Genomic DNA, 525,364 nt, shown 5'->3' with positions numbered 1-525,364 from the left:
CTCCATTTTATGGCTTTATTTTTATGCTAACACATTTGCTCTCTGAAAAGTGTCCACAAAGCCAAGTCTCTGATTAACACCTTTGTAGGAATGGTTTTTCACCTATTACTGATTAAAACTTGCTTCATTGGAAAGGCAGCAAGATGCATCCTCATTACAATGTCCACTGAAATAATACAGGTTGACACCAGGAAACATAAACCTCACTGCATCCTTGCTGCTTTCTCAAGTGGGAATCTGTTTAATGTGAAAACCAGGTGATATCTAATCAGCACACAGGTAAGAAGTTAAGAAAATCTTTCTTTAAGTGTGAAGATGTTTCTCACAAAATCGTTGCCCCAATGCATCATTGAAATTCAAGCTGGAAAGATGATTTTGAAATATCAATTGTACATTTTGCATTGCTCTTCTGGTGACAATGTAGCTTGTTTTTGTCAATTACCATTTCAGTAATAGGGTAAAGAAAATTAAGTGGATTTCTGAAAGAAAACAATGCTGTCAATATACTATTAAAACAAATTAAAATGTTAAAAGTTATTGTACTTTAAGTAAAAATAAAAGAGTCAAAATATCAATTCCAGTTTTGGAAGAATTTAATTAACAAAAAAATAAGTGCACATAGCAAAGGATGGTTTCGATCCACCGACCTCTGGGTTATGGGCCCAGCACGCTTCCGCTGCGCCACTCTGCTGCTCAGTAAGTGTCAGAGATCCTGAAGTACTCACTCATCATGTGAAAGTACCAATGTGTTTCTTCGTTGGTCAATGGAAGAAAAATCTTGCAAAACTCTCCAGATTATTGCCTTTTTAACCTTTTTCTAGGAAACTTTCTAGATGAATGCTTTTTAGCCTTTGTCAGTACATGCTTTTGCAAGCTGTCTCTGTGGCGCAATCGGTTAGCGCATTCGGCTGTTAACCGAAAGGTTGGTGGTTCAATCCCAACCAGGGACGTAATTGACCTTGTGATCAAATTTTGCTGATCTTTAAGTAGACAAGTCAAAATTTCAAACCACCTCTTATAGTGTAGGGTACCTGGCCTTCTCTGATGCAATCAGAGTCATATTTGTTTAAGTCATTTTATAAAAAAACAGGAAGCACAATTTAGCATGGGGTTGCAGAGAAAAAAAATTATGCAGGCAGAGAAATCCAATTGAGTGATTAATCAGCTCTCCATTTTATGGCTTTATTTTTATGCTAACACATTTGCTCTCTGAAAAGTGTCCACAAAGCCAAGTCTCTGATTAACACCTTTGTAGGAGTGGTTTTTCACCTATTACTGATTAAAACTTGCTTCATTGGAAAGGCAGCAAGATGCATCCTCATTACAATGTCCACTGAAATAATACAGGTTGACACCAGGAAACATAAACCTCACTGCATCCTTGCTGCTTTCTCAAGTGGGAATCTGTTTAATGTGAAAACCAGGTGATATCTAATCAGCACACAGGTAAGAAGTTAAGAAAATCTTTCTTTAAGGGTGAAGATGTTTCTCACAAAATCGTTGCCCCAATGCATCATTGAAATTCAAGATGGAAAGATGATTTTGAAATATCAATTGTACATTTTGCATTGCTCATCTGGTGACAATGTAGCTTGTTTTTGTCAATTACCATTTCAGTAATAGGGTAACGAAAATTAAGTGGATTTCTGAAAGAAAACAATGCTGTCAATATACTATTAAAACAAATTAAAATGTTAAAAGTTATTGTACTTTAAGTAAAAATAAAAGAGTCAAAATATCAATTCCAGTTTTGGAAGAATTTAATTAACAAAAAAATAAGTGCACATAGCAGAGGATGGTTTTGATCCACCAAACTCTGGGTTATGGGCCCAGCACGCTTCCGCTGCGCCACTCTGCTGCTCATGTAAGTGTCAGAGATCCTGAAGTACTCACTCATCATGTGAAAGTACCAATGTGTTTCTTCGTTGGTCAATGGAAGAAAAATCTTGCAAAACTCTCCAGATTATTGCCTTTTTAACCTTTTTCTAGGAAACTTTCTAGATGACTGCTTTTTAGCCTTTGTCAGTACATGCTTTTGCAAGTTGTCTCTGTGGTGCAATCGGTTAGCGCATTCGGCGATTAACCGAAAGGCTGGTGGTACAATACCACCCAGGGACGTAATTGACCTTGTGATCAAATTTTGCTGATCTTTAAGTAGACAAGTCAAAATTTCAAACCACCTCTTATAGTGTAGGGTACCTGGCCTTCTCTGATGCAATCAGAGTCAGATTTGATTAAGTCATTTTATAAAAAACAGGAAGCACAATTTAGCATGGGGTTGCAGAGAAAAAAAAATATGCAGGCAGAGAAATCCAATTGAGTGATTAATCAGCTCTCCATTTTATGGTTTTATTTTTATGCTAACACATTTGCTCTCTGAAAAGTGTCCACAAAGCCAAGTCTCTGATTAACACCTTTGTAGGAATGGTTTTTCACCTATTACTGATTAAAACTTGCTTCATTGGAAAGGCAGCAAGATGCATCCTCATTACAATGTCCACTGAAATAATACAGGTTGACACCAGGAAACATAAACCTCACTGCATCCTTGCTGCTTTCTCAAGTGGGAATCTGTTTAATGTGAAAACCAGGTGATATCTAATCAGCACACAGGTAAGAAGTTAAGAAAATCTTTCTTTAAGGGTGAAGATGTTTCTCACAAAATCGTTGCCCCAATGCATCATTGAAATTCAAGCTGGAAAGATGATTTTGAAATATCAATTGTACATTTTGCATTGCTCTTCTGGTGACAATGTAGCTTGTTTTTGTCAATTACCATTTCAGTAATAGGGTAAAGAAAATTAAGTGGATTTCTGAAAGAAAACAGTGCTGTCAATATACTATTAAAACAAATAAAAATGTTAAAAGTTATTGTACTTTAAGTAAAAAGAAAAGAGTCAAAATATCAATTCCAGTTTTGGAAGAATTTAATTAACAAAAAATAAGTGCACATAGCAGAGGATGGTTTCGATCCACCAACCTCGGGGTTATGGGCCCAGCACGCTTCTGCTGCGCCACTCTGCTGCTCATGTAAGTGTCAGAGATCCTGAAGTACTCACTCATCATGTGAAAGTACCAATGTGTTTCTTCGTTGGTCAATGGAAGAAAAATCTTGCAAAACTCTCCAGATTATTGCCTTTTTAACCTTTTTCTAGGAAACTTTCTAGATGAATGCTTTTTAGCCTTTGTCAGCACATGCTTTTGCAAGCTGTCTCTGTGGCGCAATCGGTTAGCGCATTCGGCTGTTAACCGAAAGGTTGGTGGTTCAATCCCACCGAGGGACGTAATTGACCTTGTGATCAAATTTTGGTGATCTTTAAGTAGACAAGTCAAAATTTCAAACCACCTCTTATGGTGTAGGGTACCTGGCCTTCTCTGATGCAATCAGAGTCATATTTGATTAAGTCATTTTATAAAAAAACAGGAAGCACAATTTAGCATGGGGTTGCAGAGAAAAAAAATTATGCAGGCAGAGAAATCCAATTGAGTGATTAATCAGCTCTCCATTTTATGGCTTTAATTTTATGCCAAACACATTTGCTCTCTGAAAAGTGTCCACAAAGCCAAGTCTCTGATTAACACCTTTGTAGGAATGGTTTTTCACCTATTACTGATTAAAACTTGCTTCATTGGAAAGGCAGCAAGATGCATCCTCATTACAATGTCCACTGAAATAATACAGGTTGACACCAGGAAACATAAACCTCACTGCATCCTTGCTGCTTTCTCAAGTGGGAATCTGTTTAATGTGAAAACCAGGTGATATCTAATCAGCACACAGGTAAGAAGTTAAGAAAATCTTTCTTTAAGGGTGAAGATGTTTCTCACAAAATCGTTGCCCCAATGCATCATTGAAATTCAAGATGGAAAGATGATTTTGAAATATCAATTGTACATTTTGCATTGCTCATCTGGTGACAATGTAGCTTGTTTTTGTCAATTACCATTTCAGTAATAGGGTAAAGAAAATTAAGTGGATTTCTGAAAGAAAACAATGCTGTCAATATACTATTAAAACAAATTAAAATGTTAAAAGTTATTGTTCTTTAAGTAAAAATAAAAGAGTCAAAATATCAATTCCAGTTTTGGAAGAATTTAATTAACAAAAAAATAAGTGCACATAGCAGAGAATGGTTTTGATCCACCGACCTCTGGGTTATGGGTCCAGCACGCTTCCGCTGCGCCACTCTGCAGCTTATGGAAGTGTCAGAGATCCTGAAGTACTCACTCATCATGTGAAAGTACCAATGTGTTTCTTCGTTGGTCAATGGAAGAAAAATCTTGCAAAACTCTCCAGATTATTGCCTTTTTAACCTTTTTCTAGGAAACTTTCTAGATGAATGCTTTTTAGCCTTTGTCAGTACATGCTTTTGCAAGCTGTCTCTGTGGCGCAATCGGAAGCGCATTCGGCTGTTAACCGAAAGGTTGGTGGTTCAATCCCACCCAGGGACGTAATTGACCTTGTGATCAAATTTTGGTGATCTTTAAGTAGACAAGTCAAAATTTCAAACCACCTCTTATAGTGTAGGGTACCTGGCCTTCTCTGATGCAATCAGATTTGATTAAGTTTTTTTATAAAAAACAGGAAGCACAATTTAGCATGGGGTTGCAGAGAAAAAAAATTATGCAGGCAGAGAAATCCAATTGAGTGATTAATCAGCTCTCCATTTTATGGCTTTATTTTTATGCTAACACATTTGCTCTCTGAAAAGTGTCCACAAAGCCAAGTCTCTGATTAACACCTTTGTAGGAATGGTTTTTCACCTATTACTGATTAAAACTTGCTTCATTGGAAAGGCAGCAAGATGCATCCTCATTACAATGTCCACTGAAATAATACAGGTTGACACCAGGAAACATAAACCTCACTGCATCCTTGCTGCTTTCTCAAGTGGGAATCTGTTTAATGTGAAAACCAGGTGATATCTAATCAGCACACAGGTAAGAAGTTAAGAAAATCTTTCTTTAAGGGTGAAGATGTTTCTCACAAAATCGTTGCCCCAATGCATCATTGAAATTCAAGATGGAAAGATGATTTTGAAATATCAATTGTACATTTTGCATTGCTCATCTGGTGACAATGTAGCTTGTTTTTGTCAATTACCATTTCAGTAATAGGGTAAAGAAAATTAAGTGGATTTCTGAAAGAAAACAATGCTGTCAATATACTATTAAAACAAATTAAAATGTTAAAAGTTATTGTACTTTAAGTAAAAATAAAAGAGTCAAAATATCAATTCCAGTTTTGGAAGAATTTAATTAACAAAAAAATAAGTGCACATAGCAGAGGATGGTTTTGATCTACCGAACTCTGGGTTATGGGCCCAGCACGCTTCCGCTGCGCCACTCTGCTGCTCATGTAAGTGTCAGAGATCCTGAAGTACTCACTCATCATGTGAAAGTACCAATGTGTTTCTTCGTTGGTCAATGGAAGAAAAATCTTGCAAAACTCTCCAGATTATTGCCTTTTTAACCTTTTTCTAGGAAACTTTCTAGATGAATGCTTTTTAGCCTTTGTCAGTACATGCTTTTGCAAGCTGTCTCTGTGGCGCAATCGGTTAGCGCATTCGGCTGTTAACCGAAAGGTTGGTGGTTCAATCCCACCCAGGGACGTAGTTGACCTTGTGATCAAATTTTGGTGATCTTTAAGTAGACAAGTCAAAATTTCAAACCACCTCTTATAGTGTAGGGTACCTGGCCTTCTCTGATGCAATCAGAGTCAGATTTGATTAAGTCATTTTATAAAAAACAGGAAGCACAATTTAGCATGGGGTTGCAGAGAAAAAAAATATGCAGGCAGAGAAATCCAATTGAGTGATTAATCAGCTCTCCATTTTATGGTTTTATTTTTATGCTAACACATTTGCTCTCTGAAAAGTGTCCACAAAGCCAAGTCTCTGATTAACACCTTTGTAGGAATGGTTTTTCACCTATTACTGATTAAAACTTGCTTCATTGGAAAGGCAGCAAGATGCATCCTCATTACAATGTCCACTGAAATAATACAGGTTGACACCAGGAAACATAAACCTCACTGCATCCTTGCTGCTTTCTCAAGTGGGAATCTGTTTAATGTGAAAACCAGGTGATATCTAATCAGCACACAGGTAAGAAGTTAAGAAAATCTTTCTTTAAGTGTGAAGATGTTTCTCACAAAATCGTTGCCCCAATGCATCATTGAAATTCAAGCTGGAAAGATGATTTTGAAATATCAATTGTACATTTTGCATTGCTCTTCTGGTGACAATGTAGCTTGTTTTTGTCAATTACCATTTCAGTAATAGGGTAAAGAAAATTAAGTGGATTTCTGAAAGAAAACAATGCTGTCAATATACTATTAAAACAAATTAAAATGTTAAAAGTTATTGTACTTTAAGTAAAAATAAAAGAGTCAAAATATCAATTCCAGTTTTGGAAGAATTTAATTAACAAAAAAATAAGTGCACATAGCAGAGGATGGTTTCGATCCACCGACCTCTGGGTTATGGGCCCAGCACGCTTCCGCTGCGCCACTCTGCTGCTCATGTAAGTGTCAGAGATCCTGAAGTACTCACTCATCATGTGAAAGTACCAATGTGTTTCTTCGTTGGTCAATGGAAGAAAAATCTTGCAAAACTCTCCAGATTATTGCCTTTTTAACCTTTTTCTAGGAAACTTTCTAGATGAATGCTTTTTAGCCTTTGTCTGTACATGCTTTTGCAAGCTGTCTCTGTGGCGCAATCGGTTAGCGCATTCGGCTGTTAACCGAAAGGTTGGTGGTTCAATCCCAACCAGGGACGTAATTGACCTTGTGATCAAATTTTGCTGATCTTTAAGTAGACAAGTCAAAATTTCAAACCACCTCTTATGGTGTAGGGTACCTGGCCTTCTCTGATGCAATCAGAGTCATATTTGTTTAAGTCATTTTATAAAAAAACAGGAAGCACAATTTAGCATGGGGTTGCAGAGAAAAAAAATTATGCAGGCAGAGAAATCCAATTGAGTGATTAATCAGCTCTCCATTTTATGGCTTTATTTTTATGCTAACACATTTGCTCTCTGAAAAGTGTCCACAAAGCCAAGTCTCTGATTAACACCTTTGTAGGAATGGTTTTTCACCTATTACTGATTAAAACTTGCTTCATTGGAAAGGCAGCAAGATGCATCCTCATTACAATGTCCACTGAAATAATACAGGTTGACACCAGGAAACATAAACCTCACTGCATCCTTGCTGCTTTCTCAAGTGGGAATCTGTTTAATGTGAAAACCAGGTGATATCTAATCAGCACACAGGTAAGAAGTTAAGAAAATCTTTCTTTAAGGGTGAAGATGTTTCTCACAAAATCGTTGCCCCAATGCATCATTGAAATTCAAGATGGAAAGATGATTTTGAAATATCAATTGTACATTTTGCATTGCTCATCTGGTGACAATGTAGCTTGTTTTTGTCAATTACCATTTCAGTAATAGGGTAAAGAAAATTAAGTGGATTTCTGAAAGAAAACAATGCTGTCAATATACTATTAAAACAAATTAAAATGTTAAAAGTTATTGTACTTTAAGTAAAAATAAAAGAGTCAAAATATCAATTCCAGTTTTGGAAGAATTTAATTAACAAAAAAATAAGTGCACATAGCAGAGGATGGTTTTGATCCACCGAACTCTGGGTTATGGGCCCAGCACGCTTCCGCTGCGCCACTCTGCTGCTCATGTAAGGGTCAGAGATCCTGAAGTACTCACTCATCATGTGAAAGTACCAATGTGTTTCTTCGTTGGTCAATGGAAGAAAAATCTTGCAAAACTCTCCAGATTATTGCCTTTTTAACCTTTTTCTAGGAAACTTTCTAGATGACTGCTTTTTAGCCTTTGTCAGTACATGCTTTTGCAAGTTGTCTCTGTGGTGCAATCGGTTAGCGCATTCGGCTATTAACCGAAAGGCTGGTGGTACAATACCACCCAGGGACGTAATTGACCTTGTGATCAAATTTTGCTGATCTTTAAGTAGACAAGTCAAAATTTCAAACCACCTCTTATAGTGTAGGGTACCTGGCCTTCTCTGATGCAATCAGAGTCAGATTTTATTAAGTCATTTTATAAAAAACAGGAAGCACAATTTAGCATGGGGTTGCAGAGAAAAAAAAATATGCAGGCAGAGAAATCCAATTGAGTGATTAATCAGCTCTCCATTTTATGGTTTTATTTTTATGCTAACACATTTGCTCTCTGAAAAGTGTCCACAAAGCCAAGTCTCTGATTAACACCTTTGTAGGAATGGTTTTTCACCTATTACTGATTAAAACTTGCTTCATTGGAAAGGCAGCAAGATGCATCCTCATTACAATGTCCACTGAAATAATACAGGTTGACACCAGGAAACATAAACCTCACTTCATCCTTGCTGCTTTCTCAAGTGGGAATCTGTTTAATGTGAAAACCAGGTGATATCTAATCAGCACACAGGTAAGAAGTTAAGAAAATCTTTCTTTAAGGGTGAAGATGTTTCTCACAAAATCGTTGCCCCAATGCATCATTGAAATTCAAGCTGGAAAGATGATTTTGAAATATCAATTGTACATTTTGCATTGCTCTTCTGGTGACAATGTAGCTTGTTTTTGTCAATTACCATTTCAGTAATAGGGTAAAGAAAATTAAGTGGATTTCTGAAAGAAAACAGTGCTGTCAATATACTATTAAAACAAATTAAAATGTTAAAAGTTATTGTACTTTAAGTAAAAAGAAAAGAGTCAAAATATCAATTCCAGTTTTGGAAGAATTTAATTAACAAAAAATAAGTGCACATAGCAGAGGATTGTTTCGATCCACCAACCTCGGGGTTATGGGCCCAGCACGCTTCTGCTGCGCCACTCTGCTGCTCATGTAAGTGTCAGAGATCCTGAAGTACTCACTCATCATGTGAACGTACCAATGTGTTTCTTCGTTGGTCAATGGAAGAAAAATCTTGCAAAACTCTCCAGATTATTGCCTTTTTAACCTTTTTCTAGGAAACTTTCTAGATGAATGCTTTTTAGCCTTTGTCAGCACATGCTTTTGCAAGCTGTCTCTGTGGCGCAATCGGTTAGCGCATTCGGCTGTTAACCGAAAGGTTGGTGGTTCAATCCCACCGAGGGACGTAATTGACCTTGTGATCAAATTTTGGTGATCTTTAAGTAGACAAGTCAAAATTTCAAACCACCTCTTATGGTGTAGGGTACCTGGCCTTCTCTGATGCAATCAGAGTCATATTTGATTAAGTCATTTTATAAAAAAACAGGAAGCACAATTTAGCATGGGGTTGCAGAGAAAAAAAATTATGCAGGCAGAGAAATCCAATTGAGTGATTAATCAGCTCTCCATTTTATGGCTTTATTTTTATGCCAAACACATTTGCTCTCTGAAAAGTGTCCACAAAGCCAAGTCTCTGATTAACACCTTTGTAGGAATGGTTTTTCACCTATTACTGATTAAAACTTGCTTCATTGGAAAGGCAGCAAGATGCATCCTCATTACAATGTCCACTGAAATAATACAGGTTGACACCAGGAAACATAAATCTCACTGCATCCTTGCTGCTTTCTCAAGTGGGAATCTGTTTAATGTGAAAACCAGGTGATATCTAATCAGCACACAGGTAAGAAGTTAAGAAAATCTTTCTTTAAGGGTGAAGATGTTTCTCACAAAATCGTTGCCCCAATGCATCATTGAAATTCAAGCTGGAAAGATGATTTTGAAATATCAATTGTACATTTTGCATTGCTCTTCTGGTGACAATGTAGCTTGTTTTTGTCAATTACCATTTCAGTAATAGGGTAAAGAAAATTAAGTGGATTTCTGAAAGAAAACAATGCTGTCAATATACTATTAAAACAAATTAAAATGTTAAAAGTTATTGTACTTTAAGTAAAAATAAAAGAGTCAAAATATCAATTCCAGTTTTGGAAGAATTTAATTAACAAAAAAATAAGTGCACATAGCAGAGGATGGTTTCGATCTACCAACCTCTGGGTTATGGGCCCAGCACGCTTCCGCTGCGCCACTCTGCTACTCACGTAAGTGTCACAGTTCCTGAAGTACTCACTCATCATGTGAAAGTACCAATGTGTTTCTTCGTTGGTCAATGGAAGAAAAATCTTGCAAAACTCTCCAGATTATTGCCTTTTTAACCTTTTTCTAGGAAACTTTCAAGATGAATGCTTTTTAGCCTTTGTCAGTACATGCTTTTGCAAGTTGTCTCTGTGGTGCAATTGGTTAGCGCATTCGGCTGTTAACCGAAAGGCTGGTTGTTCAATACCACCCAGGGACGTAATTGACCTTGTGATCAAATTTTGCTGATCTTTAAGTAGACAAGTCAAAATTTCAAACCACCTCTTATAGTGTAGGGTACCTGGCCTTCTCTGATGCAATCAGAGTCAGATTTGATTAAGTCATTTTATAAAAAACAGGAAGCACAATTTAGCATGGGGTTGCAGAGAAAAAAAATATGCAGGCAGAGAAATCCAATTGAGTGATTAATCAGCTCTCCATTTTATGGCTTTATTTTTATGCTAACACATTTGCTCTCTGAAAAGTGTCCACAAAGCCAAGTCTCTGATTAACACCTTTGTAGGAATGGTTTTTCACCTATTACTGATTAAAACTTGCTTCATTGGAAAGGCAGCAAGATGCATCCTCATTACAATGTCCACTGAAATAATACAGGTTGACACCAGGAAACATAAACCTCACTGCATCCTTGCTGCTTTCTCAAGTGGGAATCTGTTTAATGTGAAAACCAGGTGATATCTAATCAGCACACAGGTAAGAAGTTAAGAAAATCTTTCTTTAAGGGTGAAGATGTTTCTCACAAAATCGTTGCCCCAATGCATCATTGAAATTCAAGCTGGAAAGATGATTTTGAAATATCAATTGTACATTTTGCATTGCTCTTCTGGTGACAATGTAGCTTGTTTTTGTCAATTACCATTTCAGTAATAGGGTAAAGAAAATTAAGTGGATTTCTTAAAGAAAACAATGCTGTCAATATACTATTAAAACAAATTAAAATGTTAAAAGTTATTGTACTTTAAGTAAAAATAAAAGAGTCAAAATATCAATTCCAGTTTTGGAAGAATTTAATTAACAAAAAAATAAGTGCACATAGCAGAGGATGGTTTCGATCCACCGACCTCACGGTTATGGGCCCAGCACGCTTCCGCTGCACAACTCTGCTGCTCATGTCAGTGTCAGAGATCCTGAAGTACTCACTCATCATGTGAAAGTACCAATGTGTTTCTTCGTTGGTCAATGGAAGAAAAATCTTGCAAAACTCTCCAGATTATTGCCTTTTTAACCTTTTTCTAGGAAACTTTCTAGATGAATTCTTTTTAGCCTTTGTCAGCACATGCTTTTGCAAGCTGTCTCTGTGGCGCAATCGGTTAGCGCATTCGGCTGTTAACCGAAAGGTTGGTGGTTCAATCCCACCCAGGGACGTAATTGACCTTGTGATCAAATTTTGGTGATCTTTAAGTAGACAAGTCAAAATTTCAAACCACCTCTTATGGTGTAGGGTACCTGGCCTTCTCTGATGCAATCAGAGTCATATTTGATTAAGTCATTTTATAAAAAACAGGAAGCACAATTTAGCATGGGGTTGCAGAGAAAAAAAATTATGCAGGCAGAGAAATCCAATTGAGTGATTAATCAGCTCTCCATTTTATGGCTTTATTTTTATGCTAACACATTTGCTCTCTGAAAAGTGTCCACAAAGCCAAGTCTCTGATTAACACCTTTGTAGGAATGGTTTTTTACCTATTACTGATTAAAACTTGCTTCATTGGATAGGCAGCAAGATGCATGCTCATTACAATGTCCACTGAAATAATACAGGTTGACACCAGGAAACATAAACCTCACTGCATCCTTGCTGCTTTCTCAAGTGGGAATCTATTTAATGTGAAAACCAGGTGATATCTAATCAGCACACAGGTAAGAAGTTAAGAAAATCTTTCTTTAAGGGTGAAGATATTTCTCACAAAATCGTTGCCCCAATGCATCATTGAAATTCAAGCTGGAAAGATGATTTTGAAATATCAATTGTACATTTTGCATTGCTCTTCTGGTGACAATGTAGCTTGTTTTTGTCAATTACCATTTCAGTAATAGGGTAAAGAAAATTAAGTGGATTTCTGAAAGAAAACAATGCTGTCAATATACTATTAAAACAAATTAAAATGTTAAAAGTTATTGTACTTTAAGTAAAAATAAAAGAGTCAAAATATCAATTCCAGTTTTGGAAGAATTTAATTAACAAAAAAATAAGTGCACATAGCAGAGGATGGTTTCGATCCACCAACTTCTGGGTTATGGGCCCAGCACGCTTCCGCTGCACCACTCTGCTGCTCACGTAAGTGTCAGAGATCCTGAAGTACTCACTCATCATGTGAAAGTACCAATGTGTTTCTTCGTTGGTCAATGGAAGAAAAATCTTGCAAAACTCTCCAGATTATTGCCTTTTTAACCTTTTTCTAGGAAACTTTCTAGATGAATGCTTTTTAGCCTTTGTCAGTACATGCTTTTGCAAGTTGTCTCTGTGGTGCAATCGGTTAGCGCATTCGGTTGTTAACCGAAAGGTTGGTGGTTCAATACCACCCAGGGACGTAATTGACCTTGTGATCAAATTTTGCTGATCTTTAAGTAGACAAGTCACAATTTCAAACCACCTCTTATAGTGTAGGGTACCTGGCCTTCTCTGATGCAATCAGAGTCAGATTTGATTAAGTCATTTTATAAAAAACAGGAAGCACAATTTAGCATGGGGTTGCAGAGAAAAAAAAATATGCAGGCAGAGAAATCCAATTGAGTGATTAATCAGCTCTCCATTTTATGGCTTTATTTTTATGCTAACACATTTGCTCTCTGAAAAGTGTCCACAAAGCCAAGTCTCTGATTAACACCTTTGTAGGAATGGTTTTTCACCTATTACTGATTAAAACTTGCTTCATTGGAAAGGCAGCAAGATGCATCCTCATTACAATGTCCACTGAAATAATACAGGTTGACACCAGGAAACATAAACCTCACTGCATCCTTGCTGCTTTCTCAAGTGGGAATCTGTTTAATGTGAAAACCAGGTGATATCTAATCAGCACACAGGTAAGAAGTTAAGAAAATCTTTCTTTAAGGGTGAAGATGTTTCTCACAAAATTGTTGCCCCAATGCATCATTGAAATTCAAGATGGAAAGATGATTTTGAAATATCAATTGTACATTTTGCATTGCTCTTCTGGTGACAATGTAGCTTGTTTTTGTCAATTACCATTTCAGTAATAGGGTAAAGAAAATTAAGTGGATTTCTGAAAGAAAACAATGCTGTCAATATACTATTAAAACAAATTAAAATGTTAAAAGTTATTGTACTTTAGGTAAAAATAAAAGAGTCAAAATATCAATTCCAGTTTTGGAAGAATTTAATTAACAAAAAAATAAGTGCACATAGCAGAGGATGGTTTTGATCCACCGACCTCGGGTTTATGGGCCCAGCACGCTTCCGCTGCGCCACTCTGCTGCTCATGTAAGTGTCCGAGATCCTGAAGTACTCACTCATCATGTGAAAGTACCAATGTGTTTCTTCGTTGGTCAATGGAAGAAAAATCTTGCAAAACTCTCCAGATTATTGCCTTTTTAACCTTTTTCTAGGAAACTTTCTAGATGAATGCTTTTTAGCCTTTGTCAGCACATGCTTTTGCAAGCTGTCTCTGTGGCGCAATCAGTTAGCGCATTCGGCTGTTAACCGAAAGGTTGGTGGTTCAATCCCACCCAGGGACGTAATTGACCTTGTGATCAAATTTTGCTGATCTTTAAGTAGACAAGTCAAAATTTCAAACCACCTCTTATAGTGTAGGGTACCTGGCCTTCTCTGATGCAATAAGAGTCAGATTTGATTAAGTCATTTTATAAAAAACAGGAAGCACAATTTAGCATGGGGTTGCAGAGAAAAAAAATTATGCAGGCAGAGAAATCCAATTGAGTGATTAATCAGCTCTCCATTTTATGGCTTTATTTTTATGCTAACACATTTGCTCTCTGAAAAGTGTCCACAAAGCCAAGTCTCTGATTAACACCTTTGTAGGAATGGTTTTTCACCTATTACTGATTAAAACTTGCTTCATTGGAAAGGCAGCAAGATGCATCCTCATTACAATGTCCACTGAAATAATACAGGTTGACACCAGGAAACATAAACCTCACTGCATCCTTGCTGCTTTCTCAAGTGGGAATCTGTTTAATGTGAAAACCAGGTGATATCTAATCAGCACACAGGTAAGAAGTTAAGAAAATCTTTCTTTAAGTGTGAAGATGTTTCTCACAAAATCGTTGCCCCAATGCATCATTGAAATTCAAGCTGGAAAGATGATTTTGAAATATCAATTGTACATTTTGCATTGCTCTTCTGGTGACAATGTAGCTTGTTTTTGTCAATTACCATTTCAGTAATAGGGTAAAGAAAAGTAAGTGGATTTCTGAAAGAAAACAATGCTGTCAATATACTATTAAAACAAATTAAAATGTTAAAAGTTATTGTTCTTTAAGTAAAAATAAAAGAGTCAAAATATCAATTCCAGTTTTGGAAGAATTTAATTAACAAAAAAATAAGTGCACATAGCAGAGGATGGTTTTGATCCACCGACCTCTGGGTTATAGATCCAGCACGCTTCCGCTGCGCCACTCTGCAGCTTATGTAAGTGTCAGAGATCCTGAAGTACTCACTCATCATGTGAAAGTACCAATGTGTTTCTTCGTTGGTCAATGGAAGAAAAATCTTGCAAAACTCTCCAGATTATTGCCTTTTTAACCTTTTTCTAGGAAACTTTCAAGATGAATGCTTTTTAGCCTTTGTCAGTACATGCTTTTGCAAGCTGTCTCTGTGGCGCAATCGGTTAGCGCATTCGGCTGTTAACCGAAAGGTTGGTGGTTCAATCCCACCCAGGGACGTAATTGACCTTGTGATCAAATTTTGGTGATCTTTAAGTAGACAAGTCAAAATTTCAAACCACCTCTTATAGTGTAGGGTACCTGGCCTTCTCTGATGCAATCAGATTTGATTAAGTTTTTTTATAAAAAACAGGAAGCACAATTTAGCATGGGGTTGCAGAGAAAAAAAATTATGCAGGCAGAGAAATCCAATTGAGTGATTAATCAGCTCTCCATTTTATGGCTTTATTTTTATGCTAACACATTTGCTCTCTGAAAAGTGTCCACAAAGCCAAGTCTCTGATTAACACCTTTGTAGGAATGGTTTTTTACCTATTACTGATTAAAACTTGCTTCATTGGATAGGCAGCAAGATGCATGCTCATTACAATGTCCACTGAAATAATACAGGTTGACACCAGGAAACATAAACCTCACTGCATCCTTGCTGCTTTCTCAAGTGGGAATCTATTTAATGTGAAAACCAGGTGATATCTAATCAGCACACAGGTAAGAAGTTAAGAAAATCTTTCTTTAAGGGTGAAGATGTTTCTCACAAAATCGTTGCCCCAATGCATCATTGAAATTCAAGCTGGAAAGATGATTTTGAAATATCAATTGTACATTTTGCATTGCTCTTCTGGTGACAATGTAGCTTGTTTTTGTCAATTACCATTTCAGTAATAGGGTAAAGAAAATTAAGTGGATTTCTGAAAGAAAACAATGCTGTCAATATACTATTAAAACAAATTAAAATGTTAAAAGTTATTGTACTTTAAGTAAAAATAAAAGAGTCAAAATATCAATTCCAGTTTTGGAAGAATTTAATTAACAAAAAAATAAGTGCACATAGCAGAGGATGGTTTCGATCCACCAACTTCTGGGTTATGGGCCCAGCACGCTTCCGCTGCGCCACTCTGCTGCTCACGTAAGTGTCAGAGATCCTGAAGTACTCACTCATCATGTGAAAGTACCAATGTGTTTCTTCGTTGGTCAATGGAAGAAAAATCTTGCAAAACTCTCCAGATTATTGCCTTTTTAACCTTTTTCTAGGAAACTTTCTAGATGAATGCTTTTTAGCCTTTGTCAGTACATGCTTTTGCAAGTTGTCTCTGTGGTGCAATCGGTTAGCGCATTCGGTTGTTAACCGAAAGGTTGGTGGTTCAATACCACCCAGGGACGTAATTGACCTTGTGATCAAATTTTGCTGATCTTTAAGTAGACAAGTCACAATTTCAAACCACCTCTTATAGTGTAGGGTACCTGGCCTTCTCTGATGCAATCAGAGTCAGATTTGATTAAGTCATTTTATAAAAAACAGGAAGCACAATTTAGCATGGGGTTGCAGAGAAAAAAAAATATGCAGGCAGAGAAATCCAATTGAGTGATTAATCAGCTCTCCATTTTATGGCTTTATTTTTATGCTAACACATTTGCTCTCTGAAAAGTGTCCACAAAGCCAAGTCTCTGATTAACACCTTTGTAGGAATGGTTTTTCACCTATTACTGATTAAAACTTGCTTCATTGGAAAGGCAGCAAGATGCATCCTCATTACAATGTCCACTGAAATAATACAGGTTGACACCAGGAAACATAAACCTCACTGCATCCTTGCTGCTTTCTCAAGTGGGAATCTGTTTAATGTGAAAACCAGGTGATATCTAATCAGCACACAGGTAAGAAGTTAAGAAAATCTTTCTTTAAGGGTGAAGATGTTTCTCACAAAATTGTTGCCCCAATGCATCATTGAAATTCAAGATGGAAAGATGATTTTGAAATATCAATTGTACATTTTGCATTGCTCTTCTGGTGACAATGTAGCTTGTTTTTGTCAATTACCATTTCAGTAATAGGGTAAAGAAAATTAAGTGGATTTCTGAAAGAAAACAATGCTGTCAATATACTATTAAAACAAATTAAAATGTTAAAAGTTATTGTACTTTAGGTAAAAATAAAAGAGTCAAAATATCAATTCCAGTTTTGGAAGAATTTAATTAACAAAAAAATAAGTGCACATAGCAGAGGATGGTTTTGATCCACCGACCTCGGGTTTATGGGCCCAGCACGCTTCCGCTGCGCCACTCTGCTGCTCATGTAAGTGTCCGAGATCCTGAAGTACTCACTCATCATGTGAAAGTACCAATGTGTTTCTTCGTTGGTCAATGGAAGAAAAATCTTGCAAAACTCTCCAGATTATTGCCTTTTTAACCTTTTTCTAGGAAACTTTCTAGATGAATGCTTTTTAGCCTTTGTCAGCACATGCTTTTGCAAGCTGTCTCTGTGGCGCAATCAGTTAGCGCATTCGGCTGTTAACCGAAAGGTTGGTGGTTCAATCCCACCCAGGGACGTAATTGACCTTGTGATCAAATTTTGCTGATCTTTAAGTAGACAAGTCAAAATTTCAAACCACCTCTTATAGTGTAGGGTACCTGGCCTTCTCTGATGCAATAAGAGTCAGATTTGATTAAGTCATTTTATAAAAAACAGGAAGCACAATTTAGCATGGGGTTGCAGAGAAAAAAAATTATGCAGGCAGAGAAATCCAATTGAGTGATTAATCAGCTCTCCATTTTATGGCTTTATTTTTATGCTAACACATTTGCTCTCTGAAAAGTGTCCACAAAGCCAAGTCTCTGATTAACACCTTTGTAGGAATGGTTTTTCACCTATTACTGATTAAAACTTGCTTCATTGGAAAGGCAGCAAGATGCATCCTCATTACAATGTCCACTGAAATAATACAGGTTGACACCAGGAAACATAAACCTCACTGCATCCTTGCTGCTTTCTCAAGTGGGAATCTGTTTAATGTGAAAACCAGGTGATATCTAATCAGCACACAGGTAAGAAGTTAAGAAAATCTTTCTTTAAGTGTGAAGATGTTTCTCACAAAATCGTTGCCCCAATGCATCATTGAAATTCAAGCTGGAAAGATGATTTTGAAATATCAATTGTACATTTTGCATTGCTCTTCTGGTGACAATGTAGCTTGTTTTTGTCAATTACCATTTCAGTAATAGGGTAAAGAAAAGTAAGTGGATTTCTGAAAGAAAACAATGCTGTCAATATACTATTAAAACAAATTAAAATGTTAAAAGTTATTGTTCTTTAAGTAAAAATAAAAGAGTCAAAATATCAATTCCAGTTTTGGAAGAATTTAATTAACAAAAAAATAAGTGCACATAGCAGAGGATGGTTTTGATCCACCGACCTCTGGGTTATAGATCCAGCACGCTTCCGCTGCGCCACTCTGCAGCTTATGTAAGTGTCAGAGATCCTGAAGTACTCACTCATCATGTGAAAGTACCAATGTGTTTCTTCGTTGGTCAATGGAAGAAAAATCTTGCAAAACTCTCCAGATTATTGCCTTTTTAACCTTTTTCTAGGAAACTTTCTAGATGAATGCTTTTTAGCCTTTGTCAGTACATGCTTTTGCAAGCTGTCTCTGTGGCGCAATCGGTTAGCGCATTCGGCTGTTAACCGAAAGGTTGGTGGTTCAATCCCACCCAGGGACGTAATTGACCTTGTGATCAAATTTTGGTGATCTTTAAGTAGACAAGTCAAAATTTCAAACCACCTCTTATAGTGTAGGGTACCTGGCCTTCTCTGATGCAATCAGATTTGATTAAGTTTTTTTATAAAAAACAGGAAGCACAATTTAGCATGGGGTTGCAGAGAAAAAAAATTATGCAGGCAGAGAAATCCAATTGAGTGATTAATCAGCTCTCCATTTTATGGCTTTATTTTTATGCTAACACATTTGCTCTCTGAAAAGTGTCCACAAAGCCAAGTCTCTGATTAACACCTTTGTAGGAATGGTTTTTCACCTATTACTGATTAAAACTTGCTTCATTGGAAAGGCAGCAAGATGCATCCTCATTACAATGTCCACTGAAATAATACAGGTTGACACCAGGAAACATAAACCTCACTGCATCCTTGCTGCTTTCTCAAGTGGGAATCTGTTTAATGTGAAAACCAGGTGATATCTAATCAGCACACAGGTAAGAAGTTAAGAAAATCTTTCTTTAAGGGTGAAGATGTTTCTCACAAAATCGTTGCCCCAATGCATCATTGAAATTCAAGATGGAAAGATGATTTTGAAATATCAATTGTACATTTTGCATTGCTCTTCTGGTGACAATGTAGCTTGTTTTTGTCAATTACCATTTCAGTAATAGGGTAAAGAAAATTAAGTGGATTTCTGAAAGAAAACAATGCTGTCAATATACTATTAAAACAAATTAAAATGTTAAAAGTTATTGTACTTTAAGTAAAAATAAAAGAGTCAAAATATCAATTCCGGTTTTGGAAGAATTTAATTAACAAAAAAATAAGTGCACATAGCAGAGGATGGTTTCGATCCTATGACCTCTGGGTTATGTGCCCAGCACGCTTCCGCTGTGCCACTCTGCTGCTCATGTAAGTGTCAGAGATCCTGAAGTACTCACTCATCATATGAAAGTACCAATGTGTTTCTTCGTTGGTCAATGGAAGAAAAATCTTGCAAAACTCTCCAGATTATTGCCTTTTTAACCTTTTTCTAGTAAACTTTCTAGATGAATGCTTTTTAGCCTTTGTCAGTACATGCTTTTGCAAGCTGTCTCTGTGGCGCAATCGGTTAGCGCATTCAGCTGTTAACCGAAAGGTTGGTGGTTCAATCCCACCCAGGGACGTAATTGACCTTGTGATCAAATTTTGGTGATCTTTAAGTAGACAAGTCAAAATTTCAAACCACCTCTTATAGTGTAGGGTACCTGGCCTTCTCTGATGCAATCAGAGTCAGCTTTGATTAAGTCATTTTATAAAAAACAGGAAGCACAATTTAGCATGGGGTTGCAGAGAAAAAAAATTATGCAGGCAGAGAAATCCAATTGAGTGATTAATCAGCTCTCCATTTTATGGCTTTATTTTTATGCTAACACATTTGCTCTCTGAAAAGTGTCCACAAAGCCAAGTCTCTGATTAACACCTTTGTAGGAATGGTTTTTCACCTATTACTGATTAAAACTTGCTTCATTGGAAAGGCAGCAAGATGCATCCTCATTACAATGTCCACTGAAATAATACAGGTTGACACCAGGAAACATAAACCTCACTGCATCCTTGCTGCTTTCTCAAGTGGGAATCTGTTTAATGTGAAAACCAGGTGATATCTAATCAGCACACAGGTAAGAAGTTAAGAAAATCTTTCTTTAAGGGTGAAGATGTTTCTCACAAAATCGTTGCCCCAATGCATCATTGAAATTCAAGATGGAAAGATGATTTTGAAATATCAATTGTACATTTTGCATTGCTCATCTGGTGACAATGTAGCTTGTTTTTGTCAATTACCATTTCAGTAATAGGGTAAAGAAAATTAAGTGGATTTCTGAAAGAAAACAATGCTGTCAATATACTATTAAAACAAATTAAAATGTTAAAAGTTATTGTACTTTAAGTAAAAATAAAAGAGTCAAAATATCAATTCCAGTTTTGGAAGAATTTAATTAACAAAAAAATAAGTGCACATAGCAGAGGATGGTTTCGATCCTATGACCTCTGGGTTATGTGCCCAGCACGCTTCCGTTGTGCCACTCTGCTGCTCATGTAAGTGTCAGAGATCCTGAAGTACTCACTCATCATATGAAAGTACCAATGTGTTTCTTCGTTGGTCAATGGAAGAAAAATCTTGCAAAACTCTCCAGATTATTGCCTTTTTAACCTTTTTCTAGGAAACTTTCTAGATGAATGCTTTTTAGCCTTTGTCAGTACATGCTTTTGCAAGTTGTCTCTGTGGTGCAATCGGTTAGCGCATTCGGCTATTAACCGAAAGGCTGGTGGTACAATACCACCCAGGGACGTAATTGACCTTGTGATCAAATTTTGCTGATCTTTAAGTAGACAAGTCAAAATTTCAAACCACCTCTTATAGTGTAGGGTACCTGGCCTTCTCTGATGCAATCAGAGTCAGATTTGATTAAGTCATTTTATAAAAAACAGGAAGCACAATTTAGCATGGGGTTGCAGAGAAAAAAAAATATGCAGGCAGAGAAATCCAATTGAGTGATTAATCAGCTCTCCATTTTATGGTTTTATTTTTATGCTAACACATTTGCTCTCTGAAAAGTGTCTACAAAGCCAAGTCTCTGATTAACACCTTTGTAGGAATGGTTTTTCACCTATTACTGATTAAAACTTGCTTCATTGGAAAGGCAGCAAGATGCATCCTCATTACAATGTCCACTGAAATAATACAGGTTGACACCAGGAAACATAAACCTCACTGCATCCTTGCTGCTTTCTCAAGTGGGAATCTGTTTAATGTGAAAACCAGGTGATATCTAATCAGCACACAGGTAAGAAGTTAAGAAAATCTTTCTTTAAGGGTGAAGATGTTTCTCACAAAATCGTTGCCCCAATGCATCATTGAAATTCAAGCTGGAAAGATGATTTTGAAATATCAATTGTACATTTTGCATTGCTCTTCTGGTGACAATGTAGCTTGTTTTTGTCAATTACCATTTCAGTAATAGGGTAAAGAAAATTAAGTGGATTTCTGAAAGAAAACAGTGCTGTCAATATACTATTAAAACAAATTAAAATGTTAAAAGTTATTGTACTTTAAGTAAAAAGAAAAGAGTCAAAATATCAATTCCAGTTTTGTAAGAATTTAATTAACAAAAAAATAAGTGCACATAGCAGAGGATGGTTTCGATCCACCAACCTCGGGGTTATGGGCCCAGCACGCTTCTGCTGCGCCACTCTGCTGCTCATGTAAGTGTCAGAGATCCTGAAGTACTCACTCATCATGTGAAAGTACCAATGTGTTTCTTCGTTGGTCAATGGAAGAAAAATCTTGCAAAACTCTCCAGATTATTGCCTTTTTAACCTTTTTCTAGGAAACTTTCTAGATGAATGCTTGTTAGCCTTTGTCAGCACATGCTTTTGCAAGCTGTCTCTGTGGCGCAATCGGTTAGCGCATTCGGCTGTTAACCGAAAGGTTGGTGGTTCAATCCCACCGAGGGACGTGATTGACCTTGTGATCAAATTTTGGTGATCTTTAAGTAGACAAGTCAAAATTTCAAACCACCTCTTATGGTGTAGGGTACCTGGCCTTCTCTGATGCAATCAGAGTCATATTTGATTAAGTCATTTTATAAAAAACAGGAAGCACAATTTAGCATGGGGTTGCAGAGAAAAAAAATTATGCAGGCAGAGAAATCCAATTGAGTGATTAATCAGCTCTCCATTTTATGGCTTTATTTTTATGCCAAACACATTTGCTCTCTGAAAAGTGTCCACAAAGCCAAGTCTCTGATTAACACCTTTGTAGGAATGGTTTTTCACCTATTACTGATTAAAACTTGCTTCATTGGAAAGGCAGCAAGATGCATCCTCATTACAATGTCCACTGAAATAATACAGGTTGACACCAGGAAACATAAACCTCACTGCATCCTTGCTGCTTTCTCAAGTGGGAATCTGTTTAATGTGAAAACCAGGTGATATCTAATCAGCACACAGGTAAGAAGTTAAGAAAATCTTTCTTTAAGGGTGAAGATGTTTCTCACAAAATCGTTGCCCCAATGCATCATTGAAATTCAAGCTGGAAAGATGATTTTGAAATATCAATTGTACATTTTGCATTGCTCTTCTGGTGACAATGTAGCTTGTTTTTGTCAATTACCATTTCAGTAATAGGGTAAAGAAAATTAAGTGGATTTCTTAAAGAAAACAATGCTGTCAATATACTATTAAAACAAATTAAAATGTTAAAAGTTATTGTACTTTAAGTAAAAATAAAAGAGTCAAAATATCAATTCCAGTTTTGGAAGAATTTAATTAACAAAAAAATAAGTGCACATAGCAGAGGATGGTTTCGATCCACCGACCTCACGGTTATGGGCCCAGCACGCTTCCGCTGCGCAACTCTGCTGCTCATGTCAGTGTCAGAGATCCTGAAGTACTCACTCATCATGTGAAAGTACCAATGTGTTTCTTCGTTGGTCAATGGAAGAAAAATCTTGCAAAACTCTCCAGATTATTGCCTTTTTAACCTTTTTCTAGGAAACTTTCTAGATGAATTCTTTTTAGCCTTTGTCAGCACATGCTTTTGCAAGCTGTCTCTGTGGCGCAATCGGTTAGCGCATTCGGCTGTTAACCGAAAGGTTGGTGGTTCAATCCCACCCAGGGACGTAATTGACCTTGTGATCAAATTTTGGTGATCTTTAAGTAGACAAGTCAAAATTTCAAACCACCTCTTATGGTGTAGGGTACCTGGCCTTCTCTGATGCAATCAGAGTCATATTTGATTAAGTCATTTTATAAAAAACAGGAAGCACAATTTAGCATGGGGTTGCAGAGAAAAAAAATTATGCAGGCAGAGAAATCCAATTGAGTGATTAATCAGCTCTCCATTTTATGGCTTTATTTTTATGCTAACACATTTGCTCTCTGAAAAGTGTCCACAAAGCCAAGTATCTGATTAACACCTTTGTAGGAATGGTTTTTTACCTATTACTGATTAAAACTTGCTTCATTGGAAAGGCAGCAAGATGCATGCTCATTACAATGTCCACTGAAATAATACAGGTTGACACCAGGAAACATAAACCTCACTGCATCCTTGCTGCTTTCTCAAGTGGGAATCTATTTAATGTGAAAACCAGGTGATATCTAATCAGCACACAGGTAAGAAGTTAAGAAAATCTTTCTTTAAGGGTGAAGATGTTTCTCACAAAATCGTTGCCCCAATGCATCATTGAAATTCAAGCTGGAAAGATGATTTTGAAATATCAATTGTACATTTTGCATTGCTCTTCTGGTGACAATGTAGCTTGTTTTTGTCAATTACCATTTCAGTAATAGGGTAAAGAAAATTAAGTGGATTTCTGAAAGAAAACAATGCTGTCAATATACTATTAAAACAAATTAAAATGTTAAAAGTTATTGTACTTTAAGTAAAAATAAAAGAGTCAAAATATCAATTCCAGTTTTGGAAGAATTTAATTAACAAAAAAATAAGTGCACATAGCAGAGGATGGTTTCGATCCACCAACTTCTGGGTTATGGTCCCAGCACGCTTCCGCTGCGCCACTCTGCTGCTCACGTAAGTGTCAGAGATCCTGAAGTACTCACTCATCATGTGAAAGTACCAATGTGTTTTTTCGTTGGTCAATGGAAGAAAAATCTTGCAAAACTCTCCAGATTATTGCCTTTTTAACCTTTTTCTAGGAAACTTTCTAGATGAATGCTTTTTAGCCTTTGTCAGTACATGCTTTTGCAAGTTGTCTCTGTGGTGCAATCGGTTAGCGCATTCGGCTGTTAATCGAAAGGTTGGTGTTTCAATACCACCCAGGGACGTAATTGACCTTGTGATCAAATTTTGCTGATCTTTAAGTAGACAAGTCAAAATTTCAAACCACCTCTTATAGTGTAGGGTACCTGGCCTTCTCTGATGCAATCAGAGTCAGATTTGATTAAGTCATTTTATAAAAAACAGGAAGCACAATTTAGCATGGGGTTGCAGAGAAAAAAAAATATGCAGGCAGAGAAATCCAATTGAGTGATTAATCAGCTCTCCATTTTATGGCTTTATTTTTATGCTAACACATTTGCTCTCTGAAAAGTGTCCACAAAGCCAAGTCTCTGATTAACACCTTTGTAGGAATGGTTTTTCACCTATTACTGATTAAAACTTGCTTCATTGGAAAGGCAGCAAGATGCATCCTCATTACAATGTCCACTGAAATAATACAGGTTGACACCAGGAAACATAAACCTCACTGCATCCTTGCTGCTTTCTCAAGTGGGAATCTGTTTAATGTGAAAACCAGGTGATATCTAATCAGCACACAGGTAAGAAGTTAAGAAAATCTTTCTTTAAGGGTGAAGATGTTTCTCACAAAATCGTTGCCCCAATGCATCATTGAAATTCAAGATGGAAAGATGATTTTGAAATATCAATTGTACATTTTGCATTGCTCATCTGGTGACAATGTAGCTTGTTTTTGTCAATTACCATTTCAGTAATAGGGTAAAGAAAATTAAGTGGATTTCTGAAAGAAAACAATGCTGTCAATATACTATTAAAACAAATTAAAATGTTAAAAGTTATTGTACTTTAAGTAAAAATAAAAGAGTCAAAATATCAATTCCAGTTTTGGAAGAATTTAATTAACAAAAAAATAAGTGCACATAGCAGAGGATGGTTTCGATCCTATGACCTCTGGGTTATGTGCCCAGCACGCTTCCGTTGTGCCACTCTGCTGCTCATGTAAGTGTCAGAGATCCTGAAGTACTCACTCATCATATGAAAGTACCAATGTGTTTCTTCGTTGGTCAATGGAAGAAAAATCTTGCAAAACTCTCCAGATTATTGCCTTTTTAACCTTTTTCTAGGAAACTTTCTAGATGAATGCTTTTTAGCCTTTGTCAGTACATGCTTTTGCAAGTTGTCTCTGTGGTGCAATCGGTTAGCGCATTCGGCTATTAACCGAAAGGCTGGTGGTACAATACCACCCAGGGACGTAATTGACCTTGTGATCAAATTTTGCTGATCTTTAAGTAGACAAGTCAAAATTTCAAACCACCTCTTATAGTGTAGGGTACCTGGCCTTCTCTGATGCAATCAGAGTCAGATTTGATTAAGTCATTTTATAAAAAACAGGAAGCACAATTTAGCATGGGGTTGCAGAGAAAAAAAAATATGCAGGCAGAGAAATCCAATTGAGTGATTAATCAGCTCTCCATTTTATGGTTTTATTTTTATGCTAACACATTTGCTCTCTGAAAAGTGTCTACAAAGCCAAGTCTCTGATTAACACCTTTGTAGGAATGGTTTTTCACCTATTACTGATTAAAACTTGCTTCATTGGAAAGGCAGCAAGATGCATCCTCATTACAATGTCCACTGAAATAATACAGGTTGACACCAGGAAACATAAACCTCACTGCATCCTTGCTGCTTTCTCAAGTGGGAATCTGTTTAATGTGAAAACCAGGTGATATCTAATCAGCACACAGGTAAGAAGTTAAGAAAATCTTTCTTTAAGGGTGAAGATGTTTCTCACAAAATCGTTGCCCCAATGCATCATTGAAATTCAAGCTGGAAAGATGATTTTGAAATATCAATTGTACATTTTGCATTGCTCTTCTGGTGACAATGTAGCTTGTTTTTGTCAATTACCATTTCAGTAATAGGGTAAAGAAAATTAAGTGGATTTCTGAAAGAAAACAGTGCTGTCAATATACTATTAAAACAAATTAAAATGTTAAAAGTTATTGTACTTTAAGTAAAAAGAAAAGAGTCAAAATATCAATTCCAGTTTTGTAAGAATTTAATTAACAAAAAAATAAGTGCACATAGCAGAGGATGGTTTCGATCCACCAACCTCGGGGTTATGGGCCCAGCACGCTTCTGCTGCGCCACTCTGCTGCTCATGTAAGTGTCAGAGATCCTGAAGTACTCACTCATCATGTGAAAGTACCAATGTGTTTCTTCGTTGGTCAATGGAAGAAAAATCTTGCAAAACTCTCCAGATTATTGCCTTTTTAACCTTTTTCTAGGAAACTTTCTAGATGAATGCTTGTTAGCCTTTGTCAGCACATGCTTTTGCAAGCTGTCTCTGTGGTGCAATCGGCTAGCGCATTCGGCTGTTAACCGAAAGGTTGGTGGTTCAATCCCACCGAGGGACGTAATTGACCTTGTGATCAAATTTTGGTGATCTTTAAGTAGACAAGTCAAAATTTCAAACCACCTCTTATGGTGTAGGGTACCTGGCCTTCTCTGATGCAATCAGAGTCATATTTGATTAAGTCATTTTATAAAAAACAGGAAGCACAATTTAGCATGGGGTTGCAGAGAAAAAAAATTATGCAGGCAGAGAAATCCAATTGAGTGATTAATCAGCTCTCCATTTTATGGCTTTATTTTTATGCCAAACACATTTGCTCTCTGAAAAGTGTCCACAAAGCCAAGTCTCTGATTAACACCTTTGTAGGAATGGTTTTTCACCTATTACTGATTAAAACTTGCTTCATTGGAAAGGCAGCAAGATGCATCCTCATTACAATGTCCACTGAAATAATACAGGTTGACACCAGGAAACATAAACCTCACTGCATCCTTGCTGCTTTCTCAAGTGGGAATCTGTTTAATGTGAAAACCAGGTGATATCTAATCAGCACACAGGTAAGAAGTTAAGAAAATCTTTCTTTAAGGGTGAAGATGTTTCTCACAAAATCGTTGCCCCAATGCATCATTGAAATTCAAGCTGGAAAGATGATTTTGAAATATCAATTGTACATTTTGCATTGCTCTTCTGGTGACAATGTAGCTTGTTTTTGTCAATTACCATTTCAGTAATAGGGTAAAGAAAATTAAGTGGATTTCTTAAAGAAAACAATGCTGTCAATATACTATTAAAACAAATTAAAATGTTAAAAGTTATTGTACTTTAAGTAAAAATAAAAGAGTCAAAATATCAATTCCAGTTTTGGAAGAATTTAATTAACAAAAAAATAAGTGCACATAGCAGAGGATGGTTTCGATCCACCGACCTCACGGTTATGGGCCCAGCACGCTTCCGCTGCGCAACTCTGCTGCTCATGTCAGTGTCAGAGATCCTGAAGTACTCACTCATCATGTGAAAGTACCAATGTGTTTCTTCGTTGGTCAATGGAAGAAAAATCTTGCAAAACTCTCCAGATTATTGCCTTTTTAACCTTTTTCTAGGAAACTTTCTAGATGAATTCTTTTTAGCCTTTGTCAGCACATGCTTTTGCAAGCTGTCTCTGTGGCGCAATCGGTTAGCGCATTCGGCTGTTAACCGAAAGGTTGGTGGTTCAATCCCACCCAGGGACGTAATTGACCTTGTGATCAAATTTTGGTGATCTTTAAGTAGACAAGTCAAAATTTCAAACCACCTCTTATGGTGTAGGGTACCTGGCCTTCTCTGATGCAATCAGAGTCATATTTGATTAAGTCATTTTATAAAAAACAGGAAGCACAATTTAGCATGGGGTTGCAGAGAAAAAAAATTATGCAGGCAGAGAAATCCAATTGAGTGATTAATCAGCTCTCCATTTTATGGCTTTATTTTTATGCTAACACATTTGCTCTCTGAAAAGTGTCCACAAAGCCAAGTATCTGATTAACACCTTTGTAGGAATGGTTTTTTACCTATTACTGATTAAAACTTGCTTCATTGGAAAGGCAGCAAGATGCATGCTCATTACAATGTCCACTGAAATAATACAGGTTGACACCAGGAAACATAAACCTCACTGCATCCTTGCTGCTTTCTCAAGTGGGAATCTATTTAATGTGAAAACCAGGTGATATCTAATCAGCACACAGGTAAGAAGTTAAGAAAATCTTTCTTTAAGGGTGAAGATGTTTCTCACAAAATCGTTGCCCCAATGCATCATTGAAATTCAAGCTGGAAAGATGATTTTGAAATATCAATTGTACATTTTGCATTGCTCTTCTGGTGACAATGTAGCTTGTTTTTGTCAATTACCATTTCAGTAATAGGGTAAAGAAAATTAAGTGGATTTCTGAAAGAAAACAATGCTGTCAATATACTATTAAAACAAATTAAAATGTTAAAAGTTATTGTACTTTAAGTAAAAATAAAAGAGTCAAAATATCAATTCCAGTTTTGGAAGAATTTAATTAACAAAAAAATAAGTGCACATAGCAGAGGATGGTTTCGATCCACCGACCTCGGGGTTATGGGCCCAGCACGCTTCTGCTGCGACACTCTGCTGCTCATGTAAGTGTCAGAGATCCTGAAGTACTCACTCATCATGTGAAAGTACCAATGTGTTTCTTCGTTGGTCAATGGAAGAAAAATCTTGCAAAACTCTCCAGATTATTGCCTTTTTAACCTTTTTCTAGGAAACTTTCTAGATGAATGCTTTTTAGCCTTTGTCAGCACATACTTTTGCAAGCTGTCTCTGTGGCGCAATCGGTTAGCGCATTCTGCTGTTAACCGAAAGGTTGGTGGTTCAATCCCACCGAGGGACGTAATTGACCTTGTGATCAAATTTTGGTGATCTTTAAATAGACAAGTCAAAATTTCAAACCACCTCTTATGGTGTAGGGTACCTGGCCTTCTCTGATGCAATCAGAGTCATATTTGATTAAGTCATTTTATAAAAAACAGGAAGCACAATTTAGCATGGGGTTGCAGAGAAAAAAATTTATGCAGGCAGAGAAATCCAATTGAGTGATTAATCAGCTCTCCATTTTATGGCTTTATTTTTATGCTAACACATTTGCTCTCTGAAAAGTGTCCACAAAGCCAAGTCTCTGATTAACACCTTTGTAGGAATGGTTTTTTACCTATTACTGATTAAAACTTGCTTCATTGGAAAGGCAGCAAGATGCATGCTCATTACAATGTCCACTGAAATAATACAGGTTGACACCAGGAAACATAAACCTCACTGCATCCTTGCTGCTTTCTCAAGTGGGAATCTATTTAATGTGAAAACCAGGTGATATCTAATCAGCACACAGGTAAGAAGTTAAGAAAATCTTTCTTTAAGGGTGAAGATGTTTCTCACAAAATCGTTGCCCCAATGCATCATTGAAATTCAAGCTGGAAAGATGATTTTGAAATATCAATTGTACATTTTGCATTGCTCTTCTGGTGACAATGTAGCTTGTTTTTGTCAATTACCATTTCAGTAATAGGGTAAAGAAAATTAAGTGGATTTCTGAAAGAAAACAATGCTGTCAATATACTATTAAAACAAATTAAAATGTTAAAAGTTATTGTACTTTAAGTAAAAATAAAAGAGTCAAAATATCAATTCCAGTTTTGGAAGAATTTAATTAACAAAAAAATAAGTGCACATAGCAGAGGATGGTTTCGATCCACCAACTTCTGGGTTATGGGCCCAGCACGCTTCCGCTGCGCCACTCTGCTGCTCACGTAAGTGTCAGAGATCCTGAAGTACTCACTCATCATGTGAAAGTACCAATGTGTTTCTTCGTTGGTCAATGGAAGAAAAATCTTGCAAAACTCTCCAGATTATTGCCTTTTTAACCTTTTTCTAGGAAACTTTCTAGATGAATGCTTTTTAGCCTTTGTCAGTACATGCTTTTGCAAGTTGTCTCTGTGGTGCAATCGGTTAGCGCATTCGGCTGTTAACCGAAAGGCTGGTTGTTCAATACCACCCAGGGACGTAATTGACCTTGTGATCAAATTTTGCTGATCTTTAAGTAGACAAGTCAAAATTTCAAACCACCTCTTATAGTGTAGGGTACCTGGCCTTCTCTGATGCAATCAGAGTCAGATTTGATTAAGTCATTTTATAAAAAACAGGAAGCACAATTTAGCATGGGGTTGCAGAGAAAAAAAAATATGCAGGCAGAGAAATCCAATTGAGTGATTAATCAGCTCTCCATTTTATGGCTTTATTTTTATGCTAACACATTTGCTCTCTGAAAAGTGTCCACAAAGCCAAGTCTCTGATTAACACCTTTGTAGGAATGGTTTTTCACCTATTACTGATTAAAACTTGCTTCATTGGAAAGGCAGCAAGATGCATCCTCATTACAATGTCCACTGAAATAATACAGGTTGACACCAGGAAACATAAACCTCACTGCATCCTTGCTGCTTTCTCAAGTGGGAATCTGTTTAATGTGAAAACCAGGTGATATCTAATCAGCACACAGGTAAGAAGTTAAGAAAATCTTTCTTTAAGGGTGAAGATGTTTCTCACAAAATTGTTGCCCCAATGCATCATTGAAATTCAAGATGGAAAGATGATTTTGAAATATCAATTGTACATTTTGCATTGCTCTTCTGGTGACAATGTAGCTTGTTTTTGTCAATTACCATTTCAGTAATAGGGTAAAGAAAATTAAGTGGATTTCTGAAAGAAAACAATGCTGTCAATATACTATTAAAACAAATTAAAATGTTAAAAGTTATTGTACTTTTGGTAAAAATAAAAGAGTCAAAATATCAATTCCAGTTTTGGAAGAATTTAATTAACAAAAAAATAAGTGCACATAGCAGAGGATGGTTTTGATCCACCGACCTCGGGGTTATGGGCCCAGCACGCTTCCGCTGCGCCACTCTGCTGCTCATGTAAGTATCCGAGATCCTGAAGTACTCACTCATCATGTGAAAGTACCAATGTGTTTCTTCGTTGGTCAATGGAAGAAAAATCTTGCAAAACTCTCCAGATTATTGCCTTTTTAACCTTTTTCTAGGAAACTTTCTAGATGAATGCTTTTTAGCCTTTGTCAGCACATGCTTTTGCAAGCTGTCTCTGTGGCGCAATCAGTTAGTGCATTCGGCTGTTAACGGAAAGGTTGGTGGTTCAATCCCACCCAGGGACGTAATTGACCTTGTGATCAAATTTTGCTGATCTTTAAGTAGACAAGTCAAAATTTCAAACCACCTCTTATAGTGTAGGGTACCTGGCCTTCTCTGATGCAATCAGAGTCATATTTGATTAAGTCATTTTATAAAAAAAAAGGAAGCACAATTTAGCATGGGGTTGCAGAGAAAAAAAATTATGCAGGCAGAGAAATCCAATTGAGTGATTAATCAGCTCTCCATTTTATGGCTTTATTTTTATGCTAACACATTTGCTCTCTGAAAAGTGTCCACAAAGCCAAGTCTCTGATTAACACCTTTGTAGGAATGGTTTTTCACCTATTACTGATTAAAACTTGCTTCATTGGAAAGGCAGCAAGATGCATCCTCATTACAATGTCCACTGAAATAATACAGGTTGACACCAGGAAACATAAACCTCACTGCATCCTTGCTGCTTTCTCAAGTGGGAATCTGTTTAATGTGAAAACCAGGTGATATCTAATCAGCACACAGGTAAGAAGTTAAGAAAATCTTTATTTAAGGGTGAAGATGTTTCTCACAAAATCGTTGCCCCAATGCATCATTGAAATTCAAGCTGGAAAGATGATTTTGAAATATCAATTGTACATTTTGCATTGCTCTTCTGGTGACAATGTAGCTTGTTTTTGTCAATTACCATTTCAGTAATAGGGTAAAGAAAATTAAGTGGATTTCTGAAAGAAAACAATGCTGTCAATATACTATTAAAACAAATTAAAATGTTAAAAGTTATTGTACTTTAAGTAAAAATAAAAGAGTGAAAATATCAATTCCAGTTTTGGAAGAATTTAATTAACAAAAAAATAAGTGCACATAGCAGAGGATGGTTTCGATCCACCGACCTCTGGGTTATGGGCTCAGCACGCTTCCGCTGCGCCACTCTGCTGCTCACGTAAGTGTCAGAGATCCTGAAGTACTCACTCATCATCTGAAAGTACCAATGTGTTTCTTCGTTGGTCAATGGAAGAAAAATCTTGCAAAACTCTCCAGATTATTGCCTTTTTAACCTTTTTCTAGGAAACTTTCTAGATGAATGCTTTTTAGCCTTTGTTAGTACATGCTTTTGCAAGTTGTCTCTGTGGTGCAATCGGTTAGCGCATTCGGCTGTTAACCAAAAGGCTGGTGGTTCAATACCACCCAGGGACGTAATTGACCTTGTGATCAAATTTTGCTGATCTTTAAGTAGACAAGTCAAAATTTCAAACCACCTCTTATAGTGTAGGGTACCTGGCCTTCTCTGATGCAATAAGAGTCAGATTTGATTAAGTCATTTTATAAAAAACAGGAAGCACAATTTAGCATGGGGTTGCAGAGAAAAAAAATTATGCAGGCAGAGAAATCCAATTGAGTGATTAATCAGCTCTCCATTTTATGGCTTTATTTTTATGCTAACACATTTGCTCTCTGAAAAGTGTCCACAAAGCCAAGTCTCTGATTAACACCTTTGTAGGAATGGTTTTTCACCTATTACTGATTAAAACTTGCTTCATTGAAAAGGCAGCAAGATGCATCCTCATTACAATGTCCACTGAAATAATACAGGTTGACACCAGGAAACATAAATCTCACTGCATCCTTGCTGCTTTCTCAAGTGGGAATCTGTTTAATGTGAAAACCAGGTGATATCTAATCAGCACACAGGTAAGAAGTTAAGAAAATCTTTCTTTAAGGGTGAAGATGTTTCTCACAAAATCGTTGCCCCAATGCATCATTGAAATTCAAGATGGAAAGATGATTTTGAAATATCAATTGTACATTTTGCATTGCTCTTCTGGTGACAATGTAGCTTGTTTTTGTCAATTACCATTTCAGTAATAGGGTAAAGAAAATTAAGTGGATTTCTGAAAGAAAACAATGCTGTCAATATACTATTAAAACAAATTAAAATGTTAAAAGTTATTGTTCTTTAAGTAAAAATAAAAGAGTCAAAATATCAATTCCAGTTTTGGAAGAATTTAATTAACAAAAAAATAAGTGCACATAGCAGAGGATGGTTTTGATCCACCGACCTCTGGGTTATGGGTCCAGCACGCTTCCGCTGCGCCACTCTGCAGCTTATGTAAGTGTCAGAGATCCTGAAGTACTCACTCATCATGTGAAAGTACCAATGTGTTTCTTCGTTGGTCAATGGAAGAAAAATCTTGCAAAACTCTCCAGATTATTGCCTTTTTAACCTTTTTCTAGGAAACTTTCTAGATGAATGCTTTTTAGCCTTTGTCAGTACATGCTTTTGCAAGCTGTCTCTGTGGCGCAATCGGTTAGCGCATTCGGCTGTTAACCGAAAGGTTGGTGGTTCAATCCCACCCAGGGACGTAATTGACCTTGTGATCAAATTTTGGTGATCTTTAAGTAGACAAGTCAAAATTTCAAACCACCTCTTATAGTGTAGGGTACCTGGCCTTCTCTGATGCAATCAGATTTGATTAAGTTTTTTTATAAAAAACAGGAAGCACAATTTAGCATGGGGTTGCAGAGAAAAAAAATTATGCAGGCAGAGAAATCCAATTGAGTGATTAATCAGCTCTCCATTTTATGGCTTTATTTTTATGCTAACACATTTGCTCTCTGAAAAGTGTCCACAAAGCCAAGTCTCTGATTAACACCTTTGTAGGAATGGTTTTTCACCTATTACTGATTAAAACTTGCTTCATTGGAAAGGCAGCAAGATGCATCCTCATTACAATGTCCACTGAAATAATACAGGTTGACACCAGGAAACATAAACCTCACTGCATCCTTGCTGCTTTCTCAAGTGGGAATCTGTTTAATGTGAAAACCAGGTGATATCTAATCAGCACACAGGTAAGAAGTTAAGAAAATCTTTCTTTAAGGGTGAAGATGTTTCTCACAAAATCGTTGCCCTAATGCATCATTGAAATTCAAGCTGGAAAGATGATTTTGAAATATCAATTGTACATTTTGCATTGCTCTTCTGGTGACAATGTAGCTTGTTTTTGTCAATTACCATTTCAGTAATAGGGTAAAGAAAATTAAGTGGATTTCTGAAAGAAAACAATGCTGTCAATATACTATTAAAACAAATTAAAATGTTAAAAGTTATTGTACTTTAAGTAAAAATAAAAGAGTCAAAATATCAATTCCAGTTTTGGAAGAATGTAATTAACAAAAAAATAAGTGCACATAGCAGAGGATGGTTTCGATCCACCAACCTCTGGGTTATGGGCCCAGCACGCTTCCGCTGCGCCACTCTGCTGCTCACGTAAGTGTCAGAGTTCCTGAAGTACTCACTCATCATGTGAAAGTACCAATGTGTTTCTTCGTTGGTCAATGGAAGAAAAATCTTGCAAAACTCTCCAGATTATTGCCTTTTTAACCTTTTTCTAGGAAACTTTCTAGATGAATGCTTTTTAGCCTTTGTCAGTACATGCTTTTGCAAGTTGTCTCTGTGGTGCAATCGGTTAGCGCATTCGGCTGTTAACCGAAAGGCTGGTTGTTCAATACCACCCAGGGACGTAATTGACCTTGTGATCAAATTTTGCTGATCTTTAAGTAGACAAGTCAAAATTTCAAACCACCTCTTATAGTGTAGGGTACCTGGCCTTCTCTGATGCAATCAGAGTCATATTTGATTAAGTCATTTAAAAAAAAACAGGAAGCACAATTTAGCATGGGGTTGCAGAGAAAAAAAAATATGCAGGCAGAGAAATCCAATTGAGTGATTAATCAGCTCTCCATTTTATGGCTTTATTTTTATGCTAACACATTTGCTCTCTGAAAAGTGTCCACAAAGCCAAGTCTCTGATTAACACCTTTGTAGGAATGGTTTTTCACCTATTACTGATTAAAACTTGCTTCATTGGAAAGGCAGCAAGATGCATCCTCATTACAATGTCCACTGAAATAATACAGGTTGACACCAGGAAACATAAACCTCACTGCATCCTTGCTGCTTTCTCAAGTGGGAATCTGTTTAATGTGAAAACCAGGTGATATCTAATCAGCACACAGGTAAGAAGTTAAGAAAATCTTTCTTTAAGGGTGAAGATGTTTCTCACAAAATCGTTGCCCCAATGCATCATTGAAATTCAAGCTGGAAAGATGATTTTGAAATATCAATTGTACATTTTGCATTGCTCTTCTGGTGACAATGTAGCTTGTTTTTGTCAATTACCATTTCAGTAATAGGGTAAAGAAAATTAAGTGGATTTCTTAAAGAAAACAATGCTGTCAATATACTATTAAAACAAATTAAAATGTTAAAAGTTATTGTACTTTAAGTAAAAATAAAAGAGTCAAAATATCAATTCCAGTTTTGGAAGAATTTAATTAACAAAAAAATAAGTGCACATAGCAGAGGATGGTTTCAATCCACCGACCTCACGGTTATGGGCCCAGCACGCTTCCGCTGCGCCACTCTGCTGCTCATGTCAGTGTCCGAGATCCTGAAGTACTCACTCATCATGTGAAAGTACCAATGTGTTTCTTCGTTGGTCAATGGAAGAAAAATCTTGCAAAACTCTCCAGATTATTGCCTTTTTAACCTTTTTCTAGGAAACTTTCTAGATGAATGCTTTTTAGCCTTTGTCAGTACATGCTTTTGCAAGCTGTCTCTGTGGCGCAATCGGTTAGTGCATTCGGCTGTTAACCGAAAGGCTGGTGGTACAATACCACCCAGGGACGTAATTGACCTTGTGATCAAATTTTGCTGATCTTTAAGTAGACAAGTCAAAATTTCAAACCACCTCTTATAGTGTAGGGTACCTGGCCTTCTCTGATGCAATCAGAGTCAGATTTGATTAAGTCATTTTATAAAAAACAGGAAGCACAATTTAGCATGGGTTGCAGAGAAAAAAAAATATGCAGGCAGAGAAATCCAATTGAGTGATTAATCAGCTCTCCATTTTATGGCTTTATTTTTTATGCTAACACATTTGCTCTCTGAAAAGTGTCCACAAAGCCAAGTCTCTGATTAACAACTTTGTAGGAATGGTTTTTCACCTATTACTGATTAAAACTTGCTTCATTGGAAAGGCAGCAAGATGCATCCTCATTACAATGTCCACTGAAATAATACAGGTTGACACCAGGAAACATAAACCTCACTGCATCCTTGCTGCTTTCTCAAGTGGGAATCTGTTTAATGTGAAAACCAGGTGATATCTAATCAGCACACAGGTAAGAAGTTAAGAAAATCTTTATTTAAGGGTGAAGATGTTTCTCACAAAATCGTTGCCCCAATGCATCATTGAAATTCAAGCTGGAAAGATGATTTTGAAATATCAATTGTACATTTTGCATTGCTCTTCTGGTGACAATGTAGCTTGTTTTTGTCAATTACCATTTCAGTAATAGGGTAAAGAAAATTAAGTGGATTTCTGAAAGAAAACAATGCTGTCAATATACTATTAAAACACATTAAAATGTTAAAAGTTATTGTACTTTAAGTAAAAATAAAAGAGTCAAAATATCAATTCCGGTTTTGGAAGAATTTAATTAACAAAAAAATAAGTGCACATAGCAGAGGATGGTTTCGATCCTATGACCTCTGGGTTATATGCCCAGCACGCTTCCGCTGTGCCACTCTGCTGCTCATGTAAGTGTCAGAGATCCTGAAGTACTCACTCATCATATGAAAGTACCAATGTGTTTCTTCGTTGGTCAATGGAAGAAAAATCTTGCAAAACTCTCCAGATTATTGCCTTTTTAACCTTTTTCTAGGAAACTTTCTAGATGAATGCTTTTTAGCCTTTGTCAGTACATGCTTTTGCAAGTTGTCTCTGTGGTGCAATCGGTTAGCGCATTCGGCTATTAACCGAAAGGCTGGTGGTACAATACCACCCAGGGACGTAATTGACCTTGTGATCAAATTTTGCTGATCTTTAAGTAGACAAGTCAAAATTTCAAACCACCTCTTATAGTGTAGGGTACCTGGCCTTCTCTGATGCAATCAGAGTCAGATTTGATTAAGTCATTTTATAAAAAACAGGAAGCACAATTTAGCATGGGGTTGCAGAGAAAAAAAAATATGCAGGCAGAGAAATCCAATTGAGTGATTAATCAGCTCTCCATTTTATGGCTTTATTTTTATGCTAACACATTTGCTCTCTGAAAAGTGTCCACAAAGCCAAGTCTCTGATTAACACCTTTGTAGGAATGGTTTTTCACCTATTACTGATTAAAACTTGCTTCATTGGAAAGGCAGCAAGATGCATCCTCATTACAATGTCCACTGAAATAATACAGGTTGACACCAGGAAACATAAACCTCACTGCATCCTTGCTGCTTTCTCAAGTGGGAATCTGTTTAATGTGAAAACCAGGTGATATCTAATCAGCACACAGGTAAGAAGTTAAGAAAATCTTTCTTTAAGGGTGAAGATGTTTCTCACAAAATCGTTGCCCCAATGCATCATTGAAATTCAAGCTGGAAAGATGATTTTGAAATATCAATTGTACATTTTGCATTGCTCTTCTGGTGACAATGTAGCTTGTTTTTGTCAATTACCATTTCAGTAATAGGGTAAAGAAAATTAAGTGGATTTCTGAAAGAAAACAATGCTGTCAATATACTATTAAAACAAATTAAAATGTTAAAAGTTATTGTACTTTAAGTAAAAATAAAAGAGTCAAAATATCAATTCCAGTTTTGGAAGAATTTAATTAACAAAAAAATAAGTGCACATAGCAGAGGATGGTTTCGATCCACCGACCTCGGGGTTATGGGCCCAGCACGCTTCTGCTGCGCCACTCTGCTTCTCATGTAAGTGTCAGAGATCCTGAAGTACTCACTCATCATGTGAAAGTACCAATGTGTTTCTTCGTTGGTCAATAGAAGAAAAATCTTGCAAAACTCTCTAGATTATTGCCTTTTTAACCTTTTTCTAGGAAACTTTCTAGATGAATGCTTTTTAGCCTTTGTCAGTACATGCTTTTGCAAGTTGTCTCTGTGGTGCAATCGGTTAGCGCATTCGGCTATTAACCGAAAGGCTGGTGGTACAATACCACCCAGGGACGTAATTGACCTTGTGATCAAATTTTGCTGATCTTTAAGTAGACAAGTCAAAATTTCAAACCACCTCTTATAGTGTAGGGTACCTGGCCTTCTCTGATGCAATCAGAGTCAGATTTGATTAAGTCATTTTATAAAAAACAGGAAGCACAATTTAGCATGGGGTTGCAGAGAAAAAAAAATATGCAGGCAGAGAAATCCAATTGAGTGATTAATCAGCTCTCCATTTTATGGCTTTATTTTTATGCTAACACATTTGCTCTCTGAAAAGTGTCCACAAAGCCAAGTCTCTGATTAACACCTTTGTAGGAATGGTTTTTCACCTATTACTGATTAAAACTTGCTTCATTGGAAAGGCAGCAAGATGCATGCTCATTACAATGTCCACTGAAATAATACAGGTTGACACTAGGAAACATAAACCTCACTGCATCCTTGCTGCTTTCTCAAGTGGGAATCTGTTTAATGTGAAAACCAGGTGATATCTAATCAGCACACAGGTAAGAAGTTAAGAAAATCTTTCTTTAAGGGTGAAGATGTTTCTCACAAAATCGTTGCCCCAATGCATCATTGAAATTCAAGCTGGAAAGATGATTTTGAAATATCAATTGTACATTTTGCATTGCTCTTCTGGTGACAATGTAGCTTGTTTTTGTCAATTACCATTTCAGTAATAGGGTAAAGAAAATTAAGTGGAATTCTGAAAGAAAACAATGCTGTCAATATACTATTAAAACAAATTAAAATGTTAAAAGTTATTGTACTTTAAGTAAAAATAAAAGAGTCAAAATATCAATTCCAGTTTTGGAAGAATTTAATTAACAAAAAAATAAGTGCACATAGCAGAGGATGGTTTCAATCCACCAACCTCTGGGTTATGGGCCCAGCACGCTTCCGCTGCGCCACTCTGCTGCTCACGTAAGTGTCAGAGATCCTGAAGTACTCACTCATCATGTGAAAGTACCAATGTGTTTCTTCGTTGGTCAATGGAAGAAAAATCTTGCAAAACTCTCTAGATTATTGCCTTTTTAACCTTTTTCTAGGAAACTTTAGCCTTTGTCAGTACATGCTTTTGCAAGTTGTCTCTGTGGTGCAATCGGTTAGCGCATTCGGCTGTTAACCGAAAGGCTGGTTGTTCAATACCACCCAGGGACGTAATTGACCTTGTGATCAAATTTTGGTGATCTTTAAGTAGACAAGTCAAAATTTCAAACCACCTCTTATAGTGTAGGGTACCTTGCCTTCTCTGATGCAATCAGAGTCAGATTTGATTAAGTCATTTTATAAAAAACAGGAAGCACAATTTAGCATGGGGTTGCAGAGAAAAAAAAAAATGCAGGCAGAGAAATCCAATTGAGTGATTAATCAGCTCTCCATTTTATGGCTTTATTTTTATGCTAACACATTTGCTCTCTGAAAAGTGTCCACAAAGCCAAGTCTCTGATTAACACCTTTGTAGGAATGGTTTTTCACCTATTACTGATTAAAACTTGCTTCATTGGAAAGGCAGCAAGATGCATCCTCATTACAATGTCCACTGAAATAATACAGGTTGACACCAGGAAACATAAACCTCACTGCATCCTTGCTGCTTTCTCAAGTGGGAATCTGTTTAATGTGAAAACCAGGTGATATCTAATCAGCACACAGGTAAGAAGTTAAGAAAATCTTTCTTTAAGGGTGAAGATGTTTCTCACAAAATCGTTGCCCCAATGCATCATTGAAATTCAAGCTGGAAAGATGATTTTGAAATATCAATTGTACATTTTGCATTGCTCTTCTGGTGACAATGTAGCTTGTTTTTGTCAATTACCATTTCAGTAATAGGGTAAAGAAAATTAAGTGGATTTCTGAAAGAAAACAATGCTGTCAATATACTATTAAAACAAATTAAAATGTTAAAAGTTATTGTACTTTAAGTAAAAATAAAAGAGTCAAAATATCAATTCCAGTTTTGGAAGAATTTAATTAACAAAAAAATAAGTGCACATAGCAGAGGATGGTTTCGATCCACCGACCTCGGGGTTATGGGCCCAGCACGCTTCTGCTGCGCCACTCTGCTGCTCATGTAAGTGTCAGAGATCCTGAAGTACTCACTCATCATGTGAAAGTACCAATGTGTTTCTTTGTTGGTCAATGGAAGAAAAATCTTGCAAAACTCTCCAGATTATTGCCTTTTTAACCTTTTTCTAGGAAACTTTCTAGATGAATGCTTTTTAGCCTTTGTCAGCACATGCTTTTGCAAGCTGTCTCTGTGGCGCAATCGGTTAGCGCATTCGGCTGTTAACCGAAAGGTTGGTGGTTCAATCCCACTGAGGGACGTAATTGACCTTGTGATCATAATTTGGTGATCTTTAAGTAGACAAGTCAAAATTTCAAACCACCTCTTATGGTGTAGGGTACCTGGCCTTCTCTGATGCAATCAGAGTCAGATTTGATTAAGTCATTTTATAAAAAACAGGAAGCACAATTTAGCATGGGGTTGCAGAGAAAAAAATTATGCAGGCAGAGAAATCCAATTGAGTGATTAATCAGCTCTCCATTTTATGGCTTTATTTTTATGCCAAACACATTTGCTCTCTGAAAAGTGTCCACAAAGCCAAGTCTCTGATTAACACCTTTGTAGGAATGGTTTTTCACCTATTACTGATTAAAACTTGCTTCATTGGAAAGGCAGCAAGATGCATCCTCATTACAATGTCCACTGAAATAATACAGGTTGACACCAGGAAACATAAACCTCACTGCATCCTTGCTGCTTTCTCAAGTGGGAATCTGTTTAATGTGAAAACCAGGTGATATCTAATCAGCACACAGGTAAGAAGTTAAGAAAATCTTTCTTTAAGGGTGAAGATGTTTCTCACAAAATCGTTGCCCCAATGCATCATTGAAATTCAAGCTGGAAAGATGATTTTGAAATATCAATTGTACATTTTGCATTGCTCTTCTGGTGACAATGTAGCTTGTTTTTGTCAATTACCATTTCAGTAATAGGGTAAAGAAAATTAAGTGGATTTCTGAAAGAAAACAATGCTGTCAATATACTATTAAAACAAATTAAAATGTTAAAAGTTATTGTACTTTAAGTAAAAATAAAAGAGTCAAAATATCAATTCCAGTTTTGGAAGAATTTAATTAACAAAAAAATAAGTGCACATAGCAGAGGATGGTTTCGATCCACCAACCTCTGGGTTATGGGCCCAGCACGCTTCCGCTGCGCCACTCTGCTGCTCACATAAGTGTCAGAGTTCCTGAAGTACTCACTCATCATGTGAAAGTACCAATGTGTTTCTTCGTTGGTCAATGGAAGAAAAATCTTGCAAAACTCTCCAGATTATTGCCTTTTTAACCTTTTTCTAGGAAACTTTCTAGATGAATGCTTTTTAGCCTTTGTCAGTACATGTTTTTGCAAGTTGTCTCTGTGGTGCAATCGGTTAGCGCATTCGGCTGTTAACCGAAAGGCTGGTTGTTCAATACCACCCAGGGATGTAATTGACCTTGTGATCAAATTTTGCTGATCTTTAAGTAGACAAGTCAAAATTTCAAACCACCTCTTATAGTGTAGGGTACCTGGCCTTCTCTGATGCAATCAGAGTCAGATTTGATTAAGTCATTTTATAAAAAACAGGAAGCACAATTTAGCATGGGGTTGCAGAGAAAAAAAAATACGCAGGCAGAGAAATATAATTGAGTGATTAATCAGCTCTCCATTTTATGGCTTTATTTTTATGCTAACACATTTGCTCTCTGAAAAGTGTCCACAAAGCCAAGTCTCTGATTAACACCTTTGTAGGAATGGTTTTTCACCTATTACTGATTAAAACTTGCTTCATTGGAAAGGCAGCAAGATGCATCCTCATTACAATGTCCACTGAAATAATACAGGTTGACACCAGGAAACATAAACCTCACTGCATCCTTGCTGCTTTCTCAAGTGGGAATCTGTTTAATGTGAAAACCAGGTGATATCTAATCAGCACACAGGTAAGAAGTTAAGAAAATCTTTCTTTAAGGGTGAAGATGTTTCTCACAAAATCGTTGCCCCAATGCATCATTGAAATTCAAGATGGAAAGATGATTTTGAAATATCAATTGTACATTTTGCATTGCTCTTCTGGTGACAATGTAGCTTGTTTTTGTCAATTACCATTTCAGTAATAGGGTAAAGAAAATTAAGTGGATTTCTGAAAGAAAACAATGCTGTCAATATACTATTAAAACAAATTAAAATGTTAAAAGTTATTGTACTTTAAGTAAAAATAAAAGTCAAAATATCAATTCCGGTTTTGGAAGAATTTAATTAACAAAAAAATAAGTGCACATAGCAGAGGATGGTTTCAATCCTATGACCTCTGGGTTATGTGCCCAGCACGCTTCTGATGTGCCACTCTGCTGCTCATGTAAGTGTCAGAGATCCTGAAGTACTCACTCATCATGTGAAAGTACCAATGTGTTTCTTCGTTGGTCAATAGAAGAAAAATCTTGCAAAACTCTCTAGATTATTGCCTTTTTAACCTTTTTCTAGGAAACTTTCTAGATGAATGCTTTTTAGCCTTTGTCAGTACATGCTTTTGCAAGTTGTCTCTGTGGTGCAATCGGTTAGCGCATTCGGCTATTAACCGAAAGGCTGGTGGTACAATACCACCCAGGGACGTAATTGACCTTGTGATCAAATTTTGCTGATCTTTAAGTAGACAAGTCAAAATTTCAAACCACCTCTTATAGTGTAGGGTACCTGGCCTTCTCTGATGCAATCAGAGTCAGATTTGATTAAGTCATTTTATAAAAAACAGGAAGCACAATTTAGCATGGGGTTGCAGAGAAAAAAAAATATGCAGGCAGAGAAATCCAATTGAGTGATTAATCAGCTCTCCATTTTATGGCTTTATTTTTATGCTAACACATTTGCTCTCTGAAAAGTGTCCACAAAGCCAAGTCTCTGATTAACACCTTTGTAGGAATGGTTTTTCACCTATTACTGATTAAAACTTGCTTCATTGGAAAGGCAGCAAGATGCATGCTCATTACAATGTCCACTGAAATAATACAGGTTGACACTAGGAAACATAAACCTCACTGCATCCTTGCTGCTTTCTCAAGTGGGAATCTGTTTAATGTGAAAACCAGGTGATATCTAATCAGCACACAGGTAAGAAGTTAAGAAAATCTTTCTTTAAGGGTGAAGATGTTTCTCACAAAATCGTTGCCCCAATGCATCATTGAAATTCAAGCTGGAAAGATGATTTTGAAATATCAATTGTACATTTTGCATTGCTCTTCTGGTGAGAATGTAGCTTGTTTTTGTCAATTACCATTTCAGTAATAGGGTAAAGAAAATTAAGTGGATTTCTGAAAGAAAACAATGCTGTCAATATACTATTAAAACAAATTAAAATGTTAAAAGTTATTGTACTTTAAGTAAAAATAAAAGAGTCAAAATATCAATTCCAGTTTTGGAAGAATTTAATTAACAAAAAAATAAGTGCACATAGCAGAGGATGGTTTCAATCCATCGACCTCACGGTTATGGGCCCAGCACGCTTCCGCTGCGCCACTCTGCTGCTCATGTAAGTGTCAGAGATCCTGAAGTACTCACTCATCATGTGAAAGTACCAATGTGTTTCTTCGTTGGTCAATGGAAGAAAAATCTTTCAAAACTCTCCAGATTATTGCCTTTTTAACCTTTTTCTAGGAAACTTTCTAGATGAATGCTTTTTAGCCTTTGTCAGAACATGCTTTTGCAAGCTGTCTCTGTGGCGCAATCGGTTAGCGCATTCGGCTGTTAACCGAAAGGTTGGTGGTTCAATCCCACCCAGGGACGTAATTGACCTTGTGATCAAATTTTGGTGATCTTTAAGTAGACAAGTCAAAATTTCAAACCACCTCTTATAGTGTAGGGTACCTGGCCTTCTCTGATGCAATCAGAGTCAGATTTGATTAAGTCATTTTATAAAAAACAGGAAGCACAATTTAGCATGGGGTTGCAGAGAAAAAAAATTATGCAGGCAGAGAAATCCAATTGAGTGATTAATCAGCTCTCCATTTTATGGCTTTATTTTTATGCTAACACATTTGCTCTCTGAAAAGTGTCCACAAAGCCAAGTCTCTGATTAACACCTTTGTAGGAATGGTTTTTCACCTATTACTGATTAAAACTTGCTTCATTGGAAAGGCAGCAAGATGCATCCTCATTACAATGTCCACTGAAATAATACAGGTTGACACCAGGAAACATAAACCTCACTGCATCCTTGCTGCTTTCTCAAGTGGGAATCTGTTTAATGTGAAAACCAGGTGATATCTAATCAGCACACAGGTAAGAAGTTAAGAAAATCTTTACTTAAGGGTGAAGATGTTTCTCACAAAATCGTTGCCCCAATGCATCATTGAAATTCAAGCTGGAAAGATGATTTTGAAATATCAATTTTACATTTTGCATTGCTCTTCTGGTGACAATGTAGCTTGTTTTTGTCAATTACCATTTCAGTAATAGGGTAAAGAAAATTAAGTGGATTTCTGAAAGAAAACAATGCTGTCAATATACTATTAAAACAAATGAAAATGTTAAAAGTTATTGTACTTTAAGTAAAAATAAAAGAGTCAAAATATCAATTCCAGTTTTGGAAGAATTTAATTAACAAAAAAATAAGTGCACATAGCAGAGGATGGTTTTGATCCACCGACCTCTGGGTTATGGGCTCAGCACGCTTCCGCTGCGCCACTCTGCTGCTCACGTAAGTGTCAGAGATCCTGAAGTACTCACTCATCATCTGAAAGTACCAATGTGTTTCTTCGTTGGTCAATGGAAGAAAAATCTTGCAAAACTCTCCAGATTATTGCCTTTTTAACCTTTTTCTAGGAAACTTTCTAGATGAATGCTTTTTAGCCTTTGTTAGTACATGCTTTTGCAAGTTGTCTCTGTGGTGCAATCGGTTAGCGCATTCGGCTGTTAACCGAAAGGCTGGTGGTTCAATACCACCCAGGGACGTAATTGACCTTGTGATCAAATTTTGCTGATCTTTAAGTAGACAAGTCAAAATTTCAAACCACCTCTTATAGTGTAGGGTACCTGGCCTTCTCTGATGCAATAAGAGTCAGATTTGATTAAGTCATTTTATAAAAAACAGGAAGCACAATTTAGCATGGGGTTGCAGAGAAAAAAAATTATGCAGGCAGAGAAATCCAATTGAGTGATTAATCAGCTCTCCATTTTATGGCTTTATTTTTATGCTAACACATTTGCTCTCTGAAAAGTGTCCACAAAGCCAAGTCTCTGATTAACACCTTTGTAGGAATGGTTTTTCACCTATTACTGATTAAAACTTGCTTCATTGGAAAGGCAGCAAGATGCATCCTCATTACAATGTCCACTGAAATAATACAGGTTGACACCAGGAAACATAAACCTCACTGCATCCTTGCTGCTTTCTCAAGTGGGAATCTGTTTAATGTGAGAACCAGGTGATATCTAATCAGCACACAGGTAAGAAGTTAAGAAAATCTTTCTTTAAGGGTGAAGATGTTTCTCACAAAATCGTTGCCCCAATGCATCATTGAAATTCAAGCTGGAAAGATGATTTTGAAATATCAATTGTACATTTTGCATTGCTCTTCTGGTGACAATGTAGCTTGTGTTTGTCAATTACCATTTCAGTAATAGGGTAAAGAAAATTAAGTGGATTTCTGAAAGAAAACAATGCTGTCAATATACTATTAAAACAAATTAAAATGTTAAAAGTTATTGTACTTTAAGTAAAAATAAAAGAGTCAAAATATCAATTCCAGTTTTGGAAGAATTTAATTAACAAAAAAATAAGTGCACATAGCAGAGGATGGTTTCGATCCACCGACCTCTGGGTTATGGGCCCAGCACGCTTCCGCTGCGCCACTCTGCTGCTCATGTAAGTGTCAGAGATCCTGAAGTACTCACTCATCATGTGAAAGTACCAATGTGTTTCTTCGTTGGTCAATGGATGAAAAATCTTGCAAAACTCTCCAGATTATTGCCTTTTTAACCTTTTTCTAGGAAACTTTCTAGATGAATGCTTTTTAGCCTTTGTCAGTACATGCTTTTGCAAGCTGTCTCTGTGGCGCAATCGGTTAGCGCATTCGGCTGTTAACCGAAAGGTTGGTGGTTCAATCCCACCCAGGGACGTAATTGACCTTGTGATCAAATTTTGGTGATCTTTAAGTAGACAAGTCAAAATTTCAAACCACCTCTTATAGTGTAGGGTACCTGGCCTTCTCTGATGCAATCAGATTTGATTAAGTCATTTTATAAAAAACAGGAAGCACAATTTAGCATGGGGTTGCAGAGAAAAAAAAATATGCAGGCAGAGAAATCCAATTGAGTGATTAATCAGCTCTCAATTTTATGGCTTTATTTTTATGCTAACACATTTGCTCTCTGAAAAGTGTCCACAAAGCCAAGTCTCTGATTAACACCTTTGTAGGAATGGTTTTTCACCTATTACTGATTAAAACTTGCTTCATTGGAAAGGCAGCAAGATGCATCCTCATTACAATGTCCACTGAAATAATACAGGTTGACACCAGGAAACATAAACCTCACTGCATCCTTGCTGCTTTCTCAAGTGGGAATCTGTTTAATGTGAAAACCAGGTGATATCTAATCAGCACACAGGTAAGAAGTTAAGAAAATCTTTCTTTAAGGGTGAAGATGTTTCTCACAAAATCGTTGCCCCAATGCATCATTGAAATTCAAGATGGAAAGATGATTTTGAAATATCAATTGTACATTTTGCATTGCTCTTCTGGTGACAATGTAGCTTGTTTTTGTCAATTACCATTTCAGTAATAGGGTAAAGAAAATTAAGTGGATTTCTGAAAGAAAACAATGCTGTCAATATACTATTAAAACAAATTAAAATGTTAAAAGTTATTGTACTTTAAGTAAAAATAAAAGAGTCAAAATATCAATTCCAGTTTTGGAAGAATTTAATTAACAAAAAAATAAGTGCACATAGCAGAGGATGGTTTCAATCCATCGACCTCACGGTTATGGGCCCAGCACGCTTCCGCTGCGCCACTCTGCTGCTCATGTAAGTGTCAGAGATCCTGAAGTACTCACTCATCATGTGAAAGTACCAATGTGTTTCTTCGTTGGTCAATGGAAGAAAAATCTTGCAAAACTCTCCAGATTATTGCCTTTTTAACCTTTTTCTAGGAAACTTTCTAGATGAATGCTTTTTAGCCTTTGTCAGAACATGCTTTTGCAAGCTGTCTCTGTGGCGCAATCGGTTAGCGCATTCGGCTGTTAACCGAAAGGTTGGTGGTTCAATCCCACCCAGGGACGTAATTGACCTTGTGATCAAATTTTGGTGATCTTTAAGTAGACAAGTCAAAATTTCAAACCACCTCTTATAGTGTAGGGTACCTGGCCTTCTCTGATGCAATCAGAGTCAGATTTGATTAAGTCATTTTATAAAAAACAGGAAGCACAATTTAGCATGGGGTTGCAGAGAAAAAAAATTATGCAGGCAGAGAAATCCAATTGAGTGATTAATCAGCTCTCCATTTTATGGCTTTATTTTTATGCTAACACATTTGCTCTCTGAAAAGTGTCCACAAAGCCAAGTCTCTGATTAACACCTTTGTAGGAATGGTTTTTCACCTATTACTGATTAAAACTTGCTTCATTGGAAAGGCAGCAAGATGCATCCTCATTACAATGTCCACTGAAATAATACAGGTTGACACCAGGAAACATAAACCTCACTGCATCCTTGCTGCTTTCTCAAGTGGGAATCTGTTTAATGTGAAAACCAGGTGATATCTAATCAGCACACAGGTAAGAAGTTAAGAAAATCTTTATTTAAGGGTGAAGATGTTTCTCACAAAATCGTTGCCCCAATGCATCATTGAAATTCAAGCTGGAAAGATGATTTTGAAATATCAATTGTACATTTTGCATTGCTCTTCTGGTGACAATGTAGCTTGTTTTTGTCAATTACCATTTCAGTAATAGGGTAAAGAAAATTAAGTGGATTTCTGAAAGAAAACAATGCTGTCAATATACTATTAAAACAAATTAAAATGTTAAAAGTTATTGTACTTTAAGTAAAAATAAAAGAGTCAAAATATCAATTCCAGTTTTGGAAGAATTTAATTAACAAAAAAATAAGTGCACATAGCAGAGGATGGTTTCGATCCACCGACCTCTGGGTTATGGGCCCAGCACGCTTCCGCTGCGCCACTCTGCTGCTCATGTAAGTGTCAGAGATCCTGAAGTACTCACTCATCATGTGAAAGTACCAATGTGTTTCTTCGTTGGTCAATGGATGAAAAATCTTGCAAAACTCTCCAGATTATTGCCTTTTTAACCTTTTTCTAGGAAACTTTCTAGATGAATGCTTTTTAGCCTTTGTCAGTACATGCTTTTGCAAGCTGTCTCTGTGGCGCAATCGGTTAGCGCATTCGGCTGTTAACCGAAAGGTTGGTGGTTCAATCCCACCCAGGGACGTAATTGACCTTGTGATCAAATTTTGGTGATCTTTAAGTAGACAAGTCAAAATTTCAAACCACCTCTTATAGTGTAGGGTACCTGGCCTTCTCTGATGCAATCAGATTTGATTAAGTCATTTTATAAAAAACAGGAAGCACAATTTAGCATGGGGTTGCAGAGAAAAAAAATTATGCAGGCAGAGAAATCCAATTGAGTGATTAATCAGCTCTCCATTTTATGGCTTTATTTTTATGCTAACACATTTGCTCTCTGAAAAAGTGTCCACAAAGCCAAGTCTCTGATTAACACCTTTGTAGGAATGGTTTTTCACCTATTACTGATTAAAACTTGCTTCATTGGAAAGGCAGCAAGATGCATCCTCATTACAATGTCCACTGAAATAATACAGGTTGACACCAGGAAACATAAACCTCACTGCATCCTTGCTGCTTTCTCAAGTGGGAATCTGTTTAATGTGAAAACCAGGTGATATCTAATCAGCACACAGGTAAGAAGTTAAGAAAATCTTTCTTTAAGGGTGAAGATGTTTCTCACAAAATCGTTGCCCCAATGCATCATTGAAATTCAAGCTGGAAAGATGATTTTGAAATATCAATTGTACATTTTGCATTGCTCTTCTGGTGACAATGTAGCTTGTTTTTGTCAATTACCATTTCAGTAATAGGGTAAAGAAAATTAAGTGGATTTCTGAAAGAAAACAATGCTGTCAATATACTATTAAAACAAATTAAAATGTTAAAAGTTATTGTACTTTAAGTAAAAATAAAAGAGTCAAAATATCAATTCCAGTTTTGGAAGAATTTAATTAACAAAAAAATAAGTGCACATAGCAGAGCATGGTTTCGATCCACCGACCTCTGGGTTATGGGCCCAGCACGCTTCCGCTGTGCCACTCTGCTTCTCATGTAAGTGTCAGAGATCCTGAAGTACTCACTCATCATGTGAAAGTACCAATGTGTTTCTTCGTTGGTCAATGGAAGAAAAATCTTGCAAAACTCTCCAGATTATTGCCTTTTTAACCTTTTTCTAGGAAACTTTCTAGATGAATGCTTTTTAGCCTTTGTCAGTACATGCTTTTGCAAGTTGTCTCTGTGGTGCAATCGGTTAGCGCATTCGGCTATTAACCGAAAGGCTGGTGGTACAATACCACCCAGGGACGTAATTGACCTTGTGATCAAATTTTGCTGATCTTTAAGTAGACAAGTCAAAATTTCAAACCACCTCTTATAGTGTAGGGTACCTGGCCTTCTCTGATGCAATCAGAGTCAGATTTGATTAAGTCATTTTATAAAAAACAGGAAGCACAATTTAGCATGGGGTTGCAGAGAAAAAAAATTATGCAGGCAGAGAAATCCAATTGAGTGATTAATCAGCTCTCCATTTTATGGCTTTATTTTTATGCTAACACATTTGCTCTCTGAAAAGTGTCCACAAAGCCAAGTCTCTGATTAACACCTTTGTAGGAATGGTTTTTCACCTATTACTGATTAAAACTTGCTTCATTGGAAAGGCAGCAAGATGCATCCTCATTACAATGTCCACTGAAATAATACAGGTTGACACCAGGAAACATAAACCTCACTGCATCCTTGCTGCTTTCTCAAGTGGGAATCTGTTTAATGTGAAAACCAGGTGATATCTAATCAGCACACAGGTAAGAAGTTAAGAAAATCTTTCTTTAAGGGTGAAGATGTTTCTCACAAAATCGTTGCCCCAATGCATCATTGAAATTCAAGATGGAAAGATGATTTTGAAATATCAATTGTACATTTTGCATTGCTCTTCTGGTGACAATGTAGCTTGTTTTTGTCAATTACCATTTCAGTAATAGGGTAAAGAAAATTAATTGGATTTCTGAAAGAAAACAATGCTGTCAATATACTATTAAAACAAATTAAAATGTTAAAAGTTATTGTACTTTAAGTAAAAATAAAAGAGTCAAAATATCAATTCCAGTTTTGGAAGAATTTAATTAACAAAAAAATAAGTGCACATAGCAGAGGATGGTTTCAATCCACCGACCTCTGGGTTATGGGCCCAGCACGCTTCCGCTGCGCCACTCTGCTGCTCATGTAAGTGTCAGAGATCCTGAAGTACTCACTCATCATGTGAAAGTACCAATGTGTTTCTTCGTTGGTGAATGGAAGAAAAATCTTGCAAAACTCTACAGATTATTGCCTTTTTAACCTTTTTCTAGGAAACTTTCTAGATGAATGCTTTTTAGCCTTTGTCAGTAGATGCTTTTGCAAGCTGTCTCTGTGGCGCAATCGTTTAGCGCATTCGGCTGTTAACCGAAAGGTTGGTGGTTCAATCCCAACCAGGGACGTAATTGACCTTGTGATCAAATTTTGCTGATCTTTAAGTAGACAAGTCAAAATTTCAAACCACCTCTTATGGTGTAGGGTACCTGGCCTTCTCTGATGCAATCAGAGTCATATTTGATTAAGTCATTTTATAAAAAACAGGAAGCACAATTTAGCATGGGGTTGCAGAGAAAAAAAATGATGCAGGCAGAGAAATCCAATTGAGTGATTAATCAGCTCTCCATTTTATGGCTTTATTTTTATGCTAACACATTTGCTCTCTGAAAAGTGTCCACAAAGCCAAGTCTCTGATTAACACCTTTGTAGGAATGGTTTTTCACCTATTACTGATTAAAACTTGCTTCATTGGAAAGGCAGCAAGATGCATCCTCATTACAATGTCCACTGAAATAATACAGGTTGACACCAGGAAACATAAACCTCACTGCATCCTTGCTGCTTTCTCAAGTGGGAATCTGTTTAATGTGAAAACCAGGTGATATCTAATCAGCACACAGGTAAGAAGTTAAGAAAATCTTTCTTTAAGGGTGAAGATGTTTTTCATAAAATTGTTGCCCCAATGCATCATTGAAATTCAAGCTGGAAAGATGATTTTGAAATATTAATTGTACATTTTGCATTGCTCTTCTGGTGACAATGTAGCTTGTTTTTGTCAATTACCATTTCAGTAATAGGGTAAAGAAAATTAAGTGGATTTCTGAAAGAAAACAATGCTGTCAATATACTATTAAAACAAATTAAAATGTTAAAAGTTATTGTACTTTAAGTAAAAATAAAAGAGTCAAAATATCAATTCCAGTTTTGGAAGAATTTAATTAACAAAAAAATAAGTGCACATAGCAGAGGATGGTTTCGATCCACCGACCTCTGGGTTTTGGGCCCAGCACGCTTCCGCTGCACCACTCTGCTGCTCATGTAAGTGTCAGAGATCCTGAAGTACTCACTCATCATGTGAAAGTACCAATGTGTTTCTTCGTTGGTCAATGGAAGAAAAATCTTGCAAAACTCTCCAGATTATTGCCTTTTTAACCTTTTTCTAGGAAACTTTCTAGATGAATGCTTTTTAGCCTTTGTCAGTACATGCTTTTGCAAGCTGTCTCTGTGGCGCAATCGGTTAGCGCATTCGACTGTTAACCGAAAGGTTGGTGGTTCAATCCCACCCAGGGACGTAATTGACCTTGTGATCAAATTTTGGTGATCTTTAAGTAGACAAGTCAAAATTTCAAACCACCTCTTATAGTGTAGGGTACCTGGCCTTCTCTGATGCAATCAGATTTGATTAAGTCATTTAAAAAAAAACAGGAAGCACAATTTAGCATGGGGTTGCAGAGAAAAAAAATTATGCAGGCAGAGAAATCCAATTGAGTGATTAATCAGCTCTCCATTTTATGGCTTTATTTTTATGCTAACACATTTGCTCTCTGAAAAGTGTCCACAAAGCCAAGTCTCTGATTAACACCTTTGTAGGAATGGTTTTTTACCTATTACTGATTAAAACTTGCTTCATTGGAAAGGCAGCAAGATGCATCCTCATTACAATGTCCACTGAAATAATACAGGTTGACACCAGGAAACATAAACCTCACTGCATCCTTGCTGCTTTCTCAAGTGGGAATCTGTTTAATGTGAAAACCAGGTGATATCTAATCAGCACACAGGTAAGAAGTTAAGAAAATCTTTCTTTAAGGGTGAAGATGTTTCTCACAAAATCATTGCCCCAATGCATCATTGAAATTCAAGCTGGAAAGATGATTTTGAAATATCAATTGTACATTTTGCATTGCTCTTCTGGTGACAATGTAGCTTGTTTTTGTCAATTACCATTTCAGTAATAGGGTAAAGAAAATTAAGTGGATTTCTGAAAGAAAACAATGCTGTCAATATACTATTAAAACAAATTAAAATGTTAAAAGTTATTGTACTTTAAGTAAAAATAAAAGAGTCAAAATATCAATTCCAGTTTTGGAAGAATTTAATTAACAAAAAAATAAGTGCAAATAGCAGAGGATGGCTTCGATCCACCGACCTCTGGGTTTTGGGCCCAGCACGCTTCCGCTGCGCCACTCTGCTGCTCATGTAAGTGTCAGAGATCCTGAAGTACTCACTCATCATGTGAAAGTACCAATGTGTTTCTTCGTTGGTCAATGGAAGAAAAATCTTGCAAAACTCTCCAGATTATTGCCTTTTTAACCTTTTTCTAGGAAACTTTCTAGATGAATGCTTTTTAGCCTTTGTCAGTACATGCTTTTGCAAGCTGTCTCTGTGGCGCAATCGGTTAGCGCATTCGGCTGTTAACCGAAAGGTTGGTGGTTCAATCCCAACCAGGGAAGTAATTGACCTTGTGATCACATTTTGCTGATCTTTAAGTAGACAAGTCAAAATTTCAAACCACCTCTTATGGTGTAGGGTACCTGGCCTTCTCTGATGCAATCAGAGTCATATTTGATTAAGTCATTTTATAAAAAAACAGGAAGCACAATTTAGCTTGGGGTTGCAGAGAAAAAAAATTATGCAGGCAGAGAAATCCAATTGAGTGATTAATCAGCTCTCCATTTTATGGCTTTATTTTTATGCTAACACATTTGCTCTCTGAAAAGTGTCCACAAAGCCAAGTCTCTGATTAACACCTTTGTAGGAATGGTTTTTCACCTATTACTGATTAAAACTTGCTTCATTGGAAAGGCAGCAAGATGCATCCTCATTACAATGTCCACTGAAATAATACAGGTTGACACCAGGAAACATAAACCTCACTGCATCCTTGCTGCTTTCTCAAGTGGGAATCTGTTTAATGTGAAAACCAGGTGATATCTAATCAGCACACAGGTAAGAAGTTAAGAAAATCTTTCTTTAAGGGTGAAGATGTTTCTCACAAAATCGTTGCCCCAATTCATCATTGAAATTCAAGATGGAAAGATGATTTTGAAATATCAATTGTACATTTTGTATTGCTCATCTGGTGACAATGTAGCTTGTTTTTGTCAATTACCATTTCAGTAATAGGGTAAAGAAAATTAAGTGGATTTCTGAAAGAAAACAATGCTGTCAATATACTATTAAAACAAATTAAAATGTTAAAAGTTATTGTACTTTAAGTAAAAATAAAAGAGTCAAAATATCAATTCCAGTTTTGGAAGAATTTAATTAACAAAAAAATAAGTGCAAATAGCAGAGGATGGTTTCGATCTACCGACCTCTGGGTTTTGGGCCCAGCACGCTTCCGCTGCGCCACTCTGCTGCTCATGTAAGTGTCAGAGATCCTGAAGTACTCACTCATCATGTGAAAGTACCAATGTGTTTCTTCGTTGGTCAATGGAAGAAAAATCTTGCAAAACTCTCCAGATTATTGCCTTTTTAACCTTTTTCTAGGAAACTTTCTAGATGAATGCTTTTTAGCCTTTGTCAGTACATGCTTTTGCAAGCTGTCTCTGTGGCGCAATCGGTTAGCGCATTCGGCTGTTAACCGAAAGGTTGGTGGTTCAATCCCAACCAGGGAAGTAATTGACCTTGTGATCAAATTTTGCTGATCTTTAAGTAGACAAGTCAAAATTTCAAACCACCTCTTATGGTGTAGGGTACCTGGCCTTCTCTGATGCAATCAGAGTCATATTTGATTAAGTCATTTTATAAAAAAACAGGAAGCACAATTTAGCTTGGGGTTGCAGAGAAAAAAAATTATGCAGGCAGAGAAATCCAATTGAGTGATTAATCAGCTCTCCATTTTATGGCTTTATTTTTATGCTAACACATTTGCTCTCTGAAAAGTGTCCACAAAGCCAAGTCTCTGATTAACACCTTTGTAGGAATGGTTTTTCACCTATTACTGATTAAAACCTGCTTCATTGGAAAGGCAGCAAGATGCATCCTCATTACAATGTCCACTGAAATAATACAGGTTGACACCAGGAAACATAAACCTCACTGCATCCTTGCTGCTTTCTCAAGTGGGAATCTGTTTAATGTGAAAACCAGGTGATATCTAATCAGCACACAGGTAAGAAGTTAAGAAAATCTTTCTTTAAGGGTGAAGATGTTTCTCACAAAATCGTTGCCCCAATGCATCATTGAAATTCAAGATGGAAAGATGATTTTGAAATATCAATTGTACATTTTGCATTGCTCTTCTGGTGACAATGTAGCTTGTTTTTGTCAATTACCATTTCAGTAATAGGGTAAAGAAAATTAAGTGGATTTCTGAAAGAAAACAATGCTGTCAATATACTATTAAAACAAATTAAAATGTTAAAAGTTATTGTACTTTAAGTAAAAATAAAAGAGTCAAAATATCAATTCCAGTTTTGGAAGAATTTAATTAACAAAAAAAATAAGTGCACATAACAGAGGATGGTTTCGATCCACCGACCTCTGGGTTATGGGCCCAGCACGCTTCCGCTGCGCCACTCTGCTGCTCATGTAAGTGTCAGAGATCCTGAAGTACTCACTCATCATGTGAAAGTACCAATGTGTTTCTTCGTTGGTCAATGGAAGAAAAATCTTGCAAAACTCTCCAGATTATTGCCTTTTTATCCTTTTTCTAGGAAACTTTCTAGATGAATGCTTTTTAGCCTTTGTCAGTACATGCTTTTGCAAGCTGTCTCTGTGGCGCAATCGGTTAGCGCATTCGGCTGTTAACCGAAAGGTTGGTGGTTCAATCCCAACCAGGGACGTAATTGACCTTGTGATCAAATTTTGCTGATCTTTAAGTAGACAAGTCAAAATTTCAAACCACCTCTTATGGTGTAGGGTACCTGGCCTTCTCTGATGCAATCAGAGTCATATTTGATTAAGTCATTTTATAAAAAACAGGAAGCACAATTTAGCATGGGGTTGCAGAGAAAAAAAATGATGCAGGCAGAGAAATCCAATTGAGTGATTAATCAGCTCTCCATTTTATGGCTTTATTTTTATGCTAACACATTTGCTCTCTGAAAAGTGTCCACAAAGCCAAGTCTCTGATTAACACCTTTGTAGGAATGGTTTTTCACCTATTACTGATTAAAACTTGCTTCATTGGAAAGGCAGCAAGATGCATCCTCATTACAATGTCCACTGAAATAATACAGGTTGACACCAGGAAACATAAACCTCACTGCATCCTTGCTGCTTTCTCAAGTGGGAATCTGTTTAATGTGAAAACCAGGTGATATCTAATCAGCACACAGGTAAGAAGTTAAGAAAATCTTTCTTTAAGGGTGAAGATGTTTCTCACAAAATCGTTGCCCCAATGCATCATTGAAATTCAAGATGGAAAGATGATTTTGAAATATCAATTGTACATTTTGCATTGCTCTTCTGGTGACAATGTAGCTTGTTTTTGTCAATTACCATTTCAGTAATAGGGTAAAGAAAATTAAGTGGATTTCTGAAAGAAAACAATGCTGTCAATATACTATTAAAACAAATTAAAATGTTAAAAGTTATTGTACTTTAAGTAAAAATAAAAGAGTCAAAATATCAATTCCAGTTTTGGAAGAATTTAATTAAAAAAATAAGTGCACATAGCAGAGGATGGTTTTGATCCACCGACCTCTGGGTTATGGGCCCAGCACGCTTCCGCTGCGCCACTCTGCTGCTCGTGTAAGTGTCAGAGATCCTGAAGTACTCACTCATCATGTGAAAGTACGAATGTGTTTCTTCGTTTGTCAATGGAAGAAAAATCTTGCAAAACTCTCCAGATTATTGCCTTTTTAACTTTTTTCTAGGAAACTTTCTAGATGAATGCTTTTTAGCCTTTGTCAGTACATGCTTTTGCAAGGTGTCTCTGTGGCGCAATCGGTTAGCGCATTCGGCTGTTAACCGAAAGGTTGGTGGTTCAATCCCACCCAGGGACGTAAATGACCTTGTGATCAAATTTTGCTGATCTTTAAGTAGACAAGTCAAAATTTCAAACCACCTCTTATGGTGTAGGGTACCTGGCCTTCTCTGATGCAATCAGAGTCATATTTGATTAAGTCATTTTATAAAAAACAGGAAGCACAATTTAGCATGGGGTTGCAGAGAAAAAAAATGATGCAGGCAGAGAAATCCAATTGAGTGATTAATCAGCTCTCCATTTTATGGCTTTATTTTTATGCTAACACATTTGCTCTCTGAAAAGTGTCCACAAAGCCAAGTCTCTGATTAACACCTTTGTAGGAATGGTTTTTCACCTATTACTGATTAAAACTTGCTTCATTGGAAAGGCAGCAAGATGCATCCTCATTACAATGTCCACTGAAATAATACAGGTTGACACCAGGAAACATAAACCTCACTGCATCCTTGCTGCTTTCTCAAGTGGGAATCTGTTTAATGTGAAAACCAGGTGATATCTAATCAGCACACAGGTAAGAAGTTAAGAAAATCTTTCTTTAAGGGTGAAGATGTTTCTCACAAAATCGTTGCCCCAATGCATCATTGAAATTCAAGATGGAAAGATGATTTTGAAATATCAATTGTACATTTTGCATTGCTCATCTGGTGACAATGTAGCTTGTTTTTGTCAATTACCATTTCAGTAATAGGGTAAAGAAAATTAAGTGGATTTCTGAAAGAAAACAATGCTGTCAATATACTATTAAAACAAATTAAAATGTTAAAAGTTATTGTACTGTAAGTAAAAATAAAAGAGTCAAAATATCAATTCCAGTTTTGGAAGAATTTAATTAACAAAAAAATAAGTGCACATAGCAGAGGATGGTTTTGATCCACCGACCTCTGGGTTATGAGCCCAGCACGCTTCCGCTGCGCCACTCTGCTGCTCATGTAAGTGTCAGAGATCCTGAAGTACTCACTCATCATGTGAAAGTACCAATGTGTTTCTTCGTTGGTCAATGGAAGAAAAATCTTGCAAAACTCTCCAGATTATTGCCTTTTTAACCTTTTTCTAGGAAACTTTCTAGATGAATGCTTTTTAGCCTTTGTCAGTACATGCTTTTGCAAGCTGTCTCTGTGGCGCAATTGGTTAGCGCATTCGGCTGTTAACCGAAAGGTTGGTGGTTCAATCCCACCCAGGGACGTAATTGACCCTGTGATCAAATTTTGGTGATCTTTAAGTAGACAAGTCAAAATTTCAAACCACCTCTTATAGTGTAGGGTACCTGGCCTTCTCTGATGCAATCAGATTTGATTAAGTCACTTTATAAAAAACAGGAAGCACAATTTAGCATGGGGTTGCAGAGAAAAAAAATTATGCAGGCAGAGAAATCCAATTGAGTGATTAATCAGCTCTCCATACTATGGCTTTATTTTTATGCTAACACATTTGCTCTCTGAAAAGTGTCCACAAAGCCAAGTCTCTGATTAACACCTTTGTAGGAATGGTTTTTCACCTATTACTGATTAAAACCTGCTTCATTGGAAAGGCAGCAAGATGCATCCTCATTACAATGTCCACTGAAATAATACAGGTTGACACCAGGAAACATAAACCTCACTGCATCCTTGCTGCTTTCTCAAGTGGGAATCTGTTTAATGTGAAAACCAGGTGATATCTAATCAGCACACAGGTAAGAAGTTAAAAAAATCTTTCTTTAAGGGTGAAGATGTTTCTCACAAAATCGTTGCCCCAATGCATCATTGAAATTCAAGATGGAAAGATGATTTTGAAATATCAATTGTACATTTTGCATTGCTCATCTGGTGACAATGTAGCTTGTTTTTGTCAATTACCATTTCAGTAATAGGGTAAAGAAAATTAAGTGGATTTCTGAAAGAAAACAATGCTGTCAATATACTATTAAAACAAATTAAAATGTTAAAAGTTATTGTACTGTAAGTAAAAATAAAAGAGTCAAAATATCAATTCCAGTTTTGGAAGAATTTAATTAACAAAAAAATAAGTGCACATAGCAGAGGATGGTTTTGATCCACCGACCTCTGGGTTATGGGCCCAGCACGCTTCCGCTGCACCACTCTGCTGCTCATGTAAGTGTCAGAGATCCTGAAGTACTCACTCATCATATGAAAGTACCAATGTGTTTCTTCGTTGGTCAATGGAAGAAAAATCTTGCAAAACTCTCCAGATTATTGCCTTTTTAACCTTTTTCTAGGAAACTTTCTAGATGAATACTTTTTAGCCTTTGTCAGTACATGCTTTTGCAAGCTGTCTCTGTGGCGCAATCGGTTAGCGCATCCGGCTGTTAACCAAAAGGTTGGTGGTTCAATCCCACCCAGGGACGTAATTGACCTTGTGATCAAATTTTGGTGATCTTTAAGTAGACAAGTCAAAATTTCAAACCACCTCTTATAGTGTAGGGTACCTGGCCTTCTCTGATGCAATCAGATTTGATTAAGTCATTTTATAAAAAACAGGAAGCACAATTTAGCATGGGGTTGCAGAGAAAAAAAATTATGCAGGCAGAGAAATCCAATTGAGTGATTAATCAGCTCTCCATACTATGGCTTTATTTTTATGCTAACACATTTGCTCTCTGAAAAGTGTCCACAAAGCCAAGTCTCTGATTAACACCTTTGTAGGAATGGTTTTTCACCTATTACTGATTAAAACTTGCTTCATTGGAAAGGCAGCAAGATGCATCCTCATTACAATGTCCACTGAAATAATACAGGTTGACACCAGGAAACATAAACCTCACTGCATCCTTGCTGCTTTCTCAAGTGGGAATCTGTTTAATGTGAAAACCAGGTGATATCTAATCAGCACACAGGTAAGAAGTTAAGAAAATCTTTCTTTAAGGGTGAAGATGTTTCTCACAAAATCGTTGCCCCAATGCATCATTGAAATTCAAGATGGAAAGATGATTTTGAAATATCAATTGTACATTTTGCATTGCTCTTCTGGTGACAATGTAGCTTGTTTTTGTCAATTACCATTTCAGTAATAGGGTAAAGAAAATTAAGTGGATTTCTGAAAGAAAACAATGCTGTCAATATACTATTAAAACAAATTAAAATGTTAAAAGTTATTGTACTTTAAGTAAAAATAAAAGAGTCAAAATATCAATTCCAGTTTTGGAAGAATTTAATTAACAAAAAAAATAAGTGCACATAGCAGAGGATGGTTTCGATCCACCGACCTCTGGGTTATGGGCCCAGCACGCTTCCGCTGCGCCACTCTGCTGCTCGTGTAAGTGTCAGAGATCCTGAAGTACTCACTCATCATGTGAAAGTACGAATGTGTTTCTTCGTTTGTCAATGGAAGAAAAATCTTGCAAAACTCTCCAGATTATTGCCTTTTTAACTTTTTTCTAGGAAACTTTCTAGATGAATGCTTTTTAGCCTTTGTCAGTACATGCTTTTGCAAGGTGTCTCTGTGGCGCAATCGGTTAGCGCATTCAGCTGTTAACCGAAAGGTTGGTGGTTCAATCCCACCCAGGGACGTAAATGACCTTGTGATCAAATTTTGCTGATCTTTAAGTAGACAAGTCAAAATTTCAAACCACCTCTTATGGTGTAGGGTACCTGGCCTTCTCTGATGCAATCAGAGTCATATTTGATTAAGTCATTTTATAAAAAACAGGAAGCACAATTTAGCATGGGGTTGCAGAGAAAAAAAATTATGCAGGCAGAGAAATCCAATTGAGTGATTAATCAGCTCTCCATTTTATGGCTTTATTTTTATGCTAACACATTTGCTCTCTGAAAAGTGTCCACAAAGCCAAGTCTCTGATTAACACCTTTGTAGGAATGGTTTTTCACCTATTACTGATTAAAACTTGCTTCATTGGAAAGGCAGCAAGATGCATCCTCATTACAATGTCCACTGAAATAATACAGGTTGACACCAGGAAACATAAACCTCACTGCATCCTTGCTGCTTTCTCAAGTGGGAATCTGTTTAATGTGAAAACCAGGTGATATCTAATCAGCACACAGGTAAGAAGTTAAGAAAATCTTTCTTTAAGGGTGAAGATGTTTCTCACAAAATCGTTGCCCCAATGCATCATTGAAATTCAAGATGGAAAGATGATTTTGAAATATCAATTGTACATTTTGCATTGCTCATCTGGTGACAATGTAGCTTGTTTTTGTCAATTACCATTTCAGTAATAGGGTAAAGAAAATTAAGTGGATTTCTGAAAGAAAACAATGCTGTCAATATACTATTAAAACAAATTAAAATGTTAAAAGTTATTGTACTGTAAGTAAAAATAAAAGAGTCAAAATATCAATTCCAGTTTTGGAAGAATTTAATTAACAAAAAAATAAGTGCACATAGCAGAGGATGGTTTTGATCCACCGACCTCTGGGTTATGAGCCCAGCACGCTTCCGCTGCGCCACTCTGCTGCTCATGTAAGTGTCAGAGATCCTGAAGTACTCACTCATCATGTGAAAGTACCAATGTGTTTCTTCGTTGGTCAATGGAAGAAAAATCTTGCAAAACTCTCCAGATTATTGCCTTTTTAACCTTTTTCTAGGAAACTTTCTAGATGAATGCTTTTTAGCCTTTGTCAGTACATGCTTTTGCAAGCTGTCTCTGTGGCGCAATTGGTTAGCGCATTCGGCTGTTAACCGAAAGGTTGGTGGTTCAATCCCACCCAGGGACGTAATTGACCCTGTGATCAAATTTTGGTGATCTTTAAGTAGACAAGTCAAAATTTCAAACCACCTCTTATAGTGTAGGGTACCTGGCCTTCTCTGATGCAATCAGATTTGATTAAGTCATTTTATAAAAAACAGGAAGCACAATTTAGCATGGGGTTGCAGAGAAAAAAAATTATGCAGGCAGAGAAATCCAATTGAGTGATTAATCAGCTCTCCATACTATGGCTTTATTTTTATGCTAACACATTTGCTCTCTGAAAAGTGTCCACAAAGCCAAGTCTCTGATTAACACCTTTGTAGGAATGGTTTTTCACCTATTACTGATTAAAACTTGCTTCATTGGAAAGGCAGCAAGATGCATCCTCATTACAATGTCCACTGAAATAATACAGGTTGACACCAGGAAACATAAACCTCACTGCATCCTTGCTGCTTTCTCAAGTGGGAATCTGTTTAATGTGAAAACCAGGTGATATCTAATCAGCACACAGGTAAGAAGTTAAGAAAATCTTTCTTTAAGGGTGAAGATGTTTCTCACAAAATCGTTGCCCCAATGCATCATTGAAATTCAAGATGGAAAGATGATTTTGAAATATCAATTGTACATTTTGCATTGCTCTTCTGGTGACAATGTAGCTTGTTTTTGTCAATTACCATTTCAGTAATAGGGTAAAGAAAATTAAGTGGATTTCTGAAAGAAAACAATGCTGTCAATATACTATTAAAACAAATTAAAATGTTAAAAGTTATTGTACTTTAAGTAAAAATAAAAGAGTCAAAATATCAATTCCAGTTTTGGAAGAATTTAATTAACAAAAAAATAAGTGCACATAGCAGAGGATGGTTTCGATCCACCGACCTCTGGGTTATGGGCCCAGCACGCTTCCGCTGCGCCACTCTGCTGCTCATGTAAGTGTCAGAGATCCTGAAATACTCACTCATCATGTGAAAGTACCAATGTGTTTCTTCGTTGGTCAATGGAAGAAAAATCTTGCAAAACTCTCCAGATTATTGCCTTTTTAAACTTTTTCTAGGAAACTTTCTAGATGAATGCTTTTTAGCCTTTGTCAGTACATGCTTTTGCAAGCTGTCGCTGTGGCGCAATCGGTTAGCGCACTCGGCTGTTAACCGAAAGGTCTGGTGGTTCAATCCCACCCAGGGACGTAATTGACCTTGTGATCAAATTTTGGTGATCTTTAAGTAGACAAGTCAAAATTTCAAACCACCTCTTATAGTGTAGGGTACCTGGCCTTCTCTGATGCAATCAGATTTGATTAAGTCATTTTATAAAAAACAGGAAGCACAATTTAGCATGGGGTTGCAGAGAAAAAAAATTATGCAGGCAGAGAAATCCAATTGAGTGATTAATCAGCTCTCCATTTTATGGCTTTATTTTTATGCTAACACATTTGCTCTCTGAAAAGTGTCCACAAAGCCAAGTCTCTGATTAACACCTTTGTAGGAATGGTTTTTCACCTATTACTGATTAAAACTTGCTTCATTGGAAAGGCAGCAAGATGCATCCTCATTACAATGTCCACTGAAATAATACAGGTTGACACCAGGAAACATAAACCTCACTGCATCCTTGCTGCTTTCTCAAGTGGGAATCTGTTTAATGTGAAAACCAGGTGATATCTAATCAGCACACAGGTAAGAAGTTAAGAAAATCTTTCTTTAAGGGTGAAGATGTTTCTCACAAAATCGTTGCCCCAATGCATCATTGAAATTCAAGATGGAAAGATGATTTTGAAATATCAATTGTACATTTTGCATTGCTCTTCTGGTGACAATGTAGCTTGTTTTTGTCAATTACCATTTCAGTAATAGGGTAAAGAAAATTAAGTGGATTTCTGAAAGAAAACAATGCTGTCAATATACTATTAAAACAAATTAAAATGTTAAAAGTTATTGTACTTTAAGTAAAAATAAAAGAGTCAAAATATCAATTCCAGTTTTGGAAGAATTTAATTAACAAAAAAATAAGTGCACATAGCAGAGGATGGTTTCAATCCACCGACCTCTGGGTTATGGGCCCAGCACGCTTCTGCTGCCCCACTCTGCTGCTCATGTAAGTGTCAGAGATCCTGAAGTACTCACTCATTATGTGAAAGTACCAATGTGTTTCTTCTTTGGTCAATGGAAGAAAAATCTTGCAAAACTCTCCAGATTATTGCCTTTTTAACCTTTTTCTAGGAAACTTTCTAGATGAATGCTTTTTAGCCTTTGTCAGTACATGCTTTTGCAAGCTGTCTCTGTGGCGCAATCGGTTAGCGCATTCGGCTGTTAACCGAAAGGTTGGTGGTTCAATCGCACCCAGGGATGTAATTGACCTTGTGATCAAATTTTGGTGATCTTTAAGTAGACAAGTCAAAATTTCAAACCACCTCTTATAGTGTAGGGTACCTGGCCTTCTCTGATGCAGTCATATTTGATTAAGTCATTTTATAAAAAACAGGAAGCACAATTTAGCATGGGGTTGCAGAGAAAAAAAATTATGCAGGCAGAGAAATCCAATTGAGTGATTAATCAGCTCTCCATTTTATGGCTTTATTTTTATGCTAACACATTTGCTCTCTGAAAAGTGTCCACAAAGCCAAGACTCTGATTAACACCTTTGTAGGAATGGTTTTTCACCTATTACTGATTAAAACTTGCTTCATTGGAAAGGCAGCAAGATGCATCCTCATTACAATGTCCACTGAAATAATACAGGTTGACACCAGGAAACATAAACCTCACTGCATCCTTGCTGCTTTCTCAAGTGGGAATCTGTTTAATGTGAAAACCAGGTGATATCTAATCAGCACACAGGTAAGAAGTTAAGAAAATCTTTCTTTAAGGGTGAAGATGTTTCTCACAAAATCGTTGCCCCAATGCATCATTGAAATTCAAGATGGAAAGATGATTTTGAAATATCAATTGTACATTTTGCATTGCTCTTCTGGTGACAATGTAGCTTGTTTTTGTCAATTACCATTTCAGTAATAGGGTAAAGAAAATTAAGTGGATTTCTGAAAGAAAACAATGCTGTCAATATACTATTAAAACAAATTAAAATGTTAAAAGTTATTGTACTTTAAGTAAAAATAAAAGAGTCAAAATATCAATTCCAGTTTTGGAAGAATTTAATTAACAAAAAAATAAGTGCACATAGCAGAGGATGGTTTCGATCCACCGACCTCTGGGTTATGGGCCCAGCACGCTTCCGCTGCGCCACTCTGCTGCTCATGTAAGTGTCAGAGATCCTGAAGTACTCACTCATCATGTGAAAGTACCAATGTGTTTCTTCGTTGGTCAATGGAAGAAAAATCTTGCAAAACTCTCCAGATTATTGCCTTTTTAACTTTTTTCTAGGAAACTATCTAGATGAATGCTTTTTAGCCTTTGTCAGTACATGCTTTTGCAAGCTGTCTCTGTGGCGCAATCGGTTAGCGCATTCGGCTGTTAACCGAAAGGTTGGTGGTTCAATCCCACCCAGGGACGTAATTGACCTTGTGATCAAATTTTGCTGATCTTTAAGTAGACAAGTCAAAATTTCAAACCACCTCTTATGGTGTAGGGTACCTGGCCTTCTCTGATGCAATCAGAGTCAGATTTGATTAAGTCATTTTATAAAAAACAGGAAGCACAATTTAGCATGGGGTTGCAGAGAAAAAAAATTATGCAGGCAGAGAAATCCAATTGAGTGATTAATCAGCTCTCCATTTTATGGCTTTATTTTTATGCTAACACATTTGCTCTCTGAAAAGTGTCCACAAAGCCAAGTCTCTGATTAACACCTTTGTAGGAATGGTTTTTCACCTATTACTGATTAAAACTTGCTTCATTGGAAAGGCAGCAAGATGCATCCTCATTACAATGTCCACTGAAATAATACAGGTTGACACCAGGAAACATAAACCTCACTGCATCCTTGCTGCTTTCTCAAGTGGGAATCTGTTTAATGTGAAAACCAGGTGATATCTAATCAGCACACAGGTAAGAAGTTAAGAAAATCTTTCTTTAAGGGTGAAGATGTTTCTCACAAAATCGTTGCCCCAATGCATCATTGAAATTCAAGATGGAAAGATGATTTTGAAATATCAATTGTACATTTTGCATTGCTCTTCTGGTGACAATGTAGCTTGTTTTTGTCAATTAGCATTTCAGTAATAGGGTAAAGAAAATTAAGTGGATTTCTGAAAGAAAACAATGCTGTCAATATACTATTAAAACAAATTAAAATGTTAAAAGTTATTGTACTTTAAGTAAAAATAAAAGAGTCAAAATATCAATTCCAGTTTTGGAAGAATTTAATTAACAAAAAAATAAGTGCACATAGCAGAGGATGGTTTCGATCCACCGACCTCTGGGTTATGGGCCCAGCACGCTTCCGCTGCGCCACTCTGCTGCTCATGTAAGTATCAGAGATCCTGAAGTACTCACTCATCATGTGAAAGTACCAATGTGTTTCTTCGTTGGTCAATGGAAGAAAAATCTTGCAAAACTCTCCAGATTATTGCCTTTTTAACCTTTTTCTAGGAAACTTTCTAGATGAATGCTTTTTAGCCTTTGTCAGTACATGCTTTTGCAAGCTGTCTCTGTGGCGCAATCGGTTAGCGCATTCGGCTGTTAACCGAAAGGTCTGGTGGTTCAATCCCACCCAGGGACGTAATTGACCTTGTGATCAAATTTTGGTGATCTTTAAGTAGACAAGTCAAAATTTCAAACCACCTCTTATAGTGTAGGGTACCTGGCCTTCTCTGATGCAATCAGATTTGATTAAGTCATTTTATAAAAAACAGGAAGCACAATTTAGCATGGGGTTGCAGAGAAAAAAAATTATGCAGGCAGAGAAATCCAATTGAGTGATTAATCAGCTCTCCATACTATGGCTTTATTTTTATGCTAACACATTTGCTCTCTGAAAAGTATCCACAAAGCCAAGTCTCTGATTAACACCTTTGTAGGAATGGTTTTTCACCTATTACTGATTAAAACTTGCTTCATTGGAAAGGCAGCAAGATGCATCCTCATTACAATGTCCACTGAAATAATACAGGTTGACACCAGGAAACATAAACCTCACTGCATCCTTGCTGCTTTCTCAAGTGGGAATCTGTTTAATGTGAAAACCAGGTGATATCTAATCAGCACACAGGTAAGAAGTTAAGAAAATCTTTCTTTAAGGGTGAAGATGTTTCTCACAAAATCGTTGCCCCAATGCATCATTGAAATTCAAGATGGAAAGATGATTTTGAAATATCAATTGTACATTTTGCATTGCTCTTCTGGTGACAATGTAGCTTGTTTTTGTCAATTACCATTTCAGTAATAGGGTAAAGAAAATTAGGTGGATTTCTGAAAGAAAACAATGCTGTCAATATACTATTAAAACAAATTAAAATGTTAAAAGTTATTGTACTTTAAGTAAAAATAAAAGAGTCAAAATATCAATTCCAGTTTTGGAAGAATTTAATTAACAAAAAAATAAGTGCACATAGCAGAGGATGGTTTCGATCCACCGACCTCTGGGTTATGGGCCCAGCACGCTTCCGCTGCGCCACTCTGCTGCTCATGTAAGTGTCAGAGATCCTGAAGTACTCACTCATCATGTGAAAGTACCAATGTGTTTCTTCGTTGGTCAATGGAAGAAAAATCTTGCAAAACTCTCCAGATTATTGCCTTTTTAACTTTTTTCTAGGAAACTATCTAGATGAATGCTTTTTAGCCTTTGTCAGTACATGCTTTTGCAAGCTGTCTTTGTGGCGCAATCGGTTAGCGCATTCGGCTGTTAACCGAAAGGTTGGTGGTTCAATCCCACCCAGGGACGTAATTGACCTTGTGATCAAATTTTGCTGATCTTTAAGTAGACAAGTCAAAATTTCAAACCACCTCTTATGGTGTAGGGTACCTGGCCTTCTCTGATGCAATCAGAGTCATATTTGATTAAGTCATTTTATAAAAAACAGGAAGCACAATTTAGCATGGGGTTGCAGAGAAAAAAAATTATGCAGGCAGAGAAATCCAATTGAGTGATTAATCAGCTCTCCATTTTATGGCTTTATTTTTATGCTAACACATTTGCTCTCTGAAAAGTGTCCACAAAGCCAAGTCTCTGATTAACACCTTTGTAGGAATGGTTTTTCACCTATTACTGATTAAAACTTGCTTCATTGGAAAGGCAGCAAGATGCATCCTCATTACAATGTCCACTGAAATAATACAGGTTGACACCCGGAAACATAAACCTCACTGCATCCTTGCTGCTTTCTCAAGTGGGAATCTGTTTAATGTGAAAACCAGGTGATATCTAATCAGCACACAGGTAAGAAGTTAAGAAAATCTTTCTTTAAGGGTGAAGATGTTTCTCACAAAATCGTTGCCCCAATGCATCATTGAAATTCAAGATGGAAAGATGATTTTGAAATATCAATTGTACATTTTGCATTGCTCTTCTGGTGACAATGTAGCTTGTTTTTGTCATTTACCATTTCAGTAATAGGGTAAAGAAAATTAAGTGGATTTCTGAAAGAAAACAATGCTGTCAATATACTATTAAAACAAATTAAAATGTTAAAAGTTATTGTACTTTAAGTAAAAATAAAAGAGTCAAAATATCAATTCCAGTTTTGGAAGAATTTAATTAACAAAAAAATAAGTGCACATAGCAGAGGATGGTTTCAATCCACCGACCTCTGGGTTATGGGCCCAGCACGCTTCTGCTGCCCCACTCTGCTGCTCATGTATGTGTCAGAGATCCTGAAGTACTCACTCATTATGTGAAAGTACCAATGTGTTTCTTCTTTGGTCAATGGAAGAAAAATCTTGCAAAACTCTCCAGATTATTGCCTTTTTAACCTTTTTCTAGGAAACTTTCTAGATGAATGCTTTTTAGCCTTTGTCAGTACATGCTTTTGCAAGCTGTCTCTGTGGCGCAATCGGTTAGTGCATTCGGCTGTTAACCGAAAGGTTGGTGGTTCAATCGCACCCAGGGATGTAATTGACCTTGTGATCAAATTTTGGTGATCTTTAAGTAGACAAGTCAAAATTTCAAACCACCTCTTATAGTGTAGGGTACCTGGCCTTCTCTGATGCAGTCATATTTGATTAAGTCATTTTATAAAAAACAGGAAGCACAATTTAGCATGGGGTTGCAGAGAAAAAAAATTATGCAGGCAGAGAAATCCAATTGAGTGATTAATCAGCTCTCCATTTTATGGCTTTATTTTTATGCTAACACATTTGCTCTCTGAAAAGTGTCCACAAAGCCAAGACTCTGATTAACACCTTTGTAGGAATGGTTTTTCACCTATTACTGATTAAAACTTGCTTCATTGGAAAGGCAGCAAGATGCATCCTCATTACAATGTCCACTGAAATAATACAGGTTGACACCAGGAAACATAAACCTCACTGCATCCTTGCTGCTTTCTCAAGTGGGAATCTGTTTAATGTGAAAACCAGGTGATATCTAATCAGCACACAGGTAAGAAGTTAAGAAAATCTTTCTTTAAGGGTGAAGATGTTTCTCACAAAATCGTTGCCCCAATGCATCATTGAAATTCAAGATGGAAAGATGATTTTGAAATATCAATTGTACATTTTGCATTGCTCTTCTGGTGACAATGTAGCTTGTTTTTGTCAATTACCATTTCAGTAATAGGGTAAAGAAAATTAAGTGGATTTCTGAAAGAAAACAATGCTGTCAATATACTATTAAAACAAATTAAAATGTTAAAAGTTATTGTACTTTAAGTAAAAATAAAAGAGTCAAAATATCAATTCCAGTTTTGGAAGAATTTAATTAACAAAAAAATAAGTGCACATAGCAGAGGATGGTTTCGATCCACCGACCTCTGGGTTATGGGCCCAGCACGCTTCCGCTGCGCCACTCTGCTGCTCATGTAAGTGTCAGAGATCCTGAAGTACTCACTCATCATGTGAAAGTACCAATGTGTTTCTTCGTTGGTCAATGGAAGAAAAATCTTGCAAAACTCTCCAGATTATTGCCTTTTTAACTTTTTTCTAGGAAACTATCTAGATGAATGCTTTTTAGCCTTTGTCAGTACATGCTTTTGCAAGCTGTCTCTGTGGCGCAATCGGTTAGCGCATTCGGCTGTTAACCGAAAGGTTGGTGGTTCAATCCCACCCAGGGACGTAATTGACCTTGTGATCAAATTTTGCTGATCTTTAAGTAGACAAGTCAAAATTTCAAACCACCTCTTATGGTGTAGGGTACCTGGCCTTCTCTGATGCAATCAGAGTCATATTTGATTAAGTCATTTTATAAAAAACAGGAAGCACAATTTAGCATGGGGTTGCAGAGAAAAAAAATTATGCAGGCAGAGAAATCCAATTGAGTGATTAATCAGCTCTCCATTTTATGGCTTTATTTTTATGCTAACACATTTGCTCTCTGAAAAGTGTCCACAAAGCCAAGTCTCTGATTAACACCTTTGTAGGAATGGTTTTTCACCTATTACTGATTAAAACTTGCTTCATTGGAAAGGCAGCAAGATGCATCCTCATTACAATGTCCACTGAAATAATACAGGTTGACACCAGGAAACATAAACCTCACTGCATCCTTGCTGCTTTCTCAAGTGGGAATCTGTTTAATGTGAAAACCAGGTGATATCTAATCAGCACACAGGTAAGAAGTTAAGAAAATCTTTCTTTAAGGGTGAAGATGTTTCTCACAAAATCGTTGCCCCAATGCATCATTGAAATTCAAGATGGAAAGATGATTTTGAAATATCAATTGTACATTTTGCATTGCTCTTCTGGTGACAATGTAGCTTGTTTTTGTCAATTACCATTTCAGTAATAGGGTAAAGAAAATTAAGTGGATTTCTGAAAGAAAACAATGCTGTCAATATACTATTAAAACAAATTAAAATGTTAAAAGTTATTGTACTTTAAGTAAAAATAAAAGAGTCAAAATATCAATTCCAGTTTTGGAAGTATTTAATTAACAAAAAAATAAGTGCACATAGCAGAGGATGGTTTCAATCCACCGACCTCTGGGTTATGGGCCCAGCACGCTTCTGCTGCCCCACTCTGCTGCTCATGTAAGTGTCAGAGATCCTGAAGTACTCACTCATTATGTGAAAGTACCAATGTGTTTCTTCTTTGGTCAATGGAAGAAAAATCTTGCAAAACTCTCCAGATTATTGCCTTTTTAACCTTTTTCTAGGAAACTTTCTAGATGAATGCTTTTTAGCCTTTGTCAGTACATGCTTTTGCAAGCTGTCTCTGTGGCGCAATCGGTTAGCGCATTCGGCTGTTAACCGAAAGGTTGGTGGTTCAATCGCACCCAGGGATGTAATTGACCTTGTGATCAAATTTTGGTGATCTTTAAGTAGACAAGTCAAAATTTCAAACCACCTCTTATAGTGTAGGGTACCTGGCCTTCTCTGATGCAGTCATATTTGATTAAGTCATTTTATAAAAAACAGGAAGCACAATTTAGCATGGGGTTGCAGAGAAAAAAAATTATGCAGGCAGAGAAATCCAATTGAGTGATTAATCAGCTCTCCATTTTATGGCTTTATTTTTATGCTAACACATTTGCTCTCTGAAAAGTGTCCACAAAGCCAAGACTCTGATTAACACCTTTGTAGGAATGGTTTTTCACCTATTACTGATTAAAACTTGCTTCATTGGAAAGGCAGCAAGATGCATCCTCATTACAATGTCCACTGAAATAATACAGGTTGACACCAGGAAACATAAACCTCACTGCATCCTTGCTGCTTTCTCAAGTGGGAATCTGTTTAATGTGAAAACCAGGTGATATCTAATCAGCACACAGGTAAGAAGTTAAGAAAATCTTTCTTTAAGGGTGAAGATGTTTCTCACAAAATCGTTGCCCCAATGCATCATTGAAATTCAAGATGGAAAGATGATTTTGAAATATCAATTGTACATTTTGCATTGCTCTTCTGGTGACAATGTAGCTTGTTTTTGTCAATTACCATTTCAGTAATAGGGTAAAGAAAATTAAGTGGATTTCTGAAAGAAAACAATGCTGTCAATATACTATTAAAACAAATTAAAATGTTAAAAGTTATTGTACTTTAAGTAAAAATAAAAGAGTCAAAATATCAATTCCAGTTTTGGAAGAATTTAATTAACAAAAAAATAAGTGCACATAGCAGAGGATGGTTTCAATCCACCGACCTCTTGGTTATGGGCCCAGCACGCTTCTGCTGCCCCACTCTGCTGCTCATGTAAGTGTCAGAGATCCTGAAGTACTCACTCATTATGTGAAAGTACCAATGTGTTTCGTCTTTGGTCAATGGAAGAAAAATCTTGCAAAACTCTCCAGATTATTGCCTTTTTAACCTTTTTCTAGGAAACTTTCTAGATGAATGCTTTTTAGCCTTTGTCAGTACATGCTTTTGCAAGCTGTCTCTGTGGCGCAATCGGTTAGCGCATTCGGCTGTTAACCGAAAGGTTGGTGGTTCAATCCCACCCAGGGACGTAATTGACCTTGTGATCAAATTTTGGTGATCTTTAAGTAGACAAGTCAAAATTTCAAACCACCTCTTATAGTGTAGGGTACCTGGCCTTCTCTGATGCAATCAGATTTGATTAAGTCATTTTATAAAAAACAGGAAGCACAATTTAGCATGGGGTTGCAGAGAAAAAAAATTATGCAGGCAGAGAAATCCAATTGAGTGATTAATCAGCTCTCCATTTTATGGCTTTATTTTTATGCTAACACATTTGCTCTCTGAAAAGTGTCCACAAAGCCAAGTCTCTGATTAACACCTTTGTAGGAATGGTTTTTCACCTATTACTGATTAAAACTTGCTTCATTGGAAAGGCAGCAAGATGCATCCTCATTACAATGTCCACTGAAATAATACAGGTTGACACCAGGAAACATAAACCTCACTGCATCCTTGCTGCTTTCTCAAGTGGGAATCTGTTTAATGTGAAAACCAGGTGATATCTAATCAGCACACAGGTAAGAAGTTAAGAAAATCTTTCTTTAAGGGTGAAGATGTTTCTCACAAAATCGTTGCCCCAATGCATCATTGAAATTCAAGATGGAAAGATGATTTTGAAATATCAATTGTACATTTTGCATTGCTCTTCTGGTGACAATGTAGCTTGTTTTTGTCAATTACCATTTCAGTAATAGGGTAAAGAAAATTAAGTGGATTTCTGAAAGAAAACAATGCTGTCAATATACTATTAAAACAAATTAAAATGTTAAAAGTTATTGTACTTTAAGTAAAAATAAAAGAGTCAAAATATCAATTCCAGTTTTGGAAGAATTTAATTAACAAAAAAATAAGTGCACATAGCAGAGGATGGTTTCGATCCACCGACCTCTGGGTTATGGGCCCAGCACGCTTCCGCTGCGCCACTCTGCTGCTCATGTAAGTGTCAGAGATCCCGAAGTACTCACTCATCATGTGAAAGTACCAATGTGTTTCTTCGTTGGTCAATGGAAGAAAAATCTTGCAAAACTCTCCAGATTATTGCCTTTTTAACTTTTTTCTAGGAAACTATCTAGATGAATGCTTTTTAGCCTTTGTCAGTACATGCTTTTGCAAGCTGTCTCTGTGGCGCAATCGGTTAGCGCATTCGGCTGTTAACCGAAAGGTTGGTGGTTCAATCCCACCCAGGGACGTAATTGACCTTGTGATCAAATTTTGCTGATCTTTAAGTAGACAAGTCAAAATTTCAAACCACCTCTTATGGTGTAGGGTACCTGGCCTTCTCTGATGCAATCAGAGTCATATTTGATTAAGTCATTTTATAAAAAACAGGAAGCACAATTTAGCATGGGGTTGCAGAGAAAAAAAATTATGCAGGCAGAGAAATCCAATTGAGTGATTAATCAGCTCTCCATTTTATGGCTTTATTTTTATGCTAACACATTTGCTCTCTGAAAAGTGTCCACAAAGCCAAGACTCTGATTAACACCTTTGTAGGAATGGTTTTTCACCTATTACTGATTAAAACTTGCTTCATTGGAAAGGCAGCAAGATGCATCCTCATTACAATGTCCACTGAAATAATACAGGTTGACACCAGGAAACATAAACCTCACTGCATCCTTGCTGCTTTCTCAAGTGGGAATCTGTTTAATGTGAAAACCAGGTGATATCTAATCAGCACACAGGTAAGAAGTTAAGAAAATCTTTCTTTAAGGGTGAAGATGTTTCTCACAAAATCGTTGCCCCAATGCATCATTGAAATTCAAGATGGAAAGATGATTTTGAAATATCAATTGTACATTTTGCATTGCTCTTCTGGTGACAATGTAGCTTGTTTTTGTCAATTACCATTTCAGTAATAGGGTAAAGAAAATTAAGTGGATTTCTGAAAGAAAACAATGCTGTCAATATACTATTAAAACAAATTAAAATGTTAAAAGTTATTGTACTTTAAGTAAAAATAAAAGAGTCAAAATATCAATTCCAGTTTTGGAAGAATTTAATTAACAAAAAAATAAGTGCACATAGCAGAGGATGGTTTTAATCCACCGACCTCTGGGTTATGGGCCCAGCACGCTTCTGCTGCCCCACTCTGCTGCTCATGTAAGTGTCAGAGATCCTGAAGTACTCACTCATTATGTGAAAGTACCAATGTGTTTCGTCTTTGGTCAATGGAAGAAAAATCTTGCAAAACTCTCCAGATTATTGCCTTTTTAACCTTTTTCTAGGAAACTTTCTAGATGAATGCTTTTTAGCCTTTGTCAGTACATGCTTTTGCAAGCTGTCTCTGTGGCGCAATCGGTTAGCGCATTCGGCTGTTAACCGAAAGGTTGGTGGTTCAATCCCACCCAGGGACGTAATTGACCTTGTGATCAAATTTTGGTGATCTTTAAGTAGACAAGTCAAAATTTCAAACCACCTCTTATAGTGTAGGGTACCTGGCCTTCTCTGATGCAATCAGATTTGATTAAGTCATTTTATAAAAAACAGGAAGCACAATTTAGCATGGGGTTGCAGAGAAAAAAAATTATGCAGGCAGAGAAATCCAATTGAGTGATTAATCAGCTCTCCATTTTATGGCTTTATTTTTATGCTAACACATTTGCTCTCTGAAAAGTGTCCACAAAGCCAAGTCTCTGATTAACACCTTTGTAGGAATGGTTTTTCACCTATTACTGATTAAAACTTGCTTCATTGGAAAGGCAGCAAGATGCATCCTCATTACAATGTCCACTGAAATAATACAGGTTGACACCAGGAAACATAAACCTCACTGCATCCTTGCTGCTTTCTCAAGTGGGAATCTGTTTAATGTGAAAACCAGGTGATATCTAATCAGCACACAGGTAAGAAGTTAAGAAAATCTTTCTTTAAGGGTGAAGATGTTTCTCACAAAATCGTTGCCCCAATGCATCATTGAAATTCAAGATGGAAAGATGATTTTGAAATATCAATTGTACATTTTGCATTGCTCTTCTGGTGACAATGTAGCTTGTTTTTGTCAATTACCATTTCAGTAATAGGGTAAAGAAAATTAAGTGGATTTCTGAAAGAAAACAATGCTGTCAATATACTATTAAAACAAATTAAAATGTTAAAAGTTATTGTACTTTAAGTAAAAATAAAAGAGTCAAAATATCAATTCCAGTTTTGGAAGAATTTAATTAACAAAAAAATAAGTGCACATAGCAGAGGATGGTTTCGATCCACCGACCTCTGGGTTATGGGCCCAGCACGCTTCCGCTGCGCCACTCTGCTGCTCATGTAAGTGTCAGAGATCCTGAAGTACTCACTCATCATGTGAAAGTACCAATGTGTTTCTTCGTTGGTCAATGGAAGAAAAATCTTGCAAAACTCTCCAGATTATTGCCTTTTTAACCTTTTTCTAGGAAACTTTCTAGATGAATGCTTTTTAGCCTTTGTCAGTACATGCTTTTGCAAGCTGTCTCTGTGGCGCAATCGGTTAGCGCATTCGGCTGTTAACCGAAAGGTCTGGTGGTTCAATCCCACCCAGGGACGTAATTGACCTTGTGATCAAATTTTGGTGATCTTTAAGTAGACAAGTCAAAATTTCAAACCACCTCTTATAGTGTAGGGTACCTGGCCTTCTCTGATGCAATCAGATTTGATTAAGTCATTTTATAAAAAACAGGAAGCACAATTTAGCATGGGGTTGCAGAGAAAAAAAATTATGCAGGCAGAGAAATCCAATTGAGTGATTAATCAGCTCTCCATACTATGGCTTTATTTTTATGCTAACACATTTGCTCTCTGAAAAGTATCCACAAAGCCAAGTCTCTGATTAACACCTTTGTAGGAATGGTTTTTCACCTATTACTGATTAAAACTTGCTTCATTGGAAAGGCAGCAAGATGCATCCTCATTACAATGTCCACTGAAATAATACAGGTTGACACCAGGAAACATAAACCTCACTGCATCCTTGCTGCTTTCTCAAGTGGGAATCTGTTTAATGTGAAAACCAGGTGATATCTAATCAGCACACAGGTAAGAAGTTAAGAAAATCTTTCTTTAAGGGTGAAGATGTTTCTCACAAAATCGTTGCCCCAATGCATCATTGAAATTCAAGATGGAAAGATGATTTTGAAATATCAATTGTACATTTTGCATTGCTCTTCTGGTGACAATGTAGCTTGTTTTTGTCAATTACCATTTCAGTAATAGGGTAAAGAAAATTAAGTGGATTTCTGAAAGAAAACAATGCTGTCAATATACTATTAAAACAAATTAAAATGTTAAAAGTTATTGTACTTTAAGTAAAAATAAAAGAGTCAAAATATCAATTCCAGTTTTGGAAGAATTTAATTAACAAAAAAATAAGTGCACATAGCAGAGGATGGTTTCGATCCACCGACCTCTGGGTTATGGGCCCAGCACGCTTCCGCTGCGCCACTCTGCTGCTCATGTAAGTGTCAGAGATCCTGAAGTACTCACTCATCATGTGAAAGTACCAATGTGCTTCTTCGTTGGTCAATGGAAGAAAAATCTTGCAAAACTCTCCAGATTATTGCCTTTTTAACTTTTTTCTAGGAAACTATCTAGATGAATGCTTTTTAGCCTTTGTCAGTACATGCTTTTGCAAGCTGTCTCTGTGGCGCAATCGGTTAGCGCATTCGGCTGTTAACCGAAAGGTTGGTGGTTCAATCCCACCCAGGGACGTAATTGACCTTGTGATCAAATTTTGCTGATCTTTAAGTCGACAAGTCAAAATTTCAAACCACCTCTTATGGTGTAGGGTACCTGGCCTTCTCTGATGCAATCAGAGTCATATTTGATTAAGTCATTTTATAAAAAACAGGAAGCACAATTTAGCATGGGGTTGCAGAGAAAAAAAATTATGCAGGCAGAGAAATCCAATCGAGTGATTAATCAGCTCTCCATTTTATGGCTTTATTTTTATGCTAACACATTTGCTCTCTGAAAAGTGTCCACAAAGCCAAGTTTCTGATTAACACCTTTGTAGGAATGGTTTTTCACCTATTACTGATTAAAACTTGCTTCATTGGAAAGGCAGCAAGATGCATCCTCATTACAATGTCCACTGAAATAATACAGGTTGACACCAGGAAACATAAACCTCACTGCATCCTTGCTGCTTTCTCAAGTGGGAATCTGTTTAATGTGAAAACCAGGTGATATCTAATCAGCACACAGGTAAGAAGTTAAGAAAATCTTTCTTTAAGGGTGAAGATGTTTCTCACAAAATCGTTGCCCCAATGCATCATTGAAATTCAAGATGGAAAGATGATTTTGAAATATCAATTGTACATTTTGCATTGCTCTTCTGGTGACAATGTAGCTTGTTTTTGTCAATTACCATTTCAGTAATAGGGTAAAGAAAATTAAGTGGATTTCTGAAAGAAAACAATGCTGTCAATATACTATTAAAACAAATTAAAATGTTAAAAGTTATTGTACTTTAAGTAAAAATAAAAGAGTCAAAATATCAATTCCAGTTTTGGAAGAATTTAATTAACAAAAAAATAAGTGCACATAGCAGAGGATGGTTTCAATCCACCGACCTCTGGGTTATGGGCCCAGCACGCTTCTGCTGCCCCACTCTGCTGCTCATGTAAGTGTCAGAGATCCTGAAGTACTCACTCATTATGTGAAAGTACCAATGTGTTTCTTCTTTGGTCAATGGAAGAAAAATCTTGCAAAACTCTCCAGATTATTGCCTTTTTAACCTTTTTCTAGGAAACTTTCTAGATGAATGCTTTTTAGCCTTTGTCAGTACATGCTTTTGCAAGCTGTCTCTGTGGCGCAATCGGTTAGCGCATTCGGCTGTTAACCGAAAGGTTGGTGGTTCAATCGCACCCAGGGACGTAATTGACCTTGTGATCAAATTTTGGTGATCTTTAAGTAGACAAGTCAAAATTTCAAACCACCTCTTATAGTGTAGGGTACCTGGCCTTCTCTGATGCAGTCATATTTGATTAAGTCATTTTATAAAAAACAGGAAGCACAATTTAGCATGGGGTTGCAGAGAAAAAAAATTATGCAGGCAGAGAAATCCAATTGAGTGATTAATCAGCTCTCCATTTTATGGCTTTATTTTTATGCTAACACATTTGCTCTCGGAAAAGTGTCCACAAAGCCAAGTCTCTGATTAACACCTTTGTAGGAATGGTTTTTCACCTATTACTGATTAAAACTTGCTTCATTGGAAAGGCAGCAAGATGCATCCTCATTACAATGTCCACTGAAATAATACAGGTTGACACCAGGAAACATAAACCTCACTGCATCCTTGCTGCTTTCTCAAGTGGGAATCTGTTTAATGTGAAAACCAGGTGATATCTAATCAGCACACAGGTAAGAAGTTAAGAAAATCTTTCTTTAAGGGTGAAGATGTTTCTCACAAAATCGTTGCCCCAATGCATCATTGAAATTCAAGATGGAAAGATGATTTTGAAATATCAATTGTACATTTTGCATTGCTCTTCTGGTGACAATGTAGCTTGTTTTTGTCAATTACCATTTCAGTAATAGGGTAAAGAAAATTAAGTAGATTTCTGAAAGAAAACAATGCTGTCAATATACTATTAAAACAAATTAAAATGTTAAAAGTTATTGTACTTTAAGTAAAAATAAAAGAGTCAAAATATCAATTCCAGTTTTGGAAGAATTTAATTAACAAAAAAATAAGTGCACATAGCAGAGGATGGTTTCAATCCACCGACCTCTGGGTTATGGGCCCAGCACGCTTCTGCTGCCCCACTCTGCTGCTCATGTAAGCGTCAGAGATCCTGAAGTACTCACTCATTATGTGAAAGTACCAATGTGTTTCGTCTTTGGTCAATGGAAGAAAAATCTTGCAAAACTCTCCAGATTATTGCCTTTTTAACCTTTTTCTAGGAAACTTTCTAGATGAATGCTTTTTAGCCTTTGTCAGTACATGCTTTTGCAAGCTGTCTCTGTGGCGCAATCGGTTAGCGCATTCGTCTGTTAACCGAAAGGTTGGTGGTTCAATCCCACCCAGGGACGTAATTGACCTTGTGATCAAATTTTGGTGATCTTTAAGTAGACAAGTCAAAATTTCAAACCACCTCTTATGGTGTAGGGTACCTGGCCTTCTCTGATGCAATCAGAGTCATATTTGATTAAGTCATTTTATAAAAAACAGGAAGCACAATTTAGCATGGGGTTGCAGAGAAAAAAAATTATGCAGGCAGAGAAATCCAATTGAGTGATTAATCAGCTCTCCATTTTATGGCTTTATTTTTATGCTAACACATTTGCTCTCTGAAAAGTGTCCACAAAGCCAAGTCTCTGATTAACACCTTTGTAGGAATGGTTTTTCACCTATTACTGATTAAAACTTGCTTTATTGGAAAGGCAGCAAGATGCATCCTCATTACAATGTCCACTGAAATAATACAGGTTGACACCAGGAAACATAAACCTCACTGCATCCTTGCTGCTTTCTCAAGTGGGAATCTGTTTAATGTGAAAACCAGGTGATATCTAATCAGCACACAGGTAAGAAGTTAAGAAAATCTTTCTTTAAGGGTGAAGATGTTTCTCACAAAATCGTTGCCCCAATGCATCATTGAAATTCAAGATGGAAAGATGATTTTGAAATATCAATTGTACATTTTGCATTGCTCATCTGGTGACAATGTAGCTTGTTTTTGTCAATTACCATTTTAGTAATAGGGTAAAGAAAATTAAGTGGATTTCTGAAAGAAAACAATGCTGTCAATATACTATTAAAACAAATTAAAATGTTAAAAGTTATTGTACTTTAAGTAAAAATAAAAGAGTCAAAATATCAATTCCAGTTTTGGAAGAATTTAATTAACAAAAAAATAAGTGCACATAGCAGAGGATGGTTTCGATCCACCGACCTCTGGGTTATGGGCCCAGCACGCTTCCGCTGCGCCACTCTGCTGCTCATGTAAGTGTCAGAGATCCTGAAGTACTCACTCATCATGTGAAAGTACCAATGTGTTTCTTCGTTGGTCAATGGAAGAAAAATCTTGCAAAACTCTCCAGATTATTGCCTTTTTAACCTTTTTCTAGGAAACTTTCTAGATGAATGCTTTTTAGCCTTTGTCAGTACATGCTTTTGCAAGCTGTCTCTGTGGCGCAATCGGTTAGCGCATTTGGCTGTTAACCGAAAGGTTGGTGGTTCAATCCCACCCAGGGACGTAATTGACCTTGTGATCAAATTTTGCTGATCTTTAAGTAGACAAGTCAAAATTTCAAACCACCTCTTATGGTGTAGGGTACCTGGCCTTCTCTGATGCAATCAGAGTCATATTTGATTAAGTCATTTTATAAAAAACAGGAAGCACAATTTAGCATGGGGTTGCAGAGAAAAAAATTATGCAGGCAGAGAAATCCAATTGAGTGATTAATCAGCTCTCCATTTTATGGCTTTATTTTTATGCTAACACATTTGCTCTCTGAAAAGTGTCCACAAAGCCAAGTCTCTGATTAACACCTTTGTAGGAATGGTTTTTCACCTATTACTGATTAAAACTTGCTTCATTGGAAAGGCAGCAAGATGCATCCTCATTACAATGTCCACTGAAATAATACAGGTTGACACCAGGAAACATAAACCTCACTGCATCCTTGCTGCTTTCTCAAGTGGGAATCTGTTTAATGTGAAAACCAGGTGATATCTAATCAGCACACAGGTAAGAAGTTAAGAAAATCTTTCTTTAAGGGTGAAGATGTTTCTCACAAAATCGTTGCCCCAATGCATCATTGAAATTCAAGATGGAAAGATGATTTTGAAATATCAATTGTACATTTTGCATTGCTCATCTGGTGACAATGTAGCTTGTTTTTGTCAATTACCATTTTAGTAATAGGGTAAAGAAAATTAAGTGGATTTCTGAAAGAAAACAATGCTGTCAATATACTATTAAAACAAATTAAAATGTTAAAAGTTATTGTACTTTAAGTAAAAATAAAAGAGTCAAAATATCAATTCCAGTTTTGGAAGAATTTAATTAACAAAAAAATAAGTGCACATAGCAGAGGATGGTTTCGATCCACCGACCTCTGGGTTATGGGCCCAGCACGCTTCCGCTGCGCCACTCTGCTGCTCATGTAAGTGTCAGAGATCCTGAAGTACTCACTCATCATGTGAAAGTACCAATGTGTTTCTTCGTTGGTCAATGGAAGAAAAATCTTGCAAAACTCTCCAGATTATTGCCTTTTTAACCTTTTTCTAGGAAACTTTCTAGATGAATGCTTTTTAGCCTTTGTCAGTACATGCTTTTGCAAGCTGTCTCTGTGGCGCAATCGGTTAGCGCATTCGGCTGTTAACCGAAAGGTTGGTGGTTCAATCCCAACCAGGGACGTAATCGACCTTGTGATCAAATTTTGCTGATCTTTAAGTAGACAAGTCAAAATTTCAAACCACCTCTTATGGTGTAGGGTACCTGGCCTTCTCTGATGCAATCAGAGTCATATTTGATTAAGTCATTTTATAAAAAACAGGAAGCACAATTTAGCATGGGGTTGCAGAGAAAAAAAATGATGCAGGCAGAGAAATCCAATTGAGTGATTAATCAGCTCTCCATTTTATGGCTTTATTTTTATGCTAACACATTTGCTCTCTGAAAAGTGTCCACAAAGCCAAGTCTCTGATTAACACCTTTGTAGGAATGGTTTTTCACCTATTACTGATTAAAACTTGCTTCATTGGAAAGGCAGCAAGATGCATCCTCATTACAATGTCCACTGAAATAATACAGGTTGACACCAGGAAACATAAACCTCACTGCATCCTTGCTGCTTTCTCAAGTGGGAATCTGTTTAATGTGAAAACCAGGTGATATCTAATCAGCACACAGGTAAGAAGTTAAGAAAATCTTTCTTTAAGGGTGAAGATGTTTCTCACAAAATCGTTGCCCCAATGCATCATTGAAATTCAAGATGGAAAGATGATTTTGAAATATCAATTGTACATTTTGCATTGCTCTTCTGGTGACAATGTAGCTTGTTTTTGTCAATTACCATTTCAGTAATAGGGTAAAGAAAATTAAGTGGATTTCTGAAAGAAAACAATGCTGTCAATATACTATTAAAACAAATTAAAATGTTAAAAGTTATTGTACTTTAAGTAAAAATAAAAGAGTCAAAATATCAATTCCAGTTTTGGAAGAATTTAATTAACAAAAAAATAAGTGCACATAGCAGAGGATGGTTTCGATCCACCGACCTCTGGGTTATGGGCCCAGCACGCTTCCGCTGCGCCACTCTGCTGCTCATGTAAGTGTCAGAGATCCTGAAGTACTCACTCATCATGTGAAAGTACCAATGTGTTTCTTCGTTGGTCAATGGAAGAAAAATCTTGCAAAACTCTCCAGATTATTGCCTTTTTAACCTTTTTCTAGGAAACTTTCTAGATGAATGCTTTTTAGCCTTTGTCAGTACATGCTTTTGCAAGCTGTCTCTGTGGCGCAATCGGTTAGCGCATTCGGCTGTTAACCCAAAGGTCTGGTGGTTCAATCCCACCCAGGGACGTAATTGACCTTGTGATCAAATTTTGGTGATCTTTAAGTAGACAAGTCAAAATTTCAAACCACCTCTTATAGTGTAGGGTACCTGGCCTTCTCTGATGCAATCAGATTTGATTAAGTCATTTTATAAAAAACAGGAAGCACAATTTAGCATGGGGTTGCAGAGAAAAAAAATTATGCAGGCAGAGAAATCCAATTGAGTGATTAATCAGCTCTCCATACTATAGCTTTATTTTTATGCTAACACATTTGCTCTCTGAAAAGTATCCACAAAGCCAAGTCTCTGATTAACACCTTTGTAGGAATGGTTTTTCACCTATTACTGATTAAAACTTGCTTCATTGGAAAGGCAGCAAGATGCATCCTCATTACAATGTCCACTGAAATAATACAGGTTGACACCAGGAAACATAAACCTCACTGCATCCTTGCTGCTTTCTCAAGTGGGAATCTGTTTAATGTGAAAACCAGGTGATATCTAATCAGCACACAGGTAAGAAGTTAAGAAAATCTTTCTTTAAGGGTGAAGATGTTTCTCACAAAATCGTTGCCCCAATGCATCATTGAAATTCAAGATGGAAAGATGATTTTGAAATATCAATTGTACATTTTGCATTGCTCATCTGGTGACAATGTAGCTTGTTTTTGTCAATTACCATTTCAGTAATAGGGTAAAGAAAATTAAGTGGATTTCTGAAAGAAAACAATGCTGTCAATATACTATTAAAACAAATTAAAATGTTAAAAGTTATTGTACTTTAAGTAAAAATAAAAGAGTCAAAATATCAATTCCAGTTTTGGAAGAATTTAATTAACAAAAAAATAAGTGCACATAGCAGAGGATGGTTTCGATCCACCGACCTCTGGGTTATGGGCCCAGCACGCTTCCGCTGCGCCACTCTGCTGCTCATGTAAGTGTCAGAGATCCTGAAGTACTCACTCATCATGTGAAAGTACCAATGTGTTTCTTCGTTGGTCAATGGAAGAAAAATCTTGCAAAACTCTCCAGATTATTGCCTTTTTAACCTTTTTCGAGGAAACTTTCTAGATGAATGCTTTTTAGCCTTTGTCAGTACATGCTTTTGCAAGCTGTCTCTGTGGCGCAATCGGTTAGCGCATTCGGCTGTTAACCGAAAGGTTGGTGGTTCAATCCCACCCAGGGACGTAATTGACCTTGTGATCAAATTTTGCTGATCTTTAAGTAGACAAGTCAAAATTTCAAACCACCTCTTATGGTGTAGGGTACCTGGCCTTCTCTGATGCAATCAGAGTCATATTTGATTAAGTCATTTTATAAAAAACAGGAAGCACAATTTAGCATGGGGTTGCAGAGAAAAAAAATTATGCAGGCAGAGAAATCCAATTGAGTGATTAATCAGCTCTCCATTTTATGGCTTTATTTTTATGCTAACACATTTGCTCTCTGAAAAGTGTCCACAAAGCCAAGTCTCTGATTAACACCTTTGTAGGAATGGTTTTTCACCTATTACTGATTAAAACTTGCTTCATTGGAAAGGCAGCAAGATGCATCCTCATTACAATGTCCACTGAAATAATACAGGTTGACACCAGGAAACATAAACCTCACTGCATCCTTGCTGCTTTCTCAAGTGGGAATCTGTTTAATGTGAAAACCAGGTGATATCTAATCAGCACACAGGTAAGAAGTTAAGAAAATCTTTCTTTAAGGGTGAAGATGTTTCTCACAAAATCGTTGCCCCAATGCATCATTGAAATTCAAGATGGAAAGATGATTTTGAAATATCAATTGTACATTTTGCATTGCTCATCTGGTGACAATGTAGCTTGTTTTTGTCAATTACCATTTCAGTAATAGGGTAAAGAAAATTAAGTGGATTTCTGAAAGAAAACAATGCTGTCAATATACTATTAAAACAAATTAAAATGTTAAAAGTTATTGTACTTTAAGTAAAAATAAAAGAGTCAAAATATCAATTCCAGTTTTGGAAGAATTTAATTAACAAAAAAATAAGTGCACATAGCAGAGGATGGTTTCGATCCACCGACCTCTGGGTTATGGGCCCAGCACGCTTCCGCTGCGCCACTCTGCTGCTCATGTAAGTGTCAGAGATCCTGAAGTACTCACTCATCATGTGAAAGTACCAATGTGTTTCTTCGTTGGTCAATGGAAGAAAAATCTTGCAAAACTCTCCAGATTATTGCCTTTTTAACCTTTTTCTAGGAAACTTTCTAGATGAATGCTTTTTAGCCTTTGTCAGTACATGCTTTTGCAAGCTGTCTCTGTGGCGCAATCGGTTAGCGCATTCGGCTGTTAACCGAAAGGTTGGTGGTTCAATCCCAACCAGGGACGTAATTGACCTTGTGATCAAATTTTGCTGATCTTTAAGTAGACAAGTCAAAATTTCAAACCACCTCTTATGGTGTAGGGTACCTGGCCTTCTCTGATGCAATCAGAGTCATATTTGATTAAGTCATTTTATAAAAAACAGGAAGCACAATTTAGCATGGGGTTGCAGAGAAAAAAAATGATGCAGGCAGAGAAATCCAATTGAGTGATTAATCAGCTCTCCATTTTATGGCTTTATTTTTATGCTAACACATTTGCTCTCTGAAAAGTGTCCACAAAGCCAAGTCTCTGATTAACACCTTTGTAGGAATGGTTTTTCACCTATTACTGATTAAAACTTGCTTCATTGGAAAGGCAGCAAGATGCATCCTCATTACAATGTCCACTGAAATAATACAGGTTGACACCAGGAAACATAAACCTCACTGCATCCTTGCTGCTTTCTCAAGTGGGAATCTGTTTAATGTGAAAACCAGGTGATATCTAATCAGCACACAGGTAAGAAGTTACGAAAATCTTTCTTTAAGGGTGAAGATGTTTCTCACAAAATCGTTGCCCCAATGCATCATTGAAATTCAAGATGGAAAGATGATTTTGAAATATCAATTGTACATTTTGCATTGCTCTTCTGGTGACAATGTAGCTTGTTTTTGTCAATTACCATTTCAGTAATAGGGTAAAGAAAATTAAGTGGATTTCTGAAAGAAAACAATGCTGTCAATATACTATTAAAACAAATTAAAATGTTAAAAGTTATTGTACTTTAAGTAAAAATAAAAGAGTCAAAATATCAATTCCAGTTTTGGAAGAATTTAATTAACAAAAAAATAAGTGCACATAGCAGAGGATGGTTTCGATCCACCGACCTCTGGGTTATGGGCCCAGCACGCTTCCGCTGCGCCACTCTGCTGCTCATGTAAGTGTCAGAGATCCTGAAGTACTCACTCATCATGTGAAAGTACCAATGTGTTTCTTCGTTGGTCAATGGAAGAAAAATCTTGCAAAACTCTCCAGATTATTGCCTTTTTAACCTTTTTCTAGGAAACTTTCTAGATGAATGCTTTTTAGCCTTTGTCAGTACATGCTTTTGCAAGCTGTCTCTGTGGCGCAATCGGTTAGCGTATTCGGCTGTTAACCCAAAGGTCTGGTGGTTCAATCCCACCCAGGGACGTAATTGACCTTGTGATCAAATTTTGGTGATCTTTAAGTAGACAAGTCAAAATTTCAAACCACCTCTTATAGTGTAGGGTACCTGGCCTTCTCTGATGCAATCAGATTTGATTAAGTCATTTTATAAAAAACAGGAAGCACAATTTAGCATGGGGTTGCAGAGAAAAAAAATTATGCAGGCAGAGAAATCCAATTGAGTGATTAATCAGCTCTCCATACTATAGCTTTATTTTTATGCTAACACATTTGCTCTCTGAAAAGTATCCACAAAGCCAAGTCTCTGATTAACACCTTTGTAGGAATGGTTTTTCACCTATTACTGATTAAAACTTGCTTCATTGGAAAGGCAGCAAGATGCATCCTCATTACAATGTCCACTGAAATAATACAGGTTGACACCAGGAAACATAAACCTCACTGCATCCTTGCTGCTTTCTCAAGTGGGAATCTGTTTAATGTGAAAACCAGGTGATATCTAATCAGCACACAGGTAAGAAGTTAAGAAAATCTTTCTTTAAGGGTGAAGATGTTTCTCACAAAATCGTTGCCCCAATGCATCATTGAAATTCAAGATGGAAATATGATTTTGAAATATCAATTGTACATTTTGCATTGCTCTTCTGGTGACAATGTAGCTTGTTTTTGTCAATTACCATTTCAGTAATAGGGTAAAGAAAATTAAGTGGATTTCTGAAAGAAAACAATGCTGTCAATATACTATTAAAACAAATTAAAATGTTAAAAGTTATTGTACTTTAAGTAAAAATAAAAGAGTCAAAATATCAATTCCAGTTTTGGAAGAATTTAATTAACAAAAAAATAAGTGCACATAGCAGAGGATGGTTTCGATCCACCGACCTCTGGGTTATGGGCCCAGCACGCTTCCGCTGCGCCACTCTGCTGCTCATGTAAGTGTCAGAGATCCTGAAGTACTCACTCATCATGTGAAAGTACCAATGTGTTTCTTCGTTGGTCAATGGAAGAAAAATCTTGCAAAACTCTCCAGATTATTGCCTTTTTAACTTTTTTCTAGGAAACTATCTAGATGAATGCTTTTTAGCCTTTGTCAGTACATGCTTTTGCAAGCTGTCTCTGTGGCGCAATCGGTTAGCGCATTCGGCTGTTAACCGAAAGGTTGGTGGTTCAATCCCACCCAGGGACGTAATTGACCTTGTGATCAAATTTTGCTGATCTTTAAGTAGACAAGTCAAAATTTCAAACCACCTCTTATGGTGTAGGGTACCTGGCCTTCTCTGATGCAATCAGAGTCATATTTGATTAAGTCATTTTATAAAAAACAGGAAGCACAATTTAGCATGGGGTTGCAGAGAAAAAAAATTATGCAGGCAGAGAAATCCAATTGAGTGATTAATCAGCTCTCCATTTTATGGCTTTATTTTTATGCTAACACATTTGCTCTCTGAAAAGTGTCCACAAAGCCAAGTCTCTGATTAACACCTTTGTAGGAATGGTTTTTCACCTATTACTGATTAAAACTTGCTTCATTGGAAAGGCAGCAAGATGCATCCTCATTACAATGTCCACTGAAATAATACAGGTTGACACCAGGAAACATAAACCTCACTGCATCCTTTCTGCTTTCTCAAGTGGGAATCTGTTTAATGTGAAAACCAGGTGATATCTAATCAGCACACAGGTAAGAAGTTAAGAAAATCTTTCTTTAAGGGTGAAGATGTTTCTCACAAAATCGTTGCCCCAATGCATCATTGAAATTCAAGATGGAAAGATGATTTTGAAATATCAATTGTACATTTTGCATTGCTCTTCTGGTGACAATGTAGCTTGTTTTTGTCAATTACCATTTCAGTAATAGGGTAAAGAAAATTAAGTGGATTTCTGAAAGAAAACAATGCTGTCAATATACTATTAAAACAAATTAAAATGTTAAAAGTTATTGTACTTTAAGTAAAAATAAAAGAGTCAAAATATCAATTCCAGTTTTGGAAGAATTTAATTAACAAAAAAATAAGTGCACATAGCAGAGGATGGTTTCAATCCACCGACCTCTGGGTTATGGGCCCAGCACGCTTCTGCTGCCCCACTCTGCTGCTCATGTAAGTGTCAGAGATCCTGAAGTACTCACTCATTATGTGAAAGTACCAATGTGTTTCTTCTTTGGTCAATGGAAGAAAAATCTTGCAAAACTCTCCAGATTATTGCCTTTTTAACCTTTTTCTAGGAAACTTTCTAGATGAATGCTTTTTAGCCTTTGTCAGTACATGCTTTTGCAAGCTGTCTCTGTGGCGCAATCGGTTAGCGCATTCGGCTGTTAACCGAAAGGTTGGTGGTTCAATCGCACCCAGGGACGTAATTGACCTTGTGATCAAATTTTGGTGATCTTTAAGTAGACAAGTCAAAATTTCAAACCACCTCTTATAGTGTAGGGTACCTGGCCTTCTCTGATGCAGTCATATTTGATTAAGTCATTTTATAAAAAACAGGAAGCACAATTTAGCATGGGGTTGCAGAGAAAAAAAATGATGCAGGCAGAGAAATCCAATTGAGTGATTAATCAGCTCTCCATTTTATGGCTTTATTTTTATGCTAACACATTTGCTCTCTGAAAAGTGTCCACAAAGCCAAGTCTCTGATTAACACCTTTGTAGGAATGGTTTTTCACCTATTACTGATTAAAACTTGCTTCATTGGAAAGGCAGCAAGATGCATCCTCATTACAATGTCCACTGAAATAATACAGGTTGACACCAGGAAACATAAACCTCACTGCATCCTTGCTGCTTTCTCAAGTGGGAATCTGTTTAATGTGAAAACCAGGTGATATCTAATCAGCACACAGGTAAGAAGTTAAGAAAATCTTTCTTTAAGGGTGAAGATGTTTCTCACAAAATCGTTGCCCCAATGCATCATTGAAATTCAAGATGGAAAGATGATTTTGAAATATCAATTGTACATTTTGCATTGCTCTTCTGGTGACAATGTAGCTTGTTTTTGTCAATTACCATTTCAGTAATAGGGTAAAGAAAATTAAGTGGATTTCTGAAAGAAAACAATGCTGTCAATATACTATTAAAACAAATTAAAATGTTAAAAGTTATTGTACTTTAAGTAAAAATAAAAGAGTCAAAATATCAATTCCAGTTTTGGAAGAATTTAATTAACAAAAAAATAAGTGCACATAGCAGAGGATGGTTTCAATCCACCGACCTCTGGGTTATGGGCCCAGCACGCTTCTGCTGCCCTACTCTGCTGCTCATGTAAGTGTCAGAGATCCTGAAGTACTCACTCATTATGTGAAAGTACCAATGTGTTTCGTCTTTGGTCAATGGAAGAAAAATCTTGCAAAACTCTCCAGATTATTGCCTTTTTAACCTTTTTCTAGGAAACTTTCTAGATGAATGCTTTTTAGCCTTTGTCAGTACATGCTTTTGCAAGCTGTCTCTGTGGCGCAATCGGTTAGCGCATTCGTCTGTTAACCGAAAGGTTGGTGGTTCAATCCCACCCAGGGACGTAATTGACCTTGTGATCAAATTTTGGTGATCTTTAAGTAGACAAGTCAAAATTTCAAACCACCTCTTATAGTGTAGGGTACCTGGCCTTCTCTGATGCAATCAGATTTGATTAAGTCATTTTATAAAAAACAGGAAGCACAATTTAGCATGGGGTTGCAGAGAAAAAAAATTATGCAGGCAGAGAAATCCAATTGAGTGATTAATCAGCTCTCCATTTTATGGCTTTATTTTTATGCTAACACATTTGCTCTCTGAAAAATATCCACAAAGCCAAGTCTCTGATTAACACCTTTGTAGGAATGGTTTTTCACCTATTACTGATTAAAACTTGCTTCATTGGAAAGGCAGCAAGATGCATCCTCATTACAATGTCCACTGAAATAATACAGGTTGACACCAGGAAACATAAACCTCACTGCATCCTTGCTGCTTTCTCAAGTGGGAATCTGTTTAATGTGAAAACCAGGTGATATCTAATCAGCACACAGGTAAGAAGTTAAGAAAATCTTTCTTTAAGGGTGAAGATGTTTCTCACAAAATCGTTGCCCCAATGCATCATTGAAATTCAAGATGGAAAGATGATTTTGAAATATCAATTGTACATTTTGCATTGCTCTTCTGGTGACAATGTAGCTTGTTTTTGTCAATTACCATTTCAGTAATAGGGTAAAGAAAATTAAGTGGATTTCTGAAAGAAAACAATGCTGTCAATATACTATTAAAACAAATTAAAATGTTAAAAGTTATTGTACTTTAAGTAAAAATAAAAGAGTCAAAATATCAATTCCAGTTTTGGAAGAATTTAATTAACAAAAAAATAAGTGCACATAGCAGAGGATGGTTTCGATCCACCGACCTCTGGGTTATGGGCCCAGCACGCTTCCGCTGCGCCACTCTGCTGCTCATGTAAGTGTCAGAGATCCTGAAGTACTCACTCATCATGTGAAAGTACCAATGTGTTTCTTCGTTGGTCAATGGAAGAAAAATCTTGCAAAACTCTCCAGATTATTGCCTTTTTAACCTTTTTCTAGGAAACTTTCTAGATGAATGCTTTTTAGCCTTTGTCAGTACATGCTTTTGCAAGCTGTCTCTGTGGCGCAATTGGTTAGCGCATTCGGCTGTTAACCCAAAGGTCTGGTGGTTCAATCCCACCCAGGGACGTAATTGACCTTGTGATCAAATTTTGGTGATCTTTAAGTAGACAAGTCAAAATTTCAAACCACCTCTTATAGTGTAGGGTACCTGGCCTTCTCTGATGCAATCAGATTTGATTAAGTCATTTTATAAAAAACAGGAAGCACAATTTAGCATGGGGTTGCAGAGAAAAAAAATTATGCAGGCAGAGAAATCCAATTGAGTGATTAATCAGCTCTCCATACTATAGCTTTATTTTTATGCTAACACATTTGCTCTCTGAAAAGTATCCACAAAGCCAAGTCTCTGATTAACACCTTTGTAGGAATGGTTTTTCACCTATTACTGATTAAAACTTGCTTCATTGGAAAGGCAGCAAGATGCATCCTCATTACAATGTCCACTGAAATAATACAGGTTGACACCAGGAAACATAAACCTCACTGCATCCTTGCTGCTTTCTCAAGTGGGAATCTGTTTAATGTGAAAACCAGGTGATATCTAATCAGCACACAGGTAAGAAGTTAAGAAAATCTTTCTTTAAGGGTGAAGATGTTTCTCACAAAATCGTTGCCCCAATGCATCATTGAAATTCAAGATGGAAATATGATTTTGAAATATCAATTGTACATTTTGCATTGCTCTTCTGGTGACAATGTAGCTTGTTTTTGTCAATTACCATTTCAGTAATAGGGTAAAGAAAATTAAGTGGATTTCTGAAAGAAAACAATGCTGTCAATATACTATTAAAACAAATTAAAATGTTAAAAGTTATTGTACTTTAAGTAAAAATAAAAGAGTCAAAATATCAATTCCAGTTTTGGAAGAATTTAATTAACAAAAAAATAAGTGCACATAGCAGAGGATGGTTTCGATCCACCGACCTCTGGGTTATGGGCCCAGCACGCTTCCGCTGCGCCACTCTGCTGCTCATGTAAGTGTCAGAGATCCTGAAGTACTCACTCATCATGTGAAAGTACCAATGTGTTTCTTCGTTGGTCAATGGAAGAAAAATCTTGCAAAACTCTCCAGATTATTGCCTTTTTAACCTTTTTCTAGGAAACTTTCTAGATGAATGCTTTTTAGCCTTTGTCAGTACATGCTTTTGCAAGCTGTCTCTGTGGCGCAATCGGTTAGCGCATTCGGCTGTTAACCCAAAGGTCTGGTGGTTCAATCCCACCCAGGGACGTAATTGACCTTGTGATCAAATTTTGGTGATCTTTAAGTAGACAAGTCAAAATTTCAAACCACCTCTTATAGTGTAGGGTACCTGGCCTTCTCTGATGCAATCAGATTTGATTAAGTCATTTTATAAAAAACAGGAAGCACAATTTAGCATGGGGTTGCAGAGAAAAAAAATTATGCAGGCAGAGAAATCCAATTGAGTGATTAATCAGCTCTCCATACTATAGCTTTATTTTTATGCTAACACATTTGCTCTCTGAAAAGTATCCACAAAGCCAAGTCTCTGATTAACACCTTTGTAGGAATGGTTTTTCACCTATTACTGATTAAAACTTGCTTCATTGGAAAGGCAGCAAGATGCATCCTCATTACAATGTCCACTGAAATAATACAGGTTGACACCAGGAAACATAAACCTCACTGCATCCTTGCTGCTTTCTCAAGTGGGAATCTGTTTAATGTGAAAACCAGGTGATATCTAATCAGCACACAGGTAAGAAGTTAAGAAAATCTTTCTTTAAGGGTGAAGATGTTTCTCACAAAATCGTTGCCCCAATGCATCATTGAAATTCAAGATGGAAATATGATTTTGAAATATCAATTGTACATTTTGCATTGCTCTTCTGGTGACAATGTAGCTTGTTTTTGTCAATTACCATTTCAGTAATAGGGTAAAGAAAATTAAGTGGATTTCTGAAAGAAAACAATGCTGTCAATATACTATTAAAACAAATTAAAATGTTAAAAGTTATTGTACTTTAAGTAAAAATAAAAGAGTCAAAATATCAATTCCAGTTTTGGAAGAATTTAATTAACAAAAAAATAAGTGCACATAGCAGAGGATGGTTTCGATCCACCGACCTCTGGGTTATGGGCCCAGCACGCTTCCGCTGCGCCACTCTGCTGCTCATGTAAGTGTCAGAGATCCTGAAGTACTCACTCATCATGTGAAAGTACCAATGTGTTTCTTCGTTGGTCAATGGAAGAAAAATCTTGCAAAACTCTCCAGATTATTGCCTTTTTAACTTTTTTCTAGGAAACTATCTAGATGAATGCTTTTTAGCCTTTGTCAGTACATGCTTTTGCAAGCTGTCTCTGTGGCGCAATCGGTTAGCGCATTCGGCTGTTAACCGAAAGGTTGGTGGTTCAATCCCACCCAGGGACGTAATTGACCTTGTGATCAAATTTTGCTGATCTTTAAGTAGACAAGTCAAAATTTCAAACCACCTCTTATGGTGTAGGGTACCTGGCCTTCTCTGATGCAATCAGAGTCATATTTGATTAAGTCATTTTATAAAAAACAGGAAGCACAATTTAGCATGGGGTTGCAGAGAAAAAAAATTATGCAGGCAGAGAAATCCAATTGAGTGATTAATCAGCTCTCCATTTTATGGCTTTATTTTTATGCTAACACATTTGCTCTCTGAAAAGTGTCCACAAAGCCAAGTCTCTGATTAACACCTTTGTAGGAATGGTTTTTCACCTATTACTGATTAAAACTTGCTTCATTGGAAAGGCAGCAAGTTGCATCCTCATTACAATGTCCACTGAAATAATACAGGTTGACACCAGGAAACATAAACCTCACTGCATCCTTGCTGCTTTCTCAAGTGGGAATCTGTTTAATGTGAAAACCAGGTGATATCTAATCAGCACACAGGTAAGAAGTTAAGAAAATCTTTCTTTAAGGGTGAAGATGTTTCTCACAAAATCGTTGCCCCAATGCATCATTGAAATTCAAGATGGAAAGATGATTTTGAAATATCAATTGTACATTTTGCATTGCTCTTCTGGTGACAATGTAGCTTGTTTTTGTCAATTACCATTTCAGTAATAGGGTAAAGAAAATTAAGTGGATTTCTGAAAGAAAACAATGCTGTCAATATACTATTAAAACAAATTAAAATGTTAAAAGTTATTGTACTTTAAGTAAAAATAAAAGAGTCAAAATATCAATTCCAGTTTTGGAAGAATTTAATTAACAAAAAAATAAGTGCACATAGCAGAGGATGGTTTCGATCCACCGACCTCTGGGTTATGGGCCCAGCACGCTTCCGCTGCGCCACTCTGCTGCTCATGTAAGTGTCAGAGATCCTGAAGTACTCACTCATCATGTGAAAGTACCAATGTGTTTCTTCGTTGGTCAATGGAAGAAAAATCTTGCAAAACTCTCCAGATTATTGCCTTTTTAACCTTTTTCTAGGAAACTTTCTAGATGAATGCTTTTTAGCCTTTGTCAGTACATGCTTTTGCAAGCTGTCTCTGTGGCGCAATCGGTTAGCGCATTCGGCTGTTAACCCAAAGGTCTGGTGGTTCAATCCCACCCAGGGACGTAATTGACCTTGTGATCAAATTTTGGTGATCTTTAAGTAGACAAGTCAAAATTTCAAACCACCTATTATAGTGTAGGGTACCTGGCCTTCTCTGATGCAATCAGATTTGATTAAGTCATTTTATAAAAAACAGGAAGCACAATTTAGCATGGGGTTGCAGAGAAAAAAAATTATGCAGGCAGAGAAATCCAATTGAGTGATTAATCAGCTCTCCATACTATAGCTTTATTTTTATGCTAACACATTTGCTCTCTGAAAAGTATCCACAAAGCCAAGTCTCTGATTAACACCTTTGTAGGAATGGTTTTTCACCTATTACTGATTAAAACTTGCTTCATTGGAAAGGCAGCAAGATGCATCCTCATTACAATGTCCACTGAAATAATACAGGTTGACACCAGGAAACATAAACCTCACTGCATCCTTGCTGCTTTCTCAAGTGGGAATCTGTTTAATGTGAAAACCAGGTGATATCTAATCAGCACACAGGTAAGAAGTTAAGAAAATCTTTCTTTAAGGGTGAAGATGTTTCTCACAAAATCGTTGCCCCAATGCATCATTGAAATTCAAGATGGAAATATGATTTTGAAATATCAATTGTACATTTTGCATTGCTCTTCTGGTGACAATGTAGCTTGTTTTTGTCAATTACCATTTCAGTAATAGGGTAAAGAAAATTAAGTGGATTTCTGAAAGAAAACAATGCTGTCAATATACTATTAAAACAAATTAAAATGTTAAAAGTTATTGTACTTTAAGTAAAAATAAAAGAGTCAAAATATCAATTCCAGTTTTGGAAGAATTTAATTAACAAAAAAATAAGTGCACATAGCAGAGGATGGTTTCGATCCACCGACCTCTGGGTTATGGGCCCAGCACGCTTCCGCTGCGCCACTCTGCTGCTCATGTAAGTGTCAGAGATCCTGAAGTACTCACTCATCATGTGAAAGTACCAATGTGTTTCTTCGTTGGTCAATGGAAGAAAAATCTTGCAAAACTCTCCAGATTATTGCCTTTTTAACTTTTTTCTAGGAAACTATCTAGATGAATGCTTTTTAGCCTTTGTCAGTACATGCTTTTGCAAGCTGTCTCTGTGGCGCAATCGGTTAGCGCATTCGGCTGTTAACCGAAAGGTTGGTGGTTCAATCCCACCCAGGGACGTAATTGACCTTGTGATCAAATTTTGCTGATCTTTAAGTAGACAAGTCAAAATTTCAAACCACCTCTTATGGTGTAGGGTACCTGGCCTTCTCTGATGCAATCAGAGTCATATTTGATTAAGTCATTTTATAAAAAACAGGAAGCACAATTTAGCATGAGAAAAAAAATTATGCAGGCAGAGAAATCCAATTGAGTGATTAATCAGCTCTCCATTTTATGGCTTTATTTTTATGCTAACACATTTGCTCTCTGAAAAGTGTCCACAAAGCCAAGTCTCTGATTAACACCTTTGTAGGAATGGTTTTTCACCTATTACTGATTAAAACTTGCTTCATTGGAAAGGCAGCAAGATGCATCCTCATTACAATGTCCACTGAAATAATACAGGTTGACACCAGGAAACATAAACCTCACTGCATCCTTTCTGCTTTCTCAAGTGGGAATCTGTTTAATGTGAAAACCAGGTGATATCTAATCAGCACACAGGTAAGAAGTTAAGAAAATCTTTCTTTAAGGGTGAAGATGTTTCTCACAAAATCGTTGCCCCAATGCATCATTGAAATTCAAGATGGAAAGATGATTTTGAAATATCAATTGTACATTTTGCATTGCTCTTCTGGTGACAATGTAGCTTGTTTTTGTCAATTACCATTTCAGTAATAGGGTAAAGAAAATTAAGTGGATTTCTGAAAGAAAACAATGCTGTCAATATACTATTAAAACAAATTAAAATGTTAAAAGTTATTGTACTTTAAGTAAAAATAAAAGAGTCAAAATATCAATTCCAGTTTTGGAAGAATTTAATTAACAAAAAAATAAGTGCACATAGCAGAGGATGGTTTCAATCCACCGACCTCTGGGTTATGGGCCCAGCACGCTTCTGCTGCCCCACTCTGCTGCTCATGTAAGTGTCAGAGATCCTGAAGTACTCACTCATTATGTGAAAGTACCAATGTGTTTCTTCTTTGGTCAATGGAAGAAAAATCTTGCAAAACTCTCCAGATTATTGCCTTTTTAACCTTTTTCTAGGAAACTTTCTAGATGAATGCTTTTTAGCCTTTGTCAGTACATGCTTTTGCAAGCTGTCTCTGTGGCGCAATCGGTTAGCGCATTCGGCTGTTAACCGAAAGGTTGGTGGTTCAATCGCACCCAGGGACGTAATTGACCTTGTGATCAAATTTTGGTGATCTTTAAGTAGACAAGTCAAAATTTCAAACCACCTCTTATAGTGTAGGGTACCTGGCCTTCTCTGATGCAGTCATATTTGATTAAGTCATTTTATAAAAAACAGGAAGCACAATTTAGCATGGGGTTGCAGAGAAAAAAAATGATGCAGGCAGAGAAATCCAATTGAGTGATTAATCAGCTCTCCATTTTATGGCTTTATTTTTATGCTAACACATTTGCTCTCTGAAAAGTGTCCACAAAGCCAAGTCTCTGATTAACACCTTTGTAGGAATGGTTTTTCACCTATTACTGATTAAAACTTGCTTCATTGGAAAGGCAGCAAGATGCATCCTCATTACAATGTCCACTGAAATAATACAGGTTGACACCAGGAAACATAAACCTCACTGCATCCTTGCTGCTTTCTCAAGTGGGAATCTGTTTAATGTGAAAACCAGGTGATATCTAATCAGCACACAGGTAAGAAGTTAAGAAAATCTTTCTTTAAGGGTGAAGATGTTTCTCACAAAATCGTTGCCCCAATGCATCATTGAAATTCAAGATGGAAAGATGATTTTGAAATATCAATTGTACATTTTGCATTGCTCTTCTGGTGACAATGTAGCTTGTTTTTGTCAATTACCATTTCAGTAATAGGGTAAAGAAAATTAAGTGGATTTCTGAAAGAAAACAATGCTGTCAATATACTATTAAAACAAATTAAAATGTTAAAAGTTATTGTACTTTAAGTAAAAATAAAAGAGTCAAAATATCAATTCCAGTTTTGGAAGAATTTAATTAACAAAAAAATAAGTGCACATAGCAGAGGATGGTTTCAATCCACCGACCTCTGGGTTATGGCCCAGCACGCTTCTGCTGCCCTACTCTGCTGCTCATGTAAGTGTCAGAGATCCTGAAGTACTCACTCATTATGTGAAAGTACCAATGTGTTTCGTCTTTGGTCAATGGAAGAAAAATCTTGCAAAACTCTCCAGATTATTGCCTTTTTAACCTTTTTCTAGGAAACTTTCTAGATGAATGCTTTTTAGCCTTTGTCAGTACATGCTTTTGCAAGCTGTCTCTGTGGCGCAATCGGTTAGCGCATTCGTCTGTTAACCGAAAGGTTGGTGGTTCAATCCCACCCAGGGACGTAATTGACCTTGTGATCAAATTTTGGTGATCTTTAAGTAGACAAGTCAAAATTTCAAACCACCTCTTATAGTGTAGGGTACCTGGCCTTCTCTGATGCAATCAGATTTGATTAAGTCATTTTATAAAAAACAGGAAGCACAATTTAGCATGGGGTTGCAGAGAAAAAAAATTATGCAGGCAGAGAAATCCAATTGAGTGATTAATCAGCTCTCCATTTTATGGCTTTATTTTTATGCTAACACATTTGCTCTCTGAAAAGTATCCACAAAGCCAAGTCTCTGATTAACACCTTTGTAGGAATGGTTTTTCACCTATTACTGATTAAAACTTGCTTCATTGGAAAGGCAGCAAGATGCATCCTCATTACAATGTCCACTGAAATAATACAGGTTGACACCAGGAAACATAAACCTCACTGCATCCTTGCTGCTTTCTCAAGTGGGAATCTGTTTAATGTGAAAACCAGGTGATATCTAATCAGCACACAGGTAAGAAGTTAAGAAAATCTTTCTTTAAGGGTGAAGATGTTTCTCACAAAATCGTTGCCCCAATGCATCATTGAAATTCAAGATGGAAAGATGATTTTGAAATATCAATTGTACATTTTGCATTGCTCTTCTGGTGACAATGTAGCTTGTTTTTGTCAATTACCATTTCAGTAATAGGGTAAAGAAAATTAAGTGGATTTCTGAAAGAAAACAATGCTGTCAATATACTATTAAAACAAATTAAAATGTTAAAAGTTATTGTACTTTAAGTAAAAATAAAAGAGTCAAAATATCAATTCCAGTTTTGGAAGAATTTAATTAACAAAAAAATAAGTGCACATAGTAGAGGATGGTTTCAATCCACCGACCTCTGGGTTATGGGCCCAGCACGCTTCTGCTGCCCCACTCTGCTGCTCATGTAAGTGTCAGAGATCCTGAAGTACTCACTCATTATGTGAAAGTACCAATGTGTTTCGTCTTTGGTCAATGGAAGAAAAATCTTGCAAAACTCTCCAGATTATTGCCTTTTTAACCTTTTTCTAGGAAACTTTCTAGATGAATGCTTTTTAGCCTTTGTCAGTACATGCTTTTGCAAGCTGTCTCTGTGGCGCAATCGGTTAGCGCATTCGTCTGTTAACCGAAAGGTTGGTGGTTCAATCCCACCCAGGGACGTAATTGACCTTGTGATCAAATTTTGGTGATCTTTAAGTAGACAAGTCAAAATTTCAAACCACCTCTTATAGTGTAGGGTACCTGGCCTTCTCTGATGCAATCAGATTTGATTAAGTCATTTTATAAAAAACAGGAAGCACAATTTAGCATGGGGTTGCAGAGAAAAAAAATTATGCAGGCAGAGAAATCCAATTGAGTGATTAATCAGCTCTCCATTTTATGGCTTTATTTTTATGCTAACACATTTGCTCTCTGAAAAGTGTCCACAAAGCCAAGTCTCTGATTAACACCTTTGTAGGAATGGTTTTTCACCTATTACTGATTAAAACTTGCTTCATTGGAAAGGCAGCAAGATGCATCCTCATTACAATGTCCACTGAAATAATACAGGTTGACACCAGGAAACATAAACCTCACTGCATCCTTGCTGCTTTCTCAAGTGGGAATCTGTTTAATGTGAAAACCAGGTGATATCTAATCAGCACACAGGTAAGAAGTTAAGAAAATCTTTCTTTAAGGGTGAAGATGTTTCTCACAAAATCGTTGCCCCAATGCATCATTGAAATTCAAGATGGAAAGATGATTTTGAAATATCAATTGTACATTTTGCATTGCTCATCTGGTGACAATGTAGCTTGTTTTTGTCAATTACCATTTCAGTAATAGGGTAAAGAAAATTAAGTGGATTTCTGAAAGAAAACAATGCTGTCAATATACTATTAAAACAAATTAAAATGTTAAAAGTTATTGTACTTTAAGTAAAAATAAAAGAGTCAAAATATCAATTCCAGTTTTGGAAGAATTTAATTAACAAAAAAATAAGTGCACATAGCAGAGGATGGTTTCGATCCACCGACCTCTGGGTTATGGGCCCAGCACGCTTCCGCTGCGCCACTCTGCTGCTCATGTAAGTGTCAGAGATCCTGAAGTACTCACTCATCATGTGAAAGTACCAATGTGTTTCTTCGTTGGTCAATGGAAGAAAAATCTTGCAAAACTCTCCAGATTATTGCCTTTTTAACCTTTTTCGAGGAAACTTTCTAGATGAATGCTTTTTAGCCTTTGTCAGTACATGCTTTTGCAAGCTGTCTCTGTGGCGCAATCGGTTAGCGCATTCGGCTGTTAACCGAAAGGTTGGTGGTTCAATCCCACCCAGGGACGTAATTGACCTTGTGATCAAATTTTGCTGATCTTTAAGTAGACAAGTCAAAATTTCAAACCACCTCTTATGGTGTAGGGTACCTGGCCTTCTCTGATGCAATCAGAGTCATATTTGATTAAGTCATTTTATAAAAAACAGGAAGCACAATTTAGCATGGGGTTGCAGAGAAAAAAAATTATGCAGGCAGAGAAATCCAATTGAGTGATTAATCAGCTCTCCATTTTATGGCTTTATTTTTATGCTAACACATTTGCTCTCTGAAAAGTGTCCACAAAGCCAAGTCTCTGATTAACACCTTTGTAGGAATGGTTTTTCACCTATTACTGATTAAAACTTGCTTCATTGGAAAGGCAGCAAGATGCATCCTCATTACAATGTCCACTGAAATAATACAGGTTGACACCAGGAAACATAAACCTCACTGCATCCTTGCTGCTTTCTCAAGTGGGAATCTGTTTAATGTGAAAACCAGGTGATATCTAATCAGCACACAGGTAAGAAGTTAAGAAAATCTTTCTTTAAGGGTGAAGATGTTTCTCACAAAATCGTTGCCCCAATGCATCATTGAAATTCAAGATGGAAAGATGATTTTGAAATATCAATTGTACATTTTGCATTGCTCATCTGGTGACAATGTAGCTTGTTTTTGTCAATTACCATTTCAGTAATAGGGTAAAGAAAATTAAGTGGATTTCTGAAAGAAAACAATGCTGTCAATATACTATTAAAACAAATTAAAATGTTAAAAGTTATTGTACTTTAAGTAAAAATAAAAGAGTCAAAATATCAATTCCAGTTTTGGAAGAATTTAATTAACAAAAAAATAAGTGCACATAGCAGAGGATGGTTTCGATCCACCGACCTCTGGGTTATGGGCCCAGCACGCTTCCGCTGCGCCACTCTGCTGCTCATGTAAGTGTCAGAGATCCTGAAGTACTCACTCATCATGTGAAAGTACCAATGTGTTTCTTCGTTGGTCAATGGAAGAAAAATCTTGCAAAACTCTCCAGATTATTGCCTTTTTAACCTTTTTCTAGGAAACTTTCTAGATGAATGCTTTTTAGCCTTTGTCAGTACATGCTTTTGCAAGCTGTCTCTGTGGCGCAATCGGTTAGCGCATTCGGCTGTTAACCGAAAGGTTGGTGGTTCAATCCCAACCAGGGACGTAATTGACCTTGTGATCAAATTTTGCTGATCTTTAAGTAGACAAGTCAAAATTTCAAACCACCTCTTATGGTGTAGGGTACCTGGCCTTCTCTGATGCAATCAGAGTCATATTTGATTAAGTCATTTTATAAAAAACAGGAAGCACAATTTAGTATGGGGTTGCAGAGAAAAAAAATGATGCAGGCAGAGAAATCCAATTGAGTGATTAAACAGCTCTCCATTTTATGGCTTTATTTTTATGCTAACACATTTGCTCTCTGAAAAGTGTCCACAAAGCCAAGTCTCTGATTAACACCTTTGTAGGAATGGTTTTTCACCTATTACTGATTAAAACTTGCTTCATTGGAAAGGCAGCAAGATGCATCCTCATTACAATGTCCACTGAAATAATACAGGTTGACACCAGGAAACATAAACCTCACTGCATCCTTGCTGCTTTCTCAAGTGGGAATCTGTTTAATGTGAAAACCAGGTGATATCTAATCAGCACACAGGTAAGAAGTTACGAAAATCTTTCTTTAAGGGTGAAGATGTTTCTCACAAAATCGTTGCCCCAATGCATCATTGAAATTCAAGATGGAAAGATGATTTTGAAATATCAATTGTACATTTTGCATTGCTCTTCTGGTGACAATGTAGCTTGTTTTTGTCAATTACCATTTCAGTAATAGGGTAAAGAAAATTAAGTGGATTTCTGAAAGAAAACAATGCTGTCAATATACTATTAAAACAAATTAAAATGTTAAAAGTTATTGTACTTTAAGTAAAAATAAAAGAGTCAAAATATCAATTCCAGTTTTGGAAGAATTTAATTAACAAAAAAATAAGTGCACATAGCAGAGGATGGTTTCGATCCACCGACCTCTGGGTTATGGGCCCAGCACGCTTCCGCTGCGCCACTCTGCTGCTCATGTAAGTGTCAGAGATCCTGAAGTACTCACTCATCATGTGAAAGTACCAATGTGTTTCTTCGTTGGTCAATGGAAGAAAAATCTTGCAAAACTCTCCAGATTATTGCCTTTTTAACCTTTTTCTAGGAAACTTTCTAGATGAATGCTTTTTAGCCTTTGTCAGTACATGCCTTTGCAAACTGTCTCTGTGGCGCAATCGGTTAGCGCATTCGGCTGTTAACCGAAAGGTTGGTGGTTCAATCCCAACCAGGGACGTAATTGACCTTGTGATCAAATTTTGCTGATCTTTAAGTAGACAAGTCAAAATTTCAAACCACCTCTTATGGTGTAGGGTACCTGGCCTTCTCTGATGCAATCAGAGTCATATTTGATTAAGTCATTTTATAAAAAACAGGAAGCACAATTTAGCATGGGGTTGCAGAGAAAAAAAATGATGCAGGCAGAGAAATCCAATTGAGTGATTAATCAGCTCTCCATTTTATGGCTTTATTTTTATGCTAACACATTTGCTCTCTGAAAAGTGTCCACAAAGCCAAGTCTCTGATTAACACCTTTGTAGGAATGGTTTTTCACCTATTACTGATTAAAACTTGCTTCATTGGAAAGGCAGCAAGATGCATCCTCATTACAATGTCCACTGAAATAATACAGGTTGACACCAGGAAACATAAACCTCACTGCATCCTTGCTGCTTTCTCAAGTGGGAATCTGTTTAATGTGAAAACCAGGTGATATCTAATCAGCACACAGGTAAGAAGTTAAGAAAATCTTTCTTTAAGGGTGAAGATGTTTCTCACAAAATCGTTGCCCCAATGCATCATTGAAATTCAAGATGGAAAGATGATTTTGAAATATCAATTGTACATTTTGCATTGCTCTTCTGGTGACAATGTAGCTTGTTTTTGTCAATTACCATTTCAGTAATAGGGTAAAGAAAATTAAGTGGATTTCTGAAAGAAAACAATGCTGTCAATATACTATTAAAACAAATTAAAATGTTAAAAGTTATTGTACTTTAAGTAAAAATAAAAGAGTCAAAATATCAATTCCAGTTTTGGAAGAATTTAATTAACAAAAAAATAAGTGCACATAGCAGAGGATGGTTTCGATCCACCGACCTCTGGGTTATGGGCCCAGCACGCTTCCGCTGCGCCACTCTGCTGTTCATGTAAGTGTCAGAGATCCTGAAGTACTCACTCATCATGTGAAAGTACCAATGTGTTTCTTCGTTGGTCAATGGAAGAAAAATCTTGCAAAACTCTCCAGATTATTGCCTTTTTAACCTTTTTCTAGGAAACTTTCTAGATGAATGCTTTTTAGCCTTTGTCAGTACATGCTTTTGCAAGCTGTCTCTGTGGCACAATCGGTTAGCGCATTCGGCTGTTAACCGAAAGGTTGGTGGTTCAATCTCAACCAGGGACGTAATTGACCTTGTGATCAAATTTTGCTGATCTTTAAGTAGACAAGTCAAAATTTCAAACCACCTCTTATGGTGTAGGGTACCTGGCCTTCTCTGATGCAATCAGAGTCATATTTGATTAAGTCATTTTATAAAAAACAGGAAGCACAATTTAGCATGGGGTTGCAGAGAAAAAAAATGATGCAGGCAGAGAAATCCAATTGAGTGATTAAACAGCTCTCCATTTTATGGCTTTATTTTTATGCTAACACATTTGCTCTCTGAAAAGTGTCCACAAAGCCAAGTCTCTGATTAACACCTTTGTAGGAATGGTTTTTCACCTATTACTGATTAAAACTTGCTTCATTGGAAAGGCAGCAAGATGCATCCTCATTACAATGTCCACTGAAATAATACAGGTTGACACCAGGAAACATAAACCTCACTGCATCCTTGCTGCTTTCTCAAGTGGGAATCTGTTTAATGTGAAAACCAGGTGATATCTAATCAGCACACAGGTAAGAAGTTACGAAAATCTTTCTTTAAGGGTGAAGATGTTTCTCACAAAATCGTTGCCCCAATGCATCATTGAAATTCAAGATGGAAAGATGATTTTGAAATATCAATTGTACATTTTGCATTGCTCTTCTGGTGACAATGTAGCTTGTTTTTGTCAATTACCATTTCAGTAATAGGGTAAAGAAAATTAAGTGGATTTCTGAAAGAAAACAATGCTGTCAATATACTATTAAAACAAATTAAAATGTTAAAAGTTATTGTACTTTAAGTAAAAATAAAAGAGTCAAAATATCAATTCCAGTTTTGGAAGAATTTAATTAACAAAAAAATAAGTGCACATAGCAGAGGATGGTTTCGATCCACCGACCTCTGGGTTATGGGCCCAGCACGCTTCCGCTGCGCCACTCTGCTGCTCATGTAAGTGTCAGAGATCCTGAAGTACTCACTCATCATGTGAAAGTACCAATGTGTTTCTTCGTTGGTCAATGGAAGAAAAATCTTGCAAAACTCTCCAGATTATTGCCTTTTTAACCTTTTTCTAGGAAACTTTCTAGATGAATGCTTTTTAGCCTTTGTCAGTACATGCTTTTGCAAGCTGTCTCTGTGGCGCAATCGGTTAGCGCATTCGGCTGTTAACCGAAAGGTTGGTGGTTCAATCCCAACCAGGGACGTAATTGACCTTGTGATCAAATTTTGCTGATCTTTAAGTAGACAAGTCAAAATTTCAAACCACCTCTTATGGTGTAGGGTACCTGGCCTTCTCTGATGCAATCAGAGTCATATTTGATTAAGTCATTTTATAAAAAACAGGAAGCACAATTTAGCATGGGGTTGCAGAGAAAAAAAATGATGCAGGAAGAGAAATCCAATTGAGTGATTAATCAGCTCTCCATTTTATGGCTTTATTTTTATGCTAACACATTTGCTCTCTGAAAAGTGTCCACAAAGCCAAGTCTCTGATTAACACCTTTGTAGGAATGGTTTTTCACCTATTACTGAATAAAACTTGCTTCATTGGAAAGGCAGCAAGATGCATCCTCATTACAATGTCCACTGAAATAATACAGGTTGACACCAGGAAACATAAACCTCACTGCATCCTTGCTGCTTTCTCAAGTGGGAATCTGTTTAATGTGAAAACCAGGTGATATCTAATCAGCACACAGGTAAGAAGTTAAGAAAATCTTTCTTTAAGGGTGAAGATGTTTCTCACAAAATCGTTGCCCCAATGCATCATTGAAATTCAAGATGGAAAGATGATTTTGAAATATCAATTGTACATTTTGCATTGCTCATCTGGTGACAATGTAGCTTGTTTTTGTCAATTACCATTTCAGTAATAGGGTAAAGAAAATTAAGTGGATTTCTGAAAGAAAACAATGCTGTCAATATACTATTAAAACAAATTAAAATGTTAAAAGTTATTGTACTTTAAGTAAAAATAAAAGAGTCAAAATATCAATTCCAGTTTTGGAAGAATTTAATTAACAAAAAAATAAGTGCACATAGCAGAGGATGGTTTCGATCCACCAACCTCTGGGTTATGGGCCCAGCACGCTTCCGCTGCGCCACTCTGCTGCTCATGTAAGTGTCAGAGATCCTGAAGTACTCACTCATCATGTGAAAGTACCAATGTGTTTCTTCGTTGGTCAATGGAAGAAAAATCTTGCAAAACTCTCCAGATTATTGCCTTTTTAACTTTTTTCTAGGAAACTTTCTAGATGAATGCTTTTTAGCCTTTGTCAGTACATGCTTTTGCAAGCTGTCTCTGTGGCGCAATCGGTTAGCGCATTCGGCTGTTAACCGAAAGGTTGGTGGTTCAATCCCAACCAGGGACGTAATTGACCTTGTGATCAAATTTTGCTGATCTTTAAGTAGACAAGTCAAAATTTCAAACCACCTCTTATGGTGTAGGGTACCTGGCCTTCTCTGATGCAATCAGAGTCATATTTGATTAAGTCATTTTATAAAAAACAGGAAGCACAATTTAGCATGGGGTTGCAGAGAAAAAAAATGATGCAGGCAGAGAAATCCAATTGAGTGATTAATCAGCTCTCCATTTTATGGCTTTATTTTTATGCTAACACATTTGCTCTCTGAAAAGTGTCCACAAAGCCAAGTCTCTGATTAACACCTTTGTAGGAATGGTTTTTCACCTATTACTGATTAAAACTTGCTTCATTGGAAAGGCAGCAAGATGCATCCTCATTACAATGTCCACTGAAATAATACAGGTTGACACCAGGAAACATAAACCTCACTGCATCCTTGCTGCTTTCTCAAGTGGGAATCTGTTTAATGTGAAAACCAGGTGATATCTAATCAGCACACAGGTAAGAAGTTAAGAAAATCTTTCTTTAAGGGTGAAGATGTTTCTCACAAAATCGTTGCCCCAATGCATCATTGAAATTCAAGATGGAAAGATGATTTTGAAATATCAATTGTACATTTTGCATTGCTCTTCTGGTGACAATGTAGCTTGTTTTTGTCAATTACCATTTCAGTAATAGGGTAAAGAAAATTAAGTGGATTTCTGAAAGAAAACAATGCTGTCAATATACTATTAAAACAAATTAAAAAGTTAAAAGTTATTGTACTTTAAGTAAAAATAAAAGAGTCAAAATATCAATTCCAGTTTTGGAAGAATTTAATTAACAAAAAAATAAGTGCACATAGCAGAGGATGGTTTCGATCCACCGACCTCTGGGTTATGGGCCCAGCACGCTTCCGCTGCGCCACTCTGCTGCTCATGTAAGTGTCAGAGATCCTGAAGTACTCACTCATCATGTGAAAGTACCAATGTGTTTCTTCGTTGGTCAATGGAAGAAAAATCTTGCAAAACTCTCCAGATTATTGCCTTTTTAACCTTTTTCTAGGAAACTTTCTAGATGAATGCTTTTTAGCCTTTGTCAGTACATGCTTTTGCAAGCTGTCTCTGTGGCGCAATCGGTTAGCGCATTCGGCTGTTAACCGAAAGGTTGGTGGTTCAATCCCAACCAGGGACGTAATTGACCTTGTGATCAAATTTTGCTGATCTTTAAGTAGACAAGTCAAAATTTCAAACCACCTCTTATGGTGTAGGGTACCTGGCCTTCTCTGATGCAATCAGAGTCATATTTGATTAAGTCATTTTATAAAAAACAGGAAGCACAATTTAGCATGGGGTTGCAGAGAAAAAAAATGATGCAGGCAGAGAAATCCAATTGAGTGATTAAACAGCTCTCCATTTTATGGCTTTATTTTTATGCTAACACATTTGCTCTCTGAAAAGTGTCCACAAAGCCAAGTCTCTGATTAACACCTTTGTAGGAATGGTTTTTCACCTATTACTGATTAAAACTTGCTTCATTGGAAAGGCAGCAAGATGCATCCTCATTACAATGTCCACTGAAATAATACAGGTTGACACCAGGAAACATAAACCTCACTGCATCCTTGCTGCTTTCTCAAGTGGGAATCTGTTTAATGTGAAAACCAGGTGATATCTAATCAGCACACAGGTAAGAAGTTACGAAAATCTTTCTTTAAGGGTGAAGATGTTTCTCACAAAATCGTTGCCCCAATGCAATATTGAAATTCAAGATGGAAAGATGATTTTGAAATATCAATTGTACATTTTGCATTGCTCTTCTGGTGACAATGTAGCTTGTTTTTGTCAATTACCATTTCAGTAATAGGGTAAAGAAAATTAAGTGGATTTCTGAAAGAAAACAATGCTGTCAATATACTATTAAAACAAATTAAAATGTTAAAAGTTATTGTACTTTAAGTAAAAATAAAAGAGTCAAAATATCAATTCCAGTTTTGGAAGAATTTAATTAACAAAAAAATAAGTGCACATAGCAGAGGATGGTTTCGATCCACCGACCTCTGGGTTATGGGCCCAGCATGCTTCCGCTGCGCCACTCTGCTGCTCATGTAAGTGTCAGAGATCCTGAAGTACTCACTCATCATGTGAAAGTACCAATGTGTTTCTTCGTTGGTCAATGGAAGAAAAATCTTGCAAAACTCTCCAGATTATTGCCTTTTTAACCTTTTTCTAGGAAACTTTCTAGATGAATGCTTTTTAGCCTTTGTCAGTACATGCTTTTGCAAGCTGTCTCTGTGGCGCAATCGGTTAGCGCATTCGGCTGTTAACCGAAAGGTTGGTGGTTCAATCCCAACCAGGGACGTAATTGACCTTGTGATCAAATTTTGCTGATCTTTAAGTAGACAAGTCAAAATTTCAAACCACCTCTTATGGTGTAGGGTACCTGGCCTTCTCTGATGCAATCAGAGTCATATTTGATTAAGTCATTTTATAAAAAACAGGAAGCACAATTTAGCATGGGGTTGCAGAGAAAAAAAATGATGCAGGCAGAGAAATCCAATTGAGTGATTAATCAGCTCTCCATTTTATGGCTTTATTTTTATGCTAACACATTTGCTCTCTGAAAAGTGTCCACAAAGCCAAGTCTCTGATTAACACCTTTGTAGGAATGGTTTTTCACCTATTACTGATTAAAACTTGCTTCATTGGAAAGGCAGCAAGATGCATCCTCATTACAATGTCCACTGAAATAATACAGGTTGACACCAGGAAACATAAACCTCACTGCATCCTTGCTGCTTTCTCAAGTGGGAATCTGTTTAATGTGAAAACCAGGTGATATCTAATCAGCACACAGGTAAGAAGTTAAGAAAATCTTTCTTTAAGGGTGAAGATGTTTCTCACAAAATCGTTGCCCCAATGCATCATTGAAATTCAAGATGGAAAGATGATTTTGAAATATCAATTGTACATTTTGCATTGCTCATCTGGTGACAATGTAGCTTGTTTTTGTCAATTACCATTTCAGTAATAGGGTAAAGAAAATTAAGTGGATTTCTGAAAGAAAACAATGCTGTCAATATACTATTAAAACAAATTAAAATGTTAAAAGTTATTGTACTTTAAGTAAAAATAAAAGAGTCAAAATATCAATTCCAGTTTTGGAAGAATTTAATTAACAAAAAAATAAGTGCACATAGCAGAGGATGGTTTCGATCCACCGACCTCTGGGTTATGGGCCCAGCACGCTTCCGCTGCGCCACTCTGCTGCTCATGTAAGTGTCAGAGATCCTGAAGTACTCACTCATCATGTGAAAGTACCAATGTGTTTCTTCGTTGGTCAATGGAAGAAAAATCTTGCAAAACTCTCCAGATTATTGCCTTTTTAACCTTTTTCTAGGAAACTTTCTAGATGAATGCTTTTTAGCCTTTGTCAGTACATGCTTTTGCAAGCTGTCTCTGTGGCGCAATCGGTTAGCGCATTCGGCTGTTAACCGAAAGGTTGGTGGTTCAATCCCAACCAGGGACGTAATTGACCTTGTGATCACATTTTGCTGATCTTTAAGTAGACAAGTCAAAATTTCAAACCACCTCTTATGGTGTAGGGTACCTGGCCTTCTCTGATGCAATCAGAGTCATATTTGATTAAGTCATTTTATAAAAAACAGGAAGCACAATTTAGCATGGGGTTGCAGAGAAAAAAAATGATGCAGGCAGAGAAATCCAATTGAGTGATTAATCAGCTCTCCATTTTATGGCTTTATTTTTATGCTAACACATTTGCTCTCTGAAAAGTGTCCACAAAGCCAAGTCTCTGATTAACACCTTTGTAGGAATGGTTTTTCACCTATTACTGATTAAAACTTGCTTCATTGGAAAGGCAGCAAGATGCATCCTCATTACAATGTCCACTGAAATAATACAGGTTGACACCAGGAAACATAAACCTCACTGCATCCTTGCTGCTTTCTCAAGTGGGAATCTGTTTAATGTGAAAACCAGGTGATATCTAATCAGCACACAGGTAAGAAGTTAAGAAAATCTTTCTTTAAGGGTGAAGATGTTTCTCACAAAATCGTTGCCCCAATGCATCATTGAAATTCAAGATGGAAAGATGATTTTGAAATATCAATTGTACATTTTGCATTGCTCTTCTGGTGACAATGTAGCTTGTTTTTGTCAATTACCATTTCAGTAATAGGGTAAAGAAAATTAAGTGGATTTCTGAAAGAAAACAATGCTGTCAATATACTATTAAAACAAATTAAAATGTTAAAAGTTATTGTACTTTAAGTAAAAATAAAAGAGTCAAAATATCAATTCCAGTTTTGGAAGAATTTAATTAACAAAAAAATAAGTGCACATAGCAGAGGATGGTTTCGATCCACCGACCTCTGGGTTATGGGCCCAGCACGCTTCCGCTGCACCACTCTGCTGCTCATGTAAGTGTCAGAGATCCTGAAGTACTCACTCATCATGTGAAAGTACCAATGTGTTTCTTCGTTGGTCAATGGAAGAAAAATCTTGCAAAACTCTCCAGATTATTGCCTTTTTAACCTTTTTCTAGGAAACTTTCTAGATGAATGCTTTTTAGCCTTTGTCAGTACATGCTTTTGCAAGCTGTCTCTGTGGCGCAATCGGTTAGCGCATTCGGCTGTTAACCGAAAGGTTGGTGGTTCAATCCCAACCAGGGACGTAATTGACCTTGTGATCAAATTTTGCTGATCTTTAAGTAGACAAGTCAAAATTTCAAACCACCTCTTATGGTGTAGGGTACCTGGCCTTCTCTGATGCAATCAGAGTCATATTTGATTAAGTCATTTTATAAAAAACAGGAAGCACAATTTAGCATGGGGTTGCAGAGAAAAAAAATGATGCAGGCAGAGAAATCCAATTGAGTGATTAATCAGCTCTCCATTTTATGGCTTTATTTTTATGCTAACACATTTGCTCTCTGAAAAGTGTCCACAAAGCCAAGTCTCTGATTAACACCTTTGTAGGAATGGTTTTTCACCTATTACTGAATAAAACTTGCTTCATTGGAAAGGCAGCAAGATGCATCCTCATTACAATGTCCACTGAAATAATACAGGTTGACACCAGGAAACATAAACCTCACTGCATCCTTGCTGCTTTCTCAAGTGGGAATCTGTTTAATGTGAAAACCAGGTGATATCTAATCAGCACACAGGTAAGAAGTTAAGAAAATCTTTCTTTAAGGGTGAAGATGTTTCTCACAAAATCGTTGCCCCAATGCATCATTGAAATTCAAGATGGAAAGATGATTTTGAAATATCAATTGTACATTTTGCATTGCTCTTCTGGTGACAATGTAGCTTGTTTTTGTCAATTACCATTTCAGTAATAGGGTAAAGAAAATTAAGTGGATTTCTGAAAGAAAACAATGCTGTCAATATACTATTAAAACAAATTAAAATGTTAAAAGTTATTGTACTTTAAGTAAAAATAAAAGAGTCAAAATATCAATTCCAGTTTTGGAAGAATTTAATTAACAAAAAAATAAGTGCACATAGCAGAGGATGGTTTCAATCCACCGACCTCTGGGTTATGGGCCCAGCACGCTTCCACTGTGCCACTCTGCTGCTCATGTAAGTGTCAGAGATCCTGAAGTACTCACTCATCATGTGAAAGTACCAATGTGTTTCTTCGTTGGTCAATGGAAGAAAAATCTTGCAAAACTCTCCAGATTATTGCCTTTTTAACCTTTTTCTAGGAAACTTTCTAGATGAATGCTTTTTAGCCTTTGTCAGTACATGCTTTTGCAAGCTGTCTCTGTGGTGCAATCGGTTAGCGCATTCGGCTGTTAACCGAAAGGTTGGTGGTTCAATCCCAACCAGGGATGTAATTGACCTTGTGATCAAATTTTGCTGATCTTTAAGTAGACAAGTCAAAATTTCAAACCACCTCTTATGGTGTAGGGTACCTGGCCTTCTCTGATGCAATCAGAGTCATATTTGATTAAGTCATTTTATAAAAAACAGGAAGCACAATTTAGCATGGGGTTGCAGAGAAAAAAAATGATGCAGGCAGATAAATCCAATTGAGTGATTAATCAGCTCTCCATTTTATGGCTTTATTTTTATGCTTAAACATTTGCTCTCTGAAAAGTGTCCACAAAGCCAAGTCTCTGATTAACACCTTTGTAGCAATGGTTTTTCACCTATTACTGATTAAAACTTGCTTCATTGGAAAGGCAGCAAGATGCATCCTCATTACAATGTCCACTGAAATAATACAGGTTGACACCAGGAAACATAAACCTCACTGCATCCTTGCTGCTTTCTCAAGTGGGAATCTGTTTAATGTGAAAACCAGGTGATATCTAATCAGCACACAGGTAAGAAGTTAAGAAAATCTTTCTTTAAGGGTGAAGATGTTTCTCACAAAATCGTTGCCCCAATGCATCATTGAAATTCAAGATGGAAAGATGATTTTGAAATATCAATTGTACATTTTGCATTGCTCTTCTGGTGACAATGTAGCTTGTTTTTGTCAATTACCATTTCAGTAATAGGGTAAAGAAAATTAAGTGGATTTCTGAAAGAAAACAATGCTGTCAATATACTATTAAAACAAATTAAAATGTTAAAAGTTATTGTACTTTAAGTAAAAATAAAAGAGTCAAAATATCAATTCCAGTTTTGGAAGAATTTAATTAACAAAAAAATAAGTGCACATAGCAGAGGATGGTTTCGATCCACCGACCTCTGGGTTATGGGCCCAGCACGCTTCCACTGCGCCACACTGCTGCTCATATAAGTGTCAGAGATCCTGAAGTACTCACTCATCATGTGAAAGTACCAATGTGTTTCTTCGTTGGTCAATGGAAGAAAAATCTTGCAAAACTCTCCAGATTATTGCCTTTTTAACCTTTTTCTAGGAAACTTTCTAGATGAATGCTTTTTAGCCTTTGTCAGTACATGCTTTTGCAAGCTGTCTCTGTGGCGCAATCGGTTAGCGCATTCGGCTGTTAACCGAAAGGTTGGTGGTTCAATCCCAACCAGGGATGTAATTGACCTTGTGATCAAATTTTGCTGATCTTTAAGTAGACAAGTCAAAATTTCAAACCACCTCTTATGGTGTAGGGTACCTGGCCTTCTCTGATGCAATCAGAGTCATATTTGATTAAGTCATTTTATAAAAAACAGGAAGCACAATTTAGCATGGGGTTGCAGAGAAAAAAAATGATGCAGGCAGAGAAATCCAATTGAGTGATTAATCAGCTCTCCATTTTATGGCTTTATTTTTATGCTAAAACATTTGCTCTCTGAAAAGTGTCCACAAAGCCAAGTCTCTGATTAACACCTTTGTAGCAATGGTTTTTCACCTATTACTGATTAAAACTTGCTTCATTGGAAAGGCAGCAAGATGCATCCTCATTACAATGTCCACTGAAATAATACAGGTTGACACCAGGAAACATAAACCTCACTGCATCCTTGCTGCTTTCTCAAGTGGGAATCTGTTTAATGTGAAAACCAGGTGATATCTAATCAGCACACAGGTAAGAAGTTAAGAAAATCTTTCTTTAAGGGTGAAGATGTTTCTCACAAAATCGTTGCCCCAATGCATCATTGAAATTCAAGATGGAAAGATGATTTTGAAATATCAATTGTACATTTTGCATTGCTCTTCTGGTGACAATGTAGCTTGTTTTTGTCAATTACCATTTCAGTAATAGGGTAAAGAAAATTAAGTGGATTTCTGAAAGAAAACAATGCTGTCAATATACTATTAAAACAAATTAAAATGTTAAAAGTTATTGTACTTTAAGTAAAAATAAAAGAGTCAAAATATCAATTCCAGTTTTGGAAGAATTTAATTAACAAAAAAATAACTGCACATAGCAGAGGATGGTTTCGATCCACCGACCTCTGGGTTATGGGCCCAGCACGCTTCCGCTGCGCCACTCTGCTGCTCATGTAAGTGTCAGAGATCCTGAAGTACTCACTCATCATGTGAAAGTACCAATGTGTTTCTTCGTTGGTCAATGGAAGAAAAATCTTGCAAAACTCTCCAGATTATTGCCTTTTTAACCTTTTTCTAGGAAACTTTCTAGATGGATGCTTTTTAGCCTTTGTCAGTACATGCTTTTGCAAGCTGTCTCTGTGGCGCAATCGGTTAGCGCATTCGGCTGTTAACCGAAAGGTTGGTGGTTCAATCCCAACCAGGGATGTAATTGACCTTGTGATCAAATTTTGCTGATCTTTAAGTAGACAAGTCAAAATTTCAAACCACCTCTTATGGTGTAGGGTACCTGGCCTTCTCTGATGCAATCAGAGTCATATTTGATTAAGTCATTTTATAAAAAACAGGAAGCACAATTTAGCATGGGGTTGCAGAGAAAAAAAATGATGCAGGCAGAGAAATCCAATTGAGTGATTAATCAGCTCTCCATTTTATGGCTTTATTTTTATGCTAACACATTTGCTCTCTGAAAAGTGTCCACAAAGCCAAGTCTCTGATTAACACCTTTGTTGGAATGGTTTTTCACCTATTACTGATTAAAACTTGCTTCATTGGAAAGGCAGCAAGATGCATCCTCATTACAATGTCCACTGAAATAATACAGGTTGACACCAGGAAACATAAACCTCACTGCATCCTTGCTGCTTTCTCAAGTGGGAATCTGTTTAATGTGAAAACCAGGTGATATCTAATCAGCACACAGGTAAGAAGTTAAGAAAATCTTTCTTTAAGGGTGAAGATGTTTCTCACAAAATCGTTGCCCCAATGCATCATTGAAATTCAAGATGGAAAGATGATTTTGAAATATCAATTGTACATTTTGCATTGCTCTTCTGGTGACAATGTAGCTTGTTTTTGTCAATTACCATTTCAGTAATAGGGTAAAGAAAATTAAGTGGATTTCTGAAAGAAAACAATGCTGTCAATATACTATTAAAACAAATTAAAATGTTAAAAGTTATTGTACTTTAAGTAAAAATAAAAGAGTCAAAATATCAATTCCAGTTTTGGAAGAATTTAATTAACAAAAAAATAAGTGCACATAGCAGAAGATGGTTTCGATCCACCGACCTCTGGGTTATGGGCCCAGCACGCTTCCACTGCGCCACACTGCTGCTCATATAAGTGTCAGAGATCCTGAAGTACTCACTCATCATGTGAAAGTACCAATGTGTTTCTTCGTTGGTCAATGGAAGAAAAATCTTGCAAAACTCTCCAGATTATTGCCTTTTTAACCTTTTTCTAGGAAACTTTCTAGATGAATGCTTTTTAGCCTTTGTCAGTACATGCTTTTGCAAGCTGTCTCTGTGGCGCAATCGGTTAGCGCATTCGGCTGTTAACCGAAAGGTTGGTGGTTCAATCCCAACCAGGGATGTAATTGACCTTGTGATCAAATTTTGCTGATCTTTAAGTAGACAAGTCAAAATTTCAAACCACCTCTTATGGTGTAGGGTACCTGGCCTTCTCTGATGCAATCAGAGTCATATTTGATTAAGTCATTTTATAAAAAACAGGAAGCACAATTTAGCATGGGGTTGCAGAGAAAAAAAATGATGCAGGCAGAGAAATCCAATTGAGTGATTAATCAGCTCTCCATTTTATGGCTTTATTTTTATGCTAAAACATTTGCTCTCTGAAAAGTGTCCACAAAGCCAAGTCTCTGATTAACACCTTTGTAGCAATGGTTTTTCACCTATTACTGATTAAAACTTGCTTCATTGGAAAGGCAGCAAGATGCATCCTCATTACAATGTCCACTGAAATAATACAGGTTGACACCAGGAAACATAAACCTCACTGCATCCTTGCTGCTTTCTCAAGTGGGAATCTGTTTAATGTGAAAACCAGGTGATATCTAATCAGCACACAGGTAAGAAGTTAAGAAAATCTTTCTTTAAGGGTGAAGATGTTTCTCACAAAATCGTTGCCCCAATGCATCATTGAAATTCAAGATGGAAAGATGATTTTGAAATATCAATTGTACATTTTGCATTGCTCTTCTGGTGACAATGTAGCTTGTTTTTGTCAATTACCATTTCAGTAATAGGGTAAAGAAAATTAAGTGGATTTCTGAAAGAAAACAATGCTGTCAATATACTATTAAAACAAATTAAAATGTTAAAAGTTATTGTACTTTAAGTAAAAATAAAAGAGTCAAAATATCAATTCCAGTTTTGGAAGAATTTAATTAACAAAAAAATAACTGCACATAGCAGAGGATGGTTTCGATCCACCGACCTCTGGGTTATGGGCCCAGCACGCTTCCGCTGCGCCACTCTGCTGCTCATGTAAGTGTCAGAGATCCTGAAGTACTCACTCATCATGTGAAAGTACCAATGTGTTTCTTCGTTGGTCAATGGAAGAAAAATCTTGCAAAACTCTCCAGATTATTGCCTTTTTAACCTTTTTCTAGGAAACTTTCTAGATGGATGCTTTTTAGCCTTTGTCAGTACATGCTTTTGCAAGCTGTCTCTGTGGCGCAATCGGTTAGCGCATTCGGCTGTTAACCGAAAGGTTGGTGGTTCAATCCCAACCAGGGATGTAATTGACCTTGTGATCAAATTTTGCTGATCTTTAAGTAGACAAGTCAAAATTTCAAACCACCTCTTATGGTGTAGGGTACCTGGCCTTCTCTGATGCAATCAGAGTCATATTTGATTAAGTCATTTTATAAAAAACAGGAAGCACAATTTAGCATGGGGTTGCAGAGAAAAAAAATGATGCAGGCAGAGAAATCCAATTGAGTGATTAATCAGCTCTCCATTTTATGGCTTTATTTTTATGCTAACACATTTGCTCTCTGAAAAGTGTCCACAAAGCCAAGTCTCTGATTAACACCTTTGTTGGAATGGTTTTTCACCTATTACTGATTAAAACTTGCTTCATTGGAAAGGCAGCAAGATGCATCCTCATTACAATGTCCACTGAAATAATACAGGTTGACACCAGGAAACATAAACCTCACTGCATCCTTGCTGCTTTCTCAAGTGGGAATCTGTTTAATGTGAAAACCAGGTGATATCTAATCAGCACACAGGTAAGAAGTTAAGAAAATCTTTCTTTAAGGGTGAAGATGTTTCTCACAAAATCGTTGCCCCAATGCATCATTGAAATTCAAGATGGAAAGATGATTTTGAAATATCAATTGTACATTTTGCATTGCTCTTCTGGTGACAATGTAGCTTGTTTTTGTCAATTACCATTTCAGTAATAGGGTAAAGAAAATTAAGTGGATTTCTGAAAGAAAACAATGCTGTCAATATACTATTAAAACAAATTAAAAAGTTAAAAGTTATTGTACTTTAAGTAAAAATAAAAGAGTCAAAATATCAATTCCAGTTTTGGAAGAATTTAATTAACAAAAAAATAAGTGCACATAGCAGAAGATGGTTTCGATCCACCGACCTCTGGGTTATGGGCCCAGCACGCTTCCGCTGCGCCACTCTGCTGCTCATGTAAGTGTCAGAGATCCTGAAGTACTCACTCATCATGTGAAAGTACCAATGTGTTTCTTCGTTGGTCAATGGAAGAAAAATCTTGCAAAACTCCAGATTATTGCCTTTTTAACCTTTTTCTAGGAAACTTTCTAGATGAATGCTTTTTAGCCTTTGTCAGTACATGCTTTTGTAAGCTGTCTCTGTGGCGCAATCGGTTAGCGCATTCGGTTGTTAACCGAAAGGTTGGTGGTTCAATCCCAACCAGGGACGTAATTGACCTTGTGATCAAATTTTGCTGATCTTTAAGTAGACAAGTCAAAATTTCAAACCACCTCTTATGGTGTAGGGTACCTGGCCTTCTCTGATGCAATCAGAGTCATATTTGATTAAGTCATTTTATAAAAAACAGGAAGCACAATTTAGCATGGGGTTGCAGTGAAAAAAAATGATGCAGGCAGAGAAATCCAATTGAGTGATTAATCAGCTCTCCATTTTATGGCTTTATTTTTATGCTAACACATTTGCTCTCTGAAAAGTGTCCACAAAGCCAAGTCTCTGATTAACACCTTTGTAGGAATGGTTTTTCACCTATTACTGATTAAAACTTGCTTCATTGGAAAGGCAGCAAGATGCATCCTCATTACAATGTCCACTGAAATAATACAGGTTGACACCAGGAAACATAAACCTCACTGCATCCTTGCTGCTTTCTCAAGTGGGAATCTGTTTAATGTGAAAACCAGGTGATATCTAATCAGCACACAGGTAAGAAGTTAAGAAAATCTTTCTTTAAGGGTGAAGATGTTTCTCACAAAATCATTGCCCCATTGCATCATTGAAATTCAAGATGGAAAGATGATTTTGAAATATCAATTGTACATTTTGCATTGCTCTTCTGGTGACAATGTAGCTTGTTTTTGTCAATTACCATTTCAGTAATAGGGTAAAGAAAATTAAGTGGATTTCTGAAAGAAAACAATGCTGTCAATATACTATTAAAACAAATTAAAATGTTAAAAGTTATTGTACTTTAAGTAAAAATAAAAGAGTCAAAATATCAATTCCAGTTTTGGAAGAATTTAATTAACAAAAAAATAAGTGCACATAGCAGAGGATGGTTTCGATCCACCGACCTCTGGGTTATGGGCCCAGCACGCTTCCGCTGCGCCACTCTGCTGCTCATGTAAGTGTCAGAGATCCTGAAGTACTCACTCATCATGTGAAAGTACCAATGTGTTTCTTCGTTGGTCAATGGAAGAAAAATCTTGCAAAACTCTCCAGATTATTGCCTTTTTAACCTTTTTCTAGGAAACTTTCTAGATGAATGCTTTTTAGCCTTTGTCAGTACATGCTTTTGCAAGCTGTCTCTGTGGCGCAATCGGTTAGCGCATTCGGCTGTTAACCGAAAGGTTGGTGGTTCAATCCCAACCAGGGACGTAATTGACCTTGTGATCAAATTTTGCTGATCTTTAAGTAGACAAGTCAAAATTTCAAACCACCTCTTATGGTGTAGGGTACCTGGCCTTCTCTGATGCAATCAGAGTCATATTTGATTAAGTCATTTTATAAAAAACAGGAAGCACAATTTAGCATGGGGTTGCAGAGAAAAAAAATGATGCAGGCAGAGAAATCCAATTGAGTGATTAATCAGCTCTCCATTTTATGGCTTTATTTTTATGCTAACACATTTGCTCTCTGAAAAGTGTCCACAAAGCCAAGTCTCTGATTAACACCTTTGTAGGAATGGTTTTTCACCTATTACTGATTAAAACTTGCTTCATTGGAAAGGCAGCAAGATGCATCCTCATTACAATGTCCACTGAAATAATACAGGTTGACACCAGGAAACATAAACCTCACTGCATCCTTGCTGCTTTCTCAAGTGGGAATCTGTTTAATGTGAAAACCAGGTGATATCTAATCAGCACACAGGTAAGAAGTTAAGAAAATCTTTCTTTAAGGGTGAAGATGTTTCTCACAAAATCGTTGCCCCAATGCATCATTGAAATTCAAGATGGAAAGATGATTTTGAAATATCAATTGTACATTTTGCATTGCTCTTCTGGTGACAATGTAGCTTGTTTTTGTCAATTACCATTTCAGTAATAGGGTAAAGAAAATTAAGTGGATTTCTGAAAGAAAACAATGCTGTCAATATACTATTAAAACAAATTAAAATGTTAAAAGTTATTGTACTTTAAGTAAAAATAAAAGAGTCAAAATATCAATTCCAGTTTTGGAAGAATTTAATTAACAAAAAAATAAGGGCACAAAGCAGAGGATGGTTTCGATCCACCGACCTCTGGGTTATGGGCCCAGCACGCTTCCGCTGCGCCACTCTGCTGCTCATGTAAGTGTCAGAGATCCTGAAGTACTCACTCATCATGTGAAAGTACCAATGTGTTTCTTCGTTGGTCAATGGAAGAAAAATCTTGCAAAACTCTCCAGATTATTGCCTTTTTAACCTTTTTCTAGGAAACTTTCTAGATGAATGCTTTTTAGCCTTTGTCAGTACATGCTTTTGCAAGCTGTCTCTGTGGCGCAATCGGTTAGCGCATTCGGCTGTTAACCGAAAGGTTGGTGGTTCAATCCCAACCAGGGACGTAATTGACCTTGTGATCAAATTTTGCTGATCTTTAAGTAGACAAGTCAAAATTTCAAACCACCTCTTATGGTGTAGGGTACCTGGCCTTCTCTGATGCAATCAGAGTCATATTTGATTAAGTCATTTTATAAAAAACAGGAAGCACGATTTAGCATGGGGTTGCAGAGAAAAAAAATGATGCAGGCAGAGAAATCCAATTGAGTGATTAATCAGCTCTCCATTTTATGGCTTTATTTTTATGCTAACACATTTGCTCTCTGAAAAGTGTCCACAAAGCCAAGTCTCTGATTAACACCTTTGTAGGAATGGTTTTTCACCTATTACTGATTAAAACTTGCTTCATTGGAAAGGCAGCAAGATGCATCCTCATTACAATGTCCACTGAAATAATACAGGTTGACACCAGGAAACATAAACCTCACTGCATCCTTGCTGCTTTCTCAAGTGGGAATCTGTTTAATGTGAAAACCAGGTGATATCTAATCAGCACACAGGTAAGAAGTTAAGAAAATCTTTCTTTAAGGGTGAAGATGTTTCTCACAAAATCGTTGCCCCAATGCATCATTGAAATTCAAGATGGAAAGATGATTTTGAAATATCAATTGTACATTTTGCATTGCTCTTCTGGTGACAATGTAGCTTGTTTTTGTCAATTACCATTTCAGTAATAGGGTAAAGAAAATTAAGTGGATTTCTGAAAGAAAACAATGCTGTCAATATACTATTAAAACAAATTAAAATGTTAAAAGTTATTGTACTTTAAGTAAAAATAAAAGAGTCAAAATATCAATTCCAGTTTTGGAAGAATTTAATTAAAAAAATAAGTGCACATAGCAGAGGATGGTTTTGATCCACCGACCTCTGGGTTATGGGCCCAGCACGCTTCCGCTGCGCCACTCTGCTGCTCATGTAAGTGTCAGAGATCCTGAAGTACTCACTCATCATGTGAAAGTACCAATGTGTTTCTTCGTTGGTCAATGGAAGAAAAATCTTGCAAAACTCTCCAGATTATTGCCTTTTTAACTTTTTTCTAGGAAACTTTCTAGATGAATGCTTTTTAGCCTTTGTCAGTACATGCTTTTGCAAGCTGTCTCTGTGGCGCAATCGGTTAGCGCATTCGGCTGTTAACCGAAAGGTTGGTGGTTCAATCCCGCCCAGGGACGTAATTGACCTTGTGATCAAATTTTGCTGATCTTTAAGTAGACAAGTCAAAATTTCAAACCACCTCTTATGGTGTAGGGTACCTGGCCTTCTCTGATGCAATCAGAGTCATATTTGATTAAGTCATTTTATAAAAAACAGGAAGCACAATTTAGCATGGGGTTGCAGAGAGAAAAAAAATGATGCAGGCAGAGAAATCCAATTGAGTGATTAATCAGCTCTCCATTTTATGGCTTTATTTTTATGCTAACACATTTGCTCTCTGAAAAGTGTCCACAAAGCCAAGTCTCTGATTAACACCTTTGTAGGAATGGTTTTTCACCTATTACTGATTAAAACTTGCTTCATTGGAAAGGCAGCAAGATGCATCCTCATTACAATGTCCACTGAAATAATACAGGTTGACACCAGGAAACATAAACCTCACTGCATCCTTGCTGCTTTCTCAAGTGGGAATCTGTTTAATGTGAAAACCAGGTGATATCTAATCAGCACACAGGTAAGAAGTTAAGAAAATCTTTCTTTAAGGGTGAAAATGTTTCTCACAAAATCGTTGCCCCAATGCATCATTGAAATTCAAGATGGAAAGATGATTTTGAAATATCAATTGTACATTTTGCATTGCTCATCTGGTGACAATGTAGCTTGTTTTTGTCAATTACCATTTCAGTAATAGGGTAAAGAAAATTAAGTGGATTTCTGAAAGAAAACAATGCTGTCAATATACTATTAAAACAAATTAAAATGTTAAAAGTTATTGTACTGTAAGTAAAAATAAAAGAGTCAAAATATCAATTCCAGTTTTGGAAGAATTTAATTAACAAAAAAATAAGTGCACATAGCAGAGGATGGTTTTGATCCACCGACCTCTGGGTTATGGGCCCAGCACGCTTCCGCTGAGCCACTCTGCTGCTCATGTAAGTGTCAGAGATCCTGAAGTACTCACTCATCATGTGAAAGTACCAATGTGTTTCTTCGTTGTTCAATGGAAGAAAAATCTTGCAAAACTCTCCAGATTATTGCCTTTTTAACCTTTTTCTAGGAAACTTTCTAGATGAATGCTTTTTAGCCTTTGTCAGTACATGCTTTTGCAAGCTGTCTCTGTGGCGCAATTGGTTAGCGCATTCGGCTGTTAACCGAAAGGTTGGTGGTTCAATCCCACCCAGGGACGTAATTGACCTTGTGATCAAATTTTGGTGATCTTTAAGTAGACAAGTCAAAATTTCAAACCACCTCTTATAGTGTAGGGTACCTGGCCTTCTCTGATGCAATCAGATTTGATTAAGTCATTTTATAAAAAACAGGAAGCACAATTTAGCATGGGGTTGCAGAGAAAAAAAATTATGCAGGCAGAGAAATCCAATTGAGTGATTAATCAGCTCTCCATACTATGGATTTATTTTTATGCTAACACATTTGCTCTCTGAAAAGTGTCCACAAAGCCAAGTCTCTGATTAACACCTTTGTAGGAATGGTTTTTCACCTATTACTGATTAAAACTTGCTTCATTGGAAAGGCAGCAAGATGCATCCTCATTACAATGTCCACTGAAATAATACAGGTTGACACCAGGAAACATAAACCTCATTGCATCCTTGCTGCTTTCTCAAGTGGGAATCTGTTTAATGTGAAAACCAGGTGATATCTAATCAGCACACAGGTAAGAAGTTAAGAAAATCTTTCTTTAAGGGTGAAGATGTTTCTCACAAAATCGTTGCCCCAATGCATCATTGAAATTCAAGATGGAAAGATGATTTTGAAATATCAATTGTACATTTTGCATTGCTCTTCTGGTGACAATGTAGCTTGTTTTTGTCAATTACCATTTCAGTAATAGGGTAAAGAAAATTAAGTGGATTTCTGAAAGAAAACAATGCTGTCAATATACTATTAAAACAAATTAAAATGTTAAAAGTTATTGTACTTTAAGTAAAAATAAAAGAGTCAAAATATCAATTCCAGTTTTGGAAGAATTTAATTAACAAAAAAATAAGTGCACATAGCAGAGGATGGTTTCGATCCACCGACCTCTGGGTTATGGGCCCAGCACGCTTCCGCTGCGCCACTCTGCTGCTCATGTAAGTGTCAGAGATCCTGAAGTACTCACTCATCATGTGAAAGTACCAATGTGTTTCTTCGTTGGTCAATGGAAGAAAAATCTTGCAAAACTCTCCAGATTATTGCCTTTTTAACCTTTTTCTAGGAAACTTTCTAGATGAATGCTTTTTAGCCTTTGTCAGTACATGCTTTTGCAAGCTGTCTCTGTGGCGCAATCGGTTAGCGCATTCGGCTGTTAACCGAAAGGTTGGTGGTTCAATCCCACCCAGGGACGTAATTGACCTTGTGATCAAATTTTGGTGATCTTTAAGTAGACAAGTCAAAATTTCAAACCACCTCTTATAGTGTAGGGTACCTGGCCTTCTCTGATGCAATCAGATTTGATTAAGTCATTTTATAAAAAACAGGAAGCACAATTTAGCATGGGGTTGCAGAGAAAAAAAATTATGCAGGCAGAGAAATCCAATTGAGTGATTAATCAGCTCTCCATACTATGGCTTTATTTTTATGCTAACACATTTGCTCTCTGAAAAGTGTCCACAAAGCCAAGTCTCTGATTAACACCTTTGTAGGAATGGTTTTTCACCTATTACTGATTAAAACTTGCTTCATTGGAAAGGCAGCAAGATGCATCCTCATTACAATGTCCACTGAAATAATACAGGTTGACACCAGGAAACATAAACCTCACTGCATCCTTGCTGCTTTCTCAAGTGGGAATCTGTTTAATGTGAAAACCAGGTGATATCTAATCAGCACACAGGTAAGAAGTTAAGAAAATCTTTCTTTAAGGGTGAAGATGTTTCTCACAAAATCGTTGCCCCAATGCATCATTGAAATTCAAGATGGAAAGATGATTTTGAAATATCAATTGTACATTTTGCATTGCTCTTCTGGTGACAATGTAGCTTGTTTTTGTCAATTACCATTTCAGTAATAGGGTAAAGAAAATTAAGTGGATTTCTGATAGAAAACAATGCTGTCAATATACTATTAAAACAAATTAAAATGTTAAAAGTTATTGTACTTTAAGTAAAAATAAAAGAGTCAAAATATCAATTCCAGTTTTGGAAGAATTTAATTAACAAAAAAATAAGTGCACATAGCAGAGGATGGTTTCGATCCACCAACCTCTGGGTTATGGGCCCAGCACGCTTCCGCTGCGCCACTCTGCTGCTCATGTAAGTGTCAGAGATCCTGAAGTACTCACTCATCATGTGAAAGTACCAATGTGTTTCTTCGTTGGTCAATGGAAGAAAAATCTTGCAAAACTCTCCAGATTATTGCCTTTTTAACTTTTTTCTAGGAAACTATCTAGATGAATGCTTTTTAGCCTTTGTCAGTACATGCTTTTGCAAGCTGTCTCTGTGGCGCAATCGGTTAGCGCATTCGGCTGTTAACCGAAAGGTTGGTGGTTCAATCCCACCCAGGGACGTAATTGACCTTGTGATCAAATTTTGCTGATCTTTAAGTAGACAAGTCAAAATTTCAAACCACCTCTTATGGTGTAGGGTACCTGGCCTTCTCTGATGCAATCAGAGTCATATTTGATTAAGTCATTTTATAAAAAACAGGAAGCACAATTTAGCATGGGGTTGCAGAGAAAAAAATTATGCAGGCAGAGAAATCCAATTGAGTGATTAATCAGCTCTCCATTTTATGGCTTTATTTTTATGCTAACACATTTGCTCTCTGAAAAGTGTCCACAAAGCCAAGTCTCTGATTAACACCTTTGTAGGAATGGTTTTTCACCTATTACTGATTAAAACTTGCTTCATTGGAAAGGCAGCAAGATGCATCCTCATTACAATGTCCACTGAAATAATACAGGTTGACACCAGGAAACATAAACCTCACTGCATCCTTGCTGCTTTCTCAAGTGGGAATCTGTTTAATGTGAAAACCAGGTGATATCTAATCAGCACACAGGTAAGAAGTTAAGAAAATCTTTCTTTAAGGGTGAAGATGTTTCTCACAAAATCGTTGCCCCAATGCATCATTGAAATTCAAGATGGAAAGATGATTTTGAAATATCAATTGTACATTTTGCATTGCTCTTCTGGTGACAATGTAGCTTGTTTTTGTCAATTACCATTTCAGTAATAGGGTAAAGAAAATTAAGTGGATTTCTGAAAGAAAACAATGCTGTCAATATACTATTAAAACAAATTAAAATGTTAAAAGTTATTGTACTTTAAGTAAAAATAAAAGAGTCAAAATATCAATTCCAGTTTTGGAAGAATTTAATTAACAAAAAAATAAGTGCACATAGCAGAGGATGGTTTCGATCCACCGACCTCTGGGTTATGGGCCCAGCACGCTTCCGCTGCGCCACTCTGCTGCTCATGTAAGTGTCAGAGATCCTGAAGTACTCACTCATCATGTGAAAGTACCAATGTGTTTCTTCGTTGGTCAATGGAAGAAAAATCTTGCAAAACTCTCCAGATTATTGCCTTTTTAACCTTTTTCTAGGAAACTTTCTAGATGAATGCTTTTTAGCCTTTGTCAGTACATGCTTTTGCAAGCTGTCTCTGTGGCGCAATCGGTTAGCGCATTCGGCTGTTAACCGAAAGGTTGGTGGTTCAATCCCACCCAGGGACGTAATTGACCTTGTGATCAAATTTTGGTGATCTTTAAGTAGACAAGTCAAAATTTCAAACCACCTCTTATAGTGTAGGGTACCTGGCCTTCTCTGATGCAATCAGATTTGATTAAGTCATTTTATAAAAAACAGGAAGCACAATTTAGCATGGGGTTGCAGAGAAAAAAAATTATGCAGGCAGAGAAATCCAATTGAGTGATTAATCAGCTCTCCATACTATGGCTTTATTTTTATGCTAACACATTTGCTCTCTGAAAAGTGTCCACAAAGCCAAGTCTCTGATTAACACCTTTGTATGAATGGTTTTTCACCTATTACTGATTAAAACTTGCTTCATTGGAAAGGCAGCAAGATGCATCCTCATTACAATGTCCACTGAAATAATACAGGTTGACACCAGGAAACATAAACCTCACTGCATCCTTGCTGCTTTCTCAAGTGGGAATCTGTTTAATGTGAAAACCAGGTGATATCTAATCAGCACACAGGTAAGAAGTTAAGAAAATCTTTCTTTAAGGGTGAAGATGTTTCTCACAAAATCGTTGCCCCAATGCATCATTGAAATTCAAGATGGAAAGATGATTTTGAAATATCAATTGTACATTTTGCATTGCTCTTCTGGTAACAATGTAGCTTGTTTTTGTCAATTACCATTTCAGTAATAGGGTAAAGAAAATTAAGTGGATTTCTGAAAGAAAACAATGCTGTCAATATACTATTAAAACAAATTAAAATGTTAAAAGTTATTGTACTTTAAGTAAAAATAAAAGAGTCAAAATATCAATTCCAGTTTTGGAAGAATTTAATTAACAAAAAAATAAGTGCACATAGCAGAGGATGGTTTCGATCCACCAACCTCTGGGTTATGGGCCAGGCACGCTTCCGCTGCGCCACTCTGCTGCTCATGTAAGTGTCAGAGATCCTGAAGTACTCACTCATCATGTGAAAGTACCAATGTGTTTCTTCGTTGGTCAATGGAAGAAAAATCTTGCAAAACTCTCCAGATTATTGCCTTTTTAACTTTTTTCTAGGAAACTATCTAGATGAATGCTTTTTAGCCTTTGTCAGTACATGCTTTTGCAAGCTGTCTCTGTGGCGCAATCGGTTAGCGCATTCGGCTGTTAACCGAAAGGTTGGTGGTTCAATCCCACCCAGGGACGTAATTGACCTTGTGATCAAATTTTGCTGATCTTTAAGTAGACAAGTCAAAATTTCAAACCACCTCTTATGGTGTAGGGTACCTGGCCTTCTCTGATGCAATCAGAGTCATATTTGATTAAGTCATTTTATAAAAAACAGGAAGCACAATTTAGCATGGGGTTGCAGAGAAAAAAAATTATGCAGGCAGAGAAATCCAATTGAGTGATTAATCAGCTCTCCATTTTATGGCTTTATTTTTATGCTAACACATTTGCTCTCTGAAAAGTGTCCACAAAGCCAAGTCTCTGATTAACACCTTTGTAGGAATGGTTTTTCACCTATTACTGATTAAAACTTGCTTCATTGGAAAGGCAGCAAGATGCATCCTCATTACAATGTCCACTGAAATAATACAGGTTGACACCAGGAAACATAAACCTCACTGCATCCTTGCTGCTTTCTCAAGTGGGAATCTGTTTAATGTGAAAACCAGGTGATATCTAATCAGCACACAGGTAAGAAGTTAAGAAAATCTTTCTTTAAGGGTGAAGATGTTTCTCACAAAATCGTTGCCCCAATGCATCATTGAAATTCAAGATGGAAAGATGATTTTGAAATATCAATTGTACATTTTGCATTGCTCTTCTGGTGACAATGTAGCTTGTTTTTGTCAATTACCATTTCAGTAATAGGGTAAAGAAAATTAAGTGGATTTCTGAAAGAAAACAATGCTGTCAATATACTATTAAAACAAATTAAAATGTTAAAAGTTATTGTACTTTAAGTAAAAATAAAAGAGTCAAAATATCAATTCCAGTTTTGGAAGAATTTAATTAACAAAAAAATAAGTGCAGATAGCAGAGGATGGTTTCGATCCACCAACCTCTGGGTTATGGGCCCAGCACGCTTCCGCTGCGCCACTCTGCTGCTCATGTAAGTGTCAGAGATCCTGAAGTACTCACTCATCATGTGAAAGTACCAATGTGTTTCTTCGTTGGTCAATGGAAGAAAAATCTTGCAAAACTCTCCAGATTATTGCCTTTTTAACTTTTTTCTAGGAAACTATCTAGATGAATGCTTTTTAGCCTTTGTCAGTACATGCTTTTGCAAGCTGTCTCTGTGGCGCAATCGGTTAGCGCATTCGGCTGTTAACCGAAAGGTTGGTGGTTCAATCCCACCCAGGGACGTAATTGACCTTGTGATCAAATTTTGCTGATCTTTAAGTAGACAAGTCAAAATTTCAAACCACCTCTTATGGTGTAGGGTACCTGGCCTTCTCTGATGCAATCAGAGTCATATTTGATTAAGTCATTTTATAAAAAACAGGAAGCACAATTTAGCATGGGGTTGCAGAGAAAAAAAATGATGCAGGCAGAGAAATCCAATTGAGTGATTAATCAGCTCTCCATTTTATGGCTTTATTTTTATGCTAACACATTTGCTCTCTGAAAAGTGTCCACAAAGCCAAGTCTCTGATTAACACCTTTGTAGGAATGGTTTTTCACCTATTACTGATTAAAACTTGCTTCATTGGAAAGGCAGCAAGATGCATCCTCATTACAATGTCCACTGAAATAATACAGGTTGACACCAGGAAACATAAACCTCACTGCATCCTTGCTGCTTTCTCAAGTGGGAATCTGTTTAATGTGAAAACCAGGTGATATCTAATCAGCACACAGGTAAGAAGTTAAGAAAATCTTTCTTTAAGGGTGAAGATGTTTCTCACAAAATCGTTGCCCCAATGCATCATTGAAATTCAAGATGGAAAGATGATTTTGAAATATCAATTGTACATTTTGCATTGCTCTTCTGGTGACAATGTAGCTTGTTTTTGTCAATTACCATTTCAGTAATAGGGTAAAGAAAATTAAGTGGATTTCTGAAAGAAAACAATGCTGTCAATATACTATTAAAACAAATTAAAATGTTAAAAGTTATTGTACTTTAAGTAAAAATAAAAGAGTCAAAATATCAATTCCAGTTTTGGAAGAATTTAATTAACAAAAAAATAAGTGCACATAGCAGAGGATGGTTTCGATCCACCGACCTCTGGGTTATGGGCCCAGCACGCTTCCGCTGCGCCACTCTGCTGCTCATGTAAGTGTCAGAGACCCTGAAGTACTCACTCATCATGTGAAAGTACCAATGTGTTTCTTCGTTGGTCAATGGAAGAAAAATCTTGCAAAACTCTCCAGATTATTGCCTTTTTAACCTTTTTCTAGGAAACTTTCTAGATGAATGCTTTTTAGCCTTTGTCAGTACATGCTTTTGCAAGCTGTCTCTGTGGCGCAATCGGTTAGCGCATTCGGCTGTTAACCGAAAGGTTGGTGGTTCAATCCCACCCAGGGACGTAATTGACCTTGTGATCAAATTTTGGTGATCTTTAAGTAGACAAGTCAAAATTTCAAACCACCTCTTATAGTGTAGGGTACCTGGCCTTCTCTGATGCAATCAGATTTGATTAAGTCATTTTATAAAAAACAGGAAGCACAATTTAGCATGGGGTTGCAGAGAAAAAAAATTATGCAGGCAGAGAAATCCAATTGAGTGATTAATCAGCTCTCCATACTATGGCTTTATTTTTATGCTAACACATTTGCTCTCTGAAAAGTGTCCACAAAGCCAAGTCTCTGATTAACACCTTTGTAGGAATGGTTTTTCACCTATTACTGATTAAAACTTGCTTCATTGGAAAGGCAGCAAGATGCATCCTCATTACAATGTCCACTGAAATAATACAGGTTGACACCAGGAAACATAAACCTCACTGCATCCTTGCTGCTTTCTCAAGTGGGAATCTGTTTAATGTGAAAACCAGGTGATATCTAATCAGCACACAGGTAAGAAGTTAATAAAATCTTTCTTTAAGGGTGAAGATGTTTCTCACAAAATCGTTGCCCCAATGCATCATTGAAATTCAAGATGGAAAGATGATTTTGAAATATCAATTGTACATTTTGCATTGCTCTTCTGGTGACAATGTAGCTTGTTTTTGTCAATTACCATTTCAGTAATAGGGTAAAGAAAATTAAGTGGATTTCTGAAAGAAAACAATGCTGTCAATATACTATTAAAACAAATTAAAATGTTAAAAGTTATTGTACTTTAAGTAAAAATAAAAGAGTCAAAATATCAATTCCAGTTTTGGAAGAATTTAATTAACAAAAAAATAAGTGCACATAGCAGAGGATGGTTTCGATCCACCAACCTCTGGGTTATGGGCCAGGCACGCTTCCGCTGCGCCACTCTGCTGCTCATGTAAGTGTCAGAGATCCTGAAGTACTCACTCATCATGTGAAAGTACCAATGTGTTTCTTCGTTGGTCAATGGAAGAAAAATCTTGCAAAACTCTCCAGATTATTGCCTTTTTAACTTTTTTCTAGGAAACTATCTAGATGAATGCTTTTTAGCCTTTGTCAGTACATGCTTTTGCAAGCTGTCTCTGTGGCGCAATCGGTTAGCGCATTCGGCTGTTAACCGAAAGGTTGGTGGTTCAATCCCACCCAGGGACGTAATTGACCTTGTGATCAAATTTTGCTGATCTTTAAGTAGACAAGTCAAAATTTCAAACCACCTCTTATGGTGTAGGGTACCTGGCCTTCTCTGATGCAATCAGAGTCATATTTGATTAAGTCATTTTATAAAAAACAGGAAGCACAATTTAGCATGGGGTTGCAGAGAAAAAAAATTATGCAGGCAGAGAAATCCAATTGAGTGATTAATCAGCTCTCCATTTTATGGCTTTATTTTTATGCTAACACATTTGCTCTCTGAAAAGTGTCCACAAAGCCAAGTCTCTGATTAACACCTTTGTAGGAATGGTTTTTCACCTATTACTGATTAAAACTTGCTTCATTGGAAAGGCAGCAAGATGCATCCTCATTACAATGTCCACTGAAATAATACAGGTTGACACCAGGAAACATAAACCTCACTGCATCCTTGCTGCTTTCTCAAGTGGGAATCTGTTTAATGTGAAAACCAGGTGATATCTAATCAGCACACAGGTAAGAAGTTAAGAAAATCTTTCTTTAAGGGTGAAGATGTTTCTCACAAAATCGTTGCCCCAATGCATCATTGAAATTCAAGATGGAAAGATGATTTTGAAATATCAATTGTACATTTTGCATTGCTCTTCTGGTGACAATGTAGCTTGTTTTTGTCAATTACCATTTCAGTAATAGGGTAAAGAAAATTAAGTGGATTTCTGAAAGAAAACAATGCTGTCAATATACTATTAAAACAAATTAAAATGTTAAAAGTTATTGTACTTTAAGTAAAAATAAAAGAGTCAAAATATCAATTCCAGTTTTGGAAGAATTTAATTAACAAAAAAATAAGTGCACATAGCAGAGGATGGTTTCGATCCACCAACCTCTGGGTTATGGGCCAGGCACGCTTCCGCTGCGCCACTCTGCTGCTCATGTAAGTGTCAGAGATCCTGAAGTACTCACTCATCATGTGAAAGTACCAATGTGTTTCTTCGTTGGTCAATGGAAGAAAAATCTTGCAAAACTCTCCAGATTATTGCCTTTTTAACTTTTTTCTAGGAAACTATCTAGATGAATGCTTTTTAGCCTTTGTCAGTACATGCTTTTGCAAGCTGTCTCTGTGGCGCAATCGGTTAGCGCATTCGGCTGTTAACCGAAAGGTTGGTGGTTCAATCCCACCCAGGGACGTAATTGACCTTGTGATCAAATTTTGCTGATCTTTAAGTAGACAAGTCAAAATTTCAAACCACCTCTTATGGTGTAGGGTACCTGGCCTTCTCTGATGCAATCAGAGTCATATTTGATTAAGTCATTTTATAAAAAACAGGAAGCACAATTTAGCATGGGGTTGCAGAGAAAAAAAATTATGCAGGCAGAGAAATCCAATTGAGTGATTAATCAGCTCTCCATTTTATGGCTTTATTTTTATGCTAACACATTTGCTCTCTGAAAAGTGTCCACAAAGCCAAGTCTCTGATTAACACCTTTGTAGGAATGGTTTTTCACCTATTACTGATTAAAACTTGCTTCATTGGAAAGGCAGCAAGATGCATCCTCATTACAATGTCCACTGAAATAATACAGGTTGACACCAGGAAACATAAACCTCACTGCATCCTTGCTGCTTTCTCAAGTGGGAATCTGTTTAATGTGAAAACCAGGTGATATCTAATCAGCACACAGGTAAGAAGTTAAGAAAATCTTTCTTTAAGGGTGAAGATGTTTCTCACAAAATCGTTGCCCCAATGCATCATTGAAATTCAAGATGGAAAGATGATTTTGAAATATCAATTGTACATTTTGCATTGCTCTTCTGGTGACAATGTAGCTTGTTTTTGTCAATTACCATTTCAGTAATAGGGTAAAGAAAATTAAGTGGATTTCTGAAAGAAAACAATGCTGTCAATATACTATTAAAACAAATTAAAATGTTAAAAGTTATTGTACTTTAAGTAAAAATAAAAGAGTCAAAATATCAATTCCAGTTTTGGAAGAATTTAATTAACAAAAAAATAAGTGCACATAGCAGAGGATGGTTTCAATCCACCGACCTCTGGGTTATGGGCCCAGCACGCTTCTGCTGCCCCACTCTGCTGCTCATGTAAGTGTCAGAGATCCTGAAGTACTCACTCATTATGTGAAAGTACCAATGTGTTTCTTCTTTGGTCAATGGAAGAAAAATCTTGCAAAACTCTCCAGATTATTGCCTTTTTAACCTTTTTCTAGGAAACTTTCTAGATGAATGATTTTTAGCCTTTGTCAGTACATGCTTTTGCAAGCTGTCTCTGTGGCGCAATCGGTTAGCGCATTCGGCTGTTAACCGAAAGGTTGGTGGTTCAATCGCACCCAGGGACGTAATTGACCTTGTGATCAAATTTTGGTGATCTTTAAGTAGACAAGTCAAAATTTCAAACCACCTCTTATAGTGTAGGGTACCTGGCCTTCTCTGATGCAGTCATATTTGATTAAGTCATTTTATAAAAAACAGGAAGCACAATTTAGCATGGGGTTGCAGAGAAAAAAAATTATGCAGGCAGAGAAATCCAATTGAGTGATTAATCAGCTCTCCATTTTATGGCTTTATTTTTATGCTAACACATTTGCTCTCTGAAAAGTGTCCACAAAGCCAAGTCTCTGATTAACACCTTTGTAGGAATGGTTTTTCACCTATTACTGATTAAAACTTGCTTCATTGGAAAGGCAGCAAGATGCATCCTCATTACAATGTCCACTGAAATAATACAGGTTGACACCAGGAAACATAAACCTCACTGCATCCTTGCTGCTTTCTCAAGTGGGAATCTGTTTAATGTGAAAACCAGGTGATATCTAATCAGCACACAGGTAAGAAGTTAAGAAAATCTTTCTTTAAGGGTGAAGATGTTTCTCACAAAATCGTTGCCCCAATGCATCATTGAAATTCAAGATGGAAAGATGATTTTGAAATATCAATTGTACATTTTGCATTGCTCTTCTGGTGACAATGTAGCTTGTTTTTGTCAATTACCATTTCAGTAATAGGGTAAAGAAAATTAAGTGGATTTGTGAAAGAAAACAATGCTGTCAATATACTATTAAAACAAATTAAAATGTTAAAAGTTATTTTACTTTAAGTAAAAATAAAAGAGTCAAAATATCAATTCCAGTTTTGGAAGAATTTAATTAACAAAAAAATAAGTGCACATAGCAGAGGATGGTTTCAATCCACCGACCTCTGGGTTATGGGCCCAGCACGCTTCTGCTGCCCCACTCTGCTGCTCATGTAAGTGTCAGAGATCCTGAAGTACTCACTCATTATGTGAAAGTACCAATGTGTTTCGTCTTTGGTCAATGGAAGAAAAATCTTGCAAAACTCTCCAGATTATTGCCTTTTTAACCTTTTTCGAGGAAACTTTCTAGATGAATGCTTTTTAGCCTTTGTCAGTACATGCTTTTGCAAGCTGTCTCTGTGGCGCAATCGGTTAGCGCATTCGGCTGTTAACCGAAAGGTTGGTGGTTCAATCGCACCCAGGGACGTAATTGACCTTGTGATCAAATTTTGGTGATCTTTAAGTAGACAAGTCAAAATTTCAAACCACCTCTTATAGTGTAGGGTACCTGGCCTTCTCTGATGCAGTCAGATTTGATTAAGTCATTTTATAAAAAACAGGAAGCACAATTTAGCATGGGGTTGCAGAGAAAAAAAATTATGCAGGCAGAGAAATCCAATTGAGTGATTAATCAGCTCTCCATTTTATGGCTTTATTTTTATGCTAACACATTTGCTCTCTGAAAAGTGTCCACAAAGCCAAGTCTCTGATTAACACCTTTGTAGGAATGGTTTTTCACCTATTACTGATTAAAACTTGCTTCATTGGAAAGGCAGCAAGATGCATCCTCATTACAATGTCCACTGAAATAATACAGGTTGACACCAGGAAACATAAACCTCACTGCATCCTTGCTGCTTTCTCAAGTGGGAATCTGTTTAATGTGAAAACCAGGTGATATCTAATCAGCACACAGGTAAGAAGTTAAGAAAATCTTTCTTTAAGGGTGAAGATTGTTTCTCACAAAATCGTTGCCCCAATGCATCATTGAAATTCAAGATGGAAAGATGATTTTGAAATATCAATTGTACATTTTGCATTGCTCTTCTGGTGACAATGTAGCTTGTTTTTGTCAATTACCATTTCAGTAATAGGGTAAAGAAAATTAAGTGGATTTCTGAAAGAAAACAATGCTGTCAATATACTATTAAAACAAATTAAAATGTTAAAAGTTATTGTACTTTAAGTAAAAATAAAAGAGTCAAAATATCAATTCCAGTTTTAGAAGAATTTAATTAACAAAAAAATAAGTGCACATAGCAGAGGATGGTTTCAATCCACCGACCTCTGGGTTATGGGCCCAGCACGCTTCCGCTGCGCCACTCTGCTGCTCATGTAAGTGTCAGAGATCCTGAAGTACTCACTCATCATGTGAAAGTACCAATGTGTTTCTTCGTTGGTCAATGGAAGAAAAATCTTTCAAAACTCTCCAGATTATTGCCTTTTTAACCTTTTTCTAGGAAACTTTCTAGATGAATGCTTTTTAGCCTTTGTCAGTACATGCTTTTGCAAGCTGTCTCTGTGGTGCAATCGGTTAGCGCATTCGGCTGTTAACCGAAAGGTTGGTGGTTCAATCCCACCCAGGGACGTAATTGACCTTGTGATCAAATTTTAGTGATCTTTAAGTAGACAAGTCAAAATTTCAAACCACCTCCTATAGTGTAGGGTACCTGGCCTTCTCTGATGCAATCAGAGTCAGATTTGATTCAGTCATTTTATAAAAAACAGGAAGCACAATTTAGCATGGGGTTGCAGAGAAAAAAAATTATGCAGGCAGAGAAATCCAATTGAGTGATTAATCAGCTCTCCATTTTATGGCTTTATTTTTATGCTAACACATTTGCTCTCTGAAAAGTGTCCACAAAGCCAAGTCTCTGATTAACACCTTTGTAGGAATGGTTTTTCACCTATTACTGATTAAAACTTGCTTCATTGGAAAGGCAGCAAGATGCATCCTCATTACAATGTCCACTGAAATAATACAGGTTGACACCAGGAAACATAAACCTCACTGCATCCTTGCTGCTTTCTCAAGTGGGAATCTGTTTAATGTGAAAACCAGGTGATATCTAATCAGCACACAGGTAAGAAGTTAAGAAAATCTTTCTTTAAGGGTGAAGATTGTTTCTCACAAAATCGTTGCCCCAATGCATCATTGAAATTCAAGATGGAAAGATGATTTTGAAATATCAATTGTACATTTTGCATTGCTCTTCTGGTGACAATGTAGCTTGTTTTTGTCAATTACCATTTCAGTAATAGGGTAAAGAAAATTAAGTGGATTTCTGAAAGAAAACAATGCTGTCAATATACTATTAAAACAAATTAAAATGTTAAAAGTTATTGTACTTTAAGTAAAAATAAAAGAGTCAAAATATCAATTCCAGTTTTAGAAGAATTTAATTAACAAAAAAATAAGTGCACATAGCAGAGGATGGTTTCAATCCACCGACCTCTGGGTTATGGGCCCAGCACGCTTCCGCTGCGCCACTCTCCTGCTCATGTAAGTGTCAGAGATCCTGAAGTACTCACTCATCATGTGAAAGTACCAATGTGTTTCTTCGTTGGTCAATGGAAGAAAAATCTTTCAAAACTCTCCAGATTATTGCCTTTTTAACCTTTTTCTAGGAAACTTTCTAGATGAATGCTTTTTAGCCTTTGTCAGTACATGCTTTTGCAAGCTGTCTTTGTGGCGCAATCGGTTAGCGCATTCGGCTGTTAACCGAAAGGTTGGTGGTTCAATCCCACCCAGGGACGTAATTGACCTTGTGATCAAATTTTGGTGATCTTTAAGTAGACAAGTCAAAATTTCAAACCACCTCCTATAGTGTAGGGTACCTGGCCTTCTCTGATGCAATCAGAGTCAGATTTGATTCAGTCATTTTATAAAAAACAGGAAGCACAATTTAGCATGGGGTTGCAGAGAAAAAAAATTATGCAGGCAGAGAAATCCAATTGAGTGATTAATCAGCTCTCCATTTTATGGCTTTATTTTTATGCTAACACATTTGCTCTCTGAAAAGTGTCCACAAAGCCAAGTCTCTGATTAACACCTTTGTAGGAATGGTTTTTCACCTATTACTGATTAAAACTTGCTTCATTGGAAAGGCAGCAAGATGCATCCTCATTACAATGTCCACTGAAATAATACAGGTTGACACCAGGAAACATAAACCTCACTGCATCCTTGCTGCTTTCTCAAGTGGGAATCTGTTTAATGTGAAAACCAGGTGATATCTAATCAGCACACAGGTAAGAAGTTAAGAAAATCTTTCTTTAAGGGTGAAGATGTTTCTCACAAAATCGTTGCCCCAATGCATCATTGAAATTCAAGCTGGAAAGATGATTTTGAAATATCAATTGTACATTTTGCATTGCTCTTCTGGTGACAATTGAGCTTGTTTTTGTCAATTACCATTTCAGTAATAGGGTAAAGAAAATTAAGTGGATTTCTGAAAGAAAACAATGCTGTCAATATACTATTAAAACACATGAAAATGTTAAAAGTTATTGTACTTTAAGTTAAAATAAAAGAGTCAAAATATCAATCCCAGTTTTGGAAGAATTTAATTAACAAAAAAATAAGTGCACATAACAGAGGATGGTTTCGATCCATCGACCTCTGGGTTAAGGGCCCAGCACGCTTCCACTGCGCCACTCTGCTGCTCATGTAAGCGTAAGAGATCCTGAAGTATCTCACTCATCATGTGAAAGTACCAATGTGTTTCTTAGTTGGTCAATGGAAGAAAAATCTTGCAAAACTCTCCAGATTATTGCCTTTTTAACCTTTTTCTTGGAAACTTTCTAGATGAATGCTTTTTAGCCTTTGTCAGTACATGCTTTTGCAAGCTATCTCTGTGGTGCAATTGTTTAGCACGTTCGGCTGTTAACCTAAAGGTTGGTGTTTCAATCCCACCCAGGGACGTAATTGACCTTGTGATCAAATTTTGGTGATCTTTAAGTAGACAGGTCAAAATTTCAAACCACCTCTTATAGTGTAGGGTACCTGGCCTTCTCTGATGCAATCAGAGTCAGATTTGATTAAGTCATTTTATAAAAAACAGGAAGCACAATTTAGCATGGGGTTGCAGAGAAAAAACATTATGCAGGCAGAGAAATCCAATTGAGTGATTAATCAGCTCTCCATTTTATGGCTTTATTTTTATGTTAACACATTTGCTCTCTGAAAAGTGTCCACAAAGCCAAGTCTCTGATTAACACCTTTGTAGGAATGGTTTTTCACCTATTACTGATTAAAACTTGCTTCATTGGAAAGGCAGCAAAATGCATCCTCATTACAATGTCCACTGAAATAATACAGGTTGACACCAGGAAACATAAACCTCACTGCATCCTTGCTGCTTTCTCAAGTGGGAATCTGTTTAATGTGAAAACCAGGTGATATCTAATCAGCACACAGGTAAGAAGTTAAGAAAATCTTTCTTTAAGGGTGAAGATGTTTCTCACAAAATCGTTTCCCCAATGCATCATTGAAATTCAAGCTGGAAAGATGATTTTGAAATATCAATTGTACATTTTGCATTGCTCTTCTGGTGACAATGTAGCTTGTTTTTGTCAATTACCATTTCAGTAATAGGGTAAAGAAAATTAAGTGGATTTCTGAAAGAAAACAATGCTGTCAATATACTATTAAAACAAATTAAAATGTTAAAAGTTATTGTACTTTAAGTAAAAATAAAAGAGTCAAAATATCAATCCCAGTTTTGGAAGAATTTAATTAACAAAAAAATAAATGCACATAGCAGAGGATGGTTTCGATCCACTGACCTCTGGGTTATGGGCCCAGCACGCTTCCGCTGCGCCACTCTGCTGCTCATGTTAGTGTCAGAGATCCTGAAGTACTCACTCATCATGTGAAAGTACCAATGTGTTTCTTCGTTGGTCAATGGAAGAAAAATCTTGCAAAACTCTCCAGATTATTGCCTTTTTAATGTTTTTCTAGGAAACTTTCTAGATGAATGCTTTTTAGCCTTTGTCAGTACATGCTTTTGCAAGCTGTCTCTGTGGCGCAATCGGTAAGTGCATTCAGCTGTTAACCTAAAGGTTGGTGGTTCAATCCCAACCAGGGGTGTTATTGACTGTGTGATCAAATTTTGGTGATCTTTAAGTAGACAAGTCAAAATTTCAAACCACCTCTTATAGTGTAGGGTATCTGGCCTTTTCTGATGCAATCAGAGTCAGATTTGATTAAGTCATTTTATAAAAAACAGGAAGCACAATTTAGCATAAGGTTGCAGAGAAAAAAAATTATGCAGGCAGAGAAATCCAATTGAGTGATTAATCAGCTCTCCATTTTATGGCTTTATTTTTATGCTAACACATTTGCTCTCTGAAAAGTGTCCACAAAGCCAAGTCTCTGATTAACACCTTTGTAGGAATGGTTTTTCACCTATTACTGATTAAAACTTGCTTCATTGGAAAGGCAGCAAGATGCATCCTCATTACAATGTCCACTGAAATAATACAGGTTGACACCAGGAAACATAAACCTCACTGCATCCTTGCTGCTTTCTCAAGTGGGAATCTGTTTAATGTGAAAACCAGGTGATATCTAATCAGCACACAGGTAAGAAGTTAAGAAAATCTTTCTTTAAGGGTGAAGATGTTTCTCACAAAATCGTTGCCCCAATGCATCATTGAAATTCAAGATGGAAAGATGATTTTGAAATATCAATTGTACATTTTGCATTGCTCTTCTGGTGACAATGTAGCTTGTTTTTGTCAATTACCATTTCAGTAATAGGGTAAAGAAAATTAAGTGGATTTCTGAAAGAAAACAATGCTGTCAATATACTATTAAAACAAATTAAAATGTTAAAAGTTATTGTACTTTAAGTAAAAATAAAAGAGTCAAAATATCAATTCCAGTTTTGGAAGAATTTAATTAACAAAAAAATAAGTGCACATAGCAGAGGATGGTTTTGATCCACCGACCTCTGGGTTATGGGCCCAGCACGCTTCCGCTGCGCCACTCTGGTGCTCATGTAAGTGTCAGAGATCCTGAAGTACTCACTCATCATGTGAAAGTACCAATGTGTTTCTTCGTTGGTCAATGGAAGAAAAATCTTGCAAAACTCTCCAGATTATAGCCTTTTTAACCTTTTTCTAGGAAACTATCTAGATGAATGCTTTTTAGCCTTTGTCAGTACATGCTTTTGCAAGCTGTCTCTGTGGCGCAATCGGTTAGCGCATTCGGCTGTTAACCGAAAGGTTGGTGGTTCAATCCCACCCAGGGACGTAATTGACCTTGTGATCAAATTTTGCTGATCTTTAAGTAGACAAGTCAAAATTTCAAACCACCTCTTATGGTGTAGGGTACCTGGCCTTCTCTGATGCAATCAGAGTCATATTTGATTAAGTCATTTTATAAAAAACAGGAAGCACAATTTAGCATGGGGTTGCAGAGAAAAAAAAAATATGCAGGCAGAGAAATCCAATTGAGTGATTAATCAGCTCTCCATTTTATGGCTTTATTTTTATGCTAACACATTTGCTCTCTGAAAAGTGTCCACAAAGCCAAGTCTCTGATTAACACCTTTGTAGGAATGGTTTTTCACCTATTACTGATTAAAACTTGCTTCATTGGAAAGGCAGCAAGATGCATCCTCATTACAATGTCCACTGAAATAATACAGGTTGACACCAGGAAACATAAACCTCACTGCATCCTTGCTGCTTTCTCAAGTGGGAATCTGTTTAATGTGAAAACCAGGTGATATCTAATCAGCACACAGGTAAGAAGTTAAGAAAATCTTTCTTTAAGGGTGAAGATGTTTCTCACAAAATCGTTGCCCCAATGCATCATTGAAATTCAAGATGGAAAGATGATTTTGAAATATAAATTGTACATTTTGCATTGCTCTTCTGGTGACAATGTAGCTTGTTTTTGTCAATTACCATTTCAGTAATAGGGTAAAGAAAATTAAGTGGATTTCTGAAAGAAAACAATGCTGTCAATATACTATTAAAACAAATTAAAATGTTAAAAGTTATTGTACTTTAAGTAAAAATAAAAGAGTCAAAATATCAATTCCAGTTTTGGAAGAATTTAATTAACAAAAAAATAAGTGCACATAGCAGAGGATGGTTTCGATCCACCGACCTCTGGGTTATGGGCCCAGCACGCTTCCGCTGCGTCACTCTGCTGCTCATGTAAGTGTCAGAGATCCTGAAGTACTCACTCATCATGTGAAAGTACCAATGTGTTTCTTCGTTGGTCAATGGAAGAAATATCTTGCAAAACTCTCCAGATTATTGCCTTTTTAACCTTTTTCTAGGAAACTTTCTAGATGAATGCTTTTTAGCCTTTGTCAGTACATGCTTTTGCAAGCTTTCTCTGTGGCGCAATCGTTTAGCGCATTCGGCTGTTAACCGAAAGGTTGGTGGTTCAATCCCTCCCGGGGACGTAATTGACCTTGTGATTAAATTTTGGTGATCTTTAAGTAGACAAGTCAAAATTTCAAACCACCTCTTATAGTGTAGGGTACCTGGCCTTCTCTGATGCAATCAGAGTCAGATTTGATTAAGTCATTTTATAAAAACAGGAAGCACAATTTAGCATGGGGTTGCAGAGAAAAAAAATGATGCAGGCAGAGAAATCCAATTGAGTGATTAATCAGCTCTCCATTTTATGGCTTTATTTTTATGCTAACACATTTGCTCTCTGAAAAGTGTCCACAAAGCCAAGTCTCTGATTAACACCTTTGTAGGAATGGTTTTTCACCTATTACTGATTAAAACTTGCTTCATTGGAAAGGCAGCAAGATGCATCCTCATTACAATGTCCACTGAAATAATACAGGTTGACACCAGGAAACATAAACCTCACTGCATCCTTGCTGCTTTCTCAAGTGGGAATCTGTTTAATGTGAAAACCAGGTGATATCTAATCAGCACACAGGTAAGAAGTTAAGAAAATCTTTCTTTAAGGGTGAAGATGTTTCTCACAAAATCGTTGCCCCAATGCATCATTGAAATTCAAGATGGAAAGATGATTTTGAAATATCAATTGTACATTTTGCATTGCTCTTCTGGTGACAATGTAGCTTGTTTTTGTCAATTACCATTTCAGTAATAGGGTAAAGAAAATTAAGTGGATTTCTGAAAGAAAACAATGCTGTCAATATACTATTAAAACAAATTAAAATGTTAAAAGTTATTGTACTTTAAGTAAAAATAAAAGAGTCAAAATATCAATTCCAGTTTTGGAAGAATTTAATTAACAAAAAAATAAGTGCACATAGCAGAGGATGGTTTCGATCCACCGACCTCTGGGTTATGGGCCCAGCACGCTTCCGCTGCGCCACTCTGCTGCTTATGTAAGTGTCAGAGATCCTGAAGTACTCACTCATCATGTGAAAGTACCAATGTGTTTCTTCGTTGGTCAATGGAAGAAAAATCTTGCAAAACTCTCCAGATTATTGCCTTTTTAACCTTTTTCTAGGAAACTTTCTAGATGAATGCTTTTTAGCCTTTGTCAGTACATGCTTTTGCAAGCTTTCTCTGTGGCGCAATCGGTTAGCGCATTCGGCTGTTAACCGAAAGGTTGGTGGTTCAATCCCACCTGGGAACGTAATTGACCTTGTGATCAAATTTTGGTGATCTTTAAGTAGACAAGTCAAAATTTCAAACCACCTCTTATAGTGTAGGGTACCTGGCCTTCTCTGATGCAGTCAGATTTGATTAAGTCATTTTGTAAAAAACAGGAAGCACAATTTAGCATGGGGTTGCAGAGAAAAAAAATTACGCAGGTAGAGAAATCCAATTGAGTGATTAATCAGCTCTCCATTTTATGGCTTTATTTTTATGCTAACACATTTGCTCTCTGAAAAGTGTCCACAAAGCCAAGTCTCTGATTAACACCTTTGTAGGAATGGTTTTTCACCTATTACTGATTAAAACTTGCTTCATTGGAAAGGCAGCAAGATGCATCCTCATTACAATGTCCACTGAAATAATACAGGTTGACACCAGGAAACATAAACCTCACTGCATCCTTGCTGCTTTCTCAAGTGGGAATCTGTTTAATGTGAAAACCAGGTGATATCTAATCAGCACACAGGTAAGAAGTTAAGAAAATCTTTCTTTAAGGGTGAAGATGTTTCTCACAAAATCGTTGCCCCAATGCATCATTGAAATTCAAGCTGGAAAGATGATTTTGAAATATCAATTGTACATTTTGCATTGCTCTTCTGGTGACAATGTAGCTTGTTTTTGTCAATTACCATTTCAGTAATAGGGTAAAGAAAATTAAGTGGATTTCTGAAAGAAAACAATGCTGTCAATATACTATTAAAACACATGAAAATGTTAAAAGTTATTGTACTTTAAGTTAAAATAAAAGAGTCAAAATATCAATCCCAGTTTTGGAAGAATTTAATTAACAAAAAAATAAGTGCACATAGCAGAGGATGGTTTCGATCCATCGACCTCTGGGTTATGGGCCCAGCACGCTTCCGCTGCGCCACTCTGCTGCTCATGTTAGTGTCAGAGATCCTGAAGTACTCACTCATCATTTGAAAGTACCAATGTGTTTCTTTATTGGTCAATGGAAGAAAAATCTTGCAAAACTCTCCAGATTATTGCCTTTTTAACCTTGTTCTAGGAAACTTTCTAGATGAATGCTTTTTAGCCTTTGTCAGTACATGCTTTTGCAAGCTGTCTCTGTGGCGCAATCGGTTAGCGTGTTTGGCTGTTAACCGAAAGTTTGGTGGTTCAAACCCGCCCAGGGATGTAATTGACCTTGTGATCAAATTTTGGTGATCTTTAAGTAGACAAGTCAAAATTTCAAACCACCTCTTATAGTGTAGGGTACCTGGCCTTCTCTGATGCAATCAGAGTCAGATTTGATTAAGTCATTTTATAAAAAACAGGAAGCACAATTGAGCATGGGGTTGCAGAGAAAAAAAATTATGCAGGCAGAGAAATCCAATTGAGTGATTAATCAGCTCTCCATTTTATGGCTTTATTTTTATGCTAACACATTTGCTCTCTGAAAAGTGTCCACAAAGCCAAGTCTCTGATTAACACCTTTGTAGGAATGGTTTTTCACCTATTACTGATTAAAACTTGCTTCATTGGAAAGGCAGCAAGATGCATCCTCATTACAATATCCACTGAAATAATACAGGTTGACACCAGGAAACATAAACCTCACTGCATCCTTGCTGCTTTCTCAAGTGTGAATCTGTTTAATGTGAAAACCAGGTGATATCTAATCAGCACACAGGTAAGAAGTTAAGAAAATCTTTATTTAAGGGTGAAGATGTTTCTCACAAAATCATTGCCCCAATGCATCATTGAAATTCAAGCTGGAAAGATGATTTTGAAATATCAATTGTACATTTTGCATTGCTCTTCTGGTGACAATGTAGCTTGTTTTTGTCAATTACCATTTCAGTAATAGGGTAAAGAAAATTAAGTGGATTTCTGAAAGAAAACAATGCTGTCAATATACTATTAAAACAAATTAAAATGTTAAAAGTTATTGTACTTTAAGTAAAAATAAAAGAGTCAAAATATCAATCCCAGTTTTGGAAGAATTTAATTAACAAAAAAGTAAGTGCACATAGCAGAGGATGGTTTCGATCCATCAACCTCTGGGTTATGGGCCCAGCACACTTCCGCTGCGCCACTCTGCTGCTCATGTAAGTGTCAGAGATCCTGAAGTACTCACTCATCATTTGAAAGTACCAATGTGTTTCTTTATTGGTCAATGGAAGAAAAATCTTGCAAAACTCTCCAGATTATTGCCTTTTTAACCTTTTTCTAGGAAACTTTCTAGATGAATGCTTTTTAGCCTTTGTCAGTACATGCTTTTGCAAGCTGTCTCTGTGGCGCAATCGGTTAGCGTGTTTGGCTGTTAACCGAAAGGTTGGTGGTTCAAACCCACCCAGGGACGTAATTGACCGTGTGATCAAATTTTGGTGATCTTTAAGTAGACAAGTCAAAATTTCAAACCACCTCTTATAGTGTAGGGTACCTGGCCTTCTCTGATGCAATCAGAGTCAGATTTGATTAAGTCATTTTATAAAAAACAGGAAGCACAATTTAGCATGGGGTTGCAGAGAAAAAAAATTATGCAGGCAGAGAAATCCAATTGAGTGATTAATCAGCTCTCCATTTTATGGCTTTATTTTTATGTTAATACATTTGCTCTCTGAAAAGTGTCCACAAAGCCAAGTCTCTGATTAACACCTTTGTAGGAATGGTTTTTCACCTATTACTGATTAAAACTTGCTTCATTGGAAAGGCAGCAAGATGCATCCTCATTACAATATCCACTGAAATAATACAGGTTGACACCAGGAAACATAAACCTCCCTGCATCTTTGCTGCTTTCTCAAGTGGGAATCTGTTTAATGTGAAAACCAGGTGATATCTAATCAGCACACAGGTAAGAAGTTAAGAAAATCTTTCTTTAAGGGTGAAGATGTTTCTCACAAAATCTTTGCCCCAATGCATCATTGAAATTCAAGCTGGAAAGATGATTTTGAAATATCAATTGTACATTTTGCATTGCTCTTCTGGTGACAATGTAGCTTGTTTTTGTCAATTACCATTTCAGTAATAGGGTAAAGAAAATTAAGTGGATTTCTGAAAGAAAACAATGCTGTCAATATACTATTAAAACAAATTAAAATGTTAAAAGTTATTGTACTTTAAGTAAAAATAAAAGAGTCAAAATATCAATCCCAGTTTTGGAAGAATTTAATTAACAAAAAAATAAGTGCACATAGCAGAGGATGGTTTCAATCCATCGACCTCTGGGTTATGGGCCCAGCACGCTTCCGCTGCGCCACTCTGCTGCTCATGTTAGTGTCAGAGATCCTGAAGTACTCACTCATCATGTGAAAGTACCAATGTGTTTCTTCGTTGGTCAATGGAAGAAAAATCTTGCAAAACTCTCCAGATTATTGCCTTTTTAACCTTTTTCTAGGAAACTTTCTAGATGAATGCTTTTTAGCCTTTGTCAGTACATGCTTTTGCAAGCTGTCTCTGTGGCGCAATCGGTAAGTGCATTCAGCTGTTAACCTAAAGGTTGGTGGTTCAATCCCACCCAGGGATGTTATTGACCGTGTGATCAAATTTTGGTGATCTTTAAGTAGACAAGTCAAAATTTCAAACCACCTCTTATAGTGTAGGGTACCTGGCCTTCTCTGATGCAATCAGAGTCATATTTGATTAAGTCATTTTATAAAAAACAGGAAGCACAATTTAGCATGGGGTTGCAGAGAAAAAAAATTATGCAGGCAGAGAAATCCAATTGAGTGATTAATCAGCTCTCCATTTTATGGCTTTATTTTTATGCTAACACATTTGCTCTCTGAAAAGTGTCCACAAAGCCAAGTCTCTGATTAACACCTTTGTAGGAATGGTTTTTCACCTATTACTGATTAAAACTTGCTTCATTGGAAAGGCAGCAAGATGCATCCTCATTACAATGTCCACTGAAATAATACAGGTTGACACCAGGAAACATAAACCTCACTGCATCCTTGCTGCTTTCTCAAGTGGGAATCTGTTTAATGTGAAAACCAGGTGATATCTAATCAGCACACAGGTAAGAAGTTAAGATAATCTTTCTTTAAGGGTGAAGATGTTTCTCACAAAATCGTTGCCCCAATGCATCATTGAAATTCAAGATGGAAAGATGATTTTGAAATATCAATTGTACATTTTGCATTGCTCTTCTGGTGACAATGTAGCTTGTTTTTGTCAATTACCATTTCAGTAATAGGGTAAAGAAAATTAAGTGGATTTCTGAAAGAAAACAATGCTGTCAATATACTATTAAAACAAATTAAAATGTTAAAAGTTATTGTACTTTAAGTAAAAATAAAAGAGTCAAAATATCAATTCCAGTTTTGGAAGAATTTAATTAACAAAAAAATAAGTGCACATAGCAGAGGATGGTTTCGATCCTCCGACCTCTCGGTTATGGGCCCAGCACGCTTCCACTGCGCCACTCTGCTGCTCATGTAAGTGTCCGCAATCCTGAAGTACTCACTCATCATGTGAAAGTACCAATGTGTTTCTTCGTTGGTCAATGGAAGAAAAATCTTGCAAAACTCTCCAGATTATTGCCTTTTTAACCTTTTTCTAGGAAACTTTCTAGATGAATGCTTTTTAGCCTTTGTCAGCACATGCTTTTGCAATCTGTCTCTGTGGCGCAATCGGTTAGCGCATTCGGCTGTTAACCGAAAGGTTGAGTGGTTCAATCCCACCCAGGGACGTAATTGACCTTGTGATCAAATTTTGGTGATCTTTAAGTAGACAAGTCAAAATTTCAAACCACCTCTTATAGTGTAGGGTACCTGGCCTTCTCTGATGCAATCAGAGTCAGATTTGATTAAGTCATTTTATAAAAAACAGGAAGCACAATTTAGCATGGGGTTGCAGAGAAAAAAAATGATGCAGGCAGAGAAATCCAATTGAGTGATTAATCAGCTCTCCATTTTATGGCTTTATTTTTATGCTAACACATTTGCTCTCTGAAAAGTGTCCACAAAGCCAAGTCTCTGATTAACACCTTTGTAGGAATGGTTTTTCACCTATTACTGATTAAAACTTGCTTCATTGGAAAGGCAGCAAGATGCATCCTCATTACAATGTCCACTGAAATAATACAGGTTGACACCAGGAAACATAAACCTCACTGCATCCTTGCTGCTTTCTCAAGTGGGAATCTGTTTAATGTGAAAACCAGGTGATATCTAATCAGCACACAGGTAAGAAGTTAAGAAAATCTTTCTTTAAGGGTGAAGATGTTTCTCACAAAATCGTTGCCCCAATGCATCATTGAAATTCAAGATGGAAAGATGATTTTGAAATATCAATTGTACATTTTGCATTGCTCTTCTGGTGACAATGTAGCTTGTTTTTGTCAATTACCATTTCAGTAATAGGGTAAAGAAAATTAAGTGGATTTCTGAAAGAAAACAATGCTGTCAATATACTATTAAAACAAATTAAAATGTTAAAAGTTATTGTACTTTAAGTAAAAATAAAAGAGTCAAAATATCAATTCCAGTTTTGGAAGAATTTAATTAACAAAAAAATAAGTGCACATAGCAGAGGATGGTTTCGATCCACCGACCTCTGGGTTATGGGCCCAGCACGCTTCCGCTGCGCCACTCTGCTGCTCACATAAGTGTCAGAGATCCTGAAGTACTCACTCATCATGTGAAAGTACCAATGTGTTTCTTCGTTGGTCAATGGAAGAAAAATCTTGCAAAACTCTCCAGATTATTGCCTTTTTAACCTTTTTCTAGGAAACTTTCTAGATGAATGCTTTTTAGCCTTTGTCAGCACATGCTTTTGCAAGTTGTCTCTGTGGTGCAATCGGTTAGCGCATTCGGCTGTTAACCGAAAGGCTGGTGTTTCAATACCACCCAGGGACGTAATTGACCTTGTGATCAAATTTTGCTGATCTTTAAGTAGACAAGTCAAAATTTCAAACCACCTCTTATAGTGTAGGGTACCTGGCCTTCTCTGATGCAATCAGAGTCAGATTTGATTAAGTCATTTTATAAAAAACAGGAAGCACAATTTAGCATGGGGTTGCAGAGAAAAAAAAATATGCAGGCAGAGAAATCCAATTGAGTGATTAATCAGCTCTCCATTTTATGGCTTTATTTTTATGCTAACACATTTGCTCTCTGAAAAGTGTCCACAAAGGCAAGTCTCTGATTAACACCTTTGTAGGAATGGTTTTTCACCTATTACTGATTAAAACTTGCTTCATTGGAAAGGCAGCAAGATGCATCCTCATTACAATGTCCACTGAAATAATACAGGTTGACACCAGGAAACATAAACCTCACTGCATCCTTGCTGCTTTCTCAAGTGGGAATCTGCTTAATGTGAAAACCAGGTGATATCTAATCAGCACACAGGTAAGAAGTTAAGAAAATCTTTCTTTAAGGGTGAAGATGTTTCTCAAAAAATCGTTGCCCCAATGCATCATTGAAATTCAAGATGGAAAGATGATTTTGAAATATCAATTGTACATTTTGCATTGCTCTTCTGGTGACAATGTAGCTTGTTTTTGTCAATTACCATTTCAGTAATAGGGTAAAGAAAATTAAGTGGATTTCTGAAAGAAAACAATGCTGTCAATATACTATTAAAACAAATTAAAATGTTAAAAGTTATTGTACTTTAAGTAAAAATAAAAGAGTCAAAATATCAATTCCAGTTTTGGAAGAATTTAATTAACAAAAAAATAAGTGCACATAGCAGAGGATGGTTTCGATCCACCGACCTCTGGGTTATGGGCCCAGCACGCTTCCGCTGCGCCACTCTGCTGCTCACATAAGTGTCAGAGATCCTGAAGTACTCACTCATCATGTGAAAGTACCAATGTGTTTCTTCGTTGGTCAATGGAAGAAAAATCTTGCAAAACTCTCCAGATTATTGCCCTTTTAACCTTTTTCTAGGAAACTTTCTAGATGAATGCTTTTTAGCCTTTGTCAGCACATGCTTTTGCAAGCTGTCTCTGTAGCGCAATCAGTTAGCGCATTCGGCTGTTAACCGAAAGGTTGGTGGTTCAATCCCACCCAGGGACGTAATTGACCTTGTGATCAAATTTTGGTGATCTTTAAGTAGACAAGTCAAAATTTCAAACCACCTATTATAGTGTAGGGTACCTGGCCTTCTCTGATGCAATCAGAGTCAGATTTGATTAAGTCATTTTATAAAAAACAGGAAGCACAATTTAGCATGGGGTTGCAGAGAAAAAAAATTATGCAGGCAGAGAAATCCAATTGAGTGATTAATCAGCTCTCCATTTTATGGCTTTATTTTTATGCTATCACATTTGCTCTCTGAAAAGTGTCCACAAAGCCAAGTCTCTGATTAACACCTTTGTAGGAATGGTTTTTCACCTATTACTGATTAAAACTTGCTTCATTGGAAAGGCAGCAAGATGCATCCTCATTACAATGTCCACTGAAATAATACAGGTTGACACCAGGAAACATAAACCTCACTGCATCCTTGCTGCTTTCTCAAGTGGGAATCTGTTTAATGTGAAAACCAGGTGATATCTAATCAGCACACAGGTAAGAAGTTAAGAAAATCTTTCTTTAAGGGTGAAGATGTTTCTCACAAAATCGTTGCCCCAATGCATCATTGAAATTCAAGATGGAAAGATGATTTTGAAATATCAATTGTACATTTTGCATTGCTCTTCTGGTGACAATGTAGCTTGTTTTTGTCAATTACCATTTCAGTAATAGGGTAAAGAAAATTAAGTGGATTTCTGAAAGAAAACAATGCTGTCAATATACTATTAAAACAAATTAAAATGTTAAAAGTTATTGTACTTTAAGTAAAAATAAAAGAGTCAAAATATCAATTCCAGTTTTGGAAGAATTTAATTAACAAAAAAATAAGTGCACATAGCAGAGGATGGTTTCGATCCACCGACCTCTGGGTTATGGGCCCAGCACGCTTCCGCTGCGCCACTCTGCTGCTCACATAAGTGTCAGAGATCCTGAAGTACTCACTCATCATGTGAAAGTACCAATGTGTTTCTTCGTTGGTCAATGGAAGAAAAATCTTGCAAAACTCTCCAGATTATTGCCTTTTTAACCTTTTTCTAGGAAACTTTCTAGATGAATGCTTTTTAGCCTTTGTCAGCACATGCTTTTGCAAGTTGTCTCTGTGGTGCAATCGGTTAGCGCATTCGGCTGTTAACCGAAAGGCTGGTGTTTCAATACCACCCAGGGACGTAATTGACCTTGTGATCAAATTTTGCTGATCTTTAAGTAGACAAGTCAAAATTTCAAACCACCTCTTATAGTGTAGGGTACCTGGCCTTCTCTGATGCAATCAGAGTCAGATTTGATTAAGTCATTTTATAAAAAACAGGAAGCACAATTTAGCATGGGGTTGCAGAGAAAAAAAAATATGCAGGCAGAGAAATCCAATTGAGTGATTAATCAGCTCTCCATTTTATGGCTTTATTTTTATGCTAACACATTTGCTCTCTGAAAAGTGTCCACAAAGGCAAGTCTCTGATTAACACCTTTGTAGGAATGGTTTTTCACCTATTACTGATTAAAACTTGCTTCATTGGAAAGGCAGCAAGATGCATCCTCATTACAATGTCCACTGAAATAATACAGGTTGACACCAGGAAACATAAACCTCACTGCATCCTTGCTGCTTTCTCAAGTGGGAATCTGCTTAATGTGAAAACCAGGTGATATCTAATCAGCACACAGGTAAGAAGTTAAGAAAATCTTTCTTTAAGGGTGAAGATGTTTCTCAAAAAATCGTTGCCCCAATGCATCATTGAAATTCAAGATGGAAAGATGATTTTGAAATATCAATTGTACATTTTGCATTGCTCTTCTGGTGACAATGTAGCTTGTTTTTGTCAATTACCATTTCAGTAATAGGGTAAAGAAAATTAAGTGGATTTCTGAAAGAAAACAATGCTGTCAATATACTATTAAAACAAATTAAAATGTTAAAAGTTATTGTACTTTAAGTAAAAATAAAAGAGTCAAAATATCAATTCCAGTTTTGGAAGAATTTAATTAACAAAAAAATAAGTGCACATAGCAGAGGATGGTTTCGATCCACCGACCTCTGGGTTATGGGCCCAGCACGCTTCCGCTGCGCCACTCTGCTGCTCACATAAGTGTCAGAGATCCTGAAGTACTCACTCATCATGTGAAAGTACCAATGTGTTTCTTCGTTGGTCAATGGAAGAAAAATCTTGCAAAACTCTCCAGATTATTGCCCTTTTAACCTTTTTCTAGGAAACTTTCTAGATGAATGCTTTTTAGCCTTTGTCAGCACATGCTTTTGCAAGCTGTCTCTGTAGCGCAATCGGTTAGCGCATTCGGCTGTTAACCGAAAGGTTGGTGGTTCAATCCCACCCAGGGACGTAATTGACCTTGTGATCAAATTTTGGTGATCTTTAAGTAGACAAGTCAAAATTTCAAACCACCTATTATAGTGTAGGGTACCTGGCCTTCTCTGATGCAATCAGAGTCAGATTTGATTAAGTCATTTTATAAAAAACAGGAAGCACAATTTAGCATGGGGTTGCAGAGAAAAAAAATTATGCAGGCAGAGAAATCCAATTGAGTGATTAATCAGCTCTCCATTTTATGGCTTTATTTTTATGCTATCACATTTGCTCTCTGAAAAGTGTCCACAAAGCCAAGTCTCTGATTAACACCTTTGTAGGAATGGTTTTTCACCTATTACTGATTAAAACTTGCTTCATTGGAAAGGCAGCAAGATGCATCCTCATTACAATGTCCACTGAAATAATACAGGTTGACACCAGGAAACATAAACCTCACTGCATCCTTGCTGCTTTCTCAAGTGGGAATCTGTTTAATGTGAAAACCAGGTGATATCTAATCAGCACACAGGTAAGAAGTTAAGAAAATCTTTCTTTAAGGGTGAAGATGTTTCTCACAAAATCGTTGCCCCAATGCATCATTGAAATTCAAGATGGAAAGATGATTTTGAAATATCAATTGTACATTTTGCATTGCTCTTCTGGTGACAATGTAGCTTGTTTTTGTCAATTACCATTTCAGTAATAGGGTAAAGAAAATTAAGTGGATTTCTGAAAGAAAACAATGCTGTCAATATACTATTAAAACAAATTAAAATGTTAAAAGTTATTGTACTTTAAGTAAAAATAAAAGAGTCAAAATATCAATTCCAGTTTTGGAAGAATTTAATTAACAAAAAAATAAGTGCACATAGCAGAGGATGGTTTCGATCCACCGACCTCTGGGTTATGGGCCCAGCACGCTTCCGCTGCGCCACTCTGCTGCTCACATAAGTGTCAGAGATCCTGAAGTACTCACTCATCATGTGAAAGTACCAATGTGTTTCTTCGTTGGTCAATGGAAGAAAAATCTTGCAAAACTCTCCAGATTATTGCCTTTTTAACCTTTTTCTAGGAAACTTTCTAGATGAATGCTTTTTAGCCTTTGTTAGTACATGCTTTTGCAAGTTGTCTCTGTGGTGCAATTGGTTAGCGCATTCGGCTGTTAACCGAAAGGCTGGTGTTTCAATACCACCCAGGGACGTAATTGACCTTGTGATCAAATTTTGCTGATCTTTAAGTAGACAAGTCAAAATTTCAAACCACCTCTTATAGTGTAGGGTACCTGGCCTTCTCTGATGCAATCAGAGTCAGATTTGATTAAGTCATTTTATAAAAAACAGGAAGCACAATTTAGCATGGGGTTGCAGAGAAAAAAAAATATGCAGGCAGAGAAATCCAATTGAGTGATTAATCAGCTCTCCATTTTATGGCTTTATTTTTATGCTAACACATTTGCTCTCTGAAAAGTGTCCACAAAGGCAAGTCTCTGATTAACACCTTTGTAGGAATGTTTTTTCACCTATTACTGATTAAAACTTGCTTCATTGGAAAGGCAGCAAGATGCATCCTCATTACAATGTCCACTGAAATAATACAGTTTGACACCAGGAAACATAAACCTCACTGCATCCTTGCTGCTTTCTCAAGTGTGAATCTGTTTAATGTGAAAACCAGGTGATATCTAATCAGCACACAGGTAAGAAGTTAAGAAAATCTTTCTTTAAGGGTGAAGATGTTTCTCACAAAATCGTTGCCCCAATGCATCATTGAAATTCAAGCTGGAAAGATGATTTTGAAATATCAATTGTACATTTTGCATTGCTCTTCTGGTGACAATGTAGCTTGTTTTTGTCAATTACCATTTCAGTAATAGGGTAAAGAAAATTAAGTGGATTTCTTAAAGAAAACAATACTGTCAATATACTATTAAAAAAAATTAAAATGTTAAAAGTTATTGTACTTTAAGTAAAAATAAAATAGTCAAAATATCAATTCCAGTTTTGGAAGAATTTAATTAACAAAAAAATAAGTGCTCATAGCAGAGGATGGTTTCGATCCAACGACCTCTGGATTATGGGCCCAGCACGCTTCCGCTGCGCTACTCTGCTGCCCACGTAAGTGTCAGAGATCCTGAAGTACTCACTCATCATGTGAAAGTACCAATGTGTTTCTTCGTTGGTCAATGGAAGAAAAATCTTGCAAAACTGTCCAGATTATTGCCTTTTTAACCTTTTTCTAGGAAACTTTCTAGATGAATGCTTTTTAGCCTTTGTTAGTACATGCTTTTGCAAGTTGTCTCTGTGGTGCAATCGGTTAGCGCATTCGGCTGTTAACCGAAAGGCTGGTGTTTCAATACCACCCAGGGACGTAATTGACCTTGTGATCAAATTTTGCTGATCTTTAAGTAGACAAGTCAAAATTTCAAACCACCTCTTATAGTGTAGGGTACCTGGCCTTCTCTGATGCAATCAGAGTCAGATTTGATTAAGTCATTTTATAAAAAACAGGAAGCACAATTTAGCATGGGGTTGCAGAGAAAAAAAAATATGCAGGCAGAGAAATCCAATTGAGTGATTAATCAGCTCTCCATTTTATGGCTTTATTTTTATGCTAACACATTTGCTCTCTGAAAAGTGTCCACAAAGGCAAGTCTCTGATTAACACCTTTGTAGGAATGGTTTTTCACCTATTACTGATTAAAACTTGCTTCATTGGAAAGGCAGCAAGATGCATCCTCATTACAATGTCCACTGAAATAATACAGGTTGACACCAGGAAACATAAACCTCACTGCATCCTTGCTGCTTTCTCAAGTGGGAATCTGCTTAATGTGAAAACCAGGTGATATCTAATCAGCACACAGGTAAGAAGTTAAGAAAATCTTTCTTTAAGGGTGAAGATGTTTCTCAAAAAATCGTTGCCCCAATGCATCATTGAAATTCAAGATGGAAAGATGATTTTGAAATATCAATTGTACATTTTGCATTGCTCTTCTGGTGACAATGTAGCTTGTTTTTGTCAATTACCATTTCAGTAATAGGGTAAAGAAAATTAAGTGTATTTCTGAAAGAAAACAATGCTGTCAATATACTATTAAAACAAATTAAAATGTTAAAAGTTATTGTACTTTAAGTAAAAATAAAAGAGTCAAAATATCAATTCCAGTTTTGGAAGAATTTAATTAACAAAAAAATAAGTGCACATAGCAGAGGATGGTTTCGATCCACCGACCTCTGGGTTATGGGCCCAGCACGCTTCCGCTGCGCCACTCTGCTGCTCACATAAGTGTCAGAGATCCTGAAGTACTCACTCATCATGTGAAAGTACCAATGTGTTTCTTCGTTGGTCAATGGAAGAAAAATCTTGCAAAACTCTCCAGATTATTGCCCTTTTAACCTTTTTCTAGGAAACTTTCTAGATGAATGCTTTTTAGCCTTTGTCAGCACATGCTTTTGCAAGCTGTCTCTGTAGCGCAATCGGTTAGCGCATTCGGCTGTTAACCGAAAGGTTGGTGGTTCAATCCCACCCAGGGACGTAATTGACCTTGTGATCAAATTTTGGGGATCTTTAAATAGACAAGTCAAAATTTCAAACCACTTATTATAGTGTAGGGTACCTGGCCTTCTCTGATGCAATCAGAGTCAGATTTGATTAAGTCATTTTATAAAAAACAGGAAGCACAATTTAGCATGGGGTTGCAGAGAAAAAAAATTATGCAGGCAGAGAAATCCAATTGAGTGATTAATCAGCTCTCCATTTTATGGCTTTATTTTTATGCTATCACATTTGCTCTCTGAAAAGTGTCCACAAAGCCAAGTCTCTGATTAACACCTTTGTAGGAATGGTTTTTCACCTATTACTGATTAAAACTTGCTTCATTGGAAAGGCAGCAAGATGCATCCTCATTACAATGTCCACTGAAATAATACAGGTTGACACCAGGAAACATAAACCTCACTGCATCCTTGCTGCTTTCTCAAGTGGGAATCTGTTTAATGTGAAAACCAGGTGATATCTAATCAGCACACAGGTAAGAAGTTAAGAAAATCTTTCTTTAAGGGTGAAGATGTTTCTCACAAAATCGTTGCCCCAATGCATCATTGAAATTCAAGATGGAAAGATGATTTTGAAATATCAATTGTACATTTTGCATTGCTCTTCTGGTGACAATGTAGCTTGTTTTTGTCAATTACCATTTCAGTAATAGGGTAAAGAAAATTAAGTGGATTTCTGAAAGAAAACAATGCTGTCAATATACTATTAAAACAAATTAAAATGTTAAAAGTTATTGTACTTTAAGTAAAAATAAAAGAGTCAAAATATCAATTCCAGTTTTGGAAGAATTTAATTAACAAAAAAATAAGTGCACATAGCAGAGGATGGTTTCGATCCACCGACCTCTGGGTTATGGGCCCAGCACGCTTCCGCTGCGCCACTCTGCTGCTCACATAAGTGTCAGAGATCCTGAAGTACTCACTCATCATGTGAAAGTACCAATGTGTTTCTTCGTTGGTCAATGGAAGAAAAATCTTGCAAAACTCTCCAGATTATTGCCTTTTTAACCTTTTTCTAGGAAACTTTCTAGATGAATGCTTTTTAGCCTTTGTTAGTACATGCTTTTGCAAGTTGTCTCTGTGGTGCAATCGGTTAGCGCATTCGGCTGTTAACCGAAAGGCTGGTGTTTCAATACCACCCAGGGACGTAATTGACCTTGTGATCAAATTTTGCTGATCTTTAAGTAGACAAGTCAAAATTTCAAACCACCTCTTATAGTGTAGGGTACCTGGCCTTCTCTGATGCAATCAGAGTCAGATTTGATTAAGTCATTTTATAAAAAACAGGAAGCACAATTTAGCATGGGGTTGCAGAGAAAAAAAAATATGCAGGCAGAGAAATCCAATTGAGTGATTAATCAGCTCTCCATTTTATGGCTTTATTTTTATGCTAACACATTTGCTCTCTGAAAAGTGTCCACAAAGGCAAGTCTCTGATTAACACCTTTGTAGGAATGTTTTTTCACCTATTACTGATTAAAACTTGCTTCATTGGAAAGGCAGCAAGATGCATCCTCATTACAATGTCCACTGAAATAATACAGTTTGACACCAGGAAACATAAACCTCACTGCATCCTTGCTGCTTTCTCAAGTGTGAATCTGTTTAATGTGAAAACCAGGTGATATCTAATCAGCACACAGGTAAGAAGTTAAGAAAATCTTTCTTTAAGGGTGAAGATGTTTCTCACAAAATCGTTGCCCCAATGCATCATTGAAATTCAAGCTGGAAAGATGATTTTGAAATATCAATTGTACATTTTGCATTGCTCTTCTGGTGACAATGTAGCTTGTTTTTGTCAATTACCATTTCAGTAATAGGGTAAAGAAAATTAAGTGGATTTCTGAAAGAAAACAATACTGTCAATATACTATTAAAACAAATTAAAATGTTAAAAGTTATTGTACTTTAAGTAAAAATAAAAGAGTCAAAATATCAATTCCAGTTTTGGAAGAATTTAATTAACAAAAAAATAAGTGCACATAGCAGAGGATGGTTTCGATCCACCGACCTCTGGATTATGGGCCCAGCACGCTTCCGCTGCGCCACTCTGCTGCCCATGTAAGTGTCAGAGATCCTGAAGTATTCACTCATCATGTAAAAGTACCAATGTGTTTCTTCGTTGGTCAATGGAAGAAAAATCTTGCAAAACTCTCCAGATTATTGCCTTTTTAAACTTTTTCTAGGAAACTTTCTAGATGAATGCTTTTTAGCCTTTGTTAGTACATGCTTTTGCAAGTTGTCTCTGTGGTGCAATCGGTTAGCGCATTCGGCTGTTAACCGAAAGGCTGGTGTTTCAATACCACCCAGGGACGTAATTGACCTTGTGATCAAATTTTGCTGATCTTTAAGTAGACAAGTCAAAATTTCAAACCACCTCTTATAGTGTAGGGTACCTGGCCTTCTCTGATGCAATCAGAGTCAGATTTGATTAAGTCATTTTATAAAAAACAGGAAGCACAATTTAGCATGGGGTTGCAGAGAAAAAAAAATATGCAGGCAGAGAAATCCAATTGAGTGATTAATCAGCTCTCCATTTTATGGCTTTATTTTTATGCTAACACATTTGCTCTCTGAAAAGTGTCCACAAAGCCAAGTCTCTGATTAACACATTTGTTGGAATGATTTTTCACCTATTACTGATTAAAACTTGCTTCATTGGAAAGGCATGAATGTATTGGGGGTATACCGCACTGGAGAATGGTAAGGTATCTAATAGATATTGTTAGAACCAAAATACATAATACAACGAGAAAATCTGAGTTTTCTAATGTTATCTTGAGTTTGGTGGTGCACCCTGAGTCAGTGGTAAGACATACAACAAAAGGGAGAGAAGAAGACTCTTTTGTGGGTGCACTCTTGTATGTTTAAGAGGTCTCAGAAGAGACAATAAGTAAAGATTATAAATGAATTTTTAAATATAACTTTTATTAACAATAATTGATAAAATAGTAGCGTTTACTGTCAAAAATTGGAGGTAGGGGTGGGGGGAAGGGTGGGGGGGAGTTGGGGAATAGAAAGGGGGAACACAGAACGAATTAATTACAGTGTAAATACTGAATATTGTTCTGGAATGCCTGGGTGCGATAATAACAGCTGGAGACCCTGAAAATTGAAGCGTTTTTATTCTCTCATGAGCGATGATGAGGAGACAGATGGGATGATTAAAGATGGAATGAGCAAGATGAATCTGCTGTCAGTGTTAGACGCTGAGCAAAACCGTCCAGGAATTTCTACTAAACTGAGTATTCCTCGAGAGTCTCCCACTCGAGTACTGACCCAGCCCTACACTGCTTAGCTTCCAAGATCGGAAGGATTCGGGCGTTACCAGTGTGGTATGATAGTAGAAAAAATATTAGATATCGAGGGCTCGAGAATCACTGATGAGAGTTCACGAAAATGGAGAAATAAAAGAAAAGACAAGAGAATGAGTGGAGGAGGAAAATAGGGGATCTGCTGCCACCGTTAGACCGGGATAATTACCCCTGAATCAGTGGTGAGAGTCCTGAAGATAGTATAAAGTGAGGAAAAGGAAACGATACTGATAGGTAAAAAAAAAAAAAAAAAAATTTTTGAGATTGGTTGATAGACAATGGGCTGCTTGATTGCAGGATGCTGATAGTACCTATGATAAAGGTACTAGGTGTGATAAAAAGCAATTTGTACACAATTAGCAGTCAAATAAATTGATTAGACCCATACATCACCATCAATTTGCTACTATCAGATTATTATAATTATACCAAAATGGTATCAGGTGGAAAAAGAAGGAGAAAATGAACAACAGCTTCTTATTTGTGTTCCGCTGTATGCAGAGCTGCAGAAATACTATATAATATGATTGCAAGATGCTGATAGTACCTATGATAAAGGTACTTGGTGTGATAAAGAGCAATTGTACACAATTAGCAGATAATTAAATTGATTGGAACCATGCATCACCATCAATTTGATGCTGACAGATTATTGCACATTGTACCAAAATGGTATCAGGTGAAAAGAGAAAGAGATAATGAACAACAGTTGATTATACAGAGCTGCAGCAATGCTATATAATACGCAGTATAGAGGATAGTGATAAATTGCTCAGCCAAATGATTAGATCAAAATGACTGAAAATAAAGGTTTAAACAGTATCCTATGTGGTATTAAGCCGCTAAATGCCGACTATCTGTAAAACGGGTACTTGCAAAAAACAGCTTGATGAATGCTATTATCAAATATAAATATGCAAAAAGATGCTGATATTGAGCAGATATTACCCGGAATTGTATGGAACGATCAGTCACTAATATGAGCAGGATACTTTCTGAGTGCGGAATGTCCGTGTCAAAGTCCAGGCAAATTGAAGATGCAGGATACACTGGTTCCCAGGAGCTGAGCAGTTCGTTTATAGCCGCACTGCCGATCAAAGTACCTGATGTATTGTGGAGACGTGGTCAGGTTGGCTGAGGAGAAGAGAGACACAATGTTCCTGGTCCCATCGCGGCAGTATCTAGCGGCGGCGGGTTGATGCAGCGGCTGCTGGGGAAAGAGCGGCTCGTGGTTCAGGATGTCCGGAATCAGCTGTCACACCCAGGCAGTGGGGATAGGGAACGGAAAACTAGTTTCACCCGTTCACCGGGCTTGATCACTTCCTGTTCCCAGAGGGGATAGTGCAGGCTTTATCTTGAGGGAGCTGGTCGTTGTCCAATCAAAAGGGAGGCGTGTCCTGTGTTTGTAAATTGCTGCACAGGTGGAACGGTTGTTCTGTTTAGTATTGGTTCCCTATTATGCTTGCAATTAGTGGCCCATTGCACAAAAGGAAAAAACAGAGAATATGTGTGAGAAATATACAAGGTTATTAGATAAAAAATGAGCATCTTGCTTATTATATAAGTGGGCATAGTGAAAAAATGGAAATAAAAATAAAAATAAATAAAAATAAAATGGGGAAAATTAGCAAAAAAGAATAAATGAATGAAAATAATAAAATTGAAGCTTTCACAAATTGTTTATGAAATATTTAGATGATAAGAATAGATTAAATTTAAGTATAATAAATGATAATTGCTGGAAAAATATGTTAGGACAGCATATCTTGTCTGAAGTTATAAACAAACACGTTGTAAACATTGCATGAGGATATTCATGAATATGTTAATTTGGATTAATAATGCAAGTGACGTCGATGAAAGTGGTGGGAATGATTGTGAGAAAGGATGGTATGGAAAGGATGGGGAGTGAGGTGGAAAGGAATGGGGGGGATGGAGTGGGGGGGGGGGGGAAAGGCGGGGGAGAGAGGGGGAAGGGGGGAGGGGGTTTAATCTCCCCCGCCTTTCCCCCCCCCCCCCACTCCATCCCCCCCATTCCTTTCCACCTCACTCCCCATCCTTTCCATACCATCCTTTCTCACAATCATTCCCACCACTTTCATCGACGTCACTTGCATTATTAATCCAAATTAACATATTCATGAATATCCTCATGCAATGTTTACAACGTGTTTGTTTATAACTTCAGACAAGATATGCTGTCCTAACATATTTTTCCAGCAATTATCATTTATTATACTTAAATTTAATCTATTCTTATCATCTAAATATTTCATAAACAATTTGTGAAAGCTTCAATTTTATTATTTTCATTCATTTATTCTTTTTTGCTAATTTTCCCCATTTTATTTTTATTTATTTTTATTTTTATTTCCATTTTTTCACTATGCCCACTTATATAATAAGCAAGATGCTCATTTTTTATCTAATAACCTTGTATATTTCTCACACATATTCTCTGTTTTTTCCTTTTGTGCAATGGGCCACTAATTGCAAGCATAATAGGGAACCAATACTAAACAGAACAACCGTTCCACCTGTGCAGCAATTTACAAACACAGGACACGCCTCCCTTTTGATTGGACAACGACCAGCTCCCTTGCAAGATAAAGCCTGCACTATCCCCTCTGGGAACAGGAAGTGATCAAGCCCGGTGAACGGGTGAAACTAGTTTTCCGTTCCCTATCCCCACTGCCTGGGTGTGACAGCTGATTCCGGACATCCTGAACCACGAGCCGCTCTTTCCCCAGCAGCCGCTGCATCAACCCGCCGCCGCTAGATACTGCCGCGATGGGACCAGGAACATTGTGTCTCTCTTCTCCTCAGCCAACCTGACCACGTCTCCACAATACATCAGGTACTTTGATCGGCAGTGCGGCTATAAACGAACTGCTCAGCTCCTGGGAACCAGTGTATCCTGCATCTTCAATTTGCCTGGACTTTGACACGTACATTCCGCACTCAGAAAGTATCCTGCTCATATTAGTGACTGATCGTTCCATACAATTCCGGGTAATATCTGCTCAATATCAGCATCTTTTTGCATATTTATATTTGATAATAGCATTCATCAAGCTGTTTTTTGCAAGTACCCGTTTTACAGATAGTCGGCATTTAGCGGCTTAATACCACATAGGATACTGTTTAAACCTTTATTTTCAGTCATTTTGATCTAATCATTTGGCTGAGCAATTTATCACTATCCTCTATACTGCGTATTATATAGCATTGCTGCAGCTCTGTATAATCAACTGTTGTTCATTATCTCTTTCTCTTTTCACCTGATACCATTTTGGTACAATGTGCAATAATCTGTCAGCATCAAATTGATGGTGATGCATGGTTCCAATCAATTTAATTATCTGCTAATTGTGTACAATTGCTCTTTATCACACCAAGTACCTTTATCATAGGTACTATCAGCATCTTGCAATCATATTATATAGTATTTCTGCAGCTCTGCATACAGCGGAACACAAATAAGAAACTGTTGTTCATTTTCTCCTTCTTTTTCCACCTGATACCATTTTGGTATAATTATAATAATCTGATAGTAGCAAATTGATGGTGATGTATGGGTCTAATCAATTTATTTGACTGCTAATTGTGTACAAATTGCTTTTTATCACACCTAGTACCTTTATCATAGGTACTATCAGCATCCTGCAATCAAGCAGCCCATTGTCTATCAACCAATCTCAAAATTTTTTTTTTTTTTTTTTTTACCTATCAGTATCGTTTCCTTTTCCTCACTTTATACTATCTTCAGGACTCTCACCACTGATTCAGGGGTAATTATCCCGGTCTAACGGTGGCAGCAGATCCCCTATTTTCCTCCTCCACTCATTCTCTTGTCTTTTCTTTTATTTCTCCATTTTCGTGAACTCTCATCAGTGATTCTCGAGCCCTCGATATCTAATATTTTTTCTACTATCATACCACACTGGTAACGCCCGAATCCTTCCGATCTTGGAAGCTAAGCAGTGTAGGGCTGGGTCAGTACTCGAGTGGGAGACTCTCGAGGAATACTCAGTTTAGTAGAAATTCCTGGACGGTTTTGCTCAGCGTCTAACACTGACAGCAGATTCATCTTGCTCATTCCATCTTTAATCATCCCATCTGTCTCCTCATCATCGCTCATGAGAGAATAAAAACGCTTCAATTTTCAGGGTCTCCAGCTGTTATTATCGCACCCAGGCATTCCAGAACAATATTCAGTATTTACACTGTAATTAATTCGTTCTGTGTTCCCCCTTTCTATTCCCCAACTCCCCCCCACCCTTCCCCCCACCCCTACCTCCAATTTTTGACAGTAAACGCTACTATTTTATCAATTATTGTTAATAAAAGTTATATTTAAAAATTCATTTATAATCTTTACTTATTGTCTCTTCTGAGACCTCTTAAACATACAAGAGTGCACCCACAAAAGAGTCTTCTTCTCTCCCTTTTGTTGTATGTCTTACCACTGACTCAGGGTGCACCACCAAACTCAAGATAACATTAGAAAACTCAGATTTTCTCGTTGTATTATGTATTTTGGTTCTAACAATATCTATTAGATACCTTACCATTCTCCAGTGCGGTATACCCCCAATACATTCATGTATTCAGTACACTGAGCTAAGACTCAGTTTTCCATACCTTGCACGGATTTATATACCTTGCTATAGGATCTCTTTCCTTTTGTATAGTAGTCGCTTCTGTTATAACAACATTCCCTTTCCTCTTTTCATTTTTTCCCCCCACTGTATATTGTTATATTCAAGGCAATGACAGCATTTTCATTAAAAACTGAACTAACATCCAAACGTAGAAACGTAGAGGAATTTGGAGATATTTTTTCAGATACCTTCCACAATCCCAGCACTCCCAAAGACTGGAAATCTGATTTATCAAAATTACAGAAAAACCTTCAAAAAAGGATTAGGCTCACCTGGGATATCACTACATTAGAAAACTACCACAAAAATAAATTATCACCCAGAGGCTTACGACCACGTATCTTCCCCTCCTTCCCTTTGGCCACAGACAACCTTAAAACTGAATGGGAAAACAGCCTATTAAAATGTTCTAATGAACTAATTCTAATCTTGATCAAACATGACAATCTGATATTAGATCAAGTAGAAAAAAATATCGAAGAATTGGGTCAAAACTTAGAAACCTGGGAGAAAGACCTATCTTTCCAAAACACATTTGAAAAATACAAGAAAGATCTGGATATATATGAAACCAATATTATAGAAAGGAAACGCACCAAATTCCTATGAGACAAAAACGACTTCTCCCTAGGAAAAATCTTTCGTTGGCATTCTCCCACTCCACGTCCTAGAGGAGGACCACCTAGAGAAGATCCGAGCTCTTCGGAATTAGAATCATCATACAGTGAAGACTCCGCCACGGAACATCCTGAAGGAAGTACCCACACCCATAGATACAACAAAAGTGAGGACCCTTTTTTAGGGAGAGGCCAACATACCAGAGGCAGAAGCAAGCCACAAGGCCGACAAGAAGGGGGGGGACGAAACACAGACAGAAACAAGCGAGATTGGACCACCCCAAGAACATCTCACTATCCGGTACGGACAACCAGGAAGTGACAACTACCGACAAATTACAAATTATCAACCTCAGTACCAAAATCATTACGGAAGATCAATTAGAGGTTCTTAGCAAGGGTCTATCTTTTTCACCCACATCACCCTTTGATAGGTTTCTGTGGGAGAAGGATCTCAGACTCTTCGGCCGCAAATTATTATTAAAAATTTTTTTTGCTAAATCCTCTGTTGACTCAAGTATTATGACTTCACTATCCTGCCATTCAGGACCTTTGGAGGATCCCAGTGTATCAATAACACCACTGACCGAAGAAGATTATACAGCTATCCAAATACTGGAGGAGCTGCATATGGAATCAGCCTCGGACATCCCTGCTTCACGAAAAATAAGACCCACATGCAAACTGAAGTCCACCTTTTTCCCTCCTGACACCAACAGCCCAGAAATCAGGGTCTTTTTGGATCTAGTCTCCAAAGAATTTGACGAGATCCAGACCAATTCTCGCAAAAGATGTCTCACCAAAAATCTCAAATACAGAGAGAGACAAGCTCTTAAAGAGATTAAAACATGGACTGACACCGTTATCAAACCCTCGGATAAGGGTGGTAACATTGTCATATGGCCCATCGCAATGTATGAAGAGGAAGCACGGAGACAACTGTTGGACACATCCTGTTATATCAGATTGCCACTTAATCCCACAATAAAATTCCACAAGCAATACATGCACATGATTACAGAGGCATTTGCCACTGGAGCTATCACACAACAAGAGGCTAAATACCTTGAGGTCTCGAATCCCAGGGTTCCTACCTTTTACTTATTGCCAAAAATACACAAGAATATCAACAAACCACCTGGGAGACCCATAGTGTCAGGGAATGGGGGACTCTTGGAAACCCCAAGCAAATTTCTGGATTTACATCTCAGAGACCATGTCATGACATTACCCTCCTACCTTAAGGACACTTCTGATCTCCTAAGGAAAATACATGACATATGTCTAAATGAGAACTGTATCCTAGTCACCTTAGATGTGGAAGCCCTGTATAGCAGTATTTCACACTCACAAGGAATACAAGCCACCAAATTCTTCCTGGATATGGAAGAAAAAAATGTATTTCATGATTTCCTATGTGAAATGTTGAGTTTTGTTCTCAATAAAAATTATTTCACCTTTGGTGACCAATTTTTTCAGCAAATTCGGGGAACAGCAATGGGTGCAGCCTGTGCACCCACATATGCCAACCTGTTCCTCGGCTGGTGGGAACAAACAATAGTCTTCAACGATGATAATCATATCTACACAAAACATATCATCAATTGGCTGAGATATATTGATGATATCTTTGTGATCTGGGAAGGAGATGAGAAACTCCTGTTGGACTTCATTAACATCCTCAATGTAAACGATTTGAACATTTTTCTCACTCACTCAATCAGCAGAGACAAGATATCTTTTTTGGACTTGAATATCTACAAGACAACAAGTGGGACTTTGGCTACAGAACTCTTTCGTAAGGATACAGCCACAAACAGTATATTGCACCAAACAAGCTCACATTTCCCACCTACTATTGAAAACATCCCAAAAGGGGAATTTCTTCGTCTTAGACGCAACTGCACAGAGGAGAAGGTGTTCAAACAGAAAAGCAGAGAACTTATGACCAGGTTACAAGCTCGGGGATACAGTAAACGCTCTCTGAAGAGAGCTCAACAATCTATTTCAAAAACCAACAGGGAATCCCTGATCTTCCAGGACAAACTCCAAGAACAAAAGGCTGACACCAAGATTCGATTTGTAGGGACCTTCTGTCCCGAATGGCGTCTACTAAAAAAGGCCATTCAGAAACATCTACCTGTCCTACATCTGGATCCAGAGTTATCACCTTTATTGGATCCCACTTTACAAATCAGTTGGAGGAGATCCAAGAACATCAAAGACACGTTGGTTCAGAGCCATTTTTCACGTGAAATGACCAAATCCAAACTCCCTAAGGGATCCTTTCCATGTGGGCAATGTAAGGCTTGCCCACAGATACAGATAACTGACTGTGTCAAGGACAGACATGGCAAGGATATTTCCATACAACACTTCTTCAACTGCGACACACAAGGAGTAGTCTATTGTCTAACCTGTCCTTGCAATCAACGATATGTAGGCATAACGACTAGAAAATTCAAAACTAGGATTTTAGAACATATGGGCTCCATTCGCAACTCATCGTCAGATCTTCAAAAAGGCAAAAAACTAACATCAGTAGCCAGACACTACCATGCTGCACATCATGACTCACCAAGTGATATGCGCGCCTTTGGCCTAGATAGGGTCCATCTAGGCATACGCGGTGGTGACTTAAGCAAAGAACTTATTAAGAAGGAAAGTGAATGGACTTTCAGGTTAGGTTGTCTCAAACCATTGGGTCTGAATGAATACATCAATTACAGTGCATTTCTGTAACCTACTTTCTATATAGCACCCATCAAGTGTCCTCGCTTCCTTCCCTTACACCCCTCAGTACACTCTCATCCAGTACACCCCTATTCATAACACATCACATTCACCCTTCTTTCATCAGCACTTTCACGCCCACCTCCACCACATACTCGGCACCATCACATCCGCAGTCCATTCACATGCACCTCACATCCATCCCATTACAGTGACCCAGCAAATTCCGACATATTTCACAACCTACTAACACGTTTCCACACAGCACTCCCATTGTCAACCCACTCCTATCCCTTACATCTCTACTCCCCTTCCTCATCTCACCATATCATTATACTTCTCGCCCACACAAGATCATCACCTTCGACACCACACACACATTCCCACCACACTGCAAACCACAACACCCCAACCATATCCCAACACCCCATATCCCAACACCCCAACACCCCACAATCTTAAACCCCCTCCCCCCTTCCCCCTCTCTCCCCCGCCTTTCCCCCCCACCCCACTCCATCCCCCCCATTCCTTTCCACCTCACTCCCCATCCTTTCCATACCATCCTTTCTCACAATCATTCCCACCACTTTCATCGACGTCACTTGCATTATTAATCCAAATTAACATATTCATGAATATCCTCATGCAATGTTTACAACGTGTTTGTTTATAACTTCAGACAAGATATGCTGTCCTAACATATTTTTCCAGCAATTATCATTTATTATACTTAAATTTAATCTATTCTTATCATCTAAATATTTCATAAACAATTTGTGAAAGCTTCAATTTTATTATTTTCATTCATTTATTCTTTTTTGCTAATTTTCCCCATTTTATTTTTATTTATTTTTATTTTTATTTCCATTTTTTCACTATGCCCACTTATATAATAAGCAAGATGCTCATTTTTTATCTAATAACCTTGTATATTTCTCACACATATTCTCTGTTTTTTCCTTTTGTGCAATGGGCCACTAATTGCAAGCATAATAGGGAACCAATACTAAACAGAACAACCGTTCCACCTGTGCAGCAATTTACAAACACAGGACACGCCTCCCTTTTGATTGGACAACGACCAGCTCCCTTGCAAGATAAAGCCTGCACTATCCCCTCTGGGAACAGGAAGTGATCAAGCCCGGTGAACGGGTGAAACTAGTTTTCCGTTCCCTATCCCCACTGCCTGGGTGTGACAGCTGATTCCGGACATCCTGAACCACGAGCCGCTCTTTCCCCAGCAGCCGCTGCATCAACCCGCCGCCGCTAGATACTGCCGCGATGGGACCAGGAACATTGTGTCTCTCTTCTCCTCAGCCAACCTGACCACGTCTCCACAATACATCAGGTACTTTGATCGGCAGTGCGGCTATAAACGAACTGCTCAGCTCCTGGGAACCAGTGTATCCTGCATCTTCAATTTGCCTGGACTTTGACACGGACATTCCGCACTCAGAAAGTATCCTGCTCATATTAGTGACTGATCGTTCCATACAATTCCGGGTAATATCTGCTCAATATCAGCATCTTTTTGCATATTTATATTTGATAATAGCATTCATCAAGCTGTTTTTTGCAAGTACCCGTTTTACAGATAGTCGGCATTTAGCGGCTTAATACCACATAGGATACTGTTTAAACCTTTATTTTCAGTCATTTTGATCTAATCATTTGGCTGAGCAATTTATCACTATCCTCTATACTGCGTATTATATAGCATTGCTGCAGCTCTGTATAATCAACTGTTGTTCATTATCTCTTTCTCTTTTCACCTGATACCATTTTGGTACAATGTGCAATAATCTGTCAGCATCAAATTGATGGTGATGCATGGTTCCAATCAATTTAATTATCTGCTAATTGTGTACAATTGCTCTTTATCACACCAAGTACCTTTATCATAGGTACTATCAGCATCTTGCAATCATATTATATAGTATTTCTGCAGCTCTGCATACAGCGGAACACAAATAAGAAACTGTTGTTCATTTTCTCCTTCTTTTTCCACCTGATACCATTTTGGTATAATTATAATAATCTGATAGTAGCAAATTGATGGTGATGTATGGGTCTAATCAATTTATTTGACTGCTAATTGTGTACAAATTGCTTTTTATCACACCTAGTACCTTTATCATAGGTACTATCAGCATCCTGCAATCAAGCAGCCCATTGTCTATCAACCAATCTCAAAATTTTTTTTTTTTTTTTTTTTACCTATCAGTATCGTTTCCTTTTCCTCACTTTATACTATCTTCAGGACTCTCACCACTGATTCAGGGGTAATTATCCCGGTCTAACGGTGGCAGCAGATCCCCTATTTTCCTCCTCCACTCATTCTCTTGTCTTTTCTTTTATTTCTCCATTTTCGTGAACTCTCATCAGTGATTCTCGAGCCCTCGATATCTAATATTTTTTCTACTATCATACCACACTGGTAACGCCCGAATCCTTCCGATCTTGGAAGCTAAGCAGTGTAGGGCTGGGTCAGTACTCGAGTGGGAGACTCTCGAGGAATACTCAGTTTAGTAGAAATTCCTGGACGGTTTTGCTCAGCGTCTAACACTGACAGCAGATTCATCTTGCTCATTCCATCTTTAATCATCCCATCTGTCTCCTCATCATCGCTCATGAGAGAATAAAAACGCTTCAATTTTCAGGGTCTCCAGCTGTTATTATCGCACCCAGGCATTCCAGAACAATATTCAGTATTTACACTGTAATTAATTCGTTCTGTGTTCCCCCTTTCTATTCCCCAACTCCCCCCCACCCTTCCCCCCACCCCTACCTCCAATTTTTGACAGTAAACGCTACTATTTTATCAATTATTGTTAATAAAAGTTATATTTAAAAATTAATTTATAATCTTTACTTATTGTCTCTTCTGAGACCTCTTAAACATACAAGAGTGCACCCACAAAATAGTCTTCTTCTCTCCCTTTTGTTCATTGGAAAGGCAGCAAGATGCATCCTCATTACAATGTCCACTGAAATAATACAGGTTGACACCAGGAAACATAAACCTCACCGCATCCTTGCTGCTTTCTCAAGTGGGAATCTGTTTAATGTGAAAACCAGGTGATATCTAATCAGCACACAGGTAAGAAGTTAAGAAAATCTTTCTTTAAGGGTGAAGATGTTTCTCACAAAATCGTTGCCCCAATGCATCATTGAAATTCAAGCTGGAAAGATGATTTTGAAATATCAATTGTACATTTTGCATTGCTCTTCTGGTGACAATGTAGCTTGTTTTTGTCAATTACCATTTCAGTAATAGGGTAAAGAAAATTAAGTGGATTTCTGAAAGAAAACAATGCTGTCAATATACTATTAAAACAAATTAAAATGTTAAAAGTTATTGTACTTTAAGTAAAAATAAAAGAGTCAAAATATCAATTCCAGTTTTGGAAGAATTTAATTAACAAAAAAATAAGTGCACATAGCAGAGAATGGTTTCGATCCACCGACCTCTGGATTATGGGCCCAGCACGCTTCCGCTGCGCCACTCTGCTGCCCATGTAAGTTTCAGACATCCTGAAGTACTCACTCATCATGTGAAAGTACCAATGTGTTTCTTCGTTGGTCAATGGACGAAAAATCTTGCAAAACTCTCCAGATTATTGCCTTTTTAACCTTTTTCTAGGAAACTTTCTAGATGAATGCTTTTTAGCCTTTGTTAGTACATGCTTTTGCAAGTTGACTCTGTGGTGCAATCGGTTAGCGCATTCGGCTGTTAACCGAAAGGCTGGTGTTTCAATACCACCCAGGGACGTAATTGACCTTGTGATCAAATTTTGCTGATCTTTAAGTAGACAAGTCAAAATTTCAAACCACCTCTTATAGTGTAGGGTACCTGGCCTTCTCTGATGCAATCAGAGTCAGATTTGATTAAGTCATTTTATAAAAACAGGAAGCACAATTTAGCATGGGGTTGCAGAGAAAAAAAAATATGCAGGCAGAGAAATCCAATTGAGTGATTAATCAGCTCTCCATTTTATGGCTTTATTTTTATGCTAACACATTTGCTCTCTGAAAAGTGTCCACAAAGGCAAGTCTCTGATTAACACCTTTGTAGGAATGGTTTTTCACCTATTACTGATTAAAACTTGCTTCATTGGAAAGGCAGCAAGATGCATCCTCATTACAATGTCCACTGAAATAATACAGGTTGACACCAGGAAACATAAACCTCACTGCATCCTTGCTGCTTTCTCAAGTGGGAATCTGTTTAATGTGAAAACCAGGTGATATCTAATCAGCACACAGGTAAGAAGTTAAGAAAATCTTTATTTAAGGGTGAAGATGTTTCTCACAAAATCGTTGCCCCAATGCATCATTGAAATTCAAGCTGGAAAGATGATTTTGAAATATCAATTGTACATTTTGCATTGCTCTTCTGGTGACAATGTAGCTTGTTTTTGTCAATTACCATTTCAGTAATAGGGTAAAGAAAATTAAGTGGATTTCTGAAAGAAAACAATGCTGTCAATATACTATTAAAACAAATTAAAATGTTAAAAGTTATTGTACTTTAAGTAAAAATAAAAGAGTCAAAATATCAATTCCAGTTTTGGAAGAATTTAATTAACAAAAAAATAAGTGCACATAGCAGAGGATGGTTTTGATCCACCGACCTCTGGATTATGGGCCCAGCACGCTTCCGCTGCGCCACTCTGCTGCCCACGTAAGTTTCAGACATCCTGAAGTACTCACTCATCATGTGAAAGTACCAATGTGTTTCTTCGTTGGTCAATGGAAGAAAAATCTTGCAAAACTCTCCAGATTATTGCCTTTTTAACCTTTTTCTAGGAAACTTTCTAGATGAATGCTTTTTAGCCTTTGTTAGTACATGCTTTTGCAAGTTGTCTCTGTGGTGCAATCGGTTAGCGCATTCGGCTGTTAACCGAAAGGCTGGTGTTTCAATACCACCCAGGGACGTAATTGACCTTGTGATCAAATTTTGCTGATCTTTAAGTAGACAAGTCAAAATTTCAAACCACCTCTTATAGTGTAGGGTACCTGGCCTTCTCTGATGCAATCAGAGTCAGATTTGATTAAGTCATTTTATAAAAACAGGAAGCACAATTTAGCATGGGGTTGCAGAGAAAAAAAAATATGCAGGCAGAGAAATCCAATTGAGTGATTAATCAGCTCTCCATTTTATGGCTTTATTTTTATGCTAACACATTTGCTCTCTGAAAAGTGTCCACAAAGGCAAGTCTCTGATTAACACCTTTGTAGGAATGGTTTTTCACCTATTACTGATTAAAACTTGCTTCATTGGAAAGGCAGCAAGATGCATCCTCATTACAATGTCCACTGAAATAATACAGTTTGACACCAGGAAACATAAACCTCACTGCATCCTTGCTGCTTTCTCTAGTGTGAATCTGTTTAATGTGAAAACCAGGTGATATCTAATCAGCACACAGGTAAGAAGTTAAGAAAATCTTTCTTTAAGGGTGAAGATGTTTCTCACAAAATCGTTGCCCCAATGCATCATTGAAATTCAAGCTGGAAAGATGATTTTGAAATATCAATTGTACATTTTGCATTGCTCTTCTGGTGACAATGTAGCTTGTTTTTGTCAATTACCATTTCAGTAATAGGGTAAAGAAAATTAAGTGGATTTCTGAAAGAAAACAATACTGTCAATATACTATTAAAAAAAATTAAAATGTTAAAAGTTATTGTACTTTAAGTAAAAATAAAAGAGTCAAAATATCAATTCCAGTTTTGGAAGAATTTAATTAACAAAAAAATAAGTGCACACAGCAGAGGATGGTTTCGATCCACCGGCCTCTGGGTTATGGGCCCAGCACGCTTCCGCTGCGCCACTCTGCTGCTCATGTAAGTATAAGAGATCCTGAAGTACTCACTCATCATGTGAAAGTACCAATGTGTTTCTTCGTTGGTCAATGGAAGAAAAATCTTGCAAAACTCTCCAGATTATTGCCTTTTTAACCTTTTTCTAGGAAACTTTCTAGATGAATGCTTTTTTGCATTTGTCAGCACAAACTTTTGCAAGCTGTCTCTGTGGCGCAATCGGTTAGCGCATTCGGCTGTTAACCGAAAGGTTGGTGGTTCAATCCCACCCAGGGACGTAATTGACCTTGTGATCAAATTTTGGTGATCTTTAAGTAGACAAGTCAAAATTTTAAACCACCTCTTATAGTGTAGGGTACCTGGCCTTCTCTGATGCAATCAGAGTCAGATATGATTAAGTCATTTTATAAAAAACAGGAAGCACAATTTAGCATGGGGTTGCAGAGAAAAAAAATTATGCAGGCAGAGAAATCCAATTGAGTGATTAATCAGCTCTCCATTTTATGGCTTTATTTTTATGCTAACACATTTGCTCTCTGAAAAGTGTCCACAAAGCCAAGTCTCTGATTAACACCTTTGTAGGAATGGTTTTTCACCTATTACTGATTAAAACTTGCTTCATTGGAAAGGCAGCAAGATGCATCCTCATTACAATGTCCACTGAAATAATACAGGTTGGCACCAGGAAACATAAACCTCACTGCAGCCTTGCTGCTTTCTCAAGTGGGAATCTGTTTAATGTGAAAACCAGGTGATATCTAATCAGCACACAGGTAAGAAGTTAAGAAAATCTTTCTTTAAGGGTGAAGATGTTTCTCACAAAATCGTTGCCCCAATGCATCATTGAAATTCAAGCTGGAAAGATGATTTTGAAATATCAATTGTACATTTTGCATTGCTCTTCTGGTGACAATGTAGCTTGTTTTTGTCAATTACCATTTCAGTAATAGGGTAAAGAAAATTAAGTGGATTTCTGAAAGAAAACAATGCTGTCAATATACTATTAAAACAAATTAAAATGTTAAAAGTTATTGTACTTTAAGTAAAAATAAAAGAGTCAAAATATCAATTCCAGTTTTGGAAGAATTTAATTAACAAAAAAATAAGTACACATAGCAGAGGATGGTTTCGATCCACCGACCTCTGGGTTATGGGCCCATCACGCTTCCGCTGCGCCACTCTGCTGCTCATGTAAGTGTCAGAGATCCTGAAGTACTCACTCATCATGTGAAAGTACCAATGTGTTTCTTCGTTGGTCAATGGAAGAAAAATCTTGCAAAACTCTCCAGATTATTGCCTTTTTAACCTTTTTCTAGGAAACTTTCTAGATGAATGCTTTTTAGCCTTTGTTAGTACATGCTTTTGCAAGTTGTCTCTGTGGTGCAATCGATTAGCGCATTCGGCTGTTAACCGAAAGGCTGGTGGTTCAATACCACCCAGGGACGTAATTGACCTTGTGATCAAATTTTGCTGATCTTTAAGTAGACAAGTCAAAATTTCAAACCACCTCTTATAGTGTAGGGTACCTGGCCTTCTCTGATGCAATCAGAGTCAGATTTGATTAAGTCATTTTATAAAAAACAGGAAGCACAATTTAGCATGGGGTTGCAGAGAAAAAAAAATATGCAGGCAGAGAAATCCAATTGAGTGATTAATCAGCTCTCCATTTTATGGCTTTATTTTTATGCTAACACATTTGCTCTCTGAAAAGTGTCCACAAAGCCAAGTCTCTGATTAACACCTTTGTTGGAATGTTTTTTCACCTATTACTGATTAAAACGTGCTTCATTGGAAAGGCAGCAAGATGCATCCTCATTACAATGTCCACTGAAATAATACAGGTTGACACCAGGAAACATAAACCTCACTGCATCCTTGCTGCTTTCTCAAGTGGGAATCTGTTTAATGTGAAAACCAGGTGATATCTAATCAGCACACAGGTAAGAAGTTAATAAAATCTTTCTTTAAGGGTGAAGATGTTTCTCACAAAATCGTTGCCCCAATGCATCATTGAAATTCAAGCTGGAAAGATGATTTTGAAATATCAATTGTACATTTTGCATTGCTCTTCTGGTGACAATGTAGCTTGTTTTTGTCAATTACCATTTCAGTAATAGGGTAAAGAAAATTAAGTGGATTTCTGAAAGAAAACAATGCTGTCAATATACTATTAAAACAAATTAAAATGTTAAAAGTTATTGTACTTTAAGTAAAAATAAAAGAGTCAAAATATCAATTCCAGTTTTGGAAGAATTTAATTAACAAAAAAATAAGTGCACATAGCAGAGGATGGTTTCGATCCACCGACCTCTGGGTTATGGGCCCATCACGCTTCCGCTGCGCCACTCTGCTGCTCATGTAAGTGTCAGAGATCCTGAAGTACTCACTCATCATGTGAAAGTACCAATGTGTTTCTTCGTTGGTCAATGGAAGAAAAATCTTGCAAAACTCTCCAGATTATTGCCTTTTTAACCTTTTTCTAGGAAACTTTCTAGATGAATGCTTTTTAGCCTTTGTTAGTACATGCTTTTGCAAGTTGTCTCTGTGGTGCAATCGATTAGCGCATTCGGCTGTTAACCGAAAGGCTGGTGGTTCAATACCACCCAGGGACGTAATTGACCTTGTGATCAAATTTTGCTGATCTTTAAGTAGACAAGTCAAAATTTCAAACCACCTCTTATAGTGTAGGGTACCTGGCCTTCTCTGATGCAATCAGAGTCAGATTTGATTAAGTCATTTTATAAAAAACAGGAAGCACAATTTAGCATGGGGTTGCAGAGAAAAAAAAATATGCAGGCAGAGAAATCCAATTGAGTGATTAATCAGCTCTCCATTTTATGGCATTATTTTTATGCTAACACATTTGCTCTCTGAAAAGTGTCCACAAAGCCAAGTCTCTGATTAACACCTTTGTTGGAATGTTTTTTCACCTATTACTGATTAAAACGTGCTTCATTGGAAAGGCAGCAAGATGCATCCTCATTACAATGTCCACTGAAATAATACAGGTTGACACCAGGAAACATAAACCTCACTGCATCCTTGCTGCTTTCTCAAGTGGGAATCTGTTTAATGTGAAAACCAGGTGATATCTAATCAGCACACAGGTAAGAAGTTAATAAAATCTTTCTTTAAGGGTGAAGATGTTTCTCACAAAATCGTTGCCCCAATGCATCATTGAAATTCAAGCTGGAAAGATGATTTTGAAATATCAATTGTACATTTTGCATTGCTCTTCTGGTGACAATGTAGCTTGTTTTTGTCAATTACCATTTCAGTAATAGGGTAAAGAAAATTAAGTGGATTTCTGAAAGAAAACAATGCTGTCAATATACTATTAAAACAAATTAAAATGTTAAAAGTTATTGTACTTTAAGTAAAAATAAAATAGTCAAAATATCAATTCCAGTTTTGGAAGAATTTAATTAACAAAAAAATAAGTGCACATAGCAGAGGATGGTTTCGATCAACCGGCCTCTGGGTTAAGGGCCCAGCACGCTTCCGCTGCGCCACTCTGCTGCTCATGTAAGTATAAGAGATCCTGAAGTACTCACTCATCATGTGAAAGTACCAATGTGTTTCTTCGTTGGTCAATGGAAGAAAAATCTTGCAAAACTCTCCAGATTATTGCCTTTTTAACCTTTTTCTAGGAAACTTTCTAGATGAATGCTTTTTTGCATTTGTCAGCACGTGCTTTTGCAAGCTGTCTCTGTGGCGCAATCGGTTAGCGCATTCGGCTGTTAACCGAAAGGTTGGTGGTTCAATCCCACCCAGGGACGTAATTGACCTTGTGATCAAATTTTGGTGATCTTTAAGTAGACAAGTCAAAATTTTAAACCACCTCTTATAGTGTAGGGTACCTGGCCTTCTCTGATGCAATCAGAGTCAGATTTGATTAAGTCATTTTATAAAAAACAGGAAGCACAATTTAGCATGGGGTTGCAGAGAAAAAAAATTATGCAGGCAGAGAAATCCAATTGAGTGATTAATCAGCTCTCCATTTTATGGCTTTATTTTTATGCTAACACATTTGCTCTCTGAAAAGTGTCCACAAAGCCAAGTCTCTGATTAACACCTTTGTAGGAATGGTTTTTCACCTATTACTGATTAAAACTTGCTTCATTGGAAAGGCAGCAAGATGCATCCTCATTACAATGTCCACTGAAATAATACAGGTTGGCACCAGGAAACATAAACCTCACTGCATCCTTGCTGCTTTCTCAAGTGGGAATCTGTTTAATGTGAAAACCAGGTGATATCTAATCAGCACACAGGTAAGAAGTTAAGAAAATCTTTCTTTAAGGGTGAAGATGTTTCTCACAAAATCGTTGCCCCAATGCATCATTGAAATTCAAGCTGGAAAGATGATTTTGAAATATCAATTGTACATTTTGCATTGCTCTTCTGGTGACAATGTAGCTTGTTTTTGTCAATTACCATTTCAGTAATAGGGTAAAGAAAATTAAGTGGATTTCTGAAAGAAAACAATGCTGTCAATATACTATTAAAACAAATTAAAATGTTAAAAGTTATTGTACTTTAAGTAAAAATAAAAGAGTCAAAATATCAATTCCAGTTTTGGAAGAATTTAATTAACAAAAAAATAAGTGCACATAGCAGAGGATGGTTTCGATCCACCGACCTCTGGGTTATGGGCCCAGCACGCTTCCGCTGCGCCACTCTGCTGCTCATGTAAGTGTCAGAGATCCTGAAGTACTCACTCATCATGTGAAAGTACCAATGTGTTTCTTCGTTGGTCAATGGAAGAAAAATCTTGCAAAACTCTCCAGATTATTGCCTTTTTAACCTTTTTCTAGGAAACTTTCTAGATGAATGCTTTTTAGCCTTTGTCAGTAGACGCTTTTGCAAGCTGTCTCTGTGGTGCAATCGGTTAGCGCATTCGGCTGTTAACCGAAAGGTTGTTGGTTCAATCCCACCCAGGGAAGTAATTGACCTTGTGATCAAATTTTGGTGATCTTTAAGTAGACAAGTCAAAATTTCAAACCACCTCTTATAGTGTAGGGTACCTGGCCTTCTCTGATGCAATCAGAGTCAGATTTGATTAAGTCATTTTATAAAAACAGGAAGCACAATTTATCATGGGGTTGCAGAGAAAAAAAAATATGCAGGCAGAGAAATCCAATTGAGTGATAAATCAGCTCTCCATTTTATGGCTTTATTTTTATGCTAACACATTTGCTCTCTGAAAAGTGTCCACAAAGGCAAGTCTCTGATTAACACCTTTGTAGGAATGGTTTTTCACCTATTACTGATTAAAACTTGCTTCATTGGAAAGGCAGCAAGATGCATCCTCATTACAATGTCCACTGAAATAATACAGTTTGACACCAGGAAACATAAACCTCACTGCATCCTTACTGCTTTCTCAAGTGGGAATCTGTTTAATGTGAAAACCAGGTGATATCTAATCAGCACACAGGTAAGAAGTTAAGAAAATCTTTCTTTAAGGGTGAAGATGTTTCTCACAAAATCGTTGCCCCAATGCATCATTGAAATTCAAGCTGGAAAGATGATTTTGAAATATCAATTGTACATTTTGCATTGCTCTTCTGGTGACAATGTAGCTTGTTTTTGTCAATTACCATTTCAGTAATAGGGTAAAGAAAATTAAGTGGATTTCTGAAAGAAAACAATGCTGTCAATATACTATTAAAACAAAATAAAATGTTAAAAGTTATTGTACTTTAAGTAAAAATAAAAGAGTCAAAATATCAATTCCAGTTTTGGAAGAATTAAATTAACAAAAAAATAAGTGCACATAGCAGAGGATGGTTTCGATCCACCGACCTCTGGCTTATGTGCCCAGCACGCTTCCGCTGCGCCACTCTGCTGCCCACGTAAGTTTCAGACATCCTGAAGTACTCACTCATCATGTGAAAGTACCAATGTGTTTCTTCGTTGGTCAATGGACGAAAAATCTTGCAAAACTCTCCAGATTATTGCCTTTTTATCCTTTTTCTAGGAAACTTTCTAGATGAATGCTTTTTAGCCTTTGTTAGTACATGCTTTTGCAAGTTGTCTCTGTGGTGCAATCGGTTAGCGCATTCGGCTGTTAACCGAAAGGCTGGTGTTTCAATACCACCCAGGGACGTAATTGACCTTGTGATCAAATTTTGCTGATCTTTAAGTAGACAAGTCAAAATTTCAAACCACCTCTTATAGTGTAGGGTACCTGGCCTTCTCTGATGCAATCAGAGTCAGATTTGATTAAGTCATTTTATAAAAACAGGAAGCACAATTTAGCATGGGGTTGCAGAGAAAAAAAAATATGCAGGCAGAGAAATCCAATTGAGTGATTAATCAGCTCTCCATTTTATGGCTTTATTTTTATGCTAACACATTTGCTCTCTGAAAAGTGTCCACAAAGGCAAGTCTCTGATTAACACCTTTGTAGGAATGGTTTTTCACCTATTACTGATTAAAACTTGCTTCATTGGAAAGGCAGCAAGATGCATCCTCATTACAATGTCCACTGAAATAATACAGTTTGACACCAGGAAACATAAACCTCACTGCATCCTTGCTGCTTTCTCAAGTGTGAATCTGTTTAATGTGAAAACCAGGTGATATCTAATCAGCACACAGGTAAGAAGTTAAGAAAATCTTTCTTTAAGGGTGAAGATGTTTCTCACAAAATCGTTGCCCCAATGCATCATTGAAATTCAAGCTGGAAAGATGATTTTGAAATATCAATTGTACATTTTGCATTGCTCTTCTGATGACAATGTAGCTTGTTTTTGTCAATTACCATTTCAGTAATAGGGTAAAGAAAATTAAGTGGATTTCTGAAAGAAAACAATACTGTCAATATACTATTAAAAAAAATTAAAATGTTAAAAGTTATTGTACTTTAAGTAAAAATAAAATAGTCAAAATATCAATTCCAGTTTTGGAAGAATTTAATTAACAAAAAAATAAGTGCACACAGCAGAGGATGGTTTCGATCCACCGGCCTCTGGGTTATGGGCCCAGCACGCTTCCGCTGCGCCACTCTGCTTCTCATGTAAGTGTCAGAGATCCTGAAGTACTCACTCATCATGTGAAAGTACCAATGTGTTTCTTCGTTGGTCAATGGAAGAAAAATCTTGCAAAACTCTCCAGATTATTGCCTTTTTAACCTTTTTCTAGGAAACTTTCTAGATGAATGCTTTTTAGCCTTTGTTAGTACATGCTTTTGCAAGTTGTCTCTGTGGTGCAATCGATTAGCGCATTCGGCTGTTAACCGAAAGGCTGGTGGTTCAATACCACACAGGGACGTAATTGACCTTGTGATCAAATTTTGCTGATCTTTAAGTAGACAAGTCAAAATTTCAAACCACCTCTTATAGTGTAGGGTACCTGGCCTTCTCTGATGCAATCAGAGTCAGATTTGATTAAGTCATTTTATAAAAAACAGGAAGCACAATTTAGCATGGGGTTGCAGAGAAAAAAAAAATATGCAGGCAGAGAAATCCAATTGAGTGATTAATCAGCTCTCCATTTTATGGCTTTATTTTTATGCTAACACATTTGCTCTCTGAAAAGTGTCCACAAAGCCAAGTCTCTGATTAACACCTTTGTTGGAATGTTTTTTCACCTATTACTGATTAAAACTTGCTTCATTGGAAAGGCAGCAAGATGCATCCTCATTACAATGTCCACTGAAATAATACAGGTTGACACCAGGAAACATAAACCTCACTGCATCCTTGCTGCTTTCTCAAGTGGGAATCTGTTTAATGTGAAAACCAGGTGATATCTAATCAGCACACAGGTAAGAAGTTAATAAAATCTTTCTTTAAGGGTGAAGATGTTTCTCACAAAATCGTTGCCCCAATGCATCATTGAAATTCAAGCTGGAAAGATGATTTTGAAATATCAATTGTACATTTTGCATTGCTCTTCTGGTGACAATGTAGCTTGTTTTTGTCAATTACCATTTCAGTAATAGGGTAAAGAAAATTAAGTGGATTTCTGAAAGAAAACAATGCTGTCAATATACTATTAAAACAAATTAAAATGTTAAAAGTTATTGTACTTTAAGTAAAAATAAAAGAGTCAAAATATCAATTCCAGTTTTGGAAGAATTTAATTAACAAAAAAATAAGTGCACATAGCAGAGGATGGTTTCGATCCACCGACCTCTGGGTTATGGGCCCAGCACGCTTCCGCTGCGCCACTCTGCTGCTCACATAAGTGTCAGAGATCCTGAAGTACTCACTCATCATGTGAAAGTACCAATGTGTTTCTTCGTTGGTCAATGGAAGAAAAATCTTGCAAAACTCTCCAGATTATTGCCTTTTTAACCTTTTTCTAGGAAACTTTCTAGATGAATGCTTTTTAGCCTTTGTCAGTAGATGCTTTTGCAAGCTGTCTCTGTGGTGCAATCGGTTAGCACATTCGGCTGTTAACCGAAAGGTTGTTGGTTCAATCCCACCCAGGGAAGTAATTGACCTTGTGATCAAATTTTGGTGATCTTTAAGTAGACAAGTCAAAATTTCAAACCACCTCTTATAGTGTAGGGTACCTGGCCTTCTCTGATGCAATCAGAGTCAGATTTGATTAAGTCATTTTATAAAAACAGGAAGCACAATTTATCATGGGGTTGCAGAGAAAAAAAAATTATGCAGGCAGAGAAATCCAATTGAGTGATTAATCAGCTCTCCATTTTATGGCTTTATTTTTATGCTAACACATTTGCTCTCTGAAAAGTGTCCACAAAGCCAAGTCTCTGATTAACACCTTTGTAGGAATGGTTTTTCACCTATTACTGATTAAAACTTGCTTCATTGGAAAGGCAGCAAGATGCATCCTCATTACAATGTCCACTGAAATAATACAGTTTGACACCAGGAAACATAAACCTCACTGCATCCTTACTGCTTTCTCAAGTGGGAATCTGTTTAATGTGAAAACCAGGTGATATCTAATCAGCACACAGGTAAGAAGTTAAGAAAATCTTTCTTTAAGGGTGAAGATGTTTCTCACAAAATCGTTGCCCCAATGCATCATTGAAATTCAAGCTGGAAAGATGATTTTGAAATATCAATTGTACATTTTGCATTGCTCTTCTGGTGACAATGTAGCTTGTTTTTGTCAATTACCATTTCAGTAATAGGGTAAAGAAAATTAAGTGGATTTCTGAAAGAAAACAATGCTGTCAATATACTATTAAAACAAATTAAAATGTTAAAAGTTATTGTACTTTAAGTAAAAATAAAAGAGTCAAAATATCAATTCCAGTTTTGGAAGAATTTAATTAACAAAAAAATAAGTGCACATAGCAGAGGATGGTTTCGATCCACCGACCTCTGGGTTATGGGCCCAGCACGCTTCCGCTGCGCCACTCTGCTGCTCACATAAGTGTCAGAGATCCTGAAGTACTCACTCATCATGTGAAAGTACCAATGTGTTTCTTCGTTGGTCAATGGAAGAAAAATCTTGCAAAACTCTCCAGATTATTGCCTTTTTAACCTTTTTCTAGGAAACTTTCTAGATGAATGCTTTTTAGCCTTTGTCAGTAGATGCTTTTGCAAGCTGTCTCTGTGGTGCAATCGGTTAGCACATTCGGCTGTTAACCGAAAGGTTGTTGGTTCAATCCCACCCAGGGAAGTAATTGACCTTGTGATCAAATTTTGGTGATCTTTAAGTAGACAAGTCAAAATTTCAAACCACCTCTTATAGTGTAGGGTACCTGGCCTTCTCTGATGCAATCAGAGTCAGATTTGATTAAGTCATTTTATAAAAACAGGAAGCACAATTTATCATGGGGTTGCAGAGAAAAAAAAATTATGCAGGCAGAGAAATCCAATTGAGTGATTAATCAGCTCTCCATTTTATGGCTTTATTTTTATGCTAACACATTTGCTCTCTGAAAAGTGTCCACAAAGCCAAGTCTCTGATTAACACCTTTGTAGGAATGGTTTTTCACCTATTACTGATTAAAACTTGCTTCATTGGAAAGGCAGCAAGATGCATCCTCATTACAATGTCCACTGAAATAATACAGTTTGACACCAGGAAACATAAACCTCACTGCATCCTTACTGCTTTCTCAAGTGGGAATCTGTTTAATGTGAAAACCAGGTGATATCTAATCAGCACACAGGTAAGAAGTTAAGAAAATCTTTCTTTAAGGGTGAAGATGTTTCTCACAAAATCGTTGCCCCAATGCATCATTGAAATTCAAGCTGGAAAGATGATTTTGAAATATCAATTGTACATTTTGCATTGCTCTTCTGGTGACAATGTAGCTTGTTTTTGTCAATTACCATTTCAGTAATAGGGTAAAGAAAATTAAGTGGATTTCTGAAAGAAAACAATGCTGTCAATATACTATTAAAACAAATTAAAATGTTAAAAGTTATTGTACTTTAAGTAAAAATAAAAGAGTCAAAATATCAATTCCAGTTTTGGAAGAATTTAATTAACAAAAAAATAAGTGCACATAGCAGAGGATGGTTTCGATCCACCGACCTCTGGCTTATGTGCCCAGCACGCTTCCGCTGCGCCACTCTGCTGCCCACGTAAGTTTCAGACATCCTGAAGTACTCACTCATCATGTGAAAGTACCAATGTGTTTCTTCGTTGGTCAATGGACGAAAAATCTTGCAAAACTCTCCAGATTATTGCCTTTTTAACCTTTTTCTAGGAAACTTTCTAGATGAATGCTTTTTAGCCTTTGTTAGTACATGCTTTTGCAAGTTGTCTCTGTGGTGCAATCGGTTAGCGCATTCGGCTGTAAACCGAAAGGCTGGTGTTTCAATACCACCCAGGGACGTAATTGACCTTGTGATCAAATTTTGCTGATCTTTAAGTAGACAAGTCAAAATTTCAAACCACCTCTTATAGTGTAGGGTACCTGGCCTTCTCTGATGCAATCAGAGTCAGATTTGATTAAGTCATTTTATAAAAACAGGAAGCACAATTTAGCATGGGGTTGCAGAGAAAAAAAAATATGCAGGCAGAGAAATCCAATTGAGTGATTAATCAGCTCTCCATTTTATGGCTTTATTTTTATGCTAACACATTTGCTCTCTGAAAAGTGTCCACAAAGGCAAGTCTCTGATTAACACCTTTGTAGGAATGGTTTTTCACCTATTACTGATTAAAACTTGCTTCATTGGAAAGGCAGCAAGATGCATCCTCATTACAATGTCCACTGAAATAATACAGTTTGACACCAGGAAACATAAACCTCACTGCATCCTTGCTGCTTTCTCAAGTGTGAATCTGTTTAATGTGAAAACCAGGTGATATTTAATCAGCACACAGGTAAGAAGTTAATAAAATCTTTCTTTAAGGGTGAAGATGTTTCTCACAAAATCGTTGCCCCAATGCATCATTGAAATTCAAGCTGGAAAGATGATTTTGAAATATCAATTGTACATTTTGCATTGCTCTTCTGATGACAATGTAGCTTGTTTTTGTCAATTACCATTTCAGTAATAGGGTAAAGAAAATTAAGTGGATTTCTGAAAGAAAACAATACTGTCAATATACTATTAAAAAAAATTAAAATGTTAAAAGTTATTGTACTTTAAGTAAAAATAAAATAGTCAAAATATCAATTCCAGTTTTGGAAGAATTTAATTAACAAAAAAATAAGTGCACATAGCAAAGGATGGTTTCGATACACCGACCTCTGGGTTATGGGCCCAGCACGCTTCCGCTGCGCCACTCTGCTGCTCACATAAGTGTCAGAGATCCTGAAGTACTCACTCATCATGTGAAAGTACCAATGTGTTTCTTCGTTGGTCAATGGAAGAAAAATCTTGCAAAACTCTCCAGATTATTGCCTTTTTAACCTTTTTCTAGGAAACTTTCTAGATGAATGCTTTTTAGCCTTTGTCAGTAGATGCTTTTGCAAGCTGTCTCTGTGGTGCAATCGGTTAGCGCATTCGGCTGTTAACCGAAAGGTTGGTGGTTCAATCCCACCCAGGGACGTAATTGACCTTGTGATCAAATTTTGGTGATCTTTAAGTAGACAAGTAAAAATTTCAAACCACCTTTTATGGTGTAGGGTACCTGGCCTTCTCTGATGCAATCAGAGTCATATTTGATTAAGTCATTTTATAAAAAACAGGAAGCACAATTTAGCATTGGGGTTGCAGAGAAAAAAAATTATGCAGGCAGAGAAATCCAATTGAGTGATTAATCAGCTCTCCATTTTATGGCTTTATTTTTATGCTAACACATTTGCTCTCTGAAAAGTGTCCACAAAGCCAAGTCTCTGATTAACACCTTTGTAGGAATGGTTTTTCACCTATTACTGATTAAAACTTGCTTCATTGGAAAGGCAGCAAGATGCATCCTCATTACAATGTCCACTGAAATAATACAGGTTGACACCAGGAAACATAAACCTCACTGCATCCTTGCTGCTTTCTCAAGTGGGAATCTGTTTAATGTGAAAACCAGGTGATATCTAATCAGCATACAGGTATGAAGTTAAGAAAATCTTTCTTTAAGGGTGAAGATGTTTCTCACAAAATCGTTGCCCCAATGCATCATTGAAATTCAAGCTGGAAAGATGATTTTGAAATATTAATTGTACATTTTGCATTGCTCTTCTGGTGACAATGTAGCTTGTTTTTGTCAATTACCATTTCAGTAATAGGGTAAAGAAAATTAAGTGGATTTCTGAAAGAAAACAATGCTGTCAATATACTATTAAAACAAATTAAAATGTTAAAAGTTATTGTACTTTAAGTAAAAATAAAAGAGTCAAAATATCAATTCCAGTTTTGGAAGAATTTAATTAACCAAAAAATAAGTGCACATAGCAGAGGATGGTTTCGATCCACCGACCTATGGGTTATGAGCCCAGCACGCTTCCGCTGCGCCACTCTGCTGCTCATGTAAGTGTCGGAGATCCTGAAGTACTCACTCATCATGTGAAAGTACCAATGTGTTTCTTCGTTGGTCAATGGAAGAAAAATCTTGCAAAACTCTCCAGATTATTGCCTTTTTAACCTTTTTCTAGGAAACTTTCTAGATGAATGCTTTTTAGCCTTTGTTAGTACATGCTTTTGCAAGTTGTCTCTGTGGTGCAATCGATTAGCGCATTCGGCTGTTAACCGAAAGGCTGGTGGTTCAATACCACCCAGGGACGTAATTGACCTTGTGATCAAATTTTGCTGATCTTTAAGTAGACAAGTCAAAATTTCAAACCACCTCTTATAGTGTAGGGTACCTGGCCTTCTCTGATGCAATCAGAGTCAGATTTGATTAAGTCATTTTATAAAAAACAGGAAGCACAATTTAGCATGGGGTTGCAGAGAAAAAAAAATATGCAGGCAGAGAAATCCAATTGAGTGATTAATCAGCTCTCCATTTTATGGCTTTATTTTTATGCTAACACATTTGCTCTCTGAAAAGTGTCCACAAAGCCAAGTCTCTGATTAACACCTTTGTTGGAATGGTTTTTCACCTATTACTGATTAAAACTTGCTTCATTGGAAAGGCAGCAAGATGCATCCTCATTACAATGTCCACTGAAATAATACAGGTTGACACCAGGAAACATAAACCTCACTGCATCCTTGCTGCTTTCTCAAGTGGGAATCTGTTTAATGTGAAAACCAGGTGATATCTAATCAGCACACAGGTAAGAAGTTAATAAAATCTTTCTTTAAGGGTGAAGATGTTTCTCACAAAATCGTTGCCCCAATGCATCATTGAAATTCAAGATGGAAAGATGATTTTGAAATATCAATTGTACATTTTGCATTGCTCTTCTGGTGACAATGTAGCTTGTTTTTGTCAATTACCATTTCAGTAATAGGGTAAAGAAAATGAAGTGGATTTCTGAAAGAAAACAATGCTGTCAATATACTATTAAAACAAATTAAAATGTTAAAAGTTATTGTACTTTAAGTAAAAATAAAAGAGTCAAAATATCAATTCCAGTTTTGGAAGAATTTAATTAACAAAAAAATAAGTGCACATAGCAGAGGATGGTTTCGATCCACCGACCTCTGGGTTATGGGCCCAGCACGCTTCCGCTGCGCCACACTGCTGCTCATGTAAGTGTCAGAGATCCTGAAGTACTCACTCATCATGTGAAAGTACCAATGTGTTTCTTCGTTGGTCAATGGAAGAAAAATCTTGCAAAACTCTCCAGATTATTGCCTTTTTAACCTTTTTCTAGGAAACTTTCTAGATGAATGCTTTTTAGCCTTTGTCAGTACATGCTTTTGCAAGCTGTCTCTGTGGTGCAATCGAATAGCGCATTCGGCTGTTAACTGAAAGGTTGGTGGTTCAATCCCACCTGGGGACGTAATTGACCTTGTGATCAAATTTTGCTGATCTTTAAGTAGACAAGTCAAAATTTCAAACCACCTTTTATGGTGTAGGGTACCTGGCCTTCTCTGATGCAATCAGAGTCATATTTGATTAAGTCATTTTATAAAAAACAGGAAGCACAATTTAGCATTGGGGTTGCAGAGAAAAAAAATTATGCAGGCAGAGAAATCCAATTGAGTGATTAATCAGCTCTCCATTTTATGGCTTTATTTTTATGCTAACACATTTGCTCTCTGAAAAGTGTCCACAAAGCCAAGTCTCTGATTAACACCTTTGTAGGAATGGTTTTTCACCTATTACTGATTAAAACTTGCTTCATTGGAAAGGCAGCAAGATGCATCCTCATTACAATGTCCACTGAAATAATACAGGTTGACACCAGGAAACATAAACCACACTGCATCCTTGCTGCTTTCTCAAGTGGGAATCTGTTTAATGTGAAAACCAGGTGATATCTAATCAGCACACAGGTAAGAAGTTAAGAAAATCTTTCTTTAAGGGTGAAGATGTTTCTCACAAAATCGTTGCCCCAATGCATCATTGAAATTCAAGCTGGAAAGATGATTTTGAAATATCAATTGTACATTTTGCATTGCTCTTCTGGTGACAATGTAGCTTGTTTTTGTCAATTACCATTTCAGTAATAGGGTAAAGAAAATTAAGTGGATTTCTGAAAGAAAACAATGCTGTCAATATACTATTAAAACAAATTAAAATGTTAAAAGTTATTGTACTTTAAGTAAAAATAAAAGAGTCAAAATATCAATTCCAGTTTTGGAAGAATTTAATTAACAAAAAAATAAGTGCACATAGCAGAGGATGGTTTCGATCCACCGACCTCTGGGTTATGGGCCCAGCACGCTTCCGCTGCGCCACTCTGCTGCTCATGTAAGTGCCAGAGATCCTGAAGTACTCACTCATCATGTGAAAGTACCAATGTGTTTCTTCGTTGGTCAATGGAAGAAAAATCTTGCAAAACTCTCCAGATTATTGCCTTTTTAACCTTTTTCTAGGAAACTTTCTAGATGAATGCTTTTTAGCCTTTGTCAGCACATGCTTTCGCAAGCTGTCTCTGTGGCGCAATCGGTTAGCGCATTCGGCTGTTAACCGAAAGGTTGGTGGTTCAATACCACCCAGGGACGTAATTGACCTTGTGATCAAATTTTGCTGATCTTTAAGTAGACAAGTCAAAATTTCAAACCACCTCTTATAGTGTAGGGTACCTGGCCTTCTCTGATGCAATCAGAGTCAGATTTGATTAAGTCATTTTATAAAAAACAGGAAGCACAATTTAGCATGGGGTTGCAGAGAAAAAAAAATATGCAGGCAGAGAAATCCAATTGAGTGATTAATCAGCTCTCCATTTTATGGCTTTATTTTTATGCTAACACATTTGCTCTCTGAAAAGTGTCCACAAAGCCAAGTCTCTGATTAACACCTTTGTTGGAATGTTTTTTCACCTATTACTGATTAAAACTTGCTTCATTGGAAAGGCAGCAAGATGCATCCTCATTACAATGTCCACTGAAATAATACAGGTTGACACCAGGAAACATAAACCTCACTGCATCCTTGCTGCTTTCTCAAGTGGGAATCTGTTTAATGTGAAAACCAGGTGATATCTAATCAGCACACAGGTAAGAAGTTAATAAAATCTTTCTTTAAGGGTGAAGATGTTTCTCACAAAATCGTTGCCCCAATGCATCATTGAAATTCAAGCTGGAAAGATGATTTTGAAATATCAATTGTACATTTTGCATTGCTCTTCTGGTGACAATGTAGCTTGTTTTGTCAATTACCATTTCAGTAATAGGGTAAAGAAAATTAAGTGGATTTCTGAAAGAAAACAATGCTGTCAATATACTATTAAAACAAATGAAAATGTTAAAAGTTATTGTACTTTAAGTAAAAATAAAAGAGTCAAAATATCAATTCCAGTTTTGGAAGAATTTAATTAACAAAAAAATAAGTGCACATAGCAAAGGATGGTTTCGATACACCGACCTCTGGGTTATGGGCCCAGCACGCTTCCGCTGCGCCACTCTGCTGCTCACATAAGTGTCAGAGATCCTGAAGTACTCACTCATCATGTGAAAGTACCAATGTGTTTCTTCGTTGGTCAATGGAAGAAAAATCTTGCAAAACTCTCCAGATTATTGCCTTTTTAACCTTTTTCTAGGAAACTTTCTAGATGAATGCTTTTTAGCCTTTGTCAGTAGATGCTTTTGCAAGCTGTCTCTGTGGTGCAATCGGTTAGCGCATTTGGCTGTTAACCGAAAGGTTGGTGGTTCAATCCCACCCAGGGACGTAATTGACCTTGTGATCAAATTTTGGTGATCTTTAAGTAGACAAGTCAAAATTTCAAACCACCTTTTATGGTGTAGGGTACCTGGCCTTCTCTGATGCAATCAGAGTCATATTTGATTAAGTCATTTTATAAAAAACAGGAAGCACAATTTAGCATTGGGGTTGCAGAGAAAAAAAATTATGCAGGCAGAGAAATCCAATTGAGTGATTAATCAGCTCTCCATTTTATGGCTTTATTTTTATGCTAACACATTTGCTCTCTGAAAAGTGTCCACAAAGCTAAGTCTCTGATTAACACCTTTGTAGGAATGGTTTTTCACCTATTACTGATTAAAACTTGCTTCATTGGAAAGGCAGCAAGATGCATCCTCATTACAATGTCCACTGAAATAATACAGGTTGACACCAGGAAACATAAACCTCACTGCATCCTTGCTGCTTTCTCAAGTGGGAATCTGTTTAATGTGAAAACCAGGTGATATCTAATCAGCACACAGGTAAGAAGTTAAGAAAATCTTTCTTTAAGGGTAAAGATGTTTCTCACAAAATCGTTGCCCCAATGCATCATTGAAATTCAAGCTGGAAAGATGATTTTGAAATATTAATTGTACATTTTGCATTGCTCTTCTGGTGACAATGTAGCTTGTTTTTGTCAATTACCATTTCAGTAATAGGGTAAAGAAAATTAAGTGGATTTCTGAAAGAAAACAATGCTGTCAATATACTATTAAAACAAATTAAAATGTTAAAAGTTATTGTACTTTAAGTAAAAATAAAAGAGTCAAAATATCAATTCCAGTTTTGGAAGAATTTAATTAACCAAAAAATAAGTGCACATAGCAGAGGATGGTTTCGATCCACCGACCTATGGGTTATGGGCCCAGCACGCATCCGCTGCGCCACTCTGCTGCTCATGTAAGTGTCAGAGATCCTGAAGTACTCACTCATCATGTGAAAGTACCAATGTGTTTCTTCGTTGGTCAATGGAAGAAAAATCTTGCAAAACTCTCCAGATTATTGCCTTTTTAACCTTTTTCTAGGAAACTTTCTAGATGAATGCTTTTTAGCCTTTGTTAGTACATGCTTTTGCAAGTTGTCTCTGTGGTGCAATCGGTTAGCGCATTCGGCTGTTAACCGAAAGGCTGGTGGTTCAATACCACCTAGGGACGTAATTGACCTTGTGATCAAATTTTGCTGATCTTTAAGTAGACAAGTCAAAATTTCAAACCACCTCTTATAGTGTAGGGTACCTGGCCTTCTCTGATGCAATCAGAGTCAGATTTGATTAAGTCATTTTATAAAAAACAGGAAGCACAATTTAGCATGGGGTTGCAGAGAAAAAAAAATATGCAGGCAGAGAAATCCAATTGAGTGATTAATCAGCTCTCCATTTTATGGCTTTATTTTTATGCTAACACATTTGCTCTCTGAAAAGTGTCCACAAAGCCAAGTCTCTGATTAACACCTTTGTTGGAATGGTTTTTCACCTATTACTGATTAAAACTTGCTGCATTGGAAAGGCAGCAATATGCATCCTCATTACAATGTCCACTGAAATAATACAGGTTGACACCAGGAAACATAAACCTCACTGCATCCTTGCTGCTTTCTCAAGTGGGAATCTGTTTAATGTGAAAACCAGGTGATATCTAATCAGCACACAGGTAAGAAGTTAAGAAAATCTTTCTTTAAGGGTGAAGATGTTTCTCACAAAATCGTTGCCCCAATGCATCATTGAAATTCAAGCTGGAAAGATGATTTTGAAATATTAATTGTACATTTTGCATTGCTCTTCTGGTGACAATGTAGCTTGTTTTTGTCAATTACCATTTCAGTAATAGGGTAAAGAAAATTAAGTGGATTTCTGAAAGAAAACAATGCTGTCAATATACTATTAAAACAAATTAAAATGTTAAAAGTTATTGTACTTTAAGTAAAAATAAAAGAGTCAAAATATCAATTCCAGTTTTGGAAGAATTTAATTAACCAAAAAATAAGTGCACATAGCAGAGGATGGTTTCGATCCACCGACCTATGGGTTATGGGCCCAGCACGCTTCCGCTGCGCCACTCTGCTGCTCATGTAAGTGTCGGAGATCCTGAAGTACTCACTCATCATGTGAAAGTACCAATGTGTTTCTTCGTTGGTCAATGGAAGAAAAATCTTGCAAAACTCTCCAGATTATTGCCTTTTTAACCTTTTTCTAGGAAACTTTCTAGATGAATGCTTTTTAGCCTTTGTTAGTACATGCTTTTGCAAGTTGTCTCTGTGGTGCAATCGATTAGCGCATTCGGCTGTTAACCGAAAGGCTGGTGGTTCAATACCACCCAGGGACGTAATTGACCTTGTGATCAAATTTTGCTGATCTTTAAGTAGACAAGTCAAAATTTCAAACCACCTCTTATAGTGTAGGGTACCTGGCCTTCTCTGATGCAATCAGAGTCAGATTTGATTAAGTCATTTTATAAAAAACAGGAAGCACAATTTAGCATGGGGTTGCAGAGAAAAAAAAATATGCAGGCAGAGAAATCCAATTGAGTGATTAATCAGCTCTCCATTTTATGGCTTTATTTTTATGCTAACACATTTGCTCTCTGAAAAGTGTCCACAAAGCCAAGTCTCTGATTAACACCTTTGTTGGAATGGTTTTTCACCTATTACTGATTAAAACTTGCTTCATTGGAAAGGCAGCAAGATGCATCCTCATTACAATGTCCACTGAAATAATACAGTTTGACACCAGGAAACATAAACCTCACTGCATCCTTGCTGCTTTCTCAAGTGGGAATCTGTTTAATGTGAAAACCAGGTGATATCTAATCAGCACACAGGTAAGAAGTTAATAAAATCTTTCTTTAAGGGTGAAGATGTTTCTCACAAAATCGTTGCCCCAATGCATCATTGAAATTCAAGATGGAAAGATGATTTTGAAATATCAATTGTACATTTTGCATTGCTCTTCTGGTGACAATGTAGCTTGTTTTTGTCAATTACCATTTCAGTAATAGGGTAAAGAAAATTAAGTGGATTTCTGAAAGAAAACAATGCTGTCAATATACTATTAAAACAAATTAAAATGTTAAAAGTTATTGTACTTTAAGTAAAAATAAAAGAGTCAAAATATCAATTCCAGTTTTGGAAGAATTTAATTAACAAAAAAATAAGTGCACATAGCAGAGGATGGTTTCGATCCACCGACCTCTGGGTTATGGGCCCAGCACGCTTCCGCTGCGCCACACTGCTGCTCATGTAAGTGTCAGAGATCCTGAAGTACTCACTCATCATGTGAAAGTACCAATGTGTTTCTTCGTTGGTCAATGGAAGAAAGATCTTGCAAAACTCTCCAGATTATTGCCTTTTTAACCTTTTTCTAGGAAACTTTCTAGATGAATGCTTTTTAGCCTTTGTCAGTACATGCTTTTGCAAGCTGTCTCTGTGGTGCAATCGAATAGCGCATTCGGCTGTTAACCGAAAGGTTGGTGGTTCAATCCCACCTGGGGACGTAATTGACCTTGTGATCAAATTTTGGTGATCTTTAAGTAGACAAGTAAAAATTTCAAACCACCTTTTATGGTGTAGGGCACCTGGCCTTCTCTGATGCAATCAGAGTCATATTTGATTAAGTCATTTTATAAAAAACAGGAAGCACAATTTAGCATTGGGGTTGCAGAGAAAAAAAATTATGCAGGCAGAGAAATCCAATTGAGTGATTAATCAGCTCTCCATTTTATGGCTTTATTTTTATGCTAACACATTTGCTCTCTGAAAAGTGTCCACAAAGCCAAGTCTCTGATTAACACCTTTGTAGGAATGGTTTTTCACCTATTACTGATTAAAACTTGCTTCATTGGAAAGGCAGCAAGATGCATCCTCATTACAATGTCCACTGAAATAATACAGGTTGACACCAGGAAACATAAACCTCACTGCATCCTTGCTGCTTTCTCAAGTGGGAATCTGTTTAATGTGAAAACCAGGTGATATCTAATCAGCACACAGGTAAGAAGTTAATAAAATCTTTCTTTAAGGGTGAAGATGTTTCTCACAAAATCGTTGCCCCAATGCATCATTGAAATTCAAGCTGGAAAGATGATTTTGAAATATCAATTGTACATTTTGCATTGCTCTTCTGATGACAATGTAGCTTGTTTTTGTCAATTACCATTTCAGTAATAGGGTAAAGAAAATTAAGTGGATTTCTGAAAGAAAACAATACTGTCAATATACTATTAAAAAAAATTAAAATGTTAAAAGTTATTGTACTTTAAGTAAAAATAAAATAGTCAAAATATCAATTCCAGTTTTGGAAGAATTTAATTAACAAAAAAATAAGTGCACATAGCAAAGGATGGTTTCGATACACCGACCTCTGGGTTATGGGCCCAGCACGCTTCCGCTGCGCCACTCTGCTGCTCACATAAGTGTCAGAGATCCTGAAGTACTCACTCATCATGTGAAAGTACCAATGTGTTTCTTCGTTGGTCAATGGAAGAAAAATCTTGCAAAACTCTCCAGATTATTGCCTTTTTAACCTTTTTCTAGGAAACTTTCTAGATGAATGCTTTTTAGCCTTTGTCAGTAGATGCTTTTGCAAGCTGTCTCTGTGGTGCAATCGGTTAGCGCATTCGGCTGTTAACCGAAAGGTTGGTGGTTCAATCCCACCCAGGGACGTAATTGACCTTGTGATCAAATTTTGGTGATCTTTAAGTAGACAAGTAAAAATTTCAAACCACCTTTTATGGTGTAGGGTACCTGGCCTTCTCTGATGCAATCAGAGTCATATTTGATTAAGTCATTTTATAAAAAACAGGAAGCACAATTTAGCATTGGGGTTGCAGAGAAAAAAAATTATGCAGGCAGAGAAATCCAATTGAGTGATTAATCAGCTCTCCATTTTATGGCTTTATTTTTATGCTAACACATTTGCTCTCTGAAAAGTGTCCACAAAGCCAAGTCTCTGATTAACACCTTTGTAGGAATGGTTTTTCACCTATTACTGATTAAAACTTGCTTCATTGGAAAGGCAGCAAGATGCATCCTCATTACAATGTCCACTGAAATAATACAGGTTGACACCAGGAAACATAAACCTCACTGCATCCTTGCTGCTTTCTCAAGTGGGAATCTGTTTAATGTGAAAACCAGGTGATATCTAATCAGCACACAGGTATGAAGTTAAGAAAATCTTTCTTTAAGGGTGAAGATGTTTCTCACAAAATCGTTGCCCCAATGCATCATTGAAATTCAAGCTGGAAAGATGATTTTGAAATATTAATTGTACATTTTGCATTGCTCTTCTGGTGACAATGTAGCTTGTTTTTGTCAATTACCATTTCAGTAATAGGGTAAAGAAAATTAAGTGGATTTCTGAAAGAAAACAATGCTGTCAATATACTATTAAAACAAATTAAAATGTTAAAAGTTATTGTACTTTAAGTAAAAATAAAAGAGTCAAAATATCAATTCCAGTTTTGGAAGAATTTAATTAACCAAAAAATAAGTACACATAGCAGAGGATGGTTTCGATCCACCGACCTATGGGTTATGAGCCCAGCACGCTTCCGCTGCGCCACTCTGCTGCTCATGTAAGTGTCGGAGATCCTGAAGTACTCACTCATCATGTGAAAGTACCAATGTGTTTCTTCGTTGGTCAATGGAAGAAAAATCTTGCAAAACTCTCCAGATTATTGCCTTTTTAACCTTTTTCTAGGAAACTTTCTAGATGAATGCTTTTTAGCCTTTGTTAGTACATGCTTTTGCAAGTTGTCTCTGTGGTGCAATCGATTAGCGCATTCGGCTGTTAACCGAAAGGCTGGTGGTTCAATACCACCCAGGGACGTAATTGACCTTGTGATCAAATTTTGCTGATCTTTAAGTAGACAAGTCAAAATTTCAAACCACCTCTTATAGTGTAGGGTACCTGGCCTTCTCTGATGCAATCAGAGTCAGATTTGATTAAGTCATTTTATAAAAAACAGGAAGCACAATTTAGCATGGGGTTGCAGAGAAAAAAAAATATGCAGGCAGAGAAATCCAATTGAGTGATTAATCAGCTCTCCATTTTATGGCTTTATTTTTATGCTAACACATTTGCTCTCTGAAAAGTGTCCACAAAGCCAAGTCTCTGATTAACACCTTTGTTGGAATGGTTTTTCACCTATTACTGATTAAAACTTGCTTCATTGGAAAGGCAGCAAGATGCATCCTCATTACAATGTCCACTGAAATAATACAGGTTGACACCAGGAAACATAAACCTCACTGCATCCTTGCTGCTTTCTCAAGTGGGAATCTGTTTAATGTGAAAACCAGGTGATATCTAATCAGCACACAGGTAAGAAGTTAATAAAATCTTTCTTTAAGGGTGAAGATGTTTCTCACAAAATCGTTGCCCCAATGCATCATTGAAATTCAAGATGGAAAGATGATTTTGAAATATCAATTGTACATTTTGCATTGCTCTTCTGGTGACAATGTAGCTTGTTTTTGTCAATTACCATTTCAGTAATAGGGTAAAGAAAATGAAGTGGATTTCTGAAAGAAAACAATGCTGTCAATATACTATTAAAACAAATTAAAATGTTAAAAGTTATTGTACTTTAAGTAAAAATAAAAGAGTCAAAATATCAATTCCAGTTTTGGAAGAATTTAATTAACAAAAAAATAAGTGCACATAGCAGAGGATGGTTTCGATCCACCGACCTCTGGGTTATGGGCCCAGCACGCTTCCGCTGCGCCACACTGCTGCTCATGTAAGTGTCAGAGATCCTGAAGTACTCACTCATCATGTGAAAGTACCAATGTGTTTCTTCGTTGGTCAATGGAAGAAAAATCTTGCAAAACTCTCCAGATTATTGCCTTTTTAACCTTTTTCTAGGAAACTTTCTAGATGAATGCTTTTTAGCCTTTGTCAGTACATGCTTTTGCAAGCTGTCTCTGTGGTGCAATCGAATAGCGCATTCGGCTGTTAACTGAAAGGTTGGTGGTTCAATCCCACCTGGGGACGTAATTGACCTTGTGATCAAATTTTGCTGATCTTTAAGTAGACAAGTCAAAATTTCAAACCACCTTTTATGGTGTAGGGTACCTGGCCTTCTCTGATGCAATCAGAGTCATATTTGATTAAGTCATTTTATAAAAAACAGGAAGCACAATTTAGCATTGGGGTTGCAGAGAAAAAAAATTATGCAGGCAGAGAAATCCAATTGAGTGATTAATCAGCTCTCCATTTTATGGCTTTATTTTTATGCTAACACATTTGCTCTCTGAAAAGTGTCCACAAAGCCAAGTCTCTGATTAACACCTTTGTAGGAATGGTTTTTCACCTATTACTGATTAAAACTTGCTTCATTGGAAAGGCAGCAAGATGCATCCTCATTACAATGTCCACTGAAATAATACAGGTTGACACCAGGAAACATAAACCACACTGCATCCTTGCTGCTTTCTCAAGTGGGAATCTGTTTAATGTGAAAACCAGGTGATATCTAATCAGCACACAGGTAAGAAGTTAAGAAAATCTTTCTTTAAGGGTGAAGATGTTTCTCACAAAATCGTTGCCCCAATGCATCATTGAAATTCAAGCTGGAAAGATGATTTTGAAATATCAATTGTACATTTTGCATTGCTCTTCTGGTGACAATGTAGCTTGTTTTTGTCAATTACCATTTCAGTAATAGGGTAAAGAAAATTAAGTGGATTTCTGAAAGAAAACAATGCTGTCAATATACTATTAAAACAAATTAAAATGTTAAAAGTTATTGTACTTTAAGTAAAAATAAAAGAGTCAAAATATCAATTCCAGTTTTGGAAGAATTTAATTAACAAAAAAATAAGTGCACATAGCAGAGGATGGTTTCGATCCACCGACCTCTGGGTTATGGGCCCAGCACGCTTCCGCTGCGCCACTCTGCTGCTCATGTAAGTGCCAGAGATCCTGAAGTACTCACTCATCATGTGAAAGTACCAATGTGTTTCTTCGTTGGTCAATGGAAGAAAAATCTTGCAAAACTCTCCAGATTATTGCCTTTTTAACCTTTTTCTAGGAAACTTTCTAGATGAATGCTTTTTAGCCTTTGTCAGCACATGCTTTCGCAAGCTGTCTCTGTGGCGCAATCGGTTAGCGCATTCGGCTGTTAACCGAAAGGTTGGTGGTTCAATACCACCTAGGGACGTAATTGACCTTGTGATCAAATTTTGCTGATCTTTAAGTAGACAAGTCAAAATTTCAAACCACCTCTTATAGTGTAGGGTACCTGGCCTTCTCTGATGCAATCAGAGTCAGATTTGATTAAGTCATTTTATAAAAAACAGGAAGCACAATTTAGCATGGGGTTGCAGAGAAAAAAAAATATGCAGGCAGAGAAATCCAATTGAGTGATTAATCAGCTCTCCATTTTATGGCTTTATTTTTATGCTAACACATTTGCTCTCTGAAAAGTGTCCACAAAGCCAAGTCTCTGATTAACACCTTTGTTGGAATGGTTTTTCACCTATTACTGATTAAAACTTGCTGCATTGGAAAGGCAGCAAGATGCATCCTCATTACAATGTCCACTGAAATAATACAGGTTGACACCAGGAAACATAAACCTCACTGCATCCTTGCTGCTTTCTCAAGTGGGAATCTGTTTAATGTGAAAACCAGGTGATATCTAATCAGCACACAGGTAAGAAGTTAAGAAAATCTTTCTTTAAGGGTGAAGATGTTTCTCACAAAATCGTTGCCCCAATGCATCATTGAAATTCAAGATGGAAAGATGATTTTGAAATATCAATTGTACATTTTGCATTGCTCTTCTGGTGACAATGTAGCTTGTTTTTGTCAATTACCATTTCAGTAATAGGGTAAAGAAAATTAAGTGGATTTCTGAAAGAAAACAATGCTGTCAATATACTATTAAAACAAATTAAAATGTTAAAAGTTATTGTACTTTAAGTAAAAATAAAAGAGTCAAAATATCAATTCCAGTTTTGGAAGAATTTAATTAACAAAAAAATAAGTGCACATAGCAGAGGATGGTTTCGATCCACCGACCTCTGGGTTATGGGCCCAGCACGCTTCCACTGCGCCACTCTGCTGCTCATGTAAGTGTCAGAGATCCTGAAGTACTCACTCATCATGTGAAAGTACCAATGTGTTTCTTCGTTGGTCAATGGAAGAAAAATCTTGCAAAACTCTCCAGATTATTGCCTTTTTAACCTTTTTCTAGGAAACTTTCTAGATGAATGCTTTTTAGCCTTTGTCAGTAGATGCTTTTGCAAGCTGTCTCTGTGGTGCAATCGAATAGCGCATTCGGCTGTTAACCGAAAGGTTGGTGGTTCAATCCCACCAAGGGACGTAATTGACCTTGTGATCAAATTTTGCTGATCTTTAAGTAGACAAGTCAAAATTTCAAACCACCTTTTATGGTGTAGGGTACCTGGCCTTCTCTGATGCAATCAGAGTCATATTTGATTAAGTCATTTTATAAAAAACAGGAAGCACAATTTAGCATTGGGGTTGCAGAGAAAAAAAATTATGCAGGCAGAGAAATCCAATTGAGTGATTAATCAGCTCTCCATTTTATGGCTTTATTTTTATGCTAACACATTTGCTCTCTGAAAAGTGTGTACAAAGCCAAGTCTCTGATTAACACCTTTGTAGGAATGGTTTTTCACCTATTACTGATTAAAACTTGCTTCATTGGAAAGGCAGCAAGATGCATCCTCATTACAATGTCCACTGAAATAATACAGGTTGACACCAGGAAACATAAACCTCACTGCATCCTTGCTGCTTTCTCAAGTGGGAATCTGTTTAATGTGAAAACCAGGTGATATCTAATCAGCACACAGGTAAGAAGTTAAGAAAATCTTTCTTTAAGGGTGAAGATGTTTCTCACAAAATCGTTGCCCCAATGCATCATTGAAATTCAAGCTGGAAAGATGATTTTGAAATATCAATTGTACATTTTGCATTGCTCTTCTGGTGACAATGTAGCTTGTTTTTGTCAATTACCATTTCAGTAATAGGGTAAAGAAAATTAAGTGGATTTCTGAAAGAAAACAATGCTGTCAATATACTATTAAAACAAATTAAAATGTTAAAAGTTATTGTACTTTAAGTAAAAATAAAAGAGTCAAAATATCAATTCCAGTTTTGGAAGAATTTAATTAACCAAAAAATAAGTGCACATAGCAGAGGATGGTTTCGATCCACCGACCTATGGGTTATGGGCCCAGCACGCTTCCGCTGCGCCACTCTGCTGCTCATGTAAGTGTCAGAGATCCTGAAGTACTCACTCATCATGTGAAAGTACCAATGTGTTTCTTCGTTGGTCAATGGAAGAAAAATCTTGCAAAACTCTCCAGATTATTGCCTTTTTAACCTTTTTCTAGGAAACTTTCTAGATGAATGCTTTTTAGCCTTTGTCAGTAGATGCTTTTGCAAGCTGTCTCTGTGGTGCAATCGAATAGCGCATTCGGCTGTTAACCGAAAGGTTGGTGGTTCAATCCCACCCAGGGACGTAATTGACCTTGTGATCAAATTTTGCTGATCTTTAAGTAGACAAGTCAAAATTTCAAACCACCTTTTATGGTGTAGGGTACCTGGCCTTCTCTGATGCAATCAGAGTCATATTTGATTAAGTCATTTTATAAAAAACAGGAAGCACAATTTAGCATTGGGGTTGCAGAGAAAAAAAATTATGCAGGCAGAGAAATCCAATTGAGTGATTAATCAGCTCTCCATTTTATGGCTTTATATTTATGCTAACACATTTGCTCTCTGAAAAGTGTCCACAAAGCCAAGTCTCTGATTAACACCTTTGTAGGAATGGTTTTTCACCTACTACTGATTAAAACTTGCTTCATTGGAAAGGCAGCAAGATGCATCCTCATTACAATGTCCACTGAAATAATACAGGTTGACACCAGGAAACATAAACCTCACTGCATCCTTGCTGCTTTCTCAAGTGGGAATCTGTTTAATGTGAAAACCAGGTGATATCTAATCAGCACACAGGTAAGAAGTTAAGAAAATCTTTCTTTAAGGGTGAAGATGTTTCTCACAAAATCGTTGCCCCAATGCATCATTGAAATTCAAGCTGGAAAGATGATTTTGAAATATCAATTGTACATTTTGCATTGCTCTTCTGGTGACAATGTAGCTAGTTTTTGTCAATTACCATTTCAGTAATAGGGTAAAGAAAATTAAGTGGATTTCTGAAAGAAAACAATGCTGTCAATATACTATTAAAACAAATTAAAATGTTAAAAGTTATTGTACTTTAAGTAAAAATAAAAGAGTCAAAATATCAATTCCAGTTTTGGAAGAATTTAATTAACAAAAAAATAAGTGCACATAGCAGAGGATGGTTTCGATCCACCGACCTCTGGGTTATGGGCCCAGCACGCTTCCGCTGCGCCACTCTGCTGCTCATGTAAGTGCCAGAGATCCTGAAGTACTCACTCATCATGTGAAAGTACCAATGTGTTTCTTCGTTGGTCAATGGAAGAAAAATCTTGCAAAACTCTCCAGATTATTGCCTTTTTAACCTTTTTCTAGGAAACTTTCTAGATGAATGCTTTTTAGCCTTTGTCAGCACATGCTTTCGCAAGCTGTCTCTGTGGCGCAATCGGTTAGCGCATTCGGCTGTTAACCGAAAGGTTGGTGGTTCAATACCACCCAGAGACGTAATTGACCTTGTGATCAAATTTTGCTGATCTTTAAGTAGACAAGTCAAAATTTCAAACCACCTCTTATAGTGTAGGGTACCTGGCCTTCTCTGATGCAATCAGAGTCAGATTTGATTAAGTCATTTTATAAAAAACAGGAAGCACAATTTAGCATGGGGTTGCAGAGAAAAAAAAATATGCAGGCAGAGAAATCCAATTGAGTGATTAATCAGCTCTCCATTTTATGGCTTTATTTTTATGCTAACACATTTGCTCTCTGAAAAGTGTCCACAAAGCCAAGTCTCTGATTAACACCTTTGTTGGAATGTTTTTTCACCTATTACTGATTAAAACTTGCTTCATTGGAAAGGCAGCAAGATGCATCCTCATTACAATGTCCACTGAAATAATACAGGTTGACACCAGGAAACATAAACCTCACTGCATCCTTGCTGCTTTCTCAAGTGGGAATCTGTTTAATGTGAAAACCAGGTGATATCTAATCAGCACACAGGTAAGAAGTTAATAAAATCTTTCTTTAAGGGTGAAGATGTTTCTCACAAAATCGTTGCCCCAATGCATCATTGAAATTCAAGCTGGAAAGATGATTTTGAAATATCAATTGTACATTTTGCATTGCTCTTCTGGTGACAATGTAGCTTGTTTTTGTCAATTACCATTTCAGTAATAGGGTAAAGAAAATTAAGTGGATTTCTGAAAGAAAACAATGCTGTCAATATACTATTAAAACAAATTAAAACGTTAAAAGTTATTGTACTTTAAGTAAAAATAAAAGAGTCAAAATATCAATTCCAGTTTTGGAAGAATTTAATTAACAAAAAAATAAGTGCACATAGCAAAGGATGGTTTCGATACACCGACCTCTGGGTTATGGGCCCAGCACGCTTCCGCTGCGCCACTCTGCTGCTCACATAAGTGTCAGAGATCCTGAAGTACTCACTCATCATGTGAAAGTACCAATGTGTTTCTTCGTTGGTCAATGGAAGAAAAATCTTGCAAAACTCTCCAGATTATTGCCTTTTTAACCTTTTTCTAGGAAACTTTCTAGATGAATGCTTTTTAGCCTTTGTCAGTAGATGCTTTTGCAAGCTGTCTCTGTGGTGCAATCAGTTAGCGCATTCGGCTGTTAACCGAAAGGTTGGTGGTTCAATCCCGCCCAGGGACGTAATTGACCTTGTGATCAAATTTTGGTGATCTTTAAGTAGACAAGTCAAAATTTCAAACCACCTTTTATGGTGTAGGGTACCTGGCCTTCTCTGATGCAATCAGAGTCATATTTGATTAAGTCATTTTATAAAAAACAGGAAGCACAATTTAGCATTGGGGTTGCAGAGAAAAAAAATTATGCAGGCAGAGAAATCCAATTGAGTGATTAATCAGCTCTCCATTTTATGGCTTTATTTTTATGCTAACACATTTGCTCTCTGAAAAGTGTCCACAAAGCCAAGTCTCTGATTAACACCTTTGTAGGAATGGTTTTTCACCTATTACTGATTAAAACTTGCTTCATTGGAAAGGCAGCAAGATGCATCCTCATTACAATGTCCACTGAAATAATACAGGTTGACACCAGGAAACATAAACCTCACTGCATCCTTGCTGCTTTCTCAAGTGGGAATCTGTTTAATGTGAAAACCAGGTGATATCTAATCAGCACACAGGTAAGAAGTTAAGAAAATCTTTCTTTAAGGGTGAAGATGTTTCTCACAAAATCGTTGCCCCAATGCATCATTGAAATTCAAGCTGGAAAGATGATTTTGAAATATTAATTGTACATTTTGCATTGCTCTTCTGGTGACAATGTAGCTTGTTTTTGTCAATTACCATTTCAGTAATAGGGTAAAGAAAATTAAGTGGATTTCTGAAAGAAAACAATGCTGTCAATATACTATTAAAACAAATTAAAATGTTAAAAGTTATAGTACTTTAAGTAAAAATAAAAGAGTCAAAATATCAATTCCAGTTTTGGAAGAATTTAATTAACCAAAAAATAAGTGCACATAGCAGAGGATGGTTTCGATCCACCGACCTATGGGTTATGGGCCCAGCACGCTTCCGCTGCGCCATTCTGCTGCTCATGTAAGTGTCAGAGATCCTGAAGTACTCACTCATCATGTGAAAGTACCAATGTGTTTCTTCGTTGGTCAATGGAAGAAAAATCTTGCAAAACTCTCCAGATTATTGCCTTTTTAACCTTTTTCTAGGAAACTTTCTAGATGAATGCTTTTTAGCCTTTGTTAGTACATGCTTTTGCAAGTTGTCTCTGTGGTGCAATCGATTAGCGCATTCGGCTGTTAACCGAAAGGCTGGTGGTTCAATACCACCCAGGGACGTAATTGACCTTGTGATCAAATTTTGCTGATCTTTAAGTAGACAAGTCAAAATTTCAAACCACCTCTTATAGTGTAGGGTACCTGGCCTTCTCTGATGCAATCAGAGTCAGATTTGATTAAGTCATTTTATAAAAAACAGGAAGCACAATTTAGCATGGGGTTGCAGAGAAAAAAAAATATGCAGGCAGAGAAATCCAATTGAGTGATTAATCAGCTCTCCATTTTATGGCTTTATTTTTATGCTAACACATTTGCTCTCTGAAAAGTGTCCACAAAGCCAAGTCTCTGATTAACATCTTTGTAGGAATGGTTTTTCACCTATTACTGATTAAAACTTGCTTCATTGGAAAGGCAGCAAGATGCATCCTCATTACAATGTCCACTGAAATAATACAGGTTGACACCAGGAAACATAAACCTCACTGCATCCTTGCTGCTTTCTCAAGTGGGAATCTGTTTAATGTGAAAACCAGGTGATATCTAATCAGCACACAGGTAAGAAGTTAAGAAAATCTTTCTTTAAGGGTGAAGATGTTTCTCACAAAATCGTTGCCCCAATGCATCATTGAAATTCAAGATGGAAAGATGATTTTGAAATATCAATTGTACATTTTGCATCGCTCTTCTGGTGACAATGTAGCTTGTTTTTGTTAATTACCATTTCAGTAATAGGGTACAGAAAATTAAGTGGATTTCTGAAAGAAAACAATGCTGTCAATATACTATTAAAACAAATTAAAATGTTAAAAGTTATTGTACTTTAAGTAAAAATAAAAGAGTCAAAATATCAATTCCAGTTTTGGAAGAATTTAATTAACCAAAAACTAAGTGCACATAGCAGAGGATGGTTTCGATCCACCGACCTCTGGGTTATGGGCCCAGCACGCTTCCGCTGCGCCACTCTGCTGCTCATGTAAGTGTCAGAGATCCTGAAGTACTCACTCATCATGTGAAAGTACCAATGTGTTTCTTCGTTGGTCAATGGAAGAAAAATCTTGCAAAACTCTCCAGATTATTGCCTTTTTAACCTTTTTCTAGGAAACTTTCTAGATGAATGCTTTTTAGCCTTTGTTAGTACATGCTTTTGCAAGATGTCTCTGTGGTGCAATCGATTAGCGCATTCGGCTGTTAACCGAAAGGCTGGTGGTTCAATACCACCCAGGGACGTAATTGACCTTGTGATCAAATTTTGCTGATCTTTAAGTAGACAAGTCAAAATTTCAAACCACCTCTTATAGTGTAGGGTACCTGGCCTTCTCTGATGCAATCAGAGTCAGATTTGATTAAGTCATTTTATAAAAAACAGGAAGCACAATTTAGCATGGGGTTGCAGAGAAAAAAAAATATGCAGGCAGAGAAATCCAATTGAGTGATTAATCAGCTCTCCATTTTATGGCTTTATTTTTATGCTAACACATTTGCTCTCTGAAAAGTGTCCACAAAGCCAAGTCTCTGATTAACACCTTTGTAGGAATGGTTTTTCACCTATTACTGATTAAAACTTGCTTCATTGGAAAGGCAGCAAGATGCATCCTCATTACAATGTCCACTGAAATAATACAGGTTGACACCAGGAAACATAAACCTCACTGCATCCTTGCTGCTTTCTCAAGTGGGAATCTGTTTAATGTGAAAACCAGGTGATATCTAATCAGCACACAGGTAAGAAGTTAATAAAATCTTTCTTTAAGGGTGAAGATGTTTCTCACAAAATCGTTGCCCCAATGCATCATTGAAATTCAAGCTGGAAAGATGATTTTGAAATATCAATTGTACATTTTGCATTGCTCTTCTGGTGACAATGTAGCTTGTTTTTGTCAATTACCATTTCAGTAATAGGGTAAAGAAAATAAAGTGGATTTCTGAAAGAAAACAATGCTGTCAATATACTATTAAAACAAATTAAAATGTTAAAAGTTATTGTACTTTAAGTAAAAATAAAAGAGTCAAAATATCAATTCCAGTTTTGGAAGAATTTAATTAACAAAAAAATAAGTGCACATAGCAGAGGATGGTTTCGATTCACCGACCTCTGGGTTATGGGCCCAGCACGCTTCCGCTGCGCCACTCTGCTGCTCATGTAAGTGCCAGAGATCCTGAAGTACTCACTCATCATGTGAAAGTACCAATGTGTTTCTTCGTTGGTCAATGGAAGAAAAATCTTGCAAAACTCTCCAGATTATTGCCTTTTTAACCTTTTTCTAGGAAACTTTCTAGATGAATGCTTTTTAGTCTTTGTCAGCACATGCTTTTGCAAGCTGTCTCTGTGGCGCAATCGGTTAGCGCTTTCGGCTGTTAACCGAAAGGTTGGTGGTTCAATCACACCCAGGGACGTAATTGACCTTGTGATCAAATTTTGGTGATCTTTAAGTAGACAAGTCAAAATTTCAAACCACCTCTTATAGTGTAGGGTACCTGGCCTTCTCTGATGCAATCAGAGTCAGATTTGATTAAGTCATTTTATAAAAAACAGGAAGCACAGTTTAGCATGGGGTTGCAGAGAAAAAAAATTATGCAGGCAGAGAAATCCAATTGAGTGATTAATCAGCTCTCCATTTTATGGCTTTATTTTTATGCTAACACATTTGCTCTCTGAAAAGTGTCCACAAAGCCAAGTCTCTGATTAACACCTTTGTAGGAATGGTTTTTCACCTATTACTGATTAAAACTTGCTTCATTGGAAAGGCAGCAAGATGCATCCTCATTACAATGTCCACTGAAATAATACAGGTTGACACCAGGAAACATAAACCTCACTGCATCCTTGCTGCTTTCTCAAGTGGGAATCTGTTTAATGTGAAAACCAGGTGATATCTAATCAGCACACAGGTAAGAAGTTAAGAAAATCTTTATTTAAGGGTGAAGATGTTTCTCACAAAATCGTTGCCCCAATGCATCATTGAAATTCAAGCTGGAAAGATGATTTTGAAATATCAATTGTACATTTTGCATTGCTCTTCTGGTGACAATGTAGCTTGTTTTTGTCAATTACCATTTCAGTAATAGGGTAAAGAAAATTAAGTGGATTTCTGAAAGAAAACAATGCTGTCAATATACTATTAAAACAAATTAAAATGTTAAAAGTTATTGTACTTTAAGTAAAAATAAAAGAGTCAAAATATCAATCCCAGTTTTGGAAGAATTTAATTAACAAAATAAGAAATGCACATAGCAGAGGATGGTTTCGATCCATCGACCTCTGGGTTATGGGCCCAGCACGCTTCCGCTGCGCCACTCTGCTGCTCATGTAAGTGTAAAAGATCCTGAAGTACTCACTCATCATGTGAAAGTACCAATGTGTTTCTTCGTTGGTCAATGGAAGAAAAATCTTGCAAAACTCTCCAGATTATTGCCTTTTTAAACTTTTTCTAGGAAACTTTCTAGATGAATGCTTTTTAGCCTTTGTCAGTACATATTTTTGCAAGCTGTATCTGTGGCGCAATCGGTTAGCGCATTCAGCTGTTAACCGAAAGGTTGGTTGTTCAATTCCATCGAGGGATGTAACTGAACGTGTGATCAAATTTTGGTGATCTTTAAGTAGACAAGTCAAAATTTCAAACCACCTCTTATAGTGTAGGGTACCTGGCCTTCTCTGATGCAATCAGAGTCAGATTTGATTAAGTCATTTTATAAAAAACAGGAAGCACAATTTAGCATGGGGTTGCAGAGAAAAAAAATTATGCAGGCAGAGAAATCCAATTGAGTGATTAATCAGCTCTCCATTTTATGGCTTTATTTTTATGCTAACACATTTGCTCTCTGAAAAGTGTCCACAAAGCCAAGTCTCTGATTAACACCTTTGTAGGAATGGTTTTTCACCTATTACTGATTAAAACTTGCTTCATTGGAAAGGCAGCAAGATGCATCCTCATTACAATGTCCACTGAAAGAATACAGGTTGACACCAGGAAACATAAACCTCACTGCATCCTTGCTGCTTTCTCAAGTGGGAATCTGTTTAATGTGAAAACCAGGTGATATCTAATCAGCACACAGGTAATAAGTTAAGAAAATCTTTCTTTAAGTGTGAAGATGTTTCTCACAAAATCGTTGCCCCAATTCATCATTGAAATTCAAGCTGGAAAGATGATTTTGAAATATCAATTGTACATTTTGCATTGCTCTTCTGGTGACAATGTAGCTTGTTTTTGTCAATTACCATTTCAGTAATAGGGTAAAGAAAATTAAGTGGATTTCTGAAAGAAAACAATGCTGTCAATATACTATTAAAACAAATTAAAATGTTAAAAGTTATTGTACTTTAAGTAAAAATAAAAGAGTCAAATATCAATCCCAGTTTTGGAAGAATTTAATTAACAAAAAAATTAAGTGCACATAGCAGAGGATGGTTTCGATCAATCGACCTCTGGGTTATGGGCCCAGCACGCTTCCGCTGAGCCACTCTGCTGCTCATGTTAGTGTTAGAGACCCTGAAGTACTCACTCATCATGTGAAAGTACCAATGTGTTTCTTCGTTGGTCAATGGAAGAAAAATCTTGCAAAACTCTCCAGATTATTGCCTTTTTAACCTTTTTCTAGGAAACTTTCTAGATGAATGCTTTTTAGCCTTTGTCAGTACATGCTTTTGCAAGCTGTCTCTGTGGCGCAACCGGTAAGCGCATTCAGCTGTTAACCTAAAGGTTGGTGGTTCAATCCCACCCAGGGATGTTATTGACCGTGTGATCAAGTTTTGGTGATCTTTAAGTAGACAATTCAAAATTTCAAACCACCTATTATAGTGTAGGGTACCTGGCCTTCTCTGATGCAATCAGAGTCAGATTTGATTAAGTCATTTTATAAAAAAACAGGAAGCACAATTTAGCATGGGGTTGCAGAGAAAAAAAATTATGCAGGCAGAGAAATCCAATTGAGTGATTAATCAGCTCTCCATTTTATGGCTTTATTTTTATGCTAACACATTTGCTCTCTGAAAAGTGTCCACAAAGCCAAGTCTCTGATTAACACCTTTGTAGGAATGGTTTTTCACCTATTACTGATTAAAACTTGCTTCATTGGAAAGGCAGCAAGATGCATCCTCATTACAATGTCCACTGAAATAATACAGGTTGACACCAGGAAACATAAACCTCACTGCATCCTTGCTGCTTTCTCAAGTGGGAATCTGTTTAATGTGAAAACCAGGTGATATCTAATCAGCACACAGGTAAGAAGTTAAGAAAATCTTTATTTAAGGGTGAAGATGTTTCTCACAAAATCGTTGCCCCAATGCATCATTGAAATTCAAGCTGGAAAGATGATTTTGAAATATCAATTGTACATTTTGCATTGCTCTTCTGGTGACAATGTAGCTTGTTTTTGTCAATTACCATTTCAGTAATAGGGTAAAGAAAATTAAGTGGATTTCTGAAAGAAAACAATGCTGTCAATATACTATTAAAACAAATTAAAATGTTAAAAGTTATTGTACTTTAAGTAAAAATAAAAGAGTCAAATATCAATCCCAGTTTTGGAAGAATTTAATTAACAAAAAAATTAAGTGCACATAGCAGAGGATGGTTTCGATCCATCGACCTCTGGGTTATGGGCCCAGCACGCTTCCGCTGAGCCACTCTGCTGCTCATGTTAGTGTTAGAGACCCTGAAGTACTCACTCATCATGTGAAAGTACCAATGTGTTTCTTCGTTGGTCAATGGAAGAAAAATCTTGCAAAACTCTCCAGATTATTGCCTTTTTAACCTTTTTCTAAGAAACTTTCTAGATGAATGCTTTTTAGCCTTTGTCAGTACATGCTTTTGCAAGCTGTCTCTGTGGCGCAACCGGTAAGCGCATTCGGCTGTTAACCTAAAGGTTGGTGGTTCAATCCCACCCAGGGATGTTATTGACCGTGTGATCAAGTTTTGGTGATCTTTAAGTAGACAATTCAAAATTTCAAACCACCTATTATAGTGTAGGGTACCTGGCCTTCTCTGATGCAATCAGAGTCAGATTTGATTAAGTCATTTTATAAAAAAACAGGAAGCACAATTTAGCATGGGGTTGCAGAGAAAAAAAATTATGCAGGCAGAGAAATCCAATTGAGTGATTAATCAGCTCTCCATTTTATGGCTTTATTTTTATGCTAACACATTTGCTCTCTGAAAAGTGTCCACAAAGCCAAGTCTCTGATTAACACCTTTGTAGGAATGGTTTTTCACCTATTACTGATTAAAACTTGCTTCATTGGAAAGGCAGCAAGATGCATCCTCATTACAATGTCCACTGAAATAATACAGGTTGACACCAGGAAACATAAACCTCACTGCATCCTTGCTGCTTTCTCAAGTGGGAATCTGTTTAATGTGAAAACCAGGTGATATCTAATCAGCACACAGGTAAGAAGTTAAGAAAATCTTTATTTAAGGGTGAAGATGTTTCTCACAAATTCGTTGCCCCAATGCATCATTGAAATTCAAGCTGGAAAGATGATTTTGAAATATCAATTGTACATTTTGCATTGCTCTTCTGGTGACAATGTAGCTTGTTTTTGTCAATTACCATTTCAGTAATAGGGTAAAGAAAATTAAGTGGATTTCTGAAAGAAAACAATGCTGTCAATATACTATTAAAACAAATTAAAATGTTAAAAGTTATTGTACTTTAAGTAAAAATAAAAGAGTCAAATATCAATCCCAGTTTTGGAAGAATTTAATTAACAAAAAAAGTAAGTGCACATAGCAGAGGATGGTTTCGATCCATCGACCTCTGGGTTATGGGCCCAGCACGCTTCCGCTGAGCCACTCTGCTGCTCATGTTAGTGTTAGAGACCCTGAAGTACTCACTCATCATGTGAAAGTACCAATGTGTTTCTTCGTTGGTCAATGGAAGAAAAATCTTGCAAAACTCTCCAGATTATTGCCTTTTTAACCTTTTTCAAGGAAACTTTCTAGATGAATGCTTTTTAGCCTTTGTCAGTACATGCTTTTGCAAGCTGTCTCTGTGGCGCAACCGGTAAGCGCATTCGGCTGTTAACCTAAAGGTTGGTGGTTCAATCCCACCCAGGGATGTTATTGACCGTGTGATCAAGTTTTGGTGATCTTTAAGTAGACAATTCAAAATTTCAAACCACCTATTATAGTGTAGGGTACCTGGCCTTCTCTGATGCAATCAGAGTCAGATTTGATTAAGTCATTTTATAAAAAAACAGGAAGCACAATTTAGCATGGGGTTGCAGAGAAAAAAAATTATGCAGGCAGAGAAATCCAATTGAGTGATTAATCAGCTCTCCATTTTATGGCTTTATTTTTATGCTAACACATTTGCTCTCTGAAAAGTGTCCACAAAGCCAAGTCTCTGATTAACACCTTTGTAGGAATGGTTTTTCACCTATTACTGATTAAAACTTGCTTCATTGGAAAGGCAGCAAGATGCATCCTCATTACAATGTCCACTGAAATAATACAGGTTGACACCAGGAAACATAAACCTCACTGCATCCTTGCTGCTTTCTCAAGTGGGAATCTGTTTAATGTGAAAACCAGGTGATATCTAATCAGCACACAGGTAAGAAGTTAAGAAAATCTTTCTTTAAGGGTGAAGATGTTTCTCACAAAATCGTTGCCCCAATGCATCATTGAAATTCAAGCTGGAAAGATGATTTTGAAATATCAATTGTACATTTTGCATTGCTCTTCTGGTGACAATGTAGTTAGTTTTTGTCAATTACCATTTCAGTAATAGGGTAAAGAAAATTAAGTGGATTTCTGAAAGAAAACAATGCTGTCAATATACTATTAAAACAAATTAAAATGTTAAAAGTTATTGTACTTTAAGTAAAAATAAAAGAGTCAAAATATCAATCCCAGTTTTGGAAGAATTTAATTAACAAAAAAAGAAATGCACATAGCAGAGGATGGTTTCGATCCATCGACCTCTGGGTTATAGGCCCAGCATGCTTCCGCTGCACCACTCTGCTGCTCATGTAAGTGTAAGAGATCCTGAAGTACTCACTCATCGTGTGAAAGTACCAATGTGTTTCTTCGTTGGTCAATGGAAGAAAAATCTTGCAAAACTCTCCAGATTATTGCCTTTTTAACCTTTTTCTAGGAAACTTTCTAGATGAATGCTTTTTAGTCTTTGTCAGTACATGCTTTTGCAAGCTGTCTCTGTGGCGCAACCGGTAAGCGCATTCGGCTGTTAACCTAAAGGTTGGTGGTTCAATCCCACGCAGGGATGTTATTGACCGTGTGATCAAGTTTTAGTGATCTTTAAGTAGACAAGTCAAAATTTCAAACCACCTATTATAGTGTAGGGTACCTGGCCTTCTCTGATGCAATCAGAGTCTGATTTGATTAAGTCATTTTATAAAAAACAGGAAGCACAATTTAGCATGGGGTTGCAGAGAAAAAAAATTATGCAGGCAGAGAAATCCAATTGAGTGATTAATCAGCTCTCCATTTTATGGCTTTATTTTTATGCTAACACATTTGCTCTCTAAAAAGTGTCCACAAAGCCAAGTCTCTGATTAACACCTTTGTAGGAATGGTTTTTCACCTATTACTGATTAAAACTTGCTTCATTGGAAAGGCAGCAAGATGCATCCTCATTACAATGTCCACTGAAAGAATACAGGTTGACACCAGGAAACATAAACCTCACTGCATCCTTGCTGCTTTCTCAAGTGGGAATCTGTTTAATGTGGAAACCAGGTGATATCTAATCAGCACACAGGTAATAAGTTAAGAAAATCTTTCTTTAAGGGTGAAGATGTTTCTCACAAAATCGTTGCCCCAATGCATCATTGAAATTCAAGCTGGAAAGATGATTTTGAAATATCAATTGTACATTTTGCATTGCTCTTCTGGTGACAATGTAGTTAGTTTTTGTCAATTACCATTTCAGTAATAGGGTAAAGAAAATTAAGTGGATTTCTGAAAGAAAACAATGCTGTCAATATACTATTAAAACAAATTAAAATGTTAAAAGTTATTGTACTTTAAGTAAAAATAAAAGAGTCAAATATCAATCCCAGTTTTGGAAGAATTTAATTAACAAAAAAATAAGTGCACATAGCAGAGGATGGTTTCGATCCATCGACCTCTGGGTTATGGGCCCAGCACGCTTCCGCTGAGCCACTCTGCTGCTCATGTTAGTGTTAGAGACCCTGAAGTACTCACTCATCATGTGAAAGTACCAATGTGTTTCTTCGTTGGTCAATGGAAGAAAAATCTTGCAAAACTCTCCAGATTATTGCCTTTTTAACCTTTTTCTAGGAAACTTTCTAGATGAATGCTTTTTAGCCTTTGTCAGTACAAGCTTGTGCAAGCTGTCTCTGTGGCGCAATCGGTTAGCGCATTCGGCTGTTAACCGAAAGGTTGGTGGTTCAATCCCACCCAGGGACGTAAATGACCGTGTGATCAAATTTTGGTGATCTTTAAGTAGACAAGTCAAAATTTCAAACCACCTCTTATAGTGTAGGGTACCTGGCCTTCTCTGATGCAATCAGAGTCAGATTTGATTAAGTCATTTTATAAAAAACAGGAAGCACAATTTAGCATGGGGTTGCCGAGAAAAAAAATTATGCAGGCAGAGAAATCCAATTGAGTGATTAATCAGCTCTCCATTTTATGGCTTTATTTTTATGCTAACACATTTGCTCTCTGAAAAGTGTCCACAAAGCCAAGTCTCTGATTAACACCTTTGTAGGAATGGTTTTTCACCTATTACTGATTAAAACTTGCTTCTTTGGAAAGGCAGCAAGATGCATCCTCATTACAATGTCCACTGAAATAATACAGGTTGACACCAGGAAACATAAACCTCACTGCATCCTTGCTGCTTTCTCAAGTGGGAATCTGTTTAATGTGAAAACCAGGTGATATCTAATCAGCACACAGGTAAGAAGTTAAGAAAATCTTTCTTTAAGGGTGAAGATGTTTCTCACAAAATCGTTGCCCCAATGCATCATTGAAATTCAAGCTGGAAATATGATTTTGAAATATCAATTGTACATTTTGCATTGCTCTTCTGGTGACAATGTAGCTTGTTTTTGTCAATTACCATTTCAGTAATAGGGTAAAGAAAATTAAGTGGATTTCTGAAAGAAAACAATGCTGTCAATATACTATTAAAACAAATTAAAATGTTAAAAGTTATTGTACTTTAAGTAAAAATAAAAGAGTCAAAATATCAATCCCAGTTTTGGAAGAATTTAATTAACAAAAAAATAAGTGCACATAGCAGAGGATGGGTTCGATCCATCGACCTCTGGGTTATGGGCCCAGCACGCTTCCGCTGCGCCACTCTGCTGCTCATGTAAGTGTAAGAGATCCTGAAGTACTCACTCATCATGTGAAAGTACCAATGTGTTTCTTCGTTGGTCAATGGAAGAAAAATCTTGCAAAACTCTCCAGATTATTGCCTTTTTAACCTTTTTCTAGGAAACTTTCTAGATGAATGCTTTTTAGCCTTATTCAGTACATGCTTTTGCAAGCTGTCTCTGTGGCGCAATCGGTTAGCGCATTCGGCTGTTAACCGAAAGGTTGGTGGTTCAATCCCACCCAGGGACGTAACTGACCGTGTGATCAAATTTTGGTGATCTTTAAGTAGACAAGTCAAAATTTCAAACCACCTCTTATAGTGTAGGGTACCTGGCCTTCTCTGATGCAATCAGAGTCAGATTTGATAAAGTAATTTTATAAAAAACAGGAAGCACAATTTAGCATGGGGTTGCAGAGAAAAAAAATTATGCAGGCAGAGAAATCCAATTGAGTGATTAATCAGCTCTCCATTTTATGGCTTTATTTTTATGCTAACACATTTGCTCTCTGAAAATTAACACCTTTGTAGGAATGGTTTTTCACCTATTACTGATTAAAACTTGCTTCATTGGAAAGGCAGCAAGATGCATCCTCATTACAATGTCCACTGAAAGAATACAGGTTGACACCAGGAAACATAAACCTCACTGCATCCTTGCTGCTTTCTCAAGTGGGAATCTGTTTAATGTGAAAACCAGGTGATATCTAATCAGCACACAGGTAAGAAATTAAGAAAATCTTTCTTTAAGGGTGAAGATGTTTCTCACAAAATCGTTGCCCCAATGCATCATTGAAATTCAAGCTGGAAAGATGATTTTGAAATATCAATTGTACATTTTGCATTGCTTTTCTGGTGACAATGTAGCTTGTTTTTGTCAATTACTATTTCAATAATAGGGTAAAGAAAATTAAGTGGATTTCTGAAAGAAAACAATGCTGTCAATATACTATTAAAACAAATTAAAATGTTAAAAGTTATTGTACTTTAAGTAAAAATAAAAGAGTCAAAATATCAATCCCAGTTTTGGAAGAATTTAATTAACAAAAAATTAAGTGCACATAGCAGACGATGGTTTCGATCCATCGACCTCTGGGTTATGGGACCAGCACGCTTCCGCTGCACCACTCGGCTGCTCATGTTAGTGTCAGAGATCCTGAAGTACTCACTCATCATGTGAAAGTACCAATGTGTTTCTTCGTTGGTCAATGGAAGAAAAATCTTGCAAAACTCTCCAGATTATTGCCTTTTTAACCTTTTTCTAGGAAACTTTCTAGATGAATGCTTTTTAGCCTTTGTCAGTACATGCTTTTGCAAGCTGTCTCTGTGGCGCAATCGGTTAGCGCATTCGGCTGTTAACCGAAAGGTTGGTGGTTCAATCCCACCCAGGGACGTAAATGACCGTGTGATCAAATTTTGGTGATCTTTAAGTAGACAAGTCAAAATTTCCAACCACCTCTTATAGTGTAGGGTACCTGGCCTTCTCTGATGCAATCAGAGTCAGATTTGATTAAGTCATTTTATAAAAAACAGGAAGCACAATTTAGCATGGGGTTGCAGAGAAAAAAAATTATGCAGGCAGAGAAATCCAATTGAGTGATTAATCAGCTCTCCATTTTATGGCTTTATTTTTATGCTAACACATTTGCTCTCTGAAAAGTGTCCACAAAGCCAAGTCTCTGATTAACACCTTTGTAGGAATGGTTTTTCACCTATTACTGATTAAAACTTGCTTCATTGGAAAGGCAGCAAGATGCATCCTCATTACAATGTCCACTGAAATAATACAGGTTGACACCAGGAAACATAAACCTCACTGCATCCTTGCTGCTTTCTCAAGTGGGAATCTGTTTAATGTGAAAACCAGGTGATATCTAATCAGCACACAGGTAAGAAGTTAAGAAAATCTTTATTTAAGGGTGAAGATGTTTCTCACAAAATCGTTGCCCCAATGCATCATTGAAATTCAAGCTGGAAAGATGATTTTGAAATATCAATTGTACATTTTGCATTGCTCTTCTGGTGACAATGTAGCTTGTTTTTGTCAATTACCATTTCAGTAATAGGGTAAAGAAAATTAAGTGGATTTCTGAAAGAAAACAATGCTGTCAATATACTATTAAAACAAATTAAAATGTTAAAAGTTATTGTACTTTAAGTAAAAATAAAAGAGTCAAAATATCAATCCCAGTTTTGGAAGAATTTAATTAACAAAAAATTAAGTGCACATAGCAGAGGATGGTTTCGATCCATCGACCTCTGGGTTATGGGCCCAGCACGCTTCCGCTGCGCCACTCGGCTGCTCATGTTAGTGTCAGAGATCCTGAAGTACTCACTCATCATGTGAAAGTACCAATGTGTTTCTTCGTTGGTCAATGGAAGAAAAATCTTGCAAAACTCTCCAGATTATTGCCTTTTTAACCTTTTTCTAGGAAACTTTCTAGATGAATGCTTTTTAGCCTTTGTCAGTACATGCTTTTGCAAGCTGTCTCTGTGGCGCAATCGGTTAGCGCATTCAGCTGTTAACTGAAAGGTTGGTGGTTCAATCCCATCGAGGGACGTAACTGAACGTGTGATCAAATTTTGGTGATCTTTAAGTAGACAAGTCAAAATTTCAAACCACCTCTTATAGTGTAGGGTACCTGGCCTTCTCTGATGCAATCAGAGTCAGATTTGATTAAGTCATTTTATAAAAAACAGGAAGCACAATTTAGCATGGGGTTGCAGAGGAAAAAAATTATGCAGGCAGAGAAATCCAATTGAGTGATGAATCAGCTCTCCATTTTATGGCTTTATTTTTATGCTAACACATTTGCTCTCTGAAAAGTGTCCACAAAGCCAAGTCTCTGATTAACACCTTTGTAGGAATGGTTTTTCACCTATTACTGATTAAAACTTGCTTCATTGGAAAGGCAGCAAGATGCATCCTCATTACAATGTCCACTGAAAGAATACAGGTTGACACCAGGAAACATAAACATCACTGCATCCTTGCTGCTTTCTCAAGTGGGAATCTGTTTAATGTGAAAACCAGGTGATATCTAATCATCACACAGGTAAGAAGTTAAGAAAATCTTTCTTTAAGTGTGAAGATGTTTCTCACAAAATCGTTGCCCCAATTCATCATCGAAATTCAAGCTGGAAAGATGATTTTGAAATATCAATTGTACATTTTGCATTGCTCTTCTGGTGACAATGTAGCTTGTTTTTGTCAATTACCATTTCAGTAATAGGGTAAAGAAAATTAAGTGGATTTCTGAAAGAAAACAATGCTGTCAATATACTATTAAAACAAATTAAAATGTTAAAAGTTATTGTACTTTAAGTAAAAATAAAAGTGTCAAAATATCAATCCCAGTTTTGGAAGAATTTAATTAACAAAAAAAGAAATGCACATAGCAGAGGATGGTTTCGATCCATCGACCTCTGGCTTATAGGCCCAGCATGCTTCCGCTGCACCACTCTGCTGCTCATGTAAGTGTAAGAGATCCTGAAGTACTCACTCATCATGTGAAAGTACCAATGTGTTTCTTCGTTGGTCAATGGAAGAAAAATCTTGCAAAACTCTCCAGATTATTGCCTTTTTAACCTTTTTCTAGGAAACTTTCTAGATGAATGCTTTTTAGCCTTTGTCAGTACATGCTTTTGCAAGCTGTCTCTGTGGCGCAACCGGTAAGCGCATTCGGCTGTTAACCTAAAGGTTGGTGGTTCAATCCCACCCAGGGATGTTATTGACCGTGTGATCAAGTTTTGGTGATCTTTAAGTAGACAAGTCAAAATTTCAAACCACCTATTATAGTGTAGGGTACCTGGCCTTCTCTGATGCAATCAGAGTCAGATTTGATTAAGTCATTTTATAAAAAACAGGAAGCACAATTTAGCATGGGGTTGCAGAGAAAAAAAATTATGCAGGCAGAGAAATCCAATTGAGTGATTAATCAGCTCTCCATTTTATGGCTTTATTTTTATGCTAACACATTTGCTCTCTGAAAAGTGTCCACAAAGCCAAGTCTCTGATTAACACCTTTGTAGGAATGGTTTTTCACCTATTACTGATTAAAACTTGCTTCATTGGAAAGGCAGCAAGATGCATCCTCATTACAATGTCCACTGAAATAATACAGGTTGACACCAGGAAACATAAACCTCACTGCATCCTTGCTGCTTTCTCAAGTGGGAATCTGTTTAATGTGAAAACCAGGTGATATCTAATCAGCACACAGGTAAGAAGTTAAGAAAATCTTTATTTAAGGGTGAAGATGTTTCTCACAAAATCGTTGCCCCAATGCATCATTGAAATTCAAGCTGGAAAGATGATTTTGAAATATCAATTGTACATTTTGCATTGCTCTTCTGGTGACAATGTAGCTTGTTTTTGTCAATTACCATTTCAGTAATAGGGTAAAGAAAATTAAGTGGATTTCTGAAAGAAAACAATGCTGTCAATATACTATTAAAACAAATTAAAATGTTAAAAGTTATTGTACTTTAAGTAAAAATAAAAGAGTCAAAATATCAATCCCAGTTTTGGAAGAATTTAATTAACAAAATAAGAAATGCACATAGCAGAGGATGGTTTCGATCCATCGACCTCTGGGTTATGGGCCCAGCACGCTTCCGCTTCGCCACTCTGCTGCTCATGTAAGTGTAAGAGATCCTGAAGTACTCACTCATCATGTGAAAGTACCAATGTGTTTCTTCGTTGGTCAATGGAAGAAAAATCTTGCAAAACTCTCCAGATTATTGCCTTTTTAACCTTTTTCTAGGAAACTTTCTAGATGAATGCTTTTTAGCCTTTGTCAGTACTTATTTTTGCAAGCTGTATCTGTGGCGCAATCGGTTAGCGCATTCAGCTGTTAACCGAAAGGTTGGTGGTTCAATTCCATCGAGGGAAGTAACTGAACGTGTGATCAAATTTTGGTGATCTTTAAGTAGACAAGTCAAAATTTCAAACCACCTCTTATAGTGTAGGGTACCTGGCCTTCTCTGATGCAATCAGAGTCAGATTTGATTAAGTCATTTTATAAAAAACAGGAAGCACAATTTAGCATGGGGTTGCAGAGAAAAAAAATTATGCAGGCAGAGAAATCCAATTGAGTGATTAATCAGCTCTCCATTTTATGGCTTTATTTTTATGCTAACACATTTGCTCTCTGAAAATTAACACCTTTGTAGGAATGGTTTTTCACCTATTACTGATTAAAACTTGCTTCATTGGAAAGGCAGCAAGATGCATCCTCATTACAATGTCCACTGAAATAATACAGGTTGACACCAGGAAACATAAACCTCACTGCATCCTTGCTGCTTTCTCAAGTGGGAATCTGTTTAATGTGAAAACCAGGTGATATCTAATCAGCACACAGGTAAGAAGTTAAGAAAATCTTTATTTAAGGGTGAAGATGTTTCTCACAAAATCGTTGCCCCAATGCATCATTGAAATTCAAGCTGGAAAGATGATTTTGAAATATCAATTGTACATTTTGCATTGCTCTTCTGGTGACATTGTAGCTTGTTTTTGTCAATTACCATTTCAGTAATAGGGTAAAGAAAATTAAGTGGATTTCTGAAAGAAAACAATGCTGTCAATATACTATTAAAACAAATTAAAATGTTAAAAGTTATTGTACTTTAAGTAAAAATAAAAGAGTCAAAATATCAATCCCAGTTTTGGAAGAATTTAATTAACAAAAAAATAAGTGCACATAGCAGAGGATGGTTTCGATCCATCGACCTCTGGGTTATGGGCCCAGCACGCTTCCGCTGCGCCACTCTGCTGCTCATGTAAGTGTGGGAGATCCTGAAGTACTCACTCATCATGTGAAAGTACCAATGTGTTTCTTCGTTGGTCAATGGAAGAAAAATCTTGCAAAACTCTCCAGATTATTGCCTTTTTAACCTTTTTCTAGGAAACTTTCTAGATGAATGCTTTTTAGCCTTTGTCAGTACATGCTTTTGCAAGCTGTCTCTGTGGCGCAATCGGTTAGCGCATTCGGCTGTTAACCGAAAGGTTGGTGGTTCAATCCCACCCAGGGACGTAACTGACCGTGTGATCAAGTTTTGGTGATCTTTAAGTAGACAAGTCAAAATTTCAAACCACCTCTTATAGTGTAGGGTACCTGGCCTTCTCTGATGCAATCAGAGTCAGATTTGATTAAGTCATTTTATAAAAAACAGGAAGCACAATTTAGCATGGGGTTGCAGAGAAAAAAAATTATGCAGGCAGAGAAATCCAATTGAGTGATTAATCAGCTCTCCATTTTATGGCTTTATTTTTATGCTAACACATTTGCTCTCTGAAAATTAACACCTTTGTAGGAATGGTTTTTCACCTATTACTGATTAAAACTTGCTTCATTGGAAAGGCAGCAAGATGCATCCTCATTACAATGTCCACTGAAATAATACAGGTTGACACCAGGAAACATAAACCTCACTGCATCCTTGCTGCTTTCTCAAGTGGGAATCTGTTTAATGTGAAAACCAGGTGATATCTAATCAGCACACAGGTAAGAAGTTAAGAAAATCTTTATTTAAGGGTGAAGATGTTTCTCACAAAATCGTTGCCCCAATGCATCATTGAAATTCAAGCTGGAAAGATGATTTTGAAATATCAATTGTACATTTTGCATTGCTCTTCTGGTGACAATGTAGCTTGTTTTTGTCAATTACCATTTCAGTAATAGGGTAAAGAAAATTGAGTGGATTTCTGAAAGAAAACAATGCTGTCAATATTCTATTAAAACAAATTAAAATGTTAAAAGTTATTGTACTTTAAGTAAAAATAAAAGAGTCAAAATATCAATCCCAGTTTTGGAAGAATTTAATTAACAAAATAAGAAATGCACATAGCAGAGGATGGTTTCGATCCATCGACCTCTGGGTTATGGGCCCAGCACGCTTCCGCTGCGCCACTCTGCTGCTCATGTAAGTGTAGGAGATCCTGAAGTACTCACTCATCATGTGAAAGTACCAATGTGTTTCTTCGTTGGTCAATGGAAGAAAAATCTTGCAAAACTCTCCAGATTATTGCCTTTTTAACCTTTTTCTAGGAAACTTTCTAGATGAATGCTTTTTAGCCTTTGTCAGTACATGGTTTTGCAAGCTGTCTCTGTGGCGCAATCGGTTAGCGCATTCGGCTGTTAACCGAAAGGTTGGTGGTTCAATCCCACCCAGGGACGTAACTGACCGTGTGATTAAATTTTGGTGATCTTTAAGTAGACAAGTCAAAATTTCAAACCACCTCTTATAGTGTAGGGTACCTGGCCTTCTCTGATGCAATCAGAGTCAGATTTGATTAAGTCATTTTATAAAAAACAGGAAGCACAATTTAGCATGGGGTTGCAGAGAAAAAAAATTATGCAGGCAGAGAAATCCAATTGAGTGATTAATCAGCTCTCCATTTTATGGCTTTATTTTTATGCTAACACATTTGCTCTCTGAAAAGTGTCCACAAAGCCAAGTCTCTGATTAACACCTTTGTAGGAATGGTTTTTCACCTATTACTGATTAAAACTTGCTTCATTGGAAAGGCAGCAAGATGCATCCTCATTACAATGTCCACTGAAATAATACAGGTTGACACCAGGAAACATAAACCTCACTGCATCCTTGCTGCTTTCTCAAGTGGGAATCTGTTTAATGTGAAAACCAGGTGATATCTAATCAGCACACAGGTAAGAAGTTAAGAAAATCTTTATTTAAGGGTGAAGATGTTTCTCACAAAATCGTTGCCCCAATGCATCATTGAAATTCAAGCTGGAAAGATGATTTTGAAATATCAATTGTACATTTTGCATTGCTCTTCTGGTGACAATGTAGCTTGTTTTTGTCAATTACCATTTCAGTAATAGGGTAAAGAAAATTAAGTGGATTTCTGAAAGAAAACAATGCTGTCAATATACTATTAAAACAAATTAAAATGTTAAAAGTTATTGTACTTTAAGTAAAAATAAAATAGTCAAAATATCAATTCCAGTTTTGGAAGAATTTAATTAACAAAATAAGAAATGCACATAGCAGGGGATGGTTTCGATCCATCGACCTCTGGGTTATGGGTCCAGCACGCTTCCGCTGCGCCACTCTGCTGCTCATGTAAGTGTAAGAGATCCTGAAGTACTCACTCATCATGTGAAAGTACCAATGTGTTTCTTCGTTGGTCAATGGAAGAAAAATCTTGCAAAACTCTCCAGATTATTGCCTTTTTAATCTTTTTCTAGGAAACTTTCTAGATGAATGCTTTTTAGCCTTTGTCAGTACATATTTTTGCAAGCTGTATCTGTGGCGCAATCGGTTAGCGCATTCAGCTGTTAACCGAAAGGTTGGTGGTTCAATTCCATCGAGGGATGTAACTGAACGTGTGATCAAATTTTGGTGATCTTTTAGTAGACAATTCAAAATTTCAAACCACCTATTATAGTGTAGGGTACCTGGCCTTCTCTGATGCAATCAGAGTCAGATTTGATTAAGTCATTTTATAAAAAACAGGAAGCACAATTTAGCATGGGGTTGCAGAGAAAAAAAATTATGCAGGCAGAGAAATCCAATTGAGTGATTAATCAGCTCTCCATTTTATGGCTTTATTTTTATGCTAACACATTTGCTCTCTGAAAAGTGTCCACAAAGCCAAGTCTCTGATTAACACCTTTGTAGGATTGGTTTTTCACCTATTACTGATTAAAACTTGCTTCATTGGAAAGGCAGCAAGATGCATCCTCATTACAATGTCCACTGAAAGTATACAGGTTGACACCAGGAAACATAAACCTCACTGCATCCTTGCTGCTTTCTCAAGTGGGAATCTGTTTAATGTGAAAACCAGGTGATATCTAATCAGCACACAGGTAATAAGTTAAGAAAATCTTTCTTTAAGTGTGAAGATGTTTCTCACAAAATCGTTGCCCCAATTCATCATTGAAATTCAAGCTGGAAAGATGATTTTGAAATATCAATTGTACATTTTGCATTGCACTTCTGGTGACAATGTAGCTTGTTTTTGTCAATTACCATTTCAGTAATAGGGTAAAGAAAATTAAGTGGATTTCTGAAAGAAAACAATGCTGTCAATATACTATTAAAACAAATTAAAATGTTAAAAGTTATTGTACTTTAAGTAAAAATAAAAGAGTCAAATATCAATCCCAGTTTTGGAAGAATTTAATTAACAAAAAAATAAGTGCACATAGCAGAGGATGGTTTCAATCCATCGACCTCTGGGTTATGGGCCCAGCACGCTTCCGCTGAGCCACTCTGCTGCTCCTGTTAGTGTTAGAGACCCTGAAGTACTCACTCATCATATGAAAGTACCAATGTGTTTCTTCGTTGGTCAATGGAAGAAAAATCTTGCAAAACTCTCCAGATTATTGCCTTTTTAACCTTTTTCTAGGAAACTTTCTAGATGAATGCTTTTTAGCCTTTGTCAGTACATGCTTTTGCAAGCTGTCTCTGTGGCGCAACCGGTAAGCGCATTTGGCTGTTAACCTAAAGGTTGGTGGTTCAATCCCACCCAGGGATGTTATTGACCGTGTGATCAAGTTTTGGTGATCTTTAAGTAGACAATTCAAAATTTCAAACCACTTATTATAGTGTAGGGTACCTGGCCTTCTCTGATGCAATCAGAGTCAGATTTGATTAAGTCATTTTATAAAAAACAGGAAGCACAATTTAGCATGGGGTTGCAGAGAAAAAAAATTATGCAGGCAGAGAAATCCAATTGAGTGATTAATCAGCTCTCCATTTTATGGCTTTATTTTTATGCTAACACATTTGCTCTCTGAAAAGTGTCCACAAAGCCAAGTCTCTGATTAACACCTTTGTAGGAATGGTTTTTCACCTATTACTGATTAAAACTTGCTTCATTGGAAAGGCAGCAAGATGCATCCTCATTACAATGTCCACTGAAATAATACAGGTTGACACCAGGAAACATAAACCTCACTGCATCCTTGCTGCTTTCTCAAGTTGGAATCTGTTTAATGTGAAAACCAGGTGATATCTAATCAGCACACAGGTAAGAAGTTAAGAAAATCTTTCTTTAAGGGTGAAGATGTTTCTCACAAAATCGTTGCCCCAATGCATCATTGAAATTCAAGCTGGAAAGATGATTTTGAAATATCAATTGTACATTTTGCATTGCGTGACAATGTAGCTTGTTTTTGTCAATTACCATTTCAGTAATAGGGTAAAGAAAATTAAGTGGATTTCTGAAAGAAAACAATGCTGTCAATATACTATTAAAACAAATTAAAATGTTAAAAGTTATTGTACTTTAAGTAAAAATAAAAGAGTCAAAATATCAATCCCAGTTTTGGAAGAATTTAATTAACAAAAAAATAAGTGCACATAGCAGAGGATGGTTTCGATCCATCGACCTCTGGGTTATGGGCCCAGCACGCTTCCGCTGCGCCACTCTGCTGCTCATGTTAGTGTCAGAGATCCTGAAGTACTCACTCATCATGTGAAAGTACCAATGTGTTTCTTCGTTGGTCAATGGAAGAAAAAATTTGCAAAACTCTCCAGATTATTGCCTTTTTAACCTTTTTCTAGGAAACTTTCTAGATGAATGCTTTTTAGCCTTTGTCAGTACATGCTTTTGCAAGCTGTCTCTGTGGCGCAACCGGTAAGCGCATTCGGCTGTTAACTTAAAGGTTGGTGGTTCAATCCCACCCAGGGATGTTATTGACCGTGTGATCAAGTTTTGGTGATCTTTAAGTAGACAAGTCAAAATTTCAAACCACCTATTATAGTGTAGGGTACCTGGCCTTCTCTGATGCAATCAGAGTCAGATTTGATTAAGTCATTTTATAAAAAACAGGAAGCAAAATTTAGCATGGGGTTGCAGAGAAAATAAATTATGCAGGCAGAGAAATCCAATTGAGTGATTAATCAGCTCTCCATTTTATGGCTTTATTTTTATGCTAACACATTTGCTCTCTGAAAAGTGTCCACAAAGCCAATCTCTGATTAACACCTTTGTAGGAATGGTTTTTCACCTATTACTGATTAAAACTTGCTTCATTGGAAAGGCAGCAAGATGCATCCTCATTACAATGTCCACTGAAATAATACAGGTTGACACCAGGAAACATAAACCTCACTGCATCCTTGCTGCTTTCTCAAGTGGGAATCTGTTTAATGTGAAAACCAGGTGATATCTAATCAGCACACAGGTAAGAAGTTAAGAAAATCTTTCTTTAAGGGTGAAGATGTTTCTCACAAAATCGTTGCCCCAATGCATCATTGAAATTCAAGCTGGAAAGATGATTTTGAAATATCAATTGTACATTTTGCATTGCTCTTCTGATGACAATGTAGCTTGTTTTTGTCAATTACCATTTCAGTAATAGGGTAAAGAAAATTAAGTGGATTTCTGAAAGAAAACAATGCTGTCAATATACTATTAAAACAAATTAAAATGTTAAAAGTTATTGTACTTTAAGTAAAAATAAAAGAGTCAAAATATCAATCCCAATTTTGGAAGAATTTAATTAACAAAAAATAAAGTGCACATAGCACAGAATGGTTTCGATCCATCGACCTCTGGGTTATGGGCCCAGCACGCTTCCGCTGCACCACTCTGCTGCTCATGTTTGTGTCAGAGATCCTGATGTACTCACTCATCTTGTGAAAGTACCAATGTGTTTCTTCGTTGGTCAATGGAAGAAAAATCTTGCAAAACTCTCCAGATTATTGCATTTTTAACCTTTTTCTAGGAAACTTTCTAGATGAATGCTTTTTAGCCTTTGTCAGTACATGCTTTTGCAAGCTGTCTCTGTGGTGCAATCGGTAAGCGCATTCAGCTGTTAACCTAAAGGTTGGTGGTTCAATCCCACCCAGGGATGTTATTGACCGTGTGATCAAATTTTGGTGATCTTTAAGTAGACAAGTCAAAATTTCAAACCACCTCTTATAGTGTAGGGCACCTGGCCTTCTCTGATGCAATCAGAGTCAGATTTGATTAAGTCATTTTATAAAAACAGGAAGCACAATTTAGCATGGGGTTGCAGAGAAAAAAAATTATGCAGGCAGAGAAATCCAATTGAGTAATTAATCAGCCCTCCATTTTATGGCTTTATTTTTATGCTAACACATTTGCTTTCTGAAAAGTGTCCACAAAGCCAAGTCTCTGATTAACACCTTTGTAGGAATGGTTTTTCACCTATTACTGATTAAAACTTGCTTCACTGGAAAGGCAGCAAGATGCATCCTCATTAGAATGTCCACTGAAATAATACAGGTTGACACCAGGAAACATAAACCTCACTGCATCCTTGCTGCTTTCTCAAGTGGGAATCTGTTTAATGTGAAAACCAGGTGATATCTAATCAGCACACAGGTAAGAAGTTAAGAAAATCTTTCTTTAAGGGTGAAGATGTTTCTCACAAAATCGTTGCCCCAATGCATCATTGAAATTCAAGCTGGAAAGATGATTTTGAAATATCAATTGTACATTTTGCATTGCTCTTCTGGTGACAATGAAGCTTGTTTTTGTCAATTACCATTTCAGTAATAGGGTAAAGAAAATTAAGTGGATTTCTGAAAGAAAACAATGCTGTCAATATACTATTAAAACAAATTAAAATGTTAAAAGTTATTGTACTTTAAGTAAAAATAAAAGAGTCAAATATCAATCCCAGTTTTGGAAGAATTAAATTAACAAAAAAATAAGTGCACATAGCTGAGGATGGTTTCAATCCATCGACCTCTGGATTATGGGCCCAGCACGCTTTCGCTGAGCCACTCTGCTTCTCATGTTACTGTTAGAGACCCTGAAGTACTCACTCATCATGTGAAAGTACCAATGTGTTTCTTCGTTGGTCAATGGAAGAAAAATCTTGCAAAACTCTCCAGATTATTGCCTTTTTAAACTTTTTCTAGGAAACTTTCTAGATGAATGCTTTTTAGCCTTTGTCAGTACATGCTTTTGCAAGCTGTCTCTGTGGCGCAATCGGTAAGCGCATTCGGCTGTTAACCTAAAGGTTGGTGGTTCAATCCCACCCAGGGATGTTATTGACCGTGTGATCAAATTTTGGTGATCTTTAAGTAGACAAGTCAAAATTTCAAACCACCTATTATAGTGTAGGGTACCTGGCCTTCTCTGATGCAATCAGAGTCAGATTTGATTAAGTCATTTTATAAAAAACAGGAAGCAAAATTTAGCATGGGGTTGCAGAGAAAAAAAATTATGCAGGCAGAGAAATCCAATTGAGTGATTAATCAGCTCTCCATTTTATGGCTTTATTTTTATGCTAACACATTTGCTCTCTGAAAAGTGTCCACAAAGCCAAGTCTCTGATTAACACCTTTGTAGGAATGGTTTTTCACCTATTACTGATTAAAACTTGCTTCATTGGAAAGGCAGCAAGATGCATCCTCATTACAATGTCCACTGAAATAATACAGGTTGACACCAGGAAACATAAACCTCACTGCATCCTTGCTGCTTTCTCAAGTGGGAATCTGTTTAATGTGAAAACCAGGTGATATCTAATCAGCACACAGGTAAGAAGTTAAGAAAATCTTTCTTTAAGGGTGAAGATGTTTCTCACAAAATCGTTGCCCCAATGCATCATTGAAATTCAAGCTGGAAAGATGATTTTGAAATATCAATTGTACATTTTGCATTGCTCTTCTGATGACAATGTAGCTTGTTTTTGTCAATTACCATTTCAGTAATAGGGTAAAGAAAATTAAGTGGATTTCTGAAAGAAAACAATGCTGTCAATATACTATTAAAACAAATTAAAATGTTAAAAGTTATTGTACTTTAAGTAAAAATAAAAGAGTCAAAATATCAATCCCAATTTTGGAAGAATTTAATTAACAAAAAATAAAGTGCACATATCAGAGGATGGTTTCGATCCATCGACCTCTGGGTTATGGGCCCAGCACGCTTCCGCTGCGCCTCTCTGCTGCTCATGTTAGTGTCAGAGATCCTTATGTACTCACTCATCATGTGAAAGTACCAATGTGTTTCTTCGTTGGTCAATGGAAGAAAAATCTTGCGAAACTCTCCAGATTATTGCCTTTTTAACCTTTTTCTAGGAAACTTTCTAGATGAATGCTATTTAGCCTTTGTCAGTACATGCTTTTGCAAGCTGTCTCTGTGGCGCAATCAGTAAGCGCATTCGGCTGTTAACCTAAAGGTTGGTGGTTCAATCCCACCCAGGGATGTTATTGACCGTGTGATCAAATTTTGGTGATCTTTAAGTAGACAAGTCAACATTTCAAACCACCTCTTATAGTGTAGGGTACCTGGCCTTCTCTGATGCAATCAGAGTCAGATTTGATTAAGTAATTTTATAAAAAACAGGAAGCACAATTTAGCATGGGGTTGCAGAGAAAAAAAATTATGCAGGCAGAGAAATCCAATTGAGTGATTAATCAGCTCTCCATTTTATGGCTTTATTTTTATGCTAACACATTTGCTCTCTGAAAAGTGTCCACAAAGCCAAGTCTCTGATTAACACCTTTGTAGGAATGGTTTTTCACCTATTACTGATTAAAACTTGCTTCATTGGAAAGGCAGCAAGATGCATCCTCATTACAATGTCCACTGAAATAATACAGGTTGACACCAGGAAACATAAACCTCACTGCATCCTTGCTGCTTTCTCAAGTGGGAATCTGTTTAATGTGAAAACCAGGTGATATCTAATCAGCACACAGGTAAGAAGTTAAGAAAATCTTTCTTTAAGGGTGAAGATGTTTCTCACAAAATCGTTGCCCCAATGCATCATTGAAATTCAAGCTGGAAAGATGATTTTGAAATATCAATTGTACATTTTGCATTGCTCTTCTCGTGACAATGTAGCTTGTTTTTGTCAATTACCATTTCAGTAATAGGGTAAAGAAAATTAAGTGGATTTCTGAAAGAAAACAATGCTGTCAATATACTATTAAAACAAATTAAAATGTTAAAAGTTATTGTACTTTAAGTAAAAATAAAAGAGTCAAAATATCAATCCCAGTTTTGGAAGAATTTAATTAACAAAAAATAAAGTGCACATAGCACAGAATGGTTTCGATCCATCGACCTCTGGGTTATGGGCCCAGCACGCTTCCGCTGCGCCACTCTGCTGCTCATGTTAGTGTCAGAGATCCTTATGTACTCACTCATCATGTGAAAGTACCAATGTGTTTCTTCGTTGGTCAATGGAAGAAAAATCTTGCGAAACTCTCCAGATTATTGCCTTTTTAACCTTTTTCTAGGAAACTTTCTAGATGAATGCTATTTAGCCTTTGTCAGTACATGCTTTTGCAAGCTGTCTCTGTGGCGCAATCGGTAAGCGCATTCGGCTGTTAACCTAAAGGTTGTTGGTTCAATCCCACCGAGGGATGTTATTGACCGTGTGATCAAATTTTGGTGATCTTTAAGTAGACAAGTCAACATTTCAAACCACCTCTTATAGTGTAGGGTACCTGGCCTTCTCTGATGCAATCAGAGTCAGATTTGATAAAGTAATTTTATAAAAAACAGGAAGCACAATTTAGCATGGGGTTGCAGAGAAAAAAAATTATGCAGGCAGAGAAATCCAATTGAGTGATTAATCAGCTCTCCATTTTATGGCTTTATTTTTATGCTAACACATTTGCTCTCTGAAAAGTGTCCACAAAGCCAAGTCTCTGATTAACACCTTTGTAGGAATGGTTTTTCACCTATTACTGATTAAAACTTGCTTCATTGGAAAGGCAGCAAGATGCATCCTCATTACAATGTCCACTGAAATAATACAGGTTGACACCAGGAAACATAAACCTCACTGCATCCTTGCTGCTTTCTCAAGTGGGAATCTGTTTAATGTGAAAACCAGGTGATATCTAATCAGCACACAGGTAAGAAGTTAAGAAAATCTTTCTTTAAGGGTGAAGATGTTTCTCACAAAATCGTTGCCCCAATGCATCATTGAAATTCAAGCTGGAAAGATGATTTTGAAATATCAATTGTACATTTTGCATTGCTCTTCTCGTGACAATGTAGCTTGTTTTTGTCAATTACCATTTCAGTAATAGGGTAAAGAAAATTAAGTGGATTTCTAAAAGAAAACAATGCTGTCAATATACTATTAAAACAAATTAAAATGTTAAAAGTTATTGTACTTTAAGTAAAAATAAAAGAGTCAAAATATCAATCCCAGTTTTGGAAGAATTTAATTAACAAAAAATTAAGTGCACATAGCAGAGAATGGTTTCGATCCATCGACCTCTGGGTTATGGGCCCAGCACGCTTTCGCTGCGCCACTCTGCTGCTCATGTTAGTGTCAGAGATCCTGATGTACTCACTCATCTTGTGAAAGTACCAATGTGTTTCTTCGTTGGTCAATGGAAGGAAAATCTTGCAAAACTCTCCAGATTATTGCCTTTTTAACCTTTTTCTAGGAAACTTTCTAGATGAATGCTTTTTAGCCTTTGTCAGTACATGCTTTTGCAAGCTGTCTCTGTGGCGCAATCGGTAAGCGCATTCAGCTGTTAACCTAAAGGTTGGTGGTTCAATCCCACCCAGGGATGTTATTGACCGTGTGATCAAATTTTGGTGATCTTTAAGTAGACAAGTCAAAATTTCAAACCACCTCTTATAGTGTAGGGCACCTGGCCTTCTCTGATGCAATCAGAGTCAGATTTGATTAAGTCATTTTATAAAAAACAGGAAGCACAATTTAGCATGGGGTTGCAGAGAAAAAAAATTATGCAGGCAGAGAAATCCAATTGAGTAATTAATCAGCCCTCCATTTTATGGCTTTATTTTTATGCTAACACATTTGCTCTCTGAAAAGTGTCCACAAAGCCAAGTCTCTGATTAACACCTTTGTAGGAATGGTTTTTCACCTATTACTGATTAAAACTTGCTTCACTGGAAAGGCAGCAAGATGCATCCTCATTACAATGTCCACTGAAATAATACAGGTTGACACCAGGAAACATAAACCTCACTGCATCCTTGCTGCTTTCTCAAGTGGGAATCTGTTTAATGTGAAAACCAGGTGATATCTAATCAGCACACAGGTAAGAAGTTAAGAAAATCTTTCTTTAAGTGTGAAGATGTTTCTCACAAAATCGTTGCCCCAATGCATCATTGAAATTCAAGCTGGAAAGATGATTTTGAAATATCAATTGTACATTTTGCATTGCTCTTCTGGTGACAATGTAGCTTGTTTTTGTCAATTACCATTTCAGTAATAGGGTAAAGAAAATTAAGTGGATTTCTGAAAGAAAACAATGCTGTCAATATACTATTAAAACAAATTAAAATGTTAAAAGTTATTGTACTTTAAGTAAAAATAAAAGAGTCAAAATATCAATCCCAGTTTTGGAAGAATTTAATTAACAAAAAAATAAGTGCACATAGCAGAGGATGGTTTCGATCCATCGACCTCTGGGTTATGGGCCCAGCACGCTTTCGCTGCTCCACTCTGCTGCTCATATTAGTGTCAGAGATCCTGAAGTACTCACTCATCATGTGAAAGTACCAATGTGTTTCTTCGTTGGTCAATGGAAGAAAAATCTTGCAAAACTCTCCAGATTATTGCCTTTTTAACCTTTTTCTAGGAAACTTTCTAGATGAATGCTTTTTAGCCTTTGTCAGTACATGCTTTTGCAAGCTGTCTCTGTGGCGCAATCGGTAAGCGCATTCGGCTGTTAACCTAAAGGTTGGTGGTTCAATCCCACGCAGGGATGTTATTGACCGTGTGATCAAATTTTAGTGATCTTTAAGTAGACAAGTCAAAATTTCAAACCACCTCTTATAGTGTAGGGTACCTGGCCTTCTCTGATGCAATCAGAGTCAGATTTGATAAAGTAATTTTATAAAAAACAGGAAGCACAATTTAGCATGGGGTTGCAGAGAAAAAAAATTATGCAGGCAGAGAAATCCAATTGAGTGATTAATCAGCTCTCCATTTTATGGCTTTATTTTTATGCTAACACATTTGCTCTCTGAAAAGTGTCCACAAAGCCAAGTCTCTGATTAACACCTTTGTAGGAATGGTTTTTCACCTATTACTGATTAAAACTTGCTTCATTGGAAAGGCAGCAAGATGCATCCTCATTACAATGTCCACTGAAATAATACAGGTTGACACCAGGAAACATAAACCTCACTGCATCCTTGCTGCTTTCTCAAGTGGGAATCTGTTTAATGTGAAAACCAGGTGATATCTAATCAGCACACAGGTAAGAAGTTAAGAAAATCTTTCTTTAAGGGTGAAGATGTTTCTCACAAAATCGTTGCCCCAATGCATCATTGAAATTCAAGCTGGAAAGATGATTTTGAAATATCAATTGTACATTTTGCATTGCTCTTCTCGTGACAATGTAGCTTGTTTTTGTCAATTACCATTTCAGTAATAGGGTAAAGAAAATTAAGTGGATTTCTAAAAGAAAACAATGCTGTCAATATACTATTAAAACAAATTAAAATGTTAAAAGTTATTGTACTTTAAGTAAAAATAAAAGAGTCAAAATATCAATCCCAGTTTTGGAAGAATTTAATTAACAAAAAATTAAGTGCACATAGCAGAGAATGGTTTCGATCCATCGACCTCTGGGTTATGGGCCCAGCACGCTTTCGCTGCGCCACTCTGCTGCTCATGTTAGTGTCAGAGATCCTGATGTACTCACTCATCTTGTGAAAGTACCAATGTGTTTCTTCGTTGGTCAATGGAAGGAAAATCTTGCAAAACTCTCCAGATTATTGCCTTTTTAACCTTTTTCTAGGAAACTTTCTAGATGAATGCTTTTTAGCCTTTGTCAGTACATGCTTTTGCAAGCTGTCTCTGTGGCGCAATCGGTAAGCGCATTCAGCTGTTAACCTAAAGGTTGGTGGTTCAATCCCACCCAGGGATGTTATTGACCGTGTGATCAAATTTTGGTGATCTTTAAGTAGACAAGTCAAAATTTCAAACCACCTCTTATAGTGTAGGGCACCTGGCCTTCTCTGATGCAATCAGAGTCAGATTTGATTAAGTCATTTTATAAAAAACAGGAAGCACAATTTAGCATGGGGTTGCAGAGAAAAAAAATTATGCAGGCAGAGAAATCCAATTGAGTAATTAATCAGCCCTCCATTTTATGGCTTTATTTTTATGCTAACACATTTGCTCTCTGAAAAGTGTCCACAAAGCCAAGTCTCTGATTAACACCTTTGTAGGAATGGTTTTTCACCTATTACTGATTAAAACTTGCTTCACTGGAAAGGCAGCAAGATGCATCCTCATTACAATGTCCACTGAAATAATACAGGTTGACACCAGGAAACATAAACCTCACTGCATCCTTGCTGCTTTCTCAAGTGGGAATCTGTTTAATGTGAAAACCAGGTGATATCTAATCAGCACACAGGTAAGAAGTTAAGAAAATCTTTCTTTAAGTGTGAAGATGTTTCTCACAAAATCGTTGCCCCAATGCATCATTGAAATTCAAGCTGGAAAGATGATTTTGAAATATCAATTGTACATTTTGCATTGCTCTTCTGGTGACAATGTAGCTTGTTTTTGTCAATTACCATTTCAGTAATAGGGTAAAGAAAATTAAGTGGATTTCTGAAAGAAAACAATGCTGTCAATATACTATTAAAACAAATTAAAATGTTAAAAGTTATTGTACTTTAAGTAAAAATAAAAGAGTCAAAATATCAATCCCAGTTTTGGAAGAATTTAATTAACAAAAAAATAAGTGCACATAGCAGAGGATGGTTTCGATCCATCGACCTCTGGGTTATGGGCCCAGCACGCTTTCGCTGCTCCACTCTGCTGCTCATATTAGTGTCAGAGATCCTGAAGTACTCACTCATCATGTGAAAGTACCAATGTGTTTCTTCGTTGGTCAATGGAAGAAAAATCTTGCAAAACTCTCCAGATTATTGCCTTTTTAACCTTTTTCTAGGAAACTTTCTAGATGAATGCTTTTTAGCCTTTGTCAGTACATGCTTTTGCAAGCTGTCTCTGTGGCGCAATCGGTAAGCGCATTCGGCTGTTAACCTAAAGGTTGGTGGTTCAATCCCACGCAGGGATGTTATTGACCGTGTGATCAAATTTTAGTGATCTTTAAGTAGACAAGTCAAAATTTCAAACCACCTCTTATAGTGTAGGGTACCTGGCCTTCTCTGATGCAATCAGAGTCAGATTTGATTAAGTCATTTTATAAAAAACAGGAAGTGCAATTTAGCATGGGGTTGCAGAGAATAAAAATTATGCAGGCAGAGAAATCCAATTGAGTGATTAATCAGCTCTCCATTTTATGGCTTTATTTTTATGCTAACACATTTGCTCTCTGAAAAGTGTCCACAAAGCCAAGTCTCTGATTAACACCTTTGTAGGAATGGTTTTTCACCTATTACTGATTAAAACTTGCTTCATTGGAAAGGCAGCAAGATGCATCCTCATTACAATGTCCACTGAAATAATACAGGTTGACACCAGGAAACATAAACCTCACTGCATCCTTGCTGCTTTCTCAAGTGGGAATCTGTTTAATGTGAAAACCAGGTGATATCTAATCAGCACACAGGTAAGAAGTTAAGAAAATCTTTCTTTAAGGGTGAAGATGTTTCTCACAAAATCGTTGCCCCAATGCATCATTGAAATTCAAGCTGGAAAGATGATTTTGAAATATCAATTGTACATTTTGCATTGCTCTTCTCGTGACAATGTAGCTTGTTTTTGTCAATTACCATTTCAGTAATAGGGTAAAGAAAATTAAGTGGATTTCTAAAAGAAAACAATGCTGTCAATATACTATTAAAACAAATTAAAATGTTAAAAGTTATTGTACTTTAAGTAAAAATAAAAGAGTCAAAATATCAATCCCAGTTTTGGAAGAATTTAATTAACAAAAAATTAAGTGCACATAGCAGAGAATGGTTTCGATCCATCGACCTCTGGGTTATGGGCCCAGCACGCTTTCGCTGCGCCACTCTGCTGCTCATGTTAGTGTCAGAGATCCTGATGTACTCACTCATCTTGTGAAAGTACCAATGTGTTTCTTCGTTGGTCAATGGAAGGAAAATCTTGCAAAACTCTCCAGATTATTGCCTTTTTAACCTTTTTCTAGGAAACTTTCTAGATGAATGCTTTTTAGCCTTTGTCAGTACATGCTTTTGCAAGCTGTCTCTGTGGCGCAATCGGTAAGCGCATTCAGCTGTTAACCTAAAGGTTGGTGGTTCAATCCCACCCAGGGATGTTATTGACCGTGTGATCAAATTTTGGTGATCTTTAAGTAGACAAGTCAAAATTTCAAACCACCTCTTATAGTGTAGGGCACCTGGCCTTCTCTGATGCAATCAGAGTCAGATTTGATTAAGTCATTTTATAAAAAACAGGAAGCACAATTTAGCATGGGGTTGCAGAGAAAAAAAATTATGCAGGCAGAGAAATCCAATTGAGTAATTAATCAGCCCTCCATTTTATGGCTTTATTTTTATGCTAACACATTTGCTCTCTGAAAAGTGTCCACAAAGCCAAGTCTCTGATTAACACCTTTGTAGGAATGGTTTTTCACCTATTACTGATTAAAACTTGCTTCACTGGAAAGGCAGCAAGATGCATCCTCATTACAATGTCCACTGAAATAATACAGGTTGACACCAGGAAACATAAACCTCACTGCATCCTTGCTGCTTTCTCAAGTGGGAATCTGTTTAATGTGAAAACCAGGTGATATCTAATCAGCACACAGGTAAGAAGTTAAGAAAATCTTTCTTTAAGTGTGAAGATGTTTCTCACAAAATCGTTGCCCCAATGCATCATTGAAATTCAAGCTGGAAAGATGATTTTGAAATATCAATTGTACATTTTGCATTGCTCTTCTGGTGACAATGTAGCTTGTTTTTGTCAATTACCATTTCAGTAATAGGGTAAAGAAAATTAAGTGGATTTCTGAAAGAAAACAATGCTGTCAATATACTATTAAAACAAATTAAAATGTTAAAAGTTATTGTACTTTAAGTAAAAATAAAAGAGTCAAAATATCAATCCCAGTTTTGGAAGAATTTAATTAACAAAAAAATAAGTGCACATAGCAGAGGATGGTTTCGATCCATCGACCTCTGGGTTATGGGCCCAGCACGCTTTCGCTGCTCCACTCTGCTGCTCATATTAGTGTCAGAGATCCTGAAGTACTCACTCATCATGTGAAAGTACCAATGTGTTTCTTCGTTGGTCAATGGAAGAAAAATCTTGCAAAACTCTCCAGATTATTGCCTTTTTAACCTTTTTCTAGGAAACTTTCTAGATGAATGCTTTTTAGCCTTTGTCAGTACATGCTTTTGCAAGCTGTCTCTGTGGCGCAATCGGTAAGCGCATTCGGCTGTTAACCTAAAGGTTGGTGGTTCAATCCCACCCAGGGATGTTATTGACCGTGTGATCAAATTTTGGTGATCTTTAAGTAGACAAGTCAAAATTTCAAACCACCTCTTATAGTGTAGGGTACCTGGCCTTCTCTGATGCAATCAGATTTGATTAAGTCATTTTATAAAAAACAGGAAGCACAATTTAGCATGGGGTTGCAGAGAAAAAAAATTATGCAGGCAGAGAAATCCAATTGAGTGATTTATCAGCTCTCCATTTTATGGCTTTATTTTTATGCTAACACATTTGCTCTCTGAAAAGTGTCCACAAAGCCAAGTCTCTGATTAACACCTTTGTAGGAATGGTTTTTCACCTATTACTGATTAAAACTTGCTTCATAGGAAAGGCAGCAAGATGCATCCTCATTACAATGTCCACTGAAATAATACAGGTTGACACCAGGAAAAATAAAACTCACTGCATCCTTGCTGCTTTCTCAAGTGGGAATCTGTTTAATGTGAAAACCAGGTGATATCTAATCAGCACACAGGTAAGAAGTTAAGAAAATCTTTATTTAAGGGTGAAGATGTTTCTCACAAAATCATTGCCCCAATGCATCATTGAAATTCAAGCTGGAAAGATGATTTTGAAATATCAATTGTACATTTTGCATTGCTCTTCTGGTGACAATGTAGCTTGTTTTTGTCAATTACCATTTCAGTAATAGGGTAAAGAAAATTAAGTTGATTTCTGAAAGAAAACAATGCTGTCAATATACTATTAAAACAAATTAAAATGTTAAAAGTTATTGTACTTTAAGTAAAAATAAAAGAGTCAAAATATCAATCCCAGTTTTGGAAGAATTTAATTAATAAAAAATTAAGTGCACATAGCAGAGGATGGTTTCGATCCATCAACCTCTGGGTTATGGGCCCAGCACGCTTTCGCTGCACCACTCTGCTGCTCATATTAGTGTCTGAGATCCTGAAGTACTCACTCATCATGTGAAAGTACCAATGTGAATCTTCGTTGGTCAATGGAAGAAAAATCTTGCAAAACTCTCCAGATTATTGCCTTTTTAACCTTTTTCTAGGAAACTTTCTAGATGAATGCTTTTTAGCCTTTGTCAGTACATGCTTTTGCAAGCTGTCTCTGTGGCGCAATCGGTAAGTGCATTCGGCTGTTAACCTAAAGGTTGGTGGTTCAATCCCACGCAGGGATGTTATTGACCGTGTGATCAAATTTTAGTGATCTTTAAGTAGACAAGTCAAAATTTCAAACCACCTCTTATAGTGTAGGGTACCTGGCCTTCTCTGATGCAATCAGAGTCAGATTTGATTAAGTCATTTTATAAAAAACAGGAAGTGCAATTTAGCATGGGGTTGCAGAGAATAAAAATTATGCAGGCAGAGAAATCCAATTGAGTGATTTATCAGCTCTCCATTTTATGGCTTTATTTTTATGCTAACACATTTGCTCTCTGAAAAGTGTCCACAAAGCCAAGTCTCTGATTAACACCTTTGTAGGAATGGTTTTTCACCTATTACTGATTAAAACTTGCTTCATTGGAAAGGCAGCAAGATGCATCCTCATTACAATGTCCACTGATATAATATAGGTTGACACCAGGAAACATAAACCTCACTGCATCTTTGCTGCTTTCTCAAGTGGGAATCTGTTTAATGTGAAAACCAGGTGATATCTAATCAGCACACAGGTAAGAAGTTAAGAAAATCTTTATTTAAGGGTGAAGATGTTTCTCACAAAATCATTGCCCCAATGCATCATTGAAATTCAAGCTGGAAAGATGATTTTGAAATATCAATTGTACATTTTGCATTGCTCTTCTGGTGACAATGTAGCTTGTTTTTGTCAATTACCATTTCAGTAATAGGGTAAAGAAAATTAAGTGGATTTCTGAAAGAAAACAATGCTGTCAATATACTATTAAAACAAATTAAAATGTTAAAAGTTATTGTACTTTAAGTAAAAATAAAAGAGTCCAAATATCAATCCCAGTTTTGGAAGAATTTAATTAACAAAAAAATAAGTGCAAATAGCAGAGGATAGTTTCGATCCATTGACCTCTGGTTATGGGCCCAGCACGCTTCCGCTGCGCCACTCTGCTGCTCATGTAAGTGCAACAGATCCTGAAGTACTCACTCATCATGTGAAAGTACCAATGTGTTTCTTCATTGGTCAATGGAAGAAAAATCTTGCAAAACTCTCCAGATTATTGCCTTTTTAACCTTTTTCTAGGAAACTTTCTATATGAATGCTTTTTAGCCTTTGTCAGTACATGCTTTTGCAAGCTGTCTCTGTGGCGCAATCGGTAAGCGCATTTGGCTGTTAACCTAAAGGTTGGTGGTTCAATCCCACCCAGGGATGTTATTGACCGTGTGATCAAATTTTGGTGATCTTTAAGTAGACAAGTCAAAATTTCAAACCACCTCTTATAGTGTAGGGTACCTGGCCTTCTCTGATGCAATCAGATTTGATTAAGTCATTTTATAAAAAACAGGAAGCACAATTTAGCATGAGGTTGCAGAGAAAAAAAATTATGCAGGCAGAGAAATCCAACTGAGTGATTAATCAGCTCTCCATTTTATGGCTTTATTTTTATGCTAACACATTTGCTCTTTGAAAAGTGTCCACAAAGCCAAGTCTCTGATTAACACCTTTGTAGGAATGGTTTTTCACCTATTACTAATTAAAACTTGCTTCATTGGAAAGGCAGCAAGATGCATCCTCATTACAATGTCCACTGAAATAATACAGGTTGACACCAGGAAACATAAATCGCACTGCATCCTTGCTGCTTTCTCAAGTGGGAATCTGTTTAATGTGAAAACCAGGTGATATCTAATCAGCACACAGGTAAGAAGTTAAGAAAATCTTTCTTTAAGGGTGAAGATGTTTCTCACAAAATCGTTGCCCCAATGCATCATTGAAATTCAAGCTGGAAAGATGATTTTGAAATATCAATTGTACATTTTGCATTGCTCTTCTCGTGACAATGTAGCTTGTTTTTGTCAATTACCATTTCAGTAATAGGGTAAAGAAAATTAAGTGGATTTCTGAAAGAAAACAATGCTGTCAATATACTATTAAAACAAATTAAAATGTTAAAAGTTATTGTACTTTAAGTAAAAATAAAAGAGTCAAAATATCAATCCCAGTTTTGGAAGAATTTAATTAACAAAAAAATAAGTGCACATAGCAGAGGATGGTTTCTATCAATCGACCTCTGGGTTATGGGCCCAGCACGCTTCCGCTGCACCACTCTGCTGCTCATGTTAGTGTCAGAGATCCTGAAGTACTCACTCATCATGTGAAAGTACCAATGTGTTTCTTCGTTGGTCAATGGAAGAAAAATCTTGCAAAACTCTCCAGATTATTGCCTTTTTAACCTTTTTCTAGGAAACTTTCTAGATGAATGCTTTTTAGCCTTTGTCAGTACATGCTTTTGCAAGCTGTCTCTGTGGCGCAATCGGTAAGCGCATTCGGCTGTTAACCTAAAGGTTGGTGGTTCAATCCCACCCAGGGATGTTATTGACCATGTGATCAAATTTTGGTGATCTTTAAGTAGACAAGTCAAAATTTCAAACCACCTCTTATAGTGTAGGGTACCTGGCCTTCTCTGATGCAATCAGAGTCAGATTTGATTAAGTCATTTTATAAAAAACAGGAAGCACAATTTAGCATGGGGTTGCAGAGAAAAAAAATTATGCAGGCAGAGAAATCCAATTGAGTGATTTATCAGCTCTCCATTTTATGGCTTTATTTTTATGCTAACACATTTGCTCTCTGAAAATTAACACCTTTGTAGGAATGGTTTTTCACCTATTACTGATTAAAACTTGCTTCATTGGAAAGGCAGCAAGATGCATCCTCATTACAATGTCCACTGAAATAATACAGGTTGACACCAGGAAACATAAACCTCACTGCATCCTTGCTGCTTTCTCAAGTGGGAATCTGTTTAATGTGAAAACCAGGTGATATCTAATCAGCACACAGGTAAGAAGTTAAGAAAATCTTTATTTAAGGGTGAAGATGTTTCTCACAAAATCGTTGCCCCAATGCATCATTGAAATTCAAGCTGGAAAGATGATTTTGAAATATCAATTGTACATTTTGCATTGCTCTTCTGGTGACATTGTAGCTTGTTTTTGTCAATTACCATTTCAGTAATAGGGTAAAGAAAATTAAGTGGATTTCTGAAAGAAAACAATGCTGTCAATATACTATTAAAACAAATTAAAATGTTAAAAGTTATTGTACTTTAAGTAAAAATAAAAGAGTCAAAATATCAATCCCAGTTTTGGAAGAATTTAATTAACAAAAAAATAAGTGCACATAGCAGAGGATGGTTTCGATCCATCGACCTCTGGGTTATGGGCCCAGCACGCTTCCGCTGCGCCACTCTGCTGCTCATGTAAGTGTGGGAGATCCTGAAGTACTCACTCATCATGTGAAAGTACCAATGTGTTTCTTCGTTGGTCAATGGAAGAAAAATCTTGCAAAACTCTCCAGATTATTGCCTTTTTAACCTTTTTCTAGGAAACTTTCTAGATGAATGCTTTTTAGCCTTTGTCAGTACATGCTTTTGCAAGCTGTCTCTGTGGCGCAATCGGTTAGCGCATTCGGCTGTTAACCGAAAGGTTGGTGGTTCAATCCCACCCAGGGACGTAACTGACCGTGTGATCAAGTTTTGGTGATCTTTAAGTAGACAAGTCAAAATTTCAAACCACCTCTTATAGTGTAGGGTACCTGGCCTTCTCTGATGCAATCAGAGTCAGATTTGATTAAGTCATTTTATAAAAAACAGGAAGCACAATTTAGCATGGGGTTGCAGAGAAAAAAAATTATGCAGGCAGAGAAATCCAATTGAGTGATTAATCAGCTCTCCATTTTATGGCTTTATTTTTATGCTAACACATTTGCTCTCTGAAAATTAACACCTTTGTAGGAATGGTTTTTCACCTATTACTGATTAAAACTTGCTTCATTGGAAAGGCAGCAAGATGCATCCTCATTACAATGTCCACTGAAATAATACAGGTTGACACCAGGAAACATAAACCTCACTGCATCCTTGCTGCTTTCTCAAGTGGGAATCTGTTTAATGTGAAAACCAGGTGATATCTAATCAGCACACAGGTAAGAAGTTAAGAAAATCTTTATTTAAGGGTGAAGATGTTTCTCACAAAATCGTTGCCCCAATGCATCATTGAAATTCAAGCTGGAAAGATGATTTTGAAATATCAATTGTACATTTTGCATTGCTCTTCTGGTGACAATGTAGCTTGTTTTTGTCAATTACCATTTCAGTAATAGGGTAAAGAAAATTAAGTGGATTTCTGAAAGAAAACAATGCTGTCAATATACTATTAAAACAAATTAAAATGTTAAAAGTTATTGTACTTTAAGTAAAAATAAAAGAGTCAAAATATCAATCCCAGTTTTGGAAGAATTTAATTAACAAAATAAGAAATGCACATAGCAGAGGATGGTTTCGATCCATCGACCTCTGGGTTATGGGCCCAGCACGCTTCCGCTGCGCCACTCTGCTGCTCATGTAAGTGTAGGAGATCCTGAAGTACTCACTCATCATGTGAAAGTACCAATGTTTTTCTTCGTTGGTCAATGGAAGAAAAATCTTGCAAAACTCTCCAGATTATTGCCTTTTTAACCTTTTTCTAGGAAACTTTCTAGATGAATGCTTTTTAGCCTTTGTCAGTACATGCATTTGCAAGCTGTCTCTGTGGCGCAATCGGTTAGCGCATTCGGCTGTTAACCGAAAGGTTGGTGGTTCAATCCCACCCAGGGACGTAACTGACCGTGTGATTAAATTTTGGTGATCTTTAAGTAGACAAGTCAAAATTTCAAACCACCTCTTATAGTGTAGGGTACCTGGCCTTCTCTGATGCAATCAGAGTCAGATTTGATTAAGTCATTTTATAAAAAACAGGAAGCACAATTTAGCATGGGGTTGCAGAGAAAAAAAATTATGCAGGCAGAGAAATCCAATTGAGTGATTAATCAGCTCTCCATTTTATGGCTTTATTTTTATGCTAACACATTTGCTCTCTGAAAAGTGTCCACAAAGCCAAGTCTCTGATTAACACCTTTGTAGGAATGGTTTTTCACCTATTACTGATTAAAACTTGCTTCATTGGAAAGGCAGCAAGATGCATCCTCATTACAATGTCCACTGAAATAATACAGGTTGACACCAGGAAACATAAACCTCACTGCATCCTTGCTGCTTTCTCAAGTGGGAATCTGTTTAATGTGAAAACCAGGTGATATCTAATCAGCACACAGGTAAGAAGTTAAGAAAATCTTTATTTAAGGGTGAAGATGTTTCTCACAAAATCGTTGCCCCAATGCATCATTGAAATTCAAGCTGGAAAGATGATTTTGAAATATCAATTGTACATTTTGCATTGCTCTTCTGGTGACAATGTAGCTTGTTTTTGTCAATTACCATTTCAGTAATAGGGTAAAGAAAATTAAGTGGATTTCTGAAAGAAAACAATGCTGTCAATATACTATTAAAACAAATTAAAATGTTAAAAGTTATTGTACTTTAAGTAAAAATAAAAGAGTCAAAATATCAATCCCAGTTTTGGAAGAATTTAATTAACAAAATAAGAAATGCACATAGCAGAGGATGGTTTCGATCCATCGACCTCTGGGTTATGGGTCCAGCACGCTTCCGCTGCGCCACTCTGCTGCTCATGTAAGTTTAAGAGATCCTGAAGTACTCACTCATCATGTGAAAGTACCAATGTGTTTCTTCGTTGGTCAATGGAAGAAAAATCTTGCAAAACTCTCCAGATTATTGCCTTTTTAACCTTTTTCTAGGAAACTTTCTAGATGAATGCTTTTTAGCCTTTGTCAGTACATATTTTTGCAAGCTGTATCTGTGGCGCAATCGGTTAGCGCATTCAGCTGTTAACCGAAAGGTTGGTGGTTCAATTCCATCGAGGGATGTAACTGAACGTGTGATCAAATTTTGGTGATCTTTAAGTAGACAAGTCAAAATTTCAAACCACCTCTTATAGTGTAGGGTACCTGGCCTTCTCTGATGCAATCAGAGTCAGATTTGATTAAGTCATTTTATAAAAAACAGGAAGTGCAATTTAGCATGGGGTTGCAGAGAATAAAAATTATGCAGGCCGAGAAATCCAATTGAGTGATTTATCAGCTCTCCATTTTATGGCTTTATTTTTATGCTAACACATTTGCTCTCTGAAAAGTGTCCACAAAGCCAAGTCTCTGATTAACACCTTTGTAGGAATGGTTTTTCACCTATTACTGATTAAAACTTGCTTCATTGGAAAGGCAGCAAGATGCATCCTTATTACAATGTCCACTGATATAATATAGGTTGACACCAGGAAACATAAACCTCACTGCATCTTTGCTGCTTTCTCAAGTGGGAATCTGTTTAATGTGAAAACCAGGTGATATCTAATCAGCACACAGGTAAGAAGTTAAGAAAATCTTTATTTAAGGGTGAAGATGTTTCTCACAAAATCATTGCCCCAATGCATCATTGAAATTCAAGCTGGAAAGATGATTTTGAAATATCAATTGTACATTTTGCATTGCTCTTCTGGTGACAATGTAGCTTGTTTTTGTCAATTACCATTTCAGTAATAGGGTAAAGAAAATTAAGTGGATTTCTGAAAGAAAACAATGCTGTCAATATACTATTAAAACAAATTAAAATGTTAAAAGTTATTGTACTTTAAGTAAAAATAAAAGAGTCCAAATATCAATCCCAGTTTTGGAAGAATTTAATTAACAAAAAAATAAGTGCAAATAGCAGAGGATAGTTTCGATCCATCGACCTCTGGGTTATGGGCCCAGCACGCTTCCGCTGCGCCACTCTGCTGCTCATGTAAGTGCAACAGATCCTGAAGTACTCACTCATCATGTGAAAGTACCAATGTGTTTCTTCATTGGTCAATGGAAGAAAAATCTTGCAAAACTCTCCAGATTATTGCCTTTTTAACCTTTTTCTAGGAAACTTTCTATATGAATGCTTTTTAGCCTTTGTCAGTACATGCTTTTGCAAGCTGTCTCTGTGGCGCAATCGGTAAGCGCATTCGGCTGTTAACCTAAAGGTTGGTGGTTCAATCCCACCCAGGGATGTTATTGACCGTGTGATCAAATTTTGGTGATCTTTAAGTAGACAAGTCAAAATTTCAAACCACCTCTTATAGTGTAGGGTACCTGGCCTTCTCTGATGCAATCAGATTTGATTAAGTCATTTTATAAAAAACAGGAAGCACAATTTAGCATGGGGTTGCAGAGAAAAAAAATTATGCAGGCAGAGAAATCCAATTGAGTGATTTATCAGCTCTCCATTTTATGGCTTTATTTTTATGCTAACACATTTGCTCTCTGAAAAGTGTCCACAAAGCCAAGTCTCTGATTAACACCTTTGTAGGAATGGTTTTTCACCTATTACTGATTAAAACTTGCTTCATAGGAAAGGCAGCAAGATGCATCCTCATTACAATGTCCACTGAAATAATACAGGTTGACACCAGGAAAAATAAAACTCACTGCATCCTTGCTGCTTTCTCAAGTGGGAATCTGTTTAATGTGAAAACCAGGTGATATCTAATCAGCACACAGGTAAGAAGTTAAGAAAATCTTTATTTAAGGGTGAAGATGTTTCTCACAAAATCATTGCCCCAATGCATCATTGAAATTCAAGCTGGAAAGATGATTTTGAAATATCAATTGTACATTTTGCATTGCTCTTCTGGTGACAATGTAGCTTGTTTTTGTCAATTACCATTTCAGTAATAGGGTAAAGAAAATTAAGTTGATTTCTGAAAGAAAACAATGCTGTCAATATACTATTAAAACAAATTAAAATGTTAAAAGTTATTGTACTTTAAGTAAAAATAAAAGAGTCAAAATATCAATCCCAGTTTTGGAAGAATTTAATTAATAAAAAATTAAGTGCACATAGCAGAGGATGGTTTCGATCCATCAACCTCTGGGTTATGGGCCCAGCACGCTTTCGCTGCACCACTCTGCTGCTCATATTAGTGTCTGAGATCCTGAAGTACTCACTCATCATGTGAAAGTACCAATGTGAATCTTCGTTGGTCAATGGAAGAAAAATCTTGCAAAACTCTCCAGATTATTGCCTTTTTAACCTTTTTCTAGGAAACTTTCTAGATGAATGCTTTTTAGCCTTTGTCAGTACATGCTTTTGCAAGCTGTCTCTGTGGCGCAATCGGTAAGTGCATTCGGCTGTTAACCTAAAGGTTGGTGGTTCAATCCCACGCAGGGATGTTATTGACCGTGTGATCAAATTTTAGTGATCTTTAAGTAGACAAGTCAAAATTTCAAACCACCTCTTATAGTGTAGGGTACCTGGCCTTCTCTGATGCAATCAGAGTCAGATTTGATTAAGTCATTTTATAAAAAACAGGAAGTGCAATTTAGCATGGGGTTGCAGAGAATAAAAATTATGCAGGCAGAGAAATCCAATTGAGTGATTTATCAGCTCTCCATTTTATGGCTTTATTTTTATGCTAACACATTTGCTCTCTGAAAAGTGTCCACAAAGCCAAGTCTCTGATTAACACCTTTGTAGGAATGGTTTTTCACCTATTACTGATTAAAACTTGCTTCATTGGAAAGGCAGCAAGATGCATCCTCATTACAATGTCCACTGATATAATATAGGTTGACACCAGGAAACATAAACCTCACTGCATCTTTGCTGCTTTCTCAAGTGGGAATCTGTTTAATGTGAAAACCAGGTGATATCTAATCAGCACACAGGTAAGAAGTTAAGAAAATCTTTATTTAAGGGTGAAGATGTTTCTCACAAAATCATTGCCCCAATGCATCATTGAAATTCAAGCTGGAAAGATGATTTTGAAATATCAATTGTACATTTTGCATTGCTCTTCTGGTGACAATGTAGCTTGTTTTTGTCAATTACCATTTCAGTAATAGGGTAAAGAAAATTAAGTGGATTTCTGAAAGAAAACAATGCTGTCAATATACTATTAAAACAAATTAAAATGTTAAAAGTTATTGTACTTTAAGTAAAAATAAAAGAGTCCAAATATCAATCCCAGTTTTGGAAGAATTTAATTAACAAAAAAATAAGTGCAAATAGCAGAGGATAGTTTCGATCCATTGACCTCTGGTTATGGGCCCAGCACGCTTCCGCTGCGCCACTCTGCTGCTCATGTAAGTGCAACAGATCCTGAAGTACTCACTCATCATGTGAAAGTACCAATGTGTTTCTTCATTGGTCAATGGAAGAAAAATCTTGCAAAACTCTCCAGATTATTGCCTTTTTAACCTTTTTCTAGGAAACTTTCTATATGAATGCTTTTTAGCCTTTGTCAGTACATGCTTTTGCAAGCTGTCTCTGTGGCGCAATCGGTAAGCGCATTTGGCTGTTAACCTAAAGGTTGGTGGTTCAATCCCACCCAGGGATGTTATTGACCGTGTGATCAAATTTTGGTGATCTTTAAGTAGACAAGTCAAAATTTCAAACCACCTCTTATAGTGTAGGGTACCTGGCCTTCTCTGATGCAATCAGATTTGATTAAGTCATTTTATAAAAAACAGGAAGCACAATTTAGCATGAGGTTGCAGAGAAAAAAAATTATGCAGGCAGAGAAATCCAACTGAGTGATTAATCAGCTCTCCATTTTATGGCTTTATTTTTATGCTAACACATTTGCTCTTTGAAAAGTGTCCACAAAGCCAAGTCTCTGATTAACACCTTTGTAGGAATGGTTTTTCACCTATTACTAATTAAAACTTGCTTCATTGGAAAGGCAGCAAGATGCATCCTCATTACAATGTCCACTGAAATAATACAGGTTGACACCAGGAAACATAAATCGCACTGCATCCTTGCTGCTTTCTCAAGTGGGAATCTGTTTAATGTGAAAACCAGGTGATATCTAATCAGCACACAGGTAAGAAGTTAAGAAAATCTTTCTTTAAGGGTGAAGATGTTTCTCACAAAATCGTTGCCCCAATGCATCATTGAAATTCAAGCTGGAAAGATGATTTTGAAATATCAATTGTACATTTTGCATTGCTCTTCTCGTGACAATGTAGCTTGTTTTTGTCAATTACCATTTCAGTAATAGGGTAAAGAAAATTAAGTGGATTTCTGAAAGAAAACAATGCTGTCAATATACTATTAAAACAAATTAAAATGTTAAAAGTTATTGTACTTTAAGTAAAAATAAAAGAGTCAAAATATCAATCCCAGTTTTGGAAGAATTTAATTAACAAAAAAATAAGTGCACATAGCAGAGGATGGTTTCTATCAATCGACCTCTGGGTTATGGGCCCAGCACGCTTCCGCTGCACCACTCTGCTGCTCATGTTAGTGTCAGAGATCCTGAAGTACTCACTCATCATGTGAAAGTACCAATGTGTTTCTTCGTTGGTCAATGGAAGAAAAATCTTGCAAAACTCTCCAGATTATTGCCTTTTTAACCTTTTTCTAGGAAACTTTCTAGATGAATGCTTTTTAGCCTTTGTCAGTACATGCTTTTGCAAGCTGTCTCTGTGGCGCAATCGGTAAGCGCATTCGGCTGTTAACCTAAAGGTTGGTGGTTCAATCCCACCCAGGGATGTTATTGACCATGTGATCAAATTTTGGTGATCTTTAAGTAGACAAGTCAAAATTTCAAACCACCTCTTATAGTGTAGGGTACCTGGCCTTCTCTGATGCAATCAGAGTCAGATTTGATTAAGTCATTTTATAAAAAACAGGAAGCACAATTTAGCATGGGGTTGCAGAGAAAAAAAATTATGCAGGCAGAGAAATCCAATTGAGTGATTTATCAGCTCTCCATTTTATGGCTTTATTTTTATGCTAACACATTTGCTCTCTGAAAATTAACACCTTTGTAGGAATGGTTTTTCACCTATTACTGATTAAAACTTGCTTCATTGGAAAGGCAGCAAGATGCATCCTCATTACAATGTCCACTGAAATAATACAGGTTGACACCAGGAAACATAAACCTCACTGCATCCTTGCTGCTTTCTCAAGTGGGAATCTGTTTAATGTGAAAACCAGGTGATATCTAATCAGCACACAGGTAAGAAGTTAAGAAAATCTTTATTTAAGGGTGAAGATGTTTCTCACAAAATCGTTGCCCCAATGCATCATTGAAATTCAAGCTGGAAAGATGATTTTGAAATATCAATTGTACATTTTGCATTGCTCTTCTGGTGACATTGTAGCTTGTTTTTGTCAATTACCATTTCAGTAATAGGGTAAAGAAAATTAAGTGGATTTCTGAAAGAAAACAATGCTGTCAATATACTATTAAAACAAATTAAAATGTTAAAAGTTATTGTACTTTAAGTAAAAATAAAAGAGTCAAAATATCAATCCCAGTTTTGGAAGAATTTAATTAACAAAATAAGAAATGCACATAGCAGAGGATGGTTTCGATCCATCGACCTCTGGGTTATGGGCCCAGCACGCTTCCGCTGCGCCACTCTGCTGCTCATGTAAGTGTAGGAGATCCTGAAGTACTCACTCATCATGTGAAAGTACCAATGTTTTTCTTCGTTGGTCAATGGAAGAAAAATCTTGCAAAACTCTCCAGATTATTGCCTTTTTAACCTTTTTCTAGGAAACTTTCTAGATGAATGCTTTTTAGCCTTTGTCAGTACATGCATTTGCAAGCTGTCTCTGTGGCGCAATCGGTTAGCGCATTCGGCTGTTAACCGAAAGGTTGGTGGTTCAATCCCACCCAGGGACGTAACTGACCGTGTGATTAAATTTTGGTGATCTTTAAGTAGACAAGTCAAAATTTCAAACCACCTCTTATAGTGTAGGGTACCTGGCCTTCTCTGATGCAATCAGAGTCAGATTTGATTAAGTCATTTTATAAAAAACAGGAAGCACAATTTAGCATGGGGTTGCAGAGAAAAAAAATTATGCAGGCAGAGAAATCCAATTGAGTGATTAATCAGCTCTCCATTTTATGGCTTTATTTTTATGCTAACACATTTGCTCTCTGAAAAGTGTCCACAAAGCCAAGTCTCTGATTAACACCTTTGTAGGAATGGTTTTTCACCTATTACTGATTAAAACTTGCTTCATTGGAAAGGCAGCAAGATGCATCCTCATTACAATGTCCACTGAAATAATACAGGTTGACACCAGGAAACATAAACCTCACTGCATCCTTGCTGCTTTCTCAAGTGGGAATCTGTTTAATGTGAAAACCAGGTGATATCTAATCAGCACACAGGTAAGAAGTTAAGAAAATCTTTATTTAAGGGTGAAGATGTTTCTCACAAAATCGTTGCCCCAATGCATCATTGAAATTCAAGCTGGAAAGATGATTTTGAAATATCAATTGTACATTTTGCATTGCTCTTCTGGTGACAATGTAGCTTGTTTTTGTCAATTACCATTTCAGTAATAGGGTAAAGAAAATTAAGTGGATTTCTGAAAGAAAACAATGCTGTCAATATACTATTAAAACAAATTAAAATGTTAAAAGTTATTGTACTTTAAGTAAAAATAAAAGAGTCAAAATATCAATCCCAGTTTTGGAAGAATTTAATTAACAAAATAAGAAATGCACATAGCAGAGGATGGTTTCGATCCATCGACCTCTGGGTTATGGGTCCAGCACGCTTCCGCTGCGCCACTCTGCTGCTCATGTAAGTTTAAGAGATCCTGAAGTACTCACTCATCATGTGAAAGTACCAATGTGTTTCTTCGTTGGTCAATGGAAGAAAAATCTTGCAAAACTCTCCAGATTATTGCCTTTTTAACCTTTTTCTAGGAAACTTTCTAGATGAATGCTTTTTAGCCTTTGTCAGTACATATTTTTGCAAGCTGTATCTGTGGCGCAATCGGTTAGCGCATTCAGCTGTTAACCGAAAGGTTGGTGGTTCAATTCCATCGAGGGATGTAACTGAACGTGTGATCAAATTTTGGTGATCTTTAAGTAGACAAGTCAAAATTTCAAACCACCTCTTATAGTGTAGGGTACCTGGCCTTCTCTGATGCAATCAGAGTCAGATTTGATTAAGTCATTTTATAAAAAACAGGAAGCACAATTTAGCATGGGGTTGCAGAGAAAAAAAATTATGCAGGCAGAGAAATCCAATTGAGTGATTAATCAGCTCTCCATTTTATGGCTTTATTTTTATGCTAACACATTTGCTCTCTGAAAAGTGTCCACAAAGCCAAGTCTCTGATTAACACCTTTGTAGGAATGGTTTTTCACCTATTACTGATTAAAACTTGCTTCATTGGAAAGGCAGCAAGATGCATCCTCATTACAATGTCCACTGAAATAATACAGGTTGACACCAGGAAACATAAACCTCACTGCATCCTTGCTGCTTTCTCAAGTGGGAATCTGTTTAATGTGAAAACCAGGTGATATCTAATCAGCACACAGGTAAGAAGTTAAGAAAATCTTTATTTAAGGGTGAAGATGTTTCTCACAAAATCGTTGCCCCAATGCATCATTGAAATTCAAGCTGGAAAGATGATTTTGAAATATCAATTGTACATTTTGCATTGCTCTTCTGGTGACAATGTAGCTTGTTTTTGTCAATTACCATTTCAGTAATAGGGTAAAGAAAATTAAGTGGATTTCTGAAAGAAAACAATGCTGTCAATATACTATTAAAACAAATTAAAATGTTAAAAGTTATTGTACTTTAAGTAAAAATAAAAGAGTCAAAATATCAATCCCAGTTTTGGAAGAATTTAATTAACAAAATAAGAAATGCACATAGCAGGGGATGGTTTCGATCCATCGACCTCTGGGTTATGGGTCCAGCACGCTTCCGCTGCGCCACTCTGCTGCTCATGTAAGTGTAAGAGATCCTGAAGTACTCACTCATCATGTGAAAGTACCAATGTGTTTCTTCGTTGGTCAATGGAAGAAAAATCTTGCAAAACTCTCCAGATTATTGCCTTTTTAACCTTTTTCTAGGAAACTTTCTAGATGAATGCTTTTTAGCCTTTGTCAGTACATATTTTTGCAAGCTGTATCTGTGGCGCAATCGGTTAGCGCATTCAGCTGTTAACCGAAAGGTTGGTGGTTCAATTCCATCGAGGGATGTAACTGAACGTGTGATCAAATTTTGGTGATCTTTTAGTAGACAATTCAAAATTTCAAACCACCTATTATAGTGTAGGGTACCTGGCCTTCTCTGATGCAATCAGAGTCAGATTTGATTAAGTCATTTTATAAAAAACAGGAAGCACAATTTAGCATGGGGTTGCAGAGAAAAAAAATTATGCAGGCAGAGAAATCCAATTGAGTGATTAATCAGCTCTCCATTTTATGGCTTTATTTTTATGCTAACACATTTGCTCTCTGAAAAGTGTCCACAAAGCCAAGTCTCTGATTAACACCTTTGTAGGAATGGTTTTTCACCTATTACTGATTAAAACTTGCTTCATTGGAAAGGCAGCAAGATGCATCCTCATTACAATGTCCACTGAAATAATACAGGTTGACACCAGGAAACATAAACCTCACTGCATCCTTGCTGCTTTCTCAAGTGGGAATCTGTTTAATGTGAAAACCAGGTGATATCTAATCAGCACACAGGTAAGAAGTTAAGAAAATCTTTCTTTAAGGGTGAAGATGTTTCTCACAAAATCGTTGCCCCAATGCATCATTGAAATTCAAGCTGGAAAGATGATTTTGAAATATCAATTGTACATTTTGCATTGCTCTTCAGGTGACAATATAGCTTGTTTTTGTCAATTACCATTTCAGTAATAGAGTAAAGAAAATTAAGTGGATTTCTGAAAGAAAACAATGCTGTCAATATACTATTAAAACAAATTAAAATGTTAAAAGTTATTGTACTTTAAGTAAAAATAAAAGAGTCAAAATATCAATCCCAGTTTTGGAAGAATTTAATTAACCAAAAAATAAGTGCACATAGCAGAGGATGGTTTCGATCCATCGACCTCTGGGTTATGGGCCCAGCACGCTTCCGCTGCGCCACTCTGTTGCTCATGTTAGTGTCAGAGATCCTGAAGTACTCACTCATTATGTGAAAGTACCAATGTGTTTCTTCGTTGGTCAATGGAAGAAAAATCTTGCAAAACTCTCCAGATTATTGCCTTTTTAACCTTTTTCTAGGAAACTTTCTAGATGAATGCTTTTTAGCCTTTGTCAGTACATGCTTTTGCAAGCTGTCTCTGTGGCGCAATCGGTTAGCGCATTCGGCTGTTAACCGAAAGGTTGGTGGTTCAATCCCACCCAGGGACGTAACTGACCGTGTGATCAAGTTTTGGTGATCTTTAAGTAGACAAGTCAAAATTTCAAACCACCTCTTATAGTGTAGGGTACCTGGCCTTCTCTGATGCAATCAGAGTCAGATTTGATTAAGTCATTTTATAAAAAACAGGAAGCACAATTTAGCATGGGGTTGCAGAGAAAAAAAATTATGCAGGCAGAGAAATCCAATTGAGTGATTAATCAGCTCTCCATTTTATGGCTTTATTTTTATGCTAACACATTTGCTCTCTGAAAATTAACACCTTTGTAGGAATGGTTTTTCACCTATTACTGATTAAAACTTGCTTCATTGGAAAGGCAGCAAGATGCATCCTCATTACAATGTCCACTGAAATAATACAGGTTGACACCAGGAAACATAAACCTCACTGCATCCTTGCTGCTTTCTCAAGTGGGAATCTGTTTAATGTGAAAACCAGGTGATATCTAATCAGCACACAGGTAAGAAGTTAAGAAAATCTTTATTTAAGGGTGAAGATGTTTCTCACAAAATCGTTGCCCCAATGCATCATTGAAATTCAAGCTGGAAAGATGATTTTGAAATATCAATTGTACATTTTGCATTGCTCTTCTGGTGACAATGTAGCTTGTTTTTGTCAATTACCATTTCAGTAATAGGGTAAAGAAAATTAAGTGGATTTCTGAAAGAAAACAATGCTGTCAATATACTATTAAAACAAATTAAAATGTTAAAAGTTATTGTACTTTAAGTAAAAATAAAAGAGTCAAAATATCAATCCCAGTTTTGGAAGAATTTAATTAACAAAATAAGAAATGCACATAGCAGAGGATGGTTTCGATCCATCGACCTCTGGGTTATGGGCCCAGCACGCTTCCGCTGCGCCACTCTGCTGCTCATGTAAGTGTAGGAGATCCTGAAGTACTCACTCATCATGTGAAAGTACCAATGTGTTTCTTCGTTGGTCAATGGAAGAAAAATCTTGCAAAACTCTCCAGATTATTGCCTTTTTAACCTTTTTCTAGGAAACTTTCTAGATGAATGCTTTTTAGCCTTTGTCAGTACATGCATTTGCAAGCTGTCTCTGTGGCGCAATTGGTTAGCGCATTCGGCTGTTAACCGAAAGGTTGGTGGTTCAATCCCACCCAGGGACGTAACTGACCGTGTGATTAAATTTTGGTGATCTTTAAGTAGACAAGTCAAAATTTCAAACCACCTCTTATAGTGTAGGGTACCTGGCCTTCTCTGATGCAATCAGAGTCAGATTTGATTAAGTCATTTTATAAAAAACAGGAAGCACAATTTAGCATGGGGTTGCAGAGAAAAAAAATTATGCAGGCAGAGAAATCCAATTGAGTGATTAATCAGCTCTCCATTTTATGGCTTTATTTTTATGCTAACACATTTGCTCTCTGAAAAGTGTCCACAAAGCCAAGTCTCTGATTAACACCTTTGTAGGAATGGTTTTTCACCTATTACTGATTAAAACTTGCTTCATTGGAAAGGCAGCAAGATGCATCCTCATTACAATGTCCACTGAAATAATACAGGTTGACACCAGGAAACATAAACCTCACTGCATCCTTGCTGCTTTCTCAAGTGGGAATCTGTTTAATGTGAAAACCAGGTGATATCTAATCAGCACACAGGTAAGAAGTTAAGAAAATCTTTATTTAAGGGTGAAGATGTTTCTCACAAAATCGTTGCCCCAATGCATCATTGAAATTCAAGCTGGAAAGATGATTTTGAAATATCAATTGTACATTTTGCATTGCTCTTCTGGTGACAATGTAGCTTGTTTTTGTCAATTACCATTTCAGTAATAGGGTAAAGAAAATTAAGTGGATTTCTGAAAGAAAACAATGCTGTCAATATACTATTAAAACAAATTAAAATGTTAAAAGTTATTGTACTTTAAGTAAAAATAAAAGAGTCAAAATATCAATCCCAGTTTTGGAAGAATTTAATTAACAAAATAAGAAATGCACATAGCAGAGGATGGTTTCGATCCATCGACCTCTGGGTTATGGGTCCAGCACGCTTCCGCTGCGCCACTCTGCTGCTCATGTAAGTTTAAGAGATCCTGAAGTACTCACTCATCATGTGAAAGTACCAATGTGTTTCTTCGTTGGTCAATGGAAGAAAAATCTTGCAAAACTCTCCAGATTATTGCCTTTTTAACCTTTTTCTAGGAAACTTTCTAGATGAATGCTTTTTAGCCTTTGTCAGTACATATTTTTGCAAGCTGTATCTGTGGCGCAATCGGTTAGCGCATTCAGCTGTTAACCGAAAGGTTGGTGGTTCAATTCCATCGAGGGATGTAACTGAACGTGTGATCAAATTTTGGTGATCTTTAAGTAGACAAGTCAAAATTTCAAACCACCTCTTATAGTGTAGGGTACCTGGCCTTCTCTGATGCAATCAGAGTCAGATTTGATTAAGTCATTTTATAAAAAACAGGAAGCACAATTTAGCATGGGGTTGCAGAGAAAAAAAATTATGCAGGCAGAGAAATCCAATTGAGTGATTAATCAGCTCTCCATTTTATGGCTTTATTTTTATGCTAACACATTTGCTCTCTGAAAAGTGTCCACAAAGCCAAGTCTCTGATTAACACCTTTGTAGGAATGGTTTTTCACCTATTACTGATTAAAACTTGCTTCATTGGAAAGGCAGCAAGATGCATCCTCATTACAATGTCCACTGAAATAATACAGGTTGACACCAGGAAACATAAACCTCACTGCATCCTTGCTGCTTTCTCAAGTGGGAATCTGTTTAATGTGAAAACCAGGTGATATCTAATCAGCACACAGGTAAGAAGTTAAGAAAATCTTTATTTAAGGGTGAAGATGTTTCTCACAAAATCGTTGCCCCAATGCATCATTGAAATTCAAGCTGGAAAGATGATTTTGAAATATCAATTGTACATTTTGCATTGCTCTTCTGGTGACAATGTAGCTTGTTTTTGTCAATTACCATTTCAGTAATAGGGTAAAGAAAATTAAGTGGATTTCTGAAAGAAAACAATGCTGTCAATATACTATTAAAACAAATTAAAATGTTAAAAGTTATTGTACTTTAAGTAAAAATAAAAGAGTCAAAATATCAATCCCAGTTTTGGAAGAATTTAATTAACAAAATAAGAAATGCACATAGCAGGGGATGGTTTCGATCCATCGACCTCTGGGTTATGGGTCCAGCACGCTTCCGCTGCGCCACTCTGCTGCTCATGTAAGTGTAAGAGATCCTGAAGTACTCACTCATCATGTGAAAGTACCAATGTGTTTCTTCGTTGGTCAATGGAAGAAAAATCTTGCAAAACTCTCCAGATTATTGCCTTTTTAACCTTTTTCTAGGAAACTTTCTAGATGAATGCTTTTTAGCCTTTGTCAGTACATATTTTTGCAAGCTGTATCTGTGGCGCAATCGGTTAGCGCATTCAGCTGTTAACCGAAAGGTTGGTGGTTCAATTCCATCGAGGGATGTAACTGAACGTGTGATCAAATTTTGGTGATCTTTTAGTAGACAATTCAAAATTTCAAACCACCTATTATAGTGTAGGGTACCTGGCCTTCTCTGATGCAATCAGAGTCAGATTTGATTAAGTCATTTTATAAAAAACAGGAAGCACAATTTAGCATGGGGTTGCAGAGAAAAAAAATTATGCAGGCAGAGAAATCCAATTGAGTGATTAATCAGCTCTCCATTTTATGGCTTTATTTTTATGCTAACACATTTGCTCTCTGAAAAGTGTCCACAAAGCCAAGTCTCTGATTAACACCTTTGTAGGAATGGTTTTTCACCTATTACTGATTAAAACTTGCTTCATTGGAAAGGCAGCAAGATGCATCCTCATTACAATGTCCACTGAAATAATACAGGTTGACACCAGGAAACATAAACCTCACTGCATCCTTGCTGCTTTCTCAAGTGGGAATCTGTTTAATGTGAAAACCAGGTGATATCTAATCAGCACACAGGTAAGAAGTTAAGAAAATCTTTCTTTAAGGGTGAAGATGTTTCTCACAAAATCGTTGCCCCAATGCATCATTGAAATTCAAGCTGGAAAGATGATTTTGAAATATCAATTGTACATTTTGCATTGCTCTTCAGGTGACAATATAGCTTGTTTTTGTCAATTACCATTTCAGTAATAGAGTAAAGAAAATTAAGTGGATTTCTGAAAGATAACAATGCTGTCAATATACTATTAAAACAAATTAAAATGTTAAAAGTTATTGTACTTTAAGTAAAAATAAAAGAGTCAAAATATCAATCCCAGTTTTGGAAGAATTTAATTAACCAAAAAATAAGTGCACATAGCAGAGGATGGTTTCGATCCATCGACCTCTGGGTTATGGGCCCAGCACGCTTCCGCTGCGCCACTCTGTTGCTCATGTTAGTGTCAGAGATCCTGAAGTACTCACTCATTATGTGAAAGTACCAATGTGTTTCTTCGTTGGTCAATGGAAGAAAAATCTTGCAAAACTCTCCAGATTATTGCCTTTTTAACCTTTTTCTAGGAAACTTTCTAGATGAATGCTTTTTAGCCTTTGTCAGTACATGCTTTTGCAAGCTGTCTCTGTGGCGCAATCGGTAAGCGCATTCGGCTGTTAACCTAAAGGTTGGTGGTTCAATCCCACCCAGGAATGTTATTGACCGTGTGATCAAATTTTGGTGATCTTTAAGTAGACAAGTCAAAATGTCAAACCACCTCTTATAGTGTAGGGTACCTGGCCTTCTCTGATGCAATCAGAGTCAGATTTGATGAAGTCATTTTATAAAAAACAGGAAGCACAATTTAGCATGGGGTTGCAGAGAAAAAAATGATGCAGGCAGAGAAATCCAATTGAGTGATTAATCAGCTCTCCATTTTATGGCTTTATTTTTATGCTAACACATTTGCTCTCTGAAAAGTGTCCACAAAGCCAAGTCTCTGATTAACACCTTTGTAGGAATGGTTTTTCACCTATTACTGATTAAAACTTGCTTCATTGGAAAGGCAGCAAGATGCATCCTCATTACAATGTCCACTGAAATAATACAGGTTGACACCAGGAAACATAAACCTAACTGCATCCTTGCTGCTTTCTCAAGTGGGAATCTGTTTAATGTGAAAACCAGGTGATATCTAATCAGCACACAGGTAAGAAGTTAAGAAAATCTTTCTTTAAGGGTGAAGATGTTTCTCACAAAATCGTTGCCCCAATGCATCATTGAAATTCAAGCTGGAAAGATGATTTTGAAATATCAATTGTACATTTTGCATTGCTCTTCTGGTGACAATGTAGCTTGTTTTTGTCAATTACCATTTCAGTAATAGGGTAAAGAAAATTAAGTGGATTTCTGAAAGAAAACAATGCTGTCAATATACTATTAAAACAAATTAAAATGTTAAAAGTTACTGTACTTTAGGTAAAAATAAAAGAGTCAAAATATCAATCCCAGTTTTGGAAGAATTTAATTAACAAAAAAATAAGTGCACGTAGCAGAGGATGGTTTCGATCCATCGACCTCTGGGTTATGGGCCCAGCACGCTTCCGCTGCGCCACTCTGCTGCTCATGTAAGTTTAAGAGATCCTGAAGTACTCCTTCATCATGTGAAAGTACCAATGTGTTTCTTCATTGGTCAATGGAAGAAAAATCTTGCAAAACTCTCCAGATTATTGCCTTTTTAACCTTTTTCTTGGAAACTTTCTAGATGAATGCTTTTTAGCCTTTGTCAGTACATACTTTTGCAAGCTGTCTCTGTGGCGCAATCGGTAAGCGCATTCGGCTGTTAACCTAAAGGCTGGTGGTTCAATCCCACCCAGGAATGTTATTGACCGTGTGATCAAATTTTGGTGATCTTTAAGTAGACAAGTCAAAATTTCAAACCACCTCTTATAGTGTAGGGTACCTGGCCTTCTCTGATGCAATCAGAGTCAGATTTGATGAAGTCATTTTATAAAAAACAGGAAGCACAATTTAGCATGGGGTTGCAGAGAAAAAAATGATGCAGGCAGAGAAATCCAATTGAGTGATTAATCAGCTCTCCATTTTATGGCTTTATTTTTATGCTAACACATTTGCTCTCTGAAAAGTGTCCACAAAGCCAAGTCTCTGATTAACACCTTTGTAGGAATGGTTTTTCACCTATTACTGATTAAAACTTGCTTCATTGGAAAGGCAGCAAGATGCATCCTCATTACAATGTCCACTGAAATAATACAGGTTGACACCAGGAAACATAAACCTCACTGCATCCTTGCTGCTTTCTCAAGTGGGAATCTGTTTAATGTGAAAGCCAGGTGATATCTAATCAGCACACAGGTAAGAAGTTAAGAAAATCTTTCTTTAAGGGTGAAGATGTTTCTCACAAAATCGTTGCCCCAATGCATCATTGAAATTCAAGATGGAAAGATGATTTTGAAATATCAATTGTACATTTTGCATTGCTCTTCTGGTGACAATATAGCTTGTTTTTGTCAATTACCATTTCAGTAATAGGGTAAAGAAAATTAAGTGGATTTCTGAAAGAAAACAATGCTGTCAATATACTATTAAAACAAATTAAAATGTTAAAAGTTATTGTACTTTAAGTAAAAATAAAAGAGTCAAAATATCAATCCCAGTTTTGGAAGAATTTAATTAACCAAAAAATAAGTGCACATAGCAGAGGATGGTTTCGATCCATCGACCTCTGGGTTATGGGCCCAGCACGCTTCCGCTGCGCCACTCTGCTGCTCATGTTAGTGTCAGAGATCCTGAAGTACTTACTCATTATGTGAAAGTACCAATGTGTTTCTTCGTTGGTCAATGGAAGAAAAATCTTGCAAAACTCTCCAGATTATTGCCTTTTTAACCTTTTTCTAGGAAACTTTCTAGATGAATGCCTTTTAGCCTTTGTCAGTACAAGCTTTTGCAAGCTGTCTCTGTGGTGCAATCTGTTAGCGCGTTCGGCTGTTAACCTAAAGGTTGGTGGTTCAATCCCACCCAGGAATGTTATTGACCGTGTGATCAAATTTTGGTGATCTTTAAGTAGACAAGTCAAAATTTCAAACCACCTCTTATAGTGTAGGGTATCTGGCCTTCTCTGATGCAACCAGAGTCAGATTTGATTAAGTCATTTTATAAAAAACAGGAAGCACAATTTAGCATGGGGTTGCAGAGAAAAAAAATTATGCAGGCAAAGAAATCCAATTGAGTGATTAATCAGCTATCCATTTTATGGCTTTATTTTTATGCTAACACATTTGCTCTCTGAAAAGTGTCCACAAAGCCAAGTCTCTGATTAACACCTTTGTAGGAATGGTTTTTCACCTATTACTGATTAAAACTTGCTTCATTGGAAAGGCAGCAAGATGCATCCTCATTACAATGTCCACTGAAATAATACAGGTTGACACCAGGAAACATAAACCTCACTGCATCCTTGCTGCTTTCTCAAGTGGGAATCTGTTTAATGTGAAAACCAGGTGATATCTAATCAGCACACAGGTAAGAAGTTAAGAAAATCTTTCTTTAAGGGTGAAGATGTTTCTCACAAAATCGTTGCCCCAATGCATCATTGAAATTCAAGCTGGAAAGATGATTTTGAAATATCAATTGTACATTTTGCATTGCTCTTCTGGTGACAATGTAGCTTGTTTTTGTCAATTACCATTTCAGTAATAGGGTAAAGAAAATTAAGTGGATTTCTGAAAGAAAACAATGCTGTCAATATACTATTAAAACAAATTAAAATGTTAAAAGTTACTGTACTTTAGGTAAAAATAAAAGAGTCAAAATATCAATCCCAGTTTTGGAAGAATTTAATTAACAAAAAAATAAGTGCACGTAGCAGAGGATGGTTTCGATCCATCGACCTCTGGGTTATGGGCCCAGCACGCTTCCGCTGCGCCACTCTGCTGCTCATGTAAGTTTAAGAGATCCTGAAGTACTCCTTCATCATGTGAAAGTACCAATGTGTTTCTTCATTGGTCAATGGAAGAAAAATCTTGCAAAACTCTCCAGATTATTGCCTTTTTAACCTTTTTCTTGGAAACTTTCTAGATGAATGCTTTTTAGCCTTTGTCAGTACATACTTTTGCAAGCTGTCTCTGTGGCGCAATCGGTAAGCGCATTCGGCTGTTAACCTAAAGGCTGGTGGTTCAATCCCACCCAGGAATGTTATTGACCGTGTGATCAAATTTTGGTGATCTTTAAGTAGACAAGTCAAAATTTCAAACCACCTCTTATAGTGTAGGGTACCTGGCCTTCTCTGATGCAATCAGAGTCAGATTTGATGAAGTCATTTTATAAAAAACAGGAAGCACAATTTAGCATGGGGTTGCAGAGAAAAAAATGATGCAGGCAGAGAAATCCAATTGAGTGATTAATCAGCTCTCCATTTTATGGCTTTATTTTTATGCTAACACATTTGCTCTCTGAAAAGTGTCCACAAAGCCAAGTCTCTGATTAACACCTTTGTAGGAATGGTTTTTCACCTATTACTGATTAAAACTTGCTTCATTGGAAAGGCAGCAAGATGCATCCTCATTACAATGTCCACTGAAATAATACAGGTTGACACCAGGAAACATAAACCTCACTGCATCCTTGCTGCTTTCTCAAGTGGGAATCTGTTTAATGTGAAAGCCAGGTGATATCTAATCAGCACACAGGTAAGAAGTTAAGAAAATCTTTCTTTAAGGGTGAAGATGTTTCTCACAAAATCGTTGCCCCAATGCATCATTGAAATTCAAGATGGAAAGATGATTTTGAAATATCAATTGTACATTTTGCATTGCTCTTCTGGTGACAATATAGCTTGTTTTTGTCAATTACCATTTCAGTAATAGGGTAAAGAAAATTAAGTGGATTTCTGAAAGAAAACAATGCTGTCAATATACTATTAAAACAAATTAAAATGTTAAAAGTTATTGTACTTTAAGTAAAAATAAAAGAGTCAAAATATCAATCCCAGTTTTGGAAGAATTTAATTAACCAAAAAATAAGTGCACATAGCAGAGGATGGTTTCGATCCATCGACCTCTGGGTTATGGGCCCAGCACGCTTCCGCTGCGCCACTCTGCTGCTCATGTTAGTGTCAGAGATCCTGAAGTACTTACTCATTATGTGAAAGTACCAATGTGTTTCTTCGTTGGTCAATGGAAGAAAAATCTTGCAAAACTCTCCAGATTATTGCCTTTTTAACCTTTTTCTAGGAAACTTTCTAGATGAATGCCTTTTAGCCTTTGTCAGTACAAGCTTTTGCAAGCTGTCTCTGTGGTGCAATCTGTTAGCGCGTTCGGCTGTTAACCTAAAGGTTGGTGGTTCAATCCCACCCAGGAATGTTATTGACCGTGTGATCAAATTTTGGTGATCTTTAAGTAGACAAGTCAAAATTTCAAACCACCTCTTATAGTGTAGGGTATCTGGCCTTCTCTGATGCAACCAGAGTCAGATTTGATTAAGTCATTTTATAAAAAACAGGAAGCACAATTTAGCATGGGGTTGCAGAGAAAAAAAATTATGCAGGCAAAGAAATCCAATTGAGTGATTAATCAGCTATCCATTTTATGGCTTTATTTTTATGCTAACACATTTGCTCTCTGAAAAGTGTCCACAAAGCCAAGTCTCTGATTAACACCTTTGTAGGAATGGTTTTTCACCTATTACTGATTAAAACTTGCTTCATTGGAAAGGCAGCAAGATGCATCCTCATTACAATGTCCACTGAAATAATACAGGTTGACACCAGGAAACATAAACCTCACTGCATCCTTGCTGCTTTCTCAAGTGGGAATCTGTTTAATGTGAAAGCCAGGTGATATCTAATCAGCACACAGGTAAGAAGTTAAGAAAATCTTTCTTTAAGGGTGAAGATGTTTCTCACAAAATCGTTGCCCCAATGCATCATTGAAATTCAAGATGGAAAGATGATTTTGAAATATCAATTGTACATTTTGCATTGCTCTTCTGGTGACAATATAGCTTGTTTTTGTCAATTACCATTTCAGTAATAGGGTAAAGAAAATTAAGTGGATTTCTGAAAGAAAACAATGCTGTCAATATACTATTAAAACAAATTAAAATGTTAAAAGTTATTGTACTTTAAGTAAAAATAAAAGAGTCAAAATATCAATCCCAGTTTTGGAAGAATTTAATTAACCAAAAAATAAGTGCACATAGCAGAGGATGGTTTCGATCCATCGACCTCTGGGTTATGGGCCCAGCACGCTTCCGCTGCGCCACTCTGCTGCTCATGTTAGTGTCAGAGATCCTGAAGTACTTACTCATTATGTGAAAGTACCAATGTGTTTCTTCGTTGGTCAATGGAAGAAAAATCTTGCAAAACTCTCCAGATTATTGCCTTTTTAACCTTTTTCTAGGAAACTTTCTAGATGAATGCCTTTTAGCCTTTGTCAGTACAAGCTTTTGCAAGCTGTCTCTGTGGTGCAATCTGTTAGCGCGTTCGGCTGTTAACCTAAAGGTTGGTGGTTCAATCCCACCCAGGAATGTTATTGACCGTGTGATCAAATTTTGGTGATCTTTAAGTAGACAAGTCAAAATTTCAAACCACCTCTTATAGTGTAGGGTATCTGGCCTTCTCTGATGCAACCAGAGTCAGATTTGATTAAGTCATTTTATAAAAAACAGGAAGCACAATTTAGCATGGGGTTGCAGAGAAAAAAAATTATGCAGGCAAAGAAATCCAATTGAGTGATTAATCAGCTATCCATTTTATGGCTTTATTTTTATGCTAACACATTTGCTCTCTGAAAAGTGTCCACAAAGCCAAGTCTCTGATTAACACCTTTGTAGGAATGGTTTTTCACCTATTACTGATTAAAACTTGCTTCATTGGAAAGGCAGCAAGATGCATCCTCATTACAATGTCCACTGAAATAATACAGGTTGACACCAGGAAACATAAACCTCACTGCATCCTTGCTGCTTTCTCAAGTGGGAATCTGTTTAATGTGAAAACCAGGTGATATCTAATCAGCACACAGGTAAGAAGTTAAGAAAATCTTTCTTTAAGGGTGAAGATGTTTCTCACAAAATCGTTGCCCCAATGCATCATTGAAATTCAAGCTGGAAAGATGATTTTGAAATATCAATTGTACATTTTGCATTGCTCTTCTGGTGACAATGTAGCTTGTTTTTGTCAATTACCATTTCAGTAATAGGGTAAAGAAAATTAAGTGGATTTCTGAAAGAAAACAATGCTGTCAATATACTATTAAAACAAATTAAAATGTTAAAAGTTACTGTACTTTAGGTAAAAATAAAAGAGTCAAAATATCAATCCCAGTTTTGGAAGAATTTAATTAACAAAAAAATAAGTGCACGTAGCAGAGGATGGTTTCGATCCATCGACCTCTGGGTTATGGGCCCAGCACGCTTCCGCTGCGCCACTCTGCTGCTCATGTAAGTTTAAGAGATCCTGAAGTACTCCTTCATCATGTGAAAGTACCAATGTGTTTCTTCATTGGTCAATGGAAGAAAAATCTTGCAAAACTCTCCAGATTATTGCCTTTTTAACCTTTTTCTTGGAAACTTTCTAGATGAATGCTTTTTAGCCTTTGTCAGTACATACTTTTGCAAGCTGTCTCTGTGGCGCAATCGGTAAGCGCATTCGGCTGTTAACCTAAAGGCTGGTGGTTCAATCCCACCCAGGAATGTTATTGACCGTGTGATCAAATTTTGGTGATCTTTAAGTAGACAAGTCAAAATTTCAAACCACCTCTTATAGTGTAGGGTACCTGGCCTTCTCTGATGCAATCAGAGTCAGATTTGATGAAGTCATTTTATAAAAAACAGGAAGCACAATTTAGCATGGGGTTGCAGAGAAAAAAATGATGCAGGCAGAGAAATCCAATTGAGTGATTAATCAGCTCTCCATTTTATGGCTTTATTTTTATGCTAACACATTTGCTCTCTGAAAAGTGTCCACAAAGCCAAGTCTCTGATTAACACCTTTGTAGGAATGGTTTTTCACCTATTACTGATTAAAACTTGCTTCATTGGAAAGGCAGCAAGATGCATCCTCATTACAATGTCCACTGAAATAATACAGGTTGACACCAGGAAACATAAACCTCACTGCATCCTTGCTGCTTTCTCAAGTGGGAATCTGTTTAATGTGAAAGCCAGGTGATATCTAATCAGCACACAGGTAAGAAGTTAAGAAAATCTTTCTTTAAGGGTGAAGATGTTTCTCACAAAATCGTTGCCCCAATGCATCATTGAAATTCAAGATGGAAAGATGATTTTGAAATATCAATTGTACATTTTGCATTGCTCTTCTGGTGACAATATAGCTTGTTTTTGTCAATTACCATTTCAGTAATAGGGTAAAGAAAATTAAGTGGATTTCTGAAAGAAAACAATGCTGTCAATATACTATTAAAACAAATTAAAATGTTAAAAGTTATTGTACTTTAAGTAAAAATAAAAGAGTCAAAATATCAATCCCAGTTTTGGAAGAATTTAATTAACCAAAAAATAAGTGCACATAGCAGAGGATGGTTTCGATCCATCGACCTCTGGGTTATGGGCCCAGCACGCTTCCGCTGCGCCACTCTGCTGCTCATGTTAGTGTCAGAGATCCTGAAGTACTTACTCATTATGTGAAAGTACCAATGTGTTTCTTCGTTGGTCAATGGAAGAAAAATCTTGCAAAACTCTCCAGATTATTGCCTTTTTAACCTTTTTCTAGGAAACTTTCTAGATGAATGCCTTTTAGCCTTTGTCAGTACAAGCTTTTGCAAGCTGTCTCTGTGGTGCAATCTGTTAGCGCGTTCGGCTGTTAACCTAAAGGTTGGTGGTTCAATCCCACCCAGGAATGTTATTGACCGTGTGATCAAATTTTGGTGATCTTTAAGTAGACAAGTCAAAATTTCAAACCACCTCTTATAGTGTAGGGTATCTGGCCTTCTCTGATGCAACCAGAGTCAGATTTGATTAAGTCATTTTATAAAAAACAGGAAGCACAATTTAGCATGGGGTTGCAGAGAAAAAAAATTATGCAGGCAAAGAAATCCAATTGAGTGATTAATCAGCTATCCATTTTATGGCTTTATTTTTATGCTAACACATTTGCTCTCTGAAAAGTGTCCACAAAGCCAAGTCTCTGATTAACACCTTTGTAGGAATGGTTTTTCACCTATTACTGATTAAAACTTGCTTCATTGGAAAGGCAGCAAGATGCATCCTCATTACAATGTCCACTGAAATAATACAGGTTGACACCAGGAAACATAAACCTCACTGCATCCTTGCTGCTTTCTCAAGTGGGAATCTGTTTAATGTGAAAACCAGGTGATATCTAATCAGCACACAGGTAAGAAGTTAAGAAAATCTTTCTTTAAGGGTGAAGATGTTTCTCACAAAATCGTTGCCCCAATGCATCATTGAAATTCAAGCTGGAAAGATGATTTTGAAATATCAATTGTACATTTTGCATTGCTCTTCTGGTGACAATGTAGCTTGTTTTTGTCAATTACCATTTCAGTAATAGGGTAAAGAAAATTAAGTGGATTTCTGAAAGAAAACAATGCTGTCAATATACTATTAAAACAAATTAAAATGTTAAAAGTTACTGTACTTTAGGTAAAAATAAAAGAGTCAAAATATCAATCCCAGTTTTGGAAGAATTTAATTAACAAAAAAATAAGTGCACGTAGCAGAGGATGGTTTCGATCCATCGACCTCTGGGTTATGGGCCCAGCACGCTTCCGCTGCGCCACTCTGCTGCTCATGTAAGTTTAAGAGATCCTGAAGTACTCCTTCATCATGTGAAAGTACCAATGTGTTTCTTCATTGGTCAATGGAAGAAAAATCTTGCAAAACTCTCCAGATTATTGCCTTTTTAACCTTTTTCTTGGAAACTTTCTAGATGAATGCTTTTTAGCCTTTGTCAGTACATACTTTTGCAAGCTGTCTCTGTGGCGCAATCGGTAAGCGCATTCGGCTGTTAACCTAAAGGCTGGTGGTTCAATCCCACCCAGGAATGTTATTGACCGTGTGATCAAATTTTGGTGATCTTTAAGTAGACAAGTCAAAATTTCAAACCACCTCTTATAGTGTAGGGTACCTGGCCTTCTCTGATGCAATCAGAGTCAGATTTGATGAAGTCATTTTATAAAAAACAGGAAGCACAATTTAGCATGGGGTTGCAGAGAAAAAAATGATGCAGGCAGAGAAATCCAATTGAGTGATTAATCAGCTCTCCATTTTATGGCTTTATTTTTATGCTAACACATTTGCTCTCTGAAAAGTGTCCACAAAGCCAAGTCTCTGATTAACACCTTTGTAGGAATGGTTTTTCACCTATTACTGATTAAAACTTGCTTCATTGGAAAGGCAGCAAGATGCATCCTCATTACAATGTCCACTGAAATAATACAGGTTGACACCAGGAAACATAAACCTCACTGCATCCTTGCTGCTTTCTCAAGTGGGAATCTGTTTAATGTGAAAGCCAGGTGATATCTAATCAGCACACAGGTAAGAAGTTAAGAAAATCTTTCTTTAAGGGTGAAGATGTTTCTCACAAAATCGTTGCCCCAATGCATCATTGAAATTCAAGATGGAAAGATGATTTTGAAATATCAATTGTACATTTTGCATTGCTCTTCTGGTGACAATATAGCTTGTTTTTGTCAATTACCATTTCAGTAATAGGGTAAAGAAAATTAAGTGGATTTCTGAAAGAAAACAATGCTGTCAATATACTATTAAAACAAATTAAAATGTTAAAAGTTATTGTACTTTAAGTAAAAATAAAAGAGTCAAAATATCAATCCCAGTTTTGGAAGAATTTAATTAACCAAAAAATAAGTGCACATAGCAGAGGATGGTTTCGATCCATCGACCTCTGGGTTATGGGCCCAGCACGCTTCCGCTGCGCCACTCTGCTGCTCATGTTAGTGTCAGAGATCCTGAAGTACTTACTCATTATGTGAAAGTACCAATGTGTTTCTTCGTTGGTCAATGGAAGAAAAATCTTGCAAAACTCTCCAGATTATTGCCTTTTTAACCTTTTTCTAGGAAACTTTCTAGATGAATGCCTTTTAGCCTTTGTCAGTACAAGCTTTTGCAAGCTGTCTCTGTGGTGCAATCTGTAGGCGCGTTCGGCTGTTAACCTAAAGGTTGGTGGTTCAATCCCACCCAGGAATGTTATTGACCGTGTGATCAAATTTTGGTGATCTTTAAGTAGACAAGTCAAAATTTCAAACCACCTCTTATAGTGTAGGGTATCTGGCCTTCTCTGATGCAACCAGAGTCAGATTTGATTAAGTCATTTTATAAAAAACAGGAAGCACAATTTAGCATGGGGTTGCAGAGAAAAAAAATTATGCAGGCAGAGAAATCCAATTGAGTGATTAATCAGCTATCCATTTTATGGCTTTATTTTTATGCTAACACATTTGCTCTCTGAAAAGTGTCCACAAAGCCAAGTCTCTGATTAACACCTTTGTAGGAATGGTTTTTCACCTATTACTGATTAAAACTTGCTTCATTGGAAAGGCAGCAAGATGCATCCTCATTACAATGTCCACTGAAATAATACAGGTTGACACCAGGAAACATAAACCTCACTGCATCCTTGCTGCTTTCTCAAGTGGGAATCTGTTTAATGTGAAAACCAGGTGATATCTAATCAGCACACAGGTAAGAAGTTAAGAAAATCTTTCTTTAAGGGTGAAGATGTTTCTCACAAAATCGTTGCCCCAATGCATCATTGAAATTCAAGCTGGAAAGATGATTTTGAAATATCAATTGTACATTTTGCATTGCTCTTCTGGTGACAATATAGCTTGTTTTTGTCAATTACAATTTCAGTAATAGAGTAAAGAAAATTAAGTGGATTTCTGAAAGAAAACAATGCTGTCAATATACTATTAAAACAAATTAAAATGTTAAAAGTTATTGTACTTTAAGTAAAAATAAAAGAGTCAAAATATCAATCCCAGTTTTGGAAGAATTTAATTAACCAAAAAATAAGTGCACATAGCAGAGGATGGTTTCGATCCATCGACCTCTGGGTTATGGGCCCAGCACGCTTCCGCTGCGCCACTCTGCTGCTCATGTTAGTGTCAGAGATCCTGAAGTACTCACTCATTATGTGAAAGTACCAATGTGTTTCTTAGTTGGTCAATGGAAGAAAAATCTTGCAAAACTCTCCAGACTATTGCCTTTTTAACCTTTTTCTAGGAAACTTTCTAGATGAATGCTTTTTAGCCTTTGTCAGTACATGCTTTTGCAAGCTGTCTCTGTGGCGCAATCGGTAAGCGCATTCGGCTGTTAACCTAAAGGTTGGTGGTTCAATCCCACCCAGGAATGTTATTGACCGTGTGATCAAATTTTGGTGATCTTTAAGTAGACAAGTCAAAATTTCAAACCACCTCTTATAGTGTAGGGTACCTGGCCTTCTCTGATGCAATCAGAGTCAGATTTGATGAAGTCATTTTATAAAAAACAGGAAGCACAATTTAGCATGGGGTTGCAGAGAAAAAAATTATGCAGGCAGAGAAATCCAATTGAGTGATTAATCAGCTCTCCATTTTATGGCTTTATTTTTATGCTAACACATTTGCTCTCTGAAAAGTGTCCACAAAGCCAAGTCTCTGATTAACACCTTTGTAGGAATGGTTTTTCACCTATTACTGATTAAAACTTGCTTCATTGGAAAGGCAGCAAGATGCATCCTCATTACAATGTCCACTGAAATAATACAGGTTGACACCAGGAAACATAAACCTAACTGCATCCTTGCTGCTTTCTCAAGTGGGAATCTGTTTAATGTGAAAACCAGGTGATATCTAATCAGCACACAGGTAAGAAGTTAAGAAAATCTTTCTTTAAGGGTGAAGATGTTTCTCACAAAATCGTTGCCCCAATGCATCTTTGAAATTCAAGCTGGAAAGATGATTTTGAAATATCAATTGTACATTTTGCATTGCTCTTCTGGTGACAATGTAGCTTGTTTTTGTCAATTACCATTTCAGTAATAGGGTAAAGAAAATTAAGTGGATTTCTGAAAGAAAACAATGCTGTCAATATACTATTGAAACAAATTAAAATGTTAAAAGTTACTGTACTTTAGGTAAAAATAAAAGAGTCAAAATATCAATCCCAGTTTTGGAAGAATTTAATGAACAAAAAAATAAGTGCACATAGCAGAGGATGGTTTCGATCCATCGACCTCTGGGTTATGGGCCCAGCACGCTTCCGCTGCGCCACTCTGCTGCTCATGTAAGTGCCAGAGATCCTGAAGTACTCCTTCATCATGTGAAAGTACCAATGTGTTTCTTCATTGGTCAATGGAAGAAAAATCTTGCAAAACTCTCCAGATTATTGCCTTTTTAACCTTTTTCTAGGAAACTTTCTAGATGAATGCTTTTTAGCCTTTGTCAGTACATGCTTTTGCAAGCTGTCTCTGTGGCGCAATCGGTAAGTGCATTCGGCTGTTAACCTAAAGGCTGGTGGTTCAATCCCACCCAGGAATGTTATTGACCGTGTGATCAAATTTTGGTGATCTTTAAGTAGACAAGTCAAAATTTCAAACCACCTCTTATAGTGTAGGGTACCTGGCCTTCTCTGATGCAATCAGAGTCAGATTTGATGAAGTCATTTTATAAAAAACAGGAAGCACAATTTAGCATGGGGTTGCAGAGAAAAAAATTATGCAGGCAGAGAAATCCAATTGAGTGATTAATCAGCTCTCCATTTTATGGCTTTATTTTTATGCTAACACATTTGCTCTCTGAAAAGTGTCCACAAAGCCAAGTCTCTGATTAACACCTTTGTAGGAATGGTTTTTCACCTATTACTGATTAAAACTTGCTTCATTGGAAAGGCAGCAAGATGCATCCTCATTACAATGTCCACTGAAATAATACAGGTTGACACCAGGAAACATAAACCTCACTGCATCCTTGCTGCTTTCTCAAGTGGGAATCTGTTTAATGTGAAAACCAGGTGATATCTAATCAGCACACAGGTAAGAAGTTAAGAAAATCTTTCTTTAAGGGTGAAGATGTTTCTCACAAAATCGTTGCCCCAATGCATCATTGAAATTCAAGCTGGAAAGATGATTTTGAAATATCAATTGTACATTTTGCATTGCTCTTCTGGTGACAATGTAGCTTGTTTTTGTCAATTACCATTTCAGTAATAGGGTAAAGAAAATTAAGTGGATTTCTGAAAGAAAACAATGCTGTCAATATACTATTAAAACAAATTAAAATGTTAAAAGTTACTGTACTTTAGGTAAAAATAAAAGAGTCAAAATATCAATCCCAGTTTTGGAAGAATTTAATTAACAAAAAAATAAGTGCACATAGCAGAGGATGGTTTCGATCCATCGACCTCTGGGTTATGGGCCCAGCACGCTTCCGCTGCGCCACTCTGCTGCTCATGTAAGTTTAAGAGATCCTGAAGTACTCCTTCATCATGTGAAAGTACCAATGTGTTTCTTCATTGGTCAATGGAAGAAAAATCTTGCAAAACTCTCCAGATTATTGCCTTTTTAACCTTTTTCTAGGAAACTTTCTAGATGAATGCTTTTTAGCCTTTGTCAGTACAAGCTTTTGCAAGCTGTCTCTGTGGTGCAATCTGTTAGCGCGTTCGGCTGTTAACCTAAAGGTTGGTGGTTCAATCCCACCCAGGAATGTTATTGACCGTGTGATCAAATTTTGGTGATCTTTAAGTAGACAAGTCAAAATTTCAAACCACCTCTTATAGTGTAGGGTATCTGGCCTTCTCTGATGCAACCAGAGTCAGATTTGATTAAGTCATTTTATAAAAAACAGGAAGCACAATTTAGCATGGGGTTGCAGAGAAAAAAAATTATGCAGGCAGAGAAATCCAATTGAGTGATTAATCAGCTCTCCATTTTATGGCTTTATTTTTATGCTAACACATTTGCTCTCTGAAAAGTGTCCACAAAGCCAAGTCTCTGATTAACACCTTTGTAGGAATGGTTTTTCACCTATTACTGATTAAAACTTGCTTCATTGGAAAGGCAGCAAGATGCATCCTCATTACAATGTCCACTGAAATAATACAGGTTGACACCAGGAAACATAAACCTCACTGCATCCTTGCTGCTTTCTCAAGTGGGAATCTGTTTAATGTGAAAACCAGGTGATATCTAATCAGCACACAGGTAAGAAGTTAAGAAAATCTTTCTTTAAGGGTGAAGATGTTTCTCACAAAATCGTTGCCCCAATGCATCATTGAAATTCAAGCTGGAAAGATGATTTTGAAATATCAATTGTACATTTTGCATTGCTCTTCAAGTGACAATATAGCTTGTTTTTGTCAATTAACATTTCAGTAATAGAGTAAAGAAAATTAAGTGGATTTCTGAAAGAAAACAATGCTGTCAATATACTATTAAAACAAATTAAAATGTTAAAAGTTATTGTACTTTAAGTAAAAATAAAAGAGTCAAAATATCAATCCCAGTTTTGGAAGAATTTAATTAACCAAAAAATAAGTGCACATAGCAGAGGATGGTTTCGATCCATCGACCTCTGGGTTATGGGCCCAGCACGCTTCCGCTGCGCCACTCTGCTGCTCATGTTAGTGTAAGAGATCCTGAAGTACTCACTTATTATGTGAAAGTACCAATGTGTTTCTTCGTTGGTCAATGGAAGAAAAATCTTGCAAAACTCTCCAGATTATTGCCTTTTTAACCTTTTTCTAGGAAACTTTCTAGATGAATGCTTTTTAGCCTTTGTCAGTACATGCTTTTGCAAGCTGTCTCTGTGGCGCAATCGGTAAGCGCATTCGGCTGTTAACCTAAAGGTTGGTGGTTCAATCCCACCCAGGAATGTTATTGACCGTGTGATCAAATTTTGGTGATCTTTAAGTAGACAAGTCAAAATGTCAAACCACCTCTTATAGTGTAGGGTACCTGGCCTTCTCTGATGCAATCAGAGTCAGATTTGATGAAGTCATTTTATAAAAAACAGGAAGCACAATTTAGCATGGGGTTGCAGAGAAAAAAATGATGCAGGCAGAGAAATCCAATTGAGTGATTAATCAGCTCTCCATTTTATGGCTTTATTTTTATGCTAACACATTTGCTCTCTGAAAAGTGTCCACAAAGCCAAGTCTCTGATTAACACCTTTGTTGGAATGGTTTTTCACCTATTACTGATTAAAACTTGCTTCATTGGAAAGGCAGCAAGATGCATCCTCATTACAATGTCAACTGAAATAATACAGGTTGACACCAGGAAACATAAACCTAACTGCATCCTTGCTGCTTTCTCAAGTGGGAATCTGTTTAATGTGAAAACCAGGTGATATCTAATCAGCACACAGGTAAGAAGTTAAGAAAATCTTTCTTTAAGGGTGAAGATGTTTCTCACAAAATCGTTGCCCCAATGCATCATTGAAATTCAAGCTGGAAAGATGATTTTGAAATATCAATTGTACATTTTGCATTGCTCTTCTGGTGACAATGTAGCTTGTTTTTGTCAATTACCATTTCAGTAATAGGGTAAAGAAAATTAAGTGGATTTCTGAAAGAAAACAATGCTGTCAATATACTATTAAAACAAATTAAAATGTTAAAAGTTACTGTACTTTAGGTAAAAATAAAAGAGTCAAAATATCAATCCCATTTTTGGAAGAATTTAATTAACAAAAAAATAAGTGCACGTAGCAGAGGATGGTTTCGATCCATCGACCTCTGGGTCATGGGCCCAGCACGCTTCCGCTGCGCCACTCTGCTGCTCATGTAAGTTTAAGAGATCCTGAAGTACTCCTTCATCATGTGAAAGTACCAATGTGTTTCTTCATTGGTCAATGGAAGAAAAATCTTGCAAAACTCTCCAGATTATTGCCTTTTTAACCTTTTTCTAGGAAACTTTCTAGATGAATGCTTTTTAGCCTTTGTCAGTACATGCTTTTGCAAGCTGTCTCTGTGGCGTAATCGGTAAGCGCATTCGGCTGTTAACCTAAAGGCTGGTGGTTCAATCCCACCCAGGAATGTTATTGACCGTGTGATCAAATTTTGGTGATCTTTAAGTAGACAAGTCAAAATTTCAAACCACCTCTTATAGTGTAGGGTACCTGGCCTTCTCTGATGCAATCAGAGTCAGATTTGATGAAGTCATTTTATAAAAAACAGGAAGCACAATTTAGCATGGGGTTGCAGAGAAAAAAATGATGCAGGCAGAGAAATCCAATTGAGTGATTAATCAGCTCTCCATTTTATGGCTTTATTTTTATGCTAACACATTTGCTCTCTGAAAAGTGTCCACAAAGCCAAGTCTCTGATTAACACCTTTGTAGGAATGGTTTTTCACCTATTACTGATTAAAACTTGCTTCATTGGAAAGGCAGCAAGATGCATCCTCATTACAATGTCCACTGAAATAATACAGGTTGACACCAGGAAACATAAACCTCACTGCATCCTTGCTGCTTTCTCAAGTGGGAATCTGTTTAATGTGAAAACCAGGTGATATCTAATCAGCACACAGGTAAGAAGTTAAGAAAATCTTTCTTTAAGGGTGAAGATGTTTCTCACAAAATCGTTGCCCCAATGCATCATTGAAATTCAAGCTGGAAAGATGATTTTGAAATATCAATTGTACATTTTGAATTGCTCTTCTGGTGACAATGTAGCTTGTTTTTGTCAATTACCATTTCAGTAATAGGGTAAAGAAAATTAAGTGGATTTCTGAAAGAAAACAATGCTGTCAATATACTATTAAAACAAATTAAAATGTTAAAAGTTACTGTACTTTAGGTAAAAATAAAAGAGTCAAAATATCAATCCCAGTTTTGGAAGAATTTAATTAACAAAAAAATAAGTGCACATAGCAGAGGATGGTTTCGATCCATCGACCTCTGGGTTATGGGCCCAGCACGCTTCCGCTGCGCCACTCTGCTGCTCATGTAAGTTTAAGAGATCCTGAAGTACTCACTCATCATGTGAAAGTACCAATGTGTTTCTTCATTGGTCAATGGAAGAAAAATCTTGCAAAACTGTCCAGATTATTGCCTTTTTAACCTTTTTCTAGGAAACTTTCTAGATGAATGCTTTTTAGCCTTTGTCAGTACATGGTTTTGCAAGCTGTCTCTGTGGCGCAATCGGTAAGCGCATTCGGCTGTTAACCTAAAGGTTGGTGGTTCAATCCCACCCAGGAATGTTATTGACCGTGTGATCAAATTTTGGTGATCTTTAAGTAGACAAGTCAAAATTTCAAACCACCTCTTATAGTGTAGGGTATCTGGCCTTCTCTGATGCAATCAGAGTCAGATTTGATGAAGTCATTTTATAAAAAACAGGAAGCACAATTTAGCATGGGGATAGTAGAGAAAAAAAATTATGCAGGCAGAGAAATCCAATTGAGTGATTAATCAGCTCTCCATTTTATGGCTTTATTTTTATGCTAACACATTTGCTCTCTGAAAAGTGTCCACAAAGCCAAGTCTCTGATTAACACCTTTGTAGGAATGGTTTTTCACCTATTACTGATTAAAACTTGCTTCATTGGAAAGGCAGCAAGATGCATCCTCATTACAATGTCCACTGAAATAATACAGGTTTTCACCAGGAAACATGAACCTCACTGCATCCTTGCTGCTTTCTCAAGTGGGAATCTGTTTAATGTGAAAACCAGGTGATATCTAATCAGCACACAGGTAAGAAGTTAAGAAAATCTTTCTTTAAGGGTGAAGATGTTTCTCACAAAATCGTTGCCCCAATGCATCATTGAAATTCAAGCTGGAAAGATGATTTTGAAATATCAATTGTACATTTTGCATTGCTCTTCTGGTGACAATGTAGCTTGTTTTTGTCAATTACCATTTCAGTAATAGGGTACAGAAAATTAAGTGGATTTCTGAAAGAAAACAATGCTGTCAATATACTATTAAAACAAATTAAAATGTTAAAAGTTATTGTACTTTAAGTAAAAATAAAAGAGTCAAAATATCAATCCCAGTTTTGGAAGAATTTAATTAACAAAAAAATAAGTGCACATAGCAGAGGATGGTTTCGATCCATTGACCTCTGGGTTATGGGCCCAGCACGCTTCCGCTGCGCCACTCTGCTGCTCATGTTAGTGTCAGAGATCCTGAAGTACTCACTCATCATGTGAAAGTACCAATGTGTTTCTTCGTTGGTCAATGGAAGAAAAATCTTGCAAAACTCTCCAGATTATAGCCTTTTTAACCTTTTTCTAGGAAACTTTCTAGATGAATGCTTTTTAGCCTTTGTCAGTACAAGCTTTTGCAAGCTGTCTCTGTGGTGCAATCTGTGAGCGCGTTCGGCTGTTAACCGAAAGGTTGGTGGTTTAATCCCACCCAGGGACGTAATTGACCGTGTGATCAAATTTTGGTGATCTTTAAGTAGACAAGTCAAAATTTCAAACCACCTCTTATAGTGTAGGGTATCTGGCCTTCTCTGATGCAACCAGAGTCAGATTTGATTAAGTCATTTTATAAAAAACAGGAAGCACAATTTAGCATGGGGTTGCAGAGAAAAAAATTATGCAGGCAGAGAAATCCAATTGAGTGATTAATCAGCTCTCCATTTTATGGCTTTATTTTTATGCTAACACATTTGCTCTCTGAAAAGTGTCCACAAAGCCAAGTCTCTGATTAACACCTTTGTAGGAATGGTTTTTCACCTATTACTGATTAAAACTTGCTTCATTGGAAAGGCAGCAAGATGCATCCTCATTACAATGTCCACTGAAATAATACAGGTTGACACCAGGAAAAATAAACCTCACTGCATCCTTGCTGCTTTCTCAAGTGGGAATCTGTTTAATGTGAAAACCAGGTGATATCTAATCAGCACACAGGTAAGAAGTTAAGAAAATCTTTCTTTAAGGGTGAAGATGTTTCTCACAAAATCGTTGCCCCAATGCATCATTGAAATTCAAGCTGGAAAGATGATTTTGAAATATCAATTGTACATTTTGCATTGCTCTTCTGGTGACAATATAGCTTGTTTTTGTCAATTACCATTTCAGTAATAGAGTAAAGAAAATTAAGTGGATTTCTGAAAGAAAACAATGCTGTCAATATACTATTAAAACAAATTAAAATGTTAAAAGTTATTGTACTTTAAGTAAAAATAAAAGAGTCAAAATATCAATCCCAGTTTTGGAAGAATTTAATTAACCAAAAATTAAGTGCACATAGCAGAGGATGGTTTCGATCCATCGACCTCTGGGTTATGGGCCCAGCACGCTTCCGCTGCGCCACTCTGCTGCTCATGTTAGTGTCAGAGATCCTGAAGTACTCACTCATCATGTGAAAGTACCAATGTGTTTCTTCGTTGGTCAATGGAAGAAAAATCTTGCAAAACTCTCCAGATTATTGCCTTTTTAACCTTTTTCTAGGAAACTTTCTAGATGAATGCTTTTTAGCCTTTGTCAGTACAAGCTTTTGCAAGCTGTCTCTGTGGTGCAATCTGTGAGCGCGTTCGGCTGTTAACCGAAAGGTTGGTGGTTTAATCCCACCCAGGGACGTAATTGACCGTGTGATCAAATTTTGGTGATCTTTAAGTAGACAAGTCAAAATTTCAAACCACCTCTTATAGTGTAGGGTATCTGGCCTTCTCTGATGCAATCAGAGTCAGATTTGATTAAGTCATTTTATAAAAAACAGGAAGCACAATTTAGCATGGGGATGCAGAGAAAAAAAATTATGCAGGCAGATAAATCCAATTGAGTGATTAATCAGCTCTCCATTTTATGGCTTTATTTTTATGCTAACACATTTGCTCTCTGAAAAGTGTCCACAAAGCCAAGTCTCTGATTAACACCTTTGTAGGAATGGTTTTTCACCTATTACTGATTAAAACTTGCTTCATTGGAAAGGCAGCAAGATGCATCCTCATTACAATGTCCACTGAAATAATACAGGTTGACACCAGGAAACATAAACCTCACTGCATCCTTGCTGCTTTCTCAAGTGGGAATCTGTTTAATGTGAAAACCAGGTGATATCTAATCAGCACACAGGTAAGAAGTTAAGAAAATCTTTCTTTAAGGGTGAAGATGTTTCTCACAAAATCGTTGCCCCAATGCATCATTGAAATTCAAGCTGGAAAGATGATTTTGAAATATCAATTGTACATTTTGCATTGCTCTTCTGGTGACAATGTAGCTTGTTTTTGTCAATTACCATTTCAGTAATAGGGTAAAGAAAATTAAGTGGATTTCTGAAAGAAAACAATGCTGTCAATATACTATTAAAACAAATTAAAATGTTAAAAGTTACTGTACTTTAGGTAAAAATAAAAGAGTCAAAATATCAATCCCATTTTTGGAAGAATTTAATTAACAAAAAAATAAGTGCACGTAGCAGAGGATGGTTTCGATCCATCGACCTCTGGGTTATGGGCCCAGCACGCTTCCGCTGCGCCACTCTGCTGCTCATGTAAGTTTAAGAGATCCTGAAGTACTCCTTCATCATGTGAAAGTACCAATGTGTTTCTTCATTGGTCAATGGAAGAAAAATCTTGCAAAACTCTCCAGATTATTGCCTTTTTAACCTTTTTCTAGGAAACTTTCTAGATGAATGCTTTTTAGCCTTTGTCAGTACATGCTTTTGCAAGCTGTCTCTGTGGCGCAATCGGTAAGCGCATTCGGCTGTTAACCTAAAGGCTGGTGGTTCAATCCCACCCAGGAATGTTATTGACCGTGTGATCAAATTTTGGTGATCTTTAAGTAGACAAGTCAAAATTTCAAACCACCTCTTATAGTGTAGGGTACCTGGCCTTCTCTGATGCAATCAGAGTCAGATTTGATGAAGTCATTTTATAAAAAACAGGAAGCACAATTTAGCATGGGGTTGCAGAGAAAAAAATGATGCAGGCAGAGAAATCCAATTGAGTGATTAATCAGCTCTCCATTTTATGGCTTTATTTTTATGCTAACACATTTGCTCTCTGAAAAGTGTCCACAAAGCCAAGTCTCTGATTAACACCTTTGTAGGAATGGTTTTTCACCTATTACTGATTAAAACTTGCTTCATTGGAAAGGCAGCAAGATGCATCCTCATTACAATGTCCACTGAAATAATACAGGTTGACACCAGGAAACATAAACCTCACTGCATCCTTGCTGCTTTCTCAAGTGGGAATCTGTTTAATGTGAAAACCAGGTGATATCTAATCAGCACACAGGTAAGAAGTTAAGAAAATCTTTCTTTAAGGGTGAAGATGTTTCTCACAAAATCGTTGCCCCAATGCATCATTGAAATTCAAGCTGGAAAGATGATTTTGAAATATCAATTGTACATTTTGCATTGCTCTTCTGGTGACAATGTAGCTTGTTTTTGTCAATTACCATTTCAGTAATAGGGTAAAGAAAATTAAGTGGATTTCTGAAAGAAAACAATGCTGTCAATATACTATTAAAACAAATTAAAATGTTAAAAGTTACTGTACTTTAGGTAAAAATAAAAGAGTCAAAATATCAATCCCAGTTTTGGAAGAATTTAATTAACAAAAAAATAAGTGCACATAGCAGAGGATGGTTTCGATCCATCGACCTCTGGGTTATGGGCCCAGCACGCTTCCGCTGCGCCACTCTGCTGCTCATGTAAGTTTAAGAGATCCTGAAGTACTCACTCATTATTTGAAAGTACCAATGTGTTTCTTCGTTGGTCAATGGAAGAAAAATCTTGCAAAACTCTCCAGATTATTGCCTTTTTAACCTTTTTCTAGGAAACTTTCTAGATGAATGCTTTTTAGCCTTTGTCAGTACATGCTTTTGCAAGCTGTCTCTGTGGTGCAATCTGTTAGCGCGTTCGGCTGTTAACCGAAAGGTTGGTGGTTTAATCCCACCCAGGGACGTAATTGACCGTGTGATCAAATTTTGGTGATCTTTAAGTAGACAAGTCAAAATTTCAAACCACCTCTTATAGTGTAGGGTATCTGGCCTTCTCTGATGCAATCAGAGTCAGATTTGATTAAGTCATTTTATAAAAAACAGGAAGCACAATTTAGCATGGGGATGCAGAGAAAAAAAATTATGCAGGCAGAGAAATCCAATTGAGTGATTAATCAGCTCTCCATTTTATGGCTTTATTTTTATGCTAACACATTTGCTCTCTGAAAAGTGTCCACAAAGCCAAGTCTCTGATTAACACCTTTGTAGGAATGGTTTTTCACCTATTACTGATTAAAACTTGCTTCATTGGAAAGGCAGCAAGATGCATCCTCATTACAATGTCCACTGAAATAATACAGGTTGACACCAGGAAACATAAACCTCACTGCATCCTTGCTGCTTTCTCAAGTGGGAATCTGTTTAATGTGAAAACCAGGTGATATCTAATCAGCACACAGGTAAGAAGTTAAGAAAATCTTTCTTTAAGGGTGAAGATGTTTCTCACAAAATCGTTGCCCCAATGCATCATTGAAATTCAAGCTGGAAAGATGATTTTGAAATATCAATTGTACATTTTGCATTGCTCTTCTGGTGACAATATAGCTTGTTTTTGTCAATTACCATTTCAGTAATAGGGTAAAGAAAATTAAGTGGATTTCTGAAAGAAAACAATGCTGTCAATATACTATTAAAACAAATTAAAATGTTAAAAGTTATTGTACTTTAAGTAAAAATAAAAGAGTCAAAATATCAATCCCAGTTTTGGAAGAATTTAATTAACCAAAAAGTAAGTGCACATAGCAGAGGATGGTTTCGATCCATCGACCTCTGGGTTATGGGCCCAGCACGCTTCCGCTGCGCCACTCTGCTGCTCATGTTAGTGTCAGAGATCCTGAAGTACTCACTCATCATGTGAAAGTACCAATGTGTTTCTTCATTGGTCAATGGAAGAAAAATCTTGCAAAACTGTCCAGATTATTGCCTTTTTAACCTTTTTCTAGGAAACTTTCTAGATGAATGCTTTTTAGCCTTTGTCAGTACATGCTTTTGCAAGCTGTCTCTGTGGCGCAATCGGTAAGCGCATTCGGCTGTTAACCTAAAGGTTGGTGGTTCAATCCCACCCAGGAATGTTATTGACCGTGTGATCAAATTTTGGTGATCTTTAAGTAGACAAGTCAAAATTTCAAACCACCTCTTATAGTGTAGGGTATCTGGCCTTCTCTGATGCAATCAGAGTCAGATTTGATGAAGTCATTTTATAAAAAACAGGAAGCACAATTTAGCATGGGGTTGCAGAGAAAAAAAATTATGCAGGCAGAGAAATCCAATTGAGTGATTAATCAGCTCTCCATTTTATGGCTTTATTTTTATGCTAACACATTTGCTCTCTGAAAAGTGTCCACAAAGCCAAGTCTCTGATTAACACCTTTGTAGGAATGGTTTTTCACCTATTACTGATTAAAACTTGCTTCATTGGAAAGGCAGCAAGATGCATCCTCATTACAATGTCCACTGAAATAATACAGGTTGACACCAGGAAACATAAACCTCACTGCATCCTTGCTGCTTTCTCAAGTGGGAATCTGTTTAATGTGAAAACCAGGTGATATCTAATCAGCACACAGGTAAGAAGTTAAGAAAATCTTTCTTTAAGGGTGAAGATGTTTCTCACAAAATCGTTGCCCCAATGCATCATTGAAATTCAAGCTGGAAAGATGATTTTGAAATATCAATTGTACATTTTGCATTGCTCTTCTGGTGACAATGTAGCTTGTTTTTGTCAATTACCATTTCAGTAATAGGGTACAGAAAATTAAGTGGATTTCTGAAAGAAAACAATGCTGTCAATATACTATTAAAACAAATTAAAATGTTAAAAGTTATTGTACTTTAAGTAAAAATAAAAGAGTCAAAATATCAATCCCAGTTTTGGAAGAATTTAATTAACTAAAAAATAAGTGCACATAGCAGAGGATGGTTTCGATCCATTGACCTCTGGGTTATGGGCCCAGCACGCTTCCGCTGCGCCACTCTGCTGCTCATGTTAGTGTTAGAGATCCTGAAGTACTCACTCATCATGTGAAAGTACCAATGTGTTTCTTCGTTGGTCAATGGAAGAAAAATCTTGCAAAACTCTCCAGATTATAGCCTTTTTAACCTTTTTCTAGGAAACTTTCTAGATGAATGCTTTTTAGCCTTTGTCAGTACAAGCTTTTGCAAGCTGTCTCTGTGGTGCAATCTGTGAGCGCGTTCGGCTGTTAACCGAAAGGTTGGTGGTTTAATCCCACCCAGGGACGTAATTGACCGTGTGATCAAATTTTGGTGATCTTTAAGTAGACAAGTCAAAATTTCAAACCACCTCTTATAGTGTAGGGTATCTGGCCTTCTCTGATGCAACCAGAGTCAGATTTGATTAAGTCATTTTATAAAAAACAGGAAGCACAATTTAGCATGGGGTTGCAGAGAAAAAAAATTATGCAGGCAGAGAAATCCAATTGAGTGATTAATCAGCTCTCCATTTTATGGCTTTATTTTTATGCTAACACATTTGCTCTCTGAAAAGTGTCCACAAAGCCAAGTCTCTGATTAACACCTTTGTAGGAATGGTTTTTCACCTATTACTGATTAAAACTTGCTTCATTGGAAAGGCAGCAAGATGCATCCTCATTACAATGTCCACTGAAATAATACAGGTTGACACCAGGAAAAATAAACCTCACTGCATCCTTGCTGCTTTCTCAAGTGGGAATCTGTTTAATGTGAAAACCAGGTGATATCTAATCAGCACACAGGTAAGAAGTTAAGAAAATCTTTCTTTAAGGGTGAAGATGTTTCTCACAAAATCGTTGCCCCAATGCATCATTGAAATTCAAGCTGGAAAGATGATTTTGAAATATCAATTGTACATTTTGCATTGCTCTTCTGGTGACAATATAGCTTGTTTTTGTCAATTACCATTTCAGTAATAGAGTAAAGAAAATTAAGTGGATTTCTGAAAGAAAACAATGCTGTCAATATACTATTAAAACAAATTAAAATGTTAAAAGTTATTGTACTTTAAGTAAAAATAAAAGAGTCAAAATATCAATCCCAGTTTTGGAAGAATTTAATTAACCAAAAATTAAGTGCACATAGCAGAGGATGGTTTCGATCCATCGACCTCTGGGTTATGGGCCCAGCACGCTTCCGCTGCGCCACTCTGCTGCTCATGTTAGTGTCAGAGATCCTGAAGTACTCACTCATCATGTGAAAGTACCAATGTGTTTCTTCGTTGGTCAATGGAAGAAAAATCTTGCAAAACTCTCCAGATTATTGCCTTTTTAACCTTTTTCTAGGAAACTTTCTAGATGAATGCTTTTTAGCCTTTGTCAGTACAAGCTTTTGCAAGCTGTCTCTGTGGTGCAATCTGTGAGCGCGTTCGGCTGTTAACCGAAAGGTTGGTGGTTTAATCCCACCCTGGGACGTAATTGACCGTGTGATCAAATTTTGGTGATCTTTAAGTAGACAAGTCAAAATTTCAAACCACCTCTTATAGTGTAGGGTATCTGGCCTTCTCTGATGCAACCAGAGTCAGATTTGATTAAGTCATTTTATAAAAAAAAGGAAGCACAATTTAGCATGGGGTTGCAGAGAAAAAAAATTATGCAGGCAGAGAAATCCAATTGAGTGATTAATCAGCTCTCCATTTTATGGCTTTATTTTTATGCTAACACATTTGCTCTCTGAAAAGTGTCCACAAAGCCAAGTCTCTGATTAACACCTTTGTAGGAATGGTTTTTCACCTATTACTGATTAAAACTTGCTTCATTGGAAAGGCAGCAAGATGCATCCTCATTACAATGTCCACTGAAATAATACAGGTTGACACCAGGAAACATAAACCTCACTGCATCCTTGCTGCTTTCTCAAGTGGGAATCTGTTTAATGTGAAAACCAGGTGATATCTAATCAGCACACAGGTAAGAAGTTAAGAAAATCTTTCTTTAAGGGTGAAGATGTTTCTCACAAAATCGTTGCCCCAATGCATCATTGAAATTCAAGCTGGAAAGATGATTTTGAAATATCAATTGTACATTTTGCATTGCTCTTCTGGTGACAATATAGCTTGTTTTTGTCAATTACCATTTCAGTAATAGAGTAAAGAAAATTAAGTGGATTTCTGAAAGAAAACAATGCTGTCAATATACTATTAAAACAAATGAAAATGTTAAAAGTTATTGTACTTTAAGTAAAAATAAAAGAGTCAAAATATCAATCCCAGTTTTGGAAGAATTTAATTAACAAAAAAATAAGTGCACATATCAGAGGATGGTTTCGATCCATCGACCTCTGGGTTATGGGCCCAGCACGCTTCCGCTGCGCCACTCTGCTGCTCATGTAAGTTTAAGAGATCCTGAAGTACTCCTTCATCATGTGAAAGTACCAATGTGTTTCTTCATTGGTCAATGGAAGAAAAATCTTGCAAAACTCTCCAGATTATTGCCTTTTTAACCTTTTTCTAGGAAACTTTCTAGATGAATGCTTTTTAGCCTTTGTCAGTACAAGCTTTTGCAAGCTGTCTCTGTGGTGCAATCTGTTAGCGCGTTCGGCTGTTAACCGAAAGGTTGGTGGTTTAATCCCACCCAGGGACGTAATTGACCGTGTGATCAATTTTTGGTGATCTTTAAGTAGACAAGTCAAAATTTCAAACCACCTCTTATAGTGTAGGGTATCTGGCCTTCTCTGATGCAATCAGAGTCAGATTTGATTAAGTCATTTTATAAAAAACAGGAAGCACAATTTAGCATGGGGATGCAGAGAAAAAAAATTATGCAGGCAGATAAATCCAATTGAGTGATTAATCAGCTCTCCATTTTATGGCTTTATTTTTATGCTAACACATTTGCTCTCTGAAAAGTGTCCACAAAGCCAAGTCTCTGATTAACACCTTTGTAGGAATGGTTTTTCACCTATTACTGATTAAAACTTGCTTCATTGGAAAGGCAGCAAGATGCATCCTCATTACAATGTCCACTGAAATAATACAGGTTGACACCAGGAAACATAAACCTCACTGCATCCTTGCTGCTTTCTCAAGTGGGAATCTGTTTAATGTGAAAACCAGGTGATATCTAATCAGCACACAGGTAAGAAGTTAAGAAAATCTTTCTTTTAGGGTGAAGATGTTTCTCACAAAATCGTTGCCCCAATGCATCATTGAAATTCAAGCTGGAAAGATGATTTTGAAATATCAATTGTACATTTTGCATTGCTCTTCTGGTGACAATATAGCTTGTTTTTGTCAATTACCATTTCAGTAATAGAGTAAAGAAAATTAAGTGGATTTCTGAAAGAAAACAATGCTGTCAATATACTATTAAAACAAATTAAAATGTTAAAAGTTATTGTACTTTAAGTAAAAATAAAAGAGTCAAAATATCAATCCCAGTTTTGGAAGAATTTAATTAACCAAAAAAATAAGTGCACATAGCAGAGGATGGTTTCGATCCATCGACCTCTGGGTTATGGGCCCAGCACGCTTCCGCTGCGCCACTCTGCTGCTCATGTTAGTGTCAGAGATCCTGAAGTACTCACTCATTATGTGAAAGTACCAATGTGTTTCTTCGTTGGTCAATGGAAGAAAAATCTTGCAAAACTCTCCAGATTATTGCCTTTTTAACCTTTTTCTAGGAAACTTTCTAGATGAATGCTTTTTAGCCTTTGTCAGTACATGCTTTTGCAAGCTGTCTCTGTGGCGCAATCGGTTAGCGCATTCGGCTGTTAACCTAACGGTTGGTGGTTCAATCCCACCCAGGAATGTTATTGACCGTGTGATCAAATTTTGGTGATCTTTAAGTAGACAAGTCAAAATTTCAAACCACCTCTTATAGTGTAGGGTACCTGGCCTTCTCTGATGCAATCAGAGTCAGATTTGATGAAGTCATTTTATAAAAAACAGGAAGCACAATTTAGCATGGGGTTGCAGAGAAAAAAATTATGCAGGCAGAGAAATCCAATTGAGTGATTAATCAGCTCTCCATTTTATGGCTTTATTTTTATGCTAACACATTTGCTCTCTGAAAAGTGTCCACAAAGCCAAGTCTCTGATTAACACCTTTGTAGGAATGGTTTTTCACCTATTACTGATTAAAACTTGCTTCATTGGAAAGGCAGCAAGATGCATCCTCATTACAATGTCCACTGAAATAATACAGATTGACACCGGAAAACATAAACCGAACTGCATCCTTGCTGCTTTCTCAAGTGGGAATCTGTTTAATGTGAAAACCAGGTGATATCTAATCAGCACACAGGTAAGAAGTTAAGAAAATCTTTCTTTAAGGGTGAAGATGTTTCTCACAAAATCGTTGCCCCAATGCATCATTGAAATTCAAGCTGGAAAGATGATTTTGAAATATCAATTGTACATTTTGCATTGCTCTTCTGGTGACAATGTAGCTTGTTTTTGTCAATTACCATTTCAGTAATAGGGTAAAGAAAATTAAGTGGATTTCTGAAAGAAAACAATGCTGTCAATATACTATTAAAACAAATTAAAATGTTAAAAGTTATTGTACTTTAGGTAAAAATAAAAGAGTCAAAATATCAATCCCAGTTTTGGAAGAATTTAATTAACAAAAAAATAAGTGCACATAGCAGAGGATGGTTTCGATCCATCGACCTCTGGGTTATGGGCCCAGCACGCTTCCGCTGCGCCACTCTGCTGCTCATGTAAGTTTAAGAGATCCTGAAGTACTCCTTCATCATGTGAAAGTACCAATGTGTTTCTTCATTGGTCAATGGAAGAAAAATCTTGCAAAACTCTCCAGATTATTGCCTTTTTAACCTTTTTCTAGGAAACTTTCTAGATGAATGCTTTTTAGCCTTTGTCAGTACAAGCTTTTGCAAGCTGTCTCTGTGGTGCAATCTGTTAGCGCGTTCGGCTGTTAACCGAAAGGTTGGTGGTTTAATCCCACCCAGGGACGTAATTGACCGTGTGATCAAATTTTGGTGATCTTTAAGTAGACATGTCAAAATTTCAAACCACCTTTTATAGTGTAGGGTATCTGGCCTTCTCTGATGCAATCAGAGTCAGATTTGATGAAGTCATTTTATAAAAAACAGGAAGCACAATTTAGCATGGGGTTGCAGAGAAAAAAAATTATGCAGGCAGAGAAATCCAATTGAGTGATTAATCAGCTCTCCATTTTATGGCTTTATTTTTATGCTAACACATTTGCTCTCTGAAAAGTGTCCACAAAGCCAAGTCTCTGATTAACACCTTTGTAGGAATGGTTTTTCACCTATTACTGATTAAAACTTGCTTCATTGGAAAGGCAGCAAGATGCATCCTCATTACAATGTCCACTGAAATAATACAGGTTGACACCAGGAAACATAAACCTCACTGCATCCTTGCTGCTTTCTCAAGTGGGAATCTGTTTAATGTGAAAACCAGGTGATATCTAATCAGCACACAGGTAAGAAATTAAGAAAATCTTTCTTTAAGTGTGAAGATGTTTCTCACAAAATCGTTGCCCCAATGCATCATTGAAATTCAAGCTGGAAAGATGATTTTGAAATATCAATTGTACATTTTGCATTGCTCTTCTGGTGACAATATAGCTTGTTTTTGTCAATTACCATTTCAGTAATAGGGTAAAGAAAATTAAGTGGATTTCTGAAAGAAAACAATGCTGTCAATATACTATTAAAACAAATTAAAATGTTAAAAGTTATTGTACTTTAAGTAAAAATAAAAGAGTCAAAATATCAATCCCAGTTTTGGAAGAATTTAATTAACCAAAAAATAAGTGCACATAGCAGAGGATGGTTTCGATCCATCGACCTCTGGGTTATGGGCCCAGCACGCTTCCGCTGCGCCACTCTGCTGCTCATGTTAGTGTCAGAGATCCTGAAGTACTCACTCATCATGTGAAAGTACCAATGTGTTTCTTCGTTGGTCAATGGAAGAAAAATCTTGCAAAACTCTCCAGATTATTGCCTTTTTAACCTTTTTCTAGGAAACTTTCTAGATGAATGCTTTTTAGCCTTTGTCAGTACATGCTTTTGCAAGCTGTCTCTGTGGCGCAATCGGTAAGCGCATTCAGCTGTTAACCTAAAGGTTGGTGGTTCAATCCCACCCAGGAATGTTATTGACCGTGTGATCAAATTTTGATGATCTTTAAGTAGACAAGTCAAAATTTCAAACCACCTCTTATAGTGTAGGGTACCTGGCCTTCTCTGATGCAATCAGAGTCAGATTTGATGAAGTCATTTTATAAAAAACAGGAAGCACAATTTAGCATGGGGTTGCAGAGAAAAAAATTATGCAGGCAGAGAAATCCAATTGAGTGATTAATCAGCTCTCCATTTTATGGCTTTATTTTTATGCTAACACATTTGCTCTCTGAAAAGTGTCCACAAAGCCAAGTCTCTGATTAACACCTTTGTAGGAATGGTTTTTCACCTATTACTGATTAAAACTTGCTTCATTGGAAAGGCAGCAAGATGCATCCTCATTACAATGTCCACTGAAATAATACAGATTGACACCGGAAAACATAAACCGAACTGCATCCTTGCTGCTTTCTCAAGTGGGAATCTGTTTAATGTGAAAACCAGGTGATATCTAATCAGCACACAGGTAAGAAGTTAAGAAAATCTTTCTTTAAGGGTGAAGATGTTTCTCACAAAATCGTTGCCCCAATGCATCATTGAAATTCAAGCTGGAAAGATGATTTTGAAATATCAATTGTACATTTTGCATTGCTCTTCTGGTGACAATGTAGCTTGTTTTTGTCAATTACCATTTCAGTAATAGGGTAAAGAAAATTAAGTGGATTTCTGAAAGAAAACAATGCTGTCAATATACTATTAAAACAAATTAAAATGTTAAAAGTTATTGTACTTTAGGTAAAAATAAAAGAGTCAAAATATCAATCCCAGTTTTGGAAGAATTTAATTAACAAAAAAATAAGTGCACATAGCAGAGGATGGTTTCGATCCATCGACCTCTGGGTTATGGGCCCAGCACGCTTCCGCTGCGCCACTCTGCTGCTCATGTAAGTTTAAGAGATCCTGAAGTACTCCTTCATCATGTGAAAGTACCAATGTGTTTCTTCATTGGTCAATGGAAGAAAAATCTTGCAAAACTCTCCAGATTATTGCCTTTTTAACCTTTTTCTAGGAAACTTTCTAGATGAATGCTTTTTAGCCTTTGTCAGTACAAGCTTTTGCAAGCTGTCTCTGTGGTGCAATCTGTTAGCGCGTTCGGCTGTTAACCGAAAGGTTGGTGGTTTAATCCCACCCAGGGACGTAATTGACCGTGTGATCAAATTTTGGTGATCTTTAAGTAGACATGTCAAAATTTCAAACCACCTTTTATAGTGTAGGGTATCTGGCCTTCTCTGATGCAATCAGAGTCAGATTTGATGAAGTCATTTTATAAAAAACAGGAAGCACAATTTAGCATGGGGTTGCAGAGAAAAAAAATTATGCAGGCAGAGAAATCCAATTGAGTGATTAATCAGCTCTCCATTTTATGGCTTTATTTTTATGCTAACACATTTGCTCTCTGAAAAGTGTCCACAAAGCCAAGTCTCTGATTAACACCTTTGTAGGAATGGTTTTTCACCTATTACTGATTAAAACTTGCTTCATTGGAAAGGCAGCAAGATGCATCCTCATTACAATGTCCACTGAAATAATACAGGTTGACACCAGGAAACATAAACCTCACTGCATCCTTGCTGCTTTCTCAAGTGGGAATCTGTTTAATGTGAAAACCAGGTGATATCTAATCAGCACACAGGTAAGAAATTAAGAAAATCTTTCTTTAAGTGTGAAGATGTTTCTCACAAAATCGTTGCCCCAATGCATCATTGAAATTCAAGCTGGAAAGATGATTTTGAAATATCAATTGTACATTTTGCATTGCTCTTCTGGTGACAATATAGCTTGTTTTTGTCAATTACCATTTCAGTAATAGGGTAAAGAAAATTAAGTGGATTTCTGAAAGAAAACAATGCTGTCAATATACTATTAAAACAAATTAAAATGTTAAAAGTTATTGTACTTTAAGTAAAAATAAAAGAGTCAAAATATCAATCCCAGTTTTGGAAGAATTTAATTAACCAAAATATAAGTGCACATAGCAGAGGATGGTTTCGATCCATCGACCTCTGGGTTATGGGCCCAGCACGCTTCCGCTGCGCCACTCTGCTGCTCATGTTAGTGTCAGAGATCCTGAAGTACTCACTCATCATGTGAAAGTACCAATGTGTTTCTTCGTTGGTCAATGGAAGAAAAATCTTGCAAAACTCTCCAGATTATTGCCTTTTTAACCTTTTTCTAGGAAACTTTCTAGATGAATGCTTTTTAGCCTTTGTCAGTACATGCTTTTGCAAGCTGTCTCTGTGGCGCAATCGGTAAGCGCATTCAGCTGTTAACCTAAAGGTTGGTGGTTCAATCCCACCCAGGAATGTTATTGACCGTGTGATCAAATTTTGGTGATCTTTAAGTAGACAAGTCAAAATTTCAAACCACCTCTTATAGTGTAGGGTATCTGGCCTTCTCTGATGCAATCAGAGTCAGATTTGATGAAGTCATTTTATAAAAAACAGGAAGCACAATTTAGCATGGGGTTGCAGAGAAAAAAAATTATGCAGGCAGAGAAATCCAATTGAGTGATTAATCAGCTCTCCATTTTATGGCTTTATTTTTATGCTAACACATTTGCTCTCTGAAAAGTGTCCACAAAGCCAAGTCTCTGATTAACACCTTTGTAGGAATGGTTTTTCACCTATTACTGATTAAAACTTGCTTCATTGGAAAGGCAGCAAGATGCATCCTCATTACAATGTCCACTGAAATAATACAGGTTGACACCAGGAAACATAAACCTCACTGCATCCTTGCTGCTTTCTCAAGTGGAAATCTGTTTAATGTGAAAACCAGGTGATATCTAATCAGCACACAGGTAAGAAGTTAAGAAAATCTTTCTTTAAGGGTGAAGATGTTTCTCACAAAATCGTTGCCCCAATGCATCATTGAAATTCAAGCTGGAAAGATGATTTTGAAATATCAATTGTACATTTTGCATTGCTCTTCTGGTGACAATGTAGCTTGTTTTTGTCAATTACCATTTCAGTAATAGGGTAAAGAAAATTAAGTGGATTTCTGAAAGAAAACAATGCTGTCAATATACTATTAAAACAAATTAAAATGTTAAAAGTTATTGTACTTTAAGTAAAAATAAAAGAGTCAAAATATCAATCCCAGTTTTGGAAGAATTTAATTAACAAAAAAATAAGTGCACATAGCAGAGGATGGTTTCGATCCATTGACCTCTGGGTTATGGGCCCAGCACGCTTCTGCTGCGCCACTCTGCTGCTCATGTTAGTGTCAGAGATCCTGAAGTACTCACTCATCATGTGAAAGTACCAATGTGTTTCTTCGTTGGTCAATGGAAGAAAAATCTTGCAAAACTCTCCAGATTATTGCCTTTTTAACCTTTTTCTAGGAAACTTTCTAGATGAATGCTTTTTAGCCTTTGTCAGTACATGCTTTTGCAAGCTGTCTCTGTGGCGCAATCGGTAAGCGCATTCGGCTGTTAACCTAAAGGTTGGTGGTTCTATCCCACCAAGGGATGTTATTGACCGTGTGACCAAGTTTTGGTGATCTTTAAGTAGACAAGTCAAAATTTCAAACCACCTCTTATAGTGTAGGGTACCTGGCCTTCTCAGATGCGGTCAGATTTGATTAAGTAATTTTATAAAAAACAGGAAGCACAATTTAGCATGGGGTTGCAGAGAAAAAAAATTATGCAGGCAGAGAAATCCAATTGAGTGATTAATCAGCTCTCCATTTTATGGCTTTATTTTTATGCTAACACATTTGCTCTCTGAAAAGTGTCCACAAAGCAAAGTCTCTGATTAACACCTTTGTAGGAATGGTTTTTCACCTATTACTGATTAAAACTTGCTTCATTGGAAAGGCAGCAAGATGCATCCTCATTACAATGTCCACTGAAATAATACAGGTTGACACCAGGAAACATAAACCTCACTGCATCCTTGCTGCTTTCTCAAGTGGGAATCTGTTTAATGTGAAAACCAGGTGATATCTAATCAGCACACAGGTAAGTAGTTAAGAAAATCTTTATTTAAGGGTGAAGATGTTTCTCACAAAATCGTTGCCCCAATGCATCATTGAAATTCAAGCTGGAAAGATGATTTTGAAATATCAATTGTACATTTTGCATTGCTCTTCTGGTGACAATGTAGCTTGTTTTTGTCAATTACCATTTCAGTAATAGGGTAAAGAAAATTAAGTGGATTTCTGAAAGAAAACAATGCTGTCAATATACTATTAAAACAAATTAAAATGTTAAAAGTTATTGTACTTTAGGTAAAAATAAAAGAGTCAAAATATCAATCCCAGTTTTGGAAGAATTTAATTAACAAAAAAATAAGTGCACATAGCAGAGGATGGTTTCGATCCATCGACCTCTGGGTTATGGGCCCAGCACGCTTCCGCTGCGCCACTCTGCTGGTCATGTAATAGTAAGAGATCCTGAAGTACTCCTTCATCATGTGAAAGTACCAATGTGTTTCTTCATTGGTCAATGGAAGAAAAATCTTGCAAAACTCTCCAGATTATTGCCTTTTTAACCTTTTTCTAGGAAACTTTCTAGATGAATGCTTTTTAGCCTTTGTCAGTACAAGCTTTTGCAAGCTGTCTCTGTGGTGCAATCTGTGAGCGCATTCGGCTGTTAACCGAAAGGTTGGTGGTTCAATCCTACCCAGGGAAGTAACTGACCTTGTGATCAAATTTTGGTGATCTTTAAGTAGACAAGTCAAAATTTCAAACCACCTCTTATAGTGTAGGGTACCTGGCCTTCTCTGATGCAATCAGAGTCAGATTTGATTAAGTCATTTTATAAAAAACAGGAAGCAAAATTTAGCATGGGGTTGCAGAGAAAAAAAATTATGCAGGCAGAGAAATCCAATTGAGTGATTAATCAGCTCTCCATTTTATGGCTTTATTTTTATGCTAACACATTTGCTCTCTGAAAAGTGTCCACAAAGCCAAGTCTCTGATTAACACCTTTGTAGGAATGGTTTTTCACCTATTACTGATTAAAACTTGCTTCATTGGAAAGGCAGCAAGATGCATCCTCATTACAATGTCCACTGAAATAATACAGGTTGACACCAGGAAACATAAACCTCACTGCATCCTTGCTGCTTTCTCAAGTGGAAATCTGTTTAATGTGAAAACCAGGTGATATCTAATCAGCACACAGGTAAGAAGTTAAGAAAATCTTTCTTTAAGGGTGAAGATGTTTCTCACAAAATCGTTGCCCCAATGCATCATTGAAATTCAAGCTGGAAAGATGATTTTGAAATATCAATTGTACATTTTGCATTGCTCTTCTGGTGACAATGTAGCTTGTTTTTGTCAATTACCATTTCAGTAATAGGGTAAAGAAAATTAAGTGGATTTCTGAAAGAAAACAATGCTGTCAATATACTATTAAAACAAATTAAAATGTTAAAAGTTATTGTACTTTAAGTAAAAATAAAAGAGTCAAAATATCAATCACAGTTTTGGAAGAATTTAATTAACAAAAAAATAAGTGCACATAGCAGAGGATGGTTTCGATCCATTTACCTCTGGGTTATGGGCCCAGCACGCTTCCGCTGCGCCACTCTGCTGCTCATGTTAGTGTCAGAGATCCTGAAGTACTCACTCATCATGTGAAAGTACCAATGTGTTTCTTCGTTGGTCAATGGAAGAAAAATCTTGCAAAACTCTCCAGATTATTGCCTTTTTAACCTTTTTCTAGGAAACTTTCTAGATGATTGCTTTTTAGCCTTTGTCAGTACATGCTTTTGCAAGCTGTCTCTGGGGCGAAATCGGTAAGCGCATTCGGCTGTTAACCTAAAGGTTGGTGGTTCTATCCCACCCAGGGATGTTATTGACCGTGTGATCAAGTTTTGGTGATCTTTAAGTAGACAAGTCAAAATTTCAAACCACCTCTTATAGTGTAGGGTACCTGGCCTTCTCTGATGCAGTCAGATTTGATTAAGTCATTTTATAAAAAACAGGAAGCACAATTTAGCATGGGGTTGCAGAGAAAAAAAATTATGCAGGCAGAGAAATCCAATTGAGTGATTAATCAGCTCTCCATTTTATGGCTTTATTTTTATGCTAACACATTTGCTCTCTGAAAAGTGTCCACAAAGCCAAGTCTCTGATTAACACCTTTGTAGGAATGGTTTTTCACCTATTACTGATTAAAACTTGCTTCATTGGAAAGGCAGCAAGATGCATCCTCATTACAATGTCCACTGAAATAATACAGGTTGACACCAGGAAACATAAACCTCACTGCATCCTTGCTGCTTTCTCAAGTGGGAATCTGTTTAATGTGAAAACCAGGTGATATCTAATCAGCACACAGGTAAGAAGTTAAGAAAATCTTTATTTAAGGGTGAAGATGTTTCTCACAAAATCGTTGCCCCAATGCATCATTGAAATTCAAGCTGGAAAGATGATTTTGAAATATCAATTGTACATTTTGCATTGCTCTTCTGGTGACAATGTAGCTTGTTTTTGTCAATTACCATTTCAGTAATAGGGTAAAGAAAATTAAGTGGATTTCTGACAGAAAACAATGCTGTCAATATACTATTAAAACAAATTAAAATGTTAAAAGTTATTGTACTTTAGGTAAAAATAAAAGAGTCAAAATATCAATCCCAGTTTTGGAAGAATTTAATTATCAAAAAAATAAGTGCACATAGCAGAGGATGGTTTCGATCCATCGACCTCTGGGTTATGGGCCCAGCACACTTCCGCTGCGCCACTCTGCTGGTCATGTAATAGTAAGAGATCCTGAAGTACTCCTTCATCATGTGAAAGTACCAATGTGTTTCTTCATTGGTGAATGGAAGAAAAATCTTGCAAAACTCTCCAGATTATTGCCTTTTTAACCTTTTTCTAGGAAACTTTCTAGATGAATGCTTTTTAGCCTTTGTCAGTACAAGCTTTTGCAAGCTGTCTCTGTGGTGCAATCTGTGAGCGCGTTCGGCTGTTAACCGAAAGGTTGGTGGTTTAATCCCACCCAGGGACGTAATTGACCGTGTGATCAAATTTTGGTGATCTTTAAGTAGACAAGTCAAAATTTCAAACCACCTCTTATAGTGTAGGGTATCTGGCCTTCTCTGATGCAATCAGAGTCAGATTTGATTAAGTCATTTTATAAAAAACAGGAAGCACAATTTAGCATGGGGTTGCAGAGAAAAAAAATTATGCAAGCAGAGAAATCCAATTGAGTGATTAATCAGCTCTCCATTTTATGGCTTTATTTTTATGCTAACACATTTGCTCTCTGAAAAGTGTCCACAAAGCCAAGTCTCTGATTAACACCTTTGTAGGAATGGTTTTTCACCTATTACTGATTAAAACTTGCTTCATTGGAAAGGCAGCAAGATGCATCCTCATTACAATGTCCACTGAAATAATACAGGTTGACACCAGGAAACATAAACCTCACTGCATCCTTGCTGCTTTCTCAAGTGGGAATCTGTTTAATGTGAAAACCAGGTGATATCTAATCAGCACACAGGTAAGAAGTTAAGAAAATCTTTCTTTAAGGGTGAAGATGTTTCTCACAAAATCGTTGCCCCAATGCATCATTGAAATTCAAGCTGGAAAGATGATTTTGAAATATCAATTGTACATTTTGCATTGCTCTTCTGGTGACAATATAGCTTGTTTTTGTCAATTACCATTTCAGTAATAGGGTAAAGAAAATTAAGTGGATTTCTGAAAGAAAACAATGCTGTCAATATACTATTAAAACAAATTAAAATGTTAAAAGTTATTGTACTTTAAGTAAAAATAAAAGAGTCAAAATATCAATCCCAGTTTTGGAAGAATTTAATTAACCAAAAAATAAGTGCACATAGCAGAGGATGGTTTCGATCCATCAACCTCTGGGTTATGGGCCCAGCACGCTTCCGCTGCGCCACTCGGCTGCTCATGTTAGTGTCAGAGATCCTGAAGTACTCACTCATCATGTGAAAGTTCCAATGTGTTTCTTCGTTGGTCAATGGAAGAAAAATCTTGCAAAACTCTCCAGATTATTGCCTTTTTAATCTTTTTCTAGGAAACTTTCTGGATGAATGCTTTTTAGCCTTTGTCAGTACATGCTTTTGCAAGCTGTCTCTGTGGCGAAATCGGTTAGCGCATTCTCCTGTTAACCGAAAGGTTGGTGGTTCAATCCTACCCAGGGAAGTAACTGACCTTGTGATCAAATTTTGGTGATCTTTAAGTAGACAAGTCAAAATTTCAAACCACCTCTTATAGTGTAGGGTACCTGGCCTTCTCTGATGCAATCAGAGTCAGATTTGATTAAGTCATTTTATAAAAAACAGGAAGCACAATTTAGCATGGGGTTGCAGAGAAAAAAAATTATGCAGGCAGAGAAATCCAATTGAGTGATTAATCAGCTCTCCATTTTATGGCTTTATTTTTATGCTAACACATTTGCTCTCTGAAAAGTGTCCACAAAGCCAAGTCTCTGATTAACACCTTTGTAGGAATGGTTTTTCACCTATTACTGATTAAAACTTGCTTCATTGGAAAGGCAGCAAGATGCATCCTCATTACAATGTCCACTGAAATAATACAGGTTGACACCAGGAAACATAAACCTCACTGCATCCTTGCTGCTTTCTCAAGTGGGAATCTGTTTAATGTGAAAACCAGGTGATATCTAATCAGCACACAGGTAAGAAGTTAAGAAAATCTTTCTTTAAGTGTGAAGATGTTTCTCACAAAATCGTTGCCCCAATGCATCATTGAAATTCAAGCTGGAAAGATGATTTTGAAATATCAATTGTACATTTTGCATTGCTCTTCTGGTGACAATGTAGCTTGTTTTTGTCAATTACCATTTCAGTAATAGGGTAAAGAAAATTAAGTGGATTTCTGAAAGAAAACAATGCTGTCAATATACTATTAAAACAAATTAAAATGTTAAAAGTTACTGTACTTTAGGTAAAAATAAAAGAGTCAAAATATCAATCCCAGTTTTGGAAGAATTTAATTAACAAAAAAATAAGTGCACATAGCAGAGGATGGTTTCGATCCATCGACCTCTGGGTTATGGGCCCAGCACGCTTCCGCTGCGCCACTCTGCTGCTCATGTAAGTGTCAGAGATCCTGAAGTATCTCACTCATCATGTGAAAGTACCAATGTGTTTCTTAGTTGGTCAATGGAAGAAAAATCTTGCAAAACTCTCCAGATTATTGCCTTTTTAACCTTTTTCTAGGAAACTTTCTAGATGAATGCTTTTTAGCCTTTGTCAGTACATGCTTTTGCAAGCTGTCTCTGTGGCGCAATCGGTAAGCGCATTCGGCTGTTAACCTAAAGGTTGGTGGTTCAATCCCACCCCGGAATGTTATTGACCGTGTGATCAAATTTTGGTGATCTTTAAGTAGACAAGTCAAAATTTCAAACCACCTCTTATAGTGTAGGGTACCTGGCCTTCTCTGATGCAATCAGAGTCAGATTTGATGAAGTCATTTTATAAAAAACAGGAAGCACAATTTAGCATGGGGTTGCAGAGAAAAAAATTATGCAGGCAGAGAAATCCAATTGAGTGATTAATCAGCTCTCCATTTTATGGCTTTATTTTTATGCTAACACATTTGCTCTCTGAAAAGTGTCCACAAAGCCAAGTCTCTGATTAACACCTTTGTAGGAATGGTTTTTCACCTATTACTGATTAAAACTTGCTTCATTGGAAAGGCAGCAAGATGCATCCTCATTACAATGTCCACTGAAATAATACAGGTTGACACCAGGAAACATAAACCTAACTGCATCCTTGCTGCTTTCTCTAGTGGGAATCTGTTTAATGTGAAAACCAGGTGATATCTAATCAGCACACAGGTAAGAAGTTAAGAAAATCTTTCTTTAAGGGTGAAGATGTTTCTCACAAAATCGTTGCCCCAATGCATCATTGAAATTCAAGCTGGAAAGATGATTTTGAAATATCAATTGTACATTTTGCATTGCTCTTCTGGTGACAATGTAGCTTGTTTTTGTCAATTACCATTTCAGTAATAGGGTAAAGAAAATTAAGTGGATTTCTGAAAGAAAACAATGCTGTCAATATACTATTAAAACAAATTAAAATGTTAAAAGTTACTGTACTTTAGGTAAAAATAAAAGAGTCAAAATATCAATCCCAGTTTTGGAAGAATTTAATTAACAAAAAAATAAGTGCACATAGCAGAGGATGGTTTCGATCCATCGACCTCTGGGTTATGGGCCCAGCACGCTTCCGCTGCGCCACTCTGCTGCTCATGTAAGTTTAAGAGATCCTGAAGTACTCCTTCATCATGTGAAAGTACCAATGTGTTTCTTCATTGGTCAATGGAAGAAAAATCTTGCAAAACTCTCCAGATTATTGCCTTTTTAACCTTTTTCTAGGAAACTTTCTAGATGAATGCTTTTTAGCCTTTGTCAGTACATGCTTTTGCAAGCTGTCTCTGTGGCGCAATCGGTAAGCGCATTCAGCTGTTAACCTAAAGTTTGGTGGTTCAATCCCACCCAGGAATGTTATTGACCGTGTGATCAAATTTTGGTGATCTTTAAGTAGACAAGTCAAAATTTCAAACCACCTCTTATAGTGTAGGGCAGGCATTCCCAACCGCGGTCCTCAAGGCACACCAACAGTGCAGGTTTTAGTGATATCCAGGCTTCAGCACAGATGGTTAAATCAAAATAACTGAGCTACTAATTAAGTCACCTGTGTTCAAGCCTGGATATCACTAATACCAGGACTGTTAGTGTGCCTTGAGGACCGTGGTTGGGAAACACTGGTGTAGGGTATCTGGCCTTCTCTGATGCAATCAGAGTCAGATTTGATGAAGTCATTTTATAAAAAACAGGAAGCACAATTTAGCATGGGGTTGCAGAGAAAAAAAATTATGCAGGCAGAGAAATCCAATTGAGTGATTAATCAGCTCTCCATTTTATGGCTTTATTTTTATGCTAACACATTTGCTCTCTGAAAAGTGTCCACAAAGCCAAGTCTCTGATTAACACCTTTGTAGGAATGGTTTTTCACCTATTACTGATTAAAACTTGCTTCATTGGAAAGGCAGCAAGATGCATCCTCATTACAATGTCCACTGAAATAATACAGGTTGACACCAGGAAACATAAACCTCACTGCATCCTTGCTGCTTTCTCAAGTGGAAATCTGTTTAATGTGAAAACCAGGTGATATCTAATCAGCACACAGGTAAGAAGTTAAGAAAATCTTTCTTTAAGGGTGAAGATGTTTCTCACAAAATCGTTGCCCCAATGCATCATTGAAATTCAATCTGGAAAGATGATTTTGAAATATCAATTGTACATTTTGCATTGCTCTTCTGGTGACAATGTAGCTTGTTTTTGTCAATTACCATTTCAGTAATAGGGTAAAGAAAATTAAGTGGATTTCTGAAAGAAAACAATGCTGTCAATATACTATTAAAACAAATTAAAATGTTAAAAGTTATTGTACTTTAAGTAAAAATAAAAGAGTCAAAATATCAATCCCAGTTTTGGAAGAATTTAATTAACAAAAAAATAAGTGCACATAGCAGAGGATGGTTTCGATCCATTGACCTCTGGGTTATGGGCCCAGCACGCTTCCGCTGCGCCACTCTGCTGCTCATGTTAGTGTCAGAGATCCTGAAGTACTCACTCATCATGTGAAAGTACCAATGTGTTTCTTCGTTGGTCAATGGAAGAAAAATCTTGCAAAACTCTCCAGATTATTGCCTTTTTAACCTTTTTCTAGGAAACTTTCTAGATGAATGCTTTTTAGCCTTTGTCAGTACATGCTTTTGCAAGCTGTCTCTGTTGCGCAATCGGTAAGCGCATTCGGCTGTTAACCTAAAGGTTGGTGGTTCTATCCCACCCAGGGATGTTATTGACCGTGTGATCAAGTTTTGGTGATCTTTAAGTAGACAAGTCAAAATTTCAAACCACCTCTTATAGTGTAGGGTACCTGGCCTTCTCTGATGCAGTCAGATTTGATTAAGTCATTTTATAAAAAACAGGAAGCACAATTTAGCATGGGGTTGCAGAGAAAAAAAATTATGCAGGCAGAGAAATCCAATTGAGTGATTAATCATCTCTCCATTTTATGGCTTTATTTTTATGCTAACACATTTGCTCTCTGAAAAGTGTCCACAAAGCCAAGTCTCTGATTAACACCTTTGTAGGAATGGTTTTTCACCTATTACTGATTAAAACTTGCTTCATTGGAAAGGCAGCAAGATGCATCCTCATTACAATGTCCACTGAAATAATACAGGTTGACACCAGGAAACATAAACCTCACTGCATCCTTGCTGCTTTCTCAAGTGGGAATCTGTTTAATGTGAAAACCAGGTGATATCTAATCAGCACACAGGTAAGAAGTTAAGAAAATCTTTATTTAAGGGTGAAGATGTTTCTCACAAAATCGTTGCCCCAATGCATCATTGAAATTCAAGCTGGAAAGATGATTTTGAAATATCAATTGTACATTTTGCATTGCTCTTCTGGTGACAATGTAGCTTGTTTTTGTCAATTACCATTTCAGTAATAGGGTAAAGAAAATTAAGTGGATTTCTGACAGAAAACAATGCTGTCAATATACTATTAAAACAAATTAAAATGTTAAAAGTTATTGTACTTTAGGTAAAAATAAAAGAGTCAAAATATCAATCCCAGTTTTGGAAGAATTTAATTATCAAAAAAATAAGTGCACATAGCAGAGGATGGTTTCGATCCATCGACCTCTGGGTTATGGGCCCAGCACACTTCCGCTGCGCCACTCTGCTGGTCATGTAATAGTAAGAGATCCTGAAGTACTCCTTCATCATGTGAAAGTACCAATGTGTTTCTTCATTGGTGAATGGAAGAAAAATCTTGCAAAACTCTCCAGATTATTGCCTTTTTAACCTTTTTCTAGGAAACTTTCTAGATGAATGCTTTTTAGCCTTTGTCAGTACAAGCTTTTGCAAGCTGTCTCTGTGGTGCAATCTGTGAGCGCGTTCGGCTGTTAACCGAAAGGTTGGTGGTTTAATCCCACCCAGGGACGTAATTGACCGTGTGATCAAATTTTGGTGATCTTTAAGTAGACAAGTCAAAATTTCAAACCACCTCTTATAGTGTAGGGTATCTGGCCTTCTCTGATGCAATCAGAGTCAGATTTGATTAAGTCATTTTATAAAAAACAGGAAGCACAATTTAGCATGGGGTTGCAGAGAAAAAAAATTATGCAAGCAGAGAAATCCAATTGAGTGATTAATCAGCTCTCCATTTTATGGCTTTATTTTTATGCTAACACATTTGCTCTCTGAAAAGTGTCCACAAAGCCAAGTCTCTGATTAACACCTTTGTAGGAATGGTTTTTCACCTATTACTGATTAAAACTTGCTTCATTGGAAAGGCAGCAAGATGCATCCTCATTACAATGTCCACTGAAATAATACAGGTTGACACCAGGAAACATAAACCTCACTGCATCCTTGCTGCTTTCTCAAGTGGGAATCTGTTTAATGTGAAAACCAGGTGATATCTAATCAGCACACAGGTAAGAAGTTAAGAAAATCTTTCTTTAAGGGTGAAGATGTTTCTCACAAAATCGTTGCCCCAATGCATCATTGAAATTCAAGCTGGAAAGATGATTTTGAAATATCAATTGTACATTTTGCATTGCTCTTCTGGTGACAATATAGCTTGTTTTTGTCAATTACCATTTCAGTAATAGGGTAAAGAAAATTAAGTGGATTTCTGAAAGAAAACAATGCTGTCAATATACTATTAAAACAAATTAAAATGTTAAAAGTTATTGTACTTTAAGTAAAAATAAAAGAGTCAAAATATCAATCCCAGTTTTGGAAGAATTTAATTAACCAAAAAATAAGTGCACATAGCAGAGGATGGTTTCGATCCATCAACCTCTGGGTTATGGGCCCAGCACGCTTCCGCTGCGCCACTCGGCTGCTCATGTTAGTGTCAGAGATCCTGAAGTACTCACTCATCATGTGAAAGTTCCAATGTGTTTCTTCGTTGGTCAATGGAAGAAAAATCTTGCAAAACTCTCCAGATTATTGCCTTTTTAATCTTTTTCTAGGAAACTTTCTGGATGAATGCTTTTTAGCCTTTGTCAGTACATGCTTTTGCAAGCTGTCTCTGTGGCGAAATCGGTTAGCGCATTCTCCTGTTAACCGAAAGGTTGGTGGTTCAATCCTACCCAGGGAAGTAACTGACCTTGTGATCAAATTTTGGTGATCTTTAAGTAGACAAGTCAAAATTTCAAACCACCTCTTATAGTGTAGGGTACCTGGCCTTCTCTGATGCAATCAGAGTCAGATTTGATTAAGTCATTTTATAAAAAACAGGAAGCACAATTTAGCATGGGGTTGCAGAGAAAAAAAATTATGCAGGCAGAGAAATCCAATTGAGTGATTAATCAGCTCTCCATTTTATGGCTTTATTTTTATGCTAACACATTTGCTCTCTGAAAAGTGTCCACAAAGCCAAGTCTCTGATTAACACCTTTGTAGGAATGGTTTTTCACCTATTACTGATTAAAACTTGCTTCATTGGAAAGGCAGCAAGATGCATCCTCATTACAATGTCCACTGAAATAATACAGGTTGACACCAGGAAACATAAACCTCACTGCATCCTTGCTGCTTTCTCAAGTGGGAATCTGTTTAATGTGAAAACCAGGTGATATCTAATCAGCACACAGGTAAGAAGTTAAGAAAATCTTTCTTTAAGTGTGAAGATGTTTCTCACAAAATCGTTGCCCCAATGCATCATTGAAATTCAAGCTGGAAAGATGATTTTGAAATATCAATTGTACATTTTGCATTGCTCTTCTGGTGACAATGTAGCTTGTTTTTGTCAATTACCATTTCAGTAATAGGGTAAAGAAAATTAAGTGGATTTCTGAAAGAAAACAATGCTGTCAATATACTATTAAAACAAATTAAAATGTTAAAAGTTACTGTACTTTAGGTAAAAATAAAAGAGTCAAAATATCAATCCCAGTTTTGGAAGAATTTAATTAACAAAAAAATAAGTGCACATAGCAGAGGATGGTTTCGATCCATCGACCTCTGGGTTATGGGCCCAGCACGCTTCCGCTGCGCCACTCTGCTGCTCATGTAAGTGTCAGAGATCCTGAAGTATCTCACTCATCATGTGAAAGTACCAATGTGTTTCTTAGTTGGTCAATGGAAGAAAAATCTTGCAAAACTCTCCAGATTATTGCCTTTTTAACCTTTTTCTAGGAAACTTTCTAGATGAATGCTTTTTAGCCTTTGTCAGTACATGCTTTTGCAAGCTGTCTCTGTGGCGCAATCGGTAAGCGCATTCGGCTGTTAACCTAAAGGTTGGTGGTTCAATCCCACCCCGGAATGTTATTGACCGTGTGATCAAATTTTGGTGATCTTTAAGTAGACAAGTCAAAATTTCAAACCACCTCTTATAGTGTAGGGTACCTGGCCTTCTCTGATGCAATCAGAGTCAGATTTGATGAAGTCATTTTATAAAAAACAGGAAGCACAATTTAGCATGGGGTTGCAGAGAAAAAAATTATGCAGGCAGAGAAATCCAATTGAGTGATTAATCAGCTCTCCATTTTATGGCTTTATTTTTATGCTAACACATTTGCTCTCTGAAAAGTGTCCACAAAGCCAAGTCTCTGATTAACACCTTTGTAGGAATGGTTTTTCACCTATTACTGATTAAAACTTGCTTCATTGGAAAGGCAGCAAGATGCATCCTCATTACAATGTCCACTGAAATAATACAGGTTGACACCAGGAAACATAAACCTAACTGCATCCTTGCTGCTTTCTCTAGTGGGAATCTGTTTAATGTGAAAACCAGGTGATATCTAATCAGCACACAGGTAAGAAGTTAAGAAAATCTTTCTTTAAGGGTGAAGATGTTTCTCACAAAATCGTTGCCCCAATGCATCATTGAAATTCAAGCTGGAAAGATGATTTTGAAATATCAATTGTACATTTTGCATTGCTCTTCTGGTGACAATGTAGCTTGTTTTTGTCAATTACCATTTCAGTAATAGGGTAAAGAAAATTAAGTGGATTTCTGAAAGAAAACAATGCTGTCAATATACTATTAAAACAAATTAAAATGTTAAAAGTTACTGTACTTTAGGTAAAAATAAAAGAGTCAAAATATCAATCCCAGTTTTGGAAGAATTTAATTAACAAAAAAATAAGTGCACATAGCAGAGGATGGTTTCGATCCATCGACCTCTGGGTTATGGGCCCAGCACGCTTCCGCTGCGCCACTCTGCTGCTCATGTAAGTTTAAGAGATCCTGAAGTACTCCTTCATCATGTGAAAGTACCAATGTGTTTCTTCATTGGTCAATGGAAGAAAAATCTTGCAAAACTCTCCAGATTATTGCCTTTTTAACCTTTTTCTAGGAAACTTTCTAGATGAATGCTTTTTAGCCTTTGTCAGTACATGCTTTTGCAAGCTGTCTCTGTGGCGCAATCGGTAAGCGCATTCAGCTGTTAACCTAAAGTTTGGTGGTTCAATCCCACCCAGGAATGTTATTGACCGTGTGATCAAATTTTGGTGATCTTTAAGTAGACAAGTCAAAATTTCAAACCACCTCTTATAGTGTAGGGCAGGCATTCCCAACCGCGGTCCTCAAGGCACACCAACAGTGCAGGTTTTAGTGATATCCAGGCTTCAGCACAGATGGTTAAATCAAAATAACTGAGCTACTAATTAAGTCACCTGTGTTCAAGCCTGGATATCACTAATACCAGGACTGTTAGTGTGCCTTGAGGACCGTGGTTGGGAAACACTGGTGTAGGGTATCTGGCCTTCTCTGATGCAATCAGAGTCAGATTTGATGAAGTCATTTTATAAAAAACAGGAAGCACAATTTAGCATGGGGTTGCAGAGAAAAAAAATTATGCAGGCAGAGAAATCCAATTGAGTGATTAATCAGCTCTCCATTTTATGGCTTTATTTTTATGCTAACACATTTGCTCTCTGAAAAGTGTCCACAAAGCCAAGTCTCTGATTAACACCTTTGTAGGAATGGTTTTTCACCTATTACTGATTAAAACTTGCTTCATTGGAAAGGCAGCAAGATGCATCCTCATTACAATGTCCACTGAAATAATACAGGTTGACACCAGGAAACATAAACCTCACTGCATCCTTGCTGCTTTCTCAAGTGGAAATCTGTTTAATGTGAAAACCAGGTGATATCTAATCAGCACACAGGTAAGAAGTTAAGAAAATCTTTCTTTAAGGGTGAAGATGTTTCTCACAAAATCGTTGCCCCAATGCATCATTGAAATTCAATCTGGAAAGATGATTTTGAAATATCAATTGTACATTTTGCATTGCTCTTCTGGTGACAATGTAGCTTGTTTTTGTCAATTACCATTTCAGTAATAGGGTAAAGAAAATTAAGTGGATTTCTGAAAGAAAACAATGCTGTCAATATACTATTAAAACAAATTAAAATGTTAAAAGTTATTGTACTTTAAGTAAAAATAAAAGAGTCAAAATATCAATCCCAGTTTTGGAAGAATTTAATTAACAAAAAAATAAGTGCACATAGCAGAGGATGGTTTCGATCCATTGACCTCTGGGTTATGGGCCCAGCACGCTTCCGCTGCGCCACTCTGCTGCTCATGTTAGTGTCAGAGATCCTGAAGTACTCACTCATCATGTGAAAGTACCAATGTGTTTCTTCGTTGGTCAATGGAAGAAAAATCTTGCAAAACTCTCCAGATTATTGCCTTTTTAACCTTTTTCTAGGAAACTTTCTAGATGAATGCTTTTTAGCCTTTGTCAGTACATGCTTTTGCAAGCTGTCTCTGTTGCGCAATCGGTAAGCGCATTCGGCTGTTAACCTAAAGGTTGGTGGTTCTATCCCACCCAGGGATGTTATTGACCGTGTGATCAAGTTTTGGTGATCTTTAAGTAGACAAGTCAAAATTTCAAACCACCTCTTATAGTGTAGGGTACCTGGCCTTCTCTGATGCAGTCAGATTTGATTAAGTCATTTTATAAAAAACAGGAAGCACAATTTAGCATGGGGTTGCAGAGAAAAAAAATTATGCAGGCAGAGAAATCCAATTGAGTGATTAATCATCTCTCCATTTTATGGCTTTATTTTTATGCTAACACATTTGCTCTCTGAAAAGTGTCCACAAAGCCAAGTCTCTGATTAACACCTTTGTAGGAATGGTTTTTCACCTATTACTGATTAAAACTTGCTTCATTGGAAAGGCAGCAAGATGCATCCTCATTACAATGTCCACTGAAATAATACAGGTTGACACCAGGAAACATAAACCTCACTGCATCCTTGCTGCTTTCTCAAGTGGGAATCTGTTTAATGTGAAAACCAGGTGATATCTAATCAGCACACAGGTAAGAAGTTAAGAAAATCTTTATTTAAGGGTGAAGATGTTTCTCACAAAATCGTTGCCCCAATGCATCATTGAAATTCAAGCTGGAAAGATGATTTTGAAATATCAATTGTACATTTTGCATTGCTCTTCTGGTGACAATGTAGCTTGTTTTTGTCAATTACCATTTCAGTAATAGGGTAAAGAAAATTAAGTGGATTTCTGAAAGAAAACAATGCTGTCAATATACTATTAAAACAAATTAAAATGTTAAAAGTTATTGTACTTTAGGTAAAAATAAAAGAGTCAAAATATCAATCCCAGTTTTGGAAGAATTTAATTAACAAAAAAATAAGTGCACATAGCAGAGGATGGTTTCGATTCATCGACCTCTGGGTTATGGGCCCAGCACGCTTCCGCTGCGCCCCTCTGCTGGTCATGTAATAGTAAGAGATCCTGAAGTACTCCTTCATCATGTGAAAGTACCAATGTGTTTCTTCATTGGTCAATGGAAGAAAAATCTTGCAAAACTCTCCAGATTATTGCCTTTTTAACCTTTTTCTAGGAAACTTTCTAGATGAATGCTTTTTAGCCTTTGTCAGTACAAGCTTTTGCAAGCTGTCTCTGTGGTGCAATCTGTGAGCGCGTTCGGCTGTTAACCGAAAGGTTGGTGGTTTAATCCCACCCAGGGACGTAATTGACCGTGTGATCAAATTTTGGTGATCTTTAAGTAGACAAGTCAAAATTTCAAACCACCTCTTATAGTGTAGGGTATCTGGCCTTCTCTGATGCAATCAGAGTCAGATTTGATTAAGTCATTTTATAAAAAACAGGAAGCACAATTTAGCATGGGGTTGCAGAGAAAAAAAATTATGCAGGCAGAGAAATCCAATTGAGTGATTAATCAGCTCTCCATTTTATGGCTTTATTTTTATGCTAACACATTTGCTCTCTGAAAAGTGTCCACAAAGTCAAGTCTCTGATTAACACCTTTGTAGGAATGGTTTTTCACCTATTACTGATTAAAACTTGCTTCATTGGAAAGGCAGCAAGATGCATCCTCATTACAATGTCCACTGAAATAATACAGGTTGACACCAGGAAACATAAACCTCACTGCATCCTTGCTGCTTTCTCAAGTGGGAATCTGTTTAATGTGAAAACCAGGTGATATCTAATCAGCACACAGGTAAGAAGTTAAGAAAATCTTTCTTTAAGGGTGAAGATGTTTCTCACAAAATCGTTGCCCCAATGCATCATTGAAATTCAAGCTGGAAAGATGATTTTGAAATATCAATTGTACATTTTGCATTGCTCTTCTGGTGACAATATAGCTTGTTTTTGTCAATTACCATTTCAGTAATAGGGTAAAGAAAATTAAGTGGATTTCTGAAAGAAAACAATGCTGTCAATATACTATTAAAACAAATTAAAATGTTAAAAGTTATTGTACTTTAAGTAAAAATAAAAGAGTCAAAATATCAATCCCAGTTTTGGAAGAATTTAATTAACCAAAAAATAAGTGCACATAGCAGAGGATGGTTTCGATCCATCAACCTCTGGGTTATGGGCCCAGCACGCTTCCGCTGCGCCACTCTGCTGCTCATGTTAGTGTCAGAGATCCTGAAGTACTCACTCATCATGTGAAAGTTCCAATGTGTTTCTTCGTTGGTCAATGGAAGAAAAATCTTGCAAAACTCTCCAGATTATTGCCTTTTTAATCTTTTTCTAGGAAACTTTCTAGATGAATGCTTTTTAGCCTTTGTCAGTACATGCTTTTGCAAGCTGTCTCTGTGGCGCAATCGGTTAGCGCATTCTCCTGTTAACCGAAAGGTTGGTGGTTCAATCCTACCCAGGGAAGTAACTGACCTTGTGATCAAATTTTGGTGATCTTTAAGTAGACAAGTCAAAATTTCAAACCACCTCTTATAGTGTAGGGTACCTGGCCTTCTCTGATGCAGTCAGATTTGATTAAGTCATTTTATAAAAAACAGGAAGCACAATTTAGCATGGGGTTGCAGAGAAAAAAAATTATGCAGGCAGAGAAATCCAATTGAGTGATTAATCATCTCTCCATTTTATGGCTTTATTTTTATGCTAACACATTTGCTCTCTGAAAAGTGTCCACAAAGCCAAGTCTCTGATTAACACCTTTGTAGGAATGGTTTTTCACCTATTACTGATTAAAACTTGCTTCATTGGAAAGGCAGCAAGATGCATCCTCATTACAATGTCCACTGAAATAATACAGGTTGACACCAGGAAACATAAACCTCACTGCATCCTTGCTGCTTTCTCAAGTGGGAATCTGTTTAATGTGAAAACCAGGTGATATCTAATCAGCACACAGGTAAGAAGTTAAGAAAATCTTTATTTAAGGGTGAAGATGTTTCTCACAAAATCGTTGCCCCAATGCATCATTGAAATTCAAGCTGGAAAGATGATTTTGAAATATCAATTGTACATTTTGCATTGCTCTTCTGGTGACAATGTAGCTTGTTTTTGTCAATTACCATTTCAGTAATAGGGTAAAGAAAATTAAGTGGATTTCTGAAAGAAAACAATGCTGTCAATATACTATTAAAACAAATTAAAATGTTAAAAGTTATTGTACTTTAGGTAAAAATAAAAGAGTCAAAATATCAATCCCAGTTTTGGAAGAATTTAATTAACAAAAAAATAAGTGCACATAGCAGAGGATGGTTTCGATTCATCGACCTCTGGGTTATGGGCCCAGCACGCTTCCGCTGCGCCCCTCTGCTGGTCATGTAATAGTAAGAGATCCTGAAGTACTCCTTCATCATGTGAAAGTACCAATGTGTTTCTTCATTGGTCAATGGAAGAAAAATCTTGCAAAACTCTCCAGATTATTGCCTTTTTAACCTTTTTCTAGGAAACTTTCTAGATGAATGCTTTTTAGCCTTTGTCAGTACAAGCTTTTGCAAGCTGTCTCTGTGGTGCAATCTGTGAGCGCGTTCGGCTGTTAACCGAAAGGTTGGTGGTTTAATCCCACCCAGGGACGTAATTGACCGTGTGATCAAATTTTGGTGATCTTTAAGTAGACAAGTCAAAATTTCAAACCACCTCTTATAGTGTAGGGTATCTGGCCTTCTCTGATGCAATCAGAGTCAGATTTGATTAAGTCATTTTATAAAAAACAGGAAGCACAATTTAGCATGGGGTTGCAGAGAAAAAAAATTATGCAGGCAGAGAAATCCAATTGAGTGATTAATCAGCTCTCCATTTTATGGCTTTATTTTTATGCTAACACATTTGCTCTCTGAAAAGTGTCCACAAAGTCAAGTCTCTGATTAACACCTTTGTAGGAATGGTTTTTCACCTATTACTGATTAAAACTTGCTTCATTGGAAAGGCAGCAAGATGCATCCTCATTACAATGTCCACTGAAATAATACAGGTTGACACCAGGAAACATAAACCTCACTGCATCCTTGCTGCTTTCTCAAGTGGGAATCTGTTTAATGTGAAAACCAGGTGATATCTAATCAGCACACAGGTAAGAAGTTAAGAAAATCTTTCTTTAAGGGTGAAGATGTTTCTCACAAAATCGTTGCCCCAATGCATCATTGAAATTCAAGCTGGAAAGATGATTTTGAAATATCAATTGTACATTTTGCATTGCTCTTCTGGTGACAATATAGCTTGTTTTTGTCAATTACCATTTCAGTAATAGGGTAAAGAAAATTAAGTGGATTTCTGAAAGAAAACAATGCTGTCAATATACTATTAAAACAAATTAAAATGTTAAAAGTTATTGTACTTTAAGTAAAAATAAAAGAGTCAAAATATCAATCCCAGTTTTGGAAGAATTTAATTAACCAAAAAATAAGTGCACATAGCAGAGGATGGTTTCGATCCATCAACCTCTGGGTTATGGGCCCAGCACGCTTCCGCTGCGCCACTCTGCTGCTCATGTTAGTGTCAGAGATCCTGAAGTACTCACTCATCATGTGAAAGTTCCAATGTGTTTCTTCGTTGGTCAATGGAAGAAAAATCTTGCAAAACTCTCCAGATTATTGCCTTTTTAATCTTTTTCTAGGAAACTTTCTAGATGAATGCTTTTTAGCCTTTGTCAGTACATGCTTTTGCAAGCTGTCTCTGTGGCGCAATCGGTTAGCGCATTCTCCTGTTAACCGAAAGGTTGGTGGTTCAATCCTACCCAGGGAAGTAACTGACCTTGTGATCAAATTTTGGTGATCTTTAAGTAGACAAGTCAAAATTTCAAACCACCTCTTATAGTGTAGGGTACCTGGCCTTCTCTGATGCAATCAGAGTCAGATTTGATTAAGTCATTTTATAAAAAACAGGAAGCACAATTTAGCATGGGGTTGCAGAGAAAAAAAATTATGCAGGCAGAGAAATCCAATTGAGTGATTAATCAGCTCTCCATTTTATGGCTTTATTTTTATGCTAACACATTTGCTCTCTGAAAAGTGTCCACAAAGCCAAGTCTCTGATTAACACCTTTGTAGGAATGGTTTTTCACCTATTACTGATTAAAACTTGCTTCATTGGAAAGGCAGCAAGATGCATCCTCATTACAATGTCCACTGAAATAATACAGGTTGACACCAGGAAACATAAACCTCACTGCATCCTTGCTGCTTTCTCAAGTGGGAATTTGTTTAATGTGAAAACCAGGTGATATCTAATCAGTACACAGGTAAGAAGTTAAGAAAATCTTTCTTTAAGTGTGAAGATGTTTCTCACAAAATTGTTGCCCCAATGCATCATTGAAATTCAAGCTGGAAAGATGATTTTGAAATATCAATTGTACATTTTGCATTGCTCTTCTGGTGACAATGTAGCTTGTTTTTGTCAATTACCATTTCAGTAATAGGGTAAAGAAAATTAAGTGGATTACTGAAAGAAAACAATGCTGTCAATATACTATTAAAACAAATTAAAATGTTAAAAGTTATTGTACTTTAAGTAAAAATAAAAGAGTCAAAATATCAATCCCAGTTTTGGAAGAATTTAATTAACAAAAAAATAAGTGCACATAGCAGAGGATGGTTTCGATCCATCGACCTCTGGGTTATGGGCCCAGCACGCTTCCGCTGCGCCACTCTGCTGCTCATGTAAGTGTCAGAGATCCTGAAGTATCTCACTCATCATGTGAAAGTACCAATGTGTTTCTTAGTTGGTCAATGGAAGAAAAATCTTGCAAAACTCTCCAGATTATTGCCTTTTTAACCTTTTTCTAGGAAACTTTCTAGATGAATGCTTTTTAGCCTTTGTCAGTACATGCTTTTGCAAGCTGTCTCTGTGGCGCAATCGGTAAGCGCATTCGGCTGTTAACCTAAAGGTTGGTGGTTCAATCCCACCCAGGAATGTTATTGACCGTGTGATCAAATTTTGGTGATCTTTAAGTAGACAAGTCAAAATTTCAAACCACCTCTTATAGTGTAGGGTACCTGGCCTTCTCTGATGCAATCAGAGTCAGATTTGATGAAGTCATTTTATAAAAAACAGGAAGCACAATTTAGCATGGGGTTGCAGAGAAAAAAATTATGCAGGCAGAGAAATCCAATTGAGTGATTAATCAGCTCTCCATTTTATGGCTTTATTTTTATGCTAACACATTTGCTCTCTGAAAAGTGTCCACAAAGCCAAGTCTCTGATTAACACCTTTGTAGGAATGGTTTTTCACCTATTACTGATTAAAACTTGCTTCATTGGAAAGGCAGCAAGATGCATCCTCATTACAATGTCCACTGAAATAATACAGGTTGACACCAGGAAACATAAACCTAACTGCATCCTTGCTGCTTTCTCAAGTGGGAATCTGTTTAATGTGAAAACCAGGTGATATCTAATCAGCACACAGGTAAGAAGTTAAGAAAATCTTTCTTTAAGGGTGAAGATGTTTCTCACAAAATCGTTGCCCCAATGCATCATTGAAATTCAAGCTGGAAAGATGATTTTGAAATATCAATTGTACATTTTGCATTGCTCTTCTGGTGACAATGTAGCTTGTTTTTGTCAATTACCATTTCAGTAATAGGGTAAAGAAAATTAAGTGGATTTCTGAAAGAAAACAATGCTGTCAATATACTATTAAAACAAATTAAAATGTTAAAAGTTACTGTACTGGGGGGCGTGGCCTGGAGGCCGATTAGAGTGGCTGCACAAACAGGGAGCTCTCTACTCCCTGAGGAAATTATCCCTCTGTTTCCCTCCCCAGACCACTTTTTCAACCTACCAAACCATCTACTACCCCTCCGGGACCCCCTCACACCGGTGGACCTGTGCTGCGGAGTCGGGAAGCCGGTATACTGGCTTCTGCGGACTGCGGCCTACGCACCCACCTGAAGCCGGGGCCTCGATTTCCGGCGATACCCGTCGCGGAGGGCGTCCGCCCTTGGAGCCCCCGGAGTGCCCTCACGGGACCCCCATCCCTGCTTTAAACACTCGGACCTCCCTTACCTGGCACCGGAGATCGGCGGTGCTGCGGAGGGGGGAAGAATCCGGGCGGACGCGGCTGCGAGAGGCACGGAGCCCTGACGGCGGCGGCCATCTTGGACCTCGGGACCCGGGCGGAGAAGCGGAGGACCTGCGGCCTGGAGAGCCCGTCTGTGCAGAGGTGAGCCGCTTTCACAGACCCTTGCTCCCCGCTGCAGTCCCTCATCCTGCACCATACCCCACAGCACCCGCAGACGGCCGACGGCCCAGCCACGCTCGAGTGGTTGGACGCAGCTCCATCCCCCCCCCCTCCTGCGACCTTAATCAAACTGAGGCTGAGGGGATCTCCCCCACTCCTGCTACTCACCTGGAAGCCCATACACGCTCCTTCGAGAGGTGCCGGCTCGGACCACCCTCAACCTCCGGCTCTCTGCAACCCGCTCCAGCGGCGGCCGTCTGGTGAGTCTCCGGGACCGCGGTCCCTTCTGCCTCCATCCACCTAAACCCCACTGAGGCCTCCACGGGAACCCGCCTGGGAATCGCTTACACATCGGCCCGCGGTCCTCTCCCCCGCCGGGTCCCCGCCGCGGGGCTGCCCCGATCGCCGGCTGGTCCGTGCCCGGGACACGTCCCTGTGGTCCCCGAGCGGTGGAGATAGTCTCCGGGACCCCCTCTCCTGCGACTTCGGATCCTCACCCTCCGGTCCGGGCCGGGGTGCCCTCCCTCTCCTCCCGCGGGCCTCCCGGAGCGGGCTCCATCTGCCGGGCCCGGCTGATGTCCACACCGTAATGTCCCCTTAAAGCCCCCGAGTCACCTTCCCTGGCCCTGAGCCTCACAGCTGGAACGCCACCCCCACTCCTCACCCTGCTTTCCACCTACCCCCCTACGCCCTCAAAATGACCAGGGGTAACAAAAAATCCCAGGGGTCCGATCTCACACCATTTCTGACCAAAAAAGGCACCCCAGCCACGAACAGGCCCGACAATCCCGGCCCCTCTCGGGGCCCCTCCGAATCGGAGGCCGAAGATGACGATCTCACACCCCTCACCCGCAAGGACTTCCTCTCCCTCCTTAAGGAGATGCGGGACATTAAGTCCTCAGTGCAAGCTCTACACTCCCTGAAATCCGATATAGCCGATATCGGCTCCAGAACGGACCAACTCGAAAGAAGAGTCGAAGAGGTGGTAACGTTCCAACAAACAGCAGAGACCGAGCTGCATCAACTCCGTCAGGATGTTGCCCACCTCCGGGAGGAGAACGAAGACCAAGACAATAGAGCAAGGAGAAATAATATGAGGATTCGGGGTATCCCTGAGGAGGTCGAGGCGTCTCATCTTGAACTCTACCTTAAACGTCTTTTCGCATACCAGTCGCCCGACACCCCTGAGGAACATCTCCTCCTGGACCGAGCACACCGGGCCTTGCGACCGCGCTCCCAGGACTCTTCTCAGCCCAGAGATGTCATTCTCCGAATGCACTATTTCACTGCGAAGGAGGCCGTTATGAGGGAGGCCCGACGGCTGGGATCTGTGACTTTCCAAAACACCCCACTCCAGATTTTTCAGGACTTATCCCCGCTAACCTTAGCTAAACGCAGGGACTTCAAACCCATCACTTCCCTGCTCTCCCGTCACAACGTGAAGTACCGCTGGGGTTTCCCTTTCCGGATCCTAGTGTGGCACCAAGGGAAGCTCCTCACAGCTAGAGACCAATCTGAGGCCCAAACACTCCTCTCTAAACTGGGCATCCCCGCTCCTGACCAAGATGTCCATTCTCCATCCCTCCCACCACGGACACGGCGGGATTCGCTTCGGTCTCCTCGTTCTGAGTGGTTCACGGTGCCGTCCTCCTGGGCCCCCCAGGCTCCACCCCCAGTGCCCTGAGAACTCTCACCTCTCTACGCTACAGCACCCCACATTGAATTGGGACGATCACTTCTGGTCGTACCCCCCCCCACCTGAAGTGCTACATTACCTTAGGCTCTTCGTGACGCTACTTCCTGATCCCTTGGTTGCTTCACAATAGCACTGTTGTTATCCTCTATTGAAATGTTATGTTGTTTGGAAGTTTAAATGTCTAACTGCTTACATACTCAAAAGTTACTCTCCTGATATGTTTCCATGCAGATACTTGACCCACTCTCCCCCCTCCTCCCCCCCCTCCTATTCTCCGCCCCTTGGGGCGGGCGCTCCAGCTATCTTCTCTACCTGTCCTCTCTCCAGCTTTCTCCCTCAGGTACCCCCAGGGGAGGCTTGCCTCCTATCTTTTCCCGAGCGGCTCGTGATTCGCGATCAGGGCCCCATGCCGCGCCCCCACAGGGCCCCGGGCCCTACCGCTGACCTAGGTGCTCCCCCAACGCCTAGTATTCCCTCCCCTTGTCAGCTTTACCGGTCCTGGCCTCCTCCGCCAGACGACCAACCACCCCCCCACCCCCTCCGGTCCTCTTTCCCTTCCACCCCTCCTCTGACCACACTCTCTCTCATTTCATATATCTTCGATCTGTCTCCCCCTCCCCCTTCTCCACCTCCAATCACTCTCGCCCTTTCAAATCTGCCTACCTCACTGCTGCCTGCCCATGGGTCTCCGGGTACTCTCTCATAATGTGAAGGGCTTGAACAGCCCTCAAAAGAGAGGCAAGCTCTTTGCTTCCCTTAAACACCATAGAGGCGATCTGATTTTCCTACAGGAAACTCACTTCGTGCACGAATCTCACCCTACCCTGCAATGTAAACCATTCCCCGTTTCCTTTCATGCCTGCGATCACCTAGCCAAAAAACGTGGAGTAGCAATCTTAATTGCCCGCCACCTGTCTTTTGAACTCCTAGACTCTCATGCTGACAAAGACGGCCGATTCCTTGTCCTAGTGGGTAAACTCAACAATAATACATGCACCCTGGTTAACGTTTACGCCCCTAACCAGCGACAGGAACGGTTCTTTACAAGGCTAGATAATCTCCTCACTCGAGTCCGACAGGGCGACCTTATACTTGCAGGTGACTTCAACTCCGTTCTCAATCCACAGCTAGACCGCTCTACATCTTCCCCTACTCCTTCCCCGTCGGACTCCCTTCGCTCTAGATCCCTCCTCCGACTCATGCGATCCCAACTCCTCTACGACTCTTGGAGGATAAAAGACCCCTCTGCCCGCGACTATACCTTCTACTCTGCCCCTCATAACTCCTACTCCCGCATTGATATGGTCCTGCTCAGTCATGATCTTGCTATCAACCTCCGTGATGCCCATATCCACCCACTAATCTGGTCCGACCACGCTCCCATCTCCTGCGACCTGGCAGGCTTGGCTTCCCGTCCTCGCCCCATGACATGGCGCCTCAATGACTCCCTCCTACACAACCCTGAGACAAAGTCCCATCTTCAAGACAAAATCTCTGATTATTTCACCTTAAATGACTCCCCCGATATTTCTAGACCCACCCTCTGGTTGGCGCACAAGGCTGTCCTTCGAGGACACCTTATCAGCCTAGCCTCAAAAGCTAAAAAGCAATCCCTTTCCCAATACAACAGGCTCTCCATTAAACTCCATGCACTTGAGACCCAACACAAGGCGTCTCCCGACCAGGCGGTCTTGTCCGAACTTCGCACCATTAAAGCGGAACTCGATCTTCTTCTTACTACACGGGTGGCCAAGCGTCTTAAGTGGCTTCGCCAGTCTTTTTATGAGAAGGGTGACAAGGCGGACAAGATCCTGGCGGCCCGACTCCGCTCCACAAGAGCCAAAACCAACATTGTCACTATCAGAAACTCTCTCAAACAAATCATTCAGGATCCCACAGCCATTAGAGCCGCCTTCCAATCCTACTACACCGACCTATACAACCTTCCGCCCCCTCCACCGGGCTCTTCCCCCCAACCTCGATCCGACCTTATCTCCCACTTTCTCTCTGCTTCTAAACTACCCAGACTACCCCCGGACGCCTTGGACCTTCTCAACGGTGAGATTACGGTGGAAGAAATCACCCAGACTATACTCATGCAAAAAATAGGCAAATCTCCGGGCCCAGATGGGTTCACCGCTCTCTACTACAAGAAATTCTCTGCCCTTCTCTCCCCCCACCTACACTCTCTCTTCAATGGGATTGTCCAAGGCGACCCTTTTCCCCCTGAGATGCTAGAGGCTAGAATTGTGGTGATCCCCAAGGAAGGCAAGGACCCCCTTAATTGCGCAAGCTATCGCCCCATATCTCTCCTGAACCTAGACTTGAAAATCTTTGCTAAGATCCTGGCCAACCGTCTTAACCCATACCTCCCTTCCCTTGTCCACTACGACCAAGTAGGCTTTATCCCGGGCCGCCAGGCAAGAGACAACACCAGACGTGCCATTGACCTTATACATATCTCTAACTCCAGGAGATGCCCCACTATCATGCTTTCCTTAGATGCCGAAAAAGCATTTGACCGGATCTCCTGGGACTTCTTGAAACCCACCTTGGAGGCCTATGGCCTGTCCGGTGGCTTCCTCACTAGCATCCTAGCATTATATTCCACCCCCTCTGCCACCGTCCTTATCAATGGTACCCCATCCGCCCCACTTAGCATTTCCAATGGCACACGTCAGGGCTGCCCCCTCTCCCCCCTAATATTTGCCCTTATTATAGAACCCCTTGCCTCCCAAATTAGAGCACATCCGGATATACACGGAATAAAGGTAGGCCCCACAGATCCCAAAATCTCCCTCTTCGCAGATGACACCCTACTCTCCCTCACTCAGCCCCTTATTTCACTCCCAAACCTATTTTCGGTTCTACAAGCCTATAGCCTTATTTCGGGCTACAAGATCAACTACTCCAAATCTGAGGCCATGATGCTACATATCCCCCAACACCAGGCTGAGTCCCTTCGCACCAATTTTAAACTCAAATGGCACCCCACAAAGATAAAATACCTAGGGATATACCTAACCCCGCGCTACGACTCCCTCTTCCGGGAAAACTTCCCACCCCTTCTTACCAACACACTAGCCGACCTGACCTCTTGGAACAGTCTCTTCATCTCGTGGCTGGGCAGGATCATAGCAGTTAAAATGACCATAATCCCCAAATGGCTCTACCTTTTCCAGACTCTCCCTGTGGCGGTCCCGGCTCCCTTCCTCCGCAATATCCAACGAGCCCTTATACGCTTTATTTGGAACCACAGACCTCCCCGCATTGCTGCCAACACTCTGAAAAGAGCAACCTCCATGGGAGGCAGAGGACTTCCCGATGTCAAATTATACTACCTCGCCTCCCACTTATCCCACATTGTCACTTCCTACGCTCCTCCAGGATCGGTTTCCTGGCTGGACATCGAAGCAGCCTTCATTGGCATCCCAGATCTGACCCCCCTATGGGGACTCCCCTCCGCCTCTCGACCCCCAACCTCTAAACTCCTTCCCACTATCAAATTCAACCTCAAAACCTGGGACACCCTCTCTCTGAAGTGGGGTCTCACCACCACACCCTCACCCTTAACCCCCATCTGGCAGAACCCCATGTTTCCCTCCGGACTCTCAGCTACGAGATCCCGGACGTGGATAACCCTAGGCCTTAAATTCCCAATTGACTTTGCCGACCGAGGCCAATGGCTGTCCCTCCCGGACCTCCAGCAGAAAATCCCCTCACAACCACTCAATCCCTTTCAATTCTTACAAATACGCCACTTTTTAACTTCCCTCCCTTCCACCGCCTTACTCCGTGCCCTTACTCCCTTTGAATCCCTATGTGTCAACTCTCATTCCTCCAAAGGCATAATCTCCCAACTTTACTCTCTCCTACTGGATTTTTCCCTGCCCCTATCCCGGCCCCATGAAGTTGCATGGGAACGGGACCTCGGGCCCCCACCTGAAACTCAGGATTGGGAGGACATGAGACTAGGCATTGCTAAAAGCTCTATTGCCACCGCCTTTAAGGAAACGGCCTACAAAGTTTATTACCGCTGGTACTATACCCCCGACCGTCTTAACAAATTTTTCCCGTCCTCCTCTTCAGCCTGCTGGAGGAACTGTGGGGATAGAGGTACTATGCTCCACATATGGTGGACCTGCCCGGTTATCGTCCCCTTCTGGGATCTGGTCCACTCCCTCCTCAACTCACTTCTAGAACCCCCTGTAATGAAGGACCCTTGGGTCTCCTTACTGTGTCTCCCCTCCCCACACCTCAATAAATTCTCCCAAAAGCTAACCTCACACATTCTGGCCGCAGCTAAATCACTGATCGCCCTCAACTGGAAGAACCCCTTACCACCCTCCCTACTATCCCTCAAAGCTAAAATCTGGCACATCGCCTCAATGGAAAAGATAACCTATTACCTCCACGACCGGGGCCACGTCTTCGAGCAGGTCTGGGCTCCCTGGCTCACCGCTGAACGTGGTTAGCTGGCTCCCTCCACCCGCTCCCGCCCCTCCCGTAGACCCATGGGCACCCACTCCCTTCTCCCCCTGATATTCCTCCTCATCTCATCTCTTAACCTTCTCAATTATCTCTTCCCCCTATTACCCTCTCTGTCTTCGTCTCTCCTCCGTTCCCCCCCCCCCTGTTATGATCTTGCTGCTCTTAAGACTTATATTATGTACGGTTACAAATGTGGTTATTCCCCCCCCCTGTTTCTCTTCTCCTCCCCCCCCCCCCTGATCCCCATGTTTGAACTTGACTGTTTTTCCCACACCAACTAACCATGTTACTCATTTGAAAAATTGTGGTCCATTTTGGACACTGGCTATGTTGGCCATCTGTCCCTTGTATTCCTAGAATGCCCTCTTTATGTATCTGACCACGTATAAATAAAGAATTTCAAAAAAAAAAGTTACTGTACTTTAGGTAAAAATAAAAGAGTCAAAATATCAATCCCAGTTTTGGAAGAATTTAATTAACAAAAAAATAAGTGCACATAGCAGAGGATGGTTTCGATCCATCGACCTCTGGGTTATGGGCCCAGCACGCTTCCGCTGCGCCACTCTGCTGCTCATGTAAGTTTAAGAGATCCTGAAGTACTCCTTCATCATGTGAAAGTACCAATGTGTTTCTTCATTGGTCAATGGAAGAAAAATCTTGCAAAACTCTCCAGATTATTGCCTTTTTAACCTTTTTCTAGGAAACTTTCTAGATGAATGCTTTTTAGCCTTTGTCAGTACAAGCTTTTGCAAGCTGTCTCTGTGGTGCAATCTGATAGCGCGTTCGGCTGTTAACCTAAAGGTTGGTGGTTCAATCCCACCCAGGAATGTTATTGACCGTGTGATCAAATTTTGGTGATCTTTAAGTAGACAAGTCAAAATTTCAAACCACCTCTTATAGTGTAGGGTATCTGGCCTTCTCTGATGCAACCAGAGTCAGATTTGATTAAGTCATTTTATAAAAAACAGGAAGCACAATTTAGCATGGGGTTGCAGAGAAAAAAAATTATGCAGGCAGAGAAATCCAATTGAGTGATTAATCAGCTCTCCATTTTATGGCTTTATTTTTATGCTAACACATTTGCTCTATGAAAAGTGTCCACAAAGCCAAGTCTCTGATTAACACCTTTGTAGGAATGGTTTTTCACCTATTACTGATTAAAACTTGCTTCATTGGAAAGGCAGCAAGATGCATCCTCATTACAATGTCCACTGAAATAATACAGGTTGACACCAGGAAACATAAACCTCACTGCATCCTTGCTGCTTTCTCAAGTGGGAATCTGTTTAATGTGAAAACCAGGTGATATCTAATCAGCACACAGGTAAGAAGTTAAGAAAATCTTTCTTTAAGGGTGAAGATGTTTCTCACAAAATCGTTGCCCCAATGCATCATTGAAATTCAAGCTGGAAAGATGATTTTGAAATATCAATTGTACATTTTGCATTGCTCTTCTGGTGACAATGTAGCTTGTTTTTGTCAATTACCATTTCAGTAATAGGGTAAAGAAAATTAAGTGGATTACTGAAAGAAAACAATGCTGTCAATATACTATTAAAACAAATTAAAATGTTAAAAGTTATTGTACTTTAAGTAAAAATAAAAGAGTCAAAATATCAATCCCAGTTTTGGAAGAATTTAATTAACAAAAAAATAAGTGCACATAGCAGAGGATGGTTTCGATCCATCGACCTCTGGGTTATGGGCCCAGCACGCTTCCGCTGCGCCACTCTGCTGCTCATGTAAGTGTCAGAGATCCTGAAGTATCTCACTCATCATGTGAAAGTACCAATGTGTTTCTTAGTTGGTCAATGGAAGAAAAATCTTGCAAAACTCTCCAGATTATTGCCTTTTTAACCTTTTTCTAGGAAACTTTCTAGATGAATGCTTTTTAGCGTTTGTCAGTACATGCTTTTGCAAGCTGTCTCTGTGGCGCAATCGGTAAGCGCATTCGGCTGTTAACCTAAAGGTTGGTGGTTCAATCCCACCCAGGAATGTTATTGACCGTGTGATCAAATTTTGGTGATCTTTAAGTAGACAAGTCAAAATTTCAAACCACCTCTTATAGTGTAGGGTACCTGGCCTTCTCTGATGCAATCAGAGTCAGATTTGATGAAGTCATTTTATAAAAAACAGGAAGCACAATTTAGCATGGGGTTGCAGAGAAAAAAATTATGCAGGCAGAGAAATCCAATTGAGTGATTAATCAGCTCTCCATTTTATGGCTTTATTTTTATGCTAACACATTTGCTCTCTGAAAAGTGTCCACAAAGCCAAGTCTCTGATTAACACCTTTGTAGGAATGGTTTTTCACCTATTACTGATTAAAACTTGCTTCATTGGAAAGGCAGCAAGATGCATCCTCATTACAATGTCCACTGAAATAATACAGGTTGACACCAGGAAACATAAACCTAACTGCATCCTTGCTGCTTTCTCAAGTGGGAATCTGTTTAATGTGAAAACCAGGTGATATCTAATCAGCACACAGGTAAGAAGTTAAGAAAATCTTTCTTTAAGGGTGAAGATGTTTCTCACAAAATCGTTGCCCCAATGCATCATTGAAATTCAAGCTGGAAAGATGATTTTGAAATATCAATTGTACATTTTGCATTGCTCTTCTGGTGACAATGTAGCTTGTTTTTGTCAATTACCATTTCAGTAATAGGGTAAAGAAAATTAAGTGGATTTCTGAAAGAAAACAATGCTGTCAATATACTATTAAAACAAATTAAAATGTTAAAAGTTACTGTACTTTAGGTAAAAATAAAAGAGTCAAAATATCAATCCCAGTTTTGGAAGAATTTAATTAACAAAAAAATAAGTGCACATAGCAGAGGATGGTTTCGATCCATCGACCTCTGGGTTATGGGCCCAGCACGCTTCCGCTGCGCCACTCTGCTGCTCATGTAAGTTTAAGAGATCCTGAAGTACTCCTTCATCATGTGAAAGTACCAATGTGTTTCTTCATTGATCAATGGAAGAAAAATCTTGCAAAACTCTCCAGATTATTGCCTTTTTAACCTTTTTCTAGGAAACTTTCTAGATGAATGCTTTTTAGCCTTTGTCAGTACAAGCTTTTGCAAGCTGTCTCTGTGGTGCAATCTGTTAGCGCGTTCGGCTGTTAACCTAAAGGTTGGTGGTTCAATCCCACCCAGGAATGTTATTGACCGTGTGATCAAATTTTGGTGATCTTTAAGTAGACAAGTCAAAATTTCAAACCACCTCTTATAGTGTAGGGTATCTGGCCTTCTCTGATGCAACCAGAGTCAGATTTGATTAAGTCATTTTATAAAAAACAGGAAGCACAATTTAGCATGGGGTTGCAGAGAAAAAAAATTATGCAGGCAGAGAAATCCAATTGAGTGATTAATCAGCTCTCCATTTTATGGCTTTATTTTTATGCTAACACATTTGCTCTCTGAAAAGTGTCCACAAAGCCAAGTCTCTGATTAACACCTTTGTAGGAATGGTTTTTCACCTATTACTGATTAAAACTTGCTTCATTGGAAAGGCAGCAAGATGCATCCTCATTACAATGTCCACTGAAATAATACAGGTTGACACCAGGAAACATAAACCTCACTGCATCCTTGCTGCTTTCTCAAGTGGGAATCTGTTTAATGTGAAAACCAGGTGATATCTAATCAGCACACAGGTAAGAAGTTAAGAAAATCTTTCTTTAAGTGTGAAGATGTTTCTCACAAAATCGTTGCCCCAATGCATCATTGAAATTCAAGCTGGAAAGATGATTTTGAAATATCAATTGTACATTTTGCATTGCTCTTCTGGTGACAATGTAGCTTGTTTTTGTCAATTACCATTTCAGTAATAGGGTAAAGAAAATTAAGTGGATTTCTGAAAGAAAACAATGCTGTCAATATACTATTAAAACAAATTAAAATGTTAAAAGTTATTGTACTTTAAGTAAAAATAAAAGAGTCAAAATATCAATCCCAGTTTTGGAAGAATTTAATTAACAAAAAAATAAGTGCACATAGCAGAGGATGGTTTCAAGCCATCGACCTCAGGGTTATGGGCCCAGCACGCTTCCGCTGCGCCACTCTGCTGCTCATGTTAGTGTCAGAGATCCTGAAGTACTCACTCATCATGTGAAAGTACCAATGTGTTTCTTCGTTGGTCAATGGAAGAAAAATCTTGCAAAACTCTCCAGATTATTGCCTTTTTAACCTTTTTCTAGGAAACTTTCTAGATGAATGCTTTTTAGCCTTTGTCAGTACATGCTTTTGCAAGCTGTCTCTGTGGCGCAATCGGTAAGCGCATTTGGCTGTTAACCTAAAGGTTAGTGGTTCTATCCCACCCAGGGATGTTATTGACCGTGTGATCAAGTTTTGGTGATCTTTAAGTAGACAAGTCAAAATTTCAAACCACGTATTATAGTGTAGGGTACCTGGCCTTCTCTGATGCAATCAGAGTCAGATTTGATTAAGTCATTTTATAAAAAACAGGAAGCACAATTTAGCATTGGGTTGCAGAGAAAAAAATTATGCAGGCAGAGAAATCCAATTGAGTGATTAATCAGCTCTCCATTTTATGGCTTTATTTTTATGCTAACACATTTGCTCTCTGAAAAGTGTCCACAAAGCCAAGTCTCTGATTAACACCTTTGTAGGAATGGTTTTTCACCTATTACTGATTAAAACTTGCTTCATTGGAAAGGCAGCAAGATGCATCCTCATTACAATGTCCACTGAAATAATACAGGTTGACACCAGGAAACATAAACCTCACTGCATCCCTGCTGCTTTCTCAAGTGGGAATCTGTTTAATGTGAAAACCAGGTGATATCTAATCAGCACACAGGTAAGAAGTTAAGAAAATCTTTATTTAAGGGTGAAGATGTTTCTCACAAAATCGTTGCCCCAATGCATCATTGAAATTCAAGCTGGAAAGATGATTTTGAAATATCAATTGTACATTTTGCATTGCTCTTCTGGTGACAATGTAGCTTGTTTTTGTCAATTACCATTTCAGTAATAGGGTAAAGAAAATTAAGTGGATTTCTGAAAGAAAACAATGCTGTCAATATACTATTAAAACAAATTAAAATGTTAAAAGTTATTGTACTTTAAGTAAAAATAAAAGAGTCCAAATATCAATCCCAGTTTTGGATGAATTTAATTAACAAAAAAATAAGTGCACATAGCAGAGGATGGTTTCGATCCACCGACCTCTGGGTTATTGGCCCAGCACGCTTCCGCTGCGCCACTCTGCTGCTCATGTAAGTGTAAGAGATCCTGAAGTACTCACTCATCATGTGAAAGTACCAATGTGTTTCTTCGTTGGTCAATGGAAGAAAAATCTTGCAAAACTCTCCAGATTATTGCCTTTTTAACCTTTTTCTAGGAAACTTTCTAGATGAATGCTTTTTAGCCTTTGTCAGTACATGCTTTTGCAAGCTGTCTCTGTGGCGCAATCAGTTAGCGCATTAGGCTGTTAACCGAAAGGTTGGTGATTCAATCCCACCCAGGGACGTAACTGACCGTGTGATCAAATTTTGGTGATCTTTAAGTAGACAAGTCAAAATTTCAAACCACCTCTTATAGTGTAGGGTACCTGGCCTTCTCTGATGCAATCAGAGTCAGATTTGATGAAGTCATTTTATAAAAAACAGGAAGCACAATTTAGCATGGGGTTGCAGAGAAAAAAAATTATGCAGGCAGAGAAATCCAATTGAGTGATTAATCAGCTCTCCATTTTATGGCTTTATTTTTATGCTAACACATTTGCTCTCTGAAAAGTGTCCACAAAGCCAAGTCTCTGATTAACACCTTTGTAGGAATGGTTTTTCACCTATTACTGATTAAAACTTGCTTCATTGGAAAGGCAGCAAGATGCATCCTCATTACAATGTCCACTGAAATAATACAGGTTGACACCAGGAAACATAAACCTCACTGCATCCTTGCTGCTTTCTCAAGTGGGAATCTGTTTAATGTGAAAACCAGGTGATATCTAATCAGCACACAGGTAAGAAGTTAAGAAAATCTTTATTTAAGGGTGAAGATGTTTCTCACAAAATCATTGCTCCAATGCATCATTGAAATTGAAGCTGGAAAGATGATTTTGAAATATCAATTGTACATTTTGCATTGCTCTTCTGGTAACAATGTAGCTTGTTTTTGTCAATTACCATTTCAGTAATAGGGTAAAGAAAATTAAGTGGATTTCTGAAAGAAAACAATGCTGTCAATATACTATTAAAACAAATTAAAATGTTAAAAGTTATTGTACTTTAAGTAAAAATAAAAGAGTCCAAATATCAATCCCAGTTTTGGAAGAATTTAATTAACAAAAAAATAAATGCACATAGCAGAGGATGGTTTCGATCCATCGACCTCTGGGTTATGGGCCCAGCACGCTTCCGCTGCGCCACTCTGCTGCTCATGTTAGTGTCAGAGATCCTGAAGTACTCACTCATCATGTGAAAGTACCAATGTGTTTCTTCGTTGGTCAATGGAAGAAAAATCTTGCAAAACTCTCCAGATTATTGCCTTTTTAACCTTTTTCTAGGAAACTTTCTAGATGAATGCTTTTTAGCCTTTGTCAGTACATGCTTTTGCAAGTGGTCTCTGTGGTGCTATTGGTTAGCACGTTTGGCTGTTAACCAAAAGGTTGGTGGTTCAATCCCACCCAGGGACGTAATTGACCTTGTGATCAAATTTTGGTGATCTTTAAGTAGACAAGTCAAAATTTCAAACCACCTCTTATAATGTAGGGTGCCTGGCCTTCTCTGATGCAATCAGAGTCAGATTTGATTAAGTCATTTTATAAAAAACAGGAAGCACAATTTAGCATGGGGTTGCAGAGAAAAAAAATTATGCAGGCAGAGAAATCCAATTGAGTGATTAATCAGCTCTCCATTTTATGGCTTTATTTTTATGTTAACACATTTGCTCTCTGAAAAGTGTCCACAAAGCCAAGTCTCTGATTAACACCTTTGTAGGAATGGTTTTTCACCTATTACTGATTAAAACTTGCTTCATTGGAAAGGCAGCAAGATGCATCCTCATTACAATATCCACTGAAATAATACAGGTTGACACCAGGAAACATAAACCTCCCTGCATCCTTGCTGCTTTCTCAAGTGGGAATCTGTTTAATGTGAAAACCAGGTGATATCTAATCAGCACACAGGTAAGAAGTTAAGAAAATCTTTCTTTAAGGGTGAAGATGTTTCTCACAAAATCGTTGCCCCAATGCATCATTGAAATTCAAGCTGGAAAGATGATTTTGAAATATCAATTGTACATTTTGCATTGCTCTTCTGGTGACAATGTAGCTTGTTTTTGTCAATTACCATTTCAGTAATAGGGTAAAGAAAAATAAGTGGATTTCTGAAAGAAAACAATGCTGTCAATATACTATTAAAACAAATTAAAATGTTAAAAGTTATTGTACTTTAAGTAAAAATAAAAGAGTCAAAATATCAATCCCAGTTTTGGAAGAATTTTATTAACAAAAAAAATAAGTGCACATTGCAGAGGATGGTTTTGATCCATCGACCTCTGGGTTATGGGCCCAGCACGCTTCCGCTGCGCCACTCTGCTGCTCATGTAAGTGTCCGAGATCCTGAAGTACTCACTCATCATGTGAAAGTACCAATGTGTTTCTTCATTGGTCAATGGAAGAAAAATCTTGCAAAACTCTCCAGATTATTGCCTTTTTAACCTTTTTCTAGGAAACTTTCTAGATGAATGCTTTTTAGCCTTTGTCAGTACATGCTTGTGCAAGCTGTCTCTGTGCTGCAATCTGTTAGTGCATTCGGCTGTTAACCGAAAGGTTGGTGGTTCAATATCACCCAGGGACGTAATTGACCGTATGATCAAATTTTGGTGATCTTTAAGTAGACAAGTCAAAATTTCAAACCACCTCTTATAGTGTAGGGTATCTGGCCTTCTCTGATGCAACCAGAGTCAGATTTGATTAAGTCATTTTATAAAAAACAGGAAGCACAATTTAGCATGGGGTTGCAGAGAAAAAAAATTATGCAGGCAGAGAAATCCAATTGAGTGATTAATCAGCTCTCCATTTTATGGCTTTATTTTTATGCTAACACATTTGCTCTCTGAAAAGTGTCCACAAAGCCAAGTCTCTGATTAACTCCTTTGTAGGAATGGTTTTTCACCTATTACTGATTAAAACTTGCTTCATTGGAAAGGCAGCAAGATGCATCCTCATTACAATGTCCACTGAAATAATACAGGTTGACACCTGGAAACATAAACCTCACTGCATCCTTGCTGCTTTCTCAAGTGGGAATCTGTTTAATGTGAAAACCAGGTGATATCTAATCAGCACACAGGTAAGAAGTTAAGAAAATCTTTCTTTAAGTGTGAAGATGTTTCTCACAAAATTGTTGCCCCAATGCATCATTGAAATTCAAGCTGGAAAGATGATTTTGAAATATCAATTGTACATTTTGCATTGCTCTTCTGGTGACAATGTAGCTTGTTTTTGTCAATTACCATTTCAGTAATAGGGTAAAGAAAATTAAGTGGATTACTGAAAGAAAACAATGCTGTCAATATACTATTAAAACAAATTAAAATGTTAAAAGTTATTGTACTTTAAGTAAAAATAAAAGAGTCAAAATATCAATCCCAGTTTTGGAAGAATTTAATTAACAAAAAAATAAGTGCACATAGCAGAGGATGGTTTCGATCCATCGACCTCTGGGTTATGGGCCCAGCACACTTCCGCTGCGCCACTCTGCTGCTCATGTAAGTGTCAGAGATCCTGAAGTACTCACTCATCATGTGAAAGTACCAATGTGTTTCTTAGTTGGTCAATGGAAGAAAAATCTTGCAAAACTCTCCAGATTATTGCCTTTTTAACCTTTTTCTAGGAAACTTTCTAGATGAATGCTTTTTAGCCTTTGTCAGTACATGCTTTTGCAAGCTGTCTCTGTGGCGCAATCGGTAAGCGCATTCGGCTGTTAACCTAAAGGTTGGTGGTTCAATCCCACCCAGGAATGTTATTGACCGTGTGATCAAATTTTGGTGATCTTTAAGTAGACAAGTCAAAATTTCAAACCACCTCTTATAGTGTAGGGTACCTGGCCTTCTCTGATGCAATCAGAGTCAGATTTGATGAAGTCTTTTTATAAAAAACAGGAAGCACAATTTAGCATGGGGTTGCAGAGAAAAAAATTATGCAGGCAGAGAAATCCAATTGAGTGATTAATCAGCTCTCCATTTTATGGCTTTATTTTTATGCTAACACATTTGCTCTCTGAAAAGTGTCCACAAAGCCAAGTCTCTGATTAACACCTTTGTAGGAATGGTTTTTCACCTATTACTGATTAAAACTTGCTTCATTGGAAAGGCAGCAAGATGCATCCTCATTACAATGTCCACTGAAATAATACAGGTTGACACCAGGAAACATAAACCTCACTGCATCCTTGCTGCTTTCTCAAGTGGGAATCTGTTTAATGTGAAAACCAGGTGATATCTAATCAGCACACAGGTAAGAAGTTAAGAAAATCTTTCTTTAAGGGTGAAGATGTTTCTCACAAAATCGTTGCCCCAATGCATCATTGAAATTCAAGCTGGAAAGATGATTTTGAAATATCAATTGTACATTTTGCATTGCTCTTCTGGTGACAATGTAGCTTGTTTTTGTCAATTACCATTTCAGTAATAGGGTAAAGAAAATTAAGTGGATTTCTGAAAGAAAACAATGCTGTCAATATACTATTAAAACAAATTAAAATGTTAAAAGTTATTGTACTTTAAGTAAAAATAAAAGAGTCAAAATATCAATCCCAGTTTTGGAAGAATTTAATTAACAAAAAAATAAGTGCACATAGCAGAGGATGGTTTCAATCCATCGACCTCAGGGTTATGGGCCCAGCACGCTTCCGCTGCGCCACTCTGCTGCTCATGTTAGTGTCAGAGATCCTGAAGTACTCACTCATCATGTGAAAGTACCAATGTGTTTCTTCGTTGGTCAATGGAAGAAAAATCTTGCAAAACTCTCCAGATTATTGCCTTTTTAACCTTTTTCTAGGAAACTTTCTAGATGAATGCTTTTTAGCCTTTGTCAGTACATGCTTTTGCAAGCTGTCTCTGTGGCGCAATTGGTAAGCGCATTTGGCTGTTAACCTAAAGGTTAGTGGTTCTATCCCACCCAGGGATGTTATTGACCGTGTGATCAAGTTTTGGTGATCTTTAAGTAGACAAGTCAAAATTTCAAACCACGTATTATAGTGTAGGGTACCTGGCCTTCTCTGATGCAATCAGAGTCAGATTTGATTAAGTCATTTTATAAAAAACAGGAAGCACAATTTAGCATGGGGTTGCAGAGAAAAAAAATTATGCAGGCAGAGAAATCCAATTGAGTGATTAATCAGCTCTCCATTTTATGGCTTTATTTTTATGCTAACACATTTGCTCTCTGAAAAGTGTCCACAAAGCCAAGTCTCTGATTAACACCTTTGTAGGAATGGTTTTTCACCTATTACTGATTAAAACTTGCTTCATTGGAAAGGCAGCAAGATGCATCCTCATTACAATGTCCACTGAAATAATACAGGTTGACACCAGGAAACATAAACCTCACTGCATCCTTGCTGCTTTCTCAAGTGGGAATCTGTTTAATGTGAAAACCAGGTGATATCTAATCAGCACACAGGTAAGAAGTTAAGAAAATCTTTATTTAAGGGTGAAGATGTTTCTCACAAAATCATTGCTCCAATGCATCATTGAAATTGAAGCTGGAAAGATGATTTTGAAATATCAATTGTACATTTTGCATTGCTCTTCTGGTAACAATGTAGCTTGTTTTTGTCAATTACCATTTCAGTAATAGGGTAAAGAAAATTAAGTGGATTTCTGAAAGAAAACAATGCTGTCAATATACTATTAAAACAAATTAAAATGTTAAAAGTTATTGTACTTTAAGTAAAAATAAAAGAGTCCAAATATCAATCCCAGTTTTGGAAGAATTTCATTAACAAAAAAATAAATGCACATAGCAGAGGATGGTTTCGATCCATCGACCTCTGGGTTATGGGCCCAGCACGCTTCCGCTGCGCCACTCTGCTGCTCATGTTAGTGTCAGAGATCCTGAAGTACTCACTCATCATGTGAAAGTACCAATGTGTTTCTTCGTTGGTCAATGGAAGAAAAATCTTGCAAAACTCTCCAGATTATTGCCTTTTTAACCTTTTTCTAGGAAACTTTCTAGATGAATGCTTTTTAGCCTTTGTCAGTACATGCTTTTGCAAGTGGTCTCTGTGGTGCTATTGGTTAGCACGTTTGGCTGTTAACCAAAAGGTTGGTGGTTCAATCCCACCCAGGGACGTAATTGACCTTGTGATCAAATTTTGGTGATCTTTAAGTAGACAAGTCAAAATTTCAAACCACCTCTTATAATGTAGGGTGCCTGGCCTTCTCTGATGCAATCAGAGTCAGATTTGATTAAGTCATTTTATAAAAAACAGGAAGCACAATTTAGCATGGGGTTGCAGAGAAAAAAAATTATGCAGGCAGAGAAATCCAATTGAGTGATTAATCAGCTCTCCATTTTATGGCTTTATTTTTATGTTAACACATTTGCTCTCTGAAAAGTGTCCACAAAGCCAAGTCTCTGATTAACACCTTTGTAGGAATGGTTTTTCACCTATTACTGATTAAAACTTGCTTCATTGGAAAGGCAGCAAGATGCATCCTCATTACAATATCCACTGAAATAATACAGGTTGACACCAGGAAACATAAACCTCCCTGCATCCTTGCTGCTTTCTCAAGTGGGAATCTGTTTAATGTGAAAACCAGGTGATATCTAATCAGCACACAGGTAAGAAGTTAAGAAAATCTTTCTTTAAGGGTGAAGATGTTTCTCACAAAATCGTTGCCCCAATGCATCATTGAAATTCAAGCTGGAAAGATGATTTTGAAATATCAATTGTACATTTTGCATTGCTCTTCTGGTGACAATGTAGCTTGTTTTTGTCAATTACCATTTCAGTAATAGGGTAAAGAAAAATAAGTGGATTTCTGAAAGAAAACAATGCTGTCAATATACTATTAAAACAAATTAAAATGTTAAAAGTTATTGTACTTTAAGTAAAAATAAAAGAGTCAAAATATCAATCCCAGTTTTGGAAGAATTTTATTAACAAAAAAAATAAGTGCACATTGCAGAGGATGGTTTTGATCCATCGACCTCTGGGTTATGGGCCCAGCACGCTTCCGCTGCGCCACTCTGCTGCTCATGTAAGTGTCCGAGATCCTGAAGTACTCACTCATCATGTGAAAGTACCAATGTGTTTCTTCATTGGTCAATGGAAGAAAAATCTTGCAAAACTCTCCAGATTATTGCCTTTTTAACCTTTTTCTAGGAAACTTTCTAGATGAATGCTTTTTAGCCTTTGTCAGTACATGCTTGTGCAAGCTGTCTCTGTGCTGCAATCTGTTAGTGCATTCGGCTGTTAACCGAAAGGTTGGTGGTTCAATATCACCCAGGGACGTAATTGACCGTATGATCAAATTTTGGTGATCTTTAAGTAGACAAGTCAAAATTTCAAACCACCTCTTATAGTGTAGGGTATCTGGCCTTCTCTGATGCAACCAGAGTCAGATTTGATTAAGTCATTTTATAAAAAACAGGAAGCACAATTTAGCATGGGGTTGCAGAGAAAAAAAATTATGCAGGCAGAGAAATCCAATTGAGTGATTAATCAGCTCTCCATTTTATGGCTTTATTTTTATGCTAACACATTTGCTCTCTGAAAAGTGTCCACAAAGCCAAGTCTCTGATTAACTCCTTTGTAGGAATGGTTTTTCACCTATTACTGATTAAAACTTGCTTCATTGGAAAGGCAGCAAGATGCATCCTCATTACAATGTCCACTGAAATAATACAGGTTGACACCAGGAAACATAAACCTCACTGCATCCCTGCTGCTTTCTCAAGTGGGAATCTGTTTAATGTGAAAACCAGGTGATATCTAATCAGCACACAGGTAAGAAGTTAAGAAAATCTTTCTTTAAGTGTGAAGATGTTTCTCACAAAATTGTTGCCCCAATGCATCATTGAAATTCAAGCTGGAAAGATGATTTTGAAATATCAATTGTACATTTTGCATTGCTCTTCTGGTGACAATGTAGCTTGTTTTTGTCAATTACCATTTCAGTAATAGGGTAAAGAAAATTAAGTGGATTACTGAAAGAAAACAATGCTGTCAATATACTATTAAAACAAATTAAAATGTTAAAAGTTATTGTACTTTAAGTAAAAATAAAAGAGTCAAAATATCAATCCCAGTTTTGGAAGAATTTAATTAACAAAAAAATAAGTGCACATAGCAGAGGATGGTTTCGATCCATCGACCTCTGGGTTATGGGCCCAGCACACTTCCGCTGCGCCACTCTGCTGCTCATGTAAGTGTCAGAGATCCTGAAGTACTCACTCATCATGTGAAAGTACCAATGTGTTTCTTAGTTGGTCAATGGAAGAAAAATCTTGCAAAACTCTCCAGATTATTGCCTTTTTAACCTTTTTCTAGGAAACTTTCTAGATGAATGCTTTTTAGCCTTTGTCAGTACATGCTTTTGCAAGCTGTCTCTGTGGCGCAATCGGTAAGCGCATTCGGCTGTTAACCTAAAGGTTGGTGGTTCAATCCCACCCAGGAATGTTATTGACCGTGTGATCAAATTTTGGTGATCTTTAAGTAGACAAGTCAAAATTTCAAACCACCTCTTATAGTGTAGGGTACCTGGCCTTCTCTGATGCAATCAGAGTCAGATTTGATGAAGTCTTTTTATAAAAAACAGGAAGCACAATTTAGCATGGGGTTGCAGAGAAAAAAATTATGCAGGCAGAGAAATCCAATTGAGTGATTAATCAGCTCTCCATTTTATGGCTTTATTTTTATGCTAACACATTTGCTCTCTGAAAAGTGTCCACAAAGCCAAGTCTCTGATTAACACCTTTGTAGGAATGGTTTTTCACCTATTACTGATTAAAACTTGCTTCATTGGAAAGGCAGCAAGATGCATCCTCATTACAATGTCCACTGAAATAATACAGGTTGACACCAGGAAACATAAACCTCACTGCATCCTTGCTGCTTTCTCAAGTGGGAATCTGTTTAATGTGAAAACCAGGTGATATCTAATCAGCACACAGGTAAGAAGTTAAGAAAATCTTTCTTTAAGGGTGAAGATGTTTCTCACAAAATCGTTGCCCCAATGCATCATTGAAATTCAAGCTGGAAAGATGATTTTGAAATATCAATTGTACATTTTGCATTGCTCTTCTGGTGACAATGTAGCTTGTTTTTGTCAATTACCATTTCAGTAATAGGGTAAAGAAAATTAAGTGGATTTCTGAAAGAAAACAATGCTGTCAATATACTATTAAAACAAATTAAAATGTTAAAAGTTATTGTACTTTAAGTAAAAATAAAAGAGTCAAAATATCAATCCCAGTTTTGGAAGAATTTAATTAACAAAAAAATAAGTGCACATAGCAGAGGATGGTTTCAATCCATCGACCTCAGGGTTATGGGCCCAGCACGCTTCCGCTGCGCCACTCTGCTGCTCATGTTAGTGTCAGAGATCCTGAAGTACTCACTCATCATGTGAAAGTACCAATGTGTTTCTTCGTTGGTCAATGGAAGAAAAATCTTGCAAAACTCTCCAGATTATTGCCTTTTTAACCTTTTTCTAGGAAACTTTCTAGATGAATGCTTTTTAGCCTTTGTCAGTACATGCTTTTGCAAGCTGTCTCTGTGGCGCAATTGGTAAGCGCATTTGGCTGTTAACCTAAAGGTTAGTGGTTCTATCCCACCCAGGGATGTTATTGACCGTGTGATCAAGTTTTGGTGATCTTTAAGTAGACAAGTCAAAATTTCAAACCACGTATTATAGTGTAGGGTACCTGGCCTTCTCTGATGCAATCAGAGTCAGATTTGATTAAGTCATTTTATAAAAAACAGGAAGCACAATTTAGCATTGGGTTGCAGAGAAAAAAATTATGCAGGCAGAGAAATCCAATTGAGTGATTAATCAGCTCTCCATTTTATGGCTTTATTTTTATGCTAACACATTTGCTCTCTGAAAAGTGTCCACAAAGCCAAGTCTCTGATTAACACCTTTGTAGGAATGGTTTTTCACCTATTACTGATTAAAACTTGCTTCATTGGAAAGGCAGCAAGATGCATCCTCATTACAATGTCCACTGAAATAATACAGGTTGACACCAGGAAACATAAACCTCACTGCATCCCTGCTGCTTTCTCAAGTGGGAATCTGTTTAATGTGAAAACCAGGTGATATCTAATCAGCACACAGGTAAGAAGTTAAGAAAATCTTTATTTAAGGGTGAAGATGTTTCTCACAAAATCGTTGCCCCAATGCATCATTGAAATTCAAGCTGGAAAGATGATTTTGAAATATCAATTGTACATTTTGCATTGCTCTTCTGGTGACAATGTAGCTTGTTTTTGTCAATTACCATTTCAGTAATAGGGTAAAGAAAATTAAGTGGATTTCTGAAAGAAAACAATGCTGTCAATATACTATTAAAACAAATTAAAATGTTAAAAGTTATTGTACTTTAAGTAAAAATAAAAGAGTCCAAATATCAATCCCAGTTTTGGATGAATTTAATTAACAAAAAAATAAGTGCACATAGCAGAGGATGGTTTCGATCCACCGACCTCTGGGTTATTGGCCCAGCACGCTTCCGCTGCGCCACTCTGCTGCTCATGTAAGTGTAAGAGATCCTGAAGTACTCACTCATCATGTGAAAGTACCAATGTGTTTCTTCGTTGGTCAATGGAAGAAAAATCTTGCAAAACTCTCCAGATTATTGCCTTTTTAACCTTTTTCTAGGAAACTTTCTAGATGAATGCTTTTTAGCCTTTGTCAGTACATGCTTTTGCAAGCTGTCTCTGTGGCGCAATCAGTTAGCGCATTAGGCTGTTAACCGAAAGGTTGGTAATTCAATTCCACCCAGGGACGTAACTGACCGTGTGATCAAATTTTGGTGATCTTTAAGTAGACAAGTCAAAATTTCAAACCACCTCTTATAGTGTAGGGTACCTGGCCTTCTCTGATGCAATCAGAGTCAGATTTGATGAAGTCATTTTATAAAAAACAGGAAGCACAATTTAGCATGGGGTTGCAGAGAAAAAAAATTATGCAGGCAGAGAAATCCAATTGAGTGATTAATCAGCTCTCCATTTTATGGCTTTATTTTTATGCTAACACATTTGCTCTCTGAAAAGTGTCCACAAAGCCAAGTCTCTGATTAACACCTTTGTAGGAATGGTTTTTCACCTATTACTGATTAAAACTTGCTTCATTGGAAAGGCAGCAAGATGCATCCTCATTACAATGTCCACTGAAATAATACAGGTTGACACCAGGAAACATAAACCTCACTGCATCCTTGCTGCTTTCTCAAGTGGGAATCTGTTTAATGTGAAAACCAGGTGATATCTAATCAGCACACAGGTAAGAAGTTAAGAAAATCTTTCTTTAAGGGTGAAGATGTTTCTCACAAAATCGTTGCCCCAATGCATCATTGAAATTCAAGCTGGAAAGATGATTTTGAAATATCAATTGTACATTTTGCATTGCTCTTCTGGTGACAATGTAGCTTGTTTTTGTCAATTACCATTTCAGTAATAGGGTAAAGAAAATTAAGTGGATTTCTGAAAGAAAACAATGCTGTCAATATACTATTAAAACAAATTAAAATGTTAAAAGTTATTGTACTTTAAGTAAAAATAAAAGAGTCAAAATATCAATCCCAGTTTTGGAAGAATTTAATTAACAAAAAAATAAGTGCACATAGCAGAGGATGGTTTCGATCCATCGACCTCTGGGTAATGGGCCCAGCACGCTTCCGCTGCGCCACTCTGCTGCTCATGTTAGTGTCAGAGATCCTGAAGTACTCACTCATCATGTGAAAGTACCAATGTGTTTCTTCGTTGGTCAATGGAAGAAAAATCTTGCAAAACTCTCCAGATTATTGCCTTTTTAACCTTTTTCTAGGAAACTTTCTAGATGAATGCTTTTTAGCCTTTGTCAGTACATGCTTTTGCAAGCTGTCTCTGTGGCGCAATCGGTAAGCGCATTCGGCTGTTAACCTATAGGTTGATGGTTCAATCCCACCCAGGAATGTTATTGACCGTGTGATCAAATTTTGGTGATCTTTAAGTAGACAAGTCAAAATTTCAAACCACCTCTTATAGTGTAGGGTACCTGGCCTTCTCTGATGCAATCAGAGTCAGATTTGATTAAGTCATTTTATAAAAAACAGGAAGCACAATTTAGAATGGGGTTGCAGAGAAAAAAAATTATGCAGGCAGAGAAATCCAATTGAGTGATTAATCAGCTCTCCATTTTATGGCTTTATTTTTATGCTAACACATTTGCTCTCTGAAAAGTGTCCACAAAGCCAAGTCTCTGATTAACACCTTTGTAGGAATGGTTTTTCACCTATTACTGATTAAAACTTGCTTCATTGGAAAGGCAGCAAGATGCATCCTCATTACAATGTCCACTGAAATAATACAGGTTGACACCAGGAAACATAAACCTCACTGCATCCTTGCTGCTTTCTCAAGTGGGAATCTGTTCAATGTGAAAACCAGGTGATATCTAATCAGCACACAGGTAAGAAGTTAAGAAAATCTTTATGTAAGGGTGAAGATGTTTCTCACAAAATCATTGCCCCAATGCATCATTGAAATTCAAGCTGGAAATATGATTTTGAAATATCAATTGTACATTTTGCATTGCTCTTCTGGTGACAATGTAGCTTGTTTTTGTCAATTACCATTTCAGTAATAGGGTAAAGAAAATTAAGTGGATTTCTGAAAGAAAACAATGCTGTCAATATACTATTAAAACAAATTAAAATGTTAAAAGTTATTGTACTTTAAGTAAAAATAAAAGAGTCAAAATATCAATCCCAGTTTTGGAAGAATTTAATTAACAAAAAAATAAGTGCACATAGCAAAGGATGGTTTCGATCCATCGACCTCTGGGTAATGGGCCCAGCACGCTTCCGCTGCGCCACTCTGCTGCTCATGTAAGTGTAAGAGATCCTGAAGTACTCACTCATCATGTGAAAGTACCAATGTGTTTCTTCGTTGGTCAATGGAAGAAAAATCTTGCAAAACTCTCCAGATTATTGCCTTTTTAACCTTTTTCTAGGAAACTTTCTAGATGAATGCTTTTTAGCCTTTGTCAGTACATGCTTTTGCAAGCTGTCTCTGTGGCGCAATCGGTTAGCGCATTCTGCTGTTAACCGAAAGGTTGGTGGTTCAATCTCACCCAGGGACGTAACTGACCGTGTGATCAAATTTTGGTGATCTTTAAGTAGACAAGTCAAAATTTCAAACCACCTCTTATAGTGTAGGGTACCTGGCCTTCTCTGATGCAATCAGAGTCAGATTTGATTAAGTCATTTTATAAAAAACAGGAAGCACAATTTAGCATGGGGTTGCAGAGAAAAAAAATTATGCAGGCAGAGAAATCCAATTGAGTGATTAATCAGCTCTCCATTTTATGGCTTTATTTTTATGCTAACACATTTGCTCTCTGAAAAGTGTCCACAAAGCCAAGTCTCTGATTAACACCTTTGTAGGAATGGTTTTTCACCTATTACTGATTAAAACTTGCTTCATTGGAAAGGCAGCAAGATGCATCCTCATTACAATGTCCACTGAAATAATACAGGTTGACACCAGGAAACATAAACCTCACTGCATCCTTGCTGCTTTCTCAAGTGGGAATCTGTTTAATGTGAAAACCAGGTGATATCTAATCAGCACACAGGTAAGAAGTTAAGAAAATCTTTCTTTAAGGGTGAAGATGTTTCTCACAAAATCGTTGCCCCAATGCATCATTGAAATTCAAGCTGGAAAGATGATTTTGAAATATCAATTGTACATTTTGCATTGCTCTTCTGGTGACAATGTAGCTTGTTTTTGTCAATTACCATTTCAGTAATAGGGTAAAGAAAATTAAGTGGATTTCTGAAAGAAAACAATGCTGTCAATAAACTATTAAAACAAATTAAAATGTTAAAAGTTATTGTACTTTAAGTAAAAATAAAAGAGCCAAAATATCAATTCCAGTTTTGGAAGAATATAATTAACAAAAAAATAAGTGCACATAGCAGAGGATGGTTTCGATCCACCGACCTCTGGGTTATGGGCCCAGCACGCTTCCGCTGCGCCACTCTGCTGCTCATGTAAGTGTCAGAGATCCTGAAGTACTCACTCATCATGTGAAAGTACCAATGTGTTTCTTCGTTGGTCAATGGAAGAAAAATCTTGCAAAACTCTCCAGATTATTGCCTTTTTAAACTTTTTCTAGGAAACTTTCTAGATGAATGCTTTTTAGCCTTTGTCAGTACATGCTTTTGCAAACTGTCTCTGTGGCGCAATCGGTTAGCGCATTCGGCTGTTAACGGAAAGGTTGGTGGTTCAATCCCACCCGGGGACGTAATTGACCTTGTGATCAAATTTTGGTGATCTTTAAGTAGACAAGTCAAAATTTCAAACCACCTCTTATAGTGTAGGGTACCTGGCCTTCTCTGATGCAATCATAGTCAGATTTGATTAAGTCATTTTATAAAAAACAGGAAGCACAATTTAGCATGGGGTTGCAGAGAAAAAAAATTATGCAGGCAGAGAAATCCAATTGAGTGATTAATCAGCTCTCCATTTTATGGCTTTATTTTTATGCTAACACATTTGCTCTTTGAAAAGTGTCCACAAAGCCAAGTCTCTGATTAACACCTTTCTAGGAATGGTTTTTCACCTATTACTGATTAAAACTTGCTTCATTGGAAAGGCAGCAAGATGCATCCTCATTACAATGTCCACTGAAATAATACAGGTTGACACCAGGAAACATAAACCTCACTGCATCCTTGCTGCTTTCTCAAGTGGGAATCTGTTTAATGTGAAAACCAGGTGATATCTAATCAGCACACAGGTAAGAAGTTAAGAAAATCTTTCTTTAAGGGTGAAGATGTTTCTCACAAAATCGTTGCCCCAATGCATCATTGAAATTCAAGCTGGAAAGATGATTTTGAAATATCAATTGTACATTTTGCATTGCTCTTCTGGTGACAATGTAGCTTGTTTTTGTCAATTACCATTTCAGTAATAGGGTAAAGAAAATTAAGTTGATTTCTGAAAGAAAACAATGCTGTCAATATACTATTAAAACAAATTAAAATGTTAAAAGTTATTGTACTTTAAGTAAAAATAAAAGAGTCAAAATATAAATCCCAGTTTTGGAAGAATTTAATTAACAAAAAAATAAGTGCACATAGCAGAGGATGGTTTCGATCCATCGACCTCTGGGTTGTGGGCCCAGCACGCTTCCGCTGCGCCACTCTGCTGCTCATGTAAGTGTCAGAGATCCTGAAGTATCTCACTCATCATGTGAAAGTACCAATGTGTTTCTTAGTTGGTCAATGGAAGAAAAATCTTGCAAAACTCTCCAGATTATTGCCTTTTTAACCTTTTTCTAGGAAACTTTCTAGATGAATGCTTTTTAGCCTTTGTCAATACATGCTTTTGCAAGCTGTCTCTGTGGTGCAATTGGTTAGCATGTTCGGCTGTTAACCTAAAGGTTGGTGGTTCAATCCCACCCAGGGACGAAATTGACCTTGTGATCAAATTTTGGTGATCTTTAAGTAGACAGGTCAAAATTTCAAACCACCTCTTATAGTGTAGGGTACCTGGCCTTCTCTGATGCAATCAGAGTCAGATTTGATTAAGTCATTTTATAAAAAACAGGAAGCACAATTTAGCATGGGGTTGCAGAGAAAAAAAATTATGCAGGCAGAGAAATCCAATTGAGTGATTAATCAGCTCTCCATTTTATGGATTTATTTTTATGTTAACACATTTGCTCTCTGAAAAGTGTCCACAAAGCCAAGTCTCTGATTAACACCTTTGTAGGAATGGTTTTTCACCTATTACTGATTAAAACTTGCTTCATTGGAAAGGCAGCAAGATGCATCCTCATTACAATATCCACTGAAATAATACAGGTTGACACCAGGAAACATAAACCTCCCTGCATCCTTGCTGCTTTCTCAAGTGGGAATCTGTTTAATGTGAAAACCAGGTGATATCTAATCAGCACACAGGTAAGAAGTTAAGAAAATCTTTCTTTAAGGGTGAAGATGTTTCTCACAAAATCGTTGCCCCAATGCATCATTGAAATTCAAGCTGGAAAGATGATTTTGAAATATCAATTGTACATTTTGCATTGCTCTTCTGGTGACAATGTAACTTGTTTTTGTCAATTACCATTTCAGTAATAGGGTAAAGAAAATTAAGTGGATTTCTGAAAGAAAACAATGCTGTCAATATACTATTAAAACAAATTAAAATGTTAAAAGTTATTGTACTTTAAGTAAAAATAAAAGAGTCAAAATATCAATCCCAGTTTTGGAAGAATTTAATTAACAAAAAAATAAGTGCACATAGCAGAGGATGGTTTCAATCCATCGACCTCTGGGTTATGGGCCCAGCACGCTTCCGCTGCACCACTCTGCTGCTCATGTAAGTGTAAGAGATCCTGAAGTACTCACTCATCATGTGAAAGTACCAATGTGTTTCTTCGTTGGTCAATGGAAGAAAAATCTTGCAAAACTCTCCAGATTATTGCCTTTTTAACCTTTTTCTAGGAAACTTTCTAGATGAATGCTTTTTAGCCTTTGTCAGTACATGCTTTTGCAAGCTGTCTCTGTGGCGCAATCGGTAAGCGCATTCGGCTGTTAACCTAAAGGTTGGTGGTTCAATCCCACCCAGGGATGTTATTGACCGTGTGATCAAATTTTGGTGATCTTTAAGTAGACAAGTCAAAATTTCAAACCACCTCTTATAGTGTAGGGTACCTGGCCTTCTCTGATGCAATCAGAGTCAGATTTGATTAAGTCATTTTATAAAAAACAGGAAGCACAATTTAGCATGGGGTTGCAGAGAAAAAAAATTATGCAGGCAGAGAAATCCAACTGAGTGATTAATCAGCTCTCCATTTTATGGCTTTATTTTTATGCTAACACATTTGCTCTCTGAAAAGTGTCCACAAAGCCAAGTCTCTGATTAACACCTTTGTAGGAATGGTTTTTCACCTATTACTGATTAAAACTTGCTTCATTGGAAAGGCAGCAAGATGCATCCTCATTACAATGTCCACTGAAATAATACAGGTTGACACCAGGAAACATAAACCTCACTGCATCCCTGCTGCTTTCTCAAGTGGGAATCTGTTTAATGTGAAAACCAGGTGATATCTAATCAGCACACAGGTAAGAAGTTAAGAAAATCTTTATTTAAGGGTGAAGATGTTTCTCACAAAATCGTTGCCCCAATGCATCATTGAAATTCAAGCTGGAAAGATGATTTTGAAATATCAATTGTACATTTTGCATTGCTCTTCTGGTGACAATGTAGCTTGTTTTTGTCAATTACCATTTCAGTAATAGGGTAAAGAAAATTAAGTGGATTTCTGAAAGAAAACAATGCTGTCAATATACTATTAAAACAAATTAAAATGTTAAAAGTTATTGTACTTTAAGTAAAAATAAAAGAGTCCAAATATCAATCCCAGTTTTGGATGAATTTAATTAACAAAAAAATAAGTGCACATAGCAGAGGATGGTTTCGATCCACCGACCTCTGGGTTATTGGCCCAGCACGCTTCCGCTGCGCCACTCTGCTGCTCATGTAAGTGTAAGAGATCCTGAAGTACTCACTCATCATGTGAAAGTACCAATGTGTTTCTTCGTTGGTCAATGGAAGAAAAATCTTGCAAAACTCTCCAGATTATTGCCTTTTTAACCTTTTTCTAGGAAACTTTCTAGATGAATGCTTTTTAGCCTTTGTCAGTACATGCTTTTGCAAGCTGTCTCTGTGGCGCAATCAGTTAGCGCATTAGGCTGTTAACCGAAAGGTTGGTAATTCAATTCCACCCAGGGATGTAACTGACCGTGTGATCAAATTTTGGTGATCTTTAAGTAGACAAGTCAAAATTTCAAACCACCTCTTATAGTGTAGGGTACCTGGCCTTCTCTGATGCAATCAGAGTCAGATTTGATGAAGTCATTTTATAAAAAACAGGAAGCACAATTTAGCATGGGGTTGCAGAGAAAAAAAATTATGCAGGCAGAGAAATCCAATTGAGTGATTAATCAGCTCTCCATTTTATGGCTTTATTTTTATGCTAACACATTTGCTCTCTGAAAAGTGTCCACAAAGCCAAGTCTCTGATTAACACCTTTGTAGGAATGGTTTTTCACCTATTACTGATTAAAACTTGCTTCATTGGAAAGGCAGCAAGATGCATCCTCATTACAATGTCCACTGAAATAATACAGGTTGACACCAGGAAACATAAACCTCACTGCATCCTTGCTGCTTTCTCAAGTGGGAATCTGTTTAATGTGAAAACCAGGTGATATCTAATCAGCACACAGGTAAGAAGTTAAGAAAATCTTTCTTTAAGGGTGAAGATGTTTCTCACAAAATCGTTGCCCCAATGCATCATTGAAATTCAAGCTGGAAAGATGATTTTGAAATATCAATTGTACATTTTGCATTGCTCTTCTGGTGACAATGTAGCTTGTTTTTGTCAATTACCATTTCAGTAATAGGGTAAAGAAAATTAAGTGGATTTCTGAAAGAAAACAATGCTGTCAATATACTATTAAAACAAATTAAAATGTTAAAAGTTATTGTACTTTAAGTAAAAATAAAAGAGTCAAAATATCAATCCCAGTTTTGGAAGAATTTAATTAACAAAAAAATAAGTGCACATAGCAGAGGATGGTTTCGATCCATCGACCTCTGGGTAATGGGCCCAGCACGCTTCCGCTGCGCCACTCTGCTGCTCATGTTAGTGTCAGAGATCCTGAAGTACTCACTCATCATGTGAAAGTACCAATGTGTTTCTTCGTTGGTCAATGGAAGAAAAATCTTGCAAAACTCTCCAGATTATTGCCTTTTTAACCTTTTTCTAGGAAACTTTCTAGATGAATGCTTTTTAGCCTTTGTCAGTACATGCTTTTGCAAGCTGTCTCTGTGGCGCAATCGGTAAGCGCATTCGGCTGTTAACCTATAGGTTGATGGTTCAATCCCACCCAGGAATGTTATTGACCGTGTGATCAAATTTTGGTGATCTTTAAGTAGACAAGTCAAAATTTCAAACCACCTCTTATAGTGTAGGGTACCTGGCCTTCTCTGATGCAATCAGAGTCAGATTTGATTAAGTCATTTTATAAAAAACAGGAAGCACAATTTAGAATGGGGTTGCAGAGAAAAAAAATTATGCAGGCAGAGAAATCCAATTGAGTGATTAATCAGCTCTCCATTTTATGGCTTTATTTTTATGCTAACACATTTGCTCTCTGAAAAGTGTCCACAAAGCCAAGTCTCTGATTAACACCTTTGTAGGAATGGTTTTTCACCTATTACTGATTAAAACTTGCTTCATTGGAAAGGCAGCAAGATGCATCCTCATTACAATGTCCACTGAAATAATACAGGTTGACACCAGGAAACATAAACCTCACTGCATCCTTGCTGCTTTCTCAAGTGGGAATCTGTTCAATGTGAAAACCAGGTGATATCTAATCAGCACACAGGTAAGAAGTTAAGAAAATCTTTATGTAAGGGTGAAGATGTTTCTCACAAAATCATTGCCCCAATGCATCATTGAAATTCAAGCTGGAAATATGATTTTGAAATATCAATTGTACATTTTGCATTGCTCTTCTGGTGACAATGTAGCTTGTTTTTGTCAATTACCATTTCAGTAATAGGGTAAAGAAAATTAAGTGGATTTCTGAAAGAAAACAATGCTGTCAATATACTATTAAAACAAATTAAAATGTTAAAAGTTATTGTACTTTAAGTAAAAATAAAAGAGTCAAAATATCAATCCCAGTTTTGGAAGAATTTAATTAACAAAAAAATAAGTGCACATAGCAAAGGATGGTTTCGATCCATCGACCTCTGGGTAATGGGCCCAGCACGCTTCCGCTGCGCCACTCTGCTGCTCATGTAAGTGTAAGAGATCCTGAAGTACTCACTCATCATGTGAAAGTACCAATGTGTTTCTTCGTTGGTCAATGGAAGAAAAATCTTGCAAAACTCTCCAGATTATTGCCTTTTTAACCTTTTTCTAGGAAACTTTCTAGATGAATGCTTTTTAGCCTTTGTCAGTACATGCTTTTGCAAGCTGTCTCTGTGGCGCAATCGGTTAGCGCATTCTGCTGTTAACCGAAAGGTTGGTGGTTCAATCTCACCCAGGGACGTAACTGACCGTGTGATCAAATTTTGGTGATCTTTAAGTAGACAAGTCAAAATTTCAAACCACCTCTTATAGTGTAGGGTACCTGGCCTTCTCTGATGCAATCAGAGTCAGATTTGATTAAGTCATTTTATAAAAAACAGGAAGCACAATTTAGCATGGGGTTGCAGAGAAAAAAAATTATGCAGGCAGAGAAATCCAATTGAGTGATTAATCAGCTCTCCATTTTATGGCTTTATTTTTATGCTAACACATTTGCTCTCTGAAAAGTGTCCACAAAGCCAAGTCTCTGATTAACACCTTTGTAGGAATGGTTTTTCACCTATTACTGATTAAAACTTGCTTCATTGGAAAGGCAGCAAGATGCATCCTCATTACAATGTCCACTGAAATAATACAGGTTGACACCAGGAAACATAAACCTCACTGCATCCTTGCTGCTTTCTCAAGTGGGAATCTGTTTAATGTGAAAACCAGGTGATATCTAATCAGCACACAGGTAAGAAGTTAAGAAAATCTTTCTTTAAGGGTGAAGATGTTTCTCACAAAATCGTTGCCCCAATGCATCATTGAAATTCAAGCTGGAAAGATGATTTTGAAATATCAATTGTACATTTTGCATTGCTCTTCTGGTGACAATGTAGCTTGTTTTTGTCAATTACCATTTCAGTAATAGGGTAAAGAAAATTAAGTGGATTTCTGAAAGAAAACAATGCTGTCAATAAACTATTAAAACAAATTAAAATGTTAAAAGTTATTGTACTTTAAGTAAAAATAAAAGAGCCAAAATATCAATTCCAGTTTTGGAAGAATATAATTAACAAAAAAATAAGTGCACATAGCAGAGGATGGTTTCGATCCACCGACCTCTGGGTTATGGGCCCAGCACGCTTCCGCTGCGCCACTCTGCTGCTCATGTAAGTGTCAGAGATCCTGAAGTACTCACTCATCATGTGAAAGTACCAATGTGTTTCTTCGTTGGTCAATGGAAGAAAAATCTTGCAAAACTCTCCAGATTATTGCCTTTTTAAACTTTTTCTAGGAAACTTTCTAGATGAATGCTTTTTAGCCTTTGTCAGTACATGCTTTTGCAAACTGTCTCTGTGGCGCAATCGGTTAGCGCATTCGGCTGTTAACGGAAAGGTTGGTGGTTCAATCCCACCCGGGGACGTAATTGACCTTGTGATCAAATTTTGGTGATCTTTAAGTAGACAAGTCAAAATTTCAAACCACCTCTTATAGTGTAGGGTACCTGGCCTTCTCTGATGCAATCATAGTCAGATTTGATTAAGTCATTTTATAAAAAACAGGAAGCACAATTTAGCATGGGGTTGCAGAGAAAAAAAATTATGCAGGCAGAGAAATCCAATTGAGTGATTAATCAGCTCTCCATTTTATGGCTTTATTTTTATGCTAACACATTTGCTCTTTGAAAAGTGTCCACAAAGCCAAGTCTCTGATTAACACCTTTCTAGGAATGGTTTTTCACCTATTACTGATTAAAACTTGCTTCATTGGAAAGGCAGCAAGATGCATCCTCATTACAATGTCCACTGAAATAATACAGGTTGACACCAGGAAACATAAACCTCACTGCATCCTTGCTGCTTTCTCAAGTGGGAATCTGTTTAATGTGAAAACCAGGTGATATCTAATCAGCACACAGGTAAGAAGTTAAGAAAATCTTTCTTTAAGGGTGAAGATGTTTCTCACAAAATCGTTGCCCCAATGCATCATTGAAATTCAAGCTGGAAAGATGATTTTGAAATATCAATTGTACATTTTGCATTGCTCTTCTGGTGACAATGTAGCTTGTTTTTGTCAATTACCATTTCAGTAATAGGGTAAAGAAAATTAAGTTGATTTCTGAAAGAAAACAATGCTGTCAATATACTATTAAAACAAATTAAAATGTTAAAAGTTATTGTACTTTAAGTAAAAATAAAAGAGTCAAAATATAAATCCCAGTTTTGGAAGAATTTAATTAACAAAAAAATAAGTGCACATAGCAGAGGATGGTTTCGATCCATCGACCTCTGGGTTGTGGGCCCAGCACGCTTCCGCTGCGCCACTCTGCTGCTCATGTAAGTGTCAGAGATCCTGAAGTATCTCACTCATCATGTGAAAGTACCAATGTGTTTCTTAGTTGGTCAATGGAAGAAAAATCTTGCAAAACTCTCCAGATTATTGCCTTTTTAACCTTTTTCTAGGAAACTTTCTAGATGAATGCTTTTTAGCCTTTGCCAGTACATTCTTTTGCAAGCTGTCTCTGTGGCGCAATCGGTAAGCGCATTCGGCTGTTAACCTAAAGGTTGGTGGTTCAATCCCACCCAAGGATGTTATTGACCGTGTGATCGAGTTTTGGTGATCTTTAAGTAGACAAGTCAAAATTTCAAACCACCTCTTATAGTGTAGGGTAAATGGCCTTCTCTGATGCAATCAGAGTCAGATTTGATTAAGTCATTTTATAAAAAACAGGAAGCACAATTTAGCATGGGGTTGCAGAGAAAAAAAATCATGCAGGCAGAGAAATCCAATTGAGTGATTAATCAGCTCTCCATTTTATGGCTTTATTTTTATGCTAACACATTTGCTCTTTGAAAAGTGTCCACAAAGCCAAGTCTCTGATTAACACCTTTGTAGGAATGGTTTTTCACCTATTACTGATTAAAACTTGCTTCATTGGAAAGGCAGCAAGATGCATCCTCATTACAATGTCCACTGAAATAATACAGGTTGACACCAGGAAACATAAACCTCACTGCATCCTTGCTGCTTTCTCAAGTGGGAATCTGTTTAATGTGAAAACCAGGTGATATCTAATCAGCACACAGGTAAGAAGTTAAGAAAATCTTTCTTTAAGGGTGAAGATGTTTCTCACAAAATCGTTGCCCCAATGCATCATTGAAATTCAAGCAGGAAAGATGATTTTGAAATATCAATTGTACATTTTGCAATGCTCTTCTGGTGACAATGTAGCTTGTTTTTGTCAATTACCATTTCAGTAATAGGGTAAAGAAAATTAAGTTGATTTCTGAAAGAAAACAATGCTGTCAATATACTATTAAAACAAATTAAAATGTTAAAAGTTATTGTACTTTAAGTTAAAATAAAAGAGTCAAAATATAAATCCCAGTTTTGGAAGAATTTAATTAACAAAAAAATAAGTGCACATAGCAGAGGATGGTTTCGATCCATCGACCTCTGGGTTGTGGGCCCAGCACGCTTCCGCTGCGCCACTCTGCTGCTCATGTAAGTGTCAGAGATCCTGAAGTATCTCACTCATCATGTGAAAGTACCAATGTGTTTCTTAGTTGGTCAATGGAAGAAAAATCTTGCAAAACTCTCCAGATTATTGCCTTTTTAACCTTTTTCTTGGAAACTTTCTAGATGAATGCTTTTTAGCCTTTGTCAATACATGCTTTTGCAAGCTGTCTCTGTGGTGCAATTGGTTAGCATGTTCGGCTGTTAACCTAAAGGTTGGTGGTTCAATCCCACCCAGGGACGAAATTGACCTTGTGATCAAATTTTGGTGATCTTTAAGTAGACAGGTCAAAATTTCAAACCACCTCTTATAGTGTAGGGTACCTGGCCTTCTCTGATGCAATCAGAGTCAGATTTGATTAAGTCATTTTATAAAAAACAGGAAGCACAATTTAGCATGGGGTTGCAGAGAAAAAAAATTATGCAGGCAGAGAAATCCAATTGAGTGATTAATCAGCTCTCCATTTTATGGATTTATTTTTATGTTAACACATTTGCTCTCTGAAAAGTGTCCACAAAGCCAAGTCTCTGATTAACACCTTTGTAGGAATGGTTTTTCACCTATTACTGATTAAAACTTGCTTCATTGGAAAGGCAGCAAGATGCATCCTCATTACAATATCCACTGAAATAATACAGGTTGACACCAGGAAACATAAACCTCCCTGCATCCTTGCTGCTTTCTCAAGTGGGAATCTGTTTAATGTGAAAACCAGGTGATATCTAATCAGCACACAGGTAAGAAGTTAAGAAAATCTTTCTTTAAGGGTGAAGATGTTTCTCACAAAATCGTTGCCCCAATGCATCATTGAAATTCAAGCTGGAAAGATGATTTTGAAATATCAATTGTACATTTTGCATTGCTCTTCTGGTGACAATGTAACTTGTTTTTGTCAATTACCATTTCAGTAATAGGGTAAAGAAAATTAAGTGGATTTCTGAAAGAAAACAATGCTGTCAATATACTATTAAAACAAATTAAAATGTTAAAAGTTATTGTACTTTAAGTAAAAATAAAAGAGTCAAAATATCAATCCCAGTTTTGGAAGAATTTAATTAACAAAAAAATAAGTGCACATAGCAGAGGATGGTTTCAATCCATCGACCTCTGGGTTATGGGCCCAGCACGCTTCCGCTGCACCACTCTGCTGCTCATGTAAGTGTAAGAGATCCTGAAGTACTCACTCATCATGTGAAAGTACCAATGTGTTTCTTCGTTGGTCAATGGAAGAAAAATCTTGCAAAACTCTCCAGATTATTGCCTTTTTAACCTTTTTCTAGGAAACTTTCTAGATGAATGCTTTTTAGCCTTTGTCAGTACATGCTTTTGCAAGCTGTCTCTGTGGCGCAATCGGTAAGCGCATTCGGCTGTTAACCTAAAGGTTGGTGGTTCAATCCCACCCAGGGATGTTATTGACCGTGTGATCAAATTTTGGTGATCTTTAAGTAGACAAGTCAAAATTTCAAACCACCTCTTATAGTGTAGGGTACCTGGCCTTCTCTGATGCAATCAGAGTCAGATTTGATTAAGTCATTTTATAAAAAACAGGAAGCACAATTTAGAATGGGGTTGCAGAGAAAAAAAATTATGCAGGCAGAGAAATCCAATTGAGTGATTAATCAGCTCTCCATTTTATGGCTTTATTTTTATGCTAACACATTTGCTCTCTGAAAAGTGTCCACAAAGCCAAGTCTCTGATTAACACCTTTGTAGGAATGGTTTTTCACCTATTACTGATTAAAACTTGCTTCATTGGAAAGGCAGCAAGATGCATCCTCATTACAATGTCCACTGAAATAATACAGGTTGACACCAGGAAACATAAACCTCACTGCATCCTTGCTGCTTTCTCAAGTGGGAATCTGTTCAATGTGAAAACCAGGTGATATCTAATCAGCACACAGGTAAGAAGTTAAGAAAATCTTTATGTAAGGGTGAAGATGTTTCTCACAAAATCATTGCCCCAATGCATCATTGAAATTCAAGCTGGAAATATGATTTTGAAATATCAATTGTACATTTTGCATTGCTCTTCTGGTGACAATGTAGCTTGTTTTTGTCAATTACCATTTCAGTAATAGGGTAAAGAAAATTAAGTGGATTTCTGAAAGAAAACAATGCTGTCAATATACTATTAAAACAAATTAAAATGTTAAAAGTTATTGTACTTTAAGTAAAAATAAAAGAGTCAAAATATCAATCCCAGTTTTGGAAGAATTTAATTAACAAAAAAATAAGTGCACATAGCAAAGGATGGTTTCGATCCATCGACCTCTGGGTAATGGGCCCAGCACGCTTCCGCTGCGCCACTCTGCTGCTCATGTAAGTGTAAGAGATCCTGAAGTACTCACTCATCATGTGAAAGTACCAATGTGTTTCTTCGTTGGTCAATGGAAGAAAAATCTTGCAAAACTCTCCAGATTATTGCCTTTTTAACCTTTTTCTAGGAAACTTTCTAGATGAATGCTTTTTAGCCTTTGTCAGTAAATGCTTTTGCAAGCTGTCTCTGTGGCGCAATCGGTTAGCGCATTCTGCTGTTAACCGAAAGGTTGGTGGTTCAATCTCACCCAGGGACGTAACTGACCGTGTGATCAAATTTTGGTGATCTTTAAGTAGACAAGTCAAAATTTCAAACCACCTCTTATAGTGTAGGGTACCTGGCCTTCTCTGATGCAATCAGAGTCAGATTTGATTAAGTCATTTTATAAAAAACAGGAAGCACAATTTAGCATGGGGTTGCAGAGAAAAAAAATTATGCAGGCAGAGAAATCCAATTGAGTGATTAATCAGCTCTCCATTTTATGGCTTTATTTTTATGCTAACACATTTGCTCTCTGAAAAGTGTCCACAAAGCCAAGTCTCTGATTAACACCTTTGTAGGAATGGTTTTTCACCTATTACTGATTAAAACTTGCTTCATTGGAAAGGCAGCAAGATGCATCCTCATTACAATGTCCACTGAAATAATACAGGTTGACACCAGGAAACATAAACCTCACTGCATCCTTGCTGCTTTCTCAAGTGGGAATCTGTTTAATGTGAAAACCAGGTGATATCTAATCAGCACACAGGTAAGAAGTTAAGAAAATCTTTCTTTAAGGGTGAAGATGTTTCTCACAAAATCGTTGCCCCAATGCATCATTGAAATTCAAGCTGGAAAGATGATTTTGAAATATCAATTGTACATTTTGCATTGCTCTTCTGGTGACAATGTAGCTTGTTTTTGTCAATTACCATTTCAGTAATAGGGTAAAGAAAATTAAGTGGATTTCTGAAAGAAAACAATGCTGTCAATAAACTATTAAAACAAATTAAAATGTTAAAAGTTATTGTACTTTAAGTAAAAATAAAAGAGCCAAAATATCAATTCCAGTTTTGGAAGAATATAATTAACAAAAAAATAAGTGCACATAGCAGAGGATGGTTTCGATCCACCGACCTCTGGGTTATGGGCCCAGCACGCTTCCGCTGCGCCACTCTGCTGCTCATGTAAGTGTCAGAGATCCTGAAGTACTCACTCATCATGTGAAAGTACCAATGTGTTTCTTCGTTGGTCAATGGAAGAAAAATCTTGCAAAACTCTCCAGATTATTGCCTTTTTAAACTTTTTCTAGGAAACTTTCTAGATGAATGCTTTTTAGCCTTTGTCAGTACATGCTTTTGCAAACTGTCTCTGTGGCGCAATCGGTTAGCGCATTCGGCTGTTAACGGAAAGGTTGGTGGTTCAATCCCACCCGGGGACGTAATTGACCTTGTGATCAAATTTTGGTGATCTTTAAGTAGACAAGTCAAAATTTCAAACCACCTCTTATAGTGTAGGGTACCTGGCCTTCTCTGATGCAATCATAGTCAGATTTGATTAAGTCATTTTATAAAAAACAGGAAGCACAATTTAGCATGGGGTTGCAGAGAAAAAAAATTATGCAGGCAGAGAAATCCAATTGAGTGATTAATCAGCTCTCCATTTTATGGCTTTATTTTTATGCTAACACATTTGCTCTTTGAAAAGTGTCCACAAAGCCAAGTCTCTGATTAACACCTTTCTAGGAATGGTTTTTCACCTATTACTGATTAAAACTTGCTTCATTGGAAAGGCAGCAAGATGCATCCTCATTACAATGTCCACTGAAATAATACAGGTTGACACCAGGAAACATAAACCTCACTGCATCCTTGCTGCTTTCTCAAGTGGGAATCTGTTTAATGTGAAAACCAGGTGATATCTAATCAGCACACAGGTAAGAAGTTAAGAAAATCTTTCTTTAAGGGTGAAGATGTTTCTCACAAAATCGTTGCCCCAATGCATCATTGAAATTCAAGCTGGAAAGATGATTTTGAAATATCAATTGTACATTTTGCATTGCTCTTCTGGTGACAATGTAGCTTGTTTTTGTCAATTACCATTTCAGTAATAGGGTAAAGAAAATTAAGTTGATTTCTGAAAGAAAACAATGCTGTCAATATACTATTAAAACAAATTAAAATGTTAAAAGTTATTGTACTTTAAGTAAAAATAAAAGAGTCAAAATATAAATCCCAGTTTTGGAAGAATTTAATTAACAAAAAAATAAGTGCACATAGCAGAGGATGGTTTCGATCCATCGACCTCTGGGTTGTGGGCCCAGCACGCTTCCGCTGCGCCACTCTGCTGCTCATGTAAGTGTCAGAGATCCTGAAGTATCTCACTCATCATGTGAAAGTACCAATGTGTTTCTTAGTTGGTCAATGGAAGAAAAATCTTGCAAAACTCTCCAGATTATTGCCTTTTTAACCTTTTTCTAGGAAACTTTCTAGATGAATGCTTTTTAGCCTTTGCCAGTACATTCTTTTGCAAGCTGTCTCTGTGGCGCAATCGGTAAGCGCATTCGGCTGTTAACCTAAAGGTTGGTGGTTCAATCCCACCCAAGGATGTTATTGACCGTGTGATCGAGTTTTGGTGATCTTTAAGTAGACAAGTCAAAATTTCAAACCACCTCTTATAGTGTAGGGTAAATGGCCTTCTCTGATGCAATCAGAGTCAGATTTGATTAAGTCATTTTATAAAAAACAGGAAGCACAATTTAGCATGGGGTTGCAGAGAAAAAAAATCATGCAGGCAGAGAAATCCAATTGAGTGATTAATCAGCTCTCCATTTTATGGCTTTATTTTTATGCTAACACATTTGCTCTTTGAAAAGTGTCCACAAAGCCAAGTCTCTGATTAACACCTTTGTAGGAATGGTTTTTCACCTATTACTGATTAAAACTTGCTTCATTGGAAAGGCAGCAAGATGCATCCTCATTACAATGTCCACTGAAATAATACAGGTTGACACCAGGAAACATAAACCTCACTGCATCCTTGCTGCTTTCTCAAGTGGGAATCTGTTTAATGTGAAAACCAGGTGATATCTAATCAGCACACAGGTAAGAAGTTAAGAAAATCTTTCTTTAAGGGTGAAGATGTTTCTCACAAAATCGTTGCCCCAATGCATCATTGAAATTCAAGCAGGAAAGATGATTTTGAAATATCAATTGTACATTTTGCAATGCTCTTCTGGTGACAATGTAGCTTGTTTTTGTCAATTACCATTTCAGTAATAGGGTAAAGAAAATTAAGTTGATTTCTGAAAGAAAACAATGCTGTCAATATACTATTAAAACAAATTAAAATGTTAAAAGTTATTGTACTTTAAGTTAAAATAAAAGAGTCAAAATATAAATCCCAGTTTTGGAAGAATTTAATTAACAAAAAAATAAGTGCACATAGCAGAGGATGGTTTCGATCCATCGACCTCTGGGTTGTGGGCCCAGCACGCTTCCGCTGCGCCACTCTGCTGCTCATGTAAGTGTCAGAGATCCTGAAGTATCTCACTCATCATGTGAAAGTACCAATGTGTTTCTTAGTTGGTCAATGGAAGAAAAATCTTGCAAAACTCTCCAGATTATTGCCTTTTTAACCTTTTTCTTGGAAACTTTCTAGATGAATGCTTTTTAGCCTTTGTCAATACATGCTTTTGCAAGCTGTCTCTGTGGTGCAATTGGTTAGCATGTTCGGCTGTTAACCTAAAGGTTGGTGGTTCAATCCCACCCAGGGACGAAATTGACCTTGTGATCAAATTTTGGTGATCTTTAAGTAGACAGGTCAAAATTTCAAACCACCTCTTATAGTGTAGGGTACCTGGCCTTCTCTGATGCAATCAGAGTCAGATTTGATTAAGTCATTTTATAAAAAACAGGAAGCACAATTTAGCATGGGGTTGCAGAGAAAAAAAATTATGCAGGCAGAGAAATCCAATTGAGTGATTAATCAGCTCTCCATTTTATGGATTTATTTTTATGTTAACACATTTGCTCTCTGAAAAGTGTCCACAAAGCCAAGTCTCTGATTAACACCTTTGTAGGAATGGTTTTTCACCTATTACTGATTAAAACTTGCTTCATTGGAAAGGCAGCAAGATGCATCCTCATTACAATATCCACTGAAATAATACAGGTTGACACCAGGAAACATAAACCTCCCTGCATCCTTGCTGCTTTCTCAAGTGGGAATCTGTTTAATGTGAAAACCAGGTGATATCTAATCAGCACACAGGTAAGAAGTTAAGAAAATCTTTCTTTAAGGGTGAAGATGTTTCTCACAAAATCGTTGCCCCAATGCATCATTGAAATTCAAGCTGGAAAGATGATTTTGAAATATCAATTGTACATTTTGCATTGCTCTTCTGGTGACAATGTAACTTGTTTTTGTCAATTACCATTTCAGTAATAGGGTAAAGAAAATTAAGTGGATTTCTGAAAGAAAACAATGCTGTCAATATACTATTAAAACAAATTAAAATGTTAAAAGTTATTGTACTTTAAGTAAAAATAAAAGAGTCAAAATATCAATCCCAGTTTTGGAAGAATTTAATTAACAAAAAAATAAGTGCACATAGCAGAGGATGGTTTCAATCCATCGACCTCTGGGTTATGGGCCCAGCACGCTTCCGCTGCACCACTCTGCTGCTCATGTAAGTGTAAGAGATCCTGAAGTACTCACTCATCATGTGAAAGTACCAATGTGTTTCTTCGTTGGTCAATGGAAGAAAAATCTTGCAAAACTCTCCAGATTATTGCCTTTTTAACCTTTTTCTAGGAAACTTTCTAGATGAATGCTTTTTAGCCTTTGTCAGTACATGCTTTTGCAAGCTGTCTCTGTGGCGCAATCGGTAAGCGCATTCGGCTGTTAACCTAAAGGTTGGTGGTTCAATCCCACCCAGGGATGTTATTGACCGTGTGATCAAATTTTGGTGATCTTTAAGTAGACAAGTCAAAATTTCAAACCACCTCTTATAGTGTAGGGTACCTGGCCTTCTCTGATGCAATCAGAGTCAGATTTGATTAAGTCATTTTATAAAAAACAGGAAGCACAATTTAGCATGGGGTTGCAGAGAAAAAAAATTATGCAGGCAGAGAAATCCAACTGAGTGATTAATCAGCTCTCCATTTTATGGCTTTATTTTTATGCTAACACATTTGCTCTCTGAAAAGTGTCCACAAAGCCAAGTCTCTGATTAACACCTTTGTAGGAATGGTTTTTCACCTATTACTGATTAAAACTTGCTTCATTGGAAAGGCAGCAAGATGCATCCTCATTACAATGTCCACTGAAATAATACAGGTTGACACCAGGAAACATAAACCTCACTGCATCCTTGCTGCTTTCTCAAGTGGGAATCTGTTTAATGTGAAAACCAGGTGATATCTAATCAGCACACAGGTAAGAAGTTAAGAAAATCTTTATTTAAGGGTGAAGATGTTTCTCACAAAATCGTTGCCCCAATGCATCATTGAAATTCAAGCTGGAAAGATGATTTTGAAATATCAATTGTACATTTTGCATTGCTCTTCTGGTGACAATGTAGCTTGTTTTTGTCAATTACCATTTCAGTAATAGGGTAAAGAAAATTAAGTGGATTTCTGAAAGAAAACAATGCTGTCAATATACTATTAAAACAAATTAAAATGTTAAAAGTTATTGTACTTTAAGTAAAAATAAGAGTCCAAATATCAATCCCAGTTTTGGAAGAATTTAATTAACAAAAAAATAAGTGCACATAGCAGAGGATGGTTTCGATCCATCGACCTCTGGGTTATGGGCCCAGCACGCTTCCGCTGCGCCACTCTGCTGCTCATGTAAGTGTAAGAGATCCTGAAGTACTCACTCATCATGTGAAAGTACCAATGTGTTTCTTCGTTGGTCAATGGAAGAAAAATCTTGCAAAACTCTCCAGATTATTGCCTTTTTAACCTTTTTCTAGGAAACTTTCTAGATGAATGCTTTTTAGCCTTTGTCAGTACATGCTTTTGCAAGCTGTCTCTGTGGCGCAATCGGTAAGCGCATTCGGCTGTTAACCTAAAAGTTGGTGGTTCAATCCCACCCAGGGATGTTATTGACCGTGTGATCAAATTTTGGTGATCTTTAAGTAGACAAGTCAAAATTTCAAACCACCTCTTATAGTGTAGGGTACCTGGCCTTCTCTGATGCAATCAGAGTCAGATTTGATTAAGTCATTTTATAAAAAACAGGAAGCACAATTTAGCATGGGGTTGCAGAGAAAAAAAACTTATGCAGGCAGAGAAATCCAACTGAGTGATTAATCAGCTCTCCATTTTATGGCTTTATTTTTATGCTAACACATTTGCTCTCTGAAAAGTGTCCACAAAGCCAAGTCTCTGATTAACACCTTTGTAGGAATGGTTTTTCACCTATTACTGATTAAAACTTGCTTCATTGGAAAGGCAGAAAGATGCATCCTCATTACAATGTCCACTGAAATAATACAGGTTGACACCAGGAAACATAAACCTCACTGCATCCTTGCTGCTTTCTCAAGTGGGAATCTGTTTAATGTGAAAACCAGGTGATATCTAATCAGCACACAGGTAAGAAGTTAAGAAAATCTTTATTTAAGGGTGAAGATGTTTCTCACAAAATCGTTGCCCCAATGCATCATTGAAATTCAAGCTGGAAAGATGATTTTGAAATATCAATTGTACATTTTGCATTGCTCTTCTGGTGACAATGTAGCTTGTTTTTGTCAATTACCATTTCAGTAATAGGGTAAAGAAAATTAAGTGGATTTCTGAAAGAAAACAATGCTGTCAATATACTATTAAAACAAATTAAAATGTTAAAAGTTATTGTAATTTAAGTAAAAATAAAAGAGTCAAAATATCAATCCCAGTTTTGGAAGAATTTAATTAACAAAAAAATAAGTGCACATAGCAGAGGATGGTTTCGATCCATCGACCTCTTGGTTATGGGCCCAGCACGCTTCCGCTGCGCCAGTCTGCTGCTCATGTAAGTGTAAGAGATCCTGAAGTATCTCACTCATCATGTGAAAGTACCAATGTGTTTCTTAGTTGGTCAATGGAAGAAAAATCTTGCAAAACTCTCCAGATTATTGCCTTTTTAACCTTTTTCTTGGAAACTTTCTAGATGAATGCTTTTTAGCCTTTGTCAATACATGCTTTTGCAAGCTATCTCTGTGGTGCAATTGTTTAGCACGTTCGGCTGTTAACCTAAAGGTTGGTGGTTCAATCCCACCCAGGGACGTAATAGACCTTGTGATCAAATTTTGGTGATCTTTAAGTAGACAGGTCAACATTTCAAACCACCTCTTATAGTGTAGGGTACCTGGCCTTCTCTGATGCAATCAGAGTCAGATTTGATTAAGTCATTTTATAAAAAACAGGAAGCACAATTTAGCATGGGGTTGCAGAGAAAAAAAATTATGCAGGCAGAGAAATCCAATTGAGTGATTAATCAGCTCTCCATTTTATGGCTTTATTTTTATGTTAACACATTTGCTCTCTGAAAAGTGTCCACAAAGCCAAGTCTCTGATTAACACCTTTGTAGGAATGGTTTTTCACCTATTACTGATTAAAACTTGCTTCATTAGAAAGGCAGCAAGATGCATCCTCATTACAATGTCCACTGAAATAATACAGGTTGACACCAGGAAACATAAACCTCACTGCATCCTTGCTGCTTTCTCAAGTGGGAATCTGTTTAATGTGAAAACCAGGTGATATCTAATCAGCACACAGGTAAGAAGTTAAGAAAATCTTTATTTAAGGGTGAAGATGTTTCTCACAAAATCGTTGCCCCAATGCATCATTGAAATTCAAGCTGGAAAGATGATTTTGAAATATCAATTGTACATTTTGCATTGCTCTTCTGGTGACAATGTAGCTTGTTTTTGTAAATTACCATTTCAGTAATAGGGTAAAGAAAATTAAGTGGATTTCTGAAAGAAAACAATGCTGTCAATATACTATTAAAACAAATTAAAATGTTAAAAGTTATTGTACTTTAAGTAAAAATAAAAGAGTCAAAATATCAATCCCAGTTTTGGAAGAATTTAATTAACAAAAAAATAAGTGCACATAGCAGAGGATGGTTTCGATCCATCGACCTCTGGGTTATGGGCCCAGCACGCTTCCGCTGCGCCACTCTGCTGCTCATGTTAGTGTCAGAGATCCTGAAGTACTCACTCATCATGTGAAAGTACCAATGTGTTTTTTCGTTTGTCAATGGAAGAAAAATCTTGCAAAACTCTCCAGATTATTGCCTTTTTAACCTTTTTCTAGGAAACTTTCTAGATGAATGCTTTTTAGCCTTTGTCAGTACATGCTTTTGCAAGCTGTCTCTGTGGCGCAATTGGTAAGCGCATTTGGCTGCTAACCTAAAGGTTGGTGGTTCAATCCCACCCAGGGATGTTATTGACCGTGTGATCAAATTTTGGTGATCTTTAAGTAGACAAGTCAAAATTTCAAACCACCTCTTATAGTGTAGGGTACCTGGCCTTCTCTGATGCAATCAGAGTCAGATTTGATTAAGTCATTTTATAAAAAACAGGAAGCACATTTTAGCATGGGGTTGCAGAGAAAAAAAATTATGCAGGCAGAGAAATCCAATTGAGTGATTAATCAGCTCTCCATTTTATGGCTTTATTTTTATGCTAACACATTTGTTCTCTGAAAAGTGTCCACAAAGCCAAGTCTCTGATTAACACCTTTGTAGGAATGGTTTTTCACCTATTACTGATTAAAACTTGCTTCATTGGAAAGGCAGCAAGATGCATCCTCATTACAATGTCCACTGAAATAATACAGGTTGACACCAGGAAACATAAACCTCACTGCATCCTTGCTGCTTTCTCAAGTGGGAATCTGTTTAATGTGAAAACCAGGTGATATCTAATCAGCACACAGGTAAGAAGTTAAGAAAATCTTTATTTAAGGGTGAAGATGTTTCTCACAAAATCGTTGCCCCAATGCATCATTGAAATTCAAGCTGGAAAGATGATTTTGAAATATCAATTGTACATTTTGCATTGCTCTTCTGGTGACAATGTAGCTTGTTTTTGTCAATTACCATTTCAGTAATAGGGTAAAGAAAATTAAGTGGATTTCTGAAAGAAAACAATGCTGTCAATATACTATTAAAACAAATTAAAATGTTAAAAGTTATTGTACTTTAAGTAAAAATAAAAGAGTCAAAATATCAATCCCAGTTTTGGAAGAATTTAATTAACAAAAAAATAAGTGCACATAGCAGAGGATGGTTTCGATCCATCGACCTCTGGGTTATGGGCCCAGCACGCTTCCGCTGCGCCACTCTGCTGCTCATGTTAGTGTCAGAGATCCTGAAGTACTCACTCATCATGTGAAAGTACCAATGTGTTTCTTCGTTGGTCAATGGAAGAAAAATCTTGCAAAACTCTCCAGATTATTGCCTTTTTAACCTTTTTCTAGGAAACTTTCTAGATGAATGCTTTTTAGCCTTTGTCAGTACATGCTTTTGCAAGCTGTCTCTGTGGCACAATCGGTAAGCGCATTCAGCTGTTAACCTAAAGGTTGGCGGTTCAATCCCACCCAGGGATGTTATTGACCGTGTGATCAAATTTTGGTGATCTTTAAGTAGACAAGTCAAAATTTCAAACCACCTCTTATAGTGTAGGGTACCTGGCCTTCTCTGATGCAATCAGAGTCAGATTTGATTAAGTCATTTTATAAAAAACAGGAAGCACAATTTAGCATGGGGTTGCAGAGAAAAAAAATTATGCAGGCAGAGAAATCCAACTGAGTGATTAATCAGCTCTCCATTTTATGGCTTTATTTTTATGCTAACACATTTGCTCTCTGAAAAGTGTCCACAAAGCCAAGTCTCTGATTAACACCTTTGTAGGAATGGTTTTTCACCTATTACTGATTAAAACTTGCTTCATTGGAAAGGCAGCAAGATGCATCCTCATTACAATGTCCACTGAAATAATACAGGTTGACACCAGGAAACATAAACCTCACTGCATCCTTGCTGCTTTCTCAAGTGGGAATCTGTTTAATGTGAAAACCAGGTGATATCTAATCAGCACACAGGTAAGAAGTTAAGAAAATCTTTATTTAAGGGTGAAGATGTTTCTCACAAAATCGTTGCCCCAATGCATCATTGAAATTCAAGCTGGAAAGATGATTTTGAAATATCAATTGTACATTTTGCATTGCTCTTCTGGTGACAATGTAGCTTGTTTTTGTCAATTACCATTTCAGTAATAGGGTAAAGAAAATTAAGTGGATTTCTGAAAGAAAACAATGCTGTCAATATACTATTAAAACAAATTAAAATGTTAAAAGTTATTGTAATTTAAGTAAAAATAAAAGAGTCAAAATATCAATCCCAGTTTTGGAAGAATTTAATTAACAAAAAAATAAGTGCACATAGCAGAGGATGGTTTCGATCCATCGACCTCTTGGTTATGGGCCCAGCACGCTTCCGCTGCGCCACTCTGCTGCTCATGTAAGTGTAAGAGATCCTGAAGTATCTCACTCATCATGTGAAAGTACCAATGTGTTTCTTAGTTGGTCAATGGAAGAAAAATCTTGCAAAACTCTCCAGATTATTGCCTTTTTAACCTTTTTCTTGGAAACTTTCTAGATGAATGCTTTTTAGACTTTGTCAATACATGCTTTTGCAAGCTATCTCTGTGGTGCAATTGTTTAGCACGTTCGGCTGTTAACCTAAAGGTTGGTGGTTCAATCCCACCCAGGGACGTAATAGACCTTGTGATCAAATTTTGGTGATCTTTAAGTAGACAGGTCAACATTTCAAACCACCTCTTATAGTGTAGGGTACCTGGCCTTCTCTGATGCAATCAGAGTCAGATTTGATTAAGTCATTTTATAAAAAACAGGAAGCACAATTTAGCATGGGGTTGCAGAGAAAAAAAATTATGCAGGCAGAGAAATCCAATTGAGTGATTAATCAGCTCTCCATTTTATGGCTTTATTTTTATGTTAACACATTTGCTCTCTGAAAAGTGTCCACAAAGCCAAGTCTCTGATTAACACCTTTGTAGGAATGGTTTTTCACCTATTACTGATTAAAACTTGCTTCATTAGAAAGGCAGCAAGATGCATCCTCATTACAATGTCCACTGAAATAATACAGGTTGACACCAGGAAACATAAACCTCACTGCATCCTTGCTGCTTTCTCAAGTGGGAATCTGTTTAATGTGAAAACCAGGTGATATCTAATCAGCACACAGGTAAGAAGTTAAGAAAATCTTTATTTAAGGGTGAAGATGTTTCTCACAAAATCGTTGCCCCAATGCATCATTGAAATTCAAGCTGGAAAGATGATTTTGAAATATCAATTGTACATTTTGCATTGCTCTTCTGGTGACAATGTAGCTTGTTTTTGTAAATTACCATTTCAGTAATAGGGTAAAGAAAATTAAGTGGATTTCTGAAAGAAAACAATGCTGTCAATATACTATTAAAACAAATTAAAATGTTAAAAGTTATTGTACTTTAAGTAAAAATAAAAGAGTCAAAATATCAATCCCAGTTTTGGAAGAATTTAATTAACAAAAAAATAAGTGCACATAGCAGAGGATGGTTTCGATCCATCGACCTCTGGGTTATGGGCCCAGCACGCTTCCGCTGCGCCACTCTGCTGCTCATGTTAGTGTCAGAGATCCTGAAGTACTCACTCATCATGTGAAAGTACCAATGTGTTTTTTCGTTTGTCAATGGAAGAAAAATCTTGCAAAACTCTCCAGATTATTGCCTTTTTAACCTTTTTCTAGGAAACTTTCTAGATGAATGCTTTTTAGCCTTTGTCAGTACATGCTTTTGCAAGCTGTCTCTGTGGCGCAATTGGTAAGCGCATTTGGCTGCTAACCTAAAGGTTGGTGGTTCAATCCCACCCAGGGATGTTATTGACCGTGTGATCAAATTTTGGTGATCTTTAAGTAGACAAGTCAAAATTTCAAACCACCTCTTATAGTGTAGGGTACCTGGCCTTCTCTGATGCAATCAGAGTCAGATTTGATTAAGTCATTTTATAAAAAACAGGAAGCACATTTTAGCATGGGGTTGCAGAGAAAAAAAATTATGCAGGCAGAGAAATCCAATTGAGTGATTAATCAGCTCTCCATTTTATGGCTTTATTTTTATGCTAACACATTTGTTCTCTGAAAAGTGTCCACAAAGCCAAGTCTCTGATTAACACCTTTGTAGGAATGGTTTTTCACCTATTACTGATTAAAACTTGCTTCATTGGAAAGGCAGCAAGATGCATCCTCATTACAATGTCCACTGAAATAATACAGGTTGACACCAGGAAACATAAACCTCACTGCATCCTTGCTGCTTTCTCAAGTGGGAATCTGTTTAATGTGAAAACCAGGTGATATCTAATCAGCACACAGGTAAGAAGTTAAGAAAATCTTTATTTAAGGGTGAAGATGTTTCTCACAAAATCGTTGCCCCAATGCATCATTGAAATTCAAGCTGGAAAGATGATTTTGAAATATCAATTGTACATTTTGCATTGCTCTTCTGGTGACAATGTAGCTTGTTTTTGTCAATTACCATTTCAGTAATAGGGTAAAGAAAATTAAGTGGATTTCTGAAAGAAAACAATGCTGTCAATATACTATTAAAACAAATTAAAATGTTAAAAGTTATTGTACTTTAAGTAAAAATAAAAGAGTCAAAATATCAATCCCAGTTTTGGAAGAATTTAATTAACAAAAAAATAAGTGCACATAGCAGAGGATGGTTTCGATCCATCGACCTCTGGGTTATGGGCCCAGCACGCTTCCGCTGCGCCACTCTGCTGCTCATGTTAGTGTCAGAGATCCTGAAGTACTCACTCATCATGTGAAAGTACCAATGTGTTTCTTCGTTGGTCAATGGAAGAAAAATCTTGCAAAACTCTCCCGATTATTGCCTTTTTAACCTTTTTCTAGGAAACTTTCTAGATGAATGCTTTTTAGCCTTTGTCAGTACATGCTTTTGCAAGCTGTCTCTGTGGCACAATCGGTAAGCGCATTCAGCTGTTAACCTAAAGGTTGGCGGTTCAATCCCACCCAGGGATGTTATTGACCGTGTGATCAAATTTTGGTGATCTTTAAGTAGACAAGTCAAAATTTCAAACCACCTCTTATAGTGTAGGGTACCTGGCCTTCTCTGATGCAATCAGAGTCAGATTTGATTAAGTCATTTTATAAAAAACAGGAAGCACAATTTAGCATGGGGTTGCAGAGAAAAAAAATTATGCAGGCAGAGAAATCCAACTGAGTGATTAATCAGCTCTCCATTTTATGGCTTTATTTTTATGCTAACACATTTGCTCTCTGAAAAGTATCCACAAAGCCAAGTCTCTGATTAACACCTTTGTAGGAATGGTTTTTCACCTATTACTGATTAAAACTTGCTTCATTGGAAAGGCAGCAAGATGCATCCTCATTACAATGTCCACTGAAATAATACAGGTTGACACCAGGAAACATAAACCTCACTGCATCCTTGCTGCTTTCTCAAGTGGGAATCTGTTTAATGTGAAAACCAGGTGATATCTAATCAGCACACAGGTAAGAAGTTAAGAAAATCTTTATTTAAGGGTGAAGATGTTTCTCACAAAATCGTTGCCCCAATGCATCATTGAAATTCAAGCTGGAAAGATGATTTTGAAATATCAATTGTACATTTTGCATTGCTCTTCTGGTGACAATGTAGCTTGTTTTTGTCAATTACCATTTCAGTAATAGGGTAAAGAAAATTAAGTGGATTTCTGAAAGAAAACAATGCTGTCAATATACTATTAAAACAAATTAAAATGTTAAAAGTTATTGTAATTTAAGTAAAAATAAAAGAGTCAAAATATCAATCCCAGTTTTGGAAGAATTTAATTAACAAAAAAATAAGTGCACATAGCAGAGGATGGTTTCGATTCATCGACCTCTGGGTTATGGGCCCAGCACGCTTCCGCTGCGCCACTCTGCTGCTCATGTAAGTGTCCGAGATCATGAAGTACTCACTCATCATGTGAAAGTACCAATGTGTTTCTTCATTGGTCAATGGAAGAAAAATCTTGCAAAACTCTCCAGATTATTGCCTTTTTAACCTTTTTCTAGGAAACTTTCTAGATTAATGCTTTTTAGCCTTTGTCAGTACATGCTTTTGCAAGCTGTCTCTGTAGTGCAATCTGTTAGCGCATTCGGCTGTTAACCGAAAGGTTGGTGGTTCAATCCCACCCAGGGACGTAATTGACCGTGTGATCAAATTTTGGTGATCTTTAAGTAGACAAGTCAAAATTTCAAACCACCTCTTATAGTGTAGGGTATCTGGCCTTCTCTGATGCAATCAGAGTCAGATTTGATTAAGTCATTTTATAAAAAACAGGAAGCACAATTTAGCATGGGGTTGCAGAGAAAAAAAATTATGCAGGCAGAGAAATCCAATTGAGTGATTAATCAGCTCTCCATTTTATGGCTTTATTTTTATGCTAACACATTTGCTCTCTGAAAAGTGTCCACAAAGCCAAGTCTCTGATTAATACCTTTGTAGGAATGGTTTTTCACCTATTACTGATTAAAACTTGCTTCATTGGAAAGGCAGCAAGATGCATCCTCATTACAATGTCCACTGAAATAATACAGGTTGACACCAGGAAACATAAACCTCACTGCATCCTTGCTGCTTTCTCAAGTGGGAATCTGTTTAATGTGAAAACCAGGTGATATCTAATCAGCACACAGGTAAGAAGTTAAGAAAATCTTTCTTTAAGGTTGAAGATGTTTCTCACAAAATCGTTGCCCCAATGCATCATTGAAATTCAAGCTGGAAAGATGATTTTGAAATATCAATTGTACATTTTGCATTGCTCTTCTGGTGACAATGTAGCTTGTTTTTGTCAATTACCATTTCAGTAATAGGGTAAAGAAAATTAAGTGGATTTCTGAAAGAAAACATTGCTGTCAATATACTATTAAAACACATGAAAATGTTAAAAGTTATTGTACTTTAAGTTAAAATAAAAGAGTCAAAATATCAATCCCAGTTTTGGAAGAATTTAATTAACAAAAAAATAAGTGCACATAGCAGAGGATGGTTTCGATCCATCGACCTCTGGGTTATGGGCCCAGCACGCTTCCGCTGCGCCACTCTGCTGCTCATGTAAGTGTAAGAGATCCTGAAGTACTCACTCATCATGTGAAAGTACCAATGTGTTTCTTCGTTGGTCAATGGAAGAAAAATCTTGCAAAACTCTCCAGATTATTGCCTTTTTAACCTTTTTCTAGGAAACTTTCTAGATGAATGCTTTTTAGCCTTTGTCAGTACATGCTTTTGCAAGCAGTCTCTGTGGCACAATCGGTAAGCGCATTCGGCTATTAACCTAAAGGTTGGTGGTTCAATCCCACCCAGGGATGTTATTGACCGTGTGATCAAATTTTGGTGATCTTTAAGTAGACAAGTCAAAATTTCAAACCACCTCTTATAGTGTAGGGTACCTGGCCTTCTCTGATGCAATCAGAGTCAGATTTGATTAAGTCATTTTATAAAAAACAGGAAGCACAATTTAGCATGGGGTTGCAGAGAAAAAAAATTATGCAGGCAGAGAAATCCAATTGAGTGATTAATCAGCTCTCCATTTTATGGCTTTATTTTTATGCTAACACATTTGCTCTCTGAAAAGTGTCCACAAAGCCAAGTCTCTGATTAACACCTTTGTAGGAATGGTTTTTCACCTATTACTGATTAAAACTTGCTTCATTGGAAAGGCAGCAAGATGCATCCTCATTACAATGTCCACTGAAATAATACAGGTTGACACCAGGAAACATAAACCTCACTGCATCCTTGCTGCTTTCTCAAGTGGGAATCTGTTTAATGTGAAAACCAGGTGATATCTAATCAGCACACAGGTAAGAAGTTAAGAAAATCTTTATTTAAGGGTAAAGATGTTTCTCACAAAATCGTTGCCCCAATGCATCATTGAAATTCAAGCTGGAAAGATGATTTTGAAATATCAATTGTACATTTTGCATTGCTCTTCTGGTGACAATGTAGCTTGTTTTTGTCAATTACCATTTCAGTAATAGGGTAAAGAAAATTAAGTGGATTTCTGAAAGAAAACAATGCTGTCAATATACTATTAAAACAAATTAAAATGTTAAAAGTTATTGTAATTTAAGTAAAAATAAAAGAGTCAAAATATCAATCCCAGTTTTGGAAGAATTTAATTAACAAAAAAATAAGTGCACATAGCAGAGGATGGTTTCGATCCATCGACCTCTTGGTTATGGGCCCAGCACGCTTCCGCTGCGCCACTCTGCTGCTCATGTAAGTGTCTGAGATCATGAAGTACTCACTCATCATGTGAAAGTACCAATGTGTTTCTTCATTGGTCAATGGAAGAAAAATCTTGCAAAACTCTCCAGATTATTGCCTTTTTAACCTTTTTCTAGGAAACTTTCTAGATTAATGCTTTTTAGCCTTTGTCAGTACATGCTTTTGCAAGCTGTCTCTGTGGCGCAATCTGTTAGCGCATTCGGCTGTTAATCGAAAGGTTGGTGGTTCAATCCCACCCAGGGACGTAATTGACCGTGTGATCAAATTTTGGTGATCTTTAAGTAGACAAGTCAAAATTTCAAACCACCTCTTATAGTGTAGGGTATCTGGCCTTCTCTGATGCAATCAGAGTCAGATTTGATTAAGTCATTTTATAAAAAAACAGGAAGCACAATTTAGCATGGGGTTGCAGAGAAAAAAAAATATGCAGGCAGAGAAATCCAATTGAGTGATTAATCAGCTCTCCATTTTATGGCTTTATTTTTATGCTAACACATTTGCTCTCTGAAAAGTGTCCACAAAGCCAAGTCTCTGATTAATACCTTTGTAGGAATGGTTTTTCACCTATTACTGATTAAAACTTGCTTCATTGGAAAGGCAGCAAGATGCATCCTCATTACAATGTCCACTGAAATAATACAGGTTGACACCAGGAAACATAAACCTCACTGCATCCTTGCTGCTTTCTCAAGTGGGAATCTGTTTAATGTGAAAACCAGGTGATATCTAATCAGCACACAGGTAAGAAGTTAAGAAAATCTTTCTTTAAGGGTGAAGATGTTTCTCACAAAATCGTTGCCCCAATGCATCATTGAAATTCAAGCTGGAAAGATGATTTTGAAATATCAATTGTACATTTTGCATTGCTCTTCTGGTGACAATGTAGCTTGTTTTTGTCAATTACCATTTTAGTAATAGGGTAAAGAAAATTAAGTGGATTTCTGAAAGAAAACAATGCTGTCAATATACTATTAAAACAAATTAAAATGTTAAAAGTTATTGTACTTTAAGTAAAAATAAAAGAGTCAAAATATCAATCCCAGTTTTGGAAGAATTTAATTAACAAAAAAATAAATGCACATAGCAGAGGATGGTTTCGATCCATTGACCTCTGGGTTATGGGCCCAGCACGCTTCCGCTGCGCCACTCTGCTGCTCATGTTAGTGTCAGAGATCCTGAAGTACTCACTCATCATATGAAAGTACCAATGTGTTTCTTCGTTGGTCAATGGAAGAAAAATCTTGCAAAACTCTCCAGATTATTGCCTTTTTAACCTTTTTCTAGGAAACTTTCTAGATGAATGCTTTTTAGCCTTTGTCAGTACATGCTTTTGCAAGCTGTCTCTGTGGCGCAATCGGTAAGCGCATTTGGCTGTTAACCTAAAGGTTGGTGGTTAAATCCCACCCAGGGATGTTATTGACCGTGTGATCAAATTTTGGTGATCTTTAAGTAGACAAGTCAAAATTTCAAACCACCTCTTATAGTGTAGGGTACCTGGCCTTCTCTAATGCAATCAGAGTCAGATTTGATTAAATCATTTTATAAGAAACAGGAAGCACAATTTAGCATGGGGTTGCAGAGAAAAAAAAATTATGCAGGCAGAGAAATCCAATTGAGTGATTAATCAGCTCTCCATTTTATGGCTTTATTTTTATGCTAACACATTTGCTCTTTGAAAAGTGTCCACAAAGCCAAGTCTCTGATTAACACCTTTGTAGGAATGGTTTTTCACCTATTACTGATTAAAACTTGCTTCATTGGAAAGGCAGCAAGATGCATCCTCATTACAATGTCCACTGAAATAATACAGGTTGACACCAGGAAACATAAACCTCACTGCATCCTTGCTGCTTTCTCAAGTGGGAATCTGTTTAATGTGAAAACCAGGTGATATCTAATCAGCACACAGGTAAGAAGTTAAGAAAATCTTTCTTTAAGGGTGAAGATGTTTCTCACAAAATCGTTGCCCCAATGCATCATTGAAATACAAGCTGGAAAGATGATTTTGAAATATCAATTGTACATTTTGCATTGCTCTTCTGGTGACAATGTAGCTTGTTTTTGTCAATTACCATTTCAGTAATAGGGTAAAGAAAATTAAGTGGATTTCTGAAAGAAAACAATGCTGTCAATATACTATTAAAACAATTTAAAATGTTAAAAGTTATTGTACTTTAAGTAAAAATAAAAGAGTCAAAATATCAATCCCAGTTTTGGAAGAATTTAATTAACAAAAAAATAAGTGCACATATCAGAGGATGGTTTCGATCCATCGACCTCTGGGTTATGGGCCCAGCACGCTTCCGCTGCGCCACTCTGCTGCTCATGTTAGTGTCAGAGATCCTGAAGTACTCACTCATCATGTGAAAGTACCAATGTGTTTCTTCGTTGGTCAATGGAAGAAAAATCTTGCAAAACTCTCCAGATTATTGCCTTTTTAACCTTTTTCTAGGAAACTTTCTAGATGAATGCTTTTTAGCCTTTGTCAGTACATGCTTTTGCAAGCTGTCTCTGTGGCGCAATCGGTAAGCGCATTCAGCTGTTAACCTAAAGGTTGGCGTTTCAATCCCACCCAGGGATGTTATTGACCGTGTGATCAAATTTTGGTGATCTTTAAGTAGACAAGTCAAAATTTTAAACCACCTCTTATAGTGTAGGGTACCTGGCCTTCTCTGATGCAATCAGAGTCAGATTTGATTAAGTCATTTTATAAAAAACAGGAAGCACAATTTAGCATGGGGTTGCAGAGAAAAAAAATTATGCAGGCAGAGAAATCCAATTGAGTGATTAATCAGCTCTCCATTTTATGGCTTTATTTTTTTGCTAACACATTTGCTCTTTGAAAAGTGTCCACAAAGCCAAGTCTCTGATTAACACCTTTGTAGGAATGGTTTTTCACCTATTACTGATTAAAACTTGCTTCATTGGAAAGGCAGCAAGATGCATCCTCATTACAATGTCCACTGAAATAATACAGGTTGACACCAGGAAACATAAACCTCACTGCATCCTTGCTGCTTTCTCAAGTGGGAATCTGTTTAATGTGAAAACCAGGTGATATCTAATCAGCACACAGGTAAGAAGTTAAGAAAATCTTTATTTAAGGGTGAAGATGTTTCTCACAAAATCGTTGCCCCAATGCATCATTGAAATTCAAGCTGGAAAGATGATTTTGAAATATCAATTGTACATTTTGCATTGCTCTTCTGGTGACAATGTAGCTTGTTTTTGTCAATTACCATTTCAGTAATAGGGTAAAGAAAATTAAGTGGATTTCTGAAAGAAAACAATGCTGTCAATATACTATTAAAACACATGAAAATGTTAAAAGTTATTGTACTTTAAGTTAAAATAAAAGAGTCAAAATATCAATCCCAGTTTTGGAAGAATTTAATTAACAAAAAAATAAGTGCACATAGCAGAGGATGGTTTCGATCCATCGACCTCTGGGTTATGGGCCCAGCACGCTTCCGCTGCGCCACTCTGCTGCTCATGTAAGTGTAAGAGATCCTGAAGTATCTCACTCATCATGTGAAAGTACCAATGTGTTTCTTAGTTGGTCAATTGAAGAAAAATCTTGCAAAACTCTCCAGATTATTGCCTTTTTAACCTTTTTCTTGGAAACTTTCTAGATGAATGCTTTTTAGCCTTTGTCAGTACATGCTTTTGCAAGCTATCTCTGTGGTGCAATTGTTTAGCACGTTCGGCTGTTAACCTAAAGGTTGGTGGTTCAATCCCACCCAGGGACGTAATTGACCTTGTGATCAAATTTTGGTGATCTGTAAGTAGACAGGTCAAAATTTCAAACCACCTCTTATAGTGTAGGGTACCTGGCCTTCTCTGATGCAATCAGAGTCAGATTTGATTAAGTCATTTTATAAAAAACAGGAAGCACAATTTAGCATGGGGTTGCAGAGAAAAAAAATTATGCAGGCAGAGAAATCCAATTGAGTGATTAATCAGCTCTCCATTTTATGGCTTTATTTTTATGTTAACACATTTGCTCTCTGAAAAGTGTCCACAAAGCCAAGTCTCTGATTAACACCTTTGTAGGAATGGTTTTTCACCTATTACTGATTAAAACTTGCTTCATTGGAAAGGCAGCAAGATGCATCCTCATTACAATGTCCACTGAAATAATACAGGTTGACACCAGGAAACATAAACCTCACTGCATCCTTGCTGCTTTCTCAAGTGGGAATCTGTTTAATGTGAAAACCAGGTGATATCTAATCAGCACACAGGTAAGAAGTTAAGAAAATCTTTCTTTAAGGGTGAAGATGTTTCTCACAAAATCGTTGCCCCAATGCATCATTGAAATTCAAGCTGGAAAGATGATTTTGAAATATCAATTGTACATTTTGCATTGCTCTTCTGGTGACAATGTAGCTTGTTTTTGTAAATTACCATTTCAGTAATAGGGTAAAGAAAATTAAGTGGATTTCTGAAAGAAAACAATGCTGTCAATATACTATTAAAACAAATTAAAATGTTAAAAGTTATTGTACTTTAAGTAAAAATAAAAGAGTCAAAATATCAATCCCAGTTTTGGAAGAATTTAATTAACAAAAAAATAAGTGCACATAGCAGAGGATGGTTTCGATCCATCGACCTCTGGGTTATGGGCCCAGCACGCTTCCGCTGCGCCACTCTGCTGCTCATGTAAGTGTAAGAGATCCTGAAGTATCTCACTCATCATGTGAAAGTACCAATGTGTTTCTTAGTTGGTCAATGGAAGAAAAATCTTGCAAAACTCTCCAGATTATTGCCTTTTTAACCTTTTTCTAGGAAACTTTCTAGATGAATGCTTTTTAGCCTTTGTCAGTACATGCTTTTGCAAGCTGTCTCTGTGGCGCAATCGGTAAGCGCATTTGGCTGCTAACCTAAAGGTTGGTGGTTCAATCCCACCCAGGGATGTTATTGACCGGGTAATCAAATTTTGGTGATCTTTAAGTAGACAAGTCAAAATTTCAAACCACCTCTTATAGTGTAGGGTATCTGGCCTTCTCTGATGCAATCAGAGTCAGATTTGATTAAGTCATTTTATAAAAAACAGGAAGCACAATTTAGCATGGGGTTGCAGAGAAAAAAAATTATGCAGGCAGAGAAATCCAATTGAGTGATTAATCAGCTCTCCATGTTATGGCTTTATTTTTATGCTAACACATTTGCTCTCTGAAAAGTATCCACAAAGCCAAGTCTCTGATTAATACCTTTGTAGGAATGGTTTTTCACCTATTACTGATTAAAACTTGCTTCATTGGAAAGGCAGCAAGATGCATCCTCATTACAATGTCCACTGAAATAATACAGGTTGACACCAGGAAACATAAACCTCACTGCATCCTTGCTGCTTTCTCAAGTGGGAATCTGTTTAATGTGAAAACCAGGTGATATCTAATCAGCACACAGGTAAGAAGTTAAGAAAATCTTTATTTAAGGGTAAAGATGTTTCTCACAAAATCGTTGCCCCAATGCATCATTGAAATTCAAGCAGGAAAGATGATTTTGAAATATCAATTGTACATTTTGCATTGCTCTTCTGGTGACAATGTAGCTTGTTTTTGTCAATTACCATTTCAGTAATAGGGTAAAGAAAATTAAGTGGATTTCTGAAAGAAAACAATGCTGTCAATATACTATTAAAACACATGAAAATGTTAAAAGTTATTGTACTTTAAGTTAAAATAAAAGAGTCAAAATATCAATCCCAGTTTTGGAAGAATTTAATTAACAAAAAAATAAGTGCACATAGCAGAGGATGGTTTCGATCCATCGACCTCTGGGTTATGGGCCCAGCACGCTTCCTCTGCGCCACTCTGCTGCTCATGTAAGTGTAAGAGATCCTGAAGTATCTCACTCATCATGTGAAAGTACCAATGTGTTTCTTAGTTGGTCAATGGAAGAAAAATCTTGCAAAACTCTCCAGATTATTGCCTTTTTAACCTTTTTCTAGGAAACTTTCTAGATGAATGCTTTTTAGCCTTTGTCAGTACATGCTTTTGCAAGCTGTCTCTGTGGCGCAATCGGTAAGCGCATTTGGCTGCTAACCTAAAGGTTGGTTGTTCAATCCCACCCAGGGATGTTATTGACCGTGTGATCAAATTTTGGTGATCTTTAAGTAGACAAGTCAAAATTTCAAACCACCTCTTATAGTGTAGGGTACCTGGCCTTCTCTGGTGCAATCAGAGTCAGATTTGATTAAGTCATTTTATAAAAAACAGGAAGCACAATTTAGCATGGGGTTGCAGAGAAAAAAATTATGCAGGCAGAGAAATCCAATTGAGTGATTAATCATCTCTCCATTTTATGGCTTTATTTTTATGCTAACGCATTTGTTCTCTGAAAAGTGTCCACAAAGCCAAGTCTCTGATTAACACCTTTGTAGGAATGGTTTTTCACCTATTACTGATTAAAACTTGCTTCATTGGAAAGGCAGCAAGATGCATCCTCATTACAATGTCCACTGAAATAATACAGGTTGACACCAGGAAACATAAACATCACTGCATCCTTGCTGCTTTCTAAAGAGGGAATCTGTTTAATGTGAAAACCAGGTGATATCTAATCAGCACACAGGTAAGAAGTTAAGAAAATCTTTCTTTAAGGGTGAAGATGTTTCTCACAAAATCGTTGCCCCAATGCATCATTGAAATTCAAGCTGGAAAGATGATTTTGAAATATCAATTGTACATTTTGCATTGCTCTTCTGGTGACAATGTAGCTTGTTTTTGTCAATTACCATTTTAGTAATAGGGTAAAGAAAATTAAGTGGATTTCTGAAAGAAAACAATGCTGTCAATATACTATTAAAACAAATTAAAATGTTAAAAGTTATTGTACTTTAAGTAAAAATAAAAGAGTCAAAATATCAATCCCAGTTTTGGAAGAATTTAATTAACAAAAAAATAAATGCACATAGCAGAGGATGGTTTCGATCCATTGACCTCTGGGTTATGGGCCCAGCACGCTTCCGCTGCGCCACTCTGCAGCTCATGTTAGTGTCAGAGATCCTGAAGTACTCACTCATCATATGAAAGTACCAATGTGTTTCTTCGTTGGTCAATGGAAGAAAAATCTTGCAAAACTCTCCAGATTATTGCCTTTTTAACCTTTTTCTAGGAAACTTTCTAGATGAATGCTTTTTAGCCTTTGTCAGAACATGCTTTTGCAAGCTGTCTCTGTGGCGCAATCGGTAAGCGCATTTGGCTGTTAACCTAAAGGTTGGTGGTTAAATCCCACCCAGGGATGTTATTGACCGTGTGATCAAATTTTGGTGATCTTTAAGTAGACAAGTCAAAATTTCAAACCACCTCTTATAGTGTAGGGTACCTGGCCTTCTCTGATGCAATCAGAGTCAGATTTGATTAAGTCATTTTATAAAAAACAGGAAGCACAATTTAGCATGGGGTTGCAGAGAAAAAAAATTATGCAGGCAGAGAAATCCAATTGAGTGATTAATCAGCTCTCCATTTTATGGCTTTATTTTTATGCTAACACATTTGTTCTCTGAAAAGTGTCCACAAACACAAGTCTCTGATTAACACCTTTGTAGGAATGGTTTTTCACCTATTACTGATTAAAACTTGCTTCATTGGAAAGGCAGCAAGATGCATCCTCATTACAATGTCCACTGAAATAATACAGGTTGACACCAGGAAACATAAACCTCACTGCATCCTTGCTGCTTTCTCAAGTGGGAATCTGTTTAATGTGAAAACCAGGTGATATCTAATCAGCACACAGGTAAAAAGTAAAGAAAATCTTTATTTAAGGGTGAAGATGTTTCTCACAAAATCGTTGCCCCAATGCATCATTGAAATTCAAGCTGGAAAGATGATTTTGAAATATCAATTGTACATTTTGCATTGCTCTTCTGGTGACAATGTAGCTTGTTTTTGTCAATTACCATTTCAGTATTAGGGTAAAGAAAATTAAGTGGATTTCTGAAAGAAAACAATGCTGTCAATATACTATTAAAACAAATTAAAATGTTAAAAGTTATTGTAATTTAAGTAAAAATAAAAGAGTCAAAATATCAATCCCAGTTTTGGAAGAATTTAATTAACAAAAAAATAAGTGCACATATCAGAGGATGGTTTCGATCCATCGACCTCTGGGTTATGGGCCCAGCACGCTTCCGCTGCGCCACTCTGCTGCTCATGTTAGTGTCAGAGATCCTGAAGTACTCACTCATCATGTGAAAGTACCAATGTGTTTCTTCGTTGGTCAATGGAAGAAAAATCTTGCAAAACTCTCCAGATTATTGCCTTTTTAACCTTTTTCTAGGAAACTTTCTAGATGAATGCTTTTTAGCCTTTGTCAGTACATGCTTTTGCAAGCTGTCTCTGTGGCGCAATCGGTAAGCGCATTCAGCTGTTAACCTAAAGGTTGGCGTTTCAATCCCACCCAGGGATGTTATTGACCGTGTGATCAAATTTTGGTGATCTTTAAGTAGACAAGTCAAAATTTTAAACCACCTCTTATAGTGTAGGGTACCTGGCCTTCTCTGATGCAATCAGAGTCAGATTTGATTAAGTCATTTTATAAAAAACAGGAAGCACAATTTAGCATGGGGTTGCAGAGAAAAAAAATTATGCAGGCAGAGAAATCCAATTGAGTGATTAATCAGCTCTCCATTTTATGGCTTTATTTTTTTGCTAACACATTTGCTCTTTGAAAAGTGTCCACAAAGCCAAGTCTCTGATTAACACCTTTGTAGGAATGGTTTTTCACCTATTACTGATTAAAACTTGCTTCATTGGAAAGGCAGCAAGATGCATCCTCATTACAATGTCCACTGAAATAATACAGGTTGACACCAGGAAACATAAACCTCACTGCATCCTTGCTGCTTTCTCAAGTGGGAATCTGTTTAATGTGAAAACCAGGTGATATCTAATCAGCACACAGGTAAGAAGTTAAGAAAATCTTTATTTAAGGGTGAAGATGTTTCTCACAAAATCGTTGCCCCAATGCATCATTGAAATTCAAGCTGGAAAGATGATTTTGAAATATCAATTGTACATTTTGCATTGCTCTTCTGGTGACAATGTAGCTTGTTTTTGTCAATTACCATTTCAGTAATAGGGTAAAGAAAATTAAGTGGATTTCTGAAAGAAAACAATGCTGTCAATATACTATTAAAACACATGAAAATGTTAAAAGTTATTGTACTTTAAGTTAAAATAAAAGAGTCAAAATATCAATCCCAGTTTTGGAAGAATTTAATTAACAAAAAAATAAGTGCACATAGCAGAGGATGGTTTCGATCCATCGACCTCTGGGTTATGGGCCCAGCACGCTTCCGCTGCGCCACTCTGCTGCTCATGTAAGTGTAAGAGATCCTGAAGTATCTCACTCATCATGTGAAAGTACCAATGTGTTTCTTAGTTGGTCAATTGAAGAAAAATCTTGCAAAACTCTCCAGATTATTGCCTTTTTAACCTTTTTCTTGGAAACTTTCTAGATGAATGCTTTTTAGCCTTTGTCAGTACATGCTTTTGCAAGCTATCTCTGTGGTGCAATTGTTTAGCACGTTCGGCTGTTAACCTAAAGGTTGGTGGTTCAATCCCACCCAGGGACGTAATTGACCTTGTGATCAAATTTTGGTGATCTTTAAGTAGACAGGTCAAAATTTCAAACCACCTCTTATAGTGTAGGGTACCTGGCCTTCTCTGATGCAATCAGAGTCAGATTTGATTAAGTCATTTTATAAAAAACAGGAAGCACAATTTAGCATGGGGTTGCAGAGAAAAAAAATTATGCAGGCAGAGAAATCCAATTGAGTGATTAATCAGCTCTCCATTTTATGGCTTTATTTTTATGTTAACACATTTGCTCTCTGAAAAGTGTCCACAAAGCCAAGTCTCTGATTAACACCTTTGTAGGAATGGTTTTTCACCTATTACTGATTAAAACTTGCTTCATTGGAAAGGCAGCAAGATGCATCCTCATTACAATGTCCACTGAAATAATACAGGTTGACACCAGGAAACATAAACCTCACTGCATCCTTGCTGCTTTCTCAAGTGGGAATCTGTTTAATGTGAAAACCAGGTGATATCTAATCAGCACACAGGTAAGAAGTTAAGAAAATCTTTCTTTAAGGGTGAAGATGTTTCTCACAAAATCGTTGCCCCAATGCATCATTGAAATTCAAGCTGGAAAGATGATTTTGAAATATCAATTGTACATTTTGCATTGCTCTTCTGGTGACAATGTAGCTTGTTTTTGTAAATTACCATTTCAGTAATAGGGTAAAGAAAATTAAGTGGATTTCTGAAAGAAAACAATGCTGTCAATATACTATTAAAACAAATTAAAATGTTAAAAGTTATTGTACTTTAAGTAAAAATAAAAGAGTCAAAATATCAATCCCAGTTTTGGAAGAATTTAATTAACAAAAAAATAAGTGCACATAGCAGAGGATGGTTTCGATCCATCGACCTCTGGGTTATGGGCCCAGCACGCTTCCGCTGCGCCACTCTGCTGCTCATGTAAGTGTAAGAGATCCTGAAGTATCTCACTCATCATGTGAAAGTACCAATGTGTTTCTTAGTTGGTCAATGGAAGAAAAATCTTGCAAAACTCTCCAGATTATTGCCTTTTTAACCTTTTTCTAGGAAACTTTCTAGATGAATGCTTTTTAGCCTTTGTCAGTACATGCTTTTGCAAGCTGTCTCTGTGGCGCAATCGGTAAGCGCATTTGGCTGCTAACCTAAAGGTTGGTGGTTCAATCCCACCCAGGGATGTTATTGACCGTGTGATCAAATTTTGGTGATCTTTAAGTAGACAAGTCAAAATTTCAAACCACCTCTTATAGTGTAGGGTATCTGGCCTTCTCTGATGCAATCAGAGTCAGATTTGATTAAGTCATTTTATAAAAAACAGGAAGCACAATTTAGCATGGGGTTGCAGAGAAAAAAAATTATGCAGGCAGAGAAATCCAATTGAGTGATTAATCAGCTCTCCATGTTATGGCTTTATTTTTATGCTAACACATTTGCTCTCTGAAAAGTATCCACAAAGCCAAGTCTCTGATTAATACCTTTGTAGGAATGGTTTTTCACCTATTACTGATTAAAACTTGCTTCATTGGAAAGGCAGCAAGATGCATCCTCATTACAATGTCCACTGAAATAATACAGGTTGACACCAGGAAACATAAACCTCACTGCATCCTTGCTGCTTTCTCAAGTGGGAATCTGTTTAATGTGAAAACCAGGTGATATCTAATCAGCACACAGGTAAGAAGTTAAGAAAATCTTTATTTAAGGGTAAAGATGTTTCTCACAAAATCGTTGCCCCAATGCATCATTGAAATTCAAGCAGGAAAGATGATTTTGAAATATCAATTGTACATTTTGCATTGCTCTTCTGGTGACAATGTAGCTTGTTTATGTCAATTACCATTTCAGTAATAGGGTAAAGAAAATTAAGTGGATTTCTGAAAGAAAACAATGCTGTCAATATACTATTAAAACACATGAAAATGTTAAAAGTTATTGTACTTTAAGTTAAAATAAAAGAGTCAAAATATCAATCCCAGTTTTGGAAGAATTTAATTAACAAAAAAATAAGTGCACATAGCAGAGGATGGTTTCGATCCATCGACCTCTGGGTTATGGGCCCAGCACGCTTCCTCTGCGCCACTCTGCTGCTCATGTAAGTGTAAGAGATCCTGAAGTATCTCACTCATCATGTGAAAGTACCAATGTGTTTCTTAGTTGGTCAATGGAAGAAAAATCTTGCAAAACTCTCCAGATTATTGCCTTTTTAACCTTTTTCTAGGAAACTTTCTAGATGAATGCTTTTTAGCCTTTGTCAGTACGTGCTTTTGCAAGCTGTCTCTGTGGCGCAATCGGTAAGCGCATTTGGCTGCTAACCTAAAGGTTGGTTGTTCAATCCCACCCAGGGATGTTATTGACCGTGTGATCAAATTTTGGTGATCTTTAAGTAGACAAGTCAAAATTTCAAACCACCTCTTATAGTGTAGGGTACCTGGCCTTCTCTGGTGCAATCAGAGTCAGATTTGATTAAGTCATTTTATAAAAAACAGGAAGCACAATTTAGCATGGGGTTGCAGAGAAAAAAATTATGCAGGCAGAGAAATCCAATTGAGTGATTAATCATCTCTCCATTTTATGGCTTTATTTTTATGCTAACGCATTTGTTCTCTGAAAAGTGTCCACAAAGCCAAGTCTCTGATTAACACCTTTGTAGGAATGGTTTTTCACCTATTACTGATTAAAACTTGCTTCATTGGAAAGGCAGCAAGATGCATCCTCATTACAATGTCCACTGAAATAATACAGGTTGACACCAGGAAACATAAACATCACTGCATCCTTGCTGCTTTCTAAAGAGGGAATCTGTTTAATGTGAAAACCAGGTGATATCTAATCAGCACACAGGTAAGAAGTTAAGAAAATCTTTCTTTAAGGGTGAAGATGTTTCTCACAAAATCGTTGCCCCAATGCATCATTGAAATTCAAGCTGGAAAGATGATTTTGAAATATCAATTGTACATTTTGCATTGCTCTTCTGGTGACAATGTAGCTTGTTTTTGTCAATTACCATTTTAGTAATAGGGTAAAGAAAATTAAGTGGATTTCTGAAAGAAAACAATGCTGTCAATATACTATTAAAACAAATTAAAATGTTAAAAGTTATTGTACTTTAAGTAAAAATAAAAGAGTCAAAATATCAATCCCAGTTTTGGAAGAATTTAATTAACAAAAAAATAAATGCACATAGCAGAGGATGGTTTCGATCCATTGACCTCTGGGTTATGGGCCCAGCACGCTTCCGCTGCGCCACTCTGCAGCTCATGTTAGTGTCAGAGATCCTGAAGTACTCACTCATCATATGAAAGTACCAATGTGTTTCTTCGTTGGTCAATGGAAGAAAAATCTTGCAAAACTCTCCAGATTATTGCCTTTTTAACCTTTTTCTAGGAAACTTTCTAGATGAATGCTTTTTAGCCTTTGTCAGAACATGCTTTTGCAAGCTGTCTCTGTGGCGCAATCGGTAAGCGCATTTGGCTGTTAACCTAAAGGTTGGTGGTTAAATCCCACCCAGGGATGTTATTGACCGTGTGATCAAATTTTGGTGATCTTTAAGTAGACAAGTCAAAATTTCAAACCACCTCTTATAGTGTAGGGTACCTGGCCTTCTCTGATGCAATCAGAGTCAGATTTGATTAAGTCATTTTATAAAAAACAGGAAGCACAATTTAGCATGGGGTTGCAGAGAAAAAAAATTATGCAGGCAGAGAAATCCAATTGAGTGATTAATCAGCTCTCCATTTTATGGCTTTATTTTTATGCTAACACATTTGTTCTCTGAAAAGTGTCCACAAACACAAGTCTCTGATTAACACCTTTGTAGGAATGGTTTTTCACCTATTACTGATTAAAACTTGCTTCATTGGAAAGGCAGCAAGATGCATCCTCATTACAATGTCCACTGAAATAATACAGGTTGACACCAGGAAACATAAACCTCACTGCATCCTTGCTGCTTTCTCAAGTGGGAATCTGTTTAATGTGAAAACCAGGTGATATCTAATCAGCACACAGGTAAAAAGTAAAGAAAATCTTTCTTTAAGGGTGAAGATGTTTCTCACAAAATCGTTGCCCCAATGCATCATTGAAATTCAAGCTGGAAAGATGATTTTGAAATATCAATTGTACATTTTGCATTGCTCTTCTGGTGACAATGTAGCTTGTTTTTGTCAATTACCATTTCAGTATTAGGGTAAAGAAAATTAAGTGGATTTCTGAAAGAAAACAATGCTGTCAATATACTATTAAAACAAATTAAAATGTTAAAAGTTATTGTAATTTAAGTAAAAATAAAAGAGTCAAAATATCAATCCCAGTTTTGGAAGAATTTAATTAACAAAAAAATAAGTGCACATAGCAGAGGATGGTTTCGATTCATCGACCTCTGGGTTATGGGCCCAGCACGCTTCCGCTGCGCCACTCTGCTGCTCATGTAAGTGTCCGAGATCATGAAGTACTCACTCATCATGTGAAAGTACCAATGTGTTTCTTCATTGGTCAATGGAAGAAAAATCTTGCAAAACTCTCCAGATTATTGCCTTTTTAACCTTTTTCTAGGAAACTTTCTAGGTTAATGCTTTTTAGCCTTTGTCAGTACATGCTTTTGCAAGCTGTCTCTGTAGTGCAATCTGTTAGCGCATTCGGCTGTTAACCGAAAGGTTGGTGGTTCAATCCCACCCAGGGATGTTATTGACCGTGTGATCAAATTTTGGTGATTTTTAAGTAGACAAGTCAAAATTTCAAACCACCTCTTATATTGTAGGGTACCTGGCCTTCTCTGGTGCAATCAGAGTCAGATTTGATTAAGTCATTTTATAAAAAACAGGAAGCACAATTTAGCATGGGGTTGCAGAGAAAAAAAATTATGCAGGCAGAGAAATCCAATTGAGTGATTAATCAGCTCTCCATTTTATGGCTTTATTTTTATGCTAACACATTTGTTCTCTGAAAAGTGTCCACAAAGCCAAGTCTCTGATTAACACCTTTGTAGGAATGGTTTTTCACCTATTACTGATTAAAACTTGCTTCATTGGAAAGGCAGCAAGATGCATCCTCATTACAATGTCCACTGAAATAATACAGGTTGACACCAGGAAACATAAACCTCACTGCATCCTTGCTGCTTTCTCAAGTGGGAATCTGTTTAATGTGAAAACCAGGTGATATCTAATCAGCACACAGGTAAGAAGTTAAGAAAATCTTTATTTAAGGGTGAAGATGTTTCTCACAAAATCGTTGCCCCAATGCATCATTGAAATTCAAGCTGGAAAGATGATTTTGAAATATCAATTGTACATTTTGCATTGCTCTTCTGGTGACAATGTAGCTTGTTTTTGTCAATTACCATTTCAGTAATAGGGTAAAGAAAATTAAGTGGATTTCTGAAAGAAAACAATGCTGTCAATATACTATTAAAACAAATAAAAATGTTAAAAGTTATTGTACTTTAAGTAAAAATAAAAGAGTCAAAATATCAATCCCAGTTTTGGAAGAATTTAATTAACAAAAAAATAAGTGCACATAGCAGAGGATGGTTTCGATTCATCGACCTCTGGGTTGTGGGCCCAGCACGCTTCCGCTGCGCCACTCTGCTGCTCATGTAAGTGTCCGAGATCATGAAGTACTCACTCATCATGTGAAAGTACCAATGTGTTTCTTCATTGGTCAATGGAAGAAAAATCTTGCAAAACTCTCCAGATTATTGCCTTTTTAACCTTTTTCTAGGAAACTTTCTAGATGAATGCTTTTTAGCCTTTGTCAGTAGATGCTTTTGCAAGCTGTCTCTGTGGCGCAATCGGTAAGTGCATTCAGCTGTTAACCTAAAGGTTGGTGGTTCAATCCCACCCAGGGATGTTATTGACCGTGTGATCAAATTTTGGTGATCTTTAAGTAGACAAGTCGAAATTTCAAACCACCTCTTATAGTGTAGGGTATCTGGCCTTTTCTGATGCAATCAGAGTCAGATTTGATTAAGTCATTTTATAAAAAACAGGAAGCACAATTTAGCATGGGGTTGCAGAGAAAAAAAATTATGCAGGCAGAGAAATCCAATTGAGTGATTAATCAGCTCTCCATTTTATGGCTTTATTTTTATGCTAACACATTTGCTCTCTGAAAAGTGTCCACAAAGCCAAGTCTCTGATTAACACCTTTGTAGGAATGGTTTTTCACCTATTACTGATTAAAACTTGCTTCATTGGAAAGGCAGCAAGATGCATCCTCATTACAATATCCACTGAAATAATAAAGGTTGACACCAGGAAACATAAACCTCACTGCATCCTTGCTGCTTTCTCAAGTGTGAATCTGTTTCATGTGAAAACCAGGTGATATCTAATCAGCACACAGGTAAGAAGTTAAGAAAATCTTTATTTAAGGGTGAAGATGTTTCTCACAAAATCATTGCCCCAATGCATCATTGAAATTCAAGCTGGAAAGATGATTTTGAAATATCAATTGTACATTTTGCATTGCTCTTCTGGTGACAATGTAGCTTGTTTTTGTCAATTACCATTTCAGTAATAGGGTAAAGAAAATTAAGTGGATTTCTGAAAGAAAACAATGCTGTCAATATACTATTAAAACAAATTAAAATGTTAAAAGTTATTGTACTTTAAGTAAAAATAAAAGAGTCAAAATATCAATCCCAGTTTTGGAAGAATTTAATTAACAAAAAAGTAAGTGCACATAGCAGAGGATGGTTTCGATCCATCGATCTCTGGGTTATGGGCCCAGCACGCTTCCGCTGCGCCACTCCGCTGCTCATGTAAGTGTAAGAGATCCTGAAGTACTCACTCATCATGTGAAAGTACCAATGTGTTTCTTCGTTGGTCAATGGAAGAAAAATCTTGCAAAACTCTCCAGATTATTGCCTTTTTAACCTTTTTCTTGGAAACTTTCTAGATGAATGCTTTTTAGCCTTTGTCAGTACATGCTTTTGCAAGCTGTCTCTGTGGTGCAATTGGTTAGCACGTTCGGCTGTTAACCGAAAGGTTGGTGGTTCAATCCCACCCAGGGACGTAATTAACCTTGTGATCAAATTTTGGTGATCTTTAAGTAGACAAGTCAAAATTTCAAACCACCTCTTATAGTGTAGGGTACCTGGCCTTCTCTGATGCAATCAGAGTCAGATTTGATTAAGTCATTTTATAAAAAACAGGAAGCACAATTTAGCATGGGGTTGCAGAGAAAAAAAATTATGCAGGCAGAGAAATCCAATTGAGTGATTAATCAGCTCTCCATTTTATGGCTTTATTTTTATGCTAACACATTTGCTCTTTGAAAAGTGTCCACAAAGCCAAGTCTCTGATTAACACCTTTGTAGGAATGGTTTTTCACCTATTACTGATTAAAACTTGCTTCATTGGAAAGGCAGCAAGATGCATCCTCATTACAATGTCCACTGAAATAATACAGGTTGACACCAGGAAACATAAACCTCACTGCATCCTTGCTGCTTTCTCAAGTGGGAATCTGTTTAATGTGAAAACCAGGTGATATCTAATCAGCACACAGGTAAGAAGTTAAGAAAATCTTTCTTTAAGGGTGAAGATGTTTCTCACAAAATCATTGCCCCAATGCATCATTGAAATTCAAGCTGGAAAGATGATTTTGAAATATCAATTGTACATTTTGCATTGCTCTTCTGGTGACAATGTAGCTTGTTTTTGTCAATTACCATTTCAGTAATAGGGTAAAGAAAATTAAGTGGATTTCTGAAAGAAAACAATGCTGTCAATATACTATTAAAACAAATTAAAATGTTAAAAGTTATTGTACTTTAAGTTAAAATAAAAGAGTCAAAATATCAATTCCAGTTTTGGAAGAATTTAATTAACAAAAAAATAAGTGCACATAGCAGAGGATGGTTTCGATCCACCGACCTCTCGGTTATGGGCCCAGCACGCTTCCACTGCACCACTCTGCTGCTCAAGTAAGTGTCAGAGATCCTGAAGTACTCACTCATCATGTGAAAGTACCAATGTGTTTCTTCGTTGGTCAATGGAAGAAAAATCTTGCAAAACTCTCCAGATTATTGCCTTTTTAACCTTTTTCTAGGAAACTTTCTAGATGAATGCTTTTTAGCCTTTGTCAGCACATGCTTTTGCAATCTGTCTCTGTGGCGCAATCGGTTAGCGCATTCAGCTGTTAACCGAAAGGTTGGTGGTTCAATCCCACCCAGGGACGTAATTGACCTTGTGATCAAATTTTGGTGATCTTTAAGTAGACAAGTCAAAATTTCAAACCACCTCTTATAGTGTAGGGTACCTGGCCTTCTCTGATGCAATCATAGTCAGATTTGATTAAGTCATTTTATAAAAAAACAGGAAGCACAATTTAGCATGGGGTTGCAGAGAAAAAAAATGATGCAGGCAGAGAAATCCAATTGAGTGATTAATCAGCTCTCCATTTTATGGCTTTATTTTTATGCTAACACATTTGCTCTCTGAAAAGTGTCCACAAAGCCAAGTCTCTGATTAACACCTTTGTAGGAATGGTTTTTCACCTATTACTGATTAAAACTTGCTTCATTGGAAAGGCAGCAAGATGCATCCTCATTACAATGTCCACTGAAATAATACAGGTTGACACCAGGAAACATAAACCTCACTGCATCCTTGCTGCTTTCTCAAGTGGGAATCTGTTTAATGTGAAAACCAGGTGATATCTAATCAGCACACAGGTAAGAAGTTAAGATAATCTTTCTTTAAGGGTGAAGATGTTTCTCACAAAATCGTTGCCCCAATGCATCATTGAAATTCAAGATGGAAAGATGATTTTGAAATATCAATTGTACATTTTGCATTGCTCTTCTGGTGACAATGTAGCTTGTTTTTGTCAATTACCATTTCAGTAATAGGGTAAAGAAAATTAAGTGGATTTCTGAAAGAAAACAATGCTGTCAATATACTATTAAAACAAATTAAAATGTTAAAAGTTATTGTACTTTAAGTAAAAATAAAAGAGTCAAAATATCAATTCCAGTTTTGGAAGAATTTAATTAACAAAAAAAATAAGTGCACATAGCAGAGGATGGTTTCGATCCACCGACCTCTCGGTTATGGGCCCAGCACGCTTCCACTGCGCCACTCTGCTGCTCATGTAAGTGTCAGAGATCCTGAAGTACTCACTCATCATGTGAAAGTACCAATGTGTTTCTTCGTTGGTCAATGGAAGAAAAATCTTGCAAAACTCTCCAGATTATTGCCTTTTTAACCTTTTTCTAGGAAACTTTCTAGATGAATGCATTTTAGCCTTTGTCAGCACATGCTTTTGCAATCTGTCTCTGTGGCGCAATCGGTTAGCGCATTCGGCTGTTAACCGAAAGGTTGGTGGTTCAATCCCACCCAGGGACGTAATTGACCTTGTGATCAAATTTTGGTGATCTTTAAGTAGACAAGTCAAAATTTCAAACCACCTCTTATAGTGTAGGGTACCTGGCCTTCTCTGATGCAATCAGAGTCAGATTTGATTAAGTCATTTTATAAAAAACAGGAAGCACAATTTAGCATGGGGTTGCAGAGAAAAAAAATGATGCAGGCAGAGAAATCCAATTGAGTGATTAATCAGCTCTCCATTTTATTGCTTTATTTTTATGCTAACACATTTGCTCTCTGAAAAGTGTCCACAAAGCCAAGTCTCTGATTAACACCTTTGTAGGAAAGGTTTTTCACCTATTACTGATTAAAACTTGCTTCATTGGAAAGGCAGCAAGATGCATCCTCATTACAATGTCCACTGAAATAATACAGGTTGACACCAGGAAACATAAACCTCACTGCATCCTTGCTGCTTTCTCAAGTGGGAATCTGTTTAATGTGAAAACCAGGTGATATCTAATCAGCACACAGGTAAGAAGTTAAGATAATCTTTCTTTAAGTGTGAAGATGTTTCTCACAAAATCGTTGCCCCAATGCATCATTGAAATTCAAGATGGAAAGATGATTTTGAAATATCAATTGTACATTTTGCATTGCTCTTCTGGTGACAATGTAGCTTGTTTTTGTCAATTACCATTTCAGTAATAGGGTAAAGAAAATTAAGTGGATTTCTGAAAGAAAACAATGCTGTCAATATACTATTAAAACAAATTAAAATGTTAAAAGTTATTGTACTTTAAGTAAAAATAAAAGAGTCAAAATATCAATTCCAGTTTTGGAAGAATTTAATTAACAAAAAAATAAGTGCACATAGCAGAGGATGGTTTCGATCCACCGACCTCTCGGTTATGGGCCCAGCACGCTTCCACTGCGCCACTCTGCTGCTCATGTAAGTGTCAGAGATCCTGAAGTACTCAATCATCATGTGAAAGTACCAATGTGTTTCTTCGTTGGTCAATGGAAGAAAAATCTTGCAAAACTCTCCAGATTATTGCCTTTTTAACCTTTTTCTAGGAAACTTTCTAGATGAATGCTTTTTAGCCTTTGTCAGCACATGCTTTTGCAATCTGTCTCTGTGGCGCAATCGGTTAGCGCATTCGGCTGTTAAGCGAAAGGTTGGTGGTTCAATCCCACCCAGGGACGTAATTGACCTTGTGATCAAATTTTGGTGATCTTTAAGTAGACAAGTCAAAATTTCAAACCACCTCTTATAGTGTAGGGTACCTGGCCTTCTCTGATGCAATCAGAGTCAGATTTGATTAAGTCATTTTATAAAAAACAGGAAGCACAATTTAGCATGGGGTTGCAGAGAAAAAAAATGATGCAGGCAGAGAAATCCAATTGAGTGATTAATCAGCTCTCCATTTTATGGCTTTATTTTTATGCTAACACATTTGCTCTCTGAAAAGTGTCCACAAAGCCAAGTCTCTGATTAACACCTTTGTAGGAATGGTTTTTCACCTATTACTGATTAAAACTTGCTTCATTGGAAAGGCAGCAAGATGCATCCTCATTACAATGTCCACTGAAATAATACAGGTTGACACCAGGAAACATAAACCTCACTGCATCCTTGCTGCTTTCTCAAGTGGGAATCTGTTTAATGTGAAAACCAGGTGATATCTAATCAGCACACAGGTAAGAAGTTAAGATACTCTTTCTTTAAGGGTGAAGATGTTTCTCACAAAATCGTTGCCCCAATGCATCATTGAAATTCAAGATGGAAAGATGATTTTGAAATATCAATTGTACATTTTGCATTGCTCTTCTGGTGACAATGTAGCTTGTTTTTGTCAATTACCATTTCAGTAATAGGGTAAAGAAAATTACGTGGATTTCTGAAAGAAAACAATGCTGTCAATATACTATTAAAACAAATTAAAATGTTAAAAGTTATTGTACTTTAAGTAAAAATAAAAGAGTCAAAATATCAATTCCAGTTTTGGAAGAATTTAATTAACAAAAAAAATAAGTGCACGTAGCAGAGTATGGTTTCGATCCACCGACCTCTCGGTTATGGGCCCAGCACGCTTCCACTGCGCCACTCTGCTGCTCATGTAAGTGTCAGAGATCCTGAAGTACTCACTCATCATGTGAAAGTACCAATGTGTTTCTTCGTTGGTCAATGGAAGAAAAATCTTGCAAAACTCTCCAGATTATTGCCTTTTTAACCTTTTTCTAGGAAACTTTCTAGATGAATGCTTTTTAGCCTTTGTCAGCACATGCTTTTGCAATCTGTCTCTGTGGCGCAATCGGTTAGCGCATTCGGCTGTTAAGCGAAAGGTTGGTGGTTCAATCCCACCCAGGGACGTAATTGACCTTGTGATCAAATTTTGGTGATCTTTAAGTAGACAAGTCAAAATTTCAAACCACCTCTTATAGTGTAGGGTACCTGGCCTTCTCTGATGCAATCATAGTCAGATTTGATTAAGTCATTTTATAAAAAACAGGAAGCACAATTTAGCATGGGGTTGCAGAGAAAAAAAATGATGCAGGCAGAGAAATCCAATTGAGTGATTAATCAGCTCTCCATTTTATGGCTTTATTTTTATGCTAACACATTTGCTCTCTGAAAAGTGTCCACAAAGCCAAGTCTCTGAATTAACACCTTTGTAGGAAAGGTTTTTCACCTATTACTGATTAAAACTTGCTTCATTGGAAAGGCAGCAAGATGCATCCTCATTACAATGTCCACTGAAATAATACAGGTTGACACCAGGAAACATAAACCTCACTGCATCCTTGCTGCTTTCTCAAGTGGGAATCTGTTTAATGTGAAAACCAGGTGATATCTAATCAGCACACAGGTAAGAAGTTAAGATACTCTTTCTTTAAGGGTGAAGATGTTTCTCACAAAATTGTTGCCCCAATGCATCATTGAAATTCAAGATGGAAAGATGATTTTGAAATATCAATTGTACATTTTGCATTGCTCTTCTGGTGACAATGTAGCTTGTTTTTGTCAATTACCATTTCAGTAATAGGGTAAAGAAAATTAAGTGGATTTCTGAAAGAAAACAATGCTGTCAATATACTATTAAAACAAATTAAAATGTTAAAAGTTATTGTACTTTAAGTAAAAATAAAAGAGTCAAAATATCAATTCCAGTTTTGGAAGAATTTAATTAACAAAAAAATAAGTGCACATAGCAGAGGATGGTTTCGATCCACCGACCTCTCGGTTATGGGCCCAGCACGCTTCCACTGCGCCACTCTGCTGCTCATGTAAGTGTCAGAGATCCTGAAGTACTCACTCATCATGTGAAAGTACCAATGTGTTTCTTCGTTGGTCAATGGAAGAAAAATCTTGCAAAACTCTCCAGATTATTGCCTTTTTAACCTTTTTCTAGGAAACTTTCTAGATGAATGCTTTTTAGCCTTTGTCAGCACATGCTTTTGCAATCTGTCTCTGTGGCGCAATCGGTTAGCGCATTCGGCTGTTAAGCGAAAGGTTGGTGGTTCAATCCCACCCAGGGACGTAATTGACCTTGTGATCAAATTTTGGTGATCTTTAAGTAGACAAGTCAAAATTTCAAACCACCTCTTATAGTGTAGGGTACCTGGCCTTCTCTGATGCAATCAGAGTCAGATTTGATTAAGTCATTTTATAAAAAACAGGAAGCACAATTTAGCATGGGGTTGCAGAGAAAAAAAATGATGCAGGCAGAGAAATCCAATTGAGTGATTAATCAGCTCTCCATTTTATGGCTTTATTTTTATGCTAACACATTTGCTCTCTGAAAAGTGTCCACAAAGCCAAGTCTCTGATTAACACCTTTGTAGGAATGGTTTTTCACCTATTACTGATTAAAACTTGCTTCATTGGAAAGGCAGCAAGATGCATCCTCATTACAATGTCCACTGAAATAATACAGGTTGACACCAGGAAACATAAACCTCACTGCATCCTTGCTGCTTTCTCAAGTGGGAATCTGTTTAATGTGAAAACCAGGTGATATCTAATCAGCACACAGGTAAGAAGTTAAGATACTCTTTCTTTAAGGGTGAAGATGTTTCTCACAAAATCGTTGCCCCAATGCATCATTGAAATTCAAGATGGAAAGATGATTTTGAAATATCAATTGTACATTTTGCATTGCTCTTCTGGTGACAATGTAGCTTGTTTTTGTCAATTACCATTTCAGTAATAGGGTAAAGAAAATTAAGTGGATTTCTGAAAGAAAACAATGCTGTCAATATACTATTAAAACAAATTAAAATGTTAAAAGTTATTGTACTTTAAGTAAAAATAAAAGAGTCAAAATATCAATTCCAGTTTTGGAAGAATTTAATTAACAAAAAAATAAGTGCACATAGCAGAGGATGGTTTCGATCCACCGACCTCTCGGTTATGGGCCCAGCACGCTTCCACTGCGCCACTCTGCTGCTCATGTAAGTGTCAGAGATCCTGAAGTACTCACTCATCATGTGAAAGTACCAATGTGTTTCTTCGTTGGTCAATGGAAGAAAAATCTTGCAAAACTCTCCAGATTATTGCCTTTTTAACCTTTTTCTAGGAAACTTTCTAGATGAATGCTTTTTAGCCTTTGTCAGTACATGCTTTTGCAATCTGTCTCTGTGGCGCAATCGGTTAGCGCATTCGGCTGTTAAGCGAAAGGTTGGTGGTTCAATCCCACCCAGGGACGTAATTGACCTTGTGATCAAATTTTGGTAATCTTTAAGTAGACAAGTCAAAATTTCAAACCACCTCTTATAGTGTAGGGTACCTGGCCTTCTCTGATGCAATCAGAGTCAGATTTGATTAAGTCATTTTATAAAAAACAGGAAGCACAATTTAGCATGGGGTTGCAGAGAAAAAAAATGATGCAGGCAGAGAAATCCAATTGAGTGATTAATCAGCTCTCCATTTTATGGCTTTATTTTTATGCTAACACATTTGCTCTCTGAAAAGTGTCCACAAAGCCAAGTCTCTGATTAACACCTTTGTAGGAATGGTTTTTCACCTATTACTGATTAAAACTTGCTTCATTGGAAAGGCAGCAAGATGCATCCTCATTACAATGTCCACTGAAATAATACAGGTTGACACCAGGAAACATAAACCTCACTGCATCCTTGCTGCTTTCTCAAGTGGGAATCTGTTTAATGTGAAAACCAGGTGATATCTAATCAGCACACAGGTAAGAAGTTAAGATACTCTTTCTTTAAGGGTGAAGATGTTTCTCACAAAATCGTTGCCCCAATGCATCATTGAAATTCAAGATGGAAAGATGATTTTGAAATATCAATTGTACATTTTGCATTGCTCTTCTGGTGACAATGTAGCTTGTTTTTGTCAATTACCATTTCAGTAATAGGGTAAAGAAAATTAAGTGGATTTCTGAAAGAAAACAATGCTGTCAATATACTATTAAAACAAATTAAAATGTTAAAAGTTATTGTACTTTAAGTAAAAATAAAAGAGTCAAAATATCAATTCCAGTTTTGGAAGAATTTAATTAACAAAAAAAATAAGTGCACATAGCAGAGGATGGTTTCGATCCACCGACCTCTCGGTTATGGGCCCAGCACGCTTCCACTGCGCCACTCTGCTGCTCATGTAAGTGTCAGAGATCCTGAAGTACTCACTCATCATGTGAAAGTACCAATGTGTTTTTTCGTTGGTCAATGGAAGAAAAATCTTGCAAAACTCTCCAGATTATTGCCTTTTTAACCTTTTTCTAGGAAACTTTCTAGATGAATGCTTTTTAGCCTTTGTCAGTACATGCTTTTGCAATCTGTCTCTGTGGCGCAATCGGTTAGCGCATTCGGCTGTTAAGCGAAAGGTTGGTGGTTCAATCCCACCCAGGGACGTAATTGACCTTGTGATCAAATTTTGGTGATCTTTAAGTAGACAAGTCAAAATTTCAAACCACCTCTTATAGTGTAGGGTACCTGGCCTTCTCTGATGCAATCAGAGTCAGATTTGATTAAGTCATTTTATAAAAAACAGGAAGCACAATTTAGCATGGGGTTGCAGAGAAAAAAAATGATGCAGGCAGAGAAATCCAATTGAGTGATTAATCAGCTCTCCATTTTATGGCTTTATTTTTATGCTAACACATTTGCTCTCTGAAAAGTGTCCACAAAGCCAAGTCTCTGATTAACACCTTTGTAGGAATGGTTTTTCACCTATTACTGATTAAAACTTGCTTCATTGGAAAGGCAGCAAGATGCATCCTCATTACAATGTCCACTGAAATAATACAGGTTGACACCAGGAAACATAAACCTCACTGCATCCTTGCTGCTTTCTCAAGTGGGAATCTGTTTAATGTGAAAACCAGGTGATATCTAATCAGCACACAGGTAAGAAGTTAAGATACTCTTTCTTTAAGGGTGAAGATGTTTCTCACAAAATCGTTGCCCCAATGCATCATTGAAATTCAAGATGGAAAGATGATTTTGAAATATCAATTGTACATTTTGCATTGCTCTTCTGGTGACAATGTAGCTTGTTTTTGTCAATTACCATTTCAGTAATAGGGTAAAGAAAATTAAGTGGATTTCTGAAAGAAAACAATGCTGTCAATATACTATTAAAACAAATTAAAATGTTAAAAGTTATTGTACTTTAAGTAAAAATAAAAGAGTCAAAATATCAATTCCAGTTTTGGAAGAATTTAATTAACAAAAAAACAAGTGGACATAGCAGAGGATGGTTTCGATACACCGACCTCTGGGTTATGGGCCCAGCACGCTTCCGCTGCGCCACTCTGCTGCTCATGTAAGTGTCAGAGATCCTGAAGTACTCACTCATCATGTGAAAGTACCAATGTGTTTCTTCGTTGGTCAATGGAAGAAAAATCTTGCAAAACTCTCCAGATTATTGCCTTTTTAACCTTTTTCTAGGAAACTTTCTAGATGAATGCTTTTTAGCCTTTGTCAGCACATGCTTTTGCAATCTGTCTCTGTGGCGCAATCGGTTAGCGCATTCGGCAGTTAACCGAAAGGTTGGTGGTTCAATCCCACCCAGGGACGTAATTGACCTTGTGATCAAATTTTGGTGATCTTTAAGTAGACAAGTCAAAATTTCAAACCACCTCTTATAGTGTAGGGTACCTGGCCTTCTCTGATGCAATCAGAGTCAGATTTGATTAAGTCATTTTATAAAAAACAGGAAGCACAATTTAGCATGGGGTTGCAGAGAAAAAAAATTATGCAGGCAGAGAAATCCAATTGAGTGATTAATCAGCTCTCCATTTTATGGCTTTATTTTTATGCTAACACATTTGCTCTCTGAAAAGTGTCCATAAAGCCAAGTCTCTGATTAACACCTTTGTAGGAATGGTTTTTCACCTATTACTGATTAAAACTTGCATCATTGGAAAGGCAGCAAGATGCATCCTCATTACAATGTCCACTGAAATAATACAGGTTGACACCAGGAAACATAAACCTCACTGCATCCTTGCTGCTTTCTCAAGTGGGAATCTGTTTAATGTGAAAACCAGGTGATATCTAATCAGCACACAGGTAAGAAGTTAAGAAAATCTTTCTTTAAGGGTGAAGATGTTTCTCACAAAATCGTTGCCCCAATGCATCATTGAAATTCAAGATGGAAAGATGATTTTGAAATATCAATTGTACATTTTGCATTGCTCTTCTGGTGACAATGTAGCTTGTTTTTGTCAATTACCATTTCAGTAATAGGGTAAAGAAAATTAAGTGGATTTCTGAAAGAAAACAATGCTGTCAATATACTATTAAAACAAATTAAAATGTTAAAAGTTATTGTACTTTAAGTAAAAATAAAAGAGTCAAAATATCAATTCCAGTTTTGGAAGAATTTAATTAACCAAAAAATAAGTGCACATAGCAGAGGATGGTTTCGATCCACTGACCTCTGGGTTATGGGCCCAGCACGCTTCCGCTGTGCCATTCTGCTGCTCACATAAGTGTCAGAGATCCTGAAGTACTCACTCATCATGTGAAAGTACCAATGTGTTTCTTCGTTGGTCAATGGAAGAAAAATCTTGCAAAACTCTCCAGATTATTGCCTTTTTAACCTTTTTCTAGGAAACTTTCTAGATGAATGCTTTTTAGCCTTTGTTAGTACATGCTTTTGCAAGTTGTCTCTGTGGTGCAATCGGTTAGCGCATTCGGCTGTTAACCGAAAGGCTGGTGGTTCAATACCACCCAGGGACGTAATTGACCTTGTGATCAAATTTTGCTGATCTTTAAGTAGACAAGTCAAAATTTCAAACCACCTCTTATAGTGTAGGGTACCTGGCCTTCTCTGATGCAGTCAGATTTGATTAAGTCATTTTATAAAAAACAGGAAGCACAATTTAGCATAGGGTTGCAGAGAAAAAAAATATGCAGGAAGAGAAATCCAATTGAGTGATTAATCAGCTCTCCATTTTATGGCTTTATTTTTATGCTAACACATTTGCTCTCTGAAAAGTGTCCACAAAGGCAAGTCTGTGATTAACACCTTTGTAGGAATGGTTTTTCACCTATTACTGATTAAAACTTGCTTCATTGGAAAGGCAGCAAGATGCATCCTCATTACAATGTCCACTGAAATAATACAGTTTGACACCAGGAAACATAAACCTCACTGCATCCTTGCTGCTTTCTCAAGTGGGAATCTGTTTAATGTGAAAACCAGGTGATATCTAATCAGCACACAGGTAAGAAGTTAAGAAAATCTTTCTTTAAGGGTGAAGATGTTTCTCACAAAATCGTTGCCCCAATGCATCATTGAAATTCAAGCTGGAAAGATGATTTTGAAATATCAATTGTACATTTTGCATTGCTCTTCTGGTGACAATGTAGCTTGTTTTTGTCAATTACCATTTCAGTAATAGGGTAAAGAAAATTAAGTGGATTTCTGAAAGAAAACAATGCTGTCAATATACTATTAAAACAAATTAAAATGTTAAAAGTTATTGTACTTTAAGTAAAAATAAAAGAGTCAAAATATCAATTCCAGTTTTGGAAGAATTTAATTAACAGAAAAATAAGTGCACATAGCAGAGGATGGTTTCGATCCACCGACCTCTCGGTTATGGGCCCAGCACGCTTCCACTGCACCACTCTGCTGCTCATGTAAGTGTCAGAGATCCTGAAGTACTCACTCATCATGTGAAAGTACCAATGTGTTTCTTCGTTGGTCAATGGAAGAAAAATCTTGCAAAACTCTCCAGATTATTGCCTTTTTAACCTTTTTCTAGGAAACTTTCTAGATGAATGCTTTTTAGCCTTTGTCAGCACATGCTTTTGCAATCAGTCTCTGTGGCGCAATCGGTTAGCGCATTCGGCTGTTAACCGAAAGGTTGGTGGTTCAATCCCACCCAGGGACGTAATTGACCTTGTGATCAAATTTTGGTGATCTTTAAGTAGACAAGTCAAAATTTCAAACCACCTCTTATAGTGTAGGGTACCTGGCCTTCTCTGATGCAATCAGAGTCAGATTTGATTAAGTCATTTTATAAAAAACAGGAAGCACAATTTAGCATGGGGTTGCAGAGAAAAAAAATGATGCAGGCAGAGAAATCCAATTGAGTGATTAATCAGCTCTCCATTTTATGGCTTTATTTTTATGCTAACACATTTGCTCTCTGAAAAGTGTCCACAAAGCCAAGTCTCTGATTAACACCTTTGTAGGAATGGTTTTTCACCTATTACTGATTAAAACTTGCTTCATTGGAAAGGCAGCAAAATGCATCCTCATTACAATGTCCACTGAAATAATACAGGTTGACACCAGGAAACATAAACCTCACTGCATCCTTGCTGCTTTCTCAAGTGGGAATCTGTTTAATGTGAAAACCAGGTGATATCTAATCAGCACACAGGTAAGAAGTTAAGAAAATCTTTCTTTAAGGGTGAAGATGTTTCTCACAAAATCGTTGCCCCAATGCATCATTGAAATTCAAGCTGGAAAGATGATTTTGAAATATCAATTGTACATTTTGCATTGCTCTTCTGGTGACAATGTAGCTTGTTTTTGTCAATTACCATTTCAGTAATAGGGTAAAGAAAATTAAGTGGATTTCTGAAAGAAAACAATGCGGTCAATATACTATTAAAACAAATTAAAATGTTAAAAGTTATTGTACTTTAAGTAAAAATAAAAGAGTCAAAATATCAATTCCAGTTTTGGAAGAATTTTATTAACAAAAAAAATAAATGCACATAGCAGAGGATGGTTTCGATCCACCGACCTCTGGGTTATGGGCCCAGCACGCTTCCGCTGCGCCACTCTGCTTCTCATGTAAGTGTCAGAGATCCTGAAGTACTCACTCATCATGTGAAAGTACCAATGTGTTTCTTCGTTGGTCAATGGAAGAAAAATCTTGCAAAACTCTCCAGATTATTGCCTTTGTAACCTTTTTCTAGGAAACTTTCTAGATGAATGCTTTTTAGCCTTTGTCAGCACAAACTTTTGCAAGCTGTCTCTGTGGCGCTATCGGTTAGCGCATTCGGCTGTTAACCGAAAGGTTGGTGGTTCAATCCCACCCAGGGACGTAATTGACCTTGTGATCAAACTTTGGTGATCTTTAAGTAGACTAGTCAAAATTTCAAACCACCTCTTATAGTGTAGGGTTCCTGGCCTTCTCTGATGCAGTCAGATTTGATTAAGTCAGATTAAGTCATTTTATAAAAAACAGGAAGCACAATTTAGCATGGGTTGCAGAGAAAAAAAATTATGCAGGCAGAGAAATCCAATTGAGTGATTAATGAGCTCTCCATTTTATGGCTTTATTTTTATGCTAACACATTTGCTCTCTGAAAAGTGTCCACAAAGCCAAATCTCTGATTAACACCTTTGTAGGAATGGTTTTTCACCTATTACTGATTAAAACTTGCTTCATTGGAAAGGCAGCAAGATGCATCCTCATTACAATGTCCACTGAAATAATACAGGTTGACACCAGGAAACATAAACCTCACTGCATCCTTGCTGCTTTCTCAAGTGGGAATCTGTTTAATGTGAAAACCAGGTGATATCTAATCAGCACACAGGTAAGAAGTTAAGAAAATCTTTCTTTAAGGGTGAAGATGTTTCTCACAAAATCGTTGCCCCAATGCATCATTGAAATTCAAGCTGGAAAGATGATTTTGAAATATCAATTGTACATTTTGCATTGCTCTTCTGGTGACAATGTAGCTTGTTTTTGTCAATTACCATTTCAGTAATAGGGTAAAGAAAATTAAGTGGATTTCTGAAAGAAAACAATGCGGTCAATATACTATTAAAACAAATTAAAATGTTAAAAGTTATTGTACTTTAAGTAAAAATAAAAGAGTCAAAATATCAATTCCAGTTTTGGAAGAATTTTATTAACAAAAAAAATAAATGCACATAGCAGAGGATGGTTTCGATCCACCGACCTCTGGGTTATGGGCCCAGCACGCTTCCGCTGCGCCACTCTGCTTCTCATGTAAGTGTCAGAGATCCTGAAGTACTCACTCATCATGTGAAAGTACCAATGTGTTTCTTCGTTGGTCAATGGAAGAAAAATCTTGCAAAACTCTCCAGATTATTGCCTTTGTAACCTTTTTCTAGGAAACTTTCTAGATGAATGCTTTTTAGCCTTTGTCAGCACATACTTTTGCAAGCTGTCTCTGTGGCGCTATCGGTTAGCGCATTCGGCTGTTAACCGAAAGGTTGGTGGTTCAATCCCACCCAGGGACGTAATTGACCTTGTGATCAAACTTTGGTGATCTTTAAGTAGACTAGTCAAAATTTCAAACCACCTCTTATAGTGTAGGGTTCCTGGCCTTCTCTGATGCAGTCAGATTTGATTAAGTCATTTTATAAAAAACAGGAAGCACAATTTAGCATGGGGTTGCAGAGAAAAAAAATTATGCAGGCAGAGAAATCCAATTGAGTGATTAATCAGCTCTCCATTTTATGGCTTTATTTTTATGCTAACACATTTGCTCTCTGAAAAGTGTCCACAAAGCCAAGTCTCTGATTAACACCTTTGTAGGAATGGTTTTTCACCTATTACTGATTAAAACTTGCTTCATTGGAAAGGCAGCAAGATGCATCCTCATTACAATGTCCACTGAAATAATACAGGTTGACACCAGGAAACATAAACCTCACTGCATCCTTGCTGCTTTCTCAAGTGGGAATCTGTTTAATGTGAAAACCAGGTGATATCTAATCAGCACACAGGTAAGAAGTTAAGAAAATCTTTCTTTAAGGGTGAAGATGTTTCTCACAAAATCGTTGCCCCAATGCATCATTGAAATTCAAGCTGGAAAGATGATTTTGAAATATCAATTGTACATTTTGCATTGCTCTTCTGGTGACAATGTAGCTTGTTTTTGTCAATTACCATTTCAGTAATAGGGTAAAGAAAATTAAGTGGATTTCTGAAAGAAAACAATGCGGTCAATATACTATTAAAACAAATTAAAATGTTAAAAGTTATTGTACTTTAAGTAAAAATAAAAGAGTCAAAATATCAATTCCAGTTTTGGAAGAATTTTATTAACAAAAAAAATAAATGCACATAGCAGAGGATGGTTTCGATCCACCGACCTCTGGGTTATGGGCCCAGCACGCTTCCGCTGCGCCACTCTGCTTCTCATGTAAGTGTCAGAGATCCTGAAGTACTCACTCATCATGTGAAAGTACCAATGTGTTTCTTCGTTGGTCAATGGAAGAAAAATCTTGCAAAACTCTCCAGATTATTGCCTTTTTAACCTTTTTCTAGGAAACTTTCTAGATGAATGCTTTTTAGCCTTTGTTAGTACATGCTTTTGCAAGTTGTCTCTGTGGTGCAATCGGTTAGCGCATTCGGCTGTTAACCGAAAGGCTGGTGGTTCAATACCACCCAGGGACGTAATTGACCTTGTGATCAAATTTTGCTGATCTTTAAGTAGACAAGTCAAAATTTCAAACCACCTCTTATAGTGTAGGGTACCTGGCCTTCTCTGATGCAATCAGAGTCAGATTTGATTAAGTCATTTTATAAAAAACAGGAAGCACAATTTAGCATGGGGTTGCAGAGAAAAAAAATATGCAGGCAGAGAAATCCAATTGAGTGATTAATCAGCTCTCCATTTTATGGCTTTATTTTTATGCTAACACATTTGCTCTCTGAAAAGTGTCCACAAAGCCAAGTCTCTGATTAACACCTTTGTTGGAATGGTTTTTCACCTATTACTGATTAAAACTTGCTTCATTGGAAAGGCAGCAAGATGCATCCTCATTACAATGTCCACTGAAATAATACAGTTTGACACCAGGAAACATAAACCTCACTGCATCCTTGCTGCTTTCTCAAGTGGGAATCTGTTTAATGTGAAAACCAGGTGATATCTAATCAGCACACAGGTAAGAAGTTAAGAAAATCTTTCTTTAAGGGTGAAGATGTTTCTCACAAAATCGTTGCCCCAATGCATCATTGAAATTCAAGCTGGAAAGATGATTTTGAAATATCAATTGTACATTTTGCATTGCTCTTCTGGTGACAATGTAGCTTGTTTTTGTCAATTACCATTTCAGTAATAGGGTAAAGAAAATTAAGTGGATTTCTGAAAGAAAACAATGCTGTCAATATACTATTAAAACAAATTAAAATGTTAAAAGTTATTGTACTTTAAGTAAAAATAAAAGAGTCAAAATATCAATTCCAGTTTTGGAAGAATTTAATTAACAAAAAAATAAGTGCACGTAGCAGAGGATGGTTTCGATCCACCGACCTCTCGGTTATGGGCCCAGCACGCTTCCACTGCGCCACTCTGCTGCTCATGTGAGTGTCAGAGATCCTGAAGTACTCACTCATCATGTGAAAGTACCAATGTGTTTCTTCGTTGGTCAATGGAAGAAAAATCTTGCAAAACTCTCCAGATTATTGCCTTTTTAACCTTTTTCTAGGAAACTTTCTAGATGAATGCTTTTTAGCCTTTGTCAGCACATGCTTTTGGAATCTGTCTCTGTGGCGCAATCGGTTAGCGCATTCGGCAGTTAACAGAAAGGTTGGTGGTTCAATCCCACCCAGGGACGTAATTGACCTTGTGATCAAATTTTGGTGATCTTTAAGTAGACAAGTCAAAATTTCAACGACCTCTTATAGTGTAGGGTACCTGGCCTTCTCTGATGCAGTCAGATTTGATTAAGTCATTTTATAAAAAACAGGAAGCACAATTTAGCATAGGGTTGCAGAGAAAAAAAAATATGCAGGAAGAGAAATCCAATTGAGTGATTAATCAGCTCTCCATTTTATGGCTTTATTTTTATGCTAACACATTTGCTCTCTGAAAAGTGTCCACAAAGGCAAGTCTCTGATTAACACCTTTGTAGGAATGGTTTTTCACCTATTACTGATTAAAACTTGCTTCATTGGAAAGGCAGCAAGATGCATCCTCATTACAATGTCCACTGAAATAATACAGTTTGACACCAGGAAACATAAACCTCACTGCATCCTTGCTGCTTTCTCAAGTGGGAATCTGTTTAATGTGAAAACCAGGTGATATCTAATCAGCACACAGGTAAGAAGTTAAGAAAATCTTTCTTTAAGGGTGAAGATGTTTCTCACAAAATCGTTGCCCCAATGCATCATTGAAATTCAAGCTGGAAAGATGATTTTGAAATATCAATTGTACATTTTGCATTGCTCTTCTGGTGACAATGTAGCTTGTTTTTGTCAATTACCATTTCAGTAATAGGGTAAAGAAAATTAAGTGGATTTCTGAAAGAAAACAATGCGGTCAATATACTATTAAAACAAATTAAAATGTTAAAAGTTATTGTACTTTAAGTAAAAATAAAAGAGTCAAAATATCAATTCCAGTTTTGGAAGAATTTTATTAACAAAAAAAATAAATGCACATAGCAGAGGATGGTTTCGATCCACCGACCTCTGGGTTATGGGCCCAGCACGCTTCCGCTGCGCCACTCTGCTTCTCATGTAAGTGTCAGAGATCCTGAAGTACTCACTCATCATGTGAAAGTACCAATGTGTTTCTTCGTTGGTCAATGGAAGAAAAATCTTGCAAAACTCTCCAGATTATTGCCTTTGTAACCTTTTTCTAGGAAACTTTCTAGATGAATGCTTTTTAGCCTTTGTCAGCACATACTTTTGCAAGCTGTCTCTGTGGCGCTATCGGTTAGCGCATTCGGCTGTTAACCAAAAGGTTGGTGGTTCAATCCCACCCAGGGACGTAATTGACCTTGTGATCAAACTTTGGTGATCTTTAAGTAGACTAGTCAAAATTTCAAACCACCTCTTATAGTGTAGGGTTCCTGGCCTTCTCTGATGCAGTCAGATTTGATTAAGTCATTTTATAAAAAACAGGAAGCACAATTTAGCATGGGGTTGCAGAGAAAAAAAATTATGCAGGCAGAGAAATCCAATTGAGTGATTAATCAGCTCTCCATTTTATGGCTTTATTTTTATGCTAACACATTTGCTCTCTGAAAAGTGTCCACAAAGCCAAGTCTCTGATTAACACCTTTGTAGGAATGGTTTTTCACCTATTACTGATTAAAACTTGCTTCATTGGAAAGGCAGCAAGATGCATCCTCATTACAATGTCCACTGAAATAATACAGGTTGACACCAGGAAACATAAACCTCACTGCATCCTTGCTGCTTTCTCAAGTGGGAATCTGTTTAATGTGAAAACCAGGTGATATCTAATCAGCACACAGGTAAGAAGTTAAGAAAATCTTTCTTTAAGGGTGAAGATGTTTCTCACAAAATCGTTGCCCCAATGCATCATTGAAATTCAAGATGGAAAGATGATTTTGAAATATCAATTGTACATTTTGCATTGCTCTTCTGGTGACAATGTAGCTTGTTTTTGTCAATTACCATTTCAGTAATAGGGTAAAGAAAATTAAGTGGATTTCTGAAAGAAAACAATGCTGTCAATATACTATTAAAACAAATTAAAATGTTAAAAGTTATTGTACTTTAAGTAAAAATAAAAGAGTCAAAATATCAATTCCAGTTTTGGAAGAATTTAATTAAAAAAAAAAAATAAGTGCACATAGCAGAGGATGGTTTCGATCCACCGACCTCTGGGTTATGGGCCCAGCACGCTTCCGCTGCGCCACTCTGCTGCTCACATAAGTGTCAGAGATCCTGAAGTACTCACTCATCATGTGAAAGTACCAATGTGTTTCTTCGTTGGACAATGGAAGAAAAATCTTGCAAAACTCTCCAGATTATTGCCTTTTTAACCTTTTTCTAGGAAACTTTCTAGATGAATGCTTTTTAGCCTTTGTCAGCACATGCTTTTGGAATCTGTCTCTGTGGCGCAATCGGTTAGCGCATTCGGCAGTTAACAGAAAGGTTGGTGGTTCAATCCCACCCAGGGACGTAATTGACCTTGTGATCAAATTTTGGTGATCTTTAAGTAGACAAGTCAAAATTTCAACCACCTCTTATAGTGTAGGGTACCTGGCCTTCTCTGATGCAGTCAGATTTGATTAAGTCATTTTATAAAAAACAGGAAGCACAATTTAGCATAGGGTTGCAGAGAAAAAAAAATATGTAGGAAGAGAAATCCAATTGAGTGATTAATCAGCTCTCCATTTTATGGCTTTATTTTTATGCTAACACATTTGCTCTCTGAAAAGTGTCCACAAAGGCAAGTCTCTGATTAACACCTTTGTAGGAATGGTTTTTCACCTATTACTGATTAAAACTTGCTTCATTGGAAAGGCAGCAAGATGCATCCTCATTACAATGTCCACTGAAATAATACAGTTTGACACCAGGAAACATAAACCTCACTGCATCCTTGCTGCTTTCTCAAGTGGGAATCTGTTTAATGTGAAAACCAGGTGATATCTAATCAGCACACAGGTAAGAAGTTAAGAAAATCTTTCTTTAAGGGTGAAGATGTTTCTCACAAAATCGTTGCCCCAATGCATCATTGAAATTCAAGCTGGAAAGATGATTTTGAAATATCAATTGTACATTTTGCATTGCTCTTCTGGTGACAATGTAGCTTGTTTTTGTCAATTACCATTTCAGTAATAGGGTAAAGAAAATTAAGTGGATTTCTGAAAGAAAACAATGCGGTCAATATACTATTAAAACAAATTAAAATGTTAAAAGTTATTGTACTTTAAGTAAAAATAAAAGAGTCAAAATATCAATTCCAGTTTTGGAAGAATTTTATTAACAAAAAAAATAAATGCACATAGCAGAGGATGGTTTCGATCCACCGACCTCTGGGTTATGGGCCCAGCACGCTTCCGCTGCGCCACTCTGCTTCTCATGTAAGTGTCAGAGATCCTGAAGTACTCACTCATCATGTGAAAGTACCAATGTGTTTCTTCGTTGGTCAATGGAAGAAAAATCTTGCAAAACTCTCCAGATTATTGCCTTTGTAACCTTTTTCTAGGAAACTTTCTAGATGAATGCTTTTTAGCCTTTGTCAGCACATACTTTTGCAAGCTGTCTCTGTGGCGCTATCGGTTAGCGCATTCGGCTGTTAACCGAAAGGTTGGTGGTTCAATCCCACCCAGGGACGTAATTGACCTTGTGATCAAACTTTGGTGATCTTTAAGTAGACTAGTCAAAATTTCAAACCACCTCTTATAGTGTAGGGTTCCTGGCCTTCTCTGATGCAGTCAGATTTGATTAAGTCATTTTATAAAAAACAGGAAGCACAATTTAGCATGGGGTTGCAGAGAAAAAAAATTATGCAGGCAGAGAAATCCAATTGAGTGATTAATCAGCTCTCCATTTTATGGCTTTATTTTTATGCTAACACATTTGCTCTCTGAAAAGTGTCCACAAAGCCAAGTCTCTGATTAACACCTTTGTAGGAATGGTTTTTCACCTATTACTGATTAAAACTTGCTTCATTGGAAAGGCAGCAAGATGCATCCTCATTACAATGTCCACTGAAATAATACAGGTTGACACCAGGAAACATAAACCTCACTGCATCCTTGCTGCTTTCTCAAGTGGGAATCTGTTTAATGTGAAAACCAGGTGATATCTAATCAGCACACAGGTAAGAAGTTAAGAAAATCTTTATTTAAGGGTGAAGATGTTTCTCACAAAATCGTTGCCCCAATGCATCATTGAAATTCAAGATGGAAAGATGATTTTGAAATATCAATTGTACATTTTGCATTGCTCTTCTGGTGACAATGTAGCTTGTTTTTGTCAATTACCATTTCAGTAATAGGGTAAAGAAAATTAAGTGGATTTCTGAAAGAAAACAATGCTGTCAATATACTATTAAAACAAATTAAAATGTTAAAAGTTATTGTACTTTAAGTAAAAATAAAAGAGTCAAAATATCAATTCCAGTTTTGGAAGAATTTAATAAAAAAAAAAAAAATAAGTGCACATAGCAGAGGATGGTTTCGATCCACCGACATCTGGGTTATGGGCCCAGCACGCTTCCGCTGCGCCACTCTGCTGCTCACATAAGTGTCAGAGATCCTGAAGTACTCACTCATCATGTGAAAGTACCAATGTGTTTCTTCGTTGGTCAATGGAAGAAAAATCTTGCAAAACTCTCCAGATTATTGCCTTTTTAACCTTTTTCTAGGAAACTTTCTAGATGAATGCTTTTTAGCCTTTGTCAGCACATGCTTTTGCAAGCTGTCTCTGTGGTGCAATCGGTTAGCGCATTCGGCTGTTAACCGAAAGGTTGCTGGTTCAATCCCACCCAGGGACGTAATTGACCTTGTGATCAAATTTTGGTGATCTTTAAGTAGACAAGTCAAAATTTCAAACCACCTGTTATAGTGTAGGGTACCTGGCCTTCTCTGATGCAATCAGAGTCAGATTTGATTAAGTCATTTTATAAAAAACAGGAAGCACAATTTAGCATGGGGTTGCAGAGAAAAAAATTATGCAGGCAGAGAAATCAAATTGAGTGATTAATCAGCTCTCCATTTTATGGCTTTATTTTTATGCTAACACATTTGCTCTCTGAAAAGTGTCCACAAAGCCAAGTCTCTGATTAACACCTTTGTAGGAATGGTTTTTCACCTATTACTGATTAAAACTTGCTTCATTGGAAAGGCAGCAAGATGCATCCTCATTACAATGTCCACTGAAATAATACAGGTTGACACCAGGAAACATAAACCTCACTGCATCCTTGCTGCTTTCTCAAGTGGGAATCTGTTTAATGTGAAAACCAGGTGATATCTAATCAGCACACAGGTAAGAAGTTAAGAAAATCTTTCTTTAAGGGTGAAGATGTTTCTCACAAAATCGTTGCCCCAATGCATCATTGAAATTCAAGATGGAAAGATGATTTTGAAATATCAATTGTACATTTTGCATTGCTCTTCTGGTGACAATGTAGCTTGTTTTTGTCAATTACCATTTCAGTAATAGGGTAAAGAAAATTAAGTGGATTTCTGAAAGAAAACAATGCTGTCAATATACTATTAAAACAAATTAAAATGTTAAAAGTTATTGTACTTTAAGTAAAAATAAAAGAGTCAAAATATCAATTCCAGTTTTGGAAGAATTTAATTAACAAAAAAATAAGTGCACATAGCAGAGGATGGTTTCGATCCACCGACCACTGGGTTATGGGCCCAGCACGCTTCCGCTGCGCCACTCTGCTGCTCACGTAAGTGTCAGAGATCCTGAAGTACTCACTCATCATGTGAAAGTACCAATGTGTTTCTTCGTTGGTCAATGGAAGAAAAATCTTGCAAAACTCTCCAGATTATTGCCTTTTTAACCTTTTTCTAGGAAACTTTCTAGATGAATGCTTTTTAGCCTTTGTCAGCACATGCTTTTGCAAGCTGTCTCTGTGGTGCAATCGGTTCGCGCATTCGGCTGTTAACCGAAAGGTTGGTGATTCAATCCCACCCAGGGACGTAATTGACCTTGTGATCAAATTTTGCTGATCTTTAAGTAGACAAGTCAAAATTTCAAACCACCTCTTATAGTGTAGGGTACCTGGCCTTCTCTGATGCAATCAGAGTCAGATTTGATTAAGTCATTTTATAAAAAACAGGAAGCACAATTTAGCATGGGGTTGCAGAGAAAAAAAATATGCAGGCAGAGAAATCCAATTGAGTGATTAATCAGCTCTCCATTTTATGGCTTTATTTTTATGCTAACACATTTGCTCTCTGAAAAGTGTCCACAAAGCCAAGTCTCTGATTAACACCTTTGTTGGAATGGTTTTTCACCTATTACTGATTAAAACTTGCTTCATTGGAAAGGCAGCAAGATGCATCCTCATTACAATGTCCACTGAAATAATACAGGTTGACACCAGGAAACATAAACCTCACTGCATCCTTGCTGCTTTCTCAAGTGGGAATCTGTTTAATGTGAAAACCAGGTGATATCTAATCAGCACACAGGTAAGAAGTTAAGAAAATCTTTCTTTAAGGGTGAAGATGTTTCTCACAAAATCGTTGCCCCAATGCATCATTGAAATTCAAGCTGGAAAGATGATTTTGAAATATCAATTGTACATTTTGCATTGCTCTTCTGGTGACAATGTAGCTTGTTTTTGTCAATTACCATTTCAGTAATAGGGTAAAGAAAATTAAGTGGATTTCTGAAAGAAAACAATGCTGTCAATATACTATTAAAACAAATTAAAATGTTAAAAGTTATTGTACTTTAAGTAAAAATAAAAGAGTCAAAATATCAATTCCAGTTTTGGAAGAATTTAATTAACAAAAAAATAAGTGCTCATAGCAGAGGATGGTTTCGATCCAACGACCTCTGGATTATGGGCCCAGCACGCTTCCGCTGCGCTACTCTGCTGCCCACGTAAGTTTCAGAGATCCTGAAGTACTCACTCATCATGTGAAAGTACCAATGTGTTTCTTCGTTGGTCAATGGAAGAAAAATCTTGCAAAACTCTCCAGATTATTGCCTTTTTAACCTTTTTCTAGGAAACTTTCTAGATGAATGCTTTTTAGCCTTTGTTAGTACATGCTTTTGCAAGTTGTCTCTGTGGTGCAATCGGTTAGCGCATTCGGCTGTTAACCGAAAGGCTGGTGGTTCAATACCACCCAGGGACGTAATTGACCTTGTGATCAAATTTTGCTGATCTTTAAGTAGACAAGTCAAAATTTCAAACCACCTCTTATAGTGTAGGGTACCTGGCCTTCTCTGATGCAATCAGAGTCAGATTTGATTAAGTCATTTTATAAAAAACAGGAAGCACAATTTAGCATGGGGTTGCAGAGAAAAAAAATATGCAGGCAGAGAAATCCAATTGAGTGATTAATCAGCTCTCCATTTTATGGCTTTATTTTTATGCTAACACATTTGCTCTCTGAAAAGTGTCCACAAAGCCAAGTCTCTGATTAACACCTTTGTTGGAATGGTTTTTCACCTATTACTGATTAAAACTTGCTTCATTGGAAAGGCAGCAAGATGCATCCTCATTACAATGTCCACTGAAATAATACAGGTTGACACCAGGAAACATAAACCTCACTGCATCCTTGCTGCTTTCTCAAGTGGGAATCTGTTTAATGTGAAAACCAGGTGATATCTAATCAGCACACAGGTAAGAAGTTAAGAAAATCTTTCTTTAAGGGTGAAGATGTTTCTCACAAAATCGTTGCCCCAATGCATCATTGAAATTCAAGCTGGAAAGATGATTTTGAAATATCAATTGTACATTTTGCATTGCTCTTCTGGTGACAATGTAGCTTGTTTTTGTCAATTACCATTTCAGTAATAGGGTAAAGAAAATTAAGTGGATTTCTGAAAGAAAACAATGCTGTCAATATACTATTAAAACAAATTAAAATGTTAAAAGTTATTGTACTTTAAGTAAAAATAAAAGAGTCAAAATATCAATTCCAGTTTTGGAAGAATTTAATTAACAAAAATATAAGTGCACATAGCAGAGGATGGTTTCGATCCACCGACCTCTGGCTTATGGGCCCAGCACGCTTCCGCTGCGCCACTCTGCTGCCCACGTAAGTTTCAGACATCCTGAAGTACTCACTCATCATGTGAAAGTACCAATGTGTTTCTTCGTTGGTCAATGGACGAAAAATCTTGCAAAACTCTCCAGATTATTGCCTTTTTAACCTTTTTCTAGGAAACTTTCTAGATGAATGCTTTTTAGCCTTTGTCAGCACATGCTTTTGCAAGCTGTCTCTGTGGCGCAATCGGTTAGCGCATTCGGCTGTTAACCGAAAGGTTGGTGATTCAATCCCACCCAGGGACATAATTGACCTTGTGATCAAATTTTGGTGATCTTTAAGTAGACAAGTCAAAATTTCAAACCACCTGTTATAGTGTAGGGTACCTGGCCTTCTCTGATGCAATCAGAGTCAGATTTGATTAAGTCATTTTATAAAAAACAGGAAGCACAATTTAGCATGGGGTTGCAGAGAAAAAAAATTATGCAGGCAGAGAAATCCAATTGAGTGATTAATCAGCTCTCCATTTTATGGCTTTATTTTTATGCTAACACATTTGCTCTCTGAAAAGTGTCCACAAAGCCAAGTCTCTGATTAACACCTTTGTTGGAATGGTTTTTCACCTATTACTGATTAAAACTTGCTTCATTGGAAAGGCAGCAAGATGCATCCTCATTACAATGTCCACTGAAATAATACAGGTTGACACCAGGAAACATAAACCTCACTGCATCCTTGCTGCTTTCTCAAGTGGGAATCTGTTTAATGTGAAAACCAGGTGATATCTAATCAGCACACAGGTAAGAAGTTAAGAAAATCTTTCTTTAAGGGTGAAGATGTTTCTCACAAAATCGTTGCCCCAATGCATCATTGAAATTCAAGCTGGAAAGATGATTTTGAAATATCAATTGTACATTTTGCATTGCTCTTCTGGTGACAATGTAGCTTGTTTTTGTCAATTACCATTTCAGTAATAGGGTAAAGAAAATTAAGTGGATTTCTGAAAGAAAACAATGCTGTCAATATACTATTAAAACAAATTAAAATGTTAAAAGTTATTGTACTTTAAGTAAAAATAAAAGAGTCAAAATATCAATTCCAGTTTTGGAAGAATTTAATTAACAAAAAAATAAGTGCTCATAGCAGAGGATGGTTTCGATCCAACGACCTCTGGATTATGGGCCCAGCATGCTTCCGCTGCGCTACTCTGCTGCCCACGTAAGTGTCAGAGATCCTGAAGTACTCACTCATCATGTGAAAGTACCAATGTGTTTCTTCGTTGGTCAATGGAAGAAAAATCTTGCAAAACTGTCCAGATTATTGCCTTTTTAACCTTTTTCTAGGAAACTTTCTAGATGAATGCTTTTTAGCCTTTGTTAGTACATGCTTTTGCAAGTTGTCTCTGTGGTGCAATCGGTTAGCGCATTCGGCTGTTAACCGAAAGGCTGGTGTTTCAATACCACCCAGGGACGTAATTGACCTTGTGATCAAATTTTGCTGATCTTTAAGTAGACAAGTCAAAATTTCAAACCACCTCTTATAGTGTAGGGTACCTGGCCTTCTCTGATGCAATCAGAGTCAGATTTGATTAAGTCATTTTATAAAAAACAGGAAGCACAATTTAGCATGGGGTTGCAGAGAAAAAAAATATGCAGGCAGAGAAATCCAATTGAGTGATTAATCAGCTCTCCATTTTATGGCTTTATTTTTATGCTAACACATTTGCTCTCTGAAAAGTGTCCACAAAGGCAAGTCTCTGATTAACACCTTTGTAGGAATGGTTTTTCACCTATTACTGATTAAAACTTGCTTCATTGGAAAGGCAGCAAGATGCATCCTCATTACAATGTCCACTGAAATAATACAGTTTGACACCAGGAAACATAAACCTCACTGCATCCTTGCTGCTTTCTCAAGTGTGAATCTGTTTAATGTGAAAACCAGGTGATATCTAATCAGCACACAGGTAAGAAGTTAAGAAAATCTTTCTTTAAGGGTGAAGATGTTTCTCACAAAATCGTTGCCCCAATGCATCATTGAAATTCAAGCTGGAAAGATGATTTTGAAATATCAATTGTACATTTTGCATTGCAATTCTGGTGACAATGTAGCTTGTTTTTGTCAATTACCATTTCAGTAATAGGGTAAAGAAAATTAAGTGGATTTCTGAAAGAAAACAATACTGTCAATATACTATTAAAAAAAAAAAATGTTAAAAGTTATTGTACTTTAAGTAAAAATAAAAGAGTCAAAATATCAATTCCAGTTTTGGAAGAATTTAATTAACAAAAAAATAAGTGCACACAGCAGAGGATGGTTTCGATCCACCGGCCTCTGGGTTATGGGCCCAGCACGCTTCCGCTGCGCCACTCTGCTGCTCATGTAAGTGTAAGAGATCCTGAAGTACTCACTCATCATGTGAAAGTACCAATGTGTTTCTTCGTTGGTCAATGGAAGAAAAATCTTGCAAAACTCTCCAGATTATTGCCTTTTTAACCTTTTTCTAGGAAACTTTCTAGATGAATGCTTTTTAGCCTTTGTTAGTACATGCTTTTGCAAGTTGTCTCTGTGGTGCAATCGGTTAGCGCATTCGGCTGTTAACCGAAAGGCTGGTGGTTCAATACCACCAAGGGACGTAATTGACCTTGTGATCAAATTTTGCTGATCTTTAAGTAGACAAGTCAAAATTTCAAACCACCTCTTATAGTGTAGGGTACCTGGCCTTCTCTGATGCAATCAGAGTCAGATTTGATTAAGTCATTTTATAAAAAACAGGAAGCACAATTTAGCATGGGGTTGCAGAGAAAAAAAATATGCAGGCAGAGAAATCCAATTGAGTGATTAATCAGCTCTCCATTTTATGGCTTTATTTTTATGCTAACACATTTGCTCTCTGAAAAGTGTCCACAAAGGCAAGTCTCTGATTAACACCTTTGTAGGAATGGTTTTTCACCTATTACTGATTAAAACTTGCTTCATTGGAAAGGCAGCAAGATGCATCCTCATTACAATGTCCACTGAAATAATACAGTTTGACACCAGGAAACATAAACCTCACTGCATCCTTGCTGCTTTCACAAGTGTGAATCTGTTTAATGTGAAAACCAGGTGATATCTAATCAGCACACAGGTAAGAAGTTAAGAAAATCTTTCTTTAAGGGTGAAGATGTTTCTCACAAAATCGTTGCCCCAATGCATCATTGAAATTCAAGCTGGAAAGATGATTTTGAAATATCAATTGTACATTTTGCATTGCTCTTCTGGTGACAATGTAGCTTGTTTTTGTCAATTACCATTTCAGTAATAGGGTAAAGAAAATTAAGTGGATTTCTGAAAGAAAACAATACTGTCAATATACTATTAAAAAAAATTAAAATGTTAAAAGTTATTGTACTTTAAGTAAAAATAAAAGAGTCAAAATATCAATTCCAGTTTTGGAAGAATTTAATTAACAAAAAAATAAGTGCACACAGCAGAGGATGGTTTCGATCCACCGGCCTCTGGGTTATGGGCCCAGCACGCTTCCGCTGCGCCACTCTGCTGCTCATGTAAGTGTAAGAGATCCTGAAGTACTCACTCATCATGTGAAAGTACCAATGTGTTTCTTCGTTGGTCAATGGAAGAAAAATCTTGCAAAACTCTCCAGATTATTGCCTTTTTAACCTTTTTCTAGGAAACTTTCTAGATGAATGCTTTTTAGCCTTTGTTAGTACATGCTTTTGCAAGTTGTCTCTGTGGTGCAATCGGTTAGCGCATTCGGCTGTTAACCGAAAGGCTGGTGGTTCAATACCACCCAGGGACGTAATTGACCTTGTGATCAAATTTTGCTGATCTTTAAGTAGACAAGTTAAAATTTCAAACCACCTCTTATAGTGTAGGGTACCTGGCCTTCTCTGATGCAATCAGAGTCAGATTTGATTAAGTCATTTTATAAAAAACAGGAAGCACAATTTAGCATGGGGTTGCAGAGAAAAAAAATATGCAGGCAGAGAAATCCAATTGAGTGATTAATCAGCTCTCCATTTTATGGCTTTATTTTTATGCTAACACATTTGCTCTCTGAAAAGTGTCCACAAAGCCAAGTCTCTGATTAACACCTTTGTTGGAATGGTTTTTCACCTATTACTGATTAAAACTTGCTTCATTGGAAAGGCAGCAAGATGCATCCTCATTACAATGTCCACTGAAATAATACAGGTTGACACCAGGAAACATAAACCTCACTGCATCCTTGCTGCTTTCTCAAGTGGGAATCTGTTTAATGTGAAAACCAGGTGATATCTAATCAGCACACAGGTAAGAAGTTAAGAAAATCTTTCTTTAAGGGTGAAGATGTTTCTCACAAAATCGTTGCCCCAATGCATCATTGAAATTCAAGATGGAAAGATGATTTTGAAATATCAATTGTACATTTTGCATTGCTCTTCTGGTGACAATGTAGCTTGTTTTTGTCAATTACCATTTCAGTAATAGGGTAAAGAAAATTAAGTGGATTTCTGAAAGAAAACAATGCTGTCAATATACTATTAAAACAAATTAAAATGTTAAAAGTTATTGTACTTTAAGTAAAAATAAAAGAGTCAAAATATCAATTCCAGTTTTGGAAGAATTTAATTAACAAAAATATAAGTGCACATAGCAGAGGATGGTTTCGATCCACCGACCTCTGGGTTATGGGCCCAGCACGCTTCCGCTGCGCCACTCTGCTGCCCACGTAAGTTTCAGACATCCTGAAGTACTCACTCATCATGTGAAAGTACCAATGTGTTTCTTCGTTGGTCAATGGACGAAAAATCTTGCAAAACTCTCCAGATTATTGCCTTTTTAACCTTTTTCTAGGAAACTTTCTAGATGAATGCTTTTGTGCCTTTGTTAGTACATGCTTTTGCAAGTTGTCTCTGTGGTGCAATCGGTTAGCGCATTCGGCTGTTAACCGAAAGGCTGGTGTTTCAATACCACCCAGGGACGTAATTGACCTTGTGATCAAATTTTGCTGATCTTTAAGTAGACAAGTCAAAATTTCAAACCACCTCTTATAGTGTAGGGTACCTGGCCTTCTCTGATGCAATCAGAGTCAGATTTGATTAAGTCATTTTATAAAAACAGGAAGCACAATTTAGCATGGGGTTGCAGAGAAAAAAAAATATGCAGGCAGAGAAATCCAATTGAGTGATTAATCAGCTCTCCATTTTATGGCTTTATTTTTATGCTAACACATTTGCTCTCTGAAAAGTGTCCACAAAGGCAAGTCTCTGATTAACACCTTTGTAGGAATGGTTTTTCACCTATTACTGATTAAAACTTGCTTCATTGGAAAGGCAGCAAGATGCATCCTCATTACAATGTCCACTGAAATAATACAGTTTGACACCAGGAAACATAAACCTCACTGCATCCTTGCTGCTTTCTCAAGTGTGAATCTGTTTAATGTGAAAACCAGGTGATATCTAATCAGCACACAGGTAAGAAGTTAAGAAAATCTTTCTTTAAGGGTGAAGATGTTTCTCACAAAATCGTTGCCCCAATGCATCATTGAAATTCAAGCTGGAAAGATGATTTTGAAATATCAATTGTACATTTTGCATTGCTCTTCTGATGACAATGTAGCTTGTTTTTGTCAATTACCATTTCAGTAATAGGGTAAAGAAAATTAAGTGGATTTCTGAAAGAAAACAATACTGTCAATATACTATTAACAAAAATTAAAATGTTAAAAGTTATTGTACTTTAAGTAAAAATAAAATAGTCAAAATATCAATTCCAGTTTTGGAAGAATTTAATTAACAAAAAAATAAGTGCACACAGCAGAGGATGGTTTCGATCCACCGGCCTCTGGGTTATGGGCCCAGCACGCTTCCGCTGCGCCACTCTGCTGCTCATGTAAGTGCAAGAGATCCTGAAGTACTCACTCATCATGTGAAAGTACCAATGTGTTTCTTCGTTGGTCAATGGAAGAAAAATCTTGCAAAACTCTCCAGATTATTGCCTTTTTAACCTTTTTCTAGGAAACTTTCTAGATGAATGCTTTTTTGCATTTGTCAGCACATGCTTTTGCAAGCTGTCTCTGTGGCGCAATCGGTTAGCGCATTCGGCTGTTAACCGAAAGGTTGGTGGTTCAATCCCACCCAGGGACGTAATTGACCTTGTGATCAATTTTTGGTGATCTTTAAGTAGACAAGTCAAAATTTTAAACCACCTCTTATAGTGTAGGGTACCTGGCCTTCTCTGATGCAATCAGAGTCAGATTTGATTAAGTCATTTTATAAAAAACAGGAAGCACAATTTAGCATGGGGTTGCAGAGAAAAAAAATTATGCAGGCAGAGAAATCCAATTGAGTGATTAATCAGCTCTCCATTTTATGGCTTTATTTTTATGCTAACACATTTGCTCTCTGAAAAGTGTCCACAAAGCCAAGTCTCTGATTAACACCTTTGTAGGAATGGTTTTTCACCTATTACTGATTAAAACTTGCTTCATTGGAAAGGCAGCAAGATGCATCCTCATTACAATGTCCACTGAAATAATACAGGTTGGCACCAGGAAACATAAACCTCACTGCATCCTTGCTGCTTTCTCAAGTGGGAATCTGTTTAATGTGAAAACCAGGTGATATCTAATCAGCACACAGGTAAGAAGTTAAGAAAATCTTTATTTAAGGGTGAAGATGTTTCTCACAAAATCGTTGCCCCAATGCATCATTGAAATTCAAGCTGGAAAGATGATTTTGAAATATCAATTGTACATTTTGCATTGCTCTTCTGGTGACAATGTAGCTTGTTTTTGTCAATTACCATTTCAGTAATAGGGTAAAGAAAATTAAGTGGATTTCTGAAAGAAAACAATGCTGTCAATATACTATTAAAACAAATTAAAATGTTAAAAGTTATTGTACTTTAAGTAAAAATAAAAGAGTCAAAATATCAATTCCAGTTTTGGAAGAATTTAATTAACAAAAAAATAAGTGCACATAGCAGAGGATGGTTTCGATCCACCGACCTCGGGGTTATGGGCCCAGCACGCTTCCGCTGCGCCACTCTGCTGCTCATGTAAGTGTCAGAGATAATGAAGTACTCACTCATCATGTGAAAGTACCAATGTGTTTCTTCGTTGGTCAATGGAAGAAAAATCTTGCAAAACTCTCCAGATTATTGCCTTGTTAACCTTTTTCTAGGAAACTTTCTAGATGAATGCTTTTTAGCCTTTGTTAGTACATGCTTTTGCAAGTTGTCTCTGTGGTGCAATCGATTAGCGCATTCGGCTGTTCACCGAAAGGCTGGTGGTTCAATACCACCCAGGGACGTAATTGACCTTGTGATCAAATTTTGCTGATCTTTAAGTAGACAAGTCAAAATTTCAAACCACCTCTTATAGTGTAGGGTACCTGGCCTTCTCTGATGCAATCAGAGTCAGATTTTATTAAGTCATTTTATAAAAAACAGGAAGCACAATTTAGCATGGGGTTGCAGAGAAAAAAAAATATGCAGGCAGAGAAATCCAATTGAGTGATTAATCAGCTCTCCATTTTAAGGCTTTATTTTTATGCTAACACATTTGCTCTCTGAAAAGTGTCCACAAAGCCAAGTCTCTGATTAACACCTTTGTTGGAATGTTTTTTTCACCTATTACTGATTAAAACTTGCTTCATTGGAAAGGCAGCAAGATGTATCCTCATTACAATGTCCACTGAAATAATACAGGTTGACACCAGGAAACATAAACCTCACTGCATCCTTGCTGCTTTCTCAAGTGGGAATCTGTTTAATGTGAAAACCAGGTGATATCTAATCAGCACACAGGTAAGAAGTTAATAAAATCTTTCTTTAAGGGTGAAGATGTTTCTCACAAAATCGTTGCCCCAATGCATCATTGAAATTCAAGCTGGAAAGATGATTTTGAAATATCAATTGTACATTTTGCATTGCTCTTCTGGTGACAATGTAGCTTGTTTTTGTCAATTACCATTTCAGTAATAGGGTAAAGAAAATTAAGTGGATTTCTGAAAGAAAACAATGCTGTCAATATACTATTAAAACAAATTAAAATGTTAAAAGTTATTGTACTTTAAGTAAAAATAAAAGAGTCAAAATATCAATTCCAGTTTTGGAAGAATTTAATTAACAAAAAAATAAGTGCACATAGCAAAGGATGGTTTTGATCCACCGACCTCTGGGTTATGGGTCCAGCACGCTTCCGCTGCGCCACTCTGCTGCTCACATAAGTGTCAGAGATCCTGAAGTACTCACTCATCATGTGAAAGTACCAATGTGTTTCTTCGTTGGTCAATGGAAGAAAAATCTTGCAAAACTCTCCAGATTATTGCCTTTTTAACCTTTTTCTAGGAAACTTTCTAGATGAATGCTTTTTAGCCTTTGTCAGTAGATGCTTTTGCAAGCTGTCTCTGTGGTGCAATCGGTTAGCGCATTTGGCTGTTAACCGAAAGGTTGGTGGTTCAATCCCACCCAGGGACGTAATTGACCTTGTGATCAAATTTTGCTGAACTTTAAGTAGACAAGTCAAAATTTCAAACCACCTTTTATGGTGTAGGGTACCTGGCCTTCTCTGATGCAATCAGAGTCATATTTGATTAAGTCATTTTATAAAAAACAGGAAGCACAATTTAGCATTGGGGTTGCAGAGAAAAAAAATTATGCAGGCAGAGAAATCCAATTGAGTGATTAATCAGCTCTCCATTTTATGGCTTTATTTTTATGCTAACACATTTGCTCTCTGAAAAGTGTCCACAAAGCCAAGTCTCTGATTAACACCTTTGTAGGAATGGTTTTTCACCTATTACTGATTAAAACTTGCTTCATTGGAAAGGCAGCAAGATGCATCCTCATTACAATGTCCACTGAAATAATACAGGTTGACACCAGGAAACATAAACCTCACTGCATCCTTGCTGCTTTCTCAAGTGGGAATCTGTTTAATGTGAAAACCAGGTGATATCTAATCAGCACACAGGTAAGAAGTTAAGAAAATCTTTATTTAAGGGTGAAGATGTTTCTCACAAAATCGTTGCCCCAATGCATCATTGAAATTCAAGCTGGAAAGATGATTTTGAAATATCAATTGTACATTTTGCATTGCTCTTCTGGTGACAATGTAGCTTGTTTTTGTCAATTACCATTTCAGTAATAGGGTAAAGAAAATTAAGTGGATTTCTGAAAGAAAACAATGCTGTCAATATACTATTAAAACAAATTAAAATGTTAAAAGTTATTGTACTTTAAGTAAAAATAAAAGAGTCAAAATATCAATTCCAGTTTTGGAAGAATTTAATTAACCAAAAAATAAGTGCACATAGCAGAGGATGGTTTCGATCCACCGACCTCTGGGTTATGGGCCCAGCACGCTTCCGCTGCGCCACTCTGCTGCTCATGTACGTGTCAGAGATCCTGAAGTACTCACTCATCATGTGAAAGTACCAATGTGTTTCTTCGTTGGTCAATGGAAGAAAAATCTTGCAAAACTCTCCAGATTATTGCCTTGTTAACCTTTTTCTAGGAAACTTTCTAGATGAATGCTTTTTAGCCTTTGTTAGTACATGCTTTTGCAAGTTGTCTCTGTGGTGCAATCGATTAGCGCATTCGGCTGTTCACCGAAAGGCTGGTGGTTCAATACCACCCAGGGACGTAATTGACCTTGTGATCAAATTTTGCTGATCTTTAAGTAGACAAGTCAAAATTTCAAACCACCTCTTATAGTGTAGGGTACCTGGCCTTCTCTGATGCAATCAGAGTCAGATTTGATTAAGTCATTTTATAAAAAACAGGAAGCACAATTTAGCATGGGGTTGCAGAGAAAAAAAAATATGCAGGCAGAGAAATCCAATTGAGTGATTAATCAGCTTTCCATTTTATGGCTTTATTTTTATGCTAACACATTTGCTCTCTGAAAAGTGTCCACAAAGACAAGTCTCTGATTAACACCTTTGTTGGAATGTTTTTTCACCTATTACTGATTAAAACTTGCTTCATTGGAAAGGCAGCAAGATGCATCCTCATTACAATGTCCACTGAAATAATACAGGTTGACACCAGGAAACATAAACCTCACTGCATCCTTGCTGCTTTCTCAAGTGGGAATCTGTTTAATGTGAAAACCAGGTGATATCTAATCAGCACACAGGTAAGAAGTTAATAAAATCTTTCTTTAAGGGTGAAGATGTTTCTCACAAAATCGTTGCCCCAATGCATCATTGAAATTCAAGCTGGAAAGATGATTTTGAAATATCAATTGTACATTTTGCATTGCTCTTCTGGTGACAATGTAGCTTGTTTTTGTCAATTACCATTTCAGTAATAGGGTAAAGAAAATTAAGTGGATTTCTGAAAGAAAACAATGCTGTCAATATACTATTAAAACAAATTAAAATGTTAAAAGTTATTGTACTTTAAGTAAAAATAAAAGAGTCAAAATATCAATTCCAGTTTTGGAAGAATTTAATTAACAAAAAAATAAGTGCACATAGCAAAGGATGGTTTTGATCCACCGACCTCTGGGTTATGGGTCCAGCACGCTTCCGCTGCGCCACTCTGCTGCTCACATAAGTGTCAGAGATCCTGAAGTACTCACTCATCATGTGAAAGTACCAATGTGTTTCTTCGTTGGTCAATGGAAGAAAAATCTTGCAAAACTCTCCAGATTATTGCCTTTTTAACCTTTTTCTAGGAAACTTTCTAGATGAATGCTTTTTAGCCTTTGTCAGTAGATGCTTTTGCAAGCTGTCTCTGTGGTGCAATCTGTTAGTGCATTCGGCTGTTAACCGAAAGGTTGGTGGTTCAATCCCACCCAGGGACGTAATTGACCTTGTGATCAAATTTTGCTGATCTTTAAGTAGACAAGTCAAAATTTCAAACCACCTTTTATGGTGTAGGGTACCTGGCCTTCTCTGATGCAATCAGAGTCATATTTGATTAAGTCATTTTATAAAAAACAGGAAGCACAATTTAGCATTGGGGTTGCAGAGAAAAAAAATTATGCAGGCAGAGAAATCCAATTGAGTGATTAATCAGCTCTCCATTTTATGGCTTTATTTTTATGCTAACACATTTGCTCTCTGAAAAGTGTCCACAAAGCCAAGTCTCTGATTAACACCTTTGTAGGAATGGTTTTTCACCTATTACTGATTAAAACTTGCTTCATTGGAAAGGCAGCAAGATGCATCCTCATTACAATGTCCACTGAAATAATACAGGTTGACACCAGGAAACATAAACCTCACTGCATCCTTGCTGCTTTCTCAAGTGGGAATCTGTTTAATGTGAAAACCAGGTGATATCTAATCAGCACACAGGTAAGAAGTTAATAAAATCTTTCTTTAAGGGTGAAGATGTTTCTCACAAAATCGTTGCCCCAATGCATCATTGAAATTCAAGCTGGAAAGATGATTTTGAAATATCAATTGTACATTTTGCATTGCTCTTCTGGTGACAATGTAGCTTGTTTTTGTCAATTACCATTTCAGTAATAGGGTAAAGAAAATTAAGTGGATTTCTGAAAGAAAACAATGCTGTCAATATACTATTAAAACAAATTAAAATGTTAAAAGTTATTGTACTTTAAGTAAAAATAAAAGAGTCAAAATATCAATTCCAGTTTTGGAAGAATTTAATTAACAAAAATATAAGTGCACATAGCAAAGGATGGTTTTGATCCACCGACCTCTGGGTTATGGGCCCAGCACGCTTCCGCTGCGCCACTCTGCTGCTCACATAAGTGTCAGAGATCCTGAAGTACTCACTCATCATGTGAAAGTACCAATGTGTTTCTTCGTTGGTCAATGGAAGAAAAATCTTGCAAAACTCTCCAGATTATTGCCTTTTTAACCTTTTTCTAGGAAACTTTCTAGATGAATGCTTTTTAGCCTTTGTCAGTAGATGCTTTTGCAAGCTGTCTCTGTGGTGCAATCGGTTAGCGCATTCGGCTGTTAACCGAAAGGTTGGTGGTTCAATCCCACCCAGGGACGTACAGATATGTCCACTATTACCTTTCTGAAAACAGAGCTATGGTAGTAAATTTGGCATGACATATATTCCTTGTGCTTTTGTGCCGTCATATTGTGCCGTGACAATTCGTGACAATTTATAGTTTCACCACTGGGTGGCCAGTGCATCACGTAACATAGCTTTGCACTAATATTGCTGTTAATTAGACACTGTAATCAGTATGGCCAGCTTTAAAGTCTAATTGCTAATTGTGTAGGTGTGAAAATCTCAGTGTGAGAGGCCTTTGAAGTAGACTCCTTGGGGGTTACAGATTTTATCCTGGCTGGGGGATGTTACTATCAGTGACGTGCGGTGGGCACGTCCCTGCTTACTATACAGTATGTTGCTCAAAGCACAGAGGTGAATGAAATCTAAAGTGAAATTAAACAATAAGTTAATAAAAACCTTAGTGCTATAGAGTAAAAGAACATATTATAAGATTTTGCAATGATAAAATATTTCCAAATAAAGGGCCTCATTACGAGTTGATCAGACGAAGATGCTTTTTTCAGCCCGTGCGACAAACTAACCTCCGCCTATGGGGGTTGTTTTTTTCCCCATACCAAGGCTTTGATCACTTGTGCAGTCCTGTTATGGTAAAAAATGTTGTGCAGTTTCTAAGTAGTTCTGGACTTAGGGGGTCATTATGACCCAATCGCAGCGTGTTGTCGTTCGCACAGCTGCAATCGGGTCCCTACTGCACATGTGCGACGGCCGCTATGCGCACGCACGGCCATCGACGGGAAACGACGCTGGAACCGAAAAAAGCGATCGCTGCAATGATCGCACGAAGATTGACAGGCGGAGGGGGTACCTGGGCATCAACTCACCGTTTGCAGCCGTTTTCGGGGTGGGGGGGGGGGGGTAAGAAAACGCGGGTGTAGTGAGAGAAACGCAGGCGTGTCCAGGACGGGTGTTTGACGTCAGAGCCAGGACCGAACAGGCTGAAAATGTTGCAGCAGGTAAGTAAGTCACCGGCACCCCTGCACTGAGGACACCGCTGGCACTTCCCACACTGCCGGCACCCCTGCACTGGGGATGCTGCCAGCACTCCTGCGCTGAGGACACCTCCTGCACTGCGGACACTGCCGGCACTTTTGCACTGAGGACACTTCCGGCACTCCCACACTGCCTGCACCCCTGACTGCTGACACTTCTGGCACCCCTGCGCTGGGGATACTGCCAGCACTCCTGCACTGAAGACACCTCTCGCACCAAGGACACTTCTGGCACTCCCACACGGCCGACACCCTTGAACTCCTGCACTAAGGACACCTCCAGTACTCCCGCACTGCCGACACTGCCGGTACCCCTGCACTGAGGACACCGCCGGCACTTCCCGCACTGCCGACACTCCTGCACTGGGTATACTGCCAGCATTCCTGCACTGAGGACACCTCCTGCACTGCCGACACTGCCGGCACCCCTGCACAGAGGACACTTCCGGCACTCCCACACTGCTGGCACCCCTGAACTCCTGCAATAAGGACACCGCCCTCACTGCCAGCACTCCTGCAATGAGGACACCTTTTGCACTGCTGACACCCCTGCCCTGCCGGCACACCTATTGCTAGCACTCATGGACTGAGGACACCTCCCGCACTGCCGGCACTTCTACACCGAGGACACTTCCGGCAACCCCACACTGCCGGCACCCCTGAATTCCTGCAATGAGGACACCTCCCGCACTGTCGACACTGCCGGCACACCTGCACTGGGGATACTGCCAGCACTCCTAGACTGAGGACACCTCCCGCACTGCTGGCACCCCTGCACCGAGGACACTTCCGACACTCCCACACTGCCGACACTGCCAGCACCCCTGAACTCCTGCACTGGGGACACCTCCCACACTGCCAACACTGCTGGAACCCCTGCACCGAGGACACTTCTGGCACTCCCAAACTGCCGACACCCCTGAACTCTTGCACTTAGGACACCTCCATTACTCCCGCACTGCCGACACTGCCGACACCCCTGCACTGAGGACACCACCGGCACTGCCTGCACTGCTGACACTCCTGCACTGGGGATACTGTCAGAATTCCTGCACAAAGGACACCTCCCGCACTGTCGACACTGCCGGCACACCTGCACTGGGGATACTGCCAGCACTCCTAGACTGAGGACACCTCCCGCACTGCTGGCACCCCTGCACCAAGGACACTTCCGACACTCCCACACTGCCGACACCCCTGAACTCTTGCACTTAGGACACCTCCATTACTCCCGCACTGCCGACACTGCCGACACCCCTGCACTGAGGACACCACCGGCACTGCCTGCACTGCTGACACTCCTGCACTGGGGATACTGTCAGAATTCCTGCACAAAGGACACCTCCCGCACTGTCGACACTGCCGGCACACCTGCACTGGGGATACTGCCAGCACTCCTAGACTGAGGACACCTCCCGCACTGCTGGCACCCCTGCACCGAGGACACTTCCGACACTCCCACACTGCCGACACTGCCAGCACCCCTGAACTCCTGCACTGGGGACACCTCCCACACTGCCAACACTGCTGGAACCCCTGTACCGAGGACACTTCTGGCACTCCCAAACTGCCGACACCCCTGAACTCTTGCACTAAGGACACCTCCAGTACTCCCGCACTGCCGACACTGCCGACACCCCTGCACTGAGGACACCACCGGCACTGCCTGCACTGCTGACACTCCTGCACTGGGGATACTGTCAGAATTCCTGCAATAAGGACACCTCCCGCACTGTCGACACTGCCGGCACACCTGCACTGGGGATACTGCCAGCACTCCTAGACTGAGGAAACCTCCCGCACTGCTGGCACCACTGCACCGAGGACACTTCCAACACTCCCACACTGCCAGCACCCCTGAACTCCTGCACTGGGGACACCTCCCACACTGCCAACACTGCTGGAACCCCTGCACCGAGGACACTTCTGGCACTCCCAAACTGCCGACACCCCTGAACTCTTGCACTAAGGACACCTCCAGTACTCCTGCACTGCCGACACCCCTGCACTGAGGACACCACCGGCACTGCCTTCACTGCTGACACTCCTGCACTGGGGATACTGTCAGAATTCCTGCACTAAGGACACCTCCCGCACTGTCGACACTGCCGGCACACCTGCACTGGGGATACTGCCAGCACTCCTAGACTGAGGACACCTCCCGCACTGCTGGCACCCCTGCACCGAGGACACTTCAGACACTCCCACACTGCCGACACTGCCAGCACCCTTGAACTCTTGCACTGAGGACACCTCCCACACTGCCAACACTGCTGGAACCCCTGCACCAAGGACACTTCTGGCACTCCCAAACTGCCGACACCCCTGAACTCCTGCACTAAGGACACCTCCAGTACTCCCACACTGCCGACACCCCTGCACTGAGGACACCACCGGCACTGCCTGCACTGCTGACACTCCTGCACTGGGGATACTGCCAGAATTCCTGCACTAAGGACACCTCCTGCACTGCCGACACTGCCGGCACCCCTGCACTGAGGACACTTCCGGCACTCCCACACTGCCGGCACCCCTGAACTCCTGCAATGAGAACACCGCCCTCACTGCCGGCACTCCTGCAATGAGGACACCTTTTGCACTGCCGACATCCCTGCCCTGCCGGCACACCTATTGCTAGCACTCATGGACTGAGGACACCTCCCGCACTGCTGGCACTTCTACACCGAGGACACTTCCGGCAACCCCACACTGCCGGCACCCCTAAACTCCTGCAATGAGGACACCTTCCGCACTGTTGACACTGCCGACACCCCCATTCTGCCGGCACACCTATTGCCAGCACTCCTACACTGAGGACACCTCCCACACTGCCGACACCGCTACCCTGCCGGCACACCTATTGTTAGCTCTCATGGACTGAGGACATCTCCCGTACTGCCGACACTGATGGGACCCCTGCACCGAGGACACTTATAAAATCCTGTTTTTTTTATTGTTCTACGTCAGGTATCATGGATAAAACATTCTTCCAGTCCATGATCATTAATGATACTTTAGTGCCGTATGTAAGAAAGTATTGGTCATCTGGACATCGAATGTTCCAGGACAATGATCCAAAACATAGTGCTTCGGCCAAATTCATAGAGGAAAAAGGCATCATTTGGCAACGCACACCACCAGAGTAAGTACAGTTTTGCCCTGTAGACTGATGCTTCCTGTAAAGCATGAAATGCCAAATATTCCATTTTTAAATTCTCTCCCTTTATTGACTTTTCACAGATCACCGGACATGAATCCTATCGAGCTAGTGTGGTCTCAAATGAAAAGTTATATTCGTTCTCAATGTAAGCCAAGGACAAAAGAGCAACTGATTGATGGCATCAATACATTTTGGAAAAACGTACTTACATTGGAGACCTGTAATAATTATGTAGACCATTTATTTTCTGTGCTGCCAGTGATTATAGAAAGAAATGGACAAGCCAGCTGCATGTAATTGGAATGGATCATATTGTCGACAAAAAGAAGGTCAACAGTCATTAGGTCGACCAATATTGGTCGACAGGCCATATGTCGACACATCAAAAAAGACAGTACGCAAACGAATAATGCATAGAATTTGCATAAAGGACCCTTTACCTATCGTACTCATCCTTTCTGCAAATGCTTTAAATATCAAAATTAGACTACCTGCTTAAATTAATTAATTTGTTATATTTTATCTGTAACATGTACTTCACCCTAGTATTACATTTGTTATGCAATCTTGAAAATTGTTTAAAAAAAAAAAGTAGTCACCTCTGCAACACTGTATACTGTAATTGTGTATGGATTGTACAAAGCATCCAAGTGATTGCATTCAGTTTTGTCTAACTTACAGTATATTTATACTATTTAGTTGGAATTATTTTGTCATTGCAAAGTCTTATAATATGTTCCGTTACCTTGTAGCACTATTAGGTTTTAATTAACTTATTCTTTAATGTCACTTTAGACTTCATTCACCTCTGTGCTCTGAGTAACAAATAACTCCAATTTTTGCATTAATAAACTGAGGCTCTGAATTGCTAAAAGTTCACTGTTTATTTCAAATTCCAGGACAGCAGCCCTTCCCCCACCCAGAATTCATGTTACTGTGCTGTATCTCTATTCCCCAAGGAATCTACTTCAAAGGCCTCTCACACTGAGATTTTCACACCTACACAATTAAGAACTGGACTCTAAAGCTGGCAATACTGTACATCAGAATGACCTGAATACGATCACACACACATAGCGATTTGGGCTGCTTTTCTAATTGATTTGCTGAGTCACTTAGAAATACAGCACAAATCGCTATGTGTGTATGGACTATAGCGATAGTGATGTGCGTCCCTGCATGCTTGAAAGATCTAGTCATCACCCATGTTTTCTCTATTGCAAACACGGGCAGTGACAGATCGCTCAGCACACATCGCTGGTGCAGCTCTGTGTGCTGAGTGATCTTGGTGAGCCCGTGTGATCACCGATATCGCTGGGCAGAAAACAGTCAACATAGGTAAGTATGTGTGTGTCGACATGTGTGAAATAAAGTTTTACTGTCACGGTGTGTGTCTCCTGTTTTTATTTGGGTATTTTTTTCCCATTAGAACTACAGGTACCAGCGGGCACGTTTTTCTCCCGCATGCTGGTACTTGTGGTTCTCCAAGTACCAGCTTGCGGGGGAGGCTTGCTGGGACTTGTAGTACTACTGGAAAAAACAATATTCTTTCAATTTTCTCAAGGCTATCAGCCCCCCATCCGCAGCCTTTGGATGGGGGGGACAGCCTCGGGCTTCACCCCTGGCCCTTGGGTGGCTGGGGGGTGGACCCCTTGATTGAAGGGGTCCCCACTCCCCCAGGGTACCCCGGCCAGGGGTGACTAGTTGGATATTTAATGCCACGGCCGCAGGGCACTGTATAAAAGTGACCCCCGGCTGTGGCATTATCTGTCCAGCTAGTGGAGCCCGATGCTGGTGTAAAAAATACGGGGGACCCCTACTCTTTTTGTCCCCCGTATTTTTTGCACCAGCACCAGGCGCAGAGCCCGGTGCTAGTTTTAAAAATACGGGGGATCCCCTGTCCGTTTCCCCCCCGGATTTTTAGAACCAGGACCGGCTCGAAGAGCCCGAGGCTGGTTATGCTTTGGAGGGGGGACCCCACGCAATTTTTTGGGGGTTTTTCCCCATTCCATTAAAAAAAAAAATATATATATATATATATATATAATCTTTTTAAAAATATATAAAAAATACTTGTGCCTCCAAAAAAGAGGGCACCAGGCAAGCTGTACATTTTACTACATTGGGAGTGCCGAATATCAACATCATATATATATATATATATATATATATTTGCCTTGGCAGCCCAACCATGCTGGTATCCATAGTTCAGTATAAAAATAAGTAAATCTAATAAATGTATGGTGGTGAAAGAAAAGCCCAGTTTCACTGAAAAAAGACACTTCTGCATGTTTTGAAATTAAAAAACAAAACAAAACTGAAGAACTGTAGGCAGGCACTGTCCGCCTACTTCGGTGACATCACAAGTTGGACAGAAGTTGGAAGGTTGGTTGGTCTGATGAAAAGTTGGTTAGATGTGTGGAGCACTGGTAAAAAGTTGGTGAGATGTGTGGGGCACTGTTTTAGTTGAACAGACAAGTTGGATGGTTGGAAGTTTGGAGTGTTGGAGAAAAGTTGGTCTGATGTATGGCTAGCATTAGTGCAGGAGTTCAGAGGTGTCGGCTGTGTGGGAGTGCAGCAGGTGTCCTCCTTGCAGAAGTTCAGGGGTGCCGGCAGTGTCAGCAGTGCAGGAGGTGTCCTCCTTGCAGGAGTTCAGGGGTGCTGGCTGTGTCGGCAGCGCGGGAGTACTGGAGGTGTCCTTAGTGCAGGAGTTCAGAGGTGTCGGCAGTGTTGGAGTGCCAGACGTGTCCTCGGTGCAGGGATGCCAGCAGTGTTGGCAGTGTGGGAGGTGTCCTCAGTGCAGGAGTTTAGGGGCGCCGGCAGTGCGGGCAGTGTCCTCAGTGCAGGGGTGCTGGCAGTGTGGGCAGTTCGGGAGTACTGGAGGTGTCCTTAGTGCAGGAGTTCAGGAGTGTCGGCAGTGTGGGAGTGCCAGAAGTGTCCTCGGTGAAGGAGTTCAGGGGTGTCGGCATTGTCGGCAGTGTGGGAGGTGTCCTCCTTGCAGTAGTTATGGGGTGCTGGCAGTGCGGGAGTGCCAGAAGTGTCCACGGTACCATCAACCAAGTGCAAGGAGGACATCTCCCGCACTACTGACACTCCTGCACTGGGGATACTGCCAGCCCTCCTGCACTGATTACACCACCTACACCTCTGCACCGAGGACACTACTGGCACTCCCACATGTATTGGAGATATATTAATACTTCACAATTAGCTGCCGCTGCTGATATTCCCGTGTGCCTGATGGATAAATTGCCCTGCACATATGGATGTCCATGTTGCTGCCCACGGTGCTGTTGGTGGCTAGAGGTGGGAGGAGAAGCCACCGGCATCCTTGATTCTGCTGACCGGAAGTCTGACCCGGTCACATGCTCGTTGCCAGGGGTTACATGCTCGTTGCCAGGGGTTACATATGCTTTTTGCCATAGGGGTTATATGCTTAGAGCCAGGGGGTTACATGCTCATTCTGGGTAGCGCTGGGTAATGGTCTAGTAATACCCCTGGCATCTGTCTCCTATAAGGGCCGTCTTCCATGCTGTCTGCATGGAATCTGCAGCTTCCAGTAGTAGGTAGAGCCTAAGCATCTATTGTGCCGGTGCTGCGCCCCCCCAGTACTCAGCTATCCAGGCTGCAGCCTTATGGCTGATCAGGCCCTGGGTCTCATGTTTCTTCACCCACTTGTATGGCAGGCAGAGCACCCACTGACTTATGGAGCACAGCCCTAGCACAGGACTGATTTGTGGCAGACAGGCACAGCACCCACTTGTATGGCAGACAGAGCACCCAGTGACTTATTACGGCAACACAGCCTCAGCGCTGGACCGATTTGTGGCAGACAGACGCAGCACCCACTTGTATGGCAGACACTGTCGATCTTCAGACCGGATCCCAGTGAAATATATGTGGTATTGAAATACCAAAAATTCTCTCTACTCGCACCTTAACCACCAAACAATTGCAAAAAATGACAAGTATCAATAGTGCCTTTTAGTTAGTATCATAATTTCTATATTGAATCTCTGTGTGGAGTTTGTATGAACTCTTCATCAGCACATTATCAATCACAAGGAAAAAGATTTTTTTAAACATATAGGCAACATTGAGCCAGGTACATGTTGGAAGTTAGTATGAGAGATGTATTGGAAAAATATTAATACTTCACAATTAGCTGCTGCAGCTGATATTCCCGTGTGCATGATGGATAAATTGCCCTGCACATACGGCTCATGGGGGTCATTCTGACCCGATCGCTGCTGCTGACCAGCCGCTTCGGGCCGTGTAGTAATGAGTAGCTCCCGGCCAGCACGCTAAAGCTGCGCTGGCCGGGAGCTACTCCTGAAGTACAAAAGCATCGCCGCTGTGCAATACTTTTGCACTTCTGCAGGGGGGGAGGGGGCGTAACTGACCTGCGGGGCGGACTGGCCCTGTGCTGGGCATCCCCCGCATGTCTTTGTTCCTGATCGTAGCCCTGCAAAATTTTGCAGGGCTACGATCAACTCGGAATGACCCCCCCATAGCTGCAATTTTGTTAGAAGATGGGCAAAACCATGGGGGTCATGCAGGCCTGATTGCACGCTAGGTTGTTTTGTTGAGCTGCGATCAGGACATAACTGCGCATGTGTGTGCCCCGCAATACGCAGGTGCGTCGCACAGGTACAAAGTGGATCGTTGCTGAGCAATGGATTTAATGAAGAATCCATTCGCACAGACAATCGCAAGGAGATTGACTGGAAGAAAACATTTGTGGATGTCAACTGACCGTTTTCTGGGAGTGTTTGGAAAAACGCAGGTGTGTCTATGCGTTTGCAGGGTGGGTGTCTGATGTAAATTCGGGGCATACACTTTAGCCTGTTCGTGTCCGGAATTGACGTCAGACACCTGCCCTGCAAACGCTTGGACACGCCTGCGTTTTTCCAAACACTCCAAGAAAGCGTTCAGTTGCCACCCACAAATGCCCTCTTCCTATCAATCTCCTTGCGATCTGCTGTGCGAATCGATTCTTCGTTAAATCCATTGCTCAGCAATGATCCGCTTTGTACCCGTACGACGCACATGCGCATTGAGGTGCGTACGCATGTGCAGTTTCGACCTGATCGCAATGCTGCAAAACAACCTAGCGTGCGATCATTTCGGAATGACCCCCATGATTTTGCCCATTTGCAAATAAAATGCTGCTAGAATCAGGTCTGAACTACTCCCTCTAGAATCTCTTTATCAGACTTTCTGCTTGCTCAGTTTCTGAAAATGCCACCTGCTGTCTGAAAAGTGGTACTTGCCGTGTATATCTTAAGAGGAAAGCTTATCTCGTGCCATGAACGGCAGGCCATGATAGTTTTTTCAGAAAGGTAATAGTGGACACATCTGTAATTGACCTTGTGATCAAATTTTGGTGATATTTAAGTAGACAAGTCAAAATTTCAAACCACCTTTTATGGTGTAGGGTACCTGGCCTTCTCTGATGCAATCAGAGTCATATTTGATTAAGTCATTTTATAAAAAACAGGAAGCACAATTTAGCATTGGGGTTGCAGAGAAAAAAAATTATGCAGGCAGAGAAATCCAATTGAGTGATTAATCAGCTCTCCATTTTATGGCTTTATTTTTATGCTAACACATTTGCTCTCTGAAAAGTGTCCACAAAGCCAAGTCTCTGATTAACACCTTTGTAGGAATGGTTTTTCACCTATTACTGATTAAAACTTGCTTCATTGGAAAGGCAGCAAGATGCATCCTCATTACAATGTCCACTGAAATAATACAGGTTGACACCAGGAAACATAAACCTCACTGCATCCTTGCTGCTTTCTCAAGTGGGAATCTGTTTAATGTGAAAACCAGGTGATATCTAATCAGCACACAGGTAAGAAGTTAAGAAAATCTTTCTTTAAGGGTGAAGATGTTTCTCACAAAATCGTTGCCCCAATGCATCATTGAAATTCAAGCTGGAAAGATGATTTTGAAATATCAATTGTACATTTTGCATTGCTCTTCTGGTGACAATGTAGCTTGTTTTTGTCAATTACCATTTCAGTAATAGGGTAAAGAAAATTAAGTGGATTTCTGAAAGAAAACAATGCTGTCAATATACTATTAAAACAAATTAAAATGTTAAAAGTTATTGTACTTTAAGTAAAAATAAAAGAGTCAAAATATCAATTCCAGTTTTGGAAGAATTTAATTAACCAAAAAATAAGTGCACATAGCAGAGGATGGTTTCGATCCACCGACCTCTGGGTTATGGGCCCAGCACGCTTCCGCTGCGCCACTCTGCTGCTCATGTAAGTGCCAGAGATCCTGAAGTACTCACTCATCATGTGAAAGTACCAATGTGTTTCTTCGTTGGTCAATGGAAGAAAAATCTTGCAAAACTCTCCAGATTATTGCCTTTTTAACCTTTTTCTAGGAAACTTTCTAGATAAATGCTTTTTAGCCTTTGTCAGCACATGCTTTTGCAAGCTGTCTCTGTGGCGCAATCGGTTAGCGCATTCGGCTGTTAACCGAAAGGTTGGTGGTTCAATCACACCCAGGGACGTAATTGACCTTGTGATCAAATTTTGGTGATCTTTAAGTAGACAAGTCAAAATTTCAAACCACCTCTTATAGTGTAGGGTATCTGGCCTTCTCTGATGCAATCAGAGTCAGATTTGATTAAGTCATTTTATAAAAAACAGGAAGCACAATTTAGCATGGGGTTGCAGAGAAAAAAAAATATGCAGGCAGAGAAATCCAATTGAGTGATTAATAAGCTCTCCATTTTATGGCTTTATTTTTATGCTAACACATTTGCTCTCTGAAAAGTGTCCACAAAGCCAAGTCTCTGATTAACACCTTTGTTGGAATGTTTTTTCACCTATTACTGATTAAAACTTGCTTCATTGGAAAGGCAGCAAGATGCATCCTCATTACAATGTCCACTGAAATAATACAGGTTGACACCAGGAAACATAAACCTCACTGCATCCTTGCTGCTTTCTCAAGTGGGAATCTGTTTAATGTGAAAACCAGGTGATATCTAATCAGCACACAGGTAAGAAGTTAATAAAATCTTTCTTTAAGGGTGAAGATGTTTCTCACAAAATCGTTGCCCCAATGCATCATTGAAATTCAAGCTGGAAAGATGATTTTGAAATATCAATTGTACATTTTGCATTGCTCTTCTGGTGACAATGTAGCTTGTTTTTGTCAATTACCATTTCAGTAATAGGGTAAAGAAAATTAAGTGGATTTCTGAAAGAAAACAATGCTGTCAATATACTATTAAAACAAATTAAAATGTTAAAAGTTATTGTACTTTAAGTAAAAATAAAAGAGTCAAAATATCAATTCCAGTTTTGGAAGAATTTAATTAACAAAAAAATAAGTGCACATAGCAGAGGATGGTTTCGATCCACCGACCTCTGGGTTATGGGCCCAGCACGCTTCCGCTGCGCCACTCTGCTGCTCACATAAGTGTCAGAGATCCTGAAGTACTCACTCATCATGTGAAAGTACCAATGTGTTTCTTCGTTGGTCAATGGAAGAAAAATCTTGCAAAACTCTCCAGATTATTGCCTTTTTAACCTTTTTCTAGGAAACGTTCTAGATGAATGCTTTTTAGCCTTTGTCAGTAGAAGCTTTTGCAAGCTGTCTCTGTGGTGCAATCGGCTAGCGCATTCGGCTGTTAACCGAAAGGTTGGTGGTTCAATCCCACCCAGGGACGTAATTGACCCTGTGATCAAATTTTGGTGATCTTTAAGTAGACAAGTCAAAATTTCAAACCACCTTTTATGGTGTAGGGTACCTGGCCTTCTCTGATGCAATCAGAGTCAGATTTGATTAAGTCATTTTATAAAAAACAGGAAGCACAATTTAGCATTGGGGTTGCAGAGAAAAAAAATTATGCAGGCAGAGAAATCCAATTGAGTGATTAATCAGCTCTCCATTTTATGGCTTTATTTTTATGCTAATTCATTTGCTCTCTGAAAAGTGTCCACAAAGCCAAGTCTCTGATTAACACCTTTGTAGGAATGGTTTTTCACCTATTACTGATTAAAACTTGCTTCATTGGAAAGGCAGCAAGATGCATCCTCATTACAATGTCCACTGAAATAATACAGGTTGACACCAGGAAACATAAACCTCACTGCATCCTTGCTGCTTTCTCAAGTGGGAATCTGTTTAATGTGAAAACCAGGTGATATCTAATCAGCACACAGGTAAGAAGTTAAGAAAATCTTTCTTTAAGGGTGAAGATGTTTCTCACAAAATCGTTGCCCCAATGCATCATTGAAATTCAAGCTGGAAAGATGATTTTGAAATATCAATTGTACATTTTGCATTGCTCTTCTGGTGACAATGTAGCTTGTTTTTGTCAATTACCATTTCAGTAATAGGGTAAAGAAAATTAAGTGGATTTCTGAAAGAAAACAATGCTGTCAATATACTATTAAAACAAATTAAAATGTTAAAAGTTATTGTACTTTAAGTAAAAATAAAAGAGTCAAAATATCAATTCCAGTTTTGGAAGAATTTAATTAACCAAAAAATAAGTGCACATAGCAGAGGATGGTTTCGATCCACCGACCTCTGGGTTATGGGCCCAGCACGCTTCCGCTGCGCCACTCTGCTGCTCATGTAAGTGTCAGAGATCCTGAAGTACTCACTCATCATGTGAAAGTACCAATGTGTTTCTTCGTTGGTCAATGGAAGAAAAATCTTGCAAAACTCTCCAGATTATTGCCTTTTTAACCTTTTTCTAGGAAACTTTCTAGATGAATGCTTTTTAGCCTTTGTCAGTAGATGCTTTTGCAAGCTGTCTCTGTGGTGCAATCGGTTAGCGCATTCGGCTGTTAACCGAAAGGTTGGTGGTTCAATCCCACCGAGGGACGTAATTGACCTTGTGATCAAATTTTGCTGATCTTTAAGTAGACAAGTCAAAATTTCAAACCACCTTTTATGGTGTAGGGTACCTGGCCTTCTCTGATGCAATCAGAGTCATATTTGATTAAGTCATTTTATAAAAAACAGGAAGCACAATTTAGCATTGGGGTTGCAGAGAAAAAAAATTATGCAGGCAAAGAAATCCAATTGAGTGATTAATCAGCTCTCCATTTTATGGCTTTATTTTTATGCTAACACATTTGCTCTCTGAAAAGTGTCCACAAAGCCAAGTCTCTGATTAACACCTTTGTAGGAATGGTTTTTCACCTATTACTGATTAAAACTTGCTTCATTGGAAAGGCAGCAAGATGCATCCTCATTACAATGTCCACTGAAATAATACAGGTTGACACCAGGAAACATAAACCTCACTGCATCCTTGCTGCTTTCTCAAGTGGGAATCTGTTTAATGTGAAAACCAGGTGATATCTAATCAGCACACAGGTAAGAAGTTAATAAAATCTTTCTTTAAGGGTGAAGATGTTTCTCACAAAACCGTTGCCCCAATGCATCATTGAAATTCAAGCTGGAAAGATGATTTTGAAATATCAATTGTACATTTTGCATTGCTCTTCTGGTGACAATGTAGCTTGTTTTTGTCAATTACCATTTCAGTAATAGGGTAAAGAAAATTAAGTGGATTTCTGAAAGAAAACAATGCTATCAATATACTATTAAAACAAATTAAAATGTTAAAAGTTATTGTACTTTAAGTAAAAATAAAAGAGTCAAAATATCAATTCCAGTTTTGGAAGAATTTAATTAACAAAAAAATAAGTGCACATAGCAGAGGATGGTTTCGATCCACCGACCTCTGGGTTATGGGCCCAGCACGCTTCCGCTGCGCCACTCTGCTGCTCATGTAAGTGCCAGAGATCCTGAAGTACTCACTCATCATGTGAAAGTACCAATGTGTTTCTTCGTTGGTCAATGGAAGAAAAATCTTGCAAAACTCTCCAGATTATTGCCTTTTTAACCTTTTTCTAGGAAACTTTCTAGATGAATGCTTTTTAGTCTTTGTCAGCACATGCTTTTGCAAGCTGTCTCTGTGGCGCAATCGGTTAGCGCATTTGGCTGTTAACCGAAAGGTTGGTGGTTCAATCACACCCAGGGACGTAATTGACCTTGTGATCAAATTTTGGTGATCTTTAAGTAGACAAGTCAAAATTTCAAACCACCTCTTATAGTGTAGGGTACCTGGCCTTCTCTGATGCAGTCAGATTTGATTAAGTCATTTTATAAAAAACAGGAAGCACAATTTAGCATGGGGTTGCAGAGAAAAAAAATTATGCAGGCAGAGAAATCCAATTGAGTGATTAATCAGCTCTCCATTTTATGGCTTTATTTTTATGCTAACACATTTGCTCTCTGAAAAGTGTCCACAAAGCCAAGTCTCTGATTAACACCTTTGTAGGAATGGTTTTTCACCTATTACTGATTAAAACTTGCTTCATTGGAAAGGCAGCAAGATGCATCCTCATTACAATGTCCACTGAAATAATACAGGTTGACACCAGGAAACATAAACCTCACTGCATCCTTGCTGCTTTCTCAAGTGGGAATCTGTTTAATGTGAAAACCAGGTGATATCTAATCAGCACACAGGTAAGAAGTTAAGAAAATCTTTCTTTAAGGGTGAAGATGTTTCTCACAAAATCGTTGCCCCAATGCATCATTGAAATTCAAGCTGGAAAGATGATTTTGAAATATCAATTGTACATTTTGCATTGCTCTTCTGGTGACAATGTAGCTTGTTTTTGTCAATTACCATTTCAGTAATAGGGTAAAGAAAATTAAGTGGATTTCTGAAAGAAAACAATGCTGTCAATATACTATTAAAACAAATTAAAATGTTAAAAGTTATTGTACTTTAAGTAAAAATAAAAGAGTCAAAATATCAATTCCAGTTTTGGAAGAATTTAATTAACAAAAAAATAAGTGCACATAGCAAAGGATGGTTTCGATCCACCGACCTCTGGGTTATGGGCCCAGCACGCTTCCGCTGCGCCACTCTGCTGCCCACGTAAGTGTCAGAGATCCTGAAGTACTCACTCATCATGTGAAAGTACCAATGTGTTTCTTCGTTGGTCAATGGAAGAAAAATCTTGCAAAACTCTCCAGATTATTGCCTTTTTAAACTTTTTCTAGGAAACTTTCTAGATGAATGCTTTTTAGCCTTTGTTAGTACATGCTTTTGCAAGTTGTCTCTGTGGTGCAATCGGTTAGCGCATTCGGCTGTTAACCGAAAGGCTGGTGTTTCAATACCACCCAGGGACGTAATTGACCTTGTGATCAAATTTTGCTGATCTTTAAGTAGACAAGTCAAAATTTCAAACCACCTCTTATAGTGTAGGGTACCTGGCCTTCTCTGATGCAATCAGAGTCAGATTTGATTAAGTCATTTTATAAAAAACAGGAAGCACAATTTAGCATGGGGTTGCAGAGAAAAAAAAATATGCAGGCAGAGAAATCCAATTGAGTGATTAATCAGCTCTCCATTTGATGGCTTTATTTTTATGCTAACACATTTGCTCTCTGAAAAGTGTCCACAAAGGCAAGTCTCTGATTAACAGCTTTGTAGGAATGGTTTTTCACCTATTACTGATTAAAACTTGCTTCATTGGAAAGGCAGCAAGATGCATCCTCATTACAATGTCCACTGAAATAATACAGTTTGACACCAGGAAACATAAACCTCACTGCATCCTTGCTGCTTTCTCAAGTGGGAATCTGTTTAATGTGAAAACCAGGTGATATCTAATCAGCACACAGGTAAGAAGTTAAGAAAATCTTTCTTTAAGGGTGAAGATGTTTCTCACAAAATCGTTGCCCCAATGCATCATTGAAATTCAAGCTGTAAAGATGATTTTGAAATATCAATTGTACATTTTGCATTGCTCTTCTGGTGACAATGTAGCTTGTTTTTGTCAATTACCATTTCAGTAATAGGGTAAAGAAAATTAAGTGGATTTCTGAAAGAAAACAATGCTGTCAATATACTATTAAAAAAAATTAAAATGTTAAAAGTTATTGTACTTTAAGTAAAAATAAAATAGTCAAAATATCAATTCCAGTTTTGGAAAAATTTAATTAACAAAAAAATAAGTGCACACAGCAGAGGATGGTTTCGATCCACCAGCCTCTGGGTTATGGGCCCAGCACGCTTCCGCTGCGCCACTCTGCTGCTCATGTAAGTGTCAGAGATCCTGAAGTACTCACTCATCATGTGAAAGTACCAATGTGTTTCTTCGTTGGTCAATGGAAGAAAAATCTTGCAAAACTCTCCAGATTATTGCCTTTTTAACCTTTTTCTAGGAAACTTTCTAGATGAATGCTTTTTAGCCTTTGTCAGCACATGCTTTTGCAAGCTGTCTCTGTGGCGCAATCGGTTAGCGCATTCAGCTGTTAACCGAAAGGTTGGTGGTTCAATCCCACCCAGGGACGTAATTGACCTTGTGATCAAGTTTTGGTGATCTTTAAGTAGACAAGTCAGAATTTCAAACCACCTCTTATAGTGTAGGGTACCTGGCCTTCTCTGATGCAATCAGAGTCAGATTTGATGAAGTCATTTTATAAAAAACAGGAAGCACAATTTAGCATGGGGTTGCAGAGAAAAAAAATTATGCAGGCAGAGAAATCCAATTGAGTGATTAATCAGCTCTCCATTTTATGGCTTTATTTTTATGCTAACACATTTGCTCTCTGAAAAGTGTCCACAAAGCCAAGTCTCTGATTAACACCTTTGTAGGAATGGTTTTTCACCTATTACTGATTAAAACTTGCTTCATTGGAAAGGCAGCAAGATGCATCCTCATTACAATGTCCACTGAAATAATACAGGTTGACACCAGGAAACATAAACCTCACTGCATCCTTGCTGCTTTCTCAAGTGGGAATCTGTTTAATGTGAAAACCAGGTGATATCTAATCAGCACACAGGTAAGAAGTTAAGAAAATCTTTCTTTAAGGGTGAAGATGTTTCTCACAAAATCGTTGCCCCAATGCATCATTGAAATTCAAGCTGGAAAGATGATTTTGAAATATCAATTGTACATTTTGCATTGCTCTTCTGGTGACAATGTAGCTTGTTTTTGTCAATTACCATTTCAGTAATAGGGTAAAGAAAATTAAGTGGATTTCTGAAAGAAAACAATGCTGTCAATATACTATTAAAACAAATTAAAATGTTAAAAGTTATTGTACTTTAAGTAAAAATAAAAGAGTCAAAATATCAATTCCAGTTTTGGAAGAATTTAATTAACAAAAAAATAAGTGCACATAGCAGAGGATGGTTTCGATCCACCGACCTCTGGGTTATGGGCCCAGCACGCTTCCGCTGCGCCACTCTGCTGCTCACATAAGTGTCAGAGATCCTGAAGTACTCACTCATCATGTGAAAGTACCAATGTGTTTCTTCGTTGGTCAATGGAAGAAAAATCTTGCAAACCTCTCCAGATTATTGCCTTTTTAACCTTTTTCTAGGAAACTTTCTAGATGAATGCTTTTTAGCCTTTGTTAGTACATGCTTTTGCAAGTTGTCTCTATGGTGCAATCGGTTAGCGCATTCGGCTGTTAACCGAAAGGCTGGTGGTTCAATACCACCCAGGGATGTAATTGACCTTGTGATCAAATTTTGGTGATCTTTAAGTAGACAAGTAAAAATTTCAAACCACCTCTTATAGTGTAGGGTACCTGGCCTTCTCTGATGCAATCAGAGTCAGATTTGATAAAGTCATTTTATAAAAAACAGGAAGCACAATTTAGCATGGGGTTGCAGAGAAAAAAAAATATGCAGGCAGAGAAATCCAATTGAGTGATTAATCAGCTCTCCATTTTATGGCTTTATTTTTATGCTAACACATTTGCTCTCTGAAAAGTGTCCACAAAGGCAAGTCTCTGATTAATAGCTTTGTAGGAATGGTTTTTCACCTATTACTGATTAAAACTTGCTTCATTGGAAAGGCAGCAAGATGCATCCTCATTACAATGTCCACTGAAATAATACAGTTTGACACCAGGAAACATAAACCTCACTGCATCCTTGCTGCTTTCTCAAGTGGGAATCTGTTTAATGTGAAAACCAGGTGATATCTAATCAGCACACAGGTAAGAAGTTAATAAAATCTTTCTTTAAGGGTGAAGATGTTTCTCACAAAATCGTTGCCCCAATGCATCATTGAAATTCAAGCTGTAAAGATGATTTTGAAATATCAATTGTACATTTTGCATTGCTCTTCTGGTGACAATGTAGCTTGTTTTTGTCAATTACCATTTCAGTAATAGGGTAAAGAAAATTAAGTGGATTTCTGAAAGAAAACAATGCTGTCAATATACTATTAAAAAAATTAAAATGTTAAAAGTTATTGTACTTTAAGTAAAAATAAAATAGTCAAAATATCAATTCCAGTTTTGGAAAAATTTATTTAACAAAAAAATAAGTGCACACAGCAGAGGATGGTTTCGATCCACCAGCCTCTGGGTTATGGGCCCAGCACGCTTCCGCTGCGCCACTCTGCTGCTCATGTAAGTGTCAGAGATCCTGAAGTACTCACTCATCATGTGAAAGTACCAATGTGTTTCTTCGTTGGTCAATGGAAGAAAAATCTTGCAAAACTCTCCAGATTATTGCCTTTTTAACCTTTTTCTAGGAAACTTTCTAGATGAATGCTTTTTAGCCTTTGTCAGCACATGCTTTTGCAAGCTGTCTCTGTGGCGCAATCGGTTAGCGCATTCGGCTGTTAACCGAAAGGTTAGTGGTTCAATCCCACCCAGGGACGTAATTGACCTTGTTATCAAATTTTGGTGATCTATAAGTAGACAAGTCAAAATTTCAAACCACCTCTTATAGTGTAGGGTACCTGGCCTTCTCTGATGCAATCAGAGTCAGATTTGATTAAGTCATTTTATAAAAAACAGGAAGCACATTTTAGCATGGGGTTGCAGAGAAAAAAAATTATGCAGGCAGAGAAATCCAATTGAGTGATTAATCAGCTCTCCATTTTATGGCTTTATTTTTATGCTAACACATTTGCTCTCTGAAAAGTGTCCACAAAGCCAAGTCTCTGATTAACACCTTTGTAGGAATGGTTTTTCACCTATTACTGATTAAAACTTGCTTCATTGGAAAGGCAGCAAGATGCATCCTCATTACAATGTCCACTGAAATAATACAGGTTGACACCAGGAAACATAAACCTCACTGCATCCTTGCTGCTTTCTCAAGTGGGAATCTGTTTAATGTGAAAACCAGGTGATATCTAATCAGCACACAGGTAAGAAGTTAAGAAAATCTTTCTTTAAGGGTGAAGATGTTTCTCACAAAATCGTTGCCCCAATGCATCATTGAAATTCAAGCTGGAAAGATGATTTTGAAATATCAATTGTACATTTTGCATTGCTCTTCTGGTGACAATGTAGCTTGTTTTTGTCAATTACCATTTCAGTAATAGGGTAAAGAAAATTAAGTGGATTTCTGAAAGAAAACAATGCTGTCAATATACTATTAAAACAAATTAAAATGTTAAAAGTTATTGTACTTTAAGTTAAAATAAAAGAGTCAAAATATCAATCCCAGTTTTGGAAGAATTTAATTAACAAAAAAATAAGTGCACATAGCAGAGGATGGTTTCGATCCACCGACCTCTGGGTTATGGGCCCAGCACGCTTTCGCTGCGCCACTTTGCTGCCCACGTAAGTGTCAGAGATCCTGAAGTACTCACTCATCATGTGAAAGTACCAATGTGTTTCTTCGTTGGTCAAGGGAAGAAAAATCTTGCAAAACTCTCCAGATTATTGCCTTTTTAACCTTTTTCTAGGAAACTTTCTAGATGAATGCTTTTTAGCCTTTGTTAGTACATGCTTTTGCAAGTTGTCTCTGTGGTGCAATCGGTTAGCGCATTCGGCTGTTAACCGAAAGGCTGGTGTTTCAATACCACCCAGGGACGTAATTGACCTTGTGATCAAATTTTGGTGATCTTTAAGTAGACAAGTCAGAATTTCAAACCACCTCTTATAGTGTAGGGTACCTGGCCTTCTCTGATGCAATCAGAGTCAGATTTGATGAAGTCATTTTATAAAAAACAGGAAGCACAATTTAGCATGGGGTTGCAGAGAAAAAAAATTATGCAGGCAGAGAAATCCAATTGAGTGATTAATCAGCTCTCCATTTTATGGCTTTATTTTTATGCTAACACATTTGCTCTCTGAAAAGTGTCCACAAAGCCAAGTCTCTGATTAACACCTTTGTAGGAATGGTTTTTCACCTATTACTGATTAAAACTTGCTTCATTGGAAAGGCAGCAAGATGCATCCTCATTACAATGTCCACTGAAATAATACAGGTTGACACCAGGAAACATAAACCTCACTGCATCCTTGCTGCTTTCTCAAGTGTGAATCTGTTTAATGTGAAAACCAGGTGATATCTAATCAGCACACAGGTAAGAAGTTAAGAAAATCTTTCTTTAAGGGTGAAGATGTTTCTCACAAAATCGTTGCCCCAATGCATCATTGAAATTCAAGCTGGAAAGATGATTTTGAAATATCAATTGTACATTTTGCATTGCTCTTCTGGTGACAATGTAGCTTGTTTTTGTCAATTACCATTTCAGTAATAGGGTAAAGAAAATTAAGTGGATTTCTGAAAGAAAACAATGCTGTCAATATACTATTAAAACAAATTAAAATGTTAAAAGTTATTGTACTTTAAGTAAAAATAAAAGAGTCAAAATATCAATTCCAGTTTTGGAAGAATTTAATTAACAAAAAAATAAGTGCACATAGCAGAGGATGGTTTCGATCCACCGACCTCTGGGTTATTGGCCCAGCACGCTTCCGCTGCGCCACTCTGCTGCTCACATAAGTGTCAGAGATCCTGAAGTACTCACTCATCATGTGAAAGTACCAATGTGTTTCTTCGTTGGTCAATGGAAGAAAAATCTTGCAAACCTCTCCAGATTATTGCCTTTTTAACCTTTTTCTAGGAAACTTTCTAGATGAATGCTTTTTAGCCTTTGTTAGTACATGCTTTTGCAAGTTGTCTCTATGGTGCAATCGGTTAGCGCATTCGGCTGTTAACCGAAAGGCTGGTGGTTCAATACCACCCAGGGACGTAATTGACCTTGTGATCAAATTTTGGTGATCTTTAAGTAGACAAGTCAAAATTTCAAACCACCTCTTATAGTGTAGGGTACCTGGCCTTCTCTGATGCAATCAGAGTCAGATTTGATTAAGTCATTTTATAAAAAACAGGAAGCACAATTTAGCATGGGGTTGCAGAGAAAAAAAAATATGCAGGCAGAGAAATCCAATTGAGTGATTAATCAGCTCTCCATTTTATGGCTTTATTTTTATGCTAACACATTTGCTCTCTGAAAAGTGTCCACAAAGGCAAGTCTCTGATTAATAGCTTTGTAGGAATGGTTTTTCACCTATTACTGATTAAAACTTGCTTCATTGGAAAGGCAGCAAGATGCATCCTCATTACAATGTCCACTGAAATAATACAGTTTGACACCAGGAAACATAAACCTCACTGCATCCTTGCTGCTTTCTCAAGTGGGAATCTGTTTAATGTGAAAACCAGGTGATATCTAATCAGCACACAGGTAAGAAGTTAAGAAAATCTTTCTTTAAGGGTGAAGATGTTTCTCACAAAATCGTTGCCCCAATGCATCATTGAAATTCAAGCTGTAAAGATGATTTTGAAATATCAATTGTACATTTTGCATTGCTCTTCTGGTGACAATGTAGCTTGTTTTTGTCAATTACCATTTCAGTAATAGGGTAAAGAAAATTAAGTGGATTTCTGAAAGAAAACAATGCTGTCAATATACTATTAAAAAAATTAAAATGTTAAAAGTTATTGTACTTTAAGTAAAAATAAAATAGTCAAAATATCAATTCCAGTTTTGGAAAAATTTATTTAACAAAAAAATAAGTGCACACAGCAGAGGATGGTTTCGATCCACCAGCCTCTGGGTTATGGGCCCAGCACGCTTCCGCTGCGCCACTCTGCTGCTCATGTAAGTGTCAGAGATCCTGAAGTAGTCACTCATCATGTGAAAGTACCAATGTGTTTCTTCGTTGGTCAATGGAAGAAAAATCTTGCAAAACTCTCCAGATTATTGCCTTTTTAACCTTTTTCTAGGAAACTTTCTAGATGAATGCTTTTTAGCCTTTGTTAGTACATGCTTTTGCAAGTTGTCTCTGTGGTGCAATCGGTTAGCGCATTCGGCTGTTAACCGAAAGGCTGGTGTTTCAATACCACCCAGGGACGTAATTGACCTTGTGATCAAATTTTGCTGATCTTTAAGTAGACAAGTCAACATTTCAAACCACCTCTTATAGTGTAGGGTACCTGGCCTTCTCTGATGCAATCAGAGTCAGATTTCATTAAGTCATTTTATAAAAAACAGGAAGCACAATTCAGCATGGGGTTGCAGAGAAAAAAAAAAATATGCAGGCAGAGAAATCCAATTGAGTGATTAATCAGCTCTCCATTTTATGGCTTTATTTTTATGCTAACACATTTGCTCTCTGAAAAGTGTCCACAAAGGCAAGTCTCTGATTAACACCTTTGTAGGAATGGTTTTTCACCTATTACTGATTAAAACTTGCTTAATTGGAAAGGCAGCAAGATGCATCCTCATTACAATGTCCACTGAAATAATACAGTTTGACACCAGGAAACATAAACCTCACTGCATCCTTGCTGCTTTCTCAAGTGTGAATCTGTTTAATGTGAAAACCAGGTGATATCTAATCAGCACACAGGTAAGAAGTTAAGAAAATCTTTCTTTAAGGGTAAAGATGTTTCTCACAAAATCGTTGCCCCAATGCATCATTGAAATTCAAGATGGAAAGATGATTTTGAAATATCAATTGTACATTTTGCATTGCTCTTCTGGTGACAATGTAGCTTGTTTTTGTCAATTACCATTTCAGTAATAGGGTAAAGAAAATTAAGTGGATTTCTGAAAGAAAACAATGCTGTCAATATACTATTAAAACAACTTAAAATGTTAAAAGTTATTGTACTTTAAGTAAAAATAAAAGAGTCAAAATATCAATTCCAGTTTTGGAAGAATTTAATTAGCAAAAAAATAAGTGCACATAGCAGAGGATGGTTTCGAACCACCGACCTCTGGGTTATGGGCCCAGCACGCTTCCGCTGCGCCACTCTGCTGCTCACATAAGTGTCAGAGATCCTGAAGTACTCACTCATCATGTGAAAGTACCAATGTGTTTCTTCGTTGGTCAATGGAAGAAAAATCTTGCAAAACTCTCCAGATTATTGCCTTTTTAACCTTTTTCTAGGAAACTTTCTAGATGAATGCTTTTTAGCCTTTGTTAGTACATGCTTTTGCAAGTTGTCTCTATGGTGCAATCGGTTAGCGCATTCGGCTGTTAACCGAAAGGCTGGTGGTTCAATACCACCCAGGGACGTAATTGACCTTGTGATCAAACTTTGGTGATCTTTAAGTAGACAAGTAAAAATTTCAAACCACCTCTTATAGTGTAGGGTACCTGGCCTTCTCTGATGCAATCAGAGTCAGATTTGATTAAGTCATTTTATAAAAAACAGGAAGCACAATTTAACATGGGGTTGCAGAGAAAAAAAAATATGCAGGCAGAGAAATCCAATTGAGTGATTAATCAGCTCTCCATTTTATGGCTTTATTTTTATGCTAACACATTTGCTCTCTGAAAAGTGTCCACAAAGGCAAGTCTCTGATTAACAGCTTTGTAGGAATGGTTTTTCACCTATTACTGATTAAAACTTGCTTCATTGGAAAGGCAGCAAGATGCATCCTCATTACAATGTCCACTGAAATAATACAGTTTGACACCAGGAAACATAAACCTCACTGCATCCTTGCTGCTTTCTCAAGTGGGAATCTGTTTAATGTGAAAACCAGGTGATATCTAATCAGCACACAGGTAAGAAGTTAAGAAAATCTTTCTTTAAGGGTGAAGATGTTTCTCACAAAATCGTTGCCCCAATGCATCATTGAAATTCAAGCTGTAAAGATGATTTTGAAATATCAATTGTACATTTTGCATTGCTCTTCTGGTGACAATGTAGCTTGTTTTTGTCAATTACCATTTCAGTAATAGGGTAAAGAAAATTAAGTGGATTTCTGAAAGAAAACAATGCTGTCAATATACTATTAAAACAAATTAAAATGTTAAAAGTTATTGTACTTTAAGTAAAAATAAAAGAGTCAAAATATCAATTCCAGTTTTGGAAAAATTTAATTAACAAAAAAATAAGTGCACACAGCAGAGGATGGTTTCGATCCACCAGCCTCTGGGTTATGGGCCTAGCATGCTTCCGCTGCGCCAGTCTGCTGCTCATGTAAGTGTCAGAGATCCTGAAGTACTCACTCATCATGTGAAAGTACCAATGTGTTTCTTCGTTGGTCAATGGAAGAAAAATCTTGCAAAACTCTCCAGATTATTGCCTTTTTAACCTTTTTCTAGGAAACTTTCTAGATGAATGCTTTTTAGCCTTTGTCAGCACATGCTTTTGCAATCTGTCTCTGTGGCGCAATCGGTTAGCGCATTCGGCTGTTAACCGAAAGGTTGGTGGTTCAATCCCACCCAGGGACGTAATTGACCTTGTGATCAAATTTTGGTGATCTTTAAGTAGACAAGTCAAAATTTCAAACCACCTCTTATAGTGTAGGGTACCTGGCCTTCTCTGATGCAATCAGAGTCAGATTTGATTAAGTCATTTTATAAAAAACAGGAAGCACAATTTAGCATGGGGTTGCAGAGAAAAAAAATTATGCAGGCAGAGAAATCCAATTGAGTGATTAATCAGCTCTCCATTTTATGGCTTTATTTTTATGCTAACACATTTGCTCTCTGAAAAGTGTCCACAAAGGCAAGTCTCTGATTAACACCTTTGTAGGAATGGTTTTTCACCTATTACTGATTAAAACTTGCTTAATTGGAAAGGCAGCAAGATGCATCCTCATTACAATGTCCACTGAAATAATACAGTTTGACACCAGGAAACATAAACCTCACTGCATCCTTGCTGCTTTCTCAAGTGTGAATCTGTTTAATGTGAAAACCAGGTGATATCTAATCAGCACACAGGTAAGAAGTTAAGAAAATCTTTCTTTAAGGGTAAAGATGTTTCTCACAAAATCGTTGCCCCAATGCATCATTGAAATTCAAGATGGAAAGATGATTTTGAAATATCAATTGTACATTTTGCATTGCTCTTCTGGTGACAATGTAGCTTGTTTTTGTCAATTACCATTTCAGTAATAGGGTAAAGAAAATTAAGTGGATTTCTGAAAGAAAACAATGCTGTCAATATACTATTAAAACAACTTAAAATGTTAAAAGTTATTGTACTTTAAGTAAAAATAAAAGAGTCAAAATATCAATTCCAGTTTTGGAAGAATTTAATTAGCAAAAAAATAAGTGCACATAGCAGAGGATGGTTTCGAACCACCGACCTCTGGGTTATGGGCCCAGCACGCTTCCGCTGCGCCACTCTGCTGCTCACATAAGTGTCAGAGATCCTGAAGTACTCACTCATCATGTGAAAGTACCAATGTGTTTCTTCGTTGGTCAATGGAAGAAAAATCTTGCAAAACTCTCCAGATTATTGCCTTTTTAACCTTTTTCTAGGAAACTTTCTAGATGAATGCTTTTTAGCCTTTGTTAGTACATGCTTTTGCAAGTTGTCTCTATGGTGCAATCGGTTAGCGCATTCGGCTGTTAACCGAAAGGCTGGTGGTTCAATACCACCCAGGGACGTAATTGACCTTGTGATCAAACTTTGGTGATCTTTAAGTAGACAAGTAAAAATTTCAAACCACCTCTTATAGTGTAGGGTACCTGGCCTTCTCTGATGCAATCAGAGTCAGATTTGATTAAGTCATTTTATAAAAAACAGGAAGCACAATTTAACATGGGGTTGCAGAGAAAAAAAAATATGCAGGCAGAGAAATCCAATTGAGTGATTAATCAGCTCTCCATTTTATGGCTTTATTTTTATGCTAACACATTTGCTCTCTGAAAAGTGTCCACAAAGGCAAGTCTCTGATTAACAGCTTTGTAGGAATGGTTTTTCACCTATTACTGATTAAAACTTGCTTCATTGGAAAGGCAGCAAGATGCATCCTCATTACAATGTCCACTGAAATAATACAGTTTGACACCAGGAAACATAAACCTCACTGCATCCTTGCTGCTTTCTCAAGTGGGAATCTGTTTAATGTGAAAACCAGGTGATATCTAATCAGCACACAGGTAAGAAGTTAAGAAAATCTTTCTTTAAGGGTGAAGATGTTTCTCACAAAATCGTTGCCCCAATGCATCATTGAAATTCAAGCTGTAAAGATGATTTTGAAATATCAATTGTACATTTTGCATTGCTCTTCTGGTGACAATGTAGCTTGTTTTTGTCAATTACCATTTCAGTAATAGGGTAAAGAAAATTAAGTGGATTTCTGAAAGAAAACAATGCTGTCAATATACTATTAAAACAAATTAAAATGTTAAAAGTTATTGTACTTTAAGTAAAAATAAAAGAGTCAAAATATCAATTCCAGTTTTGGAAAAATTTAATTAACAAAAAAATAAGTGCACACAGCAGAGGATGGTTTCGATCCACCAGCCTCTGGGTTATGGGCCTAGCATGCTTCCGCTGCGCCAGTCTGCTGCTCATGTAAGTGTCAGAGATCCTGAAGTACTCACTCATCATGTGAAAGTACCAATGTGTTTCTTCGTTGGTCAATGGAAGAAAAATCTTGCAAAACTCTCCAGATTATTGCCTTTTTAACCTTTTTCTAGGAAACTTTCTAGATGAATGCTTTTTAGCCTTTGTCAGCACATGCTTTTGCAATCTGTCTCTGTGGCGCAATCGGTTAGCGCATTCGGCTGTTAACCGAAAGGTTGGTGGTTCAATCCCACCCAGGGACGTAATTGACCTTGTGATCAAATTTTGGTGATCTTTAAGTAGACAAGTCAAAATTTCAAACCACCTCTTATAGTGTAGGGTACCTGGCCTTCTCTGATGCAATCAGAGTCAGATTTGATTAAGTCATTTTATAAAAAACAGGAAGCACAATTTAGCATGGGGTTGCAGAGAAAAAAAATTATGCAGGCAGAGAAATCCAATTGAGTGATTAATCAGCTCTCCATTTTATGGCTTTATTTTTATGCTAACACATTTGCTCTCTGAAAAGTGTCCACAAAGCCAAGTCTCTGATTAACACCTTTGTAGGAATGGTTTTTCACCTATTACTGATTAAAACTTGCTTCATTGGAAAGGCAGCAAGATGCATCCTCATTACAATGTCCACTGAAATAATACAGGTTGACACCAGGAAACATAAACCTCACTGCATCCTTGCTGCTTTCTCAAGTGGGAATCTGTTTAATGTGAAAACCAGGTGATATCTAATCAGCACACAGGTAAGAAGTTAAGAAAATCTTTCTTTAAGGGTGAAGATGTTTCTCACAAAATCGTTGCCCCAATGCATCATTGAAATTCAAGCTGGAAAGATGATTTTGAAATATCAATTGTACATTTTGCATTGCTCTTCTGGTGACAATGTAGCTTGTTTTTGTCAATTACCATTTCAGTAATAGGGTAAAGAAAATTAAGTGGATTTCTGAAAGAAAACAATGCTGTCAATATACTATTAAAACAAATTAAAATGTTAAAAGTTATTGTACTTTAAGTAAAAATAAAATAGTCAAAATATCAATTCCAGTTTTGGAAAAATGTAATTAACAAAAAAATAAGTGCACACAGCAGAGAATGGTTTCGATCCACCAGCCTCTGGGTTATGGGCCCAGCACGCTTCCGCTGCGCCACTCTGCTGCTCATGTAAGTGTCAGAGATCCTGAAGTACTCACTCATCATGTGAAAGTACCAATGTGTTTCTTCGTTGGTCAATGGAAGAAAAATCTTGCAAAACTCTCCAGATTATTGCCTTTTTAACCTTTTTCTAGGAAACTTTCTAGATGAATGCTTTTTAGCCTTTGTCAGTAGATGCTTTTGCAAGCTGTCTCTGTGGTGCAATCGGTTAGCGCATTCGGCTGTTAACCGAAAGGTTGGTGGTTCAATCCCACCCAGGGACGTAATTGACCTTGTGATCAAATTTTGCTGATCTTTAAGTAGACATGTCTAAATTTCAAACCACCTCTTATGGTGTAGGGTACCTGGCCTTCTCTGATGCAATCAGAGTCATATTTGATTAAGTCATTTTATAAAAAACAGGAAGCACAATTTAGCATGGGGTTGCAGAGAAAAAAAATTATGCAGGCAGAGAAATCCAATTGAGTGATTAATCAGCTCTCCATTTTATGGCTTTATTTTTATGCTAACACATTTGCTCTCTGAAAAGTGTCCACAAAGCCAAGTCTCTGATTAACACCTTTGTAGGAATGGTTTTTCACCTATTACTGATTAAAACTTGCTTCATTGGAAAGGCAGCAAGATGCATCCTCATTACAATGTCCACTGAAATAATACAGGTTGACACCAGGAAACATAAACCTCACTGCATCCTTGCTGCTTTCTCAAGTGGGAATCTGTTTAATGTGAAAACCAGGTGATATCTAATCAGCACACAGGTAAGAAGTTAAGAAAATCTTTCTTTAAGGGTGAAGATGTTTCTCACAAAATCGTTGCCCCAATGCATCATTGAAATTCAAGCTGGAAAGATGATTTTGAAATATCAATTGTACATTTTGCATTGCTCTTCTGGTGACAATGTAGCTTGTTTTTGTCAATTACCATTTCAGTAATAGGGTAAAGAAAATTAAGTGGATTTCTGAAAGAAAACAATGCTGTCAATATACTATTAAAACAAATTAAAATGTTAAAAGTTAATGTACTTTAAGTAAAAATAAAATAGTCAAAATATCAATTCCAGTTTTGGAAAAATTTAATTAACAAAAAAATAAGTGCACACAGCAGAGAATGGTTTCGATCCACCAGCCTCTGGGTTATGGGCCCAGCACGCTTCCGCTGCGCCACTCTGCTGCTCATGTAAGTGTCAGAGATCCTGAAGTACTCACTCATCATGTGAAAGTACCAATGTGTTTCTTCGTTGGTCAATGGAAGAAAAATCTTGCAAAACTCTCCAGATTATTGCCTTTTTAACCTTTTTCTAGGAAACTTTCTAGATGAATGCTTTTTAGCCTTTGTCAGTAGATGCTTTTGCAAGCTGTCTCTGTGGTGCAATCGGTTAGCGCATTCGGCTGTTAACCGAAAGGTTGGTGGTTCAATCCCACCCAGGGACGTAATTGACCTTGTGATCAAATTTTGCTGATCTTTAAGTAGACATGTCTAAATTTCAAACCACCTCTTATGGTGTAGGGTACCTGGCCTTCTCTGATGCAATCAGAGTCATATTTGATTAAGTCATTTTATAAAAAACAGGAAGCACAATTTAGCATGGGGTTGCAGAGAAAAAAAATTATGCAGGCAGAGAAATCCAATTGAGTGATTAATCAGCTCTCCATTTTATGGCTTTATTTTTATGCTAACACATTTGCTCTCTGAAAAGTGTCCACAAAGCCAAGTCTCTGATTAACACCTTTGTAGGAATGGTTTTTCACCTATTACTGATTAAAACTTGCTTCATTGGAAAGGCAGCAAGATGCATCCTCATTACAATGTCCACTGAAATAATACAGGTTGACACCAGGAAACATAAACCTCACTGCATCCTTGCTGCTTTCTCAAGTGGGAATCTGTTTAATGTGAAAACCAGGTGATATCTAATCAGCACACAGGTAAGAAGTTAAGAAAATCTTTCTTTAAGGGTGAAGATGTTTCTCACAAAATCGTTGCCCCAATGCATCATTGAAATTCAAGCTGGAAAGATGATTTTGAAATATCAATTGTACATTTTGCATTGCTCTTCTGGTGACAATGTAGCTTGTTTTTGTCAATTACCATTTCAGTAATAGGGTAAAGAAAATTAAGTTGATTTCTGAAAAAAAACAATGCTGTCAATATACTATTAAAACAAATTAAAATGTTAAAAGTTATTGTACTTTAAGTAAAAATAAAAGAGTCAAAATATCAATTCCAGTTTTGGAAGAATTTAATTAACAAAAAAAATAAGTGCACATAGCAGAGGATGGTTTCGATCCACCAACCTCTGGGTTATGGGTCCAGGACGCTTCCGCTGCGCCACTCTGCTGCTCATGTAAGTGTCAGAGATCCTGAAGTACTCACTCATCATGTGAAAGTACCAATGTGTTTCTTCGTTGGTCAATGGAAGAAAAATCTTGCAAAACTCTCCAGATTATTGCCTTTTTAACCTTTTTCTAGGAAACTTTCTAGATGAATGCTTTTTAGCCTTTGTCAGCACATGCTTTTGCAATCTGTCTCTTTGGCGCAATTGGTTAGCGCATTCGGCTGTTAACCGAAAGGTTGGTGGTTCAATCCCACCCAGGGACGTAATTGACCTTGTGATCAAATTTTGGTGATCTTTAAGTAGACAAGTAAAAATTTCAAACCACCTCTTATAGTGTAGGGTACCTGGCCTTCTCTGATGCAATCAGAGTCAGATTTGATTAAGTCATTTTATAAAAAACAGGAAGCACAATTTAGCATGGGGTTGCAGAGAAAAAAAATTATGCAGGCAGAGAAATCCAATTGAGTGATTAATCAGCTCTCCATTTTATGGCTTTATTTTTATGCTAACACATTTGCTCTCTGAAAAGTGTCCACAAAGCCAAGTCTCTGATTAACACCTTTGTAGGAATGGTTTTTCACCTATTACTGATTAAAACTTGCTTCATTGGAAAGGCAGCAAGATGCATCCTCATTACAATGTCCACTGAAATAATACAGGTTGACACCAGGAAACATAAACCTCACTGCATCCTTGCTGCTTTCTCAAGTGGGAATCTGTTTAATGTGAAAACCAGGTGATATCTAATCAGCACACAGGTAAGAAGTTAAGAAAATCTTTCTTTAAGGGTGAAGATGTTTCTCACAAAATCGTTGCCCCAATGCATCATTGAAATTCAAGCTGGAAAGATGATTTTGAAATATCAATTGTACATTTTGCATTGCTCTTCTGGTGACAATGTAGCTTGTTTTTGTCAATTACCATTTCAGTAATAGGGTAAAGAAAATTAAGTGGATTTCTGAAAGAAAACAATGCTGTCAATATACTATTAAAACAAATTAAAATGTTAAAAGTTATTGTACTTTAAGTAAAAATAAAAGTCAAAATATCAATTCCAGTTTTGGAAGAATTTAATTAACAAAAAAATAAGTGCACATAGCAGAGGATGGTTTCGATCCACCAACCTCTGGGTTATGGGCCCAGCACGCTTCCGCTGCGCAACTCTGCTTCTCATGTAAGTGCCAGAGATCCTGAAGTACTCACTCATCATGTGAAAGTACCAATGTGTTTCTTCGTTGGTCAATGGAAGAAAAATCTTGCAAAACTCTCCAGATTATTGCCTTTTTAACCTTTTTCTAGGAAACTTTCTAGATGAATGCTTTTTAGCCTTTGTTAGTACATGCTTTTGCAAGTTGTCTCTGTGGTGCAATCGGTTAGCGCATTCGGCTGTTAACCGAAAGGCTGGTGGTTCAATACCACCCAGGGACGTAATTGACCTTGTGATCAAATTTTGCTGATCTTTAAGTAGACACGTCAAAATTTCAAACCACCTCTTATAGTGTAGGGTACCTGGCCTTCTCTGATGCAATCAGAGTCAGATTTGATTAAGTCATTTTATAAAAAACAGGAAGCACAATTTAGCATGGGGTTGCAGAGAAAAAAAATTATGCAGGCAGAGAAATCCAATTGAGTGATTAATCAGCTCTCCATTTTATGGCTTTATTTTTATGCTAACACATTTGCTCTCTGAAAAGTGTCCACAAAGCCAAGTCTCTGATTAACACCTTTGTAGGAATGGTTTTTCACCTATTATTGATTAAAACTTGCTTCATTGGAAAGGCAGCAAGATGCATCCTCATTACAATGTCCACTGAAATAATACAGGTTGACACCAGGAAACATAAACCTCACTGCATCCTTGCTGCTTTCTCAAGTGGGAATCTGTTTAATGTGAAAACCAGGTGATATCTAATCAGCACACAGGTAAGAAGTTAAGAAAATATTTCTTTAAGGGTGAAGATGTTTCTCACAAAATCGTTGCCCCAATGCATCATTGAAATTCAAGCTGGAAAGATGATTTTGAAATATCAATTGTACATTTTGCATTGCTCTTCTGGTGACAATGTAGCTTGTTTTTGTCAATTACCATTTCAGTAATAGGGTAAAGAAAATTAAGTGGATTTCTGAAAGAAAACAATGCTGTCAATATACTATTAAAACAAATTAAAATGTTAAAAGTTATTGTACTTTAAGTAAAAATAAAAGAGTCAAAATATCAATTCCAGTTTTGGAAGAATTTAATTAACAAAAAAAAAAAAGTGGACATAGCAGAGGATGGTTTCGATCCACCAACCTCTGGGTTATGGGCCCAGCACGCTTCCGCTGCGCCACTCTGCTGCTCATGTAAGTGTCAGAGATCCTGAAGTACTCACTCATCATGTGAAAGTACCAATGTGTTTCTTCGTTGGTCAATGGAAGAAAAATCTTGCAAAACTCTCCAGATTATTGCCTTTTTAACCTTTTTCTAGGAAACTTTCTAGATGAATGCTTTTTAGCCTTTGTCAGTACATGCTTTTGCAAGCTGTCTCTGTGGCGCAATCGGTTAGCGCATTCGGCTGTTAACCGAAAGGTTGGTGGTTCAATCCCACCCAGGGACGTAATTGACCTTGTGATCAAATTTTGGTGATCTTTAAGTAGACAAGTCAAAATTTCAAACCACCTTTTATGGTGTAGGGTACCTGGCCTTCTCTGATGCAATCAGAGTCATATTTGATTAAGTCATTTTATAAAAAACAGGAAGCACAATTTAGCATTGGGGTTGCAGAGAAAAAAAATTATGCAGGCAGAGAAATCCAATTGAGTGATTAATCAGCTCTCCATTTTATGGCTTTATTTTTATGCTAACACATTTGCTCTCTGAAAAGTGTCCACAAAGCCAAGTCTCTGATTAACACCTTTGTAGGAATGGTTTTTCACCTATTACTGATTAAAACTTGCTTCATTGGAAAGGCAGCAAGATGCATCCTCATTACAATGTCCACTGAAATAATACAGGTTGACACCAGGAAACATAAACCTCACTGCATCCTTGCTGCTTTCTCAAGTGGGAATCTGTTTAATGTGAAAACCAGGTGATATCTAATCAGCACACAGGTAAGAAGTTTAGAAAATCTTTCTTTAAGCGTGAAGATGTTTCTCACAAAATCGTTGCCCCAATGCATCATTGAAATTCAAGATGGAAAGATGATTTTGAAATATCAATTGTACATTTTGCATTGCTCTTCTGGTGACAATGTAGCTTGTTTTTGTCAATTACCATTTCAGTAATAGGGTAAAGAAAATTAAGTGGATTTCTGAAAGAAAACAATGCTGTCAATATACTATTAAAACAAATTAAAATGTTAAAAGTTATTGTACTTTAAGTAAAAATAAAAGAGTCAAAATATCAATTCCAGTTTTGGAAGAATTTAATTAACAAAAAAATAAGTGCACATAGCAGAGGATGGTTTCGATCCACCGACCTCAGGGTTATGGGCCCAGCACGCTTCCGCTGCGCCACTCTGCTGCTCATGTAAGTGCCAGAGATCCTGAAGTACTCACTCATCATGTGAAAGTACCAATGTGTTTCTTCGTTGGTCAATGGAAGAAAAATCTTGCAAAACTCTCCAGATTATTGCCTTTTTAACCTTTTTCTAGGAAACTTTCTAGATGAATGCTTTTTAGCCTTTGTTAGTACATGCTTTTGCAAGTTGTCTCTGTGGTGCAATCGGTTAGAGCATTTGGCTGTTAACCGAAAGGCTGGTGGTTCAATACCACCCAGGGACGTAATTGACCTTGTGATCAATTTTTGCTGATCTTTAAGTAGACAAGTCAAAATTTCAAACCACCTCTTATAGTGTAGGGTACCTGGCCTTCTCTGATGCAATCAGAGTCAGATTTGATGAAGTCATTTTATAAAAAACAGGAAGCACAATTTAGCATGGGGTTGCAGAGAAAAAAAATTATGCAGGCAGAGAAATCCAATTGAGTGATTAATCAGCTCTCCATTTTATGGCTTTATTTTTATGCTAACACATTTGCTCTCTGAAAAGTGTCCACAAAGCCAAGTCTCTGATTAACACCTTTGTAGGAATGTTTTTTCACCTATTACTGATTAAAACTTGCTTCATTGGAAAGGCAGCAAGATGCATCCTCATTACAATGTCCACTGAAATAATACAGGTTGACACCAGGAAACATAAACCTCACTGCATCCTTGCTGCTTTCTCAAGTGGGAATCTGTTTAATGTGAAAACCAGGTGATATCTAATCAGCACACAGGTAAGAAGTTAAGAAAATCTTTCTTTAAGGGTGAAGATGTTTCTCACAAAATCGTTGCCCCAATGCATCATTGAAATTCAAAATGGAAAGATGATTTTGAAATATCAATTGTACATTTTGCATTGCTCTTCTGGTGACAATGTAGCTTGTTTTTGTCAATTACCATTTCAGTAATAGGGTAAAGAAAATTAAGTGGATTTCTGAAAAAAAAACAATGCTGTCAATATACTATTAAAACAAATTAAAATGTTAAAAGTTATTGTACTTTAAGTAAAAATAAAAGAGTCAAAATATCAATTCCAGTTTTGGAAGAATTTAATTAACAAAAAAATAAGTGCACATAGCAGAGGATGGTTTCGATCCACCGACCTCTGGGTTATGGGCCCAGCACGCTTCCGCTGCGCCACTCTGCTGCTCATGTAAGTGCCAGAGATCCTGAAGTACTCACTCATCATGTGAAAGTACCAATGTGTTTCTTCGTTGGTCAATGGAAGAAAAATCTTGCAAAACTCTCCAGATTATTGCCTTTTTAAACTTTTTCTAGGAAACTTTCTAGATGAATGCTTTTTAGCCTTTGTCAGTACATGCTTTTGCAAGCTGTCTCTGTGGCGCAATCGGTTAGCGCATTCAGCTGTTAACCGAAAAGTTGGAGCTTCAATCCCACCCGGGGACGTAATTGACCTTGTGATCAAATTTTGGTGATCTTTAAGTAGACAAGTCAAAATTTCAAACCACCTCTTATAGTGTAGGGTACCTGGCCTTCTCTGATGCAATCAGAGTCAGATTTGATTAAGTCATTTTATAAAAAACAGGAAGCACAATTTAGCATGGGGTTGCAGAGAAAAAAAAATTATGCAGGCAGAGAAATCCAATTGAGTGATTAATAAGCTCTCCATTTTATGGCTTTATTTTTATGCTAACACATTTGCTCTCTGAAAAGTGTCCACAAAGCCAAGTCTCTGATTAACACCTTTGTAGGAATGGTTTTTCACGTATTACTGATTAAAACTTGCTTCATTGGAAAGGCAGCAAGATGCATCCTCATTACAATGTCTACTGAAATAATACAGGTTGACACCAGGAAACATAAACCTCACTGCATCCTTGCTGCTTTCTCAAGTGGGAATCTGTTTAATGTGAAAACCAGGTGATATCTAATCAGCACACAGGTAAGAAGTTAAGAAAATCTTTCTTTAAGGGTGAAGATGTTTCTCACAAAATTGTTGCCCCAATGCATCATTGAAATTCAAGATGGAAAGATGATTTTGAAATATCAATTGTACATTTTGCATTGCTCTTCTGGTGACAATGTAGCTTGTTTTTATCAATTACCATTTCAGTAATAGGGTAAAGAGAATTAAGTGGATTTCTGAAAGAAAACAATGCTGTCAATATACTATTAAAACAAATTAAAATGTTAAAAGTTATTGTACTTTAAGTAAAAATAAAAGAGTCAAAATATCAATTCCAGTTTTGGAAGAATTTAATTAACAAAAAAATAAGTGCACATAGCAGAGGATAGTTTCGATCCACCGACCTCAGGGTTATGGGCCCAGCACGCTTCCGCTGTGCCACTCTGCTGCTCATGTAAGTGCAAGAGATCCTGAAGTACTCACTCATCATGTGAAAGTACCAATGTGTTTCTTCGTTGGTCAATGGAAGAAAAATCTTGCAAAACTCTCCAGATTATTGCCTTTTTAACCTTTTTCTAGGAAACTTTCTAGATGAATGCTTTTTAGCCTTTGTTAGTACATGCTTTTGCAAGTTGTCTCTGTGGTGCAATCGGTTAGAGCATTTGGCTGTTAACCGAAAGGCTGGTGGTTCAATACCACCCAGGGATGTAATTGACCTTGTGATCAAATTTTGCTGATCTTTAAGTAGACAAGTCAAAATTTCAAACCACCTCTTATAGTGTAGGGTACCTGGCCTTCTCTGATGCAATCAGAGTCAGATTTGATGAAGTCATTTTATAAAAAACAGGAAGCACAATTTAGCATGGGGTTGCAGAGAAAAAAAATTATGCAGGCAGAGAAATCCAATTGAGTGATTAATCAGCTCTCCATTTTATGGCTTTATTTTTATGCTAACACATTTGCTCTCTGAAAAGTGTCCACAAAGCCAAGTCTCTGATTAACACCTTTGTAGGAATGGTTTTTCACCTATTACTGATTAAAACTTGCTTCATTGGAAAGGCAGCAAGATGCATCCTCATTACAATGTCCACTGAAATAATACAGGTTGACACCAGGAAACATAAACCTCACTGCATCCTTGCTGCTTTCTCAAGTGGGAATCTGTTTAATGTGAAAACCAGGTGATATCTAATCAGCACACAGGTAAGAAGTTAAGAAAATCTTTCTTTAAGGGTGAAGATGTTTCTCACAAAATCGTTGCCCCAATGCATCATTGAAATTCAAGCTGGAAAGATGATTTTGAAATATCAATTGTACATTTTGCATTGCTCTTCTGGTGACAATGTAGCTTGTTTTTGTCAATTACCATTTCAGTAATAGGGTAAAGAAAATTAAGTGGATTTCTGAAAGAAAACAATGCTGTCAATATACTATTAAAACAAATTAAAATGTTAAAAGTTATTGTACTTTAAGTAAAAATAAAAGAGTCAAAATATCAATTCCAGTTTTGGAAGAATTTAATTAACAAAAAAATAAGTGCACATAGCAGAGGATGGTTTCGATCCACCGACCTCTGGGTTATGGGCCCAGCACGCTTCCGCTGCGCCACTCTGCTGCTCATGTAAGTGTCAGAGATCCTGAAGTACTCACTCATCATGTGAAAGTACCAATGTGTTTCTTCGTTGGTCAATGGAAGAAAAATCTTGCAAAACTCTCCAGATTATTGCCTTTTTAACCTTTTTCTAGGAAACTTTCTAGATGAATGCTTTTTAGCCTTTGTCAGTACATGCTTTTGCAAGCTGTCTCTGTGGCGCAATCGGTTAGCGCATTCGGCTGTTAACCGAAAGGTTGGTGGTTCAATCCCACCCGGGGACGTAATTGACCTTGTGATCAAATTTTGGTGATCTTTAAGTAGACAAGTCAAAATTTCAAACCACCTCTTATAGTGTAGGGTACCTGGCCTTCTCTGATGCAATCAGAGTCAGATTTGATTAAGTCATTTTATAAAAAACAGGAAGCACAATTTAGCATGGGGTTGCAGAGAAAAAAAATTATGCAGGCAGAGAAATCCAATTGAGTAATTAATCAGCTCTCCATTTTATGGCTTTATTTTTATGCTAACACATTTGCTCTCTGAAAAGTGTCCACAAAGCCAAGTCTCTGATTAACACCTTTGTAGGAATGGTTTTTCACCTATTACTGATTAAAACTTGCTTCATTGGAAAGGCAGCAAGATGCATCCTCATTACAATGTCCACTGAAATAATACAGGTTGACACCAGGAAACATAAACCTCACTGCATCCTTGCTGCTTTCTCAAGTGGGAATCTGTTTAATGTGAAAACCAGGTGATATCTAATCAGCACACAGGTAAGAAGTTAAGAAAATCTTTCTTTAAGGGTGAAGATGTTTCTCACAAAATCGTTGCCCCAATGCATCATTGAAATTCAAAATGGAAAGATGATTTTGAAATATCAATTGTACATTTTGCATTGCTCTTCTGGTGACAATGTAGCTTGTTTTTGTCAATTACCATTTCAGTAATAGGGTAAAGAAAATTAAGTGGATTTCTGAAAAAAAAAACAATGCTGTCAATATACTATTAAAACAAATTAAAATGTTAAAAGTTATTGTACTTTAAGTAAAAATAAAAGAGTCAAAATATCAATTCCAGTTTTGGAAGAATTTAATTAACAAAAAAATAAGTGCACATAACAGAGGATGGATTCGATCCACCGACCTCTGGGTTATGGGCCCAGCACGCTTCCGCTGCGCCACTCTGCTGCTCATGTAAGTACCAGAGATCCTGAAGTACTCACTCATCATGTGAAAGTACCAATGTGTTTCTTCTTTGGTCAATGGAAGAAAAATCTTGCAAAACTCTCCAGATTATTGCCTTTTAACGTTTTTCTAGGAAACTTTCTAGATGAATGCTTTTTAGCCTTTGTTAGTACAAGCTTTTGCAAGTTGTCTCTGTGGTGCAATCGGTTAGCGCATTCGGCTGTTAACCGAAAGGTTGGTGGTTCAATCCCACCCAGGGACGTAATTGACCTTGTGATCAAATTTTGGTGATCTTTAAGTAGACAAGTCAAAATTTCAAACCACCTTTTATGGTGTAGGGTACCTGGCCATCTCTGATGCAATCAGAGTCATATTTGATTAAGTCATTTTATAAAAAACAGGAAGCACAATTTAGCATTGGGGTTGCAGAGAAAAAAAATTATGCAGGCAGAGAAATCCAATTGAGTGATTAATCAGCTCTCCATTTTATGGCTTTATTTTTATGCTAACACATTTGCTCTCTGAAAAGTGTCCACAAAGCCAAGTCTCTGATTAACACCTTTGTAGGAATGGTTTTTCACCTATTACTGATTAAAACTTGCTTCATTGGAAAGGCAGCAAGATGCACCCTCATTACAATGTCCACTGAAATAATACAGGTTGACACCAGGAAACATAAACCTCACTGCATCCTTGCTGCTTTCTCAAGTGGGAATCTGTTTAATGTGGAAACCAGGTGATATCTAATCAGCACACAGGTAAGAAGTTAAGAAAATCTTTCTTTAAGGGTGAAGATGTTTCTCACAAAATCGTTGCCCCAATGCATCATTGAAATTCAAGCTGGAAAGATGATTTTGAAATATCAATTGTACATTTTGCATTGCTCTTCTGGTGACAATGTAGCTTGTTTTTGTCAATTACCATTTCAGTAATAGGGTAAAGAAAATTAAGTGGATTTCTGAAAGAAAACAATGCTGTCAATACACTAAAACAAATTAAAATGTTAAAAGTTATTGTACTTTAAGTAAAAATAAAAGAGTCAAAATATCAATTCCAGTTTTGGAAGAATTTAATTAACAAAAAAAATAAGTGCACATAGCAGAGGATGGTTTCGATCCACCAACCTCTGGGTTATGTGCCCAGCACGCTTCCGTTGCGCCACTCTGCTGCTCATGTAAGTGTCAGAGATCCTGAAGTACTCACTCATCATGTGAAAGTACCAATATGTTTCTTCGTTGGTCAATGGAAGAAAAATCTTGCAAAACTCTCCATATTATTGCCTTTTTAACCTTTTTCTAGGAAACTTTCTAGATGAATGCTTTTTAGCCTTTGTCAGTACATGCTTTTGCAAGCTGTCTCTGTGGCGCAATCGGTTAGCGCATTCGGCTGTTAACCGAAAGCTTGGTGGTTCAATCCCACCCAGGGATGTAATTGACCTTGTGATCAAATTTTGCTGATCTTTAAGTAGACAAGTCAAAATTTCAAACCACCTTTTATGGTGTAAGGTACCTGGCCTTCTCTGATGCAATCAGAGTCATATTTGATTAAGTCATTTTATAAAAAACAGGAAGCACAATTTAGCATTGGGGTTGCAGAGAAAAAAAAAAATATGCAGGCAGAGAAATCCAATTGAGTGATTAATCAGCTCTCCATTTTATGGCTTTATTTTTATGCTAACACATTTGCTCTCTGAAAAGTGTCCACAAAGCCAAGTCTCTGATTAACACCTTTGTAGGAATGGTTTTTCACCTATTACTGATTAAAACTTGCTTCATTGGAAAGGCAGCAAGATGCATCCTCATTACAATGTCCACTGAAATAATACAGGTTGACACCAGGAAACATAAACCTCACTGCATCCTTGCTGCTTTCTCACGTGGGAATCTGTTTAATGTGAAAACCAGGTGATATCTAATCAGCACACAGGTAAGAAGTTAAGAAAATCTTTCTTTAAGGGTGAAGATGTTTCTCACAAAATCGTTGCCCCAATGCATCATTGAAATTCAAGATGGAAAGATGATTTTGAAATATCAATTGTACATTTTGCATTGCTCTTCTGGTGACAATGTAGCTTGTTTTTGTCTATTACCATTTCAGTAATAGGGTAAAGAAAATTAAGTGGATTTCTGAAAGAAAACAATGCTGTCAATATACTATTAAAACAAATTAAAATGTTAAAAGTTATTGTACTTTAAGTAAAAATAAAAGAGTCAAAATATCAATTCCAGTTTTGGAAGAATTTAATTAACAAAAAAATAAGTGCACATAGCAGAGGATGGTTTCGATCCACCGACCTCTGGGTTATGGGCCCAGCACGCTTCCGCTGCGCCACTCTGCTGCTCATGTAAGTGTCAGAGATCCTGAAGTACACACTCATCATGTGAAAGTACCAATGTGTTTCTTCGTTGGTCAATGGAAGAAAAATCTTGCAAAACTCTCCAGATTATTGCCTTTTTAAACTTTTTCTAGGAAACTTTCTAGATGAATGCTTTTTAGCCTTTGTCAGTACATGCTTTTGCAAGCTGTCTCTGTGGCACAATCGGTTAGCGCATTCGGCTGTTAACCGAAAGGTTGGTGGTTCAATCCCACCCGGGGACGTAATTGACCTTGTGATCAAATTTTGGTGATCTTTAAGTAGACAAGTCAAAATTTCAAACCACCTCTTATAGTGTAGGGTACCTGGCCTTCTCTGATGCAATCAGAGTCAGATTTGATTAAGTCATTTTATAAAAAACAGGAAGCACAATTTAGCATGGGGTTGCAGAGAAAAAAAATTATGCAGGCAGAGAAATCCAATTGAGTGATTAATCAGCTCTCCATTTTATGGCTTTATTTTTATGCTAACACATTTGCTCTCTGAAAAGTGTCCACAAAGCCAAGTCTCTGATTAACACCTTTGTAGGAATGGTTTTTCACCTATTACTGATTAAAACTTGCTTCATTGGAAAGGCAGCAAGATGCATCCTCATTACAATGTCCACTGAAATAATACAGGTTGACACCAGGAAACATAAACCTCACTGCATCCTTGCTGCTTTCTCACGTGGGAATCTGTTTAATGTGAAAACCAGGTGATATCTAATCAGCACACAGGTAAGAAGTTAAGAAAATCTTTCTTTAAGGGTGAAGATGTTTCTCACAAAATCGTTGCCCCAATGCATCATTGAAATTCAAGCTGGAAAGATGATTTTGAAATATCAATTGTACATTTTGCATTGCTCTTCTGGTGACAATGTAGCTTGTTTTTGTCAATTACCATTTCAGTAATAGGGTAAAGAAAATTAAGTGGATTTCTGAAAGAAAACAATGCTGTCAATACACTAAAACAAATTAAAATGTTAAAAGTTATTGTACTTTAAGTAAAAATAAAAGAGTCAAAATATCAATTCCAGTTTTGGAAGAATTTAATTAACAAAAAAAAAAGTGCACATAGCAGAGGATGGTTTCGATCCACCAACCTCTGGGTTATGGGCCCAGCACGCTTACGCTGCGCCACCCTGCTGCGCATGTAAGTGTCAGAGATCCTGAAGTACTCACTCATCATGTGAAAGTACCAATGTGTTTCTTCGTTGGTCAATGGAAGAAAAATCTTGCAAAACTCTCCAGATTATTGCCTTTTTAACCTTTTTCTAGGAAACTTTCTAGATGAATGCTTTTTAGCCTTTGTCAGTACATGCTTTTGCAAGCTGTCTCTGTGGCGCAATCGGTTAGCGCATTCGGCTGTTAACCGAAAGGTTGGTGGTTCAATCCCACCCAGGGACGTAATTGACCTTGTGATCAAATTTTGGTGATCTTTAAGTAGACAAGTCAAAATGTCAAACCACCTTTTATGGTGTAGGGCATAGGTCTTCAACCTGTGGCCCTCCAGCTGCTGCGGAACTACACATCCCAGCATGCCCTGCCTCAGTTTTACCATGCCTTAATAGCAAAACTGTGGCAGGGCATGGTGGGATGTGTAGTTCCGCAGCAGCTGGAGGGCCACAGGTTGAAGACCCATGGTGTAGGGTACCTGGCCTTCTCTGATGCAATCAGAGTCATATTTGATTAAGTCATTTTATAAAAAACAGGAAGCACAATTTAGCATTGGGGTTGCAGAGAAAAAAAATTATGCAGGCAGAGAAATCCAATTGAGTGATTAATCAGCTCTCCATTTTATGGCTTTATTTTTATGCTAACACATTTGCTCTCTGAAAAGTGTCCACAAAGCCAAGTCTCTGATTAACACCTTTGTAGGAATGGTTTTTCACCTATTACTGATTAAAACTTGCTTCATTGGAAAGGCAGCAAGATGCACCCTCATTACAATGTCCACTGAAATAATACAGGTTGACCCCAGGAAACATAAACCTCACTGCATCCTTGCTGCTTTCTCAAGTGGGAATCTGTTTAATGTGAAAACCAGGTGATATCTAATCAGCACACAGGTAAGAAGTTAAGAAAATCTTTCTTTAAGGGTGAAGATGTTTCTCACAAAATCGTTGCCCCAATGCATCATTGAAATTCAAGCTGGAAAGATGATTTTGAAATATCAATTGTACATTTTGCATTGCTCTTCTGGTGACAATGTAGCTTGTTTTTGTCAATTACCATTTCAGTAATAGGGTAAAGAAAATTAAGTGGATTTCTGAAAGAAAACAATGCTGTCAATATACTATTAAAACAAATTAAAATGTTAAAAGTTATTGCACTTTAAGTAAAAATAAAAGAGTCAAAATATCAATTCCAGTTTTGGAAGAATTTAATTAACAAAAAAATAAGTGCACATAGCAGAGGATGGTTTCGATCCACCGACCTCTGGGTTATGGGCCCAGCACGCTTCCGCTGCGCCACTCTGCTGCTCATGTAAGTGTCAGAGATCCTGAAGTACACACTCATCATGTGAAAGTACCAATGTGTTTCTTCGTTGGTCAATGGAAGAAAAATCTTGCAAAACTCTCCAGATTATTGCCTTTTTAAACTTTTTCTAGGAAACTTTCTAGATGAATGCTTTTTAGCCTTTGTCAGTACATGCTTTTGCAAGCTGTCTCTGTGGCGCAATCGGTTAGCGCATTCGGCTGTTAACCGAAAGGTTGGTGGTTCAATCCCACCCGGGGACGTAATTGACCTTGTGATCAAATTTTGGTGATCTTTAAGTAGACAAGTCAAAATTTCAAACCACCTCTTATAGTGTAGGGTACCTGGCCTTCTCTGATGCAATCAGAGTCAGATTTGATTAAGTCATTTTATAAAAAACAGGAAGCACAATTTAGCATGGGGTTGCAGAGAAAAAAAATTATGCAGGCAGAGAAATCCAATTGAGTGATTAATCAGCTCTCCATTTTATGGCTTTATTTTTATGCTAACACATTTGCTCTCTGAAAAGTGTCCACAAAGCCAAGTCTCTGATTAACACCTTTGTAGGAATGGTTTTTCACCTATTACTGATTAAAACTTGCTTCATTGGAAAGGCAGCAAGATGCATCCTCATTACAATGTCCATTGAAATAATACAGGTTGACACCAGGAAACATAAACCTCACTGCATCCTTGCTGCTTTCTCAAGTGGGAATCTGTTTAATGTGAAAACCAGGTGATATCTAATCAGCACACAGGTAAGAAGTTAAGAAAATCTTTCTTTAAGGGTGAAGATGTTTCTCACAAAATCGTTGCCCCAATGCATCATTGAAATTCAAGCTGGAAAGATGATTTTGAAATATCAATTGTACATTTTGCATTGCTCTTCTGGTGACAATGTAGCTTGTTTTTGTCAATTACCATTTCAGTAATAGGGTAAAGAAAATTAAGTGGATTTCTGAAAGAAAACAATGCTGTCAATACACTAAAACAAATTAAAATGTTAAAAGTTATTGTACTTTAAGTAAAAATAAAAGAGTCAAAATATCAATTCCAGTTTTGGAAGAATTTAATTAACAAAAAAATAAGTGCACATAGCAGAGGATGGTTTCGATCCACCGACCTCTGGGTTATGGGCCCAGCACGCTTCCGCTGCGCCACTCTGCTGCTCATGTAAGTGCCAGAGATCCTGAAGTACTCACTCATCATGTGAAAGTACCAATGTGTTTCTTCGTTGGTCAATGGAAGAAAAATCTTGCAAAACTCTCCAGATTATTGCCTTTTTAACCTTTTTCTAGGAAACTTTCTAGATGAATGCTTTTTAGCCTTTGTTAGTACATGCTTTTGCAAGTTGTCTCTGTGGTGCAATCGGTTAGCGCATTCGGCTGTTAACCGAAAGGCTGGTGGTTCAATACCACCCAGGGACGTAATTAACCTTGTGATCAAATTTTGCTGATCTTTAAGTAGACAAGTCAAAATTTCAAACCACCTTTTATGGTGTAAGGTACCTGGCCTTCTCTGATGCAATCAGAGTCAGATTTGATTAAGTCATTTTATAAAAAACAGGAAGCACAATTTAGCATTGGGGTTGCAGAGAAAAAAAAATATGCAGGCAGAGAAATCCAATTGAGTGATTAATCAGCTCTCCATTTTATGGCTTTATTTTTATGCTAACACATTTGCTCTCTGAAAAGTGTCCACAAAGCCAAGTCTCTGATTAACACCTTCGTAGGAATGGTTTTTCACCTATTACTGATTAAAACTTGCTTCATTGAAAAGGCAGCAAGATGCATCCTCATTACAATGTCCACTGAAATAATACAGGTTGACACCAGGAAACATAAACCTCACTGCATCCTTGCTGCTTTCTCACGTGGGAATCTGTTTAATGTGAAAACCAGGTGATATCTAATCAGCACACAGGTAATAAGTTAAGAAAATCTTTCTTTAAGGGTGAAGATGTTTCTCACAAAATCGTTGCCCCAATGCATCATTGAAATTCAAGCTGGAAAGATGATTTTGAAATATCAATTGTACATTTTGCATTGCTCTTCTGGTGACAATGTAGCTTGTTTTTGTCAATTACCATTTCAGTAATAGGGTAAAGAAAATTAAGTGGATTTCTGAAAGAAAACAATGCTGTCAATATACTATTAAAACAAATTAAAATGTTAAAAGTTATTGTACTTTAAGTAAAAATAAAAGAGTCAAAATATCAATTCCAGTTTTGGAAGAATTTAATTAACAAAAAAATAAGTGCATATAGCAGAGGATGGTTTCGATCCACCGACCTCTGGGTTATGGGCCCAGCACGCTTCCGCTGCGCCACTCTGCTGCTCATGTAAGTGCCAGAGATCCTGAAGTACTCACTCATCATGTGAAAGTACCAATGTGTTTCTTCGTTGGTCAATGGAAGAAAAATCTTGCAAAACTCTCCAGATTATTGCCTTTTTAACCTTTTTCTAGGAAACTTTCTAGATGAATGCTTTTTAGCCTTTGTTAGTACATGCTTTTGCAAGTTGTCTCTGTGGTGCAATCGGTTAGCGCATTCGGCTGTTAACCGAAAGGCTGGTGGTTCAATACCACCCAGGGACGTCATTGACCTTGTGATCAAACTTTGCTGATCTTTAAGTAGACAAGTCAAAATTTCAAACCACCTCTTATAGTGTAGGGTACCTGGCCTTCTCTGATGCAGTCAGATTTGATTAAGTCATTTTATAAAAAACAGGAAGCACAATTTAGCATGGGGTTGCTGAGAAAAAAAATTATGCAGGCAGAGAAATCCAATTGAGTGATTAATCAGCTCTCCATTTTATGGCTTTATTTTTATGCTAACACATTTGCTCTCTGAAAAGTGTCCACAAAGCCAAGTCTCTGATTAACACCTTTGTAGGAATGGTTTTTCACCTATTACTGATTAAAACTTGCTTCATTGGAAAGGCAGCAAGATGCATCCTCATTACAATGTCCACTGAAATAATACAGGTTGACACCAGGAAACATAAACCTCACTGCATCCTTGCTGCTTTCTCAAGTGGGAATCTGTTTAATGTGAAAACCAGGTGATATCTAATCAGCACACAGGTAAGAAGTTAAGAAAATCTTTCTTTAAGGGTGAAGATGTTTCTCACAAAATCGTTGCCCCAATGCATCATTGAAATTCAAGCTGGAAAGATGATTTTGAAATATCAATTGTACATTTTGCATTGCTCTTCTGGTGACAATGTAGCTTGTTTTTGTCAATTACCATTTCAGTAATAGGGTAAAGAAAATTAAGTGGATTTCTGAAAGAAAACAATGCTGTCAATATACTATTAAAACAAATTAAAATGTTAAAAGTTATTGTACTTTAAGTAAAAATAAAAGAGTCAAAATATCAATTCCAGTTTTGGAAGAATTTAATTAACAAAAAAAAAAGTGCACATAGCAGAGGATGGTTTCGATCTACCAACCTCTGGGTTATGGGCCCAGCACGATTACGCTGCGCCACTCTGCTGCTCATGTAAGTGTCAGAGATCCTGAAGTACTCACTCATCATGTGAAAGTACCAATGTGTTTCTTCGTTGGTCAATGGAAGAAAAATCTTGCAAAACTCTCCAGATTATTGCCTTTTTAACCTTTTTCTAGGAAACTTTCTAGATTAATGCTTTTTAGCCTTTGTCAGTACATGCTTTTGCAAGCTGTCTCTGTGGCGCAATCGGTTAGCGCATTTGGCTGTTAACTGAAAGGTTGGTGGTTCAATCCCACCCGGGGAAGTAATTGACCTTGTGATCAAATTTTGGTGATCTTTAAGTAGACAAGTCAAAATTTCAAACCACCTCTTATAGTGTAGGGTACCTGGCCTTCTCTGATGCAATCAGAGTCAGATTTGATTAAGTCATTTTATAAAAAACAGGAAGCACAATTTAGCATGGGGTTGCAGAGAAAAAAAATTATGCAGGCAGAGAAATCCAATTGAGTGATTAATCAGCTCTCCATTTTATGGCTTTATTTTTATGCTAACACATTTGCTCTCTGAAAAGTGTCCACAAAGCCAAGTCTCTGATTAACACCTTTGTAGGAATGGTTTTTCACCTATTACTGATTAAAACTTGCTTCATTGGAAAGGCAGCAAGATGCATCCTTATTACAATGTCCACTGAAATAATACTGGTTGACACCAGGAAACATAAACCTCACTGCATCCTTGCTGCTTTCTCAAGTGGGAATCTGTTTAATGTGAAAACCAGGTGATATCTAATCAGCACACAGGTAAGAAGTTAAGAAAATCTTTCTTTAAGGGTGAAGATGTTTCTCACAAAATCGTTGCCCCAATGCATCATTGAAATTCAAGCTGGAAAGATGATTTTGAAATATCAATTGTACATTTTGCATTGCTCTTCTGGTGACAATGTAGCTTGTTTTTGTCAATTACCATTTCAGTAATAGGGTAAAGAAAATTAAGTGGATTTCTGAAAGAAAACAATGCTGTCAATACACTAAAACAAATTAAAATGTTAAAAGTTATTGTACTTTAAGTAAAAATAAAAGAGTCAAAATATCAATTCCAGTTTTGGAAGAATTTAATTAACAAAAAAAATAAGTGCACATAGCAGAGGATGGTTTCGATCCACCAACCTCTGGGTTATGTGCCCAGCACGCTTCCGTTGCGCCACTCTGCTGCTCATGTAAGTATCAGAGATCCTGAAGTACTCACTCATCATGTGAAAGTACCAATGTGTTTCTTCGTTGGTCAATGGAAGAAAAATCTTGCAAAACTCTCCAGATTATTGCCTTTTTAACCTTTTTCTAGGAAACTTTCTAGATGAATGCTTTTTAGCCTTTGTCAGTACATGCTTTTGCAAGCGGTCTCTGTGGCGCAATCGGTTAGCGCATTCGGCTGTTAACCGAAAGCTTGGTGGTTCAATCCCACCCAGGGATGTAATTGACCTTGTGATCAAATTTTGCTGATCTTTAAGTAAACAAGTCAAAATTTCAAACCACCTTTTATGGTGTAAGGTACCTGGCCTTCTCTGATGCAATCAGAGTCATATTTGATTAAGTCATTTTATAAAAAACAGGAAGCACAATTTAGCATTGGGGTTGCAGAGAAAAAAAAATATGCAGGCAGAGAAATCCAATTGAGTGATTAATCAGCTCTCCATTTTATGGCTTTATTTTTATGCTAACACATTTGCTCTCTGAAAAGTGTCCACAAAGCCAAGTCTCTGATTAACACCTTTGTAGGAATGGTTTTTCACCTATTACTGATTAAAACTTGCTTCATTGGAAAGGCAGCAAGATGCATCCTCATTACAATGTCCACTGAAATAATACAGGTTGACACCAGGAAACATAAACCTCACTGCATCCTTGCTGCTTTCTCACGTGGGAATCTGTTTAATGTGAAAACCAGGTGATATCTAATCAGCACACAGGTAAGAAGTTAAGAAAATCTTTCTTTAAGGGTGAAGATGTTTCTCACAAAATCGTTGCCCCAATGCATCATTGAAATTCAAGATGGAAAGATGATTTTGAAATATCAATTGTACATTTTGCATTGCTCTTCTGGTGACAATGTAGCTTGTTTTTGTCAATTACCATTTCAGTAATAGGGTAAAGAAAATTAAGTGGATTTCTGAAAGAAAACAATGCTGTCAATATACTATTAAAACAAATTAAAATGTTAAAAGTTATTGTACTTTAAGTAAAAATAAAAGAGTCAAAATATCAATTCCAGTTTTGGAAGAATTTAATTAACAAAAAAATAAGTGCACATAGCAGAGGATGGTTTCGATCCACCGACCTCTGGGTTATGGGCCCAGCACGCTTCCGCTGCGCCACTCTGCTGCTCATGTAAGTGTCAGAGATCCTGAAGTACTCACTCATCATGTGAAAGTACTAATGTGTTTCTTCGTTGGTCAATGGAAGAAAAATCTTGCAAAACTCTCCAGATTATTGCCTTTTTAAACTTTTTCTAGGAAACTTTCTAGATGAATGCTTTTTAGCCTTTGTCAGTACATGCTTTTGCAAGCTGTCTCTGTGGCGCAATCGGTTAGCGCATTCGGCTGTTAACCGAAAGCTTGGTGGTTCAATCCCACCCAGGGATGTAATTGACCTTGTGATCAAATTTTGCTGATCTTTAAGTAAACAAGTCAAAATTTCAAACCACCTTTTATGGTGTAAGGTACCTGGCCTTCTCTGATGCAATCAGAGTCATATTTGATTAAGTCATTTTATAAAAAACAGGAAGCACAATTTAGCATTGGGGTTGCAGAGAAAAAAAAATATGCAGGCAGAGAAATCCAATTGAGTGATTAATCAGCTCTCCATTTTATGGCTTTATTTTTATGCTAACACATTTGCTCTCTGAAAAGTGTCCACAAAGCCAAGTCTCTGATTAACACCTTTGTAGGAATGGTTTTTCACCTATTACTGATTAAAACTTGCTTCATTGGAAAGGCAGCAAGATGCATCCTCATTACAATGTCCACTGAAATAATACAGGTTGACACCAGGAAACATAAACCTCACTGCATCCTTGCTGCTTTCTCACGTGGGAATCTGTTTAATGTGAAAACCAGGTGATATCTAATCAGCACACAGGTAAGAAGTTAAGAAAATCTTTCTTTAAGGGTGAAGATGTTTCTCACAAAATCGTTGCCCCAATGCATCATTGAAATTCAAGATGGAAAGATGATTTTGAAATATCAATTGTACATTTTGCATTGCTCTTCTGGTGACAATGTAGCTTGTTTTTGTCAATTACCATTTCAGTAATAGGGTAAAGAAAATTAAGTGGATTTCTGAAAGAAAACAATGCTGTCAATATACTATTAAAACAAATTAAAATGTTAAAAGTTATTGTACTTTAAGTAAAAATAAAAGAGTCAAAATATCAATTCCAGTTTTGGAAGAATTTAATTAACAAAAAAATAAGTGCACATAGCAGAGGATGGTTTCGATCCACCGACCTCTGGGTTATGGGCCCAGCACGCTTCCGCTGCGCCACTCTGCTGCTCATGTAAGTGTCAGAGATCCTGAAGTACTCACTCATCATGTGAAAGTACTAATGTGTTTCTTCGTTGGTCAATGGAAGAAAAATCTTGCAAAACTCTCCAGATTATTGCCTTTTTAAACTTTTTCTAGGAAACTTTCTAGATGAATGCTTTTTAGCCTTTGTCAGTACATGCTTTTGCAAGCTGTCTCTGTGGCGCAATCGGTTAGCGCATTCGGCTGTTAACCGAAAGGTTGGTGGTTCAATCCCACCCGGGGACGTAATTGACCTTGTGATCAAATTTTGGTGATCTTTAAGTAGACAAGTCAAAATTTCAAACCACCTCTTATAGTGTAGGGTACCTGGCCTTCTCTGATGCAATCAGAGTCAGATTTGATTAAGTCATTTTATAAAAAACAGGAAGCACAATTTAGCATGGGGTTGCAGAGAAAAAAAATTATGCAGGCAGAGAAATCCAATTGAGTGATTAATCAGCTCTCCATTTTATGGCTTTATTTTTATGCTAACACATTTGCTCTCTGAAAAGTGTCCACAAAGCCAAGTCTCTGATTAACACCTTTGTAGGAATGGTTTTTCACCTATTACTGATTAAAACTTGCTTCATTGGAAAGGCAGCAAGATGCATCCTCATTACAATGTCCACTGAAATAATACAGGTTGACACCAGGAAACATAAACCTCACTGCATCCTTGCTGCTTTCTCAAGTGGGAATCTGTTTAATGTGAAAACCAGGTGATATCTAATCAGCACACAGGTAAGAAGTTAAGAAAATCTTTCTTTAAGGGTGAAGATGTTTCTCACAAAATCGTTGCCCCAATGCATCATTGAAATTCAAGATGGAAAGATGATTTTGAAATATCAATTGTACATTTTGCATTGCTCTTCTGGTGACAATGTAGCTTGTTTTTATCAATTACCATTTCAGTAATAGGGTAAAGAAAATTAAGTGGATTTCTGAAAGAAAACAATGCTGTCAATATACTATTAAAACAAATTAAAATGTTAAAAGTTATTGTACTTTAAGTAAAAATAAAAGAGTCAAAAAATCAATTCCAGTTTTGGAAGAATTTAATTAACAAAAAAATAAGTGCACATAGCAAAGGATGGTTTCGATCCACCGACCTCAGGGTTATGGGCCCAGCACGCTTCCGCTGCGCCACTCTGCTGCTCATGTAAGTGCCAGAGATCCTGAAGTACTCACTCATCATGTGAAAGTACCAATGTGTTTCTTCGTTGGTCAATGGAAGAAAAATCTTGCAAAACTCTCCAGATTATTGCCTTTTTAACCTTTTTCTAGGAAACTTTCTAGATGAATGCTTTTTAGCCTTTGTTAGTACATGCTTTTGCAAGTTGTCTCTGTGGTGCAATCGGTTAGAGCATTTGGCTGTTAATCGAAAGGCTGGTGGTTCAATACCACCCAGGGATGTAATTGACCTAGTGATCAAATTTTGCTGATCTTTAAGTAGACAAGTCAAAATTTCAAACCACCTCTTATAGTGTAGGGTACCTGGCCTTCTCTGATGCAATCAGAGTCAGATTTGATTAAGTCATTTTATAAAAAACAGGAAGCACAATTTAGCATGGGGTTGCAGAGAAAAAAAATTATGCAGGCAGAGAAATCCAATTGAGTGATTAATCAGCTCTCCATTTTATGGCTTTATTTTTATGCTAACACATTTGCTCTCTGAAAAGTGTCCACAAAGCCAAGTCTCTGATTAACACCTTTGTAGGAATGGTTTTTCACCTATTACTGATTAAAACTTGCTTCATTGGAAAGGCAGCAAGACGCATCCTCATTACAATGTCCATTGAAATAATACAGGTTGACACCAGGAAACATAAACCTCACTGCATCCTTGCTGCTTTCTCAAGTGGGAATCTGTTTAATGTGAAAACCAGGTGATATCTAATCAGCACACAGGTAAGAAGTTAAGAAAATCTTTCTTTAAGGGTGAAGATGTTTCTCACAAAATCGTTGCCCCAATGCATCATTGAAATTCAAGCTGGAAAGATGATTTTGAAATATCAATTGTACATTTTGCATTGCTCTTCTGGTGACAATGTAGCTTGTTTTTGTCAATTACCATTTCAGTAATAGGGTAAAGAAAATTAAGTGGATTTCTGAAAGAAAACAATGCTGTCAATACACTAAAACAAATTAAAATGTTAAAAGTTATTGTACTTTAAGTAAAAATAAAAAAGTCAAAATATCAATTCCAGTTTTGGAAGAATTTAATTAACAAAAAAAATAAGTGCACATAGCAGAGAATGGTTTCGATCCACCAACCTCTGGGTTATGTGCCCAGCACGCTTCCGTTGCGCCACTCTGCTGCTCATGTAAGTGTCAGAGATCCTGAAGTACTCACTCATCATGTGAAAGTACCAATGTGTTTCTTCGTTGGTCAATGGAAGAAAAATCTTGCAAAACTCTCCAGATTATTGCCTTTTTAACCTTTTTCTAGGAAACTTTCTAGATGAATGCTTTTTAGCCTTTGTCAGTACATACTTTTGCAAGCTGTCTCTGTGGCGCAATCGGTTAGCGCATTCGGCTGTTAACCGAAAGCTTGGTGGTTCAATCCCACCCAGGGATGTAATTGACCTTGTGATCAAATTTTGCTGATCTTTAAGTAGACAAGTCAAAATTTCAAACCACCTTTTATGGTGTAAGGAACCTGGCCTTCTCTGATGCAATCAGAGTCAGATTTGATTAAGTCATTTTATAAAAAACAGGAAGCACAATTTAGCATTGGGGTTGCAGAGAAAAAAAAATATGCAGGCAGAGAAATCCAGTTGAGTGATTAATCAGCTCTCCATTTTATGGCTTTATTTTTATGCTAACACATTTGCTCTCTGAAAAGTGTCCACAAAGCCAAGTCTCTGATTAACACCTTTGTAGGAATGGTTTTTCACCTATTACTGATTAAAACTTGCTTCATTGGAAAGGCAGCAAGATGCATCCTCATTACAATGTCCACTGAAATAATACAGGCTGACACCAGGAAACATAAACCTCACTGCATCCTTGCTGCTTTCTCACGTGGGAATCTGTTTAATGTGAAAACCAGGTGATATCTAATCAGCACACAGGTAAGAAGTTAAGAAAATCTTTCTTTAAGGGTGAAGATGTTTCTCACAAAATCGTTGCCCCAATGCATCATTGAAATTCAAGATGGAAAGATGATTTTGAAATATCAATTGTACATTTTGCATTGCTCTTCTGGTGACAATGTAGCTTGTTTTTGTCAATTACCATTTCAGTAATAGGGTAAAGAAAATTAAGTGGATTTCTGAAAGAAAACAATGCTGTCAATATACTATTAAAACAAATTAAAATGTTAAAAGTTATTGTACTTTAAGTAAAAATAAAAGAGTCAAAATATCAATTCCAGTTTTGGAAGAATTTAATTAACAAAAAAATAAGTGCACATAGCAGAGGATGGTTTCGATCCACCGACCTCTGGGTTATGGGCCCAGCACGCTTCCGCTGCGCCACTCTGCTGCTCATGTAAGTGCCAGAGATCCTGAAGTACTCACTCATCATGTGAAAGTACCAATGTGTTTCTTCGTTGGTCAATGGAAGAAAAATCTTGCAAAACTCTCCAGATTATTGCCTTTTTAACCTTTTTCTAGGAAACTTTCTAGATGAATGCTTTTTAGCCTTTGTTAGTACATGCTTTTGCAAGTTGTCTCTGTGGTGCAATCGGTTAGCGCATTCGGCTGTTAACCGAAAGTTTGGTGGTTCAATACCACCCAGGGACGTAATTGACCTTGTGATCAAATCTTGCTGATCTTTAAGTAGACAAGTCAACATTTCAAACCACCTCTTATAGTGTAGGGTACCTGGCCTTCTCTGATGCAATCAGAGTCAGATTTGATTAAGTCATTTTATAAAAAACAGGAAGCACAATTTAGCATGGGGTTGCAGAGAAAAAAAATTATGCAGGCAGAGAAATCCAATTGAGTGATTAATCAGCTCTCCATTTTATGGCTTTACTTTTATGCTAACACATTTGCTCTCTGAAAAGTGTCCACAAAGCCAAGTCTCTGATTAACACCTTTGTAGGAATGGTTTTTCACCTATTACTGATTAAAACTTGCTTCATTGGAAAGGCAGCAAGATGCATCCTCATTACAATGTCCACTGAAATAATACAGGTTGACACCAGGAAACATAAACCTCACTGCATCCTTGCTGCTTTCTCAAGTGGGAATCTGTTTAATGTGAAAACCAGGTGATATCTAATCAGCACACAGGTAAGAAGTTAAGAAAATCTTTCTTTAAGGGTGAAGATGTTTCTCACAAAATCGTTGCCCCAATGCATCATTGAAATTCAAGATGGAAAGATGATTTTGAAATATCAATTGTACATTTTGCATTGCTCTTCTGGTGACAATGTAGCTTGTTTTTATCAATTACCATTTCAGTAATAGGGTAAAGAAAATTAAGTGGATTTCTGAAAGAAAACAATGCTGTCAATATACTATTAAAACAAATTAAAATGTTAAAAGTTATTGTACTTTAAGTAAAAATAAAAGAGTCAAAATATCAATTCCAGTTTTGGAAGAATTTAATTAACAAAAAAATAAGTGCACATAACAGAGGATGGTTTCGATCCACCGACCTCAGGGTTATGGGCCCAGCACGCTTCCGCTGCGCCACTCTGCTGCTCATGTAAGTGCCAGAGATCCTGAAGTACTCACTCATCATGTGAAAGTACCAATGTGTTTCTTCGTTGGTCAATGGAAGAAAAATCTTGCAAAACTCTCCAGATTATTGCCTTTTTAACCTTTTTCTAGGAAACTTTCTAGATGAATGCTTTTTAGCCTTTGTTAGTACATGCTTTTGCAAGTTGTCTCTGTGGTGCAATCGGTTAGAGCATTTGGCTGTTAACCGAAAGGCTGGTGGTTCAATACCACCCAGGGACGTAATTGACCTTGTGATCAAATTTTGCTGATCTTTAAGTAGACAAGTCAAAATTTCAAACCACCTCTTATAGTGTAGGGTACCTGGCCTTCTCTGATGCAATCAGAGTCAGATTTGATTAAGTCATTTTATAAAAAACAGGAAGCACAATTTAGCATGGGGTTGCAGAGAAAAAAAATTATGCAGGCAGAGAAATCCAATTGAGTGATTAATCAGCTCTCCATTTTATGGCTTTATTTTTATGCTAACACATTTGCTCTCTGAAAAGTGTCCACAAAGCCAAGTCTCTGATTAACACCTTTGTAGGAATGGTTTTTCACCTATTACTGATTAAAACTTGCTTCATTGGAAAGGCAGCAAGATGCATCCTCATTACAATGTCCATTGAAATAATACAGGTTGACACCAGGAAACATAAACCTCACTGCATCCTTGCTGCTTTCTCAAGTGGGAATCTGTTTAATGTGAAAACCAGGTGATTTCTAATCAGCACACAGGTAAGAAGTTAAGAAAATCTTTCTTTAAGGGTGAAGATGTTTCTCACAAAATCGTTGCCCCAATGCATCATTGAAATTCAAGCTGGAAAGATGATTTTGAAATATCAATTGTACATTTTGCATTGCTCTTCTGGTGACAATGTAGCTTGTTTTTGTCAATTACCATTTCAGTAATAGGGTAAAGAAAATTAAGTGGATTTCTGAAAGAAAACAATGCTGTCAATACACTAAAACAAATTAAAATGTTAAAAGTTATTGTACTTTAAGTAAAAATAAAAGAGTCAAAATATCAATTCCAGTTTTGGAAGAATTTAATTAACAAAAAAAATAAGTGCACATAGCAGAGGATGGTTTCGATCCACCGGCCTCTGGGTTATGGGCCCAGCACGCTTCCGCTGCGCCACTCTGCTGCTCATGTAAGTGTCAGAGATCCTGAAGTACTCACTCATCATATGAAAGTACCAATGTGTTTCTTCGTTGGTCAATGGAAGAAAAATCTTGCAAAACTCTCCAGATTATTGCCTTTTTAAACTTTTTCTAGGAAACTTTCTAGATGAATGCTTTTTAGCCTTTGTCAGTACATGCTTTTGCAAGCTGTCTCTGTGGCGCAATCGGTTAGTGCATTCGGCTGTTAACCGAAAGGTTGGTGGTTCAATCCCACCCGGGGACGTAATTGACCTTGTGATCAAATTTTGGTGATCTTTAAGTAGACAAGTCAAAATTTCAAACCACCTCTTATAGTGTAGGGTACCTGGCCTTCTCTGATGCAATCAGAGTCAGATTCGATTAAGTCATTTTATAAAAATCAGGAAGCACAATTTAGCATGGGGTTGCAGAGAAAAAAAATTATGCAGGCAGAGAAATCCAATTGAGTGATTAATCAGCTCTCCATTTTATGGCTTTATTTTTATGCTAACACATTTGCTCTCTGAAAAGTGTCCACAAAGCCAAGTCTCTGATTAACACCTTTGTAGGAATGGTTTTTCACCTATTACTGATTAAAACTTGCTTCATTGGAAAGGCAGCAAGATGCATCCTCATTACAATGTCCACTGAAATAATACAGGTTGACACCAGGAAACATAAACCTCACTGCATCCTTGCTGCTTTCTCAAGTGGGAATCTGTTTAATGTGAAAACCAGGTGATATCTAATCAGCACACAGGTAAGAAGTTAAGAAAATCTTTCTTTAAGGGTGAAGATGTTTCTCACAAAATCGTTGCCCCAATGCATCATTGAAATTCAAAATGGAAAGATGATTTTGAAATATCAATTGTACATTTTGCATTGCTCTTCTGGTGACAATGTAGCTTGTTTTTGTCAATTACCATTTCAGTAATAGGGTAAAGAAAATTAAGTGGATTTCTGAAAAAAAAACAATGCTGTCAATATACTATTAAAACAAATTAAAATGTTAAAAGTTATTGTACTTTAAGTAAAAATAAAAGAGTCAAAATATCAATTCCAGTTTTGGAAGAATTTAATTAACAAAAAAATAAGTGCACATAGCAGAGGATGGTTTCGATCCACCGACCTCTGGGTTATGGGCCAAGCACGCTTCCGCTGCGCCACTCTGCTGCTCATGTAAGTGCCAGAGATCCTGAAGTACTCACTCATCATGTGAAAGTACCAATGTGTTTCTTCGTTGGTCAATGGAAGAAAAATCTTGCAAAACTCTCCAGATTATTGCCTTTTTAACCTTTTTCTAGGAAACTTTCTAGATGAATGCTTTTTAGCCTTTGTTAGTACATGCTTTTGCAAGTTGTCTCTGTGGTGCAATCGGTTAGCGCATTCGGCTGTTAACCGAAAGGCTGGTGGTTCAATACCACCCAGGGACGTAATTGACCTTGTGATCAAATTTTGCTGATCTTTAAGTAGACAAGTCAAAATTTCAAACCACCTCTTATAGTGTAGGGTACCTGGCCTTCTCTGATGCAATCAGAGTCAGATTTGATTAAGTCATTTTATAAAAAACAGGAAGCACAATTTAGCATGGGGTTGCAGAGAAAAAAAATTATGCAGGCAGAGAAATCCAATTGAGTGATTAATCAGCTCTCCATTTTATGGCTTTATTTTTATGCTAACACATTTGCTCTCTGAAAAGTGTCCACAAAGCCATGTCTCTGATTAACACCTTTGTAGGAATGGTTTTTCACCTATTACTGATTAAAACTTGCTTCATTGGAAAGGCAGCAAGATGCATCCTCATTACAATGTCCACTGAAATAATACAGGTTGACACCAGGAAACATAAACCTCACTGCATCCTTGCTGCTTTCTCAAGTGGGAATCTGTTTAATGTGAAAACCAGGTGATATCTAATCAGCACACAGGTAAGAAGTTAAGAAAATCTTTCTTTAAGGGTGAAGATGTTTCTCACAAAATCGTTGCCCCAATGCATCATTGAAATTCAAAATGGAAAGATGATTTTGAAATATCAATTGTACATTTTGCATTGCTCTTCTGGTGACAATGTAGCTTGTTTTTGTCAATTACCATTTCAGTAATAGGGTAAAGAAAATTAAGTGGATTTCTGAAAAAAAAACAATGCTGTCAATATACTATTAAAACAAATTAAAATGTTAAAAGTTATTGTACTTTAAGTAAAAATAAAAGAGTCAAAATATCAATTCCAGTTTTGGAAGAATTTAATTAACAAAAAAATAAGTGCACATAGCAGAGGATGGTTTCGATCCACCGACCTCTGGGTTATGGGCCAAGCACGCTTCCGCTGCGCCACTCTGCTGCTCATGTAAGTGCCAGAGATCCTGAAGTACTCACTCATCATGTGAAAGTACCAATGTGTTTCTTCGTTGGTCAATGGAAGAAAAATCTTGCAAAACTCTCCAGATTATTGCCTTTTTAACCTTTTTCTAGGAAACTTTCTAGATGAATGCTTTTTAGCCTTTGTTAGTACATGCTTTTGCAAGTTGTCTCTGTGGTGCAATCGGTTAGCGCATTCGGCTGTTAACCGAAAGGCTGGTGGTTCAATACCACCCAGGGACGTAATTGACCTTGTGATCAAATTTTGCTGATCTTTAAGTAGACAAGTCAAAATTTCAAACCACCTCTTATAGTGTAGGGTACCTGGCCTTCTCTGATGCAATCAGAGTCAGATTTGATTAAGTCATTTTATAAAAAACAGGAAGCACAATTTAGCATGGGGTTGTAGAGAAAAAAAATTATGCAGGCAGAGAAATCCAATTGAGTGATTAATCAGCTCTCCATTTTATGGCTTTATTTTTATGCTAACACATTTGCTCTCTGAAAAGTGTCCACAAAGCCAAGTCTCTGATTAACACCTTTGTAGGAATGGTTTTTCACCTATTACTGATTAAAACTTGCTTCATTGGAAAGGCAGCAAGATGCATCCTCATTACAATGTCCACTGAAATAATACAGGTTGACACCAGGAAACATAAACCTCACTGCATCCTTGCTGCTTTCTCAAGTGGGAATCTGTTTAATGTGAAAACCAGGTGATATCTAATCAGCACACAGGTAAGAAGTTAAGAAAATCTTTCTTTAAGGGTGAAGATGTTTCTCACAAAATCGTTGCCCCAATGCATCATTGAAATTCAAGCTGGAAAGATGATTTTGAAATATCAATTGTACATTTTGCATTGCTCTTCTGGTGACAATGTAGCTTGTTTTTGTCAATTACCATTTCAGTAATAGGGTAAAGAAAATTAAGTGGATTTCTGAAAGAAAACAATGCTGTCAATATACTATTAAAACAAATTAAAATGTTAAAAGTTATTGTACTTTAAGTAAAAATAAAAGAGTCAAAATATCAATTCCAGTTTTGGAAGAATTTAATTAACAAAAAAAAAAGTGCACATAGCAGGTGATGGTTTCGATCCACCAACCTCTGGGTTATGGGCCCAGCACGCTTACGCTGCGCCACTCTGCTGCTCATGTAAGTGTCAGAGATCCTGAAGTACTCACCCATCATGTGAAAGTACCAATGTGTTTCTTCGTTGGTCAATGGAAGAAAAATCTTGCAAAACTCTCCAGATTATTGCCTTTTTAACCTTTTTCTAGGAAACTTTCTAGATTAATGCTTTTTAGCCTTTGTCAGTACATGCTTTTGCAAGCTGTCTCTGTGGCGCAATCGGTTAGCGCATTTGGCTGTTAACCGAAAGGTTGGTGGTTCAATCCCACCCGGGGAAGTAATTGACCTTGTGATCAAATTTTGGTGATCTTTAAGTAGACAAGTCAAAATTTCAAACCACCTCTTATAGTGTAGGGTACCTGGCCTTCTCTGATGCAATCAGAGTCAGATTTGATTAAGTCATTTTATAAAAAACAGGAAGCACAATTTAGCATGGGGTTGCAGAGAAAAAAAATTATGCAGGCAGAGAAATCCAATTGAGTGATTAATCAGCTCTCCATTTTATGGCTTTATTTTTATGCTAACACATTTGCTCTCTGAAAAGTGTCCACAAAGCCAAGTCTCTGATTAACACCTTTGTAGGAATGGTTTTTCACCTATTACTGATTAAAACTTGCTTCATTGGAAAGGCAGCAAGATGCATCCTCATTACAATGTCCATTGAAATAATACAGGTTGACACCAGGAAACATAAACCTCACTGCATCCTTGCTGCTTTCTCAAGTGGGAATTTGTTTAATGTGAAAACCAGGTGATATCTAATCAGCACACAGGTAAGAAGTTAAGAAAATCTTTCTTTAAGGGTGAAGATGTTTCTCACAAAATCGTTGCCCCAATGCATCATTGAAATTCAAGCTGGAAAGATGATTTTGAAATATCAATTGTACATTTTGCATTGCTCTTCTGGTGACAATGTAGCTTGTTTTTGTCAATTACCATTTCAGTAATAGGGTAAAGAAAATTAAGTGGATTTCTGAAAGAAAACAATGCTGTCAATACACTAAAACAAATTAAAATGTTAAAAGTTATTGTACTTTAAGTAAAAATAAAAGAGTCAAAATATCAATTCCAGTTTTGGAAGAATTTAATTAACAAAAAAAATAAGTGCACATAGCAGAGGATGGTTTCAATCCACCAACCTCTGGGTTATGTGCCCAGCACGCTTCCGTTGCGCCACTCTGCTGCTCATGTAAGTATCAGAGATCCTGAAGTACTCACTCATCATGTGAAAGTACCAATGTGTTTCTTCGTTGGTCAATGGAAGAAAAATCTTGCAAAACTCTCCAGATTATTGCCTTTTTAACCTTTTTCTAGGAAACTTTCTAGATGAATGCTTTTTAGCCTTTGTCAGTACATGCTTTTGCAAGCTGTCTCTGTGGCGCAATCGGTTAGCGCATTCGGCTGTTAACCGAAAGCTTGGTGGTTCAATCCCACCCAGGGATGTAATTGACCTTGTGATCAAATTTTGCTGATCTTTAAGTAGACAAGTCAAAATTTCAAACCACCTTTTATGGTGTAAGGTACCTGGCCTTCTCTGATGCAATCAGAGTCATATTTGATTAAGTCATTTTATAAAAAACAGGAAGCACAATTTAGCATTGGGGTTGCAGAGAAAAAAAATATGCAGGCAGAGAAATCCAATTGAGTGATTAATCAGCTCTCCATTTTATGGCTTTATTTTTATGCTAACACATTTGCTCTCTGAAAAGTGTCCACAAAGCCAAGTCTCTGATTAACACCTTTGTAGGAATGGTTTTTCACCTATTACTGATTAAAACTTGCTTCATTGGAAAGGCAGCAAGATGCATCCTCATTACAATGTCCACTGAAATAATACAGGTTGACACCAGGAAACATAAACCTCACTGCATCCTTGCTGCTTTCTCACGTGGGAATCTGTTTAATGTGAAAACCAGGTGATATCTAATCAGCACACAGGTAAGAAGTTAAGAAAATCTTTCTTTAAGGGTGAAGATGTTTCTCACAAAATCGTTGCCCCAATGCATCATTGAAATTCAAGATGGAAAGATGATTTTGAAATATCAATTGTACATTTTGCATTGCTCTTCTGGTGACAATGTAGCTTGTTTTTGTCAATTACCAATTCAGTAATAGGGTAAAGAAAATTAAGTGGATTTCTGAAAGAAAACAATGCTGTCAATATACTATTAAAACAAATTAAAATGTTAAAAGTTATTGTACTTTAAGTAAAAATAAAAGAGTCAAAATATCAATTCCAGTTTTGGAAGAATTTAATTAACAAAAAAATAAGTGCACATAGCAGAGGATGGATTCGATCCACCGACCTCTGGGTTATGGGCCCAGCACGCTTCCGCTGCGCCACTCTGCTGCTCATGTAAGTGCCAGAGATCCTGAAGTACTCACTCATCATGTGAAAGTACCAATGTGTTTCTTCGTTGGTCAATGGAAGAAAAATCTTGCAAAACTCTCCAGATTATTGCCTTTTTAACCTTTTTCTAGGAAACTTTCTAGATGAATGCTTTTTAGCCTTTGTCAGTACATGCTTTTGCAAGCTGTCTCTGTGGCGCAATCGGTTAGCGCATTCGGCTGTTAACCGAAAGGTTGGTGGTTCAATCCCACCCAGGGACGTAATTGACCTTGTGATCAAATTTTGGTGATCTTTAAGTAGACAAGTCAAAATTTCAAACCACCTTTTATGGTGTAGGGTACCTGGCCTTCTCTGATGCAATCAGAGTCATATTTGATTAAGTCATTTTATAAAAAACAGGAAGCACAATTTAGCATTGGGGTTGCAGAGAAAAAAAATTATGCAGGCAGAGAAATCCAATTGAGTGATTAATCAGCTCTCCATTTTATGGCTTTATTTTTATGCTAACACATTTGCTCTCTGAAAAGTGTCCACAAAGCCAAGTCTCTGATTAACACCTTTGTAGGAATGGTTTTTCACCTATTACTGATTAAAACTTGCTTCATTGGAAAGGCAGCAAGATGCATCCTCATTACAATGTCCACTGAAATAATACAGGTTGACACCAGGAAACATAAACCTCACTGCATCCTTGCTGCTTTCTCAAGTGGGAATCTGTTTAATGTGAAAACCAGGTGATATCTAATCAGCACACAGGTAAGAAGTTAAGAAAATCTTTCTTTAAGGGTGAAGATGTTTCTCACAAAATCGTTGCCCCAATGCATCATTGAAATTCAAGCTGGAAAGATGATTTTGAAATATCAATTGTACATTTTGCATTGCTCTTCTGGTGACAATGTAGCTTGTTTTTGTCAATTACCATTTCAGTAATAGGGTAAAGAAAATTAAGTGGATTTCTGAAAGAAAACAATGCTGTCAATATACTATTAAAACAAATTAAAATGTTAAAAGTTATTGTACTTTAAGTAAAAATAAAAGAGTCAAAATATCAATTCCAGTTTTGGAAGAATTTAATTAACAAAAAAAAAAGTGCACATAGCAGGGGATGGTTTCGATCCACCAACCTCTGGGTTATGGGCCCAGCACGCTTACGCTGCGCCACTCTGCTGCTCATGTAAGTGTCAGAGATCCTGAAGTACTCACCCATCATGTGAAAGTACCAATGTGTTTCTTCGTTGGTCAATGGAAGAAAAATCTTGCAAAACTCTCCAGATTATTGCCTTTTTAACCTTTTTCTAGGAAACTTTCTAGATTAATGCTTTTTAGCCTTTGTCAGTACATGCTTTTGCAAGCTGTCTCTGTGGCGCAATCGGTTAGCGCATTTGGCTGTTAACCGAAAGGTTGGTGGTTCAATCCCACCCGGGGAAGTAATTGACCTTGTGATCAAATTTTGGTGATCTTTAAGTAGACAAGTCAAAATTTCAAACCACCTCTTATAGTGTAGGGTACCTGGCCTTCTCTGATGCAATCAGAGTCAGATTTGATTAAGTCATTTTATAAAAAACAGGAAGCACAATTTAGCATGGGGTTGCAGAGAAAAAAAATTATGCAGGCAGAGAAATCCAATTGAGTGATTAATCAGCTCTCCATTTTATGGCTTTATTTTTATGCTAACACATTTGCTCTCTGAAAAGTGTCCACAAAGCCAAGTCTCTGATTAACACCTTTGTAGGAATGGTTTTTCACCTATTACTGATTAAAACTTGCTTCATTGGAAAGGCAGCAAGATGCATCCTCATTACAATGTCCACTGAAATAATACAGGTTGACACCAGGAAACATAAACCTCACTGCATCCTTGCTGCTTTCTCAAGTGGGAATCTGTTTAATGTGAAAACCAGGTGATATCTAATCAGCACACAGGTAAGAAGTTAAGAAAATCTTTCTTTAAGGGTGAAGATGTTTCTCACAAAATCGTTGCCCCAATGCATCATTGAAATTCAAGCTGGAAAGATGATTTTGAAATATCAATTGTACATTTTGCATTGCTCTTCTGGTGACAATGTAGCTTGTTTTTATCAATTACCATTTCAGTAATAGGGTAAAGAAAATTAAGTGGATTTCTGAAAGAAAACAATGCTGTCAATATACTATTAAAACAAATTAAAATGTTAAAAGTTATTGTACTTTAAGTAAAAATAAAAGAGTCAAAATATCAATTCCAGTTTTGGAAGAATTTAATTAACAAAAAAATAAGTGCACATAGCAGAGGATGGTTTCGATACACCGACCTCAGGGTTATGGGCCCAGCACGCTTCCGCTGCGCCACTCTGCTGCTCATGTAAGTGCCAGAGATCCTGAAGTACTCACTCATCATGTGAAAGTACCAATGTGTTTCTTCGTTGGTCAATGGAAGAAAAATCTTGCAAAACTCTCCAGATTATTGCCTTTTTAACCTTTTTCTAGGAAACTTTCTAGATGAATGCTTTTTAGCCTTTGTTAGTACATGCTTTTGCAAGTTGTCTCTGTGGTGCAATCGGTTAGAGCATTTGGCTGTTAACCGAAAGGCTGGTGGTTCAATACCACCCAGGGACGTAATTGACCTTGTGATCAAATTTTGGTGATCTTTAAGTAGACAAGTCAAAATTTCAAACCACCTCTTATAGTGTAGGGTACCTGGCCTTCTCTGATGCAATCAGAGTCAGATTTGATTAAGTCATTTTATAAAAAACAGGAAGCACAATTTAGCATGGGGTTGCAGAGAAAAAAAATTATGCAGGCAGAGAAATCCAATTGAGTGATTAATCAGCTCTCCATTTTATGGCTTTATTTTTATGCTAACACATTTGCTCTCTGAAAAGTGTCCACAAAGCCAAGTCACTGATTAACACCTTTGTAGGAATGGTTTTTCACCTATTACTGATTAAAACTTGCTTCATTGGAAAGGCAGCAAGATGCATCCTCATTACAATGTCCATTGAAATAATACAGGTTGACACCAGGAAACATAAACCTCACTGCATCCTTGCTGCTTTCTCAAGTGGGAATCTGTTTAATGTGAAAACCAGGTGATATCTAATCAGCACACAGGTAAGAAGTTAAGAAAATCTTTCTTTAAGGGTGAAGATGTTTCTCACAAAATCGTTGCCCCAATGCATCATTGAAATTCAAGCTGGAAAGATGATTTTGAAATATCAATTGTACATTTTGCATTGCTCTTCTGGTGACAATGTAGCTTGTTTTTGTCAATTACCATTTCAGTAATAGGGTAAAGAAAATTAAGTGGATTTCTGAAAGAAAACAATGCTGTCAATACACTAAAACAAATTAAAATGTTAAAAGTTATTGTACTTTAAGTAAAAATAAAAGAGTCAAAATATCAATTCCAGTTTTGGAAGAATTTAATTAACAAAAAAAATAAGTGCACATAGCAGAGGATGGTTTCGATCCACCAACCTCTGGGTTATGTGCCCAGCACGCTTCCGTTGCGCCACTCTGCTGCTCATGTAAGTATCAGAGATCCTGAAGTACTCACTCATCATGTGAAAGTACCAATGTGTTTCTTCGTTGGTCAATGGAAGAAAAATCTTGCAAAACTCTCCAGATTATTGCCTTTTTAACCTTTTTCTAGGAAACTTTCTAGATGAATGCTTTTTAGCCTTTGTCAGTACATGCTTTTGCAAGCTGTCTCTGTGGCGCAATCGGTTAGCGCATTCGGCTGTTAACCGAAAGCTTGGTGGTTCAATCCCACCCAGGGATGTAATTGACCTTGTGATCAAATTTTGCTGATCTTTAAGTAGTCAAGTCAAAATTTCAAACCACCTTTTATGGTGTAAGGTACCTGGCCTTCTCTGATGCAATCAGAGTCAGATTTGATTAAGTCATTTTATAAAAAACAGGAAGCACAATTTAGCATTGGGGTTGCAGAGAAAAAAAAATATGCAGGCAGAGAAATCCAATTGAGTGATTAATCAGCTCTCCATTTTATGGCTTTATTTTTATGCTAACACATTTGCTCTCTGAAAAGTGTCCACAAAGCCAAGTCTCTGATTAACACCTTTGTAGGAATGGTTTTTCACCTATTACTGATTAAAACTTGCTTCATTGGAAAGGCAGCAAGATGCATCCTCATTACAATGTCCACTGAAATAATACAGGTTGACACCAGGAAACATAAACCTCACTGCATCCTTGCTGCTTTCTCACGTGGGAATCTGTTTAATGTGAAAACCAGGTGATATCTAATCAGCACACAGGTAAGAAGTTAAGAAAATCTTTCTTTAAGGGTGAAGATGTTTCTCACAAAATCGTTGCCCCAATGCATCATTGAAATTCAAGATGGAAAGATGATTTTGAAATATCAATTGTACATTTTGCATTGCTCTTCTGGTGACAATGTAGCTTGTTTTTGTCAATTACCAATTCAGTAATAGGGTAAAGAAAATTAAGTGGATTTCTGAAAGAAAACAATGCTGTCAATATACTATTAAAACAAATTAAAATGTTAAAAGTTATTGTACTTTAAGTAAAAATAAAAGAGTCAAAATATCAATTCCAGTTTTGGAAGAATTTAATTAACAAAAAAATAAGTGCACATAGCAGAGGATGGATTCGATCCACCGACCGCTGGGTTATGGGCCCAGCACGCTTCCGCTGCGCCACTCTGCTGCTCATGTAAGTGCCAGAGATCCTGAAGTACTCACTCATCATGTGAAAGTACCAATGTGTTTCTTCGTTGGTCAATGGAAGAAAAATCTTGCAAAACTCTCCAGATTATTGCCTTTTTAACCTTTTTCTAGGAAACTTTCTAGATGAATGCTTTTTAGCCTTTGTCAGTACATGCTTTTGCAAGCTGTCTCTGTGGCGCAATCGGTTAGAGCATTTGGCTGTTAACCGAAAGGCTGGTGGTTCAATACCACCCAGGGACGTAATTGACCTTGTGATCAAATTTTGGTGATCTTTAAGTAGACAAGTCAAAATTTCAAACCACCTCTTATAGTGTAGGGTACCTGGCCTTCTCTGATGCAATCAGAGTCAGATTTGATTAAGTCATTTTATAAAAAACAGGAAGCACAATTTAGCATGGGGTTGCAGAGAAAAAAAATTATGCAGGCAGAGAAATCCAATTGAGTGATTAATCAGCTCTCCATTTTATGGCTTTATTTTTATGCTAACACATTTGCTCTCTGAAAAGTGTCCACAAAGCCAAGTCACTGATTAACACCTTTGTAGGAATGGTTTTTCACCTATTACTGATTAAAACTTGCTTCATTGGAAAGGCAGCAAGATGCATCCTCATTACAATGTCCATTGAAATAATACAGGTTGACACCAGGAAACATAAACCTCACTGCATCCTTGCTGCTTTCTCAAGTGGGAATCTGTTTAATGTGAAAACCAGGTGATATCTAATCAGCACACAGGTAAGAAGTTAAGAAAATCTTTCTTTAAGGGTGAAGATGTTTCTCACAAAATCGTTGCCCCAATGCATCATTGAAATTCAAGCTGGAAAGATGATTTTGAAATATCAATTGTACATTTTGCATTGCTCTTCTGGTGACAATGTAGCTTGTTTTTGTCAATTACCATTTCAGTAATAGGGTAAAGAAAATTAAGTGGATTTCTGAAAGAAAACAATGCTGTCAATACACTAAAACAAATTAAAATGTTAAAAGTTATTGTACTTTAAGTAAAAATAAAAGAGTCAAAATATCAATTCCAGTTTTGGAAGAATTTAATTAACAAAAAAAATAAGTGCACATAGCAGAGGATGGTTTCGATCCACCAACCTCTGGGTTATGTGCCCAGCACGCTTCCGTTGCGCCACTCTGCTGCTCATGTAAGTATCAGAGATCCTGAAGTACTCACTCATCATGTGAAAGTACCAATGTGTTTCTTCGTTGGTCAATGGAAGAAAAATCTTGCAAAACTCTCCAGATTATTGCCTTTTTAACCTTTTTCTAGGAAACTTTCTAGATGAATGCTTTTTAGCCTTTGTCAGTACATGCTTTTGCAAGCTGTCTCTGTGGCGCAATCGGTTAGCGCATTCGGCTGTTAACCGAAAGCTTGGTGGTTCAATCCCACCCAGGGATGTAATTGACCTTGTGATCAAATTTTGCTGATCTTTAAGTAGACAAGTCAAAATTTCAAACCACCTTTTATGGTGTAAGGTACCTGGCCTTCTCTGATGCAATCAGAGTCATATTTGATTAAGTCATTTTATAAAAAACAGGAAGCACAATTTAGCATTGGGGTTGCAGAGAAAAAAAAATATGCAGGCAGAGAAATCCAATTGAGTGATTAATCAGCTCTCCATTTTATGGCTTTATTTTTATGCTAACACATTTGCTCTCTGAAAAGTGTCCACAAAGCCAAGTCTCTGATTAACACCTTTGTAGGAATGGTTTTTCACCTATTACTGATTAAAACTTGCTTCATTGGAAAGGCAGCAAGATGCATCCTCATTACAATGTCCACTGAAATAATACAGGTTGACACCAGGAAACATAAACCTCACTGCATCCTTGCTGCTTTCTCACGTGGGAATCTGTTTAATGTGAAAACCAGGTGATATCTAATCAGCACACAGGTAAGAAGTTAAGAAAATCTTTCTTTAAGGGTGAAGATGTTTCTCACAAAATCGTTGCCCCAATGCATCATTGAAATTCAAGATGGAAAGATGATTTTGAAATATCAATTGTACATTTTGCATTGCTCTTCTGGTGACAATGTAGCTTGTTTTTGTCAATTACCAATTCAGTAATAGGGTAAAGAAAATTAAGTGGATTTCTGAAAGAAAACAATGCTGTCAATATACTATTAAAACAAATTAAAATGTTAAAAGTTATTGTACTTTAAGTAAAAATAAAAGAGTCAAAATATCAATTCCAGTTTTGGAAGAATTTAATTAACAAAAAAATAAGTGCACATAGCAGAGGATGGATTCGATCCACCGACCGCTGGGTTATGGGCCCAGCACGCTTCCGCTGCGCCACTCTGCTGCTCATGTAAGTGCCAGAGATCCTGAAGTACTCACTCATCATGTGAAAGTACCAATGTGTTTCTTCGTTGGTCAATGGAAGAAAAATCTTGCAAAACTCTCCAGATTATTGCCTTTTTAACCTTTTTCTAGGAAACTTTCTAGATGAATGCTTTTTAGCCTTTGTCAGTACATGCTTTTGCAAGCTGTCTCTGTGGCGCAATCGGTTAGCGCATTCGGACGTTAACCGAAAGGTTGGTGGTTCAATCCCACCCAGGGACGTAATTGACCTTGTGAACAAATTTTGGTGATCTTTAAGTAGACAAGTCAAAATTTCAAACCACCTTTTATGGTGTAGGGTACCTGGCCTTCTCTGATGCAATCAGAGTCATATTTGATTAAGTCATTTTATAAAAAACAGGAAGCACAATTTAGCATTGGGGTTGCAGAGAAAAAAAATTATGCAGGCAGAGAAATCCAATTGAGTGATTAATCAGCTCTCCATTTTATGGCTTTATTTTTATGCTAACACATTTGCTCTCTGAAAAGTGTCCACAAAGCCAAGTCTCTGATTAACACCTTTGTAGGAATGGTTTTTCACCTATTACTGATTAAAACTTGCTTCATTGGAAAGGCAGCAAGATGCATCCTCATTACAATGTCCACTGAAATAATACAGGTTGACACCAGGAAACATAAACCTCACTGCATCCTTGCTGCTTTCTCAAGTGGGAATCTGTTTAATGTGAAAACCAGGTGATATCTAATCAGCACACAGGTAAGAAGTTAAGAAAATCTTTCTTTAAGGGTGAAGATGTTTCTCACAAAATCGTTGCCCCAATGCATCATTGAAATTCAAGCTGGAAAGATGATTTTGAAATATCAATTGTACATTTTGCATTGCTCTTCTGGTGACAATGTAGCTTGTTTTTGTCAATTACCATTTCAGTAATAGGGTAAAGAAAATTAAGTGGATTTCTGAAAGAAAACAATGCTGTCAATATACTATTAAAACAAATTAAAATGTTAAAAGTTATTGTACTTTAAGTAAAAATAAAAGAGTCAAAATATCAATTCCAGTTTTGGAAGAATTTAATTAACAAAAAAATAAGTGCACATAGCAGAGGATGGTTTCGATCCACCGACCTCTGGGTTATGGGCCCAGCACGCTTCCGCTGCGCCACTCTGCTACTCATGTAAGTGTCAGAGATCCTGAAGTACTCACTCATCATGTGAAAGTACCAATGTGTTTCTTCGTTGGTCAATGGAAGAAAAATCTTGCAAAACTCTCCAGATTATTGCCTTTTTAAACTTTTTCTAGGAAACTTTCTAGATGAATGCTTTTTAGCCTTTGTCAGTACATGCTTTCGCAAGCCATTTCTGTGGCGCAATCGGTTAGCGCATTCGGCTGTTAACCGAAAGGTTGGTGGTTCAATCCCACCCGGGGACGTAATTGACCTTGTGATCAAATTTTGGTGATCTTTAAGTAGACAAGTCAAAATTTCAAACCACCTCTTATAGTGTAGGGTACCTGGCCTTCTCTGATGCAATCAGAGTCAGATTTGATTAAGTCATTTTATAAAAAACAGGAAGCACAATTTAGCATGGGGTTGCAGAGAAAAAAAATTATGCAGGCAGAGAAATCCAATTGAGTGATTAATCAGCTCTCCATTTTATGGCTTTATTTTTATGCTAACACATTTGCTCTCTGAAAAGTGTCCACAAAGCCAAGTCTCTGATTAACACCTTTGTAGGAATGGTTTTTCACCTATTACTGATTAAAACTTGCTTCATTGGAAAGGCAGCAAGATGCATCCTCATTACAATGTCCACTGAAATAATACAGGTTGACACCAGGAAACATAAACCTCACTGCATCCTTGCTGCTTTCTCACGTGGGAATCTGTTTAATGTGAAAACCAGGTGATATCTAATCAGCACACAGGTAAGAAGTTAAGAAAATCTTTCTTTAAGGGTGAAGATGTTTCTCACAAAATCGTTGCCCCAATGCATCATTGAAATTCAAGATGGAAAGATGATTTTGAAATATCAATTGTACATTTTGCATTGCTCTTCTGGTGACAATGTAGCTTGTTTTTGTCAATTACCATTTCAGTAATAGGGTAAAGAAAATTAAGTGGATTTCTGAAAGAAAACAATGCTGTCAATATACTATTAAAACAAATTAAAATGTTAAAAGTTATTGTACTTTAAGTAAAAATAAAAGAGTCAAAATATCAATTCCAGTTTTGGAAGAATTTAATTAACAAAAAAATAAGTGCACATAGCAGAGGATGGTTTCGATCCACCGACCTCTGGGTTATGGGCCCAGCACGCTTCCGCTGCGCCACTCTGCTGCTCATGTAAGTGCCAGAGATCCTGAAGTACTCACTCATCATGTGAAAGTACCAATGTGTTTCTTCGTTGGTCAATGGAAGAAAAATCTTGCAAAACTCTCCAGATTATTGCCTTTTTAACCTTTTTCTAGGAAACTTTCTAGATGAATGCTTTTTAGCCTTTGTTAGTACATGCTTTTGCAAGTTGTCTCTGTGGTGCAATCGGTTAGCGCATTCGGCTGTTAACCGAAAGGCTGGTGGTTCAATACCACCCAGGGACGTAATTGACCTTGTGATCAAATTTTGCTGATCTTTAAGTAGACAAGTCAACATTTCAAACCACCTCTTATAGTGTAGGGTACCTGGCCTTCTCTGATGCAATCAGAGTCATATTTGATTAAGTCATTTTATAAAAAACAGGAAGCACAATTTAGCATGGGGTTGCAGAGAAAAAAAATTATGCAGGCAGAGAAATCCAATTGAGTGATTAATTAGCTCTCCATTTTATGGCTTTATTTTTATGCTAACACATTTGCTCTCTGAAAAGTGTCCACAAAGCCAAGTCTCTGATTAACACCTTTGTAGGAATGGTTTTTCACCTATTACTGATTAAAACTTGCTTCATTGGAAAGGCAGCAAGATGCATCCTCATTACAATGTCCACTGAAATAATACAGGTTGACACCAGGAAACATAAACCTCACTGCATCCTTGCTGCTTTCTCAAGTGGGAATCTGTTTAATGTGAAAACCAGGTGATATCTAATCAGCACACAGGTAAGAAGTTAAGAAAATCTTTCTTTAAGGGTGAAGATGTTTCTCACAAAATTGTTGCCCCAATGCATCATTGAAATTCAAGATGGAAAGATGATTTTGAAATATCAATTGTACATTTTGCATTGCTCTTCTGGTGACAATGTAGCTTGTTTTTGTCAATTACCATTTCAGTAATAGGGTAAAGAAAATTAAGTGGATTTCTGAAAGAAAACAATGCTGTCAATATACTATTAAAACAAATTAAAATGTTAAAAGTTATTGTACTTTAAGTAAAAATAAAAGAGTCAAAATATCAATTCCAGTTTTGGAAGAATTTAATTAACAAAAAAATAAGTGCACATAGCAAAGGATGGTTTCGATCCACCGACCTCTGGGTTATGGGCCCAGCACGCTTCCGCTGCGCCACTCTGCTGCTCATGTAAGTGTCAGAGATCCTGAAGTACTCACTCATCATGTGAAAGTACCAATGTGTTTCTTCGTTGGTCAATGGAAGAAAAATCTTGCAAAACTCTCCAGATTATTGCCTTTTTAACCTTTTTCTAGGAAACTTTCTAGATGAATGCTTTTTAGCCTTTGTCAGTACATGCTTTTGCAAGCTGTCTCTGTGGCGCAATCGGTTAGCGCATTCGGCTGTTAACCGAAAGGTTGGTGGTTCAATCCCACCCGGGGACGTAATTGACCTTGTGATCAAATTTTGGTGATCTTTAAGTAGACAAGTCAAAATTTCAAACCACCTTTTATGGTGTAAGGTACCTGGCCTTCTCTGATGCAATCAGAGTCAGATTTGATTAAGTCATTTTATAAAAAAACAGGAAGCACAATTTAGCATTGGGGTTGCAGAGAAAAAAAAATATGCAGGCAGAGAAATCCAATTGAGTGATTAATCAGCTCTCCATTTTATGGCTTTATTTTTATGCTAACACATTTGCTCTCTGAAAAGTGTCCACAAAGCCAAGTCTCTGATTAACACCTTTGTAGGAATGGTTTTTCACCTATTACTGATTAAAACTTGCTTCATTGAAAAGGCAGCAAGATGCATCCTCATTACAATGTCCACTGAAATAATACAGGTTGACACCAGGAAACATAAACCTCACTGCATCCTTGCTTCTTTCTCACGTGGGAATCTGTTTTATGTGAAAACCAGGTGATATCTAATCAGCACACAGGTAAGAAGTTAAGAAAATCTTTCTTTAAGGGTGAAGATGTTTCTCACAAAATCGTTGCCCCAATGCATCATTGAAATTCAAGATGGAAAGATGATTTTGAAATATCAATTGTACATTTTGCATTGCTCTTCTGGTGACAATGTAGCTTGTTTTTGTCAATTACCATTTCAGTAATAGGGTAAAGAAAATTAAGTGGATTTCTGAAAGAAAACAATGCTGTCAATATACTATTAAAACAAATTAAAATGTTAAAAGTTATTGTACTTTAAGTAAAAATAATAGAGTCAATATATCAATTCCAGTTTTGGAAGAATTTAATTAACAAAAAAATAAGTGCACATAGCAAAGGATGGTTTCGATTCACCGACCTCTGGGTTATGGGCCCAGCACGCTTCCGCTGCGCCACTCTGCTGCTCATGTAAGTGTCAGAGATCCTGAAGAACTCACTCATCATGTGAAAGTACCAATGTGTTTCTTCGTTGGTCAATGGAAGAAAAATCTTGCAAAACTCTCCAGATTATTGCCTTTTTAACCTTTTTCTAGGAAACTTTCTAGATGAATGCTTTTTAGCCTTTGTCAGTACATGCTTTTGCAAGCTGTCTCTGTGGCGCAATCGGTTAGCGCATTTGGCTGTTAACCGAAAGGCTGGTGGTTCAATACCACCCAGGGATTTAATTGACCTTGTGATCAAATTTTGCTGATCTTTAAGTAGACAAGTCAAAATTTCAAACCACCTCTTATAGTGTAGGGTACCAGGCCTTCTCTGATGCAATCAGAGTCAGATTTGATTAAGTCATTTTATAAAAAACAGGAAGCACAATTTAGCATGGGGTTGCAGAGAAAAAAAAATATGCAGGCAGAGAAATCCAATTGAGTGATTAATCAGCTCTCCATTTTATGGCTTTATTTTTATGCTAACACATTTGCTCTCTGAAAAGTGTCCACAAAGCCAAGTCTCTGATTAACACCTTTGTAGGAATGGTTTTTCACCTATTACTGATTAAAACTTGCTTCATTGGAAAGGCAGCAAGATGCATCCTCATTACAATGTCCACTGAAATAATACAGGTTGACACCAGGAAACATAAACCTCACTGCATCCTTGCTGCTTTCTCAAGTGGGAATCTGTTTAATGTGAAAACCAGGTGATATCTAATCAGCACACAGGTAAGAAGTTAAGAAAATCTTTCTTTAAGGGTGAAGATGTTTCTCACAAAATCGTTGCCCCAATGCATCATTGAAATTCAAGCTGGAAAGATGATTTTGAAATATCAATTGTACATTTTGCATTGCTCTTCTGGTGACAATGTAGCTTGTTTTTATCAATTACCATTTCAGTAATAGGGTAAAGAAAATTAAGTGGATTTCTGAAAGAAAACAATGCTGTCAATATACTATTAAAACAAATTAAAATGTTAAAAGTTATTGTACTTTAAGTAAAAATAAAAGAGTCAAAATATCAATTCCAGTTTTGGAAGAATTTAATTAACATAGCAAAGGATGGTTTCGATCCACCGACCTCTGGGTTATGGGCCCAGCACGCTTCCACTGCGCCACTCTGCTGCTCATGTAAGTGTCAGAGATCCTGAAGAACTCACTCATCATGTGAAAGTACCAATGTGTTTCTTCGTTGGTCAATGGAAGAAAAATCTTGCAAAACTCTCCAGATTATTGCCTTTTTAACCTTTTTCTAGGAAACTTTCTAGATGAATGCTTTTTAGCCTTTGTCAGTACATGCCTTTGCAAGCTGTCTCTGTGGCGCAATCGGTTAGCGCATTCGGCTGTTAACCGAAAGGTTGGTGGTTCAATCCCACCCGGGGACGTAATTGACCTTGTGATCAAATTTTGGTGATCTTTAAGTAGACAAGTCAAAATTTCAAACCACCTTTTATGGTGTAAGGTACCTGGCCTTCTCTGATGCAATCAGAGTCAGATTTGATTAAGTCATTTTATAAAAAACAGGAAGCACAATTTAGCATTGGGGTTGCAGAGAAAAAAAAATATGCAGGCAGAGAAATCCAATTGAGTGATTAATCAGCTCTCCATTTTATGGCTTTATTTTTATGCTAACACATTTGCTCTCTGAAAAGTGTCCACAAAGCCAAGTCTCTGATTAACACCTTTGTAGGAATGGTTTTTCACCTATTACTGATTAAAACTTGCTTCATTGGAAAGGCAGCAAGATGCATCCTCATTACAATGTCCACTGAAATAATACAGGTTGACACCAGGAAACATAAACCTCACTGCATCCTTGCTGCTTTCTCAAGTGGGAATCTGTTTAATGTGAAAACCAGGTGATATCTAATCAGCACACAGGTAAAAGTTAAGAAAATCTTTCTTTAAGGGTGAAGATGTTTCTCACAAAATCGTTGCCCCAATGCATCATTGAAATTCAAGATGGAAAGATGATTTTGAAATATCAATTGTACATTTTGCATTGCTCTTCTGGTGACAATGTAGCTTGTTTTTGTCAATTACCATTTCAGTAATAGGGTAAAGAAAATTAAGTGGATTTCTGAAAGAAAACAATGCTGTCAATATACTATTAAAACAAATTAAAATGTTAAAAGTTATTGTACTTTAAGTAAAAATAAAAGAGTCAAAATATCAATTCCAGTTTGGAAGAATTTAATTAACAAAAAAATAAGTGCACGTAGCAGAGGATGGTTTCGATCCACCGACCTCTGGGTTATGGGCCCAGCACGCTTCCGCTGCGCCACTCTGCTGCTCATGTAAGTGCCAGAGATCCTGAAGTACTCACTCATCATGTGAAAGTACCAATGTGTTTCTTCGTTGGTCAATGGAAGAAAAATCTTGCAAAACTCTCCAGATTATTGCCTTTTTAACCTTTTTCTAGGAAACTTTCTAGATGAATGCTTTTTAGCCTTTGTCAGTACATGCTTTTGCAAGCTGTCTCTGTGGCGCAATCGATTAGCGCATTCGGCTGTTAACCGAAAGGCTGGTGGTTCAATACCACCCAGTGACATAATTGAACTTGTGATCAAATTTTGCTGATCTTTAAGTAGACAAGTCAAAATTTCAAACCACCTCTTATAGTGTAGGGTACCTGGCCTTCTCTGATGCAATCAGAGTCAGATTTGATTAAGTCATTTTATAAAAAACAGGAAGCACAATTTAGCATGGGGTTGCAGAGAAAAAAAATTATGCAGGCAGAGAAATCCAATTGAGTGATTAGTCAGCTCTCCATTTTATGGCTTTATTTTTATGCTAACACATTTGCTCTCTGAAAAGTGTCCACAAAGCCAAGTCTCTGATTAACACCTTTGTAGGAATGGTTTTTCACCTATTACTGATTAAAACTTGCTTCATTGGAAAGGCAGCAAGATGCATCCTCATTACAATGTCCACTGAAATAATACAGGTTGACACCAGGAAACATAAACCTCACTGCATCCTTGCTGCTTTCTCAAGTGGGAATCTGTTTAATGTGAAAACCAGGTGATATCTAATCAGCACACAGGTAAAAGTTAAGAAAATCTTTCTTTAAGGGTGAAGATGTTTCTCACAAAATCGTTGCCCCAATGCATCATTGAAATTCAAGATGGAAAGATGATTTTGAAATATCAATTGTACATTTTGCATTGCTCTTCTGGTGACAATGTAGCTTGTTTTTGTCAATTACCATTTCTGTAATAGGGTAAAGAAAATTAAGTGGATTTCTGAAAGAAAACAATGCTGTCAATATACTATTAAAACAAATTAAAATGTTAAAAGTTATTGTACTTTAAGTAAAAATAAAAGAGTCAAAATATCAATTCCAGTTTTGGAAGAATTTAATTAACAAAAAAATAAGTGCACATAGCAAAGGATGGTTTCGATACACCAACCTCAGGGTTATGGGCCCAGCACACTTCCGCTGCGCCACTCTGCTGCTCATGTAAGTGTCAGAGATCCTGAAGTACTCACTCATCATGTGAAAGTACCAATGTGTTTCTTCGTTGGTCAATGGAAGAAAAATCTTGCAAAACTGTCCAGATTATTGCCTTTTTAACCTTTTTCTAGGAAACTTTCTAGATGAATGGTTTTTAGCCTTTGTCAGTACATGCTTTTGCAAGTTGTCTCTGTGGCGCAATCGGTTAGCGCATTCGGCTGTTAACCGAAAGGTTGGTGGTTCAATCCCACCCGGGGACGTAATTGACTTTGTGATCAAATTTTGGTGATCTTTAAGTAGACAAGTCAAAATTTCAAACCACCTCTTATAGTGTAGGGTACCTGGCCTTCTCTGATGCAATCAGAGTCAGATTTGATTAAGTCATTTTATAAAAAACAGGAAGCACAATTTAGCATTGGGGTTGCAGAGAAAAAAAATTATGCAGGCAGAGAAATCCAATTGAGTGATTAATCAGCTCTCCATTTTATGGCTTTATTTTTATGCTAACACATTTGCTCTCTGAAAATTGTCCACAAAGCCAAGTCTCTGATTAACACCTTTGTAGGAATGGTTTTTCACCTATTACTGATTAAAACTTGCTTCATTGGAAAGGCAGCAAGATGCATCCTCATTACAATGTCCACTGAAATAATACAGGTTGACACCAGGAAACATAAACCTCACTGCATCCTTGCTGCTTTCTCAAGTGGGAATCTGTTTAATGTGAAAACCAGGTGATATCTAATCAGCACACAGGTAAGAAGTTAAGAAAATCTTTCTTTAAGGGTGAAGATGTTTCTCACAAAATCGTTGCCCCAATGCATCATTGAAATTCAAGATGGAAAGATGATTTTGAAATATCAATTGTACATTTTGCATTGCTCTTCTGGTGACAATGTAGCTTGTTTTTGTCAATTACCATTTCAGTAATAGGGTAAAGAAAATTAAGTGGATTTCTGAAAGAAAACAATGCTGTCAATATACTATTAAAACAAATTAAAATGTTAAAAGTTATTGTACTTTAAGTAAAAATAAAAGAGTCAAAATATCAATTCCAGTTTTGGAAGAATTTAATTAACAAAATAATAAGTGCACATAGCAGAGGATGGTTTCGATCCACCGACCTCTGGGTTATGGGCCCAGCACGCTTCCGCTGCACCACTCTGCTGCTCATGTAAGTGTCAGAGATCCTGAAGTACTCACTCATCATGTGAAAGTACCAATGTGTTTCTTCGTTGGTCAATGGAAGAAAAATCTTGCAAAACTCTCCAGATTATTGCCTTTTTAACCTTTTTCTAGGAAACTTTCTAGATGAATGCTTTTTAGCCTTTGTTAGTACATGCTTTTGCAAGTTGTCTCTGTGGTGCAATCGGTTAGCGCATGCGGCTGTTAACCAAAAGGCTGGTGATTCAATACCACCCTGGGACGTAATTGACCTTGTGATCAAATTTTGGTGATCTTTAAGTAGACAAGTCAAAATTTCAAACCACCTCTTATAGTGTAGGGTACCTGGCCTTCTCTGATGCAATCAGAGTCAGATTTGATTAAGTCATTTTATAAAAAACAGGAAGCACAATTTAGCATTGGGGTTGCAGAGAAAAAAAAATATGCAGGCAGAGAAATCCAATTGAGTGATTAATCAGCTCTCCATTTTATGGCTTTATTTTTATGCTAACACATTTGCTCTCTGAAAAGTGTCCACAAAGCCAAGTCTCTGATTAACACCTTTGTAGGAATGGTTTTTCACCTATTACTGATTAAAACTTGCTTCATTGGAAAGGCAGCAAGATGCATCCTCATTACAATGTCCACTGAAATAATACAGGTTGACACCAGGAAACATAAACCTCACTGCATCCTTGCTGCTTTCTCAAGTGGGAATCTGTTTTATGTGAAAACCAGGTGATATCTAATCAGCACACAGGTAAGAAGTTAAGAAAATCTTTCTTTAAGGGTGAAGATGTTTCTCACAAAATCGTTGCCCCAATGCATCATTGAAATTCAAGCTGGAAAGATGATTTTGAAATATCAATTGTACATTTTGCATTGCTCTTCTGGTGACAATGTAGCTTGTTTTTGTCAATTACCATTTCAGTAATAGGGTAAAGAAAATTAAGTGGATTTCTGAAAGAAAACAATGCTGTCAATATACTATTAAAACAAATTAAAATGTTAAAAGTTATTGTACTTTAAGTAAAAATAAAAGAGTCAAAATATCAATTCCAGTTTTGGAAGAATTTAATTAACAAAAAAATAAGTGCACATAGCAAAGGATGGTTTCGATCCACCGACCTCTGGGTTATGGGCCCAGCACGCTTCCGCTGCGCCACTCTGCTGCTCATGTAAGTGTCAGAGATCCTGAAGAACTCACTCATCATGTGAAAGTACCAATGTGTTTCTTCGTTGGTCAATGGAAGAAAAATCTTGCAAAACTCTCCAGATTATTGCCTTTTTAACCTTTTTCTAGGAAACTTTCTAGATGAATGCTTTTTAGCCTTTGTCAGTACATGCTTTTGCAAGCTGTCTCTGTGGCGCAATCGGTTAGCGCATTCGGCTGTTAACCGAAAGGTTGGTGGTTCAATCCCACCCGGGGACGTAATTGACCTTGTGATCAAATTTTGGTGATCTTTAAGTAGACAAGTCAAAATTTCAAACCACCTTTTATGGTGTAAGGTACCTGGCCTTCTCTGATGCAATCAGAGTCAGATTTGATTAAGTCATTTTATAAAAAACAGGAAGCACAATTTAGCATTGGGGTTGCAGAGAAAAAAAAATATGCAGGCAGAGAAATCCAATTGAGTGATTAATCAGCTCTCCATTTTATGGCTTTATTTTTATGCTAACACATTTGCTCTCTGAAAAGTGTCCACAAAGCCAAGTCTCTGATTAACACCTTTGTAGGAATGGTTTTTCACCTATTACTGATTAAAACTTGCTTCATTGGAAAGGCAGCAAGATGCATCCTCATTACAATGTCCACTGAAATAATACAGGTTGACACCAGGAAACATAAACCTCACTGCATCCTTGCTGCTTTCTCATGTGGGAATCTGTTTAATGTGAAAACCAGGTGATATCTAATCAGCACACAGGTAAGAAGTTAAGAAAATCTTTCTTTAAGGGTGAAGATGTTTCTCACAAAATCGTTGCCCCAATGCATCATTGAAATTCAAGCTGGAAAGATGATTTTGAAATATCAATTGTACATTTTGCATTGCTCTTCTGGTGACAATGTAGCTTGTTTTTGTCAATTACCATTTCAGTAATAGGGTAATGAAAATTAAGTGGATTTCTGAAAGAAAACAATGCTGTCAATATACTATTAAAACAAATTAAAATGTTAAAAGTTATTGTACTTTAAGTAAAAATAAAAGAGTCAAAATATCAATTCCAGTTTTGGAAGAATTTAATTAACAAAAAAATAAGTGCACATAGCAGAGGATGGTTTCGATCCACCGACCTCTGGGTTATGGGCCCAGCACGCTTCCGCTGCGCCACTCTGCTGCTCATGTAAGTGCCAGAGATCCTGAAGTACTCACTCATCACGTGAAAGTACCAATGTGTTTCTTCGTTGGTCAATGGAAGAAAAATCTTGCAAAACTCTCCAGATTATTGCCTTTTTAACCTTTTTCTAGGAAACTTTCTAGATGAATGCTTTTTAGCCTTTGTTAGTACATGCTTTTGCAAGTTGTCTCTGTGGTGCAATCGGTTAGCGCATTCGGCTGTTAACCGAAAGGCTGGTGGTTCAATACCACCCAGGGACGTAATTGACCTTGTGATCAAATTTTGCTGATCTTTAAGTAGACAAGTCAACATTTCAAACCACCTCTTATAGTGTAGGGTACCTGGCCTTCTCTGATGCAATCAGAGTCAGATTTGATTAAGTCATTTTATAAAAAACAGGAAGCACAATTTAGCATGGGGTTGCAGAGAAAAAAAAATATGCAGGCAGAGAAATCCAATTGAGTGATTAATCAGCTCTCCATTTTATGGCTTTATTTTTATGCTAACACATTTGCTCTCTGAAAAGTGTCCACAAAGCCAAGTCTCTGATTAACACCTTTGTAGGAATGGTTTTTCACCTATTACTGATTAAAACTTGCTTCATTGGAAAGGCAGCAAGATGCATCCTCATTACAATGTCCACTGAAATAATACAGGTTGACACCAGGAAACATAAACCTCACTGCATCCTTGCTGCTTTCTCAAGTGGGAATCTGTTTAATGTGAAAACCAGGTGATATCTAATCAGCACACTGGTAAGAAGTTAAGAAAATCTTTCTTTAAGGGTGAAGATGTTTCTCACAAATTGTTGCCCCAATGCATCATTGAAATTCAAGATGGAAAGATGATTTTGAAATATCAATTGTACATTTTGCATTGCTCTTCTGGTGACAATGTAGCTTGTTTTTGTCAATTACCATTTCAGTAATAGGGTAAAGAAAATTAAGTGGATTTCTGAAAGAAAACAATGCTGTCAATATACTATTAAAACAAATTAAAATGTTAAAAGTTATTGTACTTTAAGTAAAAATAAAAGAGTCAAAATATCAATTCCAGTTTTGGAAGAATTTAATTAACAAAAAAATAAGTGCACATAGCAAAGGATGGTTTCGATCCACCGACCTTTGGGTTATGGGCCCAGCACGCTTCCGCTGCGCCACTCTGCTGCTCATGTAAGTGTCAGAGATCCTGAAGTACTCACTCATCATGTGAAAGTACCAATGTGTTTCTTCGTTGGTCAATGGAAGAAAAATCTTGCAAAACTCTCCAGATTATTGCCTTTTTAACCTTTTTCTAGGAAACTTTCTAGATGAATGCTTTTTAGCCTTTGTCAGTACATGCTTTTGCAAGCTGTCTCTGTGGCGCAATCGGTTAGCGCATTCGGCTGTTAACTGAAAGGTTGGTGGTTCAATCCCACCCGGGGACGTAATTGACCTTGTGATCAAATTTTGGTGATCTTTAAGTAGACAAGTCAAAATTTCAAACCACCTTTTATGGTGTAAGGTACCTGGCCTTCTCTGATGCAATCAGAGTCAGATTTGATTAAGTCATTTTATAAAAAACAGGAAGCACAATTTAGCATTGGGGTTGCAGAGAAAAAAAAATATGCAGGCAGAGAAATCCAATTGAGTGATTAATCAGCTCTCCATTTTATGGCTTTATTTTTATGCTAACACATTTGCTCTCTGAAAAGTGTCCACAAAGCCAAGTCTCTGATTAACACCTTTGTAGGAATGGTTTTTCACCTATTACTGATTAAAACTTGCTTCATTGAAAAGGCAGCAAGATGCATCCTCATTACAATGTCCACTGAAATAATACAGGTTGACACCAGGAAACATAAACCTCACTGCATCCTTGCTTCTTTCTCACGTGGGAATCTGTTTAATGTGAAAACCAGGTGATATCTAATCAGCACACAGGTAAGAAGTTAAGAAAATCTTTCTTTAAGGGTGAAGATGTTTCTCACAAAATCGTTGCCCCAATGCATCATTGAAATTCAAGCTGGAAAGATGATTTTGAAATATCAATTGTACATTTTGCATTGCTCTTCTGGTGACAATGTAGCTTGTTTTTGTCAATTACCATTTCAGTAATAGGGTAAAGAAAATTAAGTGGATTTCTGAAAGAAAACAATGCTGTCAATATACTATTAAAACAAATTAAAATGTTAAAAGTTATTGTACTTTAAGTAAAAATAAAAGAGTCAAAATATCAATTCCAGTTTTGGAAGAATTTAATTAACAAAAAAATAAGTGCACATAGCAAAGGATGGTTTCGATTCACCGACCTCTGGGTTATGGGCCCAGCACGCTTCCGCTGCGCCACTCTGCTGCTCATGTAAGTGTCAGAGATCCTGAAGAACTCACTCATCATGTGAAAGTACCAATGTGTTTCTTCGTTGGTCAATGGAAGAAAAATCTTGCAAAACTCTCCAGATTATTGCCTTTTTAACCTTTTTCTAGGAAACTTTCTAGATGAATGCTTTTTAGCCTTTGTCAGTACATGCTTTTGCAAGCTGTCTCTGTGGCGCAATCGGTTAGCGCATTTGGCTGTTAACCGAAAGGCTGGTGGTTCAATACCACCCAGGGATGTAATTGACCTTGTGATTAAATTTTGCTGATCTTTAAGTAGACAAGTCAAAATTTCAAACCACCTCTTATAGTGTAGGGTACCAGGCCTTCTCTGATGCAATCAGAGTCAGATTTGATTAAGTCATTTTATAAAAAACAGGAAGCACAATTTAGCATGGGGTTGCAGAGAAAAAAAATTATGCAGGCAGAGAAATCCAATTGAGTGATTAATCAGCTCTCCATTTTATGGCTTTATTTTTATGCTAACACATTTGCTCTCTGAAAAGTGTCCACAAAGCCAAGTCTCTGATTAACACCTTTGTAGGAATGGTTTTTCACCTATTACTGATTAAAACTTGCTTCATTGGAAAGGCAGCAAGATGCATCCTCATTACAATGTCCACTGAAATAATACAGGTTGACACCAGGAAACATAAACCTCACTGCATCCTTGCTGCTTTCTCAAGTGGGAATCTGTTTAATGTGAAAACCAGGTGATATCTAATCAGCACACAGGTAAGAAGTTAAGAAAATCTTTCTTTAAGGGTGAAGATGTTTCTCACAAAATCGTTGCCCCAATGCATCATTGAAGTTCAAGATGGAAAGATGATTTTGAAATATCAATTGTACATTTTGCATTGCTCTTCTGGTGACAATGTAGCTTGTTTTTGTCAATTACCATTTCAGTAATAGGGTAAAGAAAATTAAGTGGATTTCTGAAAGAAAACAATGCTGTCAATATACTATTAAAACAAATTAAAATGTTAAAAGTTATTGTACTTTAAGTAAAAATAAAAGAGTCAAAATATCAATTCCAGTTTTGGAAGAATTTAATTAACATAGCAAAGGATGGTTTCGATCCACCAACCTCTGGGTTATGGGCCCAGCACGCTTCCACTGCGCCACTCTGCTGCTCATGTAAGTGTCAGAGATCCTGAAGAACTCACTCATCATGTGAAAGTACCAATGTGTTTCTTCGTTGGTCAATGGAAGAAAAATCTTGCAAAACTCTCCAGATTATTGCCTTTTTAACCTTTTTCTAGGAAACTTTCTAGATGAATGCTTTTTAGCCTTTGTCAGTACATGCTTTTGCAAGCTGTCTCTGTGGCGCAATCGGTTAGCGCATTCGGCTGTTAACCGAAAGGTTGGTGGTTCAATCCCACCCGGGGACGTAATTGACCTTGTGATCAAATTTTGGTGATCTTTAAGTAGACAAGTCAAAATTTCAAACCACCTTTTATGGTGTAAGGTACCAGGCCTTCTCTGATGCAATCAGAGTCAGATTTGATTAAGTCATTTTATAAAAAACAGGAAGCACAATTTAGCATTGGGGTTGCAGAGAAAAAAAAATATGCAGGCAGAGAAATCCAATTGAGTGATTAATCAGCTCTCCATTTTATGGCTTTATTTTTATGCTAACACATTTGCTCTCTGAAAAGTGTCCACAAAGCCAAGTCTCTGATTAACACCTTTGTAGGAATGGTTTTTCACCTATTACTGATTAAAACTTGCTTCATTGAAAAGGCAGCAAGATGCATCCTCATTACAATGTCCACTGAAATAATACAGGTTGACACCAGGAAACATAAACCTCACTGCATCCTTGCTTCTTTCTCACGTGGGAATCTGTTTAATGTGAAAACCAGGTGATATCTAATCAGCACACAGGTAAGAAGTTAAGAAAATCTTTCTTTAAGGGTGAAGATGTTTCTCACAAAATCGTTGCCCCAATGCATCATTGAAATTCAAGCTGGAAAGATGATTTTGAAATATCAATTGTACATTTTGCATTGCTCTTCTGGTGACAATGTAGCTTGTTTTTGTCAATTACCATTTCAGTAATAGGGTAAAGAAAATTAAGTGGATTTCTGAAAGAAAACAATGCTGTCAATATACTATTAAAACAAATTAAAATGTTAAAAGTTATTGTACTTTAAGTAAAAATAAAAGAGTCAAAATATCAATTCCAGTTTTGGAAGAATTTAATTAACAAAAAAATAAGTGCACATAGCAAAGGATGGTTTCGATCCACCGACCTCTGGGTTATGGGCCCAGCACGCTTCCGCTGCGCCACTCTGCTGCTCATGTAAGTGTCAGAGATCCTGAAGTACTCACTCATCATGTGAAAGTACCAATGTGTTTCTTCGTTGGTCAATGGAAGAAAAATCTTGCAAAACTCTCCAGATTATTGCCTTTTTAACCTTTTTCTAGGAAACTTTCTAGATGAATGCTTTTTAGCCTTTGTTAGTACATGCTTTTGCAAGTTGTCTCTGTGGTGCAATCGGTTAGCGCATTCGGCTGTTAACCGAAAGGCTGGTGGTTCAATACCACCCAGGGACGTAATTGACCTTGTGATCAAATTTTGCTGATCTTTAAGTAGACAAGTCAACATTTCAAACCACCTCTTATAGTGTAGGGTACCTGGCCTTCTCTGATGCAATCAGAGTCAGATTTGATTAAGTCATTTTATAAAAAACAGGAAGCACAATTTAGCATGGGGTTGCAGAGAAAAAAAAATATGCAGGCAGAGAAATCCAATTGAGTGATTAATCAGCTCTCCATTTTATGGCTTTATTTTTATGCTAACACATTTGCTCTCTGAAAAGTGTCCACAAAGCCAAGTCTCTGATTAACACCTTTGTAGGAATGGTTTTTCACCTATTACTGATTAAAACTTGCTTCATTGGAAAGGCAGCAAGATGCATCCTCATTACAATGTCCACTGAAATAATACAGGTTGACACCAGGAAACATAAACCTCACTGCATCCTTGCTGCTTTCTCAAGTGGGAATCTGTTTAATGTGAAAACCAGGTGATATCTAATCAGCACACTGGTAAGAAGTTAAGAAAATCTTTCTTTAAGGGTGAAGATGTTTCTCACAAATTGTTGCCCCAATGCATCATTGAAATTCAAGATGGAAAGATGATTTTGAAATATCAATTGTACATTTTGCATTGCTCTTCTGGTGACAATGTAGCTTGTTTTTGTCAATTACCATTTCAGTAATAGGGTAAAGAAAATTAAGTGGATTTCTGAAAGAAAACAATGCTGTCAATATACTATTAAAACAAATTAAAATGTTAAAAGTTATTGTACTTTAAGTAAAAATAAAAGAGTCAAAATATCAATTCCAGTTTTGGAAGAATTTAATTAACAAAAAAATAAGTGCACATAGCAAAGGATGGTTTCGATCCACCGACCTTTGGGTTATGGGCCCAGCACGCTTCCGCTGCGCCACTCTGCTGCTCATGTAAGTGTCAGAGATCCTGAAGTACTCACTCATCATGTGAAAGTACCAATGTGTTTCTTCGTTGGTCAATGGAAGAAAAATCTTGCAAAACTCTCCAGATTATTGCCTTTTTAACCTTTTTCTAGGAAACTTTCTAGATGAATGCTTTTTAGCCTTTGTCAGTACATGCTTTTGCAAGCTGTCTCTGTGGCGCAATCGGTTAGCGCATTCGGCTGTTAACCGAAAGGTTGGTGGTTCAATCCCACCCGGGGACGTAATTGACCTTGTGATCAAATTTTGGTGATCTTTAAGTAGACAAGTCAAAATTTCAAACCACCTTTTATGGTGTAAGGTACCTGGCCTTCTCTGATGCAATCAGAGTCAGATTTGATTAAGTCATTTTATAAAAAACAGGAAGCACAATTTAGCATTGGGGTTGCAGAGAAAAAAAAATATGCAGGCAGAGAAATCCAATTGAGTGATTAATCAGCTCTCCATTTTATGGCTTTATTTTTATGCTAACACATTTGCTCTCTGAAAAGTGTCCACAAAGCCAAGTCTCTGATTAACACCTTTGTAGGAATGGTTTTTCACCTATTACTGATTAAAACTTGCTTCATTGAAAAGGCAGCAAGATGCATCCTCATTACAATGTCCACTGAAATAATACAGGTTGACACCAGGAAACATAAACCTCACTGCATCCTTGCTTCTTTCTCACGTGGGAATCTGTTTAATGTGAAAACCAGGTGATATCTAATCAGCACACAGGTAAGAAGTTAAGAAAATCTTTCTTTAAGGGTGAAGATGTTTCTCACAAAATCGTTGCCCCAATGCATCATTGAAATTCAAGCTGGAAAGATGATTTTGAAATATCAATTGTACATTTTGCATTGCTCTTCTGGTGACAATGTAGCTTGTTTTTGTCAATTACCATTTCAGTAATAGGGTAAAGAAAATTAAGTGGATTTCTGAAAGAAAACAATGCTGTCAATATACTATTAAAACAAATTAAAATGTTAAAAGTTATTGTACTTTAAGTAAAAATAAAAGAGTCAAAATATCAATTCCAGTTTTGGAAGAATTTAATTAACAAAAAAATAAGTGCACATAGCAAAGGATGGTTTCGATTCACCGACCTCTGGGTTATGGGCCCAGCACGCTTCCGCTGCGCCACTCTGCTGCTCATGTAAGTGTCAGAGATCCTGAAGAACTCACTCATCATGTGAAAGTACCAATGTGTTTCTTCGTTGGTCAATGGAAGAAAAATCTTGCAAAACTCTCCAGATTATTGCCTTTTTAACCTTTTTCTAGGAAACTTTCTAGATGAATGCTTTTTAGCCTTTGTCAGTACATGCTTTTGCAAGCTGTCTCTGTGGCGCAATCGGTTAGCGCATTTGGCTGTTAACCGAAAGGCTGGTGGTTCAATACCACCCAGGGATGTAATTGACCTTGTGATTAAATTTTGCTGATCTTTAAGTAGACAAGTCAAAATTTCAAACCACCTCTTATAGTGTAGGGTACCAGGCCTTCTCTGATGCAATCAGAGTCAGATTTGATTAAGTCATTTTATAAAAAACAGGAAGCACAATTTAGCATGGGGTTGCAGAGAAAAAAAATTATGCAGGCAGAGAAATCCAATTGAGTGATTAATCAGCTCTCCATTTTATGGCTTTATTTTTATGCTAACACATTTGCTCTCTGAAAAGTGTCCACAAAGCCAAGTCTCTGATTAACACCTTTGTAGGAATGGTTTTTCACCTATTACTGATTAAAACTTGCTTCATTGGAAAGGCAGCAAGATGCATCCTCATTACAATGTCCACTGAAATAATACAGGTTGACACCAGGAAACATAAACCTCACTGCATCCTTGCTGCTTTCTCAAGTGGGAATCTGTTTAATGTGAAAACCAGGTGATATCTAATCAGCACACAGGTAAGAAGTTAAGAAAATCTTTCTTTAAGGGTGAAGATGTTTCTCACAAAATCGTTGCCCCAATGCATCATTGAAGTTCAAGATGGAAAGATGATTTTGAAATATCAATTGTACATTTTGCATTGCTCTTCTGGTGACAATGTAGCTTGTTTTTGTCAATTACCATTTCAGTAATAGGGTAAAGAAAATTAAGTGGATTTCTGAAAGAAAACAATGCTGTCAATATACTATTAAAACAAATTAAAATGTTAAAAGTTATTGTACTTTAAGTAAAAATAAAAGAGTCAAAATATCAATTCCAGTTTTGGAAGAATTTAATTAACATAGCAAAGGATGGTTTCGATCCACCAACCTCTGGGTTATGGGCCCAGCACGCTTCCACTGCGCCACTCTGCTGCTCATGTAAGTGTCAGAGATCCTGAAGAACTCACTCATCATGTGAAAGTACCAATGTGTTTCTTCGTTGGTCAATGGAAGAAAAATCTTGCAAAACTCTCCAGATTATTGCCTTTTTAACCTTTTTCTAGGAAACTTTCTAGATGAATGCTTTTTAGCCTTTGTCAGTACATGCTTTTGCAAGCTGTCTCTGTGGCGCAATCGGTTAGCGCATTCGGCTGTTAACCGAAAGGTTGGTGGTTCAATCCCACCCGGGGACGTAATTGACCTTGTGATCAAATTTTGGTGATCTTTAAGTAGACAAGTCAAAATTTCAAACCACCTTTTATGGTGTAAGGTACCAGGCCTTCTCTGATGCAATCAGAGTCAGATTTGATTAAGTCATTTTATAAAAAACAGGAAGCACAATTTAGCATTGGGGTTGCAGAGAAAAAAAAATATGCAGGCAGAGAAATCCAATTGAGTGATTAATCAGCTCTCCATTTTATGGCTTTATTTTTATGCTAACACATTTGCTCTCTGAAAAGTGTCCACAAAGCCAAGTCTCTGATTAACACCTTTGTAGGAATGGTTTTTCACCTATTACTGATTAAAACTTGCTTCATTGAAAAGGCAGCAAGATGCATCCTCATTACAATGTCCACTGAAATAATACAGGTTGACACCAGGAAACATAAACCTCACTGCATCCTTGCTTCTTTCTCACGTGGGAATCTGTTTAATGTGAAAACCAGGTGATATCTAATCAGCACACAGGTAAGAAGTTAAGAAAATCTTTCTTTAAGGGTGAAGATGTTTCTCACAAAATCGTTGCCCCAATGCATCATTGAAATTCAAGCTGGAAAGATGATTTTGAAATATCAATTGTACATTTTGCATTGCTCTTCTGGTGACAATGTAGCTTGTTTTTGTCAATTACCATTTCAGTAATAGGGTAAAGAAAATTAAGTGGATTTCTGAAAGAAAACAATGCTGTCAATATACTATTAAAACAAATTAAAATGTTAAAAGTTATTGTACTTTAAGTAAAAATAAAAGAGTCAAAATATCAATTCCAGTTTTGGAAGAATTTAATTAACAAAAAAATAAGTGCACATAGCAAAGGATGGTTTCGATCCACCGACCTCTGGGTTATGGGCCCAGCACGCTTCCGCTGCGCCACTCTGCTGCTCATGTAAGTGTCAGAGATCCTGAAGTACTCACTCATCATGTGAAAGTACCAATGTGTTTCTTCGTTGGTCAATGGAAGAAAAATCTTGCAAAACTCTCCAGATTATTGCCTTTTTAACCTTTTTCTAGGAAACTTTCTAGATGAATGCTTTTTAGCCTTTGTCAGTACATGCTTTTGCAAGCTGTCTCTGTGGCGCAATCGGTTAGCGCATTCGGCTGTTAACCGAAAGGTTGGTGGTTCAATCCCACCCGGGGACGTAATTGACCTTGTGATCAAATTTTGGTGATCTTTAAGTAGTCAAGTCAAAATTTCAAACCACCTTTTATGGTGTAAGGTACCTGGCCTTCTCTGATGCAATCAGAGTCAGATTTGATTAAGTCATTTTATAAAAAACAGGAAGCACAATTTAGCATTGGGGTTGCAGAGAAAAAAAAATATGCAGGCAGAGAAATCCAATTGAGTGATTAATCAGCTCTCCATTTTATGGCTTTATTTTTATGCTAACACATTTGCTCTCTGAAAAGTGTCCACAAAGCCAAGTCTCTGATTAACACCTTTGTAGGAATGGTTTTTCACCTATTACTGATTAAAACTTGCTTCATTGAAAAGGCAGCAAGATGCATCCTCATTACAATGTCCACTGAAATAATACAGGTTGACACCAGGAAACATAAACCTCACTGCATCCTTGCTTCTTTCTCACGTGGGAATCTGTTTAATGTGAAAACCAGGTGATATCTAATCAGCACACAGGTAAGAAGTTAAGAAAATCTTTCTTTAAGGGTGAAGATGTTTCTCACAAAATCGTTGCCCCAATGCATCATTGAAATTCAAGCTGGAAAGATGATTTTGAAATATCAATTGTACATTTTGCATTGCTCTTCTGGTGACAATGTAGCTTGTTTTTGTCAATTACCATTTCAGTAATAGGGTAAAGAAAATTAAGTGGATTTCTGAAAGAAAACAATGCTGTCAATATACTATTAAAACAAATTAAAATGTTAAAAGTTATTGTACTTTAAGTAAAAATAAAAGAGTCAAAATATCAATTCCAGTTTTGGAAGAATTTAATTAACAAAAAAATAAGTGCACATAGCAAAGGATGGTTTCGATTCACCGACCTCTGGGTTATGGGCCCAGCACGCTTCCGCTGTGCCACTCTGCTGCTCATGTAAGTGTCAGAGATCCTGAAGAACTCACTCATCATGTGAAAGTACCAATGTGTTTCTTCGTTGGTCAATGGAAGAAAAATCTTGCAAAACTCTCCAGATTATTGCCTTTTTAACCTTTTTCTAGGAAACTTTCTAGATGAATGCTTTTTAGCCTTTGTCAGTACATGCTTTTGCAAGCTGTCTCTGTGGCGCAATCGGTTAGCGCATTTGGCTGTTAACCGAAAGGCTGGTGGTTCAATACCACCCAGGGATGTAATTGACCTTGTGATTAAATTTTGCTGATCTTTAAGTAGACAAGTCAAAATTTCAAACCACCTCTTATAGTGTAGGGTACCAGGCCTTCTCTGATGCAATCAGAGTCAGATTTGATTAAGTCATTTTATAAAAAACAGGAAGCACAATTTAGCATGGGGTTGCAGAGAAAAAAAATTATGCAGGCAGAGAAATCCAATTGAGTGATTAATCAGCTCTCCATTTTATGGCTTTATTTTTATGCTAACACATTTGCTCTCTGAAAAGTGTCCACAAAGCCAAGTCTCTGATTAACACCTTTGTAGGAATGGTTTTTCACCTATTACTGATTAAAACTTGCTTAATTGAAAAGGCAGCAAGATGCATCCTCATTACAATGTCCACTGAAATAATACAGGTTGACACCAGGAAACATAAACCTCACTGCATCCTTGCTGCTTTCTCACGTGGGAATCTGTTTAATGTGAAAACCAGGTGATATCTAATCAGCACACAGGTAAGAAGTTAAGAAAATCTTTCTTTAAGGGTGAAGATGTTTCTCACAAAATCGTTGCCCCAATGCATCATTGAAATTCAAGCTGGAAAGATGATTTTGAAATATCAATTGTACATTTTGCATTGCTCTTCTGGTGACAATGTAGCTTGTTTTTGTCAATTACCATTTCAGTAATAGGGTAAAGAAAATTAAGTGGATTTCTGAAAGAAAACAATGCTGTCAATATACTATTAAAACAAATTAAAATGTTAAAAGTTATTGTACTTTAAGTAAAAATAAAAGAGTCAAAATATCAATTCCAGTTTTGGAAGAATTTAATTAACAAAAAAATAAGTGCACATAGCAAAGGATGGTTTTGATCCACCGACCTCTGGGTTATGGGCCCAGCACGCTTCCGCTGCGCCACTCTGCTGCTCATGTAAGTGTCAGAGATCCTGAAGAACTCACTCATCATGTGAAAGTACCAATGTGTTTCTTCGTTGGTCAATGGAAGAAAAATCTTGCAAAACTCTCCAGATTATTGCCTTTTTAACCTTTTTCTAGGAAACTTTCTAGATGAATGCTTTTTAGCCTTTGTCAGTACATGCTTTTGCAAGCTGTCTCTGTGGCGCAATCGGTTAGCGCATTTGGCTGTTAACCGAAAGGCTGGTGGTTCAATACCACCCAGGGACGTAATTGACCTTGTGATCAAATTTTGCTGATCTTTAAGTAGACAAGTCAAAATTACAAACCACCTCTTATAGTGTAGGGTACCAGGCCTTCTCTGATGCAATCAGAGTCAGATTTGATTAAGTCATTTTATAAAAAACAGGAAGCACAATTTAGCATGGGGTTGCAGAGAAAAAAAATTATGCAGGCAGAGAAATCCAATTGAGTGATTAATCAGCTCTCCATTTTATGGCTTTATTTTTATGCTAACACATTTGCTCTCTGAAAAGTGTCCACAAAGCCAAGTCTCTGATTAACACCTTTGTAGGAATGGTTTTTCACCTATTACTGATTAAAACTTGCTTCATTGGAAAGGCAGCAAGATGCATCCTCATTACAATGTCCACTGAAATAATACAGGTTGACACCAGGAAACATAAACCTCACTGCATCCTTGCTGCTTTCTCAAGTGGGAATCTGTTTAATGTGAAAACCAGGTGATATCTAATCAGCACACAGGTAAGAAGTTAAGAAAATCTTTCTTTAAGGGTGAAGATGTTTCTCACAAAATCGTTGCCCCAATGCATCATTGAAATTCAAGATGGAAAGATGATTTTGAAATATCAATTGTACATTTTGCATTGCTCTTCTGGTGACAATGTAGCTTGTTTTTGTCAATTACCATTTCAGTAATAGGGTAAAGAAAATTAAGTGGATTTCTGAAAGAAAACAATGCTGTCAATATACTATTAAAACAAATTAAAATGTTAAAAGTTATTGTACTTTAAGTAAAAATAAAAGAGTCAAAATATCAATTCCAGTTTTGGAAGAATTTAATTAACAAAAAAATAAGTGCACATAGCAAAGGATGGTTTCGATCCACCGACCTCTGGGTTATGGGCCCAGCACGCTTCCGCTGCGCCACTCTGCTGCTCATGTAAGTGTCAGAGATCCTGAAGAACTCACTCATCATGTGAAAGTACCAATGTGTTTCTTCGTTGGTCAATGGAAGAAAAATCTTGCAAAACTCTCCAGATTATTGCCTTTTTAACCTTTTTCTAGGAAACTTTCTAGATGAATGCTTTTTAGCCTTTGTCAGTACATGCTTTTGCAAGCTGTCTTTGTGGCGCAATCGGTTAGCGCATTCGGCTGTTAACCGAAAGGCTGGTGGTTCAATACCACCCAGGGACGTAATTGACCTTGTGATCAAATTTTGCTGATCTTTAAGTAGACAAGTCAAAATTTCAAACCACCTCTTATAGTGTAGGGTACCAGGCCTTCTCTGATGCAGTCAGATTTGATTAAGTCATTTTATAAAAAACAGGAAGCACAATTTAGCATGGGGTTGCAGAGAAAAAAAATTATGCAGGCAGAGAAATCCAATTGAGTGATTAATCAGCTCTCCATTTTATGGCTTTATTTTTATGCTAACACATTTGCTCTCTGAAAAGTGTCCACAAAGCCAAGTCTCTGATTAACACCTTTGTAGGAATGGTTTTTCACCTATTACTGATTAAAACTTGCTTAATTGAAAAGGCAGCAAGATGCATCCTCATTACAATGTCCACTGAAATAATACAGGTTGACACCAGGAAACATAAACCTCACTGCATCCTTGCTGCTTTCTCACGTGGGAATCTGTTTAATGTGAAAACCAGGTGATATCTAATCAGCACACAGGTAAGAAGTTAAGAAAATCTTTCTTTAAGGGTGAAGATGTTTCTCACAAAATCGTTGCCCCAATGCATCATTGAAATTCAAGCTGGAAAGATGATTTTGAAATATCAATTGTACATTTTGCATTGCTCTTCTGGTGACAATGTAGCTTGTTTTTGTCAATTACCATTTCAGTAATAGGGTAAAGAAAATTAAGTGGATTTCTGAAAGAAAACAATGCTGTCAATATACTATTAAAACAAATTAAAATGTTAAAAGTTATTGTACTTTAAGTAAAAATAAAAGAGTCAAAATATCAATTCCAGTTTTGGAAGAATTTAATTAACAAAAAAATAAGTGCACATAGCAAAGGATGGTTTCGATCCACCGACCTCTGGGTTATGGGCCCAGCACGCTTCCGCTGCGCCACTCTGCTGCTCATGTAAGTGTCAGAGATCCTGAAGAACTCACTCATCATGTGAAAGTACCAATGTGTTTCTTCGTTGGTCAATGGAAGAAAAATCTTGCAAAACTCTCCAGATTATTGCCTTTTTAACCTTTTTCTAGGAAACTTTCTAGATGAATGCTTTTTAGCCTTTGTCAGTACATGCTTTTGCAAGCTGTCTCTGTGGTGCAATCGGTTAGCGCATTTGGCTGTTAACCGAAAGGCTGGTGGTTCAATACCACCCAGGGACGTAATTGACCTTGTGATCAAATTTTGCTGATCTTTAAGTAGACAAGTCAAAATTACAAACCACCTCTTATAGTGTAGGGTACCAGGCCTTCTCTGATGCAATCAGAGTCAGATTTGATTAAGTCATTTTATAAAAAACAGGAAGCACAATTTAGCATGGGGTTGCAGAGAAAAAAAATTATGCAGGCAGAGAAATCCAATTGAGTGATTAATCAGCTCTCCATTTTATGGCTTTATTTTTATGCTAACACATTTGCTCTCTGAAAAGTGTCCACAAAGCCAAGTCTCTGATTAACACCTTTGTAGGAATGGTTTTTCACCTATTACTGATTAAAACTTGCTTAATTGAAAAGGCAGCAAGATGCATCCTCATTACAATGTCCACTGAAATAATACAGGTTGACACCAGGAAACATAAACCTCACTGCATCCTTGCTGCTTTCTCACGTGGGAATCTGTTTAATGTGAAAACCAGGTGATATCTAATCAGCACACAGGTAAGAAGTTAAGAAAATCTTTCTTTAAGGGTGAAGATGTTTCTCACAAAATCGTTGCCCCAATGCATCATTGAAATTCAAGCTGGAAAGATGATTTTGAAATATCAATTGTACATTTTGCATTGCTCTTCTGGTGACAATGTAGCTTGTTTTTGTCAATTACCATTTCAGTAATAGGGTAAAGAAAATTAAGTGGATTTCTGAAAGAAAACAATGCTGTCAATATACTATTAAAACAAATTAAAATGTTAAAAGTTATTGTACTTTAAGTTAAAATAAAAGAGTCAAAATATCAATTCCAGTTTTGGAAGAATTTAATTAACAAAAAAATAAGTGCACATAGCAGAGGATGGTTTCGATCCACCGACCTCTGGGTTATGGGCCCAGCACGCTTCCGCTGCACCACTCTGCTGCTCATGTAAGTGTCAGAGATCCTGAAGTACTCACTCATCATGTGAAAGTACCAATGTGTTTCTTCGTTGGTCAATGTAAGAAAAATCTTGCAAAACTCTCCAGATTATTGCCTTTTTAACCTTTTTCTAGGAAACTTTCTAGATGAATGCTTTTTAGCCTTTGTCAGTACATGCTTTTGCAAGCTGTCTCTGTGGCGCAATCGGTTAGCGCATTTGGCTGTTAACCGAAAGGCTGGTGGTTCAATACCACCCAGGGACGTAATTGACCTTGTGATCAAATTTTGCTGATCTTTATAAGACAAGTCAAAATTACAAACCACCTCTTATAGTGTAGGGTACCAGGCCTTCTCTGATGCAATCAGAGTCAGATTTGATTAAGTCATTTTATAAAAAACAGGAAGCACAATTTAGCATGGGGTTGCAGAGAAAAAAAATTATGCAGGCAGAGAAATCCAATTGAGTGATTAATCAGCTCTCCATTTTATGGCTTTATTTTTATGCTAACACATTTGCTCTCTGAAAAGTGTCCACAAAGCCAAGTCTCTGATTAACACCTTTGTAGGAATGGTTTTTCACCTATTACTGATTAAAACTTGCTTCATTGGAAAGGCAGCAAGATGCATCCTCATTACAATGTCCACTGAAATAATACAGGTTGACACCAGGAAACATAAACCTCACTGCATCCTTGCTGCTTTCTCAAGTGGGAATCTGTTTAATGTGAAAACCAGGTGATATCTAATCAGCACACAGGTAAGAAGTTAAGAAAATCTTTCTTTAAGGGTGAAGATGTTTCTCACAAAATCGTTGCCCCAATGCATCATTGAAATTCAAGATGGAAAGATGATTTTGAAATATCAATTGTACATTTTGCATTGCTCTTCTGGTGACAATGTAGCTTGTTTTTGTCAATTACCATTTCAGTAATAGGGTAAAGAAAATTAAGTGGATTTCTGAAAGAAAACAATGCTGTCAATATACTATTAAAACAAATTAAAATGTTAAAAGTTATTGTACTTTAAGTAAAAATAAAAGAGTCAAAATATCAATTCCAGTTTTGGAAGAATTTAATTAACAAAAAAATAAGTGCACATAGCAAAGGATGGTTTCGATCCACCGACCTCTGGGTTATGGGCCCAGCACGCTTCCGCTGCGCCACTCTGCTGCTCATGTAAGTGTCAGAGATCCTGAAGAACTCACTCATCATGTGAAAGTACCAATGTGTTTCTTCGTTGGTCAATGGAAGAAAAATCTTGCAAAACTCTCCAGATTATTGCCTTTTTAACCTTTTTCTAGGAAACTTTCTAGATGAATGCTTTTTAGCCTTTGTCAGTACATGCTTTTGCAAGCTGTCTTTGTGGCGCAATCGGTTAGCGCATTCGGCTGTTAACCGAAAGGCTGGTGGTTCAATACCACCCAGGGACGTAATTGACCTTGTGATCAAATTTTGCTGATCTTTAAGTAGACAAGTCAAAATTTCAAACCACCTCTTATAGTGTAGGGTACCAGGCCTTCTCTGATGCAGTCAGATTTGATTAAGTCATTTTATAAAAAACAGGAAGCACAATTTAGCATGGGGTTGCAGAGAAAAAAAATTATGCAGGCAGAGAAATCCAATTGAGTGATTAATCAGCTCTCCATTTTATGGCTTTATTTTTATGCTAACACATTTGCTCTCTGAAAAGTGTCCACAAAGCCAAGTCTCTGATTAACACCTTTGTAGGAATGGTTTTTCACCTATTACTGATTAAAACTTGCTTAATTGAAAAGGCAGCAAGATGCATCCTCATTACAATGTCCACTGAAATAATACAGGTTGACACCAGGAAACATAAACCTCACTGCATCCTTGCTGCTTTCTCACGTGGGAATCTGTTTAATGTGAAAACCAGGTGATATCTAATCAGCACACAGGTAAGAAGTTAAGAAAATCTTTCTTTAAGGGTGAAGATGTTTCTCACAAAATCGTTGCCCCAATGCATCATTGAAATTCAAGCTGGAAAGATGATTTTGAAATATCAATTGTACATTTTGCATTGCTCTTCTGGTGACAATGTAGCTTGTTTTTGTCAATTACCATTTCAGTAATAGGGTAAAGAAAATTAAGTGGATTTCTGAAAGAAAACAATGCTGTCAATATACTATTAAAACAAATTAAAATGTTAAAAGTTATTGTACTTTAAGTAAAAATAAAAGAGTCAAAATATCAATTCCAGTTTTGGAAGAATTTAATTAACAAAAAAATAAGTGCACATAGCAAAGGATGGTTTCGATCCACCGACCTCTGGGTTATGGGCCCAGCACGCTTCCGCTGCGCCACTCTGCTGCTCATGTAAGTGTCAGAGATCCTGAAGAACTCACTCATCATGTGAAAGTACCAATGTGTTTCTTCGTTGGTCAATGGAAGAAAAATCTTGCAAAACTCTCCAGATTATTGCCTTTTTAACCTTTTTCTAGGAAACTTTCTAGATGAATGCTTTTTAGCCTTTGTCAGTACATGCTTTTGCAAGCTGTATCTGTGGTGCAATCGGTTAGCGCATTTGGCTGTTAACCGAAAGGCTGGTGGTTCAATACCACCCAGGGACGTAATTGACCTTGTGATCAAATTTTGCTGATCTTTAAGTAGACAAGTCAAAATTACAAACCACCTCTTATAGTGTAGGGTACCAGGCCTTCTCTGATGCAATCAGAGTCAGATTTGATTAAGTCATTTTATAAAAAACAGGAAGCACAATTTAGCATGGGGTTGCAGAGAAAAAAAATTATGCAGGCAGAGAAATCCAATTGAGTGATTAATCAGCTCTCCATTTTATGGCTTTATTTTTATGCTAACACATTTGCTCTCTGAAAAGTGTCCACAAAGCCAAGTCTCTGATTAACACCTTTGTAGGAATGGTTTTTCACCTATTACTGATTAAAACTTGCTTAATTGAAAAGGCAGCAAGATGCATCCTCATTACAATGTCCACTGAAATAATACAGGTTGACACCAGGAAACATAAACCTCACTGCATCCTTGCTGCTTTCTCACGTGGGAATCTGTTTAATGTGAAAACCAGGTGATATCTAATCAGCACACAGGTAAGAAGTTAAGAAAATCTTTCTTTAAGGGTGAAGATGTTTCTCACAAAATCGTTGCCCCAATGCATCATTGAAATTCAAGCTGGAAAGATGATTTTGAAATATCAATTGTACATTTTGCATTGCTCTTCTGGTGACAATGTAGCTTGTTTTTGTCAATTACCATTTCAGTAATAGGGTAAAGAAAATTAAGTGGATTTCTGAAAGAAAACAATGCTGTCAATATACTATTAAAACAAATTAAAATGTTAAAAGTTATTGTACTTTAAGTTAAAATAAAAGAGTCAAAATATCAATTCCAGTTTTGGAAGAATTTAATTAACAAAAAAATAAGTGCACATAGCAGAGGATGGTTTCGATCCACCGACCTCTGGGTTATGGGCCCAGCACGCTTCCGCTGCACCACTCTGCTGCTCATGTAAGTGTCAGAGATCCTGAAGTACTCACTCATCATGTGAAAGTACCAATGTGTTTCTTCGTTGGTCAATGTAAGAAAAATCTTGCAAAACTCTCCAGATTATTGCCTTTTTAACCTTTTTCTAGGAAACTTTCTAGATGAATGCTTTTTAGCCTTTGTTAGTACATGCTTTTGCAAGTTGTCTCTGTGGTGCAATCGGTTAGCGCATGCGGCTGTTAACCGAAAGGCTGGTGGTTCAATACCACCCAGGGACGTAATTGACCTTGTGATCAAATTTTGCTGATCTTTAAGTAGACAAGTCAAAATTTTAAACCACCTCTTATAGTGTAGGGTACCTGGCCTTCTCTGATGCAATCAGAGTCAGATTTGATTAAGTCATTTTATAAAAAACAGGAAGCACAATTTAGCATGGGGTTGCAGAGAAAAAAAATTATGCAGGCAGAGAAATCCAATTGAGTGATTAATCAGCTCTCCATTTTATGGCTTTATTTTTATGCTAACACATTTGCTCTCTGAAAAGTGTCCACAAAGCCAAGTCTCTGATTAACACCTTTGTAGGAATGGTTTTTCACCTATTACTGATTAAAACTTGCTTCATTGGAAAGGCAGCAAGATGCATCCTCATTACAATGTCCACTGAAATAATACAGGTTGACACCAGGAAACATAAACCTCACTGCATCCTTGCTGCTTTCTCAAGTGGGAATCTGTTTAATGTGAAAACCAGGTGATATCTAATCAGCACACAGGTAAGAAGTTAAGAAAATCTTTCTTTAAAGGTGAAGATGTTTCTCACAAAATCGTTGCCCCAATGCATCATTGAAATTCAAGCTGGAAAGATGATTTTGAAATATCAATTGTACATTTTGCATTGCTCTTCTGGTGACAATGTAGCTTGTTTTTGTCAATTACCATTTCAGTAATAGGGTAAAGAAAATTAAGTGGATTTCTGAAAGAAAACAATGCTGTCAATATACTATTAAAACAAATTAAAATGTTAAAAGTTATTGTACTTTAAGTAAAAATAAAAGAGTCAAAATATCAATTCCAGTTTTGGAAGAATTTAATTAACAAAAAAATAAGTGCACATAGCAAAGGATGGTTTCGATCCACCGACCTCTGGGTTATGGGCCCAGCACGCTTCCGCTGCGCCACTCTGCTGCTCATGTAAGTGTCAGAGATCCTGAAGAACTCACTCATCATGTGAAAGTACCAATGTGTTTCTTCGTTGGTCAATGGAAGAAAAATCTTGCAAAACTCTCCAGATTATTGCCTTTTTAACCTTTTTCTAGGAAACTTTCTAGATGAATGCTTTTTAGCCTTTGTCAGTACATGCTTTTGCAAGCTGTCTCTGTGGCGCAATCGGTTAGCGCATTCGGCTGTTAACCGAAAGGTTGGTGGTTCAATCCCACCCGGGGACGTAATTGACCTTGTGATCAAATTTTGGTGATCTTTAAGTAGACAAGTCAAAATTTCAAACCACCTTTTATGGTGTAAGGTACCTGGCCTTCTCTGATGCAATCAGAGTCAGATTTGATTAAGTCATTTTATAAAAAACAGGAAGCACAATTTAGCATTGGGGTTGCAGAGAAAAAAAAATATGCAGGCAGAGAAATCCAATTGAGTGATTAATCAGCTCTCCATTTTATGGCTTTATTTTTATGCTAACACATTTGCTCTCTGAAAAGTGTCCACAAAGCCAAGTCTCTGATTAACACCTTTGTAGGAATGTTTTTTCACCTATTACTGATTAAAACTTGCTTCATTGGAAAGGCAGCAAGATGCATCCTCATTACAATGTCCACTGAAATAATACAGGTTGACACCAGGAAACATAAACCTCACTGCATCCTTGCTGCTTTCTCAAGTGGGAATCTGTTTAATGTGAAAACCAGGTGATATCTAATCAGCACACAGGTAAGAAGTTAAGAAAATCTTTCTTTAAGGGTGAAGATGTTTCTCACAAAATCGTTGCCCCAATGCATCATTGAAATTCAAGCTGGAAAGATGATTTTGAAATATCAATTGTACATTTTGCATTGCTCTTCTGGTGACAATGTAGCTTGTTTTTGTCAATTACCATTTCAGTAATAGGGTAAAGAAAATTAAGTGGATTTCTGAAAGAAAACAATGCTGTCAATATACTATTAAAACAAATTAAAATGTTAAAAGTTATTGTACTTTAAGTTAAAATAAAAGAGTCAAAATATCAATTCCAGTTTTGGAAGAATTTAATTAACAAAAAAATAAGTGCACATAGCAGAGGATGGTTTTGATCCACCGACCTCTGGGTTATGGGCCCAGCACGCTTCCGCTGCACCACTCTGCTGCTCATGTAAGTGTCAGAGATCCTGAAGTACTCACTCATCATGTGAAAGTACCAATGTGTTTCTTCGTTGGTCAATGTAAGAAAAATCTTGCAAAACTCTCCAGATTATTGCCTTTTTAACCTTTTTCTAGGAAACTTTCTAGATGAATGCTTTTTAGCCTTTGTTAGTACATGCTTTTGCAAGTTGTCTCTGTGGTGCAATCGGTTAGCGCATGCGGCTGTTAACCGAAAGGCTGGTGGTTCAATACCACCCAGGGACGTAATTGACCTTGTGATCAAATTTTGCTGATCTTTAAGTAGACAAGTCAAAATTTTAAACCACCTCTTATAGTGTAGGGTACCTGGCCTTCTCTGATGCAATCAGAGTCAGATTTGATTAAGTCATTTTATAAAAAACAGGAAGCACAATTTAGCATGGGGTTGCAGAGAAAAAAAATTATGCAGGCAGAGAAATCCAATTGAGTGATTAATCAGCTCTCCATTTTATGGCTTTATTTTTATGCTAACACATTTGCTCTCTGAAAAGTGTCCACAAAGCCAAGTCTCTGATTAACACCTTTGTAGGAATGGTTTTTCACCTATTACTGATTAAAACTTGCTTCATTGGAAAGGCAGCAAGATGCATCCTCATTACAATGTCCACTGAAATAATACAGGTTGACACCAGGAAACATAAACCTCACTGCATCCTTGCTGCTTTCTCAAGTGGGAATCTGTTTAATGTGAAAACCAGGTGATATCTAATCAGCACACAGGTAAGAAGTTAAGAAAATCTTTCTTTAAAGGTGAAGATGTTTCTCACAAAATCGTTGCCCCAATGCATCATTGAAATTCAAGCTGGAAAGATGATTTTGAAATATCAATTGTACATTTTGCATTGCTCTTCTGGTGACAATGTAGCTTGTTTTTGTCAATTACCATTTAAGTAATAGGGTAAAGAAAATTAAGTGGATTTCTGAAAGAAAACAATGCTGTCAATATACTATTAAAACAAATTAAAATGTTAAAAGTTATTGTACTTTAAGTAAAAATAAAAGAGTCAAAATATCAATTCCAGTTTTGGAAGAATTTAATTAACAAAAAAATAAGTGCACATAGCAAAGGATGGTTTCGATCCACCGACCTCTGGGTTATGGGCCCAGCACGCTTCCGCTGCGCCACTCTGCTGCTCATGTAAGTGTCAGAGATCCTGAAGAACTCACTCATCATGTGAAAGTACCAATGTGTTTCTTCGTTGGTCAATGGAAGAAAAATCTTGCAAAACTCTCCAGATTATTGCCTTTTTAACCTTTTTCTAGGAAACTTTCTAGATGAATGCTTTTTAGCCTTTGTCAGTACATGCTTTTGCAAGCTGTCTCTGTGGCTCAATCGGTTAGCGCATTCGGCTGTTAACCGAAAGGTTGGTGGTTCAATCCCACCCGGGGACGTAATTGACCTTGTGATCAAATTTTGGTGATCTTTAAGTAGACAAGTCAAAATTTCAAACCACCTTTTATGGTGTAAGGTACCTGGCCTTCTCTGATGCAATCAGAGTCAGATTTGATTAAGTCATTTTATAAAAAACAGGAAGCACAATTTAGCATTGGGGTTGCAGAGAAAAAAAAATATGCAGGCAGAGAAATCCAATTGAGTGATTAATCAGCTCTCCATTTTATGGCTTTATTTTTATGCTAACACATTTGCTCTCTGAAAAGTGTCCACAAAGCCAAGTCTCTGATTAACACCTTTGTAGGAATGGTTTTTCACCTATTACTGATTAAAACTTGCTTCATTGGAAAGGCAGCAAGATGCATCCTCATTACAATGTCCACTGAAATAATACAGGTTGACACCAGGAAACATAAACCTCACTGCATCCTTGCTGCTTTCTCAAGTGGGAATCTGTTTAATGTGAAAACCAGGTGATATCTAATCAGCACACAGGTAAGAAGTTAAGAAAATCTTTCTTTAAGGGTGAAGATGTTTCTCACAAAATCGTTGCCCCAATGCATCATTGAAATTCAAGCTGGAAAGATGATTTTGAAATATCAATTGTACATTTTGCATTGCTCTTCTGGTGACAATGTAGCTTGTTTTTGTCAATTACCATTTCAGTAATAGGGTAAAGAAAATTAAGTGGATTTCTGAAAGAAAACAATGCTGTCAATATACTATTAAAACAAATTAAAATGTTAAAAGTTATTGTACTTTAAGTAAAAATAAAAGAGTCAAAATATCAATTCCAGTTTTGGAAGAATTTAATTAACAAAAAAATAAGTGCACATAGCAAAGGATGGTTTCGATCCACCGACCTCTGGGTTATGGGCCCAGCACGCTTCCGCTGCGCCACTCTGCTGCTCATGTAAGTGTCAGAGATCCTGAAGAACTCACTCATCATGTGAAAGTACCAATGTGTTTCTTCGTTGGTCAATGGAAGAAAAATCTTGCAAAACTCTCCAGATTATTGCCTTTTTAACCTTTTTCTAGGAAACTTTCTAGATGAATGCTTTTTAGCCTTTGTCAGTACATGCTTTTGCAAGCTGTCTCTGTGGCGCAATCGGTTAGCGCATTCGGCTGTTAACCGAAAGGTTGGTGGTTCAATCCCACCCGGGGACGTAATTGACCTTGTGATCAAATTTTGGTGATCTTTAAGTAGACAAGTCAAAATTTCAAACCACCTTTTATGGTGTAAGGTACCTGGCCTTCTCTGATGCAATCAGAGTCAGATTTGATTAAGTCATTTTATAAAAAACAGGAAGCACAATTTAGCATTGGGGTTGCAGAGAAAAAAAAATATGCAGGCAGAGAAATCCAATTGAGTGATTAATCAGCTCTCCATTTTATGGCTTTATTTTTATGCTAACACATTTGCTCTCTGAAAAGTGTCCACAAAGCCAAGTCTCTGATTAACACCTTTGTAGGAATGGTTTTTCACCTATTACTGATTAAAACTTGCTTCATTGGAAAGGCAGCAAGATGCATCCTCATTACAATGTCCACTGAAATAATACAGGTTGACACCAGGAAACATAAACCTCACTGCATCCTTGCTGCTTTCTCAAGTGGGAATCTGTTTAATGTGAAAACCAGGTGATATCTAATCAGCACACAGGTAAGAAGTTAAGAAAATCTTTCTTTAAGGGTGAAGATGTTTCTCACAAAATCGTTGCCCCAATGCATCATTGAAATTCAAGCTGGAAAGATGATTTTGAAATATCAATTGTACATTTTGCATTGCTCTTCTGGTGACAATGTAGCTTGTTTTTGTCAATTACCATTTCAGTAATAGGGTAAAGAAAATTAAGTGGATTTCTGAAAGAAAACAATGCTGTCAATATACTATTAAAACAAATTAAAATGTTAAAAGTTATTGTACTTTAAGTAAAAATAAAAGAGTCAAAATATCAATTCCAGTTTTGGAAGAATTTAATTAACAAAAAAATAAGTGCACATAGCAAAGGATGGTTTCGATCCACCGACCTCTGGGTTATGGGCCCAGCACGCTTCCGCTGCGCCACTCTGCTGCTCATGTAAGTGTCAGAGATCCTGAAGAACTCACTCATCATGTGAAAGTACCAATGTGTTTCTTCGTTGGTCAATGGAAGAAAAATCTTGCAAAACTCTCCAGATTATTGCCTTTTTAACCTTTTTCTAGGAAACTTTCTAGATGAATGCTTTTTAGCCTTTGTCAGTACATGCTTTTGCAAGCTGTCTCTGTGGCGCAATCGGTTAGCGCATTCGGCTGTTAACCGAAAGGTTGGTGGTTCAATCCCACCCGGGGACGTAATTGACCTTGTGATCAAATTTTGGTGATCTTTAAGTAGACAAGTCAAAATTTCAAACCACCTTTTATGGTGTAAGGTACCTGGCCTTCTCTGATGCAATCAGAGTCAGATTTGATTAAGTCATTTTATAAAAAACAGGAAGCACAATTTAGCATTGGGGTTGCAGAGAAAAAAAAATATGCAGGCAGAGAAATCCAATTGAGTGATTAATCAGCTCTCCATTTTATGGCTTTATTTTTATGCTAACACATTTGCTCTCTGAAAAGTGTCCACAAAGCCAAGTCTCTGATTAACACCTTTGTAGGAATGGTTTTTCACCTATTACTGATTAAAACTTGCTTCATTGGAAAGGCAGCAAGATGCATCCTCATTACAATGTCCACTGAAATAATACAGGTTGACACCAGGAAACATAAACCTCACTGCATCCTTGCTGCTTTCTCAAGTGGGAATCTGTTTAATGTGAAAACCAGGTGATATCTAATCAGCACACAGGTAAGAAGTTAAGAAAATCTTTCTTTAAGGGTGAAGATGTTTCTCACAAAATCGTTGCCCCAATGCATCATTGAAATTCAAGCTGGAAAGATGATTTTGAAATATCAATTGTACATTTTGCATTGCTCTTCTGGTGACAATGTAGCTTGTTTTTGTCAATTACCATTTCAGTAATAGGGTAAAGAAAATTAAGTGGATTTCTGAAAGAAAACAATGCTGTCAATATACTATTAAAACAAATTAAAATGTTAAAAGTTATTGTACTTTAAGTAAAAATAAAAGAGTCAAAATATCAATTCCAGTTTTGGAAGAATTTAATTAACAAAAAAATAAGTGCACATAGCAAAGGATGGTTTCGATCCACCGACCTCGGGGTTATGGGCCCAGCACGCTTCCGCTGCGCCACTCTGCTGCTCATGTAAGTGTCAGAGATCCTGAAGAACTCACTCATCATGTGAAAGTACCAATGTGTTTCTTCGTTGGTCAATGGAAGAAAAATCTTGCAAAACTCTCCAGATTATTGCCTTTTTAACCTTTTTCTAGGAAACTTTCTAGATGAATGCTTTTTAGCCTTTGTCAGTACATGCTTTTGCAAGCTGTCTCTGTGGCGCAATCGGTTAGCGCATTCGGCTGTTAACCGAAAGGTTGGTGGTTCAATCCCACCCGGGGACGTAATTGACCTTGTGATCAAATTTTGCTGATCTTTAAGTAGACAAGTCAAAATTTCAAACCACCTTTTATGGTGTAAGGTACCTGGCCTTCTCTGATGCAATCAGAGTCAGATTTGATTAAGTCATTTTATAAAAAACAGGAAGCACAATTTAGCATTAGGGTTGCAGAGAAAAAAAAATATGCAGGCAGAGAAATCCAATTGAGTGATTAATCAGCTCTCCATTTTATGGCTTTATTTTTATGCTAACACATTTGCTCTCTGAAAAGTGTCCACAAAGCCAAGTCTCTGATTAACACCTTTGTAGGAATGGTTTTTCACCTATTACTGATTAAAACTTGCTTCATTGGAAAGGCAGCAAGATGCATCCTCATTACAATGTCCACTGAAATAATACAGGTTGACACCAGGAAACATAAACCTCACTGCATCCTTGCTGCTTTCTCAAGTGGGAATCTGTTTAATGTGAAAACCAGGTGATATCTAATCAGCACACAGGTAAGAAGTTAAGAAAATCTTTCTTTAAGGGTGAAGATGTTTCTCACAAAATCGTTGCCCCAATGCATCATTGAAATTCAAGCTGGAAAGATGATTTTGAAATATCAATTGTACATTTTGCATTGCTCTTCTGGTGACAATGTAGCTTGTTTTTGTCAATTACCATTTCAGTAATAGGGTAAAGAAATTTAAGTGGATTTCTGAAAGAAAACAATGCTGTCAATATACTATTAAAACAAATTAAAATGTTAAAAGTTATTGTACTTTAAGTAAAAATAAAAGAGTCAAAATATCAATTCCAGTTTTGGAAGAATTTAATTAACAAAAAAATAAGTGCACATAGCAAAGGATGGTTTCGATCCACCGACCTCTGGGTTATGGGCCCAGCACGCTTCCGCTGCGCCACTCTGCTGCTCATGTAAGTGTCAGAGATCCTGAAGAACTCACTCATCATGTGAAAGTACCAATGTGTTTCTTCGTTGGTCAATGGAAGAAAAATCTTGCAAAACTCTCCAGATTATTGCCTTTTTAACCTTTTTCTAGGAAACTTTCTAGATGAATGCTTTTTAGCCTTTGTCAGTACATGCTTTTGCAAGCTGTCTCTGTGGCGCAATCGGTTAGCGCATTCGGCTGTTAACCGAAAGGTTGGTGGTTCAATCCCACCCGGGGACGTAATTGACCTTGTGATCAAATTTTGCTGATCTTTAAGTAGACAAGTCAAAATTTCAAACCACCTTTTATGGTGTAAGGTACCTGGCCTTCTCTGATGCAATCAGAGTCAGATTTGATTAAGTCATTTTATAAAAAACAGGAAGCACAATTTAGCATTGGGGT

General features: G+C 37.3%; 238 non-coding genes and 3 pseudogenes across 238 annotated transcripts; 162 read left to right on the top strand and 79 right to left on the bottom strand.

Moving 5' to 3' along the window:
* Positions 1-876: 876 nt before the first annotated feature.
* Positions 877-950, top strand: TRNAN-GUU (transfer RNA asparagine (anticodon GUU)). The gene has a single exon. It is a non-coding gene; the product is annotated as a tRNA-Asn (tRNA).
* A 2,260-nt stretch (positions 951-3,210) lies between these two features.
* TRNAN-GUU (transfer RNA asparagine (anticodon GUU)) lies at positions 3,211-3,284 on the top strand. Its single transcript has one exon. It is a non-coding gene; the product is annotated as a tRNA-Asn (tRNA).
* A 1,095-nt stretch (positions 3,285-4,379) lies between these two features.
* Positions 4,380-4,452, top strand: TRNAN-GUU (transfer RNA asparagine (anticodon GUU)). Its single transcript has one exon. It is a non-coding gene; the product is annotated as a tRNA-Asn (tRNA).
* Positions 4,453-5,539: 1,087 nt separating this feature from the next.
* On the top strand, positions 5,540-5,613 carry TRNAN-GUU (transfer RNA asparagine (anticodon GUU)). The gene has a single exon. It is a non-coding gene; the product is annotated as a tRNA-Asn (tRNA).
* Positions 5,614-6,705: 1,092 nt separating this feature from the next.
* Positions 6,706-6,779, top strand: TRNAN-GUU (transfer RNA asparagine (anticodon GUU)). The gene has a single exon. It is a non-coding gene; the product is annotated as a tRNA-Asn (tRNA).
* A 2,260-nt stretch (positions 6,780-9,039) lies between these two features.
* TRNAN-GUU (transfer RNA asparagine (anticodon GUU)) lies at positions 9,040-9,113 on the top strand. Its single transcript has one exon. It is a non-coding gene; the product is annotated as a tRNA-Asn (tRNA).
* A 2,261-nt stretch (positions 9,114-11,374) lies between these two features.
* TRNAN-GUU (transfer RNA asparagine (anticodon GUU)) lies at positions 11,375-11,448 on the top strand. The gene has a single exon. It is a non-coding gene; the product is annotated as a tRNA-Asn (tRNA).
* A 2,260-nt stretch (positions 11,449-13,708) lies between these two features.
* TRNAN-GUU (transfer RNA asparagine (anticodon GUU)) lies at positions 13,709-13,782 on the top strand. The gene has a single exon. It is a non-coding gene; the product is annotated as a tRNA-Asn (tRNA).
* Positions 13,783-14,875: 1,093 nt separating this feature from the next.
* On the top strand, positions 14,876-14,949 carry TRNAN-GUU (transfer RNA asparagine (anticodon GUU)). The gene has a single exon. It is a non-coding gene; the product is annotated as a tRNA-Asn (tRNA).
* Positions 14,950-17,203: 2,254 nt separating this feature from the next.
* Positions 17,204-17,277, top strand: TRNAN-GUU (transfer RNA asparagine (anticodon GUU)). Its single transcript has one exon. It is a non-coding gene; the product is annotated as a tRNA-Asn (tRNA).
* Positions 17,278-18,370: 1,093 nt separating this feature from the next.
* On the top strand, positions 18,371-18,444 carry TRNAN-GUU (transfer RNA asparagine (anticodon GUU)). The gene has a single exon. It is a non-coding gene; the product is annotated as a tRNA-Asn (tRNA).
* A 1,087-nt stretch (positions 18,445-19,531) lies between these two features.
* On the top strand, positions 19,532-19,605 carry TRNAN-GUU (transfer RNA asparagine (anticodon GUU)). The gene has a single exon. It is a non-coding gene; the product is annotated as a tRNA-Asn (tRNA).
* Positions 19,606-21,865: 2,260 nt separating this feature from the next.
* TRNAN-GUU (transfer RNA asparagine (anticodon GUU)) lies at positions 21,866-21,939 on the top strand. The gene has a single exon. It is a non-coding gene; the product is annotated as a tRNA-Asn (tRNA).
* Positions 21,940-23,033: 1,094 nt separating this feature from the next.
* On the top strand, positions 23,034-23,107 carry TRNAN-GUU (transfer RNA asparagine (anticodon GUU)). The gene has a single exon. It is a non-coding gene; the product is annotated as a tRNA-Asn (tRNA).
* Positions 23,108-27,702: 4,595 nt separating this feature from the next.
* TRNAN-GUU (transfer RNA asparagine (anticodon GUU)) lies at positions 27,703-27,776 on the top strand. Its single transcript has one exon. It is a non-coding gene; the product is annotated as a tRNA-Asn (tRNA).
* Positions 27,777-33,538: 5,762 nt separating this feature from the next.
* TRNAN-GUU (transfer RNA asparagine (anticodon GUU)) lies at positions 33,539-33,612 on the top strand. The gene has a single exon. It is a non-coding gene; the product is annotated as a tRNA-Asn (tRNA).
* Positions 33,613-40,517: 6,905 nt separating this feature from the next.
* On the top strand, positions 40,518-40,591 carry TRNAN-GUU (transfer RNA asparagine (anticodon GUU)). The gene has a single exon. It is a non-coding gene; the product is annotated as a tRNA-Asn (tRNA).
* Positions 40,592-44,016: 3,425 nt separating this feature from the next.
* TRNAN-GUU (transfer RNA asparagine (anticodon GUU)) lies at positions 44,017-44,090 on the top strand. Its single transcript has one exon. It is a non-coding gene; the product is annotated as a tRNA-Asn (tRNA).
* A 1,093-nt stretch (positions 44,091-45,183) lies between these two features.
* Positions 45,184-45,257, top strand: TRNAN-GUU (transfer RNA asparagine (anticodon GUU)). Its single transcript has one exon. It is a non-coding gene; the product is annotated as a tRNA-Asn (tRNA).
* A 1,093-nt stretch (positions 45,258-46,350) lies between these two features.
* Positions 46,351-46,424, top strand: TRNAN-GUU (transfer RNA asparagine (anticodon GUU)). Its single transcript has one exon. It is a non-coding gene; the product is annotated as a tRNA-Asn (tRNA).
* Positions 46,425-47,511: 1,087 nt separating this feature from the next.
* Positions 47,512-47,585, top strand: TRNAN-GUU (transfer RNA asparagine (anticodon GUU)). Its single transcript has one exon. It is a non-coding gene; the product is annotated as a tRNA-Asn (tRNA).
* Positions 47,586-48,678: 1,093 nt separating this feature from the next.
* On the top strand, positions 48,679-48,752 carry TRNAN-GUU (transfer RNA asparagine (anticodon GUU)). The gene has a single exon. It is a non-coding gene; the product is annotated as a tRNA-Asn (tRNA).
* A 3,422-nt stretch (positions 48,753-52,174) lies between these two features.
* Positions 52,175-52,248, top strand: TRNAN-GUU (transfer RNA asparagine (anticodon GUU)). Its single transcript has one exon. It is a non-coding gene; the product is annotated as a tRNA-Asn (tRNA).
* Positions 52,249-55,672: 3,424 nt separating this feature from the next.
* TRNAN-GUU (transfer RNA asparagine (anticodon GUU)) lies at positions 55,673-55,746 on the top strand. The gene has a single exon. It is a non-coding gene; the product is annotated as a tRNA-Asn (tRNA).
* A 1,090-nt stretch (positions 55,747-56,836) lies between these two features.
* TRNAN-GUU (transfer RNA asparagine (anticodon GUU)) lies at positions 56,837-56,910 on the top strand. Its single transcript has one exon. It is a non-coding gene; the product is annotated as a tRNA-Asn (tRNA).
* An 835-nt stretch (positions 56,911-57,745) lies between these two features.
* On the bottom strand, positions 57,746-57,817 carry TRNAM-CAU (transfer RNA methionine (anticodon CAU)). Its single transcript has one exon. It is a non-coding gene; the product is annotated as a tRNA-Met (tRNA).
* A 186-nt stretch (positions 57,818-58,003) lies between these two features.
* On the top strand, positions 58,004-58,077 carry TRNAN-GUU (transfer RNA asparagine (anticodon GUU)). Its single transcript has one exon. It is a non-coding gene; the product is annotated as a tRNA-Asn (tRNA).
* A 2,249-nt stretch (positions 58,078-60,326) lies between these two features.
* TRNAN-GUU (transfer RNA asparagine (anticodon GUU)) lies at positions 60,327-60,400 on the top strand. Its single transcript has one exon. It is a non-coding gene; the product is annotated as a tRNA-Asn (tRNA).
* An 835-nt stretch (positions 60,401-61,235) lies between these two features.
* On the bottom strand, positions 61,236-61,307 carry TRNAM-CAU (transfer RNA methionine (anticodon CAU)). The gene has a single exon. It is a non-coding gene; the product is annotated as a tRNA-Met (tRNA).
* Positions 61,308-61,493: 186 nt separating this feature from the next.
* TRNAN-GUU (transfer RNA asparagine (anticodon GUU)) lies at positions 61,494-61,567 on the top strand. Its single transcript has one exon. It is a non-coding gene; the product is annotated as a tRNA-Asn (tRNA).
* A 3,410-nt stretch (positions 61,568-64,977) lies between these two features.
* On the top strand, positions 64,978-65,051 carry TRNAN-GUU (transfer RNA asparagine (anticodon GUU)). Its single transcript has one exon. It is a non-coding gene; the product is annotated as a tRNA-Asn (tRNA).
* Positions 65,052-66,144: 1,093 nt separating this feature from the next.
* Positions 66,145-66,219, top strand: TRNAN-GUU (transfer RNA asparagine (anticodon GUU)). The gene has a single exon. It is a non-coding gene; the product is annotated as a tRNA-Asn (tRNA).
* A 1,087-nt stretch (positions 66,220-67,306) lies between these two features.
* On the top strand, positions 67,307-67,380 carry TRNAN-GUU (transfer RNA asparagine (anticodon GUU)). The gene has a single exon. It is a non-coding gene; the product is annotated as a tRNA-Asn (tRNA).
* Positions 67,381-69,634: 2,254 nt separating this feature from the next.
* On the top strand, positions 69,635-69,708 carry TRNAN-GUU (transfer RNA asparagine (anticodon GUU)). Its single transcript has one exon. It is a non-coding gene; the product is annotated as a tRNA-Asn (tRNA).
* A 2,254-nt stretch (positions 69,709-71,962) lies between these two features.
* On the top strand, positions 71,963-72,036 carry TRNAN-GUU (transfer RNA asparagine (anticodon GUU)). Its single transcript has one exon. It is a non-coding gene; the product is annotated as a tRNA-Asn (tRNA).
* Positions 72,037-73,123: 1,087 nt separating this feature from the next.
* On the top strand, positions 73,124-73,197 carry TRNAN-GUU (transfer RNA asparagine (anticodon GUU)). Its single transcript has one exon. It is a non-coding gene; the product is annotated as a tRNA-Asn (tRNA).
* A 1,093-nt stretch (positions 73,198-74,290) lies between these two features.
* TRNAN-GUU (transfer RNA asparagine (anticodon GUU)) lies at positions 74,291-74,364 on the top strand. The gene has a single exon. It is a non-coding gene; the product is annotated as a tRNA-Asn (tRNA).
* Positions 74,365-75,451: 1,087 nt separating this feature from the next.
* Positions 75,452-75,526, top strand: TRNAN-GUU (transfer RNA asparagine (anticodon GUU)). Its single transcript has one exon. It is a non-coding gene; the product is annotated as a tRNA-Asn (tRNA).
* Positions 75,527-76,613: 1,087 nt separating this feature from the next.
* On the top strand, positions 76,614-76,687 carry TRNAN-GUU (transfer RNA asparagine (anticodon GUU)). Its single transcript has one exon. It is a non-coding gene; the product is annotated as a tRNA-Asn (tRNA).
* A 1,093-nt stretch (positions 76,688-77,780) lies between these two features.
* Positions 77,781-77,854, top strand: TRNAN-GUU (transfer RNA asparagine (anticodon GUU)). The gene has a single exon. It is a non-coding gene; the product is annotated as a tRNA-Asn (tRNA).
* A 2,254-nt stretch (positions 77,855-80,108) lies between these two features.
* Positions 80,109-80,182, top strand: TRNAN-GUU (transfer RNA asparagine (anticodon GUU)). The gene has a single exon. It is a non-coding gene; the product is annotated as a tRNA-Asn (tRNA).
* A 1,092-nt stretch (positions 80,183-81,274) lies between these two features.
* On the top strand, positions 81,275-81,348 carry TRNAN-GUU (transfer RNA asparagine (anticodon GUU)). Its single transcript has one exon. It is a non-coding gene; the product is annotated as a tRNA-Asn (tRNA).
* A 2,255-nt stretch (positions 81,349-83,603) lies between these two features.
* Positions 83,604-83,677, top strand: TRNAN-GUU (transfer RNA asparagine (anticodon GUU)). The gene has a single exon. It is a non-coding gene; the product is annotated as a tRNA-Asn (tRNA).
* A 1,093-nt stretch (positions 83,678-84,770) lies between these two features.
* Positions 84,771-84,844, top strand: TRNAN-GUU (transfer RNA asparagine (anticodon GUU)). Its single transcript has one exon. It is a non-coding gene; the product is annotated as a tRNA-Asn (tRNA).
* Positions 84,845-87,099: 2,255 nt separating this feature from the next.
* Positions 87,100-87,173, top strand: TRNAN-GUU (transfer RNA asparagine (anticodon GUU)). Its single transcript has one exon. It is a non-coding gene; the product is annotated as a tRNA-Asn (tRNA).
* A 1,093-nt stretch (positions 87,174-88,266) lies between these two features.
* TRNAN-GUU (transfer RNA asparagine (anticodon GUU)) lies at positions 88,267-88,340 on the top strand. The gene has a single exon. It is a non-coding gene; the product is annotated as a tRNA-Asn (tRNA).
* A 4,572-nt stretch (positions 88,341-92,912) lies between these two features.
* On the top strand, positions 92,913-92,986 carry TRNAN-GUU (transfer RNA asparagine (anticodon GUU)). Its single transcript has one exon. It is a non-coding gene; the product is annotated as a tRNA-Asn (tRNA).
* A 2,255-nt stretch (positions 92,987-95,241) lies between these two features.
* TRNAN-GUU (transfer RNA asparagine (anticodon GUU)) lies at positions 95,242-95,315 on the top strand. The gene has a single exon. It is a non-coding gene; the product is annotated as a tRNA-Asn (tRNA).
* A 1,084-nt stretch (positions 95,316-96,399) lies between these two features.
* On the top strand, positions 96,400-96,473 carry TRNAN-GUU (transfer RNA asparagine (anticodon GUU)). The gene has a single exon. It is a non-coding gene; the product is annotated as a tRNA-Asn (tRNA).
* Positions 96,474-99,881: 3,408 nt separating this feature from the next.
* TRNAN-GUU (transfer RNA asparagine (anticodon GUU)) lies at positions 99,882-99,955 on the top strand. Its single transcript has one exon. It is a non-coding gene; the product is annotated as a tRNA-Asn (tRNA).
* Positions 99,956-101,048: 1,093 nt separating this feature from the next.
* TRNAN-GUU (transfer RNA asparagine (anticodon GUU)) lies at positions 101,049-101,122 on the top strand. Its single transcript has one exon. It is a non-coding gene; the product is annotated as a tRNA-Asn (tRNA).
* Positions 101,123-102,215: 1,093 nt separating this feature from the next.
* TRNAN-GUU (transfer RNA asparagine (anticodon GUU)) lies at positions 102,216-102,289 on the top strand. Its single transcript has one exon. It is a non-coding gene; the product is annotated as a tRNA-Asn (tRNA).
* Positions 102,290-104,549: 2,260 nt separating this feature from the next.
* Positions 104,550-104,623, top strand: TRNAN-GUU (transfer RNA asparagine (anticodon GUU)). Its single transcript has one exon. It is a non-coding gene; the product is annotated as a tRNA-Asn (tRNA).
* Positions 104,624-105,716: 1,093 nt separating this feature from the next.
* TRNAN-GUU (transfer RNA asparagine (anticodon GUU)) lies at positions 105,717-105,790 on the top strand. The gene has a single exon. It is a non-coding gene; the product is annotated as a tRNA-Asn (tRNA).
* Positions 105,791-106,883: 1,093 nt separating this feature from the next.
* On the top strand, positions 106,884-106,957 carry TRNAN-GUU (transfer RNA asparagine (anticodon GUU)). Its single transcript has one exon. It is a non-coding gene; the product is annotated as a tRNA-Asn (tRNA).
* A 1,093-nt stretch (positions 106,958-108,050) lies between these two features.
* On the top strand, positions 108,051-108,124 carry TRNAN-GUU (transfer RNA asparagine (anticodon GUU)). The gene has a single exon. It is a non-coding gene; the product is annotated as a tRNA-Asn (tRNA).
* A 1,093-nt stretch (positions 108,125-109,217) lies between these two features.
* Positions 109,218-109,291, top strand: TRNAN-GUU (transfer RNA asparagine (anticodon GUU)). The gene has a single exon. It is a non-coding gene; the product is annotated as a tRNA-Asn (tRNA).
* A 1,093-nt stretch (positions 109,292-110,384) lies between these two features.
* TRNAN-GUU (transfer RNA asparagine (anticodon GUU)) lies at positions 110,385-110,458 on the top strand. Its single transcript has one exon. It is a non-coding gene; the product is annotated as a tRNA-Asn (tRNA).
* A 2,002-nt stretch (positions 110,459-112,460) lies between these two features.
* TRNAM-CAU (transfer RNA methionine (anticodon CAU)) lies at positions 112,461-112,532 on the bottom strand. Its single transcript has one exon. It is a non-coding gene; the product is annotated as a tRNA-Met (tRNA).
* A 6,019-nt stretch (positions 112,533-118,551) lies between these two features.
* TRNAN-GUU (transfer RNA asparagine (anticodon GUU)) lies at positions 118,552-118,625 on the top strand. The gene has a single exon. It is a non-coding gene; the product is annotated as a tRNA-Asn (tRNA).
* Positions 118,626-119,718: 1,093 nt separating this feature from the next.
* On the top strand, positions 119,719-119,792 carry TRNAN-GUU (transfer RNA asparagine (anticodon GUU)). The gene has a single exon. It is a non-coding gene; the product is annotated as a tRNA-Asn (tRNA).
* A 1,090-nt stretch (positions 119,793-120,882) lies between these two features.
* On the top strand, positions 120,883-120,956 carry TRNAN-GUU (transfer RNA asparagine (anticodon GUU)). Its single transcript has one exon. It is a non-coding gene; the product is annotated as a tRNA-Asn (tRNA).
* Positions 120,957-122,051: 1,095 nt separating this feature from the next.
* TRNAN-GUU (transfer RNA asparagine (anticodon GUU)) lies at positions 122,052-122,125 on the top strand. Its single transcript has one exon. It is a non-coding gene; the product is annotated as a tRNA-Asn (tRNA).
* A 1,087-nt stretch (positions 122,126-123,212) lies between these two features.
* Positions 123,213-123,286, top strand: TRNAN-GUU (transfer RNA asparagine (anticodon GUU)). Its single transcript has one exon. It is a non-coding gene; the product is annotated as a tRNA-Asn (tRNA).
* Positions 123,287-124,373: 1,087 nt separating this feature from the next.
* On the top strand, positions 124,374-124,447 carry TRNAN-GUU (transfer RNA asparagine (anticodon GUU)). Its single transcript has one exon. It is a non-coding gene; the product is annotated as a tRNA-Asn (tRNA).
* A 1,092-nt stretch (positions 124,448-125,539) lies between these two features.
* Positions 125,540-125,613, top strand: TRNAN-GUU (transfer RNA asparagine (anticodon GUU)). Its single transcript has one exon. It is a non-coding gene; the product is annotated as a tRNA-Asn (tRNA).
* Positions 125,614-126,700: 1,087 nt separating this feature from the next.
* On the top strand, positions 126,701-126,774 carry TRNAN-GUU (transfer RNA asparagine (anticodon GUU)). Its single transcript has one exon. It is a non-coding gene; the product is annotated as a tRNA-Asn (tRNA).
* A 1,093-nt stretch (positions 126,775-127,867) lies between these two features.
* TRNAN-GUU (transfer RNA asparagine (anticodon GUU)) lies at positions 127,868-127,941 on the top strand. Its single transcript has one exon. It is a non-coding gene; the product is annotated as a tRNA-Asn (tRNA).
* Positions 127,942-129,034: 1,093 nt separating this feature from the next.
* TRNAN-GUU (transfer RNA asparagine (anticodon GUU)) lies at positions 129,035-129,108 on the top strand. Its single transcript has one exon. It is a non-coding gene; the product is annotated as a tRNA-Asn (tRNA).
* Positions 129,109-130,195: 1,087 nt separating this feature from the next.
* On the top strand, positions 130,196-130,269 carry TRNAN-GUU (transfer RNA asparagine (anticodon GUU)). The gene has a single exon. It is a non-coding gene; the product is annotated as a tRNA-Asn (tRNA).
* A 1,093-nt stretch (positions 130,270-131,362) lies between these two features.
* TRNAN-GUU (transfer RNA asparagine (anticodon GUU)) lies at positions 131,363-131,436 on the top strand. The gene has a single exon. It is a non-coding gene; the product is annotated as a tRNA-Asn (tRNA).
* A 1,093-nt stretch (positions 131,437-132,529) lies between these two features.
* TRNAN-GUU (transfer RNA asparagine (anticodon GUU)) lies at positions 132,530-132,603 on the top strand. The gene has a single exon. It is a non-coding gene; the product is annotated as a tRNA-Asn (tRNA).
* A 1,087-nt stretch (positions 132,604-133,690) lies between these two features.
* TRNAN-GUU (transfer RNA asparagine (anticodon GUU)) lies at positions 133,691-133,764 on the top strand. Its single transcript has one exon. It is a non-coding gene; the product is annotated as a tRNA-Asn (tRNA).
* A 1,088-nt stretch (positions 133,765-134,852) lies between these two features.
* Positions 134,853-134,926, top strand: TRNAN-GUU (transfer RNA asparagine (anticodon GUU)). The gene has a single exon. It is a non-coding gene; the product is annotated as a tRNA-Asn (tRNA).
* Positions 134,927-136,020: 1,094 nt separating this feature from the next.
* Positions 136,021-136,094, top strand: TRNAN-GUU (transfer RNA asparagine (anticodon GUU)). Its single transcript has one exon. It is a non-coding gene; the product is annotated as a tRNA-Asn (tRNA).
* A 3,428-nt stretch (positions 136,095-139,522) lies between these two features.
* Positions 139,523-139,596, top strand: TRNAN-GUU (transfer RNA asparagine (anticodon GUU)). The gene has a single exon. It is a non-coding gene; the product is annotated as a tRNA-Asn (tRNA).
* A 3,163-nt stretch (positions 139,597-142,759) lies between these two features.
* TRNAM-CAU (transfer RNA methionine (anticodon CAU)) lies at positions 142,760-142,831 on the bottom strand. The gene has a single exon. It is a non-coding gene; the product is annotated as a tRNA-Met (tRNA).
* A 1,353-nt stretch (positions 142,832-144,184) lies between these two features.
* TRNAN-GUU (transfer RNA asparagine (anticodon GUU)) lies at positions 144,185-144,258 on the top strand. Its single transcript has one exon. It is a non-coding gene; the product is annotated as a tRNA-Asn (tRNA).
* A 2,260-nt stretch (positions 144,259-146,518) lies between these two features.
* TRNAN-GUU (transfer RNA asparagine (anticodon GUU)) lies at positions 146,519-146,593 on the top strand. Its single transcript has one exon. It is a non-coding gene; the product is annotated as a tRNA-Asn (tRNA).
* A 2,260-nt stretch (positions 146,594-148,853) lies between these two features.
* On the top strand, positions 148,854-148,927 carry TRNAN-GUU (transfer RNA asparagine (anticodon GUU)). Its single transcript has one exon. It is a non-coding gene; the product is annotated as a tRNA-Asn (tRNA).
* Positions 148,928-151,187: 2,260 nt separating this feature from the next.
* TRNAN-GUU (transfer RNA asparagine (anticodon GUU)) lies at positions 151,188-151,261 on the top strand. The gene has a single exon. It is a non-coding gene; the product is annotated as a tRNA-Asn (tRNA).
* Positions 151,262-154,688: 3,427 nt separating this feature from the next.
* TRNAN-GUU (transfer RNA asparagine (anticodon GUU)) lies at positions 154,689-154,762 on the top strand. Its single transcript has one exon. It is a non-coding gene; the product is annotated as a tRNA-Asn (tRNA).
* A 3,249-nt stretch (positions 154,763-158,011) lies between these two features.
* LOC134912273 (5S ribosomal RNA) lies at positions 158,012-158,130 on the bottom strand (annotated as a pseudogene).
* Positions 158,131-162,020: 3,890 nt separating this feature from the next.
* Positions 162,021-162,139, top strand: LOC134912272 (5S ribosomal RNA; annotated as a pseudogene).
* A 6,386-nt stretch (positions 162,140-168,525) lies between these two features.
* On the top strand, positions 168,526-168,644 carry LOC134912271 (5S ribosomal RNA; annotated as a pseudogene).
* A 3,495-nt stretch (positions 168,645-172,139) lies between these two features.
* Positions 172,140-172,213, top strand: TRNAN-GUU (transfer RNA asparagine (anticodon GUU)). The gene has a single exon. It is a non-coding gene; the product is annotated as a tRNA-Asn (tRNA).
* Positions 172,214-175,640: 3,427 nt separating this feature from the next.
* Positions 175,641-175,714, top strand: TRNAN-GUU (transfer RNA asparagine (anticodon GUU)). The gene has a single exon. It is a non-coding gene; the product is annotated as a tRNA-Asn (tRNA).
* A 6,927-nt stretch (positions 175,715-182,641) lies between these two features.
* TRNAY-GUA (transfer RNA tyrosine (anticodon GUA)) lies at positions 182,642-182,715 on the top strand. The gene has a single exon. It is a non-coding gene; the product is annotated as a tRNA-Tyr (tRNA).
* A 1,092-nt stretch (positions 182,716-183,807) lies between these two features.
* Positions 183,808-183,881, top strand: TRNAN-GUU (transfer RNA asparagine (anticodon GUU)). The gene has a single exon. It is a non-coding gene; the product is annotated as a tRNA-Asn (tRNA).
* Positions 183,882-187,310: 3,429 nt separating this feature from the next.
* Positions 187,311-187,384, top strand: TRNAN-GUU (transfer RNA asparagine (anticodon GUU)). The gene has a single exon. It is a non-coding gene; the product is annotated as a tRNA-Asn (tRNA).
* Positions 187,385-193,146: 5,762 nt separating this feature from the next.
* Positions 193,147-193,220, top strand: TRNAN-GUU (transfer RNA asparagine (anticodon GUU)). The gene has a single exon. It is a non-coding gene; the product is annotated as a tRNA-Asn (tRNA).
* Positions 193,221-196,649: 3,429 nt separating this feature from the next.
* TRNAN-GUU (transfer RNA asparagine (anticodon GUU)) lies at positions 196,650-196,723 on the top strand. The gene has a single exon. It is a non-coding gene; the product is annotated as a tRNA-Asn (tRNA).
* Positions 196,724-197,558: 835 nt separating this feature from the next.
* Positions 197,559-197,630, bottom strand: TRNAM-CAU (transfer RNA methionine (anticodon CAU)). The gene has a single exon. It is a non-coding gene; the product is annotated as a tRNA-Met (tRNA).
* A 2,522-nt stretch (positions 197,631-200,152) lies between these two features.
* On the top strand, positions 200,153-200,226 carry TRNAN-GUU (transfer RNA asparagine (anticodon GUU)). The gene has a single exon. It is a non-coding gene; the product is annotated as a tRNA-Asn (tRNA).
* Positions 200,227-205,730: 5,504 nt separating this feature from the next.
* Positions 205,731-205,802, bottom strand: TRNAM-CAU (transfer RNA methionine (anticodon CAU)). The gene has a single exon. It is a non-coding gene; the product is annotated as a tRNA-Met (tRNA).
* Positions 205,803-211,825: 6,023 nt separating this feature from the next.
* On the top strand, positions 211,826-211,899 carry TRNAN-GUU (transfer RNA asparagine (anticodon GUU)). Its single transcript has one exon. It is a non-coding gene; the product is annotated as a tRNA-Asn (tRNA).
* Positions 211,900-212,734: 835 nt separating this feature from the next.
* On the bottom strand, positions 212,735-212,806 carry TRNAM-CAU (transfer RNA methionine (anticodon CAU)). Its single transcript has one exon. It is a non-coding gene; the product is annotated as a tRNA-Met (tRNA).
* A 186-nt stretch (positions 212,807-212,992) lies between these two features.
* Positions 212,993-213,066, top strand: TRNAN-GUU (transfer RNA asparagine (anticodon GUU)). Its single transcript has one exon. It is a non-coding gene; the product is annotated as a tRNA-Asn (tRNA).
* A 1,069-nt stretch (positions 213,067-214,135) lies between these two features.
* On the top strand, positions 214,136-214,209 carry TRNAN-GUU (transfer RNA asparagine (anticodon GUU)). Its single transcript has one exon. It is a non-coding gene; the product is annotated as a tRNA-Asn (tRNA).
* A 4,312-nt stretch (positions 214,210-218,521) lies between these two features.
* Positions 218,522-218,593, bottom strand: TRNAM-CAU (transfer RNA methionine (anticodon CAU)). Its single transcript has one exon. It is a non-coding gene; the product is annotated as a tRNA-Met (tRNA).
* A 186-nt stretch (positions 218,594-218,779) lies between these two features.
* TRNAN-GUU (transfer RNA asparagine (anticodon GUU)) lies at positions 218,780-218,853 on the top strand. Its single transcript has one exon. It is a non-coding gene; the product is annotated as a tRNA-Asn (tRNA).
* Positions 218,854-219,664: 811 nt separating this feature from the next.
* TRNAM-CAU (transfer RNA methionine (anticodon CAU)) lies at positions 219,665-219,736 on the bottom strand. Its single transcript has one exon. It is a non-coding gene; the product is annotated as a tRNA-Met (tRNA).
* Positions 219,737-219,922: 186 nt separating this feature from the next.
* TRNAN-GUU (transfer RNA asparagine (anticodon GUU)) lies at positions 219,923-219,996 on the top strand. The gene has a single exon. It is a non-coding gene; the product is annotated as a tRNA-Asn (tRNA).
* Positions 219,997-223,157: 3,161 nt separating this feature from the next.
* TRNAM-CAU (transfer RNA methionine (anticodon CAU)) lies at positions 223,158-223,229 on the bottom strand. The gene has a single exon. It is a non-coding gene; the product is annotated as a tRNA-Met (tRNA).
* Positions 223,230-237,409: 14,180 nt separating this feature from the next.
* On the top strand, positions 237,410-237,483 carry TRNAN-GUU (transfer RNA asparagine (anticodon GUU)). The gene has a single exon. It is a non-coding gene; the product is annotated as a tRNA-Asn (tRNA).
* Positions 237,484-239,455: 1,972 nt separating this feature from the next.
* Positions 239,456-239,527, bottom strand: TRNAM-CAU (transfer RNA methionine (anticodon CAU)). Its single transcript has one exon. It is a non-coding gene; the product is annotated as a tRNA-Met (tRNA).
* Positions 239,528-239,713: 186 nt separating this feature from the next.
* On the top strand, positions 239,714-239,787 carry TRNAN-GUU (transfer RNA asparagine (anticodon GUU)). Its single transcript has one exon. It is a non-coding gene; the product is annotated as a tRNA-Asn (tRNA).
* An 811-nt stretch (positions 239,788-240,598) lies between these two features.
* On the bottom strand, positions 240,599-240,670 carry TRNAM-CAU (transfer RNA methionine (anticodon CAU)). The gene has a single exon. It is a non-coding gene; the product is annotated as a tRNA-Met (tRNA).
* A 186-nt stretch (positions 240,671-240,856) lies between these two features.
* On the top strand, positions 240,857-240,930 carry TRNAN-GUU (transfer RNA asparagine (anticodon GUU)). The gene has a single exon. It is a non-coding gene; the product is annotated as a tRNA-Asn (tRNA).
* A 4,587-nt stretch (positions 240,931-245,517) lies between these two features.
* Positions 245,518-245,591, top strand: TRNAN-GUU (transfer RNA asparagine (anticodon GUU)). Its single transcript has one exon. It is a non-coding gene; the product is annotated as a tRNA-Asn (tRNA).
* A 1,972-nt stretch (positions 245,592-247,563) lies between these two features.
* On the bottom strand, positions 247,564-247,635 carry TRNAM-CAU (transfer RNA methionine (anticodon CAU)). The gene has a single exon. It is a non-coding gene; the product is annotated as a tRNA-Met (tRNA).
* Positions 247,636-247,821: 186 nt separating this feature from the next.
* Positions 247,822-247,895, top strand: TRNAN-GUU (transfer RNA asparagine (anticodon GUU)). The gene has a single exon. It is a non-coding gene; the product is annotated as a tRNA-Asn (tRNA).
* A 3,427-nt stretch (positions 247,896-251,322) lies between these two features.
* On the top strand, positions 251,323-251,396 carry TRNAN-GUU (transfer RNA asparagine (anticodon GUU)). Its single transcript has one exon. It is a non-coding gene; the product is annotated as a tRNA-Asn (tRNA).
* An 811-nt stretch (positions 251,397-252,207) lies between these two features.
* Positions 252,208-252,279, bottom strand: TRNAM-CAU (transfer RNA methionine (anticodon CAU)). The gene has a single exon. It is a non-coding gene; the product is annotated as a tRNA-Met (tRNA).
* A 186-nt stretch (positions 252,280-252,465) lies between these two features.
* On the top strand, positions 252,466-252,539 carry TRNAN-GUU (transfer RNA asparagine (anticodon GUU)). The gene has a single exon. It is a non-coding gene; the product is annotated as a tRNA-Asn (tRNA).
* A 4,335-nt stretch (positions 252,540-256,874) lies between these two features.
* TRNAM-CAU (transfer RNA methionine (anticodon CAU)) lies at positions 256,875-256,946 on the bottom strand. The gene has a single exon. It is a non-coding gene; the product is annotated as a tRNA-Met (tRNA).
* Positions 256,947-258,040: 1,094 nt separating this feature from the next.
* On the bottom strand, positions 258,041-258,112 carry TRNAM-CAU (transfer RNA methionine (anticodon CAU)). Its single transcript has one exon. It is a non-coding gene; the product is annotated as a tRNA-Met (tRNA).
* A 1,095-nt stretch (positions 258,113-259,207) lies between these two features.
* Positions 259,208-259,279, bottom strand: TRNAM-CAU (transfer RNA methionine (anticodon CAU)). The gene has a single exon. It is a non-coding gene; the product is annotated as a tRNA-Met (tRNA).
* A 1,094-nt stretch (positions 259,280-260,373) lies between these two features.
* Positions 260,374-260,445, bottom strand: TRNAM-CAU (transfer RNA methionine (anticodon CAU)). The gene has a single exon. It is a non-coding gene; the product is annotated as a tRNA-Met (tRNA).
* A 1,095-nt stretch (positions 260,446-261,540) lies between these two features.
* TRNAM-CAU (transfer RNA methionine (anticodon CAU)) lies at positions 261,541-261,612 on the bottom strand. The gene has a single exon. It is a non-coding gene; the product is annotated as a tRNA-Met (tRNA).
* Positions 261,613-262,707: 1,095 nt separating this feature from the next.
* On the bottom strand, positions 262,708-262,779 carry TRNAM-CAU (transfer RNA methionine (anticodon CAU)). Its single transcript has one exon. It is a non-coding gene; the product is annotated as a tRNA-Met (tRNA).
* Positions 262,780-263,873: 1,094 nt separating this feature from the next.
* On the bottom strand, positions 263,874-263,945 carry TRNAM-CAU (transfer RNA methionine (anticodon CAU)). The gene has a single exon. It is a non-coding gene; the product is annotated as a tRNA-Met (tRNA).
* Positions 263,946-265,040: 1,095 nt separating this feature from the next.
* Positions 265,041-265,112, bottom strand: TRNAM-CAU (transfer RNA methionine (anticodon CAU)). The gene has a single exon. It is a non-coding gene; the product is annotated as a tRNA-Met (tRNA).
* A 1,094-nt stretch (positions 265,113-266,206) lies between these two features.
* Positions 266,207-266,278, bottom strand: TRNAM-CAU (transfer RNA methionine (anticodon CAU)). Its single transcript has one exon. It is a non-coding gene; the product is annotated as a tRNA-Met (tRNA).
* Positions 266,279-267,373: 1,095 nt separating this feature from the next.
* On the bottom strand, positions 267,374-267,445 carry TRNAM-CAU (transfer RNA methionine (anticodon CAU)). Its single transcript has one exon. It is a non-coding gene; the product is annotated as a tRNA-Met (tRNA).
* A 1,094-nt stretch (positions 267,446-268,539) lies between these two features.
* TRNAM-CAU (transfer RNA methionine (anticodon CAU)) lies at positions 268,540-268,611 on the bottom strand. Its single transcript has one exon. It is a non-coding gene; the product is annotated as a tRNA-Met (tRNA).
* Positions 268,612-269,705: 1,094 nt separating this feature from the next.
* On the bottom strand, positions 269,706-269,777 carry TRNAM-CAU (transfer RNA methionine (anticodon CAU)). The gene has a single exon. It is a non-coding gene; the product is annotated as a tRNA-Met (tRNA).
* Positions 269,778-270,872: 1,095 nt separating this feature from the next.
* TRNAM-CAU (transfer RNA methionine (anticodon CAU)) lies at positions 270,873-270,944 on the bottom strand. The gene has a single exon. It is a non-coding gene; the product is annotated as a tRNA-Met (tRNA).
* A 1,094-nt stretch (positions 270,945-272,038) lies between these two features.
* Positions 272,039-272,110, bottom strand: TRNAM-CAU (transfer RNA methionine (anticodon CAU)). The gene has a single exon. It is a non-coding gene; the product is annotated as a tRNA-Met (tRNA).
* Positions 272,111-273,204: 1,094 nt separating this feature from the next.
* TRNAM-CAU (transfer RNA methionine (anticodon CAU)) lies at positions 273,205-273,276 on the bottom strand. The gene has a single exon. It is a non-coding gene; the product is annotated as a tRNA-Met (tRNA).
* Positions 273,277-275,538: 2,262 nt separating this feature from the next.
* TRNAM-CAU (transfer RNA methionine (anticodon CAU)) lies at positions 275,539-275,610 on the bottom strand. Its single transcript has one exon. It is a non-coding gene; the product is annotated as a tRNA-Met (tRNA).
* A 1,095-nt stretch (positions 275,611-276,705) lies between these two features.
* TRNAM-CAU (transfer RNA methionine (anticodon CAU)) lies at positions 276,706-276,777 on the bottom strand. Its single transcript has one exon. It is a non-coding gene; the product is annotated as a tRNA-Met (tRNA).
* Positions 276,778-277,871: 1,094 nt separating this feature from the next.
* TRNAM-CAU (transfer RNA methionine (anticodon CAU)) lies at positions 277,872-277,943 on the bottom strand. Its single transcript has one exon. It is a non-coding gene; the product is annotated as a tRNA-Met (tRNA).
* Positions 277,944-279,038: 1,095 nt separating this feature from the next.
* On the bottom strand, positions 279,039-279,110 carry TRNAM-CAU (transfer RNA methionine (anticodon CAU)). Its single transcript has one exon. It is a non-coding gene; the product is annotated as a tRNA-Met (tRNA).
* Positions 279,111-281,372: 2,262 nt separating this feature from the next.
* TRNAM-CAU (transfer RNA methionine (anticodon CAU)) lies at positions 281,373-281,444 on the bottom strand. Its single transcript has one exon. It is a non-coding gene; the product is annotated as a tRNA-Met (tRNA).
* A 2,263-nt stretch (positions 281,445-283,707) lies between these two features.
* Positions 283,708-283,779, bottom strand: TRNAM-CAU (transfer RNA methionine (anticodon CAU)). Its single transcript has one exon. It is a non-coding gene; the product is annotated as a tRNA-Met (tRNA).
* A 1,094-nt stretch (positions 283,780-284,873) lies between these two features.
* Positions 284,874-284,945, bottom strand: TRNAM-CAU (transfer RNA methionine (anticodon CAU)). Its single transcript has one exon. It is a non-coding gene; the product is annotated as a tRNA-Met (tRNA).
* A 1,095-nt stretch (positions 284,946-286,040) lies between these two features.
* Positions 286,041-286,112, bottom strand: TRNAM-CAU (transfer RNA methionine (anticodon CAU)). Its single transcript has one exon. It is a non-coding gene; the product is annotated as a tRNA-Met (tRNA).
* Positions 286,113-287,206: 1,094 nt separating this feature from the next.
* On the bottom strand, positions 287,207-287,278 carry TRNAM-CAU (transfer RNA methionine (anticodon CAU)). The gene has a single exon. It is a non-coding gene; the product is annotated as a tRNA-Met (tRNA).
* Positions 287,279-288,373: 1,095 nt separating this feature from the next.
* Positions 288,374-288,445, bottom strand: TRNAM-CAU (transfer RNA methionine (anticodon CAU)). Its single transcript has one exon. It is a non-coding gene; the product is annotated as a tRNA-Met (tRNA).
* Positions 288,446-290,701: 2,256 nt separating this feature from the next.
* TRNAM-CAU (transfer RNA methionine (anticodon CAU)) lies at positions 290,702-290,773 on the bottom strand. The gene has a single exon. It is a non-coding gene; the product is annotated as a tRNA-Met (tRNA).
* A 4,590-nt stretch (positions 290,774-295,363) lies between these two features.
* TRNAM-CAU (transfer RNA methionine (anticodon CAU)) lies at positions 295,364-295,435 on the bottom strand. The gene has a single exon. It is a non-coding gene; the product is annotated as a tRNA-Met (tRNA).
* Positions 295,436-296,530: 1,095 nt separating this feature from the next.
* TRNAM-CAU (transfer RNA methionine (anticodon CAU)) lies at positions 296,531-296,602 on the bottom strand. Its single transcript has one exon. It is a non-coding gene; the product is annotated as a tRNA-Met (tRNA).
* Positions 296,603-301,385: 4,783 nt separating this feature from the next.
* On the bottom strand, positions 301,386-301,457 carry TRNAM-CAU (transfer RNA methionine (anticodon CAU)). Its single transcript has one exon. It is a non-coding gene; the product is annotated as a tRNA-Met (tRNA).
* Positions 301,458-302,552: 1,095 nt separating this feature from the next.
* On the bottom strand, positions 302,553-302,624 carry TRNAM-CAU (transfer RNA methionine (anticodon CAU)). The gene has a single exon. It is a non-coding gene; the product is annotated as a tRNA-Met (tRNA).
* A 3,616-nt stretch (positions 302,625-306,240) lies between these two features.
* On the bottom strand, positions 306,241-306,312 carry TRNAM-CAU (transfer RNA methionine (anticodon CAU)). The gene has a single exon. It is a non-coding gene; the product is annotated as a tRNA-Met (tRNA).
* A 2,256-nt stretch (positions 306,313-308,568) lies between these two features.
* On the bottom strand, positions 308,569-308,640 carry TRNAM-CAU (transfer RNA methionine (anticodon CAU)). The gene has a single exon. It is a non-coding gene; the product is annotated as a tRNA-Met (tRNA).
* A 1,095-nt stretch (positions 308,641-309,735) lies between these two features.
* On the bottom strand, positions 309,736-309,807 carry TRNAM-CAU (transfer RNA methionine (anticodon CAU)). Its single transcript has one exon. It is a non-coding gene; the product is annotated as a tRNA-Met (tRNA).
* Positions 309,808-318,020: 8,213 nt separating this feature from the next.
* TRNAM-CAU (transfer RNA methionine (anticodon CAU)) lies at positions 318,021-318,092 on the bottom strand. The gene has a single exon. It is a non-coding gene; the product is annotated as a tRNA-Met (tRNA).
* A 1,095-nt stretch (positions 318,093-319,187) lies between these two features.
* Positions 319,188-319,259, bottom strand: TRNAM-CAU (transfer RNA methionine (anticodon CAU)). The gene has a single exon. It is a non-coding gene; the product is annotated as a tRNA-Met (tRNA).
* A 1,095-nt stretch (positions 319,260-320,354) lies between these two features.
* Positions 320,355-320,426, bottom strand: TRNAM-CAU (transfer RNA methionine (anticodon CAU)). Its single transcript has one exon. It is a non-coding gene; the product is annotated as a tRNA-Met (tRNA).
* Positions 320,427-322,687: 2,261 nt separating this feature from the next.
* Positions 322,688-322,759, bottom strand: TRNAI-AAU (transfer RNA isoleucine (anticodon AAU)). The gene has a single exon. It is a non-coding gene; the product is annotated as a tRNA-Ile (tRNA).
* A 1,095-nt stretch (positions 322,760-323,854) lies between these two features.
* Positions 323,855-323,926, bottom strand: TRNAM-CAU (transfer RNA methionine (anticodon CAU)). Its single transcript has one exon. It is a non-coding gene; the product is annotated as a tRNA-Met (tRNA).
* Positions 323,927-324,112: 186 nt separating this feature from the next.
* On the top strand, positions 324,113-324,186 carry TRNAN-GUU (transfer RNA asparagine (anticodon GUU)). Its single transcript has one exon. It is a non-coding gene; the product is annotated as a tRNA-Asn (tRNA).
* A 4,336-nt stretch (positions 324,187-328,522) lies between these two features.
* TRNAM-CAU (transfer RNA methionine (anticodon CAU)) lies at positions 328,523-328,594 on the bottom strand. The gene has a single exon. It is a non-coding gene; the product is annotated as a tRNA-Met (tRNA).
* A 186-nt stretch (positions 328,595-328,780) lies between these two features.
* TRNAN-GUU (transfer RNA asparagine (anticodon GUU)) lies at positions 328,781-328,854 on the top strand. Its single transcript has one exon. It is a non-coding gene; the product is annotated as a tRNA-Asn (tRNA).
* A 4,335-nt stretch (positions 328,855-333,189) lies between these two features.
* On the bottom strand, positions 333,190-333,261 carry TRNAI-AAU (transfer RNA isoleucine (anticodon AAU)). Its single transcript has one exon. It is a non-coding gene; the product is annotated as a tRNA-Ile (tRNA).
* A 4,596-nt stretch (positions 333,262-337,857) lies between these two features.
* On the bottom strand, positions 337,858-337,929 carry TRNAV-CAC (transfer RNA valine (anticodon CAC)). Its single transcript has one exon. It is a non-coding gene; the product is annotated as a tRNA-Val (tRNA).
* A 2,263-nt stretch (positions 337,930-340,192) lies between these two features.
* Positions 340,193-340,264, bottom strand: TRNAI-AAU (transfer RNA isoleucine (anticodon AAU)). The gene has a single exon. It is a non-coding gene; the product is annotated as a tRNA-Ile (tRNA).
* A 4,596-nt stretch (positions 340,265-344,860) lies between these two features.
* On the bottom strand, positions 344,861-344,932 carry TRNAV-CAC (transfer RNA valine (anticodon CAC)). Its single transcript has one exon. It is a non-coding gene; the product is annotated as a tRNA-Val (tRNA).
* A 1,096-nt stretch (positions 344,933-346,028) lies between these two features.
* On the bottom strand, positions 346,029-346,100 carry TRNAV-CAC (transfer RNA valine (anticodon CAC)). Its single transcript has one exon. It is a non-coding gene; the product is annotated as a tRNA-Val (tRNA).
* A 4,597-nt stretch (positions 346,101-350,697) lies between these two features.
* TRNAV-CAC (transfer RNA valine (anticodon CAC)) lies at positions 350,698-350,769 on the bottom strand. The gene has a single exon. It is a non-coding gene; the product is annotated as a tRNA-Val (tRNA).
* A 1,096-nt stretch (positions 350,770-351,865) lies between these two features.
* On the bottom strand, positions 351,866-351,937 carry TRNAV-CAC (transfer RNA valine (anticodon CAC)). Its single transcript has one exon. It is a non-coding gene; the product is annotated as a tRNA-Val (tRNA).
* Positions 351,938-354,198: 2,261 nt separating this feature from the next.
* On the bottom strand, positions 354,199-354,270 carry TRNAM-CAU (transfer RNA methionine (anticodon CAU)). The gene has a single exon. It is a non-coding gene; the product is annotated as a tRNA-Met (tRNA).
* A 2,264-nt stretch (positions 354,271-356,534) lies between these two features.
* On the bottom strand, positions 356,535-356,606 carry TRNAM-CAU (transfer RNA methionine (anticodon CAU)). The gene has a single exon. It is a non-coding gene; the product is annotated as a tRNA-Met (tRNA).
* Positions 356,607-356,792: 186 nt separating this feature from the next.
* TRNAS-GCU (transfer RNA serine (anticodon GCU)) lies at positions 356,793-356,866 on the top strand. The gene has a single exon. It is a non-coding gene; the product is annotated as a tRNA-Ser (tRNA).
* An 835-nt stretch (positions 356,867-357,701) lies between these two features.
* Positions 357,702-357,773, bottom strand: TRNAM-CAU (transfer RNA methionine (anticodon CAU)). Its single transcript has one exon. It is a non-coding gene; the product is annotated as a tRNA-Met (tRNA).
* Positions 357,774-360,036: 2,263 nt separating this feature from the next.
* TRNAM-CAU (transfer RNA methionine (anticodon CAU)) lies at positions 360,037-360,108 on the bottom strand. Its single transcript has one exon. It is a non-coding gene; the product is annotated as a tRNA-Met (tRNA).
* A 186-nt stretch (positions 360,109-360,294) lies between these two features.
* Positions 360,295-360,368, top strand: TRNAS-GCU (transfer RNA serine (anticodon GCU)). The gene has a single exon. It is a non-coding gene; the product is annotated as a tRNA-Ser (tRNA).
* Positions 360,369-361,203: 835 nt separating this feature from the next.
* TRNAM-CAU (transfer RNA methionine (anticodon CAU)) lies at positions 361,204-361,275 on the bottom strand. The gene has a single exon. It is a non-coding gene; the product is annotated as a tRNA-Met (tRNA).
* Positions 361,276-363,537: 2,262 nt separating this feature from the next.
* Positions 363,538-363,609, bottom strand: TRNAM-CAU (transfer RNA methionine (anticodon CAU)). The gene has a single exon. It is a non-coding gene; the product is annotated as a tRNA-Met (tRNA).
* A 4,598-nt stretch (positions 363,610-368,207) lies between these two features.
* TRNAM-CAU (transfer RNA methionine (anticodon CAU)) lies at positions 368,208-368,279 on the bottom strand. Its single transcript has one exon. It is a non-coding gene; the product is annotated as a tRNA-Met (tRNA).
* A 1,096-nt stretch (positions 368,280-369,375) lies between these two features.
* TRNAM-CAU (transfer RNA methionine (anticodon CAU)) lies at positions 369,376-369,447 on the bottom strand. The gene has a single exon. It is a non-coding gene; the product is annotated as a tRNA-Met (tRNA).
* A 187-nt stretch (positions 369,448-369,634) lies between these two features.
* On the top strand, positions 369,635-369,708 carry TRNAS-GCU (transfer RNA serine (anticodon GCU)). The gene has a single exon. It is a non-coding gene; the product is annotated as a tRNA-Ser (tRNA).
* A 1,094-nt stretch (positions 369,709-370,802) lies between these two features.
* TRNAS-GCU (transfer RNA serine (anticodon GCU)) lies at positions 370,803-370,876 on the top strand. The gene has a single exon. It is a non-coding gene; the product is annotated as a tRNA-Ser (tRNA).
* A 3,168-nt stretch (positions 370,877-374,044) lies between these two features.
* TRNAM-CAU (transfer RNA methionine (anticodon CAU)) lies at positions 374,045-374,116 on the bottom strand. Its single transcript has one exon. It is a non-coding gene; the product is annotated as a tRNA-Met (tRNA).
* A 1,096-nt stretch (positions 374,117-375,212) lies between these two features.
* Positions 375,213-375,284, bottom strand: TRNAM-CAU (transfer RNA methionine (anticodon CAU)). Its single transcript has one exon. It is a non-coding gene; the product is annotated as a tRNA-Met (tRNA).
* Positions 375,285-375,471: 187 nt separating this feature from the next.
* TRNAS-GCU (transfer RNA serine (anticodon GCU)) lies at positions 375,472-375,545 on the top strand. The gene has a single exon. It is a non-coding gene; the product is annotated as a tRNA-Ser (tRNA).
* A 1,094-nt stretch (positions 375,546-376,639) lies between these two features.
* TRNAS-GCU (transfer RNA serine (anticodon GCU)) lies at positions 376,640-376,713 on the top strand. Its single transcript has one exon. It is a non-coding gene; the product is annotated as a tRNA-Ser (tRNA).
* A 4,593-nt stretch (positions 376,714-381,306) lies between these two features.
* TRNAN-GUU (transfer RNA asparagine (anticodon GUU)) lies at positions 381,307-381,380 on the top strand. Its single transcript has one exon. It is a non-coding gene; the product is annotated as a tRNA-Asn (tRNA).
* A 1,093-nt stretch (positions 381,381-382,473) lies between these two features.
* Positions 382,474-382,547, top strand: TRNAN-GUU (transfer RNA asparagine (anticodon GUU)). Its single transcript has one exon. It is a non-coding gene; the product is annotated as a tRNA-Asn (tRNA).
* A 1,095-nt stretch (positions 382,548-383,642) lies between these two features.
* Positions 383,643-383,716, top strand: TRNAN-GUU (transfer RNA asparagine (anticodon GUU)). Its single transcript has one exon. It is a non-coding gene; the product is annotated as a tRNA-Asn (tRNA).
* Positions 383,717-390,647: 6,931 nt separating this feature from the next.
* TRNAN-GUU (transfer RNA asparagine (anticodon GUU)) lies at positions 390,648-390,721 on the top strand. Its single transcript has one exon. It is a non-coding gene; the product is annotated as a tRNA-Asn (tRNA).
* A 1,093-nt stretch (positions 390,722-391,814) lies between these two features.
* On the top strand, positions 391,815-391,888 carry TRNAN-GUU (transfer RNA asparagine (anticodon GUU)). The gene has a single exon. It is a non-coding gene; the product is annotated as a tRNA-Asn (tRNA).
* Positions 391,889-392,974: 1,086 nt separating this feature from the next.
* TRNAN-GUU (transfer RNA asparagine (anticodon GUU)) lies at positions 392,975-393,048 on the top strand. The gene has a single exon. It is a non-coding gene; the product is annotated as a tRNA-Asn (tRNA).
* Positions 393,049-396,475: 3,427 nt separating this feature from the next.
* TRNAN-GUU (transfer RNA asparagine (anticodon GUU)) lies at positions 396,476-396,549 on the top strand. Its single transcript has one exon. It is a non-coding gene; the product is annotated as a tRNA-Asn (tRNA).
* Positions 396,550-404,622: 8,073 nt separating this feature from the next.
* TRNAN-GUU (transfer RNA asparagine (anticodon GUU)) lies at positions 404,623-404,696 on the top strand. Its single transcript has one exon. It is a non-coding gene; the product is annotated as a tRNA-Asn (tRNA).
* A 1,092-nt stretch (positions 404,697-405,788) lies between these two features.
* Positions 405,789-405,862, top strand: TRNAN-GUU (transfer RNA asparagine (anticodon GUU)). The gene has a single exon. It is a non-coding gene; the product is annotated as a tRNA-Asn (tRNA).
* Positions 405,863-409,285: 3,423 nt separating this feature from the next.
* Positions 409,286-409,359, top strand: TRNAN-GUU (transfer RNA asparagine (anticodon GUU)). Its single transcript has one exon. It is a non-coding gene; the product is annotated as a tRNA-Asn (tRNA).
* Positions 409,360-411,617: 2,258 nt separating this feature from the next.
* TRNAN-GUU (transfer RNA asparagine (anticodon GUU)) lies at positions 411,618-411,691 on the top strand. The gene has a single exon. It is a non-coding gene; the product is annotated as a tRNA-Asn (tRNA).
* Positions 411,692-417,455: 5,764 nt separating this feature from the next.
* Positions 417,456-417,529, top strand: TRNAN-GUU (transfer RNA asparagine (anticodon GUU)). The gene has a single exon. It is a non-coding gene; the product is annotated as a tRNA-Asn (tRNA).
* A 16,463-nt stretch (positions 417,530-433,992) lies between these two features.
* On the top strand, positions 433,993-434,066 carry TRNAN-GUU (transfer RNA asparagine (anticodon GUU)). The gene has a single exon. It is a non-coding gene; the product is annotated as a tRNA-Asn (tRNA).
* Positions 434,067-436,325: 2,259 nt separating this feature from the next.
* On the top strand, positions 436,326-436,399 carry TRNAN-GUU (transfer RNA asparagine (anticodon GUU)). Its single transcript has one exon. It is a non-coding gene; the product is annotated as a tRNA-Asn (tRNA).
* Positions 436,400-438,401: 2,002 nt separating this feature from the next.
* On the bottom strand, positions 438,402-438,473 carry TRNAI-AAU (transfer RNA isoleucine (anticodon AAU)). Its single transcript has one exon. It is a non-coding gene; the product is annotated as a tRNA-Ile (tRNA).
* A 2,263-nt stretch (positions 438,474-440,736) lies between these two features.
* TRNAM-CAU (transfer RNA methionine (anticodon CAU)) lies at positions 440,737-440,808 on the bottom strand. Its single transcript has one exon. It is a non-coding gene; the product is annotated as a tRNA-Met (tRNA).
* A 1,353-nt stretch (positions 440,809-442,161) lies between these two features.
* Positions 442,162-442,235, top strand: TRNAN-GUU (transfer RNA asparagine (anticodon GUU)). Its single transcript has one exon. It is a non-coding gene; the product is annotated as a tRNA-Asn (tRNA).
* Positions 442,236-443,070: 835 nt separating this feature from the next.
* TRNAM-CAU (transfer RNA methionine (anticodon CAU)) lies at positions 443,071-443,142 on the bottom strand. The gene has a single exon. It is a non-coding gene; the product is annotated as a tRNA-Met (tRNA).
* Positions 443,143-444,495: 1,353 nt separating this feature from the next.
* Positions 444,496-444,569, top strand: TRNAN-GUU (transfer RNA asparagine (anticodon GUU)). The gene has a single exon. It is a non-coding gene; the product is annotated as a tRNA-Asn (tRNA).
* A 1,093-nt stretch (positions 444,570-445,662) lies between these two features.
* TRNAN-GUU (transfer RNA asparagine (anticodon GUU)) lies at positions 445,663-445,736 on the top strand. The gene has a single exon. It is a non-coding gene; the product is annotated as a tRNA-Asn (tRNA).
* Positions 445,737-446,829: 1,093 nt separating this feature from the next.
* Positions 446,830-446,903, top strand: TRNAN-GUU (transfer RNA asparagine (anticodon GUU)). The gene has a single exon. It is a non-coding gene; the product is annotated as a tRNA-Asn (tRNA).
* Positions 446,904-447,997: 1,094 nt separating this feature from the next.
* On the top strand, positions 447,998-448,071 carry TRNAN-GUU (transfer RNA asparagine (anticodon GUU)). Its single transcript has one exon. It is a non-coding gene; the product is annotated as a tRNA-Asn (tRNA).
* Positions 448,072-449,162: 1,091 nt separating this feature from the next.
* TRNAN-GUU (transfer RNA asparagine (anticodon GUU)) lies at positions 449,163-449,236 on the top strand. The gene has a single exon. It is a non-coding gene; the product is annotated as a tRNA-Asn (tRNA).
* A 1,095-nt stretch (positions 449,237-450,331) lies between these two features.
* Positions 450,332-450,405, top strand: TRNAN-GUU (transfer RNA asparagine (anticodon GUU)). The gene has a single exon. It is a non-coding gene; the product is annotated as a tRNA-Asn (tRNA).
* A 4,597-nt stretch (positions 450,406-455,002) lies between these two features.
* Positions 455,003-455,076, top strand: TRNAN-GUU (transfer RNA asparagine (anticodon GUU)). Its single transcript has one exon. It is a non-coding gene; the product is annotated as a tRNA-Asn (tRNA).
* An 837-nt stretch (positions 455,077-455,913) lies between these two features.
* Positions 455,914-455,985, bottom strand: TRNAM-CAU (transfer RNA methionine (anticodon CAU)). Its single transcript has one exon. It is a non-coding gene; the product is annotated as a tRNA-Met (tRNA).
* Positions 455,986-456,170: 185 nt separating this feature from the next.
* Positions 456,171-456,244, top strand: TRNAN-GUU (transfer RNA asparagine (anticodon GUU)). Its single transcript has one exon. It is a non-coding gene; the product is annotated as a tRNA-Asn (tRNA).
* Positions 456,245-458,506: 2,262 nt separating this feature from the next.
* TRNAN-GUU (transfer RNA asparagine (anticodon GUU)) lies at positions 458,507-458,580 on the top strand. The gene has a single exon. It is a non-coding gene; the product is annotated as a tRNA-Asn (tRNA).
* A 1,090-nt stretch (positions 458,581-459,670) lies between these two features.
* TRNAN-GUU (transfer RNA asparagine (anticodon GUU)) lies at positions 459,671-459,744 on the top strand. The gene has a single exon. It is a non-coding gene; the product is annotated as a tRNA-Asn (tRNA).
* Positions 459,745-461,004: 1,260 nt separating this feature from the next.
* On the top strand, positions 461,005-461,078 carry TRNAN-GUU (transfer RNA asparagine (anticodon GUU)). The gene has a single exon. It is a non-coding gene; the product is annotated as a tRNA-Asn (tRNA).
* A 1,090-nt stretch (positions 461,079-462,168) lies between these two features.
* Positions 462,169-462,242, top strand: TRNAN-GUU (transfer RNA asparagine (anticodon GUU)). Its single transcript has one exon. It is a non-coding gene; the product is annotated as a tRNA-Asn (tRNA).
* A 1,094-nt stretch (positions 462,243-463,336) lies between these two features.
* On the top strand, positions 463,337-463,410 carry TRNAN-GUU (transfer RNA asparagine (anticodon GUU)). Its single transcript has one exon. It is a non-coding gene; the product is annotated as a tRNA-Asn (tRNA).
* Positions 463,411-467,998: 4,588 nt separating this feature from the next.
* Positions 467,999-468,072, top strand: TRNAN-GUU (transfer RNA asparagine (anticodon GUU)). Its single transcript has one exon. It is a non-coding gene; the product is annotated as a tRNA-Asn (tRNA).
* A 5,758-nt stretch (positions 468,073-473,830) lies between these two features.
* On the top strand, positions 473,831-473,904 carry TRNAN-GUU (transfer RNA asparagine (anticodon GUU)). Its single transcript has one exon. It is a non-coding gene; the product is annotated as a tRNA-Asn (tRNA).
* A 1,094-nt stretch (positions 473,905-474,998) lies between these two features.
* On the top strand, positions 474,999-475,072 carry TRNAN-GUU (transfer RNA asparagine (anticodon GUU)). Its single transcript has one exon. It is a non-coding gene; the product is annotated as a tRNA-Asn (tRNA).
* A 1,094-nt stretch (positions 475,073-476,166) lies between these two features.
* On the top strand, positions 476,167-476,240 carry TRNAN-GUU (transfer RNA asparagine (anticodon GUU)). The gene has a single exon. It is a non-coding gene; the product is annotated as a tRNA-Asn (tRNA).
* Positions 476,241-479,407: 3,167 nt separating this feature from the next.
* Positions 479,408-479,479, bottom strand: TRNAM-CAU (transfer RNA methionine (anticodon CAU)). Its single transcript has one exon. It is a non-coding gene; the product is annotated as a tRNA-Met (tRNA).
* Positions 479,480-479,665: 186 nt separating this feature from the next.
* TRNAN-GUU (transfer RNA asparagine (anticodon GUU)) lies at positions 479,666-479,739 on the top strand. Its single transcript has one exon. It is a non-coding gene; the product is annotated as a tRNA-Asn (tRNA).
* A 4,336-nt stretch (positions 479,740-484,075) lies between these two features.
* On the bottom strand, positions 484,076-484,147 carry TRNAM-CAU (transfer RNA methionine (anticodon CAU)). Its single transcript has one exon. It is a non-coding gene; the product is annotated as a tRNA-Met (tRNA).
* Positions 484,148-486,408: 2,261 nt separating this feature from the next.
* Positions 486,409-486,480, bottom strand: TRNAM-CAU (transfer RNA methionine (anticodon CAU)). The gene has a single exon. It is a non-coding gene; the product is annotated as a tRNA-Met (tRNA).
* Positions 486,481-489,001: 2,521 nt separating this feature from the next.
* TRNAN-GUU (transfer RNA asparagine (anticodon GUU)) lies at positions 489,002-489,075 on the top strand. The gene has a single exon. It is a non-coding gene; the product is annotated as a tRNA-Asn (tRNA).
* A 1,093-nt stretch (positions 489,076-490,168) lies between these two features.
* On the top strand, positions 490,169-490,242 carry TRNAN-GUU (transfer RNA asparagine (anticodon GUU)). The gene has a single exon. It is a non-coding gene; the product is annotated as a tRNA-Asn (tRNA).
* Positions 490,243-492,230: 1,988 nt separating this feature from the next.
* On the bottom strand, positions 492,231-492,302 carry TRNAM-CAU (transfer RNA methionine (anticodon CAU)). Its single transcript has one exon. It is a non-coding gene; the product is annotated as a tRNA-Met (tRNA).
* A 186-nt stretch (positions 492,303-492,488) lies between these two features.
* Positions 492,489-492,562, top strand: TRNAN-GUU (transfer RNA asparagine (anticodon GUU)). The gene has a single exon. It is a non-coding gene; the product is annotated as a tRNA-Asn (tRNA).
* Positions 492,563-494,820: 2,258 nt separating this feature from the next.
* TRNAN-GUU (transfer RNA asparagine (anticodon GUU)) lies at positions 494,821-494,894 on the top strand. Its single transcript has one exon. It is a non-coding gene; the product is annotated as a tRNA-Asn (tRNA).
* A 2,262-nt stretch (positions 494,895-497,156) lies between these two features.
* On the top strand, positions 497,157-497,230 carry TRNAN-GUU (transfer RNA asparagine (anticodon GUU)). The gene has a single exon. It is a non-coding gene; the product is annotated as a tRNA-Asn (tRNA).
* Positions 497,231-498,324: 1,094 nt separating this feature from the next.
* On the top strand, positions 498,325-498,398 carry TRNAN-GUU (transfer RNA asparagine (anticodon GUU)). Its single transcript has one exon. It is a non-coding gene; the product is annotated as a tRNA-Asn (tRNA).
* A 1,092-nt stretch (positions 498,399-499,490) lies between these two features.
* TRNAN-GUU (transfer RNA asparagine (anticodon GUU)) lies at positions 499,491-499,564 on the top strand. Its single transcript has one exon. It is a non-coding gene; the product is annotated as a tRNA-Asn (tRNA).
* A 2,245-nt stretch (positions 499,565-501,809) lies between these two features.
* TRNAN-GUU (transfer RNA asparagine (anticodon GUU)) lies at positions 501,810-501,883 on the top strand. Its single transcript has one exon. It is a non-coding gene; the product is annotated as a tRNA-Asn (tRNA).
* A 1,094-nt stretch (positions 501,884-502,977) lies between these two features.
* On the top strand, positions 502,978-503,051 carry TRNAN-GUU (transfer RNA asparagine (anticodon GUU)). Its single transcript has one exon. It is a non-coding gene; the product is annotated as a tRNA-Asn (tRNA).
* A 1,092-nt stretch (positions 503,052-504,143) lies between these two features.
* Positions 504,144-504,217, top strand: TRNAN-GUU (transfer RNA asparagine (anticodon GUU)). The gene has a single exon. It is a non-coding gene; the product is annotated as a tRNA-Asn (tRNA).
* Positions 504,218-506,462: 2,245 nt separating this feature from the next.
* Positions 506,463-506,536, top strand: TRNAN-GUU (transfer RNA asparagine (anticodon GUU)). The gene has a single exon. It is a non-coding gene; the product is annotated as a tRNA-Asn (tRNA).
* Positions 506,537-507,630: 1,094 nt separating this feature from the next.
* Positions 507,631-507,704, top strand: TRNAN-GUU (transfer RNA asparagine (anticodon GUU)). The gene has a single exon. It is a non-coding gene; the product is annotated as a tRNA-Asn (tRNA).
* A 2,261-nt stretch (positions 507,705-509,965) lies between these two features.
* TRNAN-GUU (transfer RNA asparagine (anticodon GUU)) lies at positions 509,966-510,039 on the top strand. Its single transcript has one exon. It is a non-coding gene; the product is annotated as a tRNA-Asn (tRNA).
* A 1,093-nt stretch (positions 510,040-511,132) lies between these two features.
* TRNAN-GUU (transfer RNA asparagine (anticodon GUU)) lies at positions 511,133-511,206 on the top strand. The gene has a single exon. It is a non-coding gene; the product is annotated as a tRNA-Asn (tRNA).
* A 2,254-nt stretch (positions 511,207-513,460) lies between these two features.
* On the top strand, positions 513,461-513,534 carry TRNAN-GUU (transfer RNA asparagine (anticodon GUU)). The gene has a single exon. It is a non-coding gene; the product is annotated as a tRNA-Asn (tRNA).
* A 1,092-nt stretch (positions 513,535-514,626) lies between these two features.
* On the top strand, positions 514,627-514,700 carry TRNAN-GUU (transfer RNA asparagine (anticodon GUU)). Its single transcript has one exon. It is a non-coding gene; the product is annotated as a tRNA-Asn (tRNA).
* Positions 514,701-518,121: 3,421 nt separating this feature from the next.
* Positions 518,122-518,195, top strand: TRNAN-GUU (transfer RNA asparagine (anticodon GUU)). The gene has a single exon. It is a non-coding gene; the product is annotated as a tRNA-Asn (tRNA).
* Positions 518,196-521,624: 3,429 nt separating this feature from the next.
* Positions 521,625-521,698, top strand: TRNAN-GUU (transfer RNA asparagine (anticodon GUU)). The gene has a single exon. It is a non-coding gene; the product is annotated as a tRNA-Asn (tRNA).
* A 1,094-nt stretch (positions 521,699-522,792) lies between these two features.
* TRNAN-GUU (transfer RNA asparagine (anticodon GUU)) lies at positions 522,793-522,866 on the top strand. Its single transcript has one exon. It is a non-coding gene; the product is annotated as a tRNA-Asn (tRNA).
* Positions 522,867-523,960: 1,094 nt separating this feature from the next.
* Positions 523,961-524,034, top strand: TRNAN-GUU (transfer RNA asparagine (anticodon GUU)). The gene has a single exon. It is a non-coding gene; the product is annotated as a tRNA-Asn (tRNA).
* Positions 524,035-525,128: 1,094 nt separating this feature from the next.
* TRNAN-GUU (transfer RNA asparagine (anticodon GUU)) lies at positions 525,129-525,202 on the top strand. The gene has a single exon. It is a non-coding gene; the product is annotated as a tRNA-Asn (tRNA).
* Positions 525,203-525,364: the final 162 nt, after the last annotated feature.

The sequence above is a fragment of the Pseudophryne corroboree genome, chromosome 4 (genome assembly GCF_028390025.1).
Source record: "Pseudophryne corroboree isolate aPseCor3 chromosome 4, aPseCor3.hap2, whole genome shotgun sequence".
Classification (NCBI taxonomy): domain Eukaryota; kingdom Metazoa; phylum Chordata; class Amphibia; order Anura; family Myobatrachidae; genus Pseudophryne; species Pseudophryne corroboree.
This window is presented reverse-complemented; position numbering and strand designations above follow the sequence as displayed.